Source organism: Culex pipiens, chromosome 3, assembly GCF_016801865.2.
Source record: "Culex pipiens pallens isolate TS chromosome 3, TS_CPP_V2, whole genome shotgun sequence".
Lineage (NCBI taxonomy): Eukaryota > Metazoa > Arthropoda > Insecta > Diptera > Culicidae > Culex > Culex pipiens.
Genome location: NC_068939.1, coordinates 140,494,859 through 140,901,038, shown reverse-complemented (window position 1 = coordinate 140,901,038; position 406,180 = coordinate 140,494,859). Strand labels below are relative to the sequence as shown.

The 406,180-nt window shown below is 37.2% G+C and overlaps 23 protein-coding genes across 26 annotated transcripts in view; 9 read left to right on the top strand and 14 right to left on the bottom strand.

Annotated features, from left to right (window-relative positions):
- Positions 1–3,424: 3,424 nt before the first annotated feature.
- LOC120417541 (uncharacterized) lies at positions 3,425–4,412 on the top strand. Its single transcript, XM_039579623.2, has 2 exons — positions 3,425–3,891; positions 3,948–4,412. Exons 1-2 carry the CDS (start codon positions 3,535–3,537, stop codon positions 4,410–4,412), a joined length of 822 nt encoding a protein of 273 aa, XP_039435557.1. The 5' UTR covers positions 3,425–3,534.
- Positions 4,413–4,421: 9 nt separating this feature from the next.
- On the bottom strand, positions 4,422–5,697 carry LOC120417540 (plancitoxin-1). Its single transcript, XM_039579622.2, has one exon. The coding sequence runs from the start codon at positions 5,559–5,561 to the stop codon at positions 4,470–4,472; it is 1,092 nt and encodes a 363-aa protein (XP_039435556.1). The 5' UTR covers positions 5,562–5,697; the 3' UTR covers positions 4,422–4,469.
- Positions 5,698–9,088: 3,391 nt separating this feature from the next.
- LOC120417530 (transmembrane protein 68) lies at positions 9,089–11,098 on the bottom strand. The gene is made up of 3 exons (XM_039579612.2): positions 10,509–11,098; positions 10,276–10,414; positions 9,089–10,218 (listed from the first exon to the last, which is right to left on the bottom strand). The coding sequence occupies exons 1-3, from the start codon at positions 10,603–10,605 to the stop codon at positions 9,441–9,443; spliced, it is 1,014 nt and encodes a 337-aa protein (XP_039435546.1). The 5' UTR covers positions 10,606–11,098; the 3' UTR covers positions 9,089–9,440.
- Positions 11,099–15,259: 4,161 nt separating this feature from the next.
- On the top strand, positions 15,260–16,473 carry LOC120417507 (protein HGH1 homolog). Its single transcript, XM_039579585.2, has 2 exons — positions 15,260–15,557; positions 15,621–16,473. The coding sequence occupies exons 1-2, from the start codon at positions 15,303–15,305 to the stop codon at positions 16,443–16,445; spliced, it is 1,080 nt and encodes a 359-aa protein (XP_039435519.1). The 5' UTR covers positions 15,260–15,302; the 3' UTR covers positions 16,446–16,473.
- A 6,143-nt stretch (positions 16,474–22,616) lies between these two features.
- Positions 22,617–25,133, top strand: LOC120417513 (cytochrome P450 4C1-like). The gene is made up of 2 exons (XM_039579594.2): positions 22,617–23,365; positions 23,918–25,133. The coding sequence occupies exons 1-2, from the start codon at positions 22,720–22,722 to the stop codon at positions 24,847–24,849; spliced, it is 1,578 nt and encodes a 525-aa protein (XP_039435528.1). The 5' UTR covers positions 22,617–22,719; the 3' UTR covers positions 24,850–25,133.
- Positions 24,901–27,367, bottom strand: LOC120417515 (probable cytochrome P450 313a4). Its single transcript, XM_039579598.2, has 2 exons — positions 26,208–27,367; positions 24,901–26,152 (listed from the first exon to the last, which is right to left on the bottom strand). Exons 1-2 carry the CDS (start codon positions 26,822–26,824, stop codon positions 25,252–25,254), a joined length of 1,518 nt encoding a protein of 505 aa, XP_039435532.1. The 5' UTR covers positions 26,825–27,367; the 3' UTR covers positions 24,901–25,251.
- Positions 27,368–27,974: 607 nt separating this feature from the next.
- LOC120417514 (probable cytochrome P450 313a4) lies at positions 27,975–35,601 on the bottom strand. Its single transcript, XM_039579595.2, has 3 exons — positions 34,552–35,601; positions 30,938–31,064; positions 27,975–30,807 (listed from the first exon to the last, which is right to left on the bottom strand). The coding sequence occupies exons 1-3, from the start codon at positions 35,166–35,168 to the stop codon at positions 30,019–30,021; spliced, it is 1,533 nt and encodes a 510-aa protein (XP_039435529.1). The 5' UTR covers positions 35,169–35,601; the 3' UTR covers positions 27,975–30,018.
- A 2,129-nt stretch (positions 35,602–37,730) lies between these two features.
- On the bottom strand, positions 37,731–39,613 carry LOC120417516 (probable cytochrome P450 313a4). Its single transcript, XM_039579599.2, has 3 exons — positions 38,859–39,613; positions 38,675–38,801; positions 37,731–38,617 (listed from the first exon to the last, which is right to left on the bottom strand). The coding sequence occupies exons 1-3, from the start codon at positions 39,482–39,484 to the stop codon at positions 37,871–37,873; spliced, it is 1,500 nt and encodes a 499-aa protein (XP_039435533.1). The 5' UTR covers positions 39,485–39,613; the 3' UTR covers positions 37,731–37,870.
- A 237-nt stretch (positions 39,614–39,850) lies between these two features.
- Positions 39,851–41,634, bottom strand: LOC128092294 (cytochrome P450 3A19-like). Its single transcript, XM_052709639.1, has 3 exons — positions 41,505–41,634; positions 41,034–41,106; positions 39,851–40,974 (listed from the first exon to the last, which is right to left on the bottom strand). The coding sequence occupies exon 3, from the start codon at positions 40,917–40,919 to the stop codon at positions 40,119–40,121; it is 801 nt and encodes a 266-aa protein (XP_052565599.1). The 5' UTR covers positions 40,920–40,974; positions 41,034–41,106; positions 41,505–41,634; the 3' UTR covers positions 39,851–40,118.
- Positions 41,557–42,051, bottom strand: LOC120417523 (probable cytochrome P450 313b1). Its single transcript, XM_039579606.2, has one exon. It carries the CDS (start codon positions 42,049–42,051, stop codon positions 41,557–41,559), a length of 495 nt encoding a protein of 164 aa, XP_039435540.2.
- A 4,956-nt stretch (positions 42,052–47,007) lies between these two features.
- LOC120417527 (cytochrome P450 4c3-like) lies at positions 47,008–58,256 on the bottom strand. Its single transcript, XM_052709982.1, has 8 exons — positions 57,573–58,256; positions 57,444–57,513; positions 56,836–57,377; positions 56,437–56,772; positions 48,428–48,829; positions 48,184–48,369; positions 47,506–48,126; positions 47,008–47,441 (listed from the first exon to the last, which is right to left on the bottom strand). The coding sequence occupies exons 1-8, from the start codon at positions 58,120–58,122 to the stop codon at positions 47,065–47,067; spliced, it is 3,084 nt and encodes a 1,027-aa protein (XP_052565942.1). The 5' UTR covers positions 58,123–58,256; the 3' UTR covers positions 47,008–47,064.
- Positions 58,257–65,253: 6,997 nt separating this feature from the next.
- On the bottom strand, positions 65,254–75,272 carry LOC120417520 (glycine N-methyltransferase). The gene is made up of 4 exons (XM_039579603.2): positions 75,142–75,272; positions 66,440–66,793; positions 65,790–66,046; positions 65,254–65,701 (listed from the first exon to the last, which is right to left on the bottom strand). The coding sequence occupies exons 2-4, from the start codon at positions 66,777–66,779 to the stop codon at positions 65,429–65,431; spliced, it is 870 nt and encodes a 289-aa protein (XP_039435537.1). The 5' UTR covers positions 66,780–66,793; positions 75,142–75,272; the 3' UTR covers positions 65,254–65,428.
- Positions 75,273–75,773: 501 nt separating this feature from the next.
- Positions 75,774–241,160, bottom strand: LOC120417512 (uncharacterized). 3 transcript variants are annotated; one of them, XM_039579591.2, is made up of 10 exons: positions 240,313–241,160; positions 195,918–195,954; positions 174,625–175,634; positions 154,641–155,091; positions 85,462–85,673; positions 85,188–85,374; positions 84,796–85,123; positions 84,215–84,723; positions 78,963–79,300; positions 75,774–78,904 (listed from the first exon to the last, which is right to left on the bottom strand). In XM_039579591.2, exons 3-10 carry the CDS (start codon positions 174,801–174,803, stop codon positions 78,037–78,039), a joined length of 3,072 nt encoding a protein of 1,023 aa, XP_039435525.1. In that variant the 5' UTR covers positions 174,804–175,634; positions 195,918–195,954; positions 240,313–241,160; the 3' UTR covers positions 75,774–78,036. The 3 variants fall into 3 exon arrangements, with proteins under 3 accessions (XP_039435525.1, XP_039435526.1, XP_039435527.1); XM_039579592.2 differs by having other exon boundaries at positions 85,188–85,371; XM_039579593.2 differs by lacking the exons at positions 174,625–175,634; positions 195,918–195,954; positions 240,313–241,160 and adding an exon at positions 155,394–155,904.
- Positions 93,544–98,712, top strand: LOC120417521 (cytochrome P450 4C1-like). Its single transcript, XM_039579604.2, has 4 exons — positions 93,544–93,869; positions 96,699–97,079; positions 97,144–97,770; positions 97,827–98,712. Exons 1-4 carry the CDS (start codon positions 93,686–93,688, stop codon positions 98,168–98,170), a joined length of 1,536 nt encoding a protein of 511 aa, XP_039435538.1. The 5' UTR covers positions 93,544–93,685; the 3' UTR covers positions 98,171–98,712.
- LOC120417522 (cytochrome P450 4c21-like) lies at positions 109,577–112,488 on the top strand. The gene is made up of 5 exons (XM_039579605.2): positions 109,577–109,814; positions 110,118–110,312; positions 110,371–110,556; positions 110,613–111,239; positions 111,970–112,488. Exons 1-5 carry the CDS (start codon positions 109,658–109,660, stop codon positions 112,308–112,310), a joined length of 1,506 nt encoding a protein of 501 aa, XP_039435539.1. The 5' UTR covers positions 109,577–109,657; the 3' UTR covers positions 112,311–112,488.
- Positions 160,422–161,614, top strand: LOC120417519 (leucine-rich repeat-containing G-protein coupled receptor 4-like). Its single transcript, XM_039579602.2, has 2 exons — positions 160,422–160,480; positions 160,576–161,614. The coding sequence occupies exons 1-2, from the start codon at positions 160,464–160,466 to the stop codon at positions 161,531–161,533; spliced, it is 975 nt and encodes a 324-aa protein (XP_039435536.1). The 5' UTR covers positions 160,422–160,463; the 3' UTR covers positions 161,534–161,614.
- Positions 165,391–166,767, top strand: LOC120417518 (uncharacterized). Its single transcript, XM_039579601.2, has 2 exons — positions 165,391–165,712; positions 165,770–166,767. Exons 1-2 carry the CDS (start codon positions 165,690–165,692, stop codon positions 166,728–166,730), a joined length of 984 nt encoding a protein of 327 aa, XP_039435535.1. The 5' UTR covers positions 165,391–165,689; the 3' UTR covers positions 166,731–166,767.
- LOC120417517 (uncharacterized) lies at positions 166,766–168,166 on the top strand. Its single transcript, XM_039579600.2, has one exon. It carries the CDS (start codon positions 166,949–166,951, stop codon positions 168,110–168,112), a length of 1,164 nt encoding a protein of 387 aa, XP_039435534.1. The 5' UTR covers positions 166,766–166,948; the 3' UTR covers positions 168,113–168,166.
- Positions 215,212–216,933, top strand: LOC120417492 (uncharacterized). The gene has a single exon (XM_039579568.2). It carries the CDS (start codon positions 215,524–215,526, stop codon positions 216,922–216,924), a length of 1,401 nt encoding a protein of 466 aa, XP_039435502.1. The 5' UTR covers positions 215,212–215,523; the 3' UTR covers positions 216,925–216,933.
- Positions 241,161–317,080: 75,920 nt separating the features above from the next.
- On the bottom strand, positions 317,081–349,766 carry LOC120417503 (uncharacterized). The gene is made up of 2 exons (XM_039579579.2): positions 348,172–349,766; positions 317,081–320,057 (listed from the first exon to the last, which is right to left on the bottom strand). The coding sequence occupies exons 1-2, from the start codon at positions 348,884–348,886 to the stop codon at positions 318,913–318,915; spliced, it is 1,860 nt and encodes a 619-aa protein (XP_039435513.1). The 5' UTR covers positions 348,887–349,766; the 3' UTR covers positions 317,081–318,912.
- Positions 349,767–355,433: 5,667 nt separating this feature from the next.
- On the bottom strand, positions 355,434–357,291 carry LOC120417528 (cytochrome P450 4c21-like). Its single transcript, XM_039579610.2, has 6 exons — positions 356,924–357,291; positions 356,613–356,862; positions 356,432–356,558; positions 356,224–356,370; positions 355,704–356,127; positions 355,434–355,642 (listed from the first exon to the last, which is right to left on the bottom strand). Exons 1-6 carry the CDS (start codon positions 357,267–357,269, stop codon positions 355,482–355,484), a joined length of 1,455 nt encoding a protein of 484 aa, XP_039435544.1. The 5' UTR covers positions 357,270–357,291; the 3' UTR covers positions 355,434–355,481.
- Positions 357,292–357,571: 280 nt separating this feature from the next.
- LOC120417529 (uncharacterized) lies at positions 357,572–359,086 on the bottom strand. The gene is made up of 3 exons (XM_039579611.2): positions 359,028–359,086; positions 357,887–358,972; positions 357,572–357,832 (listed from the first exon to the last, which is right to left on the bottom strand). Exons 1-3 carry the CDS (start codon positions 359,061–359,063, stop codon positions 357,611–357,613), a joined length of 1,344 nt encoding a protein of 447 aa, XP_039435545.1. The 5' UTR covers positions 359,064–359,086; the 3' UTR covers positions 357,572–357,610.
- A 7,475-nt stretch (positions 359,087–366,561) lies between these two features.
- The window catches only part of LOC120417545 (cytochrome P450 4C1-like), a 43,893-nt gene continuing 4,274 nt past the window's right edge, over positions 366,562–406,180 (bottom strand). Inside the window, exons 1-5 of one of the 2 annotated variants that reach the window (XM_039579627.2) lie at positions 397,703–398,170; positions 372,236–372,491; positions 371,825–372,170; positions 366,993–367,413; positions 366,562–366,927 (exon numbers count right to left, since the gene is read on the bottom strand). In XM_039579627.2, the coding sequence (XP_039435561.1) occupies positions 366,758–366,927; positions 366,993–367,413; positions 371,825–372,170; positions 372,236–372,491; positions 397,703–398,045 (1,536 nt within the window). In that variant the 5' untranslated portion in view covers positions 398,046–398,170 and the 3' untranslated portion in view covers positions 366,562–366,757. Of the gene's footprint in view, positions 366,928–366,992; positions 367,414–371,824; positions 372,171–372,235; positions 372,492–397,702; positions 398,171–406,180 lie in introns of those variants that run through there. The other variant, XM_052710138.1, reaches the window with a different exon arrangement.

The following is a 406,180-nucleotide window of genomic DNA, read 5'->3' as shown; positions in this document are numbered from 1 at the left end:
AAGTCATTAAGATAAATAATAAAAAACAAAGGACCAAGTACAGAACCTTGAGGGACTCCAACATCAATTAAATTCATTAAACTACTTATTCCATTAAAACAAACAAATTGAGAACGATTTGTAAGATAACTTTTGAACAAGTCTAAAGCAACACCGTGAATACCTGCAAATTTAAGTTTTTCAAACAAAATACGTCTATCTACCGTGTCGAACGCTTTGGACAAGTCCAAAAACAGTCCCAACACGTCGTCACGATTATCAAGATCATGTTGAATTTTATTAACAAGATCAACAACAGCATTAAAAGTTGATGATCTTTCCCTAAATCCATATTCTGATGGCAGAAAAAAATATTACTATTTAAAAAGGTAGTTAAACGGTTGAATAATAATTTTTCGAAAACTTTGTTTATTGCAGAGAGCACAGAAATAGGTCTATAGTTGTTGAATGAGGAAGTGGAACCAGATTTATGAATTGGGGTCACTTTCGCAACTTTTAGTTTGTCAGGGTAAACACCAAGGATAATACATAAATTAAAAATTTCAGCAAGGACAGGAGAAATGATATGATTTATTTTTTTTAATGTAAAAGCATTAATATGATCATTACCGCAAGCAGTGTTATTTTTAAGTGAATTGATAATGTCAAAGATTTCAGTTTGACTAATGGGTGTAAGAAAGAAAGTAGAATTAGGACGTTTTAAAGTTTTGAATTTATTGATATTGTCATTAGGAAAGGAAGGAATTTTGTTTGCCATTTTTTCTCCAATAGAGGAAAAATAATTGTTGAATTTATTAGATATTAATTGAGCATTATTTATTTTTTCATCATTTCCAAAAGCATCAGTAATAAGCATTTCGGTTGGAAGTTTGGAATGAATTTTTCGTCCAAGAATATCATTAATGTTTTTCCAAGTATCTTTCGCATTAGTAGCGTTAGCAAATTTATTAGTGTAATATTGAGTCTGTAATGTGTTTGAGTAAGTGCGAATTTTGTTAGTTAAATCATGAATTTTTGAATCAATTTCGGAAGTACTTTTACCTGCAGCAAAGAGCTTATTTCTTTTTTTGCGCAAATTTTTTGAAGAATTTAATAATGTTTTGAGACCGTCCGAAAACCATGGACAAATATGTTTAGATTTCGATTTTAATTCAGTTATAATGGTACTCTCCTGAATAGATTTAGTTAAAGTAGAAATAAAATAGTTGTAAAATTCATTGGGATCATCAAAATTTCCCATATAAACAGGATTAAATCTCATTTCAAGTAACTGTTCTAAACGGACATAGTTGGTTTGATGTTTGTATGAAATTTTAGCTGATGTTGAAATGGGAGTAATGTCGAATAAAGATAAGATAAAATTATGATCACTGTCAGGATTAGTTATAGTATCGTTTGTAACAGTAAAATCATCGGTATGATTAAAAGCAACATGGTCTAAAATGGAACTGCTGGAAGGTCTGGTTATGTTGGTGTTGGTTAAGAGAAATCCATATGACGTCAAGATGTTAAGGTAATCAAGGAACTTATTTGAAGAAGAACTGGAATCAATGTTAATGTCTCCTACTAGCACATGTATGGAATTACTTGCAGATAAAATTAATTCTAAATGATTAAAAAAGTCTGTCAAATTACGATCGTCTGGTGGTCTATAATATGCTGATACTACTATTGATCTATTGTTACTAACACTAATTGAAATTTGAATAAAGTTTATTGGTTTAGGAACAGAGGAAAGTTCTAAGCTACAATTAGTTGTAAAAGTTAGATTATCCAAGACGAACACAACCAAACCCCCACCAGTACCATTTTTACGACAAGAAAAAACTGAATTGTAACCATCAATACGGTATAACTGAATAAGATCATTTGAAACCCACGTCTCACTGACAACGATCACGTCAGGTTTACGCTTTAACTGTTCTATTACAAATTTAAGCTGATCAAATCTCGAAATCTTACAAATGCTCCTTGCATTCACTTGAAAGATTAACAATCCACGAAAGTTACTAAAATCGCGGTCGTAATTATTTATGCTATCAAAAAGGAAATTATGGGAATGAAAATCAGGTAATGTCTCAATGTCTTCCATTCACAACTTACTGTTCCGATACAGTTACCTTAGACTGGACTGTCGCGCTGCCTTGGGCAGTTCCCTCTCGCGTAACCAACACGAACTCGATGTCAGCCAAGTCGCCAAGGTCAGCAACTCGGAAGCGTTTGTTGGACTCCGGGTGCGTGATCCAGGTAGATCCCTTGTAGATCCACGGACGCTGCAATCCAAGCTTACACAGATCCCAGGCCTTGGTGTGTATCTTGTGCTTCTCCGGCGTGAGATGATCCTGGACCAAGATGAACTTGTTTGGGGACCGGATGTCGATGTCCCGTGGAGCAATCGGTTTCTTGAGGGACCGGATGCACCGAATGAACCGACCTTTGTCTTCGACCCTCCAGAACTTCACCAGCACGGCGTCGGTACGTTTGTTGTTCTTGAAGACAAGTGGACGCACCTCCTTCACGTCGTCTGGCGTGTCGAACCCAGCGCGCTCGCAGACACCACGGAACACCTCCAGGTGTTGATTCGGACGTTCAAACTTGAATCCCTTGATAAGGACTTCCTCCTGCAACCGATCTTGGCGCAGGTCCTCGATTTCCCTTTTCAGCAGTCGGTTTTCCGCGGAAACGACGTCGACCCGATGCGCAAGCTGCAGCAGCTTCCCGTAGAGGTCCTTGTTTAGCTTTTCCAGGTCGTCCAGCTTTTGCAGCTTCGCGGAAATCTCCTGAAACTGCTGTGAGACGGTGGAATTCGCCGTCTCGGAGTTCGCCGACTTTCCGTTCTTCCCACCTTTGGAATTGATCGAGCGTCGGTCGGATCCGGTCATCCTAACCTCAATCTGCGACACGGTGAAATTTGAAGATGATTTCACCGAAAAGTGACCACAACTATTATTTAAATTGTAAAAAAAATCGCTGAGGCATAGTTTGGGGCATTACAAAAACTACTGCATTATTTTATTATTATTTTCACATAAAATATAAGAAATGTTCGTGAAAAACACAGGCAAAGTAAACCCCGGATAAAAAAAAATACATTTTCAAAAAAATTATAAAGTCAGATAAAACAAGTCAAACTTCCAAAACTTTCTTAAATTTTAAGAACCTTCTTCTTTCCAATACTTTTTAAAGATAAATGATTGGTTCACGTTGAAAAAATGATTTTTGACGAATTTTTAGATTGAATCCCGCCTACAGGCAGGGGTTAGGTTGTAGAGGGCTAAAATAATAATATTTTAATAACACAAAAACTACAAGCTTTTGTTTCCTGACTGTCAAAACATTCGAAAAAAAAAAAATGATCACCCTGCTGCAATTCTGTAACCTCACCCACATGTATCGTCAAATGACAGCTCTCTTCTTCTCCTTTGATGCGCAAAGAACCGTCGCAACTCACTGTCGCAGTTGAAAAGCAAAACACCATTTTAAGTGATTCGCAATATTTAAGATTTTAAAACTCCGCAACACGAGCCCACCAGCATGGACTACGACGCTGACGGCGACGCCGAGCAGGACCAGGAAGTGTCCAATGAAACCGTCGGGCCGGCGAATGGCTCCGTCCGGTGTTTCTTCCGGGTGTTTAAGCGAAAGTACGGCTCCCAACAGATGACCGCCGACGAGCGGTTCGGCGTGTGGCTTGTCCGCGCCCACAGCATCGACGAGTTTCGCACCAGTCTGTGGGAGCTGGTGCGGCCCCACGTAAAGCGCGCCATCGAGGTGGTGCAGCCGGGGGATGGGGGCAGAATTGGGTACGCGTTCCGTTGGGGCGGACCGGCCGACCCGAGCGAGGAAGATGCGCCACAATTTGTCACGTTTTGCGAGAAGAAAAATAAGAAGGTTTGGCGGATATTCGTGGTTTAACGGTTTATTAAAATTTAGTTAATTTAATGTAGGTCTACACGTGGAACCACATCACCAGCACACACACGCTGAAGCGGTGGCAGGATCATGAGATCATCCTAGTCATTCACGAGTACTCAACGGCACTTAAAACCAAAGCCGTCTATCAGATCGCGCTGAATACCTTTCTTGCGGCGGGTCTGAAGGCGGTGGCGAAGGCCAGCAGCAAACCCGTAGCGAAGAAACCTGCCGCGGTCAAAAGGCCGGTGCTTCCGCCGGCCGCCGACGGGTACAGCTTCCGGGATGAGGTTCGAGCGATGCGAGAGACGTTCTCCCAGATGCGAAGTCTCATGAACATCCTGGACAGCCGGCTCTCGCTGCTGGAGCAAAAGTGTGACGAAGCGACGATTGTCCCTGTTAGCATGGACACGACTGAGGAAGCTGCCGAGGATCCGCTGGTGAATTTTAGTCTCAAGGTGGAAATGCTCGACTGTGATGAAGACGAGGAAGACGACTAGTCAGAAGAGTCTCTTAGATATTAGAATACTTTATTGACCTGAACTGTAACGTTACTTTTAAATAAATCTTAAAAAACTAAAATCGAACCGCGGTTTGGGACAGCTCTCAACGCTGCCGACACTCCCGGCATACGCGGCCACCACGTCCGGCAGCTCGCTGCAGACGCTTCCTCCGCCGCGAACCTTCTGATGTTCCTGCCGATTAATGTCGCCAACGCAGATAAAACGTCGTTCCGAATCGCCCGACACGGCCCACTTGGAGTGATCCTGCAGCGTTTCAAAGCGAAACTGTTGTCCAATGGTGACGCCCTCGATGTTCAGGACGGTCCACTTTGGCTTGGAACAATCGCTGGGTAGATTTCCGGCCCCGTGTTGCCACGATTCCACGAGCAGGTTCGACTGCAGCGACGGAGCAATCAAGTCGGCGTACAGTTCCTTTTTGAAGTAGCGATTCTTGGCAAACGAGTTGAACGTCACCCCAGCTCGGGATCGCATCTGCAGGACGTTCCAGTGGGGTGGATTCGAGTCCGTCTTCATCCGGGTTGCCTCCACCAGCTTGGGAAAGCGCTCGCGCAGCTCGTCCGGAACGTGGTACGAGTACACGTGCGGTTCGTTCAGCACCAGTTGACCCCCGATCGCATCCATCTGGTCCGCTCCGAAGCTTACGCACAGAAAGCTCTGACCGTACATCCGACCCGTGTTCGGATAGTGATACTCCTGACCCAGCTCCGGCGGATACATTGGCACCGAGTGGATCAACCAGAACCCACTAGTCCCATCGGTAGCCACCACTCCCTTCGTGTGACCTCGCAGCCCGTCGGTTTTGCCCTCCGGAGGTTCATCGTTGTACAGCACCGCCAGCAAATTCTTTGCACCCAGCACCGGTCCCACCGTACGGCCTGGAATACTCTCGCTTTCGTTCACGTTCCGTGCGGACAGCTGCCAACCAGCGGAAGGCTGACCCGCGGTCACAAAGGTATAGTGAAGGCCAGCGGTCTCCGATCGACCCGCCGCCACTTTTTCCGGCAGTTTGTACAGATAGTACCAGTCGACCAAGTTGCCATTCTCGTCGCGGCAGCCCAATTCCGTGGAACCGGTTTGGTGGAGCCATATCGAGAGATGCAGCAGTGCTAAAAGTGCAACGCGCATGATTTTAACACTTATGTCTTTTAAAAAACTAGCACAAACTTTTAGAAAATAAAGATTGAACCATGAGAAAAAGGACAATAGTCAAGCGATATGTATGTAGTATAAATCTAACAATAAGGTAGAGAGGCGAAATTGCGCGCGATTTGCACTGATCAAAGGATGAGAGAAAACTGATCACAGAAAAAAACGGGTGAGATGAGATGAGAGAGACTTGTGAGAAGTATTCACATTGCATGCGAGACAAATGTAAGGGTAAAACAAGTTCAAGTAAGTTATGACAAATAATATTACGTTAAGCCTCTGAATGGCATCATTCCCGGTCGGCCATTTGGCGGCCATGTTTGTTTTCGAAAAAAGGTGCAGGTGGTTATGTTCTACATGACCAATATGACAAAGAACATTGTAGAAAACTCCTAAAAAATGTTCTATTTATATTTTTTTTAATTGTTTCCTGTTTATTTAATCCTAAATAATTCATTCTAATTAAATATTTTCAATCATTGGCACCTCAATCGGAAAATGTCCCTCCGGGAGAACCTCCCAGAGGAAAACGGCCACTCCAGGTTGTGGTCACCACTATCAAAATGGTAATTTTCATGTCCAGTATCAAAAACCTTGAATTTTGATACCCATATTTCCCAAAATCGTATGGTTCGATAAATGTACCCTCGGGAGATTGTTCCCCAGGGCACTGGCCACTCTAGGATGTGGCCAATATCCTACCAATTTGGTCTCCTTACCAATTTGGTGCTAGCTTATATAGTTCGCACAAAATGTGGGAACCATGGTGCAACATTATCGCGTGACAGTTCCAAGAAAGTAGGAGACGAGGCAAAATTTTTCTGTGCTAAACAAAGAAATAAAAAAAATCTTTTTTTAAATCTAAAAGAAGTAAAAAATACAAATTATTAATAATCTAGGTGTGGATATCTAATCTAAAAAATGCTCCATGGGCATCTGATTTTTATTTAAAATTAAAAAAATTATAGAATTTTCAATTTAGTTTTGTTTAATGCTTGAACTATTCAATTTTCAAATTTTGTAAGTTTAAGAAAAAAACAAATCTAAAAATTCAAGAAGTTAAAAATGTAATAAATAAACAATTCAATAATTTCAGAATTTAGAATTTTAAAATACCAAAGAATTTGAGAATTCAATGATAAAACAACTAAAGTACTACGAAATTAATTAACTTAAGAACTAACTAAGAAGATAAGAAAATAAGATAAGAAAATAAGAAGATAAGAAGATCAGAAGATAAGAAAATAAGAAGATAAGAAGATAAGAAGATAAGAAGATAAGAAGATAAGAAGATAAGAAGATAAGAAGATAAGAAGATAAGAAGATAAGAAGATAAGAATATAAGAAGATAAGAAGATAAGAAGATAAGAAGATAAGAAGATAAGAAGATAAGAAGATAAGAAGATAAGAAGATAAGAAGATAAGAAGATAAGAAGATAAGAAGATAAGAAGATAAGAAATTCAGAATTTAGGAATTTGAAGATTAAAAAAAATTAAGAATTTAAGCATTTCACAATTCTAGAGTAAATTTTCAACACAATCTTTGAGGAATGGGTGGCTTACATAGGAGCAATTCTCTACAAAATCGGTCTTTTTAATTTAGAATTTCATACAAAAACGATGTATGAAAATTCCAAAATCTGTATCTTTTGAAGGAATTTTTTGATCGATTTGGTGTCTTGGGCAAAGTTGTAGGTATGGATATGAACTACACTGGAAAAAAATAGTAATAAAATTTTTGGTCATTTTTCATGTAACTTTTTGTCACTAAAACTTGATTTGCAAAAAAACACTATTTTTATTTTTTGATATGTTTTAGGGGACATAAAATGCCAACTTTTCAGAAATTTCCAGGTTGTGCAAAAAATCTTTGAGCGAGTTATGAATTTTTGAATCAATACTGATTTTTTTCAAAAAATCGAAATATTGGTCGCAAAAATTTTTCAACTTCATTTTTCGATGTAAAATCAAATTTGGAATCAAAAAGTACTTTAGTGAAATTTTGATAAAGTGCACATTCTACACATTTTTGAAAATAGTCGCACTTTTTCATTTTTTTAAATTAGTGCAGCACATGTTTGCCCACTTTTGAAAAAAATATTTTTGAAAAGCTGAGATATTCAACATTACGCCCTTTTAAAATGTTAGTCTCGGTTTAAAAAAATTAAAAATATTTTTTTTCGAAAGGATCGCAAAATTTCACGAATGTAACATATTTTAACATAGTAAATTGGACCATTAGTTGCTGAGATATCGACGTTAGAAAATGGTGGTAATCCTTGGGTGAGACTTGGAAAACACAAATTTTCATGTTTTTAAACATTTGCATGGCAATATCTCAGCAACTAAGGGTCGTATCAACAAAGTTCAGAAATGCAAAATATAGAGAATTTTCTCAGCTTTTCAAAAATATTTTGGGCAAACATGTGTACTAATTTTAAAAAATGAAAAAGTGCGACTATTTTTTAAAAAGTTACCTAAAAATGGCCTTAACTTGAAAACGGTGCACTTTATCAAAATTTCACTAAAGTACTTTTTGATTGCAAATTTGATTTTACGTCGAAAAATAAAGTTGAAAAAAATTTGCTACCAATATTTCGATTTTTTGAAAAAAATCAGCATTGATTCACAATTTTTTAACTCGGTCAAAAATTTTTTGCACAACCTGGAAATTTCTGAAAAGTTGGAATTTGATGTCTTTAAAACATATAAAATAAATTAGAAATAGTGTTTTTTTTTGCAAATCAAGTTTTAGTGACAAAAAGTTAAATAAAAAATCCCCAAAATGTTTTTACCGTGTATCATTTTTTCCAGTGTAGTCCGTATCCATACCTACAACTTTTCCGAAGACACCAAAGCGATCAAAAAATTCCATCGAAAGATACAGATTTTTGAATTTTCATACATAATTTTTGTATGGACAGCAGCCAAATTTGCATGGAAAATTATATGGACAAACTAATGATGCAAAATGGCTTCTTTGGGCATACCGAAGGCACCAAAAAAGTTTCAGTCGGATTAAAAAATACAAAAAAAATCGAATGACCGAAATCTGAGATAACTGCTCATAGATAGGAACTTTGAATCTTCTTTTTTGAAAAGAATTGAAAACTTCAAGAATTTAGGAAATTTGAAAGTTGGAAAGATCAAAATTTCAAGAATTTAGAACTGTTTGAATTTTAAAATTTATTTTTGCTTGCGCAAATTAGATAATTAGGGGAAATTCTCGTATGTTTGGCAGGTTTAGCACTCGCTCCTAATTCCATCCAATTCGCTGATTTTCACTATTTAAACAACTAATTTTGCAAAACTTCGATAGAAACTTGCTTGCTCACTTCTTATTGAGCTATTTATCACTCGATTTCAGTTGAAAACGCTTTTAATGAACTGTAATTGAATGTCAAAGTCCTGACCTGCCAAAATTAGAGGCACGCTGGAATTAGATGCTGACTTCGGGCTTGTCAAAAATAGGTTAAATAATGCTCAGCTGTAAAATCCAAAACAAGTTTTTAATTTCACACACAATTGTGCATCACTATATTTTGTCTCATTCAATTTTACATGCATTCTTAATTCTAGTAGTACGGTGCCTAATGTTAATCCTTTGGGCTTATTTTTTCACGCCAATTTCCCTCCAAGTTCATAAATATTGCTAGGTTCTTACGTAGATAGCATTTTTACAGTAACTGTGATGAATGAGTGCGCGCGTTCACCTTCCTAGTGCAATAGCTTTGTTTGCCCTCATCTTTGCTTGTAAATAACTTTTAAAAATCAATGTTTGAAAATGCAAGTACAACACCGTTAACACTAAAATACCTTAAGATCAGCCTAATTCTCATACAATAATTTCCATGCATTTTAGTCCCTCTTATCCGGCCGCGACACGAACCGGTCCTTCAAGCCGTGCAGGATGCTGCCCGGTATTCGCTGGTGCTTGTTGATCAATCTTTCGACAGCGTACGCGACCCGCTCCTGCAGCTGCTCGGGCGTGAGCGTCGGATCGTACGGGATGGGCTCCCCCAGGTGGGTTCGGAACTTGACGGGGAAGCCTCCGTACACGGGCCGGACGGGAAAGCGGACCGCGTTGTACAGCCGGATGAACAGCGACTGGGCAAAGCCGACCGAGCGGAAGCCTTCGCGCAGGTTCTCCGTGAACATTGGAATGATGGGGGCTTTGGATTCGATGGCCACCTTGGCGAAGCCGATTCGACGGCGCCACAGGAGTTCGTAGTTGTTGTCGCCGAACTGGGCCTCGTAGACACCGCCGGGGGCGATCGACAGGAGGTTGCCTTCCTTGAGGACGCTGGAGCAGGACTGGATCGAGCCGGGGCTGACCTTCATGATGCGGCCCATCAGGTTCCAGCCGGGCAGCTTCTCCAGGAAGCGGTCTCCGACGGTGTAGATGAGGCGGGATCGTTTCAGGTAGATCCGCGCGACTAGGTAGTACATGTCTATGGGGATTGCTCCGTGGTAGTAGATGATAAGGGCTGGGCCGGTTTCGGGGAGGTTTTCCAGCCCGCACACCTCGTACCCGTGGAAGATCCACCCGTGGGCGTCCCACAGCACCGAAAGAATCGTCCGGGCCACATCCCACCCGTTGAAGTCGCCGTCGTTGTACACCTGAAGGATGAAGCGGCTGGAAGAAGCGATCGTATGAATCAGCTCAATCGAATGTGTCTTTACTACGACTTACCGATGTAGCTTAAATACGTAGCAAATTGATATGCTAAAGTAAATCAGCAACACAAAGAGGGACGGCAGGATAAAGGTAAGCAGCAACGGGGTCAGCAATCGGTACAACCAAATCGAATAGTCCAAGTCGACGTACTGACCTGTGTGTGAATAATAAACGCAAACTGAATTAAAACTGTTTCTTTCTGCTAAAATTGAACCCCGTTCGTCATCTCACACTCTCTTAATACTTGCCTATATAGCTAAAGATCGTCGAGTTCTTGACGGCTTCATTGTTCAGCGTTATAAGCTCCTCTGCGACTGTGCCCATTGTTGTACCCGCTAGCAGCATCACGTCATGAACTCGACTTAATTAGTCGTCTATACTGAACGCCCCAGCGCAGTGTCGCGACTTAAGCTCAGCCCCTGCGACAGCACTATGTTACATGACTAATCGACGCGCGCGCTCTGGAACTTTGTTGTTTGACCCGTGCGTGGCCCTTGGCCGATTTTGCTCCTCTGTCCGGCTGTGTTATTATGTCCGCAGGTCACGTCTCCCCTCCGAAAAAAAAATCTTAGTGATTAGCGCTGTTAAGCTCCGCGGCTTAAGAACGTCCAAGGCCAAGGACGGCTTTCACTTGACCACCTTCAACAACACTGTCCAAATGTTGGCGTCGTGACCCCGAAATCGATGACGGTGGTTAAACAAACTGTCTTGTTGTTGTCCTCATTCTGGGAGGGGCGGGCCGGCAGGTTCCGGTGGGTGGGCCTAGGGTTTTGAGGTGGGTCTGCCACAGCGACGACTAGGGCGATTGATCCGCGGTCTAATGGTTTCGCGAGACTGCCGACTGACGGCCGTCGATGAGTGCGCGAACTTATTTCGACTCAAGCGTATGTGGGGTAGGGTTGAGAGGGCGGTTTTTGACGTAGGTTTAGTTGTTAGCACTTCTTTATTTCTGGAGTTTTTTTTTTAAATGTCCAATAAACCAAAATTTTTTTTTTGCTTTTTGGGTGTTTTTTAATACCCCTGACTCAAGGCGGTTTTAAAAACACTCAAAGAGCAAAGACTGAAAATTTGATTTATTGGACCTATTCAAAAAAAAAAAAAGCTCCAGATTTAATAATTTCTTTTCCGAAGTCTTGAAAAAGTTGTATGGAAATACGATGTCGACTGGCGTTGAACCCAGATCATTTGGGACAATAGGCGAACATGCATTTCCAATACTGTCGAAAAACACGATTTAGGGTGCAGAGAAACCAAACACAGGTCATGGCGTTCTTTGGTACAAGGCGTTCGAAGGTTCTTATGGGTTTAGAACCTTTTTGGTTTTAGAACATTCAAATTCCAAGTATCGATAGTCCGAGACAGTCCAATATAATAAAAAAAAATCCTACCAATCCAAGTTGGTAATTTGGAAAAGAATCAACTCCACCTGAATCTGATCATCAACACCATGACAACCGTCTATTGCCGGCCGCTCCCATCTCCACCGCACACCAGGGACAAGGGTAGGGGATTTGGAAGACGGAATTGTTGATGTTCGACTTTTTCAACATGATGAGGGAAAATCTCCACGGTGTCCTCAAGCAAGTTTCGCTTGGAGTTTGACCGTTTTTTGGGAAGGTTAATGGCCTAGGCGAGTGGTAAAGACCGTTTGCATTGTTTTTTTCAAGTTCGAATTGTTCTGTGTTCTCATTTCTAATGGGAATGCTTTCAATTCTTCTTATCTCTTACTGGATGAATTCTATAAATCGCTATAAATAAACCAAAAGTGCAAAAGTGAAAAAGTGCAAAGTCATCGTCTAAAAATAGACGGCGTCCTATCTCACCCATCAAAATGAAGGAGATAAGGTTTCGATGGAGGAAAAGTGAAAAACGTAAAAATATCGACGCCCCCCTATTCACACTTGTATTCTCGTCTGATTCTTGGATTCAACTATATCCATCTAAATCCTCCTCAAGCTACGAATGCTCCACGGTCAAGTAGAAAGCATTTTGCTTGCCAATTCCAAAAGAACGGGGAATCGAACCGCGCCGTGAGCTTCATATTTGTCATTCATTATAATTCAATGAGTCCAGAACTTTCTCGTTGGGACCAGATATGAATCGAACCTCGATCGAACCCATGACCCTTCACTTACACAGCGAGCATCGTAACCAGGCGGCCACGACTGCTCTATTCCTACATATCTGGAGTTTTTTTTTAAAGGTCCAATAAACCAAATTTCCAGTTTTTGATTTTTGGGTGTTTTTGAAACCGCCTTGAGTCAGGGTATTTAAAAACACCCAAAAAGCAAAAACTGAAAGTTTGGTTTATTGGGCCTTTAAAAAAAAAAAACTCCAAATATTATGCAATATTCGAAACTAAAAAAGTATTGTCTTGAGGAGGTTTTTTTTATCGAATTACAAAAAAAAACTTCTATAAAATACAAAAAAAAAGGTCCAACACTGGCCCACTGACCCCATCTTCATTCATTCGAATTGTCAAAGTAACGAGAGATGGAGAGAGAAAAGTTTACGTGCGCAAAAAATATTCCACAAAACAGAGCGATTTGCCACCCCAACAACAAGCATTCAGCCAGAGGTGCAAAAAGAAAGAGAAGATATTCGAGTCGAGAGAGATTCTGATAAAAAGAGTTCAGAGAAAGAGCAACAATAACAGCCAAACAGATGATATCTGTCATGTGACGGACAAATGTCGCAAATGCACGGAAAAGTTTGAAGAATGACTTGAAATTTACAGATTTTTTTTTGCGTAAAATTACAAAATTACCTTGTCAGATTCGCAAATTCGTCAGGAACGGCATTCGAATGAATTCGGTTTCGCTAATTGGAATGACTGTCAGCCGTGAAATGTACGTGACCTCGTGCACAGAAATCGTCGAAAATTGGTTTTAATTCTTAACATCAGTTTGATAACTGATTTTTATTTTTCTAGTGCTTTTATTTCGAATACGCATGGATTAGCGAAACTTGGCTTAGCGAATGAGCTCTGAATTCGTCCTAAAACCCTGAAATTTAGTTGAAATTGCTAATTTCATTGTTGTTTGAGAACATCACATTTTATCCAATACTCGCATTTGTAAATAGAGTCAAGAATGGATTATCCGAACCCTCTATTATACGAAGTTTCGATTATCCAGAATTCGATTATCTGAAGTTTTGTATGGAAATTCTCAGATATTTTTGTTTGTAGCGGGCAACAAGCAAACTGTCTAAAAATATTTAATTAATTATTGTGGAACCCCCTACAGCGTGGTGCAGACCCATAATGCTATGCAATGCTATTTGCATTTGTAGATAACAAACATTTTAATAAATAACAGTTTCGGTATCAATAGTAGCTAAATTTTGCATCAGATTTCACAAGATTAATGTTTTTGGAATCCAACAATAAAGTTCCACAAAATTCCATACCTGACCAATATTGTGCGTATTCCCGAAAAGGACACGCGGCATACCAGCCTCGAAACGACGCGTCGGACTTTCGGCAAATGCGCGCTGTCAAATCCCATACTGTGCGTTTTGTTTTTGTTGATCTTCTTCTTCGAATTGCATGACATTGTTGCAGGGAATATTTATTATTCCACCAAAAGTGCAGAAAATCGCTGGCAACAGTGTCTGCGGCACATTCTGAAATGCCGCGAGGCGTGTACCTTCGAGAGAAACGGACAATATTTATAATGGAGCACCCGATTCGAGTGGTAGAAATGACAGTTCTCCCATAAGGAATAAATTGTAGAAAAAAAACTGGTCGAATGGAAGTGCTCCATTTGTAGCATAATTGTCAAAAGAAGTAAAATTTGGATAAATTTCCCAAAATCTAACAAAGCCGATCGCAGTCTTTTACGAATCAGCTCTGAGCGACTAAGTGCAATCGGCCTCTCTGAGTCTAACTATGAGCCATTCAAGTGAGCGATTGGTATAGAAGGGTCTTTGGTTTTCAGCTCACCAATCATTCAGCAGTTGAAAAATCCTTAAAATCTAAAATTGCACTTTTATTAAAAACTTCATAATTTAAGTCTAAACTTTGTGTAAACTTTCTTCGGAAATAAATCGAATTTTCGCGGCGACTTGCAAACTTATCAACACTAATTCTGAGTGTAACAAGTTGTGTTGAACGCGAGGATTAACGTCAGTGAAAAATATTTTGTCGCTCTGGCACCAAATCGAAACGAGCGATTTCCACTCTCGCCGCACTTTTTCTCTCCGCCTTTTTTGTCAAGCTTAATAGCATCAGCGCTTGCGTGATGCCGTTGGAGTTTTTGGATGATGATTTTGACCACTTCTGAAGATAAAAATAGTGCATATTTTATTTTGTTTTTAATTAAATAAACAAAAAAAAGTTGGTTCATCCACCGACATAAATTTTCGTCAATTAAAACAATATGGAGGCATCACAACAAAGTTGGCTTACACACTGATCGAGTAATACCAAATTAAGGTTGACAGAAAAAGGCGGAGAGAAAAAGTGCGGCGAGAGTAGAAATCGCTCGACTCGGTTTAGTGCCAGAGCGACAATAACTAAAGAAAACATCATGAGTTCATCCTCCACTCTTTGGTATTTTCGGAAAAGTTTAGGATTTGACCAGAACTCAAATAGAAAAAGTTTTCAATGTGTGAACAATAAGTTACTCAAAATTGAACAAAAAAAAAGCACATAAAAAATCATTCCGTCCTAATTACGTAACACGTTGAAAATTAAGTAATTTTTAAACTTTAAATTTAAATTTTTAAATCAAAGTTTTTAGAACGCTGTATCTTTTATTAGAAGCAATTTACCTTTTTTAAATCATTATTTATGCACAAAAAAACGTAATATTTATTTTTGTTTTACTATGATTATTTTTATCTTATTGAATAATTAAATTTTATAAGAGATTTTTACAACCTTTGGTAACCCCTGCTCATAGTCTTTTTCACGTGATTCTCGGCGCTCTCTCACACACACCCTTCATCTCTCTACCTAACGCACGTGTTCGTGACATTTCTCGCGTATCGGCGCAAAAACAAAAACAACCTCCTCAGCACATTGTGGTGAATCTGCGATGGAAGCACTCCGCGAAATAACCCCGTTCCTGCACCGGTCGGCCCGGCTAGACCTAAAAGCTGTGTCTCTTACGCACGTACTGGGACTAACCGGCTCCAAGGATGGCATCCTGTTGCTCGCCCAGTGCGTTGAGTTGTTGGACAATCTAGTTGGGTTGACCGAGGACGAGTCCGAGCCGGTGCGCAAGGATGCCGTGCTGGCACTGGTCAATTTGTCCGCCGAGGAGGAGGCCGCTGGGGCGTTGGTGAAGCAGGTGGGTTGATATGGGACTTCAGGGGATGTTGGAATCTGTAGTAATTTTATGTTTGTCTTTCAGTTGGCTCACAAACTGGTACCTCTGGGTTACGCTGCCATTCTGGACGAGAACTCAAAGTTGTCCGACCCGTGGAGCATGGTCCTGTGCAACATTACACGTCCGGAGCATCTGGTGGAGGCAGTTCTGGAAGAACTGCTCAAGATTGAACATTCCATCGATAAGTTAACGACCTGTTTTACGCGAATCAGCTACAACAAACAGAAAGGCCACCTCAACTACTTAGGTCCGTTGTTCAGCAATCTGTCGCAGAGCAAACGTGGCCGTGACATCTTCTGTGATCAAACCACGGGACTGCTGTCACGAATCGTCCCCTTCGTACACCACGAAGCTAGTATCGTCCGCCGAGGAGGTGCCGTCGGAGTGCTCAAAAACGTCTGCTTCGACTCAACCGTTCACGACTGGCTGCTGAGCGACGGAGTTGACGTACTACCATTCATCCTCCTTCCACTGGCCGGTCCGGAAGAGTTCGATGACGAAACGAACGACAAACTGCCCGTCGAGCTGCAATATCTCGGGCCGGACAAGCGCCGCGAGGAGGACCCGGACGTGCGCAAAATGCTGGTGGAATCGTTGGCCCAACTGTGCGCCACTCGGCGGGGTCGTGAATATCTGCGCGCCCGGGGCACGTACGAGATTCTGCGCGAGCTGCACAAGTTCGAGTGCGGAACGGAAGGCGGGGACGCGCGGGTGCTGGCCGCGTGCGAAAACGTGGTCGATGTGCTGATTCGAACGGAAACCGAAATCGGCGAGGACAATTTGAAAACGCTGGAAATACCGGACGATGTGCTGACGAAAATCGAAGCGTTGAATAAAGAGAGCGATTGATTTATGAAATTTATTTTTATTTAAATTATATTCAATTCATTTCTAGATGACTTTTTTGGGACCCCAAAACGACCCGAATTTCAAAATTCTCGTTCTCGTGTTACCGTATACGTCAGAGATATGTACGTCATTTTATTGAAAAGTGAAAATAACAAATTTCTGACTAGGGACTCGTAGTCGGGCAGTAGTGGAAAAATATGGATGCTAAAAATGGCAAAAGGTAGGTTTTTTGTCCTCTATCTGCCCACCAGGATATTCCCCCGGGGGTCAAATTGGTTCCGGGACAATCCGTTTTGTCTTACAGTTTTCTTTGGAATCTAATCTAATCTAATCGAACAAAAGCGCAGCCAGTCCGAAGAAAGCATCCTGGAAGAACTTGGGGTTAGATTACGCCCCAAGTTATTTCTTGTTAATATTAATTATTGCAGTACACTTGAGTAACCCCGAAGATGTATTGCATAAATTAAAGCGGCCAGGCCTACTGCGTTGCATTAACCGCAGACAGATTCTGAGAACGGAGCACATTTCACAGAATCTACAGGGGAGGAAGGATGCGTGGACATACCGTACCAAACGCTCCTGTTTACGGTTTCATATTTGTTTTGTATAATGTGTTAAGTGTAAAATATAGTGTGGTTATATAATCAATTAAATATAATAATGCAATATAATGATCATTCGCAATTCGCAATTCGCAATTTTCAGTGTAAGAACGGGCCTTGACCGATCTTATGCACTAGGTTCCCGACGAACACGCACTGCCCTTACACCTACATCTCACCCTTGCTCTGAGTCAGTACGAGCAGCACGCTAGAACACGCTTTGAGTGTTCGTGCCAGGCATGCACACCTTCTTTTCCGGTTACGCATTTTAACTCGGCCGGGGGTGGTACATTACGTAGGGTTTGATGTAAGTATAAGCGCCTAACCATTTATAGTGTGCCTATCAACATTTATTAAAGCAAAAACTGTTTTATTTTTAGTTTGAATTCAAAAACTTATTGTTATTTACTGTGTATTGTTTTCTCCTGAAATCTTCCCTATTGTTGAGTCTGTTTATCTGTTGCTAATTCTTTTGTCGCGGTGTTTTGTTACAATTTTTGGTCCTAAGCATGTTATAAAAGTTTACCAAAAATACAATAGTAATATTTGTGTTAATCCTTTAACCATTTCATAAATTGAGTAAGGGCTCAAACCTCATTTGTTTGAAAAAAAGGGTGAAGATTGAAAATAATAGACAGTAAAAGAGAATTTATTTTATCTAAATCAAGTATCAATAGTAAGAGAATGATGAGCGTATTTTAAAGAATAAAAATGAGAAGCTAGATGTATTAGATGTAAAATTAGACAATAGTTAATAAATAGAGATACAAAACAAGCTTAGATTAAAGTAATGATAATTTATAGGACAGATAAAGAATTATTCAAATAAATAAATTCGCAATAAAATCAAAAACCCGATTTAATCCCACCAGGGGTGAGATAGAGCCTTTCTTACTAAAGAATATAACATCTCTCAATTCACAACATCGACTTGATACAAAAAATCTTATGATGAAAGCAAGGTATTATTAATGATGTGTTTTCTAAAAGAAATTGAAAATGCAATTTTCACCTATCTAATATTTTTAATCGTACAAATTCTTAGCTTCCAATGCGCAAGTGACGACACACACCGCGGTTTTGGTTTTCTAGTTTTGGTACGAGCCCAAAAACCGAACAAAGCAGGCGCAAAGCAAAACCGAGTTAACCGCACAGTGGGAAGCTTGCCATTCAGCGTCTACGAAAGTGAGAGAGTCAGAGATAGATATTTTTACAACCGCACCACTACACACTCAATCGCAATACCTTAGGTAGATAGCCATTGGCGTCGCGAGCATTGAAAACTTTGAAAACGATATAAAGCTTAGAAGCTTCGAAAGCTCCTATTGGAATCCAATGAACTCTGTTAAATAAAACGACACGACAAATGAAGCCTACTTAAAGGCGATTTTAGGAGCACACGGGAAACAAATTGATTGTACCCGGATGAATGTCCTATGTCAAAAAAGTTTTTGCATAAACATTGGACAGTTATGCAAAAACGGACAGAGCAAAAGAAACCGAAAAGCTACGATATCTTACATGTTGAAGGAAACATCGGTAGACAAGCTACTACGAACGAGTATAAGTCGAGCCGAAACATATGCGCCAGCATTCTCGCGCCAGTATTCGAAGCTCAACTTGACAACTTGTCGACTTGGCGACGAAGCGTCGAAAATCGATGCAGTGTGATTTTTTAGCGATTTTTCGGTTTAAAATTCATGCTGAATCGACATATTTACGAAGCTGGAAATGACGTCCTGGCTTAAAGTAAAACCTATACCTTTCTTTAGTAAGAAAGGCAAAAAGATTAGGCGAATGATAAATAGACTTGATATTACTAGTACATTAAGGAAAAGTATATTTTTAAAGAAAAAAAAACAAAACAAAGTTTGTTACAGCAGTATCAATTGATAGAAAAGAGTGGAAAAGCTTTGAGAGATAAGAGAATCAAAAGTTAGTAAAATTAAAAACAAATGTTGGATATTAAATAGAAGAATCAGTGAAGAATTGGGAATCAGAAGAGCAAAATAAAAATAGAAGATAGGTGGTAGCTGAGAATGAAGAGAAGAGAAACCCCGTTGTGCGATGTTTCAGGTACATCCACAGCAGTTGACTCAACATACTGCGAATCAAAACAATACCGTCTACAATCACAAATTACTTCCCTTTCCCACATTGTCGCGCCCCTTTCTTTTAGCCGTCTCGACTCTGACCCGCGGTGGTCAAAGGTTTACGATCCGTTTCCACAGGCCACCAGCTAGGTCATCATGAAAACCAAGCCAACGTGGAGGTAAGAAAATAGGACACTCGCAAGGAACCAGAGCTATACTGTTCTGATCAAGATAATTCGGATGATCTAACAGAACTACGGATGTAGTTAGTTACGCTCCTTCCAGGATGTTCCTTACGTGGACGTCAACCGAAGAGCACGCAACAAGGTCAGTGCCATTGCATGCTCTTAGGTATCAATCCTTGGCCTGTAATAATGCAATATAATGATCATTTTATAAAATCCCTTCACCTATATATACTAGAGAGCCTATATGGAGAGGCGAAATGTCACTCTCAGGGTTCCAATCGAACTGTCAAAAAAAATATAAATAATATATTTTTGAACAAATATTGTTGATTTTTTTTCGTAGTTTTATTAGAGGTACGGACAACTATTTGACCTTATTTTTTTAAACCTTTATTCAGTAAACATTTTTTGTATTTTCTAAGAATATTTTTTTGTACAAACTCAACAACATGATTTTGAGGAGGAAATTCTGCCGCGTCGATTGTCACATAAAAAATGTTACTTTAGTCTATTTTATGTACTTTTACACACAAAAAAAAGTTTCCGGACAAATATTTGACTCACTGTATGAGATACACCCTCAATGAAGTGTATTAATAACGCTTATGAGCTCATAACTCTTGATAGGGTTGTCAGATCTTCAATCTTTTGGATGCGTTAGATTGTTTTTTATTTCCCCAGTCAGGGTTGCATGATAGATCCGTACAAAGTTTTCACCAAAATATATGAGATCTGGTTTCAAAAAAGGGTATAAATAACACTTAAGTGCTTATAACTTTTGGTAGGGTTGTCAGATCTTGAATGTTTGGCCTCTTGTACACCTATCTAAAAATATATAATATGAAGAGTTTTCTTACAAAAACAATCTTCTGAACCTAAGTCAAAATAATTTTTGTAGCATAACATTTGAAGTACTTAACTAAACTTTATAATTATCTATAGCGACTTATGGCACCCCAAGACGGATCGAATGAGTCCAAAAATGTCAGAATCGCTTCAGCCAGTGCCGAGATAATCGAGTGGGTGACAATTTTTTGATCAACATCCCACCACATACACAGACATTTGCTCAGATTTACGTAAAGGTGTGTGTAGGAGTTCTAAGGGTTTGTTCAAATATTACATCCAGAGATTTTCGGGATTTCAGACCGCCGAAGGGCCCATTCAAACCTTCGGATAATCGAACATCGGATAATCAAGTCTGGGCTGTAATTTTGACATAGGACTATGTCTCTACTTACTATATTGGGGGGCCAGTTCAGAAATTCGATCCAAAGCGTCACTTTTAAGCGTTAAAAAAGGGGACATTTTGAACGCTTATATCTTTTTTCCCTGTGAATCAATCCAGATGGTTGGACCACCAATCGAAAGAGGAAGACTTCAGCTATTGTTTAACTACATAGATAGTCTGACTAAACATAGTTAAAGCACTTAAAACATGCAATCAAAATGAGTAATTTTTCAGTACAAATCGGACAGATGCCCAATCAGAGCGAGCGTAGGCATTCGAGACCGCGCCCCTTTTGTGCCGTTCTCCGGCTGTGCCGCTATTTAAGCAGAAAATTTCGCAAAAGCAAGTCACATTGGAACGAGCACTCGAACTGTGCACGTCGGGCCGGCGCGGAGCAGCAGCAGCAGCGGCCAATAGAAGAAGAGGACCAGCAACCAGAAGGAAGAACCACCGGCAGCAGAAGGAGGAAATTCGAGCGAAGCGGACGGCGTGGAAGTCGCTATGATGCGGCGGTTCTCATGAAAAATGGTCAATTCGACAGTGGTGAAAAAAAAGCTGGAGTGGCCGGTGCCCTCGAAGAAGGTTCCCTCGGGGCCTGGGGGGACATTTACAGAAACATACGAGTTGTGGCAATATGGGTATCAAAATTCATGGTTTTTGATACTGAACATAATAATGGCCATTTTGACAGTAGTGGCCACAACCTGGAGTGGCCGGTGCCCTCAAAGAAGGTTCCTCCGGGGCCTGGGGGGACATTTACAGAAACATACGAGTTGTGGCAATATGGGTATCAAAATTCATGGTTTTTGATACTGAACATAATAATGGCCATTTCGACAGTAGTGGCCACAACCTGGAGTGGCCGGTGCCCTCGAAGAAGGTTCCCTCGGGGCCTGGGGGGACATTTACAGAAACATACGAGTTGTGGCAATATGGGTATCAAAATTCATGGTTTTTGATACTGAACATAATAATGGCCATTTCGACAGTAGTGGCCACAACCTGGAGTGGCCGGTGCCCTCAAAGAAGGTTCCTCCGGGGCCTGGGGGGACATTTACAGAAACATACGAGTTGTGGCAATATGGGTATCAAAATTCATGGTTTTTGATACTGAACATAATAATGGCCATTTCGACAGTAGTGGCCACAACCTGGAGTGGCCGGTGCCCTCGAAGAAGGTTCCCTCGGGGCCTGGGGGGACATTTACAGAAACATACGAGTTGTGGCAATATGGGTATCAAAATTCATGGTTTTTGATACTGAACATAATAATGGCCATTTCGACAGTAGTGGCCACAACCTGGAGTAGCCGGTGCCCTCAAAGAAGTTTCCCTCGGGGCCTGGGGGGACATTTACAGAACCATACGAGTTGTGGCAATATGGGTATCAAAATTCATGGTTTTTGATACTGAACATAATGGCCATTTCGACAGTAGTGGCCACAACCTGGAGTGGCCGGTGCCCTCAAAGAAGGTTCCCTCGGGGCCCGGAGGACTTTTTACAGAACCATACGAGTTGTGGCAATATTGGTATCAAAATTCATGGTTTTTGATACGGTACATTAAAATTGACATTCCGACAGTAGTGGCCACAACCCTGAGTGACCGGTGATCTCAAAGCAGGTTTCCCCGGGGCCTGGAGGGTCTTTAACAGAACCATACGAGTTGTGGCAATATGGATATCAAAATTCATGGTTTTTGATACTGAACATGAAAATTGACATTTCGACCGTAGTGGCCACAACCTGGAGTGGCCGGTGCCCTCATGGAAGGTTCACCTTGGGAGAACATTTATGACAATTTTGTCGACAAATCTATGAAACAAAATAAAATAATCTTATTCCAGATATCACTAGCAATCCAAAAACCCATTCAAATTGTTTGGTCCTATGTCTTTCGGTTATGTCTCTGACATACAATCTTGAACTTTTTTTTTTAATTTAGATATGATGAGAGTACAAACATAAGCTATTGAGACGAATGGGTACAAGACAAATTTCACTTTTGCTACTGGAGAATATTTAGTATTTCATTAAGTCATGAGTAAGATACTGTAAAATAAGTAAAAAACGACTCACCGCCAGCAAAAAGCGTCTTATTGTCATAGATTTAGCTACAATCACATAATGAGATTCAAAAAAGTGCAAACTAAACTGCACTTATGACTATCATCAAAACTGTCCATTGTCCAACAAAGAGGGTAAGCGGACTCGGGAATAAAACGCCCTGCCCTCGCCCACACTGTAATCAGTCCACAATGTATCACTTGATAGTGCAAGTTGCGCTCTTTCTTGCGGTTCTGTTCTGTGCGGATTTCTGGTGGAAACGCGTTGTCCACCGGCAGCTGAACAAACTTCCGGGCCCCGTGTCGGTTCCGTTGCTCGGTTCGGGTTACGTGTTCCTCGGGAAGAACTGTTCCCAAGTGTTTTACACCTTCCAACGGTTGACGGCCCGCTACGGTCAAGGAGGTGCACCGATTCGGTTCTTCCTGGGACCGGTTCCGTTTGTAATTATCAGCAGTCCCGAGCACGCGCAAGTCATCCTCAGCTCGAGCACGTGCCTGGCAAAACCGTGGATTTATCGGTTCACACCGCTGGAAGGGATATTTTCGCTTCCGGTGGATAAATGGCGCCGCCATCGGCGGGCAATACAGCCGGGCTTTAATTTGGCCGTGCTGAACAGTTTTATCCCCATTTTCAAACGCAAGATAGACATTTTGGTGGAGAAATTGGGGCGGGAAGTTGTTGGCGGAGGAACGTTCGACGTGTACGGATATGTTGCGGCCTGCACTCTGGACATGGTTTATTGTAAGTATTTGGCCTTGGCGGGTAAGCAACATGAGTGAAATGTGTGAACTTACCGGAAATCCATCCTTCTTCTCAGTAGTCAATTCCAGTTTCGGGTTTTATACAGAAATCACTTCTTTGATGCAACAATTACACTTCCTTTTTAACTACTTTTTGTTGATCAAACCGAAAACTACAAAGAACATACCGATTCTAATAAACCGAAACGTCCCTAAACAAATCCAAGTTTTTCCCGCGCGTTTGAATTTGACAGCTGTATGTGTTCGAGCTTGGAAAGTCCTTAGCAAGAAAGCTCAAACTTGAAACTTTCAAGCTGAAAGCTTTCATTGGTTATACTATAACAAAGCTTCTAGAGCCACCACAGACAAACAGATGTATATCTCTTTTAAATTCCACCAATCAGAAATTAAACGACTGATTTAAATGAAAGTGTTTTTCTCGGAACTTTCACCACACTATCTGTGGAAGATGTACTAACATGCGTTTCATGGTAGATACTGTTTTCAAACCCTGTGTTATTTTTCCTAACTTTAATTTGATACAACATTTCAGCCACAACTCTCGGCATGGAGATGAATATCCAGCAGCAGGCGCGCAGCGCATACCTAGACGTCCTGGACGAGTTGTTCGAACTGGTGACTAAACGGTCCACCAACGTGCTGCTGCATCCCCAGTGGGCGTACCGGCTGACGAGTTACTACCGCCGAGAGTGCCGTGCCCGGCAGATATTTTGCGCCCCATCCACGGAAGTACTGCAACGCAACCCGATACTGGCTCGATCACCGTCGGAATTTTCTGATGTCAGCAAGCCACAGATCCTAATTGATCAGCTGTACGATTTGGCACTGAAGGATCCCACTTTTGACCGGGACGCGATCGAGAAAGAATTGAACACGATGATTTTCGGCGGTAATGAAACAACTGCGATTACGATGTCCAACGCACTTTTGCTGATCGCGATGCATCCCGAGGTGCAGAACAAACTGATCGTTGAAATAACACAGGTATTGGGAGAGAGTTTTGCGAACATTACCATTGAACAACTGCAACAGCTAACCTACATGGAAGCAGTTCTAATGGAGGCAATGCGACTTTATCCGATAACGACAATCCTGGGTAGAAAAACGGGTGCAGATCTTCAGCTGGGCGAGTATCGCATTCCAGCTGGAGTCAACCTGGCCATCGATGTGTTTAGCATTCATCGGAGTGCGGAACATTGGGGATTAAATGCGGATTTATTCGTCCCGGAGAGATTTCTAACCGGCAAGCATCACCCTTATGCGTTTCTCGGGTTTAGTGCGGGCCCTCGAAATTGCATTGGGATTCGCTATGCGTGGATCTCGATGAAGATGACGTTGGCGCACGTGCTGCGGCGGTTCGAGCTGGAAACGCCCCTTCGGCTGCAGGATATTCGTATCAAGGCGTCGATGACGCTAAAGGTGATCGGCGGGCACATTATAAGCGTTCGGGCTAGGGATGAGTGAGATTTTTCGTTTATTTGTTGTTAGCTAATAATTATGGGTTCGATTTCCATCTGCTCCCAATGAGCTCTGTCTAGACTGCATGAATTCTGAAAAGATTAAAATCATCGATAAGCCCACGACGGGGTTGTGGTAAAAGTTATGATTCCTAACTGTCTAGATTTGACGGATATAATTGTGATATTTCACACAACGTAGGTGTATACAAATTTAACTGTAAAATGTATAACACTCCCTTACTTTAATTACACCTAGCACAACGAAATAAATGTTTTATTTGCTCTCTTGATTAACATTTGCATGTTTCAGTGCAGCACAGTCTAACTATTTAATAGCAGCGTATGCAATTACTCCCATCAGAGTCGATCTAATTACCACCTGCAAACCAGCCTCCTTCCCTCCGTGCTACGAAGCTTTTTTCCCATCCCTCCGTTCTATGCTGATCATGTACCCGTTGCCGATCCGCATCACGATCGAGGCATGAAACTTAAGGTCGACCAACCGCAGCTCGGTGGACAGTCGGTACCGTTTTACGAGCTTGGCCAGCACAATCTTGAGCGAGATGTAGGCGTACTTGGCGCCGGTACAGCTCCGAACTCCACCGGTGAAGGGCAGGAACGCGAACGGGTGCCGCTTGGCACAGTTCTCCGGGGAAAAGTTTTCTGGGTCGAATTCTTCCGAGCGATCACCCCAAATCTTACGATCCCGGTGCACTTTGATGGTCGGGATCATGATCTGGGCGCCGGCTGGTATCGTATACTGGCCGACCTGAATTTCTTTTTCGCACTCGCGGGCAAAGACTGGCACTACCGGGAGGATTCGCATCGATTCCTTGATGACCATCTCCAGGTAGACCAGCTTGGCGAGATCTTCGTAGTCGATGTAATCGTTTGGTGCGGCGTCGATCACTTCCTGGTAGAGCCGTTCCTGAACATCGGGATGCATGGCCAGCAGAAGCAGCGCCGTGGATATGGCGCAAGCCGAAGTGTCGTTGCTGGCGAAGATCACCGTGTCCAGATTCTCGATGATGCACTCTTCGTCGAAGAAATCCGACTCTGAGGCGATCGCTTCCAGCCGGTCTATGAACAGTGGCACGTGGCGAACGTTGTCCTCATCGCGGTAGATGTTGCACTTTTGGATGGATTTCTTCAGCCTGTCCGCTTTCCGCAGCTCGAGCGTCTTTCGTGACATTTCCTGGAACATCTGAACTCGTTTCATCTCTTCGCGATAGCTGGGCGTCAGCTTGTAGATAAAGTCAGGGTGTAGCCACGCCTTGTAAATGCGTGTGAATTTGAGTGTTTGCATCCTTTAAAAAAAAGCGGATCATTTAACATACCCCAAAGTTTCTCAACCCTACTCACTTGTCGGCATTCTCCAGGTAGCGCTTCTTGTAGTCACTGTTGTCCTCGTCCAAATCCAACCCGAGCGAGTTGACCATCGTGGTGCTGACGGTGTATTCGCCGGCCTTCTCGACCATGTTGAACTGTCCGGTACCGGCTAGCGCCAGCAAACTCTCCGCCAGCTTGTCGGCTTTTGCGTTGAACGTGGGCACAAACCGTTTGACGACCGCGTTCGAGAACGAAGGGTTCAGCAGCTTGCGCTGTTTGCGCCACAAATCCGGCGGCGCATTGAAGAGACCCTTCTCGAATCCCAAGAACCGGTACACGTACGATCGTTTCACGCAGTCCTGCGAGTTGAGGATCACCGCAAGGTGTTCCGGATTGTCGATCACCACTATCAGAAGCGGACCAAACCAGGCCCGCATGGGCGTTGGTACGACGTGCAGGAATTGCAGGAAATACGGCAGGATAGTCGTCGGACCGCGACCGATTCCGATGTGAATGCTTCCAATCAACGGCCAATCAAACGGACCTGGAATTTTGGCGGCCAGCTCATACAAACGCCTTCGCGATCTTCTAAAGAAGTAATACCACGTGCAGACCAGAATCCCCATGGCCACGAGGAGAACCGTCAACATTTCGCAAAAACCGCTCTGTACTAGATCTCCAAATCAATCCGAATCCGAAGTTGCTACAATACTGGACGAGGTTCATCTAAGGCACGAGATATTCATAACGTTCCGCCGCAATCAAGTCTCGAGATTGATATCAATTATCGCTGGGCTGAACTCGGCGGAGGGTGGGAAATATTCCGGCTCTCCGGTTGTTACGGGAGATTGACGAAAAAAACAAGCGTTTACCGTTGAAATTGCCAAGTTATAGGGTACTTTAACGTTTCATGGACTTGCGAGAACTTTGGCGTAACGATCCCAACTTGAGCAAATTGGTAATTTTAGATACCGTCAACGTTTATTTTTTATCTTTGCAAAAGTTGTGTAGTGAGGCTTCAATTACAGTTACAAGGGTTAGGACGTTGAACTGTAACCTTTAAATTGGTCGATTGTGTTCTAACGTAACAGGTGTGAAGGTTGATTGTGTATCTGTGGGAGGAGGGGCAGCGCATTTGGTGGACCACTAGGGTGGAATCGAGTTGTATGGGAAAAATGAAAATGATAAAAATCCATTTAGCAACACATTGCATTTTCACATTCTTGAATTTACAAAATTCATGTTTTATTATTTAAGTATAGCCCTGGATGTCCTGAAAGTGTGTGACAGATACAAAGATACAGAGTTTTCAAAAGTACACAGTAAAATATTGTGTAAATTTGGAAGGTTGAAGGTTATCTCTTTTATGATGTAATTTTACCTCAATTTAGACTGAAAAAGCGACATTACAACAGAAAAGTGGTAAAATTACACATTTTCAGAGGTAAAATTTCAAATTTTTTCTGACATAAAAGATGTACCACTATAGATGTAATATTACCATGATTTTTTTTTCTGTGTAGTGAATTGAAATAATCAGTAAAACTCACATTTTCTGTCAACATTTCCATAGGAACCACCGTAATCTGGGGTGAATCGGGACTACAGTCTGAATAGGGACAGCAGTTTTTAGAGCACTTAAAGCTTTTAAATTTGGAAATGGATGTACACATTTTGTTGGCCTGAGTCTGTTCTAACCGAAACCGACCAGAAAAATCAAAATATTGTGCTCCAGCATGGTTAAAACTGCTGTCCCAATTCGCCCCATGTGTCCCGATTGACCCCAGTTTACGGCATTAAATATAACACAAACGTGACCCAAAAATGTGTTGCTGAAAAAAGTAATGTTCTATTCCACCCTAGTGGACCTAATTTTCTTTTTAATGCTATCGATCAGTGCAATCTTTGACCTGTTTCGCAGTACACGTTTTTTAGAAGCTGAATTACAATGTAACACACATGAATTTATATTTTAGTTTACTACGCAATGATGCGTGCGAACTTTGTGTATTTACAAGATAACCGTCAACTGGGGCGAATTGGGACACATGGGGTGAATTGGGACATCAGTTTTGACCATGTCAGAGCACAACATTTTTATTTTTCTGGCTGGTTTCGGATAGAACAGACTCAGACCAACAAAAATTGTACACCCATTTCCAAATTTAAAACCTGTAAGTATACTCTAAACAATGCTGTTCCTATTCAGACTGCAATCCCGATTCGCCCTTAGATGACGGTACTAATTTATAATAACAGGCATGATTATAATTTAAATAACAGACAAAAAAATGGATTAGTTTTATTGTTTATGTAAGGTATGCACTTCGGAAGAAACCGGTCAAGATAAATTTCAAATGAGAAGCAGCGGTAGTGAAAGCAGCCTAGAGAGGGTGAAGAAAAGCCCCAAGAAAACGTTCCCTCTAATTGGTCCAGCCGTTCGTAAAGCTGTTTCTTGACCCCCTTTCTTTTGAAGAGCATACCGGCATCTAAGCTCTAAATATTTAAATAAAGAGAGCACTTTATTGGCTTTAAAACTTTATTTTATTTAATCCTCTTATATATTTTATTTTGTCTTATCACTGTGTGGTTTCCTGGACAATTTAAATAAAAAAATACTTACCAATGAAAAAACTTATCAGATTCAAATTCAATGTTTCATATCGAACAAGTGTTATATTGTTTAATATTATCACGTTTCTTAATAACTTTATTAAGATTTTTAATTAATGGTCTTGATTAAAAAATAATGGAAATTGTACACTCCCCGGTGGTTGGTCACTTTTTTAGTTTGAACCCCGTTGGTTTGACAAAGTCAAACTAAAAAGTAACGAATTATTCCTTTTTACACGGGGCTCATGTTTACTACCAAACCAATTGCCTGGTAGTTGGTGTGAGCTCTGCGTAAAGAGGGTGTCAAACTAAAAAGTGACCCCGTTTGTTTGACAACGATTGATGTCAAACCATCGGGGTTTCATTGTATTCCTTGATAAATAAATTAAACAAGCAATAAAATATAATCTTAATTTACAATAAAAGTTACAAATAGAGCCTAAGAGAAGCCACTTGTTTCCCTAGTTCGGTTTTTTTGCCTCCCTCACTGAGGAAAGGCTATACATGGAGAAAAAAGAGTTCCCAAATTCGTGAACACCCGTTCATGAAATTGGGAACTACGAACAAAGTGTTCAAATTCCATGGTACGTTTTTGAAAATCGTACCATGGCATTTGAACACTTTGCTCGTGGTTCCCATTTTCATGAACTGGTGTTCACGATTTTGGAAACTCTTTTTCTCCGTGTGCAATTGAACTTCTTAAATACACCTCCTAGATATACCTTCACGTTTACAGATCGACTCAGATCACTTGCGATAACATGGCACGATCACGACGATGCTACACTACACTTATAAAAATATTACAAAACATAACAAAAAAACACAAAATGGGGCTCAGATGCTAGCACGTCGCATCTCAATGGAATATAGTGATTGTGTAGAAAGTTGTTTATTTTCTATGGGAGAAAAACTTTTCCCAACACTGCGTAGGTTGATTGATTACAAACAGTGTTCATCGTGCGACTCGATCTTTAATTTCTTTCAATGAGTTTAATCTGATAGTCTAAACCGTCGCACTGTTATGATTGCTTGTGTTAAATAATGTTTGTATTCAAATTACTTTCACGGCAAGTATTTACTTACAACTTGGGTAGACAGTTATTACTTTTAGAAAGCTGTTCTGAATGTATTGTGTATTGAATAATGATGTGATTTTGATTGTTTCAGACTGACAATGTTAAATTACAGCTAAATTATCTCACTACTTAAAAGAAAGATTGCGCCACTTTCATTGATCAACAGTTGGTTGGTGAGAACTTTCCACTCGCTGTTCTATACTCACTAGATACCCATTCACCACCCGCATTACCATTGATGCGTGATACTCTAGGTCACATAATTTGAGGGTGGTGGAAAATTTGTAACTCTTGATCAGCTTGATCAGCGCAATCTTCAGCGAAACGTACGCGTACTTGATTCCGACGCAGTTCCGAATGCCACCGCTGAACGGAATGAACGCGTACGGGTGCCGTTTGACGCAATTCTCCGGCGAAAAGTTCTCCGGATCGAACTCGTCGGCCCGCTCGCCCCAGATGTTCTTGTCCCGGTGCACCTTGATGATCGGCACCACGATCTGCGTGTTGGCCGGAATGGTGTACTCGCCAATTTGAATTTCCTTCTCGTTTTCACGCGCCACCACGGCCACCACCGGAATGAGGCGCATCGTTTCCTTCAGCACCATGTCCAGGTAGGTCAGCTTGGCCAGATCTTCGTACTCGATAAAGTCGTTCGGGAGTGTGTCCCGGATTTCCTGGAACAGCCGCTCCTGGACGTCCTGGTACATGGCCAGCAGGAGCAGCGTCGTCGAGACGAGCGAAGCCGTGGTGTCGTTGCTGGCGAACAGGAACGTGTCCAGGTTCTCGATGACCCCCTCGTCGTCGGTGGTCTTCGACTCGAAGTACATCTTCTCTAGGCGCTCGATGAACAGCTGGGGTCGGCGCACGTTGTCCTCGTCCCGTTCGGCTGCGCTAAAGGACTCTGGGTTGGTAAGGCGCATGCGCTTGCGGGTTTCAAAAATCTTTAAAAGACAAGAGTTTTAGAATAATTTCCAAAAAAATCATCAACTACCATGTGTCTCCATTGAACTAATAATGGTTTGATGGAGACGCATGGCAGTTGACTTTTTTACAGTTCTGACCACCACTTACATTGCGTGACATGTTCTGGAAGAATTTGAGCCGCCTTATCTCCTCGCGGTAACTGGCGGTCCATTTGTAAATCGACTGCGGGTGCAGCCAAGCCTTGTAGATGCGGGTGAATTTCAGCGTGAACATTCTGCGAAGTTAAAATTGGGATAAAGATTTTGTACCTGCTTGGATATTACTTATGAAACCGTAAAAAATGTGAATTCTGGAATTTGTCGGTTAAAAACTGAATCTAAATAATAATAGTAAAAACAAAAAAAAAAAAAAAAGCATTAAATAGGTGAATCTAAGTTTTTGTTAATCAAAAATAAAATGATTTTTCATTGATAAAGATTTATGAAGTAAACTGTTGTCTGCTTTAACTTTAAAAATAAATAAACAGATTGTAACATCAGATTGGAAAGGCACAGGCACGTCCCCTTTCCCTTTTTCTAGTTATTTATTTTAAAATTTCAGTACACCTACACTGCCGTTCTACGCATAATTGTCCCATGTCATTTTTGGACGATTCTGACTTTTTATCATTTTTAAGTTTAATTTTACGTATACTTTCAGAAAAACACATAAAATCTAGTACTTTGTTCAGAAAATCATTGAAAACAACACCAAGTCTGTTTGTCCCATCGTTGTACTTCTACGCATAATTGTCCCACCAAGTATTTTCTATCGCAAAATCATGAGTTTTACGAAGCATTTTATCTTGTTTACATGTTCACCTACAAGAGGATTATAATTAAGGGTGATACAATGTTAACCGGGGTGATTAGGGACATATAGGGCGAATAGGGACCCACGGGACAATTATGCGTAGAAACACAGAAATCGATCGAAAAATTTCAATCGCGTTTTTCTCAGTTGCCCTTTTTTGAACATGGGACAATTATGCGTAGAACGGCAGTACACCTCTCGTAATTACTTAATAACAAAAACAATTTAAATAACATCCAAAATCTTCCAACGTAGATTTGTTCGTAGATAGTTTACTAACATTTTCCCGAAATATGGTGGATTTTGATGAACACTACCTTAAATGCCAATAGTTTGAAAATTGACCCAATCTCACCCCTTAGAGGGGGTGACATTGGGTCAAATGAAACTAAAATGATGCTCAAATACAACGATATGGTAAAAACAAGTCATCCAACAGTGTTTCTTGTTCGAGGGAATCGTATTGACATGCTATAATGTTTGAAGTGGAGATTTTCAAACATTTGGGTAGTTTTTGAGCAATCCCAACAAAAATTTTAGAAAAATGATTTTTCAAGAGGTCATTTTTGGCCAAAAACGTACCTAAATTTCAGACAGCTGTCAAAATAACAGGATTTGCTCTAGGAACGAGATTTTTTCAGCGAAGTTATCTTAAGATGTCCCCTACACAACCCTTTAAACAGAATTCAGTTTAATTGAGAAGAATCTGAGAAATGGTGAAATCCGTAAAAAATCACTTTGACCCAATCTCACCCCCCCAGACCCAATGTTACCCCCACTGACGGTAGCAGAACTGTATTGATGTCATACGCCTTTCTAATTAAGTTCGAAATTTGGTTTTGTTTTGCACTCTCTTCGACTTAGACCTAAGTTCAATAAATGTTTTTTATGCGTTATAAAGCCGATGCCGATGGGTGGTTATGTTACGGTGTCTTTTGCCTTTTCTTCGATTTTTCTATTTTTTCATAAATCAATTTTTAATTTTGTGCGTAAGTTTGGCTTTAGTATTTTTGAAATGTTTGAACCAAGGTATTTTCAAATGTTGAATTGGAATTGTTTTATACTGCGAAATAAAAACAAATAATTATATCAATGATAATGGTGATCTTAAACAACGGCTTAATCCTCCAACTGAGTATAATTTTCAATTTCGTTATTTTCAATTTCGTTAATTGTTTTAATTGTTTGATATTTAAATAGAATTTGCACTTAAGAGCGAGTCCACGAACAGGACATACCCCTTTGTATGGGACGTTGTTTGGTCCCAGATGTCCCCTACAAGCTGCAGGTCGAACCGAGTTGATATCTGGATGGAACACTTTTTTATTTGAGTTTGAAAATTATACTTTTTTTCACTAAAATGCCAATAACTCCCTTTAGATTTAACCAATTGGGATGCTTCTCCCTGCATTTTGTTGCATCTTTTAAGCCCTTTCAGATGCATTTTGAATTTTGAAATTAAATTGAAGTTAAAGCCTTTTTATGATTGTTTACGTTTTTGAACCTTCAAACATTGTGTCCCGATTTTTCCCACTTCCCGTTGACATAGAGTGCTCATATTTTGGCATATAACATGCTAGTGAGGTCGATGCGAGATGGGTATGCTTAAGTAAAAAAAAAAAAAATAAAATGGTTTAAAACATCTAAATCAGGTTGAGATGTTTTTGGTCCAATCCCAAGTAACATTTTTTTTCCAGGAGTTCTACAAGAGCTCTTCAAGATAGCTACAGCATAGCAGTTTGGACCGCGGTAGGATAAAACTCTCTTCAAGTACTCTTCCAAACTCCTGAAAAAGTTTTGGAGAGAATTTTATCCTACCGCGGTCCAAACTGCTATGCTGTAGCTATCTTGAAGAGCTCTTGTAGAACTCCTGGAAAAAAATGTTACCTTAAACTGGGGTCAATCGGGACACATGGGGCGAATTGGGACAGCAGTTTTAACCATGTTGGAGCACAATATTTTGATTTTTCTGGTTGGTTTCGGTTAGAACAGACTCAGACCAACAAAATGTGTACATCCATTTCCAAATTTAAAAGCTTTAAGTGCTCTAAAAACAGCTGTCCCTATTCAGACTGTAGTCCCGATTCGCCCCAGATTACGGTACTTGGGAACGCATTTTTTAAAACAAGATTTTAAATAAACAACTAGAAAAGGACAAAAAGTGTAAGATGGCAAAAAATGGTGCTCTAAAATTTTATTTTCAGAACAGATTCTTTAATGAAATTTTACTTTTGGTTTAAAACATGTATACTTATTAATATCTTAGCACAAAAAGTTTAAAAATAGTGCCAAAAAATAAATTATTGAAATTTAAGGTCATACAAGATAGCAATTTACCCAAAATTATTAGTTTGCATCGTAAATTTAACGGTTTTTTTTAGCAAGATTAATATTTATTGCACTGTATTATATATTCAATTACAGGAGAAAGTACTTGTGTCCATTCGTAAGCTAATGTTCATTTTAGGTAACATTTTAAAATTCAATGTCTCGTAGAATGTTGAAGCATGTAAGTATGTTGGTATGCATTTTGAAAAAAAAAATTCAGTTTTGTCTGGCAGACTTAGAAAAAAATAATATTGGCATAAAAACACGATAAACAAACAACTCAAAGATGTTGAGAGATAACTAATCAGGTTGGCGGTAGGTGGTTTTGGGATCCACACAAGACTAGGGCTTTTTAAAAGATTGACATCACTTGCACTTGCACCCAGGATTGTTCTCACTTTTGCATCGTCAAACCGGAAAAATGGTAAACGTGTGCTTATTGAAATTTTATCTCCATCGTGACAGATTTAAACCCGACAAGTGCACTCGAATTACGTTCTGCGTCGTTACTCGTGATAGAAATGTTCACGAGTATGGTTTCACATCAGACCGAGATTTATTAGACATGAACGATGACATACTTCTCTCCGTTCTCCAGGTAGCGCTTCTTGTAGTCACTTTGGTCGTTGTCCAGATCCAATCCCAACGCGTTGACCGATGACGTCGACAGCGAGTATTCCCCAGCAATGGCCAGGAAATCGAACTGTCCGCGTCCAACGTGGTGGCGCAGATTCGACACAAGGTTGTCGGATTTTTCGTTGAACACTGGCACGAAACTTTTGGTGGCCGCGTTTGAGAACGAGGTGTTTAACTGTTTCCGCAGAACACGCCACAGTTCTGGTGGGGCATTGAAGAGACCCTTTTCGAAGCCCACGAAGCGGTACACGTACGACTTTTTCAGACAGTCTTGCGAGTTCAAAATCACGGCCAAATGTTCCGGCTCGTCGATGAGGATGACCAGCAGGTGTCCGAACCAGGCCCGTATCGGCGATCGGAGTGTGTGCATATATTGGAACAGGTAGTTGAAGATTTCCGTTGGACCGCGCCCAATTCCGATGTGGATCGCACCGATCAGGGGCCAATCCAGAGGGCCAGGTATTTTGGCCGCCAGTTCGTACATCCGGCGGCGCGATCTTCGAAATAGGTAATACCAAACGAGCAGGAAGAACCCGGCGATTGCCAGCAAAATCTTAAACATCGTGACACTGAACGTGATCCACTTTTGGTTGTTTCTCCGACGTTCACGAATCAACTGAAACTAGTTCATCAATGCCCATTAGCATCACCAACGTTCGTTGATATATTTGATTTTCCAAGGCAAATTGCATTCAAATATAGGATCGTAAAACGTGGGAATGTATCGATTCACTTCAAACACTCGCTATCGTAACTAGATCTGTTCCGAACTATTAGTTGATCATGAAATGACTTTCTTTGTGCGACTTAGATACAATCACGGTGAGCTTCATTCCTAGCACAATTTGCACAAAACTCCAGATTAACGATCTGTTCACTAAACATCCAAACAGTCACTAATATAGAAAATCACCGTTCAACCGATCCGGGCAAAGTCGTTTCAGCTACTGAGACATTGATTCGGACCCGACTTTGAGGATACCCAAAGGTGCACTGTTTCTAATTAAATGCGCCACTGACTTGGCAGTATGCTGATGAACGACACGTGTTGTACGTGCAAGTACAGATCCGCAGCCAGCATAATTTATTGGTCAAACGAGTTGACCGAGTGGCTGTTTTATTGCCCGGCTATCGTTCTAGGCTCATTCTAGACAAGCAGCCCGAGAGTAGGTGTCTGCGGGCAGGTTCAACAAGGCATTGACTTCGTGTGTGGCGTTTCGTGATTTTAATATCTGATTAGCAGTAGTAAAATATTGAATGACTAAACAAATATATGGATTTTGTTTATTTGTTAAGGATTGACTTTGAAAGTAATGGATCCAGTTTGAAGTAAATTTCCTGTTATTACTGTTTGAGTAAAGAGTTGACTCATGAAAGCTTCAACCACTTACATTAAGAGCACTTCACAAGGAAAAGCGGGTAAAGGATTTCCAAGAAATTAGTCACTGCTGCCCAAAGTTTTTCGAAAATTTTATCATATCAGGATATAACGAATTTCAATCATGGTTTTCCAGATTTCACACAGCAGTACAGCAGACCCCTCTTCGGTTATCGCGATACTTTGCTCTTATTGGTAATGTTGGTCCCTTATCACGAATCAGAGGTTAATTTTTTTCGATATCTCATGATGATGAGATTTTTTTTTTAATTTTCACTGAGCCTCGACACCTACACCCAAAATCAGAGTCGTGAGAATCGTTCCCTCAAAATTTATTGAGAGCTCAGTGCCAAAATCGAAAGAATAATGCTACCAACTCACACCATCATAACAAATGTGTTCATTCGATGAATGAAACAATAAATCTCCAACAAGTGTCATATATCGCCATCTGACCACTCCTTAATCATCAAGCTGTGGTGGCCGAGGCAGTTAAGTCTTAGGGTTAGTATGTCGAAGGTCTCTGGTTCGATTCCCGTAGTCGACACTTTTGGTTTTTTGTTTGACGGATAAACTTTTTTTGCAAATGAACCTCGAGAGAATAGTTCTTTCGCTCATCTCAAGCTGTGTTCTCTGTGTCCGTGAATGGAACCACTATTCTCTCGACTCGAGGCCATTGTTCTCTCGGACCTTGCTGCCCAGTTTTGGGTGTACTTTCTTTGTGTAGGCTGATTTTTCTAAAAAATGCCAAACAGCCTGTACAGGTTGCTCAAAACCTCAATGTTACACCAAAACATGCGCAAGAATCTGGCCTACACGCCAAACGCTTTAGTGCCAAAGTGCCTCAAAAAAGTGTATTTTTACGCGTTAAATCCCATTTAAAATTCAAATGCAAAGCGCCAGCACGTCCAATCAAGCTCATATTTGTGATTTTGGCTCAGTACGTCCACCGGAACTAACCTCTTAATGCCTGCCAAAAAGTCATTTTTGTTACACTCTTATATATAAATTTAGTTGAATTTTTAATTCAACAAGATAACAAAATTAAGTTTTTAAAAGTTTTTTTTATAGAATTTACAAACAAACAAAATGTTTACAAATGTATGTTCAATCCGAATTCTTTTGAGGTGATTCGATGTACACGGTTGAATCACACGTAAAATCATGTTTTAACGTATGATTTGCTGCAAATTTATATTAAATTGCATTTAAATTTAAATTTTTAATGACGTGCAAGAGTGTTACATCATAAATTCGGAAATATTGTGTTGTGTGTAGGAGAACAAATTAAGAAGAGGAAGGAACAAAAGTTAAAAAATAATTCACGAAACATGCCATTATATGAATGTTGTAAAAACTTTTGATATAATATTGGAGTATCACACCAAACCACACCACACCATATCCCTTTTTATACTATTTGAAATCATACGAGACATTTTTTGAGAAAATAATTTCGTAACTTGCGACGCCGGAATGTATGAAACAAACGTAGTTTTAGGAAAATTTAGAATTTTCCATAAATACGTGCAATTGCGATTTTTAAGTTCTTAAATCCCGAAATGTTTCCAACAGATATTGAAACCCGTAAATAAACTCTTTGTCAGAAAAACAACGCACCAACAACTTGACCAAATTAGAGCAACAAAACCTTGAGCTTATAATGGCTTAATAAAATACTGTATCTATTCAGACTGTAATTCTGAGCCATTTCAATTGACGGTACCTTGAGTAAAACAGTTTGCATTGCACGTGGTAAATTGTTGAAGTTTATTGATAGATTAACGCCAAATAAAACTATTTACTGATTTGTCAACAATTTTACTTAATGTAATCCCTTATCGTAATATTTTTTTTTTAACATCACATACATAAACCCAAAGTCATCACCGCCGCTCCAACCGCACCATGTGTTTGTTGACAATCAGCAAAATCAGCGACGGCTCAAACTTGAGCTGCTCCAGCTTCAGCTCCGTCCTGAACCGATACCGCGCAATCAGCTTGGCCAGCACAATCTTCAGCGACATGTACGCGTACTTCATCCCGATGCAGTTCCGGATGCCTCCGCTGAACGGAATGTACGCGTACGGATGTCGCTGGGCACACCGTTCCGGCAGGAAGTTGTCCGGATCGAACTCCTCCGAGCGTTCGCCCCACACCGCCTTGTTGCGGTGCATTTTGAAGATCGGTATGACCACTTCCGTCCCCGCCGGGATGGTCCACTGGTCCACGGTGAGTTCCTTTTCGCAGATGCGACCCAGGATCGAGCCGACGGGAACGAGTCGCATCGATTCCTTGATGACCATCTCCAGGTAGACCAGCTTGGAGAGCGCCTCCTGGGGGATGAAGTTGCTTGTGGCGGTGACTTGGGATACTTCCGCGAAGACGCGTTCCTGGATTTCCGGATGCATGGCAAGCATGAGCAGCGTCGTGGACATGACGTTCGAGGTTGTGTCGTTACTGGCGAACATGAAGGTATCGATGTTGCTTAGAAAGGTTTCCTGGTCTATTTCCTGAGTGTCGAACGCCATACGCTCCAGCCGATCGATGAGAACCTCTGCGTTGGGAGGATCCTCTTGTGTTGGGAGTTGGGAGTTGTTGTTGATTCTTGTCGAATCGCGAGCATTGGAGATCTGTAAAAAAGTTGATTAATTTTGATTGTTAGGGAGATACGTTTAAGCTGAACAAACTTCATGTGTAAAATCTCGTATCATACGAATTCGTTGTTTTTCTTCCTGAAACCTGTCTGTGAACTGGTAGAAGAAATCCAGATGTAGCCAGGGTTGATAAATGCGTCGCCAGACGAGAGTCCATAGCCTACAAAAAGGTGAAATTGCTTTATCATGCCGATCATTAGACTTATACCGGAGTTACTTTTCTGCATTCACGGCGAATTTTTCCTTGAATTCATTATCGCCAGCGCGCAGATCGACTTTGAACAGATTCAACAGGGTAGCCGTTATGGTGAATTCACTGACTTTCGGAAGCAGATCGAACGTTCCCTGGTCGACGTATTTGTCAAGACTTGTCACCAGCTTATCGGCACACTCGTTGAAGGCAGGCGCAAAGTTCTTCAGGACCAGCGGTGAAAACGACGAGTTCAACCGCTTACGAAGTAGTTTCCAGTGCTGGGGATCGGGCGTCATTAGGAGTCCTCTATCGAAGCGGAAGAATCGGTACATGAAGGACCTCCGAATGCACTGAGTGGAGTTGAGAACCACAGCCACGTGCTCTGGGTGATCGAAGGCCACCACAAGAAACGGTCCCAACCAAGCTCGCGCGGGTAGCTCCAGTTTGTGCAGGAATTGGGTCATGTACTCAAAGATATCCCTGGATTTTGTGACGCCAACTCCCAGATATAAGCTGCCAATGATGGGCCAATCGAACGGGCCTGGGATCCGTGCGGCCAGCTCGTACAGCCGCTTCCTGGACCTCCGAAAGGTAAGGTAGTAGTACGCGACCGAGCAACAGGTGAAAAACACGAGAAAAAGTTCGATCATGGTGTGTGGTGGAGGTTGAACTTGGCGCCTAGAATAACTGTATTATACTAAGTACGCTGCCGGGGAATTAGGTGCTATTTATCACTTTAGTAGACCGAACAGGTCTGGAGTGCTGCCGTTGTGTCTCTGCAACGGGAGTAAGTTGCGTAGAGTGCTAGAACAACGGTGTGATAAAAGTCAAGTCGAGATGATGCAGTAGTGCATGCGTGTGGTAGTAGCCGGGGGTAGTCTGTAGATCACGTAATTTGTACTATTAAAATCAAAAGTTTTAAAAGTTCAGCGGATACAGACTAGATATTCATATATCCCGTTGAATGTGAAGAGTTACGTTATTTTCACGCACACCACCTGTGAGAAAATTCATTATACAGTATGAAGAGCTAATTGATCGCAACCCGGCTGAATTGAAGTTGGTTTGCCTGCTTCAACAGTTGACTTCGTGATCGCAAAATGATGAACTGTAGTGATGAGAGTCTGTTGCGTTGTGACGTTCTCAGTAGATATACAGAAAAATTGCTTCCTTAATTTGCCTAACAGATGTTTAGGATGCTGGAAACGTACATCAGCATGTAATTTTATTTGTTTGCTAAGCCCAGAGGATAAATCTTCATCTTTAAACACACTGCTATCGAACTCATCTCCGCTCGATCCTCAGCACACTTCCATTCTCGATCCGTAGCACCATGGACAGTTTCAGCTGGAGGTCCTCCATCGCTAGTTCGGACGAGAATCGGAACCGCCAAAGCAGGTGAACCAGTGCCACCTTCATCAACTGCCAGCTGTACCGAATTCCAACGCAGTTGCGCAACCCGGCCGTAAACGGTATGTAGCAGTACGGATGTCTACGGGCCGTACGTTCGGGCGAAAAGCGCTCAGGATCGAACGCCTCGGCGTCCGAACCCCAGTACTCGGGGTTGCGCTGCAGTTTGAAGATCGGAATCGCGACGTTCGCCCCGGCCGGAACGGTAACCTGCGTCAGCCGGACATCGCCCGTCACTTTGCGGGCCACGATCGGTCCGATCGGGAAGAGTCGCATCGTTTCCTTGACGACCTGTTCCGTGTAGACCAGCCGGGACAGGGCGCCTTGGTCGATGAACTCGCGCTCGAACGGGTTTGGACAAACGGTGTTTATTTCTTGGAAGACCTTTTCCTGGACATCGCGATTAATGGCCAGCATCAGCAGGGTCGTAGCGAGGGTGGTAGCGGTTGTTTCACTGCCGGCAAAAATGATCGTCTCCAGGTGGTCTTGGATGGCTTCCGGGTCTGTGGAATCTTTGCTCAATTGGAAGACACGGTCGATGAAATGTGGGGATGTGATGTCCTTAGGAAATTGCTGCTGTCTTTCAGTCATCATAGCTTTCACCTCCTTCGGTAGCTGCTGGAATATATTGAACTGCTTATTTTCTTCCTGATAGCCTGAAGTCATCTGATACATAAAATCAAGGTGTTTCAAGGGGTTGAAAATTCTTTGATTTATTAACGAGGTCAGCCTAAAAAAAAAGATCAGTTCTTAGAAACATTTCATACACTGATTTGGGATAAATCTTACCGATCAATACTATTGATATATGATTTGTTCCATTTTTCATCACGTTCTTCAATGTCATATTGGAAAAAAGTAGCTGCAATAGAAAAACAATTTCATCAGTCTGAAACTAACAGCCTACGATTTGCCCTAACTTTTATAAACTTGTAGAGCAATTATCTTTGAAAATCGAAAATTAATTTCATTTGAATTTTAAAATTTTGCCAAAACTTTGTAAAGATCTTTCCTAAAGTTTTCAAAATCTCTAGATTGTTTTCTCTAGACTGGAAATTGAACGAAGTTGGGGACGTCAGATGGATTATTAGTAAGGGATTCATTTGAAAAACTAACATTTAAACAATTAACCTATAACAAAATCCATAAAAATAGGTTTGTTCAATAAAAAGTTAAACTTATGTGAAAATTCATTTGAAAGAGATTTGAGATTTGAAAGATTGCTGATTTGCCGACATTGGGTGCTCCTGATAAACTTACCACATATTGACTTGAGTGCACACTTCTCAACCTGATACTGAATGTTCACCTCTCAAGCCGGCAGGAACCGTTCCAACTCCTTGCACAAACTCCGGCTAGTTTTCGCAAAGGTGGGCAAAAACCCGTCCACCACCTTCGGTCCAAAGGCCGGCATCAGAACCTTCCGGTGCCGTTTCCACAGCTCTTTCGGCGCCGCAAAAAGTCCGAGATCTACGTGGAAAAACCGGTACGGATCGACCTTGTCGAGGCAGTGCTGCGAGTTGAGCACAATTTTCAAATCTTCCGGCCGATCTACGACGACCATCAGCAGCGGGCCGAGCCAGAACTTGACCGGCGATGTGTACCGCTGGGAAATGTCCAGCAGGGCGGTGGCCAGTTCCACGTCGGTTTTGCCGTAAAATTGGTAAATGCCCCCGAGTAGGGGAGGGAAGCCGGGGGGTCCCGGAATGCGGGAGGCCGCTAGCAGGAATCGGCGGTTCCTCCAAAGGCTCAGCAGCAGATGGGTGATACCGGTGATGATTGTGAAAATCACGAGAATTGATAACATTTTGGTGCGGAGTTGTGATGTGATGCTATTGATTTGAAATGCAACTAACTGAGCCGTCATGGCTTGAACATGGATATATATTCGATGGAAAGTTTGACCAGCAAGCATGCATTGCTGCAGTTGATTGTTTAGCCGGAACAATTTAATTAAGTAATTGGATAAACTTTGTACTTTCTGAGGTTAACAAACTGTTGTTGTTGTGCTCTACTGTCACAATTAAGGTGTTTTAATACCGGTCTATGAATTTTAATCAAGGTTTTTATTCATTATCATCCAATTGAGTGCTAAAAAGTTCACCTCGTAAAAAACTTGAAATTAGCTGTTCAAATTGAATCAAGCAGAACCAAGGAGAGATTTCCCTTAAAACAAATTTTGATTCTAGTGCTGAAAAGTTGAACTTTTTAGCACTCAAATGGATGCTGAAATAGTAGTTTATGCAACAAGTTGCAAAAAGAGATTTTTTTCAGCACGAGTCGTACATTTATCCAACGAGGTTCACCGAGTTGGATAAATACGACAAGTGCTGAAAAAATCAAGGTTTGCAACGAGTTCCATACAACATTTTTTGCATTTCTGAAAAACATCCATTGAGTGAAATTAGAAGTCGAATGTTCATGTATTTTATCAATAAATCTTTTAAATCAAATTTTTTTTGAAAAGTATTACTTTTCAAAACTAGTGCTGAAAAGTTCAACTTTTCAGCATCCATTTCAGTGCTGAAAAGTAGAACTTTTCAGCATTTGTTTTGAAATGTGTTTCTATTCGATTCTGTTATTTTTAGTAGATAAAAGTAGGCTGTTTCGTCACGCAAGAATGACAGGAAAAGTAGGAAGTTTCAAGACGGAATTGCCAAAAGTACTTTTTGCAATTCCGCTGTGAAACTGTCAACTTTTCCTGTCCTTCTGGAAAAACAAAACGGCCTACTTTTCCCTATCTAAAATAACTGAATGGAAATTTCAATACTTCAATACCACTGAGACCACTGAAATGGGTGCTGAAAAGTAGACCTTTTCAGCACTAGTATCGAAAAGTAAAAATTTTCAATATGTTTTTGTTTTGAACGGTAAATTTACTAAACACATGAATGTTTGACATAAAATTTCATTCAAGAAGCGATTTCCAGAATTGCAAAAAAAATTGTAAGCAACTCGTTGCAAACATGCTTTTTTCAGCACTCGTCGTATTTATCCAACTCGGTAAACCTCGTAGGATAAATTTACAACTAGTGTTGAAAAAACCTTCTTTTTGCAACTTGTTGCATAAACTACTATTTCAGTATACTGTTATTTTTGGCGATGTTTCATCATTCACGAATGACAGGGTAAGTGAATTGGGTCCTAAAATGAAGCTTAGATTGCTGATATTATTGTTTACAGCGATAAAGCTTATTTTTCTGAGTACAATGACCCTTTGTACGAGCACAAAGAGTTTAAAATGGATTTTTAAATCAATTTTGAAAAATTAACCTCGCGGTCCTTCTTGACAGAAAAGCTCCTACTTGACAGCTCGTTCCAAGGGGACCATAGTTGATCCATCGAAAAAATGTTGTCTTGTCAAAAAAAAATTTGCAATAAAATGAAAAAAGTGATCAGAAATGGTTTTTAATCGTGTTTTTTACCGTTGTACATAAAAATTGACATAGGACTTTAGTACCCAATTACAAAAATGGATTATTTTTTCCCAAGATTCATCTTTTACTTTAAATTAGGATTTCAGGTTAGAGCGCATGACATTGACTGTATGCGTGAACAAGATAAGTAACGTACCAACAAACATGCAACCTATTGCGTCATCGATTAGTTGCATGATCTTTGGTCGACTGTCGTATGATAAGTAAACATCCGATCAGGTTTTGTATGGTGTATGGTTGTGTAAGTGTGCACCAATTATCGTAAGAGTAATTTCAACAAGTCTGATTTTTGCAAGTCATTGCTAGTTTTTCTTTTCCAGCTTTTTAAGCGAAAATGCCGTTCGAATGGTGAACGCCCGAAATGTCAAAATCACGCAGTGCTACCAACATTATGAAAAAAGTGAGCATGACAGCCGCATTTTTTTTTCTAATGTTGGTGCTACTGCGCGATTTTGACATTTCGGACGTTCAACATTCGAACGCCATCTTCGCTTAAAAACCTGGATACAGCGATTCCACCTCAAACAGAAATTGTCCAAGTCAAAAGTTCTCCGATTTAGCGGTGTATGCACTTCGGAAGGAATCGGTCAAGAAAAATTTCAAATGGGCAGCAGCGGCAGCGGAAGCAAGCCAGAGAGGGTGCAGAAAAGCCCCAAGAAAACGCTCCCTCTCCTTTGCTCTGCTGTTCGTTAAGCTGTTTCTTGACCCCTTCCTTCCGATCTCCATACTAGCCTTTTGGCATGGAAGTTCTTCGACCAAAATAATAAAATTCGTATTTTTTTTGTTTATCGATTACGGTGCTCCTATCCGAAATAGGGTGGTCCAAAAAATACGTTTTTCGTCGATTTTTGCAAAAAGCACTTTTTCAGCAAATATCATATCTCTGGAACGACTGTACCAATTTTAGAGCGCCACAATTCAAAAGAAAGGTTATTAGTTGGGCTTTTCAGGAAAAATATGTTGAGGTAAAAAAAACCTAGTTGAATATTTGAAAAGGTCCTATAAAAAATTATTTGCTGATTTCTAGGTCTCGGGATCAAAGAGCTCTTATCTAAAAATATTTTCTTCGATTTCTTGTAATATTTTACATAACATCAACAAATTGCGAATATTCATTAACAAGAATCGGAGATACACTCAGTCGCCAGCCAGCGACAAGTTAAGACGTGTTTTGCTCGTGTTGTCATCTCGCGTGCTTGGAAGTTTTTGACAGATGGAGGTGGAGGAATCCTCCGAGGAGGAAGATTTTCGTCCCGTCCGCGGGAATCGGAAGCGGAAGAAGTCCAGCGAGGTCACTGGAATCGGGATCGAAGGAGAAAAAGTTGAGAAGACCCTGCTCAACAACAACAAGTTCAGCCCGCTAGCGGATAACAAAAACAACAACAATGCCAGCTCAGCTCAGCTCAGGAGGAGGGGACGCCCCGGCGGTTCCACCACCCGGTCAGTCGGTAGGTAAACAAAAGCAACCACCTTTGGTGGTGAAGAACACCACGGATTTTTACAAGCTCGTGGCGATAGTGGAAAGTTGTAAATTAGGTTTCAAACCGATTTACAAACTAACCCGATTTGGAACCAAGGTGACCTGCTTCTCTTTCAAAGATTTTGACAAGTTGCAAGAGCTACTCAAGAAGAAGAAAGTGGAATTCTACACCCACGATCGGCGGAGCGAACGGAATCATCGGGTGGTTCTTCGTGGTTTTCCCGATGAACTGAAACCGGACGAGGTCAAGTACCTTCTGAAGAGGGATCTCAAGCTGGACGCGCTGGAGGTGCATATCATCAAGCGGAAGGAAAAGTCTACCGTGGACGAAACTCCGTACATTGTGGTCTTCCTCAAGGGATACACCAATCTGAAGAAGCTCTCTGCAATGAAGATTGTGGCAAGCACTATCATCCGGTAGGAGGCCTACCGGAACAAGCGGCCGAACGTGACCCAGTGCAGGAACTGCTTGCAGCTGGGTCATGGAACCAGGAACTGTCACCTGAAAGGGAGGTGCAACAACTGTGGGGGTCCCCACAAGACGGACGAGTGCAAAGTCCAAGAAAACGAGCCGAAGCGGTGTGCCAACTGCTCTGGAGCCCACGAAGCCACGGACCGCAGCTGCCCTAAGCGTGCGGACTTCATCCGGTGGCGCCAGCAGGCGTCGAAACCGAAACCGCCGGCAAGGAAGGCGGAGAAGCAGAGTCCAGCAGTTCCGGCGTTCACGCCGGCGGAGTTCCCTCCGTTGCCGGGTGCAGTCCCGGACGGAACATCGAAGGATCGCCCTCGCCCCGCAGGAAAAAGCCAAGGAAGCAGTGGCTCTCGAGACGGTGGAGCCACGAAGGAGGAAGCCGGGGAGGTGCTCTACAGTTCGGCTGAGCTGTGGGGCATTTTCTCCGAGTACATCGGCAGGTTCAAGACCTGTAAGACCCGCTTGGATCAAGTAACCCTGGTCAGTTACATGATCTCCAAGTATGGAGTTTAAGGAGTTGTTTTTTTTTTGTTATGTATTAGTTAATTAACGATCCTCGGTCCCAACCTGGTCACAGCACCTAAAAGGACCTAATAAAAATAAGTTATGAATAAAAAAAAAAAGAATCTTTTTGAATACAAAAACTGGGTTTTCCGACGCGCCGCAAGCAAAAACAGGAAAATAACGAAAACGGGTAAAAATTTAAGGAGAAGCCGTTGATAATTTCGAAGAAATTTGATCATCACTATAAAATATTCTGTATTAAATTCAATTAATCGAATTTCAGCACCAAAAGGAATCAGCGTGTGCCGGTTGTTGCCTTCTTGAAGCCACTGAAAGAATTGTTGATCTAAATCAATTGTGCTTCAAAATTTATATAATTTTGTGGCACAGTCATTGACGTCCTAGTTGGCAATCATTGATTAATGACGATTTCCATAACTTTACAAGGAATGGGATAATCGTTACCAAAAGGAATCAGCATGTGTAGGTCACTATTATAAACAACTTGTTGAAGGAATTTTGTCAAAATATTGAAAGTGACGCAAAATTTATATCTTTGAACGAAAAGTCATGACAATGATGGAAGTCTTCACGTTAAGCGATTACCTATTATTTTTGGGTACCAAAAATTGTGTATTTTAATTACTAGAATTGATCCAGTTGTTCCAGAGATATGATTTTTTGGAAAATGTGGTTTTTGCGAAAATCGACGAAAACATAATGTTGGGACCACCCTATTTCGGATAGGAGCACCCTAATTGTCAAACAAAAAAAAAATACGGGTCTTCTTATTTTGGTCAAAGAACTCCCATGCCACATTTGCTTTTTTAATGATCCCTGATTGTGATAACTAATTTCTTAACAAAATGATGAACAAATTACCCCTAGTATTTATTTATTTTGTCATTAAAAATGTTTCTTAAATTTCTACTTCTTTTCAAACATAGAACCGTTACTTGTCCTTTTCTCCAGTGTTACCCGACTGCCCTGGGCAATTTTCAGAATGATAATGCTCCAATTCAGCAGCACCAAATCGTCCATCTTCAGTGACGTTCGGAAGCGATAGCTGCGTATCAGATGTGCCAGCACGATCTTCACCGGGTACCAGGCAAACTTGAACCCCAGACAGTTCCGCGAGCCGGCACTGAACGGGAGGAAAGCATACGGGTGTCGCTGGGCCACCTTTTCCGGCATGAAGTTGTCCGGGTCGAACCGGTCGGCCTCGGGGCCCCAGATCGCGGGATCGCGGTGCATCTTGAAGAACGCTACGAACACTTCGGCGCCCTTCGGTAAGGTGTGGCGATCTGTAATGGATGGAGATGTTGTGCTTTTTTTTCTGCGTTGGGAGATCTCAGGGTAAGATATTACCATCCAACTTGACGTCGGCGTCGGCTTTACGACCGATAAAGGAAGACGCCGGGAACAGTCTGAGTGTTTCTTTGCAGAACATTTCGGTGTATGTAAGCTTAGAGCAGTCTTCCTGGGAAAGTTCAGAGTTTTTGTCCGGACACACGGACATGATCTCTTGGTAGACACGTTCCTGAATATCGGGGTGCATTGCGAGCATGAGAATGATCTTTGAAATTACGTCGGCCATCGCATCTTGTCCGGCAAATATGATTTCATCCAAATGCTCCGCTATGGATTCGTTGTTCATGTGCTCAGGATCCGCTGCGGCCAAATGGTAGATCATGTCGAGTAGGATCCGAGGTTTTCTCGGATTTGCTGCGTAGTCATCTTTTTCCGATTGGTTGAAGGGGACTTTTCTTTCCATTACAATGTTCGAAACGGAACGAAAAGTGGATGCTGCTTTCATGAAGTTTTTACCGTCTTGTGTAATATTGTAGAAAAAGTTAGGAATGTTATCTCCTGTGGTCATACCCAAAGACATTCGTTTTGTAACCAGGGTGAGGTACTCATCAACAACTTTTAAATACGGAACTCCAGTACCCTCCGTTTGCACGTTTATGTCCACTCCCAGAACAGTTGCTGCAGAAAAGAAAAGTTGTTAAGACAGAACTACAGCCAAAACTAAGCACTTAGTACCGCAGATCATATCCAGTGCCCACTTTGCTACTTCGTGGTAAAAGTTTTGTTCGGGCTGGCCAACAAGCTTGGAGACTTGCTCAACCATGATTCGACTCTTCCTGTTCACCGTCGGAATGTAACTGTTTATCATCGATGGGCTGAGTGACATGTTAAGCAGTTTGCGAACCGCTTTCCAGGATGAAACTACAACACAACATTCACTATTACTAACTTCAATGATAGAAAAAGCTGCATCCTATACCAGAAGTAGTCAGCATTCCATGATCCAGTTGAAAGTACCGATTGAAGTAAGCTCGGTCCAGACAGTCCTCCGACTTTAGCACGACCTGCACATGCTCTGGCTTGTGAACCACCAGAATCAGGTTCTGCCCGGACCAAACCGGCGTCGGTGACTCACACTGTCCGGTGAGGGTCGTCATTACCTTGTGCATCTGCTCTGGAGTTGTTTGGCCCACAAATCGGTAACCGGAACCGACTAGTGGCAGAGACGTTGGACCCTTCATGCTGCTGATGGCGGCAAAGAACTTCCTGCGGGTCCATCGGAAGTACACCGAGTAGGATACAAGCGCCGACAGTAGAAGCACAAGTATCGCGGTCAACATCTCGTATGAGTGAATCTCGTGACCAACTGCCGAATGATCAGCTGGCGGTGCGCTTTATAGCCGTTGTTACGGCACGTGCGGTGATTCCTGGCGATCTCATTGAGAACTTGTACCGTTGACTGGATATCAGTTAGTTTAACATACGTCAATGGTTAAAAAATCATGTAAACTTTGCTTATCTTTTAGCTTATCTATTCGAACATTGAGAAATTCTATTCAATACATAAAAAAATGATTCCCATGAGTAGCAAAATGCTTAATCATGCATCATCGTCTCTTGTGTGCTATCTTGTGATACGTTATGTCTTTTTGCATTCGACGTGTTGCAGTATAGAGTTGCTGTAATAATGTTGCATCATGATACGCGATCTCCTTGTTCATGTTGTATTTAATGATTTAATTTCGAACAAGTCCATTAGCGTGACAAGAAACATTTGTTTCCTCAAATCTGAAATCCGATTATTATGTCTTTACTAACTTTTCACGACAAAAAAAAAATGAGAATATTTTCAAGAACGTTTCCAAATCATTCCATTTTACGGTACGGATGTTTTTAACACATCAGCACACAAGCTAACAAAATAAGTTCAAACAGTGCCGGGGGATGCTCGGCTGATATTGGAATACGGGGAATTTTTGTTGTCAACTGTTGTGCTTTCAATGGTGAAACAGGTCATACACTTACAACGTTTAATTCAACAAAACTGTAATTCCCCTGAATAAGTTGCGGCATAGATAGTCCACGAGAATCACAAACCATTCAAGCAGGATTAATTGTGTGTCATTCGAAGTAAATAAGCGATTATTAAAAACACACACAATAAAAAAGGTTTAATTTTGGAAGGTGAAAAATTTTATGGATGATTTTTACCTGACACAAAATATGTCTAAATTCTTCTATTTCATGTAGAATACTTTCAGATGGTTTTTCTAAATTAAAAATATTTTATGGGTGCATTACGATTAAAAAATCTAACTGAAGCCTCAATATTACCTCATATCTCAATTTATGCGGAATATGTAAAATCATTTTTTTTGAGGTAATTACATATTTTTCTATCACAAAATCTATCAACATTGCACAGTGGTCCAGATCGCAAAATTGATTTTCCGAAAATGAGAGAAAGTTTTGGAGCTTTGGGGTCATCAGAAGAGTTGTTGCAAATGGAAAGGGGCATCACGGCGTGTTTTCTAGAACAACCTTATCAGGAAAAAATAGTCATCGCCACTTTCAAATGTGTCTTACAGGAAATTTTCTCAGCTTTCCAATGTTTCAAAAAGCGAAATGTTTCATCGGGAAATTTCTGAGATATCTCTATTTTAAGTTTTTTGGTTTTAATTTCCTTTATTATTTATTGAAACTTTATACTAACAGTTCAGTTTGCACATTTTGATGATTAAGACAGGAAACAACTTTGTAGAAGGTTGCAAACCGCTAAACATTTTGAAAATTATGTTTTATCTAAGTTTTTGAATATATGGGATTTATTCATAAATTAAAATCATAAAACAGTGTAAAAATTTATTTTTTACAAGAATTATTTGATAATTACATATTTTTTGTGTACAAATATCACGTGTCTATTCTGATTTAGCATGTTCAACCGAAACTTTGGCAGGTTTGTGATTGTTAATGGTATTATTGAATTTTAATGAATAAATTTGATATTTTCTTAAGGGGTACATACATGTAGAAAATCACTAAATTTTAAATTACAGATTATTTGATAAATCTACTCAAAACATGATTTTTAATCACTCCTGAAAGATTCATGAAGATATTTAATGATTAAACTGAGTAAGAGACGATTTAAGTTCAAAATTTTGCCATGCGCAAAGCGGGCTGTCAAACTTTGTTGGCGTTTTTCTCTAAACCCCGAGTTGATTTACGGGTGCCACGATATCTCGAGATGGGATGGACCAAATTGGCTGAAATTTTAGGTGAAGACTCTCAAGATGTATCCCGTGTGCATGACGAAGCCCAATTTTTAAAATTAGCTTTTTTAAAAAATACAAAAATCAGAAACAAACGGTTTTTTAATATAAAAAACACAAAAATATTTTTATCTTTTTTTATAATAAATTTTTTGAAAATCGGGCTTCATCATGCACACGGATTCCGTTTAACGGTTTAACGAGTATTCACCAAAATTTTGAGCCGATTTGGTCAAGACTGAGTTGAGATATCGTGGCACCCGTTTTTTGAAACTGCTAACTTAAAATTGCTATACCTCGGCTACGATGCAACCAAATATCTTCAAATTTGTTTGAAAGTAGGTGAAAATGTATATTTTAATGCCATGAAAAAAGAATTTGAATAAAGTTGAAGTGTGTGCTCATACTAACCTCTAACTTTTTTGCCAATATACATGTATGTAACCCCTTAAGCAAACATTAACCAGGAACATAAATACAAATATGATTTGAAATCGAAAATGTACTACATATTACTGTAGCAAGCTTCAAAAGTCATATTTTCATTAGTATAAAATAATGATAAAATTTTATAAAATGTTTTCTGTAGAAAATGCACTTAAAAGTAGCAATAAAACTCGAGTCTTCCAGTTCAGAACTCTGAAAGCACCGTCACAAACATTTATTTTTGTTTGAACAAAAATTAAATAGTATTTTAACAAAAAAAAATCTAACAGAATCTTTCTTTCCAAACCATTTGAACAAAAATCAAGACATATATATTTTTTTAAGATGAGATTGAAGATGAGAGTCTAATTAGTGCGTCCATCCCGGGAATTCCCGGGACAAAAATCCCGGGTTTTTTCCAAAACCGGGAATTCCCGAATCCCGGGATTTTTCATATTTTGTCCCGGGAATTCCCGAAATTGAAAATATATCAAATTTTGGTCTAGAAATTCAGATTTGGTTGTGGAAATTAGTAATCGATAAGCATTTTAAAGCATTAAAATTTTTATTCGGCATATGACAACATTAATTTGGCAGGGAAAATTGTTAAAATTTTTGTTTACAGATCCGCAAAATGCTTTGCGCCTTAGATATTTTCTACTAAATTTTTATTTATTTAAAAAAAGACTTATTATTATATTCACGTTCATTTATGACTTTAAACTTGAAAAAAGCATAATATTTTAAAAATTATTTAACTTTTCATCATAAACCGGCATCTGGAGCAAATCAGAAAAAAGTAACGAATTAAGACAGCTGTTTAAGCTAATTTGTTTTTGAATAATGTTCTGATTGTTTTGATTGATTTCGATTACAACAGGAACAGATCAAAACAATTAGTACACAAATTTCCAAATTTATTGCTCTAAAATCTCCTGTACCTATTCAGACTGTAGTCCCGATTATCCCCAGTTGGTAGTTGATTGGTAGTGACTTAAAGATAATTTTTAAAATATGTTTTTAAATATAAAACATAAAATTCGAAACTTATCCAAAGTGTTACATTGTCTGGTATAATTTTATTTCTTGCTGTTTTAGACACTTTCAATGAAATTGTATAAGCTTTTGTAGTTATATTATATAAATAAAAAAATAAAAGAAATATATTCAAAATTCTGATTCAATTAAATTCCAAAGCACATCAAAGAACACATTTTTTAAATTGTGTTTTACACTATCTAAAGACTGCTGTCCATGTTCAGATTGAAGTCTAGCTTATCACCATTAACAGTTTTGAGCTAATTCTATGATTTAAGCTAGAAAAAAGTAACAAATATAATGAAAACATAGATTTTATGACTGCTGCAAAAATTTCCCGGGATCCCGGGAATTCCCGGGATTCAAAAAATATGTTTCCCGTTTCCCGGGAAATTCAAAACCCGGGAAAATTGGACGCCCTAAGTCTAATAAACTTCTAAAATATTGCTAATTCCTTGATCATTTAATACAAAAAAAACTGAAACAATCATTTCATACTAATGAAAAGTATTTCTCCTTAAGCTAGCAACAGTAATTTGCAGTATAATTTCGAGTATAAAACATGTTTTGTATCCATGCAACTAGTTAGTGTTTGATTAAGGAAATATGATATTTATTCATAAAAATCTTGTAATACCCTATCAATCTCAAACCTGTAGATATTTCGGTTGTATCAGCTAATTCCAAGCTGAATTAGAGCAGACCGGTGTTATTTGTACACAACAATTATGTAATAATCTATTTGTTCTTTAAAAATAATATTTCAATACGGTTTTATTATTTTATTATTTGAATAAATCCCACATATTCAAAAATTCGGTTAAAACATAATTTTCAAAATGTTTAGCTGTTTGCAACCTTCTACAAAGTTGTTTCTTGTCTTATTTTGCACATGAAACACATCATTTGACAAGTTTCCTGGACTGTTATTTAAAAGTTTCCAATAAATGATCAAGGATTTTAAAAGAAAAACGTTTCTTAATCCACCATTAGGTGGGTGGTGCCTTCCTCACATTTACGAAGTAATAATGAAAATAAGTTTATGAAAAAAATATATCTGATACAGACTTTTCCAAAAAACATGCAGACTCTCATTTGAAGCAATGTGGCAACCGGGCGTTTCGCATCTGGCGCAACTCTCGCACGTAAACATAAAAACCCGGCCTTTTGAGGTTAGGCAAAAAATCACCCTTTTTTGTATCTGAGCAATTCTCTACGAAATCGGTCTTTTTTCTTCAATTTTAATTTTTGTATTTTTTAATCCGGCTGAAACTTTTTTGGTGCCTTCGGTATGCCCAAAGAAGCCATTTTGCATCATTAGTTTGTCCATATAATTTTCCATACAAATTCGGCAGCTGTCCATACAAAAATGATGTATGAAAATTCAAAAATCTGTATCTTTTGAAGGAATTTTTTGATCGATTTGGTGTCTTCGGCAAAGTTGTAGGTATGGATACGGACTACACTGGAAAAAATAATACACGGTAAAAAAAATTTGGTGATTTTTTTATTTAACTTTTTATCACTAAAACTTGATTTACAAAAAAACACTATTTTTAATTTTTTTTATTTTTTGATATGTTTTAGAAGACATAAAATGCCACCTTTTCAGAAATTTCCAGGTTGTGCAAAAAATCACTGACCGAGTTATGAATTTTTTAATCAATACTGATTTTTTCAAAAAATCGAAATTTTGGTCGTAAAAATTTTTCAACTTCATTTTTCGATGTAAAATCAAATTTGCAATCAAAAAGTACTTTACTAAAATTTTGATAAAGTGCACCGTTTTCAAGTTATAGCCATATTTAAGTGACTTTTTTGAAAATAGTCGCAGTTTTTCATTTTTTTAAATTAGTGCACATGTTTGCCCAGTTTTGAAAAAAATATTTTTGAAAAGCTGAGAAAATTCTCTATATTTTGCTTATTCGGACTATGTTGATACGACCTTTAGTTGCTGAGATATTGCAATGCAAAGGTTTAAAAACAGGAAAATTGATGTTTTCTAAGTTTCACCCAAACAACCCACCATTTTCTATCGTCAATATCTCAGCAACTAATGGTCCGATTTTCAATGTTAATATATGAAACAATTGTGAAATTTTCCGATCTCTTCGAAAAAAATATTTTTGGAATTTTCAAATCAAGACAAACATTTTAAAAGGGCGTAATATTGAATGTTTGGCCTTTGTGAAATGTTAGTCTTGATTTGAAAATTCCAAAAATATTTTTTTCGAAGAGATCGGAAAATTTCACAAATGTTTCATATATTAACATTGAAAATCGGACCATTAGTTGCTGAGATATTGACGATAGAAAATGGTGGGTTGTTTGGGTGAAACTTAGAAAACATCAATTTTCCTGTTTTTAAACCTTTGCATTGCAATATCTCAGCAACTAAAGGTCGTATCAACAAAGTCCAAATAAGCAAAATATAGAGAATTTTCTCAGCTTTTCAAAAATATTTTTTTCAAAACTGGGCAAACATGTGCACTAATTTAAAAAAATGAAAAACTGCGACTATTTTCAAAAAAGTCACTTAAATATGGCTATAACTTGAAAACGGTGCACTTTATCAAAATTTCAGTAAAGTACTTTTTGATTGCAAATTTGATTTTACATCGAAAAATGAAGTTGAAAAATTTTTACGACCAAAATTTCGATTTTTTGAAAAAATCAGTATTGATTCAAAAATTCATAACTCGGTCAGTGATTTTTTGCACAACCTGGAAATTTCTGAAAAGTTGGCATTTTATGCCTTCTAAAACATATCAAAAAATAAAAAAAATTAAAAATAGTGTTTTTTTGTAAATCAAGTTTTAGTGATAAAAAGTTAAATAAAAAAATCACCAAATTTTTTTTACCGTGTATTATTTTTTTCCAGTGTAGTCCGTATCCATACCTACAACTTTGCCGAAGACACCAAATCGATCAAAAAATTCCTTCAAAAGATACAGATTTTTGAATTTTCATACATCATTTTTGTATGGACAGCTGCCGAATTTGTATGGAAAATTATATGGACAAACTAATGATGCAAAATGGCTTCTTTGGGCATACGGAAGGTACCAAAAAAGATTCAGTCGGATTAAAAAATACAAAAAAAATCGAATGACCGAAATCCTAGAGAACTGCTCATCTACAAAAATCTTTTTCTTGGCATAACTTTTTAAATACTTAACTAAACAGAATAAAATTTAATAGGGTCTTTGGGGACCCCAAAACGAAAAGAATAAGGCGGATCCGGCCAAAGTCGGTTCAGCCAGTTCTGAGATAATCGTGTGGAAAAAAAATCACGTCTACACACATCCCCACAGACATTTGTTCAGAATTTGATTCTGAGTCGATAGGTATACGAGAAGGTATATCTAGGAGTCGTATTTAAGAAGTTCATTTTTCGAGTGCTTTTATAGCCTTGCCTCAGTGAGGTGAGGAAGGCAAAAACTTAAAATAGAGATATCTCAGAAATTTTCCGATGAAACATTTCGCTTTTAGAAGCATTGGAAAGCTGAGAAAATTTACAATAAGACACATTTGAAAGTAGTGATGACTATTTTTTCTCCTTAAGGTTGCCCAGAAAACACGCCGTGGGCAACTTTTGGTTTGGTTCAAAATTAGGGTGGTTCACGATTAGGGTGATTTTCAAAATCTAACACCTAGCAATTCAGGGCAACGTTTTAGAGAAAACTGATGTTCGGGGCACTTTTAGAGGTCCTAGAAACAAACATTATTATTTTCTGGCATGTTAACATAGACTTTTGAATGCAAAGTGGCGCTTCAAAAGGGACTTATGGAACCCCGAACCGGACCGAATGGAACAAATCCGGCAAAAGTCCGTCCAGTTTGTTCCAAGATATTACAGCGACATTTTTGATTCTACACATCTTGTTTCTACAGATATTAGTTCAGAATCTGGTTTTGAGTCGATTTGTTCACAGTTCATTTTCTTGCGATTTTAAGTTTGGTGAATTACTTCAATAGTTACGTTAAGAGGTAAGTTTGGTCCCTGATTACAAATACGAGGTCTTTTTTCGATATTTCGAGCATTTTTGTATGACTCAATTTCACCCCCCAGACACAGTGTCATCCCTGATGACGATACATTGAAGCTTGCAGTGATATTTTGGTAATTTGTAAAATTGGATTATTATACAAAGGGGGTTGGAGCAACTTTTTTCCATCTTAAATACAGTAAATAATTGTATGTAATAGAATAACTAATGTAACCACAAAACCATCAAACAGCATCATCTCCTCTCGATCTGCACCATGTGCCGGTTGGCAATCTTCAACGTGATGGTCATTTTCACGTACAGCTGCTCCATCGTGAGTGGTGATCGGAACTTGTACGACCGCAACAGGTGACACAGCATGATTTTGATCGACATCAGGCCGTACTTGTAGCCGATGCAGTTCCGGGGCCCACCGCTGAACGGAAGGTACGCGTACGGGTGCCGTTCGGCAACCCGCTCCGGGTAGAACCGATCGGGGTTGAAGTCGTCTACGTTCTCGCCCCAGTACTTGGGATTCCGGTGCACGTTGTAAACCCCGCACACGATTGTCGCCCCCGGTGGGATCGTGGTTTTGGCTGGAAGGAAATGAATGATTTATTTGTTTGTGTTTGAGCTGAATGGTTTTAACGGGGCATTACAGATTTTGGTCGGAGCCGTGCAGGTTCGTCCAACGACTGGACCTACGGGGAACAGTCTCATCGTTTCTTTCATGACCATTTCGGTGTAGTTCAGTTGGGTTAGGTGTTCAACCTGAACTGGAATGGAAGGATCTGTACCACCGATGACGTTCACTATCTCTTGGTACACCTTTTGTTGAATGTCTTCGTGTATTGCCAGCATTAGAATAATGTGGGAAAGAGTCAGAGCGGAAGTTTCGTTTCCTCCAACTATAATGGTGTCCAGCTCATCCTTGATCGACTGTTCATCGAACACGTCGGTTTCCTCCGCTAGTCGGAATATTTGGTCGAGGTAAATTTGAGGTTTTTTTAGGCTTTCAGCTTCGGAAATGTTTTTTTTGAACTTTCCCCTGTCGCCATTGCGCCGATCAAGAACCCGGCGAGACATTTTGTAAGCCGTTTCAAACGCTGCCGTTTCCAACCGGAAGGTGCTAGTCTTGTGGTAAACCCAGTCCGTGTACAACCAGATTTTGTGAATGCGTCGATTGATCAGTTCGCAACATCTGAAAGCAGAACATTAAAATTTTTGTTTTCGCACAAACGATTAAAACTTCTTGTTCTGAACTAACTGTTCAATCGCGTTCACGTATTCGGTTCCTTCGTCACTCTGCAAGTCCATGTTTGTACCCAGGGTTGTTGCTGTTGGATTCAGGACATTACAGATCGAATACTTCCTCAAACTTTCGTAACGACCTTACCACAAATCAAATCCAGCGTGCACCTCGAAACATCGCCATAAATATCGAACGCACCACGATCCAAATTATGGGAAATTCTTTGCACCATCACTGAGCTTTTCTCGTTAAAAATATTCACAAAGCTGGCCAATATTTGGGGACTAAAGCACGGGGACAGCAACTTCCGGTGGACCTTCCAGACGTTCGCCGGTGCCGAAAACAGTCCCGTTTCACACCGGAAAAACCGATACACGAACGCCTTCTCCAGGCAGTTGGGAGAGTTCAGCACCACCTGCAGATCTTCCGGGTTATCGATAAACACCAGAAACTTTGGCCCCAACCAAGCTCGGCACGGCGAAGGGTACTGTTTCGTGATATCGTTGACGATCGAAAACTGCTCCTCGTTGGTCTTGCCGAAAAACAGATATCCACATCCGATCAGCGGAAGGCTCTTCGGGCCCGGAAGTTCCTCCGAAATGCGATCGAAACGACGATTTTGCCATCGCAGCACTAGATACGCGACCACCGGAAGTAGAAACAGGACCACCGGGATTGCCCAGAGCGAGAACATTGTCGGCGGCACTGGGACGACGACGTTTGCGTGGAAAATGGCACCGCGAAACGATAACGACTTTATATAAGTGATCACTTTCCAGAGCGCAGAATTGCAAACTTGTCGCTGCCGGGCGGGTGGGCTGGACTGGTGTCGGCTGGACTGGATTAGAAGAATAATACAAAACTGCAACCTCATTTACAATGATAATTCTGGTTTATGGAACTGTCCCGCTAGGGCAATCGATTAGCTTTCAGTTGTTGTATAGCATTTTGTAACACGATCATTTTTTTCAAAACTGTTTTTATGATTACTTGAGCTATCAAGAAGTTGATTCTTCTTCCTGATTAGAGCTATTTTTTTAAATGTAGTTTTAATTTTTAATCGAAATTTTTTAGTGTGTTGTTTCATTCGGGAAGATTCGAAATAGGTTAAAAAGTGTTTTGAATTTTTAATTTTCGCAATCGTGTGCTATCCAACGTTTGAACGTTTGCTTACATAACAGTGATCAGGACGTCAGTTCGGAGTCTAGGCATCGATTTGACTGCCGGCATATGTTTTTCACGGCAACTTGTTCGTATGATAATAAATGCAGACCGTTGAAGCTGAACGTAAAGCACATTCCAGTCCAACAAGATATTATCTTAGATATCTGTCCGTTATTGGAACGGTGAACTGGAAGCTATAGTTGCGAGTTGCAACAACCTATAATTTCATCACTTGCGAGAAAGTTGCCTGGAATATGTTGGATTTATCCCTTCTAAATTGAGCATTGAGATAATTGCTATAAAAAGGCAGCTGAAAAAAATCCAAATGTTCTAATTTTGGTATACATTTATGTTTAAGTTTTAGAAACGTCTCCAGTGTGAAAAATGTTAAATTGGGCGATTGAACTGATTTTTTGAACACTAACATAAACTTTTCTTTCGTAAAATCGCAATAATTCTTTATGGTTACAAGTAAAGGCCTTATGTATATGCATCCATTTTTTTGTAATTGTCTGCTATAAAACTTTGTAGAACATTGGTAAACTCTATGAAATAACCCTGCTTATTTTTCCTTATCTGTCGATCACCAAAGGTCATTAATAAAAGAGCGTTATATTAAACTTTAAGCATTTTGTGATAGTTGTCCTTGACCTTTACCAAGGCTGATTGACAAAAAAAAATGTACTCTTACTCTTGCAGAAAGATATTTGTTTGTTTATCTCTAACTCCTCTTTTTTATTAACAGAAAGCAAAAAAGTAATTGTTCTGAAATTTTGAATAAAAAAACAAATTACTTCGAAATCTTAAATTTTCATTAATTTTTTATTGCAATTTAGGCACCTATTTACCTATACACAATCCTGAATTTTGTTAAAACAAATTTTAAGATACTTTTGGAATCTATAGATGAACTAAAAGGACATTTTTCAAGTTTACAAAAGTTAAGAATTGTTAAACTCCTTGAATTATTTTTTTGGATTTCATTATTTCAATCCTTACTCTTCTTTAAAAATCGTCATTTATGACCACGAGTTTTAAAATTGCATTTCACTAGCTCACGCAATGAATTTTCATAAAAAAAACTAAAACGGATAAAACTAGTATAATCTTTTTAATTAAAATACTCCTGCTTGGCTCTGTACCGTTCAGTTCCCTTGATGAAATGAAACACGAGTAAAAAGATGCAATGCGCTGCCCATAGTTAAATTGATTCAGAACCATGTGTGTGGAAATTTCCACACCAGTTTATTGTAAACATGAGAAATGTGATCATTCCAGTTGTCATTTATTTATCGAGTAGTGTCGAGTAACTAGTTTCTGAAAGGGACCATCCGTAAACCACGTGGACAGTTTACTTGGGAAATGTGATAATATTTTTTTAACGAAATACTGCATTTCATGACTATTTTATCAACTGATGAGTTCACAAAAAAGTTATCATCAATTCATAAAAGCATAAAAAAAACTTTAGTTTCATTAGTTTCAGTGCCTGAAGTCATAACTTTGTCATAAAAATGCACTCCTGGAGAGAACCAAAGTTTGTTTACATCTAAAAGAAAAAAAAAGTGTTCCGAAATTGTGGATGTCAAGGGTCGATGTTTTTATTCCAAAACTTCATAGGGTATTTTAACCATTAGTGTTTTTCAATTTTCAGTTTTTCAATATTTTAAGCACTTTTTCATAACCCTTTGTACAAAACAATGAAAGCTGAAGTCTTTTGAACAATTTTGACTTTTTGTTTCATCAGTTATTTGTTTTTGAGCAGAAAAATAGCCATTTGAAAATAAAGTGTTTTATGTATGTAATGGAGCCTCTTTTCCTATAGTGGACCCGGTTAAACTGTTAATTTTATACCAAATTTAACCGATATTTGATGTTTTGATGCATGGTGTAGGTCTAATCTGGGTGATGAATAGAGAGAATGCGTGACGTGATTTTCGAATGATCCCACTTTGTTTACATCTACTAAGTAGGAGACTGTTCAAGCACAAGCATGACTTTTTTCTTACTGGTAAGTGAGCTGGTTTAATAATCAGTACTATGGAGCAGTTCTCTAGGATTTCGGTCATTCGATTTTTTTTGTATTTTTTAATCCGACTGAATCTTTTTTGGTACCTTCCGTATGCCCAAAGAAGCCATTTTGCATCATTAGTTTGTCCATATAATTTTCCATACAAATTCGGCAGCTGTCCATACAAAAATGATGTATGAAAATTCAAAAATCTGTATCTTTTGAAGGAATTTTTTGATCGATTTGGTGTCTTCGGCAAAGTTGTAGGTATGGATACGGACTACACTGGAAAAAAATAATACACGGTAAAAAAAATTTGGTGATTTTTTTATTTAACTTTTTATCACTAAAACTTGATTTACAAAAAAACACTATTTTTATTTTTTTTTATTTTTTGATATGTTTTAGAAGGCATAAAATGCCAACTTTTCAGAAATTTCCAGGTTGTGCAAAAAATCACTGACCGAGTTATGAATTTTTGAATCAATACTGATTTTTTCAAAAAATCGAAATTTTGGTCGTAAAAATTTTTCAACTTCATTTTTCGATGTAAAATCAAATTTGCAATCAAAAAGTACTTTACTGAAATTTTGATAAAGTGCACCGTTTTCAAGTTATAGCCATATTTAAGTGACTTTTTTGAAAATAGTCGCAGTTTTTCATTTTTTTAAATTAGTGCACATGTTTGCCCAGTTTTGAAAAAAATATTTTTGAAAAGCTGAGAAAATTCTCTATATTTTGCTTATTTGGACTTTGTTGATACGACCTTTAGTTGCTGAGATATTGCAATGCAAAGGTTTAAAAACAGGAAAATTGATGTTTTCTAAGTTTCACCCAAACAACCCACCATTTTCTATCGTCAATATCTCAGCAACTAATGGTCCGATTTTCAATGTTAATATATGAAACATTTGTGAAATTTTCCGATCTCTTCGAAAAAAATATTTTTGGAATTTTCAAATCAAGACTAACATTTCACAAAGGCCAAACATTCAATATTACGCCCTTTTAAAATGTTTGTCTTGATTTGAAAATTCCAAAAATATTTTTTTCGAAAAGATCGGAAAATTTCACAATTGTTTCATATATTAACATTGAAAATCGGACCATTAGTTGCTGAGATATTGACGATAGAAAATGGTGGGTTGTTTGGGTGAAACTTAGAAAACATCAATTTTCCTGTTTTTAAACCTTTGCATTGCAATATCTCAGCAACTAAAGGTCGTATCAACATAGTCCGAATAAGCAAAATATAGAGAATTTTTTCAGCTTTTCAAAAATATTTTTTTCAAAACTGGGCAAACATGTGCACTAATTTAAAAAAATGAAAAACTGCGACTATTTTCAAAAAAGTCACTTAAATATGGCTATAACTTGAAAACGGTGCACTTTATCAAAATTTTAGTAAAGTACTTTTTGATTGCAAATTTGATTTTACATCGAAAAATGAAGTTGAAAAATTTTTACGACCAAAATTTCGATTTTTTGAAAAAATCAGTATTGATTAAAAAATTCATAACTCGGTCAGTGATTTTTTGCACAACCTGGAAATTTCTGAAAAGTTGGCATTTTATGTCTTCTAAAACATATCAAAAAATAAAAAAAATTAAAAATAGTGTTTTTTTGTAAATCAAGTTTTAGTGATAAAAAGTTAAATAAAAAAATCACCAAATTTTTTTTTACCGTGTATTATTTTTTCCAGTGTAGTCCGTATCCATACCTACAACTTTGCCGAAGACACCAAATCGATCAAAAAATTCCTTCAAAAGACACAGATTTTTGAATTTTCATACATCATTTTTGTATGGACAGCTGCCGAATTTGTATGGAAAATTATATGGACAAACTAATGATGCAAAATGGCTTCTTTGGGCATACCGAAGGCACCAAAAAAGTTTCAGCCGGATTAAAAAATACAAAAATTAAAATTGAAGAAAAAAGACCGATTTCGTAGAGAATTGCTCTATGTGTTTTATTTTGTTGTGGAACCAAACAATAAAGACAGCTTCTGGATGGATACAACCGCATCGACTCCATAAATAACTTCTATTCATAGTTATAAAAAATACGATTTCGCCTTCCACTTTCTTAAGACTTCTTGACTTCAACTCCAGGTCCTTAAAATCCACATATTTTTCATTCTTACCAAAAAAAAAAAAAAAACCATTTTTAATGATCGATAACACAGTTCAACAAAAAATCAAATGTTTCTTGTCTCTGAGACGAGAATATGTGTTCCTAGTAGATTTTTGCATGCTGAATCCGAATCCGGGTCCAGAATTGCTCCAAGTGGTCCCAATTTCGAGATACACTCGTTTGAAATGTTAGTTTAGGCCAAAATTAGCTACTTTGTCGACTATTTTACAAAAGAACTATTGAATAAACAACTAAACCAATACATGTACCTTAAAGTTCACGTTTTCCCCTTTCTGAAACACCCCTGGTTTTTAAAATTCGATTGTTTTACGCATATTTATAGCCATTTTAAAATTAGAATTTGACTTGCATGCAAGTTGGAAAAATTTGAATGAGAACCAACTGAAAATAAAATTTTAAAATGGCTATAAATATGCGTAGAAACAATCAAATTTTAAAAACCAGGGGTGTTTCAGAAAGGGTAAAACGTGAACTTTAAGGTACATGTATTGGTTTAGTTGTTTATTCAATAGTTCTTTTGTAAAATAGTCAACAAAGTAGCTAATTTTGGCCTAAACTAGCATTTTAAACGGGTGTATCTCAAAATTGGGACCATTTGGAGCAATTCTGGACCCGGATTCGGATTCAGCAGGCAAAATTCTACTAGGAACACATTTACTCGTCTCAGAGACAAAATCTTGTTGGACTGTGTAACAATATCCTCTATTTTTTGCGAACAGTAAATTGGTTCCACTTTGACTGTTCAAAATTGAGGCCGTTTTGCGAACCACTATTCAGCACCCAGGGTCTAATGATAGATATAATCTGGGTGCTGAATAGTGGTTCGAAAAACGGCCTCAATTTTGAACTGTCAAAGTGGAACCAATTTACTGTTCGCCAAAAGTAGAGAGTATTGTTATCGATCATTAAAAACTGTCTTTCTTTTTTTGAAGAATTTAAAACTGTCTGGATTTTGAGGACCAAGAAAACTTAGGGAAGTTGAAGATTTGTTTATAATTATGAATGTAAGTTGTTTATTGAGTCGATGCGGTTGTATTCATCCAGATGCTGTCTTTATTGTTTGATTCCGTTTGAAAACATAATGGTTTAGTGAAAATGTTCTCTGCTTGTTGGATCAGCTTCGCTAGAATCAGCGATGATTTTTCGCTGGACCAGGAAGAGCTGCAGGATTCCAGAATCAGCCAAGGAATTTATCTGCAACATCGCAGAATGACACTCTCGCCGCAGTTCTTCATCGGCCGTAAAAAAAATCTTTTCTAACCGATCGAAACTCAAAAATACAAACAATTTTCCAGCAAAAAATTTCAAAAACTAGATAAAATATAAAAAAACTATGATTATAAAACAGCTCATTTATCAGTAAGAAAAAAGTAATGCTTGTGCTTGAACAGCCTCCTTTTTTGTAGATGTAAACAAAGTGGGATCATTCGAAAATTACGTTACGCATTCTCTCTATTCATCACCCAGGATATAATGAATAAAAGATGAATTTTGCTCACTTTTCATCATAAACAAATGTGTTTTGTTAACAACAAAAAAACCTAACAGACATTAAAACACATTTATTTCTGAAAAAAATCAGAGAATAGATTTTATTTCAGTTACTGATAAAACCACGCATGTTTATTTTCCAAATATGTTTTGTTATTGATTTATCATTATAAAATATCATTTCAAACTTCAATTTTGATGTTTCAGTTAAGTACAATTATGTATAGTTTTGAATAATTATAAATTCTTACGGCTTCAGCATTTATGGTACTTTTTGCATGAAAACAGCCATATATATACTCATAATTGAAAAATATGCAATTAGGTTGATTACAACACGCATTTATTGTATGTTTAAGAGAAAATTTTGCTAAATCACACAGTTTTCTTCATTTTTTGAAAGCTAAATTAACAGGGGTCCACTTTTGGAAAAGTTAGTATTTTCGTTGTCCTATATTGGACCCCCCTAATTTTTGCTCGAAAATGAGCAGTTCTTTGCTTTATTTTAGTAAAGTTCCTTAAACTTGCATTATTTCGACTTACTGAAGTTAAAAAATCAATCAAAAAATGATTGGAGAGTTAATTCAATCATAAAATAGAAATGCTGTTTTGTTGTGAAAATGCTAGTGGCACTTATTTTGGCGAAAATGACACTTCAATATCATTCAACATTGTTTAAATGATGCTGAATTTGCCAAATAAAAGATTCGCAGACAAAACACGCTTGAAATTTTGATTTTATTGACTTTTTAATCAATAGGAAAGGGGTCCACTAATGGATAAAGTACCCTATGAAAAGGTCAAATTTGCAGTCGGTCGATACAGTTTTTGAAAGATCGCAAGAAAAAGATTTTCTTTAATTTCTTGATCATTAGCCGATCTGTATACTGTTCCAAATATGTAAGATAACGGTAGAACTTTTCAATCTGTCCTGTTTTTTTATAGGTACTCGTGACTGCATCAGAATTCGAGGGATTTCGGAGTGTTGAGAAAGATCAGTGCTTTGTATATGATTTGATAAGTGTTATTTCAAGTAAGGTAGTTTACATTGTAAATTTGCATATCTGGAAACGATCGGCTCCCATCAAACGCTCTAACGATGTAGACTCTAAGATTATCCACGCTATTTGAGTATTTATTTTGCTGCTGCATTCACGAGATTCGCGGCGTCGTCACTTTACTTGCTCTTTTTCACGACGTGAATGTAGAAGGCAGGGTTGTCCACCTTGTCCAGCGACTTGAAGTCACCGTACAGCTCGTGGGATTCGCTGTTCTTGAAAATGCCTTTCAGGATGTCCTCGAAGATGGCCAGCTGGTGGGGGTAGTAGGACAGGCGGAACTCGCACGTTCCATCTCCCTGGCCGGTGCTGATGACGTAATCCATCGTGACCAGGGCCGGTTTGCGGGCCACGTACAGGACCGAGGTCTTGATGTCAGCCGTGTGGCTGCTCTGTGGGTCATAAAACGGGGGTAATTTATTGGTTAGGTTAGGTTAGGATTAGATGACGTAGTTGTTGTCGCCGTCGTGTTGCACGTACGTTGTAGTAGATGCTCTTGGCCGGTGTCGCGCCACTGTCCATGATGCTGTCGTAGTTGCGGTGATCAATCAGCAGCAGGCCGCCAGGTTTAACGCACTTTTCAAAGTTCTGAATCGCTTGGATCTGCTCGCGCTGATCGCCGTAATTGTCCAGCAGGTGAGCGAAGGAGTTCCCCAGGCAAATGACCGCGTCGAAGCCATCGCCGATCAGGTGCTGGATGTCGTCGTACAGCGTCAACCAGTTGGCCTCCTCAATAACTGCGGGGTTGAATGATAGGGTAAGACACGTGTTAGCTCTCTACGAGGTTGCAGTTCACTAATGTTTTTCCCCCCGCTATGAACGAAGGTGGATTACGGGTTGCGTGCAGTTTAAAATAGTTATTTGTTTATCATCGTCGGAACCGATGCGTTGTCTACGGGCCTGGATCGGATTGATCATCACGTCGTATAGTCAAGCGTCTAACAGGAAAGGCATGTGCGCAATTTTAGTCGCACCACCGCGAGACAGTTGGGCTAGACGAGATTGATGGGACATGTTATTTTGACTCGCGTGTGCCTGGTCGTCGACACGTGGCATGTCACAGTACGGGCTCAATTAACCGGTAATCATTGATTAGAGTGCACCCTCCCCCCCCGACTTGCTACACCTACCCCAATTGTCGAACGTGGCCTCCTTCCGGCGGTTCCAGCGCTCCTTCAGCGCGTACTTGAGCATCTTGTCGGAGGCGTCGATCGACACCACCTGGAAGCCCTCCTCGAGCAGCATGATCGAGTCGACCCCGGTTCCGCAGGCCACGTCCAGGACGCGCTTGCAGCCGTTGTCGCGCAGCTTCTCCACCAGGAAGTTGCGGTAGTTCTCGGTGCGCGATTTTTTGTCCCCGATGAAGATCTCCCACACCTTGGCGGCCTTGCCGTCCGCGTACTGATCCCGGACGCCCTCGGCCGAGATGCCATCGGAGCGGGACTGGAAAACGGTGTCAGCTTGGGGCATTATTAGGCGGCAATCTGCGAAGACGGATGGATGGAAAAGGTCTACGTGTTAGAGACGCGATTACTGGCTGGCTGGCTGGCCTGGGTCTGCAGCTGGCGTCACACGCTATAGCCAACGGAAAGTAAACCAGTTGGAAAATTCTTTGCAATATCGACCATAAAAGTTTTCTGTGTTTTCTACCATTTTATAACACCATCAGAATCAGATGACTTCAGGGAGGTGGGTTTCGACTAGTGGCGTGCTGGATTTCTAATCGAGAGGTCGTGAGTTCGATTCTCGTATCGAGATGATGAAGTTTACTTACAGAACAAACATGGGCAAACTCATTTAAAATAGACGATTTTCTATAGAATTCTGTCAGTCAACAGATAAGTACATACTGATTTGCCTAGGCGGTTGCGTGGTGTTGCTGGCGCATGGTCAAGTTTAAGGCTAGGCACCAAGATTATCGACAACGGTGAACCTTGCGGTTGAACTTTGCGGCAGCGATTATGCTGCCATGTTGAAGCCGTGGCGTTTTGCAAAACACCCAGGGAGGTAAAGTGGGCTGATTAGCTGACATGGTCTGCCGGCAAGAGATTTGTGTGAAGTTCAGCTCGAGGCAGCTGTCGGGTGATTGACGGCGTGTGCCAGTTGAAAAGTTTTTACTTTATTTAGACTGATTTATGCTAGTTTTTTTTTTGCTCTCCTTTGACTGTTTTATCAACAAAAAGTAGGTGTTATGTGATGAAATAAAGTTTAACTGAAAGTTTCAACCACTCATTAGAAGCCACACGCGCTTCCTTATGATCCAATTAGGCACGCGACCCAACTCGATAGCATCCCCGCAGGGTAGAGATGATTGTGCGGTGCGCATTCTCCGACCTGCAGTCGATCGTTAAGATCTGGGGGGGAAATTACAGCCTTTCCCAGAGTGGTCATCAACTTTGTTTTTCACCGCGACTTTCGCGCGTTCCGTTGATAATCAGCGACACAATTACTATACTTGTTTAATGCTGGCAGTGCTGCGGCACGAGCTGAAAATTTCTCATTGTCATTGATCATCTTCGGGGGGCAATTGATGAGTATTATACGGGGTTCGAGTTGTTTTTGTTTGACGTCAATTGAGGCATTTGCAAGCAATCTTGCATTTGAGGTATAATTATGGACGTAGATTTGGAGCATACTACCAATTATTAAATATTCTTGTTTAGAAATGTTGAGTTTTACTCATTAACATATTGAGAGTGACTGAGTTTTAGTTTGAATTTTTAAATTAACAGCTCTCAATAATGTTAAACTACAATCAGTGTAATTTTACTGTTTAATTTAATTTTGGTGTTTAAAATATAAATTGTTAGTAAATAAGTTGAAAATTGCGTCAAAATATAGATAGTCTACAGAATTGATGAATTGATTGATGATTTGTGTATCCAAATGCCCTTAAGAGCGAGTTTTTCACCAATGTGTAACAGGTCGTATCGAGGTGCTCCGATTTGGAAGAAACTTTCAGCGTTTGTTTGTCTATACATGAGATGAACTCATGCCAAATATGAGCCCTCTACGACAAAGGGAAGTGTGGTAAAACGGGCTTCGAAGTTTAAGGTCAAAAAAACATAAAAAATCTTAAAATTGCTCGCATTTCCGTAAAACTTCATCAATTCCAACTCTCTTAGATGCATTCGAAAGGTCTTTTGAAGCACTTCAAAATGTGCCATAGACATCCAGAATTGGTTTGACTTTTTCTCTTAGCTTTTGCAAATTACTGTCAAAAATGGATTTTTTTAAAACCTTAATATCTTTTTCCAACAGCCTCCAACATCCATACTCCTACAGGTCAAAAGATAGGCAATTTCATGGACTATAAGCCTATGGTAATAACTTTTTGGCCAATCGCAGTTTTTCTCATAGTTTTTCGATTTTTCTACAACAAACATTTTACAACGTTAGTTTTTGCCCTGTAGGCCTCCATAGCGGCACTTGTTGGTCTCAATTTTGTCATATTCGGAATCCTCGGACAATTTCACGTAAATTAGAAGTATTGGAGTTGTAAATTTGAGTGGATAAGTTGCCATTTAGAATGAATCAAAATATTTTTTAACAATTTGTTGGGTTCGGGGTAAAACAGGTTTTCGCCTACTTGATACAGCATTTGACGTATTGATCATAGGGTAAATAAAATCTATTTCTTTTTTCTAAAATGTTTTATTTAATTATTTTTTAAATCAAAATTGCAATTCCAATACATCTAACTTACGTGAAATTGTCCGAGAATTTCGAATATGACAAAATTGAAACCAAAAAGTGCCGCTATGGAGGCCAGCAGGGTAAAAACTAACGCTGTAAATTGTTTGTTGTAGAAAAATCGAAAAAACTATGAGAAAAACTGCGATTGGCCAAAAAGTTAATACCATAGGCTTATTGTCCATGAATTTGCCTATCTTTTGATCTATAGGAGTATGGGTGTTGGAGGCTGTTGGAAAAAGATATTAAGGTTTAAAAAAAATCCATTTTTGACAGTAATTTGCAAAGGCTAAGAGAAAAAGTCAAACCAATTCTGGATGTCTATGGCATATTTTGAAGTGCTTCAAAAGACCTTTCGAATGCATCTAAGAGAGTTGGAATTGATGAAGTTTTACGGAAATGCGAGCAATTTTAAATTTTTTTTATGTTTTTTTTACCTCAAACTTCAATGCCCGTTTTACCCCACTTCCCTTTGTCGTAGAGGGCTCATATTTGACATGAGTTCATCTCATACATAGACAAACAAACGCTGAAAGTTTCATCCAAATCGGAGCACCTCGATACGACCTCTAGAACAAACCGAGCAATATTTACAAATACTGCCTCTTAAATAAGATGCTAAACGAAAACACGAAGTAAGGTTAAACTGTCATATTTTCAAAGTTCTACATCTTCTGCGTTATGTTGTTTTTATTTGTCCTCAATTTTTATGTGGGATTTAAGCCGTTGCAAATATTTTTCAAAGTTTATGTCACCCCCCCCTTCAAAATTGGCTCAATCCGTGAGCCAAAAAATATTTAAATTTCTATGAGAAAAAAAGTCAAATCAACTGAAAACAATTTGAAATGCATTTCCCTGGGTTGATAGTCATGTTTAACATGTTTTGAATCGTTGAAAAATGATTTTCGAATGAATGATTAGGGGAACACCATCTAATTCCAGCGTGCATCTAATGTTGGCAGGTAAGAACTTTGACATTCAATTAAAGCTAATTAAAAGCGTTTTCAACTGAAATCGAGTTATAAATAGCTCAATGAGAAGTGAGCAAGCAAGTTTCTATGAAAAGTTTTGCAAAATGAGTTGCTTAAATAGTGAAAATCAGCAAATTGGATGGAGTTAGGAGCGAGTGCTTTACCTGCCAAACATACGAGAATTTCCCCTACATTGATATTTTGAAAACCAATGATTGCAAAACATCTGGTTTGGTGTAAAGGGAATTTCAAAACACTTTTTTCATCCAGATGTTGAAACCATGGCTAATTTTTTCAGCCAAAGCTCCACCTCCTCGACTTTAGTCAGAGTCGAGGGACATAAACCTTAAAAAATATTTGCAACGGCACAAAAAGTCTTAATTTTATGCTTGATTTAACAATTTGTTTGTGAAAATTAATTCCCCGAAGAGGATGACATGAGCTTCACAGTACATAAAATCATGATAATCATGGTTTTATGTCAGTTATGTTTTTTTTGTAATTTTGCTTCTGAAAATGTAATTTTATCACTTCTCTGGCGATAATATTCTGGCGGTAATATTCAACATTCCGAAATTACACCATCCAAATTCACACCATTTTTTTACTGGGCTTCAAAAAATGTTTTCTGATAGCATACAAATTACTTTTGAATGCTTAGTTAGCTATAACTGTTACCCTCAATTAAAAAAAAATATAAAATATAACAATTTATGGTCACTTATACAAAGGTACATTAATTAAAAAACAAATTTTTTAACCCTCTACTGCCCAAATTTTTTTGAGTGTTTTATTTTTCCCTTTTGTTCTACGAAAAACTTAACTTCTCTCATTTTATGTTTTTGTTGTTTCATTTTTAGTATTTTAATTTGCATTTATTATGTTTAGTTTATGTTTGTTTTTGGTAGTATTTGGCCTTTTCTACCACGGCTATTTGAGTGCTTTTTTTTTTTTTTTACTGTGAACAGACACGGACCACTGCGACACTTGCGTATCTATTGTAGTATGATCTGTTCTCAGGTTTTCTGTTTTGCTGCTATACACAGCCTGCCGAACGATCGTCTTCCGTAGCGCTATTGTTTGAGCGAGACAGTATTTGACAAATTATTCGAGCAGTTGCCCCCTCTCATTCCCCAGACCAATCCCCCAAATGCCATGCCACACGAGCACGAGAGACCGATCCGAGGACGTGGAGATGAGCGAGATTGAGGGGAAATCTCGTTTATTTTTGACCCATCTAGAGATCGTTACCGATCATATAGCCCAATCTTCAGCTCGAATTTTGCCTGAGAGCATGTGACCGAGTCGAAAGTAGCATTTGAAGCTCTTCTCTGCGTATTGTTACAGAGTTCTTCAACGCTCAGACTCAGTCGCCAACAGATCGTCCGAGAGATTGGAAGGGATGGGTTTTGAGGAGGCTTGGGACTTGACAAAGTCAATTCCCGCAGCAGCCGATATCCCCTCTCGACCGCCACCTACCCCTTTTGCCTCGCCAGATGGGTTTCAAGCCATCGACCTTCCGCTTATAAAGCGAAACCCGTACCACTACACCAGCTTGTGTGCTTGGGTGCGTGGTTATTATAATTAAATAATGGCATCATTTGTGCGCTGACCGTGGGGACGCGCTGTCTTGTTTTTGCATGCTCATTTTCATTTCTTTTGTGTCGCTGTTTGTGTGCTTGGGTGCGTGGTTATTATATATAGGTGAAGGGATTTTATTAAATGACCATTATATTGCATTATTACATTTAATTGATTATATAACCACACTATATTTTACACTTAACACATTATACAACATTATTGTGGGTCTCGTGGCGCAGGGGTAGCGGCTTCGGTTGCCGATCCCGATGATGCTATGAGACGCGGGTTCGATTCCCGCCTTATCCACTGAGCTTCTATCGGATGGTGAAGTAAAACGTCGGTCCCGGTTTCTCCTGTCTCGTCAGAGGCGCTGGAGCAGAAATCCCACGTTAGAGGAAGGCCATGCCCCGGGGGGCGTAGTGCCAATAGTTTCGTTTACATTATACAAAACACATATGAAACTGTAAACAGGAGCGTTTGGTACGGTATGTCCACGCATCCTTCCTCCCCTGTAGATTCTGTGAAATGTGCTCCGTTCACAGAATCTGTCTCTGCGGTTAATGCAACGCAGTAGGCCTGGCCGCTTTAATTTATGCAATACATTTTCGGGGTTACTCAAGTGTACTGCAATAATTAATATTGACAAGAAAGAACTTGGGGCGTAATCTAACCCCAAGTTCTTCCAGGATGCTTTCTTCGGACTGGCTGCGCTTGTGTTCGATTAGATTAGATTAGATTAGTATTTGGCCTATTCTACCACCTCCTATCATTACATTTTGCCTATCTTATTTTTTCATATTTTTACAGTAACTTTTTCAATTTTTTGCATGTTTTTCAGATTTTCTGCTATAAATTGGCACCATTACAATTCAAATTGTAGGATACTAAAAAAATCAAACTCTAGGGCACTTAAAAAATACTGCATACTTCTTTTTACTTAATGTATAGGAAATGATAGTAAAAAACACAGCCAAAGTTGACCCCTAAAAAATGACTTTTTTTTTAAACATTGCCTAATTAAAATAAAACAAGTAAAACTTCCAACCCATAGGTACATTTTACAAAATTTTAAGAGTTCTTCATTCCAATGCTTTTTAAAGATCGAAAATTGTTTGAAAATTGACTTTTGGCGATATTTGGATCGAAGCCCGTCTAAAGGCGGGGTTTGGTTGTAAAGGGTTAATTTTTTCAGAATATATATTTTGATTGCTCGATTTATTTGTTATATTTAAAGAAGAAGAAGAAAACAACGAAATTAAGAAAAAATAGCAATTTATGGTCACTTATACAAAGTTACATCACTTAAAAAATTGAATTATTCATTTTTCCTGAATATATTTTGATTGTTCAATTTATTAGCAATATTTAAAAAAAATATGGAAAATTCATAACAATGATGGACGAAAACTGATAAAGTTACTTACGATTTTGTGTTAATGTTCATGCTTGTCTTGTCAGTTTATTTATTTGCTCATTTCATTTGAACAAAACGTGTAGGGGAGAGTGGGGAGACTTGATCCCCGGGGAGACTTGATCCCAAGCCTGTATCTCGTCAGCATGTGGGTAAAACAATTAGATTTGTTCTAGAAAGTTGTGCGAAATTGACTAAAACTCATTGTAGAAAACAAAGAAAAAAATTAAAAAATGTTTAGATTTAGTTACACACATTTTTCTAAGAAGTGCTGCAAAAAACTTCCAAGAGATCTTTTTTCTTTGTTTTGATAAATATAGAAAACACTCAAAAATTATTCAAAAAAATATTTTTTATACATGAATTGTTTGATAAACATATCAACTCCAAAACCCTTACGCATTTGACTTTAAATTTATCGTCATACTATTTTTACAATCAATTGTTTAAAAAAGTGCGTTTAGGGAGACTTGATCCCTGCATTTATACAGTCACTGGAATCAGCCTCAAGATTAAATAATTGGGCTGGGTTTTCGTACATAGTTTCCTTTAGTATAGTTGTACATAAATTACTGCAGTTTGAACCATTTTTCAAAAGTTTTGTAAACAAAAATTACCAGCTTTTGTAAACATGCTCAATTTTGGCCTAAAAAAGAAAATTTTATGTTTTTAAATATTTTGCAAGCTAAACTTGTTACATTTTGAACACAAACGTTCAGGTTTAATGTGAAATTGCTGTGACTTATAGAAAATTAAAAGTTTGGATGAATAAGAAACATTTTGCTTAAGATTTCTTCAAAATGTTGAAAGGGGGATCAAGTTACCCCCAACATTTTGAAAATGCCGGTTTAAAATATTTTTTTAAAACGCTTGGCATGATTCGAAGAGTTTATCTGATGAAATACCCTTATCAGCCAAACATAGTTGAATGTTTAAGCTTTCAATTCATGCAAAAAGATCATAGTTTTGTGAGAAATTGACAGAGTTATGTGCGATACAAAAAAAGGGGATCAAGTCTCCCCACTCTCCCCTATAATTTAAATTTATCTCCCTTTATTATTAATAAATTTGATAATATCAATACAAGCAATGAACCGGTTATTAAGTCAAAATCTTTCTAAGACTAAAAAAAAATCGCAAATGTTTGTGGGTAATTCTCCGCCAACTCACACCGCAGTTGTCCCAACCCCTCTTCGATTTGCGTGAAACTTTGTCCTAAGGGGTAACTTTTGTCCCTGATCACGAATCCGAGGTCCGTTTTTTGATATCTCGTGACGGAGGGGCGCTATGCCCCCTTCAATTTTTGAACATGCGAAAAAAGAGATGTTTGCAGCCTGAAACGGTGATGAGATAGAAATTTGGTGTCAAAAGGACTTTTATGTAAAATTAGACGCCCGATTTGATGGCGTACTCAGAATTAAAAAAAACGTATTGACCCAGAAGGGTCATTTTTCATTTAGAACAAAATTTTTCATTTTAAAATTTCGTGTTTTTTTCGTGTTTTAATTTTTTAGAGTGTAACAATGTTCAACAAAGTTTTAGATCAGACAATTACAAAAATTTTGATTTGTATACATAAGGGGTTTGAGTATTTTTACGAAAAAAAGTTTTGAAAAAAATACTTTTGCGTTTTTTTTGTTTCAATAATCTATGATTGTTTATTGAACAACGTTTAACCAAATTTTAAATCCAACATTAACTTAACATAAACACTGAAACCTCATCTATTGCAGAAATGCTGTATTTTGGTAACCTTTATCATAGTGTTTTTCAGTACATAAAAATCATGTTAACAATTGAGAAAATATGTTTTTTTTTTTATAAATAGAATCAATAGAATTTTTCAAACTTGTTTATTAATTCAAACATTAAATAATGTTTGAAGAACTAAACATGAGTCCTTTTTATTAATTTACCCGTTTAAAGGACTGATGATATCGCAGTTAATTTGTTATCATAAATAAAGCTTATTGTTTAAATAAATGTTGATTGAGGATGATTTAAGTTTTTAAGAATTAAGAACGTTTGTTGAATTTCTCCAATAAAAAATGTTCCAAATTGCAGAAAACTTCGAACACTTGGCTGTCTATCTCCTGTATTATTTTGACTCATTTTATGTCAATCACTTGTAGTCCACACACTTTTGTTGTAATCCAATCAACGTTATAGTTACCGTTCTGTTGGTTCAACCACAAAATATGATTCTTAAAGTTCTACAAAAATACTTCTTTCCAGCGGTACGTTCAGCGCGCTACTAACTGATCCGGCAGGCTCTCAAGAATATTAGCACGACTGATGATTTTAATATTTCGCGCATTTTGTTGTTTCCAAAAGTATTTACAAAGGGGTTCTTATCAACGTGACCTTAACTCGATGCTAGTTTGAATTTCAAATGACTTGTTGCTTTAGTTAGATTTTGAATGTTGTTGTTGTTTTGTAAATTTCAACCATGATTTGATGTCCCTTCTATAAAACAAAATAAATTAGCACCAACTCATTGTAAGGACACGCCACTTGTTGCCATATTTGAGGTAGTAAACAAGGCGTGCGATAAGGACGTTGTTCCTCTTACTTGGGCGCGATTAGCAAGTCATCACCGGTCAGCAGCCACGCGACCAGTAAGTCCCAACCCAAGTCTGACGGCAGGTTGATAACACATAAAGCTCTATCAGTTGTGTAACTTTACGAAATTTACGAGAATTATTGTATTGTTGCATAACTAAAAATGTATCAATTTTAATTGAAATATCAATTGATGTAAGGGAAAAATGCTTTCTCAGATGAATGAAATAAAATTTGTTTGATTTATTAGTTGTTTTTCTTTTTATTGCATACTTTCTTAAAATACAGAGCTTTGTAGAATGTTGAAAATAAGGTATTAAATCGATTGCACATTCGTTTTATTTGCTGAGGGTTTTATTGCACCATGTTGATTTTGTCTTCTCTCTTTCAGTTACAATAAATAGCTAGAATAGGAGCTTCGTTACAAACTAATCTGTACCTAGCTGTTGCTTAAGGGTTGGAGTTATGTGAGTCGTTAGTTTTGCGTTTGAGTATTATCGATTTGTTTATTTCCATAGCATAAAATAATGGCAGGTTATCTGTTTAAAATATTTTTCTCCATGGATTCGTTATTTGTCTCTCGTGATTTTTGCTCCAGGTAATTTACATTATTTTTGTTATTATTTTTTTGAATGGATTATTTCCAAAAAGGGGACAATCTGCGTTAAAAATTGTCTGTAATTATTCAACTTTATACGTCATACATTTGTTTACTTCAACTATCTTACCTTAAACGTTTGAACCATGAATTCTTTCATGGATATCCATAACTATTTTGTTTATAATTTTGAAATCGTTGAAAACTCTCCACCGGGGTTTCTCTTAATTTTATACAAGTGTATCTTCGTCGAAATTTAAATCTTCTATAGGCAAAATGATCTTCATTTTCTCCTCAGTTAAACATGCTGAACTTGGTGGTTTGTTTTGCATTCTACCTCTATCGAAATGTTTTGTGTTCACATACGTTTTTAAAAGGTTGTAAAATATAACTATAAAGCATTCGGGGTTTTGCGTTTGGCTGCATTTCTTCAAAAAATTAGGTTTTTCACTTTTTCTCGAGTATAAAAGGGGAAATCCACTTATTTTCACCACCTGTTATCATAACAATTTATCTCTTGTTTTTTTATTTGACAAAAACATTCCTTATGATTGAAAAAGATATTTTGCATCATTGGTTTGTCCATAAAAGTCACCGTACAAATATGGCAGATATCCATACAAAAAACGGCGTGTAAATTTTTTGAAATCTGTATCTTGGGAAGACATTTTGATCTATTTGGGGTATGTGGCAAAGTCTTGGGGTTGGGACAATTCACAAACTTAAAAAAAACTAATTTTCTTTTAACTCCGGTACAAATAAGTTTTTGCCAAATCGGCTCAAAATATCAGAAAATTTCAATGGAAATTTAAATTCAGCTTAATCAGCTGAAATCAATCTCAAATGCATTTGCCTAAATTTTGACTAATTTTTAGCTTGTTTGGTTTTTTTTCAAAAATCTTATATTTTTTTAAAATATTTTAGAGTACCGCAAAAAGTATTTTTTTCGGTAATTTTTGTTTTCGTCAAATCTTACATTTTTTGAAAACTAAAGACTGCAAAACAGCTGTAAAATATATTTGAAAACACTGATTGTATTCAGAATTCTTGAAGATTGGTCTTTGCGTTCCCGAGATACCGAGATAGAAAGAGTCAAATTGCAGATATTCAGTGCTGATGTGATGATAATGAAGCACCCGCAGTCGAGCAGTTTTTGACAGTTCGCTCCATAAGAAATACATTGTAGAAAAAAGCAAAAACTGCTCGAATGGAAATGCTCCATTGGTTGATGATGAAAATGAGTGTTTTCCCCTTTTTTATGTGATATAATTTTTTTATCTTTTCTAAAAGAGCCATTACACTACCGCAAATAAACAAACAAACTCGAACTTCTGCGTGTTTGACAGTTTGCCCAACTCGCAAACTTGTTTGCGGCAAACTCGCAAACAAGACAAAATGTATGCAGGCTAACGTTTGTACACAACAAATTCAGGCAAACAAACAAAGCAGGCAAACTGGAAAACTGTCACAAAGTTCCAGTTTGTTTGTTTGTTTGTCGTAGTGTAATAGCTCCTTAACTATATCCAATTGGTTGCGTTTTGTATTGCAACGACTTTTGATAGATTCGTAGATGTTAACGCTAGCTTTTCCCAAAATTGGACGATTTTGCAGCCCCCTTGCGCGTCGTTTTTTCCTTAAAGCTACGGATAGTTTTTACATGTACAAAGAGTTACGACTACCACCCAATTTGTATCAACATCGAAAAATAAATGCTTCTGTTTGTAGTGATTCGAAAAACATAAGAACGGAAATGTAACTTAACCTAGGGCAAGCGAATTCTTCTCTGGGAGTAAACCATGCCCTGTGGGTCGCGTACGCACCCTTGGTTGGGTTTACTCCGAGGAAAAACGTGATCGGCGTGAATACAAGCGTTGCTTAAAACATTAACTCTGTTACAAGTACCCTGGTTTAGGGAAGATATCCGAGGGAATCCTCGAGACCCATGGAGGAGCCACCGGAGGTGGCCCGAGGGGCCAACGCCTGGTAGTAGCTTTCCGGTTTGGACGACCGCCTGGAGGACTTTTTCTCGCCCAGTTGCTTCCGGGTGGCCACGTCCGCCTGGGACGACTGGATGTAGTGGTACTCGTTGATCGTTGGCTCCGCCAGCGCTTTCTTGTTGAGCAGCTTGTGGACGGGCTTCTTCAGGTGTTTCTCGTCACCAGCGTGTCTTCGGTGGTGGTTGCTGCTACCGTTGTGCGTGTGGTGATGGTTGTGTCCGTGGTGGTCGCTCTTGGCTGCGTGCTTCTTCGCGGCTGCGTGCTTCTTCGCGGCTGCGTCCTGCTTCGCTTGCTGCTGCTGCTCGTTCTTCATGTCCGTGATGTCGGTCGTCTGGCTTAGCTTGACATCGGCAAAGACGGCCGCCACTTCAACGGTTTTCTTCACGCTCAGTGCTTCCGAAGCATTCACTGGACGGCCTCCACCTCCCACGGTGAACAGTTCGTAGTCCAACCCGAGTTTGTCGGCATTCTTCTTCGAAGTCGCGCTTTTTGTAGCGCACTTTTGCACCTGACCAGGCCGGGGAGCGCAGTAGCATTTCTCGTGGCTCGCGCAGCTGTCCGTATCGCACCAGGTCGTCGATCCTTCCTCCTCAGCTTGCGTTTCTCCCATCGAGCAGTAGCACTTGTCGTCACTCTTGCAGCTCGGCAACGAGTTCCTGTTGCTGGCCTCGTTCAGCTTCGCGTTGATGTCGTCTCCTCCCAGGCTACAGTAGCACCGATCAGCAGACGTGCACGTGCACGCGTCCGAATCGTAGCTGCACTCCGAGCAAGATACATATCTGCAAAAAGAAACAATTAGTCAGAAATCGCGACAACCTACCCTCACAAGAACCTTACCCGCTCGAGCTGTTCCGGTTGTGGTGGGCCGTCAGTGTATGCTCATGTCGAGCCTCTGAAACCTCTGAACCGCTAGTTCCAATTCTTGATCGATCCTTCTTATCGGACGTCTTAAGATCCAGTGATAGCTGGTCCGCGGACGATCCGAGCTGCTTGCCGGGCTTGCGTCCCGCCGTGGATTCGCCGTCGTCGATGAAGCTGGAGTTGTGCTCGCCGTGGCTGGCGCTGCCGCTGGCCCCGCTGTCCGATCGCTCGAGGGACTTTTGCTTCCGAAACCTACCGAAGCGAAACACCTTCTTGAGGCCCTTGGCGCCGATCAGCAGCTTGCGGCGTTGGTTCTGCGGAAAGATGATTCATTTATTTTTTGATTTTTTTACCCTTTTTTTTGTTTTTTGTTAAACCATTACAAAAATACAAAAGTCAGTTTTTTTGTCTTATACATGCGACGATTGAGGCCAGTATTTTTTAGCCATGTCAATGTACATTATTTTTAAAATTTATTTTGGTTTGAGTTTGTTAAAATTAAAATGTTGTTTTCGAAAAGATCGAAAAATTTCACGAACGTTTCATATTTTAACATTGAAATTTGGACCATTCGTTGCAGAGATATCGACATTTGAAAATAGTGGGTTTTTTGGTTGAGACTTAGAAAACATCAATTTTCGTGTTTTTAAATCCTTGCATGGCAATATCTCAGCAACTAAGGGTCGTATCAACAAAGTTCATAAAATCAAAATATCGGGTGAATCTTCAAAAAGCCGTAAGATCCACCGTGACCTCTGACTCTAATTTTCGCTTTTCTCCTAAATTAAACAAAATTTCATTTATTTTTAGTTTGGGGCACTTAAAGGACGTGTAGATGAACAATCTCAAACATTTTTGATATTGGTTTTTCGTAAGTAGGCCGAATACCGATGCAAAAAGGACTTTGTTTACCAATGGCTCTTACGACTTTTTGAAACCTAATCCGAGAAATATAGAGATTTTTTTTTCTGCTTTCTAAAATATTTCTTTCAAAAGTGGGCAAACATGGACACAAATTTTAAAAAATGAATATCTGCGACTATTTTCAAAAAAAGATACCAAAAAATGGCTAAAAATGACAAAGATTTTTGTCCGTTCTGAACTTTCTGTAAAGTTGGCATTTGTTGTCCCCTAAAACATATCAGAAAAAAAAAGTTTTTTACGAATCAAGTTTTTGTGACAAAATGTGAAATTAAAAATCACCAATTTTGTTTACCGTGTATCATTTTTTTCCATATCTACAACTTTGTCGAAAACACCAAATCGATCAAAAAATTCCTTCAAAAGATACATTTTTTTTAAATTTTCATAAATATTTTTTTTTTGTATGGACAGCTGCCAAATTTGTATGGAAAATTAAATGGACAAATTAATGATGAAAAATTGCTTCTTTGGACATACCGAAGGCGCCAAAAAGTTTCAGTCGGATTATAAAATATAAAAAAAAGTTAAATATTTCGTGAACTCAATGAAATCAATGCTATTGCCAAAACGACATTCCCAATCCGGTGAAAACATCTGGAAAAGTTCAAGTTCTGTATTTTGCTACTTTTTGGTATAAAATTTCGATGTTCGAAGAAAAGCAACCCTGAATATGTTTGAAAAGTTGAGAAAATTTCCTATAAATATCTCTCTAGAATTTTGAAAAACGGGCAATTAGTTTCTTTGATCAAACCTCACAAAGAATTCGAATCGATGAAAATGAGTTTTTCAATGTGTTACTTAATCAGTCGAAAATTTTCAACTAACGATGTCTCGGAAATTATTGGTCCGATTTGTAATAATAAAAAATGAAACACTCGTTAAATTTTGTAATCTTCTCAATGAAAATAATTTCAAAATTTTAAAACCATGCTCAACTGTTGAAAAGGTCTGCAAATAGATTATTTTCCTTATTTCATAATTAAGATCAAATTATACCAAATTGTGTTAACACTCAAACGCTCGGGTAGTCATTTGACGCCTATTTTTTTTTCTTAAAAATCTCATAACTTTTGGTAGCTTCGGGTTGCAAATGATCCAGATTTATCTATATTTCTAACTGTCAGATGGGGGACAAATTAACCACTTTTACCGGAGATATTCCGGATTCCGTTGGGGTACCTCGGCCCTCCTATATGTGATTTTGGTCATTATAACAAAAACTTTTTCACAGAACAATGCCGGAAATGATGCAAAACTTCAAGGCATCATCCTAAAACATCATCCTGCATAGATAAATGACATGCTCAAGAGTCTTGAGCAACCTGTTCCGGTGTCAGAAGGTCTTGAGTCAAGATCTTCGTGCACCGGAACAGGTTCCAACCGTTCATTGAGTTTACCATGTCAGTTATTTTTGCAGGATTATGTATTAAAATGATCCCTTGAAGTTTTGCATAATTTCCGGTATTGTTCTGTGAAATTGTTTTTGTTATATTGACCAAAAACCCATATAGGAGGTTCGAGGTACCCCAACGGAATCTGGAATATCTCCGGTAAAAAGGGACCATATTTGTCCCCCATCTGACAGTTAGAACAGTAAGACAAAGCTGGATCTTTTGCAACCAGAAGCATCCAAATTGGTCAATTATACCAAAAGTTATGAGATTTTAAAGAAAAAATAGGGGTCAAATGACTACTCGAGCGTTTGAGTGTTAAGGCCAAATTATAAATATATATTTTGGGAATTTAACTTTAAGTGATAAAAAATAAAATAAAAAAATCGGAAATTTCGCTTTCCATGTACCTATTTTTTAAGAACCATAATCATAAGCTAGAATTTTCCCGAAGACATCAAAGCGATCAGAAAATCCCTTCACAAGATACAGAATGTCATACATTTACAAACCCATTTTTCATTACCAACCGCTCAACATTGTTTTGAGACTTGAAAATCTGAAAATCATAAAAAGAATATGTTCGAACAAATTGTTGATTTCCTTGGGGTTATATTAATCATTTTAAAAATCAAATTTCAAACCAACAAAACAATAGAATAATAAATTTGGTTATGACTGCTGATTATATTTATAAATTTGGAACAAAATAAGAATAACGCGATCAATGCTTGAATGATTTTTCATGTGCCATAACTTGAGCTGAATTTGTCTAAATCTTGAGCAAATCTGTTTAATAACAATTTTCAGCCAATGTTTGAAGATGTTATCATTTTTTAACTGCGTTTTATTTTTCCCACCTGCCCAGGGTATTGTGCAAAAAAATGGCTGAACAACCGTCCCTGCTTGCCTCATGTGTCCTGACTCAGTTATCAGTTTCTGTATTAAATTACGCTAGAAGAATTTGTCACTTATATCAACATTAAAATAATTTGCTTGCACAAAATGTGACATCACTGACTCTGGAAAGTTCCGTATGCACATTACAAAATGACTGATCAATCAGTTACCAACAAGTTGACAGCTATCATCAGCTTTAAGCTAATGGTGGAACTGTAATAAATTGTGCAGGAAGCTTTACCTTTAAGAACATCTTGTAATTTACCGCCTGATTGATCACTTTTAATTTATTACACTTCAGGAAAATCAGGCTATTTTACTTTGTTACATTGAGAAAGTTTCCTGTAAAGAACATATTACATTCAATTTGCTGAGTTTTATCTTATCAATAAGCCTGACAAAAAGAAATTTGAGTAAGCTTTTTTGAAGCTCTATCGTGCTACTAGTGTTTCACAAGTACCGTAAAACGGGGTGACTTTGAAAGGATTGAGATTTTTCCGCAAAATGAAGAGTACAAAATAGATATGTATGGAATGGTATGGAATCATACTGACCGTGGAAGAGAAGTGTTCAAAGTTCTTATTATAAAATTTTGAAAAGTTTAAAAAGTTTAAAAAGTTTGATGGCTATAATTAAGTAAACGTTTATTAATAGCATTTTTTTAAACTTCTCAAAGTGTAATGATTTTCTCAAAGAACATGATTTTGAATCGGAAAACGTAATACATATTCGGATTCTTTGGACAATTTTCCACAAGGAGAAGGTAAAATATGTTTTTAAAATAATGTTATGTGTTTTTGACAAACTATTCAAAAAAATCTTCAAATTTATAGGCATTTTCATAAGAACAAATTTCATATATAATGTGAAAACTTTTGATTTGTGCTTCGAATTCAGTTTAAAATGCAATCTGAATCGATAACTTTATAAACAATATAAGATTTAACGAATTTCATGCAAAATTCGGTCTTTTTAACAATTTTATTTAAAATTTATATGCTATTTTATCCGGAGCAGCAAATGACTGCCTCAAAATGGCCTGTTCCATAATTGTGGGATGTTATTGTGCCTCCCACAATTGTGGAACACCTGAATTTAACTGATATTAAAAAAAAAAATGTTATCAGACCACTCATAAATCATAATTAAGGTTGAATTTTATTGGTTTCAGTGTTGGATGTAATCATTTTGTAAAAATATTTACTCCGGGAGAGAACCAAAGTTTGTTTACATCGATAAGCAAAAAGTGTTCTGAATTTGTGGATTTCATGGGTCAATGTTTTTCTTGGAAAACTTGATATAAAACGTAAAAAAAATACAGTTTGTTAATACATCAATCGAAAGATCACAAGAAAAGCTTTCACATGCAGGTAAAAGTAAATTATTATGCAATTATCGATTTGCTATGATTTTTTGAACATTGGCCGATCTGTAAACTGTTCCGAATATGAGGGATGACTGTAACTATTTTTACAAAACACTTTTGAAAAAAAAAAAACTATTTATCAAAAAATGTGCATGGACTTTGGTTGCCCCCCCCCTCCCCCCCAATACATGATTTAAAATTAATGATCTTGAGAAAAACCTTACCAGTTGGAAAATATTCCTAAAATAAATTTAAATCCTATCAATGTCAAAGGGGCCGAATTTACTGGGGACGCAGTTAGGGCACAGACTCGACAGTCAAAGAGGCATAGGGATAACATATTTACTAGCAGATAGAACGGTATTGCGATTTTTCATTTCTCAATTTTTCTTCTCGCTTGAGGGTTTGTATTTTTTTCTATCACACTTTTATTATCCCTGTTTTGATTATGTCTTTTAAAAGCTTATCTTTTTCCTTCTGGTGATGAAATCGCATTCAAGTTGGCACTAATCTGGCTAAATCATTAATATTAGTGTAACATTTTATTTACAGCGCGTTAAACCCGGTCGACCATATGTTAGTGTTAATGAGAAAATCCCAACTTTGTTACGCATCACATCGTTAGTTTTAGTTAACGGGCGCTATACCTGCGCGTTGCTGTTCTTCCTCTTGAGCTTCTTCTTCTTCTGGCGCCGCATGATGCTCTTGGAGCGCTGGTACAGCTCGTCCTTGGTCAGCGTGACGGCCAGCTTGAGCAGAAACTCCTTGTAGATCGGCTTCAGATCGTTGAACGACATACCGTCCGAGTTGATTATGGCATTGAGGATGTCATCGAGCGAGTGCAGGTTCTCCTGCAGCCGGAACTCGTTGAACAGTTCGCTGAACCCGAGCGGCGATCCGCCCCCGCCGCCCACCTTGCCCGTGTGACGGCGCGTGGCGCGTGATTTGTACCGTGTGAGGCCGGCCGTGTTCAGGAAGCTCCCGGAGCGGGGGATGGCCACCCGCGTCAGGATGTCCCCGGCGGAGTTCTCCGAGAGGGCCGGATAGTTGCCTTCGGCGCCGGCACCGCCAGCGTCACTCTTGGACCGCAGTGTGTCGTCCTCGTTCGAGTGGCTCCGATCGGAGTAGATTTCGTCCAGCGAGGGCCGGTTGGACACTGTACGTGGGGGGGATTTTTGGAGTTGGGTTAGATTTGGGGATTGAGGTTAGGGGTTTGGTGTTGACTTACCCGCACGCGGTGGATTCACCGGAATCGGCGGCGGTCGTTTGCCCTTGGGCGAGCGCTTCTTGCGCTCCTCGGTGGAGGTTTCCTCGTTGGCTCCGGTCATGGTGTCACTTTCGCCGCTCAACGAACTGGTCGCAGTTCGTTTGGTCTTGCGCGGCGGTCTCGGCGGCGGTGGCAACATACTGCGCTGGCTGGCGCTAGACCTCCGCGAGGACAGCTTGGTCCCGGATCCCGGGTGGTGCTGCAGATGGATGTTGGTGGTCGCCACACTGCTTGCGATGCTCATGCAGCTGACGCCGTTACGGTTTTTGGGCCTCCGAGAGCGTGGGTTCTGGAAGCGTTAGAAGAAGCGTTAGCACGGGGCGTTCCTTCGAAAGAGAGAAATTAACCCTAACCTCTCCACTGCCCATGTGGGCCATCAGGCTCTGGTACAGGGTCGCGGCAATCACGATGGCATCCTCCGGCGTTTGGCACACGAACCCGTGGCACTCGAGCAGTCGGGGTGTGTTGCTGGAGCGCATGACGATGGCGAACAGCGGCGAGTGCAGTCCCGAAGACAGTCTACGCTTGTCCGCGGCGCTGCTTGAGTACGGAAGACAAAAGGGAAGGGGGGCGTTCGATAAGCCACGACGAGTACTTTTTTGGGGGGGATCCCAAAGAAAAACCTACCTTAGTGGTCGAAAAAGCGCCCGCTTGTCAATGTTCTCCGGGTCGGTGATGAGCGGCAGGAACGCGGCCCCGCCCTCCGACGAGGACACCACGAACTTGACCGCCGACCAGACGGCGATGTTCGGGAAGGGCGTCACGAGTGGTTCTCGTCCGTTGGCGGCCTTCACGCGCAGCCCGATCGTGCTGATGTCCAGCGTGCCGGCGTTTTGGTGCTGCGGGAAATTGAGAAAGATAAAGAAAATCGTTTTAGAACTTGCACATTGGATGGTTTTGCATTACGTTGCTAGCAATCATCGTGATTGAAAAATCGTAGGTGGGATGAGTCGAGCGTAAAATTATACTTTATTTAGACTATCTTTGGTTCAACACAGTCTGTGATTGAACTACCATGCAACGAAATGAGACCTCTAAAAGTTGTATAATGGAAGTGTGATAAAACGAACCGTAAAGTTTAAGGACCAACAACTTAAAAAAGACTAAAATATTCCCGCATTTTCATAAAACTACATAAAATCCAACTGTGTAGTAATTGGAAAGTCTTTTGAGGCATTTCATAGGTGAGAGAGATTCGGTAATTTACTTTTTCTCATAGCTTTTGAAATTACTTTAACAAAAGTCAAAAGTTCAAAAACTGCTCATGGTAATTGCTTTTTGGCCAATGATTTTTTTTTCTTTAACAAACTTTAACAATTTCAATATTTTCTCCTTTTAACTTTTAAATAAAATCAACGAACGTCATCAGAGCATTCAATTCTCCCGACTGGAAAATCAAATCTATCGCGGTGTCCCTTTTACTGGTGAATTCTACCATTGACCTAATTTAGTGTCTTTTTTTCGCGATTCAAAATAAAATCTTACCGATTTTTGCCAGACGGGATCAGCGATACACAAGCCACGGTACAGGCCAGAGTGCATTGACTTGGAAGTCGCTTCGGATCCAACAGGAATGCATTTGATTAGTCATTTGATAATTTATAGCCAGAACATTTGGAATGAACTTTGACCTTCAACGGACACCTTTAGAAGATGAAATAGTCGAAATTGAAGCTAAAATGATAGAAATGTTACAAATGGATCATTTTCACCCCTGCATTATCCCGATTTTGTGTACAAATTGACAATGGATGGTAAAAAATACGTGGAAAAGTTTACATTCTTTCGTAACTTTTCAATGAGAGTGATTGGGGATACTGAAAGGTCGCGTGCCAAGAGTGATCCTAAACCGGCTAAAGAGGACAGAGGCAAAAAACCCCAAATAATGTTACACAGCTTACTTTCATTCAGAAAGTTTCACAAAGGAGGACATCATTGACACATTGATCACGATCATCATAGCCGGGAATGACACAACTGCCACCATTCTTAAAGTTCTGCTATTGATGTTGGCGATCCACCAGGACGTTCAGGAGCGAGTTCACGAAAAGATCATGCAGGCTTGTCCCGACAAAAAATCAATTTATTTCGGTTGAGGATGTCAGTACATTGAAACGATGTGGATCTACCCCGTTGGATTTTTTATAGGCCGAGTGCCGTCACAGGACATCAAATTGGATGGTAATCCCGAGCATGGGTAAATAACAAGGGAAATGCGTAATAATACCTTTATGCAAAAGCAAAATGTGGTAACATACCAATTTAAGGTATTATTTTGATATTGCAAAATTGCAGAATTTGTCAATGTTCGAGTACCACATTTTGGTATTCTTTTGGTATTACAGTATTTTATCAAATTCCTCTGAAACTATGGGAAAATTTTGACCAATTTTGACAAAATAAAAAATGATGTCTCAAAGCGAATAACTTCATTGAAAACCGGAAATTTTAAACTTGATTTTAAACATTTTTGATATACCCTCTAAAGAAATGACTTGAAATTGTGGAAAAATTTATAAGTCAGGATGGCACATTTTGGTTTTATTTTGGTTTTGAAAGGTTTCATTAAATTTTGACGAGATAATTAATTTTGCGCTAAAATGACTTCAAACCCAAAAATGTTAAAGCTGATTTTCATATTTTTTTATATACCTTCTAAGATTTTTTTAAAAGCGTTGAAATTTCTCTAAGTTGGGATAACCAAATACTTTGAAAAACGAGTGAATCAACAGATTATTGAATTTTGATGAATTTCAATCCAGTTTCATTTTAATGACACTTTTCAGAATCTTCAAGAACTTCAAGCACAGGCCGTTCATCAATAACAAATGAATTCGATGTGGTGAAGAATATCACTAAGAACAACATGTAATCATCAGGTGAGTAGATTTGGCTGTTGCATATGGACCATTTCCATTTTTTCACTTTTTTCGGATCGATTCCTGCCGGAGAGTTGCACCCAGAGTCAACCGTACGCGTTCATACCGTTCGGTGCAGGGCTACGTAACTGCCTCGGAAAGCGTTACGCGTGGCTTTCGATGAAGATTTTCGCTGTGCACGTGCTCAGGAGGTACCGACTAAAGACAACGCTGCAACTGGATGACATCAAGGTCAAACCGGCGATATTTTTGACAATCGCTAACGGGTGCCCGAAAATAGTTGAGGAGCGATGCTAGTTGATAAACGATACTCAGATTGGATGGTGTTGATTGGTACACGAAAAATGAAAAAAAAAAGAAAACTTAAAAATATGTTTAGACAATTGAGGGGGAACAACAAATAAAAATGAAACACATTTTTAACCCATCAATCGAACCAGTGACTCCTAGTTACAACTGGAAAACTTCAAAATTATCCATCAAATAAACGATCAAATAATCTTTATCGACATTGTAGTGCTTTGTAGTGAATAAATTTAATTCGATATACTTTCCCATTACGGGCTATCCGATGTAGCAAAGGTGTGTAGTTCCAACATGTCAGTAATGTCGAGTAATATGCATTCGGGAGAAAACAATCAACATTCAATCATCAACTCATTATTTACATTGACTTTGACGCGATGAGAGCAACTGTTGTGCTGAATGCCTCAATTAGGGTCATGCAAGCCGAATAAAAAAAAATCACGACGAGCTGCCAACTTGCTAGAATGCAAACACAACTTCGTTTCACAGTTATAAATGCATTCACTTAGTGAATCGTGGGCGGGTGGGATAATATTTGAACAATTTTGCTCTAAACTAACTGGACGCTTGTTGTTTTTTTTCATTTTCTCCCACATGAATGTCGATTACGAAATCCGCTGACGGGTCGGAAACAATTAGCACTGCTGATAATAACGATTTCAGCGAATATCTGGATGGGAATGCGCTGTATGCAGTGCAGGGTACAGTGCATTGTTCAATGGAATAAATTAGTGTAAATATAATTGTTGCAAGGGTTTCAATTAGATCTGTTCGTGTCAACGGGAGCACGCATGTCGGCAGTGGATTGATTGGTCAAAATACACGTTTTGTTATTATATTTTTATTATATTTGTTAGTAGTTTAGTCAACAAGTTGCAAAATGGAGACTTTTTTCGAGGTTTACCAATTAAGGTTAATATATATCAATTCCATTTGAAAAGAGCCTAAACCAAGGGGGCGACATCTATATCTCACTACAGGCAGCTTGACCGCAGCCATCAGGGAACTGTCATTTACGGCACCAAAACAAAGCCGGAACTAAAGAACAGCTGTTTTTATCGGAACCAAAACAAATCAACTGCGCACTGTTAAAAAGTACAAAAACTGATTATTTTTACATGTAAAATTATACCGCAATTCATGTTTAAAAGGTAGTGTATGTTTTTGAGGTGATTTGTTCTCAATTTATGTGCAAAATAAACTACTAAAGTTGGGATCCTTAAGAACACATCTGGCCGATAACTTCATTTAAAGTTGTACTTTTATCACATGAAACATTTAACTGAAGTACTGTGTATTTTGACTTTTACTACAGTAAATCAGAATTTAGGCTGGTACAAATCTTATTTAAAGTTTTTGTCCCCCCCCCTTCAAAGCTGGCCCGAAAAGTCAGGGGACAAAAAATATTTAAAAAAAAAACTTCAAAATTTTAAATGAAAATTCGTTTTTCTGTATTTTTTAGCATATTTGAGCTGATTTAATTTTTTTTTTGCAATTCCGTCGTGAAACTACTTACTTTTCCTGTCATTCTTGATCGACGAAATAGCCTACTTTTCTGTACCAAAAATAACAGAATCGAATAGCAACACTTTTCAAAATAAATGCTGAAAAGTTCTACTTTTCAGCACTCAAATGGGTGCTAAAAAGTTGAACATTTCAGCATTTGTTTCGAAAAGTAACACTATTCAACATTTTTTTTATTTAAATGGTATATTGACAAAATACATGAAAATTTGACATAAAATTTCACTAAGTGTGTGTTTTTTGGAATTGCAAAAAATGTTGTATGGAACTCGATGCAAAACTTGATTTATTCAGCACTCTTCGTATTTATCGAACTCGGTGAACCTCGTTGGATAAATGTACGACTCGTGCTGAAGAAATCCTATTTTTGCAACTTGTTGCATAAACTACTATTTTTTTAATTTTTGACGTTTAAGATTTTTTTTCGCTGTTTTTTTGTTTTCATCAAATCTTTATTTTTTTAAATCAATGATTGCAAAACAACTGAACTTGTGTAAAATACATTTTAAACACTTTTTCCAATGCTGAATGCTGAAAAAATGCTGAAACTATGGCTTGTTATTTCAATGTTTATATTTTTTTTTATTTTTCATAAGGCCGTTGCAAATATTTTTCAAAGTTTATGCCGCCCCCCCCCCCCTTCAAAGTTGTCCTGAATAATCAGGGGGCAAAATTTTTTTTCAAAAAACTTCAAAATGTTAATGAAAATTTGAGTTTAATCAACTGAAAACCAGTTAAAATGCATTTTCCCGCGTTTATAATTAGCATGTTTTAACTCCTTATGAAACATTTTAAATTTTCATGAAATACCAATGTACAGTCCCACGAAATTTTTTTAACGAAAATAAAATTCCATCAATTTCTCGATATTTTCAAAACTAATGATTGGAAAGCAAATGTTAAAACCTAGGCTTGAAATTTCAATTTTTATATTTTTTTATATTTTTTGCCCACCCCCCTCCCCCCTCGACTCTGGTCAGAGCCGAGGGTCATAAACTTCAAACAAAAACAAACAATATTTTTGTTTTTTTTTTTCTAGGGGTTCCTTAGCCAAAATAATTAAACCCGTATTTCATTGTTTGGCCATTAGGGTGACCTACATCGTGCTAGGGTGGCTCAAAAAATTGCATAATTTTTCGCAAAAACCGGCTGTTTGAGAAAAATAGTAAGAAGTTTAAAAATCTAGTTTAACATTTGATAAAGTCATATTAAAACTTAAGAGGCAGTATTTGTAAATATTGCTCGGTTTGTTCTAGAGGTCGTATCGAGGTGCTCCGATTTGGATGAAACTTTCAGCGTTTGTTTGTCTATACATGAGATGAACTCATGCCAAATATGAGCCCTCTACGACAAAGGGAAGTGGGGTAAAATGAGCTTTGAAGTTTGAGGTCCAAAAAACCTAAAAATTCTTAAAATTGCTCGCATTTCCGTAAAACTTCATCAATTCCAACTCTCTTAGATGCATTCCAAAGGTCTTTTGAAGCACTTCAAAATGTGCCATAGACATCCAGGATTGGTTCGACTTTTTCTCTTAGCTTTTGCAAATTACTGTCAAAAATGGATTTTTTTAAAACCTTAATATCTTTTTGCAACAGCCTCCAACACCCATACTCCCATAGGTCAAAAGATAGGTAATTACATGGAATATAAGCCTACGGAAATAGCTTTTTGGCCGATCGCAGTTTTTCTCATAGTTTTTCGATTTTTCTAGAACAAACATTTTACAACGTTAGTTTTTGCCCTGTAGGCCGCCATAGCAGCACTTTTTGGTATCAATTTTGTCATATTCGAAATCCTCGGACAATTTCACGTATGTTAGAAGTATTGGAGTTGTAAATTTGATTTAAAATATAATTAAATAAAACATTTTTGAAAAAAGAAACAGATCTTATTTACCCTGTGATCAATACGTCAAATGCTGTATCAAGTAGGCGAAAACCTGTTTTACCCCTAATTAAACAAATTGTTAAAAAATATTTTAATTCATTCTTAATGGCATTTTTTCCAATCAAATTTACAACTCCAATACTTCTAACTTACGTGAAATTGTCCGAGGATTCCGAATATGACAAAATTGAGACCAAAAAGTGCCGCTATGGCGGCCTACCGGCCAAAAACTAACGTTGTAAAATGTTTGTTCTAGAAAAATCGAAAAACTATGAGAAAAACTGCGATTGGCCAAAAAGTTTATACCATAGGCTTATAGTCCATGTAATTACTTATCTTTTGACCTATGGGAGTATGGGTGTTGGAGGCTGTTGCAAAAAGATATTAAGGTTTTAAAAAAATCCATTTATGACAGTAATTTGCAAAAGCTAAGAGAAAAAGTCGAACCAATCCTGGATGTCTATGGCACATTTTGAAGTACTTTAAAAGACCTTTCAAATGCATCTAAGAGAGTTGGAATTGATGAAGTTTTACGGAAATGCGAGCAATTTTAAGATTTTTTAGGTTTTTTGGACCTCAAACTTCAAAGCCCATTTTACCCCACTTCCCTTTGTCGTAGAGGGCTCATATTTGGCATGAGTTCATCTCATGTATAGACAAACAAACGCTGAAAGTTTCATCCAAATCGGAGCACCTCGATACGACCTGTTACACATTGGTGAAAAACTCGCTCTTAAAATGGCGTTTTGACCGTGGACCAAAGCGCCTATGTCTGGAAATATGTTTATCGGATTTCTCTGCAAATTTCATATCATATAATAAAAATTGGCGATGTCGAACCGTACGTTTCTGAGATATGATTTTTTGAAAATAAAAGCTGTGTTTTTCGACGTTCCACACGTAAAAACAGGAAAATGACGAAATCGGCAAAAAAAACAACTTTTTTCACTAAAACTGCGATAACTTTAAAATTTGAGCGATGACCTATACATGTTTGGGTACCAAAATTTTCGTAATTGAAAGACGCAACTTTAATGAAAAAACTTGTTTTTTCTCTTTTTTGTCATTTTCCTGTTTATGCGCGTGGCACGTCGAAAAACTCTGTTGTTATTTTCAAAAAAATCATATCTTGCAAACGTACGGTTCGACATCGCCAATTTTTTAAAAAACAATTTGTGAAATTTTTCGAGGAATCCGATAAAAATATTTTCAGACATAGGCTCTTTGGTCCAGACAAGATCAAAACGCCATTTTAGGTTTTCATACGACTTTTTCATATGTTAAGCTAGATTTTTGAAACTTCTTACTATTTTTCTCAAATAGCCAATCTTTCTTTTGCGTCTAAGACAGCTAAAATTTTTTTGAAAAAAAGTGTTTTTTTTTTTGCGAAAAATGACGAAAATTGCCATTTTTTGAGCCACCGTAGCACGATTTAGGTCACCCTAATGGCCAAACAAAAAAAAAAAAAAAATACGGGTCTAATTATTTTGGCCTAGGAACCCTCAGGCAAATTTTGAGCCCGATCGGAGAGCTTTGTTTCGGTTTAGGCTCTTTTCAAATGGAATTGCTGTATAACAAGCGCTAAAAAACATTGTTTACAATTTCGTGAAAGTTTGTTTTCCCGCTGTCGTGGTATCTTGTCGCTCGTGCATTTTGGGTCAAATTGAGTTAAGAACGCCCCTTTGTGCAGCTCTCAACGTCTCACCTTTTAACCTTCGCAGATCCCCAAATTGGATTTCAATCCTGAGATATTCAACTAAAACTAGAAAAACTCCGTGCATCTTTGTCACACTTCATACGAAAACAGTTTCAATCTTGTCGTGCTATCTTGACACTCCCTGAAAATTGATCAAAGTGCAAGGAATTCTGTAGACTGTATTTTTTTTTTAATTTTGAATGCCATAACTCATAAAACGTTTGCTAATCAGTGCTAATTGTCAACGAGTAAGGTTCACACGACTGTTTTACGATCCCTGCGAGGTTCTCACGTGTCATCCAATGCTGCGAATGAAATTGCCACCCTGACCCCCCCTTCCTTCTCCCTCCCACACGACGGTCGCAGTCAGATTCGTAAGGGCTGCTCCCGCAGCGGTGTAGTACAGGGTGAAAATAAGCACCTTTGGCGCATATGAATTGATAAATTATGTCTGACCGCGGTTCCGTGAAGCCATTTGCGTCCGAACTGTCGGCGGTGGTGGTGCTGAGTTGCACTCGGAGCTTTCGTTCGGCGAGGTTTCAAGTTCCCAAAAAACGCCATGAACGGGCACCATGCCTCGTACGCCGTCATCGGATACGTGCTGCTGACGGCGGTGGCCGTGCTGGCCGTGTACTACCGGTGGTCCAGGCGGAAGCTGCTCGGTGCGGTGGCCAACATGGACGGACCGCTGTCACTTCCGCTCATTGGCCACGCGTATCTGCTGTTTAAGTTTACATCCGAAGGTGGGAGAATTTTGTGTGTTTGGTGTGAAGTGATTATTATAAGAAAGTTTCAAAAATATAATTGTTTTGTGAATGTTGTTGTGGCGTGGAAGGCTAGTGAGTGGACTGCAGGAAAGACCGTAGAAATTCAAAAATCTACTAAGTGAAATGTTTCAAAAGAAGTGTTTAGTTTTCTCATGAAGCAGATGACAGACAAAATATTGGATGTAATTAGGACTGAGTTAACCTATTTGCGATTGTCCATGCTCCATACAAAAAAGATTTTGGAGCATTGTTCACGACGAGAGGACTTTTCAACACTATTTTGGTTTTTGTTTGAACCACACACACTGACGCCAACAAAAAGCGGGGAAATAAACGTTCCACTGAAGAATCCTATGCAAAAGTGTTTTTCAAAATTGCAAAAAATGTTAAATGCGACTTATAGCAAAATTTTTCATTTTCAGCACTGGTCGAATTAACTGTATGACCGTTGCTGAACAAATCATCATTTTACAAATGGTTGCATAAACTACTGTTTTAACTAAAAACGAGTAAAAAATAGCTTAGTTAGAAGTGTGCAAGCAAGTTCCTATGAAATATCTATGCAATATAATTATTTAAGGCAAATGATTTTTTCTACTTTGGATAGAGTCATCTTTTTCATAATTTCAAATTTTTTGGAAAATGAATTTGAATCGAAAATGGACTGACTTTTCTTCAGATTATAGGCATTCTAAGTTAAAATAATTTTATAGTAAATTTTGATATTTAAATACACTAAAACCCCCGTTTACGCGCAGGCGTTACGCTTTTTGTTTGGTTGATTTCTCGAAAACAGTGTAATGTTTTTACATTCTTTTGAAAGCAATTTGTAGATCTGCACAAGACCTATAAATCGCTTAAAAAAGATTGCAAAAATGTTGCGTCGTTCCGGAGAAATCGACGAAATACAAAGCGTAACACCTGAGCGTAAACCGGGGTTTTAGTGTAAATGGTTCCATCAAGCCATTAAATATTAATAATTTTATGAAAAAATCATTTTGTAATGAATTTTCAACAAACTTGTAAGTTTGTATTTCATTGAATTATGTAAATTTTATCAAAATTCAAGCAACTTAACTAGTCATCTTTAAATTACATTTACTTTTAATTGGCATCTTTCAAAAATCACTGTGAATTTTGATGTCACCCTGAAATGAAATTAGAATTTTCAACGCAACTTTTTTAAAAGACTGTTGAGAAAAAATCTTTTGAATTTTTTTTTGTCAAACTTGAATCGTTTAGAAAATGTGTTCTCAAAATTTAAAAAAAAATTAACCTTTTCCTATGACCATCCTTCTTTTTCTGATCTTTTCGATAAAAATAATTTCAAAATATTTTAATTTGGTCTAAAATATAAAGTGAGGATTATTATCCATTTTCAGACCTTTTCAAAAGTTAGTCAAAACGTACTCAAAACGTACTCACAAGGCAAATAAGAACTAAAAATATAAAATTGAAATTATATGCAATGGTTTGAGCATTTCAATGAAAAAAGTGTTTTAAAATACATTTTAAACCAGTCCTGTTGATTTGCAATCATTAGTTTTCAAAAAATCTAAGAACTAATTTTTTTTTTCGCGAACAACAAAACTTTTCGCGGTACTTTACAATGGAATTTCACATAAATTGAAAATATTTTTAATCGAGCCCAAACATGCTCAATTGTTTTCAATTGATATGACTTTTATTTCTTTAAACTTTAAAGTTAAAAAAATGTTTTTTTGCCCCCTTAGTTTTTCAGACCTATTGTAAGTTTGACAAAACTTTGAAAAATATTTAAAACTGCCTAAGAAGGACTACTAAAAGAAAATAGATACACTTTAGAAATACTTATTTTTTATTTTACTTTTTTTTCTCTAAAAGTTGGAGTTTCAAATATTAAAATACGTATTTCTTTAAGTTTTAAATCTTCAAAAAATGTTTGATATATTAAAGTGGACTCAAAAGTACAACTTTTGGGCATTAGTGCATGACTAATCATTGATGATGCAAAATCTGGTTCCAGAGAAATTTCGAAAAATATTGAAAAAGTGGTCAAGAAAATTTCCAAATTTGCAGTCGAAAAGTATTTTACCAAAATTTGATACGTGCTTTTATATTGGAGTTGTAGTCATCTTTGGGTTATAATTTTCGGAAATTTCGTCATCTTTCGTTTAAAAAAAAACTTTATGGAGAAAAGCCACCTCGGAAAAAATATTTTTCAAAAGCTGGGAAAATTTTCAAAAATTTTCTCTTTGAAACTTTGAAAATGGGACAAATATTTTTCTGAGAACAGCCTCACAAAGAATTCGTTTCGATGAAAATGAGTCTTTCAAAGTATCTCCTTATAAGTCTGTAATTTTGAACTCCAGATTTTCTGATCTTTTCGATAAAAATAATTTCAAAATATTTTAATTTGGTCTAAAGTATAAAGTGAGGATTATTATCCATATTCAGACCTTTTCAAAAGTTAGTCAAAACGTACTCAAACTTTTCCCATTTATCAAAAACCGAGATATTTGCAAAATATTTTGACTTTAGGCTGATACAGGAAAAAAACTTTTATTTGTGATGTAATATTGCCTCAATTTAGACTGAAAAATGGCATTACAACTAAAAATTGGTAATTTAAGACATGTTTAGAGGGAAAACTACACATTTTTTCTGACATAAAATATTTACTTATTCCTAGATGTAATATTACCATGATTTTTTTTAACTATCTACATAATGTTAAAAATGTTTGAAGCTTTTATTATTTTTTGTTTAATTTTTTTAATCCGATAAACTATATTTCATTCCTCAACTCCCAACTCATCCTTCCAGCGGCCATCTTCCGCAACTTCACCGAGATGGCCAAGCTGTACACCTCGCCGGTCTGCTTCAACATCGGGCCGCTGGTCCACGTGGCGCTGTTCACCCCGGAGCACCTGCAGATCGTGCTGAACTCTCCGTACTGCACCAGCAAACCGCGCCAGTACGGGTTCTTCGGCGTGAATCGGGGCCTTTTCTCGGCGCCCGGCCCATTGTGGAAGAGCCAGCGGCGGAATTTGAACTTGTCGTTTGGGAGTGCCATCTTGAGCAGCTTTCTGGGAATCTTCAACGAGAAGAGCTCGATTCTGGTGGAGAATTTGGCGGCGTACGTCGGCCAGCCGCAGCGTGACATTTCGCACGATATTGCCAAGTGTTTTCTGGACACGATTTACTGTAAGGACGGGTTTGGGGTGATGAGTTTTTGGTGATGTTGAGGTTTTTTTTTATTTCGTTCTAGCGACGGCATTTGGGTTGAACTTTGATTTGCAACGGACCGCCAAGGGGGATCACATCTTGCAGATTCAGGAAGAGTTTATTGATCTTGTTACGAGGCGAATATTCTCCCCGATGAAGTATCCGGAATTCCTGTTTCGAATGACAAAAGATTACAAAAAACAGCAGGAGGTTCTAGAGTTTATGCGAGACACGTCGCTCAAAGTGATGGAGACTAAGATTGGCGATGATGGATTGGCTTCCAAGCTGGACGTCAACAGCAATGAAGAAGAAAACTTGGATGGAAAGTCACCTCAGATATTCTTGGATAGTTTGATGGATTTGGCTAGGAAATCCGAAGATTTCACGATAAAGGATATCATCGATAACTTAATCACGATTATAGTAGCTGGAAATGACACAACCGCTACAACTTTAAGTAACTTAATGCTCATGTTGGCGATCCACCAGGACGTACAGGAACGAGTTTACCAAGAGATTATGCAAGCTTGTCCAGCAAAGGATCAGTTTGTATCGCAGGAAGATGTCAGTATGCTCACTTATACCGAAATGGTTTGCAAGGAAACGATGAGACTGTTCCCCATTGCGCCACTGATTGGTCGAGTAACGATCCAGGAAATAAAACTGGATGGTAAGTCGGATCTTCGAGGAACGACTCAACGGTAAACTAACAAGCCACCTTTTCAGACAAGAACTCCATACCGGCGAACGCAACGATCGTGGCGGTCATCTACCAGGTGCATCGAGATCCATCGATTTGGGGCCCGGAACCGGAAAAGTTCAACCCGGATCACTTCCTGCCGGAGAATTGCTCCCGAAGACATCCGTACGCGTACGTTCCGTTCAGTGCCGGTCCACGGAACTGCATTGGGCTGCGGTACGCGTGGATTTCGATGAAGATCTTGATCGCGCACGTACTTCGGAGGTACCGGCTGAGGACAACACTCACGATGGAATCGATCAAGATGAAGGACTCGATCATTCTGAGAATCTCCAACGGTTGTCTGGTGACGCTGGAGGAGCGAATGTGATGTGCTGTTATGAATAAGAATCTGACTGTTGAAAAACTTCGTATTCCTATCCTGGCAGAATCTGAGGTCAATATACCGAACAGTGATGTGATCTAGCATATTGAAACAATAGTTGTCCTTGAAACTTGCAACACTGTATCTACCAAGCCTGAATATTTAGAGCAACATTTTTTTATTGTTTTATTCCAACTTTTCAGGTTTATATTTTGCCGTGTTGATCTTAACCATTAACGATCTCCTTAACTTGTTAGACATTGCAAAGTAGTGTTTCAACCGTTTCATAACTGTACACTCAACCCCCGGTGGTTGGTCACTTTTTCGTTTGACACTTTTTTAGTTTGTACCCCGTTGGTTGGTCAAAGTCAAACTAAAAAGTGACGAACTGTCACTTTTTACACGGCGCTCACGCACACTATCAAAACAAACGTTTGGTAGTGTGTGTGAACTCCGTGTAAAAGGGGTGTCAAACTAAAACGTGACCCCGTTCGTTTGACAACAGTTGGTGTCAAACCATCGGGGTTTGAGTGTACTGCATGATTCCTATGAAATTTTCAATAAATTAATTATAACCATTATTGTTTTTATTTATATGCTTAAGTCATAGTTGTAGTTATTATTTTTGTATTTTGCGTTTGTTTGAAATTTTCATTTGTTTTCTATTACCAAAATAAAAATGATTATGTTCAGCTTGCTGCTTAAAAAAGCAATCAAAAACATCGATGTATGCAATCCATCCGACTGGATACCGAAATCCATCGCATATGGCCTTTTCACTGGTGAACTCTACCATTGATATATTTTAGTGTTTCTTTTTTTGCGACTCAAAATAAATTCTTTCAACTTTGACCACGTGATCAGTGATATGCAAGCCACGGTGCAGGTGACTTGGAAGTTGTACCTAGATCTTAAGGATTTGAAACAAACGTGCCATGTATGCTTCTATCAATGGTCCAGAAGGAAGACCCGTACGTATTTCCCAAAATACGTATTTTTGATCTGAGAAATTTTTTTATATGTTTTAGGTGACGAAAAACAGCAACTTTTGAGCTATAGAGAAGCATGGCAAAAAAAATCATAAAAAAGGCCGTAATATTGCACGGAGAAAAAAGAGTTCCCAAAATCGTGAACAAGCGTTCATGAAAACCGGAACCACGAACAAAGTGTTCAAATTGCATGGTACGTTTTTCAAAATCGTACCATGGGATTTGAACACTTTGTTCGTGGTTCCGATTTTCATGAACGCTGGTTCACGATTTTGGGAACTCTTTTTCTCCGTGTGAATGTTTGGCAATTTAAAATGTTTGTCTTTTAGTTCCATTAGTTACTGACATATCGACATTAAAAAATGCCGCAGTAACAGTTCAATAGGGCATATCAGCGTTTGTAAACAAGCAATCTATCCCTGTCTTACTTGACGTGAACTGTCACTTGAGCAAAAGGGATAGACTGCCTGTTTACAAACGCAGATTCGCCCTATTGAAATGTTACTACGGAATGGTGGGTTGTTTGGGTGAAACTTAAGGAGCCATTACACTACCGCAAACAAACAAACAAACTCGCACTTCTTGACAGTTTGCTAGTTTGTCTGCTTTGTTTGTTTGCCTGGATTTGCTTGTACAAACGTCAGCCTGCATACATTTTGCCATGTTTGCGAGTTTGCGGTAGTGTAATGGCGGCTTTAAGAAACTGCAATTTTCCTGTTTATTCTGCCTTCCTCACTGAGTTAAGGCTATCCTGGTTAGTTCTGCTCTAAAAATGAACTTTTAATTTAAAGCTCGTAAACCCACCTTGATGTATACATATCGACTCAGAATAAAAAAACTGAACAAATGTCTGTGTGTATGTGTGTGTGTATGGGTGTGTGTGTATGTGACCAATAATGTCACTCAGTTTTCTCAGCACTGGCTGAACCGATTTCGACCAAACCAGTCGCATTCACCTTGGTTTAGGGTCCCATACGGTGCTATTGAAAAAGTTATGTAAAAAATGTTTTTTTTTTGCATATTTTCGGATTATCATCATCTTGCACATCGTTGGTTAGGTAATAGAAATAAAATAGAATAGAAATAGAATAATAGCAAAATAACCTTTCCAACGAGCCAAAAATATTAAAGATCTGGCAACCCTGCCTCGAGTTAAGATCACTTAATTGATATTTGTGTACTTTGTATCTAAACAAATAATTGAGGAAATTTGTGTCCAAACCCATCTTATTATTCATTGTTGGTAAAAAGTGAGGAAGGCATCAACCACATAGATGATTTGAGTGAACTTAAAAAAATGTAGAAATGGTCACAAATGGTCACTATTTTTCAAAATCGAAAATCTGAAACTGTTTAACTAAAATCAAACTTTCGGTGGTTATATCTTCAAAACGGAGCCCTTTATCAAAAAATGTATAAAGTAAATTTTGGTATAAAATTTATTTTACCCAAAAATCACTATTTTCTCAAAACTTCCTAACTTGACGGCAGATTTTTTTTTCGAGATTTTTGATATGTTTTACGGGACAAAAATCCGCAACTTTTTAGCCATAGAGAAACATGGTCAAAAAATCTGCCGCCGAGTTATGAATTTTTGAAAAAAAACAGTGATTTGTGGAAAAAATTGAAGTTTCATGCAAAAACAAGTTTGACATTATTTTTTAATGCAAAATTGAATTTGCAATCGAAAAGTACCTTACAGATTTTTTGATAAAGTGCTCCGTTTTCAAGATATTGCCACCGAAAGTTTGATTTTAGTTTTTCAGTTTTTAAAAATAGTTATCATAAGTGACCATTTCTAAAAATATGTTTTTTGAGAAGTTCAGAAAATCGGCTATAAAATTGAAAATTTGCGATTTTTTTTGGGATATTGAGTTTTAGTGAAAAAAAAGTTGATAAAAAAATCTGAAATTTTTTTTCCGTGTACCTATTTTTTTCTCAAAAGTCCTCAAGAATACCTACAACTTTGCCGAAGACACCAAATTGATCAAAAAATTCACTCAAAAGTTACAGCTGTTTGAATATTTACATACGAGCAATTCTCTACGAAATCGGTCTTTTTTCTTCAATTTTAATTTTTGTATTTTTTAATCCGACTGAAACTTTTTTGATGCCTTCGGTATGCCCAAAGAAGCCATTTCGCATCATTAGTTTGTCCATATAATTTTCCATACAAATTTGGCAGCTGTCCATACAAAAATGATGTATGAAAATTCAAAAATCTGTATCTTTTGAAGGAATTTTTTGATCGATTTGGTGTCTTTGGCAAAGTTGTAGGTATGGATACGGACTACACTGGAAAAAAATGATACACGGTAAAAAAAATTTGGTGATTTTTTTATTTAACTTTTTATCACTGAAATTTGATTTGCAAAAAAACAATTGAAAAAAAGTGTCGCGTGGTGGCCTTGGGAGTTTGGCCCCTCAGTCGCGTGGTGTTCGTGAGGGAGATCGGTTGAAGAATCGACGCGCGAGAATCTGCGAGAAAGTGATAGAAGTTTCTGGAATTCATTGAAAAAAAGTGTCGCGTGGTGGCCTTGGGAGTTTGGCCCTCAGTCGCGTGGTGTTCGTGGGGGAGATCGGTTGAAGAATCGACGCGCGAGTATCCGCGAGAAAGTGATAGAAGTTTCTGGAATTCATTGAAAAAAAGTGTCGCGTGGTGGCCTTGGGAGTTTGGCCCTCAGTCGTGTGGTGTTCGTGGGGGATATCGGTTGAAGAATCGACGCGCGAGTATCCGCGAGAAAGTGATAGAAGTTTCTGGAATTCATTGAAAAAAAGTGTCGCGTGGTGGCCTTGGGAGTTTGGCCCCTCAGTCGCGTGGTGTTCGTGAGGGAGATCGGTTGAAGAATCGACGCGCGAGAATCTGCGAGAAAGTGATAGAAGTTTCTGGAATTCATTGAAAAAAAGTGTCGCGTGGTGGCCTTGGGAGTTTGGCCCTCAGTCGTGTGGTGTTCGTGGGGGATATCGGTTGAAGAATCGACGCGCGAGTATCCGCGAGAAAGTGATAGAAGTTTCTGGAATTCATTGAAAAAAAGTGTCGCGTGGTGGCCTTGGGAGTTTGGCCCTCAGTCGTGTGGTGTTCGTGGGGGAGATCGGTTGAAGAATCGACGCGCGAGAATCCGCGAGAAAGTGATAGAAGATTCTTGAATTTATTGATAGAAGGCTTCGCGTCGTCGTGTATATATTTTCTTTCTGTTGTTGAGCCGGTTGTTCGCGGTCTGGACTGGGTAAATTCGTGGTGAAGTTTGTTGCAAAGAAGTCATGCGCGAAGAATTTCATTAAATCGATTGAAACAGTTCGGTGTATCAGCACTATTTGAGGTTTACATGATAACGAATAAAACGTTGCTAAAAATTTCATTTTGTTTTGAAAGCCCATCCCAAAGCATCGTTGCTCGGATGGCGCGCCGGCGGTAAGAAGTAAAAAAATACGCGAATGATAAGTCCTTCTCATAGCGTCGTAGCTCAGAAGGCAACGATTATTGTTCACAGTTCACATTCTGGTCATATCATCTACCAAGATGAATCCTGACCTACCCTTTCCTTCCCCTACTAACACAATTCCCCCACTTCCCGTGATGCTTGAAGGAGATGCTGTGGATTCAACGGTCTCATGCGGTGTCAACAGGTATAGAGCGACAAACTCTGTGTCTGATGAGTCTGCAACTTCAACTATCGGACTAACATTCCTACCTTTGTTGAACTGCATCTCCTTGGGGGGGCGCCGGTATTGACTTAAAGCAGAGATCTTCAGGAGTTATACAGTGAGGATGATTAGCTCCCACTACTCATCTGTTGGTTCATTGTGTAACTTCAGCTGATCCGTCAATAACGGAGTAGCAGCTCATTGGCAGTCAACCATGCTCATGCTCATGCTCATGCTCAAATTTGATTTGCAAAAAAACACTATTTTTAATTTTTTTTATTTTTTGATATGTTTTAGAGGACATAAAATGCCAACTTTTCAGAAATTTCCAGGTTGTGCAAAAAATCATTGTCCGAGTTATGAATTTTTTAATCAATACTGATTTTTTCAAAAAATCGAAATATTGGTCGCAAAAATTTTTCAACTTCATTTTTCGATGTAAAATCAAATTTGCAATCAAAAAGTACTGAAGTAAAATTTTGATAAAGTGCACCGTTTTCAAGTTAAATCCATATTTAGGTGACTTTTTTGAAAATTGTGGAAGTTTTTCATTTTTTTAAATTAGTGCACATGTTTCGATCGAAAAATTTCACAAATGTTTCATATATTAACATTGAAAATCGGACCATTAGTTGCTGAGATATCGACATTAAAAAATGGTGGGCTGTTTGGGTGAGACTTAGAAAACATCAATTTTCCTGTTTTTAAACCTTTGCATTGCAATATCTCAGCAACTAAAGGTCGTATCAACAAAGTCCGATGAAGCAAAATATAGAGAATTTTCTCAGCTTTTCAAAAATATTTTTTCCAAAAGTGTGCAAACATGTGCACTAATTTAAAAAAATGAAAAACTTCCACAATTTTCAAAAAAGTCACCTAAATATGGATTTAACTTGAAAACGGTGCACTTTATCAAAATTTTACTTCAGTACTTTTTGATTGCAAATTTGATTTTACATCGAAAAATGAAGTTGAAAAATTTTTGCGACCAATATTTCGATTTTTTGAAAAAATCAGTATTGATTAAAAAATTCATAACTCGGACAATGATTTTTTGCACAACCTGGAAATTTCTGAAAAGTTGGCATTTTATGTCCTCTAAAACATATCAAAAAATAAAAAAAATTAAAAATAGTGTTTTTTTGCAAATCAAATTTCAGTGATAAAAAGTTAAATAAAAAAATCACCAAATTTTTTTTACCGTGTATCATTTTTTTCCAGTGTAGTCCGTATCCATACCTACAACTTTGCCAAAGACACCAAATCGATCAAAAAATTCCTTCAAAAGATACAGATTTTTGAATTTTCATACATCATTTTTGTATGGACAGCTGCCAAATTTGTATGGAAAATTATATGGACAAACTAATGATGCAAAATGGCTTCTTTGGGCATACCGAAGGCACCAAAAAAGTTTCAGTCGGAATAAAAAATACAAAAAAAAAATCGAATGACCGAAATCCTAGAGAACTGCTCATACCATTTTTGTATGGACAGCAGCCAAAATTGTATGGATGAACCAATCACACAAAATAGTTTATTTGGTCATAGGGAAGGCCCCCACAAAGTTTGAGCCAAATAAAAAAATACAAATAAAATCGATTTCCAGTTTTGGTAGAGAATTGCTCAATAGTATCAACAATACCTACAACTTTACCGATCATCTGATCAGAAAATTCACTCAAAAGCTACAGCTGTTTGAATATTTAGGGGAAATAAACCCATTTTAAGCCTTATAAGCGGTCGTGTTTGAATGATGCTGGATAATCTGGAGTGTTCCTTGAAATTTACTAAAACCAAGTACACCAACGAGTAGAGCAACTTTTTGTGAACATTTATGGTTATTTTCACTTTTATTGAAAGTTATTCTATTCCTTTTACAAGCATATGAAAAAAACTAACTTAATCCACCTATGTGGTTGATGCCTTCCTCACTTTGTAACCGTTGGTCACAACCCTTGACGAATTACCTCTTCAACTTCAGTAGTCCTTTCACATTTCACTACACTTTACAGTAGTGACGGGGCTAATTTTACTAGTGTTAGCGAGGCTGAAGCCCACCAATTTCCCAGGGTGGGGATTATGTAAACGTCCAGATGACATAAGGAAATTGGTGGGAAAATGGACTCGGGAAAACCAACAAGGAGCCGATTTTGGGGAAAAATCGGTCTCTTCCAATCAGGTGTCCGAGTGGACAAGACGTGCTCTTCGGTGTGTTGGTCGTGAATTGCCGCACACAAGGCGGGACTCGGAGGTTCCGCGAGCGCGCGTCCATCTCGGTTTGGTCGGCCTGGGCTTCGTAAGTCCAGTATGGCACTTGCCCACGTCTAACCGTAACAGGACCACCCCCGTCGTCTGGCGCCTCCCCGCGCCATCAACGCCAAGGACGACACCCTCAGGCCGCTGGCCTTAACCGCTAAGGAGGGACCCCTCTCGGCGAGCCCAAATCGGTGGACTCCGGGGCTTGCCGATTCGACAAGGAGGGAAGACACCTGCCCGCAACGAAGCCAGCAACGCCTGCTGATCGTCCATCCGCATCCGGCACGGAAGCCGAAGACGGCCCGAAGGCCGCAGTACGAAGCTGCGTCCGGCGACGAAGACCGGAGATCGCAGCTGGGGAACAACCGCCATCGCCGAAGCCAGCAAGCCAAGAACCCCCCCCCCCCCCCAACCGTGGGACGGAACGAAGCCGTAGAGTGGTAGCGCCGAAGCTCCTCTGGCGGCGAACAACCGGCGAGATCCAGCTGAGCTGCATGGTAAGGTTGCCCCTGAACTACCCACACAAAACACCCCCACACCCACACTCACACCATTCCGCAATAAAGTGCTGTTTTTGAAGTTGAAATACGTAGTGTTTTCTGTTTGTTCACCGTCTCCCTTGAATCACCTAGTAGCTTGCCGACCCTGGGACTACCCTGTCCGAGTCATGCTCTACGCTGTGCGAAGCCAAGACTTTCAACTTTTTACCAACAATGGGTAATATGAGTGGTTTGGACACATATTTCAGCTATTTTTTTAGGTCCAGAAAAATAAGTACACAGATATAACTTAAGTTGTCATAACTCGAGACAGGGTTGCCAGAATTTCAATTATGTAGACTCGTTCGAAAGATCTCTTGATTACCTAACCAACGATGGGTCGGATGTTGGTGCCGAACATCGTTTACATACATTTAAGTAAGATCCAAAGGCTTCAAAAAAGTACATAAATATCACTTAAGTGGTCATAACTTGAGACAGGGTTGCCAGATCTTCAATGTTGTAGACTCGTTGGAAAGGCCTCTTGATTATCTAACCAATGATGGGTCGGATGATGGATCCGGACATCGTTTACATGCATTTAAGTGAGATCCGGCTTCAAAAAAGTACATTAATATCACTTAAGTGGTCATAACTCAAGACAGGGTTGCCAGATCTTTGATGTTATGGACTCGTTGGAAAGGTCTCTTGATTACCTAACCAACGATGGGTCGGATAATGGTTCCGGACAACGTTTACATACATTTAAGTGAGATCCGGCTTCAAAAAATCACATAAATATCACTTAAGTGGTCATAACTCTAGATAGGGTTGCCAGATCTTCAATTATGTGGACTCGTTGGAAAGGTCTCTTGATTATCTAACCAATGATGTGTCGGATGATGGATCCGGACATCGTTTACATGCATTTAAGTGAGATCCGGCTTCAAAAAAGTACATTAATATCACTTAAGTGGTCATAACTCGCGACAGGGTTGCCAGATTTTCAATTATGTGGACTCGTTGGAAAGGTCTATAAATTACCTAACTAATGATTGGTCGGATGATGGATCTGGACATCGTTTACATGCATATAATTGAGATCCGGATATATGTGAAAACACATTTTTATATATAACTTTTGAACTACTTATCGAAACTTCAAACAATTCAATAGCGATGTATGGGACCCTAAACCAAGTCGAATGCAACTGGTTCGATCAAAATCGGGTCAGCCAGTGCTGAGAAAACTTGGCAAGATTTTTGAACACATACATACATACACACACACACACATACACACACACAGACATTTGTTCAGTTTTCGATTCTGAGTCGATATGTATATATGAAGGTGGGTCTTCGAGCTTTTAATAAAAAGTTCATTTTTAGAGCAGGATTATAGCCTTACCTCAGTGAGGAAGGCAAAAATATTTCCAAAATGAATTCTAATGAAACGAGTGCATTGGGCCACGCCCATTTTCCTATTTTCAGCTTAGTTCTTTTTCCTTCCAGCGCTTTGCTTACACAGAAAAAAATGATGGTAATATTCATCAGGAAATGGTGACAGATTTTGTGGCAAAATAAATGATAAATTTTACCCCAGAAAATGATGAATTTTCATCAATTTTTGATGAATATTCATCAGGTTCACATTTTTACACATTTTTATGTAATATTACACAAATAAAGAGGTAATATTCAACCTACCAAATTTTCAACATTCCAAAATTCAACTTTTTTTTTCTGTGTAGTGCTGCCAAAATTGATGAAATTTTAAGCGAACACTAACGTACACAGAAAAAAAAGTTGAATTTTGGAATGTTGAAAATTTGGTAGGTTGAATATTACTTCTTTATTTGTGTAATATCACATAAAAAATGTGTAAAAATGTGAACCTGATGAATATTCATCAAAAACTGATGAAAATTCATCATTTTTTGGGGTAAAATTTATCATTTATTTTGCCACAAAATCTGTCACCATTTCCTGATGAATATTACCTTCATTTTTTTCTGTGTAAAGTAGCATTTATAGAGAAAATTTCCTGGCATCTCTGGCTCAAACCAACAGGCACTGCTGGTGGTGGTGGTGGCCACCCTTTGTTCTTTATTTGCCTTCGCATCTCGCTTGGTTTTCTTCAGCCTTCGATTGGAATGGGTCGTCAAAGTTGAAACGTCAAAAGACTTTGCACGTTTGTTTTTTTTTATGGCGCTTGCTAATTATTTACATGTTTCGGGATTATATTTCAAGTGAGTGATCAACTAATGTGCAAAAGAACACGTTGCCGAAAGTTGGGGGCAGTTTTGTAGCGAAATCGCCGTGAAAAAGTAAGCGAAAGTGAAAAGTTGATTTTGGCGATATTTATTAAGCGTTTGAGGGTTTCTCGCGAGTGTCACTGTGTCTCGCAAAATAGAAATTATCATCAAAAGTGCATTAAATTTGATCTTTTTGGCCAGTAAGTGGCATACATTTGCGTGCTTACCCGAGGCGGTGCTGTTGTTGGTAAGTATATAGCCTAAATAGTATTTTTGGAGCTTTAAATGAGCATTAAACGCTTCGTATGACGAAGATAGGTGTATGATTGGAAAAGGTATATTTCCCCTACATACCATTTTTGTATGGACAGCTGCCAAAAATGTATGGAGACTTGTATGGGAGAACCAATGACACAAAATAGCTTCTTTGGTCATATGGAAGGTCCCCACAATGTTTGGGCAAATTAAAAAAATAAAAATGGTCGAAATCAGCCGATTTTGTAGAGAATTGCTCAAATTTCAATTTCAGATAAGGCTACGTAAACCTTTAGAGTGGGGTTCCGACGCAGATTATTTCAACCCGGAACGATCCCTGCCAGAAAATTGCACCCAGAGGTGGGTTAGGATCTTGAAAAGTCAGATCCATTCAAAGAGTAAATCAGCTCACTGGGAATACTGACCGGTAGGGGATGGGTTTCGACTAACGGCGTGCTGGATTTCCAATCCAGAGGTCGTGAGTTCGATTCTCGTACCGGGATGATGAAGTTTAAAAAAAGCTCTCAAATAAAGTTGAGATGTGATTCTCCTTGTAAGGTATACTCGCAGAAATTCTCGCGCCAAGTAACAGCAACTTCTAGTATGGCCAAACATGAACGAAATTGAACATTTCCTTATAAATTATAACCCGCATGAGACAAGGTAATAAATGATCTGATATTTGGCGTGAGAGTCATCACTAGTGTGCCATTCTAGGGGAACCACACCAGGATATAATCTGAGAACTTTTCAAAATCCGTACCTACCCAAGTATATACACAGGTTTAAACCCCCAGTGTGGATTTGACCTTAACTGAAGCCAGCCCAGTTTTAGTGGGTCAAATTTCACGCCACTTGTGTACACGTGATTGCGCGAGAGAAAATTCGAGCGGCGCCCCCTCCATGGCAAGTCCTATTATAGCTCACTGCTGCTGTGTACCTACCCCGCCACGTGGAGCTGTCGGAGATGAACGCGCGCAGACAACTTTCGGACGGACCCGTTATCACAAGATAGATAGGTTGGTCTGTTGAGGCTTCGGTGTTTTGTCCAAATCATACTGGGAATTTTCGTTAAGGTGATGTTAGTGATTGATTTTTCCGTTCCGTTTTGTTTTTCGTTGCGATTCATGGTGGGTTTTAAAAACAAGGTTATGTCATGCTGGTAGCACCATTGTTGAAGCAAAAGGTTTAAACTTCACTATCAACGGCTCAAAAGGTTCTGAGTCACCAGATGAAATAAATGTGCATAAATCCATCGTTTTTCAGCAACTCATTATGATACCCCTTACAGCGTGGTACAGACCCGTAATGCTATGCTATGCTATCCATCGATTTTCAGCAACTTTTCTGAAGACCTACTTAATCGAAAAAGATCGAGAAAACAGTCGAATAACTCCACACGTTCGTTTTTCCAAATCAAAAAATCATATCCAAACAGAATGTCCCTTTCACTGCTGGCTTCTGCCATTGACCTATTTTAGTTCTTATGTTTCGGATCTTAAATAAATTCTGTCCACTCTTGTTGTGCGGTATCAGAAAGGTGCAAGCAACGGTGAAGAAAAGACTTTTTGTTTTTTTTTGTGAATTCAAGTGAATATCTAGTGCACAATGTATGGGGTGTGTTTCGTGTTGGTTATGATCTTAATTTCCGTGTACTACCAGTGGTCCAGGAGGAAAATAGTGGATGCTGTTGCAAACATGGACGGGCCCCCCTCGCTGCCACTGATTGGAAATCTCTATATCCTGATGAAGTACAATACTGGAGGTGAACATTTCAAAATATAGCTTTGGATGAAAAATTCTCGAACTGAGGCCCCTCTTCGATTTGCGTGTATCCAAGCTCAATTTATCGATATTTCGCGATGGAGGGGTGGTACGATCCCTTGCATTTTTGAACATTCGAAAAAAGATTTGTTTTTCAGTGATTTGCAGCCTTATGTTGTGATTTGATGGCGTACTCAGAATTAAAAAAAAGAAGTATTTTTTTCATAATATTTTCATATTTTCCAGATGTGCTTAGCATAATAGCAAAAATCAATTTCACAAAAATGTATTTTTTCGCCTCCAGAAAAGATCTTCAACTACGTTTCGTCAATCGGAAGAAGCTACAGATATCCAATAAGTATCCACATAGGCCCATTGCTATACGTGTTGTTGGACAATCCAGACCACTTGAAAACAGTGCTGAACTCGAAACACTGCTTGGATAAACTAGGCATGTACGAGTTTTTCGACGTAAATCGTGGACTCCTCGTTGCTAAAGGTAATTCAAACAAAACTTTACAGAAATGTCAAATATACTGTACGCACATACGTTTTAGGTCATGTCTGGAAAGGGTTACGCAAAAACTTAAATCATTCGTTCGGGAAGGCCATTGTGAGTGATGTTGCCCGGACCTTCAATACAAAAAGCACGATTCTTGTTGAGAATTTGGAAAAATATGTTGGCCAGGGTGAGCATGATCTCTCGCACGATTTCGTCAAGTGTTTCCTGGACACTATTTTGAGTAAGTGAATGTGAATGTATCTGCATAAATGTTTTATTTATTTTGTACTGTTCTAGACACAGCATTTGGCGTGAATTTGGACTTGCAATGGACACCGTTAGGCGATGAGCTCGTCAAAGTAGCTGAAAAATATCTTGAGCTTACCACTAAGCGAATGTTTTACCCCCTTCAGTACTCTGATCTATTGTACCGTTTTACCAACGATTGCAAAATTCACCGTGAAAATCTTACATATTTGCGTGACTTTTCGGAGAAGGTGTTAGACATTAAGGCGCAAAGTGATAAACCTTCTGCCCCAAGTGATCAAAAGCAGACTGAAGAAGACATCGCGAACGGCAGGAAACCGCTCATATTTTTGGACAGTTTGTTGGATTTGGCCCGGAAATCGGACAATTTCACAAAGGAGGACATCATAGACAATATGATCACGATCATCGAAGCTGGGAATGACACAACGGCCACCACACTTAAAATGGTATTTTTGATGCTGGCGATCCACCCGGACATCCAGGAACGAGTTCACGAAGAGATCTTACGGGTTTGTCCCGATACGGACCAGTTTGTATCGATGGAGGATGCCAGTGCGTTGTCTTACATAGAAACGGTGTGCAAAGAAGTTTGGAGACTTTATCCCGTTGGACCTTTCGTTGGCCGTGTGGCGACGCTGGACATCAAGTTGGATGGTATGTAAAATTAAAAAAAAAAACTTTATTTGTTACTATTCATTATAAAGATAACCCTTTGAACTCATCTTGACAATGTATGTTGTAATTTACAGCACTTGAAATTGTGGACGACGAGTACCTTTCGTTTTTTTAATTATTTATTAAGGTGGTAGAAGGTCTCTTTCACTCTTGGGGTAATGACTGTCAATGAAGGTTCAGAATTCTGGGTCCAGAACTAGTAAATTGAAATAAAAAAATAATCACGATATGTAAAATGCTTCTACAAACTATATAAAGAAAACTATTATTGGATTGATACATTCTGAATCAAGATTTGAATGTTTTTCTAAAACAAACATGGCCGCCAAATGGCCGACCGGGAATGATGCTTTTCAGAGCCTTAATTGAAACTGAAAAATGATTGTTTTAGATGTATCACATTATGATAACTCCTTGAATTCTGGTATCGATTTGATAGAATAAACCAAAGTTGATTTTGCCTTGTTCAATTTTTATACTTCAGATATTGAAACATTTTTTAATGTTCTATAAAACCGAGTATTTTTTTCTTTTAAGAATTGTTATAAAGAGGTCAAAAAAAAAAAAAACAATATTCCCGCATCAAATTACAAACGTTTCTTTAGTTTGTGGTTGAACAATTTCCTCATGGTGTCCCAATCCCCCAAAACCTCTTTAAGAACATCAAAATAATATCATATCTACCGATTTGCTTGGCATTCGATTTCAGATAAGCACACCATTCCGGCCGACTCGCAAATACTGATAAATTTCCACCATTTGCATCGCAACCCGTCCACTTGGGGTCCTGACGCGGACAAATTCAACCCGGATCGCTTCCTGCCGGAGAACTGCACCCAGCGCCATCCGTACGCGTTTCTTCCGTTCAGTGCCGGACCCCGAAATTGCATCGGACTGCGCTACGCCTGGCTTTCGTTGAAGATCATTATGGTGCACGTGCTGCGGAGGTACCGGCTAAGGACAACGCTCACAATGGATCAGATCAAAATACGATTTTCCGTCGTTACGAGGATCCTCAATGGGTGCCCAATTTCCCTGGAGGAACGATAGCGGTATCTTTAGGCTCGAACCTTTAATAACTATTAAAATGTCTGGATAATACAAAAAATCAACAGCACAAAAAGTCTATCTGCTAGCCTCAATAGCTCGAACGAGCACTACACTAGTGAAAGCCAATTTATGTCTCCTGTTTGCGCACAGAAAAGCACTTGATAGTCATTTGAGCCAGTGGGTAATGGTAGCAGGTCTTCGTGGTTGGCGCGCAAGCGGTGAGTCCGAAGGAACACTTGAAATCTGAGGGGATCCAAGGCCAGGCCGGGGACGTTTACTCCGCGAAGCATGAAAGTAAGTATGGTGCCAATCTATATGGTTCACGACTTCATAGAGATTGCAGGACAAAGTAGACTGGTTCAAGATTTAAAATTATTTTTAAGAGTTGCAATATTCTTACAGATTGTTTGTCTTCTGACATCTATTGTCAAGACTTCTAACAAAGTTGTCGCGTGTAGGGTGTAGAGTTCTGAAGATCTTTGATGGATTAAACAAATCATATAGAACAATTAGTTGAAATTATGTTACGAACCAGTCTATAGAGTATGCTCTGCGATAACTTGTAGGACTTGTGACCAGTACCCCGCGAGTAGTTGTACCAGCTGTGACCATGAACGTGAGACTTACGGTAAAGTCGAACGGAAGAGCGGGGTAAAAACATTGAAAATTACTCTTCCAACGGACCAGGCTATCGAACTGGCCGGACAGGTCTTCGAATGGCACTGTGCTGCTACACGACAATCAAGACCGGACTCGTGCACTCGCACAGAAGAGGTGTGTACGGCACCACTTCTGGAAGTCCTCGACTGCTGGTCCAATGAGTGAAATTGGCATGGGGTTGGGAAAACTGGATCAGCAATATTTCAGCACGAATACTTTCCCCTTGCTTTTCTAACAGACTTGACTTTAGAAAATCTCATTTTTCTTCGCGGGAAGTACCTCGTGAACCGGTATTGGAATAGATGAGACAATTGGGACACGATAGATGTCAGGCAAAAAAAGTGAACGCTTACTCGTTAAACGAGTGACAAATGTGGTGGTTTAAAGCTGTTAGCGTGTTTTGATGCAATTTTAAGTTGACGGTCAGTGAGAGGTTGGCGATTGGAGAAGCGTTGGATCGTGCTTGATTTATTAAGAATTAAGGGTTAAAAATCTCAAAAAATCATATTTCCCATTATTACTTAAATCCTTTCAAAGATGATTTACAGTAACTCCTCAAAGAAATTTGGAGTGAGGACTCTCAAGACATATCCCGTGTGCATGACAAAGCCTGATTTTGAAATTCAGGTTTTTGAAAAATTACAAAAAATAAAAACTGTTGATTTTTTATATGAAATCAGAAAAATATTTTTTTATTTTTTTTAAATAAATTTTTTGAGAATCGGCCTTCGTCATGCACACGGGACTCGTTTAGTGAGTCTTCATCAAAATTTTGAGCCGATTTAGTCGACGCAGTGTTCAGATATCGTGGCACCCGTTTTTTGAAACTGCTAATTTAGCTAAAACTTGGCAATGGTACATCCAAATGTCTTCATATTTAATTTGTTTATAGATGAAATTGTATATTTTTATGTCCTGAAAACTAATTTCTAAAAATATTAAGAGTGTGCTCATACCAACCCTTGACATTTTTGCAAATTTACATGTATGTAACCCCTTAAGGAATTTTGTACCTAATTATGATTGTTTATGGTTTTATGTCTAAAAAAATACATTATTTTCTCTATACAAACGTTTCCCATTTCATGCCAACCGTCTCCCTAATTGAAAAAAGGAACCAGGAACATTTCCCCGAACAGGAATTTCCACCAAATAGTAATTTCGCCAAAAGTTGGGGGTTAGTTAGAGGAAAGGAGGCGGCTCGCGGGGGGATCCGCACTTTAAAAAAAATCGTCAAAACAACTAACAGCAATTTTTGAAAAAATACCTAAATTTTGATCTTATAGTTAATAACATCCGAAATAAAAAAATTAACATCATCCTTAAAAAAGAAAGAACTACTTGTGAAACAATGCTAAAATTAATTCAAATTAGTTTTTTAATATTTTTTTTCAAATCATTTTTCTAAAGAATATAAAATTCATGCCATATAAAAAAAGATTTTTGAAAAATTGGGAATGGTTGAAAGAATGCAAACACTTATAGCAATGATTTGGTAGTCCAATTTGTGTTCATAGAACTAGTCATGTTGAAAAAATGCAAAATTTAAAAAAAAATATTTAAAGAAATATTTGAAATGAACTAGGGGAAAATAGGGCAAGTGTAACAAGCTAAGGAAATGCTTATTAAAAACCCAATAAAAACGTTATAAATCTAGCATAGCATTACGGGTCTGCACCACGCTGTAGGGGGTGCCCCAATAAAAACGTTATAAATCTATTTTTTTTGATAATTATCTTATTCCAGGTCTTGACAAAGACTTTTATAGAACAAATTTCTAAAAAATCCAGTTTTCACGATAAAAAAATGATTTTAAAATGATTGATTTTCAGTACTTTCTATTCAACTAGTGGGGCAAGACGAACAACCGGTTGGGGCAAGAGGAACAATGCATAAAATAGCATGTTAATTTGCTAACAATTTAACTGTTATCAATTTGACACGTCATATTAAAATGTATTTGAAACGTTTCTATAATTTTTAGATGAAATAATAATATTTCACTAATAATATGATCGTTTTTGAAAAAAAAAAATAGTTTGAGGAACATAAGTTCAAACAATTTTTTATCAGTTTTTAAATACTTTAATGCATGAACTTTCCAATAAACTATGTTTTTGTAGCAATTCGTATTTTATTCCATACCAAAAATCCATGTGGTACTCTTGTTCCACTTAAACAAGGTTTATTAAAAGCTTTCAACAAAAACAACGAAATGATAAAACATTTTTTATAAAAGGTGCAAATCATTGGTACCCAAGTAACATTTTTAAACCAACTAGCCACCACCAAGTTTTATTGAGGTTTTATTGTAGCATCTTGATTGCTTAATAGTTTTATTTGGGCATTCACCGCAACCAACAAGCAATAGCTAATTAATAGGTTCTAACAGGGTTTTATGCCTCGGACATAAAACCGGGTGGAAATAAAAGCCGACTGGCTTTCAATAAGGTTTTATGAAAGTTTTAATAGAGGCTTGAAAACCAGATGGCAATGCCAAGCCAAACGGTTTTATCGCATGCTTTGTTAAAACCTAGGGTGTTGTAGCTGTCAAGTGCCATTAGGCATGTAAAAAGCTCACTTAAAACCATAAGCTCCTAAAAGAGCATTAATCGCGGCCAAATAGCAGTGCATAAATATGGCGCTAAACGCGTGCTCTGATTGAATATGATTAACCGCCATCTTGATAGAAAAAATGAAAAACTGAAAAATTTAATTTAAATTTGATGAAAACACACATTTATGCTGAATTTCTGATATGATTAATATAGCGATAGATGTTTAAAAATATTTTGAACATTTTTTTCAAAGAATTGCAATAAAAAAATTTTAACGTTAAACACTATGATTACAGAATATTGATTTTTGAAGCGAGTTGAAGTTTTTGGCTCTATCTCCCCTACATTTATCAATAAAATTTCAACCGCAGCTGAATTTGAGCCATCAATTGCGAGAATTAAGCTATCAAATTATTTGGATTACCTTTAATATCTATTATTTATCATCGCCATTTTTGACAACCATCTCCATAATTTCATTTGGCAAGACGAAGACTTATTTTTGCTAAAATAAAACCTATTTGGCATAAGACGTTTGAAGACGTATGAAATGTCATTTTTCCATAACTCCTGACTAGGTTTTAACGAATCTATGACATTTCCCCGAAACTCACATTCCCGAAAAGACATTTCCCCGAATGCCACATCTCCGAAAAGACACTTTTCCGAAATGCCATTTACCCGAAAATCATTTCCCCGAACAATCCTTTTCCCCGAATGGCCACATCCCCGAATGGAGACTTCCCCTAAAAACCATTTTCCCGAATGGCCACTTCCCCTAATTTTCCACATCCCCGAAAATCATTTTCCCGAATGACCATATCCTCGAAAGACCATTTCCCCGAACCCGGTCAGGCGGGTATGCCCGTTGCCCAGAACCGCGCGCGCTGTTCTGGACAACGGGCATACCCGCCTGACCGGGTTCGGGGAAGTGGCGATCAATGAAGTATCATGTTCAAAAAACTCCGAGATTTTTTTTTTTCGAGCTTCATTTAAATTTTGAATATTTTCCAAGTCTGTGAAGTTAAAGGATTCGAATTCCGGACTCTGAGATTTTGTTACTCCAACTGCCTTTCAAAAAGAACTGACTTCGCCCAATTCTACAAAAACTCCGACTATGACCAATGATGTAGAGAAGGAGAACATCTTGAGCAGGTACATATTTCTAATGAACAAATCTAAATAGCTGCGTGCCGCTTAATACATTTGCCTATTTTTCTCATTTCGTCGCAGTCGAGCTAACTTGTCGTACGTCGATTTTGGGCCAAATTGAATTAAGAACGCCATTTTGTGTAGCTCACAATGTCTCATCTTTTGACCTACATACCCAAAATTCGATTTCAATTCTGAGATATTCAATTAAAAACGGAAAATGTCGTCTCCACAGAAAAAAATCAATTCTCGAAACCGTGAATAAAGTTCACGATTGTGAGAACCACGAAGGAATATATTCACGTTTATAGTGCAAATGCACCATACTCATGAATATATTCCTTCGTGGATCTCACATTCGTGAACTTTATTCACGATTACGGGAATTGATTTTTTTTTGTGTCGTGCTAACTTGACACACTCTGAAAATTGCTGTAAGTGCGACAACTGGCCAAAGAGGTTTCAGATTAGAATGCGTTTGACACACGTACATGTCCGACTATCGTGAACGTTTGTAATTATAACTCGGGACCTCAGCAACCAAATTCAAACAACTTTCAGGACAATGCACAGAATGGTCAACCAAATTAAAAGTGTTTGTTATTGTTTACATAGCGTGCTCTATTTTTCGTTTATTAAAGGTCAAGCACTAACACGCTTTTTTCTCGGAACGTCAAAAAGGGACAAATGACAAGATAGCACGACAGCGTCGATTTGATACATTGATCATTTCGCTTTTTTGCATTTAGTTGAAAATCATAATACAGTCCAGACTCGGTTATCCAATGGCCTTGTCAAAAGTTCACTCCGGGTAATAACCCCTAAACTACTTTAAAGTGATTTAGTAATTTTAAACCCAAAATGGCGGTGATGAAATATAAAAAAAAATGCATTTTGTAATTCAATAATCAACTATTTAGATTTAACAAAAAAAGTTAAACAAAATCTAGAAAAAACTGATTCCTGCGTTTCGAGTCGTCGCTTAAAGATATCGTTGCTGTGCAATCCTTACCACGTGGATACCGTTTTGGAAATGTGCTTAGCTGAAAATTGCCCATACAAAGAAATCTTTTTTATTAAACGTTGATGATCTCAAAACCCCGCTTTCTTGAAGTTTCCGCGTGGTTTATGAATGGCCTTCTACGGTTATTTGTTTTTTATTTATTTATTTTTTTTCATATTTAAAAACAAACGTAGGAGAATTTAAAATAAGGTCATACTTTTGTAAAAATATCCCTAAAAAACAATTTAGTTTATATCTAAGTTAATATCATTCGGGAAAATGCAACTTTCGGTGAAATAACCATTCGGGTATATGTAAAATCGGGAAAACGACAATTCGGTAAAATGGCCATTCAGGTAAATGACATTCGGGGATATGGAATTTTCGGGAAAATGATTTTCGGGGATATGGAAATTTCGGGAAAATGATTTTCGGGGAAATGGCACTTTCGGGGAAATGATTTTCGGGAATGTGGAATTTTCGGGGAAATGATTTTCGGGGATATGGGATTCGGGAAAGTGGGATTCGGGAATAAGGGATAAAACCGGTTTTAACAAAGGTTTTATCAAGGCTTTGAGGATGTTGTTAGGATTCAGTTGTAAAGCCTTGAACTCCTATGTAGGATTTATAAATAGGCCGTAACAACCTTTTGCGGAGGTCCTTTTGGGTTTTAAGTGGGGTTTATCAAGGTTCTGGGGAGTTTGTTACGACTAAGGGGTTTTAATGTTGGTTTTGGCTGATAGGTTTTATAGCGGTTGTGACAGCTTTGATAAAGCCTAAAATGTTACTTGGGTAGGGATACTACTGATATGGGAAAAAATGAATTTTTATAAAATGAGCCTTAAAACGAACGCTAAGCCTTATTTTGTACTTTTATAATATTATAAGAAAACAAAGGTTTTGAAAAAAAACTTCATTCAATGTTATGCTCCGTGGCGTTTACGACGCTTTGGCGGTAATGTGGTAGTAGAACCAACTAATTGCATTACTAGCAACAATTCCTCATACTGAAAATAATCAAAATTGTAAAAATTACGGCCGTACGGGCGATTGTTCCTCTTGCCCCATATGTTGTTTAAAAAAAAATTAATTACAAATAGTTTATATCTAATCATTTTTTTAACCATTTTTTATGAATATAAAACACACAGAAATATGTTTTCTAACCAACTGTTAGAAAAGTTTTGAAGAATGCAAAAACATTGATTTTTTTAAATCAATTAATTTTAAAGAACTACTCTTGTTGGATTTACCCTTTTAGGCCTAATTGGTCATATCTGATCTAAAGATCAATATTTTCTAAAGTAGTCTATGATTTTCGTATTCAGGATCATTTTTCCATCATCAACCTAAAAAAATATTTTTTGAAAATTAAGGCCTGAGAGGGTTAAGCGATAAAATTCACAAAAATTAATGAAAATCTTCTTCATAATAAGCCTAACAGCTCATGGTTGAATGAAAACAAAAGGTTTTTTTTATCGATCATCGGCAAACTGTAAAACGACTTCAGGCGAAATGTTCCGCACCCAGAGCAAGGCTTAGCCCACAATTTATAGCTCAGTTTATGAAGGAATGGAAACGATGCAAATTTAAGTTCATAATGCCCACTTAAATTGTTGAATTGAGATAACTCTTTTCAAACCTTTATTCACTTAGTATGTTGCAAAAGGTTCTCATCAATAAAAGCTTTAAAAGTGTTCATTTTCAATATAAAGGTTATGTGAAAATCAATCCTTTATACAATTTCTAAAATTGTCCGTTGGTATAAGCAATAAGATCCGAAACAGGACCGAATGAAAAAAAAAATCAGTTCAAAATTCATTCATTTTTGATCATCATTCCCTCTATACATTTTTGTTAGGAACAAAGTATTGTATAACAAGAGCCGTTGTTGCACGGATTTTAAAGGATCTGTTTCAGATTTGAGTTCAGATTAAATTCCGATTCCGAGATTCAGATCATATTTCAAATCGAGTTTGATGATTTGAAGACCTAGAGAGGCTACATAAAGTAAAAGATTCAGACATGAAAGCAATTCAGCAATGAAAAGCACAAGTGTTCTCCAAGTACCACCGAAATAGAGTGAACCCACAACAATGAACTTCCAAAAACTTTCCCTTTCCACATGCTAATCTTGCGACCCCATAGAAAGCTGACTTTTTGCTACGAAAATCGCTATCTTCTTCAACGCGAGCCGTTTCGCAAAGATTCTCGTGCAAATCTCACGATCAAGACATTAAAAAGTCCATGACGCACACGACGCGGACTTGACCGCGTTCAGGTGCGTCGATAGCCGAACAGTAATTTCGCGGCAAACAAAAGAAGCGACCTCTTCCCACATACCTGGAAGGTATAACTACACTGTGAAAGTGCGCCGCTCGTATTCAACGGTTCAGCTCATCAACACACAGCTGCTGTTACTAGGAAGGAAGGTGTGCCGTACGGGTTCACAACAGCCGTTGTAGAGGCCACGCGGCTTATTATCTGCTAGGTATGCATCTTTGACCGCGTAGTACTTTGTGGCAATCGTTGACGTAGCTGGTTGCCGTTATCGGGTAGTCAATTACCACGTGTGTAATCATAGAATCAATCTGATTTTGACTTCCGTATATTTAACCTGCTAAGGGTTGGGTTCAACTGCGCACACTCTATTGAGGTGGTTAGCATGCTGGCCAGTGATCATCATCTGTCAAATCTTGTTGTTTGTAGATCCTCAAAAGAATCCGATTCTACCGACTTCCAATTTTCGACTCCACAGACCTGGTGTCGACGAATCATGAGACGCCTCAGTCGGACTCAACCCTACCATCACTGGTTGGTGAAGCTGTTCAGCTGTCAAACCACCGCCAAACCGTCAGTCAAGATTGCCGTATGCGTGCAGCAAGTGACCACCACCTAATCTTGCTCTGGCAAACATGCGCCAAACTCCACGACTGAAAGTGAAAAGTACCCACTAATCACAGGTCTTCGGACACTCCGGGCATCTCTACCGGACCAAAAAGAAAACTTTCAAAACCTTCGCCACTGCCAAGGCACGCGTACACACACACACACACGCACCAACTACCACCACCCTAGGAAAACCAATTTCCGCGCCAATATGAAGCTGTTAACGGTGCGCGAGCAAACGTAAATAATAACAATAACATTAAACATAGCTGTTGTTGATGATGTTGCTGCATTTTGCGTCTTATTTTGTTGCTCATCGCGCGGATTAAGTCTACGATTTGGGCCTTCCACGCGCTCTCTTCACGGTGGGGGTATTTATCATTATGCGTGTGAATTGGGAAAGGTGTGCCGCGTGAAGCGCGCACGTGCACGTGATGTTCGTCACTCTTTCGTGACATCTGTAATTTTGTAGGTAGAACATTGTTACATTGCTTCATGCAGTGAATTCTTTGCATAAAAGCAAAACAATGTAAATCGACCAAAGACGCAAGAAAAATAAACAGTCTATCCTGCTCACGGCAGTTGTTGTTTACATAAGGAATGAGCAGGATAGATTGTTTGGTCAACCCATCCTTAACCCATTTACATTGTTTTGATTGAAATGGGCAATATACAACATTCACGATTGCTTCAAGTGATATGTTGACAGTTTTCGGCTACCACAGCACATGTCAAACCATAAAAAATCGATGAAAACTAAATCTAGAGTTTTTTGTATGTTCAAGAATTTTTTTTTTGCTTTTAGGCTGTTTTTGAATAACCTTTTTCAAGTCGGTTTGAAAAAAACCTTAAAAAGCGAAAATAATTCAATTCAATTCGTGTTTTTATTAGAATTTAGCAGTTCGGTTCCAGGATGTCATATTTGCAATTCAAAGATTCGGAGAACCTTTCAACTGAGATCAATTCATAATCCTACACAGCAAAAAATCCGATGGTAAAATCGCATGCAAAAGCATGCACATCACCTTCGTCAAAATAAACACTTAATACTACACACTGCAGTACAATTTTTGCAAACACAAAAAAAAAGTTGCAACCTACGGGATTCAAACCCAGCACCAACAGTAAGGACTGGCGCCTTTGCCCAATCGGCCATCAGACCGATGAAAAGCTGTAAGGATAAACACATATATGAACTTGACATTTCGGTCAAGTAGGTTTCCCATACTGATGGGCTACATATTTCAGGGTGTAAAATTACATAAAAATGTATAAAATAATGCAATATTTATTTTACACTCAGGCCTTTTACACGCAGCTGAATTACTACTTTTTTAGCTGTGTATGTAAGGAGGGTACAAATTTTTCTACGTTTAGATTTTGGTAGTTGGGTGCTATTTTAGGGAAAATAAAAAACAAAAAATTAAAATATTGTTTTTGCAATTCCGTCGTGAAACTACTTACTTTTCCTGTCATTCTTGAACGACGAAATAGCCTACTTTTCTGTACCAAAAATAACAGAATCGAATAGCAACACTTTTCAAAATAAATGCTGAAAAGTTCTACTTCTCAGCACTCAAATGGGTGCTGAAAAGTTGAACTTTTCAGCACTTGTTTCGAAAAGTAACACTTTTCAACATTTTTTTGATTTAAACGATTTATTGACAAAATACATGAAAATTTGACATAAAATTTCACTTAGTGTTGGATAAATGTACGACTCGTGCTAAAAATCCTCTTTTTGCAACTTGTTGCATAAACTACTATTTTAGAAAAAAATAGACTCCGGAAGTGAAACTAACAATAACATCTCGTTAATTAGTGGTTCATTTCATTCACACTTAATCGTATAGAATAATAGTCTAACAAAAAAAAAAAAAAAAAAAAAAAAAAACAAAAAAAACTTGTTCTATCTGATAAATTAGTAATGAAAACCAAATACTTTCACGAAAAAGAATTAGAGCGTCAAATTTCCCGGGGTTACTAATTTACCGGGAAACGGGAAATTTTCAGCCAATTTCCCGGGAAATCCCGGGAAATTTTAAATTTATTAAAAATTGTTATGATCTTGGTTTTAATTAACTGCATGCATATTTTGGTATTTTTTGATGAGAAATATTTTTTATCAAAACTGTGAGTAAAATTAATCCATAATCTACAATCATAACATGCAGAAATTATGTTTTTCATGACAAATACTGGTTTCAGCTCTTGAACAAACGGTAAAGCTTTTTAGTGTTGGTTTTATTCCAAACAACCCAATGTTTTCAAATATTTGAAGCGAGCTTTGAATATATTTTTGCATTTTTTGAGAACAAACAATAGAAATAGAAAAGAACATGATTTAAATTATACGATGAATAAACATCATTCCATAAAAAGTCTCCTATTTTTCCACATTTAACCCTCTAACACCTGTAGTTGCACCAGTGCTTCATAATTCTTTTACCTCAAATTGTATTTTCTTTAGTACTAGGTATTCAACCAAATGAATCAATTCTTTTTGCACAAATTCGATTCCCATCTCATTTGATCATGGTAAACAAAAACGTAAAAAATCTCAATTATAATTTGGAGGTAAGGAGTTAACGTTGTTTTGATGAAATAACATCAATCTATTTAAAAAATACCTAATTGTAATAATTTATTACTCATTAAGCAAGATCTATTCCCAGTTGCTTTGAAAATTAATATAATCAGAAATAATTCTGATATCATGATTTCTAATAATCTGATTAATTATATATAAACCAAACAATACATTTAATTGAACAAAATCATGTTGAGTTTGCATTTTCATTTATAATTTTTTCAGAGCATTTTCAAAAAGAGCAATTCTCTACGAAATCGGTCTTTTTTCTTCAATTTTAATATTTGTATTTTTTAATCCGACTGAAACTTTTTTGGTGCCTTCGGTATGCCCAAAGAAGCCATTTTGCATTATTAGTTTGTCCATATAATTTTCCATACAAATTTGGCAGCTGTCCATACAAAAATGATGTATGAAAATTCAAAAATCTGTATCTTTTGAAGGATTTTTTTGATCGATTTGGTGTCTTCGGAAAAGTTGTAGGTATGGGATACGGACTACACTGGAAAAAAATAATACACGGTAAAAAAAATTTGGTGATTTTTTTATTTAACTTTTTAACACTAAAACTTGATTTGCAAAAAAACACTATTTTTAATTTTTTTTATTTTTTGATATGTTTTAGAGAACATAAAATGCCAACATTTCAGAAATTTCCAGGTTGTGCAAAAAATCATTGACCGAGTTATGAATTTTTGAATCAATACTGATTTTTCAAAGAAATCGAAATTTTTCAACTTCATTTTTCGATGTAAAATTGAATTTGCAATCAAAAAGTACTTTAGTGAAATTTTGATAAAGTGCACCGTTTTCAAGTTAGAGCCATTTTTATGTCACTTTTTTCGAAACAGTCCCAGTTTTTCATTTTTTTTAAATTAGTGCACATGTTTGTCCACTTTTGAAAAAAATCTCTATATTTTGCTTCATCGGACTTTGTTGATACGACCTTTAGTTGCTGAGATATTGCAATGCAAAGGTTTAAAAACAGGAAAATTGATGTTTTCTAAGTCTCACCCAAACAGCCCACCATTTTTTATTGTCGATATCTCAGCAACTAATGGTCCGATATTCAATGTTAAAATATGAAACATTTGTGAAATTTTCCGATCTTTTCAAAAAAAATATTTTCGAAATTTTCAAATCAAGACTAACATTTTAAAAGGGCGTAATATTGAATGTTTGGCCTTTTCGAAATGTTAGTCTTGATTTGAAAATTTTGAAAATATTGTTTTCGAAAAGATCGGAAAATTTCACAAATGTTTCATACTTTAACATTGAAAATCGGACCATTAGTTGCTGAGATATCGACATTGAAAAATGGTGGGCTGTTTGGGTGAGACTTAGAAAACATCAATTTTCCTGTTTTTAAACACTTGCATGGCAATATCTCAGCAACTAAGGGTCGTATTAACAAAGTTCAAAATTGCAAAATATAGAGAATTTTCTCAGCTTTTCAAAAATATTTTTTTCAAAAGTGGGCAAACATGTGCACTAATTTAAAAAAATGAAAAACTGCGACTATTTTGAAAAAAGATACATAAAAATGGCTATAATTTGAAAACGGTGCACTTTATTAAAATTTCACTAAAGTACTTTTTGATTGCAAATTCAATTTTACATCTAAAAATGAAGTTGAAAAATTTTTGCTACCAAAATTTCGACTTTTTGAAAAAATCAGTATTGATTAAAAAAATCATAACTCGGTCAATGATTTTTTGCACAACCTGGAAATTTCTGAAAAGTTGGCATTTTATGTCCTTTAAAACATATCAAAAAATAAAAAAAATTAAAAATAGTGTTTTTTTTGCAAATCAAGTTTTAGTGTTAAAAAGTTAAATAAAAAAATCACCAAATTTTTTTACCGTGTATTATTTTTTTCCAGTGTAGTCCGTATCCATACCTACAACTTTGCCGAAGACACCAAATCGATCAAAAAATTCCTTCAAAAGATACAGATTTTTGAATTTTCATACATCATTTTTGTATGGACAGCTGCCAAATTTGTATGGAAAATTATATGGACAAACTAATGATGCAAAATGGCTTCTTTGGGCATACCGAAGGCACCAAAAAAGTTTCAGTCGGATTAAAAAATACAAAAAAATCGAATGACCGAAATCCTAGAGAACTGCTCAAAAGTAGTTCCCAAAATTTAAGAAAATGTTTACTTACGCTTGAATTTCGGGAATTTACAAATTTCTCTCTCTCTCTCTCTCTCTCTCTCTCTCTCTCTCTTTCTCTCTCTCTCTCTCCCTCTCTCTCTCTCTCTCTCTCTCTCAATCTATATTTTCTATCATTCTAACACTAATTTAAAAGGTAAAATGATCAATACTTTACTGCGACTTTAAAGAACTGGATGCCTGGCCATTTTATCAAACTATTAATAGTAATTTTATAGAATTTTGCATTTTTTTAATTTAAAAAAAAGTTTTTCTTTTTTCTTTTTGCCTTATCACTAAATGTTCTGCTCCTATCTATAAAATATCTATAAAATATTTTGATTTTTTAATGAAGACAAACCTTTTGAAATGGCTTAACTGAACATTTTCACCTTCCTACGGTATTGTGGTCCTTTTCGGCCTTTTTGGAAATTAAATTTGCCATAACTATTGCTGTATACAACTAAAACAAATAAACCTCGGACGACCCCTAGGGGAGCGTCCATAAAAATGTTACTTTAAAGGTATTAGGGTCCTTTTCGACCCCAAACTTTAAAAAATCGTCAAAATTCATATTTTAAGCCGATTCCGATTCATTCGGTCACAAATGAAAGCTGGAAAATTGGATTTGGCCATTGTGGCCACCGGGAATCGGCTACAACCGAAAAAATACTTTTTTGAGACCCCAAATTTGTCGACCTGTAGCTCCGGCAAATTTGAATCAATCAGGATGCTCTGCTTTGCAATCGACAAGTATTTACCTGTACTTTAACCACAAATATTAATATCAGGGCCAGGTGACCTACCGGTTCCGGCAAGGCGGAACATCCGAAAAGTTCATGTTTTACTGTTTTTCACGTATACGTGATACCAATACACTCATGATAGTTGAAATCGATCAATTAAACTTACTAAAATCACAATACCCCATTTGCCATAACCACTCTGGAGTGTTACTGGCCACTTCTGGGTAACCTGGAACCGGTTCCCGGGTACCCGATGAACGGCCAACTTGACTTTTTTTTGGTGAAAACTCATCATGTTGCACATCAAACTCCATGAAATTGTAAGATTTGTCTATTTTTGGTAATGTCTTTGATCACTGAGCTATCCTGGCCAATCTGGAACCGGTTACCGAAGTTCCCTTGGGGACACTTCCGGAATATGATATGAACCCTATCATCCGATAAATCAAACTTAATGAAATTGAAAGATATGTCATTCCATGGTCATGCATCTGCACCAAATGCCTAGCACCAAATCCGGTTTTCCAGGTCGGTTTCGAAAAGGAGACATCCTAAGCTTTCATTTGTAACCAAAAGAACAGGAATCGGTCAAAAACTGGATTTTTGACGATTTTTTAAAATTTTGGGTCGAAAAGGACTCCAATACCTTATGTGTGATTTTTTTTTAATATCAAGTGAAGATTAAATGACAGGCAAGATTTTTGAATTTCAAATTCAGTTTTATAGCAAAGAGCAGAGAACTTCACAAAAGTATCTTTTTTAACATTGAAAATTAGGTAAAACTATTAAATTTAAAAGCCATCCGCTGTCTGATCAAAACTGTACAAAACTGGATAATGTAGGAAATTTGCACAGTTTTTCTTTTTTCTCAATAAGAATGTTGAATTGCTGAAAACTGCACATTTTCCGGATTTTTTACCTAAAAAGTACTATAAAAGGTTCACTTTATTCAAAATGTGCAACTTCGTTTTGGCATCTAATAATAGTTTTTTTTCAAATAGATCGTATTTCCGGTAAAAGATTATGCACCATCCTGAAATCTAGCGTTAAGATGCCTTTTACTGTCACCTAAAACATATATTTTTTTTGATAACTAATAATGACGTATTTTTGGAATGTCAACTTTTAGTGAAATATAAGAATTGAGTTTTTTTTTGTGATAAGTGTTAAGCAATTTTGGCAATCGAAAATTCCTTCACAACGAATAATGCAAAATCGCTTTATTAAATGTTTGTTATAGGGAATGTATAAAAAAAGTATTATTAAACTAAAAAAAAACAAAGAAAAGTTGATTTTTGAGAAAACGTTGAAAATTACTATTTAATGTAGAGCGTCCAATTTCCCGGGGTTACAAAATTCGCGGGAAATTTGAAATTTAACGAAAATTATTCTGAACCTGTCTCTGATTAATCTTTTGCAACAAAATTGTCTAGAACAGCAACTTTAATGGTCAAAATGAGAGTGAGGATCAATTAATGGCTTGACTGCTTGTAAAAAATCATGCAACTTTGAGAAAAATATATAAACTTTTTAATTTGTATGCTGCCTTTCAAATCGTCCCAAATAAAAGAAAATATTATTAGTTTTTGCGTTGAGAAGAATTTTTTTAAATCAAGATGTTTGGACAGTGATAATCTATGATTCACAACCATAAAATTGCTTTTCAATTTGTCTCAGTGACCATAAAGTTAAAATTAAAAAAAAACATGCAGATATTTTGTTTGTCATGGCAAATAACTTATCTCAGCACAAGTATTTTCAAATTGTGAATAAATAAATAATCATTGAATTTAGCTTAAAAAATTAATTTCTAGCTCTTTTTAACATGAAACACTATTTCATGAAATCACAACTCAAGGTTTTCAAATATTTTGAGCGAGTTTTTAAATACAGAGAAACTTCTTTTTACGCGGTGGCGTTACGCTTTTTGTTTCGTAAATTTCTCTGAAACCATTATACGAAAATACGAAGTTGTTTTTCAATGGTTTTTCATGGTTTTATGATATGATTTCAGTTATATGGTATTCAGCCTAATAAATTAATAAGATTAAAATAATTTTAAGTATTTAAAAGTGGTTGAAATTAAACGATATTCTTTCAGATTTAACTCTCTTACGCCCTTGGTAGCTCACGTGCTTCATAAACTTATAAACTTAATCTGTAATTTCTCGAACACTTAGTAACAAATTCTTCTCACCCAAACCTTTTTAAAAAATTTAACTAAACTATTTTATCCAACATCTTCAAGGTAAAAAAAAAATTAAACAAATCTCAATGTTGCTCTTGGCCGGAAGATGTAAATATCTTATTTTCAAATGATATTACAAAAAAAAAAAATCGTTAAGAAAGGTTGTCAAAAATAAAATAGTTTATGTTCATTCCATAACAGCGTTCTTTTTGTTGTCCAACATGTGGTGAATGCTTCAGAAATAAATATTATCTGAATTAAACCTTGACATGAAATTTACAGACAAGCTGATTAATTCAATATGAACAGTAGATTGAAATAAATAAAATCAAATCAGGTTCTCCAATTATTTTTATTTGTATAACTTCAAAACATTTGTGCCAAAAAGGTAGGAAAATGTATACTTCTGCTTGTATTTTGGGAATTCCCGAACAATTTACAAATTTCCCGGGAAACGAGAAATATTTTTTTCCGGGAAATCCAGGGAATTCCCGGGACGGGAAATTGGACGCTCTAATGTAATGGTGGTTGCTGATTTTTTTTAATGATATGGTCATCAAAACACCTCGAAGAAGTGTTTTTTGGAAACTTACGATGAGTTGAGGTTTCTTGAGTTGAGATTCCTTTAGAATCGTGGCCAAATAAAATGAGATGTGTTCTTACCTGAAAGGTGAAAAATGAGAAGAAAACGTCGAATATTAGATGGTTTAGGGTTTGTTGGAAATATGTATCTCTAGGGAATCCTTAATCGTCATTTAATCTAGATTTTTTTCATTTTTTTCTGATAACCATAGCGTTTCGCTCTCGTTTCCTGTAACACTAAATTCTTTATTTCAAGATTGAATTATGTTAAGCAATGTGAACACGCGTGTATCAGATTATTTATATGAACACTGTAAGTATAATTGTTTCGCAAAATTTTCTCATCCTTGTATAATAAATATATTTCTAAAATTTGTAGACCAAAATGTATGAATAAATACTTATTTAATTACAAAAACCATTATTCCCCGATTCTTCTGAGAATTGCTCTATTCTTTTTACCGATATCTTAGTTTCACTATTCCTTACTGATTAATTCAAATAAAATAAAGTGAATGCGATGAGACAACCCTTTTTTGAAAATTCACCACTCCGTCGGGGATCTATGACCGACACCCGCACATCATCGTGTCGGGCCCAACCCTAAGCCCAACTATGCGTCTGTGCGCGAAAAAATGAAAAGTGAAATGTGTGCTCATCATAATTATTATATTTATAAGCGAGCCGAGCGCCGACTGACCGACCGACCATCCGCCAAACAAAACCTCGCCGTAAATTCACTAATTAAAAAATCTGTTTAACGAACTGTAAAATCTGAATGTATTAAAACAACGAAGCTCTCGCGCGCGCTCGCGCACTTTTCCCCACAGCCAGTGGATCGCCGTTGATTTTCCGAAACGCCACGCGCCACATTTGAACTTCCCCTTAACGAGGGAAAAGTGTAGCACGAACCTGGTCATGGTTTGACTTCCCTGGGTGGCCGGCAAACCCCGCTAGTTAGACAGCGTCGAACGAAATGAAAAAATGGACTGTTACTGTGTTTCTACGTTCTCACGAATTTTAACAGATGAAAAAACTGTAATTTTGTCAAACCACCGGCTATGAACTGTAGCAGCAGGGAGCACACACGGGCTCGGACCAAACCGTTTGTTTTTCACTTTCCCGAACCAGGTGGTGTTTATTAGGTCGACGCAGAACGGGTTCCCGCTCCAGGGAAAACGATAGTGACAGTTTAACGGGCAGGGAAACCTGGATGCAGCGCTGAACTAGGTCGACCGGGAGACTTTCATCGGGCTTATCGGGCCTCGTCGAAGGAAGGTGCACCACTCGGCTGGAATCCAATCAGGTTTAGGAACTAGGACGTGCGCACCACTGCTGGATGCGTTGGACAGCTCGACAGATTGCCCGAAGGTGGAGAGAGACTGCTAGAGCGATTAGAACCAGTTTGGTAGCGAGTGTGGAAAGTGCTAGGTCGATGGAAAAGGAAACTTGGCGTGAAAAACTGGTCCAATGGAATGGTTGGCATACTTGCTAAATGGTGTGCTGGAGGTTCGTTTAGTACGACAGGAGAGATAATTGGTATTTTGTGTGGGTGCAATTTTAGTTAAGAAATACTTCGAGGCAACTATTATAAAATTTATAAAAAATGTATTCAATATCTTGATGAGCATTGTAAAATAATGGTGTTTGGCATTGAAAGTGAGCAATTAAATTTGCATTGAGTGAGCAAATCAATTTAAATAGGTCTTGTTTCTTTCGAAAAATTCAAAATTAAATGTTACTTGAAACAAGGGTTTCCACTTTAAATATAGTTGAGATTAAATTTGGTTAAATCATTGAACTACATTAATAATCTCAATGGAAATTCAAGGACAGGTTAGTTATACAAGCAATCAACTAAGAAACCAAAATCGATTATGAATCTGCCCTAGATATTTTATCGAAATATGTTAATGTACAACAAAATAACATTTTTGTGAATCTTTTCCCTAAAATTATGTTTAGTATTTCATTACGCATTTGATGTCCATTTTTGTTTATAAATAGAACAAAATTTTGATTTTTTATCCAAATTGAGTTGTAATCCGTTTTTCAGTCTTATGGACATTAAAAAGTATTAGGAAAAATAGTTAAATTGTTTATTTTTTTACAAAGCAAGAAAATCTAAACTTATCTGAAAATTTGACCTTAACTGGTATCATTTTATATGTTGTCTTTTTTTTGTTATTTTAGACATTGAAAAAATATGCTTTTCTAGTCATTTCATGACTTATTTAATTTGACTCACATTGGATTAGAAATGTTGGTGCATTTAAAATCCAAAGCACAACAAATAACAAAAAAAAGCTATCTAAAAACTGCTATCCTTGTTTAGATGAAAGTGCAAATTATCACCAATTAATAGTAGTTAATAGTAAATAGAGATTATTCTATGATTTTAAGCTTAAAATCATAACAAATATGATGAACATAGATTTTATCAATCTTCTAAAAATTCTCGGGAATTCCCGGGATTTAACAAATATTTTTCCCGTTTCCTGGGAAATTCAAAACCCGGGAAAATTGGACGCCCTGATAAATATAAAAAAAATGAAAAAAACAAAAGTTTTGTTAAGATTCACATCTTTCGCATGCGTTTTTTAAGTGCTTCGACAAATTATGTATTAACTTTTGTTTTCCCTAGCAGGTATGTCCAAACTACTCCACAAGGCATGTCGAAATCATTACAATGGCAAATTTGAAAATTGCTAACCTTGGCCTTAAAAAAGAGAGATTGAAAAAGAGTTATAAATCTAAGACAACTCCTTTATACAATAACGTCATGATTCAAATTCCCGGACGCTTCGAAACCCGGACACCTCATCTTGTTTTATCAATAATTTGGATATAAGTTCGCATTATGAATATCAAAACTGTGTTATTTTATGAATTCTAACATCAACTTTCATTTAAAGTTTGTTTGAATGCTATAGTTAATGTCAAAACAATTAAATTACATAAAATTATAAGATTACCAAAAATGCGAAACATTTCACGAGAAATATTTCATTGGCGTTCGAAGCACCGGGAAGGCAAAGCAGAAATTCCTTAAATTCTAATTCTATAAAATATCAATTGTTTTGATGCTAACAGCTTATTTGAGACCTAAAGAATGCCATTCACTAACATTTCAGTCCAAATTTGTGCGATTAATAGAAAAGACATATTTTGCATGCAGTCTCCTAAAACTGACTGTTAATACTACATCCTGATGATATTTCTTAATTTCCAACTTTTTACATGATTTGAAATGCTACTAAGTGTCCGGATTTCGAATCATGACGTTAATTTGCCCCTATATTGGCTTCAAATCAAATCAAATTATTCGCTCTACAGCATTGCCTAGGCGTTTTCGATTGCGAGATTCCTACTCGAAACTAGGTGACCGAAGGCTTGATTGTTGAGGCAATTGCAAACCTCTTTTTACACCAAGGATCCTGATTGCTTCAAAACGACACATTCACTCGCGACCACAAATCTTAAGCGACAAAAAACTGCTCTGAATGTTTCCTACCGTTTGTCGCTTCCACACTATTCGCTACAAAATACTCTCTCTTTGCTCTCCCTCTCACTTAAATCGGGTAGTACAGCGAATGGTTCAGAGAGACCGATTGCGTTATGTCGCTCAGTCGCTGAGTTGAAATTGTTTGCGATCGGCTTTGTTGTACTCAGTTATTAAACTGCTTAAAATCTATGTTATCAAAAATGTTTTGCAATTTTGTTGATAACACAACATCAAAGACACATTTACAAGCAATTTCCATCATGCCAAATACAAATTTACGGCAAACTGTGGTAGTGCAGGCCAAAAGAGCACCGAGCTGGTATGTTTTTAGATTCTCTCCTCTCTGAACGTATTCGTGTGTGACTCGGGTCGACGGACGGAGTGGGCAAAGAAATTCACGAAGGCGATTCACTCGGCGATGAGTGAGTGATTTCAGATCTTTGAACCGAAAATCTGGACCCTTGTTTTACACCTAAGCTTCCATCCACCCCGGAATTCGAACTGACGACCTTTGGATTGTGAGTCCAACTGCCTACCAGCGACTCCACCTAGACTCACAACACCTGGACTGAGCTAACGGCCTAACCCTCTAGGTTAGACTAGAGCCAACATCAACATTTACAAAATAAAAAAATAGATGGTGCTTTAAAACATAGTTCCGTTGGAATTTGTTTTTTGAAAAACCAGACCCTTACTTAGATTATTACTGTATTCTTGCAAAATTCAGCAAAAATGTGAGTAAATTGAATTAATTTCTTAAGTTGATCATTGGGGGAGGTTCCTGTAATGTTTCATGTGAAAAAATAAATAAATTGATTTTTTAACTATGTTTATTCACAGAAAAAAAATTATGGTAATATTCATCAGGAAATGGTGACAGATCTTGTGTCGAATAAAAAATGATAAATTTTACCTCAGAAAATGATGAATTTTCATCAGTTTTTGATGAATATTCATCAGGTTCACATTTTTAAACATTTTTTATGTAGTATTACTCAAAAAAAGAGGAAATCAACCTACCAAATTTTCAATATTCCAAAATTCAACTTTTTTTTTCTGTGTTGATTTTTAATAAAATGTATAAAAATATTATGTTAGGTAGGTCAAACATTCTTACACCCAAAGTTAAAGAACGAGGGGATAGTCCTCACGAAAAGAAACGTGAGGAAAGTGCTATATTGCGAGAGTACAGTCCTCTCGCGTGTTCATTCGTTCATTGGAACAGTTCATCCTATGAGTGGCTTATATGGACATTTGACAAACGACCGCCACTTAGTCACCGAACCATGGTGGCCCATACGGCATAGGCACGGTTCAATATGCCGAAGGTCTTAGGTTTGAGTCTCGGTATCGGTACTTTTTTTTTGATAGATGAACTTATTTGAAAAATGAACCATGAGTAAAGTACTCTCGGTAATTTCAGGATTTATCCTCTCCGTCCGCACACAGTACCATTTTACTACCGAATCGTGCTCTTTATCCTCTCGTATGCCGATGTCCAGTTCAGGGTGTAGCTTGATCAATATTTCAATGCCTTTGTGCTCTCTTATGCTAACTAGATAGGAAAACCAGTTAGCTTAGAATAAGAGAGCACAGAGGCATCGACTTGTTGCCACCAAAACTTTTTTTTTAATGATTTTTTTACAGATTCACTTAGAATATTGTACACCCAGAACTGGGCATCGGCATACGAGAGGAAAAAGAGCACGATTCGGTAGTAAAATGGTACTGTGTGCGGACTGAGAAGATAAATCCCGAAATTACCGAGAGTACTTTACTCACTGTTCATTTTCCAAAAAAGTTCATCTATCAAAAAAAAAAAAAAAGTACCGGTACCGAGACTCGAACCCAAGACCTTCGGCATATTGAACCGTGCCTTTGCCGTATGGACCACCATGGTTCAGTGACTAAGTGGTGGTCGTTTGTCCATATAAGCCACTCATAGGATGAACTGTTCCAATGAAAGAATGAACACGCGAGAGGACTATACTCTCGCAATATAGCACTTTCCTCACGTTTCTTTTCGTGAGGACTATCCCCTCGTTCTTTAACTTTGGGTGTAGGTGCAGTTTTTTACCATTTTCCATTTCGAACTCATTTTCATAAAAAAAATGACACTTTGAGAGTTTTTTTTATTATTTTATTCATTAAAATTATTATAATGAATTCATATTTAGAACTTTTAAAACTATTGAATATTACTTCTTAAGGTACTTTAAACTCTTCTCTGTCAAGCCTAGCATGATTTTATACAATCCCATTTGCATTCAATTTATTTTGCAAAAAAATTATCTCTAAATTATCAGTGTTATTTAGGTGTACGGTACTCAAAGAATTGTCCCAGCATTCTATAAAAATATCTGAAATGATCAATTTTTGGGTTCTATTTGATAGTTATTCATAGGTTTGTACTCAAACGCAATTTTTTTATGAACTGCTTGGGACTTTTTTTTCAAGAATTTTTTGATAGTTTTTGATGACAACCACTCAAATCCATAAGCAATCTTAAAGAAAAACATTCAACCTATGGTATGGATTCCGCCAGATGAGCGGTAAGTTGATTGATTAATTCTTGATATTTTTATACAATAATATCATCAAGGAAATTTTGACAATATATAACAGATTACACCAGGTGAAGCAATTGATTTATGATTTTTTTAATCAGGTCAAACAATTTAGAAAAAATGTTCTGTGATGGAATTATTTTTATTTCTAGAGATTCTGATTCAGATAAACAAAACTCAATTATCTCGGTTTATAATAAATTGTTCCAGCCACACCGTGATTAATATTTGTCTGAAGATTATTTTTTTTCAAAACATGTTTAGCGTAACTCAAATCTATCAACAAAATAATATCACTGGAGTTTTTTTTGAAAAGGTCCAATAAACCAAATTTTCAGTTTTTGCTTTTTGGTTGTTTTTGAAACCGCCTTGAGTCAGGGGTATTAAAAAACACCCAAAAAGCAAAATCTGAAAATTTGGTTTATTGGACCTTTTCAAAAAAATCTCCAGAATCTTTATTATATGACCATTCAATTACTTCTTGTAATAATGTGACCTCTACGACTGATCAAACTAGTCAGATAACATATCTAGAGATCAAACTAGTCATCTTCATAACATCGGGGTGGATAGTTATACCAAACATGTAAGATATATACGGTTTGGGTTGGTTTATCGAGTGTGCTTAACGCCACCACAGCAAAGGAAAGGCTGTGGGCCAAGAGTCGAGAGTGGAAATCCACGCGGAGATGATTTAAAACTCAAAATTTCACCTAAATGACCATTGAAGCGGCTCGCCAACACTTGTAGGATTGTTCGTTGAAGAGGGCACCAACGGTTTACCAACCCACCCGGTACCACCCCTCTGCAAGGAAGGCAGAGGTCACTGTTGGCTACCATCGGTCCGGGGTATCAATTTCATGATCAAATTTGGCAAGTTTTCTACTTCGATTTCGAATCACCTAAACATTTTTTGAATAATTGTTTGAATTAGATTGAGCATGCATTTTTTTTGCTCAATATTATGAACTTTAAACTTTTCAAAAGCTTCAAGTTTATTGACCCGGTTTGCTGGTCACAGTGCATCTTGGCGAAAATCTCAGCGGGACCATCCTCCTCTCACAAACGCTAAAGTTAATATTTTTCTTTGCTAATCAATTTCCTTCGACCGTCGGTGCGCTACTGATTCATGGCTTCGATAAAACCACCACCATCATCATCATCAGCAACAGCACGATGGGTTTGCGCCCGTAAACAAAGATAACAGCATTCGTGAGCTTAAAGCTGCACAGTCCGACCGAGAAAGAAAAAAAAACCGCAAACCATGATTTGATGAACATCTCACCTCGCCGAAAACAACCCCCTCATCATCGCGGAATGAAACTTCCGACGGAATGGTTTAATGCGCATCAATACGAGTGGAAAGAAATTGGACAGAGGAAAAATGTTTGACCAAAATGTATCATGCAAGTCAGTGTAACTTTATGTCAAAGCCACATGTGAATTTACATTGAATTCATGTGAATTTGCAGTTCAAAATTACATGTCGTTAAACTAAATTTAAAAAAATTTAGTTATTTTAACATTAATTCCAAATTATTTTATCAGGAGCTTCTCATTGGATACCAAGTAAAATTACTTTTTTTTTATTTATTTTTCGATCCATATTTCTATAAAGAAGTTTTCGTGTTGTACAAAAAAATGAATGCATTTCATGCAAACTTTAATTACTTACATACAAATAAATTTTCTGTAATTAATTTTGAATTTCTGTAATATTAGACAAACCTGTAAAAAATTTGCCGTTTACATGAAATTGCATGTGAAATTACTTTTTTTGCCTATATAATCCTCATCGTTTACTGCCTTTCGACTCGTTTTTTTTGCACATCTGTCCTACTTTCGACCACAATCGCCCAAAGACCCCTGCAAGGCCAGTCTGGCCTCGTCATCGGTGGCCACGGAAAACCTCATGCCCTGCGGTGGCGGCGGCATCAGTTCGTGGCCAACACCACCACCCGCTGACCCTAAGGCGGTGGGAGGCTGCGTTTTTTTTGGGAATTTAAAATTGAAGAAGAGAAAAACCCCTTTTCTCCACAAATGAAAGATTTTCGTGGCAGAAAGGGTTTTCCACACATGCGAGTGCCGACGCCCCCTGCTGTAGGGCACACGGTCTCGTAATTAAGACACCGGCCTCGAACAACAAAATCGATCGGATGGTTAAATTGCTGGTAAATGAGGCTACCGGCTATTACGGGGCAATTTCGTCGACGGCCGATCATCTGTTTGAGCTACCTTTTTTTCGGTGTTTGGTCGACGGGGGATATCTGTGGGGAGAAATTTGGGCTGGAATGTCAATGTGAAGGGGAAGTTTATGTTTAAAAGTTTTGATTTGAAGTGAGGTATTTTTTGTGATTGAATATCAACATTTTAATTTACTTTTTTTGTTTGGTCAACCTCTGATGAAAATTACAGTGTCATTGAAAAATAAAAATTTAAGTGTATATTTTAGGTGAAAAAAAAAAATAGTAAACTACTGTAGACTCTATCGTCGATATTGAAGGGACCGTCGAGAGCGGGAGTTATCAAAAAATGAAAAATGACCCTTCTGGATTAATGAGAACCACCCATTGAAAAATGTAACTTTTCGATGCTAGAGCTGAAAATTTGAATTGTTCAGCATTTTGTTAGAGTAAAGAAAGTCATTTCGCAAAGTTGCAAACTTAAAAAAACCCCCTCTGAATCTAAGTCTACCCTCAGAACTGAGCAAAAGGTTCAAAAATACGATTTTTGGTCATATTTTGTGGTAAATTGTCATAAAAAGAAAAACCTAAAATATGTCCAAACAACGTCTGTTTTTACTTTTCGGCACCATTCTAAGGGCAGATTCAGATATAGCGGACAAAATTTCATGGAAAAACATATAGTTGGATAATTTTCGAATTTCAAAACGGTGGTCTTATACACTTTTCCCATGCAAATTAGACATATGAGCGGTTTTCTACGAAATCGGTCTTTTGCTTTAATTTTATTTTTTGTATTTTTAAATCCGCCAAAATTCACAAATCTGTATCTTTTGAAGGAATTTTTTGATAGATTTGGTGTCTTCGGCAAAGTTGTAGGTATGGATATATACTACACTGAAAAAAATGATACACGGTAAAAAAATTAGTGATTTTTAATTTAACTTTTTGTCACTAAAACTTTTTTTTTGCAAAAACACTGTTTTTTTCATTTTTTGATATGTTTGCCACCATTTCTGAAATTTTCAGGTTGTACAAAAACGATTGTACGAGTTATAAACTTTTGAATTAATACAGATTTATTCCAAAAAATCGAAATAAAGGTTGCCAAAATTTTTTAGCTTCATTTTTCGATGTAAAATCAAATTTGCAATCAAAAAGTACTTCGGTGAAATTTTGATAAATTGCACCGTTTTCAAGTTATAACCTTCTTTAGGTAACTTTTTTCAAAATAGTCGTAGTTTTTCATTTTTTTAAATTTGTACATGTTTTGAAAAAAATATTTTTGAAAGTCTGAGAAAATAATCTATAATTTGCTTTTTTGAACTTTGTTGATATCGTCGCCGTCGTGCTTACTTGTCGTACGTGCATTTTGGGCCAAATTGAGTTAAGAACGCCATTTTGTGCAGCTCACAATGCCTCATCTTTTGACCTTCACAGATTCCCAAAATTCGATTTCAAGCACAGTTCGCCTTCTCAAGTCTTCGGTGGTTGACGTGTTTTTTATCTGCTCTTGGCCAAAAGATCCAGATTCCAATTGTTCAGCAGTGCTTTGTTTTGTGTGGCCTTGAGTGATCACACACAATGGACTCATCCAGTGTACACACAAACTGCATCAAATTGCAGTTCACAGTAACTTCCAAGATGCCAACGGACAGCGAAATCTTCGGCTTCTTCCAGAAGCGTGGATGGCACGCAGAATCTTTAGTGGCCATGTTCCGGGCACCCCGCGAGCACTGTGTCTATGTGAAATTCAAAACAGAGGAGCTCTTGACGGCTGCATTGCTGGAATGTCCATCCAGCGAGGCGTTTCTGTATGACAGTGGTGAAACGGTTCAAGTCTCATTTTCAACGGGCCGAGGGAACTTCCGGTATGTTCGGTTATTCGGACTGCCAGTCGAGGTGGAGAATAAGCACGTGGTCAGCGTGTTGGAAAAATACGGGAAGATTCATCAGACAGTGCGGGAGCGGTACGGTCCAGACACGGGATACCCAATCCTGAACGGTGTGCGTGGGGTGCACATGGAGATCTCGAAAGAGATTCCATGCCAGCTCCACGTACAGCACTTCCAGCTGAAGGTGGTTTACGACGGAGTAACGAACAAGTGCTACTCATGTGGCAGTACCGAGCATATCAAGGTTCATTGCCCAAAACGGAAATCAGCAGGCGGACGACCTAGTACATACGCAGAAGCGATACAAATCTCGGACAAAAATCAATTCCCAGCCATCCAACAACATCAGACAACCGTCAAACCCGCCTCAGCCTTAGTCCCAGCGCTTGAGAAAGACCTCGGTTGTGCGAAGGTTGTCCAAGAGTTCACAATCGAGGAGGGAGGTTCATTAGAGGAGCTGCCCTTCAGCTCAAGTCCCGAAATTCCTGATGCACCGGTCCCCAAAGAAATCGATGACTCTCTGGATTTAACAGATCAGGGAAGGTCGATTTCCAAAAAACGTCTTCGGTCCATGTTTAAAAATACTAAGAAACCAGAAGAGAAAAGTTCGGATTCATCTCCAGAGAAGTTGAAGGTTCCACGGTCTGCGCGAGTCACTGAAGAACAAGCAAAAAAAAAAAAAAAAAATCCTGAGATATTAAATGAAAACCAAAAAAGCTCCGAAAATTTTTGTCACTTTTCAAAAAAAAGTAGTTTCAATCTTGTCGTGCTATCTTGTCACTCCCTGAAAATTGACGTAAGTGCGACAAAAGGCCAAAGGGATTTCAGGAAAGGATGCGTTTGACGCACGTACAAGTTAGACTACCGTAAACATTTGTAATTATAACTCGGGACTCCAGCAATCAACTTTAACCAAACTTCGGGACGATGCACAAAATGGTCAGTCAAACAAAACGTGTTTGTTATTGTTTACATTGCATGCTCTCGTTTTTGTTTATTCAAGGTCAAACATTAAAACGCGTTTTTCTCGGAACGTCAAAATGGCGGTTGCGATAAAATAGCACGACGAGGTCGATATGACCTCTAGTTGCTGAGATATTGCCATGTAAAGGTTTAAAAACAGAAAATTGATGTTTTCTAAGTCTCACCCAAACAACCCACCAACCCACTAACGTCGATATCTCAGCAACTAATGGTCCAATGTTAAAATATGAAACATTCGTGAAATTTTCCAATCTTTTCGAAAACAATATTTTCAAAAAAAAATTAATCAAGACTAACATTTCAAAAGGGCCAAACATTCGAATAATGAAGTTGAAAAATTTTTGCGACAAATATTTTGATTTTTTGAAAAAATCTGTATTGATTCAAATATTCAAAACTCGGTCAAAGATTTTTTGCACAACCTCGAAATGTCTGAAAAGTTTGCATTTGATGTCTTCTAAAACATATCAAAAAAATATAGTAATTAAAAATAGAGTTTTTTCTGTAAATCAAGTTTTAGAAGCGACCAAATCGATCATAAAATGCCTTCAAAGGATACAAATTTATGAGTTTTCATAAATCAGTTTTGTATGGACAGCTGCCAAATTTGTATGGAAAACTACATGTACAAACTAATGATGCAAAATGGCTTCTTTGGGCATACCGAAGGCACCAAAAATGTTTAGGCTTGATCAAAAAATACACAAAAAATCGAATGACCAAAATCTGATAGAATTGCTCTATTTAAATGAAGTTTAAAGAAAGCATTGAGATTTTTTCAGCTTTTGTAGTGCAAAATCTCCCAATTTAACCTGCGTTTTTTGAGATGTTTGAGTTTAAAATTTGTATTTCTTCACCTGAAAAGCTTGTAACTTTTGATTAGATTGGATTAGATCAGAGAAAAAGCGTGTTACAATTGATTAAGTCCAAATTGACTTCAAACAAACCAAAAGTTGATTCTTTTCTTTCGAAACAAGTTGTCTGAAGATATTAATGCTCCAAAACTACCATACCATTTATCGGAAAACCAATTTATGCTTTATTTTGCGTTCTGGACCACTGTGCTCTGTTTTTTAAAAATAATTTCTTGTTTTTTCTGCTATAAAGGTTTTTTAAGTTTTTCTTAAGGAATTGTGACAAAACTTTATCAATAAACAAACATTATCATATTTTCAATCAGTTGAGAAAAATGGTTCGGTTCATTGCATGGCAACGGAATTTTAGAACCCAACTGGTTGAAACAATTATTTTTGATGCTAGGTTTGAACGAAAAGGGTAAAAAATATAAAAAATTTAAAGTAAATTCGTAGCTGCTCTCTAATTTTTTTTTATAAGGTCCATAGAATATTTTTTTTTACCTTTGGAAGTTTCAAAAAATATCCAAAAATTAAAAAATCCAATTTTTGGACTTTTTCTAAAAATAGTACAGTAAGTGCCTGAAGTGTCTCATTTGATTTAAATGAAAAAAATAAATGTTATGCAATGAACAAAGCTGTAAAGTAAAATCAACACTAGCATAATTGTTTTTTTTTCGCTTGTCTGAAAATGGGAACAATGCTCCAAATAGTCACATATTTGGCAAACATATTATAAATAAAATACCATTCGAGGTCAAAGCTCCTCTCTGCAGTACCTGCAATCTCTGGCAACCTGCTTTCGTAACACTTCCCAATCGGAAAAGAAAATAGCTCTTCTAATCACTTTAACACATTACTGACGGATCGTCAAATCTATACGGTCATCGGCACAGTTGTTCCTCACATTACGCAGCGGGTGGTCAAGACCGGAACAATCAACGCTGTTCGTGTATAGCTTCGTTTTGGCGAGATAACTCCAACTAGGATGCTTCAGTGCCAAAAAGAAAGCATCATCACTTTGTTGCAGTTGTGTTATCTTGTCACATGTGTATTGCGATGGTGAATTTGCCACATGCAGTACAAATTGGTAGTTTAACTTTGAAATTTATACTCAAAATCGTCAAAATGATGATCGTGGCAAGGTACCACACAACCTCCACAACCTGCTCCAATTCGTGCCGTTTAGTCCCCGCAAAGCAACAGCCGGCCCGGTGGCCGGCCCGGGGGTGACATTGTAAATCACGAGCAACGGAACTGCGCCACCATTTAGCTGTTTATGATTGCGAATCAATGAACGACGGTCCGGCCCTCCTTTCATCGTGGTTGAAACTCACGATCAAGTTGTCGTCCACACGGTTGCCAGAGTGTCGTGATCACGCTCGCTCGGAGGTTTGATGCGTTTTGGTCGCCATTTTTTGGTTTTACATAACCGCGGAGAGGATATAAATTTAATTTTCGGAAACGGCTCTGGTGCAAAACTGTCCCATGTGGAGTGTGTGTGTGTGCAATTAAGTGAATGACTGTTATAACACCAGCGCCGTGGTGCGGTCACCCCGAGAGTTGGTTCCGATGCCATAGTTTTGTTTCCAAAAAATGAAAGGAAGCTAATTGATGTAAACATTATCAGTGGAGCAATTTGATTGGACGTCGTGTTTCGTCGCGTGTAAGCGTATGTGGTCGTTTTATGACGCTTTTTTAGCTTTTATATTTTGTCGTTTTTAGGTGACGTAAATGGTTGTGGATTATGGCGCGAGAATTTTGACAATCGTCATGTGTGAGCAATTTCATGATCACTAGGGTTCCCAGAAAAAATAACCCCCATCTCCACAAGCGGTAGACGGTTATTGGATTATTTTAAGCATCCCTGCAAATTTCGAGCGAAATTGGTTGAGACTAACCCATTGATACCCGAGCTTAAAGTTGATGAAAACAATCTTTTTCATACAAAAATGACATTTTAAAATCGCTAACAACTTTTCAGGATCGAGTTTTACAAGTTTGGTATATTCTACAAGGTTGTAGAGCATAAAGTTTTCAATGAAAATCTCTTTTTTCAGAATATTTTGCTGGAAAAAACGCACCGTGCAGATCACATCGTAAGAAAAATGGGTTTTCAATACATTATTTTCGGAACATTTTTGAGCTTGTAGAGCGAGGTTTTGAGAAAAAGTTTTATTTTCTGGGCACCCTAATGATCACGAAATATTATTCTTGTCAATAAGGCAACTTTTAATATTTTGTGAAACTGAAAATCTCCTCAATTATGACGTATTTGGCTCATTGAGCACATATAGCATCTTGTAATCGTACGCGCGTCATGCGTCATTTTCGTATAAATATGATAAGGCCCATGGGTTTGCATGAGCTAGAACTTGTTTTGAAGGTTCCAAGAGGAACGTTATATTTCTGTTTACACAGATTTTAGCTCTTCGTATAACTTGAGCCATGTTTATATTTCCATTATATTTTCTTTTAACATGTTGATTTTAAATTTTGTTAATCTAGCATATACCTTAAATAAAGTTACCAATAGTATTGACACGATACACATGTAACTGGTTGAGACTCAACATAATTTGGCCCACCTCCTTCAAATTTGATTCGAAAAACCAGGAGGCAAAAAAATACTTTAAAAAATCAAAAATTTATTAAAAATAGAAGTCTTAGACAAAACTTTTTTTTAGTCGGTTTTTTGTAATTTTAATTATTTTTTGAAAACTAATACAATAGCTTTCACATAAAGAAAATTTGCTAAAATTTCCTACCTACCTTGCTCCTGGCAAAAGATACAGAGTGCATAAAACTGTCCTGAAATGTAAAAATCACGTTTTAGACCTGTTTACAAAATGCTGTAGTTTTGCCAGAAGCAGAACAGGACAACTTCGTGAATGTTCTTCAAAATTCTTTGATTGTACTAGAATTGGCAGAAAAACTAAAATTACAAAAATCAATTAACAAAAATGTTGGTTTTCCCATACAAATTCCATACAACATTAAAATGCTACGCGAAAAGCCTGGTCTTGACAGATTGCTCGCAAATTTTAGAGGGTTGCATTGATGCTTGATTACAATTAAGCAGTTGTTTTCGAAAATTATACATGCAAACGTCAAGCCACCCTAGTACCAAAGGTAATTTGAAAGAGTTCTGTAATTTAAAGGTTTAGAAATGGTGCCAGAGCTTTGCACCAAATGTCCCATGAAAAAAATATTTATTATCATGTCTTGTGAAACGATGTACATTTTGAAAATTCCGAGAGTAATTTTCATCAAAATTCACTACAATGCTCTCAAACTTTGGTAAATTTCAACGAAGGTTTAAATTAGTCTTTTATATTCTATGTAAGATCAGAATAGTTTTTCAAATACCGTTCTGAAAACATAATATTAAAAAGTGTCTTCTCATTCAATTTTGAACTAGCACAATTTATTCGAGTATTTCCAAGCTATTTTTCTTACATTTACTCATTGTTACTCGAGGAGGATTTTTTTTTACAACTAAGCCGTTGCCAAATTTTTCAAAGTTTTTGGCACTTTTTTCATCAAATCAAATTCCGGAAAATCAGATTTGTAAAACTTTTTTTTTCAATTTTTGTTTAAAATTTCAATATTTTTTTGATTTACAGTCAACTGAAAAATATATTTTTTTTTAAAAATAAACTTTTCTGTAACGCTTTATTTAAAAAAAATCTATGTGTACATTAAGAATAACTTGTATAAAGGTGTGTTTTATTTTCAAAGTTTATGTTTCCCCTTCCACCCCCTTAACATTGGACCGAAAATCAGGGGGCAATTTTTTTTTGTAAAACTTTCAATTGGCAATGGAAAGAGAAATCTGAAGGCATTCTCAAGCATTGATTTTCATATTCAGCATGTTTGGGCTTGTTTAAAAAAAAAAGATTTTTTATGAAATTCCAATGTACAAATAAATAATCCCGCAAAAATTTGTTTTGTCAAATCTTTAATATTTTGGAAACATTTAATTGCAAAACAACTGAGCAGGTGTATAAAGCATTTGAAAACTTTGAAAATAGCTTTCAAATAAAGAAAATTTGCTAAAATTTCCTACCTACCTTGCTCCTGGCAAAAGATACAGAGTGCATAAAACCTGCCTGAAATGTAAAAATCACGTTTTAGACCAGTTTACAAAATGCTGTAGTTTTGCCAGAAGCAGAACAGGACCATGTGGAGTATGACCACTTCGTGAATGTTTTAGCAAAATCCTTTGATTTGAACGCTATTGTATTAGAATTGGCAGAAAATCAAAACATACAAAAATCAATTAACAAAAAAGTTGGTTTTCCCGTACAAATTCCATACAACATTAAAATGCTACGCGGAAAGCCTGGTCTTGACAGATTGCTCCCAAATGCTTAATTACAATTATACAGCTGTTTTCGAAAATTTTTACATGCAAACGTCAAGCCACCCTAGTACCAAAGGTAATTTGAAAGAGTTATGTAATTTAAAGGTTTAAAAATCGTGCCAGAGCTTTGCACCAAATGTCCCATGAAAAAAATATTTATTATCATGTCTTGTGAAACGATGTACATTTTGAAAATTCCGAGAGTAATTTTCATCAAAATTCACTACAATGCTCTCAAACTTTGGTAAATTTCAACGAAGGTTTAAATTAGTCTTTTATATTCTATGTAAGATCAGAATAGTTTTTCAAATACCGTTCTGAAAACATAATATTAAAAAGTGTCTTCTCATTCAATTTTGAACTAGCACAATTTATTCGAGTATTTCCAAGCTATTTTTCTTACATTTACTCATTGTTACTCGAGGAGGATTTTTTTTTACAACTAAGCCGTTGCCAAATTTTTCAAAGTTTTTGGCACTTTTTTCATCAAATCAAATTCCGGAAAATCAGATTTGTAAAACTTTTTTTTTCAATTTTTGTTTAAAATTTCAATATTTTTTTGATTTACAGTCAACTGAAAAATATATTTTTTTTTGAAAAATAAACTTTTCTGTAACGCTTTATTTAAAAAAAAATCTATGTGTACATTAAGAATAACTTGTATAAAGGTGTGTTTTATTTTCAAAGTTTATGTTTCCCCTTCCACCCCCTTAACATTGGACCGAAAATCAGGGGGCAATTTTTTTTTGTAAAACTTTCAATTGGCAATGGAAAGAGAAATCTGAAGGCATTCTCAAGCATTGATTTTCATATTCAGCATGTTTGGGCTTGTTTAAAAAAAAAAAGATTTTTTATGAAATTCCAATGTACAAATAAATAATCCCGCAAAAATTTGTTTTGTCAAATCTTTAATATTTTGGAAACATTTAATTGCAAAACAACTGAGCAGGTGTATAAAGCATTTGAAAACTCTTTTTGATTTAAATGTTGAAACCGTGGCTTGTAATTTGTAATTTTCAAAAAATATTTGCAACGGCCTTCAGAGTTTCCAGCAGGGCTTTAGACTGGTAAATAATTATAAATTACTAAATTACTCTTGTTTTATAGTATTAATTCATTTATGTATTAGTAATAGACGATTATTCGGGTACCGTAAAACGGGGTGACTTTGACAGCCGGGGTGACTTTGATAGGTTTGCGATTTTTCCGCAAAATGAAGAGTACAATTAAAATACGTAAGGAATGGTGCAGAAACATACTGACCGTGGTAGAGAAGTGTTCAAAGTACCTCATGAAGAACTTTTCATAAATTTTTGAAAAGTTTATTAAGTTAGTTAACTATAGTTAAGAAAATGTGGATGAAAGTCATTATTTTAAACTTCTCAAAGTGTCATGATTTTCTCAATGAACATGATTTTTAATCGGGAAACGGAATGCATTTTCGGATTCTTTGGACAATTTTCCATTAGGAGAAGGTTAAATAAGTTTGTAAATAATAAATAATATGTGATTTTGAAACACAATTAAAAAAAAACTCCAAATTTATAGGCAAATTCAGTTGAACAAATTTCATGTAAAATGTGAAAACTTGTGATTCGTGCTTCGAATTCAGTTTAAAATGCAATATAAATCGATAATTTTATAAACAAAACTATTTTTAACAAATTTCAGGCAAAATTCCGACATTTTAACAATTTTACCTAAAATTTATATGTATTTTGTTAAAAAGCTTATAAACTTAGTTAACTTAATATAAACATTGATTTTTTTCTTACAAACTATATCAGCTACTTTAGTGATGGTACATTTAACGTACAAATAAAGTTTGAACATCTTAAATATGATTTTAACAAGAAAAACTATGACTATCAAAGTCACCCCGGAATTAAAACCAAGAATTTTTAACGTAACTATTTTTCTAAACACTATTGAAAAAACTTTTTTTCCAAAATAGTGCATGGACTTTGTGTGGCCTACCCCAGTACATGTTTTAAAAATAATAATCTTGAGAAAAACCTTACCTGTTGGAAAATATTCTAAAAACAAATTGAAATCCTATCAAAGTCACCCCGGTTTACGGTAATTAACATTCCAACGCCCAAGGCTCCAAAAAAGATGGAACGGTAACTTCAACTCGCTGGTTCTCGGGCATAACTCAACCAATCAAGATGATTCTTCTTTCCAGTGATTTGTCAGGATGTCTAGATGATTCTAGAACTTTGCAGAACTTAATTTGAAATTTTGCGATCAAAAACATCGTTCCAACTTTTTTTTTCGAGTGTAAAAAAAAATCGCCGAAAATTAGGCTCGAGAACCAGCGAGTTGAAGTTACCGTTCCACCTTTTTTGTGAGGCTTGGGCGTCCGTGTAAGTTGGACATGCGTTGGGCGTTCCAGTGTTAAAAGAAAATTATCAGTAGTTTAAGCAAAGAATGAGAATTTAAAGTTATTTATAATATTTTAATCGGACCCGAATGGATCTCCACTTAAGTGGTCCTTAAACGCAAAAAAAGTAATGAATAAATAATTAATATTGTATAAGCTTAAGTGTAAAAAAGGTTTGCAATTGCCCCAACAATCAAGCCTTCAGACAGTTAGTTACGAGTAGGAATCTTGCAATCTAGAACGCCAAGGCAATGCTGTAGAACAAACAATTTATTTAATTTATTTTTCAAATAATATTCTTGAAATGCATTATACTAAACCGCAATTGACCTAAGTGTCACAAAATCAAATCAAACCAAGGAGTGTCTGATATCATTAATTACTCTAAATGCACTCTACTCAGAAAAGTGTCCCAGTGGTTTATAAATAGTTCCATAACTGTAGTTTATATTGCAAAAAAAAAAATTACAAATTTTACTTGCTTGAAGAAAGATGAACTTATTTTGACCTCTATAAAAAAATCATTTTTTCAAATAGGGTATCCCACCTAACCTTAACGTGAACTGTCACTAGAGCAAGTGGGATGGATTGTTTGTTTACACGCAAGTTGGTTGGCTGTTTTTGAAACCGCCTTGAGCCCTGGGTATTTAAAACATCCAAAAAGCAAAAACTTAAATGGTTCAATAAACCAGAATTTCACTTTTCATCGTGATTTGGTTAATACCAACAAATTTAGAGTTTTTTTGAATAGGACCTATAAACATATAAAACACAATAGCTTTTAGGACCTATTCAAAAAAAAAAAAAAAAACTGGAAATGTCAACTCCATCATAAAGTTTCAGATGCCTTATGTGCCAGATGTGCTGGTATTTCGATTTAACTTTGTGATTTTTAGCATTGTTACATTATTTTAATTTAGTTGTGGTTGATTGTTAAGGCCTTTTTATGCTTTGTTTTAAATTTTCTTGTAATCATAGTCATAGTATTCAACTTTTTTGACATATATGGTGTAGAAAACCTGGAGTTTAATTGAGAACGGCTATCACAAAGAAAAAGAATAAATCGAAGCACGAGAATTGTCAAACGGAGGTTCCAATCGAGAAAAAGCTATTGTCTGTTGCTCGATTGGTACCTTAGTTTGTCAGTTCTCGGGCTTCAATTGGTACTTTTTATTTGAGTTGTTCGTTCTCTAATAATCCAGGCTCTGTAATATGGTGGAGTAGTAATATATTCCTGCCAAAAAGGTAAATATTATGATCGGATTACATGATGAAATTACCTATATAAATATGTATTAACAGTAGATTTTCAGAAAATACCCTGGTTTCATCAGTAGCCCTCTTCTGGAATCACTCATAAAATCATAACAACATTGCACGACGATTCGACCCCAATCCAGCCACAATTTGATGCTGTCACCACACAACTGCCCCAAAATCTATCACTGTCCTTGACTTTCAATCAGCCATATTTCATCGACCACCCAATCACACCCAGACCGGGAGGTTAACGATCCATGAAGTAAAAATCGGTTGGAAAAATCAATGAATCGTCCAAAACAAACACGACCTAAACATCGCGGGTCTGCACCGCGATCGTTGGGTTAAATTAAGATGCTGGCCCAGATTTTCCCAGCAAAACCCAATAACTGAAGCCGTCGTTGTTGAGTGTTGAGAGTTGTGCGGGTGAAATTTTGTGGTGGCATTTACCGAAACTTGCTCGGAATCATCAACAGTAGCAGCAGCAGCAGTATCGACCGGACAAGTGTTGTGCTTGTAAACCGCGCTGTAATGAACCGGAGAGGTTTTTGGAGTTTTCGCAAAAGCGATCCATGGGACTTCAACGGCACAGTGCTGTTACGTGCCGTTTTGGACAAGGGGCCCATAAACTGGGAGAGAATAAAACGGCCATCATCGTTTCGTGTGGGTTTATTTCGAATGGCCGATTACTTGTGTGTGCAGTTTTATTTTGGCAGCAAAAAAAATCCTGCAGTTCTTCAGCCCAGGAGTTGCACTTGGCACAGCGCGCTTACATGTGCGATTATGTCCGCGGGCGCAGATGATCATCTTCGTTAGGCAGATACTATGCCGGGATTTGGGGAGGGTATCTTAACGATCTTCACCGCTGGCAACACTGTTGCTGCCAACACGGGGGGAATGTAATTAAACGCAAAGCATTTTTTTTCTTTACGAACTCGGATTGTATAAGGGTGCAGAGCAGAGATACCTTGGTCGAAGGTATGTTTTTTGGTTTGTTTTCGCACGCACGAATGATACGTGATGCAGCGATGATGGAGAGTCATTTAGATTGAGGCAGATTGGAAAATTTGAGCGCCTCGTCAAAAAGGTTTAGATAATCCTTTTGGGAAACAGGTTGGTGATTTGCAAATCAGCGAATGAGTGGTTGAAACGCCGTTGAAATACTAAAAGTTTGAAATGCTGTAAGTGAAAGTGAGCCTATGTTTGTTTTTCTAAATAAAAGTTTGTAAATATTCTACATTTCGTCTTTTGAGTGCTATCTTGTGATAACTATTATTTGATATATTTCGAGAAAAGCGAGTTTTAAAGATGGTAAATATTTTCAAAATAATGTACGATGCAGTCAAACTTTTTGAAGCAATCGGTTTATACTATCCCGGGCAGAGGGTAATAACAAAATTCATGCCAATGAATGAATTTTTTTTGGTGCCTTCGGTATGCCCAAAGAAGCCATTTTGCATAATTAGTTTGTCCATATAATTTTCCATACAAATTTGACAGCTGTCCATACAAAAATGATGTATGATAATTCAAAAATCTGTATCATTTTAAGGAATATTTTGATTGATTAGGTGTCTTCGGCATAGCTGTAGGTATGGATAAGGACTACACTGAAAAAAAAAAATTTTAAATGATTTAATTTAATTATTGTAATTGAATTATGCTTTAATATGATTAAAAAGCTTAAATCTGCTGTTGGAATTTCAAAAAAAAAGTTCTGTTGCTTCGAATTTGACATGATACAGATACAATACAGATTTATTTGTAAGAAAATACAGATCTGCCATAAAAAAATCTGGCATTGTTGCTTGTCACTAAAACTTGATTTGCAAAAAAACTCAATATTTTTATATGTTTTAGGGGACATCAAATGCTAAATTTTTAGAAATTTCCAGAATGTGCAAAAAATCTTTGATCAAGTTATGAATTTTTTGAATCAATACTGATTTAAAAAAATAGAAATATTGGTGAAATTTTTCAATTTCATTATTCGATGTAAAATCGAATTTGCAATCTTAAATTGTGGCCCATGTTTGCCCACATCTGAAAATTTTTTTTGGAGAGCTGTGAAATTCTCTATACTTTGCTTTTTTGAACTTTGTTGAAATGTACGACCCGCATTTGCTGAGATATTTCTATGCAAAGGTTTAAAAGCATGAATATTGATGTTTTCTCAACAACTAATGGTCCGATTTTTAAATGTTTAAATATGGTACATTCGGAAAAATTTTCGATCTTCTCGAATAAATATTTTCAAATTTGTTTAAATCAAGCCCAACATTTCAAAAGGGCCAAACATTCAATATTACTTTATTAGTTTACTAACATTTTCCCAAAATATGGTGGAATTTGATAAACTCTACCTTAAATGGCAATCGTTTGTAAATTGACCCATTCTCAACCCTTAGAGGGGGTGACATTGGGTCAAATGGTGCTCAAATACAAAGATATGGAAAAAGTCATGTGACAGTGCGTGGCCGAATGGTTACGCTGTCCGCTTTGTAAGCGGATGATTCTGGGTTCGATTCCCATCTGCTGCAACCTTCCATCGGATGAGGAAGTAAAATGTCGGTCCCGGCCTTGGTTGTTAGGCCGTTAAGTCATTCCAGGTGTAGGAGTTGTCTCCATGCCATAAGTACAAACATCACACCAAACCAAGCCTACTCCGGTGGAATCGCTGGCGGCGGTTGGACTCGCAATCCAAAGGTCGTCAGTTCAAACACTGGGGTGGAAGGTTCCTTGGAGTAAAAAGAGGTTTGGGTGCTCTCTCCATTCAAGCCTTCGGAACCCTAAGTTCGAGCAGAAACTTGCAAAAGAGACCACAAAAGACCCGGGGGTCGTTAATGTGTATGTTTTTTTTTTTTTGAAAAAGTCATCTGGTTCGAGGGAAACGTATTGACATGCTAAAATGTTTGAAGTAGAGATTTTCGAACATTTGAGTACTTTTTGATTCCAACAAAAATATAAAAAAAAGTTGAAATTTTAAAAGGACAATTAAACAGCTGCCAAAATGACAGGATTTGTTCTAGGAACGATATTTTTTCAGCTTGATCAACTTGAGATGTCCCCTACACAACCCTTATAATAGAATTTAAATAAAAACACGTTGACCCAATCTCACCCCCAGACCCAATGTCACTTCCACTGACGGTATTATTTGTTTTGCCCATGCCTTGCATGTCTTAAGCTCTCTTTGTGATACTTTTTGTCTGAACTTTGTGATAATATGACTTGACATTTTATTTTTCGTTTTTCTATATTTTTTGTTTTATTAAGAATTCCGAAACCTTTCAAAACAGATAAATAAAATGATAATTATAGTGAGGACATCACATACACTTCTTTCGCCAAAGTGAATGTTACGTTACATAAGCCCAACGTGAAGTGCAGTGTGGCCTTCAGCAGCCAGTCGAATGAGCGCCATCATTTCGACAGGCTCATCCCGCCCCAGACGGTCAAGATGATTAGTTGCGATAAGAAGAGGCTCGACCGACACAAACGCAGCACAGAGTTCATCTTTATTTAAGAAATTCGGTGCCTATTTCGGAACAAACCGTTTTGCGGTGCGATGGTCACCAGCAGCATTTCATAAGTACACTCATGTGTCACTTGGACCACCACGGTTGGAATGTTGGGCGTTGCTCTTGTGTAGCAAGTTGTAAAAATCGTGCGAGGCTTTTTTATTTTGGCGGGGTGAGGGTCATTTTTGAAATTTAATGATCAGATTATACACGAATGCAATAAAATTTCGGGTAACTCAATGTTAATCTTTATTTTTTGAGAAAGCTTTGTAGTTACACAGAAAAAAAAATGTTGGTAATCAGGAAATAGTGACAGATTTTGTGTCAAAAAAATGTGTAATATTATATCAAGAATAATTATTGGTAAATATTCATCAGTATTTGATGAATATTCATCAGGTTCACATTTTTACATATTTGTTAATGAAATAATGCTCAAAAAACAGGTAATATTCAACCTACCAAATTTTCAACCTTCCTAAATTCATTTTTTCCTGTGTATCTTAAAATATTCACTCATGCATGGTGGTATAATCTACTTAATGAACTTTATTTACTTCATTACATCAACTAGGGTGAAGTATTTGCATTCTAATAGAAGTTGAAAATTACATTTTCAATTTGATTAGAGCGTCCAATTTCTAGGGGTTACAAATTCCCGGGAAACGGGAAATTTCCAACAAATCTCCCGGGAATTCCACGAATTCCCGGGAAATTTGAAATTCAACGAAAATTATTCTGATCCTGCTTCTTAATAATATTTTGCAACAGAATTTTTTTATGCTGTCTTTCAAATCGTACCAAAATAAAAAAAAATATGATTAGTATTTTTTGTTGAGAAGTATTTTTTAATCAAAGTGTTTGGAGAGTGAAATTCTATGCTCCACAACATTAAAATTGCTTTTAAATTTGTCTCAGTGACCATAACGCTAAAATAATAACAAAATATCATGCAGAAATAATGTTTTTCATTGCAAATTACTTATTTCAGAACAAGTATTTTCAACTTTTGAACAAATAGATAATAATTGAATTTGCCTTAAAAATCTAATTTCTAGCGCTATTTAATTTGAAACACTATTTCATGAAACCAAACTCAAAGTTTTACAATATTCGAAGCGAGTTTTTGAAATATGGTTGTATTCTTCGGGTAATTTTCTTATGATTTTTCACTGTTCCATTTAAGGTACGATTTTATTTGTTCTTATAAATTAATTAGATTAAAATAATTTTTATAGTGTAGAAGTGGTTGCAATTGATCAATATTTTTTAAATTTTAAATTTATAATTTCAAACAGTTATTTCTCGAATACCTTTAAACAAATTCTTCTCAAACAATCCTTTTTTGAAAATGTAACTATATCTATTTTATTTTCATCCAATTTCGTCAAGGTAAACAAAAATGGTGAATATCTTAATTTCAAACGATATAACAAAAAAAAATCGTTAAAATAGGTTGTCGAAAATGAAATACCGTAAACTGGGGTCAATCGGGACACATGGGGCGAATTGGGACAGCAGTTTTAACCATGTTGGAGGACAATATTTTGATTTTTCTGGTTGGTTTCGGTTAGAACAGACTCAGGCCAACAAAATGCAAATTTTAAAAGCTTTGAGTGCTCTAAAAACTGCTGTCCCTATTCAGACTGTAGTCCCGATTCACCCCAGATTACGGTAGGTAATATTCATTTCATAATAGCGTAATTTTTGTTGCCCAACATATAAGCAAATTATATTTCTAGTTTTGAATGTTTCAGAAATAAATATTATCCGAATTAAACCTTGATATGAAATTTACAGACAAGCTGATTAGTTCAATATGAACAGTAGATAGAAATGAATATAATCAAATCAGGTTCTCTAATTATTATTTTTGTATGAGTTCAAAACATTGGTGCCAAAAAGGTAGGAAAATGTATGCTCTCGTTTGTATTTCAGAAAATTTACAAATTTCCCGGGAAACGGAAAATATTTCTTTCCGGGAAATCCCGGTAATTCCCGGGAAATTGGACGTTCTTAATTTGATTTGTCAATTGAAACGAACAATCAAATCACAAACTGTTTTTTTCATTAAATGGAAAAAAAACTTTATTAGACCAGAAGTTGGATGATTGTAGAACCCATTACATCTTGAAAATTTTAATTGTATTGGCAACAAGTTTGCTAACATTTGGTCTCCAGCCTTTTGTCCAAGACTATGTCTTGATACACTATAAGGGTTATCATCTCTTGTCTGTGATATTCAAGCTCAGTTACAGTAAAAAAAAAAAAAACAAACAACTCACCCCATGTCCTGCCCCACTCAGGTACAGCTGCCACAGCGGCTCCTGCAGACCCACCAGGCTGGTCACCTTGTCCTTCAGCGGCAGCGAGCCCAGGCATCGCACCTGAAAGGTCTGCCCGTTGACGGACGGAGCCGCGGCCGCTGCCGCCGGCCCATCCCCGTGCTCTTTGGCCACATCGTTGAACATCCGCTCGATCTGGGCCTGGACGATGTTGCTCGCGGAGCCGCGACTGCTGGTGCCACTGCCGGGACCGCGCAGGTTGTTCGCGACCCCGCTTATGTCCAGGTTGTCCCGATCGTTGATGATGGCGGCGCCGCCACCGCCGCCGATTCGGCTGACGCCACTGATCGATCCGGCGCCATGGATCGAGGACGATCGGCGGCGACCTCCGGGGCCGGGCGGGCCCAGGTTTACCGAGCTACGATCGTCGAGCCGTTGGCTGAGGATCGATCTAGAATAGGAATACAGGGTGTCATCGTTAGCTGCTGCTGCTGCAAGGTATTTGCCGGGACCGGGACCGGGACCAGGACCACCGCCAGGATGATGGAGTTGTTGTTGTTGGTTGTGGTGGTAGTTGGTGTTAATCGGGTTAATAACGGGACCATGGAGGGTCGGGGTCGCACAAAAGTGCTCCCCGGTGCTGTTATAGTTATTAGTTATACCACTGCCACTGGGATTTTTGCCAGTCCGAGGACTGTCACTGTTATCGTAAAGGCATAGCTGGTGGATTAGGTACACGAAGAAATCACTAACGGTTTGCCACATTGAACCGACTCGTGCGGAGAATGACCATCGGAGGCACACTGCGTGTTGCACATGTGGTTCGCGCAGACTTGATCCCCCAAAGATATATTCGTTTCGTCTCAAGAGGACGATCGACTCCCGCTTCTGAACCCCCGCCGACCCACAGCTGTCACAGATATGTCACAATGTCGATCAGCACGCCTAAGCGTTTGTCACCCGCGCCCCACTAATTGGCTTGTCAACTCGGTGCTCTTAACCGTCAGGGTCTTCTGATCTTCAGCCCAAGCCCAGCGATCGCGCGCGTTACTACTTTCGTTATCGGACACACACACGCACACACGAAACAACGATCAATTATTTATGATTGTCGAAATTCGGCCAATTAAATGCAGCCGCAACGGCAAATCGATCACGACCAACTCTCGAAAACAAAAAAAAAAAACGATCTTCAACGAGTACCAACAATCACTAGACAAAACGCGCGCGCGAGGTCAGAAATGTGCGTTCCGCACGGCACCAGGTTCGGATGGGTATTGAACGGCCGCGGCCAACCAACGGGCCCATTTTCCTGCCATGGGCAGCCTAAACGAAGAAGATCGGCCTTTTTTTCCTTTCGTCATCCCTCTCGCACTCTCTCTCTCTCTCGCACACTCTTCCAAGGCCTCACCGCGAAAACCGGCTTGACCTTTCTCCAGGTGTGCCGAAACGCGGCCACGATCGTCGACCAGCGAGCTTTGAACCGATTCGGCGAAGCTTTTTCAAACCAAGCTGCAACTTTGAGCGAGTCATGCGAACGCCGTGTTTCAGTTTCAAGCCGTTCACATGGCGTGCAGCGCATTTCTCGATCGACGATCGAGCATTGTAGCACCCGTCGCCTACCTTCAGGGGTTTAACCTAACCGGTGAGCTTTTCGTCGAGTTCGCGAATCGGTTCGTCGTTGTGACCCACTAAGCTGCTCGCGTTGGAGGACGAGCTGTGAAGGTTGAGAATGGAACTGGACCTAGGGCAACAGCTACAGCAGAGCGTGTGGGGAATGATTGGAAAAAGTTGTGGATAAACCGGGAAAACTGGGATGAAAGTAAACGTGCGACGACGACTGGGACAAGTGTTCTAGTTCGGGATCGGGTTTTGCGTGTAAGGTCTGTAGGGAAAATAGGCTAGGCGATTTATTGCTGATTGAGAAATAGATTGCCAAGAGGTGGATTAATGATATGCAGGAAACGGGAGGAAAAATGAGTTACATGTTTTGAGATAAGCGTGGCAATAAAGATAACGAAATAAAATGGCACTTGGTAAAAAAAAACACGAAATTTTAAAATGATTAATTGTGTTCTAAATGAAAAAATGACCCAGATTTTAAAAGTACATTAAATTTCCCTTAAAATGACAAGCTCCAAAAAAAATTTCAGTCAAGTAACGGAAAATGGGAGAATTTTTGTAACTTTTGTAGTATTTTTTTCGATGAAAAATACGTTTTTTTTGAAATTCTGAGTACGTCATATAATCGGGCGTCTAATTTTACATAAAAGTCCCTTTTACACCAAATTTCTATCTCATCACCGTTTCATGCTGCAAATTATCAAAAACTCCTCTTTTTTCGCATGTTCAAAAATGAAAGGGGTCGTACTGCCCCTCCGTCACGAGATTTTAAAAAAAAACGGACCTCAGATTCGTGATCAGGGACAAAAGTTACCTCGTTGGACAAAGTTTCACCCAAATCGAAGAGGGGTCGGGGCAACTTTTCCCGATTTCGTGTGAGTTGGTGAGAATTACCCATATTTGATAACGTAGTTTGTTTCAAAGCATTAATAATCGAAAATACTAAAATTTTCATAATTTGCAACAAAGGTTTCAAACGAGGCGAAATTTTGTATGCTTTTTCAATTTTATTAGATTTTTTTCTGTAATATACTAAAATTTTAACAAAATACAAATTTTTATAATTCGCAATATGGTTAAAATTCGAAGTGAATTTTGGTATGCTTTTTTCCGTTTTTTTCCAGCTTTTTCAAGGTCCTACTGTAGGAACATATATCTGGGGAGTGGGATTCTGGAGGAAGTGATAGAGCCGTATTTTTTTAATGTACTAAAAATATTTTTAGTTTTCAATATGGGAATCAAATGATTCGATATTTTGAATTAAATTTTCACAAAATACCGTATTTTTAGAAAATACATACTCAATTTTTCATAATTTGCAATATGAGTATAAAACGATTCGAAATTTTGGATGCATTTTCACGGGTTTAAAGTTGTTGAAATTAAAATCTTAAATTTTCATCAAATACCGTAAATACTTTAATTACTGCAAATTATGAAAATTTTAATACATTCGTAAAAATACGGTACTTTGTGAAAAATTAAGTATATTGGTAAATTATGGTGTTTTGTGAAAATTTTAGTAACGATAGAACTATCGTTATCGTTATCAAAACTTAATTTCTTTTTGTTAACAACCTTGGTAAAAATATATGTCATGAATTTTGGATTCATCCTTAATATAATCATACAAACTCATAAAAATCCATCATATGATATACAATCGATATTTTAGCGCATTGATTATATTTTGAGGGCAGAATTTGATTCAGTGATATAGTTGGGCATTGCCCAATGGGCAATTTTCGAATTTCATTAGAGCTTTTCAGCTTTCGCATTAAAGTTTTTCAAGTTTTTATAAAAAATAGCAGACAATTTCACAAAAATTTCATTTTCTAACATAGGACATCGAACCAACAGTTTCGGATTCCCTCCACATTTCTTGAACAAAATGGGTTATATTTTTAAAACAATCTACATCAAGAACTAAAAAGTGAGGAAAATGCATGTGGGACATTTGTCCGACTCTATCAACAAATTTGTGAAGTCATTTATATTGCCAATCTCATGTTGATTGTGAAAAGCCTTTTTTGAAATTTTAAATGACAACACATTTAAAAAATCATCTCCGTTTTCCAGACTTTGCACCATCCTGAACTTATGCCTAAAAGAACGAAACTAAAGAATTTTGTTATTTTGGTAATTCTTCTCTTAAAGATAAAAACTCAAATAGAAACCGGGAGCGAATGACCTATAAGGTTAACGTTCCCCCAATAAAATCAGCAACAACAACTACAACAACAATAGAAACGTGTTCAACTTCATATTTTTTTCTGAAAAGTCCTGAACATAACCTACCTATTCTATATGGCTTCTTTTGACGTATGAAATGCTAAAACAACATTTTATTCAAATAAAAAAAAAATACAAAGATAAGTTGATTTGCGAAAACGTAGTACTTAACACAAATAATAATCATTTATGACATTGAAGATAATTCAAGTTTGATTACATAAACTCCAAAATGGTAAATAGTTTAGCACGACAGCAATTTTCATGTGAAGTATTATGACTACACAAAGTAAAAACTGTACATCAAAAATTCATATTCGTAATCTTTTGTATTTGTTTTGATATTATACTAAAAATATTTTTTTCAGTCACCAAGATCAAACTGAGTTTGCGAAGCTTGATAGAAATCTGTTTACACAAATTTTATTCTATATCCTTGATTTTTCATGATTCAGTAAATGAAGTCATGTTGAGAACTTAACTGTGGAAATAGGTTTACAATCTTACGTGTAATGAAATAGTAGTTTATGCAACAAGTTGCAAAAAGAGGATTTTTTCAGCACGAGTCGTACATTTATCCAACAAGGTTCACCGAGTTGGATAAATACGAAGAGTGCTGAAAAAATCAAGTTTTGCAACGAGTTCCTTACATTATTTTTTTGTAATTCCAAAAAACACACACTGAGTGAAATTTTATGTCAAATTCCTTTAAATCAAAAAAATGTTGAAAAGTGTTACTTTTCGAAACAAGTGTTAAAAAGTTCAACTTTTCAGCACCCATTTGAGTGCTGAAAAGTAGAACTTTTTAGCATTTATTTTGAAAAGTCTTGCTATTCGATTCTGTTCTTTTTGGTACAGAAAAGTAGGCTATTTCGTCGTTCAAGAATGACAGGAAAAGTAAGTAGTTTCACGACGGAATTGCAAAAAGAATATTTTGGTATCACGGTTAGAATCGATGAGGATAATCAAAAATTGAAATAAAATTCACGTAAGATTTTCTATGTTAGAAATGTTAAAAAAATAAAAAAGGTTTTATTTTTATTTTCTATGAAATTTTGTGTTTAATAATAATAGTTCTCGTGAAAATTGTGATTGAATTGTAATTGATACTTTATTTGAGACGAGAGCCTGTTATTTTACAACTTTTTATCAGGTTAAGGAGGTAGTTTAAAATGTGAAGTCACTAAGCATTGACATAAAGAATCGATAGATAAAGTAATTTAAATAAAAAATAAAAAATAAACGCGGAAAGTTTTGAGAAATAATAAAGAATCTTACACAGCAAAAAATCCGATGATGAAATCGCATGCAAATGCATGCACATCACCTTCGTCAAAATAAACATATAATATTACACACTGCATGTACAATTTTTGCAAACACAAAAAGAAGTTGCAACCGACGGGATTCAAACCCAGCACCAACAGTAAGGACTGGTGCCTTAGCCCACTCGGCCATCAGACCGATGAAAAATGGAAAGGATAAACGCATACACGAGCTTGACATTTCGGTCAAGTAGGTTTCCCATACTGATGGGCTACATATTTCAGAGTGTAAAATCACATTAAATTGCATAAAATAATGCAATTTTAATTTTACACCCAGGCCTTTTACACGCAGCTGGATTACTACTTTTTTAGCTGTGTATAATCGATTCAAATTCAATCCATTTGAAAGATTGAAATGGGCCAAATGGATCATTTCCCGATGTATTCGGCAAATGAAAACATTACAATTTTATTAGGAATACACATTTCATCTGAGGGACATTTTTTCGCAGTACCTCTTTTAAAATTAAAACAAAGCATAAAACACAATATTCTAGGAATAGTTTCCTGCTCGGAACGCACATTCTAAAAAATATAAACAGAGCGAATGTAAACATCACTCTGTACATTACTTAAAGTCTGATCATCATCAAACAGATTCAGTACGCTCTCAGTATTCGACCAGCAATCAACAGACAAAATGAGTCCCCTCGTCCTGTAAGTACCTCGCCGTTCACCGTCATCATCCGAATGCTTCTCTGGCTTATCAATGAATGAATAAATTTAAAGTCAAAACAAACATTCTTTCCCAGAATTGCATCGATCATGCTGATCATAAATCACCAGCAAACAGTCACTGGCTACGAGCTGGCTTGCGGTCTACAGTTTATTTCGATTACGCCCCAACAGCGCTGCACCCTGCGGAATGCCACCCAGTACGACTTGGACTCGTTTGGAGTGGCCGGAATTCCGGACGGTGCCCTGCTGGAGATTCTCAACCCGGAGTTCAACCGATTCGACGAGGGCGCGTTCCTGGTGGTTCAAAAGGCGCGAAATCTCACGTTTTCAAAGGGACTAGTCAAAAGTGTTGAGTTCCAGTCGAGCACACTGGTTTCGTTGAAGGTGCTGAACAGTTGGCTGGTGCGGTTTGAAGTGGTTGAAGAAGACAATTTCTCGCTGAAGACGTTAAGCATAAGATCGGACAAATATCGTATAATCTCGCCCACCATACGGTACTTGAAAAGTTTGGAAGAATTGACGTTTCAAAAGTGCAGCTTGGAGTTTATAGATTTTGAGCCGTTCACCGATATGGAAAAGCTACGGCTGTTGGATCTTTCCTGGAACAGAATTCACTCGGTGAGGATCGACCCTACGATGCCACTAGCAGCGCTGAAGTTGTTGGACATATCCTACAACAAACTGACAGCAATGCAGAACTTCCCCGGGGCTTTTCCGGCACTCAAGGTAGTGACCCTTAAGCGGAACTCCTGGTACTGTGATTGGGTCGGTGAGGCACGGGGAAACATCTGGAACGGTGGAATTACCGTGATGGGTGCGGAAAGCTTCTGCGGTGAACGGGACGGAATGACCAACAATGGTGGATTGTGCTGCAAGGAACGGCCCAAGCACGTGGATGTCGTTCACGGCGTGATCCATGAAATTTTGAGTGCGATTCATGCTCCTGCCCAGAATAACACACAGCGTTTGGTGTATGTGTTGGATTCGGAGGACAGTACTAATCCATCAGTACTGATTTATAATTCTGTTTAGCAGTGGAATGAAGAATTTACAATCGAAATATGTTATAAATTCGTATAATGTTAGTAAAATAAAAACCGTTACTTAACCCAACTGTTGAAAGGTACTTTTTGTCTTAATCGGATGTAATTAATTTTTTGATCAAGGATTTAAAAATATATCTTGAAAGAATTCCCTCAATAAGACAAATGTATCTGGGTAATTCTCCGCCAACTCATACAGCAGTTGCCCCGACCCCTCTTCGATTTGCGTGAAACTTTGTTCTAAGGGGTAACTTTTGCCCCTGATCACAAATCCGAGGTCCGTTTTTGATATCTCGTGACGGAGGGGCGGTACGACCCCTTTTATTTTTTAACATGCGAAAAAAGAGATGATTTTTAATAATTTGCAGCCTGAAACGGTGATGAGTTAGAAATTTGGATTCAAAAAGACTTTTAAGTATTTTTTTTAAATTATATTTATTCAGATTTTCTTTTTTATGTACATTCATTCAGTTAAAATATTATTGAGTGTCCAATCGCAATCGATGACTTTTCACCTCAATTTTAATACTACAACTTTCATTTATTCATGAAATATTGTAGCTTTCGCTACTCAGTGATTTGAAATGTAGGAGGTCCTACATTTAAAAAAAGGAAATGGGCTACCTTAAAACTAACTTTTATGTAAATTGTTCGCCTGATTTGATTCAGAATAAACGTATTTTCATAAAAAAAAAACACTGAAAAAGTTTTAATAATTTCTCCATTTTTCCTTTACTCGACTGTAAAATTTTTTGGAACATGTCATTTCAAGGGAAATTTAATGTACTTTTTCAATCGTTATTGACCTAGGAGGGTATTTTTTTCATTAAGAACCAAATTTTTCATTTTGAAATTTTGTGTTTTTTCTAACATTGCCGGGGTAATTTTTAGAGTGTAATAAAGTTCTACAAAGTTGTAGAGAAGACAATTAAAAATTTGATATATATAAACATATAGGGGTTTGCCTATAAAAATCACGAGTTAGCGCGATTTTAAACCATTTTATATCATTTTTTTTGTAATTGTGTGCTCTTCACGAACACAAAATTTTTAAATGCTAATTTTTGTTTGAAATGAAAAAATACCCGTTTGGGTCAACAGAGATTTGAAACTTACATTAAATTTCCCTTAAAATGACATATTCCAAAAGTTATGCTAAAAAAACGATTCTGGCAAAAGTTTGAAAGATTGTACAAAGGGTAGTTTTGCCTTCCTCACCTTACTGAGGAAAAGCTATAAAATCACGCGAAAAATGAACTTCTTAATTCGACCTCGTATACCTACCTTCACGTATACCTATCGACTCAGAATCAAATTCTGAGCAAATGTCTGTGCGTGTGTATGTCTGTAAGTCCGTGCACCGAAAAATATGCACTCGATTATCTCCGGACTGGCTGAACCGATTTGGACCGTTCTAGTCTCATTCGATCCGTCTTGGGGTCCCACAAGACCCTAGTTAATATTATGAAGTTTTGATAAGTACAGTAGTTGTACTTATGTAACGGTAACTGGGCGTTGTTTAACTGGGCTGCTTTTTAACTGGGCGCTCGATAACTGGGCCGTAGCCCAGTTAAAAAGCAGACAAACGTCAAAAATCCAAAACAAACCGAAATCACCGAGGGGTAAATGGATGCAAAAATCATGGTCAACAAATAAAAAAACTTTTTTCAAACTTTTATGTAATTTCCAGTCACAATTAAAGAAATATGAAAAGTAATCATTGTAAACAAATTTGAGTAACTTTTATTTTTATATTTCATCCAATAAATTTTATGCATCGGTAGTCCCCTCGTTATTTTTCGTTCAGCCCAGTTAGCGAACAGCATTCGATGACTGGGCTACGTTCTCAGCCCAGTTACCGAACAACTACTGTACTTCAAAAGTTATGCTAAAAAAACGATTCTGACCAAAGTTTGAAAGATTGTAAAAAGGGTGGTTTTTGTAAGCAAACCTGTCTGATCATACATTTTTAGAAAGGTATTTGAAAGACTTTTCTAATGAGCCCAAAACATTGAAGATCTGATAATCCTATCAAAAGTTATGAGCACCTAAGTGTCATTTGTACACATTTTAGAGGCCGGATCTCAAATATGTTGATGAAAAAGTTGTCCGGATCTTTCATGCGACCCATCGTTGGATAGGTAATCAAAAGACCTTTCCAACAAGCCCAAAAGATTGAAGATCCAATAACCCTATCACAAGTTATGAGCACATAAGTGTCATTTGTACACATTTTAGAGGCCGGATCTCAAATATGTTGATGAAAAAGTTGCCCGGATCTATCCGGAGATCTGGCTCCCGGGATTTTGTTGATTTGAAACTCCCGGGAAAAATGAACAGATATATATTTTTTACTGCCTTAAGGCTTACAAAACTTTAAAGTAATATAACTATTGAAAGTGAACAATTTTCATGAAACAGCCCCGTAGGTGTTGTTCTAATATTACGTCCAATGATTTTTGGGATCCTAGACCCCATACTCCATGTAGATATGTTGTAAGAAGTAAAATTTAGATAAAATTTGTAGGTTTACTACAGAAACAAATATGTACAAAATTGTGAGGAAGGCACCAACCACCATCGGTGGATTAAGTAACGTTTTTTTAAGAAAACCCGTCTGATACATTTTTAGAAAGGTATTTCAAAGACCTTTCTAATGAGCTCAAAACATTGAAGATCTGATAGCCCTATCAAAAGTCATGAGCACTTAAGTGTCATTTGTACACATTTCAGAGGTCGGATCTCAAATATTTTGATGAAAAAGTTGTCCAGGACTATCGTACGACTTTTTTTTAGATAATTAAAAGACCTTTCAAATGAGCCTAAAACATCGAAGATCTGACAACCCTATCAAAAGTTATTAACACTTAAGTGTTATTTACACACTTTTTGGAGGCCGGATCTTAGATATTTTGATAAAACACTGTTCGTATCTATCATGCGACCTGTCGTTGGATAGGTAAGAGACCATTCCAACGAGATTAAAAGATTGAAGATCTGACAACCCTATCCAATGTTATTAGCACTTAAGTGTTATTTACACACTTTTTGGAGGCCGGATCTCAAATATTTTGATGAAAATGTAATCCAGATCTATCATGCAACCTGTCGTTGAATAGGTTATTAAAAGACCTTTCCAACGAGTTCAAAAGATTCAAGATCTGATAACCCTATCAAAAATTATACGCACTTAAGTGTTATTTATGCACTTTTTAGAGGCCGGATCTCAGATATTTTGATATTGACGTTGTCTGGATCTATCATGCGACCTGTCGTTGAATATGTAATTAAAAGACCTTTTCAACGAGTTCAAAAGATTCAAGATCTGATAACCCTATCAAAAGTTATAAGCCCATAAGTGCTTTGAATTATGGAGATCTGACTACCCAATCTGATGGTATGAATAATGAATCAAGTTGATAGAATACTGAAAGGTCCGCCCTAGAAGTATACCCAAATCCCGAACGAGAAATCGGACAATCTACTTAAAAAGGCAAATTTACTGGATTATGAGGAATCAACCGAATCGTGATTACTTCTATTTAAAACTATACTAATTTTGAATGGATACTTGAATAATCCTCAGCTGGATCAAGCTACGCGACCATGTCAACATGGTTTTTTTCATAGCCAAGATAATGAAATCGAAAAACATGGAAAATAATATTGTTTTCGAAGTGTGAAAAGGATCAACGTTATTTATTTTTACAAATTTTAAATGCTTGATAAATACATGATTTGAATATTTAGAAAAAAAATCATTAAAAAAATTAAAGGTTATACGCTTTTACGAACACATTCTAGGTTTTGTGTTCCACTAGAATTTAACGAACTAATAATTGCACTAGTTGGCGACATCAGCTAGTTGGTCATTTACAGCCCAACTATTTACGTACTCGAAACCACACTCGTCACGCCGAGAATCCCCGTTCTCGTTGGCCCTACTCTGCCTGCCATCACTGATAGTGGCTGTTCCATTGAAATCGGTAAAGGTAGCAAAACATTCGCACAAATCATAACAAACATCAACTCACCATGTACAGGCTATAACCGGGAAGGCCGACGATCGAGCCGACCGCGCAGCCGCTCTTATCGCCAGCGAACTCTCGTGCAGCAGTTCCGAACCTGACACGAGCCAGTTCACAATGCAAGCGATTTGGTCGCTACGGTGAGTAATTACAGACTGTAACTTTGGATGGTGAACTTACTCGTAATCGGTTTTCAGGTGGACGGGAGTGATACTGCTGCTGTCGGTTTGTGGTGTCTGTGGGGACGATCCCGGTTTTCGGTGCCGGGATTATCTGCGCTATCTCACGCTGAATACCTGTATCATTGAGAACGTGGACCTAGATGCGGCGTCGGACTTGGGTGAGCTGTCGTTTCCGCGGGAGATGGACTTGGAGTTTCGCAATGCCCGCTTTCGGTTTCTGGGCGTTGAGCTGTTCCAGCTGATGGGGGACACCAGGCAGCTGACGCTGCGAGGGGGGTTCACACGGGAGATCATTTTCTGGTCAGTGTCGATAGAGGTGCTTCGGGTGATCAACACGGATCTGGTGATGTTTGATGTTCTCGGGGAACCGAACTATAGCTTGAAGCAGCTGGCTATTCGTAGTGCTTTGTTTTCAAGGTGGTCTCCGTCCATGATGTACTTGAAGGCACTGGAAGTGATCGATGTTGCGTATTGCAACTTTACCTATTTTGACTTGGACCGAGTTGGAGGATTCAAGAATCTAAGAGTGCTTGACCTGTCCAACAACAAGCTACAGGCACTGCACAGTGGACCGTTTCTTAAGCTTGAGAGATTGGAGGAGCTGTACCTGCAGGGGAACCAGCTGGAGTTCATGTGGCGATTCCCGGACGTTGTTCCAGGGTTGAAGTACATCACGGTGTCGGATAACCGTTGGTCGTGCAACTGGGTGGTAATGGCCCGCAATACGTTCTGGTTGATGAAGGTCACTCTGATGGATTCGGATTACAGCTGTGGAGCTGGCTGGGAGAACAGCGGTGGTTTGTGCTGCAAACCCAGTAAGGTCGTGTTGAACGTGGAGGATACCGCTAAGTTGGACCCGTACGTTCAGGGAGGAGTTCTTGATATTTTAATAGAAGAGAATGACAACGAAACACAAGCTGTCGGTGCAGAAATGGGCAATTCAGCAGTTTATCTGGACGATCCAATAGCTGTATAGCGCAGTTTCTTATTAAAAGATTAGGAAAATAGCAAACCTTCTTATCAGTTATTGACAATTCCCGTTACAACAGGTCATAGATCACTATCAGCTACAAAGTGAAGTTATTCAACGATTTATTTACGATCCGTTATCAAATGCAATTGCTCATCTTACATGAACTAACTTGCCCAGCAGTTTAACTGAGCATCCAATCGTGTCAGTCGCGTCCAGTTGAGATGCGTTATTCAAGTGTGTTATTGTTCTTAACATTCCTTTCAACATGCTTCGCCAAGTTCTTTCCCTGTGATCAAATCCAAAGTGGACGAACATGTTACCTCCGCAACATTACCATCGACTCCTCCGACAACCACGCTACGGCTCAGTTCCAGGACGTCCTGCAGCTGGTCATCGAAAGCAGTCAGATCCCCGTGTTCTCCTCGGAACTCTTCGCTGCCCTAGGTGAATCGAACTTTCTAACGCTCAAGGGTGGCCAAATCGCCAGTGTCAACTACAGCTCCGAAAAGCTGCACTCGCTGCGCATTCACAAAACCGAACTGCGCAATTTCTCCGTGAGTGCTGTTCCCAACCACAGCTTGAACACGCTGATGATCAACCGGAATCTACTCGACCGGTTGCCGGACTCGATTCGTTACCTGGTAGGTCTGACCATACTGGACCTGTCGCAAAACCGTTTGGAGTTCGTCGACCTGGACTGGTTCCAACAGATGGACAATCTGCTAGTGTTGGACCTTTCCCGAAACCAGCTGATACGCGTTGACGGAAGTTCGGATCTTCGACTTAAAAAGGTCAAGAACTTTTGGATCAACCACAACTACCTCTCCCAAATTCCATGGTTCCCGATAGGATTCCCGCGGTTGGAACGCGTTCGTTTGGCGGACAATCGCTGGAGTTGCGGATGGGTCGGTTCGATGAGACAGCAGATTTGGAATCGCCATATCCGACTGTTCGATTCCGACGGGGCCTGTGAAGAGCACAACGACGGAGGGCTGTGCTGTTACGATGAAGACTCTCAACCGTCCCAACCCAGGTACGAACTGATCGAGATTGATGAGGAATCGCGACGACAAGACGGGCCGATTTTGGAAAAGCTGACCCAGCAAGAGAGCGTCCTCGGGGATCAGCAACAGCACAGTAACGACAGCTGCCAGGTGTTGGAGGCTAAGGTACGACTGCTGCAGCGGGAAAGTGTACGGTTGGCGATGGAGAAGGCCGAGATGGAACAGCAGTTTGTGAAGAAGGTCACCTCAATGCAGGACATACTGCGGGCGATGCGCGAGGATCTGGAGGAGTCGGAGCGGGAGGTTTCAAAGTACCGGTACAAGGAGCGGCTGGAGATGATTGCGAAGACGGATCAGGTGGAGCGGGAGGAGGAGAATTGACAAGAATGTATCCTTCTATGAATATATTTTAAATTAGATACAGTTAGTATATTACTTTTACTTTATTTTCGATGTAATGGTCACGGTCACATTTCAACAAATTTAAGGCAAAATCTGATCACTTTTTGTTTGAATCGTGCTGATTTTTTAATCAAAAAAATTAGGAAATTTTTGATTGCAATAAAGGGAAAAACGCTAACTAGGTACAGTCATCCCACATATTCGAAACACCCACAAATTCGGAACACTTTTCTGATAATTTGTCAACAGGAAGCAAAATGCATCTTTTCTAGTGACCCTACTATTTTTAGGACCTTTATTTTTACATTCTCTTGCTATTTCACTAGTAAAAGTAGTACTTTAAAAACAATAAACAGCATTTCAAGACTATTTTATTGGGAGCAGCAAAACACTGTCTCCAAATTGCCTGTTCCATGATTGTGGGATGTTATTGTACCTCCCACAATTGTGGAACACCTGGATTTAACTGATATTTTCACAAAAAAGGTTATCAAACCATTCATAAAACATTACTAAGCTTGAGTTTCATTCGTTTCAGTATGAGAATTCATTTTTTGTAAAAAAAAATACTCCTGGAGTGAACCAAAGTTTGTTTACATCCGTAAGAAAACAGTGTTCCGAATTTGTGGATTTCAAGGGTCAATGTTTTTCTTTGAAAATTTGATATAAAGCGTAAAAATGTAAACGAAACTATTGGCACTACGCCCCCCGGGGCATGGCCTTCCTCTAACGTGGGATTTCTGCTCCAGCGCCTCTGACGAGACAGGAGAAACCGGGACCGACGTTTTACTTCACCATCCGATAGAAGCTCAGTGGATAAGGCGGGAATCGAACCCGCGTCTCATAGCATCATCGGGATCGGCAGCCGAAGCCGCTACCCCTGCGCCACGAGACCCATCCGTAAAAATAGCGTAAAAATGTACAGTCGCTTAATACATCAATCGAAAGATCGCAAGAAAAGCTTTTACATGAAGGTAAAAGTAAATCATCATGTTCAATTATCGATTTCCTACGATTTTTTGAACGTTGGCCGATCTGTAAACCGAATATGAGGGATGACTGTATGTATCAGTTCATTTAATGTGAGTAAGAAAATGAATTTCCTTAATCCAAACTGAAAAAGTAACGAAACCCTCAAATAGCTGTAATTTTACAGATTTGTCTGACATAAAAGATGAGTGTGTGTCCAATCAAATACCCGCTAACCGGTAGCGATATTATGGGAAAGTATAATTTGTATCAGACTTTGTATATGCCGAGTGCTGATACAACTTATCTCAGTCCCGGGTATTTGGTGGTGATAGCCCTCGCGCTGCTTCCAACGACCCATTTCAGAATGACAGAAAGCTCCTTGCGGTCCAATTTCGAGGCCGCTGGGCATTGTTTGGCCCCGCCTAAACATAGAAGCAAGCATCTGAAGGAAACTCGATCTATACTTAGACTTCCAATCCCGTCAGGCAAATCAGGGATCAGCGCGTATTTAATATGAGAAGATGACATGTTTCAACACTACGGATCAATTCACTACTGGAGTGTAAACCTTCTGATGGCCGACTGCTTAGCGTCCCAGGCTACCAATCTGAAGGTGTGATTTCGAATTCCACCTCATTAATTTTCGTTTTTTGTTCATATTCAAAGTTCAAATTCCAAATTTCAAAGGTACCGACCGTGATTTGATCCCTGAACCCCTTCTGCTTGTGAGGCAGAAGCCGTAACCATTAAGCCACGGAGCCGGTTTTATATTTTTCTGACATAAAAGATGTAATATTACCATGACTTTTTTTACTTTTTTTTTTTTTTTTTTTTTTAATTTATATTTATTCAAATTTCTTTTCCGTGTACATTCATTCAGTTAAAATATTATTGAGTGTCCAATCACAAACGATGACTTTTCACCTCAATTTTAAATACTAGCAACTTTCATTTATTCATGAAATATTGTAGCTTTCGCTATTCAGTGATTTCAAATGTAGGAGGTCCTACATGTATAAAAGGGAAAAAGGGATACCTTAAAACTAACTTATAAACTATATAAAGAGCGGATCAATGCAGCTGAAGACTGCAATGATTTTTGTCGAAATGCATCAATTATCTTATTGGACATAACATCCAAAGTGTCAATTTCGGCTAATTGATGAAGTTCACTGGTGCTGAACCAGGGAGGAAGTTTCAGAATCATTTTCAGAATTTTGTTCTGAATCCTCTGAAGTTTTTTCTTCCTGGTTAAGCAACAGCTTGTCCAGATCGGCACAGCATAAAGCATGGCAGGTCTGAAAATTTGTTTATAAATTAACAGTTTATTCTTGAGACAAAGTCTAGAATTCCTGTTTATAAGTGGATACAAACATTTAATATATTTGTTACATTTAACCTGGATACTTTCAATGTGATCCTTGTAAGTAAGGTTTTTGTCAAAACCAAGTCCAAGATATTTCACTTGATCCTCCCACTTTAAATTTACCCCATTCATCTTTATAATGTGATGACTTTTTGGTTTAAGAAAATCAGCCCTTGGTTTGTGAGGGAAAATAATAAGTTGAGTTTTTGCAGCATTTGGAGTTATTTTCCATTCTTTCAAATAAGAATTGAAAATATCCAAGCTTTTTTGTAATCTTCTTGTGATGACACGAAGGCTTCTGCCTTTGGCGGAGATGCTTGTGTCATCAGCAAAAAGTGATTTCTGACATCCTGGGGGCAAATCAGGCAAGTCAGAAGTAAAAATATTGTATAAAATTGGACCCAAAATGCTTCCTTGAGGGACGCCAGCACGTACAGGTAGTTGATCAGATATGACTTTTTTTACTGTGTACGCCCAACGCATGTCCAACTTACACGGACGCCCAAGCATCCGAAAATGTTGGAACGGCAAATTCAATTCGCTGGTTCTCGGGCATAACTCAACCACTCAATTCTTGTTGCCAGGGATTTGTAAGAATGTCTAGATGATCCAAACAATTTTTTTCAATTCAATTCAATTCAATTTTTATTTCACCAGTTAGCAATGTACAATGAGTTCAATTTGTTGACAAAATAGAGCTTTGGATTTCCTTACAGCTATGAATTATTGCTTAGAAAATTAAATATGCGATTTTATAAATAGGAGCAAAGAATAAACAAAAGCAGGAAAATCAAGCAAAAAACCTACTTCACTTGTTAAAGATGGGGGATAGGAGAAGGAAGCTTAAATGTTAAATCACAGTTGTAAAACTCAGGCTGAGTACACGTATTTCGTCATAAGTTCCCCTAAGGCTATGAACTGTTGCTCCCTATTTCGGCAACCACGAAGGCGAGTGAACATTTCTCTCGCGAGGGCGAGAAATTCCGTGATCGTGAAGAGATCACCATCAGCTACCCCGTCCTGTGCTGTGTTTCCAGCAGTGACGTTAGCGTACGTCCGAAACCCGGGTGGATTTGGTTTCCCAGCAGATCCCTGCGTTGAGTTGGCTGGTTTCTTCTTTTTATTGTTCTCCAGCTTCTCGAGGTATTCCTTCCTGGCGGTGCATCCACGGTAATTTGCTGTGTGATTACCTTTACAGTTCACACATTTGACAAGCAGTTTGTGAACCTCTGCATTGTTCCCAACTCCGAGGTTCGCTCTCTGCGGCAACGAGCACTTGTCGGTAAAATGGGACTCCCCACATTTTACGCATTTTGGCGGAAGATTACAGTTCCGAGAACCATGCCCGAATCGCTGGCACCGGTGACATTGGGCCGCGTCCGTAGGCCGCCTAGTGAAATATCTCCACGAGACAACAACATGGAAGATGGATTTCACCTTGCGTAGGTCTTGCAGTTTCACCGTTCCCTTGGTGAAGTAAAGAAGGTAGAGCGCGTAATCATGTTCGTTGGATTTGTGAAGTAGCTTGATGTCCCGGGGGGTAATATTAATTAGCTCCAGTTCCTCCTTCAGATCTGGGATGCTGATTTCTGGCAGTCCTTGTAAGACGATCTTGGTAGGATTGTCTTCAGCCACGTTGTAGGTGAAGAAATTAATGTTGTTTTTCTTCAGCGCTGATAGCACCGCAGAAAAAACATCTTTAGTTTTTGCCATCAGCTGAACAGAGGTTTTTGTCAGCTTGAGCAGATACTGGACAGTGTCGCTCAGTTGGACACCGGCTTTATTGAGCACTGTTATTGTTCAAGGTATATCCATACCAACATTGTGTATTGGCGGCAGACGGCTAGCCTTTTGTTTGGCTGGCGCTGAATTTTCGGGTGACTGGACTTCAAGGTCGTTGTTGTCGGACTTCTGGGCTGGTACAGAGGATGAAGTTTGGTGGAGTCTAATCCATCAAGTGCAGACAAGATGGCAGATTGGCTTGTTTGGTTGTTCGATGTGGAACATTTTGTCACTCGTCCGGGAGACGAGTTCCGCGAATGGCCCGAGTTTAAAAACGGGTTGCGGTGGGTCGAAGCGCCTTTCCGCATCGCGGACACACTAACTCGCGACTTGACGGTACGATCGCAACGTGAAAACGGATTTTTCGCGGAGCACAAAGAACTGTGATGTCATCCAAACAATTTGATTTGAACAAATCTGTAGTTGCTGCTACCGAAAGCCTTTTTTTTAAGACTGCCTCAGCGGAATTTTCGCGAAAAAAAAAGTTTTTGACGATGTTTTTGATCGCAAATATTACAGATTTGATCTAATTGAGTTCTGCAAAGTTGGTGTGATGGATGTAGAGTACACGCTTTCATCAAATTTGGTAGTTGGGTGAAATTAGCCATTTTAATACAATGTAGTTGTATTCATTTTGATATTTTATTATTACTAGATGGGTAATTCTCTACCAACTCACACGAAATCCGGAAAAGTTGCCCCGACCCCTCTTCGGTTTGCGTGAAACTTTGTCCTAAGGGGTAACTTTTGTCCCTGATCACGAATCCGAGGTCCGTTTTTTGATATCTCGTGACGGAGGGGCGGTACGACCCCTTCCATTTTTGAACATGCGAAAAAAGAGGTGTTTTTCAATAATTTGCAGCCTGAAACGGTGATGAGATAGAAATCTAGTGTCAAAGGGACTTTTATGTAAAATTAGACGCCTGATTTGATGGCGTAATCAGAATTCCGAATAAACGTATTTTTCATCGAAAAAAAAAAACACTAAAAACGTTTTGAAAATTTTCCCATTTTCCGTTACTCGACTGTAATTTTTTATGGAACATGTCATTTTATGGGAAATTTAATGTCCTTTTTGAATCTACATTGACCCAGAAGGGTCATTTTTTATTTTTTTCATGGTACGGTTTTCAAAATCGTACCATGGGATTTGAACACTTTGTTCTAGGTTCCCATTTTCATGAACGCTTGTTCACGATTATGGGAACTCTTTTTTCTCCGTGTACAATGTTTGAAATAGAGATTTTCAAACATTTGGGTACTTTTTAAGCAAATCCAACAAAATTATTAAAAAGTTGATTTTTTGAGAGGTAATTTTTGGCCAAAACGTGCCTCAACTTTAGATAGATGCTAGAATTACAGGATTTGTTCTAGAAACGAGATTTTTTCAGCTAAGTCAACTTAGGATGTCCCCTACACAACCCTTCTAACAGAATTTAGTTTCAATGAAAAGAACCTAAGAAGTGGTAAAATCCGTAAAAAATCATTTCAGTCTTACCCCCACTGACGGTATTCTTAAATTCTTAAATTCTTAAATGCCACTATCTCGAATCATGAAAAATACACATTTTTGGAGTCATATATTAGGTTAGGAAATTCAAATTTAGAGGATTTACAGATTCGAAATTTGAACGAGGTATTCGGATAATAGGTCTTCGAATAATAGATCTGTTGCGATTTTTTTACATTAGGCATTTGGACATGGAAATTTTCGACTTACCATTTTTTTAAATTTTACTTATTCAAAAAATTCAACGAAATCATAATTTCAAAATATGATTTCTTTGAATTTTTTGATTGTGGAATTTGAATTTTTAAGGTTTTGAAGTTTTACGTTTTTCACCCTAAAAAAACCTACCGATTCTAAATTATTTAAAAAATAACACTTTTTTCCTGCTTTTACGTTAAAATTAAGAGCTATAAATCGCATATTAACAATCGGTCAACTTTTTGAGAAAAAAATGCAGAACAGCTAATGGGACAAAATGGACCATGTTCAGCCATCTTTTGTGAGTTTGATGCGGGAAACATCTAGAAATGTTGTTTGAATAGAGCAAAAATATTACTAATTGTTTTGATTTTTAAATGATTTTGCCCAAAATCGGCAAACGTCTATGAAACAGAAATACAACGATATATTTCGAACAGTAGTAACAAGCAAAGGCTGAAATCAATAAAATTATTCTTCCTTTGTCAGGTGATATTTTGTCTAGTTTTTTAAAGATAATTCATTAGCATTGAAAACGAAGTACCTTTCCCGAACCAGCTATGCGTTTGTCAACCCAAAGAGACACCCTTCCACCAACAACAACAACGCACATCCCTGAAACTTCAAAATTTAATTTATTATTCCACCTCCCTGCGCACTCACCTCGTATCGTCAAACATGGCGTCGATGCGCAGCTTGCAGATCGAGTTGCGGCTCACGCTGGACATCGCGTCCAGCTGGTCCGCGTCCAGCAGCCGGAAGCCGGACGACACGCTAGAACCGCGCCGCGGTCGGCTCATGCGCTGCGGATGGTGGTGCCCGTCCATGTTGTACGTCACCATGCTCTTTGTCACACTTTGACACTCTCTTATGTTGTTTTCCTCTGGTTGATTCTGGTAATTGTCACACGCGATTTTGCCCCCAGCAGCACCTCACATTTTCGGGTTCGTCACTTGCGGCGCACGGCATGGCGTTCAAGTCACTTGGCACTGTTTTCACTTGTGGTGGGCAAGGTGGTTCATTTTTCGCTGTAGATTTTTGGGATGGTCAATTTCCTGAGCAAACAGCCTGGAATGTGGCCGAGGGGGGCGCGGCCACGGTCGTAATTGGGTCACGTTCACACATATTTTTTCCGGGCCAGTAAAAACATCACACGAAACACAAACACTCGCACACTCCCAAATCAATTCACGCGCGCGATTGAATCTCACGGGTTGGTTTGTTTTCCGATCGAGTTGCTATCGAATCGAACCAATCCGGCAAATTGGCTCGCAATTTAACGGTTCACCAGCAGCCGAAGATTCCCCTCACTCTTCCGGCGGTTGTTCCCATTAGGTTTTGCTCGATTTCCCGCCCGGCATCTGGCGCCGGTGGGCTAGGAAAATCGGCAAGTTTTTCCAGCCTGCGTGTATCGTGCTAATTTGCTCCTTTTATTTTCGTATTTTCGGACGATGTTTTCACGTTTGCGAGGTCAAATCGTGGCCGAAAGGTGTGCTGCTGAAGATCCAGGTAATATCAGCAGCCGTGTGATGCAAGTTCAATTAGCGTAGTAAGTGCGATGAAAACAATCAGATTACCGGATCATTAATGGGGAGTGGAAAGAGAGCTCTTCGATCGGTTCGGATGGCCGCCGCCGGACTAATTCAAGTTCAATGTTGGTGGTGCTTTGAATGCTGGAAAAGTGAGGAAAAAGAGAGAGAGAGGTGAAAAAAAAGGAAATTTAATTAAACTGGTTTATTTTGATGGCACGAAAACAAATTGACTAGTAGGTGAACGCGATGTTTTTTGCGTTTTGTTTGGTTTTTTGGGACTGTTTAGAAATTTGGCATCAAATTTTGTTTAAATGAAAGAGACTGGAACATGACTAAGTCTTTAAAAAGGAACACCTTTTAAACATTTGAAACCTTTCATATGATTTTGTTACCATCGCTCAAAGCCCAAAACAAATTCAGGATTTTAAATGCGTTGCATATTTCATTGAAACAACGGTAATCAATTCAATTTACTTTGCATTTTTAAATCACTTAAAATTAACAAAAAAAAAAAAAATAGTTGAAATCAATGGAAAACAATTCGGAGACTTATTCACTTATTTACTATCATTATCTGATGAATGTAAATTTGCAAAGCAAAATGGGTTATTTTTACCAAATTTCTACCTACAATTCCATAAATCTTGGGATTAAGCTTTTTACGACGAACATTTCTTCCGTCTGCCTCCCGGAAGACATTTAAATGCTGTTAATTGGGGTGCAATTTTGATTGTTATGTTGAGGTGTTATCAGTCAAAGCTGTACGTTGTAATTGTTAATTATTATCATGTTTTTAACACTTGCTTGTTTCCACAATCTCTTTACCGAGGAACCATCAACTGAAAGGCATGAGTTAAATTGCTTTTTTCAATCTTTCTCCTCGTTTTCAACTGCAATCAGACTGATTACAGTCATGCCTCGGTTTTGCACGCCTCGGTTTTGCACTGCCCCGGTTTTGCACCGTTCAGCTGCCTCGGTTAAGCACGGCCCAGTGTTTAACTGAAGCACAGAGCTTATGGGTTTTTGGCTATATGGGAGACATTGGTTTTAATCGTATGAAAAATCATGCAAACATCAAAAAATTATAGTGTTTTGGAATCGGGATGATGTCAGTTATCCATTAAAATTATTATTTCATGAAAATTTTCACAAAAATACGTATTTTTCCTGTATTTTGAAAATGCATTTTTTTCTCTAAAGAATCCAAAAATATATTGTTATTGCAATATGGGTATCAAATGATCAGGTTTTTTCATACATTTCGGATATAGTAACAAAATTTTTGGAAACTACTCCAAATTTTCATAAAACTACGTTCTTTCGAAAAAAATACACAAAATTTAAATTTTTACAATATGGGTATCAAACGATCGGGATTTTTTCATACATTTCGAATGTAATAACAACATTTTTAGAAAATACTCACAATATTCACAAAACTACGTATTTTCGAAAAAATACTCAAAATTTCAATTTTTACAATATGTGTATTAAACGATCGGAGTGTTTTCATACATTTCAAATGTAATAACAACATTTTTAGAAAATACTCTAATTTTTTACAAAACTACGTATTTTCGAATAAAATACTCAAAATTTCCGTTTTTACAGTGTGGGTATCAAACGATCGGGATTTTTTCATACATTTCGAATGTAATAACAATATTTTTTTGAAAATACTCAAAATTTTCACAAAACTACGTATTTCGAATTATATGAAAAAATCCCGATCGTTCGACACCCACATCGTAAAAACGGAAATTTTGAGTATTCTTTTAGGAAATACGTAGTTTTGTGAAAATTTGGAGTATCTTCAAAAAAAAAAATGTTATTACATTCGAAATTTATGAAAAAATCCCGATCGTTTGATACCAACATTGTAAAAACGGAAATTTTGAGTATTTTTTTTCGGAAATACGTAGTTTTGTGAAAATTTGGAGTGTTTTCAAAAAATATTGTTATTACATTCGAAATGTATGAAAAAATCCCGATCGTTCGATACCCACATTGTAAAAACGGAAATTTTGAGTAATTCATAAGAAAATACGTAGTTTTGTGAAAATTTTGAGTATTTTCTAAAAATAATATTACATTCGAAATGTATGAAAAAATCCCGATCGTTTGATACCCATATTGTAAAAATTTAAATTTGGAGATTTTTTCAAAAAGACGTAGTTTTGTGAAAATTTTGAGTATTTTCTAAAAATGTTGTTATTACATCCAAAATTTATGAAAAAAAAACCTGATCATTTGATACCCATATTGCAATAACAATATATTTTTGGTTTATTTAGAGAAAAAAATGCATATTCAAAATACAGGAAAAATACGTATTTTTGTGAACATTTTCATGAAATAATAATTTTAATGGATAGCTGACATCATCCCGATTACAAAACACTATAATTTTTTTATGTTTGTATGATTTTTCGTACGATTAAAGCCAATGTCTCCCATATAGCCAAAATCCCTTAAGCTCTGTGCCTCGGTTATGCAAGCCTCGGTTTTGCATCCCCCATATGCGGTGCTAAACCGAGCCATGACTGTATGTTTTCATCACTTGGAAATTTAATCCTCTCCCCAGTCGCACTCTCTCTCCGACTCTTACTCTCTCACTCACCAGTAATATTTACACACGTGTGCTGGTTGGTCATCTTCCACAATCACGTTTGGATCCACAAACCCAATCGGTATAATATCTCACTGGGAAAAAATGGGTCAAAACGGTACCCGTATCACACTCACTCTCTCCCTCACTTCATATCTCTCTCTCTCTCTGGAGCAAGTCTTATGCAGCCAATGTCGAAAACGGGAGTTCGTTCTTGATATCGGGCCGGGAATGGTCATCGCTGCATTACATGGTATCTCGTAAACCAGTCGTCGGTAACGTCGATAACACTGGGGTACAAAATATTTTGAAGAAGATAAAAAACAAAGTCAACATTTCGTCGCTGTCGTGCAAACTAGTCGATTTTGAGCCAAATTGAGTTAAGTATGCCATTTTGTGTAGCTCACAATACCTCACCTTTTAACCATCACAGATCCCCAAAATTCGATTTTAATCCTGAGATATTCAATAAAAATCGAAAGAACTCCGTACGTTTTTTTCACTTTTCATATGAAAGATCCTCAATCTTGTCTTGCTATTTTCACACAGCCTGAAAATTGATGAAAGTGCGACATTTGGCCAAATGAATTTCATGTCAGAACGCGTTTGATACTAGTACAAGCTCGACTACCGTAAACATTTGTAATTATAACTCTGGACTCCAGCAACCAAATTTAACCAAACTTCAGAACAATGCACAGAATGGTCAACTAAACAAACCGTGTTTTTATTTATTTATATATTTTCATCGTTTGATGATTGACTTAAATATTATCATGAATTAAAAAATGTTTTTAAAGGTCAAGAGATTTCCGACCTGCATAAAGTTTGTGAGCTAGTGTAAGTGGTTGATGCTCGCCACACTGAAAATGGAATGATAAAAGTCAGCGAACTGGATCCACCAACAGACACACTTGTTATGACGGCATGAGCGTCAGTTTGTTTGATGATACTGAAGAGGATTATAGGAGAAAGCTGTCCGAAAATAGGATTTAAAATGCCAAAGAGTTGGTTTTAGCAAAATTTCTTAAATTACAATGGATTCTTACTTTAAGATTCTTCCAAACAATATAACTCTTCTCAATAACATGATATTTTTACATTTTTGAAAAGCGTTCCATACCAATTTTCGATTTTCGTGAAACTTTGGCAATTTTAGTGTCTGATCTCGAGTCCGTACTTAAAATTAAAAACAAAAATGTATTTTTGATTGATTCAAAAATAAATAAATAAATAAATGAATAAAATCTAAAATTAGTTTGGAATCCTTTACCATTTCCAACGCCTCAAATAAAAAAAATATGAAACATTTTAATTCATGGGCCTTCACGGGGACTTTTTCAGGGGGGTAGTATTTTTTGAGAAATAGCAAGAAAACTGTCATAATATTATATTATACATATGAAAGTGTGGAACATCCCCGTTCATTTGCAGGGTGAACGAAGATCTTTGTTCGGGAAAAATTAAAGTTATCCTAATTTCAAGTTTTTGAACTTTTTTGAACTATTTCAATTTAGTATTGTTATAAGTCTACATGGACATGATTTATCATTCATTTCTAATGGGAAATAATGCAGGGAACATTTTGCCTGAAGCACGCAAAATGTTGAAAATAAGAGAAAAAAGTTTTAAAGGTTTTATTGGAAATTTGGGATATTTTCAGATGAAATTGCACACCCCTTTCCCAAAAACCGCAATGTTTTTGATATTCAGATCATTATTTCGATGAATTCTTTTTTGAGAAATGTTTCTGGGCCCATTGAGTAGGGTAGAGTAGTCATCAATGAGACACTTTTGGTTTTCAACTTTCAACGATTTTTCTAATTTTTTCATCAGCATGTTTTAATGAGCATTTTGTTACATTTTCTTTCTTTTAATGTGTTCTAACATTGACCAAAATATGAGATCAATCCGACATCTACAGCCAGAGTTATTCAACTGTCTCATTGTAGACGCACTAGGCAGGAACAATGAGACAGCTGGGGAACAATGAGACACTCTATGAAAATCAATACTTTTCTAGTAAAACATCATGTTTTTGTATTGTTCCATAGCAGGTGATTTGCCTTGAACATTTTAGTGTAATTTTGCCAACATGAAAGTTTAATTAACAAAGGTTATACTAAAAAGTATTTGAATTTTGTAAAATCCATATATTTATATCAAATAACTTTGTATGCTTGGTTAAATGAAGTTAAAACTCCATAAATATGCCAAAAATCACTTTCAATCCATGTTTTAAAAGATTTACAAGGATTTTGAAAAGTTTAATGAAGAAAAATCGAAGTGTCTCATTGTTACCCATGGGCTGAAATGAGTGGGGAACAATGTGACAACCCTGGATTCTGGGTATATTCTAAATTTTGGCCAAACCTAATGAAAGGACATTGTAGTCCAACTAATCCCTATGGAACGTCGAAAAAAAATTTGAAGAAATATTAGTTTTGGTGTAAATGGCAGCCTACGAGCGAAAAAGTATGTTTTGTCCATAATTTACTTTCACACTCCAGAATCAAACACTTATGAATAACTTTTCAAGGGAGCGCCTATAGCCAAAGCCACTATTATGGCAGATGTGTATCTAGTAGGCACACCTTTCCCCCAAATATGAGCCTGATTGATTGAAACTACGACTTGTGAGAGCCATTTTATCATTGTTCCCCGTGTCTCATTGATGACTACTCTACCCTATATAAATCACTACAGAAAAGTGAAATTGGTTGGGTTTATGCTCAACTGTAAGTCACTTTTATGAATTTTGGATTTCAACCGAATCATCATTTTTTTTGTGTTTTGGTTATAAAATGTACCGTTTAATTTTTTTTTGAGTACATGGTGCACATGATATTTCTTATCTAATTGAGATCTGCAGTTTAAATACAATCACAGAGATTCTATTTCTATGCCTTAGTTAATTTGTATATCCATTTGGGCTTTATTATTTGTGTTGAAACTACAGAGTTGAACTTGCAATTATTAGTAATAACATAAATATTGCTTTAAAATCAGTAAAAAGTTTAAATGTATTTAAAGTAAAACTCAAATAATGGAGCTTAACATACTAAACAAGTCTGGCATCCAAATTTGAAACAATGAAAAACACAACAAATAAATTGTTTTACTAAAAAACACATATAATTGATCTTTTTAATTACAATATTGTCACCTGATCTCAAAATAAGTACGAGATCTCCTGTGAGTTTTAATTAGACAAATACAAATGTGAAAATCTAATGAAAACGGTACATTTTATAACCAAAACACACAAAAATATGTTGATTCGGTTGAAATTCAAATTTAATAAAAGTTACTTACAGTTGAGCATAAACCAAAACAGTTATACTTTTATGTAGTAATTTGTATACCCAATCGGGCCAGAAACATTTTCCAAAGCGAATTCATCAAAATAATTATTTCAATATCAAAAACATTGCGGTTGTTGGGAAGAGTGTGCAATTTTATCTGAAAATATCCCAAATTTCCAATAAAACCTTTATAAATTTTTCCCTTATTTGCAATCACTTTGCATGCTTCAGGAAAAATGTTCCTTGCATCATTTCCAATAAGAAATGATATGATCTGAAGGATAAATCATGTCCATGTAGATTTATAACAATCCTTAATTGAAATAGACGAAATTTCGCCTCATAGGAAAAAAGGTCAAAAACTTCAAATAAGTATAACTTTAATTTTTCCCGACCAAAGATTTTCGTTCGCCCTGGAAATGAATGGGGATGTTCCACACTTTCATATGTACATGACAATTTTCTTGCTATTTCTCAAAAAATACTACCCCCCTGAAGAAGACCCCGTGCCTTTAAATTATCCTATTTTATATGCAATAATGCAATATGTTTGTTTTTGCAATATGGAATATGATTTTTTTTACATTGAAAACTTTTTTTAATTAAAAATTTACCCTGCAATAGTAGTTAATGCAACAAGTTGCAAAAAGAGAATTTTTTCAGCACGAGTCGTACATTTATCCAACGAGGTTTACAAAGTTGGATAAATACGAAGAGTGCTGAAAAAATCAAGTTTTGCAACGAGTTCCATACAACATTTTTTGCAATTCCAAAAAACACACACTGAGTGAAATTTTGTGTAAAATTTTCATGTATTTTATCAATAAATCAAAAAACTAACTTAATCCACCTATGTGGTTGGTGCCTTCCTCACTCTTTTCCAACAATGGGCGATATGTGATATGATGGGTTTGGACACAAATTTCGTCTGATTTCGTTAAGTTCCGGAATACACAAAACACACATATCACTCAAGGGCTCATAAGTGGCATCTTAAGTGGTCATAGCTTGAGACAGGGTTGCCAGATCTTCAATGTTTTAGACTCGTTGGAAAGGTCTTTCGATTATCTTACCAACGATGGGTCGGATGATGGATCCGGACATAGTTTGCATACATTTAAGTGAGATCCGGCTACAAAAAAGTACATAAATATCACTTAAGTGGTTATAACTCAAGACAGGGATACCAGATTATCGATGTTTTAGACTCGTTGGAAATTTCTTTCGATTAACTAATCAACGATGGGTCGGATAATGGGTTCGGACATTGTTTACATAAATTTAAGTGAGATCCGGCTACAAAAAGTACATTAATGTCACTTAAGTGGTCATAGCTTGAGACAGGGTTGCCAGATCTTCAATGTTTTAGACTCGTTGGAAAGGTCTTTCGATTACCTTACCAACGATGGTTCGGATGATGGATCCGGACATAATTTGCATACATTTAAGTGAGATCCAGCTACAAAAAAAGTACATAAATATCACTTAAGTTGTCAGAACTCGAGACAGGGTTGCCAGATCGTCAATGTTTTAGACTCGTTGGAAAGGGTTTTCAATTACCTAACCAACGATGGGTCGAATGATGCATCCGGACATAGTGTACATACATTTAAGTGAGATCCGGTTACAAAAAAGTACATTAATGTCACTTAAGTGGTCATAGCTTGAGACAGGGTTGCCAGATCGTCAATGTTTTAGACTCGTTGGAAAGGGTTTTCAATTACCTAATCAACGATGGGTCGAATGATGCATCCGGACATTGTTTACATACATTTAAGTGAGATCCGGCTACAAAAAAGTACATAAATATCACTTAAGTGGTTATAACTCAAGACAGGGTTGCCAGATCTTCAATGTTTTAGACTCGTTGGAAAGGTTTTTCAATTACCTAACCAACAATGGGTCGGATGATGGATCCGGACATTGTTTACATACATTTAAGTGAGATCCGGCTCCATAAAAGTACATAAATATCACTTAAGTGGTCAGAACTCGAGACAGGGTTGCCAGATCTTCAATGTTTTAGACTCGTTGGAAAAGTCTTTCGATTACCTTACCAACGATGGGTCGGATGATGGATCCGGACATAGTTTACATACATTTAAGTGAGATCTGTCTACAAAAAAAGTACATAAATATCACTTAAGTGGTCAGAACTCGAGACAGGGTTGCCAGATCGTCAATGTTTTAGACTCGTTGGAAAGGGTTTTTGAATACCTAACCAACGATTGGTCGGATGATGGATCCGGACATTGTTTACATACATTTAAGTGAGATCCGGCTACGAAAAAGTACATAATTATCACTTAAGTGGTTATAACTCAAGACAGCGTTGCCAGATTATCGATGTTTTGGACTCGTTGGAAAGGTCTTTCAATTACCTAACTAACGATGTATAACATGATGATGTTTGGTTCAGTTTACTGCCATTTATTCAACTTCCGAAAAAATGCAAAAACACATTTTTATACATAACTTTTGAACTACTTATCGAAACTTCAAACAATTCAATAGCACCGTATGGGACCCTAAACCAAGTCGAATGCGACTGGTTTGGTCAAAATCGGTTCAGCCAATGCTGAGAAAACTGCGTGACATTATTGGTCACATACACACACACATACACACACACATACACACACACATACACACAGACATTTGTTCAGTTTTTGATTCTGAGTCGATATGTATACATCAAGGTGGGTTTTCGAGCTTTGAATAAAAAGTTCAATTTTAGAGCAGGATTATAGCCTTACCTCAGTGAGGAAGGCAAAAATGTTGAAAAGTGTTACTTTTCAAAACAAGTGCTGAAAAGTTCAACTTTTTAGCACCCATTTGAGTGCTGAAAAGTGGAACTTTTCAGCATTTATTTTGAAAAGTGTTGCTATTCGATTCTGTTATTTTTGGTACAGAAAAGTAGGCTATTTTGTCGTTCAAGAATGACAGGAAAAGAAAGTAGTTTCACGACGGAATTGCAAAAAGTTAATTTGCTCAATGTAAGTTTGCATGCATCCTTTGCGAGTTATCGTAATTTAACTTTTTTTTGCGAAAATGTTACTTTTTTAAAAAATCTCAATTTTTCAATGTGTTTGCCTGTAAAACTCAGTAATATGTTTTGAACAGAAAACAGAAAGTTCAATCAACTTTGCAGAAGATTGAAGCTTTGAATATTTATTTGGGACGTAAAAATTTTAATTTTGGTCATGTTTTTGGTAATCTGTAAAGTGAATAAAAATAAAGGATTATGTGCCAGAAAAAGTCTGTAATTTTATTGCAGAAAATTTGTTTACACAATTTTTGAAGTACCGTAAAATAGATTGCGATTGATAGGGTATTTTAACCATTAGTGGACCCCCTAGTAGAGCCGAAGCACATTTTTCAGAAATTTTTCAATATTTTAAGCACTTTTTCATAACCCTTTGTACAAAACAATGAAAACTGAAGTCTTTTGAACAATTTTGACTATTTGTTTCATCAGTTTATTTGTTTTAGAGCAGAAAAATAGCCATTTGAAAAAAAAAAATTCCTGTTATGGACCCCCTTTTCCTATAGTGGACCCGGTCCATAATCCGATTGTGGACCCGGGTCTACCATAGGCAAACTGTTATTTTTATACCAAATTTAACCGATATTCGATGTTTTGATGCATGGTGTAGGTCTAATGATAGATATAATGAATAAAAGATGGATTTTGCTCACTTTTCATCATAAACAAATATGTTTTGTTAGCAAAATTGGCTTTAAACAACAACAAAAATCTAACAGACATTTTAACACATTTATTTCCGAAAAAAATCAGAGAAAACGTTTCAAAAATCACGGTAAACATAAAAATAATTAAAAAAAAGAAATTTTGGTGAACATTTTTTCATATTAATTACATGAATGGTTGACCGAAACTTAACAATAGATTTGTTTACAGTTGCGGATAAAATCACGCATGTTTATTTAAAAAAAATGTTTTGTTCTTGATTTATTATTATAAAATATCATTGCAAATTGCAATTATGATGCTTCAGTTAAGTACAATTGACTATAGTTTTTATCAATTATATTTTTTTACGGCTTCAGCATTTTTGGTACTTTTAACATGAAACAGCTATATTTATACTCATAATTGAAAAAAAAATATGCGTTTAGGTTGATAACAACAAGCATTTATTGTATGTTTAAGAGAAACTTTTGCTTAAATGCACAGTTTTCTTCATTTTTGAAGGTTTAATTAACAGGGGTCCACTTTTGGAAAAGTTTTAGTTATTTTAGTAAAGTTCCTTAAAATTACATTATTTCGACTTGCTGAAGTTAAATAATCAGTCAAAAAATTGTTGGATAGCTAGTTCAATCATAAAATATAAATGCAGTTTTGTTGTGAAAATGTTAGTGGCCATGGCTGATTTCAGATGCCGAACTCAAAACACTTATTTTGGTAAAAAGGACAATTCAATATCAGTCAACATTGATTTAAATGATGCTGAACATGCCAAACAAAAGATTTGTAGGCAACAACACGCTTGAAATTGTCATTTTATTGAAGTTTTCATCAAAAATCCTTCAGAGGGTCCACTATAGGAAAGGGGTCCACTAATGGATAACGTACCCTAACTCGGGTGACATTGATGGAATTTTTTTTTTATGCTAAATAAATAAAAAATACGAAATAAAAGAACTAGGAATGGTTTGAAACTAAACCAAGCTTAGTAAAGAAGTGTTCAAAGTAACTCATGAAGTAGTTTTCAGTAAATTATGAAATGTTTTAACAGTTAACTACGATTATGTAAATATTGTTAAAAGGGTTTTTTGTCTTATTCTTTAGACAACAATAGTTTTAAATTCAAAAATATATTCAGAGTTAGAGGTAGAATAAGATTCTTAGTATGTTTGAAATTTTCTTTTAATTTTGCAATCTCGACCACTGTGTGCTGGTGTTATTGCAATACATTCCTTAAGTTACGAAAAGAAAATAACTGATCGACAGATTGGCACCATAATCGAACGAAGGTAAACCATCAACAAGTTGCAAAAAAAAAACCCATCAACAGTGACGTTCAAGTTCGATGCGAAACTGGTTTTTCGCTTCTGAAAGCACTTTACTTCTATTTTCCTTGTTGGGATTTCATAATGTGGTGCTTTCCAATACCTCTGGCAGCAGTTGATTTTATAAAAAAAATGCATTAATTTTTTTTTTTTGCGCCTGGCTTCTTAAAATGCAGAAATAGATAGTCAAAACTTCAATGAATTCTCACAAGCGCATCTTTTGATTTTCTAATTTATTTCATACTGAAAGCGTGTTTTCAGCATAGCATTCAGTATTCTATGATTTTTGTTTTCACGATTAGCATTCAAATCATTCACAAACTATAAAAATTTCGATAAGTAAATAACAGTCTATTCTGCTCAGGCCAGTGTTGCTGTTAACATTCGGGGATCGAGCAGGATATTTTTCTTGAAAGGTGTAGCTATTTTTGCGAAGATTTTAGATTTAGCAATAATATTCATAAATCCATAAATATAAACTTTGATTTAAAGAAAATTGTTTGGTAGAAACTTTTTATGATAATGTAGCAATTTGTTTATAACATGCTGCACAAAAATTACCATCAGCTCCTCACTCTATTCATTGGCAAACGGGTGAAGTTAAACCTCCTTCGTCATAACTCAATGCTCAACCTCTAATGCTTTGTCGATGTTTTGCCGTGCTAGACAAGTGATAAACACTATGTTTTAGTTTCATTCAACAAATTGAAAGTGAGGTTAGGTTGGTAATCTTTTACAGCGTCTCATTATTATGCCAAAAAAACAAGATAATAACTCATTGGCAACCACTTTCGTTGCTCTCAGCCAATCTTGGGAGGGCAGCTTAAGGTGAACATCACATCAGCTCTACTAACGGAATCGAATACTAACTACGGGGTGAGCAAGTCACTGACTGATTTATGTTCGGCTGGTCAACTGACTCACGATGGCGCTCCTCTTAATGGCGTTGGGCTGAGAGCTAACCTACATTTTAAAAATTCATCATCAATATTTCTTCTGCTCATGGTGTCTGCTGCTCAATTCGGAGGCGTCCATTCGTTGATGGTTGGCGATTTGCACCTGCTAATCGCAGTTTTAGTGGCGAGTTTTACGTGCTTCATTTTTAACCTTTGTTCAACAAAAGAAATAAAAATAATCGAGCATCAATAAATTTAGGTCGGAACCATAGTCTGCAAGTTTTCTCAAACTTTGTAATCGTTTGGGAGTCAGAAGAATCGAGGTATATAAAATAATACAAAACCTCAACCCAATAACAAGTTCTAATAGCAACGAGGTAGAACCAATTCCAGGTTGCCCTACATTTCACACTAACCCGCTCTGACTCGATTCGATTTGCACCGTAATTATCACACCGTATCTTGGAAGCGGTTTCCCTTTTTGGCATCGGATCGGTTCTTGCAGCGAGACCAACTCAAGAATCGCCCAGTAGCGTTGCGGGCTCGATCTTCATCATCACCTCCAAGTCGGGCTTCCCATTACGGCCTCGTAACGATTATCGTAAACGGCCCATGAAGCAACTTCTTCGCAAGTTCTTGTGGTTGTTGCAGCTCCTACCTCTGCGGAGCCCGTTCGTTCGTTTGCCCATCAATCCCGCACCGACTCTGGTTCAGTAGGTTACCAGTGGAATTCCAACGGAGTTTACCGCGGAAAGGGTCTACCAAGGCAGAAGCAGCAGCAGCAAAAAGTCAAATTAAATTCAGTTTCCTCATTACTTATTAATGGAGGAACGTTAGCCAAGGAGGCACATCGGCCGCAAGTTACACAATTTGAGCGCTGACGCGCGGACTTTGTGGTGTGATTATTTCAAATTTTATTACTTGTTTAAATTTGTGCGCAGTAAACTCCACTTGGTCACTCTCTTTATCTAGGAGCACCTCTCTAAAAGAAAAATGCGTCTAACAAATGATACCACTTTGCCGACGGGGATGGGTCTGGGGGTCATATGGGGATACCTTTTTTGTTTTTTTTTGGAAAAATGTTGAATAAGTGCCGTATATCGTTAACCTACTGGCCGCCGAGTTGTTACGAAAGGGCAACCACAAGTAAGCAGCAGAAGAAGAAGAATTTTATTTTTACATTTTATTAACGTTTTTTAGCGTTGCTTGACTCATGTGTTTAACTTGTTTATTTTAACAGTGGTGATGTGAGGTTCGATTGTTTGTATCAGAAGCAAGCATTATCCGAGAAATTTTGTAATACTTTGTTGATTTGTTAAATCAGAATACCGTAAACCGGGGTGACTTTGATAGGATTTCAATTTATTTTTCGAATATTTTCCAACTGGTTAGGTTTTTCTCAAGATTATTATTTTTAAAACATGTACTTGGGCTGGCCACACAAAGTCCATGCACTATATTTGAAAAAAAAGTTTTTTTCTATAATGTTTAGAAAAATAGTTACGTTAAAAATTCTTATTTGAAATTCCGGGGTGACTATCAAAGTCATAGTTTTTCTTGTTTAAATCAGATGAATGGTGTTCAAACTTTATTTTTACGTTAAATGTACCATCACTAAGGTTGCTGATATAGTTTTTAAGAAAAAAATCAATGTTTATATTTAGTTAACTAAGTTTATATGTCTTTTAACAAAATATATAAAAATTTTGGGTAAAAGTTTAAAAAAGTCGGAATTTTGGATGCTATTCGTTAATACTAGTTTTGTTTATGAAATTATCGATTAATATTGCATTTTTAACTGAATTCGAAGCACGAATCACAAGTTTTCACATTTTATATGAAATTTGTTCAACTGTAATTGCCTATAAATTCAGAGATTTTTTCGAATTTTGTTTCAAAAACACATATTATTTAATATTTACATTCTTATTTTATCTTCTCCTAGTGGAAAATTGTCTTGAGAATCCGAAAATGCATTCCATTTTCCGATTTGATATCATGTTCATTGAGAAAATCATGACACTTTGAGAATTTTGAAATAATGCCTTTCATCAACATTTTCTTAATAATAGTTAAATAATTTTTTAAACTTTTCAAAATGTTATGAAAAGTTCTTCTTGAGGTACTTTGAGCCCTTCTCTACCACGGTAAGTAGGATTCTTAACCATTCCGTACGTATTTAATTTGTATTCTTTATTTTGCGGAAAAATCTCAATTCTATCAAAGTCACCCCGGCTATCAAAGTCACCCCGTTTTACGGTAACTGATGTTTCATCATCATTATTATTAGTTATTATATTTTGAGTAATTGTCTATGTAATTTTTCTTTGTACGGTCCAGAATGGATTATCCGAAGTCTCAATTATCCGAAGTTTCGATTATCCGAAGTTCGATTATCCGAAGGTTTGTATGGAACTTTGGGTAATCAAATCACGAACAATTTTTTTTCGTATTTTTTTAAACATTTTACAATCAAATTTGAATGGTTGATTGCGAATTAATTTCTAAAATACTTTTTTTTTTTCAATATTTCATCACCGCCATTTTGGCAGCCATCTTGGCCATAAAAATAATGAATCACCTTAGAGTAGTTAAGAGGTCATACTTATGACCAACAATAAAAAAATAAGACAACTATAAAACAATATTTTCGTGGTTCAATTATCCGAAATTTTGATTATTCGAAGTGAAATGTTGCCTTCGGATAATCGAGTCTGGACTGCACTAGTTGAATTGGATGAAACTTTTTCCATGCATTCTAATGTTAAAATTCTTATTTAACATCTGCAGGGCTAACGGGGTCAAAACTTACGCAAATCACCAAGGAGGCCAAACAAGTTGGAAAAGAAACTTCAACCGACTGTATCTCGGCAAAAACTCAATTGATTAAGATGATTCTTGTTGCATTCGATCCGGAAGGAAGACAAGATCAACAATCATTTTTTTCCATTTAACTATTATTTTCTGAAATGTCTAAAATTATTCTGAGGATACAAAATTTCGTATATAATAGGAAAAAACGAATGATGCAAAATGACCACTATTGACGTTGAGAATGGACAAATTTTCATCCAAATTAAAAAATACGAAAATGCAAAATCGAAAAAAAAACGTTACTTAATCCACCTTTTGTGGTTGGTGCCTTCTCCCATTTATAGAGTGATTCCAACCCCCCTAAAGTGTCCACATGGTTTATGGATCTCCCCTAACGTGATCGCAACAAATAAGAGGTCCTAATAAAAATAAGTGATGAGTAAAAAAAAAACAGACTACCTGCAGACTTTTTACCAAAATTATACAGACACTGCCCTTGATGAAAACGGCATCCCTCTACACGGCTTTTTCGTGGCGTTCAGACTATAGACCCTAAATAGATCTCTAGTTCAGACCCAGGGGGATGCAAATGGCCAAGGTATGTAGATTAGTAAGGTAAGGCGGGTTTTCCAGCTGTCAAAATAGTTAGTTAGCACGATATCCGGATTTTATATGGCGATTTGCAGAAAAGTGAAAAATTGACCATCTTACAGGGAAATTTTACCGGATTTTTTTTGTAGAGTTGATAAGCATGCCAAACTGAACCGAAATACGCTTTTAGAACACAAATATTTTTTCAAAAAAAATATATTCAACTGAACGCGTTTTTTGGTTCAGTTTGGCATGCTTAACAACCCCACAGAAAAAAATCCGGTTAAATTTGCCCGGAAAATGGTCAAATTTTCACTTTTCTGAAAATCTCCACACAAGAAAAAATTGTGTAAATTTGGAAGGTGTAATTTTAAAAGGTTGAATATAACAGCTTTTATGATGAAATTTTACCTCGATTTAGACTGAAAAAGTAACAAAGTGAAAATGCGCACAGTAAAAAATTTTTTTTTATTATTTTTTTTTCATAACATAAATTCTGATTTACCGTAGTAAAAGTCAAAATACACAGCTCTTCAGTTAAATGTTTCATGTGATAAAAGTACAACTTTAAATGAAGTTATCGGACAGATGTGTTCTTAAGGATCCCAACTATAGTAGTTTATTTTGCACATAAATTGAGAAAAATCAACTTACATAGGTCATCCTTGTAGCCCTGTTGGTTAAAACATCAAATCAGATCAAATCAAAAATAAATTGAGAAAAACCACCTCAAAAACCAGGAGGATGCTAAAGGCCGCCATCTTGGGTGATTGAGATTGATAACGCGCGCAAACTGTGTCAAATAACACAGTAGTTAAGTTAAACGTTTCATGTGATAAAAAGTACAACTTTAAATGAGGTCATCGGCCCGATGTGTGCTTAATATCCCAACTTAAGTAGTTTATTTTGCAAATAAATTGATAATAATCACCTCAAAAACATAAACTTACTTTTAAACGTACATTGCGTTAAAATTTTACATGAAAACAATAATTAGATTATTTTCATTTTATGCCTGCAGTTTGTGTACAGTGCACAGTAGCTTTGTATTGGTTCCGTAACGAACAGCTGTTCTTTTGTGCTGGCGCCGTAATTGACAGCTCCCTTTTGTTTTGGTGTCAAAGTTGACAGCTTGTGTTGGCTGCGGGTGAGCTGCCTGTAGTGAGATATAGATGTCGCCCCCTGTTCAGACCCGACTAGAGGGTGACGATTCTCGAGATTTTCAATATCCCGGAAATCGAGAGTTGTATTTGGTCATTTCCCGAGACCCGGGAGTTCTTTTTACAAGGAAGAGTAGGGGAAAGTGGGGCAAGTGTAACAAGCTAAGGAAATGCTCGTAATAACCCATTAAAAAGTAAAAAAAACCTGTCGGATTTCTTTATAATCATCTTATTCTAGGTCTTGACTAAGACTTTGTCAAAGCAAGTTTTTAAAAAATCCTGTTTTTTAATGTAAAAAATTGATTTTAAAAATTTTGATTTTCCGTACGTTCTACTTAACTAGTGGGGCAAGACGAACAACCCGTTGGGGCAAGAGGAACAATGCATGAAAAAACATGTTAATTTGCTAATAATTGAACTGTTATCCCTCAGTTACATCAGATTAGAATGTATTTGAAAGGTTTCTTCCATTTTTAGATTAAATAATAATGTTTTACTAAAAATTTTATCGTTTTTACGAAAAAAAAATTACTTAGATGATAAATAGTAAATTTTCATAATATCACTATTTTTTGTATGGACAATTTTTTTAACGATTGTTAATCAGTTTTTAAGTACTTTCATGTATTTATTTCCCAATAAAATATGTTGTTGCAGCAATCCGTATTTTTTCCATACTAAAAATCCATATGGTACACTTGCCCCACCTGAACAAGATTTTTTGAAAGCTCTCAACAAAAATAACCAAAAGTTAAATCATACTTTGTAATAGGTGCATGGCATTGGTAGGGACACTACTGATCTAGGAAAAATAGCACTTTGATAAAATGAGCCTTAAAACGAGCCCAATACTTTCCCAATATTATAAGAAAACAAAGGTTTTGAAAAAAACTTCATTAAATCTTATGCCCCGTGGCGTTTACGTCGTTTTGGCGGTTATCTGGTAGAAGAATCAGCTAATTGCATTGCTAGCAACAATTCCTCATACTGGAAATAACCAAAATTGTAAAAATTACGGCCGTACGAGCGATTGTCCCTCTTGCCCCATATGGTCGTCTTGCCCCACCTTCCCCTAGTAATTTTGTTTCTTTTCAATGAATTTCTACAATTAATTCATAATTATTCTATGAAACGTTAAATAGTTTTTTTTCTTTTTTAAGGTCAACTGTAAAAATTTGTTGAAGAAATATTTACAGAAATCAGAAAAAAAAACAAAATATTATATAATATTTAATATAATCAAAATAAAATTGAATATTAAGGTTGACGTGAAACGAAAGAAACTATCTTGATACAGCTAAATTACCTTAAGGAATTAAAAAAAAACAGATTATGAGGATTGCTATGCTCGAGAGAGAATATGAAAATTGAACTGATTTTGAAAAAGATTTTCCCTCTTAGAAATAATAAATAAAAATAATATCAAAAAACTTTACATTTCATTTCTGGGGTGTAACTACTAAGTATGCTTTAAGGGTACACAGCAACCAAGGAAGTTGTTGCCTTCTTATTCTAAAATTGTTGAACTTACGGATCCAATCCTGAAATAATTTGATTGTAAAATGTGACAAACTTTGTTGTATATCTTTATGCAAATAGTAACTAAGGGGATGAATACAAATTTGAGTCGATAGTTCCCGTAGTTTTGAAGATATTAAAATATCTGTAGCAAAAATCGGGGTGCAAAAGCTCTGGTTGATGTGCACCGTTATGGTAAATTTTGGGGTCTACATTTTTTTGGCTTCTCACAATTATAGTTATTATAATTTTTCACGTGTTAAGCCACTTTCCGAATAAGGAGATAAGAGAAGCATTGGTTTATTCGAACTTGAACATTGAACATTCAACGTTCAACGTTCCTTAAAAATTTAGAATTTTTCAAATAATTTAATGATTAGTTTATATAATTTTGCTTCGATATTTATAAGTTTAAAATTACCCGGGAGTCTCGGCCAAATTTTCCGGGAATCGAGAGGCCCACAAATGGTCGATTTCCCGGGAAAATTTTCCCGGGAATTCCCGCTCGTCACCTTCTACCCAGTCACGACGTTCTTGCAAGATTCTAGCAGAATTCTTAGAAAGCTGGATATTCTTAGAGCACTCTAGCTGAAATGTTCCACCGTTCTAGCAGGATTCTGACAGAACCAGCTCTGCTAGAATATTTCGTGACTGGGTAGACCCGACCATTTGAGGTTATAGCCTTTCCTCAGCGGGGAAATAGATTAAGTATCAATATTCACGAGTTTCTGGAAGTAATCTTTTTTATTTTGATCCGCGAATAATGTTTTGGAACATATAAAAGAAAATAGTGAGGACGATCTCATACGCCCCACAATGGAAGGTCACAGACCTTACCCGATCAGAAAACCCTTTCCTCTCTGTCCCGATCGCACATTGCCCGAGTGACCGACATCCAGTGTGAAATAACGTATCAAACCACGATGGTGTTGTTGTTGTCGTTATTGTTTGAAAAGGAGCCGATGTAAACACGCGGGAGTGTTATTCCGCGAGAGAAAGCCCACAGTTTGAATGAACAAGAAGAAATAAAAAGCGCTGAATCACACCAGATGCATACAGTCTGCCCTCGGTGAGAAAAGAATTCACACATACGCACGTGCATACACATGAATGGGCAACGCAAATGTACCGTAAACGAGCAAACATTGTCCAAAAGGTGGTTTGCGCAACAAAAGGAAGTGTGTGCGGGGCTTGCGATTCAGTGCCTTCGTTTGGACAACCTGGGTTGAACAACTTGAACAAAGGTTTATAGTTACGTCGGTGTTCGGATTTGACAGCTGTCAATTTCGGGTGTCATAGCATTTGAATTCTGGAGTTTTTTTTTGAAAAGGTCCTATAAACCAAATTTTCATTTTATGCTTTTTGAGTGTTTTTGAATACCCCTGACTCAAGGCGGTTCTAAAAACACCCGAAAAGCAAAAATTTCAAATTTGGTTTATAGGACCTTTTCAAAAAAAAAAAAAACCCCAGAATTGTGCATTCGTTTAAAGGCTTGTGGACAAGAGTTCCAACTCTTGTCAACTTGACACATTACCAAACCTTCAAACGAATGCACCATCAGATTAGTCCCGTCCAGGGCGTAATCTCCGCGAAAACGACTGTCATTATGGTTATTGAACATCACAATGGGCCCCCAAGTGTGTGACATTGCCGTTGATTGGCGCGCTTTTATGGCGGAGATTTCGCGATTTTCAACCTTATTATGATTAGCAATGCAGATTCGGCCGAGATTTCCCCACCTCAAGGGGCTCCATAAATCCTTTCCAGACGGAAGCCCGCATGGCCATTCATTAATCGCGGCTATTCAACCCGGGTGCGGGAGAAAGTTCGATCTTCTTTCGCGGCAGAACCGGTTCATAAATTTGGGAATCCACGTCGTAAAAAGATACTATGGCAAAGAAAGTATTCTCCGTCGTTACAACTGACCGATTGAGCTACTTTGTTGTGGAACAGGTTCTTACCCCTTTCGAACATTCGAAGTTTTATGGGGAAGATGCGACTTGGTTGATAGTTAGGGTGGTCTAAACTTTAATGAGGAGCGTAAACAAAGTAGAGATAATGTTTTGTCGAATATCTTTTCAGGATATTTTTTCGAATGATCTTCAAACTTAATTCAGTCAATTTCACACTTCTAGGACCACCCTAACGATAACGCAAAAGTTATGCAAAAAATCCAACCATATGAAGGTAGGTCGGGCATAGTCGAAGAAAGTTGATCTAGCGAGTTTTTGCCAACCCCGCGGGAGATCCAAACTAGAGGTTTATTCCTGCGGAGTCCACAAAACAAAACTTGAAAGTTGCAGACTGGAACCTGTCACGCAGCAAGTTGTGGCTTCAAGGCCGTCTCGGGAAGATCATGCTAGGCAGAGGTACAGCATCGAAGGGAAGTGCCAATTACTGGCGATGTAATATATAGCGACCACTTAGGCTTGTGTAACGGTTTACGTTTGCAGGTTGGTTCGAGATTAAACGGAATTGTCGCGATGGATGAGCCTTACCTGGTGACCTAGATGCCGGTGGGAGATGGGCAGTAATCTGGAAATGAGAAAAAGGTTTGTATTAATAATGGTAGAGGTGGAAGAAATTTTTAATGATTTATTTTCAGCACCAATTTCTTTGCAGAAAAGTAGAAGCTTTCAGCCCTTGTGTTGAAAAGTATTTTATTTTTAATCTGAAATTTTTGGTAGACCGTTTCGTAAGTAGTTTCACGGTTTAAATCCCAATTACCATTTTCGAAGAAAAACATCACACTGTGAAGGTGGTGTTTTGTTGTTTTGTTATTTTGATCGAACTCAGCGGAAAGTGAAATGAACGTGTCACAACAATGGAAAATAGAAAAGCAAATTCTGTCGAGTTGTTTCAGCAACCCCAACCACAATCCCTTTGGACAATCGTCGTCATCTAGCTGTGAATTACCCATCCAAGACAGCAAAATCCAACGCAGGTGTGAGCACCACGAGACCACCCTGTGAGCGATGAGCAAATGTCTGATTAATTGCGGCGGAAATTGAAAGTGAACTTTTTTTTCTCTCCTAACCACCTGCCGGGGGTGGGCCAGATGCCGCCCACTTTCAACGCCTTCACCCACCACCCTGAACTAAGGTTCCATTTTATGTGCGATCACCCCCCGTCCGTAAAGATATTGTAGATGAGATGGGAACTTTTCGCGATAAGCACAATTTTCTTGGAAATCGAGCGATTTCTTTGTTTTGGGCGCCGAGGCAGGGCGCGCGTAACTTTCGATATGAAAAACGGTGGAAAATTGGATCGGAATCCTGGCCTTAACGCACTTGTGCGTTTCTTCTGTGATGAAAAAAAAACCCCAGCACTTCCACAACGGCTCGCAATCACGAACTTGTCGATATACTGGCTGCAGCAGGTTGATGCACAAAAACGGCAACTTGCAGCAGCATTATGCAATTTTGAAGCAATTCTTGCCGCTGTATGCAAATTGCAAATTGTTATGCACCGCTCCAGAGCCGAGAGTGGATTCCAGCAAATGAAAGTGAACGGATGTTGACTAATGAACTAACGGAGTTGAAGGAATCATTGTTGCAAGTTGTTTGTAGGAAAATTTTGTCTTCATCCATAAACCAAAAGAGAAACTAAATATGATTCTAAATGATGTTTTAAAAACCTGCATATATGTTTCCGAAAGCATTTTCAATATTCGTATTACATTTGACTATAGTCCCTTCGAATTATAATTTAATATACTCACAAACAAAAATGTATCATTTCCCAAATTATTCATGATTTACGGATGTTTACTAACACGGAAATGAAACAAAACTAGTATGGAACTTCTACAAATTTACTATGGAGAATTTTCACTGTTTACCTCTTTTTAGAGAAAGTTTCCCAAACCCCAATCAACTTTTCCTAGGGTATTTGACCCTATTATGGGCCTAGTACCTATTTTGGGTCTACCAAACTTAATTCAACGAAATTGAGGATTTCACCAAATCTGACAGGAATCTGCCACTTGATAGTGGTACGTGCAGTCATTATCTTCATTTTGGTGGACAAGAATAATTTACTTTTCCCTTCTAAATTAGAAATAAAGCAATAAAAATAGCACTCTTCACTTTTTTCTTGGCAAATCGCTAATTGCCCATTAGGGCGAAAATTTTCACCACTTTTGCTTACCGCTTGTTGACACTTCATCGCTCAGCACACGAATGAGAGCCGTCCCCCGAATCTCTAACCACCGGCAAAATGTTTTTATTGGTGGGTTGCACAATCCCGTTGCAAAATCAATCGCTTAACTGCCACCAGATCAATAAAATAACTGATTAATAACTTCGTCCATTTCGGAGAGAATGGCTCTATATTCAGTCCATTTGACACTTCTACAAATTGTGACAGTGTGTGTGCGCTTTTCACAAGTTACAGTCTTTCTTGTATATTACGGGTTTGTTGTTTGGCTACGCAACAAATGTTTAATTATGTTCAAAACTCGTAAAGAATGATATAAATCATGTCCAAGTTTCTTACGCACGTAATGCAAGTGAAATCAATCGTTCTAATGTTGATTTGTGGCTTAAAACATCACAAAGGCTGAATATGTTTGTCGACCGAATTTGTGCGGCTGTACTGTACAAGCTGGGGCTGAACCGTACGTCAAAAAAGTTCGCCACGTGCTTCGCTATTTAAACCAATCAGAAAGTAGGCCGAAAATATGTACAAAGAAGGTCGTATGCTAGAAGCAATATCCCCAAAATAGGGACAAAAAATGTTTCAGTTTCTCGGGCTTATGCAGAAATATAAAGTATTTTCGTCAAAAATGTGATTAAGTAAGAGCATTAGCATTGAAAAACCAATTTATTCATGTAATAAAAGCAAGGCTGCCTATAACAGCCTTTGAGAATACATGAAATAAAAAGTGCGCTCGGCTTAGTAGGCCCAAAATAGGGACAAATACCCTATGCCCAAGTTTCTTATAGGTTTTGATCCGGGCTACAACTTTGTAGAACATCAGATATTTTTTGGAGTATAAAAAAATATAGCTTGCACTAAATAATTATCTGTATCTTTCTGGGATTGATTCCTAGCGCGTTGCATTGTTCTACAAAGTGGTTCGCTGGATCCAAACCTATAAGTAATCTCTTAATTGAGAAAATTTCATCAATTATAGGAAAACATTCTCGAAGAAGAGTTGAAAAGTGAAAAATACATTAATTAAATTTTTTGAAACTCCATTATGACTTCAGTTCAAGAATGGATTAACCTAAACCTTAACCAAACGCTCAAATTTCAGGTTAGCTTCTCGGGCCTTAGTTTTTCAATATTCCGACTGAGGCGCTCGAAATAAACACTTTTGAGCAATTCTATACCGACCGTCAAATATTGCAAATTTTGTTTGGTATAAAATTTACATTTTTTCAAAAATCACAGTTTTTTTAAAGTCATAGCTCGGCGCCAGATTTTTTTACCATACTTCTCTATGGCTCAAAAGCTGCGGATTTTTGTCCCCTAAAACATATCAAAAAATCTCAAAAATAAAAAAATACGTATTTTCGAAAATTGAGTTTTTGTGAAAAAAAGTTAGTAAAAAATTTGCAATTTTTTTCCATGTACCCATTTTTTCTCAATAGTCCTCAATAAAACCTACAACTTTGCCGAAGACATCAAATTGATCAGAAAATAAACTCTAAAGTTACTGCTGTTTAAATATTTACGTACCATTTTTGTATGGACAGCTGCCAAAATTGTATGGAGACTTGTATGGGTGAACCAATGACACAAAATAGCTTCTTTGGTCCTAAAGAAGGCCTCCACAAAGTTTGACCCAAATCAAAAAATACAAAAAATAAAAATAGCCGAAATTGGCCGATTTCAAAAAGAATTGCTCTGTTGTCTTTTTTATACATCAACATTTTTTTTTGCGCAATCGATTTTTTTGTATGAAAAGTGGAATTAAAAAATGGGTATACTTTTTATAAGTAATACCTACCACATTGCTGAAGACACAAAATCGATTAGAAAATGGGTAATGGGAAAATGGTTATTGAAAAAAACCTCTTTTTTCGCATGTTCAAAAAAGGAAGGGGTCATATCGCCCCTCCGTCACGAGATATCAAAAAACGGACCTCGGATTCGTGATCAGCCCTAGTAACATTTTAGGTTTTAAGTAGGCCATAAAAGCCCATATAGGCCGTATGAAGGTTTCCAGAACCATGATAAAACCTGTAAGTTTAAAAATGTTACTAGGGAGGGACAAAAGTTACCCCTTAGGACAAAGTTTAACGCAAATCGAAGAGGGGTTGGAGCAACTGCTGTGTGGGTTTGCGGAGAATTACCCATATTGTGTAATATAATAATGGCTTTCTTATAAATTTTACTGGTAAATAAGTTACATTATCAACAAAAATAGTTTATTTTGTGGAAGAAACCTGAAACGGTACACGATATCGAAATTTATGTAAAGTACTTTTTGATTATAAACTTTATCAACTTGACTTTGGCATCAACCTGACTTTGACATTCCTCTTTCGTTAGTTCACACATGAACGAACGAGCGCAACTCAAATTCACTCACACAATCTTTTGTCATCTTACCGCCTCTCCCATTCGCGCAGAGATGGTTATTTTGATTTTTTTCAGAAATTTCTGTCACCTTCTCCAGTGACTGCATTCAAATGATTGCTGTCACCACGCAACACCGCAAGAAAGAGAGAAAAAGGAAAGAAAGAGAAAGAGCATGCGCGTTCGCGTCGCGCGATTGCTTGAGTGTTGAGCTCGACGTTCGTTCGTTTCAACTTCGTGTGCGTTCACTGATGGACTTTTCGTATTGACGATCATGGTAGGCGCTCGCAGTCAGTCAGCTCACGGCTTGTTTAAAGGTTATTTTTATAAACTTTAAAGAATTTACCCTGTTGGGGAACTTTTCCGAGTCAGGAGAAATGTTTTTAAAAATTTTCTATGGGGGAAAATTGATTTTATCTTATTTAAATTTGAAGTTAATCCGAGCACTTTAGACTAAATATAACATTTTTATTCAACACTACAATTACGTCGCTAGCCGATTTTTCTAAGATGTACAATAATTTCTTGACGTGTTTTTCTCTATAAATAAAATGAGATTTAAATTCAACTTAGAATGTTTGATTTGTCACTATGAAAATGATCGAAGAAGCTGTTTAGGAATCAAAAGGAATGAATATCAAAGAATTAAAAAAAAAACCTTTCTATACATTAAAATATGTTAAACTTTTCAGAGATTTGTTTTAATAGTTTAATGTTTATTCTGCAAATTCATTCTAGATGATATTTGGTACGAATCCACATTAGAAGAAAAAAAAGAAATGAAATAAATGAATTGATAAATAGGAATGAAATTGATGTTTCAAGATAAATTTGAAAAAAAATAGGGAGAAAAATCATATTGCAGATGAGCATGAGCATGAGCATGGTTGACTGCCAATGAGCTGCTACTCCGTTTTTGACGGATCAGCTGGAGTTACACAATGAACCAACAGATGAGTAGTGGGAGCTAATCATCCTCACTGTATAACCCCTGAAGATCTCTGCTTTAAGTCAATACCGGCGCCCCCCCCCCCCCCCCCAAGGAGATGCAGTTCAACAAAGGTAGGAATGTTAGTCCGATAGTTGAAGTTGCAGACTCATCAGACACAGAGTTTGTCGCACTATACCTGTTGACACCGCATGAGACCGTTGAATCCACAGCATCTCCTTCAAGCATCACGGGAAGTGGGGGAATTGTGTTAGTAGGGGAAGGAAAGGGAAGGTTAGGATTCATCTTGGTAGATGATATGACCAGAAAGTGAAACATAATCGTTGCCTTCGGAGCTACGACGCTATGAGAAGGACTTATCATTCGCGTTTTTTTTACTTCTTACCGCCGGCGTGCCATCCGAGCAACGATGCTTTGGGATGGGCTTTCGAAACGAAATGAAATTTGAATCAACGCATTATTCGGTGATGTACAATTTAAAATAGATCCGGATTCATTATTGGTAGATGATATGACGAGAAAGTGAAACATAATCGTTGCCTTCCGAGTTTCGATGCTATGAGAAGGATTTAATTATATACTCAATCCCGTTGTTTTTACTTCTTAACGTCTGTGTGCCTTCCGAGCCACGTAGCTAAGGGAAGGGCTTTCAAAACGAAATGTTAAACTGTTTCAATCGATTTCATGAAATTTTTCGCGCACGACTTCTTTGTAACAAACTTCACCACGAATTTACCCAGTCCGGACCGCGAATAACCGGCACAACAACAGAAAGACAATATATACATGACGACGCGAAGCCTTCTATCAATAAAATCAAGAATCTTCTAGCACTTTCTCGCAGATTCTCGCGCTTCGATTCGCCAACTGATCTCCCCCACGAACACCACACGACTCGGGAGAAAGATCATATTGCAGATGTTATAAAAACTGACGACCGAGATGTACAGTTTTCCATGATGTAGGATATTGAAGACATTTTTTGGGAATTTGAAATTAATGTATTGATGAAATAACAAAAAAAATCTTAGTTTCAGCGATTTATTTGATAATTTTTCGAGATTTTTGCTTAAAAGCACTGTATAAATACTTAAAAATTAGATAAAATCATTTTTCCCCGATAGAAGATTTTGAAAAACAGTTTTCCTGACCCAAGACAGTCCCCTCAACAAGCTTCCGGGAGAATTAGCGAGGTTCATTGAAGTTTTATAAAATTAACCTCTAGAAGAGCCATATAGCATGCAACGATCGATTCGATGATGAAAGATGATGTTACAACGAGAATTGTTAAGATTTATATGAAATTTAAATATTTTTTTTTTCTTAACTTATTTTTATTAGGTCCTTTTAGGTGCAGTGACCAGGTTGGGACCGAGGATCAGTATAACAATATATAATAACACAAAAAAAACTCTTTAAATTCCATACTTGGAGATCATGTAACTGACGAGGGTTACTTGGTCCAAGCGGGTCTTGCAGGTCTTGAACCTACCGATGTACTCGGAGAAAATCCCCCACAGCTCAGCCGAACTGTAGAGTACCTCCCCGGCTTCCTTCTCCGTGGCTCCACCATCTCGGGGGCCACCTTGGCTGCTTCCTGCGGGACGAGGGCGATCCTTGGATTTTCCGTCCGGAACTGCGCCCGGCAACGGAGGGAACTCCGCCGGCGTAAACGCCGGAACTGCTGGACTCTGCTTCTCCGCCTTCCATGAAATTTAAATAGTTACGTTTAATTTTATTCTAAGTTGTTAGAAAACTTTATATTTATACCAAAATATTTTCTCGATCGATTAAGGATGACCATTTTGAGTTTGGTATGATGATTTATTAACAAATAACACAATTTTCATTGATGTTTCAAAAGGTGTACGAACCTTGTTTGCAAGTTTTTTTTATGAATTTTTTGACATTGTGGCTTGTTAGAATCCTGGAGTGGAAGGTATCTTGGAGTAAAAAGAGGTTTGGGTGCTCTCCTCATTCAAGTCTTTGGACCAAGAACCCCTTCTAATAAGTTTTGCAAACTCTTCAGACGGCACTGGGAAAGTCAGTCAGTAAACGTTTCGTGTCACGCACCCTTCAAAAGGCGCATCGCAATGGTGGATTTGGTAATTGCCTCTGTTGTTGCACAGTGCAAGTTTTTTTTTTTAGTAGGTGGGTGGCCAAAGTTTCCCAATTTGGCCCACAACACCCTTCATGTTGATACAGTTGAATTGTTGCCAAGTTTCGTTTTTTAGTCGACGCAATTGACTTTGCTTTTTCTGAGTGGTTGTGGTTTTTACATAATTCTTCCGAAAAAAACACTTTTTTTTGCTGCTTTGAAGAAATTTCAACATCTCAAACGGTGATTGATGGATTTGTTTGAATTTAATTAAATTACTTTGGTAACGCACAACCCCATGGAGGAAGAGGAGGAGGGGGTTCGAAGATCGTTTCTGGTGATACAAATGAGGAAGCAATTGTGAGGGGGTAATTATGGTATTTTGTGGATGTTTATCGCACACTGGTTGCAATCTCGGAGGCGCAATTATGTGGGGTCTGGCGTGGTGGTAATTGTCACTGTTAACACCACCACCCACTGCGTTTTCGTTCGTTGGTTTGATGGGGGCTGGTGGTGATGGGATTTATGACTGGTTGATTGTTGTGCTAAGTGGAAAATTGCATTTCAGATTGTTTAGTGCGCCAATAGTCTCAATTGGCGATCGATTTCATAGATTTGATTGATCAAGAGTTATGTGATTTTGGAATTTTAATTTAGTTTTAGTCACACCTTGTTTGCGATTCGAACGGTTTTGTGTGTATAATTTGTTACGTGGTTCGTATGTTAACACGTTAAGAAGACTTATTTGTGTTCAATAATGTCCTTTAATCGAAAAATTGCGATAACTTTTGATTATTGCAAGTTATACGTTTTGGATATTTTTTTAGATGAAATTTGTTTTTTTCCAAATTGCTTAATCGAGCTGCGAAGTTCACGCACAAAGCAACTTTTAATCTTTCAATTTATGCGCCAGAATCCGTTCTCTGCCCCAGTGCACTAGTTATTTCCCCCCAGCAATTCTTCCCCAATCGCACATGGCTCATATCTACAGCCAAAATCCGCTTACTCGTATATGCTCAACTCACTTGCTTTATGTTACGACCTGGGTACCGCAATGATTGCTTTTGCGATAAAAATTAAAAAAAAATCCGGCGCACAAAATTTGGCCACGCAAAACTTTTTATTCCCATAAAGTTGCAGCGCTTAACCCTCAAACGCCCACGCAGTCGAGCTGCCAGCTGACAAGTCGGCAGCCAGTGCATTGAGGGGGTGGCAATAAAAATCAGACGAGCATGTAACAGATTCCGAGTTTCACAGTTAACGCCACATTAACCGCAGTGCAGCCAAGCCATGCAAGCGCTTGTCTCAGGGCACGTGCCCCCACCAAGATTTGACACGAGGAGTACAGCAAAAAAAAAAAGAGCTCCCCCGTCTAATTGCTGTAAACTCTTGTGTTAACTTGGTGAATTTGAAAGCAGCGAATGCTAATGACGTTGAAATCTGGATGCTTGCACTCTGTGTCGCTCGCTAGATTCCATCTTGGGAAGTTTTTTTTTTTTTTTTGGTGAGCTGTTCAGGGACTATAAAGATGCTGATTTTAGTGTGATTTCCCTTTTAATTGTTGGAACTTACCGTTTAGGGGGTAACTGCTGTTTGGGGTAATATTGCCCCTAATGTTGCCATTGTTTAAAATGTATGTAAACAACATTCAGTGATTAGATTGCAAGGTTGTGATATTTGGCTTTATGAGTCAATAAGATTTGAAATTTAAATCGATTATATGGTTGTTTGATCAGGAACTAAATGATTCAAACTTTCGCCAATCGAGGAACAATTTTTTTACCGAAGTAAGAAAACAAATCTCTTGAAATAACCATTTTTTAAATAACTCTAACCTTTTACCACACAATTTCGATTTTTATGACTTTTTAACATTGAACATTTTAAACACGTTCTGTAAACTGTATTAAAATTGTGTGACGATTGTAATTTTTTTAACAGATTTTTTTGATCAGTTCTTATTTTTTTTCAATTCATATTTTGCCTGAGTTTTGCAAAAAGTCTCAAGTTTTGACCACTTAAGTAATATTTATGTAATTTTTTTCTAAAGCCGGATGTTACTTAAGTCGATGTAAATATTTTTCAAATCTTATGTTTATGATATTTTTTTTTTCGGTGAAACAAAATTTCGTCATGACTGCAAAACAACAGGGCAGGCCAAAGCGCGTTTTCTTTCTCATAGGAAATTTTCTCAGCTTTCCAATGCTTCCAAGATCGGAATGATTCATTGAGAAATTTCTGAGTTAGGGTAGAGTAGTCATCAATGAGACACGGGGAACAATGATAAAATGGCTCTCACAAGTCGTAGTTTCAACCAATCAGGCTCATATTTGGGCGAAAGGTGTGTCTACTGGATACACGTCTGCCATTATAGTGGCTTTGGTTATGGACGCTCCCTTGAAAAGTTATTCATAAATGTTTGATTCTGGGGTGTAAAAGTAAATTATGGGCTCGTAGGCTGCCATTAACACCAAAACTAATATTTCTTCAAATTTCTTTCAACGTTCCATAGGGATTGAGTTGAGCTACAATGTCCTTTCATTAGGTTTGGCCGAAACTTAGAATATACCCAGTATCCAGGACTGTCTCATTGTTCCCCACTCATTTCAGCTCATGGGTAACAATGAGACACTTTGATTTTTCTTCATTAAACTTTTCAATATCTATGGAAATCTTTCAAAACATGAATTAAAAGGGATTTTTGGCATATTTACAGAGTTTTAACTTCATTTAACCAAAAATACAAAGTTATTTGGTATAAATATACGAATTTTACAAAATATAAATACTTTTTAGTATAACTTTTGTTAATTAAAGTTTCATGTTGGCAAAATTGATCTAAAATGTAAAAGGCAAGTCACCTGTAATGGAACAATACAAAAACATGATGTTTTACTAGAAAAGTATTGATTTTCGTAGAGTGTCTCATTGTTCCCCAGCTGTCTCATTGTTCCTGCCAAGTGCGTCTACAATGAGACAGTTCAATAACTCTGGCTGTAAATGTCGGATCGATCTCATATTTTGGTCAATGTTAGAACACATTAAAAGAAAGAAAATGCAACAAAAATCTCATTAAAACATGCTGATGAAAAAATGAGAAAAATCTTTGAAAGTTGAAAACCAAAAGTGTCTCAGTGATGACTACCCTACCCTATCTATTTTTTTGAGTTTTTTGTTCTAAATACTTTTATCATTTATTGGAAACTTTTTAATAATAGTTTGTGAAACTTGTCAAATTATGTGTTTTATGTGACATTTATTCATAAAACTGTGCAAAATTAATAAGACAAGAACCAATTTTGTAGAAGGTTAAAACACGATAAACATTTTTTAAATTAAATTTAACCGAGTTCCGTATTAAAATATATTTTCAAAAGAATGAATTGATTATTACATATTTTTTGTGAAATCACTCGTCTGCTCAGATTTAGCTTGGATTTGCAAGTTTGAGATTGATAAGGGTATTAGATTGTCATTAAAATAGTAGTTTATGCAACAAGTTACAAAAAGAGGATTTTATCAGCACGAGTCGTACATTTATCCAACGAGGTTCACCGTGTTGGATAAATACGAAGAGTGCTGAAAAAATCAAGTTTTGCAACGAGTTCCATACAACTTTTTTTGCGATTCCGAAAAACACCCATTGAGTGAAATTTTAAGTAAAATTTTCATGTATTTTGTCAATAAATCGTTTAAATCAAAAAAATGTTGAAAAGTGTTACTTTTCGAAACAAGTGCTGAAAAGTTCAACTTTTCAGCACCCATTACAGTGCTGAAAAGTAGAACTTTTCAGCATTTATTTTGAAAAGTGTTGCTATTCGATTCTGTTATTTTTGGTACAGAAAAGTAGGCTATTTCGTCGTTCAAGAATGACAGGAAAAGTAAGTAGTTTCACGACGGAGTTGCAAAATAGTAGTTTATGCAACAAGTTGCAAAAAGAGATTTTTTTCAGCACGAGTCGTATATTTATCCAACGAGGTTCACCGAGTTGGATATATACGAAGAGTGCTGAAAAAATCAAGTTTTCAACGAGTTCCATACAACATTTTTTGCAATTCCAAAAAACACACACTGAGTGAAATTTTATGACAAATTTTCATTTTTTTTTGTCAATAAATCGTTTAAATCAAAAAATGTTGAAAAATGTTACTTTTCAAAACAAGTGCTGAAAAGTTCAACTTTTCAGCACCCATTTGAGTGCTGAAAAGTAGAACTTTTCAGCATTTATTTTGAAAAGTGTTGCTATTCGATTCTGTTATTTTTGGTACAGAAAAGTAGGCTATTTCGTCGTTCAAGAATGACAGGAAAAGTAAGTAGTTTCACGACGGAATGGCAAAAAAGAATTTTTAGACACTTTTTTCATTCTAATGTTAACCTGTTGTTTCAATTTCTATAGTTATTTTTTATTTTTTGTTTTTTTTAATACATTTTGGTACTTTCAAATCTACGGGAACCATCGATATAATTGTTCAATCATCCCCTAAACTACTGTCTACAAAATAGTGTACAATAAGGTTTGACAATCAGATTTTTGCAGGATTGGGTCCGCAAGTTTGGCGATTTTGGAAAACAGAGCAATCCCTACCAAACCGGAAATGGATTTTATTTGTATTTTTTGATTTGGCTCAAACTTTGTGGGGGCCTTCCCTATGACCAAATAAGTTATTTTGTTTCATTGGTTCACCCATACAAGTCTCCATACAATTTTTTCTACTGTCCATACAAAAATGATATGTAAATATTCAAACAGCTGTAACTTTTGAGTGAATTTTCTGATCAATTTGGTGTCTTCGGCAAAGTTGTAGGTATTGTTGAGGACTATTAAGAAAAAAATAGGTACACGGAAAAAAAATTGCAAATTTTTTAATCAACTTTTTTTTTACAAATACTCAATTTCCCAAAATACGTATTTTTTATTTTTGAGATTTTTTATTATGTTTTAGGGGACAAAAATCCGCAACTTTTGAGCCATAGAGAAACATGGTCAAAAAATGATTTTTTGAAAAAATAGTGATTTTTGAAAAAAATCGAAATTTCCTGCAAAAACAAATTTGACGATATTTTTCAATGCAATTGAATTTGCAATCGAAAAGTACTATACAGATTTTTTGATAAAGTGCTCCGTTTTCAAGATATAGCCACCGTAAGTTTGATTTCAGCGAAATATTTGCAGTTTTTCAATTTTTCAATTTTCAGTGACCATAAGTGACCATTCCTGAAAATATTTTTTTTGAAAAGTTCAGAAAATTTGCTATAAAATTGTCTAAGAGACATTGAAGATTGGACCTCGGGTTGCTGAGATACAGCCGCTTTAAGAAAAAGAAACACGAAAATTGAAGTTTTATAAGTCTCACCCAAACAACTCTCCATTTTCTAATGTCGATATCTCAGCAACTAATGATTCGATTTTTAATGTTAAAAAATATTTTGAAAACTTTTAAGTCAAGACTAATATTTTAAATGGGCCAAACATTGAATATTACATGGCCATTTAAAATGCTAGTCTTCATTTCAAAATTTTCAAAATATTTTTTTTCAAAAAGATCTTTTTTTTTGCGCTGCTACACAATACAAAACTTCTTTATAACGCTAATGAATCATCATCAGAGAACAATTAAAAACTTTTTTCCAGCTTTGATAATTTCTTTCAGCATGTTTAGGATGGTTTTTAGAAAATTACTATTAGTTAAATTTATGAAAATCATTCCAAAAAGTTTTTTCTTTGCTTTTTTATAAATATCTTTCCTTTAATATTTGGATTGGCCTTACTCACACAAAAAAAAATATCAAAATATAATCAGCAACTTCTCGTTTCGTCAAGTTCAATTTCCGAAATCGTTAGATGGAAAGATTTCCTAATTTGATTAAGTCAAAGCTAAAATTTGCATACTTGATCGAAAAAGCGAAAGCAACTCTCCGTATCAAACACAAACCCACACGTGTGCACCAATGTGTAAAGTTGCCATTAGCCTGCACAATATGTCCATTGAGCATGAGCAAAGTTATTCCTAGAAATAAAAACTGCAGCTCCACGGGATCGCATGATCACATGAAGCTTGTATGGTAAATGAAACTAGGAACAACGTTGCATTGTTGCTTACGTCGCTAGACTAGTCACAACAAGCTAGTTTAGAAAGCTACTTCTGAGGGTGATTGTTTCAGTGAATCTTAGTGTAACGTGCAAATGATATATGAATGCTGACCGAGACTTGCGCTCAATGAGCTCAGCACAACGAATGTCACCTTTCAAATCTCAATATTGTACTACAAATTTCGCACTTTCCCCTCCAACTGAAGGCCACACACGCCGGACGATGATGGTTCCAAGTGGCCACTCTTTCGGCCAAAGTATTTTCCCACAAAAAATAAAACTGGGATTGCCTCGAAACACGTACCCAATTACATCAGGCCAGAGGCCTGTTCCCCCATTTGGCCTCGGAGAGAAGGAGGGGGCATTCCAATTTCGAAAATCTACATATGGCGCTAATAAAAGTAGAACATCTGATGAACGCGCAAACGAAACCGTTGGAACACGCGCATGCATCTCCACCAAGAGTCGAGCTAATGAAGATGGTCCAGTGCGAAAATCGCTGCGTCCAGAGACTGAGGGTGCTTCCAAATCCGCGTTTTTAAAGGTTTCTCTCAAAAATCACACACAAACACATAATTGGTGTGGATTGTTCAAGCCAAAAGGAAAAAAAAAAGCCATTAAAGATGAGCTCTTCTCCGTCTCCTTCAAAAAAACGGTTCCAGATGTGGATAAGTCGATAAGTTTCCCCTTTCCTCCACTCCACCTCTTAAGACTTGTTTTTATTATTATTGCCTCGATTGGAGCGTAGTTTATCGACGCGGTGCACTAAATCCTCAGTCAGAAAACACATTTGGCAAGGGGACCGCGATAGATAAGAAACTGGAATTTTGTGGTGTTGTTTAAATTCACATAAAAAAATATCGAGGGAGAAATGGTTTCCAAGAGATTTATACGAAGAAAACTCATTCATATGCTAATGGGTCCAGTTTTTGGGCAGGTTCGGAAGAAAGCGAAATTTCTGCGACAGGAATGTGTTTTATTTTTTTGTTTGCATCTCTTTAACGTTTGACGTTTCTAGCGATCGTATCGCAATAAACTTTTATTTGCCCTTTTAGGAAAGACACGCTTGATTTATCTTAAACAAGCTGTGAAACTATAAAAATTAAATCGATTATCATTACGAAACGGGAATGATTGAGGTATGATGGAGATATAATTTATATTCAGATAAAAAAAGAATCAAAGTGAAGCGACTGTAGCTCGGTTACTTTATAACTTCTGTATCTCAAAATAGATAACTTTTATTGGCTTTTTATGAGGAAGAACTTTTGAACTATTCGAAAAAAAACTTCTAAATTACGTCTTGTAGAGCTGCGACAAAAATCATAAATGATATTTCAAAAAAAGAACAAAAATTGAAATTATTTTAGCATCCGAGCAACTATCTACGTTTTTGAAATCGACTTTTCATTTCGTGTGTTTTTAACCCTCTACAGCCCAACCCCGTCTTTAGACGGGTTTCGATTTAAAAAAATCACCAAAAATCCATTTTTCAACCAATTTTTGATCTTTTAAAAGAATTGTAAAGAAGAACTCTTTAAATTTTAGAAAATTTATGGGTTGGAAGTTCTAGTTGTTTGTTGTGGCTTTGCCAATGTTTTAAAAAATGTAATTTTTTTAGGTCAACTTAGGCAGTGTTTTTACTAACATTTCTTAAATTTCATGTAAAAAGAAGTATGCAGTAATTTTTCTAGTGCCCCAGACTATGCATCTACTAAATTATTTACAATTTAAATGATTATGGTGCCATTTCATTACAGAAAATGTGAAAAACATGCAAAATATTGAAAAAGTTGCTGTGAAAACATGAAAAAATTAGATAAGCAAAATGTAATGATAGAAGGTGTTAGAGTAGGCCAAATACTACCAAAAACATTAAAATAAAAAAATGAAGCAAAAAACCATAAAAAAGAGAAGTTAAATTTTAGTAGAACAAAAGTTGCTCAAAATGACCTCCTAAACAGGGAAACAAAGAAATTTTCGAAAAAAAAAATGTGGGTTGTTTTTTTATTTAAATTCAAATTGATTGTTGTGACTATTTTCAAAAAACTTACCTTAAAATGGAAATCACTTATAAACGGTGCACTTTATCAAAATTTCACTTAAGTACTTTTTGATTGCAAATTCGATTTTAAATCGAAAAATAATTTGAAATTTTTTGCGACTGGTATTTCGATTTTTGAAAAAAATCAATATTGTTTTCCAAAGTCATAACTAAAATATATCAAAAATTAAAAATTGTTGTGTTTTTGAAAACCAAGTTTTGGTGACAGAAAGTGAAATTAAAAACTACAATTTTTTTACTTTGTATCATTTTATTCATTGTAGTCCTTACCTACAACTTTGACGAAGACTGCAAATCGATCAAAAAATACCTTCAAAAGATAGGGTAGAGGACTAATTGAAACTTTCCTAATGAATTTCTATTGTTTATTAAGTTTTTATAAGCTTTTCAAAAAAAGCCTTACCATATTGCCGCCATATTTTTGTCCATTTAGACTACAGCGGGTAATAATGTTAATGAGGGAAAACAACTCATTTTGTTCGAAGATAATGTAAATGAATAATTCATTAGTTCACTGTATGTCTGAATTTCATGAAAATCTAGTGATTTATCTGTTTTAAACGTTTACCAAAGGTTATTTTAATAAAATAAAGTGGGCGATTTCTGGGGTCATGAAAAAACATGCAATCCAATTTTCGACCAGGGCGAAATCTAGTATTGTGTTTTAAGATTTTATCTAGAACCAGTTTTCGTTTACCATAAAAACTTTTCTAATCGCTGCGAAATGTGCTTGAAAATATAGATTATTTTTAAAGGTTAAATAATCATTTTAATTACTTTCATTCATAAGGTGTTTTGAATCAAATGTTGTAAAAATTAACTGGTACATTGGAGAACAAATTAAGCAGAAGATGGAGAAGTAGTTACACATGTGCTTTAATATTTTTATTAAGAGGTACTCGATGTTTTATATTGAGTCAATTCGGGAGCAAATGACCCATAGGGTTAAAGCTCCCCTAACAAAATCAACAACAACATGGAGCTAATTGTAACTGTGTGCTCTTATCTTGGGTGAACAGGGACACATGATTTCTATTACAATTTTTGATTTAGTCATAATTTTAAGTGAAGGTGAGAACATGTTTTGGTTTTAGTTATAATAGACAGAGAATCTCAAAATAGGTAGGATATCTGAAAAAAAAAAACTCCTAGGATTTTTCGAACCTCAATTTATAGTATGTACGACAAAATATGTGCACATCAATGAAATTTAGCTTCGGGAACATGTGTATAAATAGGAGACCATATTTGCTTAGCTTTGTGTCATAATTTCATTTGATTTCTTGATTTTTGTCGTGGGCGAAAACTGGTTCCAAGGGTGGGAGAAAATTGGATTTATTGGAACGCAAAATTTTATCAAAAAGGAACATATAAATGATAAAAACCTTGTGGAAACTTAAAATCAAATAGTTTATCAACGTTCTACAACAAATAGAACCAAAAACCATAAATTGTCATCAAATTCTCATCAAATTTCCTAGATTGCCACTATAAAGTGGGTGATTTCTGGGTCCTCTACCCTACAGATTTTTGAATTTTCATGAATCATTTTTGTATGGACAGCTGTCAAATTTGTATGGAAAATTATATGGACAAAATAATGATGCAAAATGGCTTCTCTGGACATACCGAAGGCACCATACAAGTTTCTCAGAGCATTGCTCTGCTACCAATTTGTCCCACTATTTTTAATCGTTGATATCTGGAAATTATTTATAATATAGAATGTTTTCAATATCATGAAATAAATATTTGATTAATGTTAGAACACATTGGTTTGAATCTTTTTTTAATCCAATTAATTTATTTTGCCTAAAACTTACGAAAAATATTTAAAATTTCGAAGAACTTGCATAAAAATCAAGCCCGATACAATTATTCCTGTCGCTCTGTAACAAAAAGGAATGTCTCGCATTGTTTTAGATTTTTGCTTATATTCTTAATATTGAAAATTTAGCTCAAGTTTAATAGCTACGGCAAATGCTACGGCGAGGGTAATCCTTATTAATTAAATTGCCTAAATTTACTTTTTATCGGTTGTGGGAATGTACATTGATAATGTGGGAAACCATTGAAACTTGCACTTTCAATCAAAAGTCAAAGGCATAAACTTCCAAAACAAACCCATCATCAAGAGCCTAATCATAAGAAATCCCCCCATCATTTAAGATCATCTAACGCGCTTTGAACCGTGGATTAATTATCAACAAATCGGAGTGGAGTTTTCAACAAAAGCATCCCATTTGGCCCATCATAATAATTACCACCTAATTCATCCAGAGCACGCACACACAACAGCAAAACACAGCCTTTGAAGTGCACCCATACCAACAAAGTTTTAATCTCACTGTTGCAGAATTGCGCCAAGGGGAAATGAACCCGGAATGTTTGCTTCCTACCTTCATTGCAGCACGGTTTACCAGGTAGATAAAAACAAAGAAAAGTGAAAAAGAACTGTTATAAAGATCTGTTATCGAATTGTTTGTGTACACTTTGATACTTCGCTGAATGTTTGTGGCAATGCGCGGTGGATAATCCTGTGTAACATTTTTTTTATAAATAAATGACAAAAAACTTCCGTTTCAAATTACACTTCGAGGTCGTAGCTAATTCCAGCTAACTCAATTATCAAGAGGTCATAAACTTTCCCTTCACCCAACCTAGTGACCCACAACTAGGCAAAACATCAAATTTTCACTTGTCCTAATACGATTCTCCCTCCAAAAAGAAACCCTTCAACCGTTCCGGGTTTTCGGTGCCAAGGGCGAAAAAAATCATATTTGAATAGAGCGATAAAAACATTATTAATCAAGAGAGAGAGAGGCCCCTACCGCCGCTGGATCTTCCCTCCAATCCGTTACGGTAAACGCCGCCGCTGACCGATCTGTCTGGCCCCATGAGTGAAGAAGAAACTCCACATCATTAGCGATTGAAAACATGCAGTGGCGAAATGGGCGCTCATCATAAATCGTACAATTTGTTGCCTTTTTGCCTAACTGGCCCCTCGATGGTCAAATCCCGTTCCGGGTTCGGCTTGTTTGTTTGAACATCTTTTTTTGCGAATATTTTAAGAAAAATTAAATGCCAAGTTTCACCTTTGCCCAATTATTTGCCAACGGGTTAATCGATAGAGTGTGATTAGCCTACATTTAGGCTGAAAGCATTAGCACAGTGTTAATCATGGTTGTTTAAGCTCTTGCTTACTCATACTTTCAAGTGCTCATACTTTCAAGATCTAGCTTGCTCTGAGAAGATCAATTTCATCGGTAATCACATCTTGATTTCTCATTTAATACTTATGGTACTTCTCATAAAAGCATAACTGTCTGGGTTTGGCCACATTTGTAATAGTTTAGCCATATTCAACGTCTTGATTTCCTCAAACAAGACAATAATTGTTTTAAATTTGAAAACAAAATAAAATTAGCGAGTAGTACTCATGGTTTTACTCAAATGCATGAAAATTTGATGGGACAGTTATGGTTTTCATGACAAGGTATTTGTCTACTCATATTGAATAACAAATATGTTCTTCGTAAATTCTACCAACAATCCTAAAAATAGAATCAATTCGGCTAAAGTTGCGATATTTCACGGCACGGGTTGCCAGATCTTAAAAATTTTCGAAAAAAAATTCTAATGCATTCAAAAGATGTAAAGTACTACAGTCCAGACTCGATTATCCGAAGCATCGATTATCTGAAGTTTGATTTTTCGAAGGTTTTTATGGGACTTCGGATAATCGAATCACGAACAAAGAAAAAAACATCGTATTGTTTTATTTTCTTACTTTAAACATCAAATTCAAATTCTGCGACCCCATTTTAGCTAAATTTGAATGGTTGATTAAATATTAAAAAATGCATCTTTTCAATATTTCTTCATCGCTATTTTGGCCGTCATCTTGAATATAAGAATTTTAAATCACTTTAGAGTAGTTTATATGACTCTAAAAGCTAAACAATCAAAAATAAGACAACGAAAAAAAATTTACTATCGTGATTCGATTATCCGAAGTGAAATTTTGCCAAGGTCAAGGATAATCGAGTCTGAATGTTTTGTGTCAGACAGAGTAGTTCACTTGTACTGTGTTGTGCTATAAACAATAAAATTTGCGTGTTAAAGTGCGACTAATTGGTGCTAGAGTTTGTCAATGTGTGAACTAAACAGCTGTCAAATCGGATAAGTACAAGTTTTGAATCGAACGTTACTATAAAATTAATTATCATCGATTTTATTTTTCACCGGCAACAACGGTTTGCCATCGGATTCGGTGGCGGCTGATGTTAGCTGTTTTTTGCTTTTTTGTCTTGGGTCTTTTGTGCTCTGCTATTGTGTTGCGTGACTGGCTCGACCGTGCTCGATAGCGCGAGATGAGTCTGTGCGGCAAATGCGAGCAAAAAATTTGTTTTGAAGATGCCGTACCTTGTTCGGGGAAGTGTCGAGCGTTTTTCCATCGTTCCTGCACTGTCCTGACTAAACCGGCGGCAAAAATGATTATTGAGCAACCAAATGCGCAGTTTAAATGCGACCAGTGTCTTAATAGTGGAGTTGATGCTGAGATCTCAGTACTTCTCGCTGATGTCAAAGGGATAAAAGAGGAGTTGCAAAAATATTTTGACAACTCAAATTCTATCCCTGGCATCAATGAAAGTATTGCTACTCGAATCGACGAAGCTATCAAGAAAGGAATGGAAAATGTCATGCAAGCATGCAGTGAAATATTTCAGAAACAAATCAAAACAGTTGTGGAGAACAGTGTGGCTAATCAAATTGAAAAACTGATTAAATCGAATTCTGAAAAACCAAATAATAAACAAATAATTAAAGTAACTAGAAAAAGAGGAACGCATTCTGAATCGGATGGGCTCCCAGGTAGTAAAAGACGTGCGATTATTCCGGAAGACGGTGCAGCAATGGTGGTTGACGATGAAGAAAATGAAAATGTTTTTGAATCGCCAACTTTTGCGGAAATTTTGAAAGGTGGAAATTCAGAAAATAAAAAAGATCACCAGCATAAGAAATTGCGTACTAATCGTCCAAAAATTGTTATAAAACCTAACGAAACAAATCAAAGTAATGACGAAACAAGAACTTTTTTAAAATCAAATCTTGACCCAAAGTTACATAAAATCAATAATTTAAAGAATGGCAGGGATGGTTCCATTGTTGCCCAATGCGCTCCAGGGGAAAACCTTTTGAAAGTGAAAAATGACATTGAAAACAAACTTGGCTCAAATTATACTACTATTATCTCTTCTGGCCTTCCTAAACTGAAAATCGTTGGGATGAGTGAAAAGTATGATCCTACAGATTTCGTTGAGTTATTGACCTCACAGAATGACGAAATTTTTATTGAACATGTAAAGGTTATATCTTCTTATGAAAACCCTCGCATGAAATATAACAAATTTAGTGTAATAATTGAAGTTAATAATGATACATTTGATGCATTGATCACGGCCGGAAAGGTTAACATAGGATTTGATAGATGTTCAGTTTTTGAGGCTATAAAAGTCCTAAGATGTTTTAAATGTGGAGAATTTGGACACATGAGTACAACATGTAAAAATAATGAAACCTGTTCAAAGTGTAGCGAGTCCCATAAGACCTCTGATTGCAATTCAACTGTAATGAAATGTCTGAACTGCTTAAAAAAGAATAATGAGCAAAAGATGAATCTCGATGTGAACCATGCTGCATTTAGTTCAAAATGTCCAGTTTTTCGACACTTAGCTGCAATTAAAAAGGACCGTATGTATGAGAATGAATAGCAATCAAATTCTGCCAAAAAAGTAAATGCAACAGATATAATCTATTTGAATATTGCAGGACTAACCACAAACTACGTAGCACTACGACAGTTAGTGGAAAGTTCGCAACCTCTTTTAGTATTACTTTCTGAAACGCATATTACTCAACCGGAAGCATTTGATCAATATTCCATTCCAGGATATAACGTTGTATTTTGTCTGTCACACTCTAGGCATACTGGAGGAGTTGCTATTTATTTTAAAGAATCTATTCACCTTAAAGTGTGTTTAAACGAGTTTTCTGATAATAACTGGTTTTTGGGCGTTACAGTTGAAAAAGGCATGAAGAGGGGTAATTATGGAGTGTTGTATCATTCGCCAAGCTCAAGTGACCAACGATTTATTTCTATTTTAGAAAACTGGTTGGACAATTTCGTAGATATGAATAACTTTAATTTATTAACTGGTGATTATAATATTAATTGGTTTGATGAGCAGAATTCAGTTCACTTAAAGCGTCTTACAGAATATTTAGGTTTAACTCAAAAAGTAAATACGTTCACAAGAATTTCACGAAATAGCAGAACATTGATTGACTGTGTTTTTTCTAATATCGAATGTGTAAAAGCTGTCGTTAAGAGTGATTGGAAAATTACAGACCACGAAACACTGGTTATTGAAATTTCAGAAATTAATTTGGAATCTTTGGATGACCGCATTAAAATTAAATCATGGAAAAACTACACACCGTCAGCTTTTTGCGATCTGTTGGAAAAACACGTAAATTTTAGAACATTAACTGGGGAACTCGAAGACAAATCGCGAATATTAACGAACACTTTGAAAAATTGCACAAGTGAATTAGTAACTACTGAGTACATACAAAGGAAAGATTCCAACATTTGGTATAGCAGTGAACTTATGAAATTGAAACAAAAAAGAGATAAACTTTACAACAAATTCTGCAGAACTAATAATCCTAGACATTGGAATAAATACACAGTTATTAGAAACAAGTATACAAAATGTTTAAAAACAACCCGGAGTTCTCACATTCAAAACAATATTGAATTAAATAAAAATAACAGCAAAGAACTTTGGAAAATATTGAAAAAATTAATGAAATCTAAAGATAGTCTTCCAAGAACTATTCTTTTTGGAGATATTGAAGAATGTACCGAAAATGTAATTGCCAGTAAATTTAATGAATATTTTATTGAGAGTGTAGTTGAAATAAACGAAAGCATACAGAAAACTGACGAACCTGCTGAAATCAGGAATATGAGGAAAGTAAACTGCAGACTAGAAATCTTCAATCCTATAACCTATGTTCAACTTAAAAAAATTAGTTTTGATTTAGGAAATTCTGCCGGGATTGACAACGTTAATGCAAAAGTTTTAAAAGATTGTTATCATGTCATTGGTCACACTTTGCTCGAAATTATAAATGCATCACTTTTGTCAGGTCAAATTCCAAAAATCTGGAAAGAATCTTTAGTTATTCCAATTCAAAAAGTTACTGGTACTAAAAAATCAGAAGAATTTCGTCCTATCAACATGCTACATACGTTAGAAAAAGTGTTAGAAACAGTTGTGAAATCTCAATTGCTTGAATATTTGAACATTAATAAATTATTAATATCAGAACAGTCGGGATATCGAGAAGGCCACTCTTGTGAAACAGCATTGAATTTGGTTCTGGCAAAATGGAAGCAATATTTTGAAATAAGAAACTCGACGCTGGCAGTATTTTTGGACTTAAAACGAGCATTCGAGACAATTTCTAGGCCCTTACTGTTACAGACACTACAACATTTTGGTATCGGGGGTGCAGCTTTCAATTGGTTTAAAAACTATTTGAATGGTAGAACTCAGCGTACGATTTTCAATGAATCTTTTTCAGAGTCTAGGGAAAACAACCTTGGTGTTCCTCAGGGAAGTGTACTAGGGCCTATATTGTTTATAATGTACATTAACGATATGAAACTAGTTTTGAAACATTGTGACATAAATCTTTTCGCAGATGACACTGTTATTTTTGTAGCAGCGAAAAACCCGATTGACGCTGTGCAGCGATTGAATGAGGATTTAGATGCTTTATCCAAATGGCTTAAATTCAAACAGTTAAAATTAAATATAAAAAAAACCAAATACATGATTATCTCATCAAAACATCAAAACATACAAGATGTACAAATTTCAATTGATGGTGAGCAAATTGATAGGGTTAAGTCAATAAAATATTTAGGGGTAACTATAGACGAAAACTTGAAATTTAATATTCATATTGATAACACAATTAAAAAAATTGCAAAAAAATATGGAGTTATGTGTCGTTTGAGAAATGACCTTAACTTTCAAAGCAAAATTCAACTTTATAAATCTATAATCTCACCACACCTGGACTTTTGTTCATCTATATTATTTTTGGCTAATGAAACACAATTATCTAGGCTTCAACGCTTACAAAATAAAATCATGCGTTTAATTTTAAAATGTAACAGATTCACTTCATCGACCTGGATGTTAGATGTTCTGCAATGGCTATCTGTGAAGCAAAGGATAATTTTTTCGACTATGATTTTTGTATTTAAATTAGTCAATGGTCTGTTGCCAAGATACTTATGTGATCGAATTTTAAGAGGCAGTGATCTTCATGACCACTTTACGAGAAATGCAAATGAACCTCGCACTCCGAATTTTTTATTTGGAGCTGCCCAGAATTCCCTGTTTTATAAAGGTGTGAATATATTTAACTCGATGCCCTCACAAATCAAACAGTCAACGACAATAGCAGAGTTTAAAAGACAGTGTTGCTCGCACATTAAATTAGTATTTTAAGTTTACTTTGTATAGCTATATTTTGACAGATTTCTGAAATGAACGCACAAGTTAATTGCTCAGTTTGACCACGTGATGATGATGGATTTTTTTGTGTTTTCAAATGTTGGTTTAAAGTAAAGTTAAAAAAAGATAAATGAGTAGTCTACAAAGGTTTGAGAATCGCGCGCGGTATGCAAATATATGTGCCTTAAAAGGTGACGATGAAGATATGTAATAGTTATTTCTAAGTATGATGAAAATTGGTAGTTGCTCTGAAGACGGGAGAGCTCGGAAGGCAAAAGGGAAAGCTAATCTAGTAGGTTTTGGCGGTCGAAAGATAGGGTCTCGAAACGTACTATGTTTGTAGTCAAAGGTCGTGACGTACACTCTGTCAGCTAAAACAGTAGGGTGCGATCTCGTGCAATGCCAAAGTAGTCACTTAGTAGAGACCCAGTTCAGATAGATACAAGTAAAACTATATGTGCACCGAAAGAAAGTTAGTACCAGATGCGTAGCTAATACTGTTACAGGCCTATGAACTAGTAATCGACAATAGAAATCTGAAGAACGGAGTTACCTGAAGGCTATTTTATATCTGCTATGAAAAATCAGTTCGTTTTTCTTTGCATAACTGATTCAAATGTTCAATCAAAATTATCATAACGATAACTCGTCCAGCTCAAACCATTGTAGGGGTAAGAGGTGGGACCATCATCATCATCATCATCATCATCATCAACTGTATTTGAAAAAAATAATATTTTAAAACAAATTAAAAACATGAATAAAACACTTTTAAAAATAACCCAGATCAAAACTGTAGTAAAACTACAAATTTACAAATATTTCATAAAGCTCGGTAATTCCCTGTTTCTTTGATTTCTGGGCAATAAACGTGTTTTTCAATCATTTGCATCCTGAAATGGGGATGATTAGGAGTTTATGTGTAAAAAAAACTTTGCGTATAATTGGACGTTTGATTTGACGGCTTACTGAAAATACTAGAAAAAAAGTGCTTTTAATAAATTTTTCAACAAAAAAAATTGTAAAACCTCGGCCATTGCACAGTGGCCCAGAACGCAAAATTAAGTGGAAAATGGGTTTTCCGAAAAATGGTGACGTTTTGGAGCTTTGGTCTATTGAGAAGAGTTGTTGCAAATGGAAAAGGGCCGCTTTTGGTTTGGTTCAAAATTAGGATGGTTTTGAAAATCTTACTTTTCAGGAATAATTTTGGGATTTTGCCTTCCTCACTGAGGTAAGGCTATAATCCTGCTCTAAAAATGAACTTCGTATAAAAACGTCGTAGACCCACCTTCATGTATACATATCGACTCAGAATCGAAAACTGAACAAATGTCTGTGTGTATGTGTGTGTGTATGTGTGTGTGTATGTATGTATGTGACCAACAAACTAGCTCATGTTTCTCGGCACTGGCTCAACCGATTTGACCCGAACTTGTTGCATTCGACTTGGTTTCGGGTCCCATACATCGAGTTTTATACAGATTGAAGTTTCGATAAGTAGTTCAAAAGTTATGTATAAAAATGTGTTTTCACATATATTTGGATCTCACTTAACTGTATGTAAACTATGTCCGGGTCCATCATCCGACCCATCGTTGGTTAGGTTATCAAAAGAGCTTTCGAACGAGTCTAAAACATTGAAGATCTGGCAACCCTGTCTCGAGATATGGCCCCTTAAATGATATTGATGTACTTTTTTGAAGCCGGATCTCACTTAAATGTATGTAAACTAAGTCCGGATCCACCATCTGACCTATTGTTGGTTAACTTATCAAAAGACCTTTCCAATGAGTCCAAAACATCGAAGATCTGGCAACCCTGTCTCAAGATATGGCCACTTAAGTGATATTGATGTACTTTTTTGAAGCCGGATCTCACTTAAATGTATGTAAACTAAGTCCGGATCCACCATCTGACCTATTATTGGTTAACTTATCAAAAGACCTTTCCAATGAGTCCAAAATATCGAAGATCTGGCAACCCTGTCTCGAGATATGGCCCCTTAAGTGATATTGATGTACTTTTTTGAAGCCGGATCTAAAAAATATATGAAACTTGTGTACAGCCATTGTTGTGAGGAAGGCTCCAACCACATAGGTGGATTAAGTTAGTTTTTTATGTCTTCTTGAAGTTTGTTGGGCTTGCTAATCCAAGCAACTTTGTCGAAGTCATCAAAATTTAATCTCGTAATCTACGCCTTCAACGACCAAATTTAGAGAAAGCATCTGAGAAAACTTTCAAAAATCAGTTTTCTGAACGTAGCAATTCAGGGTTAAGTTTTGGAGAAAAGTATTTTTGGGAGCACTTTTAGAGCTCTGAAAAACTAACTTTTTTATTTTCTGACAAGTCAATTTGGACTTAAGGGGTCAAAAGTTACAGCCATTTTAACGTAAAAAAGATGCAAATTTAAAACTCGAATATCTCGAAAAGGCGCTCGAAAGAGGAGATTTTTCTTTAAACTCGAGATATCTTAATTTGAAAATGTTTTATTTTTAAGGGAAAAGTGTATGGGACCACCCTAACGAAATTCGAAAATTGTCCAACTATATGTTTTGCCTTCCTCACTGAGGTAAGGCTATAATCCTGCTCTAGAATTGAACTTTTTATTTAAAGCTCGAAAACCCACCATGATGTATACATATCGACTCAGAATCGAAAACTGAACAAATGTCTGTGTGTATGTGTGTGTGTATGTGTGTGTGTGTATGTGTGTGTGTATGTGACCAATAATGTCACGCAGTTTTCTCAGCACTGGCTGAACCGATTTTGACCAAACCAGTTGCATTCGACTTGGTTTAGGGTCCCATACGGTGCTATTGAATTGTTTGAAGTTTCGATAAGTAGTTCAAAAGTTATGTATAAAAATGTGTTTTCGCATATTTTTGGAAGTTGAATAAATGGCAGTAAACTGAACCAAACATCATCATTATATACATCGTTGAATAGGTAATTGAAAGACCTTTCCAACGAGTCCAAAACATTGAAGATCTGGCAACCCTGTCTCGAGTTCTGACCACTTTAGTGATATTTATGTACTTTTTTGTAGCCGGATCTCACTTAAATGTATGTAAACAATGTCCGGATCCATCATCCGACCCATCGTTGGTTAGGTAATCGAAAGACCTTTCCAACGAGTCTAAAACATTGAAGATCTGGCAACCCTGTCTCGAGTTCTGACCACTTTAGTGATATTTATGTACTTTTTTGTAGCCGGATCTAACTTAAATGTATGTAAACAATGTCCGGATCCATCATCCGACCCATCGTTGGTTAGGTAATCGAAAGACCTTTCCAACGAGTCCAAAACATTGAAGATCTGGCAACCCTGTCTCGAGTTCTGACCACTTTAGTGATATTTATGTACTTTTTTGTAGCCGGATCTCACTTAAATGTATGTAAACAATGTCCGGATCCATCATCCGACCCATCGTTGGTTAGGTAATCGAAAGACCTTTCCAACGAGTCTAAAACATTGAAGATCTGGCAACCCTGTCTCGAGTTCTGACCACTTTAGTGATATTTATGTACTTTTTTGTAGCCGGATCTCACTTAAATGTATGTAAACTATGTCCGGATCCATCATCCGACCCAGCGTTGGTTAGGTAATCGAAAGACCTTTCCAACGAATCTAAAACATTGAAGATCTGGCAACCCTGTCTCGAGTTCTGACCACTTTAGTGATATTTATGTACTTTTTTGTAGCCGGATCTCACTTAAATGTATGTAAACAATGTCCGGATCCATCATCCGACCCATCGTTGGTTAGGTAATCGAAAGACCTTTCCAACGAGTCTAAAACATTGAAGATCTGGCAACCCTGTCTCGAGTTCTGACCACTTTAGTGATATTTATGAACTTTTTTGTAGCCGGATCTCACTTAAATGTATGTAAACAATGTCCGGATCCATCATCCGACCCATCGTTGGTTAGGTAATCGAAAGACCTTTCCAACGAGTCTAAAACATTGAAGATCTGGCAACCCTGTCTCGAGTTCTGACCACTTTAGTGATATTTATGTACTTTTTTGTAGCCGGATCTCACTTAAATGTATGTAAACAATGTCCGGATCCATCATCCGACCCATCGTTGGTTAGGTAATCGAAAGACCTTTCCAACGAGTCTAAAACATTGAAGATCTGGCAACCCTGTCTCGAGTTCTGACCACTTTAGTGATATTTATGTACTTTTTTGTAGCCGGATCTCACTTAAATGTATGTAAACTATGTCCGGATCCATCATCCGACCCAGCGTTGGTTAGGTAATCGAAAGACCTTTCCAACGAATCTAAAACATTGAAGATCTGGCAACCCTGTCTCGAGTTCTGACCACATTAGTGATATTTATGTACTTTTTTTGTAGCCGGATCTCACTTAAATGTATGTAAACAATGTCCGGATCCATCATCCGACCCATCGTTGGTTAGGTAATCGAAAGACCTCACCAACGAGTCTAAAATATTGAAGATCAGGCAACCCTGCCTCAAGCTATGACCACCTAAGATGCCACTTATGAGCCCTTGAGTAATATGTGTGTTTTTTGTATTCCGAAACTTAACGAAATCAGACGAAATTTGTGTCCAAACCCATTTTTGGAAAAAAGTGAGGAAGGCACCAACCACATAGGTGGATTAAGTTAGTTTTTTCATATAATTTTGCCTGCTGAATCTTAATATGCCCTCAGAATTGAGCCAAAGTTAAAAAAAAACGATTTTTGGTCATATTTGAAGTTTTCTATGTAAAACTTTCATAAACTCAAAATATGACCAAAAATCGATTTTTTGACACATTGGCTGATTTCTGAGGGCATATTCAGATTCAGCTGGCAAAATTACATGGAAAAACTAACTTAATCCACCTATGTGGTTGGAGCCTTCCTCACTTATTACCAACAATGGCTGATATGATGGAATTGTACAAAAATTTCATCTCTTTTTTAGATCCGGAGTTAAAAAGTACATCAATATCACTTAAGTGTACATATCTCAAGACAGGGTTGCCAGATCTCCAATGTTTTGAACTCGTTGGAAAGGTATTTTCTTAACCTAACTAACGATGGGTCGGATGGTGGACCCGGACATAGTTTACATACATTTAAGTGAGATCCGGTTTCCAAAAAGTACATCAATATCACTTAAGTGACCATATTTCGAGACAGGGTTGCCAGATCTTCAATGTTTTATGCTCGTTGGAAAGGTCTTTTGATAACCTAACCTACGATGGGTCGGATGGTGGACCCGGACATAGTTTACATACATTTAAGTGAGATCCGGCTTCCAAAAAGTACATCAATATCACTTAAGGGACCATATCTCGAGACAGGGTTGCCAGATCTTCAATGTTTTGGACTCGTTGGAAAGGTCTTTTGATAACCTAACCAACGATGGGTCGGATGATAGACCGGACATAGTTTACATGCATTTAAGTGAGATCCGGATATATGTGAAAACACATTTTTATACATAACTTTTGAACTACTTATCAAAACTTTAATGTGCATAAAACTCGATCCATGGGACCCTAAACCAAGTCGAATGCAACAGGTTCGGGTCAAATCGGTTGAGCCAATGCCGAGAAACATGAGCTAGTTTGTTGGTCACATACATACATACACACACACATACACACACACATACACACACACATACACACAGACATTTGTTCAGTTTTCGATTCTGAGTCGATATGTATACATGAAGGTGGGTCTACGACGTTTTTATATAAAGTTCATTTTTAGAGCAGGATTATAGCCTTACCTCAGTGAGGAAGGCAAAACGTATAGTTTTCAAATTTTGGTAGGGTGGTTCCATACACTTTTCCCTTGAAAATTAGACATTTTCAAATGAAGATATCACGAGTTAAAAGAAAAATACCCCTGCGTTTTTTTCAGCGTTTATAATGCTAGATCTTTTCTGTCGAATGCAACCTGGCGCTTAAAATTTGGCATGCGCCTTTTTGAGAAATTTGAGTTTTAAATTTGCACCTTTTTTACCTTAAAATGGCTGTAACTTTTGACCCTTAAGTCCAAATTGACTTGTCAGAAAATAAAAATGTTCGTTTTTCAGAGCTACAAATGTGCTCCCAAAAACAATTTTCTCTGAAACCTAACCCTGATTCGATACGCTCAAAAAACTGATTTTTTAAGGTTTGCTTAGATACTTTCTCTAAATTTGTTCGTAGAAGGCGTAGAATACGATATAAAATTTTGGTTTCTTCGACAATGTAGCTTGAATTGGCAAGCCCAACAACTTTTTAGAAGACAAAAAAAATCCCGAAAATATTCCTGAAAAGTTAGATTTTCAAAACCACCCTAATCGTGAACCACTCTAATTTTGAACCAAACCAAAAGCTGCCCCTTTCCATTTGCAACAACTCTTCTCAACAGATCAAAACTCCAAAACGTCCAAATTTTTCGGAAAATTAATTGAAAATCTTGAGACATGACAATTTAATGTACTTTTTCAAATATGTAATAACCCAGAAGGTTATTTTTTCATGTTAAACAAACATTTTCATTTGAAATGTCTTGTATTTTCTAATTTTTGCTGAGTTGTAAAGCAGATAATTGTGACAAAAAATGGATATAAAATAAATTTGTTCACATTTCTTACAGAAGAAAGGTTTCAGGTTTTGTTTAAAAAAAATGCTTCAGTTTTGTGCACGAGAGTTAGTAACAGTCCCAGAATAAAATTCCAAGGCTTATTTTTGTAGGTTTTGATGGTCTTTTTCGATTAAACTAAGGCTTGCGCAAAAAGCCTCATAATTATTATAATTTTTGGTTAGGCCTTGGGGTCGGAGTCGATAATTTTTTTTCATGAATTCACAATTTTGGATTTATAATTTGCCTAATGGGTAATTCTCTACCAACTCACACGAAATCGGGAAAAGTTGCCCCGACCCCTCTTCGATTTGCGTGAAACTTTGTCCTAAGGGGTAACTTTTGTCCCTGATCACGAATCCGAGGTCCGTTTTTTGATATCTCGTGACGGAGGGGCGGTACGACCCCTTCCATTTTTGAACATGCGAAAAAAGAGGTGTTTTTCAATAATTTGCAGCCTGAAACGGTGATGAGATAGAAATTTGGTGTCAAAGGGACTTTTATGTAAAATTAGACGCCCGATTTGATGGCGTACTCAGAATTCCGAAAAAACGTATTTTTCATCGAAAAAAACACTAAAAAAGTTTTAAAAAATCTCCCATTTTCCGTTACTCGACTGTAAAAAATTTTGGAACATGTCATTTTATGGGAAATTTAATGTACTTTTCGAATCTACATTGTCCCAGAAGGGTCATTTTTTCATTTAGAACAAAATTTTTCATTTTAAAATTTCGTGTTTTTTCTAACTTTGCAGGGTTATTTTTTAGAGTGTAACAATGTTCTACAAAGTTGTAGAGCAGACAATTACAAAAATTTTGATATATAGACATAAGGGGTTTGCTTATTAACATCACAAGTTATCGCGATTTTACGAAAAAAAGTTTTGAAAAAGTTACTTTTTGCGTTTCTCTTTGTTTCGTCGTCCGTGTCTGTCGCGGGTGACCATGAACGGCCATGATCGATGACGACCAACTTTTTCAAAACTTTTTTTCGTAAAATCGCGATAACTCGTGATGTTTATAAGCAAACCTCTTATGTCTATATATCAAAATTTTTGTAATTGTCTGCTCTACAACTTTGTAGAACATTGTTACACTCTAAAAAATAACCCTGCAAAGTTAGAAAAAACACGAAATTTTAAAATGAAAAATTTTGTTCTGAATGAAAAAATGACCCTTCTGGGACAATGTAGATTCGAAAAGTACATTAAATTTCCCATAGAATGACATGTTCCAAAAATTTTTACAGTCGAGTAACGGAAAATGGGACATTTTTTAAAACTTTTTTAGTGTTTTTTTCGATGAAAAATACGTTTTTTCGGAATTCTGAGTACGCCATCAAATCGGGCGTCTAATTTTACATAAAAGTCCCTTTGACACCAAATTTCTATCTCATCACCGTTTCAGGCTGCAAATTATTGAAAAACACCTCTTTTTTCGCATGTTCAAAAATGGAAGGGGTCGTACCGCCCCTCCGTCACGAGATATCAAAAAACGGACCTCGGATTCGTGATCAGGGACAAAAGTTACCCCTTAGGACAAAGTTTCACGCAAATCGAAGAGGGGTCGGGGCAACTGCTGTGTGAGTTGGCGGAGAATTACCCTAATATAAATCCAATATGTTTTTGATAATTAATTGCAGTCATGATACAACTCATAATATATCTTCTAACACAAATTTTAAAAATTCAGACATTTTTAGTAAATATGCTCAAATTAAAAAAAAACTCATAACAAATTGCACTACTCGACAAAACAAAACTTGTGTCAAGGGATTGACGATATCTCATCGGTTCCTCAGAGAAAAGGCATCCCCGAATCCGATGCAATCGACAGAATTTGATTTTATGTCCACGCGGACTGACGAGAAGCTGGTAAATTTTTAACATAAAAAAATCGAACAATTTAAAAAAAACTTGCGTCTCCTCCCAACTATATGAGCCATCTACAAAAATATGGAGGCGCCTGGTGCATAGCCATTTCCTTTAAGCACAACGGAAACAACCAATACAAATGTATAAAAAAGTTGTCAAGTTCGGGGGGTCCACAGCTAGCATTTTTTGTACGATTATAAAAATAAATATTAAAAGTTTAAAATTAAAATATTTGAAAAACATTTTTTTTAAATATATTTGTTTACTAAAATTTTATGTTTCTCAAAGGTCTATGGGTACTTCGGGATGTCCATGGTAATCCAAGGACTCCCTAGAGTTAAGATCTATGAGTCTACCGCCGTAACAAGCAAGAGGTCGTCGGATTTTGACCCCGGATCTTGTGCGTATAGCATCAGTGCATATGGTAGACTACTATATGAATGTGTTGGGATGTCCATGGTCATCCAAGGACTCCCTGGAGTTAAGATCTACGAGTCTACCGCCGTAACAAGCAAGAGGTCGTCGGATTTTGACCCCGGATCATGTGAGTATAGCATCAGTGGATATGGTAGACTACTATATGAATGTGTTGGGATGTACATGGTCATCCAAGGACTCCCTGGAGTTAAGATCTACGAGTCTACCGCCGTAACAAGCAAGAGGTCGTCGGATTTTGACCCCGGATCATGTGCGTATAGCATCAGTGGATATGGTAGACTACTATATGAATGTAATGGGATGTACATGGTCATCCAAGGACTCCCTGGAGTTAAGATCTACGAGTCTACCGCCGTAACAAGCAAGAGGTCGTCGGATTTTGACCACGGATTATGTGCGTATAGCATCAGTGGATATGGTAGACTACTATATGAATGTAATGGGATGTCCATGGTCATCCAAGGACTCCCTGGAGTTAAGATCTATGAGTCTACCGCCGTAACAAGCAAGAGGTCGTCGGATTTTGACCCCGGATCATGTGCGTATAGCATCAGTGGATATGGTAAACTACTATATGAATGTAATGGGATGTCCATGGTCATCCAAGGACTCCCTGGAGTTAAGATCTATGAGTCTACCGCCGTAACAAGCAAGAGGTCGTCGGATTTTGACCCCGGATCATGTGCGTATAGCATCAGTGGATATGGTAGACTACTATATGAATGTGTTGGGATGTCCATGGTCATCCAAGGACTCCCTGGAGTTAAGATCTACGAGTCTACCACCGTAACAAGCAAGAGGTCATCGGATTTTGACCCCGGATCATGTGAGTATAGCATCAGTGGATATGGTAGACTACTATATGAATGTGTTGGGATGTCCATGGTCATCCAAGGACTCCCTGGAGTTAAGATCTACGAGTCTACCGCCGTAAAAAGCAAGAGGTCGTCGGATTTTGACCCCGGATCATGTGAGTATAGCATCAGTGGATATGGTAGACTACTATATGAATGTAATGGGATGTACATGGTCATCCAAGGACTCCCTGGAGTTAAGATCTACGAGTCTACCGCCGTAACAAGCAAGAGGTCGTCGGATTTTGACCACGGATTATGTGCGTATAGCATCAGTGGATATGGTAGACTACTATATGAATGTAATGGGATGTCCATGGTCATCCAAGGACTCCCTGGAGTTAAGATCTATGAGTCTACCGCCGTAACAAGCAAGAGGTCGTCGGATTTTGACCCCGGATCATGTGCGTATAGCATCAGTGGATATGGTAAACTACTATATGAATGTAATGGGATGTCCATGGTCATCCAAGGACTCCCTGGAGTTAAGATCTATGAGTCTACCGCCGTAACAAGCAAGAGGTCGTCGGATTTTGACCCCGGATCATGTGCGTATAGCATCAGTGGATATGGTAGACTACTATATGAATGTGTTGGGATGTCCATGGTCATCCAAGGACTCCCTGGAGTTAAGATCTACGAGTCTACCACCGTAACAAGCAAGAGGTCATCGGATTTTGACCCCGGATCATGTGAGTATAGCATCAGTGGATATGGTAGACTACTATATGAATGTGTTGGGATGTCCATGGTCATCCAAGGACTCCCTGGAGTTAAGATCTACGAGTCTACCGCCGTAAAAAGCAAGAGGTCGTCGGATTTTGACCCCGGATCATGTGAGTATAGCATCAGTGGATATGGTAGACTACTATATGAATGTAATGGGATGTACATGGTCATCCAAGGACTCCCTGGAGTTAAGATCTACGAGTCTACCGCCGTAACAAGCAAGAGGTCGTCGGATTTTGACCACGGATTATGTGCGTATAGCATCAGTGGATATGGTAGACTACTATATGAATGTAATGGGATGTCCATGGTCATCCAAGGACTCCCTGGAGTTAAGATCTATGAGTCTACCGCCGTAACAAGCAAGAGGTCGTCGGATTTTGACCCCGGATTATGTGCGTATAGCATCAGTGGATATGGTAGACTACTATATGAATGTGTTGGGATGTCCATGGTCATCCAAGGACTCCCTGGAGTTAAGATCTACAATCGATGTGAAGTTATCGAAATATTTAAGTTTGAACGATGAACAAAAGTCCTTGCTTACCACTTTAGCCAAACGGCGACCTCTTTTTTGTTACGGCGGTAGACTCGTAGATCTTAACTCCAGGGAGCCCAACACATTTATATAGTAGTCTACCATATCCACTGATGCTATACGCACATGATCCGGGGTCAAAATCCGACGACCTCTTGCTTGTTACGGCGGTAGACTCATAGATCTTAACTCCAGGGAGTCCTTGGATGACCATGGACATCCCATTACATTCATATAGTAGTCTACCATATCCACTGATGCTATACGCACATGATCCGGGGTCAAAATCCGACGACCTCTTGCTTGTTACGGCGGTAGACTCGTAGATCTTAACTCCAGGGAGTCCTTGGATGACCATGGACATCCCATTACATTCATATATTAGTCTACCATATCCACTGATGCTATACGCACATAATCCGTGGTCAAAATCCGACGACCTCTTGCTTGTTACGGCGGTAGACTCGTAGATCTTAACTCCAGGGAGTCCTTGGAAGACCATGTACATCTCATTACATTCATATAGTAGTCTACCATATCCACTGATGCTATACGCACATGATCCGGGGTCAAAATCCGACGACCTCTTGCTTGTTACGGCGGTAGACTCATAGATCTTAACTCCAGGGAGTCCTTGGATGACCATGGACATCCCATTACATTCATATAGTAGTCTACCATATCCACTGATGCTATACGCACATGATCCGGGGTCAAAATCCGACGACCTCTTGCTTGTTACGGCGGTAGACTCGTAGATCTTAACTCCAGGGAGTCCTTGGATGACCATGGACATCCCATTACATTCATATATTAGTCTACCATATCCACTGATGCTATACGCACATAATCCGTGGTCAAAATCCGACGACCTCTTGCTTGTTACGGCGGTAGACTCGTAGATCTTAACTCCAGGGAGTCCTTGGATGACCATGTACATCTCATTACATTCATATAGTAGTCTACCATATCCACTGATGCTATACGCACATGATCCGGGGTCAAAATCCGACGACCTCTTGCTTGTTACGGCGGTAGACTCATAGATCTTAACTCCAGGGAGTCCTTGGATGACCATGGACATCCCATTACATTCATATAGTAGTTTACCATATCCACTGATGCTATACTCACATGATCCGGGGTCAAAATCCGACGACCTCTTGCTTGTTACGGCGGTAGACTCATAGATCTTAACTCCAGGGAGTCCTTGGATGACCATGGACATCCCATTACATTCATATAGTAGTTTACCATATCCACTGATGCTATACTCACATGATCCGGGGTCAAAATCCGACGACCTCTTGCTTGTTACGGCGGTAGACTCGTAGATCTTAACTCCAGGGAGTCCTTGGATGACCATGTACATCCCATTACATTCATATAGTAGTCTACCATATCCACTGATGCTATACTCACATGATCCGGGGTCAAAATCCGATGACCTCTTGCTTGTTACGGTGGTAGACTCGTAGATCTTAACTCCAGGGAGTCCTTGGATGACCATGGACATCCCAACACATTCATATAGTAGTCTACCATATCCACTGATGCTATACGCACATGATCCGGGGTCAAAATCCGACGACCTCTTGCTTGTTACGGCGGTAGACTCATAGATCTTAACTCCAGGGAGTCCTTGGATGACCATGGACATCCCATTACATTCATATAGTAGTTTACCATATCCACTGATGCTATACTCACATGATCCGGGGTCAAAATCCGACGACCTCTTGCTTTTTACGGCGGTAGACTCATAGATCTTAACTCCAGGGAGTCCTTGGATGACCATGTACATCACCTTACATTCATATAGTAGTCTACCATATCCACTGATGCTATACTCACATGATCCGGGGTCAAAATCCGATGACCTCTTGCTTGTTACGGTGGTAGACTCGTAGATCTTAACTCCAGGGAGTCCTTGGATGACCATGGACATCCCATTACATTCATATAGTAGTTTACCATATCCACTGATGCTATACTCACATGATCCGGGGTCAAAATCCGACGACCTCTTGCTTGTTACGGCGGTAGACTCATAGATCTTAACTCCAGGGAGTCCTTGGATGACCATGGACATCCCATTACATTCATATAGTAGTTTACCATATCCACTGATGCTATACTCACATGATCCGGGGTCAAAATCCGACGACCTCTTGCTTGTTACGGCGGTAGACTCATAGATCTTAACTCCAGGGAGTCCTTGGATGACCATGTACATCCCATTACATTCATATAGTAGTTTACCATATCCATTGATGCTATACGCACATGATCCGGGGTCAAAATCCGACGACCTCTTGCTTGTTACGGCGGTAGACTCGTAGATCTTAACTCCAGGGAGTCCTTGGATGACCATGTACATCCCAACACATTCATATAGTAGTCTACCATATCCACTGATGCTATACTCACATGATCCGGGGTCAAAATCCGACGACCTCTTGCTTGTTACGGCGGTAGACTCGTAGATCTTAACTCCAGGGAGTCCTTGGATGACCATGGACATCCCAACACATTCATATAGTAGTCTACCATATGCACTGATGCTATACGCACAAGATCCGGGGTCAAAATCCGACGACCTCTTGCTTGTTACGGCGGTAGACTCATAGATCTTAACTCTAGGGAGTCCTTGGATTACCATGGACATCCCGAAGTACCCATAGACCTTTGAGAAACATAAAATTTTAGTAAACAAATATATTTAAAAAAAATGTTTTTCAAATATTTTAATTTTAAACTTTTAATATTTATTTTTATAATCGTACAAAAAATGCTAGCTGTGGACCCCCCGAACTTGACAACTTTTTTATACATTTGTATTGGTTGTTTCCGTTGTGCTTAAAGGAAATGGCTATGCACCAGGCGCCTCCATATTTTTGTAGATGGCTCATATAGTTGGGAGGAGACGCAAGTTTTTTTTAAATTGTTCGATTTTTTTATGTTAAAAAATTTACCAGCTTCTCGTCAGTCCGCGTGGACATAAAATCAAATTCTGTCGATTGCATCGGATTCGGGGATGCCTTTTCTCTGAGGAACCGATGAGATATCGTCAATCCCTTGACACAAGTTTTGTTTTGTCGAGTAGTGTTGTCAGTTGCCTTTTTTATTTTGTAAGAAAGGCTATATTTCACTAGGGGCTTTTTATCACAATTCAAAAATACTTTTATTCCTACTTTGCGCTGTTGTCCTACATCAGTGCTCTTCTTTTCCCTGCTTCCGTAGAGATGCAAATCATTTTCATTTCCCTGGTGGTAACGGTATGATTGCAGATTATCGGCACGTTTACACGTAGACCCACCGCAACCAGGTACCTGAATGAAAGGGTAAACGTTGCCATGTTTGTCATGAGTAAACATTTTTCTCTTCGGACCTAGTCAAGTCTTTTTTTTTTCAAACTGAAGTAAGTAAAGCACGTGCGGATCCGGATTAAAGTTGTCCGAAATGAAGAATTAATCTTGCCAAGTTCCTTCAATCATCCCTCCCTCCTCTTTAAGGTAATTTCCCTACGCTTCCAGCCAGCATTAAAACGAACACTATAATTTATTCACTCATGAATCACTGGCACTCGTCCAGCCACGGTCCGTCACCGTCGCTCGTTCAAAGAGGCTTGAGCAAGTGATTCAAATTCATCTTGCACAGAGTGCACTCCTGTGGACGATCTCCGCGGAAGTGAGAAATTGAACGGTGCGCCACGCGTGGAGTTGTCCAATTTCGGACTGTCCTCCTGGACAGTTTCATTACGGGGAGGGGCTTTTGTTTGTTTCTTCCAAGAGGCAAGTCATCAACGGTTCTTTTTAATTACGTGCAATATATTGAACAAAACCCGGCGTTTTCATCGATGAATGGCTGCTGCTGGGCAGTGAAATGGGAAAGTGGCTCTTGGGGTGAAGGTAGTTTAGTGAGCACCTATTGAAATTTGGTATTCAATGCATTCGTTAGTCTAGATTTGGATGTGGGTCAGGTGCTTGGTGATATAATTTGGAACTTAAATAAGCTTCCTGATAAATTATTTAAACAATCTTTAGTTCAAAATAGCTTGAGGTCATTTAAATCTTAAACTTCAGATCAAAGCAATTCTGTAATTATACATTTCTAAACCCTCAATTGTCAAATCAGCCTCCTCATCAGCCAATTATCTCGTCAATTGTCGACGAAAGCTAAATTTCCAATATTTAATTAGCAGCTTTTCACCTCTTTTTTCTCCCTATTCGTGTTAAACTGGACAAACCAATTGGACCTTAAAAATCGGGACACGAGGATTGGCACACGAGATCAAACGAATGTACCAGCTTTTGGCACATGTGGCTTGGCTTCCCTACGGGGAAAAGGCTTGGACCGTTTGTTGAAAGACGTATAATTAAAGAGAAGTCTTTTGATTGCTTTACGTAAGTCTCTGGGGAATATCAAGTTTCGGTTGATTCAGGAAGGTCGAGTTAGGGTCAGTCTAAATAAAAGAAAAAAAAGTAACTTAATGCAGTTATGTGGTTTGGACCGCCCTCACTTCAAATATAAGGTCCAAACAGATTTTTAAACTAGTTGAACATGTCATTTGATTACCTAATATGCCAGGATTTGCGTTGATTTTTGCCCACTTTTCTGACATCCGGATTGTTTGATACGGATGTAAAATTGGAAGCCCAATTTGATGGCGAACTCAAAATAAAAATAAGTTTTTAAAAAAGAATTGATTTAAAATCTTAGAGATTTTTCGTAACTCAATTGTTAAAAAATGTGAGACGTGACATTTGATGGAAAATTGAATGTTCTTTTCAAATCTGTTAAAAATCTAAAGGGTCAGTTTTTCATTTAAGAGCCATTCCAGCAATTTCGTAACTTTTTTACGTGACCCTTTCTGATTTCAATGAAGTTTTGTAGACATGTTTTTGTGTATTTGGAGCACTCGAGAGTGACATTTGAGAAGGGCGTAAGTTTTTTAAAGATGAGTAAATCTCTGAGGTTTCAGTCATTCGATTTTATTTTGTATTTTTTAATCCGGCTGACACTTTTTTGGTGCCTTCGGTTTGTACAAAGAAGCCATTTTGCATCATTAGTTTGTCCATATAATTTTCCATACAAATTTGGCAGCTGTCCATACAAAAACGATGTATGAAAATTCAAAAATCTGTATCTTGAGAATGATTTTTTTGATCGATTTGGTGTCCTCGGCAAATTTGTAGGTATGGATAAAAAAATAATAAAATAAAATTTCAATAATTTCACTTTTTGTCACTAAAACTTGATTTGCAAAAAAAAACCACTATTTTTATTTTTTTCATTTTCTGATATGTTTTAGGGGACATAAAATGCCAACTTTTCAAAAATTCCCAGAATGGGCAAAAAATCTTCGACCGAGTTATAAATTTGTGAATCAATACTGATTTTTTTTTTAAAAATTCATAATACTTATCGCAAAAAAATTTCCAACTTCATTTTTCTATGTAAAATCGAATTTGGAATCAAAAAGTACTTTAGTGAAATTTTGATAAAGTGCACCGTTTTCATGTTATAGCCATTTTTAGGTAACTTTAGCCGTAGTTTTTTTTTAACTAAGTGCCCATGTTTGCCCACTTTTGAAAAAATATTTTTGAAAAGCTGAGAAAAATCTCCATATTTTGCTTTTTGAACTTTGTTGATACGACCCTTAGTTGCTTAGATATTGCCATGCAAAGGATTAAAAACAGGAAAATTGATGTTTTCTGAGTCTCACCCAAACAACCCACCATTTTCTAATGTCGATATCTCAGCAACTAATGGTCCGATCTTCAATGTTAAAATTTGAAACATTCGTGAAATTTTCCGATCTTTTCGAAAACAATATTTTCAAAAAAAAATAATAAAGACTAACTTTCAAAAGGGCCAAACATTGCATATTACGCCTTTTTGAAGTGTTAGTCTTAAATTAAATTTTTTGAAAATATTGTTTTCGAAAAAATCGGAAAATTTTACCAATGTTTTAAATTTTAAAATTGAAAATTTGACAATTAGTTGCTGAGATATCGACGTTTCTGAAAAATTAGCATTTTTTGTCCTATAAAACATATCAAAAATTGAAAAAATCAAAAATATTCTATTTTTTTTGCAAATCTAGTTTTAGTCACAAAAAGTGAAATTTGAAATCATTAAAATTAATTTCACATTGTATCATTTTTTTCAGTGTAGTCTTTATCTATACCTACAACTTTGCCGAAGATACCAAATCGATAAAAAAATCATTCTCAAGATACAGATTTTCGAATTTTCATACATCATTTTTAATTTTTGTTTTTAGGTTTTTAACATCCAACTACTCAAATTTAAAAAGCTCACACTTTAAACTGAAATGCTGTCAAAGGCAAACTTATGGGAAATTGGATGAGCTTTCCGGTTAAAAATGTTTTCGCGTCTTAAAAATGAATTCAAAATATGACAAAATTTTTGAAACCGCTAGAACTTCACAGGGTTTGAACATAGCACTATGATTATTACGGAGACTTGATTTTTTTTGCTGGTTTGAAATAGTTTAGGGAATTATTGAATTTTTTTCTGTCACTGAATCCACTTTGTAAATGCCGGCCCCGATACTCTTCACGGGTGATCCCCTCAGAAACAGGGAAAGATTTACTTTTTTTACTTTATGATTTTAATTCCTGAATAAATCCCACATATTAAAAAAAAACACGGTCAAACCTAACTTTTCAAAACGCTACCTTCTATTTGGGAGCGTTCTTTTATTACGCTACGCAAAATAACGGATTTAAAGACCTTCTCCCCCTTCGCTCGAAACAAATTTTCCATACAAATTTTTCGTTATAAAAGAACGCTCCTTTTCTTGTCTTATTTTGCACATTTTGATGAAAATATAATGAATAAAACACATCATTCGACAAGTTTCCTGAACTGTTATGAAAAAAATCATGAAATAATTAATGAATTTTGAACAAAAAAAATTTAAAAACAAATATATCCGAAATTTCTCGATAAGACAAGAATTCTTTTTGAAAATGTTACTTTTTGCGTTTTTCAAAAATAAAATAAATATATCAGAAATTTCTCGATAAGACACTATTTTTTTTTGTTAAAAATGTTACTTTTTGAGTTTTCTATGTTTCAAATAGACGATGTCGTGCTATCATGTCATACGTCGCTTTTGACGTTCCGAGAAAAACGCGTTTTCTTGTTTGACCTTGAATAAACAAAAACGAGAGCACGCAATGTAAACAATAACAAACACGTTGTTTTGTTTCACTATTCTGAGGATTGTCTTATAGTTTTGTTGAATTTGGTTGCAGGAGTCCCGACTTATAGTTAGAATTGTTTACGGTGGTCGAGCTCGTACTTGTGTAAAACGCGTTCTGCCCTGACATCCCTTTGGCCAATTGTCGCACTTAAATCGATTTTCAGGGTGTGTCAATATAGCACGACAAGATTGGAACTTCTTGCATATGAAAAGTGAAAATAATGTTCGGAGAATTTTTGGTTTTTACTGAATATCTCAGGATTGCAATCGAATTTTGGGAATCTGTGAAGGTGAGGCATTGTGAGCTGCACAAAATGGCGTTCTTAACTCAATTTGGCCCAAAATGCACGTACGACAAGTTAGCACGAAGGCGGCGAAATGTTTTGTTTCGTAAAATCTCGACAAACTCCTTATCAATCAACCACCGCTTATGTTTATACATACAAATTATTAAAGTTGTCTTCTCTACAATTTTGTACAGACACAAATGAAAATGATAATTTTTCAGTAAATGGCAAATTGCATGCAGTCAATTATTTTTGGGCATTGTTCCTATTGCGCTATCGACAATCAGGTGAGTCAGAAGGTTGTAGCAACATTGCGTTATTTTGAGACACCATATAAATTATACAACTTCCTTCCATCAGATGAGGAAGTAAAATGTCGGTCCCGGCCTTGGTTGTTAGGCCGTTAAGTCATTCCAGGTGTAGGAGTTGTCTCCATGCCATAAGTACAAACAACACACCAAACCAAGCCTACTCCGGTGGAATCGCTGGCGGCGGTTGGACTCGCAATCCAAAGGTCGTCAGTTCAAACACTGGGGTGGAAGGTTCCTTGGAGTAAAAAGAGGTTTGGGTGCTCTCCCCATTCAAGCCTTCGGACTCTTAGGTTCGAGCAGAAACTTGCAATAGAGACCACAAAAGACCCGGGGGTCGTTAATGTGGATGGTTTGATTTTTTTTAAATCATACAACATGTATTCAGTGATTGATCCCCTGGCTCAAAATGCAGTTATCATATTTTAATCAAAATACTTTGATTCTCTAATTCTTAACCTCTCCAATTTTCGATTCCAATAACAATGTTATCATTATGGGATTTAAACTTGTTTTTTTTTAAATTAATACAATTCATTTCATGTTTTAAAACGCATTCATACGGCCACTGCAATCTTTTGAAGTTTGAAGGCAGAATCAAAGAAACGTTCAATCTTAGAAATAAGACAGCATGGCTTCCTGAAGGTTAATCCGCCACTTCTTGTTACGTGATTAGTAACACTCTCTAAGTTTTCGGTGCCCACCACCCAACAAATCTCTTTCGGCTTTTGAATGACGAAAAGGTGCGGAAGTTAACTCTGAACAAACTGCGCGTGTCTCGCGGACGCCGGCCTGCACGTCAAAACCGGTTGACGTTTGGCAAGCTCTGTGTTATTGTCGCGCGTTCATGATCTGACGGCTGACGGTTGACTGTTCGCGAGTAAAAGAAGAAATTGGAAGCTAAACAGAGAGCGTTGACAGGTTTGGCCGGGAGTACGATCTGTCACTCACTGACCTAATATTAAGTTATCAAACATAGCGGTTGAAGGGGGCATGGGCGTACGATTTATGTTGTCTAGATTTGAATTTTTGATACATGCATTTTATGCAATTTAGTTTTTTTTTACATTTTATAATATTATTGACGTTTGATTACGATTAAATTTTAAGAAGTTTGCTATAATTTGACTATTTTTGGTGAATTACTCAAAAAAAAAAAAAATAAAAATCAAACCATCCACATTAACGGCCCCCGGGTCTTTTGAGGTCTCTATTGCAAGTTTCTGCTCGAACCTAGGAGTCCGAAGGCTTGAATGGGGAGAGCACCCAAACCTCTTTTTACTCCAAGGAACCTTCCACCCCAGTGTTTGAACTGACGACCATTGGATTGCGAGTCCAACCGCCGCCAGCGATTCCACCGGAGTAGGCTTGGTTTGGTGTGTTGTTTGTACTTATGGCATGGAGACAACTCCTACACCTGGAATGACTTAACGGCCTAACAACCAAGGCCGGGACCGACATTTTACTTTCTCATCCGATGGAAGGTTGCAGCAGATGGGAATCAGATGGTGATTTACTCAGTTCTATCTAAAAACCCCCAAGTTCAAAACTTGTTGAAATGAATGCTTTACTAATAATAAAAATTGAAGATTTAAAACGCCTGAAGATATGATGAATGATAAATTTAAATTTTCAAGCTATCGCCGTCCCTGGAAACTTAACGCCGTCACCAGCCATGTCACATTGTTGTTGCTGCACACCTACCTTTTCTTAATCCTCCAGCCTTGTCAATCCAGTACAAGCTCCATGCAATTCAGCTCGCGGTTGTTGTTGTTGTTGTCGCCGTCACAGAGAAAGAGTGACAACCTGTTTTGCTTTTGAATGCTACTCGAATTTCACGAGCTTTTGCACAAAAGACCTTAACGCTTGCGAGGGAGCGTTAAGCGACGAACCTTCGCTTATCAATGTTACGAAATGCACTTGTGTCGAGATTTGTCACTTTACTGGAATTTAACATCTTTAAACTTAAACGAATATCTTCCAACAAGTTTCTGTTATCTTTTAGCCCAATAACATTCTTGTTTCACTCTGAGGTATTTCACCTAATTTTTCGCACTGCACATGCCCCAAATCAATACGGGATCGGGCGGCGAACGGTTTCGATTTTCTTCTTCAAAAATCGCGCTTCACCACCATAGCTACTCCACTTTGATGTTCTTCCATGCGTTACAAAATACTCAAGTGTAACCAGCATCACTGCTGCAGCAACTGACGAAAATAAAAACAACTAGCCCGCAATAAATGTCACCACTTTTACCGCAACAGCGCCACCACCGCGTGGAAAGTGCAATCAATCTTGAAACAGGCCGGTTTTTGTTTGCTTCCTTTTTTTGTTTTGATTCAGCTCACTCTGTTTTTCACTTTTTCTCACAAATTGCACGAAACTAAGTAAATTTCCCTAAATTAAAAACGACGCACGAGCCTTAACAATCCGGAACCACGACAAGTCCACTGAACAAAAACAAAACTAAGCAAATTAAACCGCAAAACTGACGCAAAGTGAGCTATTCCGAGTGACCGTACGAACGCGTACGTAGTCTAGCCGCGGCACATGTTCAACGAACACTGACGGTACGGGCTTCAACGTTTTCCGCGAGAGTTGGATCGCGGAGCAATGGTGAAGAGAGAGCGAGAGCGAAATTAGTCAAAGATGTGGCTACAGTTGAGAGTGCCGGGGAAGAAAAAACTCAAATTGAGAGTTGAGATTGTTGTTTGTGGAGGATGCATGAAGAGAGTAGCAAGTGTTTGTATAAACAAACAGCTTGGATAACTTATTCTAATGAGACACATCAGCTGAATTGTGCCGTCAAGGAACTTGTGATTTGTTCCGTTTAAGTGAGAAATGAGATAGGTACTGGTTGAATTGTATGTCCTTTATTTTAATTTTATCTTTTGTACGATTTTTCGTGGTGTTATTTATGTTTTTCAGGTTTTTTTGTCTTGATTTAATTCAAGCAATTTCTTTTGTTATTTTGCAAGTGAAGACGCATTGATTTTTATTAAATTTTTGAAAATCGAAGATGATATTGAAAAAAATATTTAAAATCAAACCAAAATCAAATTGGCAATCCAAAATTATTCAACAATTGTTCTACTGCGAATGCATTCGTGTTAAAGTCATTTGATGCTAATTTTCAAATTTTATCAATTGAAAATCTCAATTTTTGATACGCTTGATTTATACATTTTAAAAACATTTTTGTTCCAATATTTGGATTTTTTTTTACTTTGCAAATTTTATTACATGTTTTTTTGTGTCCTACTCTTGGTCAGGAGTGAGGAAGGCAAGAACCACATGTGGGTCATTCCATCTGAAGCGGAACAGCATTTGAAAAATACCCTCTCCGATTCTGCTCAAATTTGGCAGAGCTGTTGAGACTATCAAAACATGCAAAAATTCCAAATTTCATCCAAATCCAGTTTTGTACCCTTCCAAAAAAACGACTTTTTGGCGATTTTTGAGCGAAACCCCTATCTTCAAACGACGATAACTCTGGAACCACAAATCTTAGAGGATCGGTCTTAGACCCAATTTTGAAGGAAATTGGACGTAGAATTCATTTCCGTGATAAAAATTTGGATTCAAATATTTTTTCTACCTGTATTGTGCAATTGAAAACTTTAAATGGCCGTATCTCAAAACAGTCCTATTTATTTTTTTAATTTGTCTCACCATCGTATTCCCCATCCAATTTTACATAAGAATCACTTATCGACAGAAAGGAATATGTTTCGTTCCAGAGATATCGATTTTTAAAGTTTTAAGTATTTGAGATTACCTAAATTAGCTACACTCGCCGCATATGCTAGAAGCACCTGGGCGCGCTGATCAATAACTGCTACCTGGTGTTCTGTAAGATGGATTATTTTTATAATTTTCTACGATTTTGAGATAATCAATACCTTGAACAATCTATTTTTTTGTTTAAGGAATATTTATTGGGTAATTGTGAATGCACTGTTTTTCCTGATCTCAGTGACATTGAACCATATTAGGTAAAATTTGAACTTTTAATATTTCTTGCAAATGCTACAACGTTTTTACAACACAATTAAAAAAAATACATTTTTCTATTGTTTTCATATTTTTCCTTATTCCTCATTTCTTCCCACTTTATCAAATTATTTCTTTTATTTGACGCAAGAGCTTGGATGTAGTAGATGAAATAATTCTCATGGGTTCTAGAGCTTTTGCCATGAAAGGTTGAGCATGATCATATTAAACCGATTTTTATATTGTGAGCCAGTTTCACTGAATAATTGATGATATTTTTTTCAATTCTGGTACATTTAATTTCAAAAACGAAACCATATACTTCTGATACATGTGGACAGCAGCTGTATCGTCTTCCAAGATTTCAAAATGATTGACAAAAAAAGAAAGAGAATTGTTCGGACGGTGTCGAAATCAACACCACATAATTTGATCTTAATCAGATAATAAATCCGATTAATCTTTGTGATTTTCTTACATTTTTCAGTTTTATACTTTCCAGAAATTCTCTTGCTTAATCATGCTTCACGAGAGTTTTATTCATGTTAATTCATAATTTAAAAAAAAAGATAATGTATCGTACACTTTTTCTTAAGTGTAACTTAGAACATCAACTGCAATTTCCTGCTAGCTCTGCGGAAATCCCATTCTGCCCTGAATTGCGTGTCGTTCTTGCTCGGTCCTGTGGGCTATCACATAAATTCACCGTATACTATTTTTTTTTTAATTTAAGATTAATACAGCAGTTTCCTACAATTTTTGCCTAATTTGCTAATGATTAATTGGGATGAAATCTTATTTCAATTGTGGTTTGGTTGAGCGTTTTAGCAGAATGCATTACTGTGAGTACAAAGAGACGAGTTGTTCCTTTTAATTCCGCTATATATTTTTCAATAAATAAACAGGTAGCAGTTATTGATCAGCGCGCCCAGGTGCTTCTAGTGTGTAGCTGATTTAGGTAATCTCAAATACTTAAAACTTCAAAATTCGATATCTCTGGAACGAAACATATTCCTTTCTGTCGATAAGTGATTCTTATGTAAAATTGGATGGGGAATACGATGGTGAGACAAATTCAAAAAATAAATAGAGCTGTTTTGAGATACGGCCATTTAAAGCTTTCAATTGCGCAATCCAGGTAGAAAAAATATTTGAATCCAAATTTTGAACACGGAAATGAATTCTACGTCCAATTTCCTTCAAAATTGAGTCTACGACCGACCCTCTAAGATTTGTGGTTCCTGAGTTATCGTCGTTTGAAGATAGGGGTTTCGCTCAAAAATCGCCAAAAAGTCGATTTTTGGGAGGGTACAAAACTGGAGGGGGTGGTCCGATTTGTATGAAATTCGGGATTTTTGCATGTTTTGATTGTCTCAACAGCTCTGCCAAATTTGAGCAGAATCGGAGATGGTAATTTTCAAATTTGCATTTTTTCTTGCACACTTCAGGTGACCCATGTGTGGATGAAATTAATATTTTTGTTGAATTTTGCTTATTTTTTTGAAGTTTTCTTAAAATAATTTTTTTATTGCTATTATCTGCCTTCCATATAACTTTATTCAGCCAAAAATGGTCAGATTTTTTTACAAAATCTTAAACATATAGGGGAACTATACCCTTTCTCAGCCTATTTCTATTATCGGCCTATCAGCACTTTGATCATGAATTACAGCTTTTATAAAGTGTTTTTGACTGTTCCAAAGTAATGAATAGCTCAAATAAAAGTGAGCAAGCAACTCTCCATTGTTGAAACATCTGAAAATGTTGATTTAATAGCGGAAAACGGAAAAGTGATGAGAATTGGTCGAACGGCTTAGAGTGATTGGAATGGGCATATTTCCCCTAAATGCAGGAAATCGTGACAACACGTTAGCATTGATATAATCTCATTTAGATTTTTTTCAATAATACTGTATTTTCTACTGCCCAATTCTCTTGTTCTATGTTTTTCTTGTTTCATTTTTAATATTTTAATTTGCATTTATCTTGTTTAGTTTATGTTTGTTTTTGGAAGTATTTGGCCTATTCTACCACCTCCTATCATTACATTTTGCCTATGTAATTTATAATGTTTGTACAGTCGCTTTTTAATTTTTCTTGTTTTTTACATTTTCTGCTATAAAACAGCACCATTGTCATTTAAATTGTTAAACAAATGCGTAGAGGCATAGTCTAGGAAAAATTACTGCATACTTTTTTTTACTTAAAATATAGGAAATGTTAGTAAAAAACACAGCCAAAGTTGAGCACTAAAAAAATATCATTTTTTAAAACATTGGCAAAATCACATAAAACAAGTAAAACTTCCATCCCATAAATTTTCTAAAAATTTAAAGACTTCTTCTTTCCAATGTTTTTTAAAGATCAATAATTGGATGAAAAATGGATTTTTGGCGATCTTTTAAATCGAAGCCCGTCTTAAGGCGAGGTTGAGTTGTAAAGGGTTAACACTTATTAATTAATTGACCAACATTTTGTCTTCATATTTTGCACTCTGTAAAAAAATACAAACTCTACAAGCCACCCCAGTTATCCACCTTACCCTGGTGGATGATATAACATTTATACCAAATCAATGAAAATATGCAATGGATCTTTTTTTTATTGTAGCATCTTTTTCAAACTTTATATTAGACGACACAGAAAATAAAAAAATATTTGGGAAAATATCTATTTGCTGTCAAAAGTATAGATAATCAATTTGAATTAAACAAAAAAATGATTGCCAGCAAGCCCTCAAACTGGCAAGTCATTAATAATTACTTTGATTTGAAGCTTGTAATTAGGTAATTCATAAATTATTCATTAAAAATTAAAAATTGTGGTAATTAAAGAAATTCAAAGTGATTAATAGGTAATTAAAGTATTTTTTGAGAAATTAAAGTAGTTTAATTTTTTTATTGTACTTCGTCAACGAAACTTTTTAATTTGTATACATCATCTGTTGTAACAGTATTTTTTTTTTATTTTAAATAAGATTAAAAAAGACTGGTTCTATATGTCGGATGCCTTATTCACCGCATTTCTCTCCAAAAACTCTCATAAACTTTATTTTTAACATGTTGTTTAGCGAAGCTGATTCACGGCAAAAGAAAATGCAATGATAATTATCCATGTTTTGAAAATCCAAAATATATTCCTCTTTATTAAGTAATGTAAAAATATGATTTTTTTGCAAGAATTGCATTGAAATTAAGTATTTTTTTTATTTTTTCCTTCTAAGAGGCAGTCAACATGATATAAAGTTTATGGGGATCAAATAATTAAACTAAAATGTCATTTATTATCATTGATGAAAGCAAAATTTCCAAGCGATAACAATTAAAAATTAATGGGTAATTCTCTACCAACTCACACGAAATCGGGAAAAGTTGCCCCGACCCCTCTTCGATTTGCGTGAAACTTTGTCCTAAGGGGTAACTTTTGTCCCTGATCACGAATCCGAGGTCCGTTTTTTGATATCTCGTGACGGAGGGGCGGTACGACCCCTTTCATTTTTGAACATGCGAAAAAAGAGGTGTTTTTCAATAATTTGCAGCCTGAAACGGTGATGAGATAGAAATTTGGTGTCAAAGGGACTTTTATGTAAAATTAGACGCCCGATTTGATGGCGTACTCAGAATTCCGAAAAAACGTATTTTTCATCGAAAAAAACACTAAAAAAGTTTTAAAAATCCTCCCATTTTCCGTTACTCGCCTGTAAAAAATTTTGGAACATGTCATTTTATGGGAAATTTAAAGTACTTTTCGAATCTACATTGTCCCAGAAGAGTCATTTTTTCATTTAGAACAAAATTTTTCATTTTAAAATTTCGTGTTTTTTCTAACTTTGCAGGGTTATTTTTTAGAGTGTAACAATGTTCTACAAAGTTGTAGAGCAGATAATTACAAAAATTTTGATATATAGACATAAGGGGTTTGCTTATAAACATCACAAGTTATCGCGATTTTACGAAAAAAAGTTTTGAAAAAGTTACTTTTTGCGTTTCTCTTTGTTTCGTCGTCCGTGTCTGTCGCGGGTGACCATGAACGGCCATGATCGATGACGACCAACTTTTTCAAATTTTTTTTTCGTAAAATCGCGATAACTTGTGATGTTTATAAGCAAACCCCTTATGTCTATATATCAAAATTTTTGTAATTGTCTGCTCTACAACTTTGTAGAACATTAAAACACTCTAAAAAATAACCCTGCAAAGTTAGAAAAAACACGAAATTTTAAAATGAAAAATTTTGTTCTAAATGAAAAAATGACCCTTCTGGGACAATGTAGATTCGAAAAGTACATTAAATTTCCCATAAAATGACATGTTCCAAAATTTTTTACAGTCGAGTAACGGAAAATGGGAGGATTTTTAAAACTTTTTTAGTGTTTTTTTCGATGAAAAATACGTTTTTTCGGAATTCTGAGTACGCCATCAAATCGGGCGTCTAATTTTACATAAAAGTCCCTTTGACACCAACTTTCTATCTCATCACCGTTTTAGGCTGCAAATTATTGAAAAACACCTCTTTTTTCGCATGTTCAAAAATGGAAGGGGTCGTACCGCCCCTCCGTCACGAGATATCAAAAAACGGACCTCGGATTCGTGATCAGGGACAAAAGTTACCCCTTAGGACAAAGTTTCACGCAAATCGAAGAGGGGTCGGGGCAACTGCTGTGTGAGTTGGCGGAGAATTACCCTAATGTAAATATTTTTTAAATGTTTTTTTTTTCAAAATCAGCAGAAATTGACAATCTTGTAATATTTTTTTAAAGCTAGGCTGTTTTTCAGAAAAATTCAAAATATTTTTGAGGCAAATGTTTTAATATTAAAAATCAAACTCAGTGAAATTAGAATCGACGAATATTCAGATTCAGAAATTAAATCCAATATACATGAACAGTTTTCTCAGATTTCGGTCATTCGATTTTGTTTTTGTATTTTTTAATCAGACTGAAACTTTTTTGGTGCCTTCGGTATGCCTAAGGCTACCAACTGTACGTATTTTTTCCTCACCATACGGATTTTCGAATCTCTTCGCGTATTTTTAACAGGCCGGAATTTTTGTAGGGAATTTTACGCATAATACGGATTTGTACGGAATTTTAACAACTTTTTAATAATTGAATTGCTTTTTGATTTGGTCGAAGCTTTTGTTAACTAGAAATGTTTATTTTTCTGTGAGTTTGATTTAAAAAGGGAGAGTTTTCCGGGGTTTCCTCAATTCAAACTTGATTATCAATAATTCTAAAGTTAATTTTTGAACTATTTTCTTTCATATGTTGATAGGACCTTTAAAAAAACTCTAGAATTGTTCTTTTAGAAATTCCTTACTATTATCCATTTCCAAAAGCTTTCTAAAACTTGTGAAAACATTTGAACATTTGAATTAACAAATCTAGAGTTTTTTAAAGGTCCTATAAACTGTTGTGTTTCACATGTTATAAGACCTTTTCAATAAAAAAAAATCTGGGAATTGGAAAATGGAAGCCAGTTCGTGAAAACACTTGGAACGATATTATTCGTAAAAGCAAACTTGTCATTTCGTAAACTTTTAAACGTTTAACAAAAAAAAGAACATAATGATTTGGTTGAAATCACGGATTATTTTATGAATACTATGAAACGTGCAAGTCATAAGCACTCTGATAGCATTTTGTGAAATTTGTTAGCTGTGAAAACGACACAGTTTTATATTTTCAATTCTCAAAATTATTAAATTTAATTTATCTAAATAATTCATTGACAGTTTTTGTTACACCATGGTGTCATATCGGCAAAGTGTACGGATTTTTGCTCAGCAAGAGTTGGTAGCCTTAGGTATGCCCTTAGAAGCCATTTTGCATCATTAATTTGTTTATATAATTTTCCATACAAATTCGGCAGCTGTCCATACAAAAATGATGTATGAAAATTCAAAAATCTGTATCTTTTGAATGTTTTGATCAATTTAGTGTCTTCGGCCAAGTTGTAGGTATGGATATGGACTACACTGGAAAAAATGTTACACGGTAAAAAATATTTTGGTGATTTTTTATTTAACTTTTTGTCACTAAAACTTGTTTTGGATAAAAACACAATTTTTAATTATTTTTAATTTTTTTATTTGTTTTAGAGTTATTGTTATTGGACGCAAAAAATTTAATCCAGGACTAACTTTTTAAAAAGGCGTTATATTGAATGTTTGGCTCTTTTGAAGTGCTAGTCTTGATTTAAATTTTTTTTAAGGATTTTTTTTCATAAGTTCGGAAAATTTCACGAATGTTTCATACTTTAACATTGTAAATTGGACCATTAGTTGCTGAGATATCGACATAAGAAAATTGTTGGTTTTTTTTATGAGACTTAGAAAACATAAATTTTCCTGTTTTAAACCTTTGCATGGCAATATCTCAGCAAACTTAGGGGAGTATCAACAAAGTTCAGAAAAGCAAAATATAGAAAAAAATTTTTTTTTTCAAAAGTGGGCAAACATGTGCAGTAATTTTCAAAAATGAGCAATTCTCGCTGAAACCGTCCCACTAGATGCACATGTTCTCAAATCGTTACGGCAATGTTCTAATTCGATTCAGCGCACCAAAAAACCATTAAAACAACCTTCGAACCATTGATAATGTCAGCCGTTAGCCACCTGTAAATAAAAACTTGTATTGAACTATGGATTTTTTCGAAAAAATGCCCTAATTTGGAGAAATGATATCTCACAAAATACATTACCAAACATCAAAAAGTTATATATCGTTGGAAAGGTAATCGCGAGGGCTTTTTATCGCACTTTGAAAAACATTTCAAAAAATATTTTTTCAAGGGTAATTTTAAGGGTTTTTGAGAAACTTACTCTTAATTTTGAATTTTGACCGTGTTCGCAACCACTTATCATTACGCAATCATTTTCATTCGAAAGATTGGAAGATTTTGCATAAAATCAACTTGAGAAAAGTAGTGTAATGAAATAGTTTTCGTATAGTTATTAACGGATGAAAGAAATTGGTAAAATTTCAGTTAAAAATAACCAAAGCTCAGACTTCAGAAATGAGCCTAATTTACAGTCAAAACAAAGCAGGATTGTATTTGAGCCGAATGTACAGTCATCTGAGGCAAATCTGAACATATAGGATGAATAGGGACAGCTATTTCAACTATGTTTTCACTCATCAGATCATATTTTTAATTTTTTTATGTAAAAACATACATAAACAAACAAGTTTCTAAATTTTAAGCTTCTAAGTACTTTGAAAACTAATGTCCTTACTTAGACTGTTGTCTCGATTCGCCACATTTAACTGAAGTAATATTTTATGCACTGAATTTGTTTTGGGAAGATCTGATTTATTTGTTTAACCTCAATCGTGCACAAAAAAGTGCAAAGTTGAAATCAATATTTTTTGATCAAGTTAAAATTGTATGGGGCTGTTGATACCATAAAAACAAGCAAAAAACTCGATTTTCGTCTAAATTGGACTAGGTCCTTTAATTTGACACCACCCCAAAGTTTCACTTTTCTGCAAACAATGATAAAAACCTTCATTGACAAACTGCGAAATCTCTGAAACCGCAAGCCGTAAAATGTCGAGTCAGAACTCACTAGAAAGATAATTAGACGTGGAATTAATAAGTGTAGTCTGTTTTTCAATTAAAACTTTTTTCAATGTATTTACAAATGAAAATTTTAAATTTGGTTATTGAGAGTAATTAAAAATTAAAGTTAAATGAATCCCAATTTTTTTACATAGAATAGAGAAGAGCGGGGCAAAGGTACGCACCTAATGACAATCATTCTGTAACCGATGAGTCGGCGATGACCATAAAATATGTTTGATTCGTTGTATATACCAAATTTTACCCTTATCACTTGCTTTCAAAACGTAGTACTAGAATTCACCTCAAATTGCTTTTATGTCGAGAACCAGGCAATGACTCTAAAAAATAAGTGCGTAGCTTTGCCCCGTGTGTGGGGTAAAGGGATTTTTAACTTTTTTTTTTTGTTTTAATTTTAGTTATTTTTTCAATCAGTTTTCAATTGGGGGTAGTTTTTAATCTCAAATTAAGGAAAATGTATCGTAAATTGACTTGTGTCTAATGAAAGGGCGCAGTCCAATTTAGACGAAAATCGAGTTTTTTGCTTGTTTTTATGGTATCAACAGCCCCATACAATTTTAACTTGATCAAAAAATATTGATTTCAACTTTGCACTTTTTTGTGCACGATTGAGGTTAAACAAATAAATCAGATCTTCCCAAAACAAATTATGTGCATAAAATATTACTTCAGTTAAATGTGGCGAATCGAGACTACAGTCTAAGTAAAGACATTAGTTTTCAGAGTACTTAGAAGCAGTCATGCTTTTGTACGGGTTCTCCGTTCGTTCAAGTTCACACAGCAACACGGAAAATAACAGCTCTGAGAACGAACGCTCGTCTCTAAGAAACGTTCGTTCAGTAGGCTTTTTTGAAACGAACGGAGAACCCAGTTCAGAACTCTAGCTTTTTCCTTTGATGGGACCTCAGTAGACCAGCTAAACTTCATTCACTTTTAATCACCCCTTGACATATCAGCCCTGCTAGCTCAGTGGTAACACATAAGTGTAGTAATCAAAGGTAGTGAGTTCGAGAATTCGAATGATTTGTTTTTGTTTTTTGTGTAGTTCGAATCATTTTTTTTTCATAAACTTGAAAGCTTTAAATTTGTTCAAAACCACGGTGGTCATAAGGTTTCGTCTGTTTCTTAGTTGAAAGCTTCAGATGCATTTTTAAATATAAATCGTTTAGCTTTAGTTTTCATAGCCTCTCTACCTGGATTTTCCCTTGAATGGTATAATAATTTAAGTCCAAAAGTTGTTTCACTACCCAACTAAACACCAAATAAAATAAATGAATTCAACAAAATAAGATTCGAACTCACTTTCTCTGATTACCAAACTTTCATGTTACCACCGATCTAACCAAGCTATATGAAATTCAGTCTACTGATTGTCAATATAAGTCAAACTGTCGCCATGGAGAACCTTTGGCTACAGGCGGTTCACAGAACGCGTTCCAAATGTTGAAAGAGAACGTCACGAAAAAGTGACGTTCTGTTTTTGGAACGAAAACCAATGGCTCCTGCGCTGTGGGTTCAGTTCACACTGAAGAACGAGAACGAACGCAGAACGGGTTCCGTGCAAATTGCATGACTGCTTAGAAGCTTAAAATTTAGAAACTTGTTTGTTTATGTATGTTTTTACATAAAAAAATTAAAAATATGATCTGATGAGTGAAAACATAGTTGAAATAGCTGTCCCTATTCATCCTATATGTTCAGATTTGCCTCAGATGACTGTACATTCGGCTCAAATACAATCCTGCTTTGTTTTGACTGTAAATTAGGCTCATTTCTGAAGTCTGAGCTTTGGTTATTTTTAACTGAAATTTTACCAATTTCTTTCATCCGTTAATAACTATACGAAAACTATTTCATTACACTACTTTTCTCAAGTTGATTTTATGCAAAATCTTCCAATCTTTTGAATGAAAATGATTGCGTAATGATAAGTGGTTGCGAACACGGCCAAAATTCAAAATTAAGAGTAAGTTTCTCAAAAACCCTTAAAATTACCCTTGAAAAAATAATTTTTGAAATGTTTTTCAAAGTGCGATAGAAAGCCCTCGCGATTACCTTTCCAACGATATATAACTTTTTGATGTTTGGTAATGAATTTTGGGAGATATCATTTCTCCAAATTAGGGCATTTTTTCGAAAAAATCCATAGTTCAATACAAGTTTTTATTTACAGGTGGCTAACGGCTGACATTTTCATTGGTTCGAAGGTTGTTTTAATGGTTTTTTGGTGCGCTGAATCGAATTAGAACATTGCCGTAACGATTTGAGAACATGTGCATCTAGTGGGACGGTTTCAGCGAGAATTGCTCAAATGAAAAACTGCGACTATTTTCAAAAAAGTCACCTGAAACTGGATTTAACTTGAAAGCGGTGCACTTTATCAAAATTTCACTGAAGTATTTTTTGATTGTCAATTTGATTTTACATCGAAAAATGAAGTTGAAAAATTAGTATAATTGATATATCAACATAAATGAAGCAAACTATCAGATGCAAATCCCCTTTTATATGTCGGTGCAAACTCATTTTTTCTTCAAATATTTGGATTGCTAGACATTGAAAGCATTATCATTTGAGTACTTTTTTGACACAGATATTACCGAAATTAACAAAACATTATCATTTTCAAATATATTGACAAAAAAAATAAAAAATTAAAAAATAAATTGAGATACATCTGTTCTGCTGTTTCCGAAACAACTTTTCCATTTCTATTCTGTTTATTTCCCCCGTCATATGCCATGTGTGCCTCACTTCTCGTAACCATTTTCCACTTGACCAAACGAGGGGAAGCTGACGCTCATCCCACTCACCCACTTGGCTTGAGGACGGTGGGTTCACAGAAGCTCTTAACACTTTGACCGACCGAACTTCGCTGGCTGTCTTCGCTGGTCCGTGAAGCTCACACGTGATGCAATGCTGTCGGCTCGTGACTTGAGCTTTTCGGAGGCGTAGATGAGTCAACACCTTGGCCGGGCGGGGAAAATCGGTCGGAAAAATGGTCGGTCTAAGCTGAAAAATTAGTTTGTGACGGAGGTTGGTTTATGGTGTCTGATTGGGTGTTGTTGTTTTTAATTCAACACCCCCTGAAAACTGATGGTGTCGATCGCTGATGGTGGCTTGGGAAATGGTTCCAGTTGAACGGAGGAGGATCAAGCTAAAGATCACACACCAAGCTTAGTCTCGCGAGTTTAGTGGGACGTGAAATTGGATCATTAATTTGAGATGTTTTTGGCCGTTGTGTTTTGATCACACTTTGGTTTTGTTTTCCTGAGTCAAGGTTAACTTTGTATTAGCAACATCGTAAAATAGAAAACTGATAATGGACTTAAAGTTGATCAACATCTTTTTTTTTGGATTTGATTTTATTTGTAAAAAAATTTACAGCTGCATTTATGAAAAAAAAAACACTGATTGCTGATTTTTTTAAACTTTTAACTCAGAAATCAACCACCAAAGTTCCAAGTCGACCAAACCTCTGAAACATACCGACCACAGTAGAAAATCATATGAAGTGTTGTCGGCTTTTTGGCTACTGTTCGTGTTGTCCAGCAGTTTCACCAATGTAGGTGGGTATGGACATTGTGACACGGCCAGATACCCATCAGCTGGGATTCAGAGCGAAGCTACGACGACGATAGCCACGAGCAGCCGGGGTTAGGTTTATGTTTCACGCGATTGTGATAGTTTTAGGTTTTGATTTTGGTTTATGTTTTTTACCTTTTAGGATGAGTGTCACTTCTGGTGGTCATAAGTTTGATTTATTAATCTCAAACTACCGGTTGACCTACAATCAAATCCAGAATCTGAAGGCAATTCAGCGGAACCTGCCTTCAATGGTTATTTTTGCACAATAGAATTTCCCCGAAAATTGAACCAACTTACAGTTTACCTTTTTCTTTAGGAACCTCAACCCTGCCGGCCGTGGAGTTGTTGTTTGCTTAAAGAAAGACGCCCGGCAGCACGTCCAAATTAGCGTATCAGCATGAGACGTCCGACGCTGAACAACCTGTCTACAGCAAGCCGGTAGTAGCAGTTCAGTCGATAGCAGTATAGCTCCGCGCAGCCGGCTCATCAGTAACGCTCCAGATACCGTCCAAAAGACCGGACCAAATCGGCAACTCATCAGAACTGACGCCCGCCCCCGGTGAACGTCATCGGAACGGTTCTTCTGCGGGGGATCTCCAGAGGAAGTGGGTGAGCAGAAAGCGAGAAGTTGGTGGAGAAATTCGCGAAGCAAAAAAAGAAACCCCGGACATTTGTTGATGTTTGAGCTGTTTATCTTTCGCTCATTTTTGGGCTTTTAAAGAACTCCGGGGTTTGGAGGAGGGCGAAACGTCTTGAAAAAATGCTGCCCGTTACAATTAGGAAATTAAGAAAAAATACACACACGCATGCCTTGGCCAAATGGCTCTATCATCGCGATCGGTTAGGTAATGATGATCGGTGTAGAATGTGATGCAATCAAGGCACTTCTGTTGTTGGCTGCTGCTGCTCACCGTACTTTTGACGAGTTCAGAGAAACTGTACTGCATCCTTTCATTGGCGTGGTGGTGCACAAAATCATCTGAAGATGACTCTTCCTTAACTGATTTTGTTTTGGTTTTGTTTTTAACAGGAACTAAAAATTAAATGTTATCAAATAAGTAAACATAACTTTTCCAAATTCATTAAAAAGATTTTTATCCGTGTAAAGATGCAACATAGCTTCTTTTTTCAAAGGAAATGTGTTGAAAAAGTTGTATAAACATAATAATCAACTAAAGCCAAAAAACAAAAAAAAAAATTTCTCGGTGACCAAAACTATCAAACACATAATAATATAAGAGAAACGTTGAATTGTAAAAAATACGCCATAATAACAGTCCGTATCCGATAATATGAAGGCCTCACCAGAATGTTCCATGAATAATCTCCTCCTAACCCTGTAACATTTTATTCTGTTATTAATCAGGCAGCCAATAGGTCGAATTTAGTTAATTTGCTGTCGCTGAAAATAAATTTTATATATTCGAATTTTAAATAGTTGAACCTTCGCAAAAATTGAGGTTTTGGAAAATTGAGCTCGGACTCTACACGGAGAAAAAAGAGTTCCCAAAATTGTGAACAAGCGTTCATGAAAATGGAAACCACGAACAAAGTGTTCAAATCCCATGGTACGATTTCCGAAAACGTACCATGGGATTTGAACACTTTGTTCGTGGTTCCTATTTTCATGAACGCTTGTTCACAATTTTGGGAACTCTTTTTTCTTCGTGTATTCAAAAACCATTCATAGTGCTTCAATTCTGCTAAAATTGGTTGGTTTGAAGACAGAAATGAACATGCAAACAAATTAAAGTTCGACATAAACCTAGTACTACGTTTTGCCCGGAAACTCATGCCAAACAATTTGCTACAAAAAGCTCATGAAAAGATGATTTCTATGTAATTTATATAACAAATACTATTACCAAAATAAAAAAATACCCAAAAAAAGTTTGTAAACTTTTCGAAAAAATAACATAAATACAGATATTTGCTAAAAAATCATCATAAACCCAGTCTCCCAACTCCAAATAGGCATCTTTGACTGATCGAAAAAAAAAATTGATTGAATATAAACTTTACTTATTACTTAGTATACGAGTTTACATAACTCTAGAAATTCTATATAAAACTTATCCAAACTTAACTTTCCAACTTTTAATCTATCTAAAAGTCAATATATTTCCATATAGTTGCTAAATAAACATTTTGGAGTGGATATAACACCGTGTTGGGGGTCTTTGTAATGGTAGAATTGATCTTTCGTTGGAATTTTGCACCAACCAGAACCGGTCCACGATTCACAGGTGCCACCGGAAAAGGCAATTTCCGATTTTTCCATACCCAAACATCTAGGTTTTCTATAAAATCTACGTTTTGAAATACCTAGGTTAAAATGTTGTTTTGGTTTTGTTTAAGCAACCTGTAAAAATGACCAAAAAATGTGTGGAAAATGAAGACTTTCTGATTTTTTTGTTCTTGTGGATCAAACTTACTTGTTGCTCAGATATTTATAAACGTGGGTTTAAAAAAAACCTAAATGTTTGGGTATCAAAAGATTAAAAGCACCAACGAAAAACCTTTTTCTATCAATACAAAGAACCCCACAATGGTGTTGTATCCACTCCAAAATGTTGATTTAGCAACTCTATGGTAACAAGTTTGCAAAATTACTTTTATCATTTTCACATAGACTTTCCAGAGTTATATAAACTTTTATACTAAGTAGTTAGTAAACTTTTTCTAATCAGTCAAGGATGCTTGTTTAGAGATGTGACGCTGGATTTATGGTGATTTGTCAACACATACCTGTATTTGTTTTAATTTTTCGAAAGGTGTACAAACTTTTTTTGTACCTTTTTTGTAATAATATTTGCTATAGAACTTTTTATAGGAATCATCTTTTAATGAGCTTTTTCTATCTTACTTTATTTTTTTTGCATGTTTCTTCACAGGGATGTAAATTATTTTTATAAATACTGGAGGAAGAAATTCTTAATCATCTTCGACAAATACTTTAAATAACTAAGCGAGAATTTTGATTTTTACCTTTATCGGAACACCCCTTCCTGCATTTTTTTATGTTATTTTTTTAGAATTTGCGATCTGTTGAAAAACTAAAATTTAAATAATTTGCAATACGGGTATTTTGTATACTTTTTCATTCTTTTTTCAGTTTTTAGTAAATTATTTAAATTTTCACAAAATAGCTTATTTTTTCGGTAATACTAAAATTTTCATAATTTGCAATTTAAGTACCAATCAAAGCGAAATTTGATGTGCATTGTTTTCGAGTTTTTGAAATTTAATATTAAAATTTTCGAAAAATACCGTATTTTTCGAAAATACTAAAATTTTTATTATTTGCAATAAGACTATCAAACGATTTAATATTTCATTGGCATTTCCACTGTTTTAAAGTTTTTCAGAATCGAGGACTGATAATTTCACAAAACACCATATTTTTTTGAAAGTGTCATAAAACGGGGTGACTTTAATAGGATTGAGATTTTTCCGCAAAATTATGAGTACAAATTAAATACGTACGGAATGGTATGGAAACGTACTGATCGTGATTGAGAAGTGTTCAAGGTACTTCTAGAAATAGTTTTCATAAAATTTTGAAAAGTTTAAAAAGTAAGTTAACTATACTTAAGAAAATGTTTATCAATGGCATTATTTTTATATTCTCAAAGTGTCGTGATTTTCTCAATGAAGATGGTTTCAATTCGGAAAACGGAATGCACATTCGGACTCTTTGGAGAATTTTCCACTACACAGTAAAAAATGGGTAAATTTGGATGGTGTAATTTCGGAAGGTTGCAAATTACCTCTTTTATGATGTAATTCAACTCACAAATTTTTTCTGACATAAAATATATACTCCTTCCAAGATGTAATATTACCATGATTTTATTTACTGTGTAGGAGAAGGACAAAAATATTGTAAATATTGAATATTAGTTGTTTTTGAAACCAAATTAAATAAAATCTCCAAATTTGTAAGCATTTTCAGAAGAGCAAATTTCAAAAAAATGAAATTGAAATTTTTTGAAACGAGTTTCGAGTTTTGTTTGAAGCGCAATATGAATCAATAATTTTATAAACAAAACTAGTTTAAAAAAAATCAGGCAAATTTCTGACTTTTTAACAATTTTATTTATAATTTATATGTTTATTGTTAATAAGCTTATACACTTAGTTAACTAAATATAAACATTTATTTAAAAAAAAACAACATCCTTAATGATGGTACAATTGTTGTAAAATTTAAATTTGAACAACTTTAATCTGATCTTTACAATAAAAACTTTGACTACCAAAGTCACCCTGGAATTCAAAATAAGAATTATCAACGCAAATATTTACATCATTAAAAACTTTTTTTTTTAAATAGTGTATGTACCTTGTGTAGCAGACCCCAGTACATATTTTAAATGTAATAGTCTTGAGAAAAATTTTACCAGTTGGAAAATATTCCAAAAATAAATTGAAATCCTATCAATGCACCCCGGTTTACGGTTCTATTTTTTTCATAATTTTCAGAATGGGTATCAAACGATTTAAAATTTTGTATGCATTTTAAATGATTTAGAGTTTTAAGATGTGATACTTAAATATTTACAAAATACCGTATTTTCTTAAATACGCATATTTTAATCGTTTACCAATTTGCAAATCATGAAAATTAAAGTGATTTGCAAACACTTTGAAAAATATTAGCATTGGCCTTATCAACAACTCCATCAATTCTGAGCTTGGTCAAAAAAAGTTGAACTCAATCTTGCCGTTGAGGTGTAGGGGAAATATGCCCTTTCTGATCAAACACCTATCTTCGTTATATGAAGAGTTTGATGCTCGATTAAAGCTAAAAAAAACTATTTAGGCTATAAACTTACCAGCAACAGCACCGCCTCAAGTAAGCACGCAAATTTATGCCATTTACTGGTCAAAAAGATCAAATTTAATGCACTTTTGATCATAATTTCCATTTTGCGAGACCATTTCTCATCATTTTGGTGGCACACACATCTACACGCAAGATGAGAGGTAAACTGCTTAACGAAAGTCGCCTTCAATATCTTGAGATATAAAATTGCTTCCAACTACCGGTAATATGTTATTTTGAACATTATTTAGTCACGCACTTGAAAAATGATCCCGAAAAATGTAAATAATTAGCAAGCGCCATCAAAAAAACAAACGCGCAATGTTTTTTGACGTTTCAATTTTGACGACCCATTCCAATCGAAGGTTGAAAACCCAGAGCGAGAAGCGAAGGCAAATAAAGAACAAAGGATGGCCACCAACACCACCAGCAGCGCCTGTTGGAGTGAGCCAGTGATGCCAGGAAATTTTCTCTATAAATGCAACTTTTCGTGAGTGTTCGCTTAAAATTTCATAAATTTTGGCAGCACTAAGCAGAGTGCTGGAAGAAAAAAGAACTAAGCTGAAAATAGGAAAATGGGCGTGGCCCAATGCACTCGACTAATAAGAATGCATTTGGGAAATATTTATTTTAAATGTTTGTAAACAGAATTTTTCACAAAAAGTTGATCTACTCGTTGGTCTACTTGGTTTTAGTAAACTTCAAGGAACACTCCAGATTATCCAGCATCATTCAAACACGATCGCTTATTTAGCTTAAAATGGGTATATTTCCCCTAATACCCATTCGATGTTCAGTTGCCTTGGAACAATAAGCAATATGGGCAAAATTTTATTGATTTATAGCGGTTGATCCAACATTTGAATCGGACAAACATCAAACCTTGAATCAAAGACACAATCAATTGCAATAGGTTGTCGAGCATTATGAGAGCGCTTTAATCTCCGCGTCGAATGGCATAATTTGAATTAGTTCATTCGTTAGTGCGTTTGTTAGCACCACGCTGTCCCCCTTGGTCTTACCAATCTATAGGAAATAGTAATGATTGTAGCACATCATGCTAATAAATCCCATTTATTTTGCATGACATAATGCGCGCGGGGATTAATGTTTTCATCGCAGGCAACTCATGTTAACTAGACCACACGTGTCCAAATGACCAAATCATGGCCCGCGTAGCTGGAGCGGAAACCGCGCGCGACCGTTGAAACCTGGTGTAACTTTTGCGCCAAACCTCTGCTGGTTCCAAATCGTCGCCGTTTTGCTCTTTATGCGTAAAGCGGTGCGCGCAGCAGTTTGTTTTTGTAATCAACCCGGGGCCACCTCAAGTCTGTAAAACTTTTTTTTTTTTAGTGGAAGATTCACCTTTGGCACTGTGAGTTGGTATAATCACATAACCTCAAACAGGCAGCAATAAACCAGAATTGGGGTTTTATTTTGCTTGAAGCGACATTTTAATATTTTTGCATAGTTTTCATAATATTTTTTTAATAAGATTTTTGAATTTGCACTCCAACTCAATTCCAGAGGAGAATAAAATGGTTCCACTTGTCTGGTCAGCCCCCGGAGAAACTGTCCGCGTTGTTTGCAAACAGAGAAACACGCCGTCGAGCACAACTGGACTGGCAATGCGGTAAATGCGGACAATTGCAGTATGCACAACGTGTTTGCAAAATGCCACTCATAACTTCTCACTTTGCCGATGAGGGGGAAGTCTGGTGCAGTGTTCATGGCATAACACGTAGCTGCGAGCTTTCGGGGCTGCGAGTTGAGCGACGAAATGCTGCCCAGGAAGTAGGGGAAAATCATTGTTGGAGGCACTTGTTATGATCTTCAAATTTGCTGGAAAATGATTAATGGTGAAGATCTACAAAAAATCAAATATTTTCCCGAGTTTATATCACCCTTCATCAAGTATCTCAAAAAAACATAGGGCTTCTAAATTACAATTTACTTTTTTAATTAAGATTGCATGAAAGCCAGGTCGGTGATAGTACCATGAGAACCCGGAAAATCTCACCAGATCAATCAAATATCGCACAGACGGACAAACACACACAGAGGCCACTGGAGAGAGAGAGAGTCGGGAAGACAACGGAACGGAACAAAACGGGAATCTATCGATACTCATCATCATCATCGGGCCGGCCACTCCTCGGAGCATCGCCCATCATCATCGCAACGAGTTCACAAATGTGTGTGTACGTGTGTTGAGTTGAAGTGGGAGATCGGCGCGGTAACGGCTCTTCGCCGGACTGCACTGCCGCCGCTGTGCCGCAATTAATGTGGCTTCCTACTTGGCCTCGCGGTAGAAATAAGAAGAAGTAGATTTTTTGGCAGCTCATCATTTTCAGGAACAAGCACCCCACCACACCCGACCATATGTGTGCGAAAAGATCAAATTGCAAAGTGGACGTGAAGTTCATTCCACTGGGAAAATGATGACTCCTTGAACGCTTCAACGCCAACGTCATTGTGGAAGTGACGAACCTGTGACGTGCAAAACATAATTTAAAAAAAATCAATGGGAATAAAAGTGTAGTCAACTGAAAACAATCTGAAATGTTTTTTTCTGCATTAATAATCATTTATAGCAAGTTTGGTAACGTTTAAAAATATGATGAATTTTTATGAAATTCCAATGTACAGCACGCATCTCGACTCTGGTCAGAGTCGAGGGACATAAACTTCAAAATATATTTTCCACGGCCTTATAGCTAATTTTAGGTACACATTTTTGAATTTTATTCGTAATTTTTCATTTTGAAATAATTCTTCAAAGAAAAGCAACGCTGAAATAAATAATTTAAATAGCTGAGAAAATGTTCCACAATTTTTTCTCTTTTTGAAAATCGGGCAATTATTTTCTGAGATACAGCCTTACAAATAATTCAAATCGATGATAATGATTGTTACTAAGTTTGACCTAATTAGCCTGTCATTTTTAACTGACGATATCTCGGAAACTATTGGTACGATTTTCAATGATGATACTTTTGAAACTTTTGCAAAAATTTGTAATCTTTTCAATAAAAATTATTTCAAAATTTTAAAATCAAGCTTTTGGAAAGGTCTAGAAGTAGAAAAAAAAAATTAGTAGCTCAAATCAAATTATATTTTTTTAAATATTATTTTCAATGGTCAGGAAATTTCGCAAAAGTTTTTTTTTTCATAAAATTATTTTTATTAGGTCCTTTTCGGTACTGGGACCTGGTTAGGACCGAGTCGGCTTTTGTAATTACATTTGACTTAATAATTACAGAGGATCTTGTGTGTAAATGTTAGTGGGAGGGGAGCCGATTACCCGCGGCCTAGGTTAGTAGGGAAGGGATTGATGTTAAGGACAAGGCGTGGGAAGGGAAGGGGGATTTTGCAAAAGTTCCATAAACCACGTGGACACTTTTTTGGGAATCTCAACCCCCCCTCCCGATACAATAGTCCTTGTAATCAGGATTCCGTGTCTTAATACTCAAACAGAAACCCCCCCCCCCCTCGTGGACAATTTTCCATACAAAAAAAAACTGTTTTGTATGGATCGTGGACAAATGCCATACCCCCCCCCCCTAAAGTGTCCACGTGGTTTATGGATGGTCCCTTAAGTAAGCATTAAAAATTGAACTAATAGTATCCGCGATTTCTCCAGTTAAAAATTACGGTAACGTTAAAACAACATTTTCATCGATTTTGATTCTGAGGCTGACATTTTCTTAGCTTTTCGAACATATTTTTTTCGTGGTACTTTTCTACGAAGTATTTAAAAAATGCAATGAAACAGAAAAAAATTAAAATGTATCCTAAATAAGCTAAAGCTTGCAAACGGTACATTTGTAACAAACAAAAAAACAATGTAAAATACTCTTCTATTCAAATCGGATTAGCTTGTTTATTAATTTGCCCAATTTTTTATTATTTTCTTAATAATACGATTTTTTAAAACATCATATCTTCTAAACCAGATCACGCACTATGGCTCAAAAAATGTCTCTCTAAGCTCTAAGTCCTTTAGAAAATTTCAAAACACATCGAAAATAAAAAAAAATCACGAAAAATGGGAAATCGTAGAAAGCAACCCCAAATTGAAATTTTAGCGAGGTCTTTGGATAAACTGGTACTAAGAAAATATTGAATTTACTCAAACTAAAAACGAAACAAATTCACCTATATCTGCCTTAAAACTAAATTAATTAATTTCCATATAAAAAGTAAAAGTTTTTTAATATGTATCTCTTAAGATGACTCTCATTTTTTAAATTTTCGTAAAAAAATATTTTTATGTTTCCCGGCTATATCTTATTTATAAAAAAATTATTCAAATACAAATTTTATTTATGATTCTCTACGAAATCGGTCTTTTTTCTTCAATTTTGATTTTTGTATTTTTTAATCCGACTGAAACTTTTTTGGTGCCTTCGGTATGCCCAAAGAAGCCATTTGGCATCATTAGTTTGTCCATTTAATTTTCCATAAAAATTTGGCAGCTGTCCATAAAAAAATGATGTGTGAAAATTCAAAAATCTGTATCTTTTGAAGGAATTTTTTGATCGATTTGGTGTCTTTGGCAAAGATGTAGGTATGGATACGGACTACACTGAAAAAAATTATGCACGGTTAAAAAAATTTGGTTATTTTTTATTTGACTTTTTGTCACTAAAACTTGATTTGCAAAAAAAAAACACTATTTTTATTTTTTTTATTTTTTGATTAGTTTTAGAGGACTTAAAATGCCAACTTTTCAGAAAATTCCAGGTTATGCAAAAAATGTTTGAGCTAGTTATGATTTTTTTAATCAATACTGTTTTTTTCAAAAAATCGAAATATTGGTCGCAAAAATTTTTCAACTTAATTTTTCGATGTAAAATCAAATGTGCAATCAAAAATTACTTCAGCACAATTTTGATAAACTGCATCGTTTTCAAGTTAAAGCCATTTTTAGGTAACTTGTTTGAAAATAGTCGCAGTTTTTCATTTTTTTAAATTAGAGCACATGTTTGCCCACTTAAAAAAATATTTTTAAAAAGCTGAGAAAATTCTCTATATTTTGCTTTTATGAACTTTGTTGATACGATCTTTAGTTGCTGAGATATTGCCATGCAAAGGTTTAAAATCAGGAAAATTGATGTTTTTTAAGTCTCACCAAAAAAATCCACCATTTTCTAATGTCGACATTTCGGCAACTAATGGTCCGATTTTCAATGTTATGACATGAAATAATTGTGAAATTTTCCGATTTTTTCGAAAACAATATTTTTAAAACTTTCAAGTCAAGACTAATATTTCAAAAGGGACAAACTTTCAATATTACGCTCTTTTAAAATGTTATGGAAAATTATTTGGACTAACTAATGATGCAAAATGGCTTCTTTGGGCATACCGAAGGCACCAAAAAAGTTTCATTCGGATAAAAAAATACAAAAAAAAAATCGTATGAACTGCTCTTATATTTTTTTTATTTTTTGACTCTCAGCTTTGATAGCTAAAACTTAAGCTAACAACTAAATTAGTTTTCAAAAAAAGGCAAAAAATTTCACAAGATGCATTAACAGTTATGTTCCTGTCGCATATTCGCAAAATATTAATGAATCAAGGAAAATATTTTTTTTTCTCAAGTTTAACAAATCTTTTTTTGATCTGTGGTCCAAAACTGCAAAATTTGTGAAATGATGTTAAATTGGGCAAAACAATCCGAGAGCGGTATTTTATTTCAATAATTTTTAAATTTTTTGTAAATTTTTCCCAGAGCTAATTCTTGTTAAAACTTAGAATAAGATTTAAAACTTAGAAAAAGATCTTCAAACCTGTAATTTGCTACAACACTGAACAATCAATTCCACTTTAAATTCTCGCAAAGATAAGCTAAAACGTGTTAATAAAATTTCGTTTAATGCATGTTCCCAAGGTTGAATTAACTCATTCCTAATAACAGTTGACCTATTTCCGCACCGCAAGTTCGACGGGAACAATCGTTCATTTCACTTTTCTCCTAAATCTCATGAAGTCAGCTGACGTGTAATTTGTGCCGAAGGGAGGTGAATTATGGAACGTGATTGATGAAGTCGTAAACACATTAACCAGCAGCATAGGAAAGGCTGAATTATGGCTCAATTCGTCAGAAAGAGAGAGAGAGAGAGAGAGAGAGAGAGAGAGAGAGAGAGAGAGAGAGAGAAAATTAAAGAATGAAAGAAAGATTGAGAGAGAGAGGAGAAAATAGAAAGAGAAAGATAAAAAATAGAAAACCCTAGTGAAAAAATAACGAAAAGAGAAAAGAAAAACGAAAGGTTTCGCTATAAGCTTTTGAAGATCGTATTCACCACAGGGTTAAGCTTTGATCGCGGGCATGGTGAGAAAGCTTTTTATAGCAAGTATAAACTGAGCTTTTGAGTCTGCAATGTAACGCTTGTACAATCACGAAACTTTTCATTATTTTGCTGCAGCGTAAATGTCCCAAAGTATCGGCTTTCGAAAAGAAAATTAAAACTTCTGATGTTCATTTTATTTAAAACTCTGTATCAATTTATTGGTTACGTTTTTTTGAAATTCAACGAGATTTAGCCTGTCTAATGTTCAACTTTCAAAATAAAAAAAAACTTTCAACGTTCAACTTTATACCACAATATAATAACCTATGCTTTTAGGTCGATTTAACTACATTTTGAAAAGCTTTGTTGATTGATGAAAGTCGACAAAGTTTGTAACATGTTGATGGAAATCTTTCAAAACACTATTTCTTTCTTCAATACTCTCATTCTTGAAGCATTTAAAAAAGTAAGGTATTTCACCAATACTTCCTTATGAAAATTACATATTTGTATCAGACTAAGGTTTAAGGCTATTTTTATATAGCTTGAAATACAGTCGACTCTCTGGCTGTCGATCTTCTCGATATCAATAATTCTCCATCTATCGATGAATTCTTCAGTCCCTTCAATCTGCATACTTCAATTATCTTCATTCCTCGATATTTTCCCTTGCTTGAAGGATCTCTTCCTCGACGGTCCCTTGGATTCTGTTTGCTTTAAAAATCTCTTCCGGTTGTCAATAATTTCACTTTCTCATGGCTTGCATAGACATTTTTCTTGCCGAAACGAAGCTTTGAAGGGTGTTTGACATTAGTTTGTTTTTGTTTGATGGACGTTGCCATGATTCTCTCCCATTGCTGGGTATCAAGAAAAAAATATTTTCAATCGAGTCTTCATTTTGCATCGTTCTGTAAACTGATGATTCTCTTCCTCGACGGTCCCTTGGATATTGACAACCAGAGAGTCGACTGTATTGCATTTTTATTGATCAATATTGGCATAAGGAGTGACCCTATTCGAAAAAAATGGATAGTCTAATTTTGAAAAGCTGAAATTGTTTATTTTCGTAGTAACATTTCAATAGGGCGAATCTGCATTTGTAAACAAGCAGTCTATCCCTTTCGCTCAAGTGACAGTTCACATAAAGTAAGAGGGGGATAGACTGCTTGTTTACAAACGCAAATTCGCTCTATTGAACTGTTACTACGGATTTCCGAATGAATTTTAAGCAGTCTTTAGATTTTATTTACTGTGCTAGCCTACTGAAAAGTAAGACGCAGTTTACAAATGTAACAATTGGATTTGATTTAAAAAAGTTCCTATGTTTTATTTTGATACATTTCATTTGATTTTTTAATACTTCTAAATAGACAAACCTGTTTTCAACAGACGGTTGATCTTCTCGATATCAATAATTCTCCATTTATCGATGAATTCTTCAGTCCCTTCAATCTGCATACTTCAATTATCTTCATTCCTCGATATTTTCCCTTGCTTGAAGGATCTCTTCCTCGACGGTCCCTTGGATTCTGTTTGCTTTAAAAATCTCTTCCGGTTGTCAATAATTTCACTTTCTCATGGCTTGCATAGACATTTTTCTTGGCGAAACGAAGCTTTGATTGGTGTTTGACATTAGTTTGTTTTTGTTTGATGGACGTTGCCATGATTTTCTCCCATAGCTGGGTATCAAGAAAAAAATATTTTCAATCGAGTCTTCATTTTGCATCGTTCTGTAAACTGATGATTCTCTTCCTCGACGGTCCCTTGGATATTGACAACCAGAGAGTCGACTGTATATAAAATGACAAATTAAGATTCTGTGCTTTTTATGTCCAACACAAACAATTTCTAATAATATGAAAGTATTGAGTTGTTGTATTGAACTCGAAAAAAAAATAACGAAAATATATTCATATCAATTATTTATCAATTGATATTTCTTAGTCTTCGATAGTTTCTTAGTAGTTTTGGATTAAATCTAAAACAAATCACAAAAAAAAAAGTTTCGAAGAACAAGAAAAAAAGAATTTAAGTGTAAAGTGTAAAATATTAAAAACAGAAATCGAAAATGTAGAAGTTTCCAACAAAACTTTTTCCCCATCCATCATCTTCTTCAAATTCAATAAGCCACCCTTCACCGACGGCGAGACCTTTACTGCGTCAAAACATCTCATCTCGGCGCAGATGATTGACTGGTGACGAGAAGTCACCTCATCATCTTGTGCCAAACCTTCCTCTGTGACTGTGCATCAAAATCCTAAGGTTTTTCATCATCATCGTCATCCGACTAATCTAGTGGCTTCGTCGTTCATCCACCAGAATTGGGGGACCTCCCTTCAGCAATAACCAACTTCACTTTCAGGCATCCGTATAGCATTTTGATGATCTTCAAGCCGTGGAATGCCACCAAGATGAGGCTCATTCTTACGTTGGATTGGATCATCTTGTTTGGCATAACGTTTGAAGTTGTGGTTAACCCTTAAAGGTTGATTTTTTTAATATTCTAAGAGTTTTGTAAAAGAACATAGTTGGCAATCGAGGGTTAAAATCATTTAAGTAACAAAATCAAACAAAACAAAACATTTGCAACATCGTCAACATAAGCGAACTTAAAGAAGGTAAATTCCAAGCAAAACAGACGCTTAAAGTTGTTGATGTTCGCGTATTTCATTAAACTTCTACCGCAAAAGAGCCCGCTCGCTTCTTGTTTTTCTTCTTCTTCATGTTTATGAACCAACCAATCGAGACTGATCGAACCCGGTGGAATGCGACGACATGGCGCGGCAAGAACACGGACGACGTTCACTTCTTCAATGGCGCGCGGTGTGGTACGATCGGCGGTGAACTTACGAGAGCCCTTCATTCAACTGCGAGCTGAAGGAAACTCTTTACAGTAGAAAACATGAACTAGACTTGTAGGCGAGCCTTCTAAACGAATTCATGAGGAAAAAATGTTGAAATTATTGTAGTGAAAATAACTTCAATTATTGTTTGCTTAAACTAGCTGAATTTTTTTAATGATGTTTAATGTTATCTATTTAAAAAAGAACTTAAAATAATAAAAAAATAAGTTTCTAAGAAAAATATATAAACCAAAACTATCAGAAAAATCAGCTAAACCTCAATCACATATCCTACATACTTAGGTTGGATTCCTTGGGAAATAAATTCCAGGGGATTGTCGTCACCAAACAACAACTCCGATAGAAAGAGTTAGCTATTTGTTGCAGCAGAAAGCTGCGCTCGGGAATACTGCTGGCATTGCACACTCCCTGTAGAGCTTGGGAATCAGAGATTTCGTAAAGGATCGATCCCTTTTTGATTAATTGTAATAAAATAGTGAATGAACAGTGTCATCGGTTTATTATCTACTAAAATAGACCTTAAAACATTCAATTTTAAAAAGGATACCTCATCAGGGTTGTGTAGGGGACATCATAAGATGACTTCGCTGAAAAAATCTCGTTTTTAGAACAAATCCTGTTATTTTGACAGCTATCTAAAGTTGAGGTATGTTTTTGGCCAAAAATGACCTCTCGAAAAATCATTTTTCTAATATTTTTATTGGAATTGCTCGAAAACTACCCAAATGTTTGAAAATCTCCACTTCAAACATTGTAGCATGTCAATACGATTCCCTCGAATAAGAAACACTGTTGGATGACTTGTTTTTACCATATTGTTGTATTTGAGCATCATTTTAGTTTCATTTGACCCAATGTCACCCGCTCTAAGGAGTGATATTGAATCAAAACTATTGGCATTTAAGGTAGTGTTCATCAAAATCTTCCAAATTTTGGGAAAATGTTGGTAAACGATCTAAGAACAAATCTACGTTGATTGATTTTCGATGTTATTGAAATTGTTTTTGTTATTAAGAAATTACGAGAGGTGTATCGTTTTTTGACCCATAGTCCCCCCACTGACGGTACTGTGAATGTGTTGATAAATTTCTGACTAGAAAGCCTTATTGAACTGTAAAATACATATATCAACTGCAGTTTTTTTTAATTTGGAGGTTTTTTTTACATTTACGCCATTTATATTCTGGAGAACAGAATTTAAAATTAATAAAAATAGCAATTTTCATGTCTCAACCGAATGTATGAAAAAAGGTCAAAAAACATAAGGTCGAATGGACAAAAGGTCGAATGCCAAAAGGTCGAATGGTCAGAGAAGGGTTATCTTAAAAAATATAAATAAATACGATCGTTTTCTTTGTACACAGCTATGTTGTTGAAGTCAGAATAAGTTTCAAAAAACAAAATAAACTTCCTAAAAGAACTGCTCATGTTTGAAAGAATGGAAAAACTCACATAAATATTTTGAAAATGAAGAATAGGTGCCTTATTTAAAAAATAACTTCCAAAATATTTCAGATGTCAAACTTTTTTTGTAGAACTTCCAGGTTTGAAAGAAAGGAAAAACACACAACAATATTACGACAAACAAGAAAATGTTGCTTTAAAAAATAAATAAAACTTAAAAAATTTTTAGAAGTTCAATTTTTTTTGGAAAACCACTCATGTTTGAATGAATGGAAAAACTCACCAAAATATTTTGGCCATCAACAATAGGATGTTTTTTAAATTGAAATAAGCATCCAAAATGTATTAGAAGCCGAATTTGAAAGAATGAAAAACTTTAAAAAAATGTTTTGGAAGTTATTCTGTTGATTGAAAAAAAAGATCATTATTAAAAGGATGGATAAACTTAGGATTGACTCACAGAAAAAAATCTGACTTGTTTGTAAGCTTAGTAAGACATATTTTGTTAAAAAAATTAGAAGTTTTTAATTAGGCCGTTGCAAATATTTTTCAAAGTTTGTGTCGCCTCCCCCCTCCTACATAATTGGTCTGAAAAATCAGGCGGCAAAAAAAAAAAATATTCAAAAAACTTCAAAATTTCCATGAAATTAGAAGTATAATCAACTGAAAACAATCAAAAATGCATTTTTCTGCATTGATAACCATTAGGGTGGGTACGTTTTTCAAAAAGTTCTCGGATCAAGTTTTAGTATGGTTCCCCTTGTAGGGCATGCCCATAGGGACTTTCATGCCAAATATCAGCTTATTTGGTTGGCTGCGCGCATCAGGGTTAAAGTTTACATGGGAATTACTATGGGAAAATTGGAAATTTTGTTCAAACACTCCTACAGGTCTGGGAAAATAACGCGCCAACTTCTGGTATGGTCAGGCCTATGGGGAATGGTCTGGAGAACACTTTTCCCGAAGAGAGCATATGGATTCGTTGTCCCTAGACCTGGCGCATCGGCAAACAATCCGACGTCTCCGAAATCAACGGTTTTCCCCCAAAAAGCATCAAATTTTCCTTAGCATGCTATGAATGGTTGATGAACACCGCGACGCCATACGTCAGGCAGCTACCACGTGGGTGAGAAACGGCTGATATAGGGTAGAGGACCCAGAAATCGCCCACTTTATAGTGGGAATCCTGGAAATTTGTCGAGAAATTAGTCACAATTTATGTTTTTCGGTTCCATTTGTCGTGGAACGTTGATAAACTATTTGATTTTAAGCTTCCACAAGGTTTTTATCATAAACAAGTTTCAATTTTCGCCCACCCTTGGAACCAGTTTTCGCCCACAACAAAAATCAAGAAATCAAATGAAATTATGGCACATAGCTAAGGAAATATGGTCTCCTATTGATTCACAATATGTTCCCGAAGCTCAATTTCATTGATGTGAACAAATTTTGTCGTAAAATAAATTGAAGGTCATAAAACCCTAGGAGTTTTTTTAACAGATATCCTACTAATTTTGAGGTTCTCTGTACTCTCATTAAAAAATATGACTAAATCAAAATTCCTGGTAGAACTCATGTGTTCCCATTCACCCAAGATAAGGGCACATAGTTACAATTAGCTCCGAGATTAGCTCCATGTTGTTGTTGATTTTATTAGGGGAGCTTTAACCCTATGGATCATTTGCTCCCGAATTGACTCAATGGAAAACTTTGAATACCACTTAATAAAAATATTAAAGCACATGTGCTATTTTGAAGGATATTGTGTAACTGCTTTTCCATCCTTTGCTTGATTTGTTCTCCTATGTACCAGTAAACTCTTACCACATTTGAAATAGTTGTCCCAAATTTCAGCTTAGGTTAAATTTTGAACAGATGTTATACCAAAACACCCTAAGGGATCATCCATAAACCACCTGCACACTTTTTTGGGAATCTGTTACCTCCCCCTCCCCCTCCCCTCGTGGACAATTGTCCATACAAAAAAACTTTTTTGTATCGATTGTGGACAATCGCCATACATCCCCCCCTTCCTAAAGTGTCCACGTGGTTTATGGATGGTCCCTAATGAAAGAAATAAAATAAATTGATACATTAACTTTTAAAAATAATCTAGAATGTTCCAAATATATTCTCAAGCACATTTCGCGGTGATTAGATTAGTTTTTATGGTAAACGAAAACTGGTTCTAGATAAAATCTGAAAACACAGTACTATATTTCGCCCTGGGCGAAATTTGGATCGCATGTTTTTTCATGACCCCAGAAATCGCCCACTTTATTTTATTAAAATAACCTTTGGTAAACGGTTAAAACAGGTTAATCGATAGACTTTCATGAAGTTCAGACATACAGTGAAGCAATGAATTACTCATTTACATTATTTTCGAACAAAATTAGTTGTTTTCCCTCATTAACATTATTACCCGCTGTAGTCGAAATTGACAAAAATATGGCGGCTGTAAGAAGGCTTTTTTGGACGTGCTTATAAAAACGTGATAAACAATAGCAATTTATTAGGAAAGTTTCAATTAGTGCTAGACATGAATGAATATTGAAACCTGCATAAGTAATTCATCCAAAAAAATGATATAAGTTTGCTAAATACTGATTAAATCCAGTAGGTGGGCGAAAACTGGAGCAGGGCGAAAACTGGGTCCTCTACCCTATTCAATTGCAAACCTTCTTTGAACTAGAAAATGATCATTTCGAGCAATCCTGATATTATTTAGTCGAATTCAGAATCTTTGCATAGCAAATTTGCATTTTTTTGCAAATATTTCAACCACGTGGTAGCTGCCTGACGTATGGCGTCGCGGTGTTCATCAACCATTCATAGCATGCTAAGGAAAATTTGATGCTTTTTGAGGGAAAACCGTTGATTTCGGAGACGTCGGATTGTTTGCCGATGCGCCAGATCTAGGGACAACGAATCCATATGCTCTCTTCGGGACAAGTGTTCTCCAGACCATTCCCCATAGGCCTGACCATACCAGAAGTTGGCGCGTTATTTTCCCAGACCTGTAGGAGTGTTTGAACAAAATTTCCAATTTTCCCATAGTAATTCCCATGTAAACTTTAACCCTGATGCGCGCAGCCAGTTTACAACCAAATAAGCTGATATTTGGCATGAAAGTCCCTATAGGCATGCCCTACAAGGGGAACCATACTAAAACTTGATCCGAGAACTTTTTGAAAAACGTACCCACCCTAATAACCATATTTAGCATGTTTGGGCTTGTTTTGCATTTTTATGAAATTTTAATGTACAGCACCGCAAAAAAAATGTGGCAGTGCGTGGCGCTGTCCCCTTTGTAAGCGAATGATTCTGGGTTCGATTCCCATCTGCTGCAACCTTCCATCGGATGAGGAAGTAAAATGTCGGTCCTGGCCTTGGTTGTTAGGCCGTTAAGTCATTCCAGGTGTAGGAGTCGTCTCCATGCCATAAGTACAAACAACACACCAAACCAAACCTACTCCGGTGGAATCGCTGGCGGCGGTTGGACTCGCAATCCGAAGGTCGTCAGTTCAAACACTGGGGTGGAAGGTTCCTTGGAGTAGAAAGAGGTTTGGGTGCTCTCCCCATTCAAGCCTTCGGACTCCTAGGTTCGAACAGAAACTTGCAATAGAGACCACAAAAGACCTGGGGGTCGTTAATGTGGATGGTTTGATTTTTTTTTGATTTTTGACCGCAAAAAAATAGAAATGAATTTACGAGCCACGGTTTTAACATTTGAAAAAAGTGTTTAAAAATGCATTTTACACCTGTCCAGTTGTTTTGCAATCATCAGTTTCCAAATTACTCAAGTATTGACAAAAATTAATGTTTTTGCCAAAAATAAAGTTTTTGCGGTGCTGTACATTGGAATTTCTTAAAAATTCAAAATATTATAAATCCAGCCCAAACAGGCTAAATTTGATTATCAATGCAGAAAAATACGTTTTTGCAATTCCGTCGTGAAACTACTTACTTTTCCTGTCATTCTTGAACGACGAAAAAGCCTACTTTTCTGTACCAATAATAACAGAATCGAATAGCAACACTTTTCAAAATAAATGCTGAAAAGTTCTACTTTTCAGCACTGAAATGGGTGCTGAAAAGTTGAACTTTTCAGCACTTGTTTCGAAAAGTAACACTTTTCAACATTTTTTTGATTCAAACGATTTATTGACAAAATACATGAAAATTTGGCTTAAAATTTCACTCAATGGGTGTTTTTCGGAATTGCTAAAATATGTTGTATGGAACTCGTTGCAAAACTTGATTTTTTCAGCACTCTTCGTATTTATCCAACTCGGTGAACCTCGTTGGATAAATGTACGACTCGTGCTGAAAAAATCCTCTTTTTGCAACTTGTTGCATAAACTACTAATTTTGATTGTGTTCAGTTGATTTGACTTTCATTTTAATTTCATTAAAATTTTGAAGTTTTTTGAAAAAATATTTTTTGAACCAATTTTGAAGGGGGGGCGACATAAACTTTGAAAAATATTTGCAACGGCCTAAGTGAAAAAAATGTGGGGTCAGCCCTTTAAAAATGTTGCGTCAAGACATTTCAATTAATATGGAATACCTATACAGTTTTCCACTTCACCAAAATTTGAACGTTTCATAACTCATTTGATGAAGTTTTTGACGCAATTAACTGTTTTCAATTAAATTCACACTTGTGAAATTGAAACAGTTATAGATTTTTCAACAAAATATATGTTTCGTATATTAAGGATCAAAGTATGGATAACTAATTAGTTGTATGTTAGCAAAAACTGTAAATGTTCACCGAAACTTAATTTTAAAAATTATGAAATCCAAAGGGCCATTCTAGTTGATTATTCAAAATGGGTCCGCGGACCACAAAAAATTACTTCGCGGGCCAAACTTTGGTTTGCCCTGATTTAACACCTGCTCAGTTGTTTTGCAATCATAAATTTTAAAAATATCAAAGCCTTGAGATATTTTTTTTCACGAAATTGATTGTTTTTGCGGTGACACATCCGAATTTCACAACAAATTAAAAATATTTTCAAAAATGCAAAGCAATCCACTTTAACGACCCCCGGGTCTTTTGTGGTTTCTGTTGCAAGTTTCTGCTCACACAGAAAAAAAAAACAATTCTCGTAATCGTGAATTAAGTTTGCGAAAGTGAGAACCACGAAGGAATTAATTCATGAGTATGGTGCATTTGCACTATAAACGTGAATATATTCCTTCGTGGTTCTCGCATTCGTGAATTTAATTCACGATTTTGAGAATTGATTTTTTTTTTCGTGCATTTCAAGGGCGTCCGAAGGTTATGTGTGGTGAGTCACCCAAAACCTCTTTTACGCAAATAGACCGACGTTCAACTTCCCCATCCGATAGAAAGCCAGGAGGATAAGGCGGGAATCGAACCCGCGCCCTACAGCAACTAAGGGATCGGCAGCCGAAGCCGCTAACCATCGCGCCACGAGGCGATCCCAAATATTGTTGCTTAAAGTCAAAGTGAATTGTTTATAGGTTAATTAAATTACTTTCATAATGATTTATTTGGCTTATTATTTTTCAACAAAGTCAAGCTTGTTTATAAAATCAGAATAGAAGAAGTCGTTGTTAATCAAGTTGTGTATAAATTATTATTGTTTTTTGTTTGTACTTTGTTGAATTTTCGTGCAATCGTTTCATGCTTTGAATATATCTAACCCATTTCTAAAACCCTCAATCACAGCTTAAAAATGGGTGTCGTCCACGTAACGCCTACAGCCTGCATTGTGCGCAGAGACTTACTTCCACTTTGCTTCCAAATTTAAAATAATGTTTGCCGGCGAGGCGGCTTCGACAGCAATTGAAAGCTTTGCCTCAATTTGGGGCAACAGTTTCTGCGCGTACAGTAATTTTGCGTCGAGGATTATCGGCAGACGAGTCGCAAGTGTTCCGCCAAATTGCATAATAATTTCGACTATTTTGAATTTTAAGCCGACGATTAGAGACGGTGGCAGAGAGTTTGGAATTTTTGGTAAAGTTGTTGTTAAATTTTGATGGATTTTTTAAATCTCTCAAATTTTTTAAAGCTTGTTGCATGAACTCGTTGAACTGGTGCGATACTTTTTTATTATTTTGTAGAAATTTATCATGATTGAAACACCGCTAATTCCAAAAATCTAAGCAATTTAAAGCAATTTAATTCACAGTGATTATCTCCCCCATGCATAAGATCATCGACATCAAAATTATGCTGATTTGTGGACATTGAATAAGACACCTCGTGTGATTTTCAGCTTCAATCTTGAGAGAAATTGGCTGCAGGAAAAAGTGAGCTGAGGATAAAATCGGTGTCGACAATTTTCGCGGCTCATTGAGGACACACGTGCTCAAACTGTACCACCTGGCTGGTGACGGTGATGACGCGGCGACATGAGAGTTTAGTCGCAGTTTACAGGTACCGTCAAAAGGGGAATATTTGTGACAATTTTCCAAAAAAATGTTGATGGTAGTCTTTAGACATCAAAAATTAAAAGCTTTAAACCCTTTCTATTCAACGGTTTTTGTTGTTGCACTTAGGGAGTGTCACAGTCCTCAACACCTCGGAGGGTAATTTATGCCGGTTTGGGTTAGTCCGTTGACGAGCTAATAATCGGAGCCAGAGTTTTTGTGCCACCCTCGGAGAAGGGGTGGTGCCGACTCGTTGGCTGGCAAAAACCGTTTTGTGCGTTCAGAATTGTTTAATGATTTAATTGAGCCAATCCTTTGTACCTTCTCTTGGGTGAGGATTGACTTTGGAATTGAAATCGGTTGCTGTGGAAGGGCATAAAGGTGCGTTTGGAATTAGAACCAAGCGTTGGAATTCATGGTGGGTTTGGCCAAATGTTACAAAGATGTTGGTTTTTTGATTAGTTGAATGTAAATAAAAACTCTTTCAACAGAACGAACATAATCCAGTTTCCGCTCTTTTCTTCTCCTCCCCCAAAGCCATTGCTCCATTTTTCCTGTGTGTTATTTCAGTGCAATTTTCTTCTGTGTTCTCATTTTCCATCTCATTCGTGATTTGACCGATAATCCGCGGCGTTTTCCTCAATAAACACACACTTATCCATCCCGCGGAGAAGATTGTCTGTGCTTACACAGCACAGCACAGCACACACATCCATCATACGCTTGAGCTGTGTTGCGCTGTGCATCATTTTGCGGTATTTGCGGGATGCGTTCATCTCTTGGAGGTTAACCCTTGGTGGCCAATGGCTAGTTGTATTGAATAAAATAAAACTTTGTTTAAAAAAGTGATTATAACAGGATATTTCAAAATTATAAAAAAAAGTTCTGAATTATTGAAAGAGTAATTTCTTACACTACAGAAAATCATTTTTTTGTATTTATTTTATTTCTATTAAACTGTGCGTGTTACCAATAAGTACCCATACACATCTCTGCAAAATGTTTAGTAGGGTAGAGTAGTCATCAATGAGACACGGGGAACAATGATAAAATGGCTCTCACAAGTCGTAGTTTCAACCAATCAGGCTCATATTTGGGGGAAAGGTGTGTCTACTGGATACACGTCTGCCATATTAGTGGCTTTGGTTATGGACGCTCCCTTGAAAAGTAATTCATAAATGTTTGATTATGGGGTGTAAAAGTAAATTATTGACAAAAAATACTTTTTCGCTCGTAGGCTGCCATTCACACCAAAACTAATATTTCTTCAAATTTCTTTCGACGTTCCATAGGGATTAAGTTGAACTACAATGTCCTTTCATTAAATTTGGCCAAAATTTAGAATATTCCCAGAATCCAGGGCTGTCTCATTGTTCCCCACTCATTTCAGCCCATGGGTAACAATGAGACACTTTGATTTTTCTTCAATAAACTTTTCAAAATCGATGGAAATCTTTCAAAACATGAATTAAAAGTGATTTTTGGCATATTTATAGAGTTTAAACTACATTTAACCAAAATACTAAGTTATTTGGTATTAATATATAGATTTTACAAAATTTAAATATTTTTTAGTATAACTTTTTTTAATTAAAGTTTCATGTTGGCAAAATCGCTCTAAAATGTTCAAGGCATGTCACCTGCAATGGAACAATACAAAAACATGATGTTTTACTAGAAAAATATTGATTTTCGTAGAGTGTCTCATTGTTCCCCAGCTGTCTCATTGTTCCTGCCAAGTGCGTCTACAATGAGACAGCTGAATAACTCTGGCTGTAGATGTCGGATCGATCTCATATTATGGTCAATGTTAGAACACATTAATAGAAAGAAAATGCAACAAAAAGCTCGTTAAACCATACTGATGAAAAAATTACAAAAATCGCTGAAAGTTGAAAACCAAAAGTGTCTCATTGGTGACTACCCTACCCTACCCATTTACATCTCCAGAACTTGCAACAGAGACCACATAAGACCCGGGGGTCGTTCAAGTGGATTGATTTGCTTTTTTTACATCTCCGCAGAATGTTTGCTGCTGATCAAGAGGTTTTAAAATTAAAAAAAATACCTTCATAACGATTTTGTTTAATCAAATATTCAAAAATCTGTAACTTGAGAACAATTTTTTAATCTGAGAAAGTGTGACAAATTTTGGGAGATTTTAGCGTGACGTACTTGAATGACGTGGCGTACTGTGGATGAAGCCCTAGAGGTTTCACGTAGCTGGGATTACGTCCATTAATTGGAGGTGAACTAGTTGCGATTTCAAATTATCCTTCAAATAAATTTAAGTGGCAGGGGCATATTTACATATTTTCTCTCGCTTTGAACATTTTTTTTAAATAAAAGAGGACATAAATTCTGGAAATATTAGTATTAAAAGATAAAAAATGTGGTGTTTATGTTACACATGACCAATATGACAAATAACTTTTTTGCCTTCCTCACTGAGGTAAGGCTATAATCCTGCTCTAAAATTGAACTTTTTATTTATAGCTCGAAACCCCACCTTCATGTATACATATCGACTCAGAATCGAAAACTGAACAAATGTCTGTGTGTATGTGTGTGTGTATGTGTGTGGGTATGTGTGTGTGTATGTGTGTGTGTATGTGACCAATAATGTCACTCAGTTTTCTCAGCACTGGCTGAACCGATTTTGACCAAACCAGTCGCATTCGACTTGGTTTAGGGTCCCATACGGTGCTATTGAATTGTTTAAAGTTTCGATAAGTAGTTCAAAAGTTATGTATAAAAATGTGTTTTCGCATATTTTCGGAAGATGAATAAATGGCAGTAAACTGAACCAAACATCATCATGTTATACATCGTTATTTAGGTAATTGAAAGACCTTTCCAAAGAGTCCACAACATTGAAGATCTGGCAACCCTGTCTCGAGTTATAACCACTTAAGTGATATTTATGTACTTTTTTGTAGCCGGATCTCATTTAAATGTATGTAAACAATGTCCGGATCCATCATCCGACCCATCGTTGATTAGGTAATCGAGAGACCTTTCCAACGAGTCCACAACATTGAAGATCTGTCAACCCTGTCTCGAGTTCTGACCACTTAAGTGATATTTATGTACTTTTTTTGTAGCCGGATCTCACTTAAATGTATGTAAACAATGTCCGGATCCATCATCCGACCCATCGTTGGTTAGGTAATCGAAAGACCTTTCCAACGAGTCTACAACATTGAAGATCTGGCAACCCTGTCTCGAGTTCTGACCACTTATGAGCCCTTGAGTGATATGTGTGTTTTTTTGGGTCAAATTTGTGCCCAAATCCATCATATTACATATCACTCATTGTTGGAAAAGAGTGAGGAAGGCACCAACCACATAGGTGGATTAAGTTAGTTTTTTTATTTTTAACTTTTTTTTATTAGGTCCTTTTAGGTGCTGTGATCAAGTTGGGACAGATGATCAGTAAAAATAATATATAAAAAAAACATAAACAACTCCTTAAATTCCATACTTGGAGACCATGTAACTGACTTGATCCAAGCGAGACTTGCAGGTCTTGAACCTGCCGATGTACTCGGAGAAAATCCCCCACAGCTCAGCCGAACTGTAGAGTACCTCCCAGCTTCCTTCTCCGTAGCTCCACCGTCTCGGGAGCCACCTTGGCTGCTTTCTGCGGGTCGAGGGCGATCCTTTGATTTTCCGTCCGGAACTGCGCCCGGCAGCGGTGGGAACTCCGCCGGCGTGAACGCCGGAACTGCTGGACTCTGCCTCTGCGCCTTCCTTGCCGGCGGTTTTGGTTTCGACGCCTGTTGACGCCTCCGGATGAAGTCCGCCCGCTTGGGGCAGCTGCGGTCCGTGGCTTCGTGTGTTCCGTTGCAGTTGGCACACCTCTTCGTGTGTCGTGTGGGGACCCCCACAGCTGTTGCACCTGGTTTTGAGGTGACAGTTCCTGCGTCCAGCTTGAGATCCCTCTTCAGCAGGTACTTGACCTCATCCGGTTTCAGTTCATCAGGTAAACCACGAAGAACTACCGGATGATTTCGTTCGCTTCTTCGTTCGTGGGTGTAGAATTCCACTTTGTGCTTCTAGAAGAGCATTTGCAACTTGTCGAAGTCTTCGACAGAGAAGCTGGTTACCTTGGTGCCAGATTGGGTAATCTTGAAAATTGGCTTGAAATCAAATTGACACAGCGACGTTATCTTCACAAGCCTGTAAAAGGCCGTGGAGCTGTTTACCACCAAAGGTGGTTGCTTTTGTTAACCTGCCTGCTGGGGCTGTTGTTGTTTTTGTTTTTCGCTAGCGGACTGAACTTGTTGTTGTTGAGCACATTCTGCTCCACTTTTCCTTCTTCGCCGACAGCTCTGGTGATCTCAGGGGACTTCTTCCGCTTCCGATTTCCTGCGATGTGTTGGAAATCATCCATCTCGGAGGTCTCTTCCACCTTCATCCGTCAAACAACTCGAGGCATGCAACGATACCTTTAGCGCGCACGACACAACAAACACGTCTACTCTCTCAGAGCTGTGTGGCAAGTGTGGCATAGAACTTTATATTGTACGATCAGTACCTTGCTGGACTCGGTCGTTGGAAACGACCGTCGGAAATAGGCGGCGGGTTAGATGCGGGCATAAAAATGTCAAAACCTTCTCCCCCTCTCACTTCGTCTCACCATCCAGCTGCAGCTTTGTTAACAAACAAACGGAGCACACGGTCGCGTGGCATCGAGCCAGCATTAGGGGTGATCATGTGGTTAAAAATGAAACTTTTTTCAAGAAAAATAATATTTTTTGCGAGCATGTTCAATCAATTATTCCAAATGTTGGAGAAGTGATTAAAAATCAAAATTTTAATCCATATTTTTTTCTATAACTTGAACTTTTTCACTCCTATTCAGAACCCCTAGGGTTATCCACAACCGATTCCAATGACCGTGAGAAGATGCCAGAAAATCCAGCCACCAACTAAATCCACAATACAAAGCTTTGAAATGAAATCTTTTTTTGCAAGTTTTATTTTTAAGTATGATTGTTAAAGGCATAAGTGTGATTTCATTGGGTCATGTTGTTATTGTTGGCTCTAGTACGTAAAACACATAGTATGTGTTTTAACATTTACTGCCTGTGCGCTTGAAATTCATAACTTCATTGTTAATAATATTTTTTTCTTGACTGAGGGTTTAAATGGTAAAAATATTTAAAAAAGTGCAGACCGTACATTGATTAAAATTGGCTATTATGAGAAGCGTGACGGTTCTGTAGATTTCATGCAATAAGTGTTGCTTTACCTAAGAAACATTTTTTTCAAAAAGGTCAAATTTTACCATAGCAAATTGTATTACCTGAGGGTTATTCCGCTCGAACCTGCACTGACCATGAAGATATGCATCTTTCCAGTGTTACCGCTCCTGGCTTCAGCCTCTCTGCCTCCTTTCTCGAACGATAAGTTTATGCAGTCGAGTCGAGGGCAGTTGTTTGTTTGCGATTGTGATTGCTGCGGTGCCAACACGCACTGGCGGGCTTATTCTTTTAATGAAATGTGTAGCAAACATACACGAAAGATCTAATAACATGGCTGGCGTCCGATCGGCGTTCTTCTTCTTGGGGCCGTAAACCAACCATTCACCGATTGATTCCATCAATCAGCTGCACGGCAACGCGTTTGCGTACAGCCGTCCAAGAATCCCTCCGGACGGAACCACGGTGGATGCTTATTATGTAGCGCCAGGAGAAAAAAAAAGTTGTATGTTGCAGTCCACTTAATTATTTGAAAAAAGCACTCCGTTTTCCCTCTCTTAGTTAAGTTGAGTTTGTGTTGTTGAAGGTTTTGAAGGTGCATTCGAGCTCTAATGAGAGAGGTGATATAAAGTCATTAGAGGGAATCTTGGGGGAACAGGGTGCTGGGTAAAGGATTTCTGCACATCGAGCGAAACACATGTACCATCAAAGTCGTTGGACGTGAATGGATGTTTCAGGTTTCAATTAGTGATACAGTTGTAATGATAATGGTTTGCAATTTAATTTTGCTTGTAACACTAAAGCGTTGGTTTGCTAGGAAATTAATTTTTGTTGCATAATTTTATGAAGACAACTGTAAATTTTACTTTATTTATTATTTTTAGTCAAGTTTGACAAACTTTACCACTATTAGTTTTGAATGAACATTTGAGTTTTAACGAAGTTCCAACCAAAATTTTCATCATGATCACTGATACCAATCAGCAAACCTGATTTCAAATTCCTGCCTTCAAATCAGCCCAACAAATGGTGAGGTTCTTCTATTCGCCAGGCAAGTCTCAAAACCCAGCTGGTCCGGTGGCAATTTCAAAATCCATCGCAGAAAAGCTGTAAAAACCTGCTCGGGCAGCCGCCGTAGAACGTAGAAAACTCGTTCGTGAATGGCACAAAAATTATGTCATTTGGCGAGCTTGATGGGGTTTGCGGTGGTTTCCAGATTTAACGGACCTTTGCAGCTAGATTTGATCGACTTTCGAGAACTTGCCAGCTGGATCGCAGATTAGAACGAAGAGAAATAACCGTTGGCCAAATTCAATTAATTCGGCTAAAATTTTCCTTCTCCAATCCAATTGATGACTCAACTTAAGCCCACTTTATGTGGCATACTTTCGTTTTGTCAAGCGTTTGATGGGCTCGCGTAATGAATTGAAAATTGATATTTTCCCCCTGCACAATTGTTCAGTAATGAGCACCACGTGTACAACGCGCGCACGGGGCGGTGGGTGACGGGCATTTTCGATTTATGCAATCGCTGCTGCACTTTGTCAAAGTGATGGGCAATTTGTCCGACAATTGCTCGAATGCAACAGGTTGATGGCGCGCAGGTAAAGTAAACTGACGGCCCACCACGTGAGGGTTTCGTTGAAGTCGAGAAATCTTTCTCTGGTTTTTTTTACTTGGCAGGCCTAATGGCAGTCAAAACGATAATTAATGTACGGTTCAGTTGCAATGATGTCAGCGGTGGCGGCTGGGAGGCCTTCGAGGTCAAGAATGACGAAGCTGATGCAATCTGGCGGAAATGTCGCAGTTCTGAAATGAATAGAACGTGTTTAGTTATTTTTGAATATGATTCATAATTTTGTTAATGTGTTGCTAAAAAATTTGCTTCCAAATCCAGCCGGCAGCGAAATTATAGGGAAGTGAAGTTTGTACCAGATACAACGTTCAGCGAAACAAAAACAATACGATTCTAAAAAAAGTTGTTCGATCGGGTTCAATTTTTTTCCTCGGGTTCCTTAAGGGGGTTCATACATGTAAATCAGCCAACTTGTTAAGGATTGGTATTCTGCCCACCATTGAAAAAACGGCTAATATCCACTTTTGGCAAAAATGAGATATTAGCACCAGGTGGTAGAGGATGTTCCAACGCATCTTCTGAAACTTGAATTTCACTAAAATAGTGTTTAGATTTGGCTGCCGATGCGAAAAACCAAACGGCTAATATGCCATTCTTATGGGAAATTGCCTTGACGGAGATTTGGTGACAAACACTAAAATGCGTTTTTCTCGAAATACTTGATTTGGCATAATAGCCGAATTTTCAAATATGGGCAGTATTGGCACACACTTAAACTTTTCTTAATTTGTTTTCATGAAATTAACATAAACATTTAACATGAAAAACACACAACATTTTTGTGTTTTTCATGTTAAAAATCGTCCGTTTTTGATTTTTGTATTTTTTAAAAATGCAAAATTTCAAAATAAGGATTCGTCACGCACACGGAATTTGTCTTGAGAGTCTTTATCCCAAATTTCAACCAATTTGGTCCATCCAATCTCGAGATATCGTGGCACCCGTAAATCAACTCGGTGTTCCGAGAAAAACGCTCACAAGGTTTGACAGCCCGCTTTGCGCATGACAGAACTTTAAAATTAAATCGTCTTCTACTCACCTAAAACATGACATATTTGCATGAAACTTTCAGGAGTGATTGGAATTCACATTTTTAAAGGATTTAATAAATATTCGGAAATATGAAAAATTGAGATTTTCTACATGTATGTAACCCCTTAACCGAAATAATAACCCACTGAGAATTTTGGCTCGAGCCTCGAGTCAATCTGGCTTGAGATCGAGCCTGAATCGAGTCGAGGCTCGAGCCAAAACTCTCAGTGGGAAGACCCGTATTTGTTTGTTTGACCATTAGGGTGACCTAGGCCGTGTTGGAGTGGTCCAAAAATGGCCATTTTCGTCGATTTTCACAAAAACCACATTTAAAAAAAAATTATGGCTCTGCACCATTTCAGCCGACTTTTTAGCTGTCTTGGACGCAAACGAAAGGGTATTAGATAGGCTTTTAAGAAGAAATAGTTAAATGTTTCAAATATCTAGCCTAACATATGAACATATCGAAAGAAAACTTAAAATACTGTTTTGAAGTTATCGGGACCAAAAAGCCTATGTCTCATGTAACATCTCAAAAAATGGTGAAGTTATGTATTCAATATTCCAAAAAACGATTTTTTGAAAATAAAACCGAAAAAATTACGAAAACGGAAAAAATCGGCTGTTTTTACTAAAACTGCGAAAACTTTAAAATTAAAGCGATGAACTTCACATGTTTGGGTACAATTTTTTTTGTTATTGAAAGACGCAACTTTTGATACCCAAATAAGTATAGGTCATTCATTGCTTATTTTTTAAAGTTATCGCCATTTTAGTAAAAAAGTCGATTTTTCCTCGTTGTCGTCATTTTTTCCATTTTTGCGCGCGGTTGATTTTTTTTTATATCTTTTTGAAAACAATGCTTTATTTTTTGTTTAGGCCGTTGCAAATATTTTTTGAAGTTTATGTCCCTCGACTCTGACCAAAGTCGAGGGGGTTTAAACATTGAATTTACGAGCCGTGGTTGCAACATTTGATTGAACAAAGTGTTTAAAAATACATTTTTGCAATTCCGTCGTGAAACTACTTACTTTTCCTGTCATTCTTGAACGACGAAATAGCCTACTTTCTGTACCAAAAATAACAGAATCGAATAGCATCACTTTTCAAAATAAATGCTGAAAAGTTCTACTTTTCAGCACTCAAATTGGTGCTCTTTTTGCAACTTGTTGCATTAACTACTATTTATACCTGCCCAGTTGTTTTGCAATCATTAGTTTCCAAAATACCTAAGTATTGACGAAAATTTATTTGCAAAAAAAAGTTTTTGCGGTGCTGTACATTGGAATTTCATAAAAAATCAAAATACTTTTAATCTAGCCCAAATATGCTAAATATGATTATAAATGCCGAAAATGCGTTTTAGATTGTTTTAAGTTGAATTGACTTCTATTTTCATTAAAATTTTGAAGATTTTTGAAATTTTTTTTTTTTGCCACCGGATTTTTCGGACCAATTTTGGAAGGGGAGGGGGGGGGGGGGGTGACATTAACTTTGAAAAATATTTGCAACGGCCTTTATCAAGGCTAACATTTTAAAAGGGCCAAACATTGCATGTTACGCCCATTTAAAATGCTAGTCTTGATTTAATTTGCCTAAAAATATTTTTTTCGAAAAGATCAAAAAATTTTACGAATGTTTCATGTTTTGACATTGAAAAATCGGACTATTAGTTGAGATATCGTCATTAGAAAATTGTGGGTTGTTTTGGTGGGACTTAGAAAACTTCAATTTTCGTGTTTCTTTTTCTTAAAGCGGCTGTATCTCAGCAACCCGAGGTCCAATCTTCAATATCTCTTAGACAATTTTATAGCAAATTTTCTGAACTTTTCAAAAAAAATGTTTTTAGAAATGGTCGCTCATAGTCACTATTTAAAAAATCAAAAAACTGCAAATGTTCCGCCAAAATCAAACATTTGGTAGCTATATCAGAGCCCTTTATAAAAAATCTTTTAGGTATTTTTCGATTGGAAATTCAATTTTACATAAAAAATACGTCATTTTTTTTTGCATGAAATTTTGATTTTTTGCAAAAATCACTACTTTTTAAAAATTTATAACTCGGCGACAGATCTTTTGACCATGTTTCTCTATGGCTCAAAAGTTGCTGATTTTTGTCCCCTAAAATATATCAAAAATCTCGAGAGTAAAAAAATACGTATTTTGGGAAATTGAGTTTTTGTGAAAAAAAGTTGATTAAAAAATCCGTATTTTTTCCGTATACCTATTCTTTTCTCAATAGACCAGATGATCAGAAAATTCACTCAAAAGTTACAGCTGTTGGAATATTTACGTACCATTTTTGTATGGACAGCAGCCAAAATTGTATGAAGACTGGTATGGGTGAACCAATGAAACAAAAAAGCTTTTTTGGTCATAGGGTGGTCCCCACTAAGTTTGAGCCAAATAAAAAAATACAATAAATAAAAATGGTCGAAATCGGCCGATTTCGTGGAGATTGTGTTTTTCGGCTAAAATTGGCATGAAACGGTTTATGTTTCAAATTCATTAGAAAGTTGTTCAAGTTTACTTTCTATATTTGGCAAACAAGTTAGGAAATTTATCTGCAATTTTTAACACTAAACAAGGCAAAAAAAAAATTATGGAAAAGTGTTTCATTGCCGCTAAAAGGTGATAAAATTCAACCAACCAACATTCTCCACTAAGACCAAATATTGCAAATATTTTTTAATATTTGTTGAAAGGTGCTTTCAAATTACTATCGATGTCTCTGTACAACGTTTTCGAAAAATGTCATCGATTTTGGGTGCCTTTTTCAAATTTGAAAATTCAAGGAAAATTTCTTGTAAAAACTTTATACTACCGAAATTTGGATAAGATACTGAACTTTCCATATCTGGTGATTTGCAAAATCTTACCCCACACCAACATGTGCTAAGATGGCCATAAGATCAACGCACCACCAGGTGCCGTGTTCCCTCATACAGGCGAATGACAATCGTCACTGACTATGATGTTGTCCAAAGACCGGTCATCCCAATCAACGCGTGCTGGTACTTTCCGAATTTAAAATCCAACGAGATGAAAGTTTCGAGTATGAGTGATGCGATTTTATTTATACTATTGGAAACTCGTTTTTTGAGAAAGTTTTGTTTGTTTTTTCAAGCCAAATTATGTTTATCTTGAAATAATTCAAATCTTTGATTTAGAGATTGATCAAATTCATGTGGAAGAGTGTTCTCATTTCATTTTAAAGATTTTTTGTAATTCCAAACATATAAACTGGAACGATAAATGTCCTACATGGCATAACCATTTGGCAGACTTTTTATTGCCTTTTTCCTAGCAAACCTTCTTCCCCATACGAACATTCCAGATTTATCAATTATAATATCACATTAAATAACCACCAATTAAGGCTACTTTAAATTTCCACCGCTCTGATTACGCCTGAAAGCTTCACCGCGCCAAAGTCACACTCACCCTTTGAGATTCAAAGCTCAGAAGCAGCAGAAGCCCTGTTAAAACCCTCCACCAGACCAGAACGAAACCCCCTTCAAACCCCAGTAGGCGGTGCGGTGCGGTGCAGCTCCAGTTCCAATTCCAGAACGACCCAAGAACCCAGCGTGAACTTGCTTTACATTCGCTGCGATTTTCCCACCGTCATCAAGTTCATTTCCTCCTCCAGTGTGTGAAAAACTTATTTTGCACTGTAAAAAATGATTTTGAATTTGAAATGTATTTCTCTTATCTACAAACTTTACTTGGATTTGTACGCTTTTCAACTGTGCAACCTGATTTTTGTTGTTGTCCCTCCTTGGGATTGACCCCTCACTGCACAAAACCCCGGGCCTGGAATGCCAAAGAGTTCCGTGTTGCCATTCAATTCTAATTATTCAGAAGAGACGCGGTGGTGTGTGCGTTGGAGACCAGAAGGGGCACGTGGAAGCTTCCCATAATTTAAAAACGCATTATGGCGGTCATTAACGCGACGAACGTACCGGGGCTCTTGGTGGCAGAGAAAAGAGAGGGGTTAGGATGATATCACGCAGCAAAACACAGACAATCATTGTTGCAAGGTGATTAAGATAACGGCTGATTTTGTCCCGCTTCCCCCTGCTCACTTCATTCGAGCAGGTTAGCTACTTGTTGAACAGGTTCGTCGCTTGCGCCTGCGCATTGATGAAGTCACTGGAGTTCAAAACTGGTGTACTTTTTCTGATGTTTTTTTCGAAAAAAAAACTTTAAACTTTTTGTAGGAAATGAAAAATACTCCAAAGAGAAAGGATGAATTTTTAAAACACCTGCAAAAAGTAACCTTGGAACTGCCCGTAAGACCGTCACCATTTGGTGAAACACCTTGACTTTTGCACCGCCGAATTAAACCACTGTGGTGGGTGACTGACCGCAGCTACAGGCCACCAACTGTGACAAAGTCAAGGTCTGCGGGTCAGTGTGGGGTGTCAGCAGAAGGCAACCAATCGGAACGAAACGATTCGATTGATACGCTTCAAGAAACAATGAAAAAAGATAAGTGAATTGTGTTTGTTTTAGTTTAAAGTGCTTTGTCACATCGTGACATGTCAGTTAAAGTATAGATTTCTGCAGTCTATAAATATATTTTTTCCTGTTGTTAAAATAGCGCCAAATTTTGAAAAAGCTGGTTGTGTCGATCATGACCGTTTATCGTCACCTGCGATAGAATTTTGCCTGCTGAATCCAAATACAAGTCCAAAATTGCTACAACTGGTCCCAATTTTGAGATTCACCCGTTTGAAATGTTAGTTCATTCGTGGAAATACAATGTCCCATCCAAGAGGGTCCCGGAGCACCAAACCTTCTAAGCATGGTGCTCCCAACGAATACAACCAAATCTCGGAGCGTATGGTGGTGTGTCCCCACGCTTCTTCCTTCTCCTGTCGATTCAGAATTGTGTTGTTGTTCGAACACTCAGTGCTCAAACTCAACCCAATTACGGATCATCTCTGCGATACGGCTTTACGCAGTAGGCCTGGCCGCTTTAACACTTGTGATGTTTCAATGCATTCCGATGCAATGGCGCACACAAATGTTAATAAATGACAAGAAGAGTGCTAGGCGTCATCTAACCTAAGGCACTCTCCAGGATCCCTTCGAAAGATTGGCTGCGCTAGGGTCTGATTAGATTAGACACCCGTTTGACATGTTAGTTCAGGCCAAAATCAACTTTTTTGTTGACTATTTTACAAAAGAACTATTGATTAAACAACTAAATCAATACATGTATCTTAAAGCTCACATTTTCCCATTTTCGAAACATTTGTGGTTTTTGGAATTTGATTGTTTCTTCGAATATTTATTGGCATTTTGATATTACTATTTTAAAGGTGGTTCTCATTCAAGTTTTCCCAACTTGCATGCAAGTCAAATCTTGCTAGGATATCAATGATAAAAATCCCTTTTTTTTGCAGAATGTTAATTAGGCTGTCTCGTCAATCTTAAGGATCATTTTAAATGTAATTTTGTCTGCTGAATCCGATCCCATCATTAGTTTCATTCTAAAGGGTCAGGTTTTTGTGTGAAAATAGGGGTTTTGATAACTATTCATTGTATCCTGTTCCTAAATTCTAGTTATGCTAACTAGATAAGAAAACCAGCAAGCTTAGTACAAGAGAGCACATAGGCATCGAAATGCTATTCAATCTTTGAACCAGTTTTGCTTTTTTTTATTTATCAAAATATGCGTTTAAATTTAAATCGTTTTGAAAAAAAAAAACCGCTTCTAAATCCACCTGAAGGTGGTTGGTACCTTCCTCACATTTATACATAAGTTATGGAACGTCCATGATCCAAGGGGAGATTTCACGAAATTAAGAACGCCGATGAGGTTAGTTAGACTGTCCAAAATGTTCTGATTTTATTGTAATCAAAAAGTCCCCTAGAGCCTCACACACGAGGTACTGAGGTTTTGCTTATTGAGCATTAATCGAGCAACTTGCTTTAATCGCGGCGAGGTAAATGAAGTTATGCTTTGTTCGCAGTTTGGATATCTGTTGTCGGCTGTGCTGATGATGTTGGTGGCGTCGATCAATTAACGTCATGATTCGAAATCCGGACACTTAGCAGCATATCATTTTTGTTATAGCTGGCAAAAAATCATGTAATAAGTAGGAAATGTAAAAATATCATCAGGATGTAGTATAAACACCCAAGCAGCATACTTTGTCAGATAAACGTATTTCCTAACTGGTTGTATAACCAATCCGCCTCGTTGTCACAACTTGTTCTACAACTCCTGTGAACTGGAAAAAGCGCACATTTTTCTGTTGTATAACTCGCCAGAAAAAGATGCAAGTTATCAGAGTAAGTTGTACAAATGTATTTGACAACACTGTGCCATCTAACAAGAGATTCAACGAAAAAAAGGGGCGTGGTTTACGGCTGTGCTGTCAAATCAAAGCGCACACTGGAAATGAAAGTTAGATTGAAAACAGCTATCTAACCGTCGACTAACTTACATGTAAACAAACTTTTCTTATTAGAATTTTAGTCAACGACGAAGCTAATTAAAAAAGTACGCTTGTTTCTGCAAGATTCATTTAAAATAATTCGAAGTTGAATTAAAAAAAAAAAGAAAAACAATCATGGCGCGCATGTGATTAGAGTGCAGTTCCCTGCATGGAGAACTTTTAGATTTTCCTTTTTTTCCTTTTTCGATCCGATGACTTCGACGATTTGTTGTTATCTCCACGGCAGGTCCAGGCGCGCTTCCACATCTCTCCACGGGGCTTCATAGTAAACAAGTTGGCCCAAGCGTCAATAAGAAGGCTGCTGTCTGTTTTGTTAGCTAAAGAACATAATTCCAATGAAGGCTGTCATTGGAATTGAAGTTATATAAGTTTGTTACAAATCAGTTTTTATAACTCCACTATATAACTTTGTTATAACAAACCGTTTTAACTGTCATTTCGATTACCGTATCACGGAGTAATATTGAATATTGGTATGATTTTGATTTGTTGTTTTCTCTATCATAAACTCTACAAGCTGATAATTTTTGTAGCTTTTACCAGCGATGTGTTCACAAATGAATCGGTCAACAATCAAAACTATTGCAATCTTCAATACATAAACATTTTTGAAACTCTAAATTCCTCATGTACAAATTTACACCACCTAACAACACGCAATGTCAAGTTGAATATGTTTGTTGAATATCAGTTATATAACCTATTCTCCGATAACATTTGTGTAACAAAGCGAGAAAACCTAAGGTTATTTATAGAATGGTTGGCCACGCCCATTTTTTAGAAGATGCCGTCACACGACAATGTTAGATAAGCAGTGAAACAAACAGTGCAATATTGTTTTTATTCAAAAAACTGTTTTCGAGTAAAACATTGCAAATGAGGAAACAGCATATTGGCATATCCGCACTTTGACGTTCAATTACAGCTCATAAAAAGTGTTTTCGAGTGAAATAAAGTGATAAATAGCTCAATAGGAAGTGAGCAAGTAAGTTTCTACCAAAGGGGTCCAAAATAAATTGTTTTAATAGTGAAAATCAGCAAATTGGATGGAGTTAGGAGCGAGTGCATATTGCCTATGTTGTGTGTAAAAGTTGGAAAAGAGTGAAGTTGACTGTGTTTTAACACTTGTATAGCACACATCTCATGAGTTACATAAGTCAGTTATACAAGTAGTGAAACAAACCGATATGTAACTAACGTTGACATTTTTTCTCGTATGTTGATCCAAAACAGCTGTCTAACTATTAATCAACAGTCGACAAGTTATGAGTGCTACTTGGGCAGTCAGTTTCAAGAAAATGCATGCAAAATATGTCTTTTCTAACAATTTTTCATCAGAATTTGAAAAATAAAATGAATTGTTGTGCTTCGAATCTCAGACACTGATAAAAGCTGATTCGAAATCCGGACACTTTTGTTTCGAATTCCGGACACTCGATTTTACTTGTGAATCGCACAAATTTAGACTGAAATGTTAGTGAATGGCATTCTTCAGGTCTCAAATAAGCTGTTAACATCTAAACAATCGATAGTTTATATAAAAATTTGCTAGAATTCAAAGAAATCGAAACCATTAATTTCTGCTTTGCCTTCCTGGTGCTTCGAACGCCTATGAAATATTTCGAGTGAAATGTTTAGCATTTTTGGTAAGCTTATAATTTTATTTTATGTAATTGTTTAGGCATTAACTACAAACAACTTTTTTTTTTAGGCATTAACTACAAACTTTAAATGAAACTTGATGTTGGAATTCATCAAATAACACAGTTTTGACATTCAAAATGCGAACTTATATCCAAATAATTGATAAAACAAGATGAAGTGTCCGGGTTTCGAAGCGTCCGGGAATTCGAATCATGACGTTATACGGAAAGCAATTTCCGTAACTGCTCCCCCACCAAGAAAGGATCGTCCCGATCCGTATCGACTGCACAGAAAATTTGCATCCAATTGAACTACCAAGCAGGTCACTTAGCGAGTTTGAAAAAGCACAAGCTTCTTTGGTGATGATTGAAACATTGTAATTCAGTGTTACAAATATTTGTAATTAAAGATTACTTAATCCTTAATTACTTCTTCGTTTGTTACATTAATGTAACTCTGAATTACAAATTGAGACTTGTAATTAGCTATTACAAACAAACTATTATTTTATAGTAATGTTTCCTCATAACAATTTCAAACACACCCGATTAACTGAAATTTTTTTGCCACATAATTTTAAAATGGTTTTCTTTGTTTTTTCACTCACACACCTTCTAAAAAATATATTTTGAATCTTCTTTTTTTTGTCAAATTAGTTAATCTGGTCATGCTGAATTATTTAAATGATTTTCGAATTGCTGATTTTGTTTCCACTCACACACACTCACTTAACTTATCAAATTTGGAAAAGTATTTTTGAATTTAGATTTTTTTAACTTTAAATTTTGCCGCTTGTTGAAATCCGGGTAACGCTGCCCCTTTGTCCTCTTCGTCACCAGGTGTTGAAGTCCACGTCGTGCTGCTCTCCTGAACTCAGATCAGAGTTTTTCGCGAAGTGCACACGATGGTATCACGCCTCTTGCCGAAGTATCCAGCGGATAACGTTGGTTCATCTTCTTCGGTCGGTGGCTGCTTCACCAGGGTATTTACTTGGCTGCTTCACTCCTAATCTCCAGAGCCGTTGGTGACGAATTTTTGCTCCTGAACAACTGCTGTGTTTTTCGCATTAACTTGCACTTTTGGTCTCACTTCCGAGATTTTTGCGAACGACCGCTTGAATCCCTGGGCACAGCCACCTTCCGGCGAAGACTCGACTGCGCCAGTTATGGAACGTACATGATCCAAGGGGAGATTTCACGAACCAAATTGACGTAATCCATTTAACGTTAAATTGTATGAACTATCCATTCTGTTTTTATAATTTATTTAAAATTTTTCGTGACAATTGTCCACGAGGGTGGGGAGGGGGGTTGATAATTCCAAAATAGTGTCCATGTGGTTTGTGGATGGTCCCTTTACGGAACTTTCTTATTTCCAATATCGACCCCAAGACGGATCAAATGAGACCAAAATAGGCAAATCCGTCTTGAAAAATTAAAAATTTTCACCAAAAATACATTGCTGGATTCTTAAAAAGTTCAATAAAGCACTCATTTATGTGCTGTAAAATTCACCTTTTCAGCACTTGTTTCGAACAGTTATACTCTAGTTTTGATTTTCGAGTATTACAAACACTAGGAAGCCAACGTAAAGCAGAAAACAGCTTATCTAAAAAATCTATTTAAAAAGTGGTTCTAAGAACTGCAAAAATATTGTATGCTACTCGTTGCAAAACTCGATTAGTTTAGGGAGCGTTCTTTTATTACGAAAAGTTACAAACGCTGGGGGAGGGGGAGGGCATGCTAAAAAAAATTGTCACGTAATGCAAAAAAATCATACAAGCACTCATACAAATTGGCGAAAAGACTTTTTGTTATGCGTTACAAGGGGGGTAGGTTTGGTAGCTCATCTGTTACAATTTGTTACGAAAAGGGAGAGGGGCTGTTAAAAATCCAAATTTATGCGTTACGTAATAAAAGAACGCTCCCTTAGCATTCGTCGTATTTATCTAGCAAAGCAAAACTTCGTTGGATAAATGTACGAGTCTGCTAAAAAAATCATCATTTTTTAACTCAGTGCATTTATGTCAGGGTGACAAGAAAATTTGATTTTTTTTTGAAAATCTTAGGAGATACCCACTGGCTTGATTCTTTAGGCATTAATAGGTAACTGTGTCAATGTTGGCGTTGGGCCAAATCGGTTAAGAGGCAGTATTTGTAGAATTTGCTCGGTTTGTTGTAGAGGTTGTATCGAGGTGCTTCGATTTGGATGAAACTTTCAGCGTTTGTTTGTCTATACATGAGATGAACTCATGCCAAATATGAGCCCTCTACCACGAAGGGAAGTGGGGTAAAACGGGCATCGAAGTTTGAGGTCCAAAAAACATGAAAAATAAAAAAAGCTCCCATTTGCGTAAAACTTGATCAGTTCCAACTCTCTTAGATGGATTCGAAAGGTCTTTTAAAGCACTTTTAAATGCCCGAGCAAACGGAAATAACATGGGAATAACATTTTTTGATATTTGAAAATACTAAGCCAATAACATTTTATGTTATTTATAACAAGATTTGTTATTCGACGTTATGATTTTTTTGTTATTGGATTGTTATTGTAATATCAGACTAATAACATTTTTAGTTATTCTTCGAACAAAACTTTGTTATTATTTTTTGTTATTTTAACAACTAATCCGATCATCCGAATAACAGTTTCAGGTATTCTCCCATAACAAAAAATGTTATTCTAAAGTTGTTTTGGCTTACAACCAATATCAGACCAATAACAAATTTTGTTATGATAACATAAACTGATATGAAACCCTTATGCAAAAATGGATTTTTCAAAAAGATTCCATAACACTTTCTGTTATTTTAACAATATTTGTTATTGAAATGGCATGAATTTTGTTATTACCGTCTGCCCGGGTGTGCTATATTCAAGTATTCAAGCCGATTTCTTTTCATCGCATTACACTTAACTCATCAGGATCAACTTCTAGCGCCCTTCGAAAAAATGTAGAAAATTGAATTTACTATTATGGCTTACTTTAATACCTCAAATCTGAGATTAGTTTTCAAAAAGCCGTAAGAGCCATTGATAAACCTACTTACGAAAAAACAATATCAAACATGCTTGAGATTGTTCAGTTCATCTACACGTCCTTCAAGTGACCATAACTAAAAAAAAAATAAATTTTGTTTCATTTTCTGAAAAAAAACGAAAATTAGTGTCAGAGGTCACGGTGGCTCTGACGTCTTTTTAAAAACTAACCCGAGAAATGTTACCAGGGAATATTTCGGATTTTATATATTTAAACTTTCCCGCCTATCGCCACCCTTATTCCAGGTATTCGCTTTACATCGCCCAGCTTCCACGAGTGAAGAAGGCACACCTTTTGACCAAAGACTCAACTCAGAGAGAGATATCATGGGCTGAAAAATGTCGACTTTCCACTTTTTATGAATGAAAGCTTCTTCGGGATCACCGCCACCACCACACAGAAAAAAAATCATGGTAATATTGCATCTGGGAAGGGGTACATCTTTTATGTCAGAAAAAAGGTGTAATTTTACCTCTGGAAATGTGTAATTTTACCACTTTTCTGGTGTAATGTCACTTTTTCAGTCTAAATTGATGTAAAATTACATTATAAAAGAGGTAATAATATTCAACCTTCCAAAATTACAGCTTCCAAATTTACATTATTTTTTTCTGTGCACTACTCTTCTTGGAAGCTTTCCGATTGCACACTAAAAAAAAATACAGTTTGACTTACAAATGTGGAGGTAAATTTTAACTATTTTGGTTAATTGTTGCTGTGCACGATGATAGGAGAGAAAAAAAACTCCGAAGCCAGGTCTATCACGCAAAGTTACTCGTTACCCCGTGGATGGGGGCTGCCTTGAAGACCACAGAGAGCTTGGTCACGGTCAGCGCGGTAGGTAAACGAACGAATCTTTGCCGACGTCTGCTGTGTCGCTGGCTGGCACAGCGGTCATTGGGCCGGCCGATTGGCACTGCCATAAAGGTTGGGTAAAAGTTGTGAATGAAGTGGAATGAAATTTATGCCATGATTAATCGTCACTTGCGCGCGGGCTCGAGACCTTTCCCCGAGCGAGAGATAGAAAAAAGCCTTTCCCAAATTTGGACCTTGTGACGGACAGATGATGAATACAAACGGACGGACCCGGTTGCAGTGTGGTCACTGTCCCCTCGGTAGTGTGGACTAAATCGAATTTTAAACCCTTTTTTACGGGGTTTCTTTTCTTTCATTCATGAGCGTTGCACTACAACTGATTCCACTTACTTTCTGTTACATTGTAATGTGCTTTTTTATTAAAGTTGTACGTTTTTGTTGTTGTGTCTAGCATGTTAAACAGCATACAAACTGATTAGGTTTGCTATTTAACCGCATTCGATGACAACACTTTCATTTTTTGTAGTGCTTAGGATTGAGTTTATTGCAGACAAAATTTTGTGTACATGTACATACCTAATTATGTCTGAATTCTGAAAATTTGAAAATAAAAATAACTGATAATCTAATTGTTATGAAATAATCAAGAAGATTGTTACAACAGAGGGGGAAACCTGAGCCTGAGACGTTAAGATGAAGTCACAAGTATTTTTAAAATTGTTTAAAATTGTTGATTGAGAATATTCTACAGTAATACATTTCGAAAAAACTTGCTTGGAACATTTTTTTTTGTGATTTTTGAAACAAATCATAAAAACAAATCGATTGATTCCTTCCCAGTGTCATATTATCATCTCTCGAACCTCTTTGGGAAACACATAACCTCCGAATGGAAAGTCGTCAACCGGTTCGATTTGAATAAAACCGCCGTCATCTGGCCCGCAAAAGAGGAAAAGAAGATCCACCTGTTGTGGACACAACAACAACAATAATAACCGTTGAGCAGCACGACAGTTGGTCACACCACCTCACCTCGTCAGATCCGTGGTCCATGATGAAGTTCAAACAAATAAAAACTTTCTTCTCACCTGACTACGACGACGATGAAAGCCGGACCTGGGGGCCACTTCTTGCTATTTGGTTGGTTGTCTTCTTCCCTACCAAGGGGTCGGTCTCTCTGGATGCTGACTCTGCGACTCCGAGATATTGATTTCATGTTGTATTTCATATGGTCGGAAAGTGTTTTGTGTTTTATTTTTGGTTGGATGATAGCACACACTCTCACACATACACGCGCTTTCTTAACGACTGAGATTTATTTATTTATTAACTACCAAACCAACTCCAGCGGATTTCACCGCCGAATGTTGGGAATGACATGGGGCCAATCTGGACGGTCGACACAGCCAATCCATAACCAGATGCCAACCCCTGCCCTGGCTTCCCGGGGGTAGTACCTGTTTGGTCAGCGGAAAGTTTTGTTTGATTTTAAGGATTGGCTTGGCCGTTTATTGGACGTGCTTTCCCAATATATGTTTGTTCGCTCCATCCTGGTGAAATCAGCAGTCATTGGAACCAGCTTTAACTTATTATAAAAATAGCTCTTAGATGATTCAATTCAAACCTTATTGATTAAAATTTGTCTTTTTAATTAATCATCATCATTTAAGCAGTTACTCTTCATTATCAGGATAGATTTTATTTTATTCAGTGTTAAAAAAATATTAGCTAAAATAGCTTCCTAAAGATATTATGTATTTCACTTCTAAGTAAAACTTTCGACAAAATTCCATCTTCAAGCAGCTGTAATTCAGCCAAGATATGCTTGTGCAAAGTTGCATTTTCAACTTTTGGAGATCTCCGGTGAGGTTGCAGGTGTTGAAACCCACAATGTTATTGAGCAACTCTCTACGAAATCGGCCGATTTCGACCATTTTTATTTTTTGTATTTTTTTATTTGACTTAAACTTTGTGGGGGCCTTCCCTATGACCAAGTAAGCTATTTTGCGTCATTGGTTCACCCATACAAGTCTCCATACAATTTTGGTTGCTGTTCATACAAAAATTGTATGTAAATATTCAAACAACTGTAACTTTTGAGTGAATTTTCTGATCAGTTTGGTGTCTTCGGCAAAGTTGTAGGTATTGTTGAGGACTTTTGAGAAAAAAAAAGGTACACGAAAAAAAATATTTGCAGATTTTTTAATCAACTTTTTTTTTCACTAAAACTCAATTTCCCAAAATACTTATTTTTTGATTTTCGAGATTTTTTGATATGTTTTAGGGGACAAAAAACCGCAACTTTTGAGCCATAGAGAAACATGTTCAAAAAATCTGCCACCGCGTTATGAATTTTTGAATTAAATTTGCTATCGAAAAGTACTTTATATATTTTTTGATAAAGGGCTCCGTTTTGAAGAATGGACCTCGGGTTGAAGAGATATAGCCGCTTTAAGAAAAAGAAACACGAAAATTGATGTTTTCTAAATCTCACCAAAACATCCCACCATTTTCTAATGACGATATCTCAGCAACTAATGGTCCGATTTTCAATGTTAACACATGAAACATTCGTAAAATTTTCCGATATTTTCGAAAAAAATATTTTTATTTTTTTTTTAATCAAGACTAGCATATTAAATGGGCGTTATATTCAATGTTTGGCCCTTTTAAAATGTTAGTCTTGATTAAAAAAAATTAAATATTTTTTCAAAGAGATCGGAAAATTTCACAAATGTTTCATGTATTAACATTGAAAATCGGACCATTAGTTGCTGAGATATCGTCATTAGAAAATTGTGGGTTGTTTTGGTGGGACTTAGAAAACTTCAATTTTCGTGTTTCTTTTTCTTAAAGCGGCTGTATCTCAGCAACCCGAGGTCCAATCTTCAATATCTCTTAGACAATTTTATAGCAAATTTTCTGAACTTTTCGCTCATGGTCACTATTTAAAAAATCAAAAAACTGCAAAATGTTTCGCCAAAATCAAACATTCGGTAGCTATATCTTGAAAACAGAGCCCTTTATAAAAAAATTTGTTATGTATTTTTCGATTGGAAATTCAATTTTACATAAAAAAATACGTTTTTTTTTTGCATGAAACTTCGATTATTTCCAAAAATCACTATTTTTTCAAAAATTCGTAACTCGGCGGCAAATTTTTGACCAGGTTTCTCTATGGCTCAAAAGTTGCGGATTTTTGTCCCCTAAAACATATAAAAAAATCTCGAAAATCAAAAAATACGTATTTTGGGAAATTGAGTTTTAGTGAAAAAAAAGTTAATTAAAAAATCTGCAAATTTTTTTCCGTGAACCTATTTTTTTCAAAAGTCCTCAACAATACCTACAACTTTGCCGAAGACACCAAATTGATCAGAAAATTCACTCAAAATTAAAGTTGTTAAAATATTTACTTACAATTTTTGTATGGACAGCAGCCAAAATTGTATGGAGACTTGTATGGGTGAACCAATGACGCAAAATAGCTTATTTGGTCATATGGAAGGTCCCCACAAAGTTTAAGTCAAATCAATAAATACAAAAAATTAAAATGGTCGAAATCGGCCGATTTCGTAGAGAGTTGCTCACATACTACTTCCCAGATGTATTATTACAATGTTTTTTTTTAATTGTGTTTAATAAAAGCATAAAAAGTAGTTTCTGTAAGTTTAACATAATAATCATAGTTATTTAAAAAAATACGTTCTGTGAAAATTCCGTGAAATTTTCTATTTATGAGCGTGAAAATCACTAAGCCTACTTTTGACCTTAAAAGACCTCTAAAACTCAATTTCAATCTTTTAAGAACGAGTCCACGAGCAAAGCATACCCATCTCGCATAAACCTCACCAATCTGCCTGAAATTTCCAGGGGTTGTTTGTACATGTAAAACTAGCATCTGGCCAAAATATGAGCACTTTAGGTCAACGGGAAGTGGGGCGAATCGGGACACGAAGTTTGAAGGTTCAAAATCGTCAATAATCTTTAAAAGTCTATAACTTAGGCATAATTAAATTTATTTACAAAATTCAAAATGCTCATAGGGTAGAGGACCCAGAAATCGCCCACTTTATAGTGGCTATCTAGGAAATTTGATGAGAATTTGATGACAATTTATGGTTTTTGGTTCTATTTGTTGTAGAACGTTGATAAACTATTTGATTCTAAGTTTCCACAAGGTTTTTATCATTAACATGTTCATTTTTGATAAAATTTTGCGTTTTAATAAAGTGCTCTGAAGAGACTATTTTCGCCCCCCTAAATCGAATTTTCACCCACCCTTGGAACCAGTTTTCGCCCACGACAAAAATCAAGAAATGAAATGAAATTATGACACAAAGCTAAGCAAATATGGTCTCCTATTGATACACAACATGTTCCCGAAGCCAAATTTCATTGATGTGCACATATTTTGTCGTACATATTATAAATTAAGGTTCAAAAAATCCTAGGAGTTTTTTTTCAGATATCCTACTTATTTTGAGATTCTCTGTCTATTATAACTAAAACCAAAACATGTTCTCACTCTCACTAAAAAATATGACTGAATCAAAATTTGTGATAGAACTCATGTGTCCCTGTTCACCCAAGATAAGGGCACACAGTTACAATTAGCTCCATGTTGTTGTTGATTATGTTAGGGGAGCTTTATCCCTATGGGTCATTTGCACCCGAATTGACTCAATATAAAACTTCGAGTACCTCTTAATAAAAATATTAAAGCACATGTGTAACTACTTCTCCATCCTCTGCTTAATTTACAACATTTGAACCAAAACCCCTTATGAATGAAAGTAATTGAAATGATTTTTTAACCTTTAAAAATAATCTAGAATGTTCCAAATATATTTTCAAGCATATTTCGCTGCGATTAGAAAAGTTTTTTATGGTAAACGAAAACTGGTTCTAGATAAAATCTTAAAACACCATACTAGATTTCGCCCTGGTCGAAAATTGGATCGAATGTTTTTTTCATGACCCCAGAAATCGCCCTCTTTATTTATTGGAATAACCTTTGGTAAACGTTTAAAACAGGTAAATCACTAGATTTTCATGAAATTCAGACATACAGTGAACTAATGAATTATTCATTCACATTATTTTCGGACAAAATGAGTTGTTTTCCCTCATTAACATTATTATCCGCTGTAGTATAAATTGACAAAAATATGACGGCTGCAGTAAGGCTTTTTTTGAAAAGCTTATAAAAACTTAATAAACAATAGAAATTCATTAGGAAAGTTTCAATTAGTACTAGAAATGAATGAATTTGTAAACCTGCATAATGAATTCAACCAAAAAACGGTATGAGTTTGCTAAATACAGATTAAATCCAGTAGGTGGGCGAAAACTGGAGCAGGGCGAAAACTGGGTCCTCTACCCTATATTGTCCAGATGCTAGTTTTATATGTACAAACAACCCCTGAAAATTTCAGGCAGATTTATGAGGTCCAAACGACATCCCATACAAAGGGGTATTCATTCATTCTTTTGTGTTAGTAAAGTGAGTAATTTTACCTTTGAAAATGTGTAATTTTACCACTTTTCTGTTGTAATGTCACTTTTTCAGTCTAAATTGAGCTGACAATACATTAAAAAAGAGATAATATTCAATCTTACAAAGTTACACCTTCAAAATTTACACCATTTTTTACTGTGTAGATAACGCCCAAGTTCTTTCTTGTTTCCATACAAATTCCCCCTTTTTCTTGCGCTTGGGAGTTAAGGTGGTATCAGTTGCAGTTTGATTGCAGTGCTTGCGGCCAGGCCCACTGCTCCGTAAACGGAACCACTCTTTCATAGGATCATCAGGTGGAAGAAGAAGACTTGGCCATACCGTACCAAACGCTCCTAGTTATTATTGAACGCTCCTAGTTATAATGGTGAGCAAAGATAAATTCCTGGTGAACTTTGTTTTTAAATATTCAAATTCGAACTTTTAAATTTCTTCGTTGTCTTACCTTAATTAAACGCATTCAGCTGGCGCAACTTCTAGCCTAGACAGCCTTCACGAATGCGTTCTCCACGTCTTGTTTCCCCCCCCCCCCTGCCGGTATCGTTAATCGAGTGCATTGGTCTACGTTTGCCTGCCTACCTTGCCAATAAATAGGCCAAAAGGTGCGAGTGAATGTGCATGCATAAATTAAAATGCAATCTCACAACCCAGGCCTCACACGTACACAATTGAGCTGCCTATGACGAGGCGAGCCGAGGTATGCTAATGAGGTTGTTTTGGCTTCATAGTGAGGCAGAACCAGTGCGGTACGAGGATCAACTAGACTGCAGTTTGCAAGGTTTTCCGCGGAGTGCGGTTTGTGGCTGTGGTGGAGTTAATGAGGTGCTGGTTGGGTGAAATAGTTGCAGTACGCAGATTTGATTTAACTTTGGTTCAGTAGCTGCTTAATTTAGGTAAAATACCATCCCCAACATGTACCTACTTCTAAGCTGAAGTCCCCACTTCCCATCCTCCACGAGCGACTTGGGAGACGTGTAAGAGAGGGAAGAAGGAAAAGACAAAGAATGATTTGTTCATATATTTATTGTTTGAAACTTTATGTCACCGACGCCATGTTCCCCACATCTGCAAAAAAAAAAAAATAGATTAAAATTACTTCATATATGACACCTTTGCTATGATGTTGCCATAATTAAATGTTATTAATTGATTATATGTGAATTTGATTTAAAAAAAAAATTAAATCTATTTTTAGATTCCATAATAAAATTTTGTCTTTCGCTAACCTGAAATCTAGCTGTCTCCATCGGCATCACGGTCCCGGTGCGGTGAAACTGCCCCGCTCCGAATGTTTAATTTGTTACAGTTTCTACAAATTATCATACAGATTAGCATCCCGCACCGCCGCCCCCAGCATGTCCACCGCCCAGCAAGTGGCCGCGGAGCAACCTGCGGCAGAGCCGGAACGAGACGTCATTCGTGTCAAGCCTCTCTGCCCAGCAACAGGTCCAATAAAATCAAAATTATCACCGACTCGGCATCATTATCACCTTTCTCGCTCACCCGCTCGGGGAGTCGCCCTCTGGCTGGAGATCATGGCCAAGGATCGGGGGGGCCCAGGCTAGGGTCCACACACCGGTGGCCCACAGACCTTGCCGGGTTGCGCCAGTGGAGAAGGTGGCGAGGAGGAACGTCTCTTTTTTCTTGGACTTCCACCACAAACTTTCGAAATCCTATTATTTTACGGACCGCTCTCACGCCATCTCGTGCGATCTTCGATGCTGATTTGGTGGCCGGGGTGGTTCTGCACGGGTTCATGCTCCTGTTGGAATATTGAGCATGAGCATGAGCATGGTTGACTGCCAATGAGCTGCTACTCCGTTATTGACAGATCAGCTGAAGTTAAACAATGAATCAAAAATGATCAGTGGGAGCCAACCATCCGTTCACTGTTTAACCTCTGAAGATCTCTACTTTATTAGTCAATACCGGCGCCCTCCCAAGAAGCCTGCAGTTCAACGAAAGGAAGGAATGTTAGTCCGATAGTTGAAGTTGCAGACTCATCAAGCACATAGTTTTTCGCTATATACTTGTTGATACCGCTTGAGACCGTTGAATCCACAGCATCTCCTTCAAGCATCACGTGATTAATTTTTTTTTGGGTTAGTAGGACAAGGTATTGGTTTTTCGATGCCTCCCGAGCTACGACGCTATGGAGAGGACTTTCATATCAGACCCGTTGGCGAGCCTTCCGAGCAACGATGCTATGGGAAGGTCTTTCTGGTTAACACACAAACTCACTCACACACAGTTATTTTGCTCCACTATTAACTCAACGATCCAAATTGTCAGTGCGTCTTTCGATCATTATATAGAAATGGCTTTTTCACCGCAAAAAAATAAAACCTTATTCGAAAAATTTAAACACAATCCACCCGACGCCGTGCCTTCCGATCACCGATGATATAGGAAGGGCTTTGAAAATCACAAAAAAAATCACTTTTCACTCCGAATATTTTTACGACCACGCGCTCCCTTTGTCAATTATGCACTGATGACGCTGCATTTTCAGAGGGTAATCTTCTCCTCGCAGCACACAATTCAGGACAAAAATGCGAAACAAAAGGCACACACAAAAAAAAAATCGTGAAAAGCGAATATTTTTACGACCACGCGCTCCCTTTGCCAATTATGCACACCGGGTTCATGCTCCTGTTGGAATATTTTTGGGCAAAATTTAAATTAATTTGCACTCAAAACCCAATGGTTTTATGTAAAATTTTATGGCAAACATCTTTGTCGAAGCCCGCAAAACAAACAATCCGAGTCAACCCTAACGAGTCAACAACGTTTTTGTAAGAAATGATTAGTTTCACCAACTTAAACGATAAAAGCGGCCCTTAACCGGTAACCGATTTCATTCAAAATGTTCTTAGTTACTTATTTTTGCCTAAAGAATAACATCCCTGATGTTGATTTTATTTTTTATTGTCACCATAGTGTATTATCTAGATTTATGTCGATAGAGATGACGTTCATATATAAAGCAATAAATGAAAAAAAATGTCTCAAAGTCATGATTTGGAATTGTCCTCACTTCATTCAAAAAAATATTGTTATAAGATTTTTTTACATAAGGAGAAATGGGGATATTCTGAAATAAAAAAAAAAAGTGTTCACATGGCCCTGTTCGCATAAATGTCCTATATGCCTTTTCATCACTTAATGATGCAATTTGATTCAAAATTTTGTGCACTTCAGGAATAGATTTAAAAAAAACTAACTTAATCCACCTATGTGGTTGTTGCCTTCCTCACTTTTCACCAACATTTGGTGATATGATGGGTTTGGACACAATTTCTATCTATCTTCTATCTATATATATAAAAAAATTCGACGGTTTTGTTCGAACGCGAATCAATTCAACACGGAACGTCGGATCGAGGTGATATATATTGCGTTGGGTTCGTATAAGTCCAAGGAAGGTTCTTACGCCAAAAAGTTGTAACTTTGGCCACTCTGGAACCGATTCCGGAAAATCTGCAGATTATATGAAGAAAGTTACGTAAAACCAAATTTAGATCACAGGAGGCTGATTGCTTGACGTTAAAAACGTCAACAAACGAAAAAAAGGCAGAACGATGTTTGTCGGGTAAGGCTTGTTTCTCAATAAAGAAATACACAAATGTCACTTAAGCGGTCATAACTTGAGACAGGGTTGCCAGATCTTCAATGTTTTGGACTCGTTGGAAAGGTCTTTCGATGACCTATCCAACGATGGGTTGGATGATGGATCCGGACATAGTTTACATACATTTAAGTGAGATCCGGCATCAAAAAAGTACATAAATATCACTCAATTTTTTAAACTCATTGGAAAGGTCTTTTGATTAGTTATAAGTTATTCAGTCTGTGCGACCTCAGTCGAAGACGGTGTAAATAAATAATACTGCGTCATCCGATTACCTATCCAACGATGGGTTGAATGATGGATCCGGACATAGTTTACATACATTTGCATAAAAAAAAGTACATAAATATCACTTAAGTGATCATAACTTAAGACAGGGTTGCCAGATCTTCAATGTATTGGACTCATTGGAAAGGTCTTTCGATTACCTATCCAACGATGGATTGGATGATGGATCCGGACATAGTTTACATACATTTAAGTGAGATCCGGCTTCAAAAAAGTACATAAATATCACTTAAGTGGTCATAACTCGAGACAGGGTTGCCAGATCTTCAATGTATTGGACTCATTGGAAAGGTCTTTCGATTACCTATCCAACGATGGGTTGAATGATGGATCCGGACATAGTTTACATACATTTAAGTGAGATCCGGCTTCAAAAAAGTACATAAATATCACTTAAGTGGTCATAACTCGAGACAGGGTTGCCAGATCTTCAATGTTTTGGACTCATTGGAAAGGTCTTTTGATGATCTATCCAACGATGGGTTGGATGATGGATCCGGACATAGTTTACATGCATTTATGTGAGATCCGATTCGCAACTCTGGCACTTTTTTATACGTAACTTTTGAACTACTTATCGGATCTTCAAACAATTCAATAGTGCAGTATGGGGCACCAAACCGGATCGAATGCAACTAGATTGGCTCAAATCGGATCAGCCAGTGCCGAGAAAACTTGGCAAGAATTTTGAGCACCAAGGGGAATACGCACACACATACACACACACACACACAGACATTTGTTCAGTTTTCGATTCTGAGTCGATAGGTATACATGAATATAGGTCTACGAGCTGTTTTTCAAAAGTTCATTTTTCGAGCAGGATTATAGCCTTACCTCAGTGAGGAAGGCAAAATACAGTACTTTGTTCCACCAAACCAAGGGAAATCCTATTTTTATCGCGGGACGTGGGATAAATTTGCTTTGCTTTTTTCTAAGCTTGCTGTTTTTGCATATGGGTCATTCTATCTCAACTGGGCACTAAAAAGTTCAAATTTGAAAAATACCCTCTCCAATTCTGCTCAAATTTGGTACGGCTGTTGATGCTAGCAGTGCGTGGCCGAATGGTTACGCTGTCCGCTTTGTAAGCGGATGATCTTCCATCGGATGAGGAAGTAAAATGTCGGTCCAGGCCTTGGAATTTCATCCAAATCGGACTCCCTCTTCCATTTTTGTACCTCCCCAAAAAATCGACTTTTTGGCAATTTTGGAGCAAACCTCCTTTTTTATTAATTTATTTTTTCTATCTGTATTGTGCAATTGAAAAATTTAAATGGCCGTATCTCAAAACACCCCACCTTATTTTTTTATTTGACCTCACCATCGCATTCCAATTTTACATAAGAATCACTTATCGACATAATTTTACATAAAACTCACTATATCTTTAAATTTCAGTTTCTTACAGTGTTTTAAGTTTACATTTGCCCAATTTGCTGAAAATTATTTAATATGAATTCTAATTCCAATAAATGACCAGGTAGTAGTTATTGATCAGCGCGTCTGAGTGCTTCTAGTAGATCTCAATCTACTTAAATACGCAAAGCTTTAAAATTCGATATCTCTGGAACGAAACATATTCATTTCTGTCGATAAGTGATTCTTATGTAAAATTGGAATACGATGGTGAGGTAAAATAAAAAAATACGTTGGGGTGGCTATTTTATGTTTTCAATTGCGCAATACAGGTAGAAAAAATAAAACAAACAGAATTTTCATCTCGGAGATGGACTCTACGTCCATTTTTCTTCAAAATTGAGTCTACGACCGATATTCTAAGATTTGTGGTTTCTGAGCTATCGCCATTTGAAACTAGGAGGTTTGCTCCAAAATCGTCAAATAGTCGATTTTTTGGGGAGGTACAAAAATGGAGGGGGTGGTCAGATTTAGATGAAATTAGAGATTTTTGCATGTTTTGATAGTATCAACAGCCCTGCAAAATTTGAGCAGGATCGGAGAGGGTAATTTTCAGATAATGTTCCACTTCAGATGGAATGTCCCATATGGGACATGTATGCGACATAATGGTCGGAAATCGCACCAAATATAATTATGTTATAAATCAAGTTATGACCACTTAAGTGATATTTATGAACTTTTTAAAATCCGGAAACTTTTTTTTTTCTTAAAATTGTGATAACTCATAATGGTTACAATCAAACCTCTTGTGTTTATGTATCAAATTTTTTGTAGTTGTCTGCTCTACAATTTTGTAGAATATTGTTATACTCTAAAAAATATCCCTACAAAGTTGAAAAATCACGAAATTTTAAAATGATTAATTTTGTTCTAAATGAAAAAATGATCCTTCCGGGTCACTGTAGATTTGAAAAGTACATTAAATATCCCTTAAAATGACATGTTCCAAAATTTGTTACGGTTGAATAACGGAAATGGGAGAATTTTTAAAACTTGTTTGTGTTTTTTGATGAAAAATACGTTTTCCGGAATTTTGAGTACGCCATCAAATCGGACGTTCAATTTTACATAAAATACCTCTCGAAAAATTAACATTTTATTATTTTTGTTAGAATTGCTCGATAAGTATCCAATGTTTGAAAATCTCTACTTCAAACATTGTAGCATGCCAGTACGATTCCCTTTTATAAGAAACACTGTTGGATGATTTATTTTTACCATATATTTGTATTTGAGCATCGTTTTAGTTTCATTTGACCCAATGCCACTCGCTCTAAGAAGTGAGATTGGGTCAATATTCAAATGATTCCCATATTTTGGGAAAATGTTAGTAAACTATCTAAGAACAATTCTACGTTAAATGATTTTCAATATTATTTAAATTGTTTTTGTTGCTAAGAAATTACGAGAGGTGTATCGTGTTTTGACCCATTGTCACCCCTACTGACGGTAATAAAAATAATATGGTCAGCTAAATTTTTAACTTTGCGCTTCAAATTAGATTTTTTTTATTTTTTATTTTTGAAATAAGAAAAATTGATAGACGCCATCATTAAAAATGCAAAACATTTCTATGTAACCAGTAACCACCCTAGTCCATAGCTAGTCCAATAGTAGTAACTCCGACTCTCCTCCAGCCTTAGCTGACCAGTCAGCGGCAGCGGCAACCACTTCGAAACCGCCTGCTCTGGAATGTCGTTTGGTATGTTTCTCCGCCGGTGAGGAACGGCTATAGCTATGGTCGTGCCCTGTATAGAGAGTGTGGCGTGGAGAGTGCCAGTTCGTCGAGGTCCGGACACTTTCTTACCCTAGCCTGGCCTCGCCACGTGTGTGTGTGTTGTTCACTTCATCGATGACTTCAAGTGACCGGTTCGGCGGGGATTGTCCCCTTTTGTAAACTGCTCAACGATCATTTCGGGAGTGGAAATGTATGAGGGAATCTGGTGTGCGTAGAGATAACATGTATATTGAATATGTAGATTTTTATTATTAAATAAAATAATACCTTAAACAAGAATGCAACAATTAAAGAAATATTGTTAAAGTATTTTTATTTCTGAATGATTCAACCCTCGAAGAAATCCTCATCACTGCTCACTATCACCATGAACTCACTGAAGTTGACGAGGAAGGGTGAGGAAAATTATGCACACACTCACTTGTTCACTTGTCGCCGATATCTGGCCCGGGGGCATTTTGGCGGGACCTTCTGAAAACCTACATTCAATGGTGAGATCGGATCCGTCGCCGAAGGAGAGTCGAGGAGATCGGTATGGATGCAACGAGACGGTAGCAGAGTACTATGAGACCAGGTGCGGAGAAGTGGTAAGAGAAGGAGTGGCTCTCGCTGTGGGACAGGTTTCACATTCCGTTCCTGGCCTGGGCATGGCACACTTGTCGCAGCGCGAATCGTTGCACGGAATGGAATGCCAACGGGGTTGGTTTGTGCATGTGTGTGAGTGTGAGTGTGCGCGCAGGAACGCGAATGCTTGGAAACTCTTTCATAAATCTACAAAAGTTGACAAAACAACAATTGCCTTGGTTTTTTTAGTACAACGGTAACAGCACGATTAACAACCAATTCTGATCACATTTTTTAATTTTGATGCAAAAAAAAAAATTATAAGACAACATTTTTTATGGATCAATTATGGTCCCCTTGAATTGAGCTGTCAATTAGCACCTTTCATGTCAAGAAAGACCGTATTTTCCTGATCTTTTTGCGCCAAATTTGAAGCAAGGATGACATAAACTGAAAAATATTAGCAACGTCCTTAATCTCAAAAAAAAATCTTATGTCTTAAATTTTATTAACATCTTTACAATAACTAAACCAGGTTTTCTCTTGATGACCAACTTGACATTACGAACCCCTTTGCGCAACTTCCTTTTGTACCTTGCAGCTTTGCCCATATCACGTGTGCTGATTTGCGGGGACGTGGCACATTCATTCCCCGTCAGTGTCCAGTGCCACGTTTTTCACAGCTTTTACCTTTGCGTTTCTGGTTGTTGATGTTGCCCGTTGCTGTGTTGTGCTCACGCAGAAAAAAAACAGCAAAAATAACAGCTCAACCAACAGCGACAACGACGACGACGGTCAGCGAAACAGTTAGCTCAGCTGTGTCCAGAACTGGCCGTTTCGAAAACCTTCCCCGGCAGCGACGCTACGATCAAATACACAGAAGTGCTTGTTACTTGCCATCGAGTAGGGTAATTTGACCATTTTTGAACATCTCCTGGCTGATTTAATCCGTTTGCTTATAGTTTTCCAAATCAAAATCGGAAATATCGCAAAAATTCCATTAAATCAAATGCAAACTACCCCAACAAATCGCAGTTGTAGCATTTCTCCGTGTTACAAAGTACATACTATCCCGTCCCTCACTAAAGCTGGTTAACGGCGGAATATTTGCGCACACAAAATAGCACATGTCAGCGGTACTGTCTGTCAGCATGTTTTGGCAATGGAAACCAGCTCAACGAACGCGGTCGACCAGCCTGCGGTGAATGGTCGTGGACAAGACACCTTATGCGTACGGGGCTTTTTTTCTTAGTGCGAGCCAGGAAGTGAAATGGATTTGCTCAGAAAATAAAGTACGAATTACACGAGGTGCGAATCGATTTACATTGCGGAAATCTACAAAACGGCAAATTCGTATGTTTTTCGGAGTCCATAATTGAATGTTGTTTAGTTTCGATTGATGTTGAACTTCAGTTAGTTTCACTATTCTGACTTCAATACAAAACATGTTTAAAGCTGCCATACCGTCAGTAGCGGTGATGATGGGTTAAAAAGATACATCTATCGTAATTTCGGAATAACAAAACCAATTTTAATTATGTTGAAAGAATTTTGACTTAGAATTGTTCTTTGATTTTTTTTTAACATTTTCCTAAAAAATTGTAACATCATAGGTATATGATAAAAAACGAAGTTGACCCTACAGCTTTCGGCCATTGTTGCTAGTACCAACCACTAGTGACTTCCTTTTATATTGACACTAATAATTTTTGAAGCCCACCGTGGGATTCGAGCTAGCGACCTCTGGGATGTGAGTCTAGTGCACGGACCAATTGATACACACGGGTGAGAATATGATGGAATTACCTTAATCTACCTTAAGGAGCAAATTGGGTTCAAATGAAATTAAAATGATGCTCAAATACAAATAAAGGGGCAAAACAAGTCTGAACTGAAGAAACTGAACTGAAACTGAACTGAAACTGAAACTGAACTGAAACTGAACTGAAACTGAACTGAAACTGAACTGAAACTGAACTGAAACTGAACTGAAACTGAACTGAAACTGACCTGAAACTGAACTGAAACTGATAAAACAAAAACAATTGAAATTGTATATGGAGAACAAGCCATGCAGAGGGATGGGAGTGAGAAATTTCGAATTTGAAGGTCACGCGGTTTATGCACGATCCCTTAACTCTCTACTGCTAATTTTTTTAAATTTTCCCGTGTTTTATTTTGAGCAACTTTTGTACTACGTAAAACTTCTCTTGTTTTATATTTTTTATTTCTTTTTTATTATTTTTATTTGCATTTATCTAGTTTAGTTTATATTTGTTCCTGGTAGTATTTGACTTACTTTACCACCTCCTGCAATTACCTTTTGCCTATCTAGTTTTTTCAAGTTTTTACAGTAACTTTTTCAATTTTTTGCTTGTTTTTCACATTTTCTTCTATAGAACAATACCATTATTATTTAAATTGCAAAAAAATAAAAAATAAGCATGCAGGATTTTTTTAGTGTCCCAGACTATGCCTCTAAGCATAGTCTGGGACACTAAAAAAATCCTGCATGCTTATTTTCACATAATATAGAAGAAATTATAGTAAGAAACACAGCCAAAGTAAACCCCAGAAAATATTACAATTAAAAAACTATTGGCAAAGTCACATAAAACAAGTTACACTTAAGAGCTTTTTTAAGACCAAAACGTTGCTCAATCCACCGTTTGGTGGTTGGTGCCATCCTCGCATTCATAAAGGGAATACACTAGACAGCTTTAAAAAAGTGTATAAATAACACATATTTTTTATCAAAATATATGAAATCCGACCTAAAAAAAGTGTACTTAAACCACATTTAAACACTAAAGTACCTTTAAATTTTGATAGGGTAGTCAGATCTTCAATCATTTGGGCTTGTTGGAAAGGTCTTTTGATTACCTATTCAACGATGGGTCGCATGATAGATGCGGACAACTTTTTCATCAAAATATTTAAGATCCGGCCTCAAAAAAGTGTATGAATAGCACATAAGTGCTCATAACTTTTGATGGGGTTGTCAGATCTTCATTTTTTTTGTTGGAAAGGTCTTTCAAATACCTTTCTAACAATATATATCATGACGGGTTTTTTTTTACAAAAACCACCCTTTTTACAATCTTCCGAAGTTTAGCGAAAATAGTTTTTTAAGCATAACTTTTAAAGTACTTTTCTAAACTTCATACTATTAACTAGGGTCTTCTGGGACTCCAAGACGAATCGAATGAGACTAAAATGGTCCAAATTGGTTCAGCAGGTTCGGAGATAATCGTGTGCATATTTTTCGGTGCACGGACTTACAGACATACACACGCACAGACATTTGTTCAGAATTCGATTCTGAATCGATAGGTATACGTGAAGGTGGGTCTACGAGGTCGAATAAAGAAGTTCATTTTTCGAGTGATTTCATAGCCTTTCCTCATTGATGTGAGGAAGGCAAAATTGGATGAAAAATAGATTTTTGGCGAAATTTAGATCGCAGCCCGTCTAGAGGCTAAGTTGGGTTGTAGAGGGTTAACAACGCAAAAAGAAATTTAATAACATGGCAATACTAATATTCAAGAACTCAAAACTCAAATAAGGCATTTAAAAACATCTTTCAATGTTTATAGTGCCCTTAAGCTTCAAATGTGCTCTTGTTAGGTTTAGTTAAAATCAAAATTTTAAGTCATATTTTCATAGAAAAGCAAATTTATCTCAAAACACTTGAGCAATTCCATGTCAAATAGGGAATCGGCTGTACCCGACCCTCTCCGATTTCAATGAAACTTTGTAGACATGTTATCCTAGGCATATATAAGCCATTTTTGTGTATATGGAGCCAGTTACACTCGATAATGACATTTTAGAAAGGCGTAAGTGTTCATAATATTTGTGTATTTCGTAATTTAAATATTGCTGTATCTCGAAGCCGTTGCATCGCATCAAAAAGTGGTCAAAGACAAACTTGTAGGAAATTTGACGGACTTTCCGAAAAAAATACACTGAAAGAAAAAAAAAAACATTCCACTTTAATCAGATTTTTTGATTTTTAAGTTTAAAAGTCAAATTTGAGGGTGAGCCCACGATTGTTTTTCGTTCAAAATTTTTGTGAAAACAGCCAAAGATGTAACAAAAAGACTCACGAAAAATGCAGGATGGAGCAACTCACCTTAAAAAAATACAAAAATAATTTTCTGAAACTGTTTTTTTGAAAAGTGCTCTAAACGTCAAAATTTTCAAAAACCGAACACAAGAGTCGATTCTCCAGACAATCCTCGTGAAGTTACAGCGGTTTTAAAAATAAAACTAACCTGATCCACCTATGTGGTTGATGCCTTCCTCACTTTTTACCAAAAATGGGTAATATGAGTGGTTTGGACACACATTTCAGCTTTTTTTAGATCCAAAAAAAAACACAAATATAACTTATGTGGTCATAACTCGAGACAAGGTTGCCAGATCTTCAATGTTTTGGACTCATTGGAAAGGCCTTTTAATTACCTAACCAACGATGGGTCGGATGATGGATCCGGACATAGTTTACGTACATTTAAGTGAGATCCGGCTTCAAAATTGTACATAAATATCACTTAAGTGGTCATAACTCGAGACAGGGTTGCCAGATCTTCAATGTTCTGGACTCGTTGGAAAGGTCTTCTGATAACCTAACCAACGATGGGTCGGATTGTGGATCCGGACATAGTTTACATACATTTAAGTGAGATCCGGCTTCAAAAAAGTACATAAATATCACTTAAGTGGTCTTAACTCGAGACTGAGTGGCCAGATCATCAATGTTTTGGACTCTTTGGAAAGGCTTTTCAATTGCCTAACCAACGATGGGTCGGATGATGGATCCGGACATAGTTTACGTACATTTAAGTGAGATCCGGCTTCAAAATTGTACATAAATATCACTTAAGTGGTCATAACTCGAGACAGGGTTGCCAGATCTTCAATGTTCTGGACTCGTTGGAAAGGTCTTCTGATAACCTTACCAACGATGGGTCGGATTGTAGATCCGGACATAGTTTACATACATTTAGGTGAGATCCGGCTTAAAAAAAAGTACATAAATATCACTTAAGTGGTCTTAACTCGAGACTGAGTGGCCAGATCATCAATGTTTTGGACTCTTTGGAAAGGCTTTTCAATTGCCTAACCAACGATGGGTCGGATGATGGATCCGGACATAGTTTACGTACATTTAAGTGAGATCCGGCTTCAAAATTGTACATAAATATCACTTAAGTGGTCATAACTTGAGACAGGGTTACCAGATCATCAATGTTTTGGACTCATTGGAAAGGTCTTTTGATTACCTAACCAACGATGGGTCGGATGATGGATCCGGACATAGTTTACGTACATTTAAGTGAGATCCGGATTCAAAAAAGTACATAAATATCACTTAAGTGGTCATAACTCGAGGCAGGGTTGCCATACCTTCAATAATTTTGACTCATTGGAAAGGCCTTTCAATTTCCTAACCAACGATGGGTCGGATGATGGATCCGGACATAGTTTACATACATTTAGGTGAGATCCGGCTTCAAAAAAGTACATAAATATCACTTAAGTGGTCTTAACTCGAGACTGAGTGGCCAGATCATCAATATTTTGGACTCTTTGGAAAGGCTTTTCAATTGCCTAACCAACGATGGGTCGGATGATGGATCCGGACATAGTTTACGTACATTTAAGTGAGATCCGGCTTCAAAATTGTACATAAATATCACTTAAGTGGTCATAACTTGAGACAGGGTTGCCAGATCATCAATGTTTTGGACTCATTGGAAAGGTCTTTTGATTACCTAACCAACGATGGGTCGGATGATGGATCCGGACATCGTTTACATGCATATAATTGAGATCCGGATATTTGTGAAAACACATTTTTATACATAACTTTTGAACTACTTATCGAAACTTCAAACAATTCAATAGCGATGTATGGGACCCTAAACCAAGTCGAATGCAACTGGTTCGATCAAAATCGGTTCAGCCAGTGCTGAGAAAACTCAGTGAGAATTTTGGTCACATACATACATACACACACATACACACACACATACACACACACATACACACACACATACACACACACAGACATTTGTTCAGTTTTCGATTCTGAGTCGATATGTATACATGAAGGTGGGTCTAGAAGCTTTTAATAAAAAGTTCATTTTCAGAGCAGGATTATAGCCTTACCTCAGTGAGGAAGGCAAAAATGTAGAAAAAATAGGTTTTTTGATGGTTTTTGGCAATTTCTGTATGACAGACTTGATTTTTCAGTCTCGAAATTATTTTTACCGAAAAGCTCGTCCGATTTCCCATAAGTTTGTCGATGCAACGGCTTCGAGATACAGCAATATTTAAATTACGAAATACACAAATATTTAAAACACAAACGCCCTTCTCAAATGTCATTATCGAGTGTAACTGGCTCCATATACACAAAAATGGCTTGTCTACAAAGTTTTATTGAAAACGGAGAGGGTCGAGAAAAATTTACCTAAAAAATTCTTGTTTTGGGCTGAAATTGCTCACTTTTTAAATTTCAGTAATGCAACTGCTTTTATATAAAAAAAAGGTGTGAGAGGGATACACTCTTGTTAAAAAAATAAAAAAAAATGCCGTTATGACATGGATGGCACGAATATTTTTGAGTCCATCCGAACAATGTCTCCAAAATAAATTTTGTTCAAAAATGCTTTAAAGTGTTTTTTCTTAGATAAAATACAAAAATGCTGGCTTAGTTGAATTAAAATTTACAAGCGCTTGGAGGCTGCTTAAATTAAATCTCTTGGGGTTTTTTTTTTGCAAAATCCCTAAAAAATGCCTGATAAGACAAGTTTTTTGTATGATTTCTAGCTCAAACTCATGAAGCAACTCTGCCAGATTTTTTTGGGAGAGATCTGTATTTTCTTGAGAAAAAAATTGTATTTTATCTGTATCATGTCGAATTTGAAGCCATAGAAGATATTTAAAAAAAAATGACAACAGATATAAGCTTTTTAAAATAATAAAGCATAATTTAATTACTAAATTGTTGAAACACATATAACCATTTCAAAAAAAATCTGTAAATACAGATTTTTTAGATTTTTGAGATCGAAAAATCTGTAAAATACAGATTTATCTGTATATCTGGCATGGCTGCCATGAAGTGGTAGAAATTTGGTCAAGTGGACTATCATGTAAAGTTGAACACCCGATTTGATGGTGACTTCAAAATCCGCAAAACACGTATTTTTCAAGAAAATCGATTTTTATTCATATTTTGGGTCCATATGATAATTTTACATAGAAACCCAAAAATCGATATTTTGACTCTTTGGCACAATTCTGAGGACAGATTTCGAAGACAACAAAAGTTGCCCCTTTTAACACAGGAAAAAGTATTCCTGTAAATTTACATTATTTATCATGTACCAAAAGGTATCATGATTATGGGAAATTAACATTAGATTATTTTGAAATTTACATTGTTTTGTTGGAATAATTCAAATCAACTTATTCTTATTGGCAAATGGGAATGAGAAGCACGACTTGGATTGCAGTATAAAAAGTGTGTGGCCTATGTTCTATTTTAAAGTTATTGAAGCGGGCAGCAAAATGAATTCCTATTTTAAAAGGATATTTCACAGGTAGGTATAGCTTTCTCGTCGACCGGCAGGTAGAATTACGCTGGACTGGAATTGAAAGGACGACGGTTTACATAAGTAACAGCAATTACGTGCTGTGTAAATTTACATATTTTTTTCTGTGTATTTACAACAACTCTTCCGAAGGCACAAATGCTCCAAAAGAAAATCTATTTACCACTTAATTTGGCAATCTGGACACTGTGCAAAATAATCACTCCCACTCCCACTCAACTAAAATCGAGTGATAAATAGCTTAATAGGAAGTGTGTCAGTAAGTTTCTAAACATATTTAGTTTTGCAAAATAAGGTGATTAAATAATGCAAAGCAGCAAATTGGATGGAGTAAGGAGCGAGTGGTTAACCTGCCAAACATACGAGAATTTCCCTTAGGTATTCACCGTTATATAACTTTTTATTCTTCAAATTTGTGTAGACTAGTCTCCGATCAGATGTCGTCATTACGCACACACCGCCATCTGACCCAGATTACTCGATACCGTCGGCAAACCGCTGATTTCGTGCCGCTCAATACACCCAGTACTTACCGCAAAAAAAAACCTCAAATCGCTGACCATAACCTCTCTCTCTCTAAGCTCATCTTTTACGTCATTGCACCGCTCAAAAAATCAAAAATACGGAAGCCGAAGCAAATTTCGTCAATTTCGTTGCGCAAAGCGTTGAACTCTAAGCGTGCGCGCGTACACACAAACACGAAGATAATGAGTTGATAACCTCGCCAGCAGCTGTTATCGACGGCGCAGTACCGATGGCAGCGACCCAGTTCAGTGATCTGCTTCTGGCGCGGGTTCAATCCTGGCGCGTGACCATTTTTTTTAAGGGGAGGGGGGAAATTTCTTTCGATTTTTGAGTTTAAAAACGCTCGCGCCACCATTTACGGGTATGATAATAAAAATTACAATTTATTAAAATAATTAGTACAGACGGAGATGTTGTGTTCGTTTGTTCGTAAGACAGGTGTGGGTTATTTTTAAAATTGCTCAATTGCTCTGGCTTCATGGACGGGTATCAACGCGGCGTTTTTTTTCTGCGCGATCGATTCAATTTTTGGAACGCTCAAATTTTGTGTTTCTTCTTTTTGTTCGCTGGACGAGAAGGAGAAGTCGAAAGCCGGAAGAACCGGCCACTTGGAATGCGGCACTTTTAGGAAGGCCGTCGATTTTGGGCCCCCGAGGGGTGAAATTGGCGCTGTTTTCGAATATTCGACTTGGCTCCGGGGTTTGATTTGTTGATGATATTAACCTTGTGACTTGGTGCTTTCTTGCCGCTTTCGCTTTCTCCTCTCGGGCCAAAACCTGTCGGCGTTTTTTGTTTCGTTTGTTGTTTTGTGTTTGTGATTAAACTCGTTTTTAGTTAACACTTTTTTTTGACGGTTTACTACTTGGTTGCTGGCTTATCTGCTGATCCTTAATTTAAATGTACACAATAAAAGTATCTATAATTTCAACGTGTTCACCGAATTTCCTCCACTTTTTCGCGAGCACACTTTTTCAATTACTCTTCAACAGGGTGTGCGTTCGCACAAATCGGTTTAAACTGTATTTATTGGTTATATAAACTTCCCCTTAATACGATTTTCCATTTCCGACGTTCGACTTCACACACATGCATCAACTATCATACAATCGTTAAAATAGCTTTTCCTCCTCTTCTTCTAAACCATTTCCACCGTGCTACCTTAAGGCAACCCCCAACTTCTCCTCTCCTTCTATTTCTTCCTTTGCTGGTTCCTTGCTCATCGCGCTCCGCGTTGTAAATAATTAAATTATCTAATTACTTAATAAGGCACATCATGTATTTTTGCTGCTGTTTTTTTTCTTCTTTCATATCTCTTTTGCGGCAACTTCTACTAACCCTAAACTTCGTTGCTTCTTCTTTTTCTTCTTTTTCTAACAAACTCATTACTCACACTCGCTCACATGCTCGCACAAATTTTCTTCTCCAATCGTTAAAAACTTTTCCCCCTCGCTAAAGACTACCTCGCAATTGGCATTTTCCGATAATTTTCTCACCCAATTATTTTGAGGTTAGAAATTTTTCCCTAATCATCAAATTGCTGAATAACTTTTGCGTTGTTAACTTTCTTACAATGTAATGACAATTATAGCACACTTTTTGTTCGATCGTCGATGTTTCGTGGTTTGTTCAACAACAATAACAAGAATTCTTAGAAAAATAAATCAAATGGGAAGGATGAAAGTGAGGGTTGGTTCAGAAACATTTCAGAACGAGTGACAATCAAAATGGTTGAACAACAGTGAGTGACAGTGAGCAAAAGGGCAACTCTCTTTCACCCAGATTCCTCCAGTAAACTATTGCTCCGGAGCGAACAGGAGCGATGTAGAGAAGATGGGAGGGAATTTGTGTTTAAAGAGAGTTACTCTCTTGCTCACTGTCTTCTCTCACTAATTGACTCTGGATTGCCCCGAGAGTTGCTCTATTTGTTTCTGGTTCAACCAAATTTGTATTTGTATGAATTGTATTTGTTTACCAAAGCTTGCGGAGTTTTTATTCGAATGAAATAACTCGAACCAACCCCAAACTTTCCCCCATGCATCCTAACGCACACTCCTCCGGAGGCCTCCCCAGCAGCTATCCGGTTCCCAGTCACCCTAGACCATCATCCTCTTTCTGTCTCTCGTAACACAACGACGCTACTCACGCAATACAATCCCCCTTAATGCTTAACAACGACCACCAGACTCTCATCGCCTCGGCTTGCCGAACGTTCCGGACGAGCCGGCCATCACCTCGGACCGCCTCCGCTGCAGCGTCGCGGAATCGTCGGCCAGCTCCAGCCCCGCCACCATCTGGGCGATCTCGCGCTCCTTCTTCATGTCGGGCGGGTTGAACTGTAGACTAGCGAGCGAGCCGTGACTCCGGCTGCGGTGCTCCTGCCGGATCGAGTAGCTGAAAGCGCGCTCGTTCAGGTGCCCCTTGCGCCGGTAGATGCCGGTTCCGCCCGGCGATTCGGCCCCCGAATTGCCCGACTCGTCCAGCCCGGCGGCGGCCGACTGGGCCAGCTTGCGATTGCTCAGGGCGAGCGGACGGCCACCGGGGTCCATGACGGAGCCGCCGCCGCCCGGAGGTCCCGGCGGGTAGGCAAACATGGGCGGGACGACGGGGACGCCGATCGGGATGCCACCGCCGTTGGTCATCTTGTTTTTGTCCTTTTTCTTTTTGCTCGTGCGCGGATGCTGCAGCGTTGCGTACTGCGGCGGAACCATCATCTGCATCGGGGGCATCCCCGGGTGGTGCATTTGGTGCATTTGCATTTGGGCCGCCGGATGGTGCGGGGGAAGCTGATGGGGGTGGTGCATCATGTGGGGTGGCGGCATTCCGCCGCCGTGGTGCATCGTTCCGTTGTGGCTCCGATGGCCTATGGTGTGGAACTGGCGGCCACCGAGTGGGGGAGGCGGAGGTGGACCCATCGGGTACATCATCATGCCCGGATGACCGCCGGGGCCTCCAACGGGTGGGGGCCCGGGTCGACCTAGTGGATTCATGTGCATTGGTCGTGGTCTGATAAGCGTACCGGATAGACTTTGACTTCCTACCTGTAGCTGATGTTTGGACGCTTTTTTCGCTTCTTTCTTCAGCTTTTTCAGCTCCTCTTTCGGCGGCGGTGGCACCGGAATTGGCGCACTTATCTGCCGGGCCCGGGCCGGCCGTCCCAGCGTGGACCCCGTCCCACCGGAGTAAATGTCATAATGGCCACTGTCGCCGCCCACACCGATCCCGTCCAGCTGATCCGTCGAGCCGGTCCAAATCTTGTGGTTTTCGTCGCCGTTGTACAGCGAACTTCCGTCTCCGTCGTCCACCACGTCCAGGTCGGCACTGCTGGCGTACACTGCGCATGAAAAGGAAATAAAGGGAAACCATTCATTAGAGTCGGGCTCAACCCAATTATACCGATCCTACGTACGAGACCCCGGTAAACAAACACGCCACAACATTAGCCTAAGCCGTACAAAAGAGATGCATTGAAATATGATTAATCATCGTCTAGCCACACTGACGGGTAGTACTACTGGCCTTTTTTGACCTCCACGTATCGATTGAATTGGCCGTAACGCCCTGAGAAGGCAAAATTTGAATAACCACTGCGCCAAAGAGCAATTCTCTAGCGAAACAGAATTTGATTCGTTTTAGCAAATCAAAAATCACTCAACGATACTAAGTTTTTCGTATTTCTACCGACCTGACCAAGACTTTAAAAAACCGTAAATCTTTCCATGATTTTTGATGCGTATCGGTTAATAGTGTTTCGTATGTCGTCGCTCAACCAAAAGACTAAATTGTCAAAAAATGTGTCTGTATAGAAAACACCAGGTTTATTAAAACATTTTTGTATCGTAAATCTGTATTTAGATACTTATTTCCACAAGCACAACAATATTTTTTTTATTTTAAAAAATCTTCTAAAAATTTCAGGCTTCCAAAAATTTCAACCAAGTTTTAACTACACATTCATCCTCTAATTAAATAAGATAACAACTAAAAATTCATATTTGTCACAGGTATGGTTTAAATTTTTCATAATTTGCAATACAACCCCAAACTAGACTGTCCGAAGGTATGTTTTAGACTTCGGATAATGGAATTACGGAAACCCGCATGCAACCTAAATAGGCTTTATGGCCTACCTGAAACCTAACATATTACAGTCATCCCACATACTCGGAACGGTTTCCAGAACGGCCAATGTTCAAAAAATCATAGCAAATCGATAATTGAACATAATGATTCGCTTTTACCTTCATTTGAAAGCTTTTCTTGCGATCTTTTGAATGCTGTATCGAACATCTACAAATTTTAACTTTTATATGAAGTTTTTGAAGAATTTTTTTTTGACACTTGAAATCCACAAATTCGAAACTTTTTTTTCTTACGAATGTAAACAAACTTTGGATCTCTCCAGGAGTACATATTTATTACCAAATAATGACTTCACACTCTGAAACCAATGAAATTCAAGATGATGATTCAAGATGAAGTGATGTTTTATTCATGGTTTGATAACTTTTTTTGTGAAAATATCAGTCAAATTCCGGTGTTCCACGATTGTGGGAGGCACAATAACATCCCACAATTATGAAACAGGCCATTTGGAGGCAGTGTTTTGCTGCTCTGGACAAAATAGTCTTGGAATGAAGTTTTTGTTCAAAAAGTCCTACTTTTACTAGTTAAATATCAAGATAATGTCCAAATGAAGGTTGTAAAAATAGTAAGGTCGACAGAAAAGCTACTTTTGGCATGCTATTGACAAATTATCATAAAAGTGTTCCGAATTTGTGGGTGTTCCGAATATGTGGGATGACTGTAATAGGGTTGATACTCAGATTGCATATTATAAAAATCGAGTATTTAAAAAAATATAATCCTTTATGATTTTTTATTTTATTTTACACTGAAATCTTTTATGCATTGAAAATCTATTCAGAATATAGCATCGTTTGTTATTCATTTTGGAAACTAAAGATATTTTAGCTGGGACCCGTGGTGTAGGGGTAAGCGTGGTTGCCTCTCACCAAGTCGGCTTGGGTTCGATTCCAGACGGCCCTGGTGGCATTTTCGAGACGAGATTTGTCTGACCATGCCTTCCGTCGGACGGGGAAGTAAATGTTGGCCCCGGTCTAACCTTGAGGTTAGGTCGTTAGCTCAGTCCAAGTGTAGGAATCGTCTGCCTGTGTCCTGTCTCGGTGACTCACAATCCAAATGTCGTCAGTTCGAATCACGGGGTGGATGGAATCTTACACCCAACCGGCGGTCGCATGATTTTGATGCATGGCAGCATGAAAGTATATCAGAATCTGCATGAAAACTGTCCTCATGCATTTTTTGCGATATAGGGGTATGACATTTTTGCCCGTTACCGACAATTATCGACATTACCGACGGCAGATTGATTGTATTGCAGAAAAAAACCTTAGCAGAACGAGGATTGAACCATCAACTTCTAGGTTGCTGATCCGACACGCTACTACCGCGCCATGGACGCTTGATGAATGGTGAGGGACAGAGCGCGAACATAATGTTCTCTCTAGATTGTTGCTCGGGGACGCGCCAGCATTCTATGTGTTGGTGAGAACTGCAGATCGCTGACGTGTTTACACGCGGGCAAAAATGATCTATGGGCTTGCTGCAAAAAATGTAATAAAATATAACATTTTCTGCAGCAAATTCACTGTTGCAGATTTTGAGATATATTTTTCGTTTGGGTGTAGGTGTAAAAAAAAGGTTTGCAATTGCCTCAACAATCAAGCCTTCGGACACCTAGTTTCGAGTAAGAATCTCGCAATCGAGAACGCCAAGGCAATGCTGTAGAGCGAATTATTTGATTTTGATTTCAATAAATTGAAATTCATATTCGTCACAGGTATTTAAATTTTTCATAATTTGTAATGTTAATCAGAATTCTAGCCAAGCGACTTAAAGTTTTGTATATTTCTAGTTTTTCAAATAATTTGCAATGTGTGTATAAAACTTCGCAAAATTTTATTTACAATTCTACATTTTTTAAGTACCGTCATCAGGGGTGAAATTGGGCATGGGGGTGAGATTGGGTCATACAAATTTCAGCATTTTTGTATGACCCAATGGCATTCTTGGAGACAGTTTAATAAAACTCTTTAATTTTCACATATTACAATTTTCATAGCTTACAATATGAGTTTCAAACTTCGCCTATTTTGTTAAAAGTTTTCAATAGATCAGAGTTTTTACTTCAATATACCCAAATAAAAAAAAGTATTTTTATGAATGCATTCAAATTTTAATTACTTAAAATATAAATATCATAACAAGCAAGATTAAATTAAATTCTAAATGTATTAAAATCTATTCAATCATTTCTGGAGTTTTTTCCCCCTGACTAAAGGCGGTTTCAAAAACACTAAAAAAGCAAAAACTTAATATTTGGTTTTTGGACATTTTCAAAAAAAAAAAAACTCCAGATTAGGAAAAAATAAATCATCGTCATATCGTCGTTTGTGTGCTATCTTGTGACACGTCTGCTGTAAAATGATTGGACGTGTCTAAAGATAGCACCATGCATTTCCGAAAGCACTTATAATTTAAAATATTGTTCAGTAAAAAATGCTTTAATTTTTTTAAATTACCATTTCATTTGAAAGCTTAAATTTTCATAATTTACTATATGGATAGCATGACTCATCGCCAATTTTTGAACAGATTTTCAATAGATCGGAGTTTTTACTATAAAAAACTGAAATTTTCGAAACAAAATATTTTTATAAAGTATTAAAATTTTCATATAATAAAAAATGGATATCAATCTAGTTCAATCAATCAAAGTTGAGTATAAACCATTATTGTAGTGAAAATCTATACAACTGATACCCACATAACAATTTACTAAAATTTTCAAATAAAAAAAGCACTTTGTGGTAGTTTGAATATTGTACATTAAAAACTCAAATTTAGAACAAATTTACGCAAAATTTTGCCTCGTTTAATACTCATATTGCAAATTACAAAAAAATCAAGTATTAAAAAAAAGTAGCTAAATACAACAAGTTGCAAAAAGAAGATTTTTCACGAGGTTCACCGAGTTGGATAAATACGACGTGTGCTGAAAAAATCAAGTTTGGCAACGAGTTTCCATACCACTTATTTTGCAATTCCTTGGAGCGGAGTTATAAGTTAAATGTTTATGTATTTTGTCAATTAACCGATGAAATAAAAACAATGTTAAAAGTATAACATTTCGAAACAAGTCCTGAAAAGTAGGACTTTTCAGCAATAATTTTGAAAAGTGTTACTATTTTGTTATTTTTGGTTCAGAAAAGAAGGCTTTTTCAGCGTTCAAGAATGACAGGAAAAATAAGTAGTTTTACGACGGAATTGCAAAACTAAGTTATTTTTAGGAAAAAAATAGAATTTACACTGAAATTTATAATGCATTGAAAATCTATTTAGAATGCAGCATCGTTTGATTTTCATTTTGAAAATTATAGACATTTGAATATTTCCTGAAAATAACGTATTTTGTGAAAGTTTTTGAGTGTTTGTACTTTTTAATTAAATACGTTTTCAAAAAAATGCAAAAGCAGCTTCAGGTAGAGTCTATGCCGATTGTATGTAATAAGTTAATACTTTTAATGTTTAAAAAGGATACTCAGCAAAATATAATAAATATTTTTTTCTCAATTTCAATTCTTTTCATTGCCTTTTCTCAGAAAATGTTCCTTCAAAAACTTTATTTAAATTTTTACAAGTGAAATTTGTTTTACATTTTTAATAAGTTGTATTTAACAGTCCAATTAATCATAAATTTCGGTTAGGAATAATTTAACTTTTTGTAAATTAATGAATTTAAAAGGAGATTAATTTGTATTTGTGTGTAACTTTGTTCTTGAATTGTCTTCATCATCACCTAAAACTTTTTGGCTATTCCTTTCAGATGTGTAGATTTTCGAATATTGACATACCATTTTGTATGTACAGCTACAAAAATTAAATGGGAGAATCTATGATGTAAAATATTTTCTTCGATCGTAGAATAGCCCCTTAAAAAGTTCCAGCCAATTAAAAAATATGAAAATTTAAACTTTATGTAAGCCAATCTGCAATCTATTTTGAAATTTTCAATTTTTTTCATTATTTTCGATTAAAAAACTTTTCCGATCCATTAGAGAACCCCCAAGTAGCAGTTCTTCACTTTTTTTTCTAGCGCTATCCGCGGCAAGATCGCTTCCAGATTGTTGCCGAACGGAGATGAACGGTGTTTGGAGGGGGGCCAATTTGACCCAGATTTTTGGGGGCCGCCAATTGAAGAAGGCGTAGGCGGTGGCGTCCACTACTGTTTTTTCTGGTGGCCACTTCAATAGAAAAGTGACCAAATCTAACGCCAACGCGCCGCTGGAAGGTTCGTCGCCTTGTCGCGTTGAAGTCTCTTGACTAAAAGTGAGCTTTCGAGGTTGGTTTCGAGTAACGACAGGTTGGTAATTGCGCTTGGCGGGATTTGAAAATAGTGCGGACAAATGCATTGATGAATGTTGTCTTTTATTCGGTCGCAAATGGAGACAATAAAGCTTAATTGACTGGTGGTGATGGTGGCACAAGCTCTTTTTTATCGAGTGTTGTGAGTTTTTGGCTATGGTTGTCGTAAGCACTGGCATTGATGAACGGAGTTATTTCGGAAATTAGTAGTATTGTTACAATGTTGTACAAAATTGCTTTAAAAAATATTGTTATGAAACCGACTTTACGTCTGAAAGCAAGTTTGAGATCCTTAATGGTTTCAAATGATTTCAACGTAATTCAAAGCATTTCTCCAATCTAATCACCTTTAAAACAACAGTACCTTCAAGATTCACCCCTTAAGTTCATCGCCCTCGCCGTTGGCACTGGACAACGTCTATAAGATATTTTCACCCACGGTTCGATCGACTTTCGATTTCCTGCTTCGACGCCGATAGCCAACAAATTATACCCCCGTTCGAATCGGTACAAAGTACCGAGTCTCGGTACTTGTTAGACCCTTTTCCAGGTACCGCGCGCGGAGGGCATTCCATAACATGGTTGCTACAATTTGCCTTCCAAAGGGCCACCACCACCACTTTCCATATTGCCCTCCCAAGGAGTTGAGCAACTCCGACATTACCACCCTCTTCAAGTGATTGATTTGCCATTGTGTCGCCCGCCCTCAAGTACCTTGAGACTTTGAACACCAACCCGGGTAAGCGCTTTACACGCTTCATTACTTCGATTGCCCATTGCTGAGAGGGGGGAGGCTAATGCAATATCCAAGTGCCACGTGCCGTGGCCAAATTTGTGGAAACCTTTGTTGAGCACAGCATAGTTGTCTTGTTGGTTGTAATTCAAATTTCCCCACATCGGCCCAATGACACCTGCGGCGGGGGTATACTAATTAGACCACAATCCCCAGCGACGATTTCACAACCTCAAAACATGACCGGAATGGAATTTGTGTGTGCACTCAGGTGCATTAATTACACCGAGTCGGGTGGCTTAATGTTACGGTTGACCTCCGCCGGCACCTCCTTGGACGTTCGAAGGTGGTCAAAGTGGTCACCATGGACGATGCTCGTCACCACTTTTCGCCAACTCAAGCAGAACAACGTCAATGAGTTATGGTGGCGGCGGCGTGACAAACTGTCAGGTGCGAATTCCTTAGCCTTGGGCCAGAGGTTCGCAAAATGGGGTACTTGAAGCTACGAGTCGAACTCAGTAACGTCGGAATTTTTTGTGGACGCGTGGTCGAAATTTATGAACCCGTGAGCTGAACTTTTTTTATCAAAAATTTTGGAGTTTAACTAACAAAATTCAGAGGTAAGATTTAAAAGAAAAGTTTTTTCAAACGCGTACTAGAATGTGTTTTTCGACCATTTTTAGAACCACCGTAAAACGGCGTAGATCACCTTTATGGCCAAGCGAGATTTCCACGGTTTTTACCACGCACACCATGAATCTGTATTCCAGAATGCTTTCTAGGATCTAGAACAAAAACAAGACAAATGAGGAAAAGGGAGAAGAAAACAATGACTGATATTTGAACTGGATTACCTTTTCATATTTTGAGAAAAAAAGGAGTTTAAAACTGGGATGAATTTTAAAAGATTTCAAAATTTTTGTATTAAAGTGATTGAAATAAGGTTATCAAGGGTCCATCCACAAACCAAGTTAACACTTTTTTCTATTTATCAAAGACACAAAATCGAACATGCCTTTTCACGATACAGATTTTCGAGTATTTCCATCCCTATTTTGTATTTTGAAAATTAAAGAATTCTTAACCAAATCTAGAACTCAATCAAAATATTTTAATTTTTTTTTTTTGCAAAAAAAATACATATTAACGTGAAGACTTCCATCATTGTCACGATTTTTCGTTCAAGGATTTAAATTTTGCGTCGCTTTCAATATCTTGACAAAATTCCTTCAACAAGTTGTTTAGAATTTTGCCCTACACATGCTGATTCTTATTGGTAACAATTATCCCATTCCTTGTAAAGTTATTGAAATCGTCATTAATCAATGATTGCCAACTAGGACGTCAATGATTGTACCACAAAATTATATTAATTTTGAAACACACTTGCTTTAGATCAAAAATTCCTTCAGTGGCTTCAAGAAGGCAACAACCGGCACATGTTGATTCATTTTGGTGCAGAAATTCGTTAAATTGAATTTAATACAGAATATTTTAAAGTGATGATCAATTTTCTTCGAAATGATCAACGGCTTCACCTTAAATGCTAGATTTACAATTTGTTGTAAACATTATTGAATAAAAGCAAAAATACAGTCATTCCACATACTCGGAACGGTTTACGTTATCAAATGATCAAATGTTTACGGTTTCAAATGATCAGGATTTTTTCATACATTTCAAAGAAAAACATTTTTTTTTGAAAATATTCAAAATTTTCATAAAACTACGTTTTTTTGAAAAATACCCAAAATTCAGTTTTTACTATATGGGTATCAAACAATCAGGATTTTTTCATACATTTCGAAAGTAACAACATTTTTTTAGAAAATACTCAACATTTTCACAAAACTACGTATTTACGAAAAAATACTCAAAAATTCCGTTTTTACAATATGGGTATCAAACGATCAAGTTTTTTCTCATACATTTCGAATGTAATAAAAACATTTTTTGAAAACACTCAAAATTTTCACAAAACTACGTATTTTCGAAAAAAAATACTCAAAATTTCCGTTTTTACTGGGTATCAAACGATCAGGATTTTTTCATACATTTCGAATGTAATAACATTTTTTTTTGAAAATACTCAACAATTTCACAAAACTACGTATTTTTGAAAAAAATACTCAGAATTTCAGTTTTAACAATACGGGTATCAAACGATCGGGATTTTTTCATGCATTGTGAAAATTTTAAATATTTTCAAAAGAACTGTAATTACATTCGAAGGTTTTTTTTTTCGAAAAACGTAGTTTTGTGATAATTTTGAGTGTTTTCAAAATATGTCGCATTACAATGTTGAGTATTTCTTCAAAAACTCGTAGTATATTTTCAAAAAAATGTTGTTATTTCATTTGAAATGTATGAAAAAATCCCGATCATTTGATACCCATATTGCAAAAACTGAAATTTCGAGTATTTTTTTTCGAAAATACGTAGTTTTGTGAAAATTTTGAGTGTTTTAAAAAAATGGTTTTACATTCGAAATGTATTAATAAATTCCAATCATTTGATACCCATATTGCAATAACAATGAGTATTTTGCCTTCCTCACTGAGGTAAGGCTATAATCCTGCTCTAAAAATGAACATTGTATAAAAACGTCGTAGACCCACCTTCATGTATACATATCGACTCAGAATCGAAAACTGAACAAATGTCTGTGTGTATGTGTGTGTGTATGTGTGTGTGTATGTATGTATGTGACCAACAAACTAGCTCATGTTTCTCGGCACTGGCTGAACCGATTTGACCCGAACTTGTTGAATTCGACTTAGTTTAGGGTCCCATAGATCGAGTTTTATACAGATTGAAGTTTCGATAAGTAGTTCAAAAGTTATGTTTAAAAATGTGTTTTCACATATATTTGGATCTCACTTAACTGTATGTAAACTATGTCCGGGTCCACCATCCGACCCATCGTTGGTTAGGTTATCAAAAGACCTTTTCAACGAGTGCAAAACATTGAAGATCTGGCAACCCTGTTTCGAGATATGGCCACTTAAGTGATATTGATGTACTTTTTTGAAACCGGATCTCACTTAAATGTATGTGTACTATGTCCGGATCCACCATCCGACCCATTGTTGGTTAGGTTATCAAAAGACCTTTCCAACGAGTGCAAAACATTGAAGATCTGGCAACCCTGTCTCGAGATATGGCCCCTTAAGTAATATTGATGTACTTTTTTGAAGCCGGATCTCACTTAAATGTATGTAAACTATGTCCGGGTCCACCATCCGACCCATCGTTGGTTAGGTTATCAAAAGACCTTTTCAACGAGTGCAAAACATTGAAGATCTGGCAACCCTGTTTCGAGATATGGCCACTTAAGTGATATTGATGTACTTTTTTGAAACCGGATCTCACTTAAATGTATGTGTACTATGTCCGGATCCACCATCCGACCCATTGTTGGTTAGGTTATCAAAAGACCTTTCCAACGAGTGCAAAACATTGAAGATCTGGCAACCCTGTCTCGAGATATGGCCCCTTAAGTAATATTGATGTACTTTTTTGAAGCCGGATCTCACTTAAATGTATGTAAACTATGTCCGGGTCCACCATCCGACCCATCGTTGGTTAGGTTATCAAAAGACCTTTTCAACGAGTGCAAAACATTGAAGATCTGGCAACCCTGTTTCGAGATATGGCCACTTAAGTGATATTGATGTACTTTTTTGAAACCGGATCTCACTTAAATGTATGTGTACTATGTCCGGATCCACCATCCGACCCATTGTTGGTTAGGTTATCAAAAGACCTTTCCAACGAGTGCAAAACATTGAAGATCTGGCAACCCTGTCTCGAGATATGGCCCCTTAAGTATTATTGATGTACTTTTTTGAAGCCGGATCTCACTTAAATGTATGTAAACTATGTCCGGATTCACCATCCGACCTATTGTTGGTTAGGTAATCAAAAGACCTTTCCAACGAGTCCAAAATATTGAAGATCTGGCAACCCTGTCTCGAGATATGGCCCCTTAAGTGATATTGATGTACTTTTTTGAAGCCGGATCTCACTTAAATGTATGTAAACTATGTCCGGATCCACCATCCGACCCATTGTTGGTTAGGTTATCAAAAGACCTTTCCAACGAGTGCAAAACATTGAAGATCTGGCAACCCTGTCTCGAGATATGGCCCCTTAAGTGATATTCATGTACTTTTTTGATGCCGGATCTCACTTAAATGTATGTACACTATGTCCGGATCCACCATCCGACCCATTGTTGGTTAGGTTATCAAAAGACCTTTCCAATGAGTCCAAAAGATTGAAGATCTGGCAACCCTGTCTCGAGATATGGCCACTTAAGTGATATTGATGTTCTTTTTGGAAGCCGGATCTCACTTAAATGTATGTAAACTATGCCCGGGTCCATCATCCGACCCATCGTTGGTTAGATTATCAAAAGACCTTTCCAACGAGTCTTAAACATTGAAGATCTGGCAACCCTGTCTCGAGATATGGCCCCTTAAGTGATATTAATGTACTTTTTTGAAGCCGGATCTCACTTAAATGTATGTAAACTATGTCCGAATCCACCATCCGACCTATTGTTGGTTAGGTTATCAAAAAACCTTTCCAACGAGTCCAAAACATTGAAGATCTGGCAACCCTGTCTCGAGATATGGCCACTTAAGTGATATCGATGTACTTTTGGGAAGCCGGACCTAAAAAATAGATGAAACTTGTGTACAGCCATAGTTGTGAGGAAGGCTCCAACCACATAGGTGGATTAAGTTAGTTTTTTCGAGAAACATTGCATATTCAAAATACAGGAAAAATACCGATTTTTGTGCAATTTTTTATGAAATTACAAATTTAATGGATAGCTGACATCATCCCGATTCCAAAACACTATAATTTTTTGATGTTTACATGATTTTTCTTACGTTTAAAGCCAATGTCTCCCATGTAGCCAAAATCCCATAAGCTCAGTGCTTCAGTTAAGCACTGGGCCGTGCTTAACCGAGGCAGCTGTACGAATCAAAACCGGGGCATGACTGTAGACCGGCTGTAGTTTTTTACGTTTTATATCAACTTTTTAAAGAAAAATATTGGCCCATGAAAACCACAAATTCGGAACACTTTTTTCTTCCGGATGTAATCAAACCTTGGTTCTCACAAGGAGTACAGATTTTTAACAAAATAATGACTTCACACACTGAAATCAATGAAACTCAAGCTTAGTGATGTTTTATACATGGTCTGATAACTTTTTTGTTAAAATATCAGTTAAATTCAGGGGATTCAGGAGAATTGTGGGAGGCACAATAACATCCCACAATTATGGAACAGGCAATTTGAAGGCAGTGCTTTGCTGCTCTGGATAAAATTGTCTTGAAATGAAGTTTTTGTCTTAAAAGTACTACTTTTACTAGTGAAATAGCAAGAGAATGTCCAAATAATGGTCCTAAAAATAGTAAGGTCGGCAGAAAAGCAGCATTTGGCATGCTATTGACAAATTATCTCAAAAGTGTTCCGAATTTGTGGGTGTTCCGAATATGTGGGATGACTGTATCATGACATTTTAAATCTATGGTCGAAACGCATGTTTGAAGAAAACCCTTTAAAATTGTAGAAAATGTCAAACCAGCCAAGTTTGCATGCTTTCATCAGTCGCCGCCGAATTTCACGCAAATTCTGCGAGCTCACGACAACACTTCCTCGCACGTATAATACGTGACGTATTGCGAAAACCACTCACACTCACAACAACAACAACAAAAATCGTTGAAGTGGCTTTCTCTTTCGGCACTTTGGCTTTGGTTCGCGGCGTCAGCCACCTCCGGATTAATTGATCTTTGCGCCGTTGAACTGCTCACAGCGAGAGAGAGAGAGAGATTCGGAATCTTTTGCGTGTTTCCTCTTCTTCTTGCTTGGATGCTGCAAAGTATGCAACTTATTTGCGTGTGTTTGTGTGTTTGTGTGTGTGTTGCTTTTGGGAGGGGGATTTGGGTAAACTTTCGTTTCGGGTCTTGCGAGGTCTGGCCTGCGGCGGAGGTCCTCACCTCTTCACGAAGCTGTCCGATTTCAGCCGATAACAGATGAATGACCGAGCTGTGGCTGGGACCGTGCATGTATTTGTAGGAAGTAGCGAAAAAAAGTGTGTCGAATGACGCCTTTTTTTTTTTTTTGGGTGTATTTTGAGCAGGTCGCTGACCTTCGACGACATTCCTGCTTGCTGTGGGAACATTGTCGTCGTTGTCAACGAAATAGCTGATGGAATTTGTCTAGCTGACAATACAATTTGCATGACAGGTTGTCGGAAGAAAATGATTGATGAAGCGTAATGTGTTATTGAAAGTCCAGGATTTTTTTTTATTTGGAGAAGTCCACGAAAGAACAGTTTTAATATTTATTAAGTTTTATCTACTTTTGTTTACTATAAATAAATCATTACCTTTCATCGGATGGGGAAGTATAACGTCGCTCCCGGCCTTAGTTGTTAGGCCGTTGAGTCATTCCAGGTGTAGATGTCGTCTTCCTGGTAGAAGTACAACAACACCAACCAGTCGCTGGTCGGCGGTTGGACTCACAATCCAAAGGTCAGTTTAAATCCTGGGATAGAATTTTCCTTGGAGTTAAAGTGGTTTGGGTGCTCTCCCCATTCAAGCTTTCAAACGCAAAGGTTCGAGCAGAAACTTGTTATAGTGGGTCGTTAAAGTGGATGGTTTGTTTGCAATTTTGAGCCATACTCAAGTAATTAGACCTAGTACATGTTGTTAATCATTCACAAATCGACTATTTTGAAGTTGATGTCAGTAAACTCTTCAATTTCGTCAAGGTATGATAGATTTGGGCTCCTCCAATCAACAGAATTGTATTTAAGTGTATTCCACACCGACAATTTGCCAATAAAGTTGTAAATTTGTGTTTAAAAACCTATGGAGTTATCGTAATCAATCATGTTATGAGAATATTTGTAAATCTAAATCTTGAAAACTGAAATTTAACCGAGCTGGAATCTTTTAAAGACATTCGTTTTCATTGTAAAAATGTAACATCAGAAAATATCTTTAAGGAAATGTGTTTTGAAATAATTTAAAATGTCTGCTGACGCAAAAGTGTAAATAACATTCATCATACAACAATGTAACTTTTAACTAGTTTTATCAACGACTTTCTTCAAACAATTTGAGAATCTACAACAGTTCAGACTCTGCAAACACCATACAATCAATCAAATTTGACATCCGATTAGCAATTCCAATCAAATGGTTTGCCCATCATTCATTGCGATCTGAACACGAATAAAACGACTTTTGTTGCTGTACAACTTTTCTGCATATTTTGTAGCAAGAGCCCTTTTTAAACTCTAACTTTTCCACTCAAAACCATAGACCGCCTACTTCAGAAAGTCCCACGGTTCACTTTTCCTCCCCGTCGCAGTGCATCCCGCTCGATCTCGATTTCGTTCGAGGAGGAAACCAACCTTATTTTATTGTAGTCGGAGCCACTTTCCGGAGGAGCGCAATCGAGGGGGAATTAATCACCATGTTTTACACACGAGACTCTCTCTCTCCAAACCCGGCCTAGACTCCAAAGGGGGCGATACTAGCGCCACTTCCAGCCACCCTCTTCGGTGGAGAACAATAAAATTACAAGCAGCAGCACTTAAAGACCCCGGCATGTCTGGGCTAACGTGGCACGAATCTGCAGCGCAACCGCAGACACCGGAGCTAATCCCGATTCACACCTGGAGTAAAACAGCTCTGTGAGAAGGGAATTCCAATAATCGGTCCATAGGGCAAGATCACGACCGGCAATAATAGAGTTTCGACGTTGAAGGTTGATTCACACCTTTCCGTAGAGCAGCCTCCCTTCGATTCGAACCTACGGAGAGGTGTGAATCGACCTGGAAACAACACGTCGTGGAACTGCTACTGCCCTTAGGTTCGTCATCCAGCGGTTCCGCGTACCGCACGAACTCCACGGTTGATGCGCGATGATGGACGCCTTCTCACCGAGGGGGAAGGAAACGAACCGAGCGAAAATGTCTATTAATCAATCGATGTGTTATGGTTGGCTGCCGATATTCAGCGAAAAGCGGAATACAATGTTGCACCACACCGGCAGATGATGGTGATCATCGTTCGGATAGACTGCCGAACAGGGATTGAGGTCAATGGAAGTGCTAAGTAGCGTGCACTCAAACGGGAGAGTTGTCGCTTTGACGTTGTAAAATCGATTCATGGAGAAGTTGGCTCCCCGGGCAGACGGTAATAACAAAATTAATATTATTTCAATAACAAATCCTGTTAAAATAACAAAAAGTGTTATTATTTTATCCAGAACTTCAACTTCAAGAAGAAAAACTAATAACAGTTTCTGATAAAATAACAAGATTTGGTATTGAAGTGACATTATACTGAAAATGTTAAAAAAAATCAAATCAAATTATTCGCTCTACAGCATTGCCTTGGCGTTCTCGATTGCGAGATTCCTACTCGAAACTAGGTATCCGAAGGCTTGATTGTTGAGGCAATTGCAAACCACTTTTTATACCTTAGCTTCCATCCACCCCGGGATTCGAACTGACGACCTTTGGATTGTTAGTCCAACTGCCTACCAGCGACTCCACCAGGACAGGACCCAGGGAGACGACTCCTACACCTGGACTGAGCTAACGACCTAACTGGACTCGTCTCAAAATTTGCCACCGGGACCTTCTGGGATCGAACCCAGGCCGACTGGGTGAGAGGCAATCACGCTAACCCCTACACCACGGTCCCGGATATGAAAATGATGAAAATGTTTAATAACACACTAATAAGAGGAAATGTTATACATTTCAAAAACTCTCCTAATAACAAGATTTGTTATTCGTTTGGTATTCTGACTTAGAAATAAAATTACCATTAATCGCACAAATGGAAAAGTTTTTGAGTGTCCATAACAAAATCTGCTATTATTTTTTATTTTGTTAAATATGTTTAGATCTTTGATATAATTTTGTCCTATTTCGTCGGGGTCATTATTTTGGCCATGAAATGGGGTCCTTAAGCTACAATTATTCTAAAAAGTTGAAATATTGAAAATTGATTTTTTTTTTCTAATTATTTGATACACCCCCTGACCATTTTCGTCGGGGTCATTATTTTGGCAATGAAATGGGGTCCTTAAGCTACAATTATTCTAAAAAGTTGAAATTTTGAAAGTTGTTTTTTTATCATTTGATTTACCCACTAAGGGACTTTACTAAAATTAACTTAGCCACCCAGTTTGGTAAAAAATCATGGGTGCTGTGCTTTAGTTGTCACCTGCCCCCATTTTTTTCGGTGCTTATTATAAGCACCTCAGATTGGAGGTGCTTATTTTTCAACTGTTTTATCTCCAAAGAATATTTTAAATCAATTTGAAGAAAATCAACACAAGTTTCCGTGTGAAATGTGATGTGCGATGAAGAATCTGTGCTTTTTATGTTGTTCGTTTCTGGCAAAAGTGGATGAGAATTTTGTCAAAACTCGGCCAAATTTCCAAAAAATATGTGTTTTCTCCAGCTTCACCCAATCATTTCAAAGTAATTTATAGCACTATTTCGTTCTCTCGAAAGATGAAGCAATACTTCAATTTTCAAAGATATTCCTGCAGGTAAAGTATCTAAATAACACAAATTAAGAAAATACCTTTTGAAGGTGAAAATATCCACATAAAAAGTGAAAACAGAACCAGGATTCAAGTGTGTCTATTTTTCCGTAACTTCACATGTTGGGCTACTTCTTTGCAACACTTTAAAACATAGGAGAAATTAGACACCAAATTTTCAAACTAGCACCAAGCACTGCACTCGATTTTTTCAAGGTGCGGTGCTTATCCAAGTTACCTTACTTCAAGTGCGGGTTCTTATTTCCCTTCCCTGTTACCCACTAAGGGACTTTACTAAAATTGGCTAGAACTATGGACTAATTTTGACCAATTTAATCGTGGTCATAATTTAACCATGAAATGGGGTCCTTAAGCTTAAAATATTCAAAATCGTTGAAATTTTGAGAGTTGATTTTTATAATTATTTGATATGCCCTCTAAGGGACTTTGTTTAAAATGGCCAATACTATGGGATAATTTTGACCAATTTCGTCAGGGTCATTAATTGGACAATGAAATTGGGCCCTTAAGCTACAATTATTCTAAAAAGTTGAAATATTGAAAATTGATTTTTTTTTCTAATTATTTGATATACCCTCTAAGGGACTTTGCTAATATTGGCTAGAACTATGGGATAATTTTAACCATTTATGTCGGAGTCATTATTTTAGCCATGAAATGGGGTCCTTGAGCTAAAATTATTCTAAAAAGTAGAAATTTTGAAAGTTGATTTTTTCTAATTATTTGATGTACCCCCTAAGGGACTTTACTAAAATTGGCTAGAACTATGGAATAATTTTGATCAATTTAATCGTGGTCATTTATTTAATCATGTAATGGGGTCCTTAAGCTTGAATAAATTTAATAAAATAAACTTTTGAAAGATGTTTTTTTAAGTTTGGTATATTCTTTATGCGAATTGATTTATTTATTGAGAATTTTTGAAATGTGAATAACAAAAACTGTTATTATTTTCACAGAGCGAGGAAGTCGGAGCTGACGTTGAAGTTCGAGCTGGAGTGAGACCTCGGAGACGGCATCGGATTCAGCAAATTTTCAGCAACTTTCACTTGGAGTCGGAATCTGTGAAGTCGGTTATTTTTGGAGAGCTGAAGTCGGCGTTAACGTCATATCCTGTATTAAGAGTCGGAGTTGTCTCCAAAGTATGGATTCAAAGTCGCTTGAAGGAACCTGACTCTGCAGCCTTGACTAGTACAGAAGAGTTATGGCAACTGCAGGTTTATTTGCAAATGGCAAATAAACCAAAACAATAACTTTTTTGTTATGGAGACATACCAGTTCAATAACAATTTTTGTTATTATGCTGCTCCACCTCTCCGCACAAAATAACAAATCTTGTTATTCCTTCATCATTCCTTCTTTGTTATTGGTTTGTTATTGCAATAACAACATAATAACAGTTTAAGTTATTCTGCGAACAAATCTTTGTTATTGATTTTTGTTATTTTTACAACTAATCCGATCATCCCAATAACATATTTCGATCTTCTCACAATATCAAAAACTGACCTTCCCAAGTTATTTCCGTCTGCTCGGGTCACCCCTTTTTTGATAGGGTAAGGGAAATTCTCCATAGTATCTCATAAGAAGTTATGCATGCATATTTTGAGTATATAAACTGCTCAAGTACAACTCGAATCCTGATTGAATTCAAATTGAAGTTGTACTTCATGTTATATACTGGCGGTTATGAACAAAAAAAAGTACAACCATAAAGTTAATCATAGCTGCAACACTTGTAACGTTTCAACGAGCAATTTCTTCTACTCAACCACGAACCAATTGGGGCTCGTAATCGCGCACCTCGCGTGATCAACCTACTTCCCATAGAGTTCCGCGCGGCCCAACTCAATCATCACACGTATGCGCCAGTTCCGGTCGAAAATTAATCACTTCCAACAACTACCAACGAGTGCAATAATCTTCGCTAATTGCGCGGGCTGGCCAAAAATCGACCAAATAGACCGCGTTTTTTTTTTTTTTTTCAGTGGACCTAAAACAAGTGATCAGTTAGCGTTCAATAAAACATGAGTGATGTTTTGGGTTGATTTGTCGATGGTGTGTGGCCTTGATGCGTCGCAGATCTTCAAGCGAGACACGCACCGCTGCACTGGCGACCACCCGTGGTGGAGGTGTTAACGTCGCTAAATATTGGTGGCAGTCGTTTGATTTTTTTTTCCCTTGACGAAAAACAGTCAATCATGGAAAAGACAACAACTAATTTTAATCATTTTTATTTGTTTTCTCAAAAATAACTCACGACAGTGTTGCTAGATCATCAAACTTCAACATTACGGATCACATTCCAATAAACTGCTCCATGCCACTGAAACGTTAAGCAAAATTTCAAACCCATAACTGTCAGCACCGGGTCAGGTTTATGACCACCACTTCTAGTAAAATCATCTGACGTTTCATATTTCACAGACACACTTTTAGTCGCGAACCCAAAATTAGGTTGAGCTCAGAGTCCAGTTTCGTGTCGGCATTTGTTTGTATGACAAGTTGCCGAAAAATGACACACTTGTGCCAAGGTAATCTTACTTTTTTTCAATTTAGACATCAAGGTAAAGTCGGTAAAAGTTTAAGGCGATGTACCTTTTTGGATAATGGGAAAGAAAGCATTTTATGCCCATCATTGCAGCTTTATGATCTGCGTGAGTGTCTGTGTATTGGTACGGCATCGTGTGTGTATGTGAAATAGTAATTTAATTAACTGTTCACGAGTGCACACTCTCGGGCAATGAAGCGAAATGAGAACGGGATACTGGACAACGTTTACAGTTGTTTTGTAGGTGGCCAAAATTAAATTGAGTTAAAATAATTTCAAATTTGATAATTAAAAAAAAAAAACTAAAATCAAACGATTTTTTTTTTAAATTTTAGTTAATTATTCAAAAAAAATCATTCATCATCCCACTATTCACGCAGGTTCCACCGGTGTGGTGTAGTTTGACCATTTAGAGCCAAGATCGGCTTGCGCACACGTGAAGCAGAACCGCGCCGCAATTATGGCCGTGCAGTGCAAAACCGGCTCTCCAGCCCACGTTGTTGGCCAACTCTTTTCCTCGTGCCAAAAGACAACCCGTTTCGTTCGGGCATGCCGCCGCCACCGTCGATCCCATTTAGTATCTGCCGATTTTGTCAGAACTTGACGGAAACGAGTTTTTCGGAAACCTGTCGGGAAATGTGTGCCACCAGTAAGGGATAATCTAACCTGGGAACTGACCAGGATTTAGTGTTGTTAAATAGGACACTGGGTCACGTGGTTGAGCATCAGGTGAAAACAGTTGTGAATATGTTCGACAAACAGAGGGAAGAAATAAACAATATTACTAATTAGGACTTAAACATTTCTGCACCTGACCGATTTGTCATATCGTATGAATAGTAATTAATTTAGTTAAATATTTTTTTTTTCATTTGAGCACCCTTTGTCTCGAGAAGTTCTCTGAAATTTCGGTCATTCGAGTTTTTTGTATTTTTTAATCCGGCTGAAACACTTTTGTTGCCTTTGACATGACCAAAGAAGCCATTTTAAAACATTAGTTTGACCATATACTTTTCCATACAAATTTGGCCGCTGTCCATACAAAAATGGTACATGAAAATTCAAAAATCGGTATCTTTTGAAAGAATGTTTTGATTGATTTGGTGTCTTCGGCAAATGTACAGTATGTAAAAAAAGTATTTACACCCCTTGGGCACTATGCACATTTTGTGATGAAACATGTAAAAAATTTGAAGTTTGACAGGAACCTAGTACTACGTTTTGTTCAGAAACTCATGCCAAACATTTTGCTACAAAAAGCTCATAAAAAGATGATTTCTATAAAAAGTTATATAACATATACTATTACGAAAATAAAAAAGGTGCAAAATAAGTTTGTACACCTTTCGAAAAATTAACATAAATAATGTTATTTGTTGACAAATCACCATGACTCCAGTCTCCCAACTCCAAATAGGCATCCTTGACTGATTAAAAAAATAATTTGGATTGAATATAAAGTTTACTAACTACTTAGTATAAAAGTTTATATAACTCTGGAAATTCTATATAAAAGTTATCTAAACTTGATTTTGCAAACTTTTAATTCAACTAAATGTCAATATATTACCATAGAATTGCTAAATAAACGTTTTGGAGTGGGTATAACACCGTTTTGGGGGTATTTGTATCGATAGAATAGATTTTTCGTTGGAATTTCGTACCAACCCGGAATTACGTCGTAGGAAAATCCGCCGGCATCTGAACCGGTCCACGATTCACAAGTCAACCTATGTGGAATCGGAAAGGGCATAAAATTTCCGATCTTTTGATACCCAAACATCTAGGTTTACTTTAAAACCTACGTTTTTAAATACCTGGACAAAAAGTAAGTTTGATCCACGAGAACAAAAATTACGAAATTCCATACATTTTTGGCAGGTTGCTCAAACGAAACCTTAACAACGTTTTTGCTTAGGTACAGTGAAACCTCTTTTTACGCGGTGCGTTACGTTTTTCTAATTTGTCGATTTTTCTGGAACAACGCAACATTTTCGCAATCTTTTAGAAGCAATTTGTAGGTTTTGTGCAGATCTACAAAACGCTTTATGAATCTTTTAAAAATATTGTATAGTTTTAGAGAAATTGACGGAATAAAAAGCGTAACGCCACCGCGTAAAAAGAGGTTTCTCTGTATTTAAAAACGTGGGTTTTATAGAAAACCTGGATGTATGGGTATCAAAAGATCGGAAATTTTATGCTATTTCTGATTCCACATAGGTTGACTTGTGAATTGTGGACCGGTTCAGATGCCGGCGGATTTTCCGACGACGTGATTCCGGGTTGGTACGAAATTCCAAATACTTCGTGAATTTCTTTGCCCACTCCGTCCGTTGACCCGAGCCACACACGAATACGTTCAGAGAGGAGAGAATCTAACAACACACCAGCTCGGCGCTCTTTTGGCCTGCGCTTCTGCAGTTTACCGTTAATTTGTATTTGGCATTATGGAAATTGCTTGTAAATGTGTCTTTGATGTCGTGTCATCAACAAAATTACAAAACACTTATGATAACATAGATTTTAACCAGTTTTATAAATGAGTAAAACAAAGCCGATCGCAAAAGATTTCGACTCAGCGACTGAGCGACATAACGCAATCGGTCTCTCTGAACCATTCGCTGTACTACTCGATTGAAGTGAGAGGGAGAGCAAAGAGAGAGTATTCTGTAGCGATTGGTTCGGATGCGACAAACGGTAGGAAACGGTCAGAGCAGGCTTTTGTTGCTTTCGATTGGTAGTAGCGAGTGAATGAGTCGTTTTGGAGCAATCAGGACCCTTGGTTTTAGGGGACATCAAATGCCAACTTTTCAGAAATTTTCAGAATGTGCAAAAAATCTTTGACCTGGTTATGAATTTTTGAATCAATACTGATTTTTTTAAAAAAAATCGTGGTCGCAAACATGTTTCAACTTTATTTTTCTATGTAAAATTGAATTTGCACTCAAATGTACTTAACTGAAATTTTGATAATGTGCATCGTTTTTAATTTATAGCAATTTTTAGTTTTTTTAGTGCACATGTTTGCTTAATTACAGTACTGTCAAAAAATAGTTTTGATGAAACGACACATAGTTGCTGAGATATTGCCATGCAAAGATATTGTGCAACCAGTACCTTGCTAGACTCGGTCATCGGAAACGACCGTCGGCTCAACGACCGACGAAATAGGCGGCGGGCCAGATGCGGACATACAAATGTCAAACCCTCTCCCCCTCTCACTTCGTCTCACCATCCAGCTGCAGCTTTGTTGACAAACAAACGGAACAGGTGGTTGCGTGATGGCGACACTGAGCCAGAATTAGGGGTGATCATGTGGTTAAAAATGAAACTTTTTTTCAAGAAAAATTATATTTTTCCGACAGAATAAAAAAAAAATGCGAGCATGTTCAAACAATTATTTCTAATGTCGGAGAAGTGATTTACAATCAAAATTTTAATTCATATTTTTTACTATAACTTGAACTTGTTCACTTCAATTGAGAATCCCCAGGTCTATCCACGACCGTTTCCAATGACCGTGAGAAGATGCCAAAAAATCCAGCTACCAACTAAATCCACAATATAAAAACCAAAAAAAAAGTTTCAGCCGGATTGTGAAAAAGAATGTGAATATCGTTTGCTTTTTTGCATTTCGTTTGCATCAACCTGAATTTTAAAGTGCTATGACCTCAGAAGCTAGCCTGAAAATTAGAGCTTATTTGGTTAAGGTTTTGTTGCTCCAGCACTGAACTCACAATCCAGAGGTCGCCGGTTCGAATCCCGAGGTGGACGCAAAAATGCTAAGTGTAAATATAGGTATTCGGTGCCCTCTCCCCGTGCCCATACCTTCACACTTAGCAGACCCGGGAGGCGGAATCTTGTCGCAAAAAGAACGATACACGCCTGTGGATCCGTTGACGAAACCGCAAGGTTTAAGAGGGCCACATTATAAGGTGTTACGTCGATTCCGATTTGTTGCTCCAGTTTTGATCTGAAGTTTGAATGGAATTTCAATAAGATTAATTGATTTATTTTTCACCTTTTAACTCTTCTTCAAGAAAGTTTTCTTCAACTCGAATAACATGTTGTGCCCTTCCCTATACAAGACTTTGGTATGATTTTATGGTATTTTACCATCGATTACTGGGCAACCAAGGGCAAACTTTGGTCCCTGTTATTTGCCCAAGTAATACCAAAATTTGGTATTCTCGTGTTATTTACCCCTGCTCGGGAAGAAGCTTAAGACTAGGAAAACTTGACAGGGTTTTGGGAAATTTTCTATACAATTCTCTGAAGTAATTTGATAAATGTTTCATACTAGCTTTAGATCAAAATTGGAGCAACTAAACCTTAACCAAATAAGCTCAAATTTTCAGGATAGCTTCTGGGGTCATAGTACTTTGAAATACGATTCAGTTACCTAAAAAGTCGAGGGTGTCTATTACGTCCTTATTCCCTGTAATTGATTTTAAAAAGCTATTCTCCTCATAAAAAAGCATATATTTCGGAGTTATACTTTCGCTGTACTCTATCTCAAAAGTAATAAACAAAATCCGACAAACAATAGCGGTGAAAAGCGTGCGAAACACTAAGTTTGGTTCCATTTTTTCGAACAACTCCATGTACAAACTTTTACTCCAACTATTTTCCTATCTTTGAGCACCCATTTTTTTCTGAGTGGCTCATAAAAACGCCACCTCGTGAGAATGGAACCAGCCGTATTGTGCAGAAAGTTGCAGTCAACACCTGAGAGCACCCTCGACTGGATGGGAGATATCAGTTACCTGTCACCCTAAAAAAAAGTAGCAGAGCTGTAGCTGCTCATCCCAAGTCACCGGCCCGGTGATGGGATGGAATTTCTGGGTCTTGTCGAACTCACACGCACACACCCACACAATGCTCCGTAAATGAGGAAATCCGATTATCGTGAAATCAGGTTGAGTCAGCTATTGTTGCCGGGCCCAAGAAGGGGTACAAAAGAAGACACGAAATCTGAACCCCACCGGGTTTGAGAAGCTTCCAGTCCGACCAAAGCCAAGTTCGGAATCCAATTCGTCTTAGCACGGCATTAGCTCTAATCTCGAACCCCCGGAGCAAAACGCTGCGTCTAGACACGAGGCGTTGCAGCGAGCCTCGGCAAAACCGGTTCCCCCGAGGCAGCTCTGAATCACGCTCGGACATGATGACATTGAAAAAGTGCATCCAGCGGCGGACTCTGCTGCAGCAAACCAACACGAAAAAGGAGTTGTCCTTCACAGCAGTCGTCCCAAAGTCGGAGAAGGTGGCAATTTGCGAAAAAAAAAACCTGCCCCGAGTTCTGGGAGAATGGTTGCAAATTTTCTCGCTTTTCGGGACCGTCGTTTATCAGGTATGCCGAGCAGGCTCGTTGCAGAAACCCCGAAAAAAAATGATGCAAGATTTATGAGCGGTTTTATGGCAGCACACCGAGCAGGGGCCACATTTGTCAAGGTTAGACTCTGCATGACATCGAATGCAAAATATGCCACATGCGCAGCTTGCGTTTTGTGTGTTTTCGGCCGCTTTTACGTAAGTCACAAGCGCTATTGACGGAGGTGCTAACTGAGAATCCGAATACCAGAGGCGGGGGGTGCGAAGACGATTGCAGCAATAATGGCCACACGTTGCCCCGTGAAGGTGCAATTTATCACGTCAATCTGGCAGTTGATAATATGCTAATAAGTTCCGATGGGGAACGAATTGAAATGTTTTGAAACAACGTGATGATGTGATTTGCTGTGGAATTTTGTTTTAAGTGAAATTTAGTTTCAAAAACAAAAATTTGGAATGTGAATTCATTATTGTTTCAAAAATGGAAAATTACCACAGTGAACGCCTTCTTTCTTTGCAAAGGGAAATATCTAGATATAAGATTAAACAAACTTTTTTTATATGTTGAGGCTTGCCACACAAACAAATAGATGTAAGTCGTCGAATAACTTTGTCAAACTTCTCACCAGATCCATCTAGTTGTGCGCATTTAATTTGATATAGGGTAGGGTAGTCATCAATGAGACACTTTTGGTTTTCAACTTTCAACGATTTTTCTAATTTTTTTATCAGCATGTTTTAATGAGCTTTTCGTTGCATTTTATTTCTTTTAGTGTTTTCTAACATTGACCAAAATATGGGATTGATCCGACCTCTACATCCAGAGTTATTCAACTGTCTCATTGTAGACGCACTTGGCAGGAACAATGAGACAGCTGGGGAACAATGAGACACTCAACGAAAATCAATACTTTTCTAGTAAAACATCATGTTTTTGTATTGTTCCATTACAGGTGACTTGCCTTGAACATTTTAGAGCAATTTTGCCAACATGAAACTTTAATTAACAAAAGTTATACTAAAAAGTATTTATATTTTTTAAATTCCATATATTTATATCAAATAACTTTGTATGTTTGGTTAAATGAAGTTTAAACTCTATAAATATGCCAAAAATCACTTTCAATTCATGTTTTGAAAGATTTACATGGATTTTGAAATGTTTAATGAAGAAAAATCAAAGTGTCTCATTGTTACCCATGGGCTAAAATGAGTGAGAAACAATGAGACAGCCCTGGATTCTGGGTATATTCTAAATTTTGGTCAAACCTAATGAAAGGACATTGTAGCCCAACTCAATCCCTATGGAACATCGAAAGAAATTTGAAGAAATATTAGTTTTGGTGTAAATGGCAGCCTACGAGCGAAAAAGTATTTTTTGTCCATAATTTACTTTAACACTCTAGAATCAAACATTTATGAATAACTTTTCAAGGGAGCGTCCATAACCAAAGCCACTATTATAGCAGATGTGTATCCAGTAGATACACCTTTCCCCCAAATATGAGCCTGATTGGTTGAAACTACGACTTGTGAGAACCATTTTATCATTGTTCCCCGTGTCTCATTGATGACTACTCTACCCTAGTGCAAGAAACTGTCAAACCAGAGCTGTGATGATATCGAAATGGCCGTGGTGATTTTCTGATCATTCGAATTGATCGTTAAATTGTTCACTGGTGGATTGTACAATAGATTTCAATCTAATTGTTTGTATGTATACTTCCAAGACACTCTCTATAAATGGCACAAAAGTACCTCGTGTGCAGAAAATAAGTTGATTCTTAGCTAAGCTTTCACATTCTTCAATTTGCAATGTAAAAAAAAAAACGTCTCAATTAAGACTAAAATTGCAATATTAGGAAAGGTTATAAAATCAATCCAAAATGAACTTCTTAGTTACATATCTTCCTTACCTACCTTCACAAATCGCTCTGCGATGGTTTATTAGTAGTTTATGCAACAAGTTGCAAAAAGAAATACGAAGTGTGCTAAAAAAAATCAAGTTTTTTGCAATGTCGAAAAACGCCTTTTGAATGTAATTTATGTCAAACATGTTAAGTAAATTCACCGTTCAAAACAAAAAAATATTGAATAATGTTACTTTTCTATACCAGTGTTGAAAAATTCAACTTTTCAGCACCCATTACTATTGAAAGGTATTAATTTTCCATTCTGCTATAATTGGTAAGAAAAAGTAGGCCGTTTCGTTTCGTTTCTCTAGAAGGACAGGGAAAGTTGGAATTGCAAAAATCAAGTTTATTAAACAAAAATCAAATCAAAGGTGGCCATGTTGCAAGGGTACTTTTTGATTGGTAAATTTATTCATTTATTTTACACCTTAAAACGAAGTACTTTCAACCCATTATTATTGGTTGTTTGTGGGGAATTGTGTTTATTTTTATCAAATCGTCAACTCCTCCAAAAGAAATTAGAAATTTGAAAAATTGCAGTTTTTTTATTATTATTCAGATAGCATTGATTTGCATTATTACCAAAAATTGTGCGGACGTTGATATACTTGATAAATCTGAAAGATGAAAAATACAAATATAATATGAACGGAATAGCTTGCAACCATACTAAACTAGACAGAAAAGCTTGCTTCAAAAGTTTTATAAAAAATTTAAAAGTTTCAGTATAATTTAAATAAGATGTTGAAAATGTATCTTTAAATCACCTTGACTTTTTTTTGGTGAAATTGAATTCGAATTACAAATGGACTCAATATTACGATTCTGTGGTCATTTTTTATTAAAATAAAAAATAAATAAAAGTATATAACAATAATTTCTCTGTATGTATCCAGAGCACTTTTAGTAAAACAAATTCAAAAGGCATAAATATTTTTATAATAGAGCTCTTAAAATCGGTTTGATTTGTGCTTTTGCACCATATTTTTGTTAGTATCTTCAAAATTACGAGAACTATTGATATATTTTTTTATTCATCCCCAAGTTATTGTCTGCAAAATACAGAAGACACCAACTTGGATGCTTACAGAATTTCAATGAAAATAAGAGTCTAATCGAATAAAATTTCAAATTGTTGAAATGCATTTCTAGCGTTCGAAATCATCTTCAGCAGGTTTGGACTCGCTTTAAAATATTGGTATTTTTGTGTTTATTGTGAAAAAAACGTTTTGTCAATATTTAGAAATTTTAAAAAATAATAATTGCAGTCCGCATGCTGTGAATTGCATTAAAAATACTTTTTTCATTCAATTATTAATACCATGGCTAGTTAATTTAATTTTGTCATTTTTTAAATTATTTTTTCCCTTAGGCCGTTGCAAATATTTTTTCAAGTTTATGTCCCTCAACTCTGAAAGTTTAAACATTGAATTTATGAGCCATGGTTTCAACATTTGAATGAACAAAGTGTTTAAAAATGCATTTTACACCTGCCCAGTTGTTTTGCAATCATTAGTTTCCAAAATACCTAAGTATTGACGAAAATTTATTTTTTTTTGTAAAAAATAAGTTTTTGCGGTGCTGAACATCGGAATTTCATAGAAATTCAAAATACTTTCAATCCATGTAGAAAAATACGTTTTAGATTGTTTTAGGTTGATTTGACTTTTTTTTTCATTAAAATTTTGAAGATTAAAAAAAAAATTGCCCCTTGATTTTTCGGACCTGTTTTGAGAAGAGCGACATAAACTTTTAAAAATATTTGCAACGGCCTTACTCCTTAGTCTCCATTGCCTCTCCCCCTTCCACCATTCATCAAAGTCGAGGGATATATGCTGGCTTGTTTAAAAAAAAATGCAACGGCCTTAGTTAAACAAACAAACTTTTGAATTTATCAAACTAAACATTTTAAGCAATCGCCTAAACATTGATAGGAAGGGTCATTAAAATGATTGATGTTACTTGCATTACGTGCACAATTAGCTTGGACATCATTAAAAACATTCTTTACGAGTTTGCGTAGCCAAACAACAAACCCGTAATATGCTAGAAAGACTGTAACATGTGAAAAGCGCACACACACTGTCACAGTTTGCAGAACTGTCAAATGTACCGAAAATATATCCATGCCATTCGAGATGGACGAAGTAACTTTAATCAGTTATTTAATTGGTTCGGTGGCTGGAGATTCGAGGGACGGCGCCCATTCGTGTGCTGAGCGATAAACGCCGTGTCAAGAAGTGGTTAGCAAATGTGGTGAAAATTTTGGACCTTATGGAAAGTGAATAGCGATTTATTTTTTGCTTTAATTCCTATTTAAGAGAAAAGTAAATTATTCTTGTCCACCAGATTTGGTGAAATGCTCAATTTCGTTGAATTAAGTTTGGTAGCCCAAAAATAGGTACTAGGCCCAAAATAGGGACAAATACCCTACAATTTGTGCAGTATTGCCAAATTGGGCACTACCTTCCAGGTGCAACTCAAACCCGTTACTTGTCAGCGCTGTATTGACGTCCATACCCCAAGTACACCAAACAGCTCAACCTTTTTCGGCTCGTCAATTGTTGCATCCACCAATGCTGACTGACTGTCGCTGTTGCAACGTGACATTTGTCCATTTTGGACACAGTTGGAAGTTTACGTGATTGAATGCCGATTCGCTATCGATCGAATCCGAAATGTCATAAACGCAAGCGACGACGCTTGCGGGAAAAAGTGGGCCACACCAGCTGTGCCCCCGACAGCAGGATATCCCTTCTGGCTGGTATGCTAATGTCACGGCTTAATTACTGGCGCTAATTGTTGTGGCGAATCGTTTGCAATTAATTTGAACCCCTACGGAGCGTGTACTTACGATTCTTCACCGTGAACGCGTCTCCGCCGCCGTTCATCGCCTGTCGACTGTTGACTCCGACGCTGTTCAGCGTGGTGGTGCTGCCGGCACGTGACCGCCAGCCGTTCGGATCGGCGACGGGTCCACCGGTACCGTTGGACTTGCCACCGATGGTTCCGTAGACGCTGTTGGAGCTACCGCTGCCGGAGCCCTCCAGCTGGCGGGCGTACGAGTTGTCCGCGTACGCGTGGAAGCAGCAGCGGACCAGCGCGTTGGCCGCGGCCTCCCGCTTGCAGATGAACGTATGACACTCGAGCACTTTGATTCCGGTGGTGCGGCGCAGGATGGCCGCGAAGATTGGCGGGTGCTGGGCACGTGGGGTCCGGGCGAACGGGGAGTCTAGCGGGAGGAACTTGGGTTCCGGGTTGTTGTTGCCCCGTTCCGGGATGAGGACCTGCCGGACGGCAGCGCAGTAATGCAGGGAATCGATCGGGAAGAAGCGCGTGACCTGCTTGCGGTTCTCGTCCACGTTCTCCAGCAGGATGCCATTCGACCAGACGCTCAACCAGGAGTCGATGCCTTTGGCGCCGATGGCCCCCTCCGAGGGGTACAAGCTGCGCAGCGGCTCCTGGATACCCTGCAGGCCATCCTTGCTCTGCCGGGGCACGGCACTACCGAGGTACAGTACACGACAGCGACAGATTGGTGTCGAGTCTCCCATGTTTCGTTCTTTCATACGGACCGGTCAACGGTTCTGGACCCTTTCCAGCTACCCCGCACAGAACTTGTATGTCTCACAGAACTTGTGTCTCACTTAGTCACCACAGCACCGTATCACCGAGAACGTTCGAAGAACCGACGACGACGAAACCGAATCACACCATTACACTGACTTCGACCAACTCTCAGCAGCGGGGTTCAACCAGTGTGCCGCCTAATCCGTTGGACTCTCTCACACACACACCGACACCCCCGAACGGGTCGCCGTAAACACTGCACAAGCACACACTACACGGCAGAGGTGTACCACATTCCGATCACGTATCTTTTGTGCGCTCTTTCTCACCCCGTCTCGTCGTCTGGCTGAGAAACCTGTGTGTGAACCCCGAGACCCGAGAAGACAACAAGCCCAAAGTTAAGCAACTTAAATATGGCTGAACGACTGCGCTACGACTTTCCTTCGGAATCGGCTTTCTCACACTTTTACGACTTTTTTCCGAAACCCTCTGCAAGGTATATCAATTGCACTTCCGAAACCTCACTGCTTCTCACGGTTATCTCGCTGTTATCGTGCTCACAGCAGTGCTTCACGATCTCCGATCACTTCCGCTTGCGGCTTGTCACTTGACTTGTCGTCACCGAACTTCCAACTCGTTCGTTCTCGACACGTCGACAGTTTCCCGTTTCCCCTCACACTCCTGTAGATTGACGATGATTGCGTTCACGAAGTCTTGCCACGATCGTTCTAACCTCTGAGTCGGTCACGATGTGACATTCTACCGCACGCGTCTCGCAAACCCCCCTCTGCACGGAACTCCTCACACACAACCGACACGGAACAAGGATTCGCGCAACAGGTCTGCTCACGGCGCAGGTTCACTCTGGAATGGCCGCTGCCGACGTGTATCGTTTGCGGTGATCGCGGCGACGACGACGACGACGACTTCACTCATACAACGTGAAAAACGAACTTCTCTCGCCAGCGGTGAGAAAACCTCAAAGAGCAAGGCAAGGAAGAGGCACACACCTGAGCTACCGCACACCGGTGATCAACTGTGGCATTTCTTGGAATTTCTCGGCGGGCGATCATGTGGTTGTGACCGCGTGGTTCAGGTTGAGGGTGTATGAGTGCTTGTGGTGACTGTTGTGGTGGATTGAAACGAGACAGGTGATTGCGAAAACATGTGGTGAGCGTGCTGGGAGCTTTATTCAGGTGCGAAAAGCTTGTGATGGATTCGAACGACTGTGAAGCGACGAACCCGAAAGCTTTGTGGTTGAAGAAGGAAATGCTCATGGGAAAAAAGCTTGCGATTGAAGCGTTTGCCTTATTTTGAAAATAAATAAGATAAAATATAATTTTATCATTTCAATCAAAAAATATTCGATTAATTCTCCGCCAACTCACATGAATTAAAAAAAAATACCCCGACCCCTCTTCGATTTGCGTGAAACTTTGTCCTAAGAGGTAGTTTTTCCCATGATCATGAATCCGAGCACCATTTTTCGATATCTCGTGACGGAGGGGCAGAATGACCCCTTTTATTTATGAACATTCGAAAACATATGTGTTTTTTCAAAAAATTACAGCCTGAAACGATGATGATTTGGACATTTGGAGTCAAAGGGACATTAAAGTAAAATTTAATGCCTTATTTGATGGCGTACTCAGAATTCCTAAGAGATGTATTTTCTTCGATAAAGATATTCAAAATGGTGCCACTTTTCGTCACTCAACTGTAAAAAAATAGGTATTTCTTTTTTTAGAAATTTAATGCACATTTTAAAGTTGTAGGTGGATAATTCTCCGCCAACTCTCACAGCAGTTGCCCCGACCCCGCTTCGATTTGAGTGAAACTTTGGTATCTTTTGTCCCTGATCACGAATCCGAGGTCCGTTTTTTGATATCTCGTGACGGAGGGGTGGTACGACGCCTTCCATTTTTGAACATGCGAAAAAAGAGGTGTTTTTCAATAATTTGCAGCCTGAAACGGCGATAAGACACACAGCAAAAAATTTCTGTGTAAAATCGCATGTAAAATCATGCACATCTCCTTTGTGAGAAAAAGCACGTAATATTGTATGAAAAAACGTGTAGGGTAGAGTAGTCATCAATGAGACACGGGGAACAATGATAAAATAGCTCTCACAAGTCGTAGTTTCAACCAATCAGGCTCATATTTGGGGGAAAGGTGTGTCTACTGGATACATGTCTGCTATAATAATGGCTTTGGTTATGGACGCTCCCTTAAAAAGTTATTCATAAATGTTTGATTCTGGGGTGTAAAAGTAAATTATGGACAAAAATTAAATTTTCGCTCGTAGGCTGCCATTAACAACAAAACTAATATTTCTTCAAATTTCTTTCGACGTTCCATAGAGATTGAGCTGGGCTACAATGTCCTTTCATTTGGTTTGGCCAAAATTTAGAATATACCCAGTATCCAGGACTGTCTCATTGTTCCCCACTCATTTCAGCTCATGGGTAACAATGAGACACTTTGATTTTTCTTCATTAAACCTTTCAAAATTTATGGAAATCTTTCAAAACATAAATTAAAAGTGATTTTTGGCATATTTATAGAGTTTTAACTTCATTTAACCAAAAATACGAAGTTATTTGGTATAAATATACGAATTTTACAAAATTTAAATACTTTTTAGTATAACTTTTGTTAATTAAAGTTTCATGTTGGCAAAATTGCTCTAAAATGTTCAAGGCAAGTTACCTGCAATGGAACAATACAAAAACATGTACAAACATGAAAAATCTTGATTTTCGTAGTGTGTCTCATTGTTCCCCAGCTGTCTCATTGTTCCTGCCAAGTGCGTCTACAATGAGACAGTTGAATAACTCTAGCTGTAGATGTCGGATCGATCTCATATTTTGGTCAATGTTAGAAAGAAAATGCAACAAAAAGATCATTAAAACATGCTGATGAAAAAATGAGAAAAATCTTTGAAAGTTGAAAACCAAAAGTGTCTCATTGATGACTACCCTACCCTACACAAAAAGCATGTACCGAAGAAAAAAAAAATCAGGTCTGATCACCCCAAAAATAACATCAATTCGGCGAGTGTCATATTCAGATAAAAAAGTCCGCGCCCCAACCCACTTGGCTATCTCGCCGCTATAAAAATAATCGAATCAATGCCAATGTAAGAGTAGGTTTTCCGTACGTCGTATATTGTGTTAACTGCATACGATGTATGAGGAACCTATAGCTACATCGGTGAAGATCCACCTAATTTCATAGCGGTGAAATAGCCGAGTGGATTGGGGCGCGGACTTGTTTATCTGAATATGACTCTCGCCGGTTTGATGTTATTTTTGGCGTGAGCAGACCTGATTTTCTTCTTCTTCGGTACTTTCTTTTTGTGTACACGTTTTATCATACAATATTACATGCTTTTTCTCGCTTTATCCCTGCAAACTTTTTCAAGGACTGTTAATCATTCGTTTACATATCAGTACTGCTAGCTTAGTGGTAACAATTCGGTTTAGAAATCATAAGTAGTGAGTTCGAATCTCTTTTTTCCTGAACTAGAAAAGCAATGATTTTTTTTTAAATCACGGTGGCAATAATTTTTCGTCTCCATTTTAGTTGGGGTGCTTTTTGCTTTTTAAGCGGTATATGCACTTCGGAAGGAACCGGTCAAGAAAAAAATCAAATGGGCAGCAGCAGCAGCTAAAGCAAGCCAGAGAGGGTGAAGAAAAGCCCCAAGAAATAGCTCCCTCTCCTTTGTTCTGCTGTTCGTAAAGCTGTTTCTTGACCCCTTACCTTCCGATCTGCGTACTAGCCATTAACCGTTTCATTTAGTCTCCCTAGCCTCTCAGCTGGAGTGTCCCTGGATTGGTATAAAATGTAATTTCAGTCGTCGTCAAAAAGTTGGTACCCAACCACACAAAAAAAAAATATTTAAAAAACTGAGATTCGAACTCACTTCCTTCGAAAACTGTTCATGCATGTTACCACTGAGCTTACTAAGCTCTGTACAAATAATTCTACTGAATGTTTATTTAAGTTTAACAGTTGCCATAGAGAGCCTTTGGCTACGGGCGGTTCACAGAACGCGTTCCAAACTTTGAAGAGAACGGCACGAAAAAGTGACGTTCTGTTTTTGGAACGAAAAGCAATGGCTCCTGCGCGGTAGGTTCAGTTCGTTTTGAAGAAAGAGAACGAACGCAGAACGGGTTCCGTAAAATCGCGATAACTCGTGATGTTTATAAGCAAACCCCTTATGTTTACATGTAATTTTTTTTATTGTCTGCTTTACAACTTTGTAGAACATTGAAATACTCTAAAAAATATCCCTGCAAAGTTAGAAAAAAACACTAAGTTTTTAAATGAAAAAATTTGTGCTAAATGAAAAAAGTCAATAGAGATTTGAAAAGTACATTAAATTTCCCTTAAAATGACATGATCCAAAAAAAATAAAGTTGAGTAACAGAAATTGGTAGAAGTTTTAAAACTTTTTAAGAGTTTTTTCGATGAAAAATACGTTTTTCGGAATTTTGAGTATGCCAGCAAATCGGGCATACAAATTTTAATAAATGTCTTGACACCAAATTCTCATCTCATCACCGTTTCAGGCTGCAAATTATTGAAAAACACCTCTTTTTTCGCATGTTCAAAAAAGGAAGGGATCGAACTGTCCCTCGGTCACGAGATATAAAAAAACGGACCTCAAATTCGTTATCAGGGACAAAATTTACCCCTTAGGACAAATTTCCACGCAAATCAAAGAGGGGTCGGGGCTCACGTGTTTATGCGGAATGTTCAGAAAAAATAGGTACACGGAAAAAAAATCTTGCCGGTTTTTTTAATAACCTTTTGTCACAAAAACGAAATTTCCCAAAACTGGTATTATTTGCTATAAAATGGTCTAAGAGACATTGACGATTGGACCTCTGGTTGCTGAGATACAGCGAATTAAAGAAAAAGAAATAGGAAAATTGGGTGCTAAAGCCTTAAGTAAATTTTTATGTACAACGGTAAAAAACACGATTAATAATCATTTCTAATCACTTTTTTTCTGAGTCTGTATGAAACAAACCTCCATTTTCTAATCCGATGTCTCAGTTACCAATGGTGCGATATTCAATGTTAATAAATGAAACATTCGTTAAATTTTCCGATCTTCCCGCAAACAATATTGTTTTCAAATTGATTTAATCAAGACTAACATTTCAAAAGGGCGTTATCTTGAATGTTTGTCCTTTTCGTAATATTAGTGTTGCTTGCTTGGTCCCAATAGGTATGTGACGAGAAAAGGCATATTTTCTTTGAACTATTTTAGTTTTTTTACGATGAAAAATACGTTATTCGAAATTATTCGGGGCAATTTTATCCGATTTCGTGTGAGTTGACGAAGAATTAACCTGCATATAATAAATAATATATCAGTACCACGAGAAAAACACAAATATGGTATAAATTTCAAAGATAGCATCCGGGAACCGTGGTGTAGGGGTAAGCGTGATTGCGTCTCACCCAGTCGGCTTGGGTTCGAACCCTGATGGCATTTTTCGAGACGAGATTTGTCTGACCACGCCTTCCGTCGGACGGGGAAGTAAATGTTGGCCCCGGTCTAACCTAAAGGTTTAGGTCGTTAGCTCAATCCATGTGTAGGAGTCGTCTCCCTGGGCTTACCTCGGTGGAGTCGCTGGTAGGCAGTTGGACTCACAATCCAAAGGTCGTCAGTTCGAATCCCGGGGTGGATGGAAGCTAAGGTGTAAAAAGAGGTTTGCGATTGCCTCAACAATCAAGCCTTCGGACACCTAGTCTTGAGTTAGAATCTCGCAATCGAGAACGCCAAGGCAAGGCTGTAGAGCGAATAATTTGATTTATTTGATTTCAAAGATAGCACAACCAAAACAAAAATTTTAACTGATTTTTAAACTGCCACTTTGGTTTTATTAAACCAGATTTGATTTTTTTAAAATAATTTTGCGAAGTGAACTGAAACTAAACGTATTGAATTGATTTTCTTTTCACCAAAAATTCGGATTACATTTTAGGCAAGGGGCCATCCGTAAACCAGGGGGATGAGAGAAGGGGGGTGGGGGGGGGGGTATTTGTTTGATCAGTTGTCCACAAGAAACGGTTTTTGGGATATTTTAAGCATCTGTGCAAATTTTGAGCGGAATTGGTTGAGATCCACCCACTCATAACCGAGCCTAAATCTGTTGAAAAAAATGTTTTCATATAAAAATGACTTTTTGAAATCGTTAATAACTTTTCAGGATCGTGTTTAACCGATTCGGTATGTTATACAAAGTTTTAGAGCATTAAATTCCCAATGGAAAACTCACTTTTAAGAATATTTTGATGGAAAAAGCACATCGTGCTGGCCAAGTCATACGTAAATTGGGTTGCCCATACATTTTTTTTGATTTTCCCATACAAACTTCACTTTCGTGTATCAATGGGTAAATGTTGTCCAATTTTGCTCATATTTGGCCCAGAGTCCCAAAATAGCTCAAGGAACAATATTCAGCGTGTGCACACGTGTGGACACGTGTGGAGCGAGGTTTTGAGAAAAAGTTCCATATTCTGGGCAACCTGATTTTTATTGAAATTTTATTTATTGTTTGCAGAAATGAAAATAATTCAATTTCGTCTTTCAAACCGAATAGAATGCTCCGGCATCAGAGTCAACAACATTGCAAACTTGAACTTCACGTCCTCCATTGTTAAGCTCGTAGTCAACTTGAAATTTCTCAACAGATGTACAAGCATGATCTTGAGAGTCATCATGGCGTAACGATGTCCTGAAAATGAATAAAATCGTATAACCCACATACATTTGGTAACCTACTTTTCGCCACTGACCAATGCAATTTCTCGGCCCTCCACTGAACGGAAGATACGCAAACGAGTGCTGTGGTTCCTTGCTGCGTTCCCCGCTGAATCGATCCGGATTAAATCGAGTACTGTCCGCACCCCAAAGATCCTGGCGCCGGTGCAGCTGGTAAAAGTTTAGCAAAAATATCGTTCCCTTGGGAAATCGCACCCCATCCAGCTCGAAGCTTTCCCCCGTTTCTCGGGCAATTATCGGTGCGATCGGGTAGAGCCGTAGCAGTTCTTTGAGGAAGCTTTCCGTTTCATGAAGAGATGACAGGGATTGGGGTGAGATATCGGGGTGCGCGTCTGGGAAGATTTGCGTAATTTCCGAGTGGAGCTTGTTTTGTACATCCGGATGTAGAGCGAGTAGCAAACACGCATTAGCGATGGTGTAGGCCGTCGTTTCGCTGCCCTGTGGAACAGACATTAATCAAAAGTTTTATCAATTCTGAATCAATCGGAATGACTCAGAATTATGAGTGAACTGCAAAGTGTTCACGATACTCACCGCTGCAATCATGCTGTAAGCATTTTGGACTATTTCGGTGTCTGAAAAATTACGTTTCACCAAATCTTTATCCAAAAGGTGTTCAATAAATATTTTAGAGTTTTTGCTGGAGTTTGCGCTGTTCTGATGTTTCTTTTCGTTCAAAATCTTAAAATTAGTTAGATTGAAATAGAAAATGAGAAAGCTTTCAAAAAAATAAGTAGCAAACCTTTTTAGTAAAATTGTAGCACTTTTCACGATGTTTCATTTCTTCGCGGAAATTTGGTGTGTGGCGATAAACTACATCTGGTTGAAGATAGAGTGTATTGAAGCGATTACCAACGATTTCTGCAAGACTGTTAAAAATTATCAGTTTATTGAAAATCACTTTGAAAATTGATTAAAATTGCCTGTTAAAACTCTTGATAAACTCTTCCACATCTGCACTCTCGGTCACGCTGATTCCCAGCGTTGTACCACAAACCATCTTCAGGGCACAAGGTATTGCATAGTCCAGCACGTTAACCTCGGCACCATCCACTGAGGTCAGCTGGCTTATCAAATTCTCCGTGCACTCGTTGATTGTCTGAATGAAGTCGTTGAGAACTCGGGTGGAAAAGGCCGCATTGACCGCTTTGCGCTGGCTTTGCCACAAAGTTTCTAAAAATTTCAAACTCTTCAATTTCCATGAATCAACGCATAATCAACTCAAGAACCGTACTACTGGCCGCCCACAGTCCCTGATCCACTCGTGAGAATCGATAAAAGTACGGTTTCTCCAGACAGGCCGTACTGGTGAGAACCTTCTCCACCAGATCCGGATGGGACACACCGATGACCGGTCTGGGGCCGAACCACAGCTGGAACAGACGGTTATGGTGGGCAAACAGTGCGTTGACAGCGTTGAAGAACGTTTCCGGGGATTTTCCCACCAACAGCAGCGCATTTCCCAACACGGGATACCACGGTTGAGCTCGCGAAATTCCATCCAAGTAAGATGGCACTCTTACGAGTTTCCAGTACAGGAGGGACAACACGATTGCCCCAAGTAAACAAATCGAAAACATGGCTTTTCACACCTGGTTTGCTCTAAATTCCGACAATTACTGAATGGGAGGAACTAGCAAGTAAACGTCAGAAGCGTTAGCTTCATTCATCTTTGCATGCTAGCGTTAGCTCGTGATCAAATGCGTGATTAATTTGTAAACAAAAATTTATTCAGCGGCAAGATGTGTCGAGATTACTTACTGTGTTATTAATTGCTAGATTTGTGGTTTTGAGGCTATGAGCTTCCTCTGTATGAACTCAGAAATGGTGAGTTCAAATTAAAGTTTGTTGAAAAGATCAAATTATTTGGATCTTTGTTTTCAGTATATATTTCATGTAATAATTTCATGATGTCACTACACTAAAACATTGGAAGCATTACTGGGCCGTCCGTCTGAACTCCGTTGCAGCTGTAGTACTGCTGAACCTGCTTGCCAAAGCTCAACACACTCTCGCGCAGCTTGTTGCCCAAACAGGCCTCAATCATGACCCCGTTGAAGATCAGTGCATCCTCCACGTGGTAATAGATCTCGGACGTCTTATGCTCGACAAACTCCTGTGTTTGCTCCAGCAGCTCGTCCATCTGTTTTGGAAAAGTTACGTTTAGATTAGATTCAAACTTTGACAGAATTCTTACCCCAAGAAGGCAATCGTCTAGTGTGAACTCGTCAAATTCTGCAACTACTTTTGCACACGTTAGATAACTCCTCATTAGAAACGTGATCACCTTATCCGTGGAGTCCAAAACGGAGGAAACCTGCTGGAATGCTTTCGTCATCTCCTCTTCGAACTCAACGCACTGGTAGAATCCGTTGAACATGTCCAGAATGGCGGGATCAATGAGCTGGAGATAGCTAGCTGCGCACTTCAGCTCAGAGTTACCGTCCAACAGATCGTCGAGGAGCTTTTCCTTCAAAAATCCCACGACCTCTTCGGTGCCGTTACTTATGGCCAAAACCACTTCCTCGATTTCAGAGAACCAAAATTCAAGAAATTCATGCAATTCACCTTGCAGGATGGTAGTTTCGTTGTCCAAGAAGTCCAAAAAGTCGAACAAGTTTGAAACATCAGGTTGTTCCTCGGAAAAGTCCTCCGGTATCGCCAAAGTGAAGTTTCGGTAACCACTAATCCACTTGGAAAAGTAGTTTGTAAAGTTCTGCTCAATCGGTTCAAGTAGAGAGAAGTTCAAACTGCTCAGGTGATCCAACATCTGAACTTCCTTCGATTGAATCCTCGTAGAGAACGATCTGTCTTCAAGCTTGCTCAAAATGACGGCAATGTCCTTCAGCGTTTGATCCAACTGCTCCCGATACCAACCGGCAGTACGTTCAACCTGCTCCAAACTCGCTTCAAGCTCCTCAATTCGATTCTCCGTTACAATCTGGCACAGCCGTTCAACCTGATCCAGCAGCGGTTTCGTAACGTTAACAAAGATTCGATTGCTCGACTGCAGCGACTCAATGTCGAAGATTCGAACGCAGTCCTGGATGACGTTCTCCAGGTCGTGGTCAATCAGCTGAAGAACGCGCAGTACGGCGTCCAAACCATGCTGGTTCTGCTCGATGAACTCATTGAACAGCTGGTGAACCCGTGCGTTCGTTTCGAGCTGAGTTGCGTGATTTGAACGATGCTTCGAAACTACTTCCGGTATAGATTGAAGCTCTTTCGAGAGTGATTCCTTCATTTTGATGACTTTTGGGGGTAGTTGAGCCTGTGCTGTGGCCTGGAATTTAAAGTTTTGAGATGTCCTGTAACGATTCCATGAAAAAAAAACTCACCAGAATCAACGTCACTATGAGGATATGCGAAAACATCTTGTTGGAACGACTGATAGCTTGAAATTGATATTACTCGTTTCATCCAGCACTTTTGATTCGTTTCATCCAGCGGCATGATGCATCAAAATGACCACTTCCGCAAATCATTCCCAACGTTGCAATTTCCCCATTCGGAAATAACAGTTATCAAAACGTTCTAACGTCACCCCGTACATCATTCAGAGCAAATTCAACTCAGCTCTCATAGTAAAAGAAAACAACATTTCCCTCATTTTCCCCGCAACCATTTTGCCATCGCGATCAAACCCAAAAGCACCGTTCAGCTCAACAATCGGTGACAATTTCATTAGCGGGTTTTCCTTTATATGTTGGCACCTCAGAAAAATTCGCCCGATTAAAGTTTGTTTTGGACTCACGCGAGCAAACCGCAATGGAGCCAACAATTTTCCAATTATCGTTGTAGAGTTAACGAAGCGCGGAGGCAACAGCAGAGCCTCTGGTGGGAAAAAGGGTGAACTTGTCGTTGCTTATGTGTGTTGAGAAATTGAATTTTATGATTCGCCCACCAAGAGTGTCTGAATTATGGGTTTTGAGTACGCACTCGAACACAAATTTGTGTTCATTCGTCCATTGAAACGGTTTACTGCTACTGGCGAATGACCATTATGATTCATCGAACCATGGCAGCCGAAACGGTGAAGATTCGATAAGGCAGAGGTTTCGGGATCGAATTTTGTTATCGAGTTGCTCGTAGAACAGCAACCGAGCCGTTAAACCCTTAGCCTAATGTTGGTTCTTATGGAAATTTGAACCAACCTTTAGAATCTGTATAAATATTGAGGTTTTTTCTTTGAAATTTCTGAGTTACAGCAAAAAAAAAAAAAAACTTAAAAGAAGCGTCAAACCGTTGTAACGTCACGGCAGAATCTGTCTTTTACATTTTATTTGATTTGTTTTTGTTAAAAGCTAAAATTTTCACAAATTCCGTATTTTTTCGAAAACACTCAAATTGTCAAAATTTGCAACAAGGGCATCAAACGAAGAGAAATTTTGTTTGCTTTTTCACTTTATTAGAGTTTTTTATGGAAAATACTAAATATTTCACAAATGACTGTATTTTTTTTGAAAATTTTAATATTTTCGAAAAAAAACAGGGTACAGTCATCCCTCATATTCGGAACAGTTTACAGATCATTGGCCCTTCAAAAAATCATAGAAAATCGATAATTGAACCTAATGATTCGCTTTTACCTTCATGTGAAAGCTTTTCTTGCGATCTTTCAAATGCTGTTTCGAACAACTGCAAATTTTAACTTTCAAATCATTTTTTTGAAGAAAAACTTTGACCCTCCAAATCCACAAATTTGGATCACTTTTTTCTTACGATCAGGGATGGAATAATCGCAAAAAAATCAATTTCGCTTGCGAACTTTCTTCACCCGCGAAAAAGAGAGGAGGCAAATCACGCAAATGAAAATCGCTCCCGAAATTCTCCAAGAAAATCAATCTGCTGATGATTTTTTGTGAATTTCCTTGTCAGCACCACTTAATAATATTTATTTCACTTTGTTTACACACATTGCCCATCTACAGAATGTGACAGGTCATTTCTCGACGTGTGACGTTACACTTGCAAGTATAGTAGTGAAAAGGATATTCCACCGAATAATCATGATGATGATTTTTTTAGATTCTTTTTACCGATCTTTCGTGCGCGAGAGAGGAGAACCATGCTCCTTTAGGATTTTTTCTCTTGATGAACGTCCAGAGATTTTCTTTTGATGATGATTATTCCATCGCTGCTTACGATGTAAACAAACTTTTTTTTTCTCTCCAGGTGTACTTTTTTTTACAAAATACTGACTTCACACTCTGAAACCAATAAAACTCATGCTTAGTAATGTTTTATTAACGGTCTGATAACTTTATTGTGAAAACATCAGTTAAATTCAGGTGTTCCACAATTGTGGGAGGCACAATAAAATCCCACAATCATGGAACAGGCAATTTGCAGGCAGTGTTTTGCTGCTCTGGATGAAATAGTCTTGAAAGGCAGGTTTTTGCTTAAAAAGTACTACTTTTACTTGTGAAATAGCAAGATAATGTCCAAATAAAGGTCCTACGAATAGTAGGGTCGAAAGAAAAGTTGCATGTTGCATCCTATTGACAAATTACCACAAAAGTGTTCCAAATTTGTGGGTGTTTCGAATATGTGGGATGACCGTAGTTTGCAAAAATTTAATTATTTTAAAAAAAAAAACCTATAATAATTTTTAAAGCATTCGAAATTTCAATTCGTTTGATTTCCAAATTGCAAATTTTGATTTTTTTTTTGTATTTTCAGAAAAATAGAGTATTTTGTAGAGGTGGGCAAAATCGCTCTTTTTTTGGAGCCGCTCATTTTTGTTCGCTCATTAAAAAGAGCCGCTCTTTTGAACGGCTCTTTCGCTCTTTTTAAAAATTTTGATGAAAAGGTTTTTTTAAGAATCGTGTGATTTTATAAGTTTTTTTGGCCAGTCCAGGCAACCCAGCAGGAGGAGTAGCAGCTGGAAGAAGGGTTTTAAGATTCTGATGATGGCCGAAAGGAGAAGAGTAGGCCGAAACGTAAGAAAAAACGTTTAAAAATTGTGTTATTATTCGTCGAAAAATATCAATCTAAACAAAGAAAGTAGTGAATAAATTTCAAATCCCATGATGGTAAGAGAAACGCTTGACCATTTTGAGTGGTGTTGAAAAATGTCCTCAAATTTAGTGAGCACAGCAACTTTTCAGTTCCATTTGGGGTCCTAAACAACTCCCCAATGTTTGAGAACGATTGGTTAAGTCCCCGCTTTGCGCAAAGCTATTCAATTTTACATATAAATTTGTATGAGGAAAACCATTTTTTTGGATATTGATATTTAAAAAATCCACGTTTCACGCTACATTAAAACTGGATTCATATTCGGATGGTCTGGAATGTGCTCTACAACTTTCTCGAAGAGAGTATGGTGCCAACTTGCTCCTATAAAAGGATACAACGTGTTCAAAACTGATTCCTTTGTGGACCACCAATCAGTGAGATACTCCTGGATATAAGCTCCTGAAAAGTGCTTAAAAAGTGCAAAAATGCCTCACGGCAAGAAAAAGAGGCGGTCCTCACCAGCAGGATCGGCAGATTTGAAGAAGCTAAAGAATGCCGAAGCGCTACCTGCAAAGCCAGGCAGTTTGAGCAAGGACGCTCAAAATTCATCTGGAAACCCGTTTGCTACCCTCCCTGTGGACTTGAGCGAGAAGGAAGAATTTGAACGACGGGAAAAGTTGCCACACAATTTTTTGAAAAAAAAATTCATCAGATTCGGTACGAAAATGGCTTACCGGGTTTATCAAATCTGGTGCTTTACGAGCTTCTATTCGCTTGTGTGCTGATGGACTCAAAATTCTGCTACCTACCAGAAAGGATTACAACTACGTTCGGGATTTCCTGAACAACACAAAGATTGAATACAACAGCCATGACGATCCAGGTAAACGCCCCATGAAACAGGTCCTCCGTGGCCTGTATGACATGGATGTGAGTGTGCTGAAAGAAGAGCTCAAAACAATCATCGTGACTTGGGAACGTTATCGTCCAGTGCACCGTGACGTGACGCAATGTTCGAACTGCTTGCAGTTTAGACATAGTGGAAGGAACTGCGACCTGCGGAGGTGAGCACAAACTCAAGCTTGCGAAACAATCAACGATAACATCGAAGCGAAATGCTTCAATTGCGGCGGCGACCATTCCACCAAGAATCGAAGCTGCCCAAAACGTGCTGAGTTTGTAAAAATTTGGCAGCAATCGACGACGAGGCACCAACCAAATCGTCGCAAAACACCACCACGGACGTGGATTTTCCTGCTTTGGCGTCACCAGGAGCAGGATCAGTTTCAGTGGTTCCAAATCTGCAGCCATTGCCGTTGAATCAGCGGCAAAGAGTTGCAGAGAATACAACACCTCCAGGCTTCAGTCAGCAACCGAGGGAAAACCAACCAACATCAACGGGTGAAGGCAGTATTGACCTGTTTTCACCACAAGAACTTCTAAACATTTTCATCGAGATGACAACTACACTGTGTAGTTGCAAAACTCGTACAGAACAAGTAAGAACGCTTGGAGCATTCATCTTAAAATACAGTTCGTAGCTTACTCGTTCTAATGATTTTGAATATTTCAATGAATTTATTTTTTCTAGTTATGTTAGGTTTAGTTGTTAAAGTTATTTTTTTCTTTTTTACCCAAATGTATTCGATTCAATGCAATAATGTAAAACAATTTGAAGTAAATAAAGTAAATGTGATCAGTTAATAATAAAACGAAAAAAACAAAGTTGAAGAGCATTAGGCCATACCACTTAGGACCCCAAAAGGAACTGAAAAATTGCTGAGCTGGAAAATCGATTGTATTATTACACCCTAGTGGCCATACTGGGGTCGGATTGGTTTTTTTTTTGCATCGATGATAGATTTTGAGGATGACAATGAAGTTTCAATAAGATTTATGACCAAATTCTGTCTAACTCCAATAACCTCCATAATCGGTATCCGGAACATCCGGTATCGGCTCTACGTGACTGGAAGTTGATCCATGTGACTCAGAAGTGTTAAAAGAGCAAAATTTGTTGAAATTAATTGGTTTCCAAATTTTTGACACTGCCATATTTTGAGTAAAGAACACTGTTTTTGTAATGTTGTTGATGAAAAATGGAAAAAAATGAAAAAAAAATTTAAATGAAAGTCGTTCTGACACCAAATTTCAAACCTACTTCCATTTCAGGCTGCAAATCATTGTCGTACCGCCCCTCGCTACAAGGTATCGAAAGGTTGACCATGGCTTCGTGATCATCAACATTACACCTCAGAACAAACTTCCACGCAAATCGAAGAAGGGTCGAGCCACTGTTGTAAGAGTGGGCGAAGAATGACCCTTTAAGGTTAAGTTTTTTTTTTAATTTCCAAGCACTATTTGGTTAAAACATTATCAATTTTCCAATCTACAGCACCGCATTATCTTTGAAGGTCAATTCGACCGAAAGTGCTCTCGATGCATTGATTCAGAGCGCACTGACAAGTTCGCACCAGACCAGTTTGATGTTGTAATTGAACATACCTGCCAAGACCATTGATGAAGTCGAGCGGGTTTGTTGCAAGTTGCAAACCCGCATCGAACTTGGTCCATCATCAGATCCCCACCATCTCCGACTACTAATTTACTAGTGTCAGTTAGCTTATCTTCGCTCAACCTGCCAATAAGTTAGATTCCTGTGCTGATTTTCCCTCAGCTGTGATTGCGCCATGATGGAAAACCATCAACGCGAGGTTGGGAAAATATGCGCTCAAGGAGTCATAACTTTTGCGTTAACCACACTTTATGGTTCAAGTCGCTTAGCTCAGACTTCGAGAAGCCGACGTGTGCATGTTTTCATGGGTGCTTTCGATGGTAGGGCTCTGCTGGGTGAATGTAATTTGTCTCGAGTACGCGTAAATTTTTAATTTACCTGTCCGACCGGTCCCCATAATTATAAGTATGATTTACTAGCCCAACATTGAATTCTGGTTCTTGAAAATAACGTAACTATAATGTTTTTTGTTGGTGGCTTTTCGGAAGTAAATTTCCAACTGACCATAACACAAATTTAATGATTAGGCTTAGTGATTTTTCATGCTCAAAAATTGCAAATTTTACGGGGACCTTAATTTCAAAACACCAAATTTCACGGAAATTTCACGGAAAATGAAAAATGTTAAAATAACTATCAAAATCATATGCTAAACTTACGGAAACTACTTTTTTGCTTTATTATATAATGTTTTCAATAAACTTAAAAAGTCTTAACGTTCAACGTGACACTAAAAAATCTAACAATTTACTTTTATTGTGACATTTTGCCCAGTTGAAAATATTTTTAGAATTTTCATCTCACTTTTCAAAAACTAATTTAGAAATTTAATTAAAATCTTTTGGCAAAAATAATTTTATCTGTAACATAATCTTCAAAATTTCATTTTAAATGCGAACAGAAAACAAACACATTTATTTAAATTTCCATTTTCAATCCAAGCCACCCATATATTTAAATATAATGAAAATTAAACAGGTGAAATTGTCTTAAAGGTGACTTTAAAGATTAAAAAACTAGCTAATAAATATTAATTTAATGTTGAATAACCAAGCATGAGTCTTTTCATTTCTTTTAAAATTATATGTTTCAAATCTCAAATTAAATAATGACTAAATTGTTATAACGGCTAATGAAAATGTTGCTAAATTAAGTTAGTTTCCCAAGCAAAATTGATAAAATATTTTTTAGAGTATCAAGTAAATAGCAATCTATATTCTCAATATTTTTCTTTACTCTGATGAATTTAAATTTTTCAATCTATTTTTTTTTGCTCCTCCGTTAAATCATTGACTGGAAGAATAGGGAAAGACAACTTTTTTCACTGAATGTTACTTTTACAAGAATGTTTGCTTTTAATTGCTTTCTCAAAAAAAAAAACAATAAAATTAAAAAATAAATTTTTAGAATCTTTAAAAAATATCACAATATACTTGTTCATTAAAATTAAACAAGTTTTGGTTGAAAAATGCAGAGTTTTAAAAAAAATACGGGAATATTATTTTTTTTGACTGATTTTTATTACACTTTATTAAAGTTTTCGTAGCATTCACTTCTTAGTAAATGTTCTATCAATTTCATGTTAATGTAGCTTTTGCTAACATTTTTTCAAATGGTTCTTATCACATTTTTCAATCGAAAACTAATTAAATTTTCTAAAAAAGTTATTTATGAATGAAATAATGATTATGTTATTATTTTAATGAATTGATTTGAGAAAATTGATAAATTTCAAGGAATTTCGCGGAAATCTTCAAATTTCACTAATTTCTCGCTGTCCGTGAAATCGTGAAAATTCACTAACCCTATTAATGATGTTCAAATAAAGTTTAAATTTAGCTTACCGCAACTACTTAATTCAGTAAAGCAAAAAAAAGTAAAATAGTACAGTAGAATACAGCAGAAGTAGAATATAACACAATTTTTTTAAACAGAATTAAATTCCTGCTACGTATAAACGGCTTTTAAGGATATCTAGAACAGTTATTTCAAAATGCGTTCACAAGCTTACCTTGTAATCGAATCTCTTTTTTTTTCGCTGCATCTTAAGAATGCCCAAGAAACCTTGCCAACTCCTTCTCTGAAGCACACCTTACCTTACCATTCTTGCTTTGCTCACCACGGTAGCTCCTCAACAAGGGTTGCTCGACATCGATCAGGCGTAATGGCTAATTATACCTTTTAGACCGCCGGCGCGAGCTTTGGATTGCGTGCAGAACTGCCCAGCAACGGTTCCACGGGCTACTTGCTACTTGGACTGGTGTGATAACTTGCTTGCTTTCGGCACCTACTACGATCGCATATCGCACAGGCAAACATTGCGTGACTGCCATGAATGTAATCGAATCGAAATTAATTCAATTTCGACTTGTTAAACAAACAAACCGCATGTTTTATCAGGTTTCTTTATTGTTGTTCAACGTTAGCGCTTTTGCAACACCCAACATATTTAAAGTTTAAAAATGGTTCATTTGTTCTTGGTAACAACGGTACAAGTGGCTCGTATTTGGATCAGTTTGATATCAGCAGTGTTGGATTAGGCTTCTGAAATGGCTTCAAGTTGTGGTCTCTCTCTCCCTCCTCTACCGCTCCTCAACCGTACAGGTTTCTCGGTTCAAGAAACACACGGTGGTCGTACGCCAAGTGCATCGATACCTTGAACTTGAACTCCATGTCCTCGTACCGGATGTCGGTGGTGAGCTTGTAGTTGCGCAGCATTTCAGATAGAATCGTCTTCAGGCTCATCATGGCGTATCGGCTTCCTGTGAAGGCGAGGGGAAAACAGTAGGGTAGAATCAACTTTCTAAACACAATCGATTCAACTCACCAATACAGCCCCTAGCGCCACCGCTGAACGGCAGGTACGCGAACGGGTGCCGGTTCTTGCTGTTCTCGGGCAGGAACCGATCCGGCACGAACTGGTCGGCGTCCTCTCCCCAGAACTCTTTCCGGCGGTGCAGCGCGAAAATGTTCAAAATAAACAGGTTGCCCTTCGGGATGACGAACTCGTCGAGCTGCAGGTCGTTCAGCGTCTTCCGGCCGTAAACCGCCGCCACCGGACACAGCCGCTGGGACTCCTTGATGATGCGTTCGAGGTAGACCAGCTGCTTCAGCACCTCGTGACTGTACTCGGTGTTGGGCGTCGGGAACACTTCGCGAAGTTCGGCAACGGCCTTCTCCTGGATGTCCGGGTGCATTGCCAGCAGGAGGGCCGTGTGGGCGGCTTGGGTGGCGGAAGTTTCGTTACCCTGTGGAGTAGTTGGAGAGTAGTTAGTTTTTGATAAAAAAAAACATTGACACTAGAAATTCTCAAATTCGGAACACTTTAATAAAAATGTTCAGATTTTGCATTTTAAAAATAGTTCACGAAGGAAAAGCAACCCTGCAAAAAAAATCGAAAAGCTTCAATATTCATTGCAAAAAGTCAGAAATAACATATTAAAATGGCTGTGTCTCTAAAACTACATCAGCAAACCTTCTGAAACTTGGTCCAGAAATAATTTACAGTCATATAAAGCAAAATCTATCATTATCTTAAAATGCATATTCTTTAAATTGCTGAAATTGTATCGATTGTTTTGGATTTCTTATTGAAAATCGGATGTAACATCTTAAAAGGGCTGTATCTCGAAAACCACATCAGCGAATGCTTTAAGTTTTGCTCAGAGTTGCATTGCATTTTTTTTTTCTATTATAACGGTATTTTGAGCACCGTGGCGGTGTCTGTATATTCTTAACAATAAGTCTGCAGGTAGTTTGAATTTTTATTCAAAACTTTTATTGATACATTCGATCGCCTCCATAAACCATTTGGACCTAGATTTGGACACTTTTGGTGAAGAGGCGGGGAAAAGGGTTTACTCTTGAAATTAAAGGAAGGCACCGACCACCTTAATTAAATTAAATAAAATAACTTTTTTTTTAATTTCACCTAAAAACGCCTATGCAATGAAAAAGAGCAATTTATTAAAAAAAATCAGCAAATTTTGACCATTTTCATTTATTCTATTTTTTATTTGGCTCATACTTTGAGGGGGCTTTCCCTATGACCATACAAGTCTCAATACAATTTTGGCAGCTGTCCATACAAAAATGGTACGTAAATATTCGAAAAAATCTATAACTTTTAAATGGAATTTTCTGATCGACACCAGTTAAGCAAAGTTGTAGATATTGATGAGGACTATTTAGAAAACATAGGTACACGGAAAAAAATCTTGTCGAATTTTAATTTGAATTTTTTATACAAAATAAAACAATTTCCCAAAATTAGAATTTTTAAAAATTTTGATTTTTTTGGTATATTTTGGGACTGGGACAAAAACCGCAACTTTTGAGCCATAGAGAAGTATAATAGGAGCAGTTCCAGTTCAAATCAGGAATTTTTCTGGTACTTTTGTTCCCGACCCTCTCCGATTTTAATTAAACTTTTAATACATGTTATCCTAGGCCTATATAAGCCATTTTTGTGTATATGGAGCCAGTTGCACTTGATAATGACAATTGAGAAGGGCGTAAGAGTTTTTTGTTTTTTGTAATTTAAATATTGCTGTATCTCTAAGCCATTGCATCGTACCAAAAAGTGGTCAATGACAAACTTGTACGAAATTAGACAGGCTTTTAAAAAAAATACACTGAAAGAAAAATGCCCGCCAATTCTATGAGATTTTTAAATTTTTTAGTTTAAAAGTTAAATTTTATGGTGATGTCACGATTTTTTTTTTCGTTAAAAATCATTGTGAAGCATTCCGGTAAAAATATCAACGAGACTGAATTTTTTTTCTTTTTTTTCAAAAAATTAAGTCTTCCATAAAAAAATTGCCAAAAACCACAAAAAAAAACCTATTTTTTCAATATTTTCATTTTTAAAACCGCTGTATCTTCACAAGAATTGGACATAGGACAATGGTCAATATATAGACTTTAATGTAATTGGTCTTAAAAATCGATTCTCATATTCGGTTTTTGAAAATTTTGACGTTATGACCATTTAAAAAAAACAGTGTTAGTAAATGATTTTTGTATTTTTTTAGGAGAGACATACCATCCTGAATTTTTCGTGATTCTTTTTGTCACATTTCAGGCTATTTTCACAAAAAAAATGAACGAAAAAATGTCTTGACGCCACTTTAAAATTTAACTTTTAAACTTAAAAATTGAAAAATCTTATAGAATTGGCGTGCATTTTTCTTTCAGTGTTTTTTTTTTTTCAAAAAGCCCGTCTAATTTCCTACAAGTTTGTCATTGACCACTTTTTGGTACGATGCAACAAAAATGGCCTATATAGGCCTAGGATAACTTGTCTAAAAAGTTTCATGGAAATCGGAGAGAGACGGTAAAAAATAATCATAAAAATTCCTGATTTGTGATGGCTTTGCTCATAGACAGAAATGTGTTATGGAGAAAGTAGATTTTTTTCAAAAAAATGTTTTGACAATTAAAAAGAACTTTACAGATTTTTCGTAATTTTGAATATTTGGCCCTTTTAAATTGTTAGTATTGATAACAAAATTTTGAAAAAATCGAAGGGAGTTTCAAAAATGAATTATTTTTCAAAATTGAAAATTAGACCATTGACTGCTAAGATATTGGCAATAGAAAATGTTGGAATGTCTGGAAAAACGAAAATTTTCTTGTTTTTTTCTTTTATTCGCTGTTTTTTAGCAATTAGAGGCCCAACTTGTATTGTTAATTTGATTTCAATTATCCACGGTGAATTTTCTTGAAATAATTCGAACTGTCAAAAATTCTCCAAAGCATCTACCACATTGGTTACACAAAACACTGTGACCTTTTTGGATCAATTTTTGACAGTTCAAAGCCAACGATTTTTTTCAAGAAAATCCACCGCGGTTAACCAAAATCAAATTAAGAATACAACTCCAATATTCAATGTATCTTGGGCAATTTTGTTAAAAATGTTTGAAACTTTAAAAAAATATTTTTAAAACAATCCAAAAACATTTTTCAGTTATATTAAATTTAAAGTGGCATTTAAGAGCGAGTTTTTCACCGATGTGAAACAGGTCGTATCGAGGTGCTCCGATTTGGATGAAACTTTCAGCGTTTGTTTGTCTATACATGAGATGAACTCATGTCAAATATGAGCCCTCTACGATAAAGGGAAGTGAGGTAAAACGGGCATTGAAGTTTGAGGTCCAAAAAACATGAAAAATCTTAAAATTGCTCGCATTTCCGTAAAACTTTGTCAATTCCAACCCTCTTAGATGCATTCGAATGGTCTTTCGAAGCCCTTCAAAATGTGCTATAGACATCCAGGATTGGTTTGACTTTTTCTCATAGCTTTTGCAAATTACTGTTTAAAATGGATTTTTTTTAAACCTTAATATCTTTTTGCAACAGCCTCCAACACCCATACTCCCATAGGTCAAAAGATAGGTAATTTCATGGACTATAAGCTTACGGTATTAACTTTTTGGCCAATCGCAGTTTTTCTCATAGTTTTTCAATTTTTCTAGAACAAACATTTTACAACGTTAGTTTTTGCCCTGTAGGCCGCCATAGCGACACTTTTTGGTCTCAATTTTGAAAATTTTACATTAGATTGAGGTGTTGGAATTAAGAATTTGATAGGAAAAAATGCCATTTAGAATTAATTAAAATATTATTTAGAATTTTGTCGGATTAAGGGTAAAACAAGTTTTTGCCTACTTGATACAGCATTTGACGTATTGATCATAGAGTAAAGAAGATCTATTTTTTTTTTCAAAAATGTTTTATTAAATTATTTTTTACATCAAAATTACATTTCCAATACTCCTAACTTAAGTGAAATTGACCGAGGATTCCGAATATGACAAAATTGAGACCAAAAAAAGCCGTCTTCTTGGCCTACAGGGCAAAAACTAACGTTGTAAAATGTTTGTTCTAGAAAAATCGTAAAACTATGAAAAAAACTGCGATTGGCTAAAAAGTTAATATCGTAAGCTTATAGTCCATGAAATTACCTATCTTTTGACCTATGGGAGTATAGGTGTTGGAGGATGTTGCAAAAAGATATTAAGATTTTGAAAAAATCCATTTTAAACAGTAATTTGCAAAAGCTATGAGAAAAAGTTAAACCGATCCTGGATGTCTATAGCACATTTTGAAGGGCTTCGAAAGACCATTCGAATGCATCTAAGAGGGTTGGAATTGACAAAGTTTTACGGAAATGCGAGCAATTTTAAGATTTTTCATGTTTTTTGGACCTCAAACTTCAATGCCCGTTTTACCTCACTTCCCTTTATCGTAGAGGGCTCATATTTGACATGAGTTCATCTCATGTATAGACAAACAAACGCTGAAAGTTTCATCCAAATCGGAGCACCTCGATACGACCTCTAGAACAAACCGAGCAGAATCTACAAATACTGCCTCTTAACATCTCCAGCACCATTCCCTTAATCATATCAAAAAATCTAAAAATATAAAAATGGTAAAAAAGGTAAAGGTAAAAATGCGCAACACAAAGTGAAGTGTACTTGCAAGATGCTACCACACATTTTTAATAAGTGGTCTTGAAAACGAGTTGTTGGAAGTCGCAGATATTTTTTCTTTTAAATAGACTAAGATATTTTTCACAGAGATGATGTCTGGTAGATTATATTCGTTATGAAAAAAAATCGAACTTCCTATACACCCAACCAAAAAACTTACAGCGGCAATCATCGTGTAGATATGATCCTGTATTTCGTCGTGCGAAAACGGCGTCCCGTCGGGCAGCGGAATCGTCAGCAGCTGATCGATGAAGATCTGCGGCTTCTTGTACGACAGCATGTCGTCCTCCTCCTCCTGCATCAGCTCGCCCGGATTGTTGTTCGATTCGGCCGCTCGCTGCTTCAGCTTCGCAAACTCCAGCTGCTTCTCGTGGATGATCTTATCGGTGAAGGCGTAGCAGAACTTGCGGGCCTTCATCTCCGCCCGGTAAAATCTTGTGAAGCGGTACACCCAGTTCGGGTGCAGGTTGGCGTTGAACATGCGAAGACCAACGTTGTGAAGGATACTGCAAGGGACCCCCCTCCCAATGTCAACATTAGGGTGAAACTTGTACGATTAAGTTCTACTCACACTTCAAGCCCCTCGATAAACTGTTGCGTTCCTTCGCGTTCCAGCACCTTCCCGCCGAGCGACGTCCGGCAGATCATCCCCAGCGTGCAGGGTGACGTAAACTCCAGGATGTTGAGCGGTTTGCCCGGCTGGTAGTGTTCCTGCATGCTTTCGATCATCTTCGCCACGCAATCCGTGAAGATCGGGATGAAGCTGTTCAGAATGCGCGTGTTGAAGGTCGGATTCAGCACCTTGCGGTGGTTTTTCCACGTGTCGTCTGGAACGGTAGTAGGTTTCAGGGTTAAATTTATTATTTGATTTTAGATGTTGTATTGATTTGTTGTGCTTGCCCATTTTCCTTTTTGGTGCATTTTTTTTTCCTGTGAAAGTCCTGGAATATTAATCTAGAAAAGAGCTGGAGTGAGCTTTGTGTTAAATAATGGTTAAAAAGAATATGGTTACTAGGGTGGCTTAGCATAATCAATTCATCAGCACAAAATGGCGTTCTTAATACAATTTTGGCCGAAATTGCACGTGCAACAAAATAGCACGAGCACAATGATATGCAACTAGATAGTAGGTCGATTAAGTTTCAAGTGGCAACTACAATGTACCGACTTCAAAGCTGTGTTGAATTGGAGCCTCAATCAAAACATATATAAATGACGTCAATTGCGGCACACTTAAATTTATTATGTGTTAAAACATGATACAATTTAAAGCATTGAAGTGTCGAAGCCATGTAACTACAAGTGTACAACACATTTTTTTAATCGTTAACCATAACAGGCTTACATTCTTGGAATGTTACCGTTGGCATAAGCCTCAACTCAAGTTCGATTCCCTTCAAGTGGTCAACAGATAACAACTATTGTCTTTGCCAAGAAACGATACAACATAAATTGCGCGGTTTCATAATCGGTTGTACCAAAACTTACCTTTCCCTCTGTGCCAAGAGTGTGTCTCCAAAGGGAACATAAAGTATAGCCCAAATCGACAGATCGTGACATTTTAATGCTTGAATAAATTCTGCCACCGAAGCAAGATTTTCCCTTCATTTTCCATTTGCCGATGGCCACTGGCAGCGACGATGTGTGTAGGTTTTTTTCCCCCCCATCGTGAGCAATTCATTTATGTTTTCTGGGCTATTAATTTCATTACTACGATCCATTCAGAAGAAACCACGTGTGAGTTTGTGGTTTGGCTATGCTGGCTTTTGCCTAAAGGTGCTGCGGAAAAGCATATTATTTTCCGTTCGTTCCACCATCAGTCAGCTAATCTTGGGGGGGGGTGAGCCCGATAGCTACCTGAGAATACTATCGCGAATCACGAAACCTTGGAAGAATGGCTATGGTCCGCGATACGACTTCCGATCTAATGAATTAGCGATTGTATCGCGCGTCGAGGTTATAAGTTGCGACACCTGCTGATCATTACGTGGATCACTGTACCACTCGGATCATTATGGTAAACAGCTCTGGTAAGTTACGCTGATCTACGCTGATAGCGGTGCAAACGGTGATTTATCAATCAGATCAGTGGTCGTCAGCCCTGTTTAGGTATTTTGTTTTTTTTTTCTCTTTTTGCTCAATATTGAACCACCTACATAATTTTAATTTTAAATTTATTAAACAAACTTTGTGACTTGCAATTTTTTGCTTCGAAGTATTTTTTTTTTTTTTTGAATAAAATATACTTTATTGAATCTTTCTTATAATAATTACATTTGGTTTACATAATAAGTGGTCAGCTGTGGCTCTTCAGCTTTAGTTTGCTTTTCGTGATTTAAACACTGTTCATTTTTATAACTTTAAAAGTATATGATTTATCATTTTTGTAACACTAGGTACAATGAGGAAAAAAAAATGTTAAGAAAACATAACCTAACCTAAAACTAACTTAATCTTACCATAAACTAAACCAATCCTTGAATCAAGGGGTATTCAGATATAGCACATTTTTCCCTGAATTTCAAACATTTTTCTTGAATCTTCTGATCCAACATTTTAACTTCTGCTAATTCATGAACCTCACTTGATCTTGTCCAGCCAGGAACATTCAAAACCATTTTGAGTACCTTGTTTTGGACACGCTGGAGCTTCAATTTATGAGTTCTAGCGCAACACTCCCAAACAGGTACTGCATACTCAATAACGGGGTAAATTATTTGTTTGTAAACTGCTAACTTATTTTTCAAAGATAGCTTTGATTTTCTGTTAATTAAAGGATACAAACACCTGATGAGAATGCTGCACTTGTTCAATATTTTATCTACATGCTGCCGAAACAAAAGTTTCGAGTCAAGTATGAGACCTAAATAGACAACTTCCTTTGACCAGGGTATCGAAACATCATTCATTTTAATCAAAACATCATCCTTTGGGACAAATCTGGCCGATTTGGAAAGTGGAAAAATGATGGTTTGAGTTTTGGCTGCATTTATGCGAATTTTCCAGTCGCCAAAGTATTCGGAAAGAACGTCAAGACCCTTCTGAAGACGGCCAACTAAATATCTGGTTATTTTACCCTTATAAATAACGGCAGTGTCATCAGCAAAAAGTGACAACACACCATTACCAGGAAGAGTAGGCAAATCAGATGTAAAAATATTGTACAGAAGTGGGCCAAGAATACTTCCTTGGGGAACCCCAGCATCAATGTTGAACAATCCAGAAGCAATCCCATTCAGAAAAACCTTGAACGATCTCTCCGAAAGATAGTCCTGGATAATTTTGATAAGATACATTGGAAAACCGTATAAATACAGTTTATGTATCAAACCATCATGCCAAACATTGTCAAAAGCCTTCTCAACATCTAACAAAGCCATAGCAGTTGATTTAGACTCAAGCTTGTTCTGCTTGATGATTTTGGTTACTCTCGTAAGCTGATGAGCAGTATTATGTCCCTTTCGGAAGCCAAACTGCTCGTTCAAAATTATATTATTATCGTTGGTAAAATCCAAAAGCCTTGAATAGATGACCTTCTCAAAGAGTTTGGACAGACTACTCAAAAGACTAATGGGGCGATAACTTGTTGGCGATGTTGGATCTTTTTGAGGCTTCAAAATTGGTATGACTTTGCCCAGTTTCCAATTGGTGGGGAAGTAACCAAGTTGCAAACATTTATTGAAAATATTGGCTAGATGTTGAAAGAACTGATCACTCTGTTTTTTCAACACCAGATTAAAAATGTTATCAAAGCCTGGAGCTTTCATATTTTTCATTTGTTTAACTGCAACTTTGACTTCCTCACCAGAAACATGGGAATCTGCAGGAAATTCAAAGGTAGAGTCATTGATTGTTGAAATACTATTGGCAACTGATGTTTCTTTACGGCTGGTCATGGAAGCGCCAAGATTATGTGAACTAACAAAATGAAGCCCAAGTGCATTTGCCTTTTCCTCGGATGTAATCAAAGGAGAATCCTCAACAATAGTGCGTCCATCCCGGGAATTCCCGGGACAAAAATCCCGGGATTTTTCCAAAACCGGGAATTCCCGAATCCCGGGATTTTTTATATTTTGTCCCGGGAATTCCTGAAATCGGAAATGAATATCAAATTTTGGTTTGGAAATTCAGGGTTTTTTTTTTGTGGAAATAGATGAACAACGATTAAAAATAAAATAGTAAGTATATATCCAGGGTTTTTAAAAAGGTCCTATAAGCTTTTGTGTTTCACATGATTATAGAAATTATTCAACTCTAGATATCAGACTTAGAAAGGAAAATTGTTTAAAATTTATCGATCCGGAAAATGCCTAGCGCATTAAATATTTTTTTAAATTTTTTTATAAATTTTCAAAAATTACTATTCATGATTTGAAATCAAACAAATAATAAAATTTTAAATTATTTTTCATGAAACATCTTTGGCTAATCCAGACGAATGTATCAAATCAAGACACCTGTTTAGTGTTTTTTTGCATAGTGTTTTGATTTTTTTGATTGATTTCGATTAAAACAGGAATAGAAGAAAACAATAAGTACACACATCTCCAAATTAATTGCTTTAAAATCTCCTGAACCTATGTAGACTGTAGTACCGATTTTCCTCAGTTGGCGGTAGTGATTTAAAATAATTTGGAAAATATTCTTTATATATAACATGAATTTCTAGACTTATTTAAAATTTAACATTGGCATTTATAATTTTGTTTGTTATCTTTTTATTTGTTATTTTAGACATTGAATTTTTTTTTATAATTCTAGTCATGGCAAAAAAAATATAAAAAAAAAATGTATTTATAAGAGACTAATTTCATTTAAATCACATAAGATAAGAAATTAAATTAGAAACCTAAGCACAACAAAGAACAAACAAAAAATTTTGCAAGCTATTATAAAACTGCTATTCTTTGTTTAGATTGAAATGTATATTATGTATCAACAATGAATAGTATTGAGCCAATTTGATGATTTTCAGCTTGAATAACATGACAAATATAATGAAAACATAGATATTATTACTGTTGCTAAATTTCCCGGGATCCCGGGAATTCCCGGGATTTCAAAAAAAAATTTCCCGTTTCCCGGGAAATGCAAAACCCGGGAAAATTGGACGCCCTACTCAACAATAAGAGGAGGAATAGGCTTTGGTTTGTTTTTAAGAACTTTTGAAAGTTTCCAAAATGGTTTTGAATAATTCCCAAGCTGGCTTACATGTTTTGAAAATTCTTGATTTCTGATATTGTCAAGTCGGTCTTGTATGATTTTGTTCAAATTGTTCACTGAAATCTTTTTGTCATAGTCCCCAGTCCGTTGATATTGTCTCCTATAAACATTCCTAAGTCTAATCAAGTGTTTAGTATCTACGTCAATATCAGTTACCTTAAAATTAACAGGAACCTCTCGAACGTTGGCAGCCTCTGCTTGGTTGATAGCCTGCTGGATCACCTCCAGCGAACGATCAATATCAGCAGAAGTTTCCGGCTGTTGATCATAGTCGATGTTGCTGTCGACCACTTGCTGAAACTGCTGCCAGTCAACGTTGTGGTAATCTTTCCGGGTTGGTTGCCGCTGCGGAGTAACGGAAGCTCCAACCTCCACAACCACCGGATAGTGATCAGAACTCAACTCTTCAAACACCTCAGGATGAGCCACGTTCTCAGCCATATTGGTAATGAAGAAGTCGATGATTGAGTGATTCCCAAACCGAGCCACCCTCGTTGGACGATCCGGACTCACAACGTTGTAGTATCCGTTTTGCAGATCGTTGTGCAGAATCACTCCGTTCCGATTCCTCCTGCTGTTGCCCCAAACTTCATGCTTCGCGTTGAGGTCACCAGCGATGATGTACTTTGCGCTCCGCCGTGTCAGCTTCTGGATATCGCTCTTCAGTTTTGCTGCTGAACCATCTCTGGCATTCACCTGACGTGGACAGTATGCAGCAATGAAGAGTACTGGGCCAACCGAAGTGGGAATTTCCACTCCAACGGCCTCGATGATGTCCAGCTTAAAGTGTGGCAGCCGGCGTGGCTTGAGATCACGATGAACAGCGACAAGCACACCTCCTCCTCCAGAGGTGGTCCTATCGAGCTGCGTCGCGATCTTGTAGTTTTGCAGATAAACTTTTTCACCGGGCTTCAGATGAGTTTCCGTGATGGCGGCTACGTCGATCTCCTTCTCGCGAAGAAAATCCACCAGCTCTAAATTCTTCCTCCTAATGGAGCAAGCGTTCCAATTCAGCAGCTTGAGGGACCTACGATCCATACTGGATGACGAACGAGGTCAGCACTTCAATCTGCTGGGTCTTGGTCCACGCAGTGCAGCGGACATCTGTTTGAAAATATTGAGGAGTTCGGTTGAGGTGTAAAGATCATTACCGTTTTCCTCAACTGCTGGTTCTTGGGTTGGTCTTGGCTCCTGGCTGAAGCCCGGTGGTGGCGGTCTCGGCTCCTGGCTGGAACCCGGCCGTGGATGATTCACCTCAGCTCTCTTCCTGGGATCCAACGGCAACGGTGCCAAGTTTGGGACCTGGCGTCGCGGTTGAAGAGGTGGAAAATTTTCCTCCACCAGGGCTGGAGGAGTTCTACGACGCTGAGGCTGATTCTTCGTCGATGCTTGCTGCCGAATTTTCACGAACTCAGCTCTCTTGGGGCACTTTCGGTCGGTTGACGAGTGCTCACCGTTGCAGGTGAGGCACTTCACCAGCGAATCTTGGATGCACTGGGATGTGATGTGCGCATCGGTACCACATTTGGCGCAACGACGCTTCAGGTGGCAGTTCTTACCTCCGTGCCCGAAACCCAGGCAGTTGAAGCATTGTGTGACGTCACGATGCACTGGTCGGTATCGCTCCCACGACACGATAATGTTGAAAACCGCTCGAATTGCCTTCAGCTCAGGAAGCGTCGTCGATCCCTTAGCCAAATGCAGCAGGTAGAGCTGGTCACGGTACTTGATGTCTTTGTTGCGTCGGCTCATTTTGTGCACGGCCAACACATCCAGTTTCAAAACTTTTAGCTCGGCAGCTAATTCCTCCACTGGCATGTCGTACAGACCTCTGACGACGATTTTGTACGGCTTATCCATGGCGACATCATGGGTAAAGTACTCCGCCTCGTTTTCGGTCAAGTAATCCTTGACCAGTTGATAGTGCTGCCTGGATTGCACCAGCACCTTAAATCCGTCCTGACACAGACGAATGTTGCCTAGGACTTTCCCAGACTTGATGAGTTCAACCAGCCCCGCTCGAAAGTCGATCGTTGCTGCTGATTGCCGCACATAAAAAGGAGGCAGTTTCTCCTTTCGCTGTTTCACTTCATTCTCCTTTGCTTCCGCTACCTGGTCCTCGTCAGGCAGTCCAGCAAACTTGTTGTTCTTCAATAGCTGCTCCTCGTGGGACGAAGAGTTCTCCTCCTCCTCATCCATCGGTACAGTACCGTCGCTCTTTTTCGTCTTTTTGCTGTTCGATGTCACTTCCAAAAGCACCTTCCTTTTGGAAATCCCCGGTTTTTGGCCATCAGTTGAGGCCTCAACCTTCCTTTTGGAAATTCCCACTTTTTTGCCTGCTTGAGCCGCAGGTAGGGCAATATTGCCGGCGTTTTGCGCCGGGACGCGACGAGTCATGTTGATTCAGACAACCTTCACCAACGAATGCTCGGATAACAATGATGATTTGCTTCGAAGTAATTCATTATCATCAAAAAATTTAATTACAGCCCATGTTCGCATAATTTTCCCATTTTCATTTCATTTCAACCAGTTGAGAAACTAAAAAAAATAAAAAAAAAAATATTAATCTAAAACATTTGTTTCCATAAATCTGAATCCTTAATTAATTAAGGCTTTAGACCTTTCCAAAAGTAAGACTTGATTTCGGAAATATTGAAATCAATTCGATGGAAAAATCCAAAAATTTCACGAGAATATTGGCGATCATATGAATCTAATCTAATCTAATCTAATCTAATCTAATCTAATGTAATGTAATGTAATCTAATCTAATCTAATCTAATCTAATCTAATCTAATCTAATCTAATCTAATCTAATCTAATCTAATCTAATCTAATCTAATCTAATCTAATCTAATCTAATCTAATCTAATCTAATCTAATCTAATCTAATCTAATCTAATCTAATCTAATCTAATCTAATCTAATCTAATCTAATCTAATCTAATCTAATATAATGTAATGTAATGTAATGTAATGTAATGTAATGTAATGTAATGTAATGTAATGTAATGTAATGTAATGTAATGTAATGTAATGTAATGTAATCTAATCTAATCTAATCTAATCTAATCTAATCTAATCTAATCTAATCTAATCTAATCTAATCTAATCTAATCTAATCTAATCTAATCTAATCTAATCTAATCTAATCTACTCTAATCTAATCTAATCTAATCTAATCTAATCTAATCTAATCTAATCTAATCTAATCTAATCTAATCTAATCTAATCTAATCTAATCTAATCTAATCTAATCTAATCTAATCTAATCTAATCTAATCTAATCTAATCTAATCTAATCTAATCTAATCTAATCTAATCTAATCTAATCTAATCTAATCTAATCTAATCTAATCTAATCTAATCTAATCTAATCTAATCTAATCTAATCTAATCTAATCTAATCTAATCTAATCTAATCTAATCTAATCTAATCTAATCTAATCTAATATAATCTAATCTAATCTAATCTTATCTAATCTAGAGAAAATGTAATGCAAAAATTAAAGCAGCCAGCCCTACTGCGTTGTGTTTACCGCAGAGAGGATTCTGTGAACGGATCACATTTCACAGAATCTACAGGAGAGGATGGATGCGTGGACATACCGTACCAAACGCTCCGAATCAGTTAGGTGTGGTGTGTTAGTGTAAATTTGGCAGAAAATTAAATTTTTATGGGGAAAAAGGGATTGGGTGAATTGGAATTGGGTTATGGGATAGAAGGGAAGGGTAGGAGGCTTTAGACCTTTCCAAAAGTTAAACTTGATTTCGGAAATATTGAAATCAATTCAATAGAATAATCCAATAATTTCACGATATTAGAGATCATTTTAAGAAAAAATATAAGTTTTAATAAATTTCGATGAAATCCAAATTACTTCCATATTTCATAGGAGGCTAATATAACCAAACTTTTGAGGTAACTTAGACATAGTTTGTGGAGTAAATTAGAATTACCTTGATGGGTCATTTGGACACCTATTGTGAGATATTTCGAACATCATTTGTGGGGTAGTTTGGGCAGATTTTGAAGGATTAGCTGAACATATTTCTTCCGTTGAAAAATATGAAACAGGTTAAACTTTCAAATATAGACTTGAAATAAAATTTTATGTGAATAAAAAGACAAAAAATGTTAATTGGACATAATAAAAACCCTTTTTAACATTTTGAATCTGAATTAGGCACATAAATAATATAGAGATTAACAACATTATTATCTATTTATCTTCAAGCCCTTTAGTATAAAAAAAATCAGCATTAGAAATGTCAGAGGATTTTTTTTTAAATAATCAGAATTGGATTTTAAATAAAATCAATATGTGCTACAATCCGATTTTAAAACATTCAGATAAAAAAATAAATATAACAAAATTAAGAAATGTATGGGTTTAGTAACATTTTTTATGCTTCCATTGCTTTCATAGTGTTTTGATGTTTAAAATCTCTCTTAAAACTCAAACAACCTTAAAAGTTAGTTAAAAGTAGTTAGAAGCTTGGTTCATGGTTAAATGAAAAAGACAACTGGATTATGGACACAGAAGCTAGCGTGAAAATTTGAGCTCATTTAGTAAAGGTTTAGTGGGTTCAGTTTTTACCTGAAGTAAGTTTGGAATCCAAAAATAAATAATTAAAAAATAATTAAATTATTAGCTTTTCACTTTTAACCAACGGTTCTGATTGCTCGAAAGTGACTCATTCACTCGCGACCTCAAATTAAAAGCGACTAAAAACTGCTCTGACCGTTTCCTACCGTTTGCCGGCTCCACACCAATCGTTACAGAATAATCTCTCTTTGCTCTCCCTCTTACTTCAATTGGGTAGAAGTACAGAACAGCGAATGGTTCAGAGAGACCGATTGCGTTATGGCGCTCAGTCGCTGAGTCGAAATAGTTTGCGATGGGCTTTGTTTTACTAAGTTATCAAACTGCTCAAAATCTATGTCATCACGACATCAAAGACACAGTTACAAGCAATTTCCAGCATGCCAAATACAAATGTACAGCAAACTGTGGTAGTGCAGGCCAAAAGAGCGTCGAGCTGGTATGTTGTTAGATTCTCTCCTCTATGAACGTATTCGTGTGTGACTCGGGTCCACTATGGGCCATCTCCATACAAACAGGCGGCCAAATTATTTTTTTGCTTTTTAAATGTTTTTTCATACAAATTTGGGTAATTGTATGGTATTGAAATGACGTCGATTTTTATGACTTTTCATGTTTTTCAATAGTTGATTGTTTAAAATAAATAGTCTTTTCATACATTTGCAAGTGCAACAGAATTGCGTATATATTGTATTGCAAGTTTATATTATTAAATTATGGATAAGCTAATACATCCCCACTTTAAGAACACAACCCCTCCCTCCTCTTTCTCCCCCCCCCTCTCCTCCTCCCCTCCAACAAAATTTTGTTAAGCGTAATAAATTCATTTTAAGTCAAATATTTATTATTTACTGCTGTGTGTTTCTTTTTGTGAGTCCATGCCATATAACTTGAGTCCCGGGGTTACGGGCATAAATTGTGAAAATTTTAATTGTTAAATCAAATAACAGAAAAATAAATTTTATTCAAAATATTAATTATGAAGTAAAACGATAAAATACAAACAATATTCTTAAAATTCATTTGATTATAGAGTTTGTGACAGCTTCAGGATATGTTAAAGGTACTTTTTATGATGTTTTGTACTAACCAACATAGAACATAAATGTGGATCAGTTTCATGGATTGATCGCAGAAATTCATCATGCTAAGTCAACATTTTGCTGAATACTTTTTCCGGTATCAAACTGAGATTCTCCAGTTTCGCTTGAGAAACTTCGGTACGAATACCTTATTTTGACTAAGGTACTCAATTTTAAATGTAGGCAACAGAAAATTCCAATAAAGTCATTTCGAACTTCTTGAAACCAGGTATTGATTTTTGAAGCGACGATGCCCACGAAGTAGGTAGCAAAGCAAGTGAAAAAAGGGGACATATGTAGATTGCAGCAAATTTTGATAAAACGTAAATGTTCAAAATGGCATATTTCCGAAAACGCAAAAAATCGCAGGCTGGAAATTTCAGCAATGTTAGATTATAATCCATTCTTTCAAGTGATCTTAGTTTCATGTTTAGCATCGGTTAGCAAAAAAAGTACTCGATTAACAAACACAAAAAAATATGATTTGTCAAAAAAATGCTCCAGTTATTCGATGAAAACTTCAGTTTTTGGTTTGGAAACAACATTTTATCTATTAATAGTTTCAAAGCTTATCTCATTACCTTTCCAACGATGTATATTTGTCCTAATAAAACATTTAAAATGGCTGAGCTATGTTAAAATTAAACAATCAGCCTTTTTTTCGAAAAACGCTAGTTTTTTACTCCATTTTTTGACTTTCAGCTTGCGTACCTCCGTAATGAACAAACTTAGAGCTTTGAAAATTTGGATTTTTCTTAGTTAGAATGTTTACTTTCGAGAAAAAAATACCAAAAAATATTTGGAGATGGTCACTTTTTTGAAACTTGGCCACCCAATGTACCATAGTGGGGTCGACGCGACGGAGTGGGCAAAGAAATTCACGAGTCGGCTCCAGTCGGCAAATATTCGCTCAGCAAAGAGTGAGTGATTTCTGATCTTTGAACCGAAAATCAGACCCTTGACATTTAACGCTGTTTCTAGAAAGTATCTACACCAAAAACGAAGTTGACTTTATAGCTGTCGGCCACCATTGCTAGTACCAACCACTAGTGTCTTCCTTTCCTTTCTACAAGGACTTCGCCGCCCTGGGCTCCTAAGTGTATGAAAGTATGGCACGGAGCGACGGCGCCGAATACCCATATTTACACAAAGAATTTTAGAGCGCCCGCCGCGGGATTCAAGCCGGCTCGATATAATTTTCTCGTCTTAGACATTTTTTATAGGTTTTGATCCGGGGAACATCTTTGTGCAACATCACAAGCACTGGGAATTGATCCCGAAAAGATGCAGGTTTATTTTTGAGCGTGTTTATACATTTTACAAAAAAAAAAAAACTTCGTGCGGTGTTCTATAAAGTTGAATCCGAATTAAATCTATAAGAAACATAAAAATAGCATAATTTTCTCTAAGAAGATGTTAAAAGTGAAAATTCCCCATAGTAAAGTAGTTTATTTCAGATCATCCATGTACGAGAATCAAACACACCGCCTCTGGATTGGAAACCCAGCACGTCGCTAGTCGAAACCTATCCTTTACCGGTTAGTTAGTAGTAGTTTTAAGAAACTGCTAACTTCAAATATCGATATCTCGACAAAGCTACAACCAAATGTCTTCAATTTTTTTTGTTAATAGATGAAAAGTAATATTTTAATGCCCTGAAAACATATTTTAAAAAAAGTTTAAGTGTGTGCTCAAACCCACCTCTGACATTTTTGTCGATTTACATTTATGTAATCCCTTAAATTGTCAAAATATTCGAGGAAATTTAAATTTTTTTTTATTTAGGGTCTGAGATTTCAAAAAGTGTAGTTTATGAACGGACTCATAAAAACCCTGAATATGACCAAAAATCGATATTTTGACAACTTGGGGCAATTCTGAGGGCAGATTCGGATTCAAGGGTGACCATATATACTTTTCCCTTTAAAATTAGACATTTTCAAATAAAGATTTCTGGAGTTAAAAAAAATACCCCTGAGATTTTTTCAGCGTTTGTAATGCTAAATCTTCCCTTTCAAATGCAATGTGGCGCTTTAAATTGGACTGCGCTTTTCACGAAATTTATGTTTTAGATTTGCATCTTTTTTACCTTAAAATGACTTTTAACCCTGAAGTCAGATTGGCATGTCAAAAAATATAGAGGTATGTTTTTAGAGTTCAAAAAGTGCACCGAACAGCACTTTTCTCTAAAACTTTACCCTGAATATCTATTAAAAAAAACTGATTTTTGAAGGTTCTCTCAAATGCTTTCTCTAAATTTGGTCGTAGAAGGCGTACATTGCGAGATAAAATTTTGCTGTCATTGACAAAGTTGCTTGGATCGGTAAGCTCAATAACTTTTCAGAAGACAAAAAAATCCCAAAAATATTCCTGAGAAGTAAGATTTTGCAAATCACCCTAATCGTAAACCATCCTAATTTTCAGCCGAACCAAAAGTTGACCCTTTCCATTTGCAACAACTCTTTTGAAGACACCAAAGCTCTAAAACTTCACCAATTTTCGGAAAATCCATTTTTCACTAAATTTTGCGATCTGGACCACGATCAAAATGTTTGCAATGTTCGGATGTGCATCTAGAAGAGTTATCAGTTTCGGTGAGAAAAGAGCTTGTCTTTATTAAAATAACAGGTTCTTTGTTCCACCTTCCTCCACAGTCTAGTGGGCGTTAACTAAAGTTAAGTTTCAATAACCCAGCGACTGTTTTTGTTTTTTTGCCGAGCCATCGGAAAATGTTCGGGCGGGATTTATTAAATGAGCATGAGCATGAGCATGAGAGACCACCCATGGTTGTCCTTCTCCGTTGCTGAACAGGACCATAATATCCCATCAGCACAACCGGTCACACGCTTCAACGATCAAATGATGTTTCCCTTATCAACAGCATGCATGAATGCGCTGAAAAGATAAAACATCACGATCATCAAAACTAGAGCCGGTGCGAATAGGAAACAGTCGTTGGCCACCAACGGCGCCCGCCATGTCAGTTTGTAGATCTCGAGGGAATGGGACGGGAATGTTAGTTAGCACAGGCTGCTACCAAGGATGGGTTCTATCGGGCGGGATTTATTAAATTAGCTCATTGAAGAACCTGAGGCCAAGTAAGTTGGTTTTCCACCCTGTGAAAACGAGTGCAAAGTAAAGCAAAGTAGCCATAACGGTCTTCAAGCTGTGCTGGGCCGTACAAAGGTAAACTGGTTGGCCACAGGTTGTTCGACCAGTTCGAACAAGGCTTGTGAAAATGCAGGGAAACTTGGCTTACAGACAGCCTCACACACAAAGCGATCAGTGAATGCGAGCGCACGCGACTTTTCATTCAACAGAGGCTTTTCACACCACACGAGTTGAGACAGGTAGAAGTCGTCAGCTGAACCTCGATGACCGGCGGCTGATTGCATCGGAGCTCGGGTTGACGGCTGATCGGTTTACCGCTGCTAATGAGCATAAAAACGGTCAGTTCAATCGCATTACAGTCTACGATCAGACGCGCTGGCTGGCTAATACGGTATGCCTATTATTCATACCCAGTTAAGTGAATTTGCTGATGTGCATAATGAATTTTGTCGGGTCTAGAATGGCTTGCTTTACATTGTATTGTGTGTTCGCACCGTTTTTTTTTTGTCTTGACTGGGATCTTCTGATTAAGTCATTTTCGTGACACTCTGATAGACTAGAAATTATTACTTTTTGATTTTGGCTAAAGTTTCTTTTAAATGAAAAATCATGTTCAACAGTTTAGCAGGATTTTTCTGCAATTACAAAATTATCTCTTAGTTTTTTTCAACTTACCTCAAGAAAATTTCTAACATTGATAACTTTTATAGCATTATTAAACATTGTTATAGCACGCACATCCCAAACCAGTTTAAATTTTAAACAACTCGATATTTTTGAACTGGATTTCAGAAAACGCTTCAGTTTTGAAAAACATTTAAAATGTTATTATTTGGCAGGAAATTTACTAAAATTCGATTCTGTCTATTACAGTGCAATCAGGGACCCAAAATTTATCATACCTTGACGAAACTGAAGCGTTTGCTGACATCAACTTCAAAAATGTCGAGTTGTGTTATCAGTGAAATATTAGTGAAACAAATAGTTTTTAACACAGTAATAAACCTCACTATCGCGACATCTTTGCAAACATACATTCATGAACAATAAAAAAATAGGCCAATTGATAAATGACACTTTTTGTATGCCAAAAACTACTGTCAGCCAAGCGAGGTTGTACTGTATTAAGAAATGCTTTGTACTAAAAGAAAATTTAAAATGTTTAAAGTATTCTAACTACTGATAGCAGAATCTATGTGTAAAAATTAGTTTGAAATTATCCATCCACATAAATTCAATGCCGAAAAGTGTGTTAGATTAGTTAGTGCATAAATCAGCAGCTTTACCCACCTAGTTAAGTTCTTTTCTGCACATAATTGGAAAAACGAACAGGGTGTGGCTTCTTTTCAGCTGCCAAACAATCACTCACAACGACAACAAGTGATTGGTGTTTGCGCAAAACCAATTACCTGTATCACTAATATTCACTGGTTTCATTAGGAGGCGGTTACTATTTTAACGTTCATTCATTTTAGATTATATTGCAAAAAAAATAGCAGAGAATGTTTTGAAATAAGTTGAGATTTATTAATCAGTCCTCTTTTTAAATCAGATGATTTATACATGTTTTTTCAACAACATAAGAGGAAAAAATATAAAATAAGGAAATTATAAACATACAAGCAAAAATTGAGCTTAGTTGGACTATTTGTAATATTTTTTGTTAAAGATTTAATAAGGCCGATGCAAATATGTTTCAAAGGGTTTGTCCATCGGCATAAATATTAAAATGACAAGCCACATGTAAATATGGTAAAAAAATGTATATTACACCAGTTCAGTTGTTTCGCAATCATCAGTTGAGCAACTCTCTACGAAATCGGCCGATTTCAACTATTTTTATTTTTTTGTATTTTTGGATTTGACTCAAACTTTGTGGGGGCCAAGGATTTCCAGCAAGGCCTCAAACTGGCAAGTAATTAATAATTACTTAGATTTTTAGCTGGTAATTAGGTAATTCTTTAATTACTTAGTAATTCATGGTAATTAGGGTAAATTAAAGTAATTGATTGGTAATTCAAGTAATTTTTGAGTAATTACAGTAATTGATTTTTTTTTAATTGTACTTTTCCAATGAAACTATTTACTTTCTATATATAATCTATTATAACAGAATCTTATTAATTTCAAATAAGAGTGAAACACAAAGATTACAAAAACTGATTCTGTATGTACATAGAAGGCCTTATTCACCATAGTTCTCTCCTAAAACTCCCCAAAAAAAAAATTTATCATGTTGTTTATCGAACTGATTAACAACGAAAGGCCATGATATATTACCAAGTGAAAATTGTATTGTGAATCCAACATCTATTCATTTTTACTATTTTATTATAAAAATATGTTTTTTTTTTGCAAGAACTGCATTAGAATCGATTAATTTTTAATGCTTTTCCTTCTAATAGGCAGTCAAAATTATTTGTAGTTTTTGTGGATCAAATATTTAAAACCAAAATGTACTTAATTATCATTGAAATAAACAAAGTTGTCAAGTGATGGCCATTTAAAAATCAATAAAAATAAAAATATGTTTTTTTTATATATATTTTTTCATCATCTGCAGAAATTGGCAGTCCTGTAATATCTCTCTATTAAGAGATTGGCTATTTTCCCGAAAAATTTCCAAATATTTCTGAGACAAATGTTTCAATGGTAAAAATCAAACTCAGTGAAATTAAAATCGACTAATATTCAGATGCAATTGAATCCAATGTTAATGTCACGTTCCACATTATCTGTATTTTCAGTAACAGATTTTTTAAATTTGCTTCAGAAAAAAATGCGAAGTAATGTCACACCAATGTTTTATAAACGTTTTAAAACTTAACGTTATTTTGTGAAATTTCACAATTCTCAAGAAGAGCCGCTGCAAATATTTGTCAAAGTTTTTGTTTAGCTCAAATAATCAGGGGGCCTTTTTTACAACAAATTTTAAATATTAATGGCATTCGACTTTGGAAGCTGAAAATATTATTGAAATTCATATATTGAAGTAAAACAGTACAATTTTTTTTTTGCTTTTATGACAAACATGAGTTCAAAAAACGTAAGTCAACTTAAATAATCTTCATTTGCAATTGATTGATAAGGGTTCGGTTGATTATTACACTACTCGACAAAACAAAACTTGTGTCAAGGGATTAACGTTATCTCATCCGTTCCTGAGAGAAAAGGCATCCCCGAATCCGATGCAATCGACAGAATTTGATTTTATGTCCACGCGGACTGACGAGAAGTTGGTACATTTTTTAACATAAAAAATCGAACAATTTAAAAAAAAACCATGCGTCTCCTCCAAATTATATGAGCCATCTACAAGAATATGGAAGCGCCTGGTGCATAGCCATTTCCTTTAAGCACAACGGAAACAACCAATACAAATGTATAAAAAAGTTGTCAAGTTCTCGAGGGGTCCACAGCTAGCATTTTTTGTACGATTATAAAAAATAAATATTAAAAGATTAAAATTAATTTATTTAAAAAACATATTTTTTGATTTATTTGTTAACTAAAATTTTATGTATCTCAAAGGTCTAGGGGTAATTCGGGATGTCCATGGGCATCCAAGAACTGCCTGGAGTTAAGATCTACGAGTCTACCGCCGTAGCAAGCAAGAGGTCGTCGGATTTTGACCCCGGATCATGTGCGTATAGCATCAGTGCATATGGTAGACTACTATATGAATGTGTTGGGATGTTCATGGTCATCCAAGGACTCCCTGGAGTTAAGATCTACGAGTCTACCGCCGTAACTAGCAAGAGGTTGTCGGATTTTGACCCCGGATCATGTGCGTATAGCATCAGTGGATATAGTAGACTACTGTATGAATGTGTTGGGATGTCCATGGTCATCCGAGGACTCCCTGGTGTTAAGATCTACGAGTCTACCGCCGTAACAAGCAAGAGGTCGTCGGATTTTGACCCCGGATCATGTGCGTATAGCATCAGTGCATATGATAGACTACTATATGAATGTGTTGGGATGTTCATGGTCATCCGAGGACTCCCTGAAGTTAAGATCTACGAGTCTACCGCCGTAGCAAGCAAGAGGTCGTCGGATTTTGACCCCGGATCATGTGCGTATAGCATCAGTGCATATGGTAGACTACTATATGAATGTGTTGGGATGTCCATGGTCATCCGAGGACTCCCTGGTGTTAAGATCTACGAGTCTACCGCCGTAACAAGCAAGAGGTCGTCGGATTTTGACCTCGGATCATGTGCGTATAGCATCAGTGCATATGATAGACTACTATATGAATGTGTTCGGATGTTCATGGTCATCCGAGGACTCCCTGAAGTTAAGATCTACGAGTCTACCGCCGTAGCAAGCAAGAGGTCGTCGGATTTTGACCCCGGATCATGTGCGTATAGCATCAGTGCATATAGTAGACTACTATATGAATGTGTTGGGATGTTCATGGTCATCCAAGGACTCCCTGGAGTTAAGATCTACGAGTCTACCGCCGTAACAAGCAAGAGGTCGTCGGATTTTGACCCCGGATCATGTGCGTATAGCATCAGTGGATATGGTAGACTACTGTATGAATGTGTTGGGATGTCCATGGTCATCCGAGGACTCCCTGGAGTTAAGATCTACGAGTCTACCGCCGTAAAAAGCAAGAGGTCGTCGGATTTTGACCCCGGATCATGTGCGTATAGCATCAGTGCATATGTTAGACTACTATATGAATGTGTTGGGATGTTCATGGTCATCCGAGGACTCTCTGGAGTTAAGATCTACAAGTCTACCGCCGTAGCAAGCAAGAGGTCGTCGGATTTTGACCCCGGATCATGTGCGAATAGCATCAGTGCATATGGTAGACTACTATATGAATGTGTTGGGATGTTCATGGTCATCCAAGGACTCCTTGGAGTTAAGATCTACGAGTCTACCGCCGTAACAAGCAAGAAGTCGTCGGATTTTGACCCCGGATCATGTGCGTATAGCATTAGTGCATATGGTAGACTACTATATGAATGTGAATGAATAAAGCACATGATCCAGGGTCAAAATCCGACGACCTCTTGCTTGTTACGGCGGTAGACTCGTAGATCTTAACTCCAGGGAGTCCTCGGATGACCATGAACATCACAACACATTCATACAGTAGTCTACCATATGCACTGATGCTATACACACAAGATCCGGGGTCAAAATCCGACGACCTCTTGCTTGTTACGGCGGTAGACTCATAGATCTTAAAACCGGTGAGTCCTCGGATGACCATTAAGATCTACGAGTCTACCGCCGTAGCAAGCAAGACATTCATATAGTAGTCTACCATATGCACTAATGCTATACGCACATGATCCGGGGTCAAAATCCGACGACCTCTTGCTTGTTACGGCTGTAGACTCGTAGATCTTAACACCAGGTAGTCCTCGGATGACCATGAACATCCCAACATATTCATACAGTAGTCTACCATATCCACTGATGCTATACGCACATGATCCGGGGTCAAAATCCGACGACCTCTTGCTTGTTACGGCGGTAGACTCGTAGATCTTAACTCCAGGGAGTCCTTGGATGACCATGAACATCCCAACACATTCATATAGTAGTCTATCATATGCACTGATGCTATACGCACATGATCCGAGGTCAAAATCCGACGACCTCCTGCTTGTTACGGCGGTAGACTCGTAGATCTTAACACCAGGGAGTCCTCGGATGACCATGAACATCCCAACACATTCATATAGTAGTCTATCATATGCACTGATGCTATACACACAAGATTCGGGGTCAAAATCCGACGACCTCTTGCTTGTTACGGCGGTAGACTCGTAGATCTTAACTCCAGGGAGTCCTCGGATGACCATGGACATCCCAACACATTCATATAGTAGTCTACCATATGCACTGATGCTATACGCACATGATCCGGGGTCAAAATCCGACGACCTCTTGCTTGTTACGGCGGTAGACTCGTAGATCTTAACTCCAGGGAGTCCTCGGATGACCATGAACATCCCAACACATTCATATAGTAGTCTAACATATGCACTGATGCTATAGGCACATGATCCGGGGTCAAAATCCGACGACCTCTTGCTTGTTACGGCGGTAGACTCGTAGATCTTAACACCAGGGAGTCCTCGGATGACCATGGACTTCCCAACATATTCATACAGTAGTCTAATATATCCACTGATGCTATACGCACATGATCCGGGGTCAAAATCCGACGACCTCTTGCTTGTTACGGCGGTAGATCGTAGATCTTAACTCCAGGGAGTCCTTGGATGACCATGAACATCCCAACACATTCATATAGTAGTCTACCATATGCACTGATGCTATATGCACATGATCCGGGTCAAAATCCGACAACCTCTTGCTTGTTACGGCGGTAGACTCGTACCATCAGTGATGCTATATGCACATGATCCGGGGTCAAAATCCGACAACCTCTTGCTTGTTACGGCGGTAGACTCGTAGATCTTAACTCCAGGGAGTCCTCGGATGACCATGAACATCCCAACACATTCATATAGTAGTCTACCATATGCACTGATGCTATATGCACATGATCCGGGTCAAAATCCGACGACCTCTTGCTTGCTACGGCGGTAGACTCGTAGATCTTAACTCCAGGCAGTCCTTGGATGCCCATGGACATCCCGAAGTACCCCTAGACCTTTGAGATACATAAAATTTTAGTAAACAAGTAAATCAAAAAATATGTTTTTTAAATAAATTAATTTTAAACTTTTAATATTTATTTTTTATAATCGTACAAAAAATGCTAGCTGTGGACCCCTCGAGAACTTGACAACTTTTTTATACATTTGTATTGGTTGTTTCCGTTGTGCTTAAAGGAAATGGCTATGCACCAGGCGCTTCCATATTCTTGTAGATGGCTCATATAATTGGGAGGAGACGCATGGTTTTTTTTAAATTGTTCGATTTTATATGTTAAAAAATGTACCAACTTCTCGTCAGTCCGCGTGGACATAAAATCAAATTCTGTCGATTGCATCGGATTCGGGGATGCCTTTTCTCTCAGGAACGGATGAGATAACGTTAATCCCTTGACACAAGTTTTGTTTTGTCGAGTAGTGTAATAATCAACCGAACCCTTATCAATCAATTGCAAATGAAGATTATTTAAGTTGACTTACGTTTTTTGAACTCATGTTTGTCATAAAAGCAAAAAAAAAATTGTACTGTTTTACTTCAATATATGAATTTCAATAATATTTTCAGCTTCCAAAGTCGAATGCCATTAATATTTAAAATCTGTTGTAAAAAAGGCCCCCTGATTATTTGAGCTAAACAAAAACTTTGACAAATATTTGCAGCGGCTCTAATTATTGTTCATATCCAGAGTTTTTTTTAAAGGTTTCATATGTTTATAAGACCTATTAAAAAAAAACTCTAGATATCAATTGAGCTACTTATTTTTTACCGAAAAATTGTATTATTAAATACGAATGTCAATTTTATAATAAAATAAAAAATTCCAAATTTCAAACCAATTAACTCGCTGTAAACATCACTCAAAGTTTCAGCGCCCTCTAGTTAGGGGCATTTTTGACGTTTGATCGCCTATATATATTTTCAATAAAAATTATACGTGAAAAAAACAAAGTAAACAGAATAATTATTGAAAGAGCTATCGAATGATCTATTTATAAATAATTTAGTTTAGAACCGTAGAAATGAATACTTAAATATAAATTAAATGTTTTTTATCGTAGTGAAAAATAATTAAGTAACTTGTGTAATTAATCATTTTGGACCAGTAATTTGAGTAATTAATTGGCAGACTGGCAAGTAATAAACGCTTCTGGAAACCCTTGGTGGGGGCCTTCCGTATGACCAAATAAGCTATTTTGTGTCATTGGTTCACCCATACAAGTCTCCATACAATTTTGGCAGCTGTCCATACAAAAATGGTATGTAAATATTCAAACAGCTGTAACTTTTGAGTGAATTTTCTGATCAATTTGGTGTCATCGGCAAAGTTGTAGGTATTGTTGAGGACTTTTGAGAAAAAAATAGGTACAAGGAAAAAAAAATTTGTTGATTTTAGCATTTTATGTTAAAAAATGTACCAACTTCTCGTCAGTCCGCGTGGACATAAAATCAAATTCTGTCGATTGCATCGGATTCGGGGATGCCTTTTCTCTCAGGAACGGATGAGATAACGTTAATCCCTTGACACAAGTTTTGTTTTGTCGAGTAGTGTAATAATCAACCGAACCCTTATCAATCAATTGCAAATGAAGATTATTTAAGTTGACTTACGTTTTTTGAACTCATGTTTGTCATAAAAGCAAAAAAAAATTGTACTGTTTTACTTCAATATATGAATTTCAATAATATTTTCAGCTTCCAAAGTCGAATGCCATTAATATTTAAAATTTGTTGTAAAAAAGGCCCCCTGATTATTTGAGCTAAACAAAAACTTTGACAAATATTTGCAGCGGCTCTTATTATTGTTCATATCCAGAGTTTTTTTTAAAGGTTTCATATGTTTATAAGACCTATTTAAAAAAAACTCTAGATATCAATTGAGCTACTTATTTTTTACCGAAAAATTGTATAATTAAATACGAATGTCAATTTTATAATAAAATAAAAAATTCCAAATTTCAAACCAATTAACTCGCTGTAAACATCACTCAAAGTTTCAGCGCCCTCTAGTTAGGGGCATTTTTGACGTTTGATCGCCTATATATATTTTCAATAAAAATTATACGTGAAAAAAACAAAGTAAACAGAATAATTATTGAAAGAGCTATCGAATGATCTATTTATAAATAATTTAGTTTAGAACCGTAGAAATGAATACTTAAATATAAATTAAATGTTTTTTATCGTAGTGAAAAATAATTAAGTAACTTGTGTAATTAATCATTTTGGACCAGTAATTTGAGTAATTAATTGGCAGACTGGCAAGTAATAAACGCTTCTGGAAACCCTTGGTGGGGGCCTTCCGTATGACCAAATAAGCTATTTTGTGTCATTGGTTCACCCATACAAGTCTCCATACAATTTTGGCAGCTGTCCATACACAAATGGTATGTAAATATTCAAACAGCTGTAACTTTTGAGTGAATTTTCTGATCAATTTGGTGTCATCGGCAAAGTTGTAGGTATTGTTGAGGACTTTTGAGAAAAAAATAGGTACAAGGAAAAAAAAATTTGTTGATTTTAGCACTTTTTAGCACTAAAACTCAATTTCCCAAAATACGTATTTTTTGATTTTCGAGTTTTTTGATATGTTTCAGTGGACAAAAATCCGCAACTTTTGAACCATAGAGAAACATGGTCAAAAAATCTGCCGCCGAGTTATGAATTTCTGAAAAAATTGTAATTTTTAGAAAAAAAAGGAGATTCATGCAAAAACAAGTTTGACATAATTTTTTAATGCAAAATTGAATTTGCAATCGAAAAGTACTCAACAGATTTTTTGATAAAGGGCTCCGTTTTCAAGATATAGCCACCGAAAGTTTGATTTTAGCGAAATATTTGCAGTTTTTCAATTTTTAAAAATAGTGACCATGAGTGACCATTTCTAAAAATATATTTTTTTTAAAGTTCAGAAAATTTGCTATAAAATTGTCAAAGAGACATTGAAGATTGGACCTCGGGTTGCTGAGATACAGCGGCTTGAAGAAAAAGAAACACGAAAATTGAAGTTTTCTAAGTCTCACCCAAACAGCCCACCATTTTCTAATGACGATATCTCAGCAATTAATGGTCCGATTTTCAATGTTAATACATGAAACATTCGTAAAGTTTTAAAATCAAGACTAGCATTTTAAATGGGCGTAATATTCAATGTTTGGCCCTTTTAAAATGTTAGTCTTGATTTAAAAATTTTCAAAGTATTTTCTTCGAAAATTTTTTGACCATGTTTCTCTATGGCTCAAAAGTTGCGGATTTTTGTCCCCTAAAACATATCAAAAAATCTCGAAAATCAAAAAATACGTATTTTGGGAAATTGAGTTTTAGTGCTAAAAAAGTTGAGAAAAAATATGCAATTTTTTTCCGTGTACCTATTTTTTTCTCAAAAGTCCTCAACAATACCTACAACTTTGCCGAAGACACCAAATTGATCAGAAAATTCACTCAAAAGTTACAGCTGTTTGAATATTTACATACCATTTTTGTATGGACAGCTGCCAAAATTGTATGGAGAATTGTATGGGTGAACCAATGACACAAAATAGGGAAGGCCCCCACAAAGTTTGAGTCAAATAAAAAAAATACAAATAAAATCCATTTCCGGTTTTGGTAGAGAATGTTTTGAAAAGAAGCCGTAATTAGGTTTTTCCTTTCGAAATTACAGAATATTAAAAACACAATAATTACAAAAAGGTCCGAGAAATGAAAAAAAAAATTGAAGATAATGTTTGAAAACAAATTTTTAACTCATTTGTATACCGTATATTTATCTTTGAAAAACAAGTACTTAACACATAAAACAATATTGAAGAACCGTTTATGCCTTGAAGAATGGAAAAAAAACTTAAAATAATGATGGAATTATGTTCAAAAATGAAGCAAAGAAACTTTTTGACGTTCTCCTACCTTTTTTTAAGCCGTTTCTAATATTTTTCAAAGCTTTTGTCACCCATCCAACCCCCCCCCCCCCTTCAAAATTGATCTGAAAAATCAGAGGGGAAAAAAATATATTTTTTTTTCTCTCAGAAATAAAATTTTCGTCCATACTTAGAATTTTGGAAATTTATGATAGCAAAACAACTGGACAGATGTGTAATGCACTTGCATTCAAATGCTGAAACCGTGACCTGTAATTCACTTTTTTAACCAGCAAAAAATCATTAAAAAGTGACTACGCTATCTCAATTCAGGCGGAAGCATAAACTTTAAACTTTTCAGAATCAAGTGTATGGAGAATCAATATTGCGTGCAATTTACGGGTTGTACGCATCAAAGACGAACCGCCCGAACTCTCCAAAAAAAATGTCTAGAAAACCCATTAGAAATAAGAAAATCAATTGTACGAAATTCTGAGGACCTTCGTGTTTATGCTTCCCCATGAACTAAGAAGGTGCAGAAACATTGTTGTTAGGTGTAATCTATCTAAACAGCAAATAATTTTGCTTTAAGGCTTTTTTAAATTTCATTTATTTTTAAAGAAGATATTCATGTTTAAAAAAATGCAAAATTATTTGAAAGCCAGACGAAAAATACAAAATGGAAATAACTTTTTCTTTACTTTTCTTATAATATTTGTCATTTAACGATTAAACTATTCATTTAATGCAACATAATGTGAGCATTATTACAACTATAATTGACTATTGAAATCACGAAATTTAGCTACATCATTTTGTCTTCTAGACACTTACTGCCCCTGTTTGCATAGATGTCCCATTTGCCTTTTCATCACTTTTGAGTTTTTGATCCGGTTTGGTTCAAAATCATTTGCTCTATCAGAAAAAAAAAACCAAAATTACGTTTGCGCCAAAACCTAACACGCGGCCTTATGAGTGGGACAAACTTGCCTTGCGTTTTTCTCAGCTTGCTGTATTTGCACATGAGCCATTTATCGAACATGGGCAGCATACACTACCAACAAAAGATAGGCTCTACAATTTGGTCGCATTTTCAAGCTTTCCTCAAAAGGGTAGGATTGTATGATTGCAGCGCTTGAAAATTGAAAAAAATGTTAAATCTGGCAAGTACGATTGAACAAGATACAACTTGCTTTTTAGTTGGATCTTCAGGTGTTAGAGCAGCTTAGTTTACTTACCGCACTCTTTTTTCAGAGTTAGACAACTTAAATCTGTTTTTTTGTTTGCATATGTAGAAAACAATATACACATTTGCTACTTTGTATGAAGTTGTATCGATTATATCTTAAACAAACTTTATATGAATTAGTCCATCTAAGCTCAAATTTGGTATGCATCCTAATCAAGATTGCAACACTGAGGACACCAAAATTTGATCCACCTGTGCACCCACAACACAACACACTGGGTGAAAAACACTCCCACACTTTACACTTGGAACGACACATACACTCGGCAGACAGCAGGCCCAGATCGACCCGCATGAAGCTGTACACGTGCGGCTTGTTCATGCTGGCCGTGTCGCACAGCACCTTCTGGATCAGATCCGGATGCGTTGGACACACGACGGCGATCGGCCCAAAGCACAGCTTGAAGATCCGCTTGTTGTCCTTAAAGGCACGCGTCAAACTCTGACAGATCTCGTACGAGTTCTTCCCCGCGAACTGGAGCCCATTGCCGAAGAACGGCACCAGCGGTTCCACGGCGGGCATCTTGTCCGCGAACCTGAACCGCAACTTGCAGAAGATGGCCAGCCCGGCCCAAACTACGGCGATCAACGCAACCGTCAACATGGTCCACACTTAATCACTGCAAGTTACACTCGGACAAAAAGGATTTTCCGACCCCGGATGGTACTGATGGTGGTGGCCAACTCCGAACGCCGATTTGACCACGCTGAAGACTGCGGAAAAACTGATTCTACGACCTGCCAATCAACACCGTTGGAGCCTTTTTTCGAGCGCGCGCGCGCGCGCAGCTAACTAGCCTGGCTTGACTTGCTTCAAGTTCTTGGGCTCTCACTGGGCTGCTGCTACTGGCTTCTGCTGCGGGGTAGGGATATATGCGCTAAGCAGTGAGAGTTAACCCTGTACCGGAAAGCAAAAAGAATGCATTCACTACTGTGTATTGATAATTTTTATATGTAACTAGATTTTTTTTAAATATCGAGGAATGTAATCTAAATTGAGCAAATCTTTACGAAATCGGCATTTTTTCTTTTATTTTAACTTTTTGTATTTTTTAATTCGGCTGAAACTTTTTTGGAACCTTCGGTGGGAAGACTCCAAAAAGTAAATTAAGGCAAAGAAGCCATTTTGCATCATAAGTTTGTCCATACAATTTTCCATACAAATTTGGCAGCTGTTTATACAAAATGATGTATGAAAATTAAAAAATCTGTATCTTTTGAAGGAATTGTTTGATCGATTTGGTGTCATTGGAAAAGTTGTAGGCATTGATAAGGTCTACTGCACTGATAAAAAATTATTCAGGGTAAAATTTTTGTTTTTAATGTTAAGTTAAACATAATTTTTAATTTGTTTCATTTTCTGATATATTTTTGGGGACATTCAGTACCAACTTTTTCAGAAATTTCCAGGTTGTGCAAACAATCTTTGATCGAATTATGAATTTTTGAATCCATACTGATTTGCCTTCCTCACTGAGGTAAGGCTATAATCCTGCTCTAAAAATGAACTTTCTATTAAAAGCTCCTAGACCCACCTTCATGTATACATATCGACTCAGAATCGAAAACTGAACAAATGTCTGTGTGTGTGTATGTGTGTGTGTATGTGTGTGTGTATGTGTGTGTGTATGTATGTATGTGACCAAAATTCTCACTGAGTTTTCTCAGCACTGGCTGAACCGATTTTGATCAAACCAGTTGCATTCGACTTGGTTTAGGGTCCCATACATCGCTATTGAATTGTTTGAAGTTTCGATAAGTAGTTCAAAAGTTATGTATAAAAATGTGTTTTCACAAATACCCGGATCTCAATTATATGCATGTAAACGATGTCCGGATCCATCATCCGACCCATCGTTGGTTAGGTAATTGAAAGGCCTTTCCAATGAGTACAAAACATTGAAGATCTGGCAACCTTGTCTCGAATTATGACCACTTAAGTGATATTTATGTACTTTTTTGAAGCCGGATCTCACTTAAATGTATGTAAACTATGTCCGGATCCATCATCTAACCCATCGTTGGTTAGGTAATTGAAAGGCCTTTCCAATGAGTCCAAAACATTGAAGATCTGGCAACCCTGTCTCGAGTTATGACCACTTAAGTGATATTTATGTACTTTTTTGAAGCCGGATCTCACTTAAATGTATGTAAACTATGTCCGGATCCATCATCCAACCCATCGTTGGTTAGGTAATTGAAAGGCCTTTCCAATGAGTCCAAAACATTGAAGATCTGGCAACCCTGTCTCGAGTTATGACCACTTAAGTGATATTTATGTACTTTTTTGAAGCCGGATCTCACTTAAATGTATGTAAACTATGTCCGGATCCATCATCCGACCCATCGTTGGTTAGGTAATTGAAAGGCCTTTCCAATGAGTCCAAAACATTGAAGATCTGGCAACCCTGTCTCGAGTTATGACCACTTAAGTGATATTTATGTACTTTTTTGAAGCCGGATCTCACTTAAATGTATGTAAACTATGTTTGGATTCATCATCCGACCCATCGTTGGATAGGTCATTGAAAGGCCTTTCCAATGAGTCCAAAACATTGAAGATCTGGCAACCCTGTCTCGAGTTATGACCACTTAAGTGATATTTATGTACTTTTTTGAAGCCGGATCTCACTTAAATGTATGTAAACTATGTTTGGATCCATCATCCGACCCATCGTTGGATAGGTAATTGAAAGGCCTTTCCAATGAGTAAAAAATTGAAGATCTGGGAACCCTGTCTCGAGTTATGACCACTTAAGTGATATTTATGTACTTTTTTGAAGCCGGATCTCACTTAAATGTATGTAAACTATGTCCGGATTCATCATCCAACCCATCGTTGGTAAGATAATTGAGAGGCCTTTCCAATGAGTACAAAACATTGAAGATCTTGCAACCCTGTCTCGAGTTATGACCACTTAAGTGATATTTATGTACTTTTTTGAAGCCGGATCTCACTTAAATGTATGTAAACTATGTCCGGATCCATCATCCAACCCATCGTTGGTTAGGTAATTGAAAGGCCTTTCCAATGAGTCCAAAACATTGAAGATCTGGCAACCCTGTCTCGAGTTATGACCACTTAAGTGATATTTATGTACTTTTTTGAAGCCGGATCTCACTTAAATGTATGTAAACTATGTCCGGATCCATCATCCGACCCATCGTTGGTTAGGTAATTGAAAGGCCTTTCCAATGAGTCCAAAACATTGAAGATCTGGCAACCCTGTCTCGAGTTATGACCACTTAAGTGATATTTATGTACTTTTTTGAAGCCGGATCTCACTTAAATGTATGTAAACTATGTTTGGATTCATCATCCGACCCATCGTTGGATAGGTAATTGAAAGGCCTTTCCAATGAGTCCAAAACATTGAAGATCTGGCAACCCTGTCTCGAGTTATGACCACTTAAGTGATATTTATGTACTTTTTTGAAGCCGGATCTCACTTAAATGTATGTAAACTATGTCTGGATCCATCATCCGACCCATTGTTGGTTAGGTAATTGAAAAGCCTTTCCAATGAGTCCAAAACATTGAAGATCTGGCAACCCTGTTTCGAGTTATGACCACTTAAGTGATATTTATGTACTTTTTTTGAAGCCGGATCTCACTTAAATGTATGTAAACTATGTCTGGATCCATCATCCGACCCATCGTTGGTTAGGTAATTGAAAAGCCTTTCCAATGAGTCCAAAACATTGAAGATCTGGCAACCCTGTTTCGAGTTATGACCACTTAAGTGATATTTATGTACTTTTTTGAAGCCGGATCTCACTTAAATGTATGTAAACTATGTCTGGATCCATCATCCGACCCATCGTTGGATAGGTAATTGAAAGGCCTTTCCAATGAGTCCAAAACATTGAAGATCTGGCAACCCTGTCTCGAGTTATGACCACTTAAGTGATATTTATGTACTTTTTTGAAGCCGGATCTCACTTAAATGTATGTAAACTATGTCTGGATCCATCATCCGACCCATTGTTGGTTAGGTAATTGAAAAGCCTTTCCAATGAGTCCAAAACATTGAAGATCTGGCAACCCTGTCTCGAGTTATGACCACTTAAGTGATATTTATGTACTTTTTTGAAGCCGGATCTCACTTAAATGTATGTAAACTATGTCTGGATCCATCATCCGACCCATTGTTGGTTAGGTAATTGAAAAGCCTTTCCAATGAGTCCAAAACATTGAAGATCTGGCAACCCTGTTTCGAGTTATGACCACTTAAGTGATATTTATGTACTTTTTTGAAGCCGGATCTCACTTAAATGTATGTAAACTATGTCTGGATCCATCATCCGACCCATCGTTGGTTAGGTAATTGAAAGGCCTTTCCAAAGAGTCCAAAACATTGAAGATCTGGCAACCCTGTCTCGAGTTATGACCTCATTAGTTATACATTGTGTTCTTTTTTTCTGGATCTAAAAAAATGATGAAACCACCCATATACCCATTTTTGGTAAAAAGTGAGGAAGGCATCAAACACGTAGGTGGATTAAGTTAGTTTTTTTTTCTAAAAATCGAAATATTGGTCGCAAAAAATTTTCAACTTCATTTTTCGATGTAGAATCGATTTTCCAACTTTGTCATAAGGGGTAACTTTTGTCCCTGATCACGAATCCCAGGTCCGTTATCTCGTGACGAAGGGGCGGTACGACCCCTTCCATTTTTGAACATGCAAAAAAAGAGGTGTTTTCCAGTAATTTGCAGCCTGAAACGGTGATGAGATAGAAATGTGGTGTCAAAGGGACTTTTATGTAAAATTGTACGCCTGATTTGATGGCGTACTCAGAATTTTGAAAAAAAAACGTATTTTTTATCGAAAAACAGAACACTTAAAAAGTTTTAAAAATTCTGCCATTTTCCGTTACTCGTTTTGAAAAAGTTACTTTTTGCGTTTCTTTTTGTTTCGTCGTCCGTGTCTGTCGCAGGTGACCAAGACCATGAACGGCCATGATCGACGACGACCAACTTTTTCAAAACTTTTTTTTTCGTAAAATCGCGATAACTCGTGATGCTCCTATCCTTCTATCCTCCTACCTCCTATCATTACATTTTGCCTATCTAATTTTTTCATGTTTTTACAGTAACTTTTTCAATTTTTTGCATGTGGGTCTCGTGGCGCAGGGGTACCCGAGCATGGGTAAATAACAAGGAAAATGCGCAATAATACCTTTCTCTGGTATCAATACCAAATTTTGGTATTCCTGGACCCTTTAATATTTATCTAAAGGATTATGCAAGAGCAAAATGTGGTATCATACCAATTTAAGGTATTGTTTTGATATTGCAAAATTGCATAATTTGTCAATGGTCGAACACCACATTTTGGTATTCTTTTGGTATTAAAGTGTTTTACCAAATTCCTCTGAAACTATGGGAAAATTTTGTCAAATTTTGACAAAATAATTAATTTTGCGCTAAAATGATGTCTCAAAGCGAATGCTTTAATTTAAAACCGGAAATTTCAAACTTGATTTTAAACATTTTTGATATACCCCTTACAGAAATGACTTGAAATTGTGGAAAATTTTCTAAGTCAGGATGGCACCTTTTGCGTATTATTTTAGTATTAAAGTGTTTTATCAAATTCCTCTGAAACTATGGGAAAATTTTGATCAATTTTGACAAAATAATTAATTTTGCGCTAAAATGATGTCTCAAAGCGAATGCTTTCATTCAAAACCGGAAATTTCAAACCTGATTTCAAACATTTTTGATATACCCCCTACAGAAATGATTTGAAATTGTGGAAAATTTTCTAAGTCAGGATGGCATGTTTTGGTATTATTTTGGTATTGAAAGGTTTCATCAATCAATCATCAATTTTCTCTGAAACTATGGGATTTTTTTACCAATTTGGACAAGATAATAATTTTTTTTTTGAAAAAAATGTTAAAACTGGTTTTAACATTTTTTGATATACCCATTACGATTTTTTTTTTAAATTGTTGAAATTTCTAACCAAATACTTTGAAAAACGAGTCAATCGAAAGATTATTGAATTTTGGTGAATTTCAATCCAGTTTCATTTTAATAACACTTATTTTTCAATCTTGTTATTTTTCAGAAGCTTCAACAACTTCAAACACAGGCCGTTCATCAATGACAAATGCATTCGGTGTGGTGAAGAATATCACTAAGAACAACATGGAATCATCAGGTGAGTAGATTTGGCTGTTGCATATGGATCATTTCCGTTTTTTCACTCACTGCAAATGCTGCACTAAAAATGGTATGAAAATACCAAATTTTGGTATTACCTACTTGTGCAAATATCAGCGACCAAAATGTGCTCTTGGTTGCCCAGTAATAGATGGTTTTAATGTTAGGTATTCCCGCGCCCTTGGAAAATCATTTTTGGTAATCCTGTTGTCTTCTACATACATGATTTTGGTATGATTTCATGGTATTTTACCATCTATTACTGGGCAACCAAGGGCACATTTTGGTCGCTGTTATTTGCCCAAGTAATACAAACATTTGGTATTCCCGTGTTATTTACCCCTGCTCGGGTAGCGGCTTCGGCTGCCGATCCCGATGATGCTATGAGACACGGGTTCGATTCTCGCCTTATCCACTGAGCTTCTATCGGATGGTGAAGTAAAACGTCGGTCCCGGTTTCTCCTGTCTCGTCAGAGGCGCTGGAGCAGAAATCCCACGTTAGAGGAAGGCCATGCCCCGGGGGGCGTAGGGCCAATAGTTTCGTTTTTTTCGCATGTTTTTCACTTTTTTTGCTATAAAATGGAACCATTTTCATTTAAATTGTAAATAAATGCGTAGAGGCATAGTCTAGGGCACTAGAAAAATTACTGAATACTTCTTTTACTAAAAATATAGGAAATGTTAGTAAAAAACACAGCCAAAGTTGACCCCTAAAAAATTACATTTTTAAAAACATTGGCAAAGTCACATAAAACAAGTCAAACTTCCAACCCTAAATTTTTCCAAAATTTTAAAAGTTCTTCTTTCCAATGCTTTTTGAAGATCGAAAATTGGTTGAAAAATGGATTTTTGGCGATTTTTTAAATCGAAGCCCGTCTAGAGGCGGGGTTGGGTTGTAGAGGGTTAAATTTCCCTTAAAATGACATGTTCCGAAAAAAATGTACAGTCGTAACAGTAACGGAAAATGGCAGAGTTTTTAAAACTTTTTCAGTGTTTTTTTTTCGATAAAAAATGCGTTTTTTTCGGAATTCTGAGTACGCTATCAAATCGGGCGTACAATTTTACATAAAAGTCCTATTGACACCACATTTCTATCTCATCACCGTTTCAGGCAGCAAATTATTGAAAAACATCTCTTTTTTCGAATGTTAAAAAATGGAAGGGGCCGTACCGCCCTTCCGTCACGACCTCAAAAAATGTCTAAAATTTGCCTCTTATTAGTTCTCTTTGGCAAATCAAGTTTTCTAAGTATTTTTTTATTGAATGAAACTCTGTCCATGCATTTCCAATGCCAAAAGAAGTCATTTGCATCATTAGTTTTTCCATGCAAGTCTTTGTACAATTTTGGGGGCTGGTCATACAAGATGGGTACCGTTCACCGGGGGAATATTTTCCAAGTGTTAAGGTTTTTTTTTCAAAATGATTATTTTTCAAACATGTACTAGGGTAGGTCACACAAGGTCCATGCCCTATTTTTGAAAAAAGTGTTTTTCCAATTTTTAGGAGCAAGTATACTTTCTTCGGGAAAATTGTAGAACACCTTCCAGAGCAATCGAAATCGAGTTCGGTTCTGATATAGCGTGAAACGTGGATTTTTATAGATAATGTCAAGTTCTAAAAAAGTGGGTTTTGTCATTCAAATTTCTGTACAAAATTGAAGAAAAGTTTAGGGTAGAGTAGTCATCAATGAGACACGGGGAACAATGATAAAATGGCTCTCATAAGTCGTAGTTTCAACCAATCAGGCTCATATTTGGGGGAAAGGTTTGTCTACTGGATACACGTCTGCCATAATAGTGGCTCCCTTGAAAAGTTATTCATAAATGTTTGATTCTGGGGTGTGAAAGTAGATTATAGACGAAAAATACTTTTTTGCTCGTAGGCTGCCATTTACACCAAAACTAATATTTCTTCAAATTTCTTTCGACGTTCCATAGGGATTGAGTTGGGCTACAATGTCCTTTCATTAGGTTTGGCCAAAATTTAGAATGTACCCAGAATCCAGGGCTGTCTCATTGTTCCCCACTCTTTTCAGTCCATGGATAATAAAGAGACACTTTGATTTTTCTTATCAAACTTTTCAAAATCTTTGGAAATCTTTCAATACATGAATTTAAAGCGATTTTTGGCATATTTATTGAGTTTAAACTTCATTTTACCAAAAACATCAAGTTATTTGGTATAAATATATGGATTTTACATAATTTTAATAGTTTTAAGTTTATGTTTTATTAATTTGAGTTTCAAGTTGGTAAAATTGGTTTAAAATGTTCAAGGCATGTCACCTGTAATGGAACAATACAAAAACATGATGTTTTACTAGAAAAGTATTGATTTTCGTAGAGTGTCTCATTGTTCCCCAGCTGTCTCATTGTTCCTGCCAAGTGCGTCTACAATGAGACAGTTGAATAACTCTGGCTGTACATGTCGGATCGATCTCATATTTTGATCAATGCTAGAAAACTTTAATAGAAAAAGCTCACTAAAAAATGCAGATGAAAAAAATACAAAAATCATTGAAAGTTGAAATCCAAATGTGTCTCATTGTTGACTACGCTACCCTATTC

Coding starts and splice junctions, on each gene's coding strand:
- LOC120417540 (XM_039579622.2), bottom strand. CDS start 5,561: ATGCGCGTTGCACTTTTAGCACTGCTGCATCTCTCGATATGGCTCCAC.
- LOC120417512 (XM_039579591.2), bottom strand. CDS start 174,803: ATGGTGACGTACAACATGGACGGGCACCACCATCCGCAGCGCATGAGC. Junction 85,375..85,461: donor GCGCTTTTTCGACCACTAAG/GTAGGTTTTTCT, acceptor TCCGTACTCAAG/CAGCGCCGCGGACAAGCGTA. Junction 85,124..85,187: donor CCCACATGGGCAGTGGAGAG/GTTAGGGTTAAT, acceptor TAACGCTTCCAG/AACCCACGCTCTCGGAGGCC.
- LOC120417523 (XM_039579606.2), bottom strand. CDS start 42,051: ATGTTATCAATTCTCGTGATTTTCACAATCATCACCGGTATCACCCAT.
- LOC120417518 (XM_039579601.2), top strand. CDS start 165,690: ATGCAAGCGATTTGGTCGCTACG. Junction 165,713..165,769: donor CAAGCGATTTGGTCGCTACG/GTGAGTAATTAC, acceptor ATCGGTTTTCAG/GTGGACGGGAGTGATACTGC.
- LOC120417529 (XM_039579611.2), bottom strand. CDS start 359,063: ATGTTTTCGCATATCCTCATAGTGACGTTGATTCTG. Junction 358,973..359,027: donor TCATAGTGACGTTGATTCTG/GTGAGTTTTTTT, acceptor TTTAAATTCCAG/GCCACAGCACAGGCTCAACT. Junction 357,833..357,886: donor TAGACGATTGCCTTCTTGGG/GTAAGAATTCTG, acceptor TTTCCAAAACAG/ATGGACGAGCTGCTGGAGCA.
- LOC120417492 (XM_039579568.2), top strand. CDS start 215,524: ATGAGTCTGTGCGGCAAATGCGAGCAAAAAATTTGTTTTGAAGATGCC.
- LOC120417522 (XM_039579605.2), top strand. CDS start 109,658: ATGTATGGGGTGTGTTTCGTGTTGGTTATGATCTTAATTTCCGTGTAC. Junction 110,313..110,370: donor TGGACTCCTCGTTGCTAAAG/GTAATTCAAACA, acceptor CATACGTTTTAG/GTCATGTCTGGAAAGGGTTA. Junction 110,557..110,612: donor TTTCCTGGACACTATTTTGA/GTAAGTGAATGT, acceptor GTACTGTTCTAG/ACACAGCATTTGGCGTGAAT.
- LOC120417541 (XM_039579623.2), top strand. CDS start 3,535: ATGGACTACGACGCTGACGGCGACGCCGAGCAGGACCAGGAAGTGTCC. Junction 3,892..3,947: donor GCGAGAAGAAAAATAAGAAG/GTTTGGCGGATA, acceptor AATTTAATGTAG/GTCTACACGTGGAACCACAT.
- LOC120417521 (XM_039579604.2), top strand. CDS start 93,686: ATGAACGGGCACCATGCCTCGTACGCCGTCATCGGATACGTGCTGCTG. Junction 93,870..96,698: donor GTTTAAGTTTACATCCGAAG/GTGGGAGAATTT, acceptor TCATCCTTCCAG/CGGCCATCTTCCGCAACTTC. Junction 97,080..97,143: donor TTTTCTGGACACGATTTACT/GTAAGGACGGGT, acceptor ATTTCGTTCTAG/CGACGGCATTTGGGTTGAAC.
- LOC120417528 (XM_039579610.2), bottom strand. CDS start 357,269: ATGTTTTCGATTTGTTTACTTGGGGCAATCGTGTTGTCCCTCCTGTAC. Junction 356,371..356,431: donor GCTACAATTTTACTAAAAAG/GTTTGCTACTTA, acceptor ACTAATTTTAAG/ATTTTGAACGAAAAGAAACA. Junction 355,643..355,703: donor AGGGCCGAGAAATTGCATTG/GTCAGTGGCGAA, acceptor ATTCATTTTCAG/GACATCGTTACGCCATGATG.
- LOC120417530 (XM_039579612.2), bottom strand. CDS start 10,605: ATGCTGCTAGCGGGTACAACAATGGGCACAGTCGCAGAGGAGCTTATA. Junction 10,415..10,508: donor GACGATCTTTAGCTATATAG/GCAAGTATTAAG, acceptor ATTCACACACAG/GTCAGTACGTCGACTTGGAC. Junction 10,219..10,275: donor TACGTATTTAAGCTACATCG/GTAAGTCGTAGT, acceptor CGCTTCTTCCAG/CCGCTTCATCCTTCAGGTGT.
- LOC120417507 (XM_039579585.2), top strand. CDS start 15,303: ATGGAAGCACTCCGCGAAATAACCCCGTTCCTGCACCGGTCGGCCCGG. Junction 15,558..15,620: donor CTGGGGCGTTGGTGAAGCAG/GTGGGTTGATAT, acceptor TTTGTCTTTCAG/TTGGCTCACAAACTGGTACC.
- LOC120417517 (XM_039579600.2), top strand. CDS start 166,949: ATGCGTTATTCAAGTGTGTTATTGTTCTTAACATTCCTTTCAACATGC.
- LOC128092294 (XM_052709639.1), bottom strand. CDS start 40,919: ATGTATCAGATGACTTCAGGCTATCAGGAAGAAAATAAGCAGTTCAAT.
- LOC120417516 (XM_039579599.2), bottom strand. CDS start 39,484: ATGATCGAACTTTTTCTCGTGTTTTTCACCTGTTGCTCGGTCGCGTAC. Junction 38,802..38,858: donor TTCGCCGTGAATGCAGAAAA/GTAACTCCGGTA, acceptor ACCTTTTTGTAG/GCTATGGACTCTCGTCTGGC. Junction 38,618..38,674: donor TACGAGATTTTACACATGAA/GTTTGTTCAGCT, acceptor ACTTTTTTACAG/ATCTCCAATGCTCGCGATTC.
- LOC120417514 (XM_039579595.2), bottom strand. CDS start 35,168: ATGTTTAAGATTTTGCTGGCAATCGCCGGGTTCTTCCTGCTCGTTTGG. Junction 31,065..34,551: donor TACCTGGAGAACGGAGAGAA/GTATGTCATCGT, acceptor TTAACTTCGCAG/AATGTTCACGCTGAAATTCA. Junction 30,808..30,937: donor TCCAGAACATGTCACGCAAT/GTAAGTGGTGGT, acceptor TGTCTTTTAAAG/ATTTTTGAAACCCGCAAGCG.
- LOC120417527 (XM_052709982.1), bottom strand. CDS start 58,122: ATGTTCTCGCTCTGGGCAATCCCGGTGGTCCTGTTTCTACTTCCGGTG. Junction 48,830..56,436: donor CATGGTGCAGATCGAGAGGA/GATGATGCTGTT, acceptor GCGCACCGCCAG/CTGATCATTCGGCAGTTGGT. Junction 47,442..47,505: donor CGCCGACGTCAAGTTGGATG/GTAATATCTTAC, acceptor CATCCATTACAG/ATCGCCACACCTTACCGAAG.
- LOC120417503 (XM_039579579.2), bottom strand. CDS start 348,886: ATGAAAGAACGAAACATGGGAGACTCGACACCAATCTGTCGCTGTCGT. Junction 320,058..348,171: donor CGCGTTCACGGTGAAGAATC/GTAAGTACACGC, acceptor TTTCATGCGCAG/TGTACGCCAGCAGTGCCGAC.
- LOC120417515 (XM_039579598.2), bottom strand. CDS start 26,824: ATGTTGACGGTTCTCCTCGTGGCCATGGGGATTCTGGTCTGCACGTGG. Junction 26,153..26,207: donor TACCTGGAGAATGCCGACAA/GTGAGTAGGGTT, acceptor TTTTTTTTAAAG/GATGCAAACACTCAAATTCA.
- LOC120417520 (XM_039579603.2), bottom strand. CDS start 66,779: ATGCCCCAAGCTGACACCGTTTTCCAGTCCCGCTCCGATGGCATCTCG. Junction 66,047..66,439: donor GGCCACGTTCGACAATTGGG/GTAGGTGTAGCA, acceptor TCAACCCCGCAG/TTATTGAGGAGGCCAACTGG. Junction 65,702..65,789: donor CCAAGAGCATCTACTACAAC/GTACGTGCAACA, acceptor TATGACCCACAG/AGCAGCCACACGGCTGACAT.
- LOC120417513 (XM_039579594.2), top strand. CDS start 22,720: ATGACTATCATCAAAACTGTCCATTGTCCAACAAAGAGGGTAAGCGGA. Junction 23,366..23,917: donor CACTCTGGACATGGTTTATT/GTAAGTATTTGG, acceptor ACAACATTTCAG/CCACAACTCTCGGCATGGAG.